Genomic DNA, 558,405 nt, shown 5'->3' with positions numbered 1-558,405 from the left:
AAGAAATTCTAAATATTGAGAAACATTTTATGTAGAAATCACATCATGAATGTTTGGTCAATGTGTTTATTTAGTGTGGTTCATATTCAGGATGAGATAGAGAATTAGACCATGGCATCAGATTAAATAAGAGGAATGTGATGCTGAGAAGCCTAATTCTAACGGCTAGATTACAACAGTTACTATTGACCAAGAATATTTATTAACAAGGAATATTTTTTAAGAAAGAATTATTATTTATTTATCTATTTATTTAATTTATTAATATATTTTTATATTTTAAAAATAAATTAAAAATTGAAAGAAAATGCCAACCAATTCTAAAATAATAAAGAGGGGACAAAATTAAAAGAATAAATCCAAGTCAAGATTTAATAAAAACAAACCTAGAACCAATGGAAAACTCAAATAAAAATTAATTAAAGTCAAAATTAATTAACAAATGAAAAATAAATACGAATATTTATATATATATAATCAAAGGCCTAGTCAAAATTGATAAATGCAGAAGGCATTAATTTTTTTATTGATAAATTAGTTAATTTAAATAATAATAATAATAATAATAATAAAAATTTAAATAATATAAAATTATGAATAAAGAATAATAAAGAAATATAAATGACGGTTTCAACACATAATATATATAAATATATAATATATAACATAATATATATATATATATATATATATATATATATATATATATATAAAAGATGCGCTAATATTTATATTTATATATATATAATATGAAAGTAATAAATAAGAATAAAATAGATTAATTAATTAATTTAAATAGTAATAAGTAAATAAATAAAAATATAAAATAAGGCAAAGGAGATTAAGAGAAATAAAGCTTCTTAGGAAGAAAGGGCAGGGACCCAACAACTAATAATTTTCCACCCATCATCTGCATTCAGATTACTTGGCATCCTCTCAATCTCTATCGCTTCCCTAAACTTGCGGTGATGAAAATGGTCAATTCTAGCAATGACCTGGGCTTCTTCAATATAGATGTGGTGTTTTGCCTTCTCTGCATGCTCTGCCAATGCCTATGACAGTTTTTTCCCAAGAATTACAATTTTGCATTACATATTATGATGGAAAGATTTTTTATTTTTATTTTTAAATGTAATGAAAATTTATCAAAAATTATTTATTATTTTTTTATTTCATTACTTCTATTGAATGAGTTTGTCCAATATATAATCAAAACACCAAGCACATGTTCATTAAACTATTTACATCCCTAATATGTATTAATATATTTCAGTTGTCATTGGAATATGCATAGATTGAATTATGCTTGATTTTAGACTTTTGTGATCCATACTAATTTTGATAAATTCTTTTGGATTAATCACATCATGAGTTTTTCGTCGACGTTTCGAACCATTTAATGTGGTTCATCACTTTTGTCTTGATGATGAGCCACATTAGATGGTTCGAAACATCGACCAAAAAGTCATGATGTGATTAATCCGAAAGAATTTATCAAGATTGAATTGTGTTAACATTTTTTAAGCATCATTAAATAAATTGATTTTTAAACAATATATGAAGTCTAAACAATCCAATCATTTACACAAGGAACCAAAAAAAAATTGAATTATATGAAATGTTTTTACAAAAATTCAAATTAATATTGTCAATTGAATCTCAAGAATCAATTTTGTGATTTGATAGGTAAAGGAATCCAATTTGGATTAAAATTTGATTTATGTTCTTTTTGTCTCTATTTGAACTTGATATATCATTCGTAAGTCACCCCTATGTTTTTTGAAGGTTACATCTGATCAGAAGGTTTGCTAGTGTGTTGAGAAGGTTGCCCAAAAATAAAGAAGGTCGGGTCTCAAAAATTCATAAGATCACTTTGATGTTCATCACAAGGTTGTCCTAATATTTAGGATTTGAACCTCATCATTCAAAAGTTCAATAAAAAATGCATCAAACATTACATCAAAAATCAATCTGGATGTAGCCATGGAATATAAACAAGAAATTCCTTTACCTATATAAGCAAGTATAGCTAGCATAACCACCATGGTTACTCCTCCATCATATTAAATAAACATAGGGAGGAACTCATTGTGTAACTTTACCTAAGGTATCAAGAAATTAAATTTTATTTCCAAACCAACTTTTTTTTTCCATGTATCAAAACACTCCACCTTCCAACCCATGGGCAAGGGTAACATATTCTTTAGGGCTCAAGCCCATGCAACAAGAAGGCTCAAATTCATTACAAAAATATAATTGGTATGAGCTCAACATGTCACTTGTAGGAATTGAACCCTATTAGGGATGATTGTTGAGTTATTTATATGCATAAACCTTAGACATTAATCATCAACCAGGGGCTAGTAAACTTATAAGGTACAAACACAGTATGTGCAGGACTAAAGCTTAGGCTATCTTGAAAGCATAACAACTTAAAGTACTTTGGAAATCAAACTTGCATAATACTCTTGAAAATCATCTACTTCCTCTCAAGCTTTATACAGTAGATGAGGTTTAATCAGCTCAAGTAAAGGAAATCTAATTGGGACCCTTAAGGTGCTTTTCCTCACAAGTACTATGTTTACATAAATATATATAAGTTGAGATGAAGTTACAATTAAACAAACACAATAGAAGTCTTGGGCATAAAATGCAAAGACATCAAACAAGATAGAAATGAAATAAATCTACTATTTGTGGCCTTACTGCCTAAGAAGGGGGTCTTTCCTTCCTTGGAAGCAAGCTACCTAGAGACCAACAATATACTAACATTAATGCCACCAGAATAATAATAAGAACTAAAGCATTATTGTATTAAGAAAGACTTTACATAACCTTATCTTATGTATCTCCCTTGTATATCCTGTTAGGGTCCTATAATAATAGGATTCATAATTTTGAATTGGTTATGGTTAGGCTTGTAAATATTGTACATACTTTTGCTTTCTGCAAAATGTTTTCCATATTAAATCTAAAAAATGTAAAGAGGGTATGTCCTAAAAGAATAATGAAAGGACAAGAAGAAAAAGAAAAGATCAAAAAAATGAAAAATATGAACCCCAAACAAAAACAGATCATGAAAGTGTGCAAATTCAAGTGCCACTACTTTTACTTTTATGTGCAAAATAATGGTTGTGTGCATCTTTTCATAAATGCCACAGCCCATGATAGTCAAATAGCTTAATCTTGACTAATTCATGCTTTAAATTTCATGTTTATAGATAGAGAATAAAGATCTAGCCAAACTGTTTAACCTTGGCAGATCAGTAGTTAGGTAGAGAAATAAAAAGGTGCTCATCGGCTTAATATGAGCCATTGCAAGTTATAAGGTTAGAATTAGATAGTTTTCTTGTCAAAAGAAAAGGAAATAAAGGGTCTGCTAGCTCAAATGCACCCAATAAAGTGAAGAAAAAATGTTAGGATAAATAATGGGTAGGTAGAAGAAAGGTTGCAAATGTACAAGGTTGCTCAGTCAAAAACACATTTATCATGCTTAAACTTATGTTTCAGTGTACAGGAGCATTTATGAGAGTGAAAGGAAGTTCACTAGCTTACTTGATTAACTTCCCCTCATTTCATTTCACCCTCCACATACTTGCTTACTAATTTCCCCATTATCCCATCATTTCTTATAAAAATACCCTTTTCCCCTTCATTTTGACCCTTACCCCTTGGTTTCACACATTTCCCTAGTAAATTACCCTCCAAAAGTCATCCCCCTACCCAAAAACCCCTTTTCCCTAGTGTGAAACCCATTCCCTATTGCATAAATCACCTTCCCCCTTATTAATTTCCCTATTTTACCTCAAAAACCCATGAAACCCCCTTATCCTAAGTTTTATCCCCCCGCATTATTTAATTAATTCCCCGAATTCATATTTTCCCAAAAAACCTTTTAACCCACCACCTTTGGTGCGGTTAAGAAAACCCCGCCACATTAAACCCTGGTCCCACTCCATTAACCCTCGCTTATATTTAAATCCCCTCTTTGTTTATTAATTAATTACAATTAATTGTAATTAACCCCCGGGCCCCGCAAATACTGACCAGATTTCCCTCCGTGCATCTTGACCACGCAACAACCGTCTGATCTTCCACCCCCAGATCCAATGACGCGCATCCATATTGCACTCATTCCTTCTCCGACCTTTACCAGCCTGAGAGCATGCAATATTTGCGGTTTTTCTAAGGCCCTATTCTGCTACATGGCAACCTCAGGCGAGATTGCATGCTCTCAAGGAAATACTGCCCGCTCTCCAAAAGTGGTGCGATGGCCCCTAAAACCGCCTCCCCACAAAAAGCTAAAACCATCCACTGTTCATTTATGAATTCCGCGCCAAATTGTAACCGTTGCCGGTTAAAAGGCCAGAGAAGCCCATTTCGACTCTTTTCGCTCGTTTGCACTATGAATGTTGCTCAAGCCTTCCTGCACCACCCTGAGCCTTTGCAACCAAAATTGACCGCCATTTACCTCCCGAACAAGCTCCGGACACCCAATTCAAGCATCTAGTGCACAGCTGAAGCCACCATACCATCTACAGTCACCATTGAAACCAGTTTGCAGCCATACCACCAAATTTCAAAGTATTTTTGGGAAAACCAGAATGACCCTCTAAATTTGAAAACGTGCAGTCAATATAAAGATTAATTAATTGAAATTAATTGATACATTTGCCTAATTGAAGAATAATTCACCTAAAATCCCAAAGCCTTTGTTTTGTAAAGTGTGAAAACCCTCTCATTATACCAGAATTCTCAAATCTCACTTCTACAGCCTATACAAGCCTAATTCACACTTTTCATCCTAAAAATGGCTTCCCATACCTCTTTGGATGTGAGACCTGTGTCAACCCCCCACCTGGACATCGACCATTTGGCACTAGAAGACAGGGATTTCCAGATAAAAGATACTACTACCCCAGCCTACCTTATGAAGCTCCACTGTTGGTGTAAGGACAGATTATTGAACCATGTCGATGACATCCATCTATGGGAATCCAATTTACCCCAATATCTATTCCCAGAAGTTCACCCATTCCCTAATATCATACATTTTTGTCATGTCTGTTATATCCCTAGCCAAAGGGCTATTGTTGCCCCAAACCAGTAGCTCTTATTCACCATCACACCACAGTCTATCAATCAAATGTTGCAAGTCCAACCCAGCCCTAATCAGACCCCTCTATCCATTGGAGCCCTGTTGAACTTATATATCACACTGGACCTAGTTAAGATAAGACAAATCTTCCAGACCTTCATCATTGAAGACCGCCATACTCCCACAGATACTCCACCTTATGTTGCCAACATTTTTCAAAGACAGATAGACATATAATCACCATGCTCTCTTGCATCCTAGGATATACCTCAAACGAGCATGTGGATGAGGTTATCCTAGCCTTCTTGTCCATATTCACCCCAAGCAAGCCTCCTACTATCATGTACAATTATGCTCAGTTCATTGCAGACAAGATGCATGAACAATTCACCAGATTGCCAATTGAAAGAGTTTTCAAATACTCTTCAGTGCTATTTCACATGTTTTTGTATTACCAAGCAGATAAGTTCCCTGTAAGCATCCAGAAGTTGGATACCAAGGGAAAAGAGAGATCAGTGGTCTACTGGACACCCTTGATCCAAAAATACTCCACAGCATTTACCTACAAAGACTTCATAGATTCATTTGTCTACCCAGTCATGAACATGCTGACCAGTAACACTCAACCTAGAATCAGCCAAGAAATCAAGAGGGTGCTACAGTTGGCTAAGAACAACAAGGTGGGAGATTGGTACCTCTACCAAAACCACACTGAAATCAGGGTTTATGGCTACCAATTAGCCCCTTATAAGTTGCCCAAATACCTCCCTATGAGGATATTTGCACTTGAGTATTTTAGACAAATCATCAACTCTGATCAGGTCCACTTCCTATCTCCTAGGAAGAAGACCAAGTTTAAAATAAAAAAACTAATTGGGCCCATTTATTTGCAAAAATAGAGAGGTTGGACCAGAGGATGACAAGATACTACAACAGATGAAATTCAGGAACAGCTTCATGTGGCAATATGACCCTCATGGAGTCATAAACAAGTTAAGACTCAAGGTCAAATTGGGACCTTTCATCCACCACCCAAGACCTGACATTGAACAGTTTGCCAACCAATCTGAGTGGTTGGAAAACACATTGATTGATATGGATAGCATAGTTGTGGATGTTGAAAACACACTCATTGATCTAGAAAAGCAAATTGACCAGAGCTCTTTCCTGCGGGTTCCAGAACTAGGGGAACCATTGAGTAATCCTCCTGTTTTATAGACCCCAGCCAATGAGGGGAAGAATCCAAAGAGGAACAAGGAAGAGGATTCTAGTCTTGTCATGGAGACTATAGATGAGATTTTTGAGCTCAAACAAAGGCCCAAGTTGAATCCTGTGTTTGAAAAGGAGGAGAACATTGAATCAGTTGAAATAACTGACACTGAAACAATGGGGCAAAGAAGCAAAGACACAACTGCTTCAATTGAAACACAGCAGCCATCAACTTCCAACACTCAAATGATTGAGAGACAGCTGAGTGTTGAGGTTTCCTCCTTTACCACACCAGCCCACAGAGAAAAGGATATCAAAGACAAGTACAAGGAAATAAAAATGAGAAATGAGAAGTTAAAGGCATAGACATACGCCCAATACTTCAAGCATACACCAGCCAACCAGAGCAGGTTGATGTCAGCCTTTGAAATTAAAGAAGGAAACATGCAGGATTCATTTTTGCAGCCCATTGTTCAGCAACCAAAGACCTCAACTGATTACAAAAATATTGATTTTGAGGTGATGGCTAGGGATGTTCATCCCATTGACCAAATAGAGTTTCATAAACAAGCTGGATAAATGATTTACTCCACCCTTACAGGAAAGGCCATGGCTACACACAAGCTGCAAGATTCACTGGATAATAACATCCCAGTATAAATTGGAGAAGGCCTCCTCACAGGCCAAAGACAATAGGATCAAGTCATTGGAGGACTTGGTCATTGAGCTGGGCCATGATCCTAGTGACATTAAGGCTGCTGAGAAGTTGATCAAAAAGAAGAATGAGGATATAGCAGCTCTTAAGAAACAACTCAAGCTACCTCATTTACAACACCCACAAACAAAGGAGGTCCTGGAGAGACAAACCAATCATGAAGAGATGATGGACCTAATGTTGCAACTAAATGATCAGTTTAAGGAGATGGAGAAAGAATTAAATAGCTTGATTCAGCTAAAACAAGCTAGGCTTGATGACGCCCCTGCAACTGTCATCCCAACAGTTACCACCATTGTACTTTCTACTTTGGCAACATCCTTAGCTCCCACAGCTCCAATGTCCACAACACTACCAGCATCTACACCAACTACATTAGCAACAGGGTCTACAGGTGATGAAGCAAACAGGTTGGTCAAAGCAATGGAAGAAATGTCCATTCAAACCACTGAGATGAACAGGCTTAAGGAAAATGTGACCAGCCTTGAAACAGATTACAAGCTTTCCCAAATCATGCACAAAGAAGAACAGCAGAAGTCTACAAGGAAGAATGAACAAATCAAAAACCTGGAGAAGGAACTGACATTGAATGAACCTCCAGGTCAAGCTAAGGAGCAGCCATCCATACGAGTTATTTTTGAACAGTTTGATTTAATAAAGCAGACTACAGAAGCCATTCAAAGAGTCAAAGCAGAACTTGGAGACATGCCAGAGGAAGCTAGAAGGATCATTCACTTCCTCAACTCCAAGAACAGGTATGAGCTGCAGGAATTAGAGATACCTGACAAAACAGGTACAATTTTGGAAGTTAAAAGGGTCCTCACCAAGAGGAATTTGATGTTAAACCTGGAAGACAAGTGCCAAACCATGCAGCTGGCCATTGACAGATTCATGGTCAAATTTGAAATTTTGAGGCAAAAGGGTTTACCAAATCCCTTGGTTATAAATGACAAGTTAATGACATAGGAGGACTATAATAAAAAGATCAGGGAAGTAGCCAGAGATCAGGTGAATACTTCATCCATGAAGGGCATACCTACTGGCAAAGTATTATATCAAACTTTTGAGAATTTGTTTTACCTCCAACATGAGGTAAAACACCTTTTTGTTAATAAGCCTACTTTTTCCAAATATACAGAGGCAGATGAGATCTACAAGAAGATGCTCAATATCAAATTACCAGATGCTGAGAAATGGGAAAAACTAAATGATTTACTGTAGAAATACATAGTAAAAAGTAAAAGGGCACAGTAAAAGGATATTGACAGGTCAACCAGGTCAAAGTGTATCAGATGAAAGATCATAGTGAATAGAGCATCCAGCGTGAAAACCAAATAGCAAAGCAGATTAAAAGGCAAAAGATCAAAGATTAAAGCCAGCACAACCTAATAAGCAGGGACAGCAAGCATCAGTTCAATAGTTGTCTCTATCTTCTTGCATGAAGATTTTTCTTTCTCCTAGATTAGTTCCCAAGACAGTTTGGGATATTTTGTAAAATATTTTTGTATAAATACTTCATAATTTGAAGTATTGAGGGTGGATTGCTATACATTTGTAAAGTTATTTTGATCATAAACCTGAGGGTTATTGTACCAATTTTCAAGTCAGCAGACTGGAGCAAGTAATAAAGAGATTGCATTACAGGATTCATGTGTAGAGCTATTACAGTGAAGTATTTTCTTTGTCAATTTTTTATTCTCTTATGTTTTTCACAAACTTAAATGTTATCTAAAGTTGAATGAATTAACTGGAAATTTATCTCAGAAATTGTTTAAGTACACTCTGTTTTCCACAGTTAATCATTTACATGTTTTCTTCTGATATCTGGATCTGAGAATCCTTAATTTCTCTCCCATTCCGGTTGACCTCTTTCACTTTCTTCATAATCCAGCCTAAGGAACCCTTAATTTCTCTTTGGATCCGATTGAAAACCACTTCACCATCCAGCCTTGAGATCTGAAGTAACTATGCTCTCTTGCCCTGTAGACACTTTTTTTAGAACTTGATCCAATCATGTTTGTCAGAAATTTGACCCCATATCCCAATGGTAAAAAGACAACCCTTTTCATCTAAGTAAGTGATCCCACCACCAAATCTAAATCAAAACCCAAGCACAATCATAACTAGCCTAAAATCAAATAACTAAACAAAGTTAAATCAAAAAGAGAGAGCCCTCTTTGAGATTAGGAAGGCTAGATCCTAATCTCCAAAGTTGGTTTGTGGTTACCTCTATCATTTCTTTTTCTAACAACTTAGAAGAAATTTTGGAGTGATAACATCATTGGCAACCATACTGGGGACTTCGATCCTCAGTCAAATAAAACTTTAAGGAAACCTTAAATTTCATCTTGAGCCCCTTAAAGTCATTTTTATAAGTTGTTCTTAAAAAGTTTCATAAAAACAATTAAGAAATTAAAATTCTGGCTCCCAAGAAGACTCACTATACCAGGGCAAATCCAGATCCAAACCCTGCTACTATAGTTGATGACCCAGATAGGATTTTAAGAAAACCAAAAAAGGTAGAAACTCAAGCAAGTAGTAGCCAGTTAGTTAAAGCAAATTCACTCCCAGAGGAATTATCAACTTTAGAGGAAATTCCATTTGATTTTTCATTTGATCTCTCATTATTTAGAACTAAATCAGAGAATTCAATTCATGAAACTGTTTTAGACCCTAATTTTATTCAATTCATTGAGTCGAAAAAGGTGCCTATACATCCAAATTTAGATAAATTTGTGTTGGATACTTTTGACAAGTTAGAAGCTTTAACCTCCACATTGATAAGTCATATAGATGATGCTTACCTTCAATAATCAGTTGAAATAGCTGCCCTTACTGCTGCTGCCTCTAAAATTTCTGTACAGTCTTCAAATACTGTAAATACACCTTCATTTACTACCACCCCACCCATTGTATCCACCATAATCCATTCCCCTAAACCAGTCATTCATTTGCTTCTTGTCCAATCAAACTCCTCATCTCCATTTGTTTTAAGCCCTTCCTCAAGTACCAGCATTTTACCCCCTAGTCAAGCCAGAATCCAAGCCATGGCAGACCGATATGCACCTTTGGTTTTACCAACTCAACTCCATGCCATGCCCCAAGATTATCAAAGAAAAATCTTTTTGTTTGATGCTACTGGTCAGTATACTGCCCAACAGCATGTGAACAAAATGACTGACTATTTTGAATTGCATGAGATAGATGAATCTGATGTCCAAATGAGGTTGTTTGCCCAAACATTAACTGGGGATGTTAAGAAATGGTTCAAAGCTTTACCAGCTAATCATATTGCAGATTTAGTTGCTTTTCATAGATTATTCATTGATAGATGGGAGAGAAAGAAAAACCCTCTGCAAATACTTTCTGAATATGATAACATTAGAAGAGCTCCTAATGAGTCAGTTTAGGATTATTGTACTAGGTTCAATAGAATCTACAATGCAATCCCTGCAAATATTAAGCCTCCACCTGATCTAGCATTAATAAAATTCCCTAATGGTTTTGACACTGACATGTCATACCAATTAAGGGAAAGAAACCCTGAAACATTGGAACAAATGCAAAGTAATGTTGTTAGTGTAGAGGCCAACCTATTAGCCAAGAAATATAGAATGAGAAATGAAAATATAGTGGTCATTAAAGAGGAAACTTCCACTTCTGATGGTAAAATAGATAGTTTAGAAAAGAGTGTAGAGAGAATAATGGATAGATTAGAAAACATGGAAATAAAAACTCAATGGGAGAACCAACAACCACCCCCAATAAGAAACCCCAACTTCAGGAAGAACCCTAACACTGGAAAGAATGCTATACCAAATCAATTAGGCCACCCTTCCAGGAAAACTATGCTGAGGGTTCATAGAGCCATGAAGGAGAGGATGACACCCAGATAAACTTATTAGGAATCAAAAATGAAGATGTTTTTCTTACTCAGGAAGAACGGGAATTGTACATGCTGCAACAATTGCAATTAGAATCTGGGGAATCCTTCGATTTTAAACAAGGCTATGAATCTGCCATATATGAGGTTCACAAACAGTATAGCTTAAGAAGTAAAAAGAACAATGAAGATCCCACTAAGAGATCAATCCAAACCCAAACTAAAAAGATAACAGAAGCTCCTGTCACTAAAGTTTTACAAATCCTCCCTAGGGGAACACAGGAGATTTCTAGCCCAAGAATTCTAGATATAACTTCATCTGAAACTCAAACTGAAATAGTTACTCAAAACATTCCAAATAAGAGAATTAAAAACAAAACTGTTGAAACATAGACCGAAGTGCCTAACACTGAAAAACAAGATAAAAACACACAAACCACATTCACTAAAGAAGATCTCATCCAATCAAGCAAAACTCAATTGCCTTTCAACATTAAAAATGAGATAGCAAAATTGAAAATATCAGTCCCTTTGACTGAGCTAGTGAAAAATGAATCCTATAGATCACAGATCACATAAACTTTAAATATAGGTGAAGGAGAAGATGCTGTCAATTTGAATGATGATCAACCTGAGTTATTGTTTGGCCCTGAGGTAAATGGTACTCATTAGCAAGGGGGAATCCCTCCTTTCTACATTAGCCTAAACATTCATGATAAGATATTACATAATGCTATGCTAGACTCAGGGGCATCCCATAACTTGATGCCAAAGGCAATCATGGAGAGACTAAACTTAGATATCACCAGACCATATAAGGACTTGTTTTCCTTTGACTCTAGTCAAGTTAAATGCCTTGGCTTCATTAAAGATTTATGTGTAACTCTAGTCCAATTCCCAACAAAGAGTAATGTCATGGACATAGTAGTTGCAGACATCCCACCCAAATATGGAATGTTGTTATCTCACTCATGCGGAGCAAAATTGCAAGGATCCTTGCAATTAGATATGTCATATGACACCATCTCTATTTTTGGTCAACAAATGAAACTTTAAAGAGAGACCTTGATGAAATACATGGTGAGCAGTGTGAAATAACCACAAAACTTCCCTATATACTCCATGCATTCTGATATGGACTCTTTCATCTTGTATAACTCAGACCATGACAACAAAGAAATCACAGTTGTAGAACAGAAATACAAAACAGTTGACAGTGAAAACATTTTTCATGAATCACTGTGGCATTTAGATTTTGATGGATCTGTGAATAGACTAGGAGCAGGTGCAGGAGTGTGGATTCACAACATGGAGAATAATCATTATGAAGGTCATGCCTTTAGGTTAAATTTTAAATGCATAAATAGCATGGCAGAGTATGAAGCTCTGATCTTAGGATTACAAATGGTTAGAAAACTTGGAGCCAAAAGAGTTTCTATAATGGGAGACTCATAATTGATTATTAAACAAATTAATGGTGAATACTCTGTAAACAATCCCAGACTTAGCCAATATAGAGAGACTGTCCTAGATTTGATCAAAGACCTTCTGGAAACAAACTTTGCTACCATTCCTAGAAAACAGAATATGCAAGCCCACAGTCTGGCCACTTTTGCTAGTACCTATGAATTGCCTTTTCATCCCAACCATCAGTACACTACAAAAGTGAGAAATAGGCATGTCATACCTGACAATTTGAAATATTGGCAGATCTTCTCACGGGATTCTCAAATTTATGACTTCATGAATGCTGAAGGTGAGTTTCAAAATTGTAATATAGATACAGATTGTACAATAGACAATGACATAGATAGTGGGATAGATGTAAATATTTTAGATATAGGTAAACCCACTAATTTCACTAAATTAGAAATAGATAACTTAGAAAATGTAGAAATAGAAGAAATAATGAATGATGATCTTGAAATTCTTAATCTTAAAAATATTTTTTTTCCTAAGGGATTAGTCCCCTTAGAAGATTTGTTTGATTCCAACGATGTAGCTAGGAAACCGAAAATGGAGCCTTTAAGAGCAGATATAGAAGAATGTAACATAGGAACTAAAGAAAAACCTAAACTCATTAAATTATCAAAAGCCTTACCTCCAGATGAAAAGGTTAAATACATAAATATGTTTAAAGAGTTTCAAGATGTATTTGCATGGAGTTATGAAGACCTGAAATCTTATGACACCAGCATAATTCAACACAAGATACCTATCAAAGAAGATCATAAACCTTTTAAACAGAAACTTAGGAGAATTAATCCAATTCTTATGCCATCTATTGAGAAGGAAGTAAAGAGAATGTATGATGCCCAAATTATAGCTCCCATTAGATATTCAGATTGGGTTTCAAACTTAGTCACTACTAGGAAGAAAACTGGAGAAATCAGACTTTGTGTTGATTTCATAAATTTAAACAAGGTCTCATTGAAAGACAACTATCCTTTACCAAAAATGGACCATATTCTTCAGAGGGTAGTAGGTTCATCCAGAATTTCATTGCTTGATGGATTTTCTAGATATAACCAAATCTTAGTTCAACCAGAGGACCAAGCCAAAATTGTGTTTACTACTCCTTGGGGTACCTTCATGTATTTGAAGATGCCTTTTGGATTAATGAATGCATGAGAAACATTTCAAAGAGATATGGATATAGATTTTTCCAAGGAGATCCATGACTTCCTAGTGGTTTACCAAGATGACATCACAGTTTTTTCTAAATCTGATAATGAACACCTAGATCACCTGAGAAGATTTTTCATTAAATGTATGAAATTTGGGATTTCTTTAAATCCCAAAAAGACACTCTTTGGTCTATAAAAAGGTAAATTGTTGGGACATATAATATCCAAAGATGGGACTAGAATATATCCTGCTGGAATAGAGACAATATTGACCATCACCCATCCTAGAAACATCAAAGAATTACAATCATTTCTAGGCAAAAAAAAAATTCTTAGGAGATTCATTTCAAATTTAGCAGAATTGATTAAAGAACTAAATAACATGTTAAGAAAAGATTCCTCACTTAAATGGACATTGGAAGCTAAACAATCTTTTGTGGCCATCAAACAAGCCCTTACCAAAACTCCAGTCCTTATAAATCCTGACTTTCAAAAAAAAAATATAATTTTTTCTTTTGCTTCAGAACATACTATTGCAATAATCTTGTTGCAAAAGAATGATCAAGGATATGAACATCCCATTGCATTTTTCATTAAATCTTTAAGAGATGCAACCCTAAAATACAACATAATGGAAAAACAGGCATTAGCTTTAGTAAAAGCTATTAAAGATTTTAGAGTATACATCTTGTATTCACACATCATTGCTTATGTTCCAAACTCAGTAGTAAAGGACATTTTGACACAAAATGGGCCTGAAGGGAAGAGAGGCAAATGGATTGCCACAATTTTGGAATATGACATAGAAATAAAGCCTACTAAACTTATCAAAGGCCAAGGTTTAGCCAAACTCATGGCTAAATCGAACTGTCAGGCCCTAGATATAAATTTCATTGGTGCCCTTGATGATCAGGAAGAGATGGCGACTCCACAGATCAGTGAACCTTTTACAGATTCACCTTGGTATGCAGATATCATATTTGTATTACTAAATTTACAAGCTCCTCCTGGTTTATCTAGAACTAAAGCTAGATTTTTTAAAATGAAATCAATGAGATATTGTATCATAAATAATGCTTTATTTTGGAAAGACAATGGTGGTATTCTTTTAAATTGTTTACTGAAAGATGAAGCTGATAAAATTATGCAAGAATTTCATGCAGGAGATTGTGGAGGACACTTGTATTGGAAGACTACTGCTGACAAAATTCTGAGGGCTGGTTTTTACTGGCCCACTCTTTTTGCATATGTTAAGAAACATGTGACCTCTTGTCATAAGTGCCAGATATTTGAGGGAAAAATAAAGCTTTTACCTTTACCTCTCAAACCCATCTCCATAGAAATGCCATTCCAACAATGGGGGTTAGACTTCATTAGAGAAATTCACCCAGCCTCCTTAGCCCAGCATAAATGTATTTTGACAGCCATTGATTATTTTACCAAATGGATAGAAGCCATCCCTTCTAGACAAGCTACAGACTTTGTCATTATCTCCTTCCTTGAAAATAATATTCTGTCAAGATTTGGATGCCCCCAAAATCTCATTACTCATAATGCAGCTACTTTTAAATCCAAGAAAATGGTAGACTTTTGTAACAAATACCACATCACCCTTGGCCACTCCACTGCCTATTACCCTCAAGGTAATGGACTTGTAGAATCCTCTAACAAAAGCCTTGTCAATATCATTAAGAAATTATTGGAAGACAACAAAAAGACATGGAACAAAAAGTTGGTCAATGCCTTATGGGTAGATAGACTAACTACCAAAAAGTCCATTGGTACATCTCCCTATCAGTTAGTATATGGGATGGATGTTGTTTTTCCATCCTCTTTGGGAGTGCCAGTGATGAAGATCATCCAGGAGTTGCAGGTAGAACCAAATGATATCCAGAGGAGGATAAATCAAACAATACACTTGCAGCAGACCAGAGAAGAAGTCTATGTCAAATCACAAATAATCCAGGATAAAATCAAAAATATTTTTGATAAAAAGACTAAAGCTGATGATTTTTACATAGGTGACAAAGTACTTAGATGGGATTCTAGAAGAGAAGACAAGGGAAAACATGGAAAATTTGACTTTCTGTGGCAAGGACCTTATGTCATTTATGGTTATAGAGGTAACAATGTTTTTTTATTAAGAGAGATAGATGGATCAAATCTACTAGTAGGACCTGTCAATGGTAGAATGCTAAAGCATTAATTTTCCACAGATTAACAATAGTTCACTTTACTTTACTCATTGTATATAACAGTGCAGAGTTTAGATTGGACTGGATGGTAATATTTTGAAGTTGAAGCCTGGAGAGAAGGCCCTGAGCTTTGAAAGGTTCACCATCATAAGTATGAACAAAGCAGAATCACAGAAGAACGGTTTACAAGGTAACTTCAGTGACATTTTCAAAGGCTATTGATCTTGAAGTTCTTGACATTTCACCAAGAAATGCCATCCCCATGTGGAGCCACTGTTAGGGTCCTATAATAATAGGATTCATAATTTTGAATTGGCTATGGTTAGTCCTGTAAATATTGTACATACTTTTTCTTTCTGCAAAATGTTTTCAATATTAAAAATTTTGAAAAATGTAAATAGGGTATGTCCTAAAAGAATAATCAAAGGACAAAAAGAAAAAGAAAAGATAAAAAAAAGTGAAAAATATGAACCCCAAACAAAAACAAATCATGAAAGTGTGAAAATTCAAGTGCCACTACTTTTACTTTTATGTGCAAAATAATGGTTGTGTGCAGCTTGTCATAAATGCCACAGCCCATGATAGTCAAATAGCTTAATCTTGACTAATTCATGCTTTAAATTTCATGTTTATAGATAGAGAATAAAGATCTAGCCAAACTGTTTAACCTTGGCAGATCAGTAGTTAGGTAGAGAAATAAAAATGTGCTCATCAACTTAATCTGAGCCATTGGAAGTTATAAGGTTAGAATTAGATAGTTTTCTTGTCAAAAGAAAAGGAAATAAAGGGTTTGCTAGCTCAAATGCACCCAATAAAGTGAAGAAAAAATGTTAGGATAAATAATGGGTAGGTAGAAGAAGGTTGCAAATGTACAAGGTTGCTCAGTCAAAAGCACATTTATCATGCTTAAACATATGTTTCAGTGTGTAGGAGCATTTATGAGATTGAAATGAAGTTCACTAGCTTACTTGATTAACTTCCCCTCATTTCATTTCACCCTCCACATACTTGCTTACTAATTTCCCCATTATCCCATCATTTCTTATAAAAATACCCTTTTCCCCTTCAGTTTGACCCTTACCCCTTGGTTTCACACATTTCCCTTGTAAATTACCCTCCAAAAGTCATCCCCCTACCCAAAAACCCCTTTTCCCTAGTGTGAAACCCATTCCCTATTGCATAAATCACCTTCCCTCTTATTAATTTCCTTATTTTACCTCAAAAACCCATGAAACCCTCTTATCGTAAGTTTTATCCCCCTTGCATTATTTAATTAAATCCCCGAATTCATATTTTCCCAAAAAACCTTTTAACCCACCACCTTCAATGCAGTTAAGAAAACCTCACCACATTAAACCCTGGTCCCACTCCATTAACCCTCGCTTATATTTAAATCCCCGCTTTGTTTATTAATTAATTACAATTAATTGTAATTAACCCCGCAAATCCCGACGCGATTTTCCTCCTTGCATCTTGACCACGCGACAACCGTCTGATCTTCCACACCCAAATCCGACGGCGCGCATCCATATTGCGCTCTTTCCCTCTCCGACCTTTACCTGCCTGAGAGCATGCGAGATTCACAGTTTTGCCGGGCCCTATTCTGCTACATGGCAACCTCAAGCGAGATCGCATGCTCTCAAGGAAATACAGCCTGCTCTCCAAAAGCAGTGCAATGGATCCTGAAACAGACTCCCCGCAAAAACCTAAAACCATCCACTGTTCATTTATGAATTCTGCACCAAATTGTAACCGTTGTCGGTTAAAAGGCCGAAGAAGGCCATTTCGACTCTTTTCGCTCGTTTGCACTATGAAGGCTTCCCAAGCCTTCCTGCGCCACCCTGAGCCCTGGCAACCGAAATTGACTGCCCTTTACCTCCCAAACAAGCTCCAGACGCCCAACTCAAGCATCTAGTACACAGCTGAAGCCACCATACCATCTACAGTCACCATTGAAACCAGTTTGCAGCCATACCACCAAAATTCCAAGTATTTTTGGGAAAACCAGAACAACCCTCTAAATTTGAAAATGTACAGTCAATATAAAGATTAATTAATTGAAATTAATTGATACATTTTCCAAATTGCAGAATAATTCACCTGAAATCCCAAAGCCTTTCTTTTGCAAAGTGTGAAAACCCTCTCACTATACCAAAATTCTCAAACCTCACTTCTACAGCCTATACAAGCCTAATTCACACTTTTCATCCTAAAAATGGCTTCCCATACCTCTTTGGATGTGAGACCTGTGTCAACCCCACAACTGGACATCGACCATTTGGCACTAGCAGACAGGGATTTCTAGATAAAAGATACTGCTACCCCAGCCTACCTTCTGAAGCTCCACTGCTGGAGTAAGGACAGATTCCTGAACCATACCAATGACATCCATCTATGGGAATCCAATTTTCCCCAATATCTATTCCCAGAAGTTCACCCATTCCCTGATATCATACATTTTTGTCATGCATGTTATATCCCTAGCCAAAGGGCTATTCTTGCCCCAAACCAGCAGCTCTTTTTCACCATCACACGAGAGTCTATCAATCAAATGTTGCAAGTCTAACCTACCCCTAATCAGACCCCTCTATCCATTGGAGACCTGTTGGACTTATATATCACACTAGACCTAGTTAAGATAAGACAAATCTTCTAGACCTTCATCATTGAAGACCGCCATACTCCCACAGATACTCCACCTTATGTTGCCACCATTTTTTCAGAGACAGGCAGACATATAATCACCATGCTCTCTTGCATCCTAGGATATACCTCAGATGAGCATGTGGATGAGGTTATCCTGGCCTTCCTGTCCATATTCACCCCAGGCAAGCCTCCTGCTATCATGTACAATTATGCTCAATTCATTGCAAACGGGATGCATGAACAATTCACCAGATTGCCAACTGAAAGAGTTTTCAAATACTCTTCAATGTATTTCACATGTTTTTGTATTACCAAGCAGATAAGTTCCCTGTAAGCATCCAGAAGTTGGATACCAAGGGAAAATAGATATTAGTAGTCTATTGGACACCCTTGATCCAGAAATACTCCACAACATTTACCTACAAATACTTCATAGATTCATTTGTCTACCCGGTCATGAACATGCTGACCCATAACACTCAACCTAGAATCAGCCAAGAAATCAAGGGGGTGCTACAGTTGTCTAAGAATAGCAAGGTGGGAGACTGGTACCTCTACCAGAACCACACTGAAATCAGGGTTTTTGGCTGCCAATTAGCCCCTTATAAGTTGCCAAAATACCTCCCTATGAGGATATTTGCACTTGAGTATTTCAGACAAATCATCAACTCTAATGAGGTCCACTTCCTATCTACTAGGAAGAAGACCCAGTTTAAAATAAAAAAACCAATTGGGCACATTCCTTTTCAATAACAGAGAGGTTGGACAAAAGACTAACAAGATACTACAACAGATAAAATTCAAGAACAGCTTCATGTGGAAGGATGACCCTCATGGGGTAATAAACAAGTTAAGACTCAAGGTCAAATTAGGACCTTTCATCCACCACCCAAGACTTGACATTGAGCAGTTTGCCAACCAATCTGAGTGGTTGGAAAACACATTGATTAATATCTATAGCATGGTTGTGGATGTTGAAAACACACTCATTGATCTAGAAAAGAAAATTGACCAGAGCTCTTTCCTGCATGTTCCAGAACTAGGGGAACCAATGAGTAATCCTCCTGTTTTACAGACCCCATCCAATGAGGAGAAGAATCCAAAGAGGAATAGGGAAGAGGGTTCTAGTTCTGCCATGGAGACTACATATGAGCTTTTTGAGCTCAAAAAAAGGCCCAAATTGAATCATGTGTCTAAACAGGAGGAGAACATTGAATCAGTGGAAATAATTGACATTGAAACAATGAGGCAAAGAAGCAAAGACACAGTTGCTTCAATTGAAAGACAGCAGCCATCAAATTCCATGGAGAGAAATCTAAGTGTTGAGGTTTCCTCCTTTACCAGACCAGCTGACAGAGAAAAGGATATCAAAGACACGTACAAGGAAAAAAAAATGAGAAATGAGAAGTTGAAGACAGAGAGCTACGCCCAATACTTCAAGCATACACCAGCCAACGAGAGCATGTTGATGTCAGCCTTTGACATCAAAGTAGGAAAGATGCAGGTCTCATTTTTGCAGCCCACTGTTCAGCAACCAAAGACCTCAGCTAATTACAAGAAGATTGATTTTGAGGTGTTGGCCAGGGATGTTCATCCCATTGACCAAATAGAGTTTCATAAATAGGCTGGAGAAATGATTTACTCCACCCTTACAGGAAAGGCCATGGCTGCACACAGGCTGCAGGATTCACTGGATAATGTAACAACCCAGTATAAATTGGAGAAGGCCTCCTCACAGGCCAAAGACAACAGGATCAAGTCATTGGAGGACTTGGTCATTGAGTTGGGCCATGATCCTAGTGACATTAAGGCTGCTGAGAAGTTGATCAAAAAGAAGAATGAGGATATAGCAGCTCTTAAGAAACAACTCAAGCTACCTCATTTACAACACCCACAAACAAAGGAGGTCCTGGAGAGCCAAACCAATCATGAAGAGATGATGGACCTAGTGCTGCAACTAAATGATCAGTTAAAGGAGATGGAGAAAGAATTGGATAGCTTGATTCAGCTAAAACAAGCTAGTCTTGATGATGCCCCTGCAACTGTCATCCCAACAGTTACCACTGTTGTACCTTCTACTTTGGCAACATCCTTAGCTCCCACAGCTCCAATGGCCACAGCACTACCAACATCTACACCAACTACATCAGTGACATGTTCAACAGCAACAGGGTCTACAGGTGATGAAGCAAACAGGTTGGTCAAAGCAATGGAAGAAATGTCCATTCAAACCACTGAGATGAATAGACTTAAGGAAAAAGTGACCAGCCTGGAAACAGATTACAATCTTTCCCAAATCATGCACAAAGAAGAACAGCAGAAGTCTACAAGGATGAATGAACGAATCAAAAAACTAGAGAAGGAACTGACATTGAATGAACCTCTAGGTCAAGCTAAGGAGAAATTGTGGGCCAATATCATTGACTCTGTCAATGATATTTGGCCATCCATCCAAGTTATTTTTGAACAAATTGATTTAATAAAGCAGGCTACAGAAGCCATTCAAAGAGTCAAAGCAGAACTTGGAGACATGCCAGAGGAAGTTGCAAGGATCATTCACTTCCTCAACTCCAAGAACAGGTATGAGCTGCAGGAATTAGAGATACTTGACAGAACAAGTACAATTTTGGAAGTTAAAAGGGTCCTCACCAAGAGGAATTTGATGTTAAACCTGGAAGACAAGTGCCAAACCATGCAGCTGGCCATTGACAGATTCATGGTCAAATTTGAAATTTTGAGGCAAAAGGGTTTACCAAATCCCTTGGTTATAAACAAAAAGTTAATGACACAGGAGGACTATAATAAAAAGATCATGGAAGTAGCCAAAGATCAGGTGAATACTTCATCCATGAAGGGCATACCTACTAGCAAAGTATTATATCAAACTTTTTAGAATTTGTTTTACCTCCAGCATGAGGTAAAACACCTTTTTGTCAATAAACCTACTTTTGCCAAATATACAGAGGCAGATGATATCTACAGGAAGATGCTCAATATCCAATTGCCAGATGCTGAGACATGGGAAAAGCTAAATGATTTATTGTAGAAATACACAGTAAAAAGTAAAAGGGCATAGTAAAAGGATATTGACAGGTTAGCCAGGTCAAAGTGTATCACATGAAATATCAGAGTGAAGAGAGCATCCAGCGTGAAAATCAAACAGCAAAGCAGATTAAAAGGCAAAAAATCAAAGATTAAAGCCAGCACAACCTAATAAGTAGGGACAGCAAGCATCAATTCAATAGTTGTCTCTATCTTCTCGCATGGAGATTTTTCTTTCTCCTAGATTAGTTCCCAAGACAGTTTGGGATATTTTGTAAAATATTTTTGTATAAATACTTCATAATTTGAAGTATTGAGGGTGGATTGCTATACATTTGTAAAGTTATTTTGATCATAAACCTGAGGGTTATTGTACCAATTTTCAAGTCAGCAGACTGGAGCAAGTAATAAAGAGATTGCATTACAGGATTCATGTGTAGAGCTATTACAGTGAAGTATTTTCTTTGTCAATTTGTTATTCTCTTATGTTTTTCACAAACTTAAATGTTATCTAAAGTTGAATGAATTAACTGGAAATTTATCTCAGAATTTGTTTAAGTACACTCTGTTTTCCACAGTTAATCATTTACATGTTTTCTTCTGATATTCGGATCTGAGAATCCTTAATTGCTCTCCCATCCCGGTTGACCTCTTTCACTTTCTTCATAATCCGGCCTAAGGAACCCTTAATTGCTCTTTGGATCTGATTGAAAACCACTTCACCATCCAGCCTTGAGATTTGAAGTAACTCTGCTATCTTGCCCTATAGACATTGTTTTTAGAACTTGATCTAGTCTTGTTTGCCTGACATTTAACCCCATATCCCAATGGTAAAAAGACAATCCTTTTCATCTGAGTAAGTAATCCCACCACCAAATCTAAATCAAAACCCAAGCATAATCATAAATATCCTAAAATCAAATAACTAAACAAAGTTAAATCAAAAAGAGAGAGCCCTCTCTGAGATTAGGAAGGCTAGATCCTCATCTCCAAAGTTGGTTTGTGGTTACCTCTATCATTTCTTTTTTCTAGCAACTTAGAAGAAATTTTGGAGTGATAACATATCCCATTTCAAGATCTAATACATTATTTATCAGAAGAACCCCCTAGCTAAAAATAAGATCAATTCCTCTCATCTCATGGATCAGAGGACAACTCGATTACATTGCTTTCTTAGAAGTTATGGAGCAAGATCTAGATCAAAAGGTTTTGATATCGTTCTGGTGGTTTTGATTTCCATATTCATGAATAACAAGAATAGTTGAGTTTTGTCTTTGTAAGCAGAGTAATCACAACCAAAAGCTTCATGAATTAGATCCTCTATCTACAAGACTCAGCCTGCCTAAACATGTGGAATAGAGTCATGAAAATAGACAAGTATGTTGTCTATATTATAACCATGATAAGATACAAAGGTTGTGTTGGTTAACAAAAAATTATAGACAACTCCTAAATAAGTCTAATTCGATCTCATTCATAGGCATGAGATTGGAAAACTCAAACTATTTGTTGTCACTCACTGCATTGTGGGTTTCAAATGGTCAAAGTTGCCCAAGACCAGTGAAATTTGGAGCCCCTTTCTCAAGCCACAAAAGATCTCAGAGCTAAATCAGACCCTCCCCATTACGTAGTGCTCGGAAAGAGATTTCCAACAGTATATGGAGTCCAAAAATGGACTCCTAGAGCAAAAGATAAAGCATTTTGAAGGTCTACCTTGGAAAAGCCCAGCAAACCAAAAATGACTAAGTATGGAGAGAAAATCGCAATTGGAGGTCCAGGGGGCCGATCACAATCGCAAATCAGCTATCGTCAAAAGTCAGCATGCAAGGAATAATGGCAGAATGACAAGCAACAATCCGTTGATCACCGATATGGCATATGGCAGTCGGTGTGTCCAGGCACAGCTTTTATCAGCAATCGGCTATCGACGGGATCCCAGGGCACATGCTTAATCCAAAACTTCAAAGACTTGTGAGGGCCGATCTGCAATATAATTTTGTATCGCCAAGAAAGGGCTGAAAACACTCGAAAAAACCAAGGCGGGTGGCCCACTTTCTCTCTCCTCCACGTGGCATTGGCAATCAACGATCGGCAGATCGACGGGGTTTCAACTTAAAAAGACCTGCAAATCGTCGATATCGCGATAAAGTGGTGCATCGCCAGGGGGGCTGAGAAAACCAAATACAAAGGAAAAGCATGAAAAAATAGGGTAGGGCAAGCCTTTTTCTCTCTCCTCTACGGGGCACGTGGGGACCTCTTATTGGTCTTCAGAGTAGACATGGTAGCTAACGTTACTAATGATGTGGCAATACAGATGACAAGTGGAAGTATGGAGGACACCTGGCAGTACGGATGTTGACGTGGCAGGCGGACATGTGTCACTCAGTTTCGTCGTTTTCAAGGGTCCTATGGAGCCATTTCTAGGTGACATGTGTCACGACTCATAGGGTGACATGTGGAAAAGATGACGTCATCCTGCATATCGGCGATCGCAACTTCTTAGTGGAAAAACTAAAGGGAAAGTGTATTTAGCACCAGATGCGTGATTGTGATTACAATAAGAAAAAGGGCCCCCCGAATGCAATGTTCCATAGGTTGTACTTCATAAGGTTTCGCGTTCGGGATATCAGACGATGCGGTGTAAGGGCTTATTAAAGTTTTTTCAAGTAATAAAGGAAAAGGCCCTTGCGCAACAATTGAAAGCCTTAGTGCTCAAAGGACTAAGCACTCAGTTCAAGCCCTCGATCACATAAAAGAAGAAGCGGAAGGGGGTTGTATTCCCAAGGGCGTAAAGGGCATTCGGGCTCGCCTATTTCACAGTGTTCCTGTGTTAAAAGGCCAGTGTTCGAAAGGCTCCTAGGTACTTCATGAAACACGACACCAAACTTTTCAGGGCACCGATATTATCTAACAGAAAGTTAAAAGGGTGTATGAATTGGCCGCTGTTTCAAAGGCTGTTAAAGGCTAAGAGTGACCCGGAACTGGCCGAGAGAGGAGTAACCATGAATTAGCAGGAACACGCTAGAACCAAAGGCCAACAAAGAAAAGTGGCATGAAGATATTTCCAGAAACCATCATTTCAATTGCGATGGATTAATTTCGTTTTGTTGTTTTGATCATTGTATTGTTATTATGTTTTGCTTTCAAGAAAGGAATCTCCCTGTTGTAATAGCTAGAGGATTTATGTTGAGACAACCATTCATATAAACAGCTGTAAATTTCCACGTGAAGATATTTTTGTAACTGATTTTCTTATCCTCCCTCTCATTATAAAAGGGAGGAAGAAACATTGAAGACAGGTTCTGAATTCTAGGAAAAAATTGTATGTGCTTTTGAAGATGTATGGATTCCAGATCTACATCTTTCTTGATGTGAATGAAACAGTGGTGATTCCCATGTTCGAGTATTATAGTATGTTGTTTTTTTGTTAAACTTCCATCTTGTTTGCACTTCCTCTTTGATTTCAAGCAATTTTAGTTGCTATAAATATCTCTTATATTCTTACAGATTCATTGGTGTTAACTAGTTAATACATATGCCTATATGCAAGTCTGAGAATATATCTTTAAATGTGTGCTTCCTGAAATCATAGCATTCACTCTTCTTACATCCACTTGTCTATCTTTAGCTTAGATAAGTATATAACTCTTGATGTTTCAAGCTCAACGTGATGAGTTATTATTCTCTTTCTCTTCTTTCATTATTCTGCAAAATCTAATTAAACTATAAGTCCTTGATTACTCGGCCTCCACTTGTTTTTTCCTTATTCTTGGGAGTTGTATATATGAAAGGATACCAGAAATACATGGCTTATATCCTTGGATGAAGGAACCAACCCATGTTTTTATGTGTATGTTACAAAATAATTTGTCACTGCCTTCATCCCAGTCTTCCTACTGTGTCATGAGTCCAAAACCATTCATGCTCATGCTCTCTGATACTGCCAAATGACCCGCTTTTCCAAAGGTTTCTGCCTCACCACGTCTGTTGGCCAAATAAACGCGCTGAAGGGCGCTCCAAAACAGTCCAGAAGTGCTGCCATCGCGGAAGTACACGTGATTCCCGCAATGGTCGAATTTCATGTGCCAGCGCAACTATCGCTTGTAGTTTCCCGCGATGACATGACTAGCTACGTTAATAAATAGTGATGTCAACACGGCAGACCAGTTATGTTCCCGCGATGACCAAGATTGGGCGAATTTGTTCAACAGTCGGCCTTCCAGATGACTCCAGACCTGGTTGTTGGCCTAGTTTATGTCGCCCTCCTTTCTCTGGCATGGTTGTTCCGTCATTTGCGCTACCTTCCTTGGAGATAAGCTCATCCTCCCACCTTTCATGGAGACTCCTTCTCCTATTTAAACTCTCACCATTGCTATGTGCTGCTAGTTTGGAATTCTTAGTCTTTGGAGTGATTGTTGATAGTGCTGTTAGTACTTGTGAGCTTGTTAAGTAGTTGGTGTGAATGTGACAAGTGTGGGATTGTTGAGCGCTTGAGGAAGGTTGTGAAGTGCCTTTGATCTTGTGTAAAACTTGTGAGTGAGAGAGACTTGTATGTTGGGAGATCCATCTTCATAGAGTGAATGCTTGAAGAACATGCTAGCTGGATCCTTTTGAGAAGGCTTGTGACGTCAAGACTTTGGTTGTAAGCTTACTCTTATTTCATAATTAATGCAATCAATGATTTTTTCCTATGTCTTGTATGTAATGTACTTGATAGCTCATGACTTCTTGACTTTATGAGTAAATAGATCATTTGTTGTTCCGGTTACTTGCTTTGTTGTATTTCCTTTGCATTGTTTCAGGTTGATCACTCATTAGGAGAAGGAAGCGGAAGCTGGAGCAGCGCAACAGAACTCCATCGACCACCTGTTGAGGTAGGCCTCCAACTTGAACTATTTAAGGAAAGCTATTGTCAATTTGTCCTTGTTTGTGACTAGACCCACTCTAGGGCTAGAGGGGTTGCCTCTGTCCGCAGAGGGAACACTTTCCTGCATCACAAATTGGCGACTCCACTGGGGAGCTGGCCTTTGTTCTTTTATTGTTTACTCTTGTCTTGATTTTTGTTTTGGTCTCTTTTGAGGTTTTGGGGACTAGTTATCTGTCTTCTGAGTTTTCTGGCCTGATCTGGGAAATGCCCTTATTTGATTAAAGATTGATTGTCTTTGGTTTGGGATTTTTTGGTCCGCCTGTTTCTGTTTTGAACATCATCGCGGCTTTTAATTTAACAATCGCGCTGTCATCGCATCACCTCTTTTTTAGTATCCTGTTCATCGCGTAATTACGTTTAACTGTCGCGACAATTCTATTAATCGGACCATCGCGAAAAGTTGTGTACTTCCGCGCTAACATCGCTTTGTTGCTGCATATTGTTCCTTATCAGCACTTTATTGCTAGTGTATTGCCCGCGCTGATCGCTGTAGAGTTGAATTTTTCAATTCTGCCTCCTGAATCCATCAGTCTTGCTAGTCCTTTGTTGTTCTCACTTGTTTGATGACTTGTTTTTCACTGTTTAGAGGTTGAGGCACTCTCTTGTGAGCTTTGTTGAACGAATCTTGTCTTTTTGCTTTGTGACCTAGTTTTATTGTTTCAAGTCCTTTGGATCAGTTTTGCTTGGTTGCTTGTTTGCAAGGTTTCGTTTGCTGCTTGCTGTTGGTTTGATTGAGCCTTCCACTTTGCTTACTTTTGGTTGATTGTTTAGTGATCGTTATTGGACCAATCTTGGCATTGTTTCAATTTCTCTTCACTACCCGGACATAGATTACAATTGTTTGGATCAACCGTTTTTCCACATTTGTTTGTTGCTTATTGGTTTCTTTTAGATTAGAGGCATCAAAATCAAAAAAATTGCATTTCATTTAGCATGCGAAAGTGAAAGTGAATTTGCATTTCAAGTTGCATATTGAAAAGCGAATGATTAAATCTCTCATTAGTAGTATTTGTGCACTTTAGCAATTGGTGTCTGCTTGCATTGAGTGACTGTTTTGTTGCCTTGGTTTTCTTGGTTTGGGAATGATCTCTCTACCCTCCCATAGGTAGGTCTTCATCGAAGAAAAGGATATTTCATTCATTTTAGCTGCATCCTAGGTTTTTTTATATACATACGGTAAGGCCTTAAAATTGAAACGTAATCCAAGATCAACTTTAAAATGAACTGAATAAATCTAACAACGCATTGGAACATAACGCACACATTTAGAGGTCTAGGCTAGAGACATGCTCCGACGTCGTTAAACCTAGTCACTTTTGTTTCCACTCAAGGTTGGGTGATTCCTCCTTCTCTAACTCAATAGTGGTCTAGCACGGAATTGTGCTCCCATGTACCGTCGAGTATATGCTGGGAGACCCCACTAGGTTATCATCCTTTATCCATAGGAAGCCGTCTATGCCGCCTTACAAGATGTAACGCACCGAACACAGCATTCGGGAAGATTGACTGCCGTATGGAAAGTCCTTGGTTTTCATATGACTGCCAAGGTGTATATGCAGTTTTACGGATTTCTCTGGTAAACCTTTTGCCTAGTTCTCCAGAGTAGTCACTTTCGTTCCTTTTCAGACTCCCTAAAAGAAAAGGTCCATCTGAGCACTTGTCACTTCAGGCTCATTAAATATTCGAAGGCGACTAGAGTCATCTTTTCGTCCTTTTCTCGACTCTTTAAAGATGAAAAGGTCAAGTTTTGTTCCTGCATCATAAAATTTATTTGCCCACGAAATATTCCTGGTAATAGTTCGAGTTCTTGGTTGTGAGAAGAGTGTTTTCAGGCTCGTTCCTGATGGCAACATTCCCCGAGTCTTCTAGCCAAGGTCTTTCCCCAGATGGGAATCCTAGTCCATTTCCTCCTTTTAGAAATGTCGGTGTTCCGTATATGGCAACTTTGTCTTTGCCTGGGTTAACCATCGGTTTGCCCGTATGGTTGGTTTCAACCTCGGTGGTCCCAAGTGTCACGACTCTTGTTCCACCGTCTCCTTCATCTAAACCAAGACATGTTGAATCTAAGGTTGAGCCTACGCCTTCTTCTCCTGTCTCTTCCTCCTCCTCTCCCCCTTCGCCTGGTGAAAGCTTCACATCTAGCAACCAGGAGCCTAAGAAGAAGAAGAAGAAGAAGTCTGATAAATCCAAGGCCACCTGTGCAGTTACTGCTCCAAGTCCATCCCGGGTCGGGTCACCTTCTGCTCCTCCACGGGAGGTTAAGTTTCCTTGTAAATTGTGCGAGGGTGACCATCTTCTTCGTGATTGTCCTGGCATTCCTAGGATCCTAGAAGTATGGTCTCATGATCCGGCCCATCCCTCACCATCCTCTGAAGCTCAAGGCGACGCTATTCTAGCAACTAGCAATAGCAAGAAGGATGGGAAGGTTCGATTCCCCTATAGGCTATGTGAAGGCATCCATCCCCTTCACCTTTGTCCGCTCATGGATAAAGCTTCCGCCGTTTTGGAAAGTCTTACAGCTTCTTCACCCCAATTTCTCATTGGTTATCAACAGCTTTCTTCGGACTCTCCCTCCATTGACAAAGAGATTGACTCAGATTCTTCTCTTGTCCGTCCTCCCCCTTCTGAGCCTGGCTGTGCTCAGCCTGTTCCAAACCAACCATTGGTCGGAGAGAGTGTCGACTTAGGTTCAACACCTATTGATCACTCTGTTTCAGAAGAGCGTCATGCTCATGTTATTCTCGTCTCGTCAGATTCTCCAGAGTTCGAGAATGACCCTCCTATCTTAGCTGATCCAAAAAGTCCTTCGGTTCCTGTAGGGCATGGGGGCAATCATATGATTCCCCCACCAAGTAGTTTGGTTGTTTCCTTCGACTAGAGTCACTTGACTACTTTCCACCTTCCATCCTATGTGCCTTTCAAGATTACAGTATACGCCTATGATAAGGCAGTACCTGGCACTATCCTGGATGAGGGTGCGTCTGTCAGTCTTATGCCTTCCACTACTTGGCAAGATTTGGGTTCCCATAGCTTGTGCCGGTCACACAAAATCTGTTGGCATTCGACGGAGAACCCTGTTAACCCGTGGGAATCCTCCCAAAGTTGCCTGTTACTTTGGGGGGAAAAATTGTCTATATAGACGTTATGGTTGTCCAAGGTGCTTTAGATTTCAGTCTTCTCCTTGGCCGTGACTATGTTTATGCCATGGGGGCCCTTGTCTCTTCACTTTTCTGGGTGGTTTGTTTTCCACACAATGGAAGAATGGTGACCATAAACCAATTATCGTTCTTCAGTCCCCCGGTGTCTCCTGTGCAGCTGTCATCCCCTCCCGGTTCTTGCTCACAAGCAGTGCCTTCCTTGTCACAGGTCAATTATGTGGCTACCCATTCCGTCCCCACCTCTGCTAATGATCATGTAAATGGTCTCGTACATCATGTACTAGGGGCATTGGAACCTGATCGCTCATTGGTCCATCATGACATGTATTCCTCCCAGAGTGCATTTCTTCCGTCCCACGAAGACCTCTTGGGAGCCATGTTTTCGTATGGCCCATGAACAAGGGTCCCATGGATAGTTTTGATCTTGTGTCAACCTTGTTAAAAAATGAAACAAGGGGTGTGGAGCATAGTTCCTAGTCTTGTGTCAAGCTCGTTAAAAAATGAAATAAGGAGTGTCGAGCACAGTTCCTTCTCTTGTGTCAAGCTCGTTAAAAAATGAAACAAGGATTATGAGGATAGTTCTTTTACTATGTCAACCTAATTAAAAAATGAAACAACTCCTCCTTTTCCAAATCGAGTCTTTGATTAAGATCTCGTAAAATCCAAGTTGAGTCTTTCCAAGATCTTGAAAGTGAACCTTCATTCCATCCACCTCGTTGAATGCAATGAAGCTTGGGGGGCATGTACCTCGATTTGCGTCATTATGCTGGGGGCATGCGAACTTCTAACAAGCATAGTTTTTCGTTTCAAGCTTGTGTAAACATGAAACCGAATCCAAGCAGAGTTCTCCATGGTTCAAGCTTGTGTAAAAATGAACCCATACCTGATTTATGCCTCGTGATTGCCGTTGTTATCCACTAAATTCTACTAGATGAGCCTTGGTTGTTTCATTCCATTGCCACCATCTCTTTGGCCGATCATATGCTTTCACTTGGTTGCTTTCCCTTTCCTGAGGAACCGCAGCGATGAGTGGTTTTATTAGCCAGCCTCTTGACCATTACATGTTTTGAGCAGTTCCACCATTTCTGGAACCAGTTGCTACCCTTTATACCACTTGTTCCTCTAGGACGAGTCTCCTTTAAGCTCTTTTCTGACTCGTAAAAGATGAAAAGATTTCCGAGTATTTTTCCCTTTTTAACTCATTAAAGAAAATAAAAATGGAGGTCTACTTTTAGCTCTTTTTCGACTCGAAAAACGAAAAGATTGCCGAGTTTTCCCTCTTGACTCGTTAAAAGAAACGAGAGGCGGTCGCCTTTAAGCTCTTTTCCGACCGTTTAAACACAAAAAGATTGTCGGGCTTTTGTTGTTTCAATCTCGTTATTGGTTGCGAAATGACGTGCTTCCGACTGCTTTTCTAATTTTTTGGGTCAAAGTCACTAGTTACGAAAAGTACTCCTCGATTGTAATGGTCGGGTGGTTCTTTCGAGTATCGTTTTATACTTTTTCGGGCTCGAGAGACACAACTCTACGAAAAAGGACCCCCCTGGAGTTTTCTTTTCCGTGTCTTTTTCAAACTCTCTAAACATGAAAAAGACTCCGAGTTTTACCTATGTCGGACTCGTTAAACCCTGACGACATTAGACTCGTCACCATGATGAGACTCGAGCTTCTCCTTCCTAGGGCTCGTTAAAATATTACTAGGTTGGACTCAACAACAGGTTTATCATTGATTGTCTATGGCAGCTAGTCACTCTTGAACATCGACACTTTTGCTTCTTGTTGGGTTGGGACATCCATACATCGTCATTTGGCCTTCCGCGGGTTTGGATTATCATTCTAGCCTCATTCCATTCGATTCATGTCGTCTTTATCGAGCCTCTGATCCCTTGGTACCTGAATGCTGCCACCCCCCCCCCCCGGAGTCGTGTCGTCGATATGTTCAAGAGTATAATCCTTCTGCAATTTGCACCCTCGCCTTTCCCTCTGGTACTCTGTTTCGCCATCTGCCACTTGTTCCTTATCTCGTGTCGTTAATGGGGGAAACATTATGGCCCTCCTGCGACGGGTCGTCTCCTGTTGACATCAGCTCATTATCCAGGAGATTGATCTAGAGATCCCCTTTGGTACCTTAGAGCTTGCATGCCTCAATGGAAAGTTCTTCGCACCTGACGGTCGACTTTCATCATTGGTCGTCGATTGGGTGATTCCACGAGTGTTTGACTTTAGCTCCTTCTTCACACTTCGTGGATTGTGCTAGACAGTACCTTGAGAGCCATTGGCATTATTGGTGGTTTCTCTCGCGCTTGTTAACGGTTTTCATCATTGACCGGTAATCAAGCAATGTTCTATCATGCTCGACCTCAGCACATCTATTCGCATGTTAGAATTTGTACTATGATCGGATGGGTTCAAGACCCCGAACTCAGATTACACATGTTCGGGCTGCGTGGATTGGTTTTATGATTACATGACTCATTGATGGATGGCTGCGACCATGCCTGAGTCTTCATGGATGGTTGCGACCATACCTTTATCATCATCATGGTCTCATTAGCTGGATGGCTGCGTCCATACCACAGACCTATTTCGTATGACTTTTGGATGGCTGCACCCCTGCCTAGACTACATGTACTTCATCATCAGAGATACCAGTTGTACTTGTGTGCAGGTTCTTCTAGATGGTGTTCCAGTCCAGTCAGTTTCGTAAAGCATTTCACCCCTCCCTCTCTCTCGAGCTTCATACTTTAGGGGGCATCTGTTACACAGTAATTTGTCACTGCCTTCATCCCAGTATTCCTACTGTGTCATGAGTCCAAAATCATTCATGCTCATGCTCTCTGATGCTGCCAAATGACCCACTTTTCCAAAGTTTTTTGCCTCATCACATCTATTGGCCAAATAAATGCGCTGAAGGGTGCTCCAAAATAGTCCAAAAGTGCTGCCATCGAGGAAGTACACGTGATTCCCGCGATGGGCGAATTTCATGTGCCAGCGCAACTGTCACTTGTAGTTTCCTGGGATGACATGACTAGCTATGTTAATAAATAACGATGTTAGCGTGGCAGACCAGTTATGTTCCTGCAATGATCCAGATTGGGTGAATTTGTTCCAACAATCAGCCTTCCAGATGACTCCAGACCTGGTTTTTGGCCTAGTTTATGTCGCCCTCCTTTCTTTGGCATGGCTATTCCATCATTTGCGTTACCTTCCTTGGAGATAAGATCATCCTCCCACCTTTCATGGAGACTCCTTCTCCTATTTAAACTCTCACCATTGCTATGTGCTACTAGTTTGGAATTCTTAGTCTTTGGAGTGATTATTGATAGTGTTGTTAGTACTTGTGAGCTTGTTAGGTAGTTGGTGTGAGTGTGACAAGTGTGGGATTGTTGAGAGCTTGAGGAAGGCTATGAAGTTCCTTTTATCTTGTGTAAAACTTGTGAGTGGGAGAGACTTGTATGTTGGGAGATCCATCTTCATAGAGAGAATGCTTAAAGAACATGCTGGCTGAATCCTTTTGAGAAGGCTTGTGACGTCAAGACTTTGGTTGTAAGCTTACTCTTATTTCATAATTAATGCAATCAATGATGTTTTCCTATGTCTTTTATGTAATGTACTTGATAGCTCATGACTTCTTGACTTTATGAGTAAATAGATCATTTGTTGTTCTGGTTACGGGTTTTGTTGTATTTCCTTTGCATTGTTTCAGGTTGAACACTCATTAGGAGAAGGAAGCGGAAGCTGGAGCAGCGCAATGGAACTCCATCGACCACCGGTTGAGGTAGGCCTCCAACTTGAACTATTTAAGGAAAGCTATTGTTGATTTGTCCTTGTTTGTGACTAGACCCACTCTAGGGCTAGAGGGGTTGCCTCTGTCTGCAGAGGGAACACTTTCCTGCATCACAGTGTATATTTGAATATTTGTAATTACTATGTGTAGAAGATGCATATGATGCCTTCAATTTCTTGAGGATCATATGAGATATATAGAATTTAGATGTGCCCAAGCACTCGTCTTGTAAGAAATCCAAGGTTGTCTCTAGGAGAGACAACATATTTTGGCACCGTTTTCGAGGAGCTTATTAAAGGCTTTTTCCCCTGGGATACAACAAATTGAACACCCTTCGTGTAGGTGAGCGAATTCTATTCTGATTCCATTCATATCACCTTGGCGACTCCACACCCACCTCATTATCATTCATAACCCTAGATTTTAAAAGGCCTCATACTCGCTCAGATACATCCCAAAAGAAATCCCCATTTGTATCTGATCCAGAAAAGTTAATGTCCAAGAAATTCGAGAAAGAGAAAACTCCCCCTGCTTGTACTACCATCTCATCAGCCTTTGCCACCTCCACCTCCAATTCTCAGCCCACTGTTGCTCACTACTCAGGACTTACTCCTAAGACCCTAACATACCTTGCTTCTCCTCCAACCACTGTGGTCTTGACCCCAGTTCCTCAAGCAAATTTTAATCCCCCTCCACCAATCTAGATGGCTCTCCTGGGCTTTTTTCTAAATAAGTATGCACCTCTTAATTTATCTCAGCCTCTGAGTGAAATGCCCCAAAACCACCTAAAGAAGCTACCTAGGTTCAATGGGGAATATGATAACACAACAAAGAGTCACATTGAAGCCTTCAATTCTTTTGCTTACATCCTAGATGTGGATCAGCTGGATGTGGTCATGAGACTTTTTGTACAAAGTATCAAGGGAGAAGCCAAAAAATGGTTCAAATATCTACCCAATGCCTCCATCACTACCTGGGAAGAGCTAGAAAATTCTTTCACCCAGAAATGGGGAGAAAAGAGGGATCATGAGTACCTCCTCTTTGAGTTTAATTCCCTAAGAAAAAATCTGAAGGAGGATAATTCAGAATTTATCAAAAGATTCAATAAGAAATACAATAACCTGCCTGCTGACATAAAACCTTCTCCAACTATGGCTCGTGTGGTTTTCCTGGGATATTTTGAGTCCGACGTTGGTTTTTACCTGAGAGAAAGAAAGTCTCTCACTCTATACCAACTTCAGACCAATTCTCTTGAAGTGGAAGCCAATATGGTCTCAACAGGCAAGTCAAGGGTAAATCAAGAAACTACTGAACCCAAAATATGGAAAGAGGAGGCATCCTCCTCTAGTCAAGATAAAGAATCATTAGACCCAAAGTGGGACAAGTTGGAGAAACTTGTCAGGAGTTTAACTCAAAAGGTTGGAAAGCTTGAAATTGAGAACAAGAACCTTTCCAGACAAAACACTCAAGTCAACAATCGGGGCTATAACCCTCAATATAGAAGGCCTCCACTGCAGCTACTTCCAAGGGAAAGAAAGGAATAGTTTGATCAGATCCCTCATCCTTTATACTTGGAAGATGGTCCCGATGAACAATCATCGGATACACAAGAGATGCATGGAAATATGTATTATGCTTTTACCAAAGAAGAATATGAGAATATGGCTCACCAGGAGGCCAGCCATGATAGAGAAGGAACAACAGAAGAGGAAGATATGGATTATTATTGCAAATAGTTTGCAGAGTTCATGCAAGCACAACCACAACATAAGTATGATCTAATATCTTCAAAGAAGAGGACTAGAGAACCAGAACAACAAAGGGAAGTTGCTCCCCAAGTTTTTCCCCCAATACTGAATAAAGGGAAGGGTAAGTTGAATCCTGACCCTTCCAAGATAAAATTCTCCTCTAATGAGGAAAGAACTAGTTTAGAGGGACACATAGAAAAAGAGACATCTATTATGCCGAAAACTGCCAGTGGCAAGGAAGAAGGAACAGATCCAGGAGGTATAGAAAAGGTTCAACTTGCATTCAATCTCCAAAAGGAAGGGTAAAAATTCATGTTCTCCTAACTAAGCTTATAAAGCAGCCTATTTATAAAGCTCAAGTCTCTCAATTTATGCATCCCTCTATCTCAACACCAGCTCATGATAGTTTAAACCTCCAAGAGGAAAGGCCAATGGTCATTTTTGGGCCGCATATGGAAGAGTTGGATCCTTCTACTGTGCCTTTTTATGTGATTTTTGTGATCCATGACCTTTTTTTGCATAATTGCATGCTGGATTCCGGAGCTTCCCACAACCTCATGCCATTATCAGTAATGGAACTGGTTTGGAGATCACCTTACCATACAAAGACTTGTACTCCTTTGACTCCAAAAGAGTCAAGTGCTTAGGCATGATAAAGGATCTGGTGGTAAACTTGGCTCAGATCCCGGTGAAAAATGTGGTAATGGATATAGGGGTGGTTGATATACCTCCTTGTTTTGGAATTATCTTGTCTAGATCTTGGGGTTCAAAGGTGGGTGGCTCTATCAAGCTAGATCTGACTTATGCCACCATTCCCACTTTTGGAGGTGAACAAAGAAGGTTGTACAAAGAATCTCGGTTTGTGAAAACTGTGACCCCAACTAAAGGCTCAGAAAACTCCCCAGTACATGGGAAAGACAATGACATCTCTTTCCTATTCTTAGAAGAAGATGAGAACCTCTTAGAAAAAGAATTAGTGCACCTGACAAGGCAGTTGAAATACTAGCATTTAAATGAAAATGAAGTATGGAAATTGTACTTCGATGGAGCAAACTCAAAAGAGGGAAATGGAGATGGAATATTGTTGGTATCCCCGGAAGGCAGCATGATACCCCTCTCATTCAATCTTGAATTTCAGGCGACCAACAATGTAGTGGAGTATGAGGCATTGCTCCTGGGCTTACAAACAGTAAAAAAGATGAATATCGAATGCCTAGCAGTCTATGGAGATTTTGAACTAGTCATAAGGCAGATCAGAAATCAATGCCAGGCCAAACACCCTAGCCTGAGGACATACCGAAATGAAGTGTGGGACTTAATCAACAATTTCTTCCTGACCTTTAACATCTAGTTTCTGCCTAGGGAAGAAAACAGGATGGTTGACTCTCTTACGAAAGCTGCAAGCACTTTTAGGCCCCCACAGAATCCACTCCTTAGATATGAGATAGAAGTCAAACACAGGCCTTCAATACCTGATAATGCCAAACACTGGCAGGTATTCGAAGATGAAGAGTAGGTCAAAAGATTCATAGAATTCATTGGGGAGTTTGCCCACTCCGCCATCAATCAAGAAGTAGAACAAGAAGCCACTCTGTGGAAAGACACAGTGGCTAGGCAAAAAAAAATGCAACTATAAGGGAACACCATCCCTCATGGACTTGTTCCACTTGAAAGACTTTTCAAAAAATACGACATAGCATCCAAACAAATGGCCCCAAAGAACGATGAGCAAGTAGAGGACTGCAACATCGGATCAAAGGAGGAACCCCAGATGATCAGGATGTCCAAAGAAATCCTCTTGCAATATAGACAGAGCTATTTAGATCTATTCAAAACTTACAAATATGTATTTTCTTGGTCTTTTGATTATTTGAAATCATTTGAAACAAATATTATTTAGCATAAGTTTCCTTTGAAGGGTAGGATAAAGCCATGCAATTAGAAACTTAGACAAATAAACCCACTCTTACTTCCTTCCATTGAGTAGGAGGTAAGGAAGCTGCTGCAGGCCAAGATCATAGTCCCTTAAAGATACCCTGAGTGGGTAGCTAATCTAGTCCCTATCCGTAAAAGGAATAGAGAGGTAAGGCTATGCATGGACTTCCGGAATCTAAACAGGGCGTCTCTAAAAGATAACTACCCTCTACCCAAGATGGATAATATATTACAGAAGGTAGTGGGTGCAGCCAGAATGTCTATGATGGATGGATTCTCAGGATATAACCAAGTGGCAGTCCATCCTAAAGACCAGAAAAAGACTGCTTTCACCACCCCGTGGCGAACCTCCATGTACGCCTGCATGCCATTCGGGTTGGTAAATGCAGGGGGCACATTTCAGAGAGCTATGGACATAGCTTTCTCTGGCGAGCAAGATAAATTTGTGGTAGTCTACTTAGATGACATCACAGTCTTTTCTAAGGCTGATGAAGAGCGTATCCTCCATTTAAAGATCACCTTCAAGAAGTGGAGGAGGTATGGCCCCTCCCTGAACCCTAATAAATCTCAGTTTGCCCCGAGTGAGGGAAAGCTGCTTGGACACATAGTGGCCCAGAAAGGAGTAAATATTGACCCAGAACGAGTCAAAGTCATCAGGCATATTCCCTTGCCCAAAAACAAGAAATAAGTCCAAGCCTTTTTAGGGAGGATAAATTTCTTAAGGTGATTCATACCCAACAATGTTGAGATAGTCAAAGGTATCACAGACATGCTCAAGAAGGAGAATGAAGTTAAGTGGAGCTTTGTCCCCCATGATTCTTTCACTGGGATCAAAGAAGCTTTGGATGAGGCTCCAGTGCTAATCAGCCCCAATTATTCAATGCCTTTCTACATTTTTTCTTTCGCCTCTCCACATACCATTGTTTTTGTATTGTTACAAAAAAATAAAGAAGGTTACGAGCATCCCATTTCCTTTTTCAGTGAGGTCCTAAGGGACGTTGAGCTGAAGTATAATATACTGGAGAAACAGGCCTATGCACTGATCAAGGCACTGAAGTCATTTCATACATATGTGTTGCAATCAGAAATCACAACATTTGTCCCAATGACTGCAGTCAAGGAAATTCTGGTGCAGGGAGACAGCGAAGGAAAGAGGGGCGCATGGATAGATAAAATACAAGAATATGAGCTAGAAATAAAGCCTACCAAGATCATCAAATGTCAACGGTTGGCCAAGATTATATCTCAATCCAACTTCCAAGCACTAGGGATAAGCCTGATCATAGAGGAGGGCAGATGAGAGGATCACCAGAGTGGAATTAAAACAGTTGAGTAGAAGATCTATACCAAATATGAGGGATCACCCAGGTATAAGAACATTGTTCATTACTTCCTATTCCTAAGATGCCCATTGGGACTGGATAGATCTAAATAATGAAGTCTGAGGTTGCAGGCACAGAAATACATTATATCTAATGCATTGCTCTATTGGAAGGATCCGATGGGGTAATTGCTACTATCTGTGGTTGAGGGAGAAACCCGTGAAGTGATTGAGGTTTTCCACGGAGCAGTCTGTGGTGGACACTATAGTTGGAAGACAACAGCACATAAAATCCTTAAGGCATGATTCTACTAGCCCACGTTGTTTGGAGATGTTTACTCTCAGGTCGAGTCATGCCGCTAATTGTTTGCTAAAAGACAGAAGTTTTCTCCTCTCCCTCTGATTCCTATGCACGTAGAGGAGCCTTTTAGATAGTGGGGATTAGACTTCATTGGAGAAATAAACCCACCTTCTAGCGACCAACACAAATGGATTTTAACAGCCACTGACTATTTCACCAAATGGGTAGAGGCTATCCCAGCCAGGAATGTTATTGATTCAGTGGTGATAAAATTCATGGAGGAGAACATACTGTCCTGTTTCGGGTGTCCTTTTAAAATCATTATTGATAATGCACAGGTCTTCAAATCTGTCAAGTTCACCAACTTCTGCCACAAATTCAACATCATTATTGGACACTCCACTACATACTACCCTCAAGGGAATGGCTTGGCTGAGTCTTCTAATAAAACTATGGTGATATTTCTAAAGAAGACCATCACTGAAAATAAAAGGAACTGGAACTCTCAACTAAAGTTTGCTTTGTGGGTTAACCGTGTCACACCAAAAAGATCCACTCGGAAATCACCCTTTGAGCTAGTATATGGAAAGGTTGTTGTCTTCTCTATCCAATTAGCAATGCCAGTAGCTAAGTTGCTACAAGAAGTCGAGGAAGAACCAAGTGCCTTGACTAGAAGAATGAATCAGCTAGTGGAGCTTCACGAGAACAGAGAGAAGGTGGGGACCAAACTGTCAAACTACCAACAAAGAATGAAATCTCTGTTTGGCAAGAAGGCTAAGGGAAGACCTCTTTAGTGAGGAGATTTAGTTCTTAGATGGGATGCCAGACGAGAAGACAAAGGCAAACATGGGAAGTTTGATCCATTATGGTTCGGCCCTTTCAAGATTGCAGAAGAAAGGGGAAACAACACCTACATGCTTGAAAACTTGGATGGTGAACTGTTGGAACTGCCTGTAAATGGTCAGTTTCTAAAATTTTATTTTCATAATTAGAGATATTTGTCTCTTGCTCATTGTAAATATCTGGTGTGTATGTTGAGATTGTTATTTGAATTTTTCAGTTTACTTTCAGAAAAGTCCTTTTCACATAATTATATTTTGTTTAAGAATAACTCCATGCCAATGGAAGGAAAGACTACTGGTCTATAGGTCCTCAGCACCTTGCCAACAAGGCACTGTCCCCAGTTGGAGCCAATGTTGTCACTCACTGCATTATGGGTTTCAAATGGTCAAAGTTGCCCAAGAGCAGTGAAATTTAGAGCCCCTTTCTTAGGCCATATAATATCTCAGATCTAAATTAGATCCACCCCATTATGTAGTGCTCGAAAAGAGATTTCCAACAGTATATGGAAGTCCAAACATGGATCCCTGGAGCAAAAGATAAAGCATTTTGAAGGTCTACCTTGGAAAATCCCAACAAACCAAAAATGACTAAGTATGGAGAGAAAATCGTAATTGGAGGTCCGAGGGGGCGATCGCAATTGCAAATCGGCTATCAGCGGAATTTAGTAGGCAAGGAACAATGGCGGAATGATAAGCATCGATTTCCGATCATCGATATCGCATTTCGGCAGTCGACGGGTCCAGGCACAGCGTTTATTTCCCATTGGCTATTGGTAGGATCCCAAGGCACATGCTTAATCCAAAAATTCAAATACTTGCGAGGGTTGATCTGCGATATAATTTTGTATCGTCAGGAAAGGGCTGAAAATGTTAATAAAGGAAATGCTCGACAAAACCAAGGCAGGCGGAACACCTTCTCTCTCCTCCACGTGGCATCGGCAATCGGCAGATTGGCGATATTTCAACTTAAAAAGACCTATAAACGCGGATATCGCGATAAAGTGGTGCATCGCCAAGGGGCTAAGAAAATAAAATACAAAGGAAAAGCATGAAAAAATAAGGCTGGGAAGGCCTTTTTATCTCTCCTCCAAGGGGCCAGGTGGTGACCTCTGCTTGGTCCTCAGAGCATACATGGCAGCTGACATCACCAACGATGTGGATTACTGATGACAAGTGGTAGTACAGAGGACACGTGGCAGTACGAATGCTAACATGGCAGGGGGACACATGTCACTCGGTTTCGGCAGTTTTAGGGGTCCTATTGGGTCATTTCTAGGTGACATGTGTCACCACTGACAGGGTAACACGTGGCAAAGATGACATCATCTTGCATATTGGTGATCGCAACTGCTTAGCGGAAAAACTTAAGGGAAATTGTATTCAGCGTCGGATGCGGGATTGCAATTGCGATAAGAAAAAGGGCCCCACGGATGCGATGTTCCATAAGCTATATTTCATAATATTTTCACGTCCGAGATATCGGCCGATGCAGTGTAAGGGGTTATTAAATGTTTTTCAAGTAACAAAGGAAAAGGCCCCGCGCGACAATTGAAATCTTTAGCGCCCAAAGGACTAAGCGCTCGGTTCAAGCCCTCGATCACATAAAAGAAGAAGCGGAAGGGGGATGTATTCCCAAGGTCGTAAAGGGCAGTCAGGCTCACCTGTTTCACGGTGTTCCTATGTTAAAAGGTCAGAGTTCGAAAGGCTCCTTGGTACTCCATGAAACACAACACCAAAATTTTCAGGGCACCGATATTATCTAACAGAAAGTTAAAGGGTGTATGAGTTGGAAATTGTTTCAAAGGTTGTTAAAGACTAAGAGTGACATGGAACCAGCCGAGAGAGGATTAACCATGAATTATTAGGAACACGTCAGGACCAAAGGCCAGTAAAGAAGAGTGGGATGAAGGTATTTCCAGAAACCATCATTTCAGTTGTGATGGATTAATTCCATTTTGTTGTTTTGATCACTGTATTGTTATTCTATTTTGCTTTCAAGAAAGGAATCTCCCTGCTATAAATTTCATACAGGCAGTTGTAAGTTTCCACCTGAATATATTTATGTAACTGGTTTTCTTACCCTCCCTCTCATTATAAAAGGGAGGAAGAAACATTGAAGAAAGGTTCTGAATTCTAGGAAAAAATTGTATGTGCTTCTGAAGTTGTATGGATTCCAGATCTACATCTTTCTTAATATGAATGAAATAGTGGTGATTCCCATGTTCGAGTATTACAGTATGTTGTTTCTCTATTAAAATTCCATTATGTTTTCACTTCCTCTCTAATTTCAAGCAATTGTAGCTGCCAGAAATATCTCTTATATTCTTACAGATTCATTGGTGTTAACTAGTTAATACATATGCATGTATGCAAGTCTGAGATTATATCTTTAAATGTGCGCTTCCTGAAATCATAGCATTCACTCTTCTTACATCCACCTGTCTATCTTTAGCTCAAATAAGTATAGAACTCTTGATGTTTCAATCTCTATGTGATGAGTTATTATTCTCTTTCTCTTCTTTCATTATTCTACAAAAACTGAATAAACTGTAAGTCCTTGATTTCTCGACCTCCACCTGTTTTTGCCTTATTCTTGTGTGTTGTATATGTGGAAGGATACCAAAAATACATGGCTTATATCCTTGGATGAAGGAACCAACCCATGTTTTTATGTGTATATTTGTATATTTGTAATCACTATGTGTAGAAAATGCATATGATGCCTTTGGTTTATTGAGGATCATATGAGATACATAGAATTTAGATGTTCCCAGGCACTGGTATTATAAGCAATCCAAGGTTGTCTCTGGGAGAGACAACACTATTAATGAGTTGCCAAACTATTTTCACATGAAGAGGGATTTGACCAAATCATTGACCAGGACCCCATGCTTCTTCCTAAGGATTTGGGCGCAAATGAAATAACATGAAACCATTTTGGGATTCCAATATAGAAAGCCCATGTGCTCAATTTTCACCAAGATAACCCAACATATGACAAATTATGATGTAGGATCAAGAACTGAACTCTGTTAGAAGGAACTGAGTTGTGTGAACAAGAACTCTTCATTTGGCACAAGAACTATTCCTCAACATTCACCTTTATTAGTAAAGTCTCATTTAAACTTCCCTAAAAAATTGAAAACACAAGAAATGCATAAATCAATTAACAATTTAACTTATCATGATCAGGGTTGTGATATTAGTCCAAAGACGTACATATTGAAGGCGATAATGGTAGGAACTAGATATAAGTATAGGTAATTATAGGGAAAAAGGAAGGTGAAACTTTGTAAATATGGAGTTCCAACACTCCCCCACACTGGGAATTTTTCACGTCTTCATGCAAACAAAGCCTTTGAGTGAGAGCCAAAATTAGATCAAAATTGTAGGACTGCAACTCTCTACTAGAGACTTGTTGCACTGACCAAAACGTTCAAGTTCCTCTCCCCTCTGTTTCTAGCTTCTTTAAATCTCTTCTTTAGCAACTTGTTATGAACAACATAGCTCTTGCTCGTTTACACCATTCCTTGACCACTGGCTATAGCTTCCTATTCTTAGAAAATAACATATCATTCTTATGTCGCAATTTAGAATTGTGAGCTTTTAGCCTTTCATTTTCCTCTTTAATATGGTTGTCAAGGATGATTTGTCTTAAATTTGTTTCTTCAGTATTTTGATTTCTTCGTTATTATTATCAATACAACATGGTCAATTGAATCATATGCCTTCTATCTATTAGTAGAGTAAACATCATTTTTCTCCACTACGGGGGGTTCAAACTGAAAAACAATTTTTGTATTTGTTTCTACTGCATGGGTTTTAAATTAAGAAGTGAATTATACAGGAATGAACTATTCAACCTAAATTTTTGGTATTTCCCCTTCTTCCCCTTGAAACTGATCTGTATTGATAATTGTCTGTAGTTCCAAGCTCTTTTGGGGAGTAGAACAAGGTTGACCAACCTTCAACCCTTTTTCCATATTACGTGTAACTTATGGATTAATAACATGGGTTTGAGTTTGTGGCATTTCTATTATATCCTCATTGGTTTTCCTTTTGCTTGACCTCTTTAGGTATGAGGAAAGGACATCATCTAGTTTTCCATCCTTTACAACTCTTCCTACATCCTTTGTTTCAAGGTTATGCTAAGTATTTGGTTCTTCAAGAACTATATTAGCCGCAGTGAACCAATTTTGACCCAAGAAGTCAGCCCAATTATCATTTATAATGCTTAACTTGTCTTCCATTAATAGTTTGTTAAGGTCATAGTGGTAAAGACTAGAATAATGGTTTTTAGGGGTATTTTGGACCTTCTGTGGCATCTTTTGTAAGCTCTTCCATAGAAGATAGGGAACATTGAATTTTTGTCCTTAAGAAAAATGAAGAAACAACATGATGTGATATAAAAATGTAACTATGTACCTGCCTTCAAGTATTTCTGAAGAAAAACTAAGAGGTTATGTCATTCATCCTACATCCAAGAATGAGGTACCCATTTCATCCAATCAACATCTTGATGTCCTGACTTGAGAAATTACATACTCAATTGCTTGTCAACGACCTTGTTTTTCAACCATTTTGCTCCTTCAAGAGGCAACCCATTCGCTCGGGCAACGTTTATCTCATTAATTGTCATGTTTAGGTCCCCAACATGTGCTAATTTATTATCAAAGCATTTTGAAAACTAGAAAGCGACTTCATCATTAAACCCTTGAAATTTTGCAAAAAACATATGCCAACCTTCTGCCACCGACCTCTTCTTGCATGAATTATACTTGGGGAATTGTTATAATTCCTCCATATATGTTGGTTCATGGCAATCATAATTTGGTTTCCTCTTGTTTCCTCAGAGAGTCTAACAAAAATTGAGCAGAGGTAAGGTCGCTTAATGCTTATTTTTACTAATTAACTTGAACAGACACAAGGCTAAATGGTTGGCAATTGATAAGTAGCAACATAAGACTCATTCCAGTTGAATGATTGTTCCATCTAGTAGTGATGATGTCAATCGTGCAACCATAACTTTATAAGGAAGTGAGATGGCGATAATTGTGGCGATATAAGGATATAAGAAATGAATAGGTGATGATTGCAAGGTCAAACGAAATCATATCAACATATCGAAAAGGATATGAATGATGATTATAACTTTATCCATTAAGGAAAATGCAAAGTTTGAAATGAAGACATTTCGATTATTAAGGTGTGGTTATAGATGTTGTTGACACCTAATCATTGGGTTGGGTGAACACTTGTAAATAATGTAAATAGTAAATAATGGAAAATGAAGAGTCATCGGGAGTTGAAGCCCAAGCTTCACTCCCTCCTGTATATAACCATGAGTAATATTAATGAATAAACATAATTCATTTGAAAAGTTACCTCCCGGCCTAACATGGTATCAGAGCCAGCTCCCAAAATTAGCTTATGTGTTGTAACTCATGGTATCAATTTTCTGCCATATTATGTCCCTATATTCTCTACCGCTCTCTGCCACACTATCCTATGGCCTTTTTTAATAACTGTTGTATAATATTTTCGTTGTTCGTTGTGGCCTGAATGCACCATAACCCACAACTTGTTATACTCCTTATCGATGCAACTGTCGTTGTTGACATACGTTGTTGCCTCCCCTCATACAGCATACAGAACTTGAATTCTCACCTATTTGTAGCCTACTTGATGCCTCCCATACTGGATACACATTTGACTCCTCACTCCCATAGTGCTGCTCCACAATCGGCCTTGATTTACTACAACGCTCCAGTCTCTCAGCATTCACAACTCACACTGTATTTTCCATTGCGTTATTTTTTTAACATTTCCATGGTTTGAATCCACTCCAGTTTTTTAATTGTGATATATGTGCGCTTTTTTGTTAATATATTACACCAATCCTACCACTCTAGTTACACTCGTATACTCCCCGGTACTTCAATACCTCCTATACACTCCACAGTGTATACGCCTCTTAGTCCCGGTTATAATAATGTTGTCCATCCTCCATACCACCTGTTGCACATACCCGCTACTTCTGTAATACTGGTTCTCCCACTGCGCACTCTCGGCCCTCTCCACTGCATATACCACCTCTGGTCCAGAACATTGGCCTACCAACGTCGCCCCTCCTGGCCCCTCATCCCCGAATCCATCAGTTGTTAATACTCTACACTGTGGTGCCATTGAATAATGCGAGTATCAATACATTGTGTTACTATGTTGTCATGTTGAATAATGCAGGTATCAATACATTTTCTTACTATGTTGTCATGTTGAATAATACGGGTATCCAAACTGTGAGGCCCTCCTCCATACTACCTTCCCCATATACACCTTCCCTATATAAACCCTCCCCATATACACCTTTCCCAAATATACCTCTGCTATAAATATCAAATTGCATCTTTTTTCACTAGAAGTGCATTCTTGCCACCATAATTGCATTTTTTTTCTAGCAAAAGTACATTTTTTTTTACAGTACACAGATTTTAAAATGCATTCATTGGTATCTATCGTGGGAGTGGTTCTCACGAGAAAAGAGAATTATCCAGAATGGTCATGGAAGATAAAACACACTCTCATTTTCAATGAGATGTGGAAAGGAGTTTGTGTAGGAGAAGGAGATAAGGAACTTGCAAAGCCTACCTCAGACAAGGAATTCACCATTTGGGAAAACAAGGAAAACAAGGTCTATGCCTTGATTGCAGTAGCTATAAATGAAGAGGTGAGTCACCATATTTCACCATTTTCAAATGCTTTTGAAGCCTTACATAAGTTGAAGGAACTCTATGACTCACACTCTACACTTGAAGTTGTCCAATTGATAATTAAATTGTTCAGTCTTGAATTACAAAATCATGATCCTCTTTCTCTAGCATCAGAAGTAAAATCTATTATGCATGATATCAAAGTCAGTAATGTTGAACTAGGCATTCCTCTAATAGCTTTTGTCAAGGCACTTTATCCCACTTATTCAAATTATCTTGAGTCATTGCAAGCAAATGGAAACCTCAAAGAGATTACCTTTGACTCCCTTGTGAATAAATTTGCTGAGAGTGAGAAATATTTTGGGAAGAAGACAGCTTGTCAATCTTCTGAAGTTGTGTTTTGCACATAGCGAGAAGAATCATGCTCAAGATTCTTCCAAAGGAAGAGGAAGAGGAAGAAGAAATTTCAGAGGCAGAGGGGGTAAACACTCTCAAGGGGAAAATTCTGATATTCATTGCATACGTTGCAATAGAGATCAATCAAATGATGCATCCACATGCAAGTTTCCTTGGGACAAAATTGAGTAGGAAAAAAATAAAGCCAAAGGTAAAACCAATGACAAAGAGAAAGGTAAAGCACCTAAGTCCGCTCACTATGTTGTGGCACATTGTAATATTAGAGTAACTGAAGACTTGTTTAATGATTCACTTACTTCTTGGAAAAATGATTGGTTTCTTGATTTAGGTGTGAAAATTCCTAGACTAGAAGGAACCCCTACTACAACAAATCTAAATCTACTTCATCTATTTGATTTTTAAATTACATTCTTTTGTACTCTGTAACAACCCCCCAATTTATACAAGTAATAGTTAATATTTGACATATAAATGGGGATCCTTTTAAATTTTTAGCCTTTGAAAATAAACGCTAACTCTATAAATTTGCTTCAAAAAACCTTCAAAAATGAACTCATGCCTAAAGCTCTTATTGCAAATCGCATCTCACAGTTTTCCATGTAACAATTGTTAACATTCCATTGGGAATCCTGAAATGCGATATGCGATGAGGTCCCCGCTACGATTTTCTGATCACAACACTTGAATAACATGCGATCGCACTCCGTAAATCAAAAATTGATAGAGCATGCCATTGTGTCACCCCTTAAGAATTTGCAAAATGTGATGTTGCGATTCTCGCAATCACATTTCGCATTAACTCCGAATAACGTTATATGGAAACGTTTGAAAGTTGCGATGCACAAATAAAGCGTGAAGAAGTTATTGAGTCTTAATGTAATAATGAGTGGTTTGACAGAGTAATTAATGTTTAGCAGCTCGAGGATAGGAATTGATGTTTTCAAGTTATGGCTAGTTAACGCTAAAATCTCATGTAAAATCTTCCCACGATTCAAATTCATTTCAAAGAACTCGCTGCCATAATTGCCCTCCATTGTGTGCGCTGATATATCTCTTTTGTTTCAGGCAAGCTTCGAAAGAGAAGTCATTGCGAAAGGTGATGGAAAAGCAAAAGAATCAAAGAATTACAGAGTCTGAGTTATCAAAGATGTCGCCTATATTCATTGATACAGTTTGCAGCACCAATGGAGGAGCGACGGCATGGGAAGTCATATACAACAGACTTGAAGATGAGTGTCCTAAAATTATTGTCATAAAGGCAATGACTGACTCAATAAAACCTTCGGGGGTCCAATTCAAAGATGCTGTGTGTTCCTTCCTTCACAGAATAGGAGCAAGAGCGAAAATACTCCCATACACTGATATGATTAGATGGGTGGTGGAAAATCTCAGTATTGAAGACATGAAATTCAAGAACTCGAAGATGGAGCTAATGGGGTCATTCAAAGTTGAGGACCTGAAGCAAATGTATCATATACCTAACCCTCAGGACATCTATGACAAATCATACCTGGCTAACTTCGCAAAGAAAAATGAAGAACCTTTCAAGATGATCCAGGGTTGGAGGGTCCTAGAGAACAAGTTCAAGTATGATAAAATGGGTATGTATCCCATAGCTTCTTTGGAAAACCCCTATAACTATGTAGCTTCTATGTTATGTAGGTTATATGGATTACTTAATAATACCAAGTTTTCCATAGAATGGATTCCTTTAATTGATGCTTGTGTCAATTCCCACATAATGAATTGGGCCACTATCCTATCTAATAACCTAGCCATTACCATCTCCGAGTATCGTCAAAAGAGATCCTCTTCCACAGAGAACCTTCCTCCATTTTATTTCAGTGCTTATATCATGGATGCCATCTTTTCTGTACTAAATTTCCAATCATGGGTTGGAAATGGACTTTGCAAGACCCCTACCCCATCCATCAATTGATTTTTAATAAGAAAGCCCCCAGGTTTTCCAAAGAAGCTGCTACAAACCTTCTCGTCATAGGCAAGTATTTTGTTGAATAATGGTTTATATATATCAGATTTTTTGGCAGTATAGTGGACCTGCACATACTCCCTTTGTATGTCTCTGATAAGCTACTAGCAAGAGAAATAGCTCACCAAACTGTGGGTAAAGGCTTGACCAAGACCCTAAAAGATAACAAGAATTCTTTGTGGCCATCCTTTCCCATTCGGTGTGCTTCTTTTGGCAAATTTCAACCATGCAACGAAGGAATTACTAAGCCTAGAGAGCCTCAGGCTCCACACTCTGCCAAAGAGGCAATTCGACCCAGACAAGATAGCACACAATATTACTATCGCCGTAAAGATTTAGCCCTTTAATCATGAGGCTAATGATTCCGAAGATCTTTTACAATCTGTTGAATCAATTGAACAAGCGTTCGATTGGGCGAAGGCCAATTTAAATCATGAAGATTTTGAAAAGTTTCAGGAATTCAGAAATCAAAGACTCGAAATAATTCCATTGCATTTGTTAAGAGCCGAGGACAAACCTACACCAATGTAACTATCAACAGCGAGGGACCGAATTCTCGCATAGAGTCTCAAGTGGACACAAGGAAAGCACATACAGGGAAAGCCCAGGACACCGAGAATATAGCAGAATCCAACAGGAGGTCAGTCGAAAAGCAGGTCATAAGTGACCTAACTAAAGATACCGGTTCCGAGATCAAAAGCAGCAATTTAGAGAAGGAGTGGGACCAATTCAATAAGAAACTACAAGACACTCCTAAGACAATAGATGCCCAGGAAACAATGGAATATCACACTCCTCTGCAAACTCAGAAAACTTCAGAGTCTAAGTCGATGGATGAGCAAGGAACAAGTTCCCTGTAGTTTCGGCAGTTTCAGTTGTTCCGACTGTTCTGGATTCTGCATGACAGGAAGCTTTTCTGCGTCAGCTCTCCCGACTACTGCGCTTCCTCTCTACAAGCTCTCTCCACCTCTCTATTCTATATTTTCTGGAAAGTCCTTCTCTCATATTCTCTCTACCCCTCAGCTACAATATCTCCCCAATCGATTTTCCTCCTGAGAACTTCTCACCTCAGAAAATTGATTTCCTCAATCTCTCTGTGTGTGTTTCCAAATGAATCCTAAGCCTCCATTTTATACTTTTCTTATTGAGTCTTCAACAGCCAAGATTAAGTCTCTAATCAACAGCTAAGATTAAAACATGGCTTGATCCGCCTTCTAGATCATTTTCACCCATATTTTGATTAATACCCATTAATATTTTAATTTCCCTAACTTTAGACTTAGGAACTCCATTAAACATATTAATTATTTTAATAAAATGCAATCCAGCTAGAATTTCATGAAATGGTTTCTAGGTTCTTTAGAACTCATGTGCCTTAGCCTCTCCACCAATTTTCAAGGCTAAATCACTTCCGATGCTACCAAAAACTAACACTCCCTCTTAGCGAGGAAAGTGTTATAGCAACAATTTCCACCTGCATGTTGCTCTATTTATAAAGCACCTCCTTTCTAAACTATCGCTGCCACCAAGATTGTGATTCTACTGCTACTGTACTACTGCCCATGACATTGCCACTTCCATTGTTGTATATGCTATGCTGCTAGCACTGCCACTGCTAACACTGCATCTATACTGCAACTTAGTCGTTGAGAGAAGCAACTGAAAAACATCCAAAATTAACTGAACTTAACTGTGTTCAACATAATACAATGAATGTTGGAATTTGACTGTTGCTAATCCTCTGGATCTTTTGTGCTGCTGCTAACTCCTGCACTACTGCCAACCTTGCTCTGCATTGATCAATCTCTAGTCCTCAACTACTACATCTGTCCTCCAAACAATCCACTGCATCATTTCACACTAAGTCCATCCCACTACTGTTGAATCTTGGGCTCTCGTAGCAAGGAATTGATCCAGGAGGTGGACTCCTCAAGGATCTTGCCCACATGTAGTCATCCTGAATATACTTCAATATCTCCCCATCTCCCTCTTGAAAATGTGTGGGCACTCATGGCATACTCTTCCTCGTCAATATTCACGGCTGCAACTTCTGCTCCAAATACATATTTCGTTATTCGGAAGAGCCTTCATACAGAGAAGACAAGGCTTCCCACATCTCTTGGGTTGTATCATTGTCCTGCAAGTGTGAGACCACATGATCTCGAACTCCATCAAAAATCAACCTCTTTTCCTTCCCCTACTTGGCCTTGTATTTCTTCTTCTGATCGTTGTCAGCAAGAACAGCCACAACACTTTTGACGTAAGCCTCGAGATTGTATTCCTCCAGAACAACTAAGATTATGGTCTTCCATATGACATAGTTAGAGGCTCCGTCCAACCTGTCCTGATCTCTAAGCCCATGTAATGCCATCTCACCCAATTGTCGAACTGACTCCTCTAATCACTACTTAGCACAACTACCCAGCAAGTGAGAAATTCAAACATTCTGGCGGAAAGTTCTCCGAGGAGAAAATTTCCATACTATGTGTCTTTGTTATTTTCCAGTGGATTTCTTCCCCGACAGAAACTGCGCCCTTCTAACACTATATTGAGGCTCTATGTCACTCCCTCTGCCTCTGTAAGCTCACGATTCAGAAATCGTACCTCTTTGTCAACTCACTCAGAGAGAGATTTCCTCGGATCAGCTTCTCGGCAAGGACTGCGGAATCCCTTCAAGGGGATTCGAATTTCTTCCAAGTGCAACTTTCGGCCTCATTGGTCAGCACTAGATCTTCTCTTCCTATTTTAAAATCAATGCTCCGATACCATGTGAAAATTCCTAGACTCGAAGAAACCCCTATTGCAGCAAATCTGAATCTACTTCACCTACTTGATTTTTAAATTATATTCATCAAGTTATTCTTTTGAATACTGAAGAAAATTACTTTTGCAGCCTACACTAATTAAATATTTAATCCCATGAAACGGAAAACAGAGCAAAGAAAAAGATACATAGGACACACTTATTTTTTGACACAATAGTCCCCAGAAAAACCCAATGTGGGAAAACTAGTGAAGCAGCTCTGAGGGTTTTATTATTATGCAGGAGAAATATTTGAATACAAATCTACGATGCTCATCTAGCAATCCTTTACAAAGAAAATACTGACAAAAAATCTGAGTGAGTTTTACCTCACTTCACACGGCATAATTCTGGTTGATCTGGCACAAGACTAGCTAACCCCGGTTATTTCTGCATTGGCTCTGTGTCAGCCTTACGTCACCTTCTCTACCCTCTGTGTTAGCTCTCCCAGTTGTTCCAACAGTTCCAGTAGTTCTCGAGAGTTCCGCCAGTTCTGGATTCTGCGTGACAGACAACTATTCTGTGTCATCTCTCCCGGCTATTGCGTTGCCTCTACATCATCTCTCCCGGTTGTTCCAGTAGTTCCTGGTAGTTTCGGTTGTTCTAGCAATTCTGGATTCTACGTGACAGACAACTTTTCTGCGTTGGCTCTCTTGACTACTGCGCTACCTCTCTACAAGCTCTCTCCACCTCTTTGTTCTGTATTTTTCGGAACGTCCTTCTCCCAGATTCTCTCTGCCCCTTAGCTACAATATCTCCCCAATCGATTTTCCTCCTGAGAACTTATCACCTCAGAAAATCGATTTCCTCAATCTCTTTGTGTGTGTTTCCAAATGAACCCCAAGCTTCCATTTTATACTTTTTATGTTGAGTCTTCAACGGCCGAGATTAAGTCTCTAATCAACAGCAAAGATTAAAACATGACTTGATCCACCTTCTAAGTCATTCTCACCCATATTTTGATTAATACCCATTAATATTTTAATTTCCCTAAGTTTAGACTTAGGAACTCCTTTAAAAATATCAATTATTTTAATAAAATAAAATCCAGGTGGAATTTCACCAAACAGTTTATGGGTTCTTTATAACTCATGTGCCTTAGCCTCTCCACCAATTTCAAGGCTAGAGCACTTTCGATGCTACCAAAAACTAACATCAGGAAAAAATTTCCATAGGACTTTTAGAAGACATTTTTTTGAAGAATTTACTGACAACGTTGATGGAGCATTATAATTTGCAAACAAATCAGAACTCAAGCCATCAAGGCTTGGCACAATCAGGATCAAATTGCTCGGTCTTCCTGACTTTCTTTTGCATGATGTTTTATATCTCCCACAGCTAAGGAGAAACTTGTTGTCCTTAGTCCACATCCACCAGCAAGGAAACTTTATTCATATGTTTGATGGCAACGTTGAGGTGAGAAAAGCATCATATCACTCACTTTTCATGACGGGGATAGAAGAAGAAAGACTTCTCAAGCTACAAGGTACCTCTTCTCATGCACAAAATTTCTCATACAGTTCTCATTATGATGAAGGTACATTTCCATCAAGTTTTTTATGGCATGCTAGATTTGGACAATTGAACTATGATAGCCTTCGCTTGTTGAAGAAAAATGGTGTTACTGGTTTGCTGACAATTCCTAGGAAAACTAAGCAATGTGATGCTTCCATTCTAGGAAATCATAGCAAACATTATTTTCATGATTCACATTCCAAAGCACATAGAAAACTTGAACTCATTCATTCGGATTTATGCGCTCCAATGCTTCTTCCTTCTGCAAATGGAAATAAATATATGATGACATTTATTGATGACTACACCGGAATGTGTTGGGTTTATTTATTGAAGAACAAATCTGATGCTTTTCAAACATTCAAGAACTTTCATAGATGGATTGAAAATGATTCACAATCTCATATTTTCTCTATTCACACTGATAATGGAAAAGAATACACTTCAAATGAATTTGAAAACTATCTTCGCCAGCATGGGATCAAACATGAAACAATTGTGCCTTATAATCACCAACATAATGGAGTAGCTGAAAGAATGAAGAGGACAATATTAAATATGGTACATTCCATGATTTTTTTCAAGAATGTAAAATTGATTTGTTGGGCTAATGCAATTCTCTGTGATGTATATGTAAAGAATAGATGTCCAGCTAATGTTATTAGAAACAAGACTCCTTATGAAATGTGGTATGGCCACATTCCTTCGGTAAAGCATCTCAAGGTCTTTGGTTCCACTTGTTATTCCTTGATACCAAAGGTACATAAAAACAAACTTGGTGCAAGGAGTCGTAAGTGTATCTTCTTGGGGTATTCAAATACCTCCAAAGCATACCATCTCTATGATGAAGTTAATAAGAAGTTTGTTGTATCTAGAGATATAATCTTTCTTGAATCTTCCAAAGCTGACAACATTGTTGAGCGGCAGCTTGATTGCTTGGATAGATTCGGACATGAAAAATCATTCCAAGAATTTGATAATCAGATTCCACACCTTGAAGGGGAGATTCCTATATTGGATGAATTTGTGGAATCTTCCTCTGAAGCACTCTCTCCCCCACATGAAACTCCAACCACTGATGATACTTTGAGTGATGTGATTGATAGAATTGGGAGACTCAATCTTGATCCAGTCCCAACTCAGTCAACTAAGCAGCCTGGACCATCTCATAAAGGTCCCCCAAAGTGGCTGACAAATACACTTGAAAGTGTTGATCCGGATGAGGTCGGAAAGAGAGGAACAAGAAATTCAACTAGGCAAAATGTAGGTGATGTAGATGATTTTGATTCCCCTGTTGATATGGGTGTTTCTTATGATCGTGAATTGAATTTGTCTATAGATTTTGAACCAACTTCCTTCAAAGAATCTACTTCTCATGATGAATGGAAAGAAGCGATGCAAAACAAGTATGACGTATTGATAAAGAATGTGTTAGGTCCCTATAATACTAGTGATTCCCCCATTACTATTGTCATTGTAGCCCTTATTATTATTTTTGTGCCCCTATTGTCCCCATATTGTTATTATTGTGCCCCATAGAAGCCCACTATTGTTATTGTTGTGCCCTTATATTATTATTGTTATGTATGATTTGGTTATATTGTGACCCCTTAGACTCCTATATATAGAAAGGAGGCTTTGTCATTTGTCTCATCCAAGAATTGTTCATTTGTGTAATGTAAAGGAGATTGCCCCCTCAAAGAGGCTGATTCTGAAGTCGTTGATCTATCTTTTCTATATTTTTGTGGGTTGGTTTCTTAAAGAATGGCACTTGGAAGCTGGTTGATCCTTCATTGGGAACAAAACCAATTGGCTGCAAGTGGGTCTAAAAGAACAAGTATAAAGTTGATGGCTCACTTAACAAGCAGAAAGCCAGGCTTGTGGAAAAAGGTTTTGCACAGAAGGAAGGGGTCGATTATGAGGAAACTTTTTCCCCCGCGGGAAAATGGGCTACCATCTGGACACTCTTTGCCTTGGCAGCTCAAAACAGTTGGAAATTCCATCAAATGGAAGTAAAAACTGCTTTCTTGAATGGAGATCTGAAAGAAAATGTTTCTATGTCCCAGCTAGAAGGATTTGTTGTGAAGGGACATGAACATAAAGTATGCAAACTTGTGAAATCCTTATATGGCCTCAAGCAAGCACCGTGAGCCTGGTATGAAAAGTTAATTGGGCATCTTCTGAAACTCAACTTCGAACATTATGATCTTGATGATGCAAATTTGTTTGTCAATAAATTTGTCAAAATAGTTGTATATATTGTGGTATATGTAGATGATATTTTGATGACATGGAACAATGAGAGCTACATTGCATCCATAAAGAAGGACTTGAGGAAAGGTTTTGAAATGATTGACTTGGGCTATGTTCACTACTATCTTGGTATTGAAGCAACTCAGCATCCGAAGTCTATATTCCTCTCTCAAAATAAGTACATTGGAGATCTGTTAAACAAGTTTAGCATGGCTGAGTGAAATCCTTTGATTACTCCAATGGAACAAAACTTAAAGCTCACATCCATTGAAGGAAAAGAATCTGAGGATGAAACAACATATAGACAGCTTGTAGGAAGTCTCAATTACCTCACTACTACCAGACCAAACATTTTGTTTCTTGTTGGAATCCTCTCTGGGTTTATGCAAAAGCCTTATGAGGGACTTTGGTCTGCTGCAAAAAGAGTTCTAAATTACTTGAAGGAAACCCAATACTTTGGACACAAGTATACATAGGTGGGTGACTTCAGCTTGATTGGATACTCTGATTTAGACTTCGATGGAGACAAAGAAACTGGGGTATCTACTTCAGGTTATGCTATGAATCTTGGATCGGGAGTTGTCTCCTGGAGATCACGCAAACAATCAGTTCCAGTAGATTCCACAATAGAGGCAGAATATGTGGCAACAGCTGAGGCAAAAAAAGAAATTGTGTGGCTCAGGAAAATTCTAGAATATTTGCAAGTAAAACAAGTACATTCAACTCCACGCGTGATTGACAACGCCTCTGCAATAAAGTTGGCCAAGGACACAAAGTTCCATGATCGAACGAAGCACATCAATACAAAATACCATCTGATTTGACATCATGTTGAGGCCAAGACAATCCATCTACACCATTGTTTCACTAATGAGAAGATTGCAGACATCTTCACCAAAGTGCTTAGAAGAGAAAAGTTTGAAAGATTCAGAACAATACTTGGACTCACCAACATCCCTTCATATTAAGGGGGGGATTGTTGACACCTAATCATTGGGATTGGGTGAACACTTGTAAATAATGTAAATAGTAAATAATGGAAAATGAAGAGTCATCAAGAGGTGAAGCTGAAGAGTCACTCCCTCCTATATATAACCACGAGTAATCTTAATGAATAAACAAAATTCATTTGAGGAGTTAACTCCTGGCCTGAAAGATGCAACAGTGGGAAGGGACTACCAATATTTCTTCGCACATAAATTTTTCATTTAAAATCTTCCTAGTTGAATATAACATTTCTTTGTGACCTTGTTGATGATTACAAGAATTTTGCATCAAGTATTTCTAGCAAAAACTAAGGTATCATAGGACAAGGGTCTCCATGAATACATATGGGAACTACAAGGTTGGTTGGAATCATATCATGAAGTGAATGGTTGAAATCATACCATAAGCATGTAAGTAGATGTTATATTTATAAAATCAATTTCCTTTGTATTCAATAAAAAATAAGAAGGAATAAAAGATTCATACCTCAATTTGACCTTTTGATCTACCATTAATACTTACATGTATGCATGGATTATGTTGCATAAATTTTGTCTTTAATATTGTTACTTATAGGTTTCCTTGCCACCTTTATATATTTCCTCTTGCCACCAGAGACTCACTTTCAATCTTCAAAACAAACCTCTGCTACTTGCTAAAAAAAATGATTTTTACTTGTGGTTTCTCAAAATCCTAGATAAAGGGACAAGATTTTTCTTCCTCATTTGTGCCAAAAATCTACCCCTGTGATCAGTATGTTGAATATGTAAGAGAACATTCAAACTCTCAATAAGATAATTATGGAACCAGAATTTTTTGTGTTGAACTGGGAAGACATGGTTATTTGGGATCGAGTCAATTTCCTAGTCTCCAACTAGATCCCTATATGATTGAATTGGAAGATATAATTTGGATAGCCAACTTATTCCTTTATTTACTACACTATTGTAGCCTACTTGAAAAACAAAACAAAAAAATTCTCAAGTATAGGTATATTTCCAACGCACCCACATGCACAACAAGGTTATAAATGAATTCATAATCAGATTTGAAATGTAAAGCCTTAATATATACTTGAATATAAAGAACCAATTGATATTCTTGATGTGGTGCCAAGATATACTGAAGGATAAGGTGTTGTTCTAGCATGATCATTCCTTGGATCCATCTTCCATTGTATTCATAACTCTCCTGATCCTCTTCTTCATCATCCCATATTTGTGTGTTCCCTTACCAAATGCACTTGATGGTTGGTCTCTTAACTATATACAAAATTTGGTGATGTGTGCAATGAAATCTTCTCAACTTATTCATCACATGTATTCCCTTGATATTTGGTCTCTTCTGGGTCTTCTCCTTATGTAGGCCATGGATTTTTTTCCCTGTTATAACTTCTTGAAGGATAGGTATATTCTTGAAGGCTATTAGTATTTGTTCTTCTTGAAATTGCATAAATGTTTCCAATTGCTTCCAAGATTTGAAAGATCATTTCTCTAAGAAATATCCATCCTCCAACTTATCTTGAGCCTCCTTGAAGTCTGACTATTGATATTTCTAATCCTTGTCTTGCACATGGATTATTGTGTGGGCTCTTTACAACAAGAAAATATTTCTAAGAAAGTGAATGAAAACTTGCACACTACTCAAAACAAATTGCATGTATTTGGTAAACTCATGCTATCGAAACCTTATTGTCACCAAGTTATCTGTTGACATGAGAAATGTTTCCCTTTACATGCAATACTCTAGAATAAATCACATTGAATCAACAATCAACTTTGCATGAAATAAATAACAAGGCTTTGGTGAAACCCACTAAAGTGAATGCATCAGGCTAGAACCCCTTCAAAAATTCTGAAGTAGGCATCTTTTTGTCTTATTGTTTCTCCTCCCCCAAGATATTTAATTTAAAGGCATCCTACTTACCTAAGCCCTAATCCCTTTAGCACTTTCCCTAGAAATGATTCCAAAATGTTGAGTTATTTATATGCATAAACCTCAAAAATTAATCATCAACTTGGGGCTCATAAAATTATAAGGTACAAACATAATATCTGCAAGACTAAAGCTTGGGCTATCATGAAAGCATAACAACTAAAAGTACCTTGGAAATCACACTTGCATAATACTCCTAAAAAGAAACTACTTCCTCTCAAGCAAGCTCTATACAATAGATGGGGTTCATTCAACTCAGGTAAAGACAATTTAATTGCAACCCTTAAGGCCATTTTCCTCAAAGGTACTATGTCTCCATAAATATACATTATCTTATATGAAGTTACAATTAAATAAACACAACAGAATTCCTGAGATAAAATGCAGATACATCAAACAAGACATAAATAAAATAAATCTATTGTTTGTATCCTTACTGCATATGAAGGGGGCCTGCCTTCCTTGGAAGTAGGATACCTAGAGATACACAATATACTAACTCTAGTGCCACCAAGATAATAATAAGAACCAAAATACTATTGTATTAAGAAAGAGGATTTACATTACAATATCTTTTAGATCTCCCTTGTATATCCCATTACAAGATCTGATACATTATTTATAAGAATAACCCCCCAGTTGTAATAAGATCAGTTCCTTTGATCTCATGGATCAAAAGACAACCCAATTACATTACTTTCTTAGAAGTGATGGAGCAATATATAGATCAAAAGTTGCTTATATCGTTTTGGTGGTTCTTATTTCCATCTCCACGAATAATAAGAATAGTTGAGTTGTGTCTTCATAAATGGAGCAATAGCAAACCAAAAGCTTCATGAATCAAATCCTCTGTCTACAATACTTAGCCTTCCTCAGCCTGTGGAAACATAGATGAAAACAGCCAAGTACGTTGTTATATTATAACCATGATAAGATCCAAAGATTGTGTTGGCTAAGAACAATTTATAGATAACTCCTAAATATGTCTCGTTTGATCTCATTCATAGGAATGAGATCGGAAACCTCGGACTGTTGATCAGCTGCCAAACTATTTGCGCATGAAGTGGGGTTTGATCAAATCATTGACCAGGACCCCACGCTTCTTCCTGAGGATCTGGGCATGAATGAAATAACATGAAAGCATCCTAGCCCTCCAATCTACAAAACCCACATGCCCAATTTTCACCAAGACAATTGGACATGTGACAAACTATGATGTAGGATTAGGAATTGAACTCTATTAACAGGAATTGAGCTATGTGAACATGAACTCTTCATCTGGCACAAGAATTGTTCCTCAACATTCACCTTTATTTCTCATTTAAACCTCCTTGAAACATTGAAAACAAAGGAAATGCATAAATTAATTAACAATTTACCTTATCATGCTTGGGGTTATGATATTAGTCCAAAGATGTACATATTGACGGTGATAATGGTAGGAATTGGATATAAGTCTAGGTAATTATAGAGAAAAATATGGGTGATACCATGTCAAAATGGAGGTCCAACAAGGAAAACAATCATTCTTACCAACCATTTGACATAAACCCAATTGAACCAAACCAACCTTATTCAAATTAAAGTTTGCATTCAAACATACATTTCTCTTGCTCCTATATTAGCATGCATGGTAACTGATAAATCTATATAATGTAATTTATAGCTTGTTATTTTTTAAAGTGGGGTTCATGACTAAATCATGGAACAAATGTAACTTAGGAAAGGACATGTGAAACAAAGCCAACAATTCATCACTACTACTAGCGAATTTGTTATAACCCTATTTGAAACTATACTATAATGAAAGAGACCCTAGCTCAACTTACCTCAGTTATTGGCTAGAACTCATCCCCTTTCACCCTTTTTTGCTCATATGGGTCTTACAAAGAATTTATTAGATGCTATAGGGATGAAATTACATAATTGAGTAATTTCTCATAATTATTTTGCCACAATTTCGTAATTATAAAATAATAATTATTTCATAATTACTTGGTTCACATGCCATCAAATATATCTATGATTTGTATCTTCCCAATTCACATGCCATCAATTCTAACTTATCTTGGCCCTAAGTGTCCAAATACATCCTTTGAGATCTAGGAATGGTATATATAATGAGACCCTCTCAGGGGTGGAAGAAGAGGAGAAAGTAATCAGAATACCCTATTATGTTGGAGAATTATCACCAAAGAGCCTTCTCATGCTTCATGAATGAGCCTAGCTTGTCAATAAGTTAAAGGATGAAAAAGGGCAAGGGATTAGAGGAGAGCACTCTACACCGGAAGTTATAATTATGTTATTGTATTGGTACTTTTATAGACATAAATATGTTTTTTTCCTCTATATGAAGTTTTTCCATTATTACATAATATATTTAGTGCGATTAGATTATCTTTTAGCCTAGCTTTCCTTTCTTGGATGACAATACATTGTCCTTGTTCATTTGTGCATGTGTGTAGGTGTTTGGATCAAGGAGTTGAAGCGAGATCTCTAAATAGGAGTGAGATTTCCAACTACTAAAGTGAATTTGCAAACATGCATTGACATGCAAGGGTAATAAGGTATGTCACCATCTTTGTTATTTCCATTGAATGAAACGAATAGATTGCATTAGGTCTAGGGAAGCTCGATTGCTTGTTCTATCCATTTTCTGACATAACTTGAGGTGGGATTTATAGGACAACAGTCCCTTTGCCTTGTGTAGATTGTAGGAAAACAAAATTGTTAACATGATGATCCTCTCATGAGTTCTAGAGTGTTGATCTCAATTAAGTGGAACCCCATTTTACTCCTACTCCAATAGTCCATCGGATATTCTCTTTATATATTATCACTACATTGTTTTTTTCACATGTCTCATTTTGGTTCACAATTGATCCTTTTATTTGAACATTAATATGTCTCCATTAGAAACGCCCCCCATTGTTGACTCACAATAGATTTTATTATTAATGGGTATCTCATGAGTTACTCCATAAAATCCTCTCATCATACATATATTGATTCTTAGACCACCATAAAAACCTTTTAATTAATCATTGATGAAACCTATTCAAAAGACCCTCTCTTAGTTATTCATGAAGCATCCAAAACACTTTTCTCATCTTTGAACAATGTATAACCTCGATTCATTTTTCACATTTTCTTTCCCACACCTTGGAGGTGTGTTTTTTCTCCTTTCATTGTGTATTGAACCCCACATGCCCTGTAATTTTATTTTTTTACTTATTCTGGTGTTCTGCTTTCTACACAATGCTTTCCTAATCTAAATTTCTTGTGCTTCATATGTGCTAGTCTACCTCACCTCTATTTCACCTTTCCTATGTTTTCTAATGCTTGTAACATCCAAATGAGCATGAACTAATAAGAGTCAATGGAGAATAATCAACAAAAACATAGAGATGGTAAATACCATTGAATATTTTACCTTTTTTATTTGTTCATGTTATTAAATACACTTTTAAACACTTCCTTTACTCATACACTTTACTTATGTGTATATGTACCTTCTAAGTTTTACCATAAACAAAAATTCCAAGTCTATAATGTCATTGAATACCCGTGGAGAATGTGAAAATAAAAAATGGATATATTGACTCCAAACCCATAAACGTACTTGTCCATAAAATCTCATGCCATGTTCAAAAATGCGAATAAAAGAGGTGAGAAACTTCAATTATTTGTGTCTTGAATGTTCTAAATGAAATTGTTTGCATAGAGTGACTACAATCAGAAATCATATATATACTACTTAGGAGGTATGGGTGAATTTTGTATGTGTTATGGATGGAACTCAATTCTTGAGATATTTTCACTAGAAGTCAATGAGCCTTTAATATTGCAAATTCTTGAGATAATGACTCTCATGGACTTTGGGCTACCAATATGAACTAGTGGCTTCCAACCTCTACTTGATTAGCACCAATGATCCATGAAAATATCTTGATAAATAACATCAAACTTCCATTTTCTCATATTCCAATAGTTGTTGGAAGATTATAAACACTAATTTTTGTTGATTTAATTATGAATGAATATTTTTAGATCTCCTACATCACAGCCTCCCACCATGCATCCATTCACATTTACCTCTATGTTGAAGGTGTTGGAAATACATCAACCAAGGGGGTCTCCCCAATGTCAAGTCCCAATTAGACCTCACACTATTTGGAGTAGGAGCCCCATCCAGAGTATCGGCCCAGCTACCATGTATCCTTGTAGATTTTCCTTGGCTACAAAGTTCAGCACAAGAGAGTAATACACTGGTATTTTTTGAATCAGCAAGTGAGTATGCCTTGTGAAATGTTCAGTTGTGGAAAATATCAAGGTCCTTCTACTGAAAGGGAAGAGAAAGGTGGGCACTTTAAACACAAGTAATAGTACTAATCTATAAAAGGCACACGAGCATATATATATGAATGAATCGTTGATTAACCGCGAAATAGTTCACAAGGAAGCAATGATTGTTATAGAAAATACAACACACCTTAACCAAATAAGTACCAAAGCCATCAAAATAATTCAATTTCCTTAGTACAGATGAAAACAACATACATCAAAAACATTCAAAGAATAGCCTTACAATATTCATGACATATGCATGAAAGCGTGTTGGCTCAACGAGCTTCTGAATTAAGTAAAAGTTCCAAGATACATCAAGACAATGAATACCACTGGCCCCAATAGTGGAGCATCAGAGAAGTCACTACTCGTGACCTTTTGACTTCCTACATGACTTTTCACATTACATAGATGACTCTTGGACTTCCACTTTACATTACATTTTCCAATATAGAATTACATAATCCATGAATGATGTGGCACATGATGACTCATGACATGACATGACATGACACTGATGACATGGACTGCATGATGACATGGCAATGTCAAGTCACTCTTTGTTGTTGCTTTCTTTGTGTCTTCTTGAAAGATGGTGCATGTTCTTCTTCTTCCTCCTCCTTATGACTTGAAGATAAGGAGTCTTCAATGTAGTCTTGATCTTCCATCTTCTATTGTAATCTGGTTTTCCTTCATCTTATTGCCTTATAATCATCTGGTGTTCTTCAACTCCATAGATGTCTTCTAGCATGGTCTCCTTCTCCTTTTCCTCCATCATCATCTCATCATGATAAGATAACATACCTATGACTAAAAACCATTCATGAAAAGACGACATCGGTCTGAAAACCCCTAGCATAACATGTTTCATGAAATCACTTGTTAGGGATGGAACTGGTGACTAGTTGAGTGAATGACTCAGACATTGTGTAGTTTCATAGGTCAAGGTCCAGGACTAAGGCTTGAGACTGCACAATGTGCAGTTCTGGAGGCCTAAGCAGAGGGACTGTGCAGTTGAGGGACTCAAGGGCTCAAGCTAGAGGCTTGAGGCTTGAGACTACATAGTGCGTAGTTCTAAAGGCATAGGTCGAGTGACTACATAGTTGAGGCACTCACGAGGTCAAGATTGAGGCTTTAAGTTGTCCAATGCGTAGTTTAGACAGAAGAACAAGCTAGGAAATTGTGCAGTTGACAGGTTCAAGGGCTCAACGCTAAGGCTTCAGACTTAAAGTTGCCCAATGCACAGTTCAAGAGGGACATAGGCCAAGTGATTGTGCAATTGCATAGTTCAAGAGCTCAAAGTCGAGGCTTGATGCTTGAGACTACACAATGTGCAATTAAGGTTGGTTGGAGGCAAGGATTGCACAGTTCTAGAGCTCAAGGACTAGGACTGAGCACTGATACTACGCAGCGCATTGTTTTGGGAGGCAAATACTGCGCGTTGCATAGTGCCAAGAAACAAGTTTGTTTCTTGAGGAATGAGACTGCACAATGCACAGTTCAAGAGGGTTGGATGAGGCCACGATGAGGCTGAGTGGCCCGATCAGGGAGTTTTCCTAGTTTTGACTAAGTGTGGGATCAGTGAGATGAAGTTGGAAAAGAACAAGACTTGAGACTGATCAAACACTTAGATCACTTGAATACACAACATAGGACACTCATACGATAAGAGACACTTCCCAAAACTACATTTTACACGATAAGCCACACTTCCCATGCCAAAAGACAACATTTTATATATGAAGAGAGAAGTGTGAACAACACTTGCAATATGTGAATGACAGAGCAAGGGACACATGTTGGAGCGAAGAGAAAATGAAAATGACATTAACTAAAGTGAAAGCAAGTGAAAGCAACATTCAAAAGCATGAAAACAACACTCGCAAAAGTGAAGGTGTGCAAAAGCGACAGTTGGAAAAAATCACCAAAATAGAAGTACGAACACAGCTAAAAGTGAGATATTATCAATGACATTACGCACTAACTGTCAACATGGATTGAACATTTCACAGACACTACCTTGGTGGTCTGTGTTAGGCTTGTTCAAGCTTCCATAAAGGAATGTACTAATGAATTCATTATGGTCTGAGCATGTGTGATCAAGTGACTTCGACACTTACAATCCAAAAAGGGAGCAAAAAGATTTAACAAAGTATAAACCGACCAAAAAGTGACTACGGAACAATTGATCACTCCGTACGCTCCAAAATTCAAGTATAGCCAAAATTTTAGAGGGTGTTTGTCACAGCGACAACACTCTAGTAGAAAACCTTTTGAATATTTGTTTTTATCTAGAAATAAAATCTTTTGATCTTTGAATAACATACCCACCCTAATTCACTTTGTCATTCCTTCCCCTACTTTGGGGGTATGCTAGTATATTATATATTATTTTACTTTGTTAGTAAAATCACTCATTTTTAATATGAAAGTTCAAAGATAAAATATTATAGAGTGATACAAGTTTATAGAGTTCCTTTAGCGATGTAAAACTTAATTTCAAAACTTTCCTATAGATTCCTTCTATATAAGATATAATGAAATGATTAGTTTCATTGATAACAAAGTGCAATCGTTGCAAAATGAAAAGAAATAAATATTGTGTAAAGTTAATTTCTAATCATTTAACCACTTTTACTATATAAGATATAAGATACGGTGAAATGAACATTTGAAATGATTAATTAAAGTGCATTCATTAAAGGAAAACCAATTGATAAAGACCATCATTATGTTTCATATAAACCTAGAGTGTCATAAACACGCTTATAAAGAAAAATTTATGGATATAAGATATCATGCCCAATTAGGGATGTGTGTGATTGAGAGAGATGAGATGGGGTTGAAGTATGGCTCCACCTTTTACTAAGCTTCCTATTTATATAAAATTTGCAAGCAGTGAGTTATAATCTTCCAATGTTGTTATGAAATATGACTCGCTAACATATAAAAATTTAGCCATCAATATTATAATCATACATGAAATACATGATTTAAAAATATCCTTTGTTTCTTTTCAAGATAAAATGTGTTATCAAAATTATGTGTAGAATATTTCCATGGATAATACATTCCTTGCCATGATTTCTTTTTTCTTTTTTCATGGTTAACTTTAGGGAGATTGAATATGTGATTGGAACAATAAACTCTAAGTTTTTTGTAGCTATGAAATGAAGATGTTTTTAGCATTAAAACTATCTTCAAGCATTATTGACCATTTTGGTGAATTTATTTTAATGAGTGGAGAATAGGTTAAAGTAAATCTTCAAGGATAAATAGAATTTAGGTTTAGTTATTTATAAGGTCAATGAGTGTTTTGTGTGAATGTAGGACTTCTAATTCTAACTTAGCACTTGTCATCTATAATTGCATTTTTTTTTTCACAAATATATTTTTGTATCATTCATCCAAAAAGAAATAGGGAGATGAGAAATGTAGATTAACTTTAAAAAATATTACCGAGTGTTGTTAGGACTACAACAACCCCCATTTTATGTTTTGTTTTGAAAAAAGAAACAAATTAAAATGGGGACCCTTCAAAAAATTATATCTTTTAAATTCCTTTTCAAATAATAAAAAACTAAAAAATATGTATAGATAAGTCAGAGGTTGAAAGTCAGAACACTTTGTTTCAAAGTTTTGTCTGGACTTCCCGACCTCCGACCTTCTCGACTACCTTAGGGTCGAGGTTGGAGCATTCCATTTCAAAGTGATTATGTTAAGAAGTACCAAATTCCTGACCTCTCGATCTACCCAACTTACCAACCACTCTGACCTCTCCTACTTTTTATCGTTTTGTATATTTTTTCTTTATTTGATTTTTCAGCGGTTTAATAAATAAGTTGTATGGTCACCAGTAGGGAGTTTCTTAGAGTTTTTAGTTTAAAATAATTAATAAACCCCACCTCCCAACCTCCTAATCTCATCTTGAAATACGGGCAATGGTTACCTTTCTTTTCACATTTATGGAAATTTAATGAATTATGCCAAGCATTTAAGGTTTTAGTTCTACAAAAATTTCAGAGATTTACCCTAATTTCTTTTAAAATTTACATTTGCATTGTAAATTTAACTTTCTACCTAAACTCTTATCTGCAACTGTGAATTAAGTTTTCAAGTTTTTAATGAAGGAATAGCCAAGAAATTTGAAATCTACATTGTTTCTGGTTTGTATTAGCTTGTTAAGAACTTAATTACTTCTAAATTTTCATCTTAAATCATAAACTTTTATTTTTTATGAAGGTTTCTATTACAGGTCATAAAATGGGTAAAAAGGGAAAGTCATCTACATCCAAATAGTTTGTTCTGGAGAGTAAGGTGAAAGTAAGATTAGCAGAAACACTAGGGCCAAAAGATTACAATCAAAATCCATCGTTAATTTCTGACACTACATATAAAACTCAAGATGCGAAATAATATAAAGACAACAACGTGATAAAGCAATCAAAGGAGTTTCAAGCAAAGAAGGAAGAAGGGCCTCTCGAGTAGGATCCTTATGTAGAAATGGAGTTGGTTCAAAAGCAAACCACTCCTACATAGGAGACACAAATTATTCATGTTAACTCACCAGAACAAACAAATTAGTTGGAAACCCGGCTAGGAAAATATACTGCCCAGATGGAGAAAGAAAAAGAGCTAGTTAAAGAGCTTAAGGATGTTCAAAAAGTTGATAACAGTATCAACAAAGAAGTGCATCTTACTTCAACGCCAACAACTCCAAAAGGTTCTGAAACAACTCTGAAGTATTTTCATATTCCAGAATCCTCTATGAAGATTGTATCTCCTAATGTTTATGTAACACCCATTTCGACCAATATTCCTCTAGAAATATATATTTTCAAACTGTTAGCTAAAGTTGAACCAGTAGTTGACACAGTGCCATATCTCACTGATTACTATTACAATTCTCAAACCAAATCGGTTGTGAAAAGGACCAAAAGAAGGAAACTAGACGATATTGAAACAATATCAGAATTCAGTTGGCAGGCTACTAGTGATCCAAAGGAAAAATTTCAAGAATCCACTCAAGCTCTTGGTGCCTTTTTTAATTACCAACAAAATTTAGTGAGTGGACTTTCTATTGATTATGATAAGAAAGTTCGGAGAATCAAAGAACTGGAAGTTGAATTGGAAAAAAGTAAAATATTTAATGAAGAACAGTGGCAAGCACATTCTGCTACTCTCAGAGAATATTTTGCATTAATTCAACAACATTTAGAGGAGAAGTTTAGTACAGAAAGATCAAATTGGAAAAATGAATTATAGAATAAATTGGTAGAAATGGAGAGAAGACATCCTGAGCAGGTTGAAAATCTAAGAAATAATCATGATGATCATATCATAATTTTAAATGAAGAAGATGAAAGTAAAATAGAGATAATCTCTTCTGCATTAAAACAACAGGTTGAAACTCTTCAGTTGCATGTAAGGAAAAATCAGGAAGTTGGTCAAAGTATGATTATGTTCAAACAACAGGCCTTGCAGGTTAATTAATTACTGCAAAAGAATCAGATTAATTTTTATAAGAAGTTAGATAAAAATATACAGGTTTTATCAATATATTGTTAAATTTAGTGACAAGAATGAATCTCTAATGGAAGAAGACAAGAATATCAAGAAAAGATTCATCTTAACCCTAGATTAGGAAAAACGATTCAACCTAGAAAATATTGAAAGAGTTTCCAAGAAAAATGTAAAACTTATGTTTGCCTCATCAGGGCAAAGAGAGTATGATTTTAAAGAAATTCATGAATGGGTTAAAAGAGTTATTCAACTCTCTAATACAATTGATGTTGGATTTGATATTATTGAGGAATTCGATTTACCCGATCCAAATCCTTTAAGGATAACAGTTTTAGGGATCATCAATCAGCATAAGTTTGAAGAAAAGAGAAAATCATATGACAAAATAATCAAGGAGATTAAAATGTGGAATCAACAATACTTTCAAAAAAATCTTCAGTTTCCTTTGAACAAATAAAATTGATCTCAAGGTTTTCCACCAGATACAAGAAAATAAAAGATATATTCAAAATCTGATAGCTAGATGTGAGATTGGTATTTATCATTTTATTCCTCTGCATTTTTCCTCAATCAATGAACTCTTTACATAATGGTCAGCTTATATTCAATCCATTGCTCTAAACCTATTTCCAACTGAAGCATCCAAAGAATCTTAGAGAGAGGAGGAAGATTGAAATAGGCCACCCACATTTCAGGAGTAAATCATTTTGATAAGGATAAGACTTTTATTTTTAGCATTATCTTAACAAAAGAAAATATTTTAATACTGTCTATCCTTAGCTAGAAAATTAGATCTCATCTTATTTTTCTTTCTTACTTATATAACCCATTACATTGGAGTAAGGGTCGAAAATTGTGAAGATTGAAGACTTTGATTTTATAATCAAACTTTTACTTTTGAAGACCACTTTCATAAATTGATGTGTTAGTGAGTCATGAGCTTGATATCCTGTGATATTTTTAATTACTTAATAAATGCTTTTGGTATTTATTCTCTCACTTATCTACTTGTTACTTTATGTTGAATGTTAGGATATATTGTTAACTGTTGGGTCCCTATAATACTAGTGATTACCCCATTACTATTGTAGTTATACCCCTTATTTATATTGATGTACCCATGTAGTGCCCATATTGTTACTATTGTGCCAGATAGAAGCCCACTATTGTTATTGTTGTGCCCTACAATATTATTGTTATGTAGGCTTTGATTGTATTGGGACCACTTAGACTCCTATATATAGAAAGGAGGTATTTTCATTTGTATCATCCAAGAATTGTTCATTTATGTAATGTAAAGGAGGTTGCCCCCTCGAAGAGGCTGAATTCTAAGGCGTTGATCTATCTTTTCTATCTTTTCTTGAGCTGGTTTCATAACATTTGGTATCAGAGCTTTGGATTCTAGGGTTTCGCTGCTCCAAACAGGTCATCGTGCCATTTTCGCTATAACTTTTTTTCTGTGACGTTTCAGAAGTCACAAAAAAAAACCCATTTGAGAAGAATTGGCGTTGAACCTTGGGTCCGAATTTCAGAGCGTTTCGCGCGATATTGTCGGAGATATGATCTGAGGAAGTTGGCCTTTTTGCAGACTCCTGAATTACATTCAAACCAGGTGACCTGGGGAAAATCGTCATAACTCTCTCTCTGAGGATCGGATTGAAATTTCGTAAAAAGGTACAGAAAGAGGACGGACTGTAGTTTCTTGTATGTGTGTTTCAGATTCAAAAGTTGAAACAGTGACTCGTGGCACGTCGTACAAGTTCGCTCTACTGAACTAGTCTAAAAGCAAGTCACTGTGGGAGATTTCACATAACTCTTCCTTGGAGAATCCAATTTGGCTCAGACTTGTGGCATTGGAAAGAGGACGCAGAAGGCTACTCCAGGTAGCAATTTCAGAATTTGATGATCCGAAATTACAGAGATACATCAGATTCAATATCAGGCTTCTATAAAGTGAAAAAAGGTGTGTAGTTTTTTTTTTATTTTTGTGTAAGCTTGGTTTAACGGAATTCAAAGGGCATAGTAAAACTTTATTATCGGTAACTGATGCCCCGAGGAAAGAAAATGCAAACACCTAGTAAGGAACCTGAAAGCTCTAGCATGACTCATGAAGAAGAGGAAGAAATGCTACATGATATATCAAAATTACAAGAACAAGTGCAACAAATGTCACGCTCACAAAAGCTAACAGAAGCTAAGATAAGTGGCGTGGAATCTAAGGTAAATGGCGTGGAATCTAAGATAAAGGGAATGGAAGCTAAGATGGATGGCATGGAAGCTAAGATTGACGCTAAAATTGATGGCATGGACGCTAAAATTGATGGCATGGACGCTAAAATTGATGGCATGGATGATAAGATGGATGAATTGAAGAAGTTGCTACAAGAAAGGGTCACTAATGGTGAAAAGGTAGTAAAGGAAACTCATGATGAGAATAAAAGAAATGTTAATCATGATTCCATAGACTCTAATGTTGGATCGAAGACTCACCATGTTCCAAAAATCGATATGAGGAAATTTGATGGCAAGGATCCCGCCACATGGATATTACAGATGGAGCAATTCTTCGATCTCAATAATGTGCAAAACACACAAAAGGTACGTATGGCAACTTTATATTTGGAACCAAATCAGTTTGTATGGTATCAATGGCTTTGTTCTCGTAAACAATTTATCACTTGGGCAATTTTTACGGAAGAATTGATAGCACATTATGAGGATACAAAAAGCAACACTTTTTTTAGCCAATTGATAAGTCTCAAACAAAAGGGTTCAATAATGGAGCACATTGAGGAGTTCCAAAAATTGAACATAAGGGTAAAAGATATTCCAGAGGAGCATAGGATTGATGTGTTCATAGGGTCTTTAAAGGATAATATCCAACATGATGTGCGCCTTTGGGAACCTGATTCATTAGAGAAGGCATTCAGGTTAGCAAGAAAAATGGAAAGCAAAATTATGGCAACCAGGAAGCATACCGTTCACAACTATAAAGACGGAAGTGTTGTTGCCCATAGTCTTCCACAACCTACAAGGTTGACACCACAACAATTGGAAGAAAAAAGAGCAAAAGGGCTTTGTTACAATTGTGATAGCAAATACACAAAAGGTCATAAGTGTGCTGAGAAGAAATTATTCTACATAGATTGTGAAGAGGAAGAAGAAAAGGAGCAAGAAAGGTCAAAAGAAGAGGATATATTCCAGGAACAAAGCCTAGATGAAGAAAAAATAAATCCGACCATATCTTGTAATGCATTGGCAGGAATTACCACTCCTCAAACCATCAAGATAGAAGGACAAATCAAGAAGAAAAAGGTAATAGTGTTGATTGATTCAGGAAGCACCCACAATTTTATTCATTGTAGGGTAGCAAAAGAATTGAATTGCTTCCTATATCCAGCACCAGAGTGTCAAGTGATGATTGCAAATGGAGGAACAATAAATTGTTCTGGAAAGTGCCATAATATCAAGCTATCCATGGGAGAATATGTATTGACTAGCCCAATGCTTTCCATTCCAATGGGAGGTGCTGATGTTGTACTAGGAGTCCAATGGCTACAATCCTTGGGTACAATAGCTTTTAATTTTCAAGAACTTTTCATGAAATTTTCTGTGGAAGGAAAGGAAGTTGAATTAAGGGGTATTGCAGGGAAACCAGGAAAGATAATCAGCTCTAATGGTATGACAAAGCTTCTAAAAAAGGAGCAAAGGGTGTAATTGCACAATTATGTTCGCTAGATGTTTCCACATTAGAATCATCTATTTCTCCAGATCTCCAAAAAGTCCTGGACAATCATTCCAAGGTATTTGAGACTCCCAAAGGTCTCCCACCTATGCGTGATCATGATCATGCTATTCATCTGATTCCAGGAAGTGTTCCTCCAAACATCAGGCCGTACAGATATCCCTATGTCCAAAAAAGTGAAATTGAACGTATGGTTGCAGAAATGCTAGAGGCTGGTATAATTCAACCGAGTCAAAGTTCTTTCTCTGCTCCAGTAGTATTGGTGCACAAGAAGGATGGATCATGGCGCATGTGTCCGGATTATAGGGAGCTCAACAAGCTCACTATTAAAGATAAGTTCCCCATTCCTGTCATTGATGAATTACTGGATGAATTGCATGGATCAATTTACTTCACCAAGTTGGATCTTCGTTCAGGATATCATCAAATCAGAATGAAGATTGAAGACATTCCGAAAACGGCATTTAGAACTCATGAGGGTCATTATGAATTTTTGGTCATGCCTTTTGGCCTTACCAATGCACCTTCAACATTTCAAGGTTTGATGAATTCAATTTTCAAACCATTCCTTAGAAAATTTGTGTTAGTATTTTTTGATGATATACTAATCTACAGCAAGTCTTGGAAGGATCATGTTGAACATGTTGACAGGGTGCTACAACTATTGGAAGAGAAACAATTATATGCCAAAAGATCCAAATGTTTCTTTGGAGTCCAGGAGGTGGAATATTTGGGTCATATTGTATCTCATGAAGGAGTTAAGGTAGACCCTAGCAAAATTAAAGCCATTAAGGAATGGAAAATCCCCACATCCATAAAGCATTTGCGAGGATTTCTTGGGTTGACAGGGTATTATCGCAAGTTTGTTAAGAATTATGGGAGAATAGCAGCACCTCTAACAACATTATTGAAGAAAGATGCATTTTCATGGACTCCGGAAGCAACAAAGGCCTTTGAACATCTTAAAGAGGCAATGTGCCAAGCACCGGTCTTAGCTACACCGGACTTCACAAAAACCTTTATTGTGGAATGTGATGCTTCAGGAAATGGAATTGGTGCTGTTCTAATGCAAGATGAAAGACCCATTGCTTTTGAAAGTCGTCCAATCAAGGGAAAGTTTTTAAGAAAAGCTATTTATGAGAAGGAAATGTTGGCAATACTCCATGCACTTAAGAAATGGCGACCCTACCTAATGGGAAGACACTTCAAGGTAAAAACAGATCATGATAGCCTTAAATACTTTTTAGAACAAAGATTATCCTCTGAAGAGCAACAAAAGTGGGTCACAAAGATGTTGGGTTATGACTTTGAAATCATCTACAAAAAGGGGAAGCAAAATGTGGTGGCAGATGCACTCTCAAGAAAGGATGAGGATGTGGAAGCATTGTTGTGCGCTATTTCTATCATCCAACCAGATTGGATAAATGAAGCAAGGGAGGAATGGAAGAATGATGAAGAAGTGTGGGCACTTATTCGAAAGCTACAACAAGATTCCAGTATGTCTGATACATTTAGCTGGAAAAATGATTCGTTATGGTACAAAGATCGCTTATACCTCTGTAAGAATTCCCAGCTAAAACAAAAGATTCTTATGGAATTGCACACTTCTCCCTTAGGAGGGCACTCAGGATTTTTAAAAACTTACCACAGGGTTAAGAAGGAATTTTTTTGGGATGGCCTTAAATCAGATATTCAAAAGTTTGTGGCAGAATGTTTGGTTTGCCAACAAAATAAAGTTGAAACAATTAAGACACCGGGTCTATTACAACCTTTACCCATTCCAAGCCAACGTTGGGAGGAGGTTTCAATGGATTTTATCACAGGTTTACCCAAGTCTGAGGGAAAGAGTGTCATCATGGTGGTAGTTGACAGACTTACCAAGTATGCACACTTTTGTGCATTATCACATCCATTTAAAGCCAGTACAGTTTCTACTGCATTTATGGAAACAATTCAAAAGCTACATGGAAACCCAAAGATTATTGTAAGTGACAGAGATCCCATTTTCACTGGAAATTTTTGGACAGAATTATTTTCTTGTCTTGGTACTCAGTTAGCTCATAGCTCATCTTATCATCCTCAATCTGATGGGCAAACTGAGATAGTAAACAAATGTTTGGAAGGATATCTTCGTTGCTTTGTATCTGATAAACAGACACAATGGGTCAAATGGTTGCCTCTGGCTGAATGGTGGTATAACACTTCCTTTCATACAGCAACAAAAATGACCCCATTTATGGCACTTTATGGGTATCAACCACCATCCATCACATCATATTTAAGAGAAAATTCTAAGGTTCAGGCAGTGGAACATCACATCGAACATCAACAACAAGTCCTCCAACTCTTAAAGGATAACCTTGTGTTGGCACAGAATAGAATGAAACAACAGGCAGATCAACATCGCAGTGAAAGAAGTTTTGATGTAGGTGATTGGGTATTCCTACGGCTACAACCATATAAGCAAATGTCCCTCAAGCAAGCTAAGAAGGATAATAAATTATCACCAAAGTATTATGGTCCGTACAAGGTGTTGCAAAAGATTGGTACTATGGCATACAAATTGGAGCTTCCTGCAGCTTCTCGATTGCACCCAGTTTTCCATGTTTCATGCTTAAAGAAGGTTATAGGCGACAAGCTCCCAGTTCAAACAATATTGCCAGAACTTGACGAAGAAGGAAAAATTATATTGGAACCAGAAGCAGTTATAGAAACAAGAACTCGACAGCTACGAAATCGATCAATTTCAGAGTACCTTATCAAGTGGAAGAACTTATCCGCTGAAGATTCCACATGGGAGGACGAGAATTTTATGCAGAAGTATCCTGAACTACTCAAGCGTTGAGGACAACACTTTTTTGAAGGAGAGGGGCATGTTGGGTCCCTATAATACTAGTGATTACCCCATTACTATTGTAGTTATACCCCTTATTTATATTGATGTACCCATGTAGTGCCCATATTGTTACTATTGTGCCAGATAGAAGCCCACTATTGTTATTGTTGTGCCCTACAATATTATTGTTATGTAGGCTTTGATTGTATTGGGACCACTTAGACTCCTATATATAGAAAGGAGGTATTTTCATTTGTATCATCCAAGAATTGTTCATTTATGTAATGTAAAGGAGGTTGCCCCCTCGAAGAGGCTGAATTCTAAGGCGTTGATCTATCTTTTCTATCTTTTCTTGAGCTGGTTTCATAACATTAACAATTTCTTTTGAAACATTTCAATATATTTTTTATTTTCAAAACTCTTGACAATTACATATTTATTATATGTTTATTTATCATCAACAGTAATTGTTGATGTTTGAATGCTAGATTATTAATTAGCTCTCATTATTGAGATAGAATTTTTTTTTGTTCATTTAGTTCAGTTTATTGCATGCAAATAAATATAAAATCTAAAAAATATATAAATCAATCATTCACAAGCTCTTGAAAGAGTCTCAAAATTTATTCGGTGTGGTTAACTGGACTCAAATTCCAGTCAGATTCAAATAATCATAGTATTTTTATTTAAATGTTATGTTTAAATGAATTCCCCATCCCCCCACCCTCATTGTTGTTCGACCTTTCAAGCCAACCACACTCATACACACAGCACTGTAAATTTTTGTTGTTAATTGTAAATATTAACTTATGTCATGCATTTTCCCTAATTTAGTTTAATTTTAGTATTCACTTAGTTTAGTTTTAGGATAGGATAGGCAACCGAGCCTTTGTTCTAGAGATTATAAAGCCAATCCAAACGAATAGGGGTCTAGTTGGGACCTTGATCGGGCCAATATCAAATCATTGCAGCATGAGAATTTTTCCCCATGTCAATAATTTTGGCATTAGAAGGAGGGCCACATATAATGTATGGTTGATAAATATTCTGAATCTAATCTTCACATCACATCATCTAATGCCAGTATCTCTCTTAAATTAATTCATGCAAAGGAAGCACAATATACTTCTTCAACAATTTCACATCTTCCAGAGTCAACTTCAGGAGAATCTGTTGAATTTTATTTTGCCCCTATTCATCGTTAGTTAAAGTTTTCAAGGTTTTACACTCGCTCTAGGAGAGGTTTATCTCCTATTTTATTCAATATATATGGAAGGAGAATACCTAAGCATGAATTTAAACCTATAATTTCTTCTTCAACATAAACAAGTCCTAAATATTAATCAGAGTTTTCGTCATATACAAATCCATTATTTCCTTTAGAGGAAATTTATTAGGAATTTGATACCACAACATCACAAATAGTTACACATGTAACTATTCATCCTTCAGTCACACCTATTCAATCGCATCCATTTTCACTTATTCAAAGTTCTATAGCACTTACTACTTCCTTCAAGCTTTGTATTACCTATCACACAACTTACAACTCCTCCTTCTTCAATACCTCCACCTCCAACTTCTCCACCTACTACACCACCACCTACAGATCCTTCACCTCCACATACATCGTCTCCAAGTTCTCCTTCTACAAACCCAGCTATGGCTGGTCAACCTTGGTTATCCGTAGGTCCAATTAATATTGTTAGACATCAACATGATCTACCAAAACATCTTGAAATATTTCTTCCAAAGTTTAATCTGGATGGACCTATTACTACTGAGGAACATATTAAACAATTTATGTTTTCTTTGAAGTTAGGAGCAGTACAATATGAGGATCAAGTATGTAAAAAATGTCCTTATACATTTAAGGGAAAAGCGACATCTTGGTATTTTACATTAACCGGTGGCTATGTTACTAGTTGGAAAAAAATTCAAAATCAATCTCTTAAAAAATATGGTGAAGATAAAACCAAGGTATCCTAAATTCCAGAAATCTCAAATATTAGAATGAATATTGTTGAATCAATTAAATATTGTAATTAGAGATTTATTTCTATTTTGAATAGGATTCCAATTTATTCAAGACTAGGAGATGATGTTTTGATTGAAGTTTATACTACAGTTATTTCCTCAAATATTGCATTTATTGTTATAAGAGCATAAAAACAAACACTATATCGAAATATGGAAGAAGCTTTTAATGTTGAAAAATAAATTCTTAAAATATCCTCAAAACAATCAGCAAGTCAAGAAAGGACCAAAGTAGTCTAAATTCTAAAGAAATCGGCAACTAGTAAAGTTGTCGAGGAGAAAAATGAAAAGGAAGTCGTTGACTTAGATTTTATTCAAAACATAATAAAGATGTCTAATGAGATAACGGATTTCAACGTTATTTTCTTTCATAAACTTCTCCAACAAAGAAACCATGGAGACCATTTAGGAGAAATCAAACCCCTAATCTTAATCAAACCAATGTCGATGAGTTGAGTATTGATGATTGTGCACAAGATGACTTTTGTAGAGCACAAAATGATAATCATAATGAGAAAACACATGAAAATTTTGTAAATATGTTTAAATATTTTTGTATATAGTGAAGAAGAATAAAAACCATATGAATAAAAGAATGGGGAAGCTAAGTGTAACAACCCTGGGTTGATTTTCCATGTAAATGGAAGGACATTATAAAGGAAAAAATAAGGCCAAGGTCATAGGAAATGTATTCCAAGTTGAATGGAGGGAAAAACATTAAAGTGGGTATCACTTGTGGTTAATTAATGGCTATGGAAATTGGCATTATCATTGCCAAAAGGAAAAAGGCAATAAATAGCAATTTAATAAAAGAAACAATGGAAATTGGGAGGAAAGGGAAATTAGAGAGAAACTAAAGGAAAATTAAATAAAAGAGGAAAATGAAAGGAAGAGACACAAAACATCAATGATAAAAATGCATCTAAGAAACAATTGACAACTTTTTATCAGTTTCAGTTTTGGACAGCTTTCGTTTTGCTAAGGAAGAAATCGTACTCCAAGAGAGAGAGAAAAATCAGGCAAAGGAAAGTAGGGGAGCTAAAGGAGAATATTGGAAGAGCAGCTACAACAAGAAGATTGTGTAAGTAACAGTTGCATGTGTGATTTCCTTGTTGATATTTGAATGCATGGTGCATGCATTTGGTTTACATGATTACTTTGTTGTCATTGGGATGGGATTTACCTGAATTGAAAGTGGTTATAGCCTTTCCTTGCCATTTCTTTAATAGCCATAGTGTGATGGGATTCATTCTTGGTTGAGCTTTGGATTGTTGAAAGATTTTGGATCTGGGTGAGGTGTTCTCAGGAAAATCCCAAGGGTTGTGGGTGGAGATGGTTTTCTTTGGGAATCCCTTGACAGGTGGGTGGAGATAGGAAAATTCCTCTGGGTATGGTGAAGAAATTTTGAGGCATCCAAGCTTGTGTTGGTTTGGTGATTTCTGGACCGGTTTAGGTGAAATCACTATGGTTGAGGGTTTAATTAGTTTAGCCTCTAGATGCCCTAGTTGGTTTTATTTTGGTTTATCCCATGAGATCCCACATTCATCCTTGGAATATGGCACAAGGGTGATTGGTTGAAAGATAGGTTTGGTTCAACCCAATCTATTGTCGGGTGGTATGTGGAAGTCCTTGACTTGGTTGGCATTTTCATATGTTATTATGTGTTGATTATTATCAAGATTAATGAGCACAAGTTCTAATTTTATGTATGATTTTATGATTGGTTTGTCATGGTTCTATTTTGGTTAAATGTTGGTTACCTGCATGTTATATCTATCATAATAAAATGTACTCTAGTTATGGATCCATTCCATGGTTTGATGGGCTCTTAGTTATCTTGTATGAATGCATGAGCTAATGTGTGTTATTACAGCTAGTAATAGAGGGCAGCAAGCCTTCTTGATGATTCTCTAATGAACTTAATGGATTCATGCATTCATGACCTATAAGTAATTTTTCTACCAAGTGTTTGTCTAAATGATTTTCACATATTTGATAAGTATGACAAGGAATAAGGCCAAGAATAGTAAATGAAGACTCCTACAGGTTAATGATAGATTTTTGGAAGATTATGGGCAGTTGGCGTAGAGCTAGCCCTGAAAAGCTGAAATAGGGCTTTTGGCCACAATATCTTAACTAAGAAATTTCGGCTATAGTCGTACAAAGGATGGCTTGTACATGTGGATGAAGACTTATAGTCGCATGGACAACTTGGCATGTGTGTGACTGGGTTGTGAGGTGAGTCAAAAAGGTAGTTCCAATCCAAGAAAAGTTGATCAATAGATGTTGCTTGACTTCTAGGTGATTTGGTGTTCTTAGAGGTTGCATTAAAGATTAAATGTAGTAGGCCCCACATCCATAAATGGAACATGGATGTCGGGTCATGCATAGTAACTCTCAGCTCATGTTTACCCTAGAGAGATTTTAAAAGTAAGTAAATGTGGGGTGGGGTGTTATAGGGTGGTACCAGAGTAACTATGTTCCCTATAAACCTTTCTCTCGTATCGGTGTTATAGAATGGTATCAAAGCGAGGTTTACAGTGTTGGACCTCGAAGTGAATGCAAATGGTTATGGTTATCATGCATGCAATTATTGTTTCAGTTTTGTATTGTCATCTTGATTCATGCATGATGTTGATATGTTATTGCTATTATTATATATCATGCTAATTTCACCTAACTTGTACAGATGTAATAGCCTCCCCTGAGATAAATTGAGGTATGGTTTTGATCATGTCTTCTATTTGGTTTATCTAACATGGTATATTCGCAGGAAATAGAAGGTCAAAAGATGAAGAGTAGGATGGTGGATTACAATTCACATGACTCCTCGTATAGGGCCGAAGTGAAATGAATGGACTAGGAAAAGCCAATTGAGCAGCAAGGAGAGGAATATTCTCTTGATCTAGCAAATACATTGACAAGCCTGAGGGCAAATATTAGAAGTTGTAAAGAAAATAATAACATGTTGATTGAGGCACATGAAAGACTTGCAAAGGCTCAAGAAAAGCAAGTTAAATTCAATGCAGTGATTCTTCAAAGCCTTTCAAACTTACAGAAGCAAGAATAGGTGGGGATCAGTCATGGAAATAGGAAGAGGGGAAGACTAATGGCCAAGATGGAAGCAGGTCTCATAAAAGGTACATGATGGATAATTATGATATAGTGAAGAGTGGCAGACTCTTGGATACACCTGACAAGAGGACTGGTACCCATGGGTTTTATTCTAGCTCTTCTTTTGGAAGCATCATCGCCATCACCACTAGCATCATAGGAGGAGTGAGTACTTTCCAGAGGAATTCAAGAAAGCCAAGACTCCTAATTTCGATGGGGAAATGAAGGAATCAGAAGATGTAAAAGCATGGTTACTTATAATGTGGAAATTTTTCAGATTGCATGATTACTCAAAGAATATGAAAGCTAAGATAACCACCTTTAGTCTCAAATGATGATATGTATCTTGGGGGGGGGGCAAGATCTCAGTAATTGCCTCACCAGGAAGCGAAAGAAGAAACCCATGTAGTAAACCAACCCAGAAAATAAATCAGAAAACTAATGTTTATATTAGATCAAAATGATGATTGCAACTACATTGTACTGGACAATTTGACCTCTTACAAAGTGAGGTCAGTTATTTATAGCCTTTTTTAGTTACATTACCATGGGTGGTAAAATACCATGGGTAAGTTATTTATGGCCTTTGGTTACCTTACCATGGGTAAATTTCCATTTAGATCATTACTCCCCCTTTAGGAAGCAATGGTCCCCATTGCGTGAAGTTCCCTCTGGAGAAGACTTTATTGAAGATGAGTTGCGGATTACCAAGTGTTGTTGAAGACAAGGATTTTGGATGGTTGACCCATAACCAAGGGTTTGTGGGTGACCCATAACCGAGGGTTTATGGATGACCCATAACCATCATGCACGAAGATATGAGGATAGAGAGACTCTTTAATGCTTGCGATCCAACTGTGATATTGATAGCGTGTGGCCAAGCAAATCGATTTCGAGGACAAAGGTTTTGTGTGGTTAACCCATAACCATGATGAACGAAGAGATGAGGATAGAGATGCCCTGTAATGTTGGTGGGCCAATTGTGATGTGGACAGTGTGTGGCCAAGTAAATGGACTTCGATGGCAAAGGGTTTTATGTGGTTGAACCATAACCTTGGATTTGCAGGTGACCCATAACCATGATGAACGAGGGTCTGAGGATAGAGGTATCATGTAATGCTTATTCACCAACTAAGGGTGACAGTGCATGGCCTAGAAAATGGACCTCAAGATAATTTTCTTGTTGGTTGGCCTAGTAGAAATCTGACAACTTATCTAGTGGCTTATCTTTGTAGATTATCACTATCCAGTGATACAGTCTAATGACTTCTTCCAAGTACTCAAGTTTCACATTTTTCATTCCCATTATTCAGATTTGATAGTCTCACCATGACATTACCTTAGAATGAGAAGGAGTGTTTTATTGCAACCAAAAATAAGCTAAAGAAAAAAGAAATATTGATGATGTGCTTTGTATATTTCTTCCATTGGATTTGTATATTATCCCATCTGTTGTGTGCCCAATAAGTGCATAAGATGTTTTAGGCCATAGAAAGAAAACAAAATTGTTAACATGGTCCTTGTATGATTCTAAAAACAATACATTTTCCAACAAATAGTCCTTGGAAAGTAGGACATTGATGCCAACATGTCTATTTCCCAATCAAATTTTACCAATGTTCTCATAAGCTCCCAGTTGCTTTTCATTTGCTTGAATGTACTGGAGAGAGGAATTGTTATCTTTGTGCAACCATGCAACAACCCATAATAATTCATCTTCGTATTTGCAGTAAAAGGGGAAAATTGTTGACTTAAGGCCATCACTATATATAAGTTCCCCTATTTATGTCTGCAAAAGCAAATGGGGATAGAAGTGCCATATACAACATAGAGAGGCAAGCATAGTAGTTCATGTTTGTTATAGACTTCCTTCCTTTCATGCCCTTTTAGGAGAAAATCTTGTGGAATACAAAAGCAATATTTGACATCATTCCACCCATGAAACCTGCCATGTAAAAATTTAATTCCATGGTTGTTGCCAATACATAACCCCCAATAATGGGAATTGGTGAGAGATAGACTGACACTAAAAATCTTTCTCCCCATATTTTCACAAACAAGATAGAAAATATAATTGCAACAATAGTGGTCGCCACCAATGGAAGAGTCACTCCACTATCAATCTTCCAGTTTGCTAAAGCATTTGCAAGTGTTGAACTTTCCAAAGATGATGCTACTCCTCCAAATCTTATTGTATAAAAGGTGTAGTCAAAAATTCTTGGTGAAAACCTAGCTTCTCATGTTCAACGGTCATCCATGTCTCAAAATCACATGAGAAAAGGGATGAAACAATTGCTAGAGAAATTATTCCCATCCAAAGGCTATAATATTTGTTGAATTGTATAGCCAAGGAACTAATTATGTGCAAGATACAAAACATTATACAAGCCTTCTTCTGAACCATAAAATCATAGATGTGCCCTAGAAACATCCTGAAAAGGAGAGAAGTCAGATATCCAAATAAAAATAGTAGCGTCATGTCTTGGCTTGCAAACCCATATTGTCGATAACAAGATTCACCTTTAACTGCTTGAACCCCTTCATCCACATAATCTAAGAAATATACTGACAACAAGCTATGTAGAAGGTGAGAAGTGACAAAGGAAGGTTCATAAGTGAATTGACAAATGATTCTAAATTTGGCACGGTCAGTCTGCTATGTTTATAAATTAAGTGAAATCGCTCACAAATGGTAGCTCTACAAGAACGTACTAAAAATGTGTAAAATCATTGGGGAGGTTGCCAGATCTTGATGTCGATAACTATAACCATTCCCCTGAAGTCAGTTGCCATAAATCCCTGGGAATCGAATAGACACCTGCTCAACGTGGACTTTGATGGGGGTGAGATTGAGCTTGGAGGTGGTGGAATAGAAGTGGGAGATTCCACAAGAGAAGCATTGGAAGTGGATGGTGCCTTGGGTGTGGAATCTGACACTTCTGGCGTGCTCTCGAAAGCCTTAGGGCTGAAACTTGGGGATGTTGAAGTCTGGAAGATGTATTGTTTGCAATTCATGTTTATAGTGACAAAGGGAAGGATCTTGAGGATGATGAAGTAATGAGGAAGTATCATGTCTTGCAACAATTTCAGGATGTGTTTCCTGCAGAGATTCCAGAATTTCCTTCTCATAGAGAGGTGGATTTCTCTATTGAGTTGGTACTGGGAGCAACACAAACATCTAAGGGAACATATAGGATGACCAATCTGAAGTTGGTGGAATTGAATTTGTGACTTAAAGAGATGCTTGATAATGGATGCATAAGGCCAAGTGTGTCACCTTGGGGTGCACCAGTGTTGTTTGTAGAAAAGAAGCATGGTACTCTCAGATTGTGCATTGATTACAGGTAGTTGAAAAAGGTGACTATCAAGAACAGGTATCCATTACCTCTGATTGATGATTTGTTTGATCAGATGAAGGGAGAAGCAATATTTTCAAAGATTGATCTAAGATCGGGATATCATCAGGTGCACAGCAAAGAAGAAGACATCTACAAGATTGCATTCCATACAAGGTATGGGAACTATGAGTTTGCGGTGATTCCTTTTGGTCTTACCAATTCTCTAGCCACCTTCATGTGTTTGATGAAAAATGTGTTGTGTCCTTACCTAGATAAGTATGTTATAGTCTTTGTTGATGATATATTGGTATAATCAAAGGAGGAGCATGCAGAGAACCTGGCAACGATATTGAGATTGTTGAGATAAAATCAGTTGTATGCCAAGCTCAGCAAGTGCAGTATCTTTCATACTTAGATTCATTACTTGGGACATGTTGTTTCTAAGGAAGGGATAACAGTGGATTCAGAAAATATTAAGGTTATCACAAAATGACCAGCTCCAAGGAATGTGGATGAAATCAAATCATTCATGGGACTAGCAGGTTATTACAAGTGTTTCATCAGGAACTTATCCAATATTGGTTATCTTATGACATCTGTTCATAGAAAAGCAAAAATGTTTGAATGGATTGTTGAGTGTGTATCTAGTTTTGGTCAACTGAAGCATTTTCTTACCAATGCTCTAGTTTTGAGGATTATAGATCTTGATAAGGAGTTTGTGATTTGTACATACGCATGTAAGGAAGGACTTGATGGAGTCCTAATGCAGTAAGGAAAGGTGGTTTTCTATGAATCAAGGAAGTTGAATGAGCATGAGAAAAACTATGTGACTCATTATCTTGATTTAGCATCTATCATTCATGCATTGAAGAGGTGGATACATTATCTCCTTGGTAGGAGGTTCGTCTTGATGAGTGATCATAGTGGAGTTAGGTATTTGTTTGACTAACCCAATTTGAATGCAAGGCAAGCTAGATGGTTAGCTTCTCTCAATGACTTTGATTTTGAAAGCAGGTACATCAAAGGCAAAGAGAATTGGGTTACAAATTCTCTCACTAGGAGAGTGCAGGTGAATCATATTTCAACTGTGAGCACTTATGGGATATATTTACATGAGGGGATCTTACAGACAGGGAAACATGATGAGAAGTATTAGCAACTAAAGCAGAGATTGCAACAACAGTGTGAGGGTGATCAGGATGAGGAGTATCACCTCACAGAAGATGGCTTGGTCAAATTTAGGAGCCGAATCTATGTGTCAGATAGCAGCAAGTTGAAGAAGCTTTTTTTGGGAGAGTTTCATGTTAAGCCATATCCAGATCACCCCGGATATCAGAAGACTTTGAAAGTTGTTAAGAAGTTCTAATATTGGTCAAATTTTAAGAAAGAGGTTGAGTTTTTTGCTAAGTGCTTGTACTTTCAACATGCGAAAGTTGAAAGAAAGCATCTAACTAGTCTGTTGCAGCCTATTCTAATTCCATAATGGAAATGGGAGGTCATTTCCATGGATTTTATTACAGGTTTGCTCAGGACATCAAGGAGGCATGACTCCATCATGGTTGTGGTTGATAGGTTGAGCAAGGTAGCTCACTTCGTTGCAGTGAATTATTTTAATTAAGCTTGTGAAGTGGCTCAAGTCTTCATGAGGGAGATAGTGATGTTACATGGATCGAATTCCGAAGAAGATTATATCAGACATAGATGCCAAGTTCACTTCCAGGTTTTGGAATGAGTTTGTAGGTTTTAACATTATATATACATTACCTTCAAATGAATTCTTAAAACACAGAAAATATACAATGGCGAGAAACACAAAACAAATACACATATATTTCCCCCTGGATCCCAAAACCGAGACTACTAGATTGATTTTTCATTATATTCCTTTCAATGTTACAATACATATATATACATGTCGAAGCATTCATAAACTCCAATCCATTAACCCTGGATTAGAACATAACCATAGTTCCCTTAACCGGATCTACAAAATACCATGGGCAGAAAACCATCATGCCCAAAACCATGTGCAAAACCCATGCACAAAACCATAAGTAGGTCCACCCACCTAATATAGGGTCCAAAAAAAAATTCCCAAGGCACTACCCCAAACCCCATAGAGGGGAGCTACTGCCCCCCTTGTGACCCCCCCATGACGCCTGGCACAACGAAGGGGGGGATACCGCCCCCCCTCTAACCCCTCACTCCGCACATGGGGCTAGTCATGGAAATAATATAACACACACCCAACATTCTCCCACTTATTGTTTTCTTTCCACATAGGGCAACACAAGAGAGCTTAGTCATTAGTCTAGCCCTGCAACGCCCATTGTTTCTCTACACCAACAAAACTTCTTAGTGCTCACAGACCTCATCAATGCATCTGCAACATTCTTCAAAGTGTCCACCTTTACTAGCAACACCTTTTTTTCCTCAATCATATCCCTCACAAAGTGATATTGAACATCAATGTGCTTTGTCTTTGAATGATAAGCAGGGTTCTTTGCCAATAAAATTGTACATTGGTTGTCACAGTCTATCCTTATAACTCGCTGTACTAACCCCATACTTGAACACAATATCTACAACCAAATTTCGTCCTTGCTTGCATAAGTGGCTACCCTGTATTATGCTTATGTAGTTCAAAGTGCCACTGCAAACTGTCTCTTGCTCGTCCAATTGACTGCACCTCCAAATAGGTTAAACATATACCCACTTGTAGATCTTCGCAGATCTAGATCTCCAGCCTAGTATGCATCAAAAAATCCACATATGTCTGAAAATCCGTCCAATACTGGCCTTCCTTGGATGCAAATACCATAATCACTAGTGCCACGCAAATACCTGAAAACCCGCTTCACTGTTGTCTAATGCTCCTTCCCTGGTTTTGACATAAACCTACTCAATACTCCCACTGCATGTGTAATGTCCAGTCTAGTATAGACCATTGCATACATTAGGCTGCCGACTACACTTGTTTATGGAAAACGGGACATGTCTTCTTCCTCTTCTTGTTTCTTGGGACACTGTTCAGCAAATAACTTTACACCTATAGGAATAGGAATCTTCATTAGTTTACTATCCTGCATATTAAACCTTTGCAATATTATCTCGACATACTTCTTCTAGTTTAACTAGAGCTTCCTCTTTTCCCGATGTCATTTAATTTCCATGCCCAAAATATAGTTTTCAGCACCGAAATACTTCATGTCGAATTTGGAGGACAATTGGGACTTAAAACCCCAGATGATTTCTTTCTCATTTCCAATCAGCAACATATCTCTTTTTTTTGTTGTGGTTCACGAACACCTTGGTCAACAAGTGGTTGCTATGTCCATGGAAAAATCTGAGCTGATCGACCCCGAAGGGAATCTAGCCCCGCAACCCACTAGCAAGGCCTAACCCCAAGGGCTTTGGGTAGAATGGAACCTGTGACCTCCCAAACGGCGAGGCACTGATTTTGACCAACTAAGCTAACCCTTGGGGCTATCAGCAACATATCATCCACATACACGACCAGATAAATAACATGGTCACCAATTAATTTAAAATATACACATTGATATACTTTTCATCTGGTGAAGCCAAGTCCCCATATACGTGTATCAAATTTCTGATAACACATCCTTGGTGATTGTTTTAATGCATACAAAGACTTTTTTAACCTGCATACCAGTTCTTTATTACCCTTCACCGCAAAGCCTTCAGGTTGCTTCATGTAGATCTCTTATTTTAGATCCCCGTGAATAAATTTTGTCTTCGCATCCATCTTTTCTACCTCAAAATCAAAAGTAGTAACAACAGATAAAAGTAATCTAATAGAAGCTACCTTTGCAGCAGGAGAAAAAATATCACCAAAATCAATTCCCGACACCTGGGAATAACCTTTTTCTACCAACCGAGCTTTGTATTTCTCTACTTTGCCTTTTGCATTCATCTTCTTCTTAAACACCCATTTGTTTCCAATGGGTTTCCTTCCAGCCGACAACTCCACCAAATCTCAAGCCTCATTTTTGTGCAAAGATGCCATTTCATCAACCATGGCCTCTTTCCAGAGTTTGCCATCCTCTGAATCTACTACCTCACTGACAGTTCTGGGATCATAATCAGTAATATATAAAGCAAAATTTGAACAAAAAGCAAATGGACTATACCTTTCTAGCTACCTTCTTTCTCGAACTGATCTTCTCACGGCTAGAGTTTGTGGCTCTTCATCTTCTTATTCATCTTCTGTTGTAGAGTTTGATTCTTCCTCCTTTAGCTCAAACTATATCTTCTCAGTTTCCTTTAGTAGGACTTCATGTTTAATAACATCTTTGTCAGGCGGAAAGAGTCGATTGTGCGGACACAATCAACCTCCCTAGGAGCCTAAGACTCTCTAGTGACAAACAAGACAAACTAGAACTATCCTTCTCTAAACATGCATTATAATATGAGAAATCAAGTGTTTTGTTCTTACCTTTGTCCAAACGCTGTTGTAGAAGTCCAAGCTTTGTTGATCTGGATGAGCTCCTCCTTTTCTCCAAAACCTGCAATCACCAACAGTCAAACAATTAAATAGCACCTGATTATAACATAAAACAAAGCATATTCAACATATAGACCAAGGAGTACATGAAATAACTCATAAACAATAAGTTATTGAGAAGAATGGACCAATTTGCATTAAAGGTAATCAAAAGGAACCATTACAACCTGAGCCTTGGTGTTGTGCAAGCTCCTTCCAGGGTCCACAAGAGTCTTCCGCTCACCCACTTCCAAATAGAACAAGCAAAGATGGCAATCTCTCCTCACAAGCTTCTAAATGGGAGTCCTAATTCCTGCAGCATTTACCCTTAGAAATGTATAGCTTTCAACCTCCTCTCCTTCTGGCCCAATGCCTGTATTTATAGTGCTCAAGAGGAAGTTAATCAGGTCCACCATCAATGGGATAATCCCCTCTTTGGATGGGATAGCTCCCCTATTGATGGGATAAGTTCCTCTTTGGTAGGAGTGCATGAACCATCTGGAGGCGCTCAATACACGTCGAACAACCTTCTAGAATGCTCTAGAAATGACCACAAGTGACTTTTTAAAGATGAAACTTGCGCATTTTAACCTTTACAGGGGGACGCACCTACCCCTTTACATACAGAGCGTCCAAAGACGCAGCTTTTGTGAACATTGGGTGCGTACCCGCAGGTAAGGTTGAGAGAACCTGCGTCCCCAGAGATAAATACATTTAGAAAGACTTTCTCTCTTTTTTGGAGTTTGACATGGAGAGCAGAGGCATAAGACTTGCCTAAGAGGGTAGCATGACTGTTGATAGAGCCATACTAACTGTAAATAGTCATGGTGACATTTTTTAGTGTAACAGATTGCCCCCTAAAGTGCGAAGCCTGTAATAGATTAGGGTTTTGTATTATCTAGGAAGGGTGAAGCGCTTTATCATTTCAAGGATTATCTCATGGAGAGCCTGGTCAGAACCTGCAATTTTCAACACAAAATACATGTATAAGATTATATCATCACTGAGGTAGGCATTCCCATACTCAGATTAAAACTTTAACTAACAGACTAACTACTCTGATACAGGAATGATCTTGCAGTACATCATAATCATAGACTTTTGTAGACACAGTATGGGCGCAGCCATCTGTTTATGATTAGTCTACTTAGATAATGAATACAAAACTCCTCGCAGCCTGGATGGTGGAAACTAGATCCAGGGTCTTCATTTCTACTTCCCGAATTGGTACGATTCTAGCCATGCGAATAAATGAGTTGATGTCGAACATGGTAGAAACCACTTGATTACCAGTCGATGATGAAATCTGTTAACAAGCGTGAGAGAGACCACCAGTAATGTCAATGGTTCTCAAAGTACCTAGTACAATCCATGAGATGTGAATGAATGAGTTGATGTCGAACATTTCATGGAATCCTTTGATCGAAAGTCAATGATGTAAACTGACGTCAAAGGCGAGAAACCTGCCATTGATGCATGCAGACTTCAAGGTACTGATGATTTCTAAGTCATCTCTCTAGATAATGTGCTGATGTCGATAGAAAGCGACCTGTTGCAGGCAAGCCCGCAACACGAAATCATTGTTCAAGTTGAAGAAATGTTGCTGTAAGGACTGACTCAGGGATGGTCAAATGTATGACAAGTATTTTGCAGATGAAAGTTTTGCTTGCAGACCTCTTGAACACATAACGACACAACAGATGGCTTGGTGATAAACGACTCAAAGTTAATCCCCGGAACCCGGCTGAAGACTTTCAAAGTGGTTTGATCAACTGTGAGGTAAAGGATTTCCCAACCCAGGTGAATGAAAAAGTGTCGTGTTCAAGAGTGGTAATAAAGTTTCTTTTGAGACAAAAGGTAACAAATAGGCTCATTCTTCTCTCTTTTCCCCCACCATTTCTAGCAAGTACCTCTTTATTTTTAACAAGCTTGAGGAGGATAACATATGCTTGATTATAAGCTCATCCTTCGGATGAGTCCAACCTAGTTTTGATTCGAACCCTAGGAAGGAGTGGTTCGTTCCTGTTTGTAATTGAACAGGTCCTTTACTGTGAAATGTTTAACGAGCCCAGTATAGGAGAAACTCGGCGTTTTTCAATTTTAGAGAGTCTGAAAAACTTAAGAAGACTCCAAGTTGAACTTTTTCGTAGATTTGTGTCCCTCAAGCCCGAAAAAGTATAAAATAATACTTGGGGGAACCGCTTGATCTTGCGACCAAGGAGTACTTTCCGTAATTAGTGCCACTGACCTGAAAAGTAAAAAGCGATCAAGGACACGTCGTTTTATTTCCAGTATCGAGTTTGAAACGACAAAAACCCGGCAATCTTTTCCTGATTTTACGGTCATAAAAGAGCTATAAGGGGACCGTCTTTTAATTCCGTTTTAACGAGTGTAAAAGAAACGCTCGGCAATCTTTTCATGTTTTGAGAGTCTGAAAAGGGCTTAAAAGAGAACTCCAAGGTTTCACTTTTTCGTAAATTTTAACGAGTTCGAAAAAATGATAAAAATGTACTCATATGGCCGACTTTCAATTTAATTTACGAGCAGGAAAAGACGGAAAGAACTCGGCATTTTCATTTGTTTTACGAGAATGAAAGATAGCAAAATAATCTCGGTATTTTCATGAGTTTAACGAGTCTTGAAAATAACTGAAATTGACTCGAGATAGGTTTCATTTTTACAAAAGCTTGAAACAGATAAAAACTATGCTTCAAAGTAGTTTCATTTTTTCACAAGCTTGAAACAGAGAGAAAACTGTGCTTGATGCCCCCTAAGCATAACTGCTAGAGCGCATGCCCCCCAGCTTCATTTCATTCAACCAGTTGGATGAAATGAAGGTTCATGAACGAGATCATTTGAAAGACTCGACCTAAAACTATAAGAAAATTATGCAAAAAACTGAAATAACTAACCTAAAAACTTAACATTTATAAGATCTCGTCAATCTCTCGACTCAAGTAGAGGAGGATTTGTTTCATTTTTTAACGAGCTTGACATGGGAAAAGAACTATGCTCGGATTCGGTTTCATGTTTACGCAAGCTTGAAACGAAAAACTATGCTTGTTATAAGTCCACATGCCCCCAGCATAATGACGCAAATCAAGGTACATGCCCCCCAAGCTTCATTGCATTCAATGAGGTGGATGGAATGAAGCTTTACTTTCAAGATCTTGGAAAGACTTGTGGGAGATGTTTCATTTTTTAGTGAGGTTGACACAGGAAAGGAACTATCCTCAAAACCCTTGTTTCATTTTTTAAACGAGCTTGACACAAGATAAGGAACTATGCTCATAACTACTCTACAATCTACCTAACAAAAACTCTACTCTAAAAATCTTGATTCATTTTTTAACGAGCTTGACACAAGACAAGGAACTATGCTCTAAAATCCTTGATTCATTTTTTAATGAGCTTGACACAAGACAAGCAACTATGCTCATGACTACTCTCTACAATCTACCTACGTAACCTACCCTTGTTTCATTTTTTAACGAGCTTGGCACAAGACAAGGAACTATGCTCAAAAATCCTTGATTCATTTTTTAATGAGCTTGACACAAGACAAGGAACTATGCTCCAGACTCCTTGTTTCATTTTTTAACGAGCTTGACACAAGACAAGGAACTATGCTCCAGACTCCTTGTTTCATTTTTTAACGAGCTTGACACAAGACAAGGAACTATGCTCAGACTCCTTGTTTCATTTTTTAACGAGCTTGACACAAGACAAGGAACTATGCTCAGAACGTTCGCATGCCCCCAGTATAATGATGCAAAGCGAGGTACATGCCCCCCGGGCTTCATTGCATTCAACCAGATGGATGAAATGAAGGTTTACTTTAAATATTTAACTTGAAAAGGGAGTTGTTTCATTTTTAAGGAGGTTGACACAAGAAAAGAACTATCCTCATACCTGATTCATTTTTTAACGAGGTTGACACAGTAAAAGGAACGTTCCTCGTACACACTGATTCATGTTTTAACGAGGTTGACTCAGTAAAAGGAACTATCCTCGCTAAAGCCTATTTCATTTTTTAACGTGGTTGATACAGGAAAAAACTATCCTCGTATAACTGATTCATTTTTTAACGAGGTTGACACAGGAAAAGAACTGTCCTCATAGACATTGATCATGGCTTCCAACTGGAAGAAAGACATGTCAATGGACACACCTTGATCATGGCTTCCAAGAGGTCTTCATCAGAAGGAAGAATACTTCTCTGGAAGGAACACATGTCAAGGGACTCTAAAGGGATAAGAACATCGTGTTCAAGTAATCCCATAGAGTTCTCCATGTCAATTACCGGATCTAAATCTAAGGAAGATGAGCAAACAGTGAGAGGCTCACTTACATCGGTAACTGAAAACATGGGACCAGTTGCCACATAATTAACCCGTGGCAGGGTAGATACCACTTTAGAATCAGGAACATTTAGGGTTGTCATATTATTGGTAGTTGAAACAAGACTAGGGAACGAAAGCTGGTCTACAGTCACAATACTGCCATTGTGAGGGAAAGACATCACGCGAAAGAGTGTCGATACGACAGCTTTCATTGCATAGACATAGTCTCGCCCAAGGAGTAAATTGAAATCCAAGGGACCTCGAACTACCATAAGATCAATACAGACAGTTTTACCTTCCAAGGTAATAGAAAACTTACGAAGGATTCCTAAAGGTTCACTAATGGTTCTGTTAAAAGCTTTCAGATTCTGCGTAATAGGCGCAAGCTTAGGGGAACCCAAAGCTTTCCAAACAGTTGAGGATAAAATACTAACAGAAGAACCTTCATCTACCTGTGTACGATGTATGTCCCTACCACCAGCCTTGACAATGATTTGGAAAGGGATGGAGGAAGGAAGACGAGGTTCTGTCAGTCTAGTCCAATCAAAGGAAAAGACCTCAGTGCTTGGAGGGGGTTCTGTAGAAACAGGTGAAATGCCCCCCGGCATAGAAGAATCTGATGTAACAAGAAGAACCTGAGCGGTATGAAGTTCACTCTCTAAATGGAAAGTGGGATCGACCGAATGTGAAATTGAATCGACCACTTGATCAACTAATGGATCATCAACCTGAGTGACATTGACTTTACTTGAATTTAGATCAATCACTCCGTCAGTTGACGGTAGGTTGGGAGAAAGTTTACGGTAACCAGTTGGAAATTCTTGCTGTGGAACAGTAAGTTTTTCCAACAATGTTGAGGCTTCATCCATGTGAGGGCAAATGTGAGTTTGATGACTCCCTTTGCATAACTTACAAGGAAACCTAACTTTACCCTTTTTCCCAGGAACCTGACTATCACTGGTTGATGGATCAATAGAAAGTTGATGAGATTTTTCTGACCATACTTCCAAGACCTTTGGAATACTAGGACAATTGACAAGGAAGTGGTCACCCTTACAAAGCCTGCAAGGGTATTTGGGTTTACGATGCATGTCGGAATTTTCCTCAACACAACTAACACTTACAACCATGGTTGGTTGGTTGACTTCTTTCTTATCTTGCTTCTTCTTCTTCTTCTTCTTCTTCCCTTTCTTCTTCTTCTTAGCCTCCTGGTTACTAGCATCAAGGCTTTTACCAGGCGAAGAGGAAGAAATGGAGGAAGAAAAATTAGGCGAAGAAGGTAAAGGGTCAACAGAAGGTTGGTGATGTTGAGATGGTGAACTCTGTTGAGGTGAAGCATCCGGTTGAGATGGAACAATTGGAGTATTTTGGGCCAATGAAGTTGAAAATAACCATATCAGTAAACCTATTGTAAATCCAGGTAATGACAAAGTAGCCATATAAGGAGGACCAACATTTCCAAAGTAAGGAAAAGTACTAGGATTCTCATTAGGAGGGGTTCCTAGGTTGATAAATTCCGGAACATTTGCCATTATATTCAACTTCAGTGAATTTTATTAACAATTTAAAACTAAAATTAACAATTCACAATTCACACCTAACAATTAAAATTCACAATTCACACCTATGGTCTCTAAAAGTAAGAACAAACAAATTAACACGCGCTATCAAATCTAGGAGTCAAACCATACACAAACAGTAACCTTCCAAACCGAAAACACTAGTTGGGGATGAAATCCAACATCGCAGAATTCAGTACAGAAGTGGCGGGTGGAACATTTACCCCGGCAACCTGCTTAATGAATAGACTGGACCAAGTTCCTCCACTTTAACCGTCTCGAGTGAAGTGAACCCCCCAGAAAATCCAAGTGAGTATAACCGACGTCTGCTCCAGGTACAGTGGGATCTTCCCTCCACCGTCACCTTGGGTAGAATCCTAAGATTACAGCCACTAAGGTTACCAATAGCAACAAATACACCTGGGGGAACAGTCTACACTCCGACAGCACGCAAGGGCAGAGTATCAAGCTCAATCCCCTTACCGGCTCCTTGACAATAATCCAAGGTTTACCGATAAGTGACCCCTGGCTCCTCGACAATGGTTAATCCGAGGTTTACCGTTTGTAATACGTGCGTGTCTGGCGTCATTCCCAATGAGGGAGGATTGATCCCCTCACTGGTTCGGACACGAGCTCGTGCTTCTCCTTTAAGAGGAGCTTTCCCAGAGTATAAGTGCAACAGTTGGATTTATCCTACCACAAGATGAGCTACTTGTTTGGTTTTGCTGTCTTGGAGAGTTAATTACTCTCCTACTCCAAGACACTAGCCTAAGCTATGTTGGTGTTTCAGAGCCCTAGAAATGTAAAAATTACTAGATGAATTTTAATTAAGCGCTGTGTTATTAAGGCTGTTATTACTCAAATGGGTAAATGGCGATGAAACCAATGGTGTTATGACCCGACTCAACTGAATGCAATCGAATATGATAATGCAATCCTTTCAATTCGATGAATCCTAACTAGAGTAAGGAGAGAGTTTCCATTCACTTCCGATAATGCAAAAAATTGATCACTAAGAGAAAATATAACAAATTCTCTAATGCACTAATTTTATCAAGAAAAACTAATGCAGATCAATTCCAAACCATTTTTTTATTTTTATTTTTGTGTAAATTCAAATCAAAGAAAACTGATCTAAATCTACGATTGATTTTTCAGAATGTAAACTATGCAATGGTAATCTAAGCACAATTCACTTGAAAAGTATGCAAATGTAATCTATGCACATTTTTCATTCATATTCTGAAAGTGAGAATTCTAATTATGCAAATGTGATCTATGCAAGAGAATTCTCAAACACAAGACGATTCTAATGTGATCTAAGAACCAATCAAGTGCAAGTCGAGAAAACTGGGTGAGAGTTCCAAAGATCAAAACATAAAAACACTCAAAGGCGATTAACACTCATACACAATTTAGCCCCCCCAAATTTTTTTGCAAAAACAAAAGCAAAAAGATGCAAAATTGTGAAAAGACTAAGACAAACCTCCAAGTAATGACCAAAGGAAATCAAATCAAGAATTTCTCAAAAAAGAGACTCAAAACACCCAATTGATGAAAGCTTAAAGCAAGAATGCCAATGAAACAAGCTTAGGTGAAGATCTTTGACAGGGGACTAATGGATCTGGGCAGTAAAAACTAAGAAAAAACAAAATCTAAGAGGAAAAAATGCAAAAAATGGAAATTTCTTAATTTTTAGCAGGGGACGCAGGTAACCCGTTAGCACAGGTGCGGGCCCGCTCTATGCACACAGCGACAGTGCGTCCAGGGACGCACTGTGCAATACTCAGAGGGTGCGTCCTACTGGAAAATTCAAGAAAAACCAAAATAAATCTAACCCTAAGCTAACCCACCCAAAGACAAAGTCACAGAGCCAAAAACCAGAAAAATAAACCAATTTTCTCAGAGCAAAGTTCACACAAAGGAAAAGACTTTCACATCAATGGAATCCCCAGTGGAGTCGCCAATTTGTCAGGCGGAAAGAGTCGATTGTGCGGACACAATCAACCTCCCTAGGAGCCTAAGACTCTCTAGTGACAAACAAGACAAACTAGAACTATCCTTCTCTAAACATGCATTATAATATGAGAAATCAAGTGTTTTGTTCTTACCTTTGTCCAAACGCTGTTGTAGAAGTCCAAGCTTTGTTGATCTGGATGAGCTCCTCCTTTTCTCCAAAACCTGCAATCACCAACAGTCAAACAATTAAATAGCACCTGATTATAACATAAAACAAAGCATATTCAACATATAGACCAAGGAGTACATGAAATAACTCATAAACAACAAGTTATTGAGAAGAATGGACCAATTTGCATTAAAGGTAATCAAAAGGAACCATTACAACCTGAGCCTTGGTGTTGTGCAAGCTCCTTCCAGGGTCCACAAGAGTCTTCCTTTACTTTGACAAAGCTCACCCACTTCCAAATAGAACAAGCAAAGATGGCAATCTCTCCTCACAAGCTTCTAAATGGGAGTCCTAATTCCTGCAGCATTTACCCTTAGAAATGTATAGCTTTCAACCTCCTCTCCTTCTGGCCCAATGCATGTATTTATAGTGCTCAAGAGGAAGTTAATCAGGTCCACCATCAATGGGATAATCCCCTCTTTGGATGGGATATCTCCCCTATTGATGGGATAAGTTCCTCTTTGGTAGGAGTGCATGAACCATTTGGAGGCGCGCAATACACGTCGAACAACCTTCTAGAATGCTCTAGAAATGACCACAAGTGACTTTTTAAAGATGAAACTTGTGCATTTTAACCTTTATAGGGGGACGCACCTGCCCCTTTACATACAGAGCGTCCAAAGACGCAGCTTTTGTGAACATTGGGTGCGTACCCGCAGGTAAGGTTGAGAGAACCTGCGTCCCCAGAGATAAATACATTTAGAAAGACTTTCTCTCTTTTTTGGAGTTTGACATGGAGAGCAGAGGCATAAGACTTGCCTAAGAGGGTAGCATGACTGTTGATAGAGCCATACTAACTGTAAATAGTCATGGTGACATTTTTTAGTGTAACAATCTTTCACCTCTCTAAACACCACATCTCAGTTTTACACAACATTCCTTGTTTCTGGGTTCCAAAGCTTATAACCTTTTAAACCATCCTTAAACCCAATAAAGATGCACCTTTCATATTTACTACCAACTTGGTTATTTTCTCCTTTGGAACATGTACATATGCATCACAGCTAAATACCCTCAGATGTGAAAGAGACGGTTTCTTACCAATACATACCTCATGTGGAGACTTATCCTCCAACGTTGATGAAGGTGATCTATTAACTAGGTAACATGCAGTCTCCATCGCCTCTGCCCAGAATTTCTGTCCTAACCCAGCACCACTGAGCATGCTTCTTGCCTTTTCAATCGATGTCCTATTCATTCTTTTTGCAACTCTGTTTTGCTGAGGTGTGTATGGAATAGTCTTTTGTCATGTTATACCACACTTCTTACAGAACTCTTCAAATTCCTTCTTGCATAACTCTCCACCATTATCTGTCCTCAACACCTTTATCTTCTTCTTAGTTTGGTTTTCCGCAAAGCCTTAAATTCTTTAAACATGTCAAAGACTTCAAATTTCTTCCTAAGGAAATATATTATAAACGATACATAGTACAAATACTTACCTAGTGATGGAACCGACACAGGTCCAAACACATCATTGTGCACAAGCTCTAATATCCCTTTCGCCCTCTTAGCACCAGAGGGGAAACTCACCTGATTATGCTTTCCATATACACAATGTTCACAGAAATCGAAATCCAAAGAGAAATTAGACATACCTCCTACCATACCATTATCATGAAGTATTTGAAGGCCCTTATCTCCAATATGTCCAAGCCTTTGAAGCCATAGCATGGTCTTTTCTCGAGAGACTACTAGATTTTCTGCTCCACTTTCAGGAACCATAGAACTATTGTACCCATTAATAACAGTACTACCCAAAATCATATAAAGAGTTCCAATCCGAACTCCCCTCATCAATACCAGTACTCCCCAAACCATCTTGCAGGTATCTTTCTCGAACACTATTTTTACACCTGCATCATCCATCTTGCTTACAAAAATCAGATTTCTGGCCAATGCAGGAATATGCAGAACACTCGAAAGTGTTCTAATCCTTCCACCTTGCAGCTTCAGCTTGAATTTCCACATCCGACGATTCTATCCTTCCTATCATCCCCTAAGAATACATCACCACCATCATATTTCTCATATTCCTAGAAGCACTCCCTATGGGGAGTGAACTGAAAGGATGCACTTGAGTCAATCAACCATGCCTCATGATCTACATGTGTACTTGAAGAAGAAGCCAAGTACGCATCCCCACCTTCATCTGAGGTGGTTTTCGCCTCTGTAGAAGGAGCATCATCAGATCCCTTTCCTTTCTCAGGATCTTTAAATGTACAATCCTTTTTGAAGTGCTCTTCTTTTCTACATTTCCATCACACCTTTACAAGTTTTCTTGGATCTCACTCTAGATTTAGATCTCCCACTTGAGGAATTATTTTTATTTCTGTTCTAGGACTGTCCTCGTACAAATAAGGCATCTCCATTCTGTCCCTCCATATTTTTCCATCTCATCTCCTCCAACAGCAAGGATGAGACTATTTCGTCAAACTTCAAGCTAGTTGTATTGATACCCATTAAAACAACTAGACTATCCCATGAATCTGGTAGAGAACACAACAAACTGATGAACATATATTCATCTAAAATTTTAATATCAACATATCACAACTGACTTACCACAATATTAAAGGTGTTCATATTCTTTGTCACCAAGTCTCCATCCTTCATCCTCAGGTTATACAGCTTTTTCGGTAGGAACAGTTTGTTCACCAGAGATTTAGATTGGTACAAAGTCCCTAACTTGTCCCACAAATCATTTGTCATAGCTTCCCCTAATACATTCAACAATACCAAATCTGAGATACACAACTGTATTGTGCTCTTTTCTTTCCGATCCAACTTCCCCCAGTCTTTATCTGACATTGTCGTTGGTTTAGTACCCGTATCTACTACAATCCACTGATCTTTATCCACCAGAAGATCCTCCATCTTAAGTTTCCACAACTCAAAACTCTGACCATTAAATTTCTCAATCTCGATCTTTCCACTGCTCGCCATCTTCTTTCACCACAAGAATTAATCCTACAGATCTCCCACTGAACAAGGTCTACCACAGGCCCGAGCGAAACCCCTCAACAGCAAAGGCGTCCCCTTGAAGCCGAAATGGCTCTTATACCAAATGTAGGTTTTAACCCTGTACAAAAATTACCTGCAAATGAATTCTTAAAATACATAAAATATACAATGGCGAGAAACACAAAACAAATACACAGATATTTTCCCCTGGATCCAAAAACTGGGACTACCAGATTGACTTTTCATTATATTCATTTCAATGTTACAGTACATATATATACATGTCAAAGCATTCATAAACCCCAATCCATTGACGCTGGATTAGAACATAATCGTAGTTCCCTTGACCAAATCTACAAAATACCATGGGCATAAAACCATCATACCCATAACCATGTGCAAAACCCATGCACAAAACCATAGTTAGGTCCGCCCACCCAATATAGGGTCCAAAAAAAAAAATCTCGAGGCAATGCCTCGGACCCTGTAGAAGGGGGATATCGTCCCCCTGTGACACCCCCGCTACACTCAGGGCAACAAAGGGGGTTCTATCCCCCCCCCCCCCCCCGCTTCACGCACGGGGCTAGTCGTGGAAAGAATATAACACACACCCAACAAAGTTGTTCACATACTTCGGGACAGAGTTAACCTTTAGCACAACTTATCATCTGCGAACAGACAGATAGACAGAGAAGTTTAACAAAATCCTTGAGGATATGTTGAGGATGTATGTCATGCATTAGCAAAGGAAGTGGTAGGAGTATCTTCCACTAGTGGATTTTTCTTATAATAATGGGTATTGGGAATCCTTGAAGATGAGTCCATTTGAGGCTCTCTCTACGAGCAAAGTTGTAATACTCCTATCAACTGGAGTGATCCAGTGAATAGGGTTTTGATTCGACATGAGATGCAGGTTATTAAAATAAATTTGAAGGCAACACAAAATAGCTAGAAGAGTTATGCGAATCAACATAGGGCTCAAGGAGTTTCAGTTTGGGGAGCATGTGTACTTGCGCATCAAACCCAAGAAGAGCTCCTTGAGGATTAGGTCATGTGCCAAGCTGACACCTTGGTATTGTGGGCCTTTTCAAATCCTTGAGAGGATTGGACTAGTGGCCTATAGAATTGTTTTGCTGCTATTGGTCAAAGTCCATGATGTTTTCCATTTTTCATTGCTTAAGAGATATGTATAGGATGTTGATCATGTGATTGATTGGTTTGTATTACAAATGGAACAAGAGGGAGAGTTCCAGCTATAGCCACAATGCATATTGAAACAGAAAAATTTCATTCTCTAGAATCGAGCAATAGAGAAAGTTAAAGTGTAGTGGAAGCACTTTGGGCCCAATGAAGCTACCTGGGAGATAGATGATCATATGTGGACATTATACGCTTCTTTATTTGTTGGTTGAAGAAAATTAGTTGTTTGTCATTGTAAATATTGAATCGAGTCATGTTTATAAAGATCCAATAAGCACTACTTTTGTCATGTTTTTAGCAGTTTATCATTTTAAATACTGCATTGAGTTGTGTTATAAAGCTCTAATAAGAAATATGTTCTGTTTTTAGTGGTTTTCTAATCATAAGTGTCATAGAACACCGAGGATGATGTTCCCCCAAGGGGGAGGGATTTTTAACAGGCCTAGGTTGATTTTCCATGTAAATGGAAGGACATTATAAAGGAAAAGATAATACTAAGGTCATGGGACATGTATTCTAAGATGAATGGAGGGGAAAAAATAAAGTGGGTATCACTTATGTTTAATTAATAGCTATGGAAATTGGCATTGACATTGGAAAAAGGGAAAAGGAAATAAATGGAAATTTAATAAAAGAAACAAATGAAATTAGGAGGAAAGGAAGATGAGGAGTCAAGAACATGCATGCAAGGGAAACTAGAGAGAAAATAAAGGTAAATGAAAGAAAAGAGGAAGATGAAAGGAAGAGACACTAGACATCAATGATAAAAAGGAATCTAAGAAGCAATTGATAACTTTTGATCAGTTTCAGTTTTGGACAACTTTATTTTTGCTAAGGAAGAAATCATACTGAAAGAGAAAGAGAACAAGCAATGGAGAAAGCAAGCAAAGGAAATAAAGGGAGAGTAAGAAGATTGGAAGAGCAACTACAACGAGAAGATTTTGCAGGTAACATTTTGCATGTGTGATTTCCTTGTTGGGATTTGAATGCATGATGCATGCATTTGGTTTACATGATTACTTTGTTGTCATTGGCATGGATTTTCCTGGATTGACAGTGGTTACAACCTTGCCTTGCCATTTCCTGGATAGCCAACTTGTGATGGGATTCATTCTTGGTTGAGCTTTCAATTGCTAGAATATTTTGGATCCGGGTGAGGTGGTCTCAGGAAAATCCCAAGGGTTGGGGGTGGAGATGGTTTTCTCTAGAAGCCCTTTATAGGTGGGTGGAGATAGGAAAATTCCTCTACATATGGTGAAGAAATTCTGAGGCATCTAAGATTGTGTTGGTTTGGTGATTTCTTGACTGGTTTAGTTGAAATCACTATGGTTGAGGGTTGAGGTGGTTTAGCCTTTGGATGCCCTGGTTAGTTTTGTTTTGTTTTATCCATGAGATCCCACATTCATGCTTGGAATATGGCACGGGGGTGATTGGCCGAAAGAGAGATTTGATTTATCCTAATCTATGGTCGGGTGGTACATGGAAGTCCCTGACTTGGTTGACCTTTGCATATGTTATTATGTGTTGATTCTTATTGAGATTAATGAGCACAAGTTATGATTTTATGTATGATTTTATGATGGTTTTGTCATGGTTCTATTTTGGTTTAATGTTGGTTACATGCATGGTATATTTCTCATAATATGTTGTTCTCTATTTATGGATCCATTCCATGGTTTCATGGGCTATTAGTTATATTGTATGAATGCATGACTTAATGTGTGTTATTGCAACCAGTAATAGAGGGAAACAAACCTTCTTGATGATTCTCTGATGAACTTAATGAATTCATGTATTCATTACCTACAAGTACCTTGTCTACCAAGTGTTTGTCTAAATGATTTTCATGTATTTGATAAGTTTGAGTAGGAATAAGGCCAAGAATAATAAATGAAGACTCCTACAGGTTAATGACAATGTTCTGGAAGATTTTGCACAGCTCTGGGTAGTTGACTTGGAGATAGCCCTGAAAAATCGGAACATGGCTTTTGGTTACAATGTCTTAACTGAGAAATTTCGGTTGTAGCCGCATGGAGGATGTTTTGTGCATGCGGTTGGAGCCTTATGACTGCATAGATAAAATGGCATGCGTGCAGTTGGGCTATGAGATGAGTCAAAAAGGTAGTTTCAGTCTAGGAAAAGTTGATCAATAGATGTTTCTTGACATATAGGGGACTTGGTGTTCTTGGAGGTTAAACTAAATATTAAAGGTAGTAGGCCCCACTTCCATAACTGGAACTTGGATGCCGAGTCATGCATAGTAATTGTCTACTCATGCTTACCTTGGAGAGCTTGTAAAAGAGTGTAAATGTGAGGTGGGGTGTTACACTAAGTCTAGCAAGTTTTTTAATCTGTTATGGGAAGTTTCACAAGAAGGACTAATTGATAATGAAGATGAATAAGAAGTTAATGGTTTTTAGACTAGGAGAAAAATTCAAAATCAAACTCAAAATCAGACTTCCACTTCAACTGCTAATAATCCTCGTAGTCCTTCGAGAAAAACACAAACCTCTGATAAAGCTACTACTACATCTAATGTAGCTTCTCAAATTGAACACATTGAGTATGATTTAGTGGAAGACATGAAGAAAACTAGGGAAAATACTTCTCTGTTTGAATTCTGAAATTAACTCAACAAAAGAATAAAAAATTTAAATCCATAGTAAGTGATCCATCTCAAACTCAAACTTCTAATTCAAGTAATACTCAAAAATCCCCTGCGAAAAGAATAACTAATATAAATGCAACTCTTATTGGGGATAGATAATATTATAAAACTCCTCCTTTTCTCTTGACCTTTGAAATCTGTAATCGAAATGTACATAATTGCCTTGTAGATTTAGGAGCCTCATCAAATGTTATGCCTTTATTGGTAGCTGAAAAAACAAATCTTGCTCCTATACAATGTTTTACTCAAATTATACAACTTGATATGTCAAGTGTCAAAGTTATGGAAGAGATTAAAAATGTGTTTATAAGCTTGGCCTCCAATTCTATAAAATTTCAAATTATTGATAGTATTGTTACACACATTCCTTAATCTTATGGCTTGTTATTAAGTGGAGGTTGTTCTGAAAAACTTAATAGATATTTCACAACTGATTGGTCTCATGTTTTCTTGTCGTTAAATGAAAAACCTAATAAGATCAAAGTAGAAAGAGAACAACACACGAAACATATTGTAACTAATCTTGAGAAACCTAATGAACCAATAATGTTTTCCCAAGCTTCATTGGGAAATTATTCTTTTGATACTATTTTGGGTAATTATGCAGCTGAGGAACCTTTTATTCTAGAATTAGAAGTTGAAAGTCTTAATTTCCTCATAGATCCTTTCTTAGATTCGAAGAAAATCTCATATACTTCTTCTCCCATTTTAGTTAATCATGTAAATATTGATTTTTGGACTCTGTACTTTGATGGGTCTAAATCCGCGGAAGGTGTTGATGTCGGTTGTGTTCTACTGAATCCACAAGGTAATAAATTTCTTCTCTCCTGTAGATTTAACTTTCAATGCACCAATAATGTTGCAGAGTACAATGCCTTACTTCAAGGTCTTCAGAAAACTATTGAAATGGAAGTTAAAAAAATTAAAGTTTTAGGTGATTCAGAGATAATTGTTAGACAATGCAACAAAACCATTCATTGTGTCTCTAATCATTTAAAAAATTACAGACAAGAGATATGGAATTTATCCCAAAACTTTGACAGTTTTGAGTTAAATTCAATTCCTCATTCACAAACAATGATGTTGACCTTCTAGCTAATGTTGCCTCTAGGCTTATTCTAGTTGAAAATTTTCACCTGCAATTTTCTCTGTAGAAATCTTTTTCAGACCATTTGTCCCGAATAACATCTCTAATTGGAGAGTTTTTGATGTTGATGATCAAATAAAATATTTCTTGACTATGGAAGATACTTTTAAAGGATCAATAATTGATGAAGACCAACATATTTTTCAATTAAATTTAGATTTTTCAGACGAACTTTAATCACAAAAATTATTCCAAAATCAATAGTTCAGCTTGAAAATTTGTATGATTTTCATAATAAGTTCAAAGGAAGTACCAATTACAAGACCACTAGTTCCTCGATGCAATATGTTGTAAATGTAGGAACTAATAATAATCCATAGAATGTGAATCTAGGAACCAATTGTACTCCTCTTGAGCGAACAAAATTTATCAAGTTATTTAAGGAATACAAAGATATTTTTGCATGGACATATGATGACTTGAAGGTATATGATACCAAGATTATTCAACATGTTATTCCAATAAAACAAGATACTAAACCATTTCAACAAAAACTTAGAAAGATGCATCCTAGATTGGAAGATAAAATCAAAGATGAATCAAATAAACTTCTTAAATCTAGAATCATTTTTCCAATAAGACACTCTGAATGGGTTTCAAATTTAGTTCCATTTCGTAAGAAGAACGGGGATATAAGGATTTGTATTAATTTTCGAAACCTTAACAAATCTTCAGAAAAAGACTACAGTGTTCCCCCTATGGAACAAATTCGTCAAGATGTTGCTAGTTCTAAAATGTTCTCCATGCTAGATGGATTTTCTGGATATAACCAGATTTTGGTTGCACTAGAGGATCAAATACAAACAACTTCCTATACCAAATGAGGTACTTATTCCTATTAGAAAATGCCTTTTGCTCTTCATAAAGACCAGAGCAACTTTTCAAAGAGTAATGGACATTGCTTTTAATGGACTCATTAATAACTTTATGGTTGTGTACTTAGATGATACTATTGTTTATTCAAAGAATAGAGAACAACATGTTGATCATTAGAGAAAAATATTTGATAGATGCCATAAATACGTTATATCTTTAAATCCAAAAAAAAAACCATTTTTGTTGTCACCAAAGGTAAACTACTCGGATTTATAGTTTCTAAAACAAGGATTGTAATAGATCCAAACAAAGTTAAATCTAATCTTAAAATTTCTCTTCCCCGCAGCAAGAAATTTATGTCGCTTTTCTTGGGAAGCTAAATTTATTTAGGAGATTCATTCCTATATTTTCATACACAAATTTATTTAGGAGATTCATTCCTATATTTTCAAATACTATTAGACCTATGCAAAATATGATTAAAAAGATGGGGTACAATTGAGAAAGATTCTTTTGGAAATATTAAAGAGGCTATTGTTGTTGCTCTAGAATTAATTAGTCCTAATTTTGATAAGGAATTTTTGTTATATACTTTTGCATCTAATATCTCTTATGTAATAGTCCTTGCTCAAAATAATGTTGATGATGTTGAAATACCTATTTTATTCATGAGTTCTAGATTTCAAGGGGCTGAATTAAATTATCTGGACATAGATAAGAAAGCATATGCAGTTTATAAATATGTCAAACATTTTAGACCTTTTCTTTTGAAATCACACACTAAAGTCATTATTCCTCATCCTAATGTACAAAATATTTTGGTACAAAAGACTCGGAAGAAAAGAGATCAAACTCGATGACTATACTTCAAGAATATGATCTTGAAATCAATCAATTAAAGGTCATAAGAGGATAAGGTTTATGCAAATTGTCAGCCGAATCATAAGGTTATCATTCAAATGGAGAAGAAAGCTTCCATCTAAAAGAAGGTCGGTCCAATGAAGTTGAGCTAAGCAAGGAGCAAATAATTTATGTTCTTGTACCAACGGACACTTCGTATTATGATATCAGGTATTTCTTATCTCATGGAACTACAACTAATCATTTAGTATCTAAACAAAAAACGATATTTGCAATTAAAGTGTGTTAAATATCAATTGATTGATGGTGTTATTTTTCAGAAGAATTATGATGATGTTTTACTAAGATTCTTAGAGAAATTTGATGTAGAAAAGGTTCTAAACGATTTACATGATGAACTTGTTGGTGGGCATTTTGGTGGAGAAACCACTACACACAAGATTTTGCAAGCATATTATTATTGACCAACTCTTTTCAGAGACTCTTATGTGTATGGAAGTAAATGTAAAATGTGTCAAACTACTTTTGGAAAAGAAAAATGACCAGCTCTTTCTCTTCAACTTGTGGAATTTGAATGACCTTTTGAATAATGGGGTCTACAAATTTTTGGTGAGATTAATCCAAATTCTTCAAAAATACATAAGTATATTCTCACTACCACCTACTATTTTACGAGGTGGACTGAAGCAATCCAATTGAAGAATTTTATTGATGAATAGGGGATATCTTTTCTTGGAAGTCACATAATTTCTAGGTTTGGTGTCCCAATGTCTTTTGTATTTGATAATACATCTTATTTTTCCTCTCTTAAGATGACTGAATTTTGCTTGGATAAAGGTATTAAAATCAAGGTTTCTTTCAATTACTACCCTCGAGGTAATGGATTAGTAGAATCAAATAATAAAAACTTAATCCAAATACTAGATAAAATAGTCCAAAACCATCAAAGAAACTGGCATAAACAGGTATCCAATGCTCTGTGGGCTGACAAATTTACTCCAAGATGAGCATTGGGTAATTCCCCGTATTTTCTTGTATATGGAAAGGCAGTTATCTGGCCTCCAAATATCTTTCTTCCATCTATACAATTAGCTCAATCAGTGAATCAAAATTCAATTAGAGATATGGATGTGAGAATATATACATTATTAAAATTGGAGGAAGAAAGACAAAAAACAAAAGCTAAGTTTCATGAACATCAAAAAATCATAAAAAGATGGTTTAACAAACATTTAACATCTGATAGAGATTTTTTTGTTGGTGATCTCGTGCTTAAGTGGGATAAAAGCAATGAAGAGAAAGGAAGACACTCTAAATTTCAACATAATTGGCTTGGTCTTTTCCAAATCTTTTTAAAACTCAATCCTTCCACATACATTATGTAAACATTGGAAGGCGAAGTTGAAAATTTTCGTGTGAATGGTATGATTTTGAAGAAATATTTCTCGTAAGAAAACCATTTGACTATATGTAAATAGCCCACTTTACTCGAGGATGTGGGTGTCCTTAAAAATTTTCTTTTCTTATATTTTACTTTCAATTTTAATTTTTGTACATAAACTTTAGTTTTTCTTTATTTTTGTTGTATAATTTCAGCAATGGTTACATTTTTCAAGCAATGTATATTTGTTTGTTAAATATTTATTATTCAAATAAATTAAAAGGATAAGGATAAGTATTCTGAAATTATGAGAAATCTATTATGCTTGTTATTAATTTATTTTCAATAAAACCTTTCATTATTTGGAAAGTGTTTAATCGTTTACCTTATGCTATAAGAGTTCCATCACTTTCACATTTAAGATAAACTAAATTTTATTAGCAATGAATAATAAGCATAGAGTTGGTGTTATTAATGCATGAAGATTTTTTTTTCTGAAATCAAAACAACTCTCGTATCACCCCACTCTTTTCATATCAAAAAATTTGCCAAAGAAAAATGTTGTAAAGCTATCACAAATTATATTAAATGATCAAAGAGGAAAACATTTCAAAAAATGAAATATGGGAAATAGTGGAAAACCCACAGGGATACTAAACAAACCTATTGGCAGCGAGAAAATTCTCCTCTGATACCAAGGTAATCATCACTAGGGTATTGAATAGGCCTGTTGGTAGTGAAACCATGTCCGGATCAAAGACAAATGGCAGAAAGTAAATCAAATTATTTTAAAACTTAAAACTTAGTATGAAAAATTTAGATTTGATTTAATTTTAAGTTTTAAAGTTAATAAAATAACCTCATCTTTTTACTCTTATTTCATAAGCTTTTCATTCCTTGTCACAATTACTTCTAATTTGATTGTTTAATTCATGTTCAAAAAATCAAGTATTTCTAGATTAATCATAATTCAAAAGAAATTTTTGAAAACTCTATTTCTATTTGATTTTTGAATTATCACTAACAGAGATAATTGTTTCTCCCAATGTGTCACTATTTGTTGTTGGGAATACAACAATCCACCATTTTATGTTGTGTTTTAAAAAAGAAAGAAAATAAAATAGGGACCCTTAAAAAAATTAATCTTTTAAAATCTTTTCAAATAATAAAAAACTAAAAATTGTGTATAGATAAGTCGGAGGTCAGAATTCAGAACATTTTCGTCTCGACTTCCCAACCTCTGACCTTCTTGACTACCTTAGGGTCAGGGTCAGAGCATTCCATTTCAAAATGATTATGTTAAGAAGTCCTGAATTCTTGACCTGTCGATCTGCCCGACTTACTGAGCACTTCGACCTCTTCTACTCTCTTTTTTCTTCTGATTTTTGTCTTTCTTTTTATCTTCGCTTTATTTGATTTTTCAGCGGTTTAATGAATAAGTTGTATGATCACCAATCATGAGTTTCTTTGATATTTTAATTTAAAATAGCTAATAAACCTCACCTCCTGATCTCATATCTGAATACGGGCAATGGTTACTGTTAGCGCTGCTACATAGCTTCGGTTTTTGAAGGTCAGAAATGAGCTTGGTCCGCTTGGTCATGCTTAAAGGGAAGCTCATAATGGTCACTTTCTCCTTTTCCTTTGCCCCGCTCATTCTCCCTTCATCAGTCCTAAAAACGATTAATTCCTTTATCGGATCCCGGTTTAATCGCTATCGCAGATCGCATCCGTGTGTGTACAAAGGCCGCGCCCCTCAACTTCCGTCGATGCGATATTGCGATGCGATCTGATCGCAATCGCATCCATGTGTGTATAAAAGCCGCGCCCCTCTGCTTCCGCCAATGCGATATTGCGATGCGATCTGATCGCAATCGCACATCGCCATATGTAAAGGCCCAAAGAATTACCCAAAAAACCCGATCCGATGACTCCCGTCTCACCCGATCACTCCTCTGCCGTCCGATCAATTCCACCTAGATCCAACAACCCATGCTTATTCTGCTCCCACTTCTTCCGATGTCCCTCGCCAAGCCATCTCCACCGTCTATCCACCCGATCCGACGGCCAGTCTCGTTCCTCCATCCGACTATTCCACCCACTGCACAAACCCGTACCTTAACCGTTCCATGCTCCCGAAAGGACGAAGGTGACCAGTTTTTAGTACCAGGTGCATTTCCTCCTCAACAACCACATTCAAGAAACAGTATGGCCGAGAAGGAAAGGGACAGAGCACGAACAGGCAAACGCATTTAACAGTTATGGGACTTCATCCCATACGACACTCCAGCCACCTGAGAGGATAGCAGAGTGGAGGGAAAAGATCAGATTTATCTAATGAAGCAAGCAATCACACTCAAACTCCATCAGGAAGTTAAAGCGGTTGGTGGTCAATTATGACCCCTCCATACTTAGAATGGTTGAGTGCCTTTGTAATGAAACTCTATATATACCTAGAAATCAGATGTAATCATGGGGATCATTGTTGTTTTGATGTAAGGTTCAACTTCTGGAGACTGTAACTGCTTTGATACTTGCAGTGTCTCGTCGGCATTTTCAGCTAATACAAGCTTCTTTTGTTGTTAATTGCTCACTTTCCATCTCTTTTCTGTTCTAGGTTGTGCTTGATATGCATTCTTCCTGAACTCTTGATGTTTAGCATTAGAGGGGCTGTCATCCCACCTCTGTGTTATAATCTTGTATGTATCAGTGAATTTGTCAATCAGGTTTCTTTTCACTTAGTGACAGAGAGCTGTCATCCTGTCTGTGCACTAGGGAATTAGATTTGTAGACCTCTTTACTGGTTGCAGCCGGCCATCGCAGGGCCCTGTGCATCTGTTGGTGTGGTCAGTATTCTCCCTATTCACCCAATCCTTAAACTGTGAGTAATTGGTGGTCTAAAGCCTTGTAGTCTAGGGGTGTTCACACATGTCTAGAGTCAAGAAAAGTAGGAGTGGTTATCTGGCTTGAATATGCATCATTCCTTCCATTCACCCATTTCCAACATTAAGTTGAGTTTGTAATGTTCACGAGCATCTCTGAGCTACAACCTAGGAGAGTTTCTTGGGGTGATAACAGTTACCTATCTTTTTGAATTTATGGAAAATTAATGAAATCTGCCACGCATTTAAGGTTCTAGTTTTATGAGAATTTTCGAGATTTACCCTTATTTCTTTTAAAATTTACATTTGCATTGTAAATTTTAACTTTTTGCCTAAAATCTTATGTGCAACTGTGAATTAAGCTTTCAAGTTTTTAACAAAGCAATAATCAATAAATTCAAAATCTACATTGTTTTGGTTTGTATTAGTTTCTTAAGAACTTAATTACTTCTAAATTTTCATCTTAAATCATGAATTCTTATCTGTTCTGAATGTTTATGTTACAGGTCATAAAATGGGTAAAAAGGGAAAGTCACCTACATCTAGTAGTCTATTTAGGATATTAAGGCGAAAGTAAGATTGGTAGAAACAACAAGACCAGAAGATTACAATAAAAATCCTTCGTCAATTTCTGACATTACATATGAAATTCAATATGCTTAAGAAGATAAAGACAACAACATGATAAAGTAATCAAAGGGAGTTCAAGGAAAGAAAGGAGAAGGTCCTCTTGAGTAGGATATTTCTGCAGAAATAAAGTTGGTTCAAAAGCAAACCACTCCTACACAAAAGACGCATATTTTTTATAATGAATCACTAGAACAAACAAACTAGTTGGAAACCTAATCAGGAAAAGATATTGTTTAGGTGGAGAAAGAAAAAGAATCAGTTAAAGAATTTAAGGGTGTTCAAAAAGTTGATGACAGTATCAACAAATAAGTACAATTTTCTTCAACACCATCAACTCCAGAAAGTTCTAAAATAGCTCTAAAGTCTTTAGAAACTCCAGAGCCTTCTATGAAGATTGTATCTCCAAATGTTTCAGTAACACCTATTTCAACCAATATTCCTCTAACAGTATATATTTTCAAACCATTATCTGAAGCTAAACTAGTAGTTAACACAATGCCATCTCTCACTCATTACTATTACAATTCTCAAACCAAATCGGTTGTGAAAAGGACCAGAAAAAGAAAACTGGATGATATTGAAACAATATCAGAGTTTAGTTGGCAAGCTACTGGTGATCCAAAGGAAAAAGTTCAAGAATATACTCAAGCTCTTGGTGCCTTTTTTAATTACCAACGAAATTCAGTGAGTGAATTTTCTATTGACTATGATAAGAAAGTTTTGAGAATCAAAGAAATGGAAGTTGAATTAGAAAAATGTAAAATATTTAATGAAGAGCAGTGGCAAACACATTTTGCTACTCATAGAGAATATTTCGCATTAAGTCAACAAAAAATAGAAGAGAATTTTGGTACAGAAAGATCAAATTGGAAAAATGAATTACATAATAAATTAGAAGAAATGGACAGAAGACATGCTTAGTAGGTTGAAAATCTAAGAAACAATCATGAGGATCAAATCAAGATTTTAAATGAAGAAGATGGAAGTAAAATTGAGATAATATCTTCTACATTAAAACAACAAGTTGAAACTCTTCAGTTGTACGTAAGGCAAAATGGATAAGTTGATCAAAGTACGATCATGTTCAAACAATAGGCCCTGTAAGTTAATCAATTGCTAGAAAAGAATCAAAATAACTTTTATAAGCATTTAGAAAAAATATACATGTTCTATCAAGATATTTTTAATCTTAGTGATAGGATTGAGTCTCTAATGGAAGAAGACAAGAATATCAAGCAAAGATTCATCTTAATCTTGGATTGGGAAAAACAATTCAACCCAGAAAATATTGAAAGAGTTGCCAAGAAAAATGTAAAACTTATATTTGCCTCATTAGGGAAAAGAGAATTTGAGTCTAAAGAAATTCAAAAATGGGTTTGTAACACCCTCCTCCCACATCTACCCAAGTAACCAACCAACTGGGGTAAACATGTGACGAGAAGTTACATTGATATGATTCGACTCCCTATGTGTAAGTTAAGTAAGTGGAATTGGCGGAACACATCACACAGACATTCCACATCAGCAACAGAACTCCCAGGAGCCATCCCAACCACTCAATTAACCAACCTCTGGGTCCCACTGATTTTTTAGATCATTAAACCCTCACATGCTCCCTTGATATAAACAAGCATGCATCTAGGAGGCTCTCGATGCTCACATATCATGGGTATGCATACGTCTGGGGACTTTTCTCCTCAGACCTGTGTCTACAACTTTAGGATTTGTGCCACTTTTTCAGGCCCAGAGCTTAGGTCACTGCCCAGAACTCAATGACACTTTCAGAACTGAAAGATAACAATATAATAATGATATCAATGCAATTACTTGAACAAGGACTTGACTGGATCCCTACTAGCCATGACAGGCATTTCTTCAAACATGTCACAATTATGTAATATATAGGTTCAAACAACAAATCTGAGCATAGGGGTCTCATACTCATCTGAGAATCACTAAGAAGCATTGATGCCTCAACACATTGGCTACAGTTTCATCCATTATGACATAGATACATTGTCCATTCATTTACAATTAAAAATATGATGAGAGCCATATGTAGCCACTGTCATAATACATGTTCATAACCAGTATAATAGCAACAGAAATACCAAGGAAACAACAACCATTTAATCAACATATAAACCAGTATAATACTCATGAATTAACAAGGAGAAATAACCTCATATTATGATCCAAGAAACTTTTTCTTATAGATGTATTAAAGAATCACATGTAGAAATTGCAGCTTAACCATTGAAATTTAATGTCCACATGAGAGAAGAAGAAGAAACACATAAAGCATGAAAGAAGTCAAGAAGCTTGATAACGGAGTTTGTCCAACTTGGACTACGTCTCCAGGCCCAGCTCGACCAATGGGGAGGCCTTCATTCATTAAATGGCATGAAAAAAGAGGAATACAATCATCAGTTACAAAAAGGAGTCTTATACCTCCATTCTGAAAGATGGCTGAAAAATGCATAACTCAGCTGGAGAAACGGATAGAGCCATTGCATTCGTGGCATCGAGAAGGGCTAAAACCATATAAAATTCGTCAAAATTTGACAAAATGAACTTTCACCACTCCTGCAAGGTCCTACCTCGAACCGCGTGCACTGTCCTCTCCCCCCTACAATTTTCTACATTCATCGTGCTTTATAGCATTTTTTGTTACAAGGCTGCTTAAAGCGGGGAAGCTATTTGTTTATAATAGAATGTTGAATCCGACCATCCGACCTTTCTTCACAACAAAACACCGAAAATAGCCTTTTTCGTTAATACACAGAAACATTAGAAAATATGACCGAAACGCTTTAAAGCTGGAACTCAAATTTTCAAATCTTCCCTATTCTCTTGTCGGGTCCGCACTTATTGCAAGTCGCAATGGCCCTTGTAGCGAGGATCACCGATCGCTGATATCGCCAATCACCGATCATCAATATCGTTGATATCGGTGTATTTCTATCGGCCCCATCGCAATATCGTTGTCGGCATATAGCAATTGCTACAGCACATGGGTTCTTCCATATGGCATACGCCGACGCTGATCACCAATGCCAATATCAGTAATCGCTCCATCGTATATCGCATATCGCCCAGTCGCATGTCGCCTGGTCTTAAGTCCCGATATCGCATGCAGCCTGCTCCCAATTGTGATAAGTCGGAGATCACTAATCAGGTGTTCCTTCCGCCTACCTTAAGTCTGCTCTTTAAACCCTTCCGATTGCGATTTTCCTTTATAAGGCTTTAAACCCATTTTTTAGAAGAAATGCCTCTTTTTTCAATGGAACAAAGACATCTTCTTTTCTGCGATAACTTCATCATCCGAAGTCCATTTTGGCCCATTCAAGTTGCAGTAGATTCAGAATGAAAAGATCTATGCAATGGGACTATTTCCAGGAGCATCCTTGGACTTTCATTTTCCTCTATTTCCTGCAAGTCAACCTAGAAATTTGACTGCTTCTATCTCCTTCATTCGGACTCGGATTGGAGCGTCGTTCGCACCATTGGAATCAGGGCGACGAGCACTTCGATCTGATGTCAAGATAATTGCCTTTCTGCCACTTTTAATTTTGAGCTTTTCCCATGCCACTGTGTCTGAAGATCCACCTGGATCAATCCTCCCCATTGAGGAGCTTTTGGACCACCAAAAGCTTTTATTAGTCAATTAGCAAGTGAGGGAATTGTTCCCTCACTCTTTCCTTCTCCAACCATTTTGCCTTGCTAGGGTGCATCCCCTCGAAACCAACTCGAAGGTATTCCACATCTCCTCGTTGTGAAGTTCTGGTTCTTATGTCAAGGATGATGTCTTCAAGTAACTCATCGAGATACTCTGGTGCAAAATCATCAACTATAGGAATTGTTCCCACCTCCTCGGTGTCCATAATCAATGGTGGCTCATATAGCTTTAAGTTTTCCACATTCACTACGGAGTACATCTGCATATATATCAGCAAATCGAGACAAAAGGCATTGTTTCCAATCTTCTCCAAATGGCGAATGGACCATACCGGATTGGTCGCAACTTCTTCCCTTCTCCCTTCATCCTGTCCTTACTTATATGGAACCACACTTTGTTTCCCACTTGAAATTTATGGTCGACTCAGTGTTTGTCATGTCGAGCCTTGTAACGGGCTTGACTTTTCTCCAACTGCTCCTGTACTGCTTGGTGAATCAATTGGGTCCGCTGGATGAACTGTTGCGCTTTGTCCCTGTCATTACGTCCACTAGAGTCATCTTCCCTTCCAAACACCATATCAAAAGGGTCCTTTAGCAGGTAACCAAAACATGTCTCAAATGGTGAATGCTACGTAGATGAGTGCACTACTCGATTGTAGGAATGCTACACATATGGAAGATGTTCATCCCGCAACTTACGATGTTTCCCACAATAGCCTCGCAACAAATGTACCATAGTGCGATTGACAACCTCTATCTGTCCGTCAGTCTATGGGTGAAATGTCGTGCTTCTTTTCAACTTGGTGTCCATCATCTTCCACAAGCTGGTCCAAAAATCTCCAAGAAAGCGAGAGTCTCGATCTGACACAATCGATGTGGGCAGCCCAAAATGGACCCAAACATGCTGAAAGAAAAGATAAGCAGTCTGCTCTGCAGTGATCTGCTTTTTACAAGGCATTAAAATACACATCTTACTAAAACGGTCAACGACGACATACAAATAGTCGTGACTCTTTCTAGACAAAGGCAAACCTCCTACAAAGTCCATCGACACACTTTCCCATGGACGACTCGGAATAGGGAGTGGTGTGTAGAGCCTAAGTTTTCTATTAGAGGGCTTTGAAACAGAACACATCACACAACCCTTTACATAGCAAGTCACAATGTTCTTCATATGAGGCCAAAAACAAAATCTTTGTACATGACATAAAGTCTTTTCGACACCAAAGTGACCAGACACAAGAGAGGTGTGGGCCTCTCGAATTACATGTACTCATTCCCCTGTGGGAATACACAATTTTCCAAGGTGATACAATAGTTTCCCCTGCAAGTGATATTTGTCCACCTGTGAACCATGGGTTATTTTTGCATAAAACACCTTAAAGTCATCATCGTTAGCATATTGTTCAACATAACTCTCAAAAGATAATGAACCATTATGCAAAATAACAGAAGCAGAAATAGGAGGGCGAGATAGCATATTGGCCACTTTGTTGCTAGTGCCCTTCTTATACTTTATTACTAGATGAAACTGTTGAAGAAAACCCATCCACATGAAATGACGAGATTGTTGCAACTTGGTTTGTGACTGAAGGTACTGCAAGGGTCGACGATCTATATGGATGATGTTCTCCTTGTCGATCAGGTAGTGTTTCCACTTTTTCACACTTTGAACCAAGGCATAAAGCTCCTTGTCATAAGTGGGATAATTTATCACAGCCTGAGAGAACTTCTCGGAATGGTAACATATCGGCTTCTTTTGCTGCATCAGTGCAGCTCCCATGGCATATCTGTTGGAATTTGTCTCGATCTCAAACGGTTGTTGGAGATCTGGTAAGGCTAAGACTTGTGCGGTGTTGATCTTTTCCTTCAATGGTTCGAAGGACTTCTGTTGTTTCCCTCCCCATTGAAAGACTTGTTTCACACTTGTCAATGTGTGCAGAGGTGCTGCAATAATAGAGAAATTGGCAATAAAGGTCCTCCACTACTGGACTGCACCTAAAAAGTTGCGAACCTCGGTTACACTAGTAGGCTTAGGCCAATTTACAATTGCTTCAACTTTAGAAGGATCAATTTTTAACTGATCATGACCAACAATATGACCTAGGTAAACCAAAAAGGTTTTCCCGAACTCACACTTGGACAATTTTACATAGAGTTTTTCTTTTTTCAATACATCAAACACTTTCTTCACATGACATACATGTTCATTCCAACTTTTACTAACGACAAGCATATCATCTAGATATACAAGAACAAATTCATCAATGAAAGGCCTAAAGAGATCATTCATGACCCTCATGAAAGTGGCTGGAGCATTACAAAGTCCGAATGGCATCACCATCCATTCGAACAACCCCTGTTTGGTCTTGAAGGCGGTTTTCCACACATCCTGCTCTGCAATTCATACCGGGTGATAACCACTACGTAAATCCAATTTGGTGAAGTAGATAGCATTCTTTAATTGATCTAATAACTCATCAATGTGTGGAAAATGGTAACGATTTTTCACCGTGATTTTGTTTAGTGCACGGTAATCCACGCACATCCTCCATGTGCCATCTTTATTTAGCACTAAGACAATCGCTGAGCCACATGGAGAAGTGCTTGACATGATGACCCCTTGGTCCAGCAATTCCTAAACCTGCTTTTTGATTTCCTCCATCTCAATGGTCGACATCCTGTACATGCCAATATTTGGTAATGGAGCGTCATGCTGCAAATGGATCTCATGTTGGATTTCCCTCTTCGTAGGTAATCCCTTCGATTCCTGAAACATCTCATCATAGTTAGAAATTAATTCACATAATTCCTTTTCATGTTCCTGATCACAACCCTGGAAAGCGTCAGCTAATTCTACCTCTTTTCCCCTTACAACCATAAGCATGACCCCCTTACTGGAATTCACCAACCTTTTCATTTGTCCTACGCTTACAAGGCTGGCATTGATTTTAGTTTGATGAGCCCTTACAATATATTCTAACTCATATTTTGTGATTTGGTATTTGTTTCATTATGGAAGAAGATTGCCTTTCTATCATATAGATATGGACTCCCTAACACCATGCCACAGATATCCAATGGTATCACATCAAGTTTTACCTCATCCACTGACATAGAAGCAATCACAAATTTAACCTTACACTGCTTAGTTACATTCATTTTTGCTTTATCATGTATCCATCCAAGTGGGTAAGTTTTTCGATGTGGTGTCGTTTCCAAGCCTAGCTTCTTTACCAAGGACTCTAAAATTAAGTTTGCTTGGGATCCGGTATCAAATAGAGTTTCCACTTTTGTATGATTTATGTTAATTCTAATATGAAATAGTTCAATTCTCTTTCGTTCATTAGGAAGAGACTCATCTATTGAACTAGTGCCTTCATGTGATTCAAAATTAACATGAGGTGTAAGAGTACCTTTCGTTCCTGCTGCTGTGATTAATGCTTCATCCCCCGAATTAGATCCAAGGCCTTGTTGCACAGTTGCCACTGCCTTTTTCTTTCCTTTTACTCCATACTTCTCTGGTCTCTTTTCCGGATTCTATTTCCAATAATGATCATCGTCATGACCTTCCTTTTTGCAGTGATTGCAATAAGGCCTTTCTCCTTCTTCTTTCTTGGTTGATGCCGTCTTCTTCTCCTTTCCTTTCCATTTCGCTTTAGGTTTGCCATTGGGAGGTTTGAAAGGTGGTTTCTTGGAATGATCATCTCTTTCATTTTTGCCCCTATTCTCAAGATGAATTGCCTTCACACTAGTGGAGTCAATAGTAGTTGGTTCAAACAATAATAATGAATGCATAATGTAACTATGTAATGATCCAGTGTACTTAGTTTCTACTTCAGGTGAATCAAGTGCAATGCCCAAATTAAGTGCTTTCTTTCTAAACTCCTCTGTAAAACTTTGAACATCCTGACCTTTGCCTTGCCTTAAATACTGCCAATTCATTAATGCTTTTTGCTTGTAACCCAAGGGATAAAATTGTTCCTTTAACGCAGAAATAAAATCAAGCCATGAGGAAAAAAGGTTAACCACATTCTTACTGCTTTGCAATTTGCTCTCCCACCAGACGAGAGCGGTGCTGCTCAACCGAAGAGAGGCCAGCTGAATCTTTGCCTCATCCTCCATGATCTGTTGAATCCTGCAGTAGATCTCAATCTGCCTAATCCAATTATTAAGATTTTCTGCATTACTTTCACCATTAAACATGGGAAGATCAAATTTGACATCTAATTTAAGAAAGGGTTTCTTAGATGCATCCCTTGAATTTCTACGATTATGGTGATGAGAGGAAGAAGAACTTTCACTCGTGGAAGGAGAAGGAGGGGGTTCTTCTCCACCATCTCCATGCGTTGAACCTTGTTCTTCTGGTTTTCTCTCTTCTACTTTCTCCAGCCTTGAAAGCAACTGACCAACATTCTCTGCCATTGAATAGAAGGTTTTGCGGAAATTGCGCTCCTCTTCAAGATGAGCCTCTTCATCTGCCATGTTTCTCCTTCGATGTGCACGCCCCGCTTCGGGATCGAAAGACTCTAGCTTCCCTTTGCCTCTTTGGAGCCTATTTCTTGTTAGCATATAAACATGCAATTCAAATCTAAAAAGACCTGCTCTAATACCACTTGATCCAAGAATCTTTTGCTTATAGATGTATTAAAGAATCACATGTAGAAATTGCAGCGTAACCATTGAAATTTAATGTGCACATGAGAGAAGAAGAAGAAGCACATAAAGCATGAAAGAAGACAAGAAGCTTGATAATGGAGTTCGTCCAACTTGGACTACGTCTCCGGGCCCTGCTCGATCAATGGGGAGGCCTTCATTCTTTAAATGGCATGAAAAAAGAAGAATACAATCATCAATTACAAAAAGGAGTCTTATACCTCCATTATGAAAGATGGCCGAAAAATGTAGAACTTAGATGGAGAAACGGATAGTGCCATTGCGTTCGTGGTGTCGAGAAGGGCTGAAACCATATAAAATTTGTCAAATTTTGACAAAATGAACTTTCGCCCCTCCTGCAAGCTCTTGCCTTGAACCGCATGCACTGTCCTCTCCCCCCTGCACTTTTCTACATCCATCGTGCTTTATAGCATTTTTTGTTACAAGGCCGCTTAAAGTGGGGAAGCTTTTTGTTTATAATAGAATGTTGTCTGAACGAAAGGATCGGCGGGTGCGATGAATCCGACCATCCGACCTTTCTTCACAACAAAACACCGAAAATAACCTTTTTTTGTTAATACACAATAATACATGGAAACATTAGAAAATCCAACTGCAACGCTTTAAAGTCGGAACTCAAATTTTTCAAATCTGTCCTATTCTCCTGTCGGGTCCGCACTTATCGCAAGTCGCAATGACCCTCGTAGTGGGGATCACCGATCGTCGATAGTCGATCGCCGATATCGCCGATATTGGCATATTGTTATCGCCCCATCGCAATATCATTGTCGGCATATCGATATCGCTATGGCTCAGGGGTTCTTCCATATGGAATACGCCGATGCTGATGGCCGACGTCGATATTGGCAATCGCTCCATCGCATATCGCATATCACCCAATCGCATGTCGCCTCGTCTTAAGTCCCGATATCGCATGCAACCTGCCCCCGCTTACGATAAGTTACAGATCACTGATCGGGGGTTCCTTCCACCTGCCTTAAGTCTGCCCTTTGAACCCTTTCGATTGCGATTTTCCTTTATAAGGCTTTAAACCCATTATTTAGAAGAAATGCCTCTTTTTTTCAATGGAACAAAGGCAACTTCTTTTTTGCAATAACTTCATCATCCAAAGTCCATTTTGGCCCATTCAAGTTGCAATAGATTCAGAATGAAAATATCTACATAATGGGATTATTTCCAGGAGCATCCTTGGACTTTCATTTTCCTCTATTTCCTGCAAGTCAACCCAGAACTTTGACTGCTTCTATCTCCTTCATTCAGACTTGGATTGGAGCGTCGTTCGCACCGTTGGAATCAGGGCAACGAGCACTTCGATCTGATGTCAAGATAATTTTCTTTCTACCACTTTGAATTTTGAGCTTTTCCCATGCCACTGTGTCTGAAGATCCACCTGGATCATATTAATAATGCAAAGGTCAACCAGCTGTGGGACTTCCACGAACCATCCGACCGTAGACATGGTTGAGCCAAATCTCTCTTCAACCAGTCACCCCATGCCATATTCCAAGAATGAATGTGGGATCTCATAAAACACATCAATCACGACCATCAAGGGTTTACATAGGCCAAACCACCTCAACCCATCAAAAATTGATTCCACCTCACGATGGGACATCACAAACCATCACAATATTAGTCTCTACCCAAGCCTTCCAAGGCTCTAGAGCGCTTGTTCCAACCAAGGCTTCCAGGACTAGTAACTCAACCCACAGTCACATCTGAGCTTCCAGAGTGTTTGTCCAACTAGGGCTTCCAAAGTGTTTGTCCAACCAGGGCTTCGAGGAACTAGTAACTCAACCCAAGCTAAAGGAAACATGAGAACAACCAGAAAAACAAAGAAATGAACCCACAACACCATGGCTATCCAGGAAATGGAAAGGCTAGGTGAATCCAATGTCAATCCAGGCAATCCTCCGTGCCAATCACAAATCATGACCAATAAACCACATGCATGCCAAAACCAGTGAGGAAAACATACATGCAACTCGGTACCTGCAAGAAAAACTTACTGTAGTTGTTGATCCCGATATCCTCTTACACTTTCCTACTCTTCCTTTGCCTTATTGCTCCAAAAATCCAAGTATGCCACACTCCTCCAAGAGTGCTCCAAGAAAACTCTAAGTGTCCAAGAGTATGAGAGAGAGAGAATAAAGAGAGAGCTCCAAAACTGCACTAACAAAAGTCCATGAATTGATCATCATAAGACTTTTTATTAATGAAGCCTCTATTTTATTCATTTTCCTCCTCACATGCAACCAATAACTTTTCACCTCCCTTTTCTCCTAATTTCCATTATTTTCATAAATAAATGTGCCAAAATGCCATTTTGCCTTTCCAAAGCTTTTGTCATTGCCTTTTCCAATTTTCTTAGCCATTAATCAACCACAAGTGATCCCCATCACTATGTTTTTGCCTAAAATTTAGCTTGGAATAAGTGTCCCATCAACTGTGGTTATTATTTTTCCTTTATTAACTTTTATTACATGGAATTTTCACCAGGGTTGTTACAGGGTTAAAGGAGCTATTCAACTTTGTAAGACAATTTGGGATTTTAGCTTTGATATTGTTGAGTAATTTGATTTACCAGATCCAAAGCCTTTAAGGGTAGCATTACCAAGGGTCATCAATCAACAAAAGGTTGAAGAAAAGAGAAAAGCAGATGACAAAATAATCAAGGAGATTAAAATGTGGAATCAACAAGACTTTCATAAATTTCTTCAGTTTCCATTTGAACAAATTAAATTGATCTCAAGGTTTTCCACCAGATACAAGAAAAGAAAACATATATTCAAAATCTAATAGCTAGACATCAGATTGATATTGATCATTTTATTCATGATTTTTCCTCAACCAATGAGCGCTTTACAGAATGGCCAGCCTATATTCAAGCAAATGCTTCAAACCTATTTCCAACTGAAGTAGCCAAAGCATCTCAAAGTGAGGAGGAATATTGAAATGGCCCACCCACATTTAAGGAGAAAATCCTTTTTATAAGGATAAGACTTTTATTTTCAGCATTATCTTAACTTAGCTAGAAAATTAGATCTTATCCTATTTTTCTTTCTTATTTATATGACCCATTACGTTGGAGTAAGGGTAAAAAATTGTGATGATTCAAGACTTTGATTTTATAATCATAATTTTGATTTTGAAGCTTTTTGAGGACCACTTTCGGAAATTGATGTGTTCCTTAGTCATGAGCTTCATATCATGTGGTTTTTTTAATTACTTAATAAATGCTTCTAGTATTTATGCTTGTAATTATCTACTTGTTACTTTTTGTACAATGTTAGGATATATTATTAAAAAATTATTTTGGAATGTTTTAGAATATTTTGTATTGTCAAAACTCTTAAGTGTTGTAGATTTATTATCTGTTTATTTATCATTGAAAATAATTGTTGATGTTCAAATTTTAGATGACAAGCGTGGGTGAGACAACGATGGAGGATAGTATCAACACCGCAATGATAAAGATCGTCACCGATGAGGAGGTAGCGAGGGGTTTGATGTCGAATACATCATCGATCTTCACGAGTGAGGTGGGGGTGAATTTATGGGTTCACAAATAGTTAAGGATGTCACCATACCAAGGATCATCCGTAGTAACGGAGAACAAGTGGTCATCTGAAAGGTCATCATTTACCGATGGATCAAGCGTACCAGTAGGGAATTCATAAATGAGTTCAGCAAGGCATAAAACTTTCTTATTATTGGGTGTGACAAATTCTAGATTGAATTATTGAAGGACAATGATCCAATGGGCGTACTTCCCGTTAATGATCCGTCGACTCAACAGGAAAGCCATGGGGTTGGAATTGGTCACAACTTTGGTGGTACATGTAAGGATATAATGACGAAGCTTTTGAACAGAGAACAAAACATCAAATGTCGTCTTTTTTTGTGTGAATAGGACACAGGTGGATCGTTAAGGTTCTTACTGACGTTGTATATGACATGCTCATTTCCTGCAGAATATTCTTGTATGAGGACCCCAACGACCGAATATGTGGACGCGGAGATATACAAGATGAAATCCCTCTCAAAATTTAGGTGAACTAATCAAGGGAGAAGAAGTGAGAGAACTTTTTAGGACATCAAAAAACTGTTGAGCTTGGTCATCCAAGACAAATGAAATGTTAAATCGAAGGAGTCTAAGAAACCCATGAGTCGTGATGGCATAGTTAGGAACAAACCGACGAAGAAAGTTAGCTTTTCCATGGAGGATTTGTAACTGGCAAAGGGTACGAGGAGGAGGAAGTTCGAGAATGGCTTGAATTTTGAGAGGGTCAAGAGTGATTCCATCTTTGGACACAATGAATCTCAAAAGTCGGCCGATGGGAAACAAAAGACACACTTAAGGGGGTTGAGGTGAATGTTATACTTGCGACATCGAAGAAAAACGGTGTGAAAATCATGAAGGTGTTGCGACCAAAGTTTGGAACGAGTAATGAGATCGTCTAGATATGCAAGGATAATATGAGCCAAGTCGTGAAAACAGTAGGACATGGCACGCTAAAAAGTGGCCCCAAGATTCTTTAAACCAAAAGGCATCACCTTGTAAGCGAAAGTTCCCCACAAACTAGTGAAGGCAGTTTTAAGTTGATGGGCATAACGGATACATATCTAGTTATATCCAGAGAATCCATCCATAAAGGAAAGAAGCTCATGCCCCACACGCTCATCAATGACCTAATCGATGAATGGTGTGGGAAAGTTGTCTTTAGGACAAGCTTTGCTCAGATCATGAAAGTTTGTGCAGACACGAATGGTGCCTTTTTTCTTAAGAATGGGTACAGGATTGGACACCCATGTGGTGTATTCAATGGTATAGATGAAACCAGCCTACTTGAGCTTATCGATTTCAGCTTTAATAACTTCACATTTAGAAGGATGGATAAGCCTTTTCTTTTGACGGAAAGGGATGGCATTGGGCCAAATGTCGATGTGATGGTCAACAATGGCCAGATCAAGTCTAGGAATTTTGGAATAAGACCAGGCAAAAAAATCACGAAGTTATTTGAATAACTTGGTGTAAGAATCAATTTCTTTGGGGTGCATTGTGTCCCCAAGATGATATTCTCTTCAATCCTTGGTTTATTCGAAATGTTAATTTTGATGGTAGGGAAAATGTTAGCCATATTTCCTTCTTAAAAAGCATCTGGTGCAAGAACGAGATTTTTAAACCAATCGACTTCACCATGAATGAAATCTTTTGACTCCACAACATATTGGTCATGGGTTTGTTGCGGAATGAAGTATGCATGATGGTGCATATAATCCCAAGGATAATTAGGAGTGGTCATGGCTTCCATGATGTCTTCATCAGAATGTAAGATGGGAGGACTAGAGGAAGAGAGACCACATGATGAAGAAGAGCTACATGAGGCATATTCATAAGAGACAAGGTTCACATACGCATCGTCAACTTGGGGAGACATATGACTAGTAGATAGAATATCTATCGATGTTGAGACCGAGGTGTTCGTCGAAGAAGGTTCAACGGAATCACAATAGGAGACATCAAGGGAGTTATAATGCATCGATCTTAAGGATGGAGACAGGTAGAGAATGTTAGTGGTACTATCCGTCATCTTGACATCAGGGGCAGGGATCACAATGGGTGGTTGAGAGACCTCATGTTCCGAGACCAGAATCCGAAGGTAGAGGAGAGGTGGAACCACTACGAGCAACCTATAATTTGCGAAGAAATTGGAGTGTATCACGAAAATATTCACAACGAGGACGACAATGAGAATAATGGCCAAAATTAGCACACAAGTCACAAGGGTGATCCATGCGTAATGATTTTTTCTTCTTAACTAACTCAGGTAAGGTGACATGGACCTTGGGAATGTTAGAATCAGGGAAGGTATCAGAGCCCACATTCTTGACATGAGGGAGTTTAGGACAATTATTGGTGGCATGACCAAGAACATCACACAAAGCACATGGAGGATGTTGAACAGTTGACATTGTCTGGATGGTCAATGGCCTAGTGAAGGCATCTGCAAGTGTGTTGGCATTGATGTCAATAATCATGCTGGGAAGACGAGTTGGGTAGTTGGCACTGCCTAATTGTTGGCAGGAGTGTTGGCATTGATTTCAACCAAACTAGCTTGGATTCTTGTCGCAACAAATGTTGGCAGTGATGACCCAGGAGAAATCCCATGGTTTTTCATGGCTTAGAAGGATTCCTATGATATCTACAAGCTTTAACTGGAGAATCATCATAGCAATAGACTTAGTGGAAAAGCTGTAAAATGATGATTACAGTGATGAGCCAGATGGAAGTCCATAGAAGATGCAAGCTTTTTGTATAAAATCATCACAGTAGCAAGCTTACTGAAGAAGCCATAAAATGATGACTATTGTGTTGGTCAGGACGAAAGTCCATGGTAGCTACAGGCTTCATGTAGAGAATCACCTTGGTGGTTGTGAGTTCAACTGTCTGAAGAGTCAAGGAGAAGAACAATTGTAGAGAGTTTGGAGCCATCTTAGAGGTAGTAGATGGGCTCAAAAACTACATCGTACCCTCTCCTTTGGAAATTTATCTGAATAAGCTTTCCAACGATATGCGGAAGTCCAAAAATGGACTCCTGGATAAAACGTTATGTCCTGTTGAAGTGTAGAAATTCCCACTGTAGATCACCTAATAATGCAATATACTAAAGCAAAATACTTGATCTACTTCTACAAGCAAACTTGCGGAAGCTTAATTGATTTTGAGCAAGATCAAATAGAACATATATAACAGATGAAGAAGAAATCATACACATGAAACACAGAAGAATACTCTGGGGAAAGCCTCAGCTAAAAACCTCGCTATCTGTATTATCATACAACTGGAAATATCTCAGGATAACACAAAGCTTTATCTCACAAGCTATCTAGCTCTCAATACAATCCCTCACTGTTGCTCATAGACAGAATAGACAACACATATGCCTTCCTTCAGTCCTCCAATCCTCCTATTTTCTTGCGCAGTTTCTCCCGGGTCCTCTGCCTACCACCTGTGTGAATTCACCTCTCACACAACTCACCAAACTCAGAAATAACTACACAATCCTCAAGGAATGAATTCCTTCTGCATGCAAGAGATATCCTCAAGGGAATATTCCTGCAACTGATAGTACATTGTCCCATCCTTTGATCTCAACTGGGTCTCTGACTGAACTGACATGCATGAGTTATTTATGAGATAATATTCAGTTATCTGAAGTACACTAGTTACATGCATGCATGCATTAACTAACTGAACTCACAATCAGTTCCACAAACTGTTGGAACTAATCTAACTGGACTTAACTCAGTTAACTAAGCTAACTAATTACAACTCAAAGTACAACTCATCCTGATCTCCTTAATTAAGGGATAACTTCCTCAATCAAAGGGATAACTGTTGCATGTCTTCACATAGACTTCATGTTTGATTTTCTCCAACTAATTAACTCAAGATGAATTAATTAATTATTTTTCAAACAGCTACTAAGATCAAATTCGAATTTTAATTCTCAATTTTAGTTCAGGGACTAACTTAAATTGGAATGTATCTGAAATGCTATTTATAGCAATGTTATTTTTAGCACTTCTATATTTAGCATTTCTTGTTGCTATTTTCAACACTTCCTCTCAACAAGAAAGGGATTATCTGTCACCCCAATCCTGTCTCTGTGGAACTCAAATTTTCATTTTGACAATGCCTTAGTCAAAATATCTGCATCCTGCTCCTCGGTCGAAACATACTGCAACAACATGATCCTCTTCACCACACAGTCTCGAAGATGATGATACCAGATATCAATGTGCTTGGACCTGTCATGAAATACTGGATTCTCAGAGAGTTTGATACAACTTTGATTATCGTAATAGATCACAGTTGGATCCATCCTCTGATCAAACAATCCAACAAGAATTTTCCACATCCAAATGGCCTTACATGCTGCTGACTGGCAGTGTTATAGACATTTTTGTGCCTTACAGCTATAAGCATGAAATGTCCATAATCCAAGGGATCCAAAGTCCCTAAAGATGTTGTTACAGCTCCTAAAGGAACAATTTCAACCAATGACAGCTTCTCCCAGAAGTTCTCCACCAAAAACCACTCAGAACTAGTCAAATCAGGATCAATTCAGAAGCTCCACTAGCTGCCTGCGTTGCAAAGCACCCTAATACACTGGCTAGGTGCGTTGCAACGCACTTGAATGCACTACCCAGGTGCGTTGAGCGGGAAATGACAAGTGGCAGAGTCATTCAACGAGGTGGAAAGACTATGGAAGCTTCCAGAATCTTCTCCAATGACACTTGCCTCACTGAATTCGACCAAGTGATGAGTAAGAGGCTCTCAGTCTCCAAGTGGAAGCAAGAACTGACATAGAGAAGCCACAAGTCAAAACATAAGCTGACTCATCCTCTCTGCTTACATCTATATATGGATCCCTCATCCCAGAGATCCAGGGGCTAGAATTTTGTACTTTGCAGAGAATTGTTGTTGGTTTGAGATTGAGATTAGTACATTGGGTGATTTATGCTTTGTTGGAGGAGAGGAAGGGATTCCTTTGCTGGGAGGTAGATGCTGGATCGAGACTCACTTGGTTGTATCTCCTCTTGGACTTTCTTATTCTATCAATAAACTATTTGAGTTTCTCCTACATGCTGTGTATCAATGATGTTTTGTTATATTTGCATGTTTAGCTTAATCTGATCCTGAGCTTTTTATGAATGTATATCTATATCTTCGTGTAGTTTCTCTCTCTTGTGATCTTGCAGGAATTCGGTGGAACTGGGCCGGTAAGGGAGCAGGGAGATGGGAGCTATTGAAGAGAGGAGATATTGGATCAACAAACTAGCGAAAGACACAGGTTAGTTACATCCTTTCTCCTCATTTACATTTCATAAAGAAGAATACTCAAGTAGTTTTCCTTGTTTGTTGCTAAGGCACTATCACACCTTAGAGTGGGATAGGGGCGTTCTGAATAGATACTTTTCCCAACAACAAATTGGCGACTCCACTGGGGATCGTATCTAGTTAGTTTATTTGTGTTTCTATTGTTGTTCTTCTCATAAACTTAGGAGTGCTGAATCGAACTGCATTTGCCATTTACAAATGCAAAGTAGAGATCTGCCACTCTAGTCCACTTACTGGGCCTGTTTATGATCTGAACAAGCTGATCCACAAATGTTCTAACTGCCCTTTGTGATAGCTCTTAGTCCTCCTTTAAATCATCCTTCTAATTGTACCTTATTAATAGCTTTTATCCCGCCAAAAACCTTAGATCAAACTGCAAACCGTGACCCAGAACCCAGAGACAATTCTCGTTTCTGCTTCAGCGCAGGCTCTGTGAAGAGACTCTGCATTTCAACGCAGGTCCCGAGAGGGCTACCTGCGCTGCAATTCAGTTTCTCTGTGCAACAGGTGCGCTGATCAGCCTTTGCCTTGTGCAACTGTGGTTCTTTGCATCCTTGTGTTCAGTTTTATCTCTGTTTTTTGCAGCCTGTTATCAGTGTGTGTACCTATCTGAAAACCCATTTTCTCTGCCTTAATTCCGCCTCAGTTGTATAAAAGAAACTGTATTTGTTTTTGTGTATTTGTTACATCATTTGCAGTTTCCCATTACAAAAGTAAACTAGTCATACTGTCGCCCTTAGATCTAGACCTGTCGTAAGTGTCGTTTTGATCTTAGGAGTAAGTTTGTTTGCTGTTGACAGTTGATTGCGCTTTTACTTTTGTCTTTTGGTTTGAATTTATGAATTTCTAGTGTCGAAACAAGTGTTTATTTCAAAATCATAAAGTGTCGTAATCGTCTTTTTGATTTCGAAAAGAAGCTTGTTTGTGTTTTTCACTTGAAATCAAATTCGAATTTGTACAACAACTTTCTTTTTAGGCATCAATATTAAGAAAGTGAAAACAAATACATGCATTTGTGCATTTGCATATTGATAGTTTGTATGGTTTGATTTAGGAAAAAGTGCATTTACAGTGTGCTCTATGCTCTTTGAGAAAAGATTGTGTCTTTCTTTTCCCCTTGTAGCTAGGATTTTCATTGTTGAAAAGAGATAAAAGCTTGCTTATCATCTTTAGACTGCATTTAGGAAATTGTATCTACATCTCGTGGTGATCCAAAAAGGCAAACTTCTAAGAAAGATCAACCTAAAATAAATTGAATGAACTTAACAACGCATTGGAACTTAACGCACAACATAGAGGTCTAGGCTAGAGACGTGTTCCGGCGTCGTAAAACCTGGTGACTGTCGATCTCGCTGATGGTTGGGTGATTCCTCCTGAGAGACGATAAGCGCCAGTACGGATTGTGCTCCCACGTACCGTCGAGTATATATTGGGAGACCCCTATAGGCATAAAACCTTTATCCATAGGAAGCCGTGTCGGCCGCCCTACTGATCGCAATGCACTGAACACAGCATTCGGGAAGATTGACCGCCCGTACCTTAAAAAGTATTCTGCGGTTTTGCGAAAAGTTTGGCACACCCTCTACCTAGAACTCCAGAGCAGTCCCTTTCGTTCCTTTTCAGACTCTTTAACAGAAAAGGTCCATCTCAGCACTTGTCACTTCAGGCTCATTAAAAATCGAAGGAGACTAGAGTCATCTTTTGCTTTTTCTCGACTCTTTAAAATTGAAAAAGCAAGTTGTGTCCAAGCGTCGTTAAAATTTATTTTAAACAGAATATTCATACCCTTTTTCCTGCGTTGATCTTTAGGTTGAGAAAATGGAGCCTACCAACCAAGGAATTCCCCTTGGTGGAAATCCTAGTCCCTTCTCCTCTTGGGGAGATGTTGGTGCGCCCCATATGGCCACATTGTCGCTTCCAGGACTAACAATTGGCTTGCCGGTCTGGCTTTTCTCAACCAATGTCGTTCAGAACACCACTATTCCTGAACAGTCGAATCAGAAGTTAGACCAGTCCAGAGTTACCCACCAGCCTTCTACTTCTTCTAATTCTCCCTCTCCTCCTTCCTCTTCGCTTGATGGGGCTGGCAAAGCCAAAAGTCAAGTTCCTAAGGAGAAGAAGGAAAAGAAGAAGAAAGAGAAGAAGAAGAAGGAGCCAAAAGCGACTGGGGGCAAACGAGTGTCGTCTAACGAAAATCCACACACTGCACTGACCAGGCCTAAATCGCCATGTGTCATTTGCAAGGGAGACCACTTTCACAGAGATTGTCCCTGCATCCCTCGGATACTAAGGGACTGGTCTCCCCGTTTGCACAATCCGGTGGCGTCAACCTCTGATAGCCATGTTGAATGCACACCGTCAACTAGCGAAAGTGAAGTCCCAGGACAAAAAGGGAGAGCTAGATCTCCTTGTAAACTGTGCGAAGGCAATCACGCCATCCACCGTTGTCCCTTCTTAGACGAAGCTAAAAGAGTTTTGGATGATCGTCCGGTTTCACCGTTACGACTTCCTCCTGGATATAAAAAACTCTTGCCGAGTCCTTCGTTAGTTGAAAATCCAGCTGGCCCGCTCAAGTGGTCAGCTGAAGAGCCTGTCATTGGAGATGAACCGGCTGAATCCATACCCGACAAAATTCAAAAGGTCGAGGCGGCAGTTGACCCGGTCTTGCCTTCAGAGGTTTTATCTTCGAATGATACAGTCACTGAAGAGAATAAGGATGACACCGTCCAAATTCTCTTCATCAACACAGACTCCAACGAACACGGGGGCAACCTACCTATTCCTTTATCGCAGGAAGGAAGTTCGTCAGAGCCGTACTCGGCCGTCTATTCGGTCCCACCTCCAAGCAACCTAGTTGTCTCCTTCGACTGGAACCAACTAGGCAGACCCCGTTTGCCAGCAAGCATACCATTCAGAATTATCGTCCAAATATACAGAATGGTCATGGCTGGCACCATCATTGATGAGGGGGCATCTGTGAGTATCCTTTCCTCTACTGCTTGGAAAGCACTTGGTTCGCCATCACTTTTTCCTGAAATGAGAAATCTGACAGGCTTCGATAAAGGAACCAGTCGACCTTTAGGGATCCTCCCCAATGTGCCCATAACATTGAAAGGGAAGACCGTTCAAATGAACGTGATGGTCGTTCAAGGACCCTTGGATTATAACCTACTCCTTGGACGAGACTATATATATTGCATGGGAGCCATCGTCTCCTCACTCTTTAGAGTAAAGTGTTTTCCGCACGAAGGAAGAGTGGTCAAGCTCGTGGACCAGCTTTCATTTCCTGGATCACGCATCGCAAATAGTCATATACCATCCCTAAATGGTTTCTTCACACAAGAAATGTCTCAACCCACAGTCCGTCCTCCCGATGAGCGCGAGTAATTCAGAGGGATATGACTGGAACCCAGGGGGCATGCGTCTTGGTCTGCCTCGGCAGGAAAACTTCAGGTATAGGGTAGGTTTCCGCGGGAGAATATGACTAGTCTGTACCCCGTCCGTGATTGAGATAGGGGTTATTCTAGAATAAGATTCTTTTGTCAAAGTTATGTGAGTTGGTGGGCTTCGTCACTCACCTTTGTTTATCTCGGTAGACATCGCCAGAGAAGTGTTTTGTTTACACTGTAAATAGAACAATCTTTGGGTAGCCTGTAAGAGGTAGTACCCTTCCTGATAAAACAAATGTTTTGTCAGCTCGAATAAAGGGTGACCCTTCCTGATAAAACAAATGTTTTGTCAGCTCGAATAGAGGGAGACCTCGAAACTGTATTTTATACCTGGGGGCATGCAAACCTTTTGGAGTGCAAGCAAGGGGCGGCTATTTATTTTTTTAAATTTTTAGGACCTCTAACCCTTTAAACTCGTAGGATTAGTCGTTTCCGAACTTGCATAACGAAAGGATGCGGGGCATAGCTTTGTAAGGCGCAAGCTCCATAAAAAATGGCATCTTACATGAGACATTCTTATCATATGACTGGATTAATCGAGCAGTTTTAGCACATAGTTCATGCTCGTTAAAAAATAAACATAAGATCGAGCAAGTGTTTCAATCCGCATTTAAGCTCGCTAAAAAATGAACTATCCTCCGGTAAATAACCACCGTGAATGTAACATTATCAGCCATTAAAGCCTTGGTCGTGTTTGCACCGTCACCTCCACTTTTCCATTGGTCGATCATTCACCTCCATTTGATTGTTTACCCATTTTGAGGAACAGCTGCGAAGAGTGATTTCACTAGCCATCCTTGTGACACTGCCGTGCTTGGAAAATTCCAACCCTTACCTGGAATCAGCTGCTACCCATTTTTATCACTCGTTCCTCAAAAGACGAGTCTTCTTTAAGCTCTTTTCAATTGACTCGTAAAATATGAAAAGATTGCCGAGTTTTGGCCTTCCATCTCGTTAAAGCGACCGGAAGTGCTATCCCTCCTCTAGATTTTAATCTTTTTGGACCTGAGGGATTATTGCACAAAAAGATCGAGCGCTTGTTTTGTTCGGCTCGTTAAAACTATCGAAAATTCATCCCTTCTGTATTGTTTTATACTTTTTCGGGCTTAAGGGATTAGATGACGAAAAAGGAATTCCGGAGTTAACTTTACGTACCTTTTCAGACTCTCTAAAAATGAAAAGGACCGAGTTATCTTTGTCGTTAGACTCGTTAAAAAGATTAATAGCGAAAAACTTGTCTTTAGACGAGAACGAGTTTCACTATCGCTAGGCTCGTTAAAACATAGCGATGGGTTTGCCTGAAGGGCAAATTATAGAACAAGCATATGTTATCCTCCTCAAGCTTGACAAAAATAAAGAGGTACTGGTCAGCAATGACTGGGGAAAAATTGGGAAGAAACTCAAAAAACCTTTATTGGTAGCAAGTCGCTCTTGAACATGACACTTCCACTCCGTGCCTGAGTCGGGTTGGGTTGTCTCATTCACCGGTCACATCACCATGGTCTCGCCACACCATCCACCTTTGGGGTAAATGCTACCAATCCATCATATAAGTGTCGCCGATATGTTCAAGAGAAGTCATCCAGAGAAGTCAACCGTGTCCCATCCACTACCATACATTATACTTCATTCTTTCATGACCGCCACCCTGAACCATATATCATCAGATCGTTTTCACCTCCATCAAAATCATTTGCTCCGTTCCGTGTCATTGATGTGGGATTCATCAAGGCCCTCCTTTGACGGATCGCTTCTTGTCGACATCAGCTCATTATCCAAGAAGTTGATCTAGGAACACCCCATTCAGTACTTTGAAGCTTGCATGCCTCACTGGCAAGTTTCTCACTTCCGGCGACAGGTATACATCAATGACCTTCGACCGAAAGATTTTGCGTGGTGTTCGACGCCAAGTCCTTTATTCACACCACGTGAATTGTACTGTAGTACCTTGAGGGTCATTATCATTATCGGTGATTCCTCTCGCGCTTGTTAACAGTTTACATCATTGACTGGTAATCAAGCGATGTCTTTCCATGTTCGACTTCAAAACATTTCTCACATGGATCGACTTGTACTTAGAGTGAAGATCGGACGAGATTGAAGACCCCGGATCTAGTTTCATCCATCCAGGTTGCGATATATATTCAGGAAAAATAAAGACATTGCCATGTACAGCATTGCAGCACAGATAATCATCCTACCAAAAGGATGATGATTTCAGCAGGATCATCAGTCTACCATCAGACGATTGTCTGTCCTATGTACATAAAAATGAATTTATAAAGTTGAGCATGGGAATTCCCGCCTCAGCTAGATCATGAAAGCAGTATGAAAAATAATGTATTGTATTGTATCTTATTACAGGTCTCCTCCCAGCATTGAATGAACTTCGGATCCTCCTAATAAAGCATTTCACCCGATAAACGGCCTCATACTTTAGGGGGCAACTGTTATAGACATTTTTGTGCCTTACAGCTATAAGCATGAAATGTCCATAATCCAAGGGATCCAAAGTCCCTAAAGATGTTGTTACAACTCCTAAAGGAACAAGGTCAACCAATGACAGCTTCTCCCAGAAGTTCTCCACCAAAAACCACTCAGAACTAGTCAAATCAGGATCAATTCAGAAGCTCCACTAGCTGCCTGCGTTGCAAAGCACCCTAATACACTGGCTAGGTGCATTGCAACGCACTTGAATGCACTACCCAGGTGCGTTGAGCGGGAAATGACAAGTGGCAGAGTCATTCAACGAGGTGGAAAGACCATGGAAGCTTCCAGAATCTTCTCCAATGACACTTGCCTCACTGAATTCGACCAAGTGATGAGTAAGAGGCTCTCAGTCTCCAAGTGGAAGCAAGAACTGACAGAGAGAAGCCACAAGTCAAAACATAAGCTGACTCATCCTCTCTGCTTACATCTATATATGGATCCCTCATCCCAGAGATCCAGGGGCTAGAATTTTGTACTTTGCAGAGAATTGTTGTTGGTTTGAGATTGAGATTAGTACATTGGGTGATTTATGCTTTGTTGGAGGAGAGGAAGGGATTCCTTTGCTGGGAGGTAGATGTTGGATCGGGACTCACTTGGTTGTATCTCCTCTTGGACTTTCTTATTCTATCAATAAACTATTTGAGTTTCTCCTACATGCTGTGTATCAATGATGTTTTGTTATATTTGCATGTTTAGCTTAATCTGATCCTGAGCTTTTTATGAATGTATATCTATATCTTCGTGTAGTTTCTCTCTCTTGTGATCTTGCAGGAATTCGGTGGAGCTGGGCCGGTAAGGGAGCAGGGAGCTGGGAGCTATTGAAGAGAGGAGAGATTGGATCAACAAACTAGCGAAAGACACAGGTTAGTTACATCCTTTCTCCTCATTTACATTTCATAAAGAAGAATACTCAAGTAGTTTTCCTTGTTTGTTGCTAAGGCACTATCACACCTTAGAGTGGGATAGGGGCGTTCTGAATAGATACTTTTCCCAACAACAGGCAGCCATTTATTCAGCCTCTGCTGAGCTAAGTGCAACTAACCTTTGTTTCCTGTTGTACCAAAAAATTGCAGCTGAACCAAGGTTGAAAATTCCTTCTGAAGTGCTCTTCTGATATGATGGACTCCCTGCCCAATCTGCATCTGTGAAGCCCTGAAGCTTCACTCCCTCTGTTCATTTGTACCATAATCCATATTGAGATGTGCCTCTGAGGTATCTCAGCACATGCTTCACTGCCTTCCAAAAAAGCTTGGTAGGCTGAACCATAGCTTGACTCAGTTGGTTCACCGCAAAGCACAAATCTGGTCGTGTGTTCACTAAATACATCATTGAACCCACAAGTTGTTGGTAAACAGTAGCAGCTACTACCTCACCTGAAGTAGCATTCTCCTTCCTCCAGTTACCTACTAGAGGAGTCTGCATGGGCTTACAATTCTCCATGTGGAATCCCCTAAGTATCTCATTGGCATACTTGCCTTGAGACACAAACACTTCCCCATCTTTTTGCCACACTTCCATGCCTAGAAAATCATGCATGAGACCCATGTCTTTCATCTCGAACTCTCTTGCAAGGTCCTCCTTGCAAGACTTGATCAACTGATCGTCACCTATCAATATCGATCATCAACATAAAGAACAATGATCAATGGCTTACCTTCTACCATGATGTGGTAAAGGTTCGCATATGCTTCACTCTTTGTGAAGCCCAACCTAGTGAAATAGCTGTCGATCCTGGTGTACCAAAGCACGAGGTGCTTGCTTCAGCCTATAGAAAGCTCTCTTGAGTCGACACACATGCGACTCATGATTGAAGGTCTCAAAACCTTCCGGATGCTCTATGTACACCTCTTCCTCAATCTTGCCATTGAGGAGCGCAGTTTTCACATCCATCTGATGGATCTTCCAACCCATCTGTGCTTATAGTGCCAACATCGATCTGATAGATTAGTACCTTGCTACAGGAGCAAAAGTCTCATCATAGTCGATCCCCTCGACCTGTGAGAAACCATGGGCAACAAAACTTGCCTTATGTTTCTCCACACTCCCATCAGCTACTTTCTTTACCTTGTAAAGCCATCAGGAACTCACCACTACGTCCTCTGGTCTTTGAACCACATCCCAAACACTGTTCCGAACTATGGAGTCATACTCCTCCACCATAGCATCAACCCAGACTGGTTGCTGCACTGCTTCCTCGAAGGAAGATGGTTCGGTCTCTATACATTCCCCAACTAGGGCCATGTAACCAGTGTACCGCTCGGGTGACCTCCTCTGTCTGCGCTGAGAAGATGGTTGTCCCACATTCTCTCTCACATCCATCATCAATCTGTCAGCTTCCCTTGAGTGTTTCTGCCCATCTCTGGAAGACTCTGCATGAGTGGATGTCTCCACTCTTGGATCCTCTGCATGCGGCTGCTCCGCATCAGTCTGAGGCTCCTCCTCCTTAGTAACCAAAAGTTCCTCCTCTACATGCAACTTGAGCTCCCTCTCAAGGGCAACTTGCATGGTGTTCTGCTCGTCGAACTTCATATCTCTGCGTACCACTGTCCTATGACTGGTAAGCAAGAACACCCAATAGTTGTGGGGTGTATCAGTGTACCCCACAAGTATGCCCAACTCAGTTGTTCGCTCTAACTTCTTCCGGGCATCTTTGGTCACATGGAAAAATACTGATGAGCCAAAGATCCTGAAGTGAATCACATCTGGTCTCTTCCCAGAGAAAGTCTCCTATAGTGTCTTCATTCCTAGTATACGATGTGGGCTTCTATTCTACAAGTATATTGTTGTATTGCATGCCTCAGCCCACACTAGCCTTGGTCATTCAGCATCACCCGAGCTGCTCCCACAATCATTCTGTTCTTCCTTTCGGACACCCCATTCTGTTGTGGGTTATGGGGTGCCGTCAACTCCCATTTAATTCCTTCTGCTGCACAGAAGTCCTTAAAATATTGCGAGACATACTCTCCACCATTTTCGCTTCACAAGGCCCTTATTTTCTTTCCAAATTCTTTCTCAACCAAGGCTTTGAACTCAAAAAACCTTGAGAAGGTTTGATCCTTCTTCTGCATGAAGTAGATCCAACATCTACGAGAAAAATCATCAATGAAAATAGCATAGTACCTTTTTTAGCGGTGGAGGCTGTCGAGAATGGTCCACACACATTTGTATCAACTCGCTCCAGGATTGCTCCAACTTGACTGTCTCAATCCTGAAAGGAAGATTTTGTATACTTAACCAAGGTACAACCTTTGCATGTATCCACTTGCTCCAGTTTACCCTTGGGAAGTCCGGTAGAAATCTACTGCATGATCTTCAAGGCCCCATGGTGCAAGTGGCCCAATATTCTATGCCATAGCTCGCCAATATCTTGGCTTTGCACCAACTCTGCTTTGGAACTCAATGCAACACAGTCATCTACCTCTAGCTTGAAGAGATTCTTTACTCGAATCCTAATTCTCTTGGTCTGTCCCGTGCCGATGTGCCTCAGGAATGCCTTTCCTTTACTAAAGACTACATCATAGCCTTTGTCTTCCAACATTGTGATGAACACCAGGTTCTTCTTCAGTCCAGGCACATATTTAACATCAATTAGGGTGAGAGGAGCTCCATGCTCCCTCTGAAATACAACCATGCCTTCACCTGAAACACAGTACTTTCCATCATCGCCCATCTCTATGCGCATTTGGAGGTCCTTCTCCTCCAAGGTACTGAATAAACTCTTGTCGTCAGTCGTGTGGAATAAGGCTCCACTATCCATGTACCAAACACAACCCACCATCGATGAAACCCTGCATGCGATGAGGGTGAAATCCAATTTGAACTGTGAGGCCAATGCCTCACCATCTGATCCTTTCGAGGATCCCTTCTTGTATTTCTTTTGTGGACAATTCGTAGCATAATGGCCCACCTCATGACAATGAAAGCATCGCACTTTCGATTTGTCAATCTTCTTCCCACCATGGGAAGAACTCGATTTGGAATGGGAAGCCTTCCCTTTCCCTTTCCTCTCCTTACTTTCTAAGGCTAGATTTTCTTCATCATCATGCTTTGATGAAGAACCATCTCTGGTGCTTCTCCTTATCTCCTCCTATATCATATCCGACCATAATCGTTCCCAATCTGGCAGTTTCTCTCTTCCATTTACTGAGTCTTGGTAGCTATGCCAGCTCTTAGGAAGACCGAGGAGAGCAAGACTCACCATGTCATCATCGGCTGTCATGATTCCTACACTTCCAAGCTCATCCCTACAGGTGGTGAGCTTGTTTAGATATGTAGAGATCGTGTCGCCCTTTTCACACTTGATTTTTTGAAGCTTGTCTTTCAGCGCCAACTTCCTCTGATCATTGTTGTTCTGATATAGATCCTTCAATGTTTTCCACATTGAAAATGGTGTCTCCTTCCCATGGAGACTCGAGACAATGTGGTCTCGAACTCCCTCCAAAAGAATCCTCCTCGCTCTAGCCACACATTTCTTCCATTCCGCCAATTCTTGGGCATTAGCAACTGCTAGCTTGGGGACTTCTTGATCAATGAAGTCCTTCAAACCGTTGTCCTCTAATACCACTTCCATGTGATCCTTCCAGGCTATATAATTCAAGCTACCATCCAGGGCATACTCGAGTCTCAAACTGTTGAACGCCATTGGTGAAATTTGAGATGTGATAAGAATTCGATTTCTATAATCAATAACTTCAACCTTCGAACTTCGAACTTCTTTGTATGCTATTCTCTGCTTTGATCACCTTTGCTCCGATACCATGTATAAATTCCCACTGTAGATCACCTGATAATGCAATATACTAAAGCAAAATACTTGATCTACTTCTACAAACAAACTTGTGGAAGCTTAATCGATTTTGAGCAAGATCAATAGAACACATATAACAGATGAAGAAGAAATCATACACATGAAACACAGAAGAATACTCTAGGGAGAGCCTCAGCTAAAAACCCCGCTATTTGTATTATCATACAAGTGGAAATTTCTCAAGATTACACAAAGCTTTAGCTCACAAGCTATCCAGCTCTTAGTACAATCCCTCATTGCTTCTCATAGACAGAATAGACAACACATATGCCTTCCTTCAGTCCTCCAAGCCTCCTATTTCCTTGTGCAGTTTCTCCTGGGTCCTCTGGCTGCCACCTGTGTGAATTCACCTCTCACACAACTCACCAAACTCAGAAATAATTGTGCAATCCTTAAGGAATTAATTCCTTCTGCATGCAAGAGATATCCTCAATGAAATATTCCTGCAACTGATAGTACACTGTCCCATCCTCTAATCTCAACTTGGTCTCTGACTTAACTGACATGCATGAGTTATTTATGAGAGAATATTCAGTTATCTGAAGTACACTAGTTACATGCATGCATGCATTAACTAATTGAACTCACAATCAGTTCCACAAACTGTTGGAACTAATCTAACTGGACTTAATTCAGTTAACTGAACTAACTCATTACAACTCAAAGTACAACTCATCCTGATCTCCTTAATTAAGGGATAACTTCCTCAATCAAAGGGATAACTGTTTTAAATAGAGGAGGAATGACCTGTTATAGAGTTTTATGAACCCAACGTTTCGAACTACCAAGTGAGTCCATCATCAGGGGATGCAACAATATATATTCTAGAGATATTCATGATGTATCCATGAGCTATATTTTAAGTTATATATATAGGTTATGAAGGAGTTAATCTAAGAAATTAGGTCAACCAATCTCCACTTAGTTTGTTAATATTCAGATTTATTTATTTAATTTAATTAATCAATTAGTTTGTTTAATTAATTAATTAATTGTTAAGTTAATTAATTAATTGTTTAATTAATTAATTAATTCCCTAATTAATTAATTAATTTGTTTAAATAATTAACTAACTTGTTTAATTAATTCCCTATAATTTTATATATGATTCCTATTGTTTATTTCCTAACTGTTTACTATGAGTTATAAGGACTAATTGTTTATTTTAATACACGTGCTACCATGTTATTATAATTCATAAGTTATGATTTTAATTTATTTTAATATTATCAAAATAACGTCGCATGGGCCGCCAACCACTGGATCGATCGTATTCTAGGAGGATTCATCACTGAGTTTGATTTCGATACGTCCACCAGCTACAGTGTGTTAGAGCCTAGATTTGTCTCAGGCTGAAAAGACAAGATTTTAGGTCCACATCAAACCACGCTCAACCTCGTAGCTAGCCCTACGAGGACAGGAGAGGGCTCTCTCTGGGTTGATCTCGGCAAAAGGTAATCAATGGGGCTCGAGATGATTGAAATACAAGCTAATTTTAGGCTAGGTATCAAGTACAAGGGATTTGATTTGAGTTTTTGAGAGTTTTGTGTTGGAAACAGGGAAAGGCAAATTGGGCTCAGGGATGAGGCATAGTTTCTGCAGAATTCTGATTGGGGCAAGGAAGGCAATCGCTTTGATGCTTTTAAGAGAGTGAGATGGATAGATCAGACTAGTGAGGAGCTAAGGAGAGCAAGAGAGTCTCAGGAATTCTCCTTAAACATATGAAAACATGAAAATTTAAACAAATTCAAAGGCAGAGCATAACCGTTATGGATTCTACCTTAATCACTCATTTGTTCAAATTCAGAAGAAGAAGCTTGAAAATGATACACATAACACTAGATAAACTTACAATTACTCAGAGAAGCACACCATCAAAACATAAAGCCACATGGATCCCAAACAGTGCTGCAAAACCCTGGTCTTTCCTTTGCGAAAAATGCAGAAATGAATGTACAATAGAGTGCCAAACTTTTCCCAAGAGTCCAACCCTGAAAATGACTTAGAAATTACATGATATAAACTAGCTCAACCCATTCCCTTACCTCTAGAGGTTGAGCTCATCATTCTAGGAGCTGTTTCAACCAATTCTAAATAAAGCACTACAATCTAGGCAGTCAAAACAACTTGCCTCTATAAGGTAGGAAACTGATTCATTACTTAAATTTTCACTTTTTAGAGAATGAATCCTCTAGAACAAGTAACTAAGTGCCAAAATTACATCATGTTCATCCAATTACATCAAGATAGGTCAAAAATAACATCTCAAAGCAAAACTAGTCAAATTGGCCGAATTTCTGAGCTGGAAGGTGAAAATTTGGGCAAAAAACCTCTGTGTGTCACGCCAATTTCTGTATTCGTTGCACCACTTTGATGCTGATTTTGAGGCACTTTCCGAAGTCCAAATTGAGCCCAAGTCTGCTTGTTGGAAATACCTGCCTGTCTATTTTCCAACCCAAGTGGAATTTCTAAATTTGGTGCCCATTTGCCCCTCCAAAACTTCAATCTCCCAAGACTTCTTCCTGTGTGTCAAAATAAGGGCAGAGAGGTCATTTTTTGAGTGTTTTTGACCTCCTGAGGACTCAAAACTTGCCCAAATTTCTTGGCCATGCACTAACAGTCATGATTTTTCATGAAAAATCCAAAAATATTAAAAAAAAAATCATTTGGAGCCTCCAATCATAAGTGCACGCCACATGGCGCGACGCACAAGGAGAAAAACCCTGTTTTTTGTACAAAAAATTGCAAAAATACCAAAAATGCCCCAAAGTTCTTGAAATTTGGGCTGGATCTTCTTCATTAAGTGTTATGCTAGGCTAAAGAGGCTTCGGCCAATATCTGAAGATGATTGAACTCCCTTTGCCTCTTTTGCTTCTTTATTGCCTTCCTCAATTTTGCCTTCAAATTCCTGATTCGGGCCTTGCACACCTTGTTTCGTGCCATGTAGTGGAAAGCCATGTGTCTCAGCAATGCATGGTATTTGTCGGCCTTGTCCAACAACCTCTCTAAGTGCATGTTAACTCTCTCGATATTGGCCTCCCGATCCTCATTAATCTCTTGCTCCAATGATGTGAGCTCAATTCTTCTCCTTTGTGCAGCTTGGCGATTCTCACGGATGTTTTGTAGCTCCATGATTGCCTGTTGATCTTCAAGCTGTTTGTTCCTCTACTCCAAGTACTTCACGGTCCACTTATCCCTCTCCAAGTCAAGGGATAAGGCTTCGATCTCTATTTTCTACTCCTGGATGATCTCTCTAAGTTTGGCGCTTTGTGGACCCGTATCAGTATCATCATCATGAATGAGAATGAAGTCGGTCTCTCGTTCACCTGAAGATCCCTCATCCTATATTGGCCTCTTGCCTTTGTCCTGTACCTGTGATGCTGATGGAGGAAGCGAGGCCCCTTCCACCCCGGGTGGAGATAACACTCGCTTTGCCGCTGCAAACAAATGTCAGGTGCCTCTCTGATATGTGATGAATACCAGCACACTAGCGGTATCATGGCGCTCATACTGATGAGAAGGTCCACCTTCATGCTTAACCTTTGATACCCCCCGCGAAGCTCTGAAGAAGTCACGAGAGATGAAATCATCCCAAGTGATACCTTGTACTCCAAGCTGATGAACCACCAAAATCTTAATAAGAGCAAAATGATAGACACTATTAAGTTGCTGCTGAGGGGTTTTATGTTGTATAAAGGTGGTCATCCTCTCTATGTTCCGGCAAATGAAATATGGAATGTTCATCATCCGTACCCTGGTGAAATGCATGAGCAACCTGATGTGATAAGCATAAAGACGAGAGAATCGTCCCTCACAGCTGAAATATTTCATAATTAATCTCATTAGTGGAGCATATTCATCTTTTAGATATCGAAATGGGAACACTCTCTTGAGCTGCCTCAAGAAAATGGTTTTAATGTATGGCTCATAATGCTGTCGGTCAATATTTTGTTTCTTATTCCATGGTTCACCAATGTTTGGTATACCGGTTGCTAATGAGACAGATTCTGGTGTAAGCGTGAAGGTGACACCGGCTAAGGTAGCTTGATCTCCATGTAAGTGTAGCATGAACAGACGAGCTAGCTCATGATGAAATTGTACACTAGCCACCTTTTGACAAAACTTATAACATGACTGATGCTGAAAACACTACATAGCAAGAGGGCAGGCCTGCAATTCTGTAAGGGTGGTTGGTTCTTCTCTAACATGTCTGCCACCTTTATGAGGCCTCCGGGGTGCCTGTTCTTCCAAGGGTGAGTCACTTTGGGTTTCTACTTCATAGTCCGATGAATGCTCAGATGCCATGACTGTTGTACAAAATACCTTGAAGAAAAGATGCTGCTGTATATGAAAACTGTTTAACTGCTCTTTAGAGTGCAAAGTCTGCCAGCAAAGGGAAAAAAAAAATGAAACAGGGACTGTTAGGAAGGGGAAATAATAGTGAGGAATGGGAATTATTGGGAGAAATTTGATAAGGAAATATGGGAGAGGGTTTGAGGGATTTATGTATGGGAATAGGGTTTAGGGTTTGGGATTGTTGTATAGGTTTTGAGGTGTGAGGTTGGATGATTTGGGACAGAGCATGTAGGAGAAGGGAATAATGAATTTAGGTGATAGGGAATTAGGGATTGGTGAAGACAAGGGAACAATGGGAAGGAGAAATGATTTTGGTGGCAAAACAGTGAGTTCTGAAACCCTGGCAGCAAGTTTGCTTGTGTTTATAGAAAGAGGGTTTGATATATGTGTTCACCCATTGTCATCCATAAACCACCATCACTAATCATAAAACTGGATGAAATATCAAAATAGCAACCCTACCTGGCAAATCCACGCAAGTTATGAGCAAATTGGTGAAATTTGAAACAATTTCGGGCTTTGGACTGTATGCGCCGCGCCAAGAACCTAGTGCGCCGCGCCACCTGTTCTGTGCGCCGCGCCAGCTAGCTGCAAGCTATTTCGCCACAAAACACGCACTTGCTCACCCAATTAAGTTTGAAATGCATTTCTTTGACCTTGGCATGCAAAATGATATTGATCTTCATGGCAAAAGCTTTATAAAGACATTGATTTGATTTTTGGTTCTTCAAAACCCATTTTTGTAATGTTTTGAAATTGGCACTTTTTCACAATTAATACAACTCTGACTTTTTGTTTCCTCCTTGATTTTTTGGTTGAAATGATGAATTTCTTGGCAATTTTTTGTAGGAATAGCTAACATGTGATTTGGCAAAGGAGACCAGGGCTGCGCCTGAAGAATTCAAGAACTGAAAATTTTGGAAAATTATTACAAAAAACGAAATGTCGACTTGTCTTCAAAATAGAGTTTTGAAGAAAAGTCATAATCCATCCATATGACGATAAAAATCTTTGAAATAACAACTTATCAAGAACCTCCCTCTGGCCTGCTGGCTTTATTAGACTTTGTTGAAGACCAAATTGACTAACCCTAGACCTAATGACTAAAATGACTGTTATGACCTAGAAACTGAAACAGGACTGCAAATGACTTTTAAGACTTGATTTTGATGAACAGACCTAAGCCAGCAGTGTAAAGCATGAGGGGGATGAATGACAAAAGCCCTTCCGACAGATTTATGGCATGCTCCTAATAGAATGCAACTGATCAAGCGAGATGGGACACCTAAACATGAAATGCAAAAAGAGTTTTGATCTCTAATGGAGGGATGACCAGACCGACTCTAACACAGTGAAGAAGAGTGCAGGTTCTTCAAGAGACCAAGAGTTAAGTACCTGAAATCTCTAAAGACCTCGATTAAGATGCTATTGTGCGAAAAGCGGGTTATGCCTTTAAATTGATGTTTGGGACTACGTGAAGTGGGAAAGCATTCAGAAGGAATGAAGAATCGGGCTCTAAATACAATTCGTTGTTAGGATCTCCTGATACTGACGACAAAGGTAATATTCTGAGAACACCACAAAGCGCGCTGCAGATAGTAAGCCAAGGTGTCACAAGGATACCTCATCCATCCACTCCACCTCTGCCCCCACCTCCGCCTCCACCTCCACCTCCATCATTTAACATGGCGAATACAATGATGATGCATGTGTTTAAGGGTGTGGGAACTGAAGACACTGAACAATTTTGGTTCGTTGTAGATGTTGTATGGAAGGCACAATAGATCACCAATGACAACATGAAGAAAGCGCAACTAGTCACAGTGTTGCAGGACAGAGCATTGAGTTGGTACATCAAGTTCTGCACGGATAAACCCAACGTGACTATGCTAGAAACCTAACAAGCGTTGAACAGTGAGTTCAAGAAGCCCAAATCTCAGGCCCAATCTATGACAAAGCTTAAGGAGATTCAACAGAGGGTAAACGAGTTCACATTGGACTTCGATCAAAGATTAAAGTGTCATATTCAACAAGATAATATGAGTATTATAGATACTCAGCATAGAGACTGGTACATTGCTTCGCTCCTACCTCATTTGAGATTACCATTGTCACAGCAAAAAATAGGAATGCAAGTAGAAGCAATGGAGATCGCCATGAGATTAGAAGCTTCACCAGTGCAGGACACGAATATAGGGGTACAACAGATTTAGTCGTAGATGGCGAGATTGCACATAGAGTTATAGAGCCTTAAGAAGGGAAAAGAAGTCTAATCCGAGGTATGCGCAGAAGTTTGGTGCCTGAAGTTTAAAGGCCATGGTCATGATAAGGACCACTGTCCAGTTTATCAAAATTACCTTATTGGGGGAGGTCTTGTTCCTCTAAAACCAGAAAACATCGTTGGACCAAGCGCGGGGGTAGCCTTATGGTGCGCTATCTGTCACATAGATAGGAAGCACGTGACTGACAACTGTCATCTCCTACAAAAGTTTGTGCAGACTCCACAACAATTATTTTGTACTTTCTGTAAATCAGTTAGGCATGATGAGCGCAATTTCCGAAGCTACGAACTGATGATAGACCAGACTCCTACATATAGAATGCAGGCAGAAAATCGGCCTCAAGATCAGGGCACAGAGGATTCCAAGGCTGAGGAAGAGGACGAGGAGGAGGGGCTGGAAGGGATCAGGAACAAGTCATTTGTTATAATTGTGGAGAAGCAGATCATTTTACGCGCGATTGTCAGAACCCAACGGATCCCTCTTGCCAGTATTACCGACAGTTTGTTCATGTTATATAAGATTTCCTGGTACTAATAACCAAGATTTAGGAGAAAAAGGCTCAAAACCTGCGCAGAATATTTAGATGATGAGGGCGAAGCCTATCATTAATATAGTGGCGCAAAGTGGTATTGCCACTAGAGAAGGTAAAGGAAAGCAACCAAAAATTGAAGGTTGGGTATGCAAGGCTGCTGAGAAGGAAGTTGGATTCGATCTAAACTAGACTAAGGAAACCTTTATGGAAGCCAAAAAGAGCTTCTCTGAGGCATCTACCAAGTTAGAGAGTAAGGAGAAGTTAGGCGGAAACAATGAAGCGCAGGACGCAGACCCTTCGCTATTAGCTACCTTTCTGAAGACTTGTATGAAGTTGTTGCGGGATACAAAGGCGGTAGAAGGGATCTAAGAGTTGATTTATAAATGTATAGGTAAGGTCAATACTCCTCCAGAACAGCGTGTCATACGAAAATTGGGCAAAAGAAAGAAAGAAACAGGTCGCAAAATGAGGCTAACTACCCAAATCGAGAGTACAAAATGGATCAGGTAATTCTCAATCTAGGATCTAATGTAGATGTGCTACCAAAACAAACTTGGGAAAGAACGGGAAGACATAAACTGAAGTGGCCTCCTATCCAGCTACGCATGGCAAATAAATAGAAAATCATTCCTATGGGGCGCCTGTATGGGGTTATAGTGGATATTGAAGGAGCGAGTGCCCTGATCGACTTTGAAGTGATCGAGATAGTGGATGATAGTAATCCTTACCATGCACTATTAGGCATTGATTGGGCCTTCGACATGGATGCGATCATTAATCTTAAGAAGCGCAGGATGACATTTGAGAGGAAGGCGCTCCGAGTTATTGTTCCATTGGATCCAACTGAAGGTGTGCGATACACGGAACCAGTCCGTGATTATCAAGAAGAGGACAATATGGATCAGATATATAAGATCACTACACGTGATGAGGACTGGATGAATCCTACAATAGATGGAAGAATTATATGGGATAGAGATAGCTCCCGCACCTCAGATTCCGATGAAGAACTTGAGCATTGGCAGAACAGATTACACGAAGTCTCCTTTGCGCTGCAACATGTTGACAAAATTGCTTCGCTGCATATCCACAGAGGTACAAAATCTACCTCATTATGATGGTTTAGATGATGTTAACTTGTTTTTGGATAAGTTTGAAAGGGAGGTGCCAGAAGAGCATCAGTTCTAGGCACTAGATCTTACGCTGCGTGTTACGCCTACCCATTGGTGGGGTACACATAAGGACAACTTTGCTGATTGGAAAGAATACAGACGAATGATGAAGCTAAGGTTTAGGTATGCCAATACCCATATGATGGATAAACACACAGGAAAAGATGATACGCATGAGCATTTGGCGCAGTGGACTAAAGCTTGGGGAGAGGAACCTCAACCTAAATGGGTGCACATATTTTGTCACACTTTGGATACCATTCCAATGAACTGGTACATGGAAACTGAGCTGCACCATGGGACGGACGAGTGGACTATCCTGAGAGAAATTTTCTTGTTGACCTTCAGCTTTGAGGATGGATTTGAATGTATTGATGAGGCGCTCCAAGAAATTAAGGCTGCAATCTTTAGAATGCCTGAGGAACCGGTAGAATGAGTTCAACCAGACTGGAATACGCAGTTGTGCCATGTGCTGGAATGTTATAATGTGACTACAGAAGAAGAAGAAGATGACCCTAGAAATATCAACATTTTGGAGTCTGAGGGACAACACGAAGTTGAAGGACCCAAAGCAGCAATTCCTGACATAGCAGAGCCTTTGAAGACTAGACAAGTAAACATTGGATCGGACGCACAACTGAAGTTTACGAAAATAGGTGACTATTGGGATGAGGATACAGTTGATAAGGTCGCAGAACTACTGCGCGAATACCAGGACTTGTTTCCCACCAAGTTCTCAGATCTGAAGGGGATAGTAGGGGACCTGGGCATGATGAATATTACTTTGAAGCTAGATGCGAAGCCTGTAAAATAGCGACCCTACCATTTGAATCCCAAATACAAGGAAAATGTGCACAAAGAGTTGGACAAAATGCTAGAGGCTGGGATCATTGAGCCTGTGGAGGAATCAGACTGGGTAAGTCCTATGGTAGTCCAGGAAAAGAAGCAACAGGATGAAATCTGGATATGCGTAGATCTGAGGAAGCTCAATGATGCATGTGTCCATGACCCGTTTCAAACGCCATTTATAGATGAAGTCCTGGAGAGTGTTGGAGGGTAGGAAGCCTACTCATTCACTGATGGGTTCTCGGGGTACCATCAGATCAAGATCGCTCCGGAGGATTACAGCATGACCACCTTCGCAACGGAATGGGGGTGTTTTCAATACACGGTAATGCCATTTAGACTGAAGAATGCACTTGTGATTTTTTCAAGGGTAGTAATTGCAGCTTTTATGGAATCTATCCATAAGTTCTTAGAAGTCTACTTTGATGATTACACTATATTTGGGTTGGCAAAGTGCCACGTTGCAAGTCTGCGCCTTATGTTGGATACCTGTCGCAGACATCAAATCGCCCTAAATTTGAAAAAAGGCATCTTCTATGTTCCTTATGGAATATTGTTGGGTCATGTGGTTTGCAAGCATGGATTGATGGTAGACCCTACAAAGATAGTTGTTATTGTCAATTTGGAGGCCCAGAAGAACATAAAACATTTGCACGCGACACTGACCCATACGAGGTATTATAGAAAGTTTATCAAGGCATATGCGCAAATCACTGTGCCAATGGAGAAATTGTTGAAGAAGGACACGACATTCTGCTAGGATGAAGAGTGTCAAAACAATTTAGACATTTTGAAGGAGAAAATGGTCATCGCGCCCATTCTGGTGTTCCTGGATTGGAAAAAGGAATTTCATGTTCATGTGGATGCTTCTTGTATTGCACTAGGTGCAGTGCTGACCCAACTAGGTGAAGGAAATATTGATCATCCTATAGCGTTTGGGAGTAGGAAATTGTCAAAGGCAGAGAAGAACTACTCGACTACAGAGCGCGAAGGACTAGAAACAGTGTACATGCTACATAAATTCTGACACTATTTCTTAGGTACGCACTTCAAGATGTATACAGACTATTCTACTCTAAAATATATGGTCAATAAGCCTGTGTTAGGGGGCAGATCTGCATATGGTTGTTGCTCTATCAAGAGTACAATTTTGAGGTGATTGTGAAACCTAGACGATCGAATGTTGGTCCCAATCATCTATCTTGGATTGAGACTGGTGATGAGCCTACTAGTCTAGAAGAAGGAATTCCAGATGTGCAACTCTTTGTTGTTCATGTCGCAGACAATCACTTTGTTGATATAATCCAATTTTTGACAATTGGCACAAGCCTAAAAGGATATTCTACATAGCAGAAGAAGGAGTTGGTGGTTCGCGCAACTAATTTTTCTGTGATCGCTGAACACCTATATAAAATGGGCTCCAATGAAATACTGCTCTGATATGTCCCATAGTTTGAACGACCAAGCATCCTCGTAGAAGCACATGGAGGAGTGGTAGGAGGACACTATGCACACAGAGCGACCATGCAGAAGATCCCGCACACAAGACTTTGGTGGCCAACGATGCATAAGGATTCAAAAGTGTATTGTAGGGCATGTGATGCTTGCCAAAGAACGAGGAAACCATCGCGAAGGGATGAACTACCCTTAAGCCCACAAATAACTTTGCAGGTGTTCGATAAATGGGCGATTGATTTTGTGGGTCCAATCTAGCCACTAGGGAAAAAGACCAGAGCACGATATATTATTACAGCAATTGAATACTTGATGCGATGGGTGGAGGCTCAACCAGTTAAGGACTATAGCACAGCTACCACTGCGAAGTTCATTTTTTATTTTATCTTGTCCCGATTTGGTTGCCATAAGATATTAATGAGTGATAGGGGAACACATTTCTTAAATAAGACGATTGCTACGATGCTTGAAAAATTCCAGGTCTATCATAAAAAAAAGTATGCTTTATCACCCTCAAGTTAATGGTACAGTAGAAGCTTTCAATAAAATCCTGGAGAGCGCATTAATAAAGGTTTGCAATGCGAAGAGGAATGATTGGGATGTGTGCATACCAACAGTCCTATGGGAGTATAGAACCACTTGTAAAAAGTTGACAAACCAAACCCCTTTCAGGTTGGTCTAAGGGTGGGACGCTATGATGCCCATGGAATTTATTGTGTCGAGTCTGCAGATTGCAATACTAGCTGATATGGCTAATCGCGATACTATGGAAGAAGTCTCGCGCAGCTGATGGAATTGGAGGAGGATCGGTTCTTAGCAAGATTTTACCAACATGTGAAATGGAGCGTGAAAATGCATGGCATGATCGACATATCAAACAACGCACCTTCCAACTTAATGATCTGGTATTATTATATGACACCAAATTTATGAAATTTCCTGGAAAGTTTCAATTGCATTCGCTGGGACTCTGTGGTAAAAGAAATTACAGATGGTGGCGCAGTTCAGCTCGCGAAGCTGAATGGAGAATTGTTTCTAGGCTGAGTCAATGGTAGTCGATTTAAGTTGTACAAGGTTGATCCTGCCCCTGCGCAATGACTATATGATGGTGCGATAGTCTTAGTACTCCAGGTAGCTGCAAGGAAGTACGAGACTATAAACTACACTGCCCAAAAATGGGAAAGACGAAGTAAGAGGGCCACGTGATGGAAGAACATAGGGTGTCGAGGGGAGCTATACCACAAATGTAGGTGTCGCGTAGCCTAGTCAAAAAGTAGCCGTTGGAAACACTATAGATTATTGGATGGCAAAATTTCAATTAGGAGGAGCAGGGATGGCGAAATTATGGGGCAAATCTTTGGAAATCTGCCGCCAAGGATGCATTAATGATGGGAATTTGGAGGGAATGGTTGGATTCAAATTCGAATTCACCTATAAATCTGGCATGCTGCCCCACATTTGAACACTTTGCTTCCAACATGTTTTCCTTAAACTTTGCTGCCAGATGAGTGTTGTATGTGTGAGAAGTTTTGTGAGGAAATTCTAGCACAACTGGAGTTCGCCAAATTGCCTGATTGGCATCGGAAGATCATATTTGACACAATGACTACAACCCCCCCCCCCCACAGAAGCAGCGCCCTCTGAAGAAGCACCTTCTGTTGAAGCAACACCCTCTGTTCCTACGAGATTTCCAACTACGGTGCTTAGGTCTCCTAGGCCTCAGCCCTTTGCAACTAACAAGAAGTAGAAGAAACCATAGTAGGTTCCGATGAGGCACTCACCATGACAAATTCCGATGGAAATCCGCTAAAAGGGGAAGATGGACAAAGCGCAACACCCAACTGAGCCCCAACTAAGCCCCTTGATTTGGATGAAGAAGAATTGCGCGAAGGCATCAAGGAGATGGATGTTGAGGAGGATGAGCCTATGACTCGGCTCCCAAAGTATATCCCACCACACAAGGACATAACTAAGGTGCATAAGGACCCGGACAATGCCAAATTTATGGTTTCTACACCATTTCTGCCAGAAAAGGTGGTGTTTGAGGGCGCGTTGTTTGAGGGCACATTGTTTGTACCACATTCCGACGCTCAAGCTAGAGGATTGGGATTTGGGAGATCATGATAAGTTCCCTCAGCTTGGGGTCGGCCAATTACCTGTCAAAGATCTATTATGAGGAAACCAGGGTTACAAGTTTGGAACCTGTGAAGTGGGTCACGGGCCTCTTGAACATGCTCTGGGTGTCGCACTTCAGTTGCACCATCATTAACACAATGTGTGTCCTACAAATACTGACTTTGGTGCATGATGGGTGTCTTTGGCTGGGAGAACCCATCCTTATTACATATATGTTGATACACCAGATCACCTTGCTTCCCTATAAGGGTGTGGATCCAGCAAAAGCGTTTGGAGGGAAAACACAGGAGAAGAAACTCGCAGATCAAATGAAGAGCGAGTTCGGGTTGATTAAAAAGTCACACAGATATTCCATCGACTCCATTTCAGATCCCGCGGTGTAGTTCGCCACGCAAATATTGGCATGCAAGATCATGTGGAAGTGTCGTGCGGACGAGGTTCTGGCACCCGTGATCTCTTTGGTTGCACCGTGCGGCAAAGGAGTCTAATACAACTGGGCTCAATAACTTTGCAAAGAATTCTTGGAGAACTGTTGGGAGGCCCAAGATGAGGGTAAGGAATTTCATTATGCTTGGTTTTTACTCTTGATATAATTAGTAGCATGGTAGATGCCGGAGGATAGCCAGTTTCCTCCTCAAGAATCAGACCTTCCGGAGGCAACGAAGTTCGCTTCGCTCTAGGCAACAAAGGACCCTACGCGGGTCACGAAAACCAAGATTTTATGGGTGTTGGTAGAGATGGATCTACACACGGTGATCAACCAGAGGCCGAGGTTGTTGCCTACCTTACATGATCAGTATGAGCCCTATGTCGACTTCAAGACTGACTTCCATAATGTATATGTTCACGTGCGAAGGGATCCGAAGAAGATATGGCACAAGTTGCCTTATCTTGTGGGTGTAGAAGATGTCACAGAGATTGTAGGTAAATGGCCAAGAGAATAGCTTTACCCATCAGATCCCGGTGCAACAAGCAAGGAAGCAGAAGGTATCACCACACAAACATCAGTAGCAAAGAAACAAAAGGAAGCCCAGAAGACTGCAGCTCAGGAGAAAGTTGTGCAGTGGAAAGAGGATGTTGCTAAGGAAGCTGTTGCCAAGGAAACTGCTGATAAGGAGCAAGCGGCCCAGGAAACCACAATCGATGTTGAGGAGTCTGACTCTCAACACACACAGGACCAAGAAGGGTTAGATGCAGAAGAGGGTAGGGGCGCGAAGCATGAAACCCCCATTGTAGTCAAGAAAAGAATGACGCAGACAACCTCGGGGTCGCTGAAGAAACATAAGTTGGATAAATTCACCCATGTGGATCCGTTAGTCCTCACTGAAGGGGACTTAGACGAAATTGGTGACAAGGTCTGAGACACAACAACAAAATTATGGACCCAATTTGAGCAACATTACCAACAGGCGCTGGGAAATGTACAAAAGGATTCGTGCGAGCTGCAAATCCAAATAGGCTGACTACAAGCGAGCGTAGGCCAAGCGATCAGGATTCAGGTGAGCCTACGTCAAGTGAGCGTGACAATGTTGGACACGAAGTGGAGCTTGGATCTCCGCATGATTCAGTTGCTAGACGGGGCCCTGCGTGCAGAAACGAATGAGGCCAAAGACCAACTCTCGCAGATCAAGAATCTGGGCCTTAACCTCACGGCACTCCCTATCCAAACCCTGCATGAGTTGCACCAAGGAGTATTTGATGAGCTAAGTATCAGGGAGCAGTGCACGTTGCTGGTGATTAATGAAGCAAAAACAAACAACTAGCAAATCTTCGAAGAAAAGGCGCAGGCACTGAAGGAGAAGGAAGAAATTGCAACGTGCAACCAACACTTAGAAGGAGAAAATCTTTTTGATAAGGATAAGACTTTTATTTTTAGCTTTGTCTTAACAGAAGAAAATATTTTAAGATTTTCTATCCTTAGCTAGAAAATTATATCTTATCCTATTTTTCTTTATTATTTATATGAACCATTACGTTGGAGTAAGGGTTGAAAATTGTGATGATTAAAGACTTTGATTTTAAAATCATACTTTTGCTTTTGAAGATTTTTTAAGACCACTTTCAAAAATTGATGTGTTCCTTAGTCATGAGATTGATATCATGTGATTTGTTTAATTACTTAATAGATGCTTCTAGTACTTATACTCTCACTTATCTAATTGTTGCTTTTTGTTGAATGTTAGGATATATTATTAAAAAATTATTTTGAAATGTTTCAGTATATTTTGTATTGTGAAAACTCTTAAGTATCATAGATTTATTATCCATTTATTTATCATTGACAATAATTGTTGATGTTCAAATGCTAGATGATTAATTTGCTCTTATTATTGAGATATAATTTCTTTTTATTCATTTAGTGCAATTTATTGCATGCAAAAATAGATATAAAATTTAAAAAATATATAAACTAATCATTCATAGGCTCTTGAAAGAGAGTCTCAAAATTTATTCTATATGGTTAAATGGACCCAAATTCTAGTTAGATTCAGACTGTCATAGTATTTTTCTTTAAGTATTATATTTGAATGAATTCCCCACCCTCACTATTGTTAGACCTTTCAAGCCAACCTCATACACAACAATTTGTAATTTTTTGTAGTTAATTGTAAATATCAACTTATGTCATATATTTTCCCTAATTTAGTTTATTTTTAATATTCAATTAGTTTGTTTTTAGGATAGGATAGGAAATTAGGCCTTTATTTATGGAGAGTATATAACCAATCCAAATGAATAGGGGTCTAACTGGGACCCTGATTGAGCCAATACTCAAATCGTTGCAACCTAGGAATTCCCCCCCCTATCAACACCAAGTAAAAATGGAATTTGATATGGATAATCTCAAATGCACTTTTGATGCAAAAACATCCCTAGGTAGTTGGAAATCCCACATCATCCAAAAATATTTGAATTTAGTTTCACCATTTTGTTAATTCCAATAGTAGTTCCTAGTATCTAATAAAGGGAAAACAACATAAAGACCTAAAGGCTTAAACCTAGGAAGTTGTTAGTTAAATTCTACATGGTTGCCAATACTTATTAATAGTCTGGATCAAGATGACATGCTCAATTATGATTAGCTAGAGATGAGGTGGACCTAGTTGACATGTTCAATTATGATTAACAAACGCCAAGAGGTTCAAAGCTTAAAAAAGAACCAATTGAATTTGTTAGAGCCTAGATTTGCCTCAGGCTGAAAAGACAAGGTTCTAGGTCCACATCAAACCACGCTCAGCCTCGTAGCTAGCCCTATGAGGACAGGAGAGGGCTCTCTCCGGGTCAATCTCGGCAAAATATAAATGATGGGGCTCGAGATGACTGTAATAAAATCTAATCTTAGGCTAGGTATTAAGTATAAGGATTTGTCTTGAGTTTTTGGAGGTTTTGTGCTGCACAAGGGTGGTCATCCTCTCTATGTTCCGGCAAATGAAATACGGAATGTTCATCATCCGTACCCTGGTGAAATGCATGAGCAACCTGATGTGATAAGCATAGAGACGAGAGAACCGTCCCTCACAGCTGAAATATTTCATGATCAATTTCATTAGTGGAGCATATTCATCTTTCAGATATCAAAATGGAAACACTCTCTTGAGCTGCCTCAAGAAACCGGTTTTAATGTATGGCTCATAATGCTATCGGTCAATCTTCTTCCTCTTGGTCCATGGTTCCCCAATGTTTGGTATGCTAGTTGCTAGTGAGACAGATTCTGGTGTAAGTGTAAAGGTGACACCAGCCAAGGTAGCCTGATCTCCATGTAAATGCAACACAAATAGACGAGCCAACTCATGATGAAATTGAACATTAGCCACCTTTTGACAAAACTCAAAGCATGACTGATGCTGGAAACAAAACATGGCAAGAGGGCAGGCCTGTAATTCAGTGAGGGTGACCGGTTCTTCTCTGATATGCCTACCTCCTCTGTGAGGCCTCCGGGGTGCATGTTCCTCCATGGGAGAATCACTTTGGGTTTCCATTTCATAATCCAATGAATGCTCAGATGCCATGACTGTTGTTTGTCAAACTGCCTTGGATAAAAAGATGTTGGTGTAGGAAAACTATGTTGAACTGCTCTTTTAGTGATGTGTTCAAATTCTGCCACCAAGGGGAAACAAATGAAACAGGGACTGTTAGGACGGGGAAATAATAGTAAGGGATTAGGAATTTTTGGGATAGATTTGTTAGGGAAATATGGGAGAGGGTTTGAGGGATTTATGTGTGGGATAGGGTTTAGGGTTTCACATTTGAAAGTTTTGGGAAAGGGAATTTAGGATAGGGGTTTAGTAACTTTAGGGGATGGGGAACAATGGAGTTAAGGAACAAAGGGAATTAAGGACAAAAGAAATAATGGAAAAGAGTAACCTTGGTGGCAAACAAGTTTTGAAACCCTAGGAAGCAGCTTACATGTGAGGGATTCAAAATGAAAGGGTTTGAATTTTTGTTTCAATCATTCGCATCCACAAACCACCATCACTCAGCACAAAAATGGATGAAATATCAAGATGTCAACCCTACCTGGCAAATCCACGCAAATAAATGGCAATTTGGAGAAATTTCAAGCAAATTCGGGCTTTCAGGTGTATGCGCCGCGCCCGTTTAGAATTACACTGGACAACTTCTCCCAGTGCACCGCGCCTCCCCAGTGCGCCGCGCCACCTGCTCTATGCGCCGCGCCGGCCAAATTTCCTCCAACTTCACCCAAATCGCACACTAACTCTACCAATTTGCTTTGAATGGCTTCTCTTTGGTCTTGGCATACAAATGACATTGATCTTCATGAAAATATCTTTATAAAGACATGGATTAGATTTTTGACTCTCCAAGACCCATCTTTGTAATGTTTTGGCATTGGCACTTTTTCCATTTTAATACAACTCTGTTTTTAAATTTCCTTTTTGATTTTTTGACTAAAATGATGAAATTCTTGGCAATTTTTTGTAGGGATAGCTGACATGGAATTTGGCAAAGGAGACCAGGGCTGCGCTTGAAGAATTCAACAACTGAAAAACTTTTGAAAATTATTACAAAGGACAAAATGTTGACTTTTCTTCAAAACAGAGTTTTGAAGAACAGTCATAATCCATCCATATGATGATGAAATTCGTGAAATAAAAAACATGTGTAGAACCTCTCTCTGGCCTGCTGGCATTTGGACACTTTAACGACTCAATTTGTGAAACCCTATACCTATGATTGACATGACTATTTGCCCATTAAAAGATCAAACATTGACTGTCATGGACTTTAATAAACATTGATGAAAAGACCTAATCCAGCAGGTACAAGACATGAGGGGAATGAATGACAAAGCCCTGCCGTCAGATTTATGGCATGCTCCTAGCGGAATGCAACTGAGTGAATCGAGCGGGATGGGACGCCTAAAAATGAAATGAAAAAAGAGTTTTGATCTCTGACGAAGGATTGACAAGACCGACTCTAACATTGGCTCCAATGGGGATGATAGCTCCTTGGAGTGGCCAAGAACTGCAGAGCTTTGGGAGAGCAGACCAGTGCCTTATCCATTGGGCAATGGAGTCAATAACTTCAAAACACCCAAAAACCAATAACTTTGACTTAAGACTCATACTTGAACTAACTAATGCAAAACTGAAACAAGACTCTCAAAAGCTGAAACTGGACACTCAACTGAAACTATCTTTAAACTGACTAAAACAAAAAATGACTCAAGACTGACTTAACTGAAACAAGTACTTACAAAGCTTTCAAAGGGCAGTAGTCCATCGAGATTTGAGGGCTTCAAATCATGACGACGACTACCTACTTACTGATGAAATATGTACAATCATGTGAAGTGGGCCTTCCAATGTAACCAATCCAACAAATGGTTACTCAATGAAATTCTGCTCTCTCTTTCCTCGAGCAGGCAGAACGATGTACATGTAGGCAACTCACAATAACAATTGAAACCAAGGCTTATGCTAACAAACTAGCCAACATTCATCTTCTCTGGTGCTTGCAACAGAATGCCAAAAGGATCTTGAAAATCCTAAAGCACTAGCTTGTCTTGAGATCCAACAGCAAAAATACAAGTACTCCCTTCATTCTGATCTGAAAGAACAACTGGTTGCTGAGTGATAGGAAGGCACAAAGAGGTATAATTTTCTGCCATCTGAGTGTTAGCTGTAAATTCCTTGACCATGAGAAATTCTGGTATGTTGTCTCTCTGAGGCTCATATTCCTCAACTTCATGGTCAAGGTCATTCTTGAACAGAAAACAATCTTCAAGATCATCAAACATGACAGCCTTATTATCTTCATGACAGGAAATATTATCTGTTCGTTGATCTATAAAACTGATTACAAGAATGTCATCGTTTTCAAAAGAGGAAGAAGTTTCACCAACACTTTCTTGACCATGTGTGCATTGCAAATCTGCTTTAGCTTGGGCTGTAACATGACCTTTCAAGAGTTGATCTATCTCATCTTCAGACAGAGAAGATAATACTTTCTATTTTGTTTTTCTCAGGTGATTTTTGTCTTCTTGAAATAAAATTTTAAAACATGAAAAATCTGAATGACAGTCCTGATCTTCTGAAATTTGAAAACATTATTGATCATCCTCATATGACATGGCAATCAAATTATCCAAATTATCCTTTACCATTGAATTATCAAAAAAGATTTTTCACTTACTTGAACAAAGGTTTCATTCTGTTCTTCATGGACTGACTGGATTACCTCCTCATGAAGGTTGTGTTCTAATGAACTGAGAACGATCTCAACAGTAGAACTCTCCTTCATGGGATTCAGCACAAGGTATTCTTGATCGTCACTATCTGAATCTAGATCTGAAATAGCTGACTTGACTTTGTCACAATGTGAAATTGAAACTTGACTTTCCCGCATCATGTCTTCTTCTATGGATAGATCTGAAATAAAACCTTCTCTTTCATCATTTTCCATTGTACCAAGATCTTGATCCTGCTGCAAAGCTTCCTGAGCATCTTGATGGGAATCCTCTAGGTTCTCTTCATGTTGCTGAAATGGATTCTCGTACAAGGCTTCCATGATATCATCATCCATGAAATCATCATCTTCATAATATTTCTCAAGGCTTTCAATAAAACTATAAGCATGTTTGCAACAGTTATGAACCAAATTTAATGATGGATAAGATTCTTTATACGTCTCAAAGAACATGGTATGAAAATCCTTTAAACAGTGAATACAAGCAGGCGGCAAACTTTCATACCAGGATCGGGCTTCACCTTCCAGGGTGGCCATGAATATCTTCATCAAGCAATCTTCAGGAAAATCAACCTTCAACTTGCGAATATGTATGTGAAATCAAACTAGATGTAAAGCAGCATCCTTCCTATCATCATCTTTAAACATAGGCAAATTCTTTTACCAATCTACCTTGGGAATTTTATTTGGAAAACCTGGAATGTGATCTCGGCTCATGGGATCATATCTTCTTGCAACCCGATCCATCTTGAAAATCTTAAAGCTACTAATCTTCCTGCAGTGGAGTCACCGTGAAGCATTGATTTCTAGAATTTTTAGTGAATGGAGTCGCCAGGTGAATCATTTCAGCCTTCTTATGTCTGATCGTTGTCCACCATCAACAATCAGATCTAAACTTGATACATGTACTGGGGCAATTAACAATTTAGATGTCACGTTTACAAGCTAGACCGGAGATTGACTGAAGCAGCGTTATCTACTTCCGCTAATGCAAAGCAAAAGCGTTTCGAAGGCTACTTGGCATAACTTCAGGCTCCGTCTATAGCTTATAAAACAAATGACATCAACAAGCAAACCATTTTCTTCCCCAGTATGGTCGCCACTATGTTAGAGCCTAGATTTGCCTCAGGCTGAAAAGACAAGGTTCTAGGTCCACATCAAACCACGCTCCACCTCGTAGCTAGCCCTACGAGGATTGGAGAGGGCTCTCTCCGGGTCAATCTCGGCAAAAGATAATCGATGGGGCTAGAGATGACTGTAATAAAAGCTAATCTTAGGCTAGGTATTGAGTACAAGGATTTGTCTTGAGTTTTTGGGGGTTTTGTGCTGCACAAGGGTGGTCATCCTCTCTATGTTCCGGCAAATGAAATACGGAATGTTCATCATCCGTACCCTGGTGAAATGCATGAGCAACCTGATGTGATAAGCATAGAGACGAGAGAACTGTCCCTCACAGCTGAAATATTTCATGATCAATTTCATTAGTGGAGCATATTCATCTTTTAGATATCGGAATGGAAACACTCCCTTGAGCTGCCTCAAGAAACTGGTTTTAATGTATGGCTCATAATGCTGTCAGTCAATCTTCTTCCTCTTGGTCCATGGTTCCCCAATGTTTGCTATGCCGGTTGCTAGTGAGACAGATTCTGGTGTAAGTGTAAAGGTGACACCAGCCAAGGTAGCCTGATCTCCACGTAAATGTAGCACAAATAGAGAGCCAACTCATGATGAAATTGAACATTAGCCACCTTTTGACAAAACTCAAAGCATGACTAATGCTGGAAACAGAACATGGCAAGAGGGCAAGCCTGTAATTCAATGAGGGTGACCGGTTCTTCTCTGATATGCCTACCTCCTCTGTGAGGCCTCCGGGGTGCATGTTCCTCCATGGGAGAATCACTTTGGGTTTCCATTTCATAATCCGATGAATGCTCAGATGCCATGACTATTGTTTTTCAAACTGCCTTGGAGAAAAAGATGCTGGTGTAGGAAAACTGTGCTGAACTGCTCTTTTAGTGATGTGTTCAAATTCTGCCACCAAGGGGAAACAAATGAAACAGGGACTGTTAGGACGGGGAAATAATAGTAAGGGATTAGGAATTTTTGGGATAGATTTGTTAGGGAAATATGGGAGAGGGTTTGAGGGATTTATGTGTGGGATAGGGTTTAGGGTTTCACATTTGAAAGTTTTGGGAAAGGGAATTTAGGATAGGGGTTTAGTAACTTTAGGGGATGGGGAACAATGGAGTCAAGGAACAAAGGGAATTAAGGACAAAAGAAATAATGGAAAAGAGTAACCTTGGTGGCAAACAAGTTTTGAAACCCTAGGCAGCAGCTTACATGTGAGGGATTCAAAATGAAAGGGTTTGAATTTTTGTTTCAATCATTAGCATCCATAAACCACCATCACTCAGCACAAAAATGGATGAAATATCAAGATGTCAACCCTACTTGGCAAATCCATGCAAATAAATGGCAATTTGGAGAAATTTCAAGCAAATTCAGGCTTTCAGGTGTATGCGTCGCGCCCGTTCAGAATTACACTGGACAACTTCTCCCAGTGCGCTGCACCTCCCCAGTGCACCGCGCCACCTGCTCTATGCGCCGCGCCGGCCAAATTTCCTCCAACTTCACCCAAATCGCACACTAACTCTACCAATTTGCTTTGAATGGCTTCTCTTTGGTCTTGGCATACAAATGACATTGATCTTCATCAGAATATCTTTATAAAGACACAGATTAGATTTTTGACTCTCCAAGACCCATCTTTGTAATGTTTTGGCATTGGCACTTTTTCCATTTTAATACAACTCTGTTTTTAAATTTCCTTTTTGATTTTTTGACTAAAATGATGAAATTCTTGGCAATTTTTTGTAGGGATAGCTGACATGGAATTTGGCAAAGGAGACCAGGGCTGCGCCTGAAGAATTCAACAACTGAAAACTTTTGAAAATTATTACAAAGGACAAAATGTTGACTTTTCTTCAAAACAGAGTTTTGAAGAACAGTCATAATCCATCCATATGATGATGAAATTCGCGAAATAAAAAACATGTGTAGAACCTCCCTCTGGCCTGCTGGCATTTGGACACTTTAACGACTCAATTTGTGAAACCCTAGACCTATGATTGACATGACTCTTTGCCCATTAAAAGATCAAACATTGACTGTCATGGACTTTAATAAACATTGATGAAAAGACCTAATCCAGCAGGTACAAGACATGAGGGGAATGAATGACAAAGCCCTTTCGTCAGATTTATGGCATGCTCCTAGCGGAATGCAATTGAGTGAATAGAGCGGGATGGGACGCCTAAAAATGAAATGCAAAAAGAGTTTTGATCTCTGACGGAGGACTAACAAGACCGACTCTAACAGAATTGATCTAAAGATAGATTTTAAGTAGCTCAACAATGATCGACTTGGGATAGCTCGAAGGGGAGCTTTGGATATGATCCGAGTGGATCTCTAAAAAGTATGAGTGGCATGGTAAAAAGGCTCAAAACTCAAAGTGGGATGATTTGGATAAACTTAGCATCAGATCGAAGTGCTCGTCATCCTGATTCCAACGATGTGAACAAAACTCGAATCCGAGCTCATATAAAGAAGTTAGAGCAAGCCAAAGTTCATGTTTGACTTGGACAGGTGGCAGGAGAAAATGACGTGGCATGACTCTCAGTGAATGGGGAAGCGCAAAGTGGCAGGTTGCCATTGGCCCCGCACAACGTAGATCACAGAAGGAAGAGGTTGTGGATTAAGAAGATCGACCCCAAGCAAGTCAGGGTTGCGATGCGATAAATCGCAATCGCAGATCGCAGAAGGAAGAGGATGCAGCTTAAGAAAATCGGCCCCAAGAAAGTCAGGTTTGTGATGCGATAAATTGTAATCACAGATCACAAGGAGGGAAGAGTTAAAGAATCAGCCCTAGAGCAAGCCAGGTTGTGATGTGATATATCGCAATCGTAAAGTCAAGTTGCGATCTGCAATATTGCAATTGTAGTTCGCAAAGGGAAGTAGTCGCATAGAGTACCACCCTGGTCCCGTCGATTACAATTTGCAATGATTCTTCCAAACCCTATATATTATGTACTATGGTCTAACAGCACATCGGGTTCGCCTTTATCGCAGGCCACTTGTTGTAAAGGCACTGGCCTATCCACCGATAGAAATCGCCAATTGAAAAGGTCGATTCAAGCGTCGATGTTAAAAGTCGTTGGGATTAATGTGCGATTAAGAGGTTCTATAGGTTTTTCCATATATGAAAGGTTTGTCACCTGCATGCTATCCCAGGCCCGAGAACCTTGCTGTAGGAACCGCTACTTGCTAAACTTGTCGTTTTTTCAAGAACTGCCTGGGGATTGAGGAGTTAGCCACCAGCTTATATAAGGGACTGTCCGCATCGGAAAAGGCAGAGACTGGCATAGTTTCGAAACCATTGAACAGTAGTAACCTGACTTGGTAGTAGGCCAGAACCTCGCCTTCAACAACAGGGAGGTTTCGAGAAGGTGCAAAAGCTTCATTTCTCCGAATTGGGTGTTCGAATAGGCGATTCTACACGATTTCAATGATACTATCTGTTTTTGAAGATGGGCTCTCCATTCTTCATCCATATTCCAGCTTGGAGGTATAAGGATTTTAAATGAATGTTGCTTGTACTTTATCTCTTTTTATGCCACTTAATGAAAGAGGGCCTCCCCACTATTGAGTAGGGCCCAAAGACGTAGTCCACGTTGGATGAACTCCGTAATCAAATCTTTGTGTCATGGTTTCATGCTTATCTTGTTATTTTTGCATTATTTTATGTGCTTTTAAGTTCCATGGTTAATAAATTATGTTTCATGTGATTCTGATGCATCTATAAGTAAAAGTTCTTGGATCAAGTTTGGTATTAGAGTAGGTATTTGTCGATGCAAATTGCATGAGTATATGCTAACCCGGAACAAGCTACGAAAATGCGAAGGAAAGCTTAAGTCCTTTGATCCCGAAGTAGGACGTGCACAATGAAGAAGAAACATGGCAAATGAAAAAGCTCGTTGGGAAGAGGAACAAAATTTCAACAAGGTATTCTACAATATGGTAGAGAAAGTGGACAAGTTATTTTCAAAGTATGAGAAGGCACTTGGGCACAAGAAGAAATATGTCGATGACAATAGATCAACAAATCATGAAGGTGGTGGAGAAGAGCCTCCTACCTCTCCTTGTTCAAGTGATAATTTTCATCACTCTAATCGTGATTCAAAACATACATCTAAGAAACCATTCGTCAAGCTAGATGTAAAGTTTGACCTACCCATGTAAAATGGAGAGTGTAGTGCAAAAAAAATAAATTTAAAAATAATAATAATAATTGGATAAGACAAATAGAGGTTTACTGTCGAATTTAGCAGATCTAAGATGAGGCAAAGGTCAAGTCAACATCTCTTCGGCTGACTGGCATTGCTCTCGTTTGGTGGGAGAGCAAGCTGCAGAAGGGCAGCAAAAAGTCAGGTAACCTTCTTTCCTCTTGGTCCAGTTTTATTTCTGCATTGAAAGACTAATTTTACCCTTTGGGTTATAAACAAAAGGCACTAATGGAATGGCAATATCTAAGGCAAGGTAAAGGCCAAAATGTGCAAAGCTTCACTGAAGAATTTCGAAAACAAGCATTGAATTTAGGCATCTCATTAGATTCGCCCGAGACTGTAACTAAGTATGTTGGTGTGTTACATAGTTACATAAGACACTCACTGTTATTGTTTGAGCCTACTACGATTGATGCGGCCAGTGTAAAGGCGATTCATCTTGAAAGTCGAGGCAAGAATGACAGAGATGATCAAGCCAAGAAAACACCATTCAACCCTCAGCATGGCAAATTCTAGAAGAAAGGCAAGGGGAAGGATAAGAAGATCGTCACAGTTAAGAAAGGGGACAGAGCAACGCCATCTTGCACGCATTGCAAGAGAGAAGGTCATGACAAGGAACACAGTTGGAAGCTACATCCGGAATTGAGACCAAAGAGATTTAGTGAAAAGGGAAAGCAGGAGTCAGTGGCAACAACACAGCAGGACCTCGCATCAGATTCCGGCAATGAGACATTGATCACAGTCGTGGGCACAAGAGGTACTCTTTCTGTTAGTAATAATTTTGATTCAATTGCAAGTACTAATTATTTGAATGAACTTGTAAGTAATGAGCGAAAGGGAATTGAACTATTCCACATTAGGGTTACTATAAAACACACAAAGGTGGAAACTCTATTCGATTCAGGTTCCCAAGCAAATTTAATCTCAGAGTCCTTAGTGAAAAAGTTAGGCCTCGAAACTAAGCCTCATCTGAGTCCATACCCTCTTGGTTGGGTAAGCGATAAAGAAAAATTACAAGTAACCAAGCAATGTAGGGCCAGATTTGTTATTCCTTCCAAATTAGTTGATGAGGCAGAGTTAGATGTTGTGCATTTGGATATCTATGGAATTATCTTTGAAATTTCGTATCTATATGAAAGAAAGGCAGTTTTCTTTTGGCATGAAAATAAATACCACCCCAAGAAGGACAAGGTAGAATATATAGTCAGAGCTCATCATACGAAAGTTAGTGCTAGCCTTGTAAGTGCAGGACAGATTAAATGACTGGTTAATTCCAGTAAAGGGTGCCTGCTCATGGTAGTGAGAGCGAAATAGGCTAAGACGGCTAACGCTTTCAAAGGTTGTGATCCTGATCATAAGAAAGAATTGTTTGAAATTATTTCTGACTATGATGGATTTTTTCAGGAACCGAGAGGATTGCCCCCAAAATGGGAAATCCAACATGAGATCCATTTACAATAGGATGCTCCTTTACTGAATATTGGCATGTACAGGATGACTTCTATCGAGATGGAGGAGATCAAGAAACAGGTGAAGGAATTGCTAAGTCAAGGGATCATCAGACTGAGTTCTTCTCCGTGTAGCTCACCGATCGTGTTGGTGCCAAAGAAAGATGACACATGGAGAATGTGAATAGACTACATGGCGCTAAACAAATTTACGGTGAAGAATCGATACCCTCTCCCTCGCATTAATGAATTATTAGATCAATTGAAAAATGTTGTCTACTTTACAAAATTGGACTTGCATAGTGGATATCACCTAGAATTGCAGAACAAGACATTTGGAAGACTGCATTCAAAACCAAGAAGGGGTTGTTCGAATGGAGGGTGATGCCATTCACACTATGCAATGCTCCGGCCATGTTTATGAGGGTAATGAATGATCTGTTTAGGCCTTTTCTTGATAATTTTGTGCTTGTATATCTGGACGATGTTCTTGTTTATAGTAGGACATGGGGTGAGCATGTATGTCATGTGAAGAAAGTACTTGATGTTTTGAAAAATGAAAAATTGTATGTAAAACTATCAAAGTGTGAGTTTGGGAAGACCTCTCTGGTTTATTTAGGTCACATAGTCGGTAATGGGCAATTGAAAATAGATCCCTCTAAAGTAGATGTGATTATGAAGTGGCTTGAGCCCACAAATGTTACAAAGGTCTGAAGCTTTTTGGGTGTGGTACAATATTGGAGAAGGTTCATTGCAAACTTCTCTGTTATCGTAGCCCCCTTACACACATTGACAAGTGTGAAGTAGGCCTTTCAGTGGGGAGGAAAGCAGCAGAAATCCTTCGACACGCTGAAAGAGAAGACCAGCACAACACCAGTGCTAGCCTTACCAGACCTTCAACAACCTTTTGAGATTGAAACAGATGCCAGCGGATATGCCATGGGCGTTGTATTGATGCAGCAAAGGAAGCCTGTATGTTACCATTTAGAGACTTTCTCCTAGGTTGTTGTGAATTATCCCATGTATGACAGGGAGTTTTACGTCTTGGTTTAGAGTGTAAAGAAGTGGAAACACTACCTGATTGGCAAGGAGACCATCATCCATACGGATCATCAGCCCTTACAGTACCGTCAGTCACAGACCAAGCTTCAACAATCCTGTCATTTCAGATGGATGGGATTCCTCCAACAATGTCATCTAGTAATAAAATATAAGAAGGGCACCAACAACAAAGTAGCATATATGCTTTCTCGCCCTCCTATTTTTGCATCTGTATTTTTTCAAAATGCTTCTTTATCGTTAGAAAGTTATGCTGAAGAATATGCTAAAGATGATTTTAAAGAGATTTATGCAAAACTTACTCATGGATCGCAGGTGGACAATTATTATTTGCACCGAAAACTATTGTATCACCTTGGCAAACTGTGCATACCCATTGATGAAAGGGTACATGTAATCCGAGAGGCTCGTACCTCTCTTGTGTTTGGTCATTTTGGGGTTGAAAAAACTTTATGTTATTTACAGAGGTTTTGTTTTTGGCCTCATATGAAAAACGTTATGATTCATTTTGTAAAGGGTTATGTGTTGTGTTCTATTTCAAAGCCCTCTAATAGAAAACTTGGGCTCTACACACCACTCCCTATTCTGAGTCGACCACGGGAAAGTGTGTCCATGGATTTTGTAGGTGGTTTGCCTATGTCTATGAAAGGTAATGACTATTTGTATGTCGTCGTGGATCGTTTTAGTAAAATGTGTATTTTAATGACTTGTAAAAAGCAGGTCACTGCTGAGCAGACTGCTTATCTTTTCTTTCAGCATGTTTGGGTCCATTTTGGGTTGCCCACATCTACTGTGTCAGATCAAGACTCTCTCTTTCTTAGAGAGTTCTAGACCAGCTTATGGAGAATGATGGGCACTAAGGTGAAAAGAAGTACAACATTTCATCCACAGACCGATGGGCAGACAGAGGTCGTCAAACGCACTGTGGTACACTTGTAGTGTTGGGATGATAAACTTCCTTATGTTCAGCATGCATACAATCGAGCAACACATTCATCCACACAGAGCTCACCGTTTGAGACATGTTTTGGTTATCTACCAAGGGATCCCTTAGACATGGTCTTTGGGAAAGATGAGGATGGAAATGGACGAGATGATAGGGACAAAGCACAGAAGTTTATTCAGTGGATACAGGTGATTCATCAAGCAGTACAGGAGTAGTTGGAGAAGAGTCAGGCTCGGTATAAAGCTCAACATGATAAGCACCGAGTTGACCATCAATTTCAAGTTGGGGACAAGGTATGGCTCCACATCAGCAAGGATAGAATGAAGGGATAAGGGAAGAAATTGAGACCCATTTGATATGGTCCCTTCACCATATTGGCAAATATTTGAGACATTGCTTTTCATCTTGACTTGCCCGCTTATATGCAAATGTACTCAGTAGTAAATGTTGAAAACCTAAAGCTTTATGAACCTCCATTGATTATGGATACCGAAGAGGTTGCACAGATTCCTATAGTGGACAATTTTGCACCAGAGTATCTAGACAAGTTGCCCAAAGATATCATACTCGACAGGAAAACCAGAACTTCACGATGGGGAGATGTGGAGTACATTTGTGTTGGCTTCAAAGGAATGCATCTGAGTAAAGCTCGGTGGATGGAGAAAGAAAAAGTGAGGGAGAAATTTCCTCACTTGCCAATTGACTGAAAGGGATTTTGGCGGTCCAAAAGCTCTTAGTGGGGAGGATTGATCCAGGTGGATCTCTAAAAAGTACCAGTGGCATGGTAAAAGGCTCAAAACTCAAAGTGGCAAAATCTAGATAAACTTAGCATCAGATCGAAGTGCTCATCATCCTGATTCCAACGATGTGAACGACACTCGAATTCGAGCTCATATGAAGAAGTTAGAGCAAGTCAAAGTTCATGTTTGACTTGGACAGGTGGCAAGAGAAGATGACGTGGAAAAACTCTCAGCGAATGGGGAAGCGCCAAGTGGCAAGCCGCCATTGGCCCTGCATATCGCAGATCGCAGAAGGAAGAGGTTGTGGCTTAAGAAAATCGGCCCCAAGCAAGTCAGGGTTGCGATGCAATAAATCACAATCGCAGATCGTGAGGAGGGAAGAGTTAAAGAATCGGCCCTGAAGAAAGCCAGGTTATGATGTGACATATCACAATCGCAAAGTCAGGTTGCGATTTGCGATATCGCAATCGCAGTTTGCAAAGGGAGCAGTCACATAGGGTACCACCCCGGTCCCGCCGATTGTGATTTGCAATGATTCTTCCGGACCCGATATATTATGTGCTATGGTCTAATAGCCCGTCGGGTCTACCTTTATCGCAGGCCACTTGTTGTAAAGGCACAGGTTTGTCCTCCAATTGAAAGCGTTGATTCAAGTGTCGATGTTAAAAGCCGCTGGAATTAATGTGCGGTTAAGAGGTTTTGGAGGTTTTTCCATATATGAAAGGTTTTTCACCTACATGCCATCCTAGGCCCGAGAACCTTGGTGTAGGAACCGTCGCTTGCTAAACTTTTCATTTGTTCAAGAACTCCCTGTGGATTGAGGAGTTAGCCACCAACTTATATAAGGGACTGTCCGCATCGAAAAAAGGCATAGACTGGCATAGTTCAGAAACCATTGAACAACAGTAACCTGACCTGGCAGCATGTTAGAACCTCACCTTGAGCAACAGGGAGGTTCCGAGAAGGTGCAGAAGCTTTATTTCCCTGAATTGGGTGTTCAGATAGGCGATTCAACACTATTTTTTGCCAGGATTTCAGTGGTGTTGTCTTTTTCTGAAGTTGGGATCTCCATTCTTTATCCATCTTCCAACTTGGAGGTATAAGGATTGTAAATGAATGTTGCTTGTGCTTTATCTCTTTTTATGCCACTTAATGAAAGAAGGCCTCCCCACTATTGAGTAGGACCCAAAGACGTAGTCCAAATTGGATGAACTCTGTAATCAAATCTTTGTGTCATGGTTTCATGCTTATATTTTTATTTCCGTATTATTTTACGTGCTTTTAAGTTCCATGGTTAATAAGCTTTGTTTCATGTAATTTTGGCGCATTTATAAGTAATAGATCTTGGATCAGGATAACTATGGGATTGTATGATCTTGACAACAATGGGAGGCGGGTGTCTCTAGACATCGAGTTGTTATAATATTCAAGATTGGTAGGCCCAAGAAAAAGTTGATAACGATACTAGTTGCTTGCATTTTAATGTATGTTGTGACCTTTGTTCCCTTATAAGAAAAGAATGAAAAATGGAAACAATAATAATCCTTATTTCTTGATCTAAATCTTAGGGGCGAAGATCCAAAAGGCTTCAATGTTGAGAGAGGAGGAGAGAAAACATACAAATATTCCATGAAACTAATCACAAGAAAAATGATAAAAATGCAAGAACTCAATACAACACAAAATTATGAAAAGAGAGAAATAAGGAATTGGAGAAGAAGGATTCCATTAAGAGGAACCATTACATGCAATTAGGCTAATTTTGAGACCTTTCCTTCTCATCCTTCACTCTCTTCATATTGGCTTCTTATAAGGTGTATTTTTGATGGAGTCAACTTTAATTAGGGTTTACTCATTTAGTTACACACCTATCAAATTCCATTTTACATAAAAATATTAATTTATGACTTATACACCTGAACTTATATGATAAGCTCATCGAAGGTTCGAAATAATCCTCCCCCCTTGGAAAATGATGGTCCCCGTCATTTACCCATGCTCAAAAAAGAGGAACCCCATTATGTTGAATTTATCATCATGATTGCAATATGCTATGAGCCAATGAAGAGAATGGTTTGTGTAGTTGACCCACAACCATGGGTTTGTGGATGACCCATAATCATCATGATTACAATGAGATTGTCCAAGCTTCTAGATGCTACATATATATATATATATTTAAGTTATGTCATGGTTGTATAAATCTGCAATAATAGTGAACGTGAGAACACCAAGTATAGACGACCACAAAGGATGCCAAAGGTTTGTAGATTAACATGGGTTGTTGCATTGGTCATGGAACCTCCATGGGCAACATGGAAACTCCAAACATTTCTAAAATGTTGCAAACCAATGGATGTAGTGAATTCATATAAGAATGCTCTTACAATGGTGAATGAATATCCAAGGGTAGAAAACCCTATAATGCTTATGGACTAATTATGATACTTACAGTGTATGGCCCAACAAATGGACTCCAAAAGTTCCAAAAAGAGGTTGGAGATTGCTAAAAAACTTTGAGACTGAAATATGCTTCAAATTTTGGTTCCCATGGAGTAGTAACATTCTTTGATACCGATGATCCGAATCTTGGGGGCTAATATCCATAAGGCTTCAATGTTGAGAGAGGAGGAGAGAAAACATACAAATATTCCATGAAACTAATCACAAGAACATTGATAAAAAAATGGAAGAAATTAATACATCACAAAAATATGAAAAGAGAGAAAGGGAGAATTGGAGAAGAAGGATTCCATTAAGAAGAACCATTACATGCAATGAAGCCAATTTTCAGACCTCTCCTTCTAGACCTTTATTTTCTTCCTATTGCCTTCTTATAAGGTGTCTTTTTTATGTAGTCAACTTTAATTATGATTTACCCCTTTAGTTACATAATTATCAAGTTACCTTTTACATAAATATATGAATTTATGACATATACATATGAACTTAGACTATAAGCTCCCCTAAGTTTCAAATAATTTCCCCCTCAAAACCTAATCTCAAGACTCAGACCTACCCACCTCGATTTCCTCCTCTTAAATATGAATTTCCATTAATTCTCTACCTACTATCTATGAGTTCCCAATCCTTAACATTGGCCATGAAATGTCATTTTATTAATTGTTCAAATTTAATTAAGTTTGGATATGTAATGATGTGCTATGGATAAAATATTTAAAATAGCACAATAAACTAGAATTCACACAATGTACACAAGATGTGAAAATGGAGAAAAACTACCAAAGAGATATAATGATTAGTTACACAATAACTCCATATAAAATAGGAGAACCTTCTCTAAATAACCAAAATACAATAATTTTCCAAATCATATGTTCTCCCAATAATTGACTATATTGGCCTCTATATATACCTATTCTCATTCACTGCACATTTGGTCCCTTAATTAGGTCGATCCATATTATATATACATTTAACTCCATATATGTCTCTTGTGGGGTCATATTGTAATGTTTGGCATTTTAATTGATTATCCCTGTTACACTAAAAAATGTCACCATGACTATTTGCAGTTAGTATGGCTCCATCCACTGTCATACTATCCTCCTTGGCAAGTCTCATGCCTCTGCTCTTCATGTCAAACTCCAAGAAAGAGAGAAAAGTCATTTAAAGTCAATTATCTCTGGTACGCAGTTTCTCTTAGCCTTACCTGCGTGTACGCAACCCAAGTTCACAATACCTGCGTACTTGTACGCTCTGTATGTAAAGGGGTGGGTGCGTACCCCTGTAAAGGTCAAAAGGCGCAAGTTTCATCTTTAAAAAGTTACTTGTGGTCATTTCTAGAGCATTCTAGAAGCTTGTTTGACGTGTATGAAGCGCCTCCAGATGGTTCATGTACCCAAAGAAAGAGGAACTTATCCCATGAAGAGGGGAGCTATCCCATTGAAAGAGGGGCTTATCCCATTCATGGTGGAACTAATTAACTTCCTCTAGAGCACTATAAATACAGGCATTGGGCCAGAGGGAGGGGAGGTTGAAAGCTGAACATTCCTAAGGGTAGATGCTGCCGGAATGAGGACTTCCTTGTAGAAGCTTGTGAGGAGAGATTACCATCTTTGCTTGTTTCATTTGGAAGTGGGTGAGCTGATCAGAGTAAAGGAGAACTCTTGTGGACCCTGGGAGGGACCTGCACAACACCAAGGCTCAGGTTGTAATGGTTTCTTTTGTTACCTTTTAATACAAATAAGTCCATTCTTCTCAACAATTTGTTATTTATGAGTTGTTTCATATACTCCTTGGTCTATATGTTAAATATGTTTTATTTTATGTGATATTCAGGTGCTATTTAATCGTTTGATTGTTAGTGAATGCAGGTTTCGAAGAGAAGGAGGAGCTCATCCGGATCAACGAAGCTAGACTACTACAACATCGTTGGGTTACAGGTAGGATCTAAACACTTGATTTCTCATATTGTAAGTGCATATTTAGAGAAGGATTGTTCTTATTTGTCTTGTTTGTCACTAGAAAGTCTTAGGCTTCTAGGGAGGTCGGTTATGTCCGCACTAACGACTCTTCCGCATGACAATCCCATGTAAAAGCACTCTAATGGAAGATAGCGGCCATGCACCTATGGACTAATATTGACGTGGTTCATGGAGTCTATTGGCAGTAATGTATTATGGCTGTGTTTGGCACTACCATGATGTTCTTGAAGATTAAAATTTGCAATATAATTAATAATTTTGTAATTGCAACTGTTATGCTTAATGTTAATTTTTATCATTTTTTGTGTGTACTAGAGGAACCTAGTAGCTTGCCTGACACGTAACTACTAGTAAACCTCTAGGGGTCTACGACTTGTCCTCCTCTCCGTAAATTGGGTCACAACCAAGGGGTTTTGAACCTTCAATCTCTTAGTTTTCACATATTTCATGTTACTTCAATTAGCAATTGAATTGCCCCCTTGTGACAATGTTAATTTTTATCATTAATTTGTTTATTTATGTTGGTTTATATTATTTTATTAATCTTTTTTTTATTGTTTTAATGAATTCCTTTGTTGTGGTTTATTTCTCATTATATTATTATGCAATTTGATATCGTAAGGTCACAAGTTATTATGTTTATACAATGGTCTATCAACCTTTGCATCAAATGGTATCAAAGATGGTTTGAGACCTATGTGTGAGGACAACTCCAACAAGGGATTTTCTGGGTAGAGTTTATCGAAAGGAGTTAGAATTCTCAATAGGGGAAAATGGTAGAAATTGTAGAAGATTTGAAAAGGATAGTGACAAAGTGTAAGGAGATTACTGAGAAGGTGATATGGCACAAAAAGGAATAATGTGAATTGGAGGAGGTAGGATTAAAACTTGTAGAGATGAGGACGAGGTTAACAAGGAGGATGAATTTTATTTTTCACACTTAGAAGCCTTAGAGGGGCTCAATGGAGAGGAAATCCAAATAAAATGTCTTATGACAAAAACGACAAATAGAAGAAGATGTGCCCTAAAGAGGTGCGAAAGAGTTCCTTAGAATCTAAGGATAAGCTAACCAAAAGGTCGTAGAAGATGAAGGAGATTGAAGAAAATGAAGCAACGTCTTTTATAGGATAACAATTTCATGGGAAAGTGGAAAAGGTGAGATGAGAGCAACTTGTTGGAAATGGAGTCAATTGAATATGAGGGAGATCTCTATGTTGAGGTGAAGATAGTGGAAAAGGAAGTGAATGTGATTGCATGCATCTTAGAGGAAACAAAAGAGGAACATACAACCTAAAATATGCAAGTAGATTTGTGGGGAAGTGGAGTTGAAGTGAAATCACCATTGGAGGGGTTTGTGGGCATTGTTGATTCTCATCATATATTTTATGTTGGTTTGTTTGCTACTATGGAATACATGATGTAAACATTGTTGAATATGAATAGGAAGACCAAAACTTTAGTGAAATTGAAGAAGCTCAACATGTTCTTAAAAAAGATGAGGTGATCCCTACATATATTGTATGTCTAGAGCTAAAGGTTATCAACTATGTGAAGATTCTAATCTCTGAGGAAGCTCACAATTGTATGGTAGTTGATTGCACTAAAGGGATGATTATGATACTTGAAGAAGAAGATGCAGCAAGAATATATCATGATTTGGTACAACAATGGATATTTGATGATGAAAATGTGACAAGTATGAAAAGTCACAAAAACATAGGGGAATTGTTTTGGAAAAATAAAATAGGACATTATGATGAGGCATCACTACCAAGGAACATAGAAATTGTCAAATACATTTAGTGGGTGTATATTCCATATGGATCCAAAGAAGAAAAATCCTCCAATAAAGATGGCAATGAAGAGATTATCACTGGGAGGAGTAATAAACATCTACTACATCAAGCATTGATGATATTGCAAACAAGCAGGGAGTATATTAAGCTTGTTTTGCAGTGTATTACAGAAACAATGGTGAAGATTAATAATATTGACTTTATAATGTGGGACATGAGACTTAGGTATTTACATGATCAAATTATGAAGTACTTAAAGAAAAAAGAGAAGGACCTTAGATGTGGAATGCATAAAACCAAATTACAAGTTTGGTCTACAAGAAATAATAAAACAAATATGAAGAAGGTTTTCAAACACTTGCACAGAGGAAAGACCAAGGAATTCCCAGTAATTGATTTATTGAGCAATCCTTTGCATAGGTTGGTCACAATTACATTTGCTAGTATAGTCTAATGTGGAAGAACATTTTTGGTTGTTGGTAATTCCACATCATCCAAAATGATATCAATTTAGTGTTACCATCTTATTCAATTCCAATAATGGTTCCTAGTATTTAACAAAGGGAAAAGGGACATCAACATAGAGACCTAGGCATAATTCTAGGGGGTTATTAGTTAGATTCCACATGAATATGGATGATTAGTGATGATGTCGACCTAGTTGACATGGTAAACTATGATAAACAAAAGATGATGTGGAGTGGAAATGATCAACTATGATTAGTAAATTATAAAAGATTCAAAGCCTATAAAGGGATCATTCGAATTCATTTGAACATAGTGTTGAGTAGCTCAATAGTTGGCATCTTAAGATATTTTTAGGAAGGGATTTGGACATCTCTTAAGTTGTAATAACTCAACAACATGGGGAGCATGAGTGGATTAGGAAAATATATTGCAACTATGAGATAAATGTGTAGATATTTAAGCCCCAGTTGATCATTGTTTTATGTTTCCTTGAATTAAATAAATCATATTTAAACTTATTTAATCACGAATGCGAATATTTTTGAACATGCAACAATCACACAAATGGTTGAAAAATGAATAGTGGAAGTAGTAAATGAATTAAAGACATGCACATTGTATTCCCCTTTAAATTAGCTTATCATTCCAATGATCAGAGCTTACAAGGTACCTCCACAGTTTAGTAGTTACATGGTAAACAAAAATACTACATAACAAAAAGTATAACATGCTAAAATAGAAGTATAGCTCTCTTGAAGAAAGAAGGAAACAACTATTTATATACAACTATATGATGTTATTGTTGTACATATTCCTTCTTGTTATTTGCTACGATAGATATACACCATCTCCTCTCAAATGCACTCTGCTTCTTCTACTACTCTCCGCCTCTCTCAAATGTTCTTATGTGTGTTTCAACTTCTCCCATCTTGTCCTATTTATGCATTGACAGAAATAACTAATCTCCTCAATCCTGTCAACTAGTTTCCCATATCTTAGCAACTAATCTCATTAATCTTGGAAACCACCTTATCTCAACAATGGGGTGTATGCTAAGATTAGAATAAATCTAATATAGTAATATAGATATGATCTCTAAAATATTCCATTTAGATTTCTAAAACTAAAAGAATATATGAAATTTGACTCACTTGTATTTATTTAAGTGAAATTACAACATTATATTATTTCCCACTTTTACCAAGTGGTCACTAGAAGCTATCGCAAGCTACTTCACACACGTTCACACCTAACTTGTGCAAGAAGCTCCTTCTTGAGCTATATTTCTCAACACACCCCCTTAGTGAGAAAGTAGTTTTTCACGAATCCAAGTTTGTCTCTAAATGCTTCAAACTTCCATTTTGCTAAAGGTTTGGTATGAATATAAACTATCTACTAATCAATGGGATTATGTTAGAGCTTCAATGCTCCCTTTTGAAGCATATATCAAATGAAGTGATATCATATCTTTATGTTCTTGGAACTTTCATGAAACATTGGATTCTTAGAGAGTTTGATACAACCATGTCTATCAGAGTAAATCATCATGGGATGCAACTTATGATCAAATAAACCTGAAATCAACTTGTGAAGCCATGTGGCCTCACAACTCATCATACTAGCTACCATCAACTTTTCCTTTGTTGAGCTAAGTGCCATGGAAATCTACTTCCCTGTGAACTAGGATATCACCACTAATCCCAAGCTAAAATAGCTCCCTCAAGTGCTCTTCTTGTTAACTACATTACTTCACTTCACCATCTCCAAGATATCTTAAACCATACTCCATTGCACCTCTCAAATATTTGGACACATATTTTGTTGCTATCCAATGCTCCTGCCTTGGCTCCCCCATGAACTAACTCAAGGTGTCCACTACAAAACATATATATGGTATGAAGTTGACCAAATACATTAAGGAGCTTATCAATTTATTGTTTAACATGGGATCACCCAATTTTTTATTTGAAGTTGTCACCTTCTTCAGATTGGTGATCATGAGTGTGACCATAGTTTACACTCCTACATTTGAAATCTCTTCAGGATATGAATTGCATACTTACCTTACCCAAGGAATACCTCCCCTAATTTATGCCAAACCTCCAAACTGAAGAAGTAATGCATCGCGTTGATGTCCTTCATCCTGAAATCAATTGTCATATTTGCTTTGTGCCCTACAATGCACTTCTTTACACTTGTAAGTAACAAATCATGTACATTTAATACCAAAATAAGCAAATCAATCCACTCAAACATATAATGCAAGTTAGGATATGTTTTACTTTTGGCGAAGCCAGTACTTAATAAATATCCAGTGATCTTGGAATACCATGCTCTTGGTGTTTGCTTGAGTCGATTCAAGGCTTTCACAAGCCTACAAACATGAAAATCCTTCCTATTTACCTCAAAGCACTTAGGTTTCTCTATGTACATTTCTTCCTCAATGCTCCCATCAAGGAAAGTTTTCTTCACATCCATCCCATAAATGAAGCTAAAGATGTGATTTCCCTAATATAATTGTACCTTGCGACTGCATCAAATTATCCTCATAGTCCACTCCCTTTTTCTGGGAGGACCCTCTCACCATAAACCTTGCCTTAAGCCTCTCGATGTTGCCATCTGCAACATGCTTGATTTTATAGAACCACTTAAAATCTACTACTAACTTTCCCTTTGGTCTTGGCACTATGTCCCAAACATCATTCTTCATAATGGAGATGTGCTCCTCCAACATGGCATCCTACCACATCTGTTGTTCTACTGCCTCTTGAAAATTAGAAGGGTTAGAATCAAAGGCATGCTCTCCCTAAATGTGTTCCTAGCAGTGTGAACATACTCCTGAGCTTCCCTCAATGTCGGTGTGAAGCATCGAGGTCCCCTGATAGAAATGGAAGAGCCTAATGTCTCCTCCTCCTCACCTAAAGGTTTTCATCCTAAACTAGAAACTAATGGTGTCTTTGGTGACCCTGGCTCAACCTTTTCTTTCCTACTCATCATCCTCTATAACTGGAATGGGCTCATGCAAATTCTTGGATGCAAAGTATTCCTCAAATTTTACATTCTTGCTTACTGTTTTCTAGGGAAAATTTGAGGCACTAATATTCGCAAGTGGGCTAATTTTCCATACTTTTTCCAAAAAAAGGATTTGTCAATCTCCATTTTCTCTAAAAACTATTCACCCAAATTACCTTAGAAATCACCAAAATTTTATAGATACTATATAAAAATTTTAGCAATTTGAATATTTTTATAAAAAAATTGCCAAGTATTTTGCAATTTTCATATTAAGGACTAGTAAGATTCATCGAGGTTTCTAAACTTTAAAATAAATTTCCATCCTTAAAAATTTCCCTGTTATTTTCTTCCTCTAATCTAGAACATGGACCTTGTAGGCCTTTGAAGTCTCATTATAACCTACAAGTAAATCCTTCCAAGAGGGCTCCAACTTGGTCCTCCTTTCTATAGGTACGTGGATGTAGACTAGACAACCAAAGATGCGGAAATGACTCACCTCTAAATTCACACTATTGAATTCCTCTTTTGGTGTCTCATCCCCCAAGGTCCTATGAGGACACCTTTTCTGGATATACATTGTTATGTTGCATGATTTTTCCTAAATAAACATCAACAAGTTCTAGTCACGAATCAAGGCCTTAACAGATCTAATGCTGAATTGATTCTTTCACTTTACAACCCCATTCTATTGTGAGTTGTACAAAATAGTAAACTCCTTCTTGATTCCTGCCTCTTTGAAGAAATCCTTGAACTCCTTGGAGGTATACTCATCTCCATTATTTGATCTCAAAATCTTGATCTTCGTCATTGTCTAGTTCTCGACAAGAGCTTTCAACTCTTGAAACCTACTAAAGACTTTGTCTTTTGCCTTTATGAAGTAGATCCCTATCTTGTGAGAGAAGTAACCAATGAAGGAAACATAGTACATGCTCCTTGCAATTGATGCTATTAACATTAATCCACATACATCTGAATGCACTAGGTCTAGTGTCCCTTTAGACTTGTTCTTGTTGTTAGGAAAGTAGCCTTATTTGGTTATTTACTAAAATCTCCTTTCGGAGGATAAGGATGGATCGTTAGCATGGACAATCTAGAAGATGTCATTGAAGGACATGTATGGCTAGGTTCCATGTGTATCTTCGGTGGTATCTGACATATCTTAACCAAACCTTTTGCATGAGATCAACGTGCATTTGTATGGTCCAGAGAAGCTTATTTATCCTTTCCATGCGCACACCTTCTGCATACTCCCTGCTACTTAATGTTGAACTATGGAAGCCATATGACTATCTCCCTCATAATAAGCAATGATTCATATTGTCAGTACCCCATCCCCTTGTTCCATAACATGGTCAAATTGTTTGTGTTATGAACTAGGGCTCGAACAAGTTAACCTTGTAATCTATACATGTTTCCTTACCTAACTCCTATCACTTGTGCTACCTCTGGGCTAAATTCCTTTGACCTGATAAGGACCTCTTAGTTCTTGAACTCTACTACATAAATCTTATCCTCCATAACCTTAAATGAAAGCAAATTCTTCGTGATACCTTGAACAAACAAGACATCATCAAATTCTAAAGAGTTATCTAACTAAAGTTAGAAGGGAATGGTAGCAACTCTTGCTACTGGGTAGTTGGAATCATCCCCAAGTTCAACTTGGACTCTTAAGTCCTACTTTATTATACTTCTAAATAATCCCATGATGATGTCATGTGCCTAGATGCTCCACTATCCACATACCAAGCATTTCTTGGAACCATACTAGTAGAGAGGAAAAATACCATTGAGAAATATTTCTCAATTTTGGTAGCAAACTCGTTCATTTGAGTTTCTGCAGAGGTTACTACCTACTTTATTTCTACTTCCCCTTGCCCTTCTACTCTAGACACTATCATGCATAATGGCCAAACTTATGACCAATGAAACACTTGATTTTACTTAAGTCCTTCTCTAGTGATGAGACTAACTCTTGACTATTTCCCTTGCCCTAATTAGATCATTTACCTCTGCCCTTCTTGGTTTGACCAGTTAAGGCTAGGTTTTTGTAACCATCCTTCTTGTCTGCCTTTGATTCCCTCCAAGTTTCCTCCTATGTATAGTCATCCCAAAATCTTTGAAAATTAGGAAGGTTCTCCCAAGCACAAATACCTTTGACAAATGGTTCCCATGATGTTGGGAATCCATTCAATGCCATGTTCACTAACTCTGCATCTACAACCTTCTCTCCAACTACTGCAAGTTGATCATGATCTACACAATCTTCATTAGGTAATAGATAATTATCTTTGATTCGGTCATCTCTATAGATCTTTGTTTGCTCTATAATATCATCTTTCTGTCAATTTTCTTGCTTTGGTAGAGGCTAACCAGGGCATTGAATATCTCCTTCACAATTGTCTTACAAGATATGTGAGGAATTAGGTGATCCTTCAAGACATACGAGATCATTTTCTTAGCCTTCAATTGCTTCTTCTTATGTGCTACCAATTGTTGTGGATATGTATGTGGAGGCACAACATCCTTGGTGATATCCCATAGACCATTTTCTTCCAATAGAAAATTTTCCCTAACATTCCAAGGCATGAAGTTGGAGGCAACATGAAATCTGTCCTAAAATATGAGGTTTAGTTGCTGCCATCTCTGAGATACAATGCACAAACATTCCAACTTTGAAAAAAAGGAAACAAGAAAAAAAAAGAAAAATTGTCTTGCAAGAGCCTTTAGTCCTTAAACAACAATAAGGAACCCTATAACCACTATTCCTTGATTTTGAAAGTTGATATACTCCTATAAACCCTTGAGGATCTTAATCAGAGATTTTCTTTGATTCCATGTAATTTTTTTAGCCCTAGATGATTGTGGTATTGTGTTTCTCTTAATTAAATAAATAAGATTTGAAATTATTTAACCACATAAATAAATATTTCTAAACATGCAACAATCACACATATGGTTGAAAATGAACATTGTAAGTAGTAAATGAATAACACACATGCAGAATGATTTCCCCCTTCAAATCAACTTATCATTCCAATGATCAAAGCTTACAAGTTATGTCCACAATCTATTGTAACTTAACAGTTGTGTGTTAAACAAAAACTCTATAGAACAAAGAAGTATAACTTGTTGAAATATAAGCATGCCCTTGCGAAAGAAAGAAGGCAATGACTACTACTCTACAACTATATGTTGTTGCTTCTATGCGGATTCCTTCTTGCTCTTTGTTATAACAAGTCTGCACTTTCTCCTCTCATATGCACTTTCCTTCTTCTCTTAGTCTCCACATCTCTTCGGTGTTCACATATGTTTTTCAACCTCTCCCATCTTGTCCTATTTATGCTTTGAGAGAGATAACTATTCTCCTCAATCCTAGAAACTAATTTCCCATATCTTAACAACTAATCTCCTTAATCCTAGCAACCAACTTATTTCAACAATGAGGTGTATGGCTAAAATTAGAATAAATCTAATTCACTAATATTTTATAAACTCTAGAATATTTCATTTAGATTTTTGAGTTTGGAAGAATAGAGAAATTGACTTTCATTTGTATCTATTTAAGTGAAATTACAAAACGATATTATTTCCCACTTTTACTAAAGATCACTAGAAGTTATCTTAAACTTCTTATAGCATATTCACACCAAGCCTATTCAAGAAAATCTTGCTCAAACTATGTTTCTCAACAACATTCCCAAGAATAAGTTGATGACATAACTGATTTAGATGCAAGTTCATTGTTATGTGACATTGGTCTATTAAAAAAAACCCTTCCTCAAGCTATATTTCTCAATAAAACTCTTCCTCGAGTTATATTTCTCAATAAAACTCTACCTGGAGCTATATTTCTCAATAAAATGCCCAAAAACACGATGATAACATATCAAATTTTGATGTAGGCTCATTTTTGTTTGACATTAGCCTATATATATATATATACTCTTCCTCAAGCTATATTTCTTAATAAAACCCTTCCTCGAGTTATATTTCTCAATAAAACTCTTCTTGGAGCTATATTTCTCAATAGAATGCCCAAAAACATGTGGATAACATATCAAATTTTGATGCAGGCTCATTTTTGTTTGACATTAGCCTATATATATATATATATTTGCAAAAAATCAGGGTAGGTCCACCCGAAGGGACCATACACACACACACACACACATATATATATTTTTGCAAAAAATCAGGGTAGGTCCACCCGAAGGGACCACAACCCTCGACCAACCTAAACCTGAGGTTGTCGAGGAGAATTGAACCTATAACCTCCCAATGGCAAGATGCTTTAGCAACGGATCTCGACGAATTGAGCTAACCATCATGGTTCATGCTTTGAGTTTAATTGTATAATGACATTAGAAAACTGCCTTGATTTTCTCTTGTAAAATTATTAGAGTGGATGATAAAAGTTAATGAACTATGGTTGTTGTTAGCATTATGATAATCTTTGATAAATAAACACACTATAATTTATGCATATAAATGGATTCTTTTCTTATTGCACTTTGATTTGCATGATTATATAATTGTTGCATTTATACACTACTTTATAGATATTAATTTTTTTAATCCTCTTCCTAAGACAATGAATTTTCCTCTTTGAATTTATTAAATAAGATTAAAAGACAATAAAAAATAACTCTTCTAAGTTTTGAAGTTTTTGTAGGTATATTTTTCTACGAGTTTAAAATTTGACAAAGATTTGTTATAATCACAAGTTTAAGTTGTGTAATCTGCACAATCCAGGTGATGCCAAGTGTGAATTCATTTATGTAATAAAAAACACACTTCAAATAACCAAAGATCACAACCTCACCCACAATTGTATTTTGAAATTCCAAAAAAAAACCAAAACATAAAATAGTTAAACAACACCAATAAAAACTAAAAATAAATTGTAATACTCAACAACTAAATTTAAGTTAAAATGTATCAATAAATAATATATTTAGAGTACACTTAGATTATTATCTATGTAACTAATTTTTACAATTTTTTTTAGCAAGTGGAAAACCCGTCATAACTTAGTTGTCAAACCAATAGTGGGGACAACCATCGCTCAGCAAATGCAAATTGACTCATCATTGTTATTCAAGGAAAACCATGCCACCTGGAAATACCAACTAATAGTATGTAAGGGGGCAGATTTTCACTCCTACTAGATGCCTCCAAGTCTTGATGTTAACATGTTCCCTTATGTCCAAGGAAGATGATCACTTAGTCAAGCATAAGCAGTTTTGGGGCATACTTCAAGCCCAAATTTATTTATTTATTTTTTTTCTATTTCTAAACAATGAGAAAACTTATCATAACTCAACCATCACTGGTTACTATTCACAAATGCAACGTGACTCATCACTGTTATTCAAAGAAAACCAACAATGCCACTTGAAATTACTTACTAGTAGTGTGTAAGGGGTAAGCTTTCACTTGTGCCAAATACCTCTAATCTTAAGTTGTCCACCTATCTCTTTAAATCCAAGAAAAACAAATGCTTAACCAAAAAAGTGATTTTAAAACAATATTCCAAACCCAATTTTTAAATACTACATATAAAACTTCTTAATATTTTAGGGGCAAGTAAATAATACTAAATAAAAATTTCTGCAAAATTATACCATTCAAACTAATTATTCTAATTTTTAATCAAATTTCAAACAAAGATAAACTCAAAGCCAAGTACGGACATGCGTCATCTACAACGTCTATATCGTAAGCATATTCTAATGATAAAAATAAAATGGTCACGGTTCTTTAATGGTCATCGTCAATCAACGTCAGTAGTTTCCGTGCTGATTGATAGAATTGTTTGGTTGTGTTGGATGGGAATTTGAATTTTTTACATTATCCGCTTTCATAATTGAGAAAAAATAAAATAAAAAAGGTGGTTGCATTTAATGCAAGAGCATTGCATTGTATTTACGCAAAGTGCTTTGGCGTTTTGGGTGAAGCACAGGGAAAAATTCTCACCGGAAAAACCGAAAGTCGCCGACAAAGGAACTTGGATGGAAGGACGGTCGTGGATGCCAGGCTGGAATACACGTGCAAGAAATGACCCCTGGCATTTCCTCGCCACACAAATTAGCTCAAAACAGAAAACCCACATGGAATCACGATTGGGAAAACGGCTCTGTGACACGAATCGCACTTTTGCGCCCACAGCCCTTCCCTTCTTCGTAGGCTTGTAGCTCAATTTCACAGCACAATTTTCTTTTGATTGAATTAACGATAAGAGTAACATAGATTAGCACAGGAGCACAACAATAGGGGATAAGCTTAAGCTTATAGGACAGGGGAAAAAGGAAGAGGCACAACAATAGGGGATAAGCTTAAGCTTATAGGACAGGGGAAAAGGAAGAGGAAGAGGGGCGAAGGAGGAAAATGGCGTCAAATAGCAGGCATACGCAGAGTCAATCAACAGGAAGCAACAACAGGAGAAGCAGCACTAATACTAACACTACCACCAACAAAGCAACGGCGATGGCTCAGTACAATGCGGACGCGAGATTACTCCAAGTCTTCGAACAGTCCGGGGAATCGGGTAAGTCTTTCGATTACACGAGATCCATCAAGTCCACAACAGAGTCTGTTCCAGAACAGCAAATTACCGCATATTTATCTCGAATTCAAAGAGGGGGAAGAATACAGCCGTTTGGCTGTGTACTAGCAGTGGAGGAGACCACTTTTAGGATCATTGCTTACAGTGAGAACGCAGTGGAAATGCTGGATCTTGCGCCCCAATCTGTCCCGAGCATGGAACAACCTCAACAAGACGTTCTGACAATCGGGACCGATGTTCGAACCCTGTTCACTGCTGCTAGTGCTCACTCATTGGAGAAGGCAGCAGTAGCCCAGGAAATAAGCCTCATGAACCCTATCTGGGTTCATTGTAAAAACTCCAGAAAACCCTTTTATGCAATTGTGCATAGGATTGATGTAGGCATGGTGATAGATTTGGAGCCCTTGAGGACTGGGGATGCGTTCATGTCAGCGGCTGGTGCAGTCCAATCTCAGAAGCTCGCTGTGAGGGCGATTTCTCGGCTGCAGTCACTTCCTTGCGGTGATGTTGGGTTGCTGTGTGATACTGTTGTGGAGAATGTGAGGGAACTGACTGGTTATGACAGGGTCATGGTTTACAAGTTTCATGAAGATGAACACGGGGAAGTTGTTGCTGAAATCAGGCGTTCAGACTTGGAGCCCTATCTTGGGTTGCATTACCCTGCCACAGATATACCTCAGGCTTCTCGCTTTCTTTTTATGCAGAACAGGGTGCGGATGATCTGCGATTGCATGGCTACTCCCGTGAAGGTTATCCAGTCTGAGGAATTGATGCAACCTCTATGTTTGGTGGGTTCAACGCTTCGGGCACCCCATGGGTGCCACGCCCAATACATGGCCAACATGGGTTCCATTGCTTCGCTTGTTATGGCTGTGATTATTAATGGGAATGATGATGAAGGGGGAGGGAGTGGACGAAATTCCATGAAGCTCTGGGGTTTGGTTGTGTGCCACCATACCTCCCCGAGGGCGGTTCCGTTTCCTCTCCGCTATGCTTGCGAATTTCTGATGCAAGCATTAGGTCTTCAGCTGAACATGGAATTGCAATTGGCAGCTCAATTAACAGAGAAACACATTCTTAGGACACAAACGCTTCTCTGTGACATGCTTCTCCGAGATGCCCCAATGGGAATTGTAACTCAGTCTCCCAGTATCATGGATCTTGTCAAGTGTGATGGTGCTGCTCTTTATTATGGAGGTATGTGCTGGATGTTGGGAGTGACCCCAACTGAAGCTCAAATCAAAGATATTGCAGACTGGTTGCTTGAACACCACGGGGATTCTACAGGCCTGAGCACGGATAGCTTGGCAGATGCTGGTTATCCAGGTGCCGCCTCTCTTGGGGATGCAGTCTGCGGCATGGCTTCAGCTAGAATTACTTCAAAAGATTTTCTTTTTTGGTTCAGATCCCACACTGCAAAGGAGATGAAGTGGGGAGGAGCAAAACATCATCCGGATGACAAGGACGATGCTCGACGGATGCACCCTCGTTCCTCTTTCAAGGCATTCCTTGAAGTGGTCAAAAGAAGAAGCTTACCATGGGACAATGTGGAAATTGATGCAATTCACTCGCTACAGCTTATTCTACGAGGCTCGTTTCAGGATATTGATGACAGTGGTACTAAAACTATGGTTCATTCTCGGCTAAATGATTTGAGATTGCAGGGCATAGACGAACTTAGCTCCGTGGCTAGTGAGATGGTGCGTTTGATTGAAACAGCTACAGCACCTATTTTGGCTGTAGATTATAATGGACTTGTAAATGGATGGAATGCAAAAGTGGCAGAATTGACGGGCCTCCCGGTTGGAGAAGCCATGGGCATGTCCCTCGTTCAGGATCTTGTTTTTGAGGAGTCTGTGGAGAGGGTTGAAAAAATGCTACACAATGCCTTAAGAGGTATACCTTTTTCCGTGAGAAGATTGATTCTATTGATCAATCAGTTGAACTGCGCACATATAGGCACTTATGATAGGCTAATCTTATGGCCCTGACATGTGTTCCTGTAGCCATCCAGTTTTTTAAAGCCACGCCTGTCTTATTGTATTGGTTGACTTAAATTTTACATCTAAACTATCAATCAGGAGATATACTGTGTTCATTCTTGTAAATTTAATAAAACTTTCCATTCATGAAGTCAAACACGTACACGGTTTGATTTGGAAACAGCTCCGCAACTTTAGTTTGTTATACAGATTCTTCGTAACAAAATAACATTATCAATGCCCTTTGTCTCTTTTGCAGGGGAGGAAGAGAAAAATGTTGAGATGATGCTAAAGACCTTTGGCCCACAGAAGGAGAAGGAGGCTGTTATTTTGGTCGTTAATGCTTGTTCAAGCAGGGATTTTACAGACAATATTGTTGGAGTATGCTTTGTGGGCCAAGATGTTACCAGTCAAAAAGTGGTCATGGATAAGTTCATCCGAATCCAAGGTGACTATAGGTCCATTGTGCAAAGCCCCAATCCTTTGATTCCTCCCATATTTGCTTCGGATGAATATGCCTGCTGCTCTGAATGGAATGCAGCTATGGAAAAAGTAACAGGCTGGACTCATGATGAAGTTATTGGGAAAATGCTTGTTGGAGAAATTTTTGGTGGTTGCTGTCGTCTAAAAGGTCAAGATGCAGTGACCAAGTTTACAATTGTGCTGCACAGTGCAATCGATGGACAGGAAATAGAGAAGTTCCCATTTGCATTTTTTGACAAGCAAGGGAAATATGTGGAAGCACTTCTAACAGCAAACAAAAGAACAGATGCAGATGGGCGAATTACTGGGTCGTTTTGTTTCTTGCAGATTGCCAGCTCCGAACTGCAGCACGCATTAGAGGTTCAGAGGCAACAAGAGAAAAAATGTTTTGCAAGATTAAAAGAGCTGGCGTACATACGGCAGGAAATAAAGAATCCTTTATATGGCATGATGTTTACTCGGAAACTGTTAGAGGAGACTGATCTGTCTGATGATCAGAAGCAATTCGTTGAAACAAGTGCTGTTTGTGAGAGGCAAATGCAGAAGGTTATGGATGATATGGATTTAGAGAGTCTAGAGGATGGGTAAGACTTTTCTTTTTCAAAGATGATTTCTTTTTTATTTGTAGAAATGCATCGTATTTTACTTCATGGAACAAAGGGTTACATTGATCTGCTGTTTGTGAGAGGCAAATGCAGAAGGTTATGGATGATAGGGATTTAGAGAGTCTAGAGGATGGGTAAGACTTTTCTTTTTTATGTGTAGAAATGCATCGTATTTTACTTCATGGAACAAAGGATTACATTGATCTAACAAAATGATTGCAAGAAAATTCCCTGACTAAAAAAGCTGTTAATGCTAACATTTGAGCCTGTGGCTGGTGATCAGGTAGGGATTCCCATCTTTATTGAAAAAAATTGGATCTGGCTTTTACAAGCAAAACCATTACCTGTTTAAAAAACTCCAATTTCCCTAAGCCAAGAGGTAGTGGTTCCTACTGAAAAGTAGCCTAACACCTGGATTTCAAACAGAGCCAATAGCAGACATCCAACTGTGTGCCATAAAAAATTGCATCTGTTCCCTCGTCATCCATGTGTCCCCAAGGAGAGGGCCTCTCCAAGAAAGCAGGCCCTGGCAATAAATAAATAAATAAATGAATTCAACCAAAATCATGCCATAAATGTCTTGGCGGATGGGCATCTTTTGAAGACATGCTCAACCATTTCATATCTACTACAAAGCTTGCATACCGGTTTCTAACATCAACTAAACTTTGGTGGTGGATAAGCCACACTAATACTTTGTGCTTGAAGGAAGACTAAGATTCCCAAATAGATTGGCACTTCCTTAGCCAGTGTGCTTCGGGATCCATTGCCCCCCACCTTTCTTTTCATGTGAAATATTTCCCTCTAGGCTGTGAAAGATATTATCTATCAAGTCCTAGTAAGCTAGACAACAATAATCAGGCACATATTCTGCATCCTCTTTTTCTTGTTTTGAAAAATGCATCTTATATTTTATGACTAAACAATAAAAATATGTCAAAAATGATACATCATGGGGCTAAGTGTGATGTTAATTTGTAAGTTCCAGTTTCAGTTTTTTGTTTCTTGCAGCTATTTTATGCGCATAAAATATTTAACTCAACAATTTAATTTTTTGGCTGTAAATAAATTCTAAAAAATCCAAAACAGAAATACTGTGGTACTTTTAACTCAATAATTTTGTGGTGGAAATATTCAGAAAATCTGTCACAAAACAGCAACTAAAAACATAGTAAATTTGCCGCAAACAAATTCCCCTCTATTAATTTTCTCTGGAAAATTCAGGGTTCCCCTCACTGGGAAAACGACCCTCAGAAATACACAGAAAAACAACAATAATAGAACCTGGAAAAAGCCCACTAGATTTTCGGCCCAAGAGAAATTTGGCCCAAGGAAATTTGACCCTCCTGGAATAAACTTGGCCCTAGTAAATCTCAGCTTCCACTTGTGAATTCTGGCTCCCACCTGTACAACCTGCACAGTGGGAAAAAATGGCCTCTCTTGCTCTGCGCGGTCCTTGGCTAGAAACTCAGCCTTGCTCCACAAATTTGGCCTACATAGAAAACTTGGCCCTCTCCTCTAAGATCTCGGCCTCTCTCCCCTAGAACTCGGCCTCCACCAATTTCCCTTCTAGGAAACCATTGTTGTCCCTTGCTGCCCACTCTCCTATTTTTTCAGCCTGTCACAAACTTGCAATAAGCTCATGCCAATCTGCTGGAATCTCTCCAGAACAATTGTTTCTTCATCCTCTGCCTTAGGCTTCTTTTATAATTTCAATTGAGCAAAATCCCTAAATCTCAATGTCCAAAGTGATAGATGGCTACGATTAAATCCTAACCGACTTATATCAATGGTTTAGATTAGATCTAAGTCACTTAAATAATAAAATATTTATCCTTAGAAATTTGCTCAATTAGCCAATGCTAATTAATGTGTTTTTCCTAAGTTATACTTAGTAAAGAAATCATATTAGTTGCTTCTCCCGAACAACTACCTAAAGAGAACTTCTTCTTCTGCATGCTAGACACAAACCTATGCAGAAGACCTTCTAATGCTATAAAAAAATACTTCCTCCTAGCAAGGAAGGGATTCTCCACCATCCCTAGGTTGACCCTGTATAACACAAACTTGCCCTTCACCAGGGGCTTGGTGAGAATCTCTGCCACTTGCTTAGTTGTGGATATGTACTACAATCTCACAACACCTCTCTGGATTCTGTCGCTGATGAAGTGTTACTTGATCTCTATGTGTTTGGACCTAACATCAAACATTGGATTTTCTAAAAGCTTGATGGAACTTTGATTGTCACAAGGAATCACTTTGGGTCTCTCCTCAGGACCAAATAAAACTTGAGAGCATTTTGCAAAGCCATATGGCCTCACAACTCGCCAGACTTGCAGGCATTTACTCGACCTCTATTGAGCCAAGTGCCATTGGGTGCTGCTTCTTGCTAAATCACAAGGTCATAACTGAACCCTAGCTGAAAAAACAAACCAAAGTACTCTTCCTATCCAATGCACTCCCACCCAATCTGAATCTGTGTAGCCCTGCAACTGCACTCCACCAACTCTGACATACCTCAGTCCATACTCCATTATACCTCTCAAGTACCTAAGCACATACTTTGCTGCCTCCCAATGAACCCTCCTTGACTCCACCATGAATTGTTTGAATGTGTTCACAACAAAACAAATATCCGGTTTGATATTGACTAGATACATCAAGGACCCTATTAGTTGCGTGTACAATGTGGGATCCACCAACTCACTCTTAGAAGCATTAAGCTTCCTTAAGTTGGTAATCATGGGTGTCAACATCGACTTTCAATCCTCCATCCCCAATCTCTTTAGGATATCAGTCGCATACTTGCCCTGCCCAAGGAATATCTCTCCGAGCTACTGCTACACCTCCAATCCCAGAATGTAGTGAATCATCCCTATTCTCTTCATCTCGAACTTCAAAACAAGTTCCTCCTGGCACATCTCTATGAACTTCTCAGATCTCGTCAAAAAGAGATCATGGACATAGAGCACCAAGATGAGCAGTTCACCATCAACAAGTACACAATACAACTTGGAATCTGCTATGAAAATTTGGAAGCCCAAATTTCAATTGCAACAACTGATTAAGTTCCTTCTATTTGTTAATTGATGCTTCCTACAACAAATATCGAAACTGATACACTACAGCCTTCACCAATTAAAATTATATGCGAAAACAAGTAACTGAGCAAGAAAGAAATACACAACACCTAAGTAACCTGACACGTTGGTTTGGGATTCGTTGGATACGGGGATTCGAGTGTTGGATTTGGACACGTTGAACCCCCGAAACAAGACACGTTCAGATATATATATATATATATATATATATATTAAAAATTAGATATTTCTTACACAAATTCTCATTCATGATACAAATTCATTGATTTCAAACATAGATCTTCATCTAGATGTAAGTTTTACTGTTTACAAAGTAAGTTAGTAACATTATGCATAGTACATACAAAATTCAAATACAATTGTAATTTGTGACATGTCACATAAATGATAAATGATAAATTCTGAATTCATAATACATATTCAATTCATCAATGATCCAATAGGAGAAAGACAAGATAGTAAGATAAAGACACTAACAATTGTAGTTTTCTCATTAAGTCATCAAAATCAAAATGTGTTACATAGGTAGTGCAATGCCAATGGCAAATAGAAATAGAAAATACAAAACAACTACAAGTATACAAGCCTCAAGGCAGTAGGTAGCTCATGACTCATGAGTCATCAATCCTCATAGTCATCATCAAAATCAACATCACTGTCCTCATCATCATGGTCACCACTGCTCTCCTCTGCTGCATCCTCCTCCCCTGTATCCAAAGTCATCTCTACATTTGCTGGTGTGGAGGATGACCCCTCTACAGTATCACAATCATCAAATTTGACAGGCTCTAGTACTAAATCATTTAGATCGATGTTGGCCAATCCCAACTCAACACTGCTGTCCAAACCCATATCATCAGGAAAGACATCCCACATCTTTGTCTTTCCCTTCAACCACTCTTCCCTCTGCCTGTAAATAAGACGAAGGTTGGTGTGCACATACACCATTGTCTCTGCCCTAGACTGCTCAAGCCTGCTCTTCTTAACACTATACAAATTCCCATATGTGCTCCAATTCCTCTTGCAATAAGAGGATGAAGTCACTTGAGAGAGGAGCCTCATGGCTAATTGTTGTAGAGGAGGGCTTGTTGCCCCATGATTTGCCCACCAAGAATAGGGCTTCTTAGCCCCCCTGTCTCTAATCAGATCATATCCCGCAAATCGACCAGTGCTAGTGGAAAACTTTGCAAAGGCATCCTCCACTTCATCAAGCAATTCTCTATCCTAAAAAACCTGCCTGAATGCATCTTTCCTCCCTTGTGAGATTTCACCATCCATGTGAGGAGGGAATCTGCTGGAAGGTCCACCATTCAGCCTCTCATGACTGTAGTATTTTTGGTTCAATGAGTGAGCCAAACAATGTAAAGGTGTGCAATTCTTGTCCCATCTGTTGACAAGAATATCCTGTATAGTACCACAAAAGGCCTTTGGTGATGTCTCATACTCGGGGCACTCGTTTTGTAAAATAAGGCTCCTCACAGACTCAGTTATGGAATCCCATCCCTCATAAACCTCTCCTAGGATGGGTTGGTCTGTATCTGCAAATCGAAGCAAAGAAATGGTAGGGTCCATGATCTGAATAAGTAGATCTACCCTCTCCCTCAAAGCATCATCTAGCTCTGTGTCCACTCTTTTAGAGGCTACTTGATCCGTCTTTCTCCAAAAAGACCAAAACTCTGAAATAACCATGGCCCCAAGAGTGGTCTTGACCTCCCTCAACCTCTTCAACATGATGAATGAAGAGGCAAATCGTGTATCTGCAATCTTCAACAATGATAGATTGTTGTACTCCTTGTAGATAGTGAGGGCATTTGTATGATTTTGTACAAAGTTACAGATATGTCGTGCATCCTCAATAATGTTACCAATCCAAAGCACATCAAAAGCAATGGATTTCAATGCTAAGTTCAATGAATGGACAATGCAAGGTGTCCAAAACACTTGTGGATATTTAACTTCCACAATCATGCCAACAACCTTGCAAACAGGTGCATTATCTATAATGATTTGCACACAAGAATCAACACCTACATCTTCAATAACTTTAATAAACAACTCACCCATATATTGTGCATCCTTGTATTCTCCAAGTGTATCCATTGCTTTCAAGAAAATTAGACCATTCAAGGAAGAAACCATGAAGTTGATGAGTGGGTGCCGTGCTGGATCTGTCCATCCATCAGAAACAATGCTAACCCCAGATGTTGGCCATGATGCTTTAATAGGTTCAAGCATTTTTTGCACCTCTTTTTTTTGCCTTTGTCGACAATGTGGTTCTAAGCTTCTCTGAATTAGGAGGCACATACCTTGATGGAGCCCCTTAAGTTAAAGCTCGACACATCTCAATAAATAGAGGTGAGCGTGCAACATTAAAGGATATGACATTTTGATAGGGAAAAAAGGCAATGGTGAGATCAAGCTCTTCCCGTTTCTCCTTTTGATAAATCTTGTTCATTGGACCAAGTGAAATTGCCTTTCTTTTTGCTGCTTGTCCCCCACTAGAACTCTCAAATGGGAATTTGTCGTTGTTTTTTCTAAAAAATGGAAGGGGGTCATCATTCTTGGTTTTTTTTGATTTTGCAGCCACATTTGCCATACCAACATTGAACTCTCTTTCCATTTATTTCCTCTTTTGTAAAGGAACTTTTGTACAAGCTCCAACTCCACAACTTGATAAAGCCAACAAATGGCTTTTCACACGGAAATATGTGCTCGTGAAAGTACTGTGGAAAAAGTTGCATCTCCAATTGTCTCCTCCCTTCACCTTGCTGCTTGGCCCCTGCTCTCTTGTGACATATTTTCACAAAGGATATTTCTCAATGTTACATTTAGGAAGTCTTCCCTCAACATTACTTACAATAGAGGGAATACTTGCAACAGACTCTGATAAAATTGGGGGAGGAGGGGCATCTCCAATGGGGACATTCTTCCCCTTCCTTTGCCCCTTCCCTGCTACCCTTGATTGAGCCATGAACACTGTTTAAAAAAAACCAAAAATGCACAAATTTGTAAAAGAAATGCATGTGCAAACTATTGTAATACAAATGCAAAAAAATAGAGAGGAAATGCACTTACTTGTTGCTCGAATCTCCTTGAAAACACTCTCACACCCTTTGCTTCTTGCTCCAAACCCCTCACAGCAAACCCACAACAAACCTACTGCAAAAGAGAGGAGAAAATGATAAAAAAGAATAGCAAAGTTGTCTTTTTTAGGCCGTGCGGGTCACTTTTTCCGGATTTGTGTTCGGAAAGCGGGACACGAGTGTTCGATTGGGACACGATCCGGATTCGATCGTGTCCCGATTTCCGGAGATGAACTGGCACAAATTGTGCCCGATCCGTCGGATTCAGGACACGTCGACCTATTTCAACAAATCTGGTTTCAGAGAACAACACACTACACAATTATTTTTGGACAAATGTCCTCGGAAAAACCCAATGCGGGAAAACCGGTGCAGCAGCTGAGGGTTTGTATTATTAAGCAGTGGTTTTCTGAATACAATCTCTGGATGCCTTGTTGGCTGTCTAGTATAGAGAATATGACTGACAGAAGATTAGTGAGAAGTACCTCACACTATCACTGGCGATCCCTAATGATCCAACCACATAATGGCTTGTCCCTTGCTGCCTCTACGCAGTCTCTGCGTAGGCTCAACGTCACAGCTCCTAGGAACAACGTCACCCCATCTGCTAATTGATTTGCCTCTCTGAGACTTCGATTTTGTCCTCTCGGTCTCACACCCTGATTTCCGGCTTCAGAAATCGACCACTCTAGCAAAAGTATGGATCTCCTTAAGGCTTTGCGCTGCCTCTGTGTCACCCTACGCTGCCCAGTGTAGCCTTTGCACTGCCTCTCCCAAATTTCTCTCTGCCTCCTCTGCTGAGTATTCCCGGATCAGGAGAAATCTCCAACCGGAACTATCCCTGCCCCTCACTGCAAGAAATCACTTCGAATCTCACTGGCAACTGTTGCGTTGCTCTCTTCAGAAATTCGATCTCTAATCTCCCACACGATGTGTTTTCCAAATGCCCATCAAGCCTCCTCTTATAATCCTTCTGTTGGGAATCAACAACCCAGATTAGATACTAATCAATGGCTCAGATCATTTGGGCTTGATCCTCGTCTTCTTCTAGAAGTTTCACCCACAGTTAGATTAATACCCTTTAATTATTTTAATTTCCTAAGTTTAGATTTAGGCACCCATTAATAATAATTAATTATTTTAATAAAACTGTCTCTAGGTGGATTTTTCCAAAACGATTTCTAGGTATTGTGGAATATATGTGTCCAAGCTTCCCTGCAAATTTTGAGGCTTAGAGCACATTCGAAGCTACCAGAAATCAACACTCCCTCTTAGCGAGGAATGTGCTCTAGTAATGCAACTTGCTGAAGCATCACCCGAACTCTGTAACATCTCCCTCTGCGCTGTTGATGTCTGACATCATTGCCCACCAACTATTGTGCAAATGTTGCATTTGTACTGTTGCTGACCTTGCCACTGCCAACGCTGCATCTGTACTGCAACTCCCTCTTAAATTTTGCATTTGTGCTGCTGCTGGCACTACCACTGCCAACACTGCATCTGCACTGCAGCGTTCTCCAACTGCTATTGCTACTGCATCAACAACAGAAAAGCGTCCAGAATTACTGAACAAGTGTTCAACATGATGCATTTGTTGTTGGAGTTTTGACTGCTGCTAGTCTCTGCGTTGACCCTTTGAAGCTTCTGCGATGTTGCCGACTCTACTTTGTGCCAACTGCAATGTTGCCAACTCTAGATTTGTGCTGCTCAGTCTTTGGCGCTCCTAGTTACTGCAACTGTCACTCCGATACTCTTCTGCACCAACTGACAATGGTCCATCTTGCTACTTCTGATCTGGGCTCTCGTAACAAGGTATTGATCCAAGAGGTGGACTCCTCAAGGATCTTGCCCAACTGTAGTTCTTTCGAACTACAGTTCTATATCACCCCACCTCTGGGCAATCATGGCAAACTCCTCCTCATCGATCTGTGCGGATGCAGCCTTCAGATCATGCTTCTCGTCCTTGTCCTTTTTGAGAGGATATTGTGTAGTGTAGTGATCAAGTTCACCACACCGGAAGCACTTGATCTTCGAAACATCTTTCTTCTTCTTCCGTTGCTCCTGCTGCCCCTTAGATGCAAGGGTTGCATTCTCATCCTCCTCCTTCGGCTTCATCCCATTGCTGCTGCTGCTACTGTCAAGTTTGCACTTGACTAAGTCTTTTGTCATCTCTTCCTGTTGAAGAGCAGCCCACATAACTTCCCAATTCGACAATCTTTCTCTGCGCAGGATACTCTGGACAAACACTTGCCACTCCTCTGAGACTGAATACAGGGCCAACCTTACCATCTTGGTAGGCTGAGGTGTTGACCCCACAGCTGCCAACGAGTCTCGGGTCTCTTGAAGCTTCGTAAGGAATGGATCAATGTGTTCCCCCTTCTACATCTGCGTGGATCTCATCTTTTGCTATAAGTACATCTTTCGCTGCTCAAAAGATCCTTCGTATGGCGTGGCCAAAGCTTCCGACATATGCTGAGCAGTATCCTTGCCGACAATGTGACACACTACATGATCCCTCACTCCATCGAGGATCATCTTCTTGGCCTTTGCCATCTCGGCCTTGTACTTCTTGAGCGGATCTAGATTCGCGGGTACAACTACCACACTGTCGAATCAAGTTTTGAGATCGTGCTTATCTAGAAGGCATGAGATCCTTGCCTTCCAGATCCAATAGTTGGATACTCCCTCCAACCGATCTTGATCTCACAACCAATTGGTGCCATCTTTGCCAACGAGTTGTCGAACTACCTCCTCTCTCCTCTGTGCAACACCAGGCTAGCATACACACTCCTTGTTGAAGTTAGTAGATCAACTACACTTTGCTGCTACTCAGTACTTGAGAAATTAGACTTCTTGGTTGGAAGTCCTCTGAGGAAGAATTCCCTCAATAGTGTCTCTCTTCTTCTTTTTGACGTTTTTCTGCCCCAGCAATTGCTGTAGAAAACTGCGTCTCACCAAAAACCTTGTCTTCATTGAAGCTTCTGTTCTGCTCCCTCAGACATTGGCAAACTTCGATCTGGAAGTCTTACCTCTCTGTTAACTCCCTCAGAGAGAGCCCTTCCTCGAAAATTTTGTCCTCCTGGCCTGGATTGCGCAATCCCTTTGGGGATTCGATTTGCTGCCTACGCAGCACTTCGACCCTCCTTCTCTTCAGCGCTGGGTTCTTCTGGCTCTTCTCTCTTGCTTCACTTGCAAACTCTGATACCATGTGAAAATTTGGAAGCCCAAATTTCTTTTGCAGCAACTGATTAAATTCCTTCTATTTGTTAATTACTGAGCAAATTATTTACTGCTTCCTACAACAAATATCGAAACTAATACACTGCAACCTTCACCAGTTAAAATTATATTCGGAAACAAGTAACTGAGCAAGAAAGAAATTGTTGGACACCTAATCCTATAAGGGTTCGTGTGGAATATGAGGAGTCAAAGGGAGTCCAAGAGACGTTGGAATATGAATCCAACGATCACTCCAATGTATTATAAATGTACATCTATGTTAATAAGAAATGCAATTCACTGTTTTATCATTCAGATCTCTTCACATTCCATGTGCGTCTAACATGGTATCAGAGCCATGATGTGTGGCCTTCTCCCACCCTTAGTTTTGTGGTCTTCTAAAATTTGGGTGCTTTGCCACTCTACCGTTAATTCTTCGACCCATTGTGCACTATTTTAGCTATCCACTCTGCCTTCCACACTGTCCTTCCTGCAGAAACGTTACATTTATCTCAAAGTGAATCTTGCCAGCTATTAATTTGTCACCCGTGGCTACACCTTTGCCCATAGTCTTGAAATAGCAAAATTGGCGTTGGTTTGAGTTGCATATGCTGTGGCTTTCAATGGGCATTTCTCTGCTTTGTCATTATCTTGATATTCTCTTCCTGCTGTAACTGTCGTAACCTATCCTATCTTCACGTTCAAACATTTGATTTGAAAGTGTAATGAGTCTTCCTCATGATAGAACGATTATCACAACAACCATTTGAAGCGGTCTTTACCTTGAAATAACGTAGGATTCACAATTTATTGCAACTTTACATAGTTATTGGCAATCCGGTCTACTTTCTGTAATGACTGAGATATAGTTGCAAATGTTCGAAACCTTCTTTCCTTACACCGCATTTCAGCTGCTCGCTCTTTGAGAACAAATCCTGTGGTAGATTGGTTATTCAGTTACTGCATTTAAAGTTTTCCTTGCCTAAACACAAGGTAAAATAAAGAGGAAAGTTGCGATGATAGCGAAGGACAATAGCACTGTGGAGGCAACAACCAATCACGAAATAAAATCTTGAATATTGGTGTTTCCATTTGCACTTTCCACCCGCTGCTAAGGGCTTCGGTTCCAGTGTTTTGTCTACGCACCTGTGCCGTTTTGGCACCATCTGTTTGAAGAATGGTATGGTGCAGTGAATATGTAAATTGAAGTCACGATCTCGACATTGGTACATCATCTGCCATTGTTCATGAGCATCGATTCTATTAGATTCATCCAATATGCGATTTGATGGCATTCTCCAATGACTATGGAATTGATTGCATTTATTACACAAGGCCATTGTAGTGGTTCGACACAATTTAAGCACATGGTTTGCATATGAAGGATGTTGCATCTTGTGAGGGAGATATACACACGATATATGAAAATATGTGTCACAATTATGGAAACAGGAATGATAGCACAGAGGTCTAGCTAATTCCTCGCCATAAAGTTCGCAGTCATATAATCTTCCAGTAACTGGGTTTCTTCGGAAATCATATAGATGTAACTCAACTGGATGGGTTAACTGAATTTGGTCAAGTAGTTGAAGAATGCATTGTAGGGAAAGTATGGTCGGCTTTGGTGAGCAATATATGATTTTTGGGTTGTCTTTGAATCCGTTGATTGAATGATGGTGTCTCCATTGAATTAATCTCTTGTGCGTGGAACTTTTGCAAAATTTTGAAGCGTTGCATTTGATTGAGTGCTGGAATTTGTTAGAGCCAATGTGTATAATTCCTGGTGTTGCGTTGTTTAAGTTTTGTGCTATTTTACTGCCCTATGTGTTGGCTCTTTCTCGAAGACTGTGTGTTACAAACCACCTGTGCTTCGACTGATTAACCATGTGCTCGAACATGGCCGTTGAATCTTTTTTAAGGTCGAGAACAATGCAACGGTTATATGTGTGAGAAAGGTCGTATAACTTACATATATTTGTTCGAAGTCATTCATATGCGTTGGATCATATAAAGTGGGTATGGTATCCATAAAGTGCATATGGTATATGCTTCAATGGTATATGCGTTGAGTGTTTTTAAAGTTGTGTTTTAATGTGTGCACTCAAGTTTTTATGAAGGCTATGGTATATATGTAATGCATGGTGCATACATATATTATATAATGACCATATATCATATTCATATGCGTCCCTTTTCTTTATAAAGGTTGTAAATGGTGGTATGTAGTATGGTATGTAGCATTCATACCTTTTTTTATGGTCATATATTATAGGGTATGAAATTGCATGGTGTATGGAGGTATATTGAGAGCCTACATCTTTAGTTAGAGATTTTTTTGAAGACAAAGTTGTATGCCAATTAGTTATTTTGCAGTGACATTATTGTGAAATGGATCAAATGAGTGACATATTAGAATTACTAAATAGTCTAATACATTCCACTGTTGATGGGATGGTAGAAATCAACAAAACCACTCTCGCTGACATTCAATCATGTCTACAAGATGCTCAAGAAAAGATCGAGTTTCTACAACTCGAATCTCAATTCCAGCAAGAAGAGCTACAACAAAATAGACATCATTTTGAACTTGTTTTTGTTCAGAACATTGAGACAAACACCCATCAACAACCAGCAAGTGATGAAATTAATAAGGTTGAGATTGTTTCACATTCAGTGCCTAATGAAGGACCAGATTTGCAGAAAGAAGTAGAAAATCATCATACACTTCCCAAGCCCATCATCAGACTTTGGGAAGAGCTTCTCCATAACAAGACAAAACTGGTCTTGGATATGACAAGGATGTGTCCTTTCATATTCCAGATTACTCAAAGCCCATCAAATTTCAGAGTGCTGGATTTCTTCATGACAACTCACCTTCCCCTGTTCCAGATTCTGCTCCTCCACATTCACAACCAAAAGTTGTTAAATGCCAACATTGTGACAGAGTTGGCCATGTGAAAGATCATTGTTTTGCTCTTCACTCGTGTAAACATTGTGGTCAACACAATCATTCTTCAAACAGATGCTTCAAAAACAAGCCTCCTGTGAGAACAAAGATTAATCTTGGATGGATCGCTTCTTGGCAATGGACTTCAACAACTAAGAAGATATTTCAGTCATATGTCAAAACTTGTTCTAGAGTATTGAACAGTCTCGCAGTTGAGTTTTCTCCATCATCTCACCTTGTATTTGACAAGGGGGAAGTGATGGTCATATACAAGCTTCAAAGACACAAAAGTTGAAGCGAGCCCGAGCCACAACATGCCATACCAGATTCAAAGTTGTAGCCAGAGACAAAGATGCCCCTAAGCATACCTTTGGTTGGTGTTCAGCCTTAAACCATTTATGTGGGGTTGAGACCTCCCTTATTAGGTTGAGCTTCTCCCTTTTCAAAGAATTGGGGACACTTCCTCTAGTAGAAGACTTCAACTTCTTGCCAGTTCTGGAAGAGTTCCAGGGTTTGCATTAAGCATTTCAGAGTTGGTGGTCATCCTTAAACCATCGCAGGGTGTGACCTCCCTTTTCAGGTTGAGGTTCTCCCTTCTTATGCAGGTTGTAGACCTCCCTTTTCTAGGTTGAAGGTCTCCCTCTTCAAAGCATTAGGAGCACTTCCTCTAGCAGAAGATTTCAACTTCTTGCCAGACTTGGAAGAGTTCCGGGAACTACACTAAGCATTCCAGTGTTGGTGGTCATCCTTAAACCACCCCCTTATACCAACATTTCAGAGAGCACATTCAGTCTAGTGCTGCCATGCATATTTTTGCACATTTTGTATTGCAACTCTCTTCTTGGACTCATACATACCCCTTCGGATTAAGGGGGGAATGTTGGACACCTAATCCTCTAAGGGTTGGTGTGGATTGTGAGGAGTCAAAGGGAGTTCAAGAGACGTTGGAATATGAATCCAACGGTCACTCCAATGTATTATAAATGTACATCTATGTTAAAAAGAAATGCAATTCACTGTTTTATCATTCAGATCTCTTCTTATTCCATGTGCGTCTAACAGAAATACACAACACATTGCACAATTATTTTTGGACAAATGTCCCCGGAAAAACCCAATGCGGGAAAACCGGTGCAACAGCTGAGGGTTTGTATTATTAAGCAGTAGTTTTCTGAATACAATCTCTGGATGCCTTGCTGGCTATCCAATACAGAGAATATGACTGACAAAAGATTAGTGAGAAGTACCTCACACTATCACTCGCAATCCCCACTGATCTAGCCATAGAATGGCTTGTCCCTTGTTGCCTCTGTGCAGTCACTGCGTAGGCCCAACGTCACAACCCCTAGGGCGTCACCCCTTCTGCTAATCGATTTGCCTCTCTGAGACTTAAATTCTGTCCTCGAGGTCTCGCACCCCGGCTTCCGGCTTCAGAAATTGACCTCTCCAGCAAAATAAGAATCTCCTCAAGGCTTTGCGCCGCCTCTACGTCAGCCTACGCTGCCCAACGTAGCCTCTGTGTTGCCTATCCCAGATCTCTCTCTGCCTCCTCTGCTAAGTATTCCCGTATTGGGAGAAATCTCCAACCGGAACTATCCCTGCCCCTCACTGCAAGAAATCACTTCGAATCTCACTGGCAACTGCTGCGCTGCGCTCTTCAGAAATTCGATCTCTGATCTCCCACACGATGTGTTTTCAAATGCCCATCAAGCCTCCTCTTATAATCCTTCTGTTGAGAACCAACGACCTAGATTAGATAGTAATCAATCGCTTAGATCATTTTGGCTTGATCCTCGTCTTCTAAATGTTTCACCCACAATTAGATTAATACCCTTTAATTATTTCAATTTCCTAAGTTTAGACTTAGGCACCTATTAAAAATAATTAATTATTTTAATAAAACCGTCTCTGGGTGGAATTTTCGAAAACGATTTTTGGGTATTGTGGAATACATGTGTCCAAGCCTCCCTGCAAATTTTGAGGCTTAGAGCACATCCGATGCTACCAAAAATCAACACTCCCTCCTAGCGAGGAATGTGCTCTAGTAATGCAATCTGCTGAAGCATTACCCAGACTCTGTAACATCTCCCTTTGCGCTACTGATGTCTGACATCATTGCCCACCAACTATTGCGCAAATGCTGCATCTGTATTGCTGTTGACCTTGTCACTGCCAACACTGCATCTGTACTACAACTCCTTCTCAAATTCTGCATCCGTGCTGCTGCTGGCACTGCCACTGCCAACACTGCATCTGCACTGCAACCTTCTCCAATTGCTGCTGCTACTGCATCAGCAATGGAAAATCATCCATAATTACTGAACAAATGTTCAACATGATGCATGTGTAGCTGGAGTTTTGACTGTTGATAGTCTCTACGCTGACCCTCAGAAGTCTTTGCACTGCTATCGACTTTGCTCTATGCCAACTACACTCCTTCCAACTCTAGTTCTGCGCTGCTCAGCCTCTGGCGCTCCTAGCTATTGCAACTGTCACTCAGATACTCCTCTGCACCAACTGACATTGGTCCATCCTGCTACTTCTGATTTGGGCTCCCGTAACAAGGTATTGATCCAAGAGGTGGACTCCTCAGGGATCTTGCTCAATTGCAGTTCTTTCGAACTACAGTTTTATATCACCCTACCTTTGGGCAATCATGGCAAACTCCTCCTCCTCGATCTGTGCGGATGCAGCCTTCGGATCATGCTTCTCGTCCTTGTCCATCTTCTTGAAAGGACACTGCGTAGCATAGTGACCAAGTTCACCACACTGGAAGCACTTGATCTTCGAAACATCTTTCTTCTTCTTCCGTTGCTCCTGCTGCCCCTTAGATGCAAGGGCTGCATTCTCATCCTCCTCCTTTGGATTCGTCTCACTGCTGCTTTTGCTACTGTGAAGTTTGCACTTGACTAAGTCTCTTGTTATCTCTTCCTGCTGAAGAGCGGCCCACATTCCTTCCCAATTCAACAATCTTTCTCTGCCTAGGATACTCTGGACAAACACTTGCCACTCTTCTGAGATTGAATTCAAGGCTAGCCTCACCATCTCGGTAGGCTGAGGTGTTGCCCCCATAGCGACCGACAACTCTCGAATCTCCTAAAGCTTCCTAAGGAACGGATCAACGCGTTCCCCCTTTTGCATCTATGTGGATCTCATCTTCTACTCTAAGTACATCTTCCGTTGCTCGAAAGATCCTTCTTATAGCATGGCCAAAGCTTCCCACATCTGCCAAGCAGTTTCTCGACTTTTTACTTCTTGAGCAGATCTGGATCCGCGGGTACAACTACCACACTGTCGACATAAGTTTTGAGATCGTGCTCATCCAGAAGGCATGAGATCCTTGCCTTCCAGATCACATAGTTGGATGCTCCCTCCAACTGATCTTGATCTCGCAAACCATTTGCAACCATCTCTGCCAACGAATTGTCGAACTACCTCCTCTCTCCTTTGCGCAACACTAAGCTAGCCTACGCACTCTCTTTTTGAGTTAGTATATCAACTCCCTTCTGCTGCTGCTCAATACTTGAGAAATCAGACTTCCTGGCTGGAAGTCCTCTGAGGAAGAATTCCCTCAATAGTGTCTCTCTTCTTACTTCTAATGTTTTTCTGCCCCAACAACTGCTGTAGAAAACTGCGTCTCACCAGAAACCTCCTCTTCGTTGAAGCTTCTGCGCTGCTCCCATTGACACTGGCAAACTTTGATTTGGAAGTCTTACCTCTTTGTCAACTAACTCAGTGAGAGCCCTTTCTCGAAAATTTTGCCCTGTTGGCCTGGATTGTGCAATCTCTCTGGGGATTTGATTTGCTGCCTACGCAGCGCTTCGATCCTCCTCTTCAGCGCTGGGTTCTTTCGGCTCTGCTCTCTTGCTTCACTTGCAGCTCTGATATCATGTGAAAATTTGGAAGCCCAAATTTCTTTTGCAACAACTAATTAAGTTCCTTCTATTTGTTAATTACTGAACAAAATATTTACTGCTTTCTACAACAAATATCGAAACTAATACACTGCAACCTTCACCAATTAAAATTATATGCGAAAACAAGTAACTGAGCAAGAAAGAAATACACAACACATTACACAATTATTTTTGGACAAATATCCCCGGAGAAACCCAATGTGGGAAAACCGGTGCAACAACTGAGGGTTTGTATTATTAAGAAATAGTTTTCTGAATACAATCTCTGGATGCCTTGCTGGCTATCCAATACAGAGAATATGACTGACAAAAGATTAGTGAGAAGTACCTCACACTATCACTGGTGATCCCTACTGATCTAGCCACAGAATGGCTTGTCCCTTACTGCCTCTGCGTAGTCACTGCGTAGGCCCAGCGTCATAGCTCATAGGGACAACATCACCCCTTCTGCTGATCGATTTGCCTCTTTGAGACTTCGATTCTGTCCTCTCGCTCTCACACCCCGACTTTTGGCTTCAGAAATCGACCTCTCCAGCAAAAATACGGATCTCCTCAAAAGGCTCTGTGCTGCCTCTACATCAGCCTAGGCTACCCAGCGTAGCCTCTCCCGGATCTCGCTCTGCCTACTCTGCTGAGTATTCCCAGATCAGGAGAAATATCCAACCGGAACTATCCCTGCCTCTCACTGCAAGAAATCACTTCGAATCTCATTGGCAACTGTTGCGCTGCTCTCTTCAGAAATTCGTTTTTTGATCTCCCACACGATGTGTTTTCCAAATGCCCAAGCCTCCTCTTATAATCCTTCTGTTGGGAACCAATGACCCAGATTAGATACTAATCAATGGCTTCGATCATTTTGGCTTGATCCTCATCTTCTTCTAGAAGTTTCACCCACAGTTAGATTAATACCCTTTAATTATTTTAATTTCCTAAGTTTAGACTTAGGCACCTATTAAAAATAATTAATTATTTCAATAAAATTGCCTCCAGGTGGAATTTCCCAAAATGATTTTTGGGTATTGTGGAATACATGTGTCCAAGACTCCCTGCAAATTTTGAGGCTTAGAGCACATCCGATGCTACCAGAAATCAACACTTCCTGTTAGCGAGGAATGTGCTCTAGTAATGCAACCTGCTGAAGCATCACACAAACTCTGTAACTTCTCCCTCTGTGCTGCTAATCTCTGATGTCACTGCCCACCAACTACTGCGCAAATGCTGCATTTGTACTGCTGTTGACCCTGCCACTGCCAACATTGCATCTGTATTGCAACTCCCTCTCAAATTCTGCATTTGTGCTACTGTTGGCACTGCCACTGCCAACACTGCATCCGCACTGCAGCCTTCTCCAACTACTGTTGCTACTGCATCAGCAATGGAAAAGCATCCAAAATTACTAAATAGGTTTTCAGGATGATGCATCTGTTGCTGGAGTTCTGAATGCTGCTAGTCTCTGTGTTGACCCTCTGAAGCCTCTGCGCTGTTGTCAACTCTGCTTTGTGCCAACTCTAGCCCTGGGCTGCTCAGTCTCTGGCGCTCCTAGCTACTGCAACTGTCACTCTAATACTCCTCTGCACCAACTGACACTGTTCCATTCTGCTAGTTTTGATCTAGGCTCCCGTAGCAAGGTATTGATCTAAGAGGTGGACTCCTCAAGGATCCTCCTCAACTGCAGTTCTTTCGAACTACAGTTTTATATCACCCCACCTCTCGGTAATCATGGCAAACTCCTCCTCCTCTATCTGTGCAGATGCAGCCTTCGGATCATTCTTCTCGTCCTTGTCCTTCTTCTTGAGAGGACACTGCGTAGTGTAGTGACCAAGTTCACCACATTGGAAGCATTTGATCTTCGAAACATCTTTCTTCTTCTTCCACTGCTCCTGCTGCCCCTTAGATGCGAGGGCTGCATTCTCATCCTCCTCCTTTGGCTTCATCCCACTGTTGCCCTGCTACTATCAAGTTTGCACTTGACTAAGTCTCTCGTCATCTCTTCTTGCTGAAGAGTGGACCACATTCCTTCCCAATCCGACAATCTTTCTTTGCCTAGGATACTCTGGACAAACACTTGCCACTCTTCTGAGATTGAATTCAGGGCCAGCCTCACCATCTAGGTAGGCTGAGGTGTTGACTCCACAGCTGCCAACGAGTCTCGGATCTCCTGAAACTTCATAAGGAACAGATCAATGCATTCCCCCTTTTGTATTTGCGTGGATCTCATCTTCTGCTCCAAGTACATCTTGTGCTGGTTGGAAGATCCTTCGTATAGCGTGGCCAAAGCTTCCTACAAATGCCGAGTAGTATCCTTGCCGATAATGTGACACACTACATGATCCCTAACTCGGTCGAGGGTCATCCTCTTGGCCTTCGCCATCTCAACGTTGTACTTCTTGAGCGGATCTGGATTGACGGGTACAACTACCACGTTGTCGACGTAAGTTTTGAGATCGTGCTCATCCAGAAGGCATGAGATCTTTGCCTTCCAGATCACATAGTTGGATGCTCCGTCCAACCGATCCGGACTCGCAACCCATTTGCTGCCATCTCTGCCAACGAGTTGTCGAACAACCTGCTCTCTCCTCTGCGCAGCACTAGGCTAGCCTACGCACTCCCCGCTGGAGTTAGTAGATCAACTCCCCTCTACCGCTGCTCAGTACTTGAGAAATCAGACTTCTTGGCTAGAAGTCCTCTGAAGAAGAATTCGCTCAATAGTGTCTCTCTTCTTCCTTCTGATGTTTTTCTGCCCCAACAACGGCTGCAGAAAACTGCGTGTCACCAGAAACCTCCTCTTCGTTGAAGCTTCTGCGCTACTCCCTCTAACACTGGCAAACTTCGATCTGGAAGTCTTACCTCTCTGTCAACTCACTCAGAGAGAGCCCTTCCTCAAAAATTTTGCCCTCCTAGTCTGGATTGCGCAATCCATCCGGGGATTCGATTTACTTGCCCACGCAGCACTTCGACCCTCCTCTTCAGCGTTGGTTTCTATCGGCTCTGCTCTCTTGCTTCACTTGCAACTTTGATACCATGTGAAAATTTGGAAGCCCAAATTTCTTTTGCAACAACTGATTAAGTTCCCTCTATTTGTTAATTACTGAACAAATTATTTACTGCTTCCTACTGCAAATATCGAAACTAATACACTGCAGCCTTCACTTTAAAATTATATGCGGAAACAAGTAACTGAACAAGAAAGAAATACACAACACATTACACAATTATTTTTGGACAAATGTCCACGGAAAAACCCAATGCGGGAAAACCAGTTCAACAACTGAGGGTTTGTATTATTAAGTAGTAGTTTTCGAATACAACCTCTGGATGCCTTGCTGGCTATCCAGTACAGATAATATGACTGACAGAAGATTAGTGAGAAGTAACTCACACTATCACTAGCGATCTGCCTGATCCAACGACAAAATGGCTTATTCCTTGCTGCCTCTGTGCAGTCACTGCGTAGGCCCAGCGTCATAGCTCCTAGGGACAACGTCATCCCTTTTGTTGATCGCTTTGCCTCTCTGAGACTTTGATTCTGTCCTCCCGATATCACACCCCGACTTCCAGCTTCAGAAATCGACCTCTCCAGCAAAAATACGGATCCTCAAGGCTCTGCGCTGCCTCTGCTTCAGTCTATGCTGCCCAACGTAGCCTCTGCGCTGCCTTTCCCAGATCTCTCTCTGTATCCTCTGCTGAGTATTCTCGGATCAGGAGAAATCTCCAACTGGAGCTATCCTTGCCCCTCATTGCAAGAAATCACTTCGAATCTCACTGGCAACTGTTGCACTGCTCTCTTTAGAAATTCGATCTCTGATCTCCCACACGATGTGTTTTGCAAATGCCCATCAAGCCTCCTCTTATAATCCTTTTGTTGAGAACCAACGACCCAGATTAGATACTAATCAATGGCTCAAATCATTTTGGCTTGATCCTCGTCTTCTTTTAGAAGTTTCACCCACGGTTAGATTAATACCCTTTAATTATTTTAATTTCCTAAGTTTAGACTTAGGCACCCATTAAAAATAATTATTTTTTTTAATAAAATTGCCTCCGGGTGGAATTTCCCAAAACAATTTCTGGGTATTGTGGAATACATGTGTCCAAGCCTCCTTGCAAATTTTGAGGCTTAGAGCACATTCGATGCTACTAGAAATGAACATCCGCCTCACTCTTGGTGAAGCCCAAGCCAAACAAGTACCCATCAATCCTTTAGTACCATGTTCGAGGTGCTTGCTTAAGTCCGTACAATGCCTTCTTCAACCTGCATGCATGGGACTCTCTCCCATGCACCTCTAATCCTTGAGGTTGCTTAATATACACCTCTTCAATTACCCCATTAAGGAAGGTAGTCTTCACATACATCTAATGGATTCTCCACTCCATTTTTGAAGTAATGGAAATAAACACCTTGCTAGATGCATGTTTGGCCACAGGAGCAAAAATATCCTTATAGTCTACTCTGTCCTTCTTGGAGAACTCTCTCACCACTAACCTCGCTTTATACTTCTCGATATTTCCATCTGCTGCATGTTGATCTTATATATCGATCCAGAAGTGACTGTTGACTTCCCTTAGGCCTCGATACAATCTCCCAGACATCATCATTCATGATGTAGTTTTACTCCTCCACCATGGCATCCCTCCAAACCTACTGGTCTGTTGCCTCCTCAAAAGTAGAAGCCTTGGACTCACTAATACTGCTCATCAAGACCATGTAAATGGAAAATCTCCTTGGTGGTCTACTCTCCCTGAAAGTGCTGCTAAGAGCCTCCACATTCTCCTCAACATCCCCCAAAGTCTGCTTGGCCCATCTTGACCTCCTCCTGATAGAGCTCGAAGGAATATTTTGATCCTCTACTTGATCAAAAGATTATGTCCTTGTTGCTGGTGCTATTGTTCCCTCAGTGTTCAGAGCCTGTTTCTCCTGATCATATGCCACTACTGGATCCAACCCATGTGACCTCCTAAAGGTCTCACTTTCCTCAAATTTGACATACCTGTTGACCACTATCTTCCTCTGCGATGGAATGTAGACCTCGTAGGTCTTTGAAATCTCGTTGTATCCAACAAAAACGCCCTTCTTTATTGAGGGCTCGAGCTTAGTCCTCTTCTCAAATGGTATGTGGACATAAATTGGACTATTGAAGTTTTGAAGATGTTGCACCTTTGGTTTCACTCCCATGAGAACCTCCTTAGGAGTCTTGTCCTCCAAAACTTTGTGAGGACTCCTGTTCTCCAATTACACAACCATGTTACATGCATCTACCCCCATGAAGATAGGTAGATATTGATCATGGATCACAACCTTGGTTGCTTCGATGATGGCTCTATTCTTCCTCTCTAGCTCTCCATTCATTGTGGGTTATATGGCACTGTCAGCTCCTTTTTGATTCTTGCCTCCTTGCAGAAATTATTGACCTCGTTGGAGGTATACTCACCCCCATTGTTTGATTTGAGAACTTTGATCTTCTTCTCCATTTGGTTCTCCACAAGAGCTCTTGAAATCAACTTAAGCCCTCATCCTTAGCCTTCAAGAAGTATATCCATGCCTTTCAAGAAAAATCATCTATAAATGTCACATAATAGTAATATCCTGTCATAGACTCCACTAACATAGGACCACACACATCAAAATGAATCAAGTCCAACACACTGTTGGACCTGCTCTTGCTACTTGGAAATGTAGCCTTGGCATACCTGCCAAGTGCACATCCCTTGCACCCTCCATCTTGCTCTACATTGAACTTTGGAAGACTAGTGACCATCGCCCATAACAATGGCAAAGATCTATAGTGTAAGTGATCCATCCTCATGTGCGACAACTCACACAGGTTGTCACTGTCATGCACTAGGGCTCGTACTGACTGTCCTCTCAACAAGTACAAATTACCCTCTCTACCTCCAATTACTCGCCTCATGCTAGGATGTAATGTTTCCTATGGATTAGTTGCCCAAGGGAGGATGAAGTAGGCTATCCAACCTTGTAGGCTATAGACATTGATAAAGGGGGAAACCCATTATCCAATGTTTTGGGGCAACATTGGGTAAATTTTGGGGTAGTTGGGGCAAAAAGCCCAAATTGGGGACTACACTTGTAACCACTCAAATTAGATTAAGGAAGAAAGAACCCCATGAGGAATTTATAAATAAAGGAGAGATAGAATCATTTGATCATGATTGGAATATCTCTGTTTCTTTGAGCTACGACTCTGAGGGTTTTAAGCCTCCTTTTCGTTGATTAGTTTCGGTGGAGATGATCCCACCGTAGCTAGTCTTTTCTTTTTCTTTGGTTTGATTGACATAATCTCTCTAAAACATTTCTAATATGTTTCTGGCAAGCGAGGATCTTTTGAGGATCGGGACATTTTGGGACAACCTATTTATTCGGACAAGGCAGGAATTCCAAGACAAAGGTTTCTGGTTGATTAGAAAAGGATGAGCCTTATCTTGGACCGCAGGCCACAAATCGCAGGGCTGTAGGGTTGCTGTGACAACGAATTAAGCACAAAGGCGTATTAAGAACTGTTGAAAGTTAGTAGGAGGCTCAGATCCTTCTCGCAGTGAGTTTGGACCCTCTCGAACATCAAACACCATCACAACCAATCCAAGCTTGGTTAACATGTGTAGATCGTTAGTCTAGGCATACTTCTAAGCACAAACACATCAATCTGGCAACGAAGACTTGATTGTAGGTCAGTAGATGCCCAACCCACTTAGGGCATCATTAGCATAGGAAACTTTTTAGTAAGACTGAGATCTAGCTGTTACATAGGACAATTGTTTTACAAAAATAGAACCCTAGGGGCAAAAATTCCCTTGGGACCTTATAGTGGTATCAGGGTTGTGCATCCTGCCAGCCTGTGAGTATATGAGCCTTGTATGATCTGAAGAAGAAGGATTACACACAGTTCATCCATGGAAGGACAAGGAGATCCCATGAGGCTCTTGAGTGACATAAGCAGGGGATAACATCAATTAATTCAAGGGCAGTAGGAGATAGCTGGGGTGTTAGCTCAAGGGTAGCAACAAATGGGCCAGCTAATTGCTCATCCCATAGGAAATTCAAACGTTGCTGGTAACAATGCTAACATATTGAATGATGGTAACAAGAGCTGTGCTGAAGGAAGAAACAACCATAATCTTGACCGATTTGCATAACCAAACAATGGGGAAACTAGTAGTAGGAACTATAGGCCCCTACTATCTTAGTTTTTGGATAATCAAGAGACAAGAGACCTGGGGATAACAAAAAAAAATGATTTTACAAAATATTTCCGAGAATATGCAACATTGGGAGAAGATGTTCGAGCACATGTGACGTTCAACGAATACAACAACATTAAGTACAAAGACAGAACCAAGGCACAACAAAATCAGGATCTAATGCACAAAATGGGGGAGTTGTCTATTCCCTCTTTTGATGGATCAACCAAATGTTCAACAAGGGCTTGGGTGCAAAAATTGGACACCTACTTCTGACTTAATCCCATGTAGGAAGCAAACACTATCCAATTTGCCACATTATACTTGGAAGGAGAGGCACACGAATGGTGGTACCATGGACTAGTCACCTTGGGGCATTCCAGCATAACCCCTTATGTGATCTTCACCCAAATATTGATAGAACGTTGTGATCGAAAGGATCCTGATATACACTTTAGAGAGCTAGCACAACTTAAGCAGTTTGAGGCACTGGAATCCTACATCTCATAATTCCCACAACTAACAGTCATGGTGATAGATATATTTGAATAGAGGTTGGTTATGCTCTTCGTAGAAGGGTTAGCCGAACCACTGCGTGGGTCGATCAAGGCTTTCAAACCTACCACATTGTGTGATGCCATCATGAAGACACGAGATATGGGAGATGCAACACCAAAGGTGAAGTCTCCACCCCACAGCTCCCTCCGAAGGACAAGGACAAGAACAAGAAGTCATTTTAGAAATATGGAACCAAGAAGGATCATTTGGATGAAGAAACTCGAAATGAGTTAAGAAGGAAGAAACTTTGTTTCACTTGCAAGGAGCCATGGGAACTTGGTCATCGATATTTGGGAAAGGAAAAAGATTCACTACATTGTAGTGTCTGAGAATAACAATGAAGATGATACAACATCGGTGCCAAGCAAGGAGTCCAACATTTTTGGAGAAGAACCATCCCTGGAAGAGGCTAAGGGGGACAAGAAGCCATGCCCAAGAGTTGAAGGAGGTACTATCGCTAGTCTCTCTGGAGTTCCTAAATACTACACCTTCAAAATCAAGGGTGTCATTTGAGGACAATGAATCATGGCATTGAGTGACAGTGGAGCAACACACAACTTCATTGATGCAGTCATGGCGGTACAGAGGGGCATTCCTAGAAAGGAATTTGAAGGTTTCAAAGTGAGGGTTGTTGATGGGTATAACATGACATGCACACAGGTAGTTCCGCGTTTGAGCGTCACATTAGGTAATTATACACTTACTGATGATTTTTATGTGATAGAATTGGTAGACACCAATGTGGTGCTGGGAGTACAATGGTTGTACTCGATAGGAAGATTCATAATGAACTACCAAGTGATGGAAATGGAGTTCTGAGACTCAAATGGCAACAAGGTAGTATTAAGAGGCATGACCAATGGTGGCCCCTGAGTTGTAACAACAAAGCAAATGGAGGTTGTACCTAAGTAGGATGAGGTAACTTGCATGGCAGCTTGTATGAGTGCAAACCTCAAGACATCAAGTAGCAACTTACAAGCTTATGAGTTGGAATGCTAGAAGAACGTCAGACTTGACATATGCACACTCATGAAAGATTGGAGAGCCCACTTCTTAGTAGAGTACTCCAAATATAAGTTTGCCTATGAATTGATGGACAATCTCATCCATGATGACAGGTACAGGGTAGAAGATGAGATCATTTTTTGTAAAGGCCAAATATATTTCATCCTCAAATCTACACTTAGGGAAAGGTTCCATAGGGCCACACACAATAGACCTGCTGAAATCCACATTGAAGTCTTACCCTCAATTCAAGGATTGCACAATAGTGAATATGGAACAAGCATTTGGTAAAAGCAGGGTAAAAATTGATGACAAGGACCATAGAGAAAATCATATTGCAGAAGCAAATTTTCCTGAACTTCATGGCAGTCCTAGAAAGGGAGGAAGCACAAGACATAATGGTTGTAAGAAACATCTTGAAAAGCGTGAGAGAAGGAAAGTAGTTGAAAATAAAGTACTTGGAGAGTCTTCTCTTTGAAAGAGTGACCTATAGTTACAAATAGTTTCAATTATGATGATAAACTTGGTGAAGGTGGTTTGGTAGTATCTATTGGGATCAACTTTAGGGTGGTTCACAAATTGTTGTTAAGAGATTTAAGGTATGGAGTACCAAAGCTGAAATGGGGTTTGCAGTAGAGGTAGAGATTCTTGGTTAAGATAGATATAAAAAATTATTGTGCTTGCAGGGATGTTGTTTTGAAAGTCCGAAATGTCTTATAGTCTATGACTACATGCCTAATTTGAGCATACTTTCATATCTCCATGATCAACATGCTGTAGAATGCCTTCTTGACCGGTCGAGGCGAGTGAACATTGCAAGTGGTTTTGTAGAGGGTCTTGCTTATCTTCACTATCATGCAACGTCTCATATAATTCACGAAGATATTCAGGCAAGCAATGTGTTACCCACCATTTTGTAGGTGATATCCCTAGGAGAAATTTTTTTCTCCAAGATGGTCCTCAGCAGGTAGCCAGCAGCGCCTTGCTGCAACCAACTTGCTCGTTGTGCCATTTCTCCACTACCTGAGCCAACCATGTGGTCCCTCACCCATTTGCTATGATGGTATGTTTGAAGGTGGGCCTCCCGAACTTAAAGGTATGCCTTGTCATTTGGTAATTGAGTATTAGTTTGCTTATCATGGACACTTCTGGGTCCACATAGGGTCCACATAAGGTTAGCTCTCCTCTTCCCCTTGCCCATACCTTGGGTCAGGCCTGGAATAATGCCCCGGAGGTTGATGCAGCTAAAAAGAAAAGTAAAAGCATAATTGGCCACATTCAACATGAAATGTACCACAAAATGCAAAAGATGGCTGGGACAAACACATTTAGCACGTGGGCAAAAGCCAATACATGAGCTCTACCCCATCTTCATGGCCATCACCCTGGTTCCTACAGGCCCTAGATGAGCCTTCTTTATCATTTAGGAACCCATGATTGTCCCAACCCCTGGTGGGCAATGAACCACCCGACCTTAAAGGGGTATCCACTGCTATATCTCACACATCATGCTCTTACACCTTAAAACCTAAGCAATTAATTAAAGCAAAATCATAAAAGGCAAAATACATATAAAGAAGGGTGAAAAATTCAAGGTTGTGGCACCTCATGCACCACGATTGCTCCCTCCTATACATTATATGCCCAAGTGTGGGCTTCCCTTTTTCTAGCTACCCTTGTACCCTAGCATGTGGCCTAGGGCTGCCCCTTTTCATTCCCTACTCCATTCATCTTTTGTCACATGCCACCACCTTTTAAAGGATGTACCTTTGACATACTATCCCCTTTAGAAGTAGAAGCCACCTAATGGGATACTTTGTTAACCCCATTTGGAGCTTGGAGACATTAGCCCATTATGGAAGGGCATGCCACTATGAAGTCCCCACTTGTTGTCCATGGTTTGTAAGTTCTTTTACTCGATTTCCTTGATGACTTGTTGTACTAGAAGGCTAGGGGATGCATTGGATCTTATGTAAGATTGCAGGTCGTCTCCATCTTGGGTTTGGTCTCCCTATACATGGTCCTAATCCTCAGGAGGGCTACATTGGCATATGTAGGGTGTGTGTTGAGAGCCATGGGCCTTCACAGCAGTAGACAACACTCCATGGATCCTTTGAGATGTTTAGAGATTGCTTGAGATTCACCTATTGAACGAGGAAGATGCACTTGGTTCACCTTTGCTCAGCTAACCCCACAATTGTACTATGCACTTGGCATATGACTCAGGACTTGTATGCTGATGTGGCGTCACTTACACCATCATTTGAGCCCTTATAGATGGTCTATCGACATTTTTGACTTACTTGGAGACCCATGAGGTCACTTGTTTGCCCTCACAACCATTGAGAGCACCACAGGTTTATTATGTGGAGAACAAGGGGCCAACCCCTTGTCCATTACTTTTGGAAGTCCAATTCATCATTTTGGTACTTATGGACTTCATCAGGCCTCTTAGAGAGCCCACATGCATTATTGATTATTCAACCTCCTGGGAGGCTTATTATTTTGTTTATGAACTAATTTGGTGGGCTTGTCACCAATAGATAGTTATTTGCACATTATTTTAGTTGACTGGCTAATGTAGGCTCAAATTAGGTAATTTGAACTCCTAATGAGTGTATAAATAGGAGAGACATGAATTCATTTTGTATCATCACATCGATTGGATCATTCTCTCTCTTGAGAATTTCACATTTCTTTCTTGGAGGACAAATTGGAGCATGGATGAATTTTGATGTTTGGATTGGATTTTCTTATCTTGGAGCTTCTTTATTAAAAAATGCATTGATGGTTGGATACATTCTCTTACATGTAAATACGATGTTGATGCTATTTTCTTTTACTTTGTCACATACATTGATCATGGAATTTTCGCTATTTTAGAGCTAATTATTGTTACATTCACTGCTTCATTGTGGAATTATGTTTCTATATGTATGGGCCATGTTTGTTGAACGAATTGTCCTAGAGATCGAAGTTATCTTGATAAGCCATCTTCATTTGCAAGTGAAGTATAAACACTTGAAGGACACTTTCCCTTTTTTTCCCTAACATTGGACGAAGTTGCCCTTAGAGCCTCCTTGAGCTAGAAACAAGATCCTTCTTCACAATTCTTCCTGACTCCATATCCCCAAAAGGAATTAGGCACTGATCCACCATAAGGCGATCACCTTAAAACCTTTTCCTTCATCTTTTCCCCTCTTTTCTAGGTCTAACCACGCTGGGCCACCTAGGGCATCACTTTCCCGACAAAGAATCCATAGAAAAATTTTTATCTCCCAACCTCTAATGTGCTGGTGTGTCCTCAAGATCTCTTCCAAATTTGAAGAAATTTCGACATTGGGATTGTGAGATATCCCAAGCCCTAGCTCTAAGATCAAACTTTGCCCTGATGTTCCCTAGGCTAGTACCTCATAGGATCAATTTGACACCTCTAAGTGAAAACTCTTGTTTTGATCCTTTCCCCTTCCTTGTCCGGGTTAAGATCATTACTGGTTCCTAAACTCCCTCCCCTTAACCTATGCTGAGTCCACCTGGTTCCGTGTGGTCCCATACCTTTGAAAAGTTAATTCTTCAAGAGCCACTTGGGAAGTCAAGTTCAATAGGATTGTACTCACCTCCTTCTCCTAGAAAGCTTTGTACCTTGCTTGAAGAGCAAGCAAACTCCATTCTTAACCTCCTTCCAAGAAAAGGGTCATCAAGGTCACTTCACATCCATTTATTGATTCATCCTTCACAAATGACTTTCCATATATCGAGTCTCCTCCCATCGGTGAAAGTCCATAAAGAGTAGGTAGTATTAGCTGAGGTGACAGTGGGCTAAGTCTCCATTGTTGCCTTTGACCTAGCAGTTGCCCCTTTATGAGCCCCCTTTTAGGTCCCCTACTAGTTTGAGCGGTAACACAATGTATTGTTAGATACAGACTTTATAGCTCCAATCGCTGATTTTGGATTTGCAGAACTCCTTTTCTGAAGGGGCAACACGTATTACCTCACGAGTGAAGGGAACACTAGGTTATCTTGCACCTGAATATGCTATATGGGAAAAAGCTTCTAAAAGTTGTAATGTTTATAGTTTTGGAATTACTATTGCTTGAACTTGTAAGTGGTAAAAACCCAATAGATAAGATGGAGTCAAACACATGGTACATGATTGTTAACTAGGCATTACCGTTAGTTTTAGAAGGAAAATATGTTCAACTAGCTGATCCAAAGTTCCATGGAAAATACAAAGAAGAGCAAGATGAACCCCGAGTGACTAATAAAGGATGTGCTAATGAAGAAACTATTATGGAGGCTGAAAATGCAAGGCTAAAAGCAAGATTTGCCTCAACAGTAGCAGATATTTGTCCTCTTGACCCAGAATTGAACTATAAACCAGTGAATGAACGCTGTGACTATTGCATGGCGACATATCCAATTAGCATGTTGGTGATTGGGCTACAAGGACTGAAGAAGGGTGTTGGTGTTCTTGCTATGGTAGTTGTAAGGATCGAAGGAAGTTGTTCATTCTTGAAAATGGTAGGAAAAAATATGCAGTACCTAGACATGCAATTGCTTGAGGACAAGCAATGTCGGGAAGGGGGGATTGTAGTGTTCCCTATGGATTAATTTCCCAAGGGAAGATGAAGTAGCCTATCCAACCCCGTAGGCTATATTCATTGATAAAGGGTGAAACCCATTATCCAATGTTTTGGGGCAAGATTGGGTAAATTTTGGGGTAACCGGCTCAAAAAGCCCAAATTGGGGGCTACACTTGTAACCCTCACATTAGATTGAGGAAGAAAGAGCCCCATGAGGAATCTATAAATAAAGGAGAGATAAAATCATTTGATCATGATTGATTTGGATTGTAATATTTTTGTTTCTTTGAGCTGACTCTGGGGGTTTTAAGAACCCTTTTTCCTTGCTTAGTTTCGGTGGAGATGATCCCACCTTAGCTAGTCTTTTCTTTTTCTTTCATTTGATTGGCTTAATCTCTCTAAAACATTTCTAATCTGTTTCTGGAAAGCGAGGATCTTCTGAGGTTTGGGACATTCTGGAACAACCTATATATCTAGACAAGGTAGGAATTCTAAGATGAAGGTTTTCGGTTGATTAGCAAGTGACATGCTTTATCCTGGATCGTAGGTCATAGGAAACCCTACTTACATTTTATTAACAAATAAATGGTGCAATATAAGTTATTGTATTATAAATAATAAGCAAAAAAAGATTTCCATCACAACTAACCATCCATTGGCAACATCCAATATGAAAATCACATAGTAATTAAAGGCACATCAAACATGAGAATCACATAATAATTTTAAGGGCACACACATCAACAATCCATGCTTTTACCATTAAACTTCTTATCCTTCACTTTTACAATTTGATAATTATGTACAATAAATAAGCATGTAAGAGAACTTTACGAAAACCCAAGATATCGTGCACCAAGGGGTGGAGTCTTGGTCTCAGGTTCCTTGGTTCTTGCACTCCCTTGTTGCTGCTCGTGTACACGTGTGAAGGATGTTGCATTCTGACCGAATGTTGCCGACTCATTGATTGACCTCCTAGCGCACTCCTTAGGTACTCTTCTTCCCCACGGACCCCCAAGCTGCAATGGGGCTATCAAGTAGTGGAAGAATACTAGGCAATGGAAGAGAGCACTCCTAGTTCAAGAGTTCCCTCTCTAATGGCATCCACTACACCAAACTCACTATAGATTGAGTAGTCACTTTGTTAATTTATGGTATGTTCTATGCTTAGTGCAGTTTACTTCGATTTCTTCTTATTAGCCACTATTTAGCAATCACATAAACATAAAGTAAAATTCTGATCGAACATAAATTGATCGACAGAAAACAAGCCAAGACAAGAGACACAAGATGTGGCGGCTAGCCAGGGACAAACCCCAATGCGGGGAAACCCTTTGATCAATTCTTCTTTAATCTTCAATAGTTCAGCAGAGAGAAATAATACAAATTCAAAAATCTATAGTTTTATGATAGCAGCAGCAAACCCGAAATCAACAAAGTCAAACTTAGTCAAACAACCCTGGATTGACTTCTAGTCAACCTTGAAGAAATCGGTTTTCAATGACAAACTTTGGCAGCCCAAAACAGCCCTTGGTCAATGGTCAAAACAGTAGTCAAAGATCAACGGTATGCGGTCAACCCTAACCAGTCAATGCTGGTCAGCGCAACACCCAAACAACCTGCACAGGTCAGCCCTTGGCCAACGCTTCACAAAACAATCTAGCACTTGGTCAACGCAGCCCTAGAAAAGTCAATGCTGCCCAGAAAGTCAGCGCTGCCCTAAACAGAAAATGCGTCCTTCTTCTTGCACGTGTGAGAGAAGCTGCTCCTTCGCTGGCCCAATGAGATGAGGAGAGAGAAGATGAGTTGAGATGAGATGAGTGAATAATGACTCAACCTCACTTGTACTTATATGATGTGTTGGGCATGTGTGCCACACATTTAGTTGCTCGTTGACCTTGACAATTTGTCAAGTAAATACAAATAAATTCATATCTCCATAAATACTTGTCGGAATCGGATGATCGTTAGATCAATCCTACACCTCTCGACGAGAGGAATCAAGGAAAAATATCAGCTGCCATAAATAAGATGACCCACATGGAGTTTGGCCCTAGTTGCCAATTTTAACACACTTCTTCTAACAGTACGGCAAAAAGTGATCCTCTCCCATAGCTTGCTCCTTTTATAGGAGTCTCCATAGGTGACACTTGTCACTTCATGAAAAAATAATTACTTTTATTAATCTAAATGTTTGATTATTCACCCATCTATGTGTCAGCCTCTCACCAAGGCTCTCTTAAATTCTTATTTAAAAAACACATTTTCCCTTGCCCCAACATGAATTCATATTTCTTCCCCTAGTTGTCTCTTGATCCCCCTTTTATACTCCTTATTTTATGTTTACTACTAAAGTCAACTGTCAGGTCTCAGATTTGGTTCCCCAATTACACCTAGTTTATCTAAAATTGCACTGTTAGATGGAGATTTTTGTGTTGGCTCTTGCCACATGGAGTTTCTCTCTCTCCTGAAACTAAATTTCCCTACTTTTAAATTATTATTCTTTAGCCACCCTCTTTTCTTAATGAGGTTAATCTATCATAGTATAAATGTTTCTAATTAACTCTATGTCCCTTTCCCCTTTTGCTTATTAGATCACTTATATACATTGGAATTATTTAAGTGCACATTATCTACCTAAGATTTTCCAACCATGGGAAGGGGTAGAGTTACTTAATTGGTCCAGTTTTTATATTTCTTCCCGTTCTCCCCTTATCCCAAGGTTTACTCTTTGATTTAGTTAATTTGATTCTAAACCCTCACTTACTACATGGTGTGAATTAATGGTCATCATGGTATGATTTTCAGCTCTTAATTTTCTTTTAGCTTTCTCTTCTTGATGCCAAGGGTGCCAAGTCAGTCGTTTCTTCAAGAACTTCCCTTTTGAAGTTCCAAGGGTGGCACACCAATTTGTTTCTTCGTGATGCCAAGAGTGCCAAGCTGTTGCGCCCAACTTTTTTCTCTTGTAGTCATTGGATACCTGAAGGGGCAAGCGAAGTGGCACCCTTGGAACTTCAAAGGGAAGTTCTTGGCCATAGGGCCACAAGCCATAGGGTCGTTGTGACAACGAATTAAGTATAGAGGTGTATTGTGAACTGTTGAAGGCTAGCAAGAGGCTTGGATCCCTGCAACAGTGAGTTTGGAATCTGGATCCTCTAGAACATCAAACACCATCACAACCAATCCAAGCTCGGTCAACTTGTGTAGATCGTGAGTCTAGGCATACTTTTGAGCACAAATGCATCAATATGGCAACGAAGACTTACTTGATTTGTGTAGGTCAGCAGATGCTCAACCTTGTTAGGGCATCATTAGCATAACACAATTTTTAGTAAGACTAAGATCCAACTATTACATAGGACAATTGTTTTACAAAATTAGAACCCTAAGGGCAAAAGTTCCCTTGGGACATTACATAGGATCAAATCCCCTTAGCCTGACAAGTACCTGTCCACCTTTAAAGCTGATCTCAAAACCCTTGTCCACCATAGCCGAGACTGAGAGTAAGTTATTTTCAAGCGTTGGTACATACAACACTTACATTCACCTCTGTGGGACTCATTGAATCGAATTGGCACTATATACTACCCACACCCTCTAGTGCATACTTTGCATTGTCACCAAGCTCCACATGTAGGTATTTGTGCTCCTTAGCCATACCAGGGAAGGGGTCATGAGATCCCGTTATATGACGAGATGCTCCATTGTCTACAAACCACACCCCTCTTATAATGGTGCCAGAAAGACAAGACAACAATGAAAACTCCTTTTCAAACTTATTGGCTAACTCATCCATTTGTGCAGCTATAGCCACATGTGCCTTTCCCTTGCCCTTCTTCTTGTTTGAACATTGGCCTGCATAGTGTCCATGTTTGTGACATGCAAAGCACTTGAATGCTCATGTCATTCTTCTTATTAGCCTATGAGGATTCTCCATCACTTAGCTTCTATTTGGTCTTCACCTTGCCCTTCTTTGCTTGCCCAACAAGAGCGAGTTTCTCTTCATCCCCACCCTTACATTGTCTACCAAACAATGACTCTTGAATCTCCTTTAGAGTGAAGTCATCCCATAGCTTGTTCAAATTAGGAAGCTTGCCATATGCTAGGATCCTTGTCACAAAGGTAGTCCATTGTTTGGAAAATCCACTCAAGGCTATCTTAACAAGCTCATATTTTGACACAACTTCCCCAACAACTGCAAGCTCATCTCGAACTTGTTGAATCCTAGTGAGGTATGATGCCATCTTGTTTGATCTATTCATCTTAGAGTTTCTCAACTTCTCTCTCAACATCATCTTCCGATTTTGGTTATCACTGTGGTACAACTTTGTCAAAACTGTCCACATCTCACATGCAATGTTTTTTGTTGATATGTAAAGGATCACATGATCCTTTACAACGTCCAAAATGATGAGTCTAGCTTTCACATCCTTCAAATTGTGACGGACATGGGGTCAACACTCCCCTATTTCACGACATGAACTAACCGCTTCTTGTGGATCCTAACTCTGGCGATTGTAGCAAAGACTAATGTCTACGGGTTTTGGTCTAATAGCAATTGGGATTCCAACAATTGATATCAGAGCGATAGGTCTCAAGTTCGAAACTCACCTGACTCGCGCTGGGGGGCAGACACTGTTGTACATTGGGTTCAATGCTCCCTGTGTGTTTCATGACATGGACTAACTGCCTCTTGTGGATCCTAACTTTGGCGATTGTAGCAGAGACTAATGCCTGCAGGTTTTGCTCTAATGGCAATTGTGATTCCAACAACATGTGCTGTAACATTTAAAAGGAGGTTGTATATCAATATCAACAAATTTCGATAGTTAATTTTCCATGAGAGTTAAGTGAAATTCTCTCCATCCATGGATTGAGATTAGATGCTCCTTCTAGCCAATCTTCAAATCTCAACTTAGTAGAGGTTATTTTTCTCAGATCAAACTTTTAGCCACAAAACCTTTTTGATGAAAATAAAAATCTGCTGTTATAACCCTTGTGCTACTGATTTTCCCTTCTTTAGAGTTTCTAGAGATTTGATACCATGTTAGTTTCTAAGTACAGTTTCAGAATTTTGTTTCTTGGAACTATTTTATGTCTATAAATAGTTAATTCAACAAATTAATTTTCTGCGGTAAATAAATTCTAAAAACTCCAAAACAAAAACATTATGTACTTTTAACTCTATATTTTTGTAGTGGAAATATTCAGAAAATCAGTCACAAAACAACCACTAAAAAGTTCCAATGTTGCGAACATCGCGATTGGGATTAAATCGACGAGGAGAAAAAATCGGGAAAAACTCAGCAAATACAAAAATATTCAATTTTTTTCCAATTTTCTTAATATCTAGAGCATCTACCTATAGACTACAACATAAAATAAATGCATTGACACATAAATATGATAAAAGAACTAATATATAAGATGTGTAATATCATTTCTAGTGCTACATCACACATAACAATGAATCATACCCTGAATAGTAAGTCTTGAGTCCCAACTCAGCCTCAAAATATCAACAAAAAATATAATAATGTATTTCATATCATGAGTCATAATGTCATATACAATCAAATGAACCAAATAACTAATACTATTGATTTCCTCCGCCTCTCTTGTGAGAAAATGCAATAGCTTTCCCTCTAGATGTAGATGGCGGTGGAGTTGGCAATGGACTCTGCTGTGCTCTAGAAGCTGAAGAACTAGGAGCTATAGGAAGTAGACCACGTCCTCTATTGGTGACAGGGGTATCCTGGGTAGGTGGTGTCGCCTCCTCCTCTTGTTGCTCTTGGTCCTCCTCTACCCCCTCCACTACCTCCCCCTCTAACCAATCAACGACCGACTCCATGAGAGGCCTCTGTTGAAGTTTCTAAGTTTGCTTAGTTTAGAAACCCTTCATGCACTTTTTTCTGATTTATTCCTACCTATTTGTTATTGTTCTTTAACAAGTTATTTACAAAGTAAATACTGAAAATAAACACCAGTACATGCTCAACATATTACAGATCAACAAATAAAAGAAACAAGAACAAACACACCACATGACACCATTATTTTTGGACCAATGTCCCCGGAAAAACCTAATGTGGGAAAACTAGTGCAACTATCTGAGGGTTTTCTTATTAAGCAATATTAGAGTACAGTATGGGTGATGAAACTGGCCTACCCAACAAAGAATATCCTCAGCAGCTATACCTCACAGTTTGAGAGAAATCTCCTGGCTGAAACCCCAGAAAATCCTTTTGGCAGCTCCTCAGCACAAAATTGCCCTGCAACCCCAACGTCTGTCCAATCTGGACTACATCAACCCCTCTCTGTCTCATGCTAGCCCTGCGTCAGCCTTTTTTGGCCTACGTCAGCTTTCTATGCCTCTGCGTCAGATACGCTGGCCTCTCTGGTGTTCTGCGTAGCACTTGGTTGCCTTTGCGTGGCCCTGCATGAGCCCTTGCTGGCTCTGCGTCACTCTCCTTAGCTGCTGCACTGCTCTCCCAGCACAATCTCTGCCTTCTCTGTTTTTCTGTACTCAATGCCCCTCAACTGCTCTCCCGATCATTGATTCTATCTCTCTCAGCAAACCCTGCTCTAGAGAATAGAATAACTGATCACTCTGGTGTCTTCTCCAAGTGACCCTCAAGCCTCCTCTTATACTTTTCCTGTTGACATCTCAACGACCGAGATTAAGTCCCTAATAAACGGCTAAGGTTAGGTCTGGCTTGATCCATGTCTTTTGGACCACTCTAACACAGATTCATATTAATACACATTAATATTTTATTTTTAAAAATATTAATTATTTTAATATCTCCTGATCTATTTAGAATCTGCCCAAACCCTTTCTGGGTATTGGAGATCTCATGTGGCCCAACCTCTCCACCAAATTTCGTGGCTAGAGCACATCCGATGCTACCCCAAATCAACACTCCATCTTAGCGAGGACTGTGCTCTAGCAATACTCCTCACTGAGTATTTCTCTGATCATCCGGCATCGATACCTGTGCTGATGCTAGGTCTTCTCGTCCAACATCCTCTGCACTGCTGCCTCCTGTATTGCTGCCCATGGTTCTGCCACTGTCCATTGCTGCATCTGTACGACAACTCCCTCAGCGTCCGTGCTGTTGCTGGTCCTTTCTCCCAGTGTTGCATCCGCACTGCACCTCCTCTCATCATGCTGCATTGTGTTGCCCACTGCTGCATTGCAACTCAGTTACTGAGAAGTAAGTAACTGATCTCCCAACTGACCTCCCTGTTGGGCTAGAGACACACACTGATGCTGAAGCTCCCTTTGCCGCTGACAAGTGCTCCTTCTCTATGACCTTTGCGCTGCTACAGCAACTCCCTGCATCTCGCACCGTTGCACACCTCTCTGTGCCTTCCTGCACTGGTGCAACTCTCCTGTGCCTCTCGCACTACTGCAGCTTGCTAGCTCTACGCTGTCTCGGGACTCCTGCACTGTAGCTCTCTTGGCCTCTCCATCCGCATCCGTCTCTACCCACTTAGCCAGTCTTGCTACTCCTCATCAGGGCTCACGTAGCAAGTTCTAATCCAAGAGGCTGGGTACCTCAAGGATCTGGCCCTCATCCCCTGTAGTCCGCCTGACTACAACTTGATGTCTCCCCACTTCTGCTCAAGTGGTGCGTGTGCACTCATGGCACAGTCATCGTCTGTCAAAACTTCCTTCTCGGCCCGTGTTGGCACTGCCTTAGACTCGAAAGACTCTCCCTTACTCTTCTTCCTTAGGCACTAGGTCGCATAATGACCCATCTCCCCACAATGGAAGCACTTGATCTTGGAGAGATCTTTCTTCTTTTGCTTCTCCTGCTTTCCCTTAGATGCTAGGGCCACATCCTCCTCCTCCTGCTTGACCTTGATCCCGTTGCTGCTGCTACCTGTCTTCGACTGCCTTCTGATCTCTTCTTGGTGAAGAGCTGCCCACATCTCGTCCCAAGGTGGGAGAGTCCCTCTGACCAGGATACTTTGGACAAACACTTCCCAATCTTCTGAGACAACATTCAGGGCTGTCCTCACCATAAGCTCCTGATTCGATGTCGCTCCTATAGCAGTCAACTGGACTCGGATCTCATTCAGTCCTCCAAGGAAGGTGTCAATCGATTGACCTTTCTTCATCTGATACGACCTCATCTGGTTCTCGAGCAACATTCTTCTCTGCACAAAAGTATGCTGATACAGGTTCTTGAGAGACTCCCACATCTCAATTGTAGTTTCCTTCTCGGCTATATGTGGTACCACATGATCCTTGACCTCGTCAAGGATAATGCACTTGGCCCTCGCCATCGCCTCTTTGTACTTGTCGTTATCATTAGGGTCGACTGGGATAGCTATTACCTTCAAGGCGAAGTTCTTGACACTATTCCTGTCAAGCACTGATAAGATTCTTGCCTTCCAGACTGCGAAGTTCGATGCTCCATCCAGTGTATCCTGGTCTCTTACCCCGTGTAATGCCATGACGCTCCTCTACTTCCCTCCTGGAAGTTCTCTGTTCGACTCCTCTGAGTCTCTACTTTCCGTTTGGAAGTTCTCTTCTGGACCTGTGCTGATGCTAGTGCCTTCTGAGAGTTTTCTTATTAAGCAATATCAGAGTACAATCTGGATGCCAAAACTGGCCTACCCAACAGAGAATTTCCTTATCAGCTATGCCTGTGCTGATGCTAGTGCCTTCTGAAAGTTTTCTTATTAAGCAATATCAGAGTATAATCTGGGTGCCAAAACTGGCCTACCCAACAGAGAATTTCCTTAGCAGCTATACCTCACAGTTTGAGAGAAATCTCCTGGCTAAAACCCCGGAAAATCCTTCCTGCAGCTCCTTAGCACAAAACTGCTGTGCAACCCCAGCGTCTACCCAATCTGGACTGCGTCAGCGCCTCTCTGTCTCACGCTGGGCCTGTGTCAGCCCCAGGAGGCCCTGCGTCAACTTTCTGGGCCTCTGCGTCAGACACGCTGGCCTCTCTGGTGCTCTATGTAGCACTTGGCTGCCTCTGCGTGGCCCTGCGTGAGCCCTTGCTGGCTCTGCGTCACTCTCCTTGGCTGCTGCGCTGCTCTCCTGGCACAATCTTTGCCTTCTCTGTTTCTCTGTACTCAATGCCCCTCAGCTGCTCTCCCGATCACTGATTCTATCTCTCTTAGCAAACCCCGCTCTAGAGAATAGAATGACTGATCACTCTGGTGTCTTCTCCAAGTGACCCTCAAGCCTCCTCTTATACTTTTCCTGTTGACATCTCAACGGCCGAGATTAAGTCCCTAATCAACGACTAAGATTAGATGTAGCTTGATCCATGTCTTTTGGACCAACACAGATTTATATTAATACACATTAATATTTTATTTTCCCTAAGTTTAGACTTAGGCACTCCATTAAAAATATTAATTATTTTAATATCTCCTGATCTGTTTAGAATTTGCCCAAACCCTTTCTAGGTATTAAAGATCTCATGTGCCCCAACCTCTCCACCAAATTTCGTGGCTAGAGCACATCCGATGCTACCCCTAATCAACAGCCTCTCGGCCTCAACCCTCCATGCAGCAGTGGTGTCAATCCCATCCAATGAGATGGCCTCCACATCAGGTGTCCTCTCAAGTTGCCTTACCCACAATCGAAGATTGTAGTAGACATAGGCCATGTCATTAAGTCGTTGGGACTCCAACCTGTACAAGGGTCATAAATTAATAAATTATAAATAATAAAATAATAATTAGAAACAAAATATTCTTTAATGAATTCAAAAAATTCTTTGGAAATTTGGAATATTTTAAGTTTTAACCTGTTGCGCTTCTTGGTGTATTTTTTCAAATACACTCCAACTGTGCTCTCATCTTGAGGAGCTACATGTTTGGCTGAGCGCTCGAATGGCAAGCCTTCGCAGATTGGGTACTCTACCACCATAGTTTCTCCACCATGCATCTACCACAAATAAGATAAACATAAGAAAAAAATGAAATTTGAAAGTTGAAGCAAAGTATGAAGTTATAAACTTGAAGAGAATGAAATTTGAAACAAACTAAAACATACCTGGCATTTTAGTCTTCTTATCAACCACAACCATGTCAAAGCTAAATGTGCCACCTGCGATCCTGTATATCTCTATTTCTGTGGAGATTTTTGCACGTTCTGCTGAAGATGACACCATCCTCTGAACACAAGTGAAGAATCCATCCATGACCTCAACATCAAATGAGAAACCACAGAGTAAGAAAATGCGGGGTTCAGGTAGATCCCTGCAGCATGAATGGGATGATGTAGTGTATTGTTCCATCGCTCATCAATCACTTCCCATAGGAGGAGTTGTTTCTTAAACTCCTCATCCCCCTTATCCTCACAGTAGGTCCGAATGGATTCTTTGGTTCTATCCATGGCCTCATACAAGTAGCCCATTGCAGGTTTATCTCCATCAACTAATCGAAGAACTTTACCAAAGGTTTAGTAATGCTGCACACCTCCTGCGCTCCCGCCTAGAAGGTTTCCTGGTTTGAAGCTAATCTGCATATGGCCTCTCCCTCTGGTTTGCGGCTAAATGCCTAAGCACGCCACTCATCTGAAAGAAAAATTCTCCACATCCCACATAGAATTCAAGAGGGATTGAAGAGATATGAAACTGGTGCCAAACTGTGTAATGGTAGGGTGCACCAACTCCTTGTTGTTGGTGAATGTTCTCATCAAACGAAGCACAAATGCATGATTATATATAAATTTTGTAATGCTTTTTGATGAGTCAACAATATCTTTGACAAAATGAATTTTTCCTATGTCCTCCAACATCAAATCAATGCAGTGTGCAGCACAAGGTGTCCAAAATAAGGTAGGATGCCTCTCCATAAGTGTCTTGTTAGCAGCAACCTAATTTGCAGCGTTGTCCGTTATGACTTGGACAACATGTTCTAGACCACCTCCAGAATGAACACATCCAACAAATCACATAATAACCGTGCATCTTTGATATGTGCAGATGCATCAACAAATTTCATAAACATTGTCCCTTTGGGACAATTAGCCAAGAAGTTTATAAAGCTTCTACCCTTTTGATTAGTCCAACCATCTGAGATCATAGTGCATCCTGTGTGTGCCCATGATGCCCTAAACTTCTCCAATCTCTTGGTGCAGTCAACCTTTTCATTTTGAAAAATGCGCCCTCTAAAGTCATCATAAGAAGGGACTTTGTACCCTAAGCCAACAACTGTAGTGGCATTAGCCACGTGCTAGAAAAATGGATTGTTCCTTGCAATGCTGAAAGGAGTATCACTCCAAAGAAGAAACTTGCCCAACAACTTGTCTGCTTCTTTCTCTTTTTTTTTAATAATTGAATAGATAGATGGTTGTGAATCAGGTGTGGTTCTAGGAACAAAATATGATGAGACAGCTACAGAGTTGGTTGTAGATAATGATGCTGAAGTAGAACCAGTACCACTCTCATGTTCACCTCCCAATCCTAACACTCTACTCCCAGCCCCTGCTAGTTGACTCTTCAAAGATGCCTTGGACAATTTGGTTTGCTCTATTTCTTCCAATGATTTGAGGGATCTTTGGATGATTTCTGGATTTGTATTTGTGCAAGGCCCTACCTCATGTCCAGGGATTTGTGCAAGGTGATACTTCAATCTGTATACCCCCCTGTCATATGATGCCCACATAACTTGCAAGTCAAGTTTGATCTGTCAAACCCTCCATCAGGTTCACCAAATTTCTACAAAGGGTCCAATTTCCTTGGCATGTTTGTAACTTTGTTGAACTCTTGAGTTTTAATGTAAGATGAAGTTTGAAGTTGAACCTAGGGCACAAGAAGAATTGCAAGTTAAAAAAATAAAAATAAAATTTACATACAACACATTGAATTTTTGACCAAAAAAAACCTCAACTCAATGCAACAATAATGGAAAAAATACACATTCAAACCCAAGCAAAAATGATGGAAAAAAACTAGGGCACAAGAAGAAATTAAACTTATAAATCTAACAATCAAGTTTTTGCATTTTTGACCAAAATAAACCCTCTCCACTATATGCAACAAAAATGAAAAAAAAACACAATCAAATCCACTAAAAAATCATTGAAAATAAATGGGTGATAGAAACCCAAGGAAAAACAAGAAAAAAACAAAAAAAGGGGCCAAATTTGATGCCCATACCTGAAAACCACACTTTGCTGAAGAAACTTGGTCCAAACTTGAATTTTTCTTGCTTGGGATGCTAAATTCCTTCACTTTTCTCCTCTCTTGCCCTTGTAGATGACTTCTCCTCCTCCTTAGCTCTCACTCTTGCCCTTTGTCTGAAAAAAATGGCAAAAAAAAAACTTCAAAACTGCATTTAAAAGTCGTCGTTTCGCTGCCTGTGATTTTTACCAATCAAATCACGATTTTTTTTTAAATTGTCATTTTTTGAAAATAAAAAAATCACCGAAAAAATCAGCGATTATATCGCCGCGGCGAAAAAATTGTGATGTTCATGACGTTGCTAAAAACACTGTAAATTTGTCCCAAACAAATTCTCCTCCATTAAATTTTCTCTAGAAAATTCATGGCTCCCCTCACAGGGAAAATGGCCCTAAAAGATACACAGAAAAGCAACAATAATATGACTTGTAAAAAGCCCATTACATTTTCAGCCCAAGATAAATTTAGCCTAAGGAAATTCGACCCTCCTGGAATAAACTCAGCCATGTCAAATCTCAACTTCCACTTGTGAATTTCAGCCCCCACCTCTATAGTATGTGCACCGGGAAAAAATGGCCTCCTTAGATCCAATGTGGGCCTTGGCTGGAAACTCGGCCTTTGGTCCACAAATTTGGCTTGCACAAATGACTTGGCCCTCTCCTCCCAGATCTCAGCCTCTCTCTCCTAGAACTTAGCGTCCACCAATTTCCCTTCCGGAAAACCCTTGCCGCTCGCTTTCTGATTTCTTCAACTTGTCACAAACTTGCAATAAGCTCATGCAAATCAGCTGGAATCTCTCCAAAACAATTGTTTCTTCATCCTATTCCTTTCCTTTAGGCTCCTTTTATAATTTCAAGTTGAGCACAATCCTTATCCTTCAATCTCCAAAATGATAGAAATGTTGGAAATACTGAGAGGGGGGTGAATCAATATTTCTTTTTCTCACTATTGTTTTACTAGTTAAAACATATATGTTCAGAACACAAAATGAACAACAGGAATAAATGCTTTTATTAATATAACTGTGTAGAAAAAATAAATACAATAAATAGATTGTCACAACTGGTTGCCAAGCTCCAACTTGGACTTTGGTGAGGCTCCAACCACCTGAGCACCAACTCTATTTTGCCAAGACACCAATATTGGACTTAGGAGCACCAACTCCCAAGGACTTCAATCCTGTTCAATTCTGAGGCTCCAACCTCTTTGGTATACACTGGTGTGCTGCTGCGCTCTTTTCAGCTTCCACTGCTTCTGCTGCCCCCTTTTCTTCTGCTGCTTTCACTATCTCATGCTCAGGTTATACCGTTCACAAACAACCACTACAGTTCTCTGTTTTTGCTGCTTTTATATGCTCCATGCCCTTGTCCATTCATTTCCTCTTACATGCTGGCTCTTTGGCTTCCTCCTCACTTGATCGCTTGACACTTCGGCTTCCATTCCTTTGCTTCTTCTGTCTATACAAGTGTTCCAAAATCTGAGTAGAAAAACCCAAACTCCCCTTTCTTAAATAAAACTCGGCCCTTGACCTGTGGTTAATACCTTACAGGCTTTATCGGAGGCGTTTAATCACCCATCGGAAGCCACCACCCGAGCGTTTTAATCAACCATCAGAAGCCACCACCCGAGCGTTTTAATCACCCATCGGAAGCCACCACCTGAGCGTTTTATCAACCATCGGAAGCCACCAACTGAGCCTTTAATCAACCATCACCGAGCGCTTTAATCAACCATCGCACAGGTTTTAATATATACCTTAACCCCGCGGCCATGTATCATATAATACACGGAAAACATTATAAACCCCCGCTCTAATTCAAATGCCGGACTTCAATTATTATGCACCCGCCTTTACAATTATCGGCGGGTCCGGATTTCGGTGGTCGCAATAACTCTTAAGCCCAGACCTCCGACGAGGTGCGGACCCGATATGGCTTTAGACTCCCTTTAATATTGTTTCGGGTCTGATGAACATCGGCGTTCGCTGTAAACAATAGACCCATTCCTCCGATGTAACGCGGACCCGATGCCTCCTTACATTTCTTCCTAAACTGAATTCGGATCCGTCATATCGGCGGATTCCTTATCGGCGAGTCTTGATGGGTTGCAGACCCGATCTCCTTTAGGCTGCTCCAAATATAATTTCGGCTCCGGATGATTTCGGCGATCGCTACCTCCGCTGCTCCGATGCGATACAAGAGTTCTGCGGACCCGATATGATTTTACACTTCACTTGATAATAGTTTCGGCTCCGGATTTCGCTGATGCGATAAGGATTCTCTGCTCCGCGGACCCGATATGCTTTCTATTTTGCTTGATAAGAGTTTCGGCTCCGGATTTCGGAGCTTGCACCTTGAACAGTTCCGACATTCTGGATGCGATATATTATAGACTGTTTTTAATAAGTCCATCGGGTCCATGCCTCTATCGCAATCGGCAGATTATAGCGCCATCCCTTATGACTTGCGATCACTGCGGATGCGATATGATATTAAGCCACAGTCTATATTCCCGTCGGGTCCACAACCGTATATCGCAATCAGGGGTTTCGGGAGTGACAACCCTTTGAGACCAGTGACATAGCGGATGCGATATTACATTTAGCCAGTTTATAATGGAGCCGCGGGTCCGTGTTATTATATTGCCTCTCTCTCTCTCTATATATATATATATCTATATATACTCCTCAGTACTCCCGATAGTTCTTCCTTTGGCATTGTTGTTTGTAATATGTGCCCGCCGATAGTGTTAAGGCATATATATATGGGTTTTCTCCTCCGATGGCCCTATTTGCTTGTAATATATATATGGCTCCTCTTGGCTCCTCTTGCTCCATCTGCTCCTCTCGGTCCATTTTCTCCATTTGCTCCATATATATTGCTCCTCTTGGCTCCTCTTGCTCCATCTGCTCCTCTTGGTCCACTCTGTTTGCTCCTGTAGCTCCTCCGATGGCTCCTCTTGCTCTGACACTCCTTCGATATGGCTCCTCTTGCTCTGGCACTCCTCCGATATATGTGGCTCCTCTGGCTTGGTCCGCTCCTCTTGGCTCCTTTTGCTCCTCTTGGCTCCGATATGCTCTGTCTCCTCCTCTTGAATATTGCCATATTGACATCAATGACAATCTGTGTCCAACAAGAAAGCTAGGATTAAATCCTAACCCACCTAGATCAACGACTGAGATTAGATTTAAGTCGCTTAAATAATTAAATATTTATCCTTAGAAATTTGCTCAATTACGCAACATTAATTAATCAAATTAATTAATGTGTTTTTCCTAAGTTATACTTGAGAAATAAATCATATTAGTTGCTTCTCTCGAACCCCCACCTAAAGAGGACGACTTCTCTTGCATGCTAGACACAAGCCAATGCAAAAGACCTTCTGATGCTATAAAATCAACATGTGATCACATAAATTTCCTCTCCCTATTCAAAGTGAGGAGAACTAGCATGTCTGCTTTGGCTTCTATCTCAAAAGAAGCTACAACATTTCAAAAAATGCTGATCTTGGGTAAAATCTATATAATTAATTCTAACATAAAAGTCCAATTTCTCCCAAATGCAACAGATTAACATCTTGGTGGTGTACCTGATTGTCTTGTTGAGATAGAGGGGCACTAAAACCCTTCACAACTCAATCCAATTTACATTAAATTAACTTTACCATCATTGCACTCAAGCTATTGGAAGCTTTGAAACCAGTCTGCCCAACTGCCTCACTAGATGGCAAAATATTTCAATAGAATCTCAATTTAGAGTTTCAACGTACAATATTTACACCATATGGGCATGCTAAATTCCCATATAACCATGTGAATTAAACAAGACGTGGTCACTCAACCTACATGCAATCCAATATATTTACGAAGGAACAACTTCTAACTATTAAATTTAGGCGCATAAACATGTCACAAGAAGCTTAAAGCCATTATGCTAAATACAACGTACAAGCAAGAGGAAACGACTATTTGTAATTAAGCTGAACATATGGAATGGTTGCGAAGGATCAATTTTCTACCTAACCAAAAGGATACACTATGAATACCACCCTCAAGTTGGGGCTCTGAACTATCAAGGGCAAGGGCAACTCTCTCTCAAGCTCGTTCTCAGAGTTATCTCTCCATAAAAACACTCATCAACCCGTTTGCTTGCACATTAAGCACATAATTCCATAAAAACTCTAGACATCCTCAAAGAACCAAATTGCAACACTTAGCTGACTGGTTTTGTTATCCTACATGCTAGGTCAAAGCATCTGTTGACAACCTCAAACTCTGATAAGAGCTCATATCACTGTTAGCCTACTTGATAGGACAAGGATGTTAAAACTCTAGTGCATCTTGCTTCTATCTCGGTCCATCACTACTATCCCTCATGGAAGTAGGAGAACCAACTCAACAAGTAATTACAAACTTCACAAAATCTCCATGTCACAACTGGGTCCTCATACACACGACTCAACATGGGCGTTCGTCATCTAGCCATTACACGATGATAAACAACAAAATATGACTATTCTGGCTGGAATACCAACATATGCTTTATGTACGAAGGAACAACAAAATGATGGGAAGTGCTACCCCTTATTTTGCATAGAAATAGTACTAGTGAAGTAGTTCACTATCCTTGTGATTTTCATCACTAAGGGCCTTGGAAAGTTAGGGCAGTCACTTGGTTCCATAGATGATGATGAGCTAGGGGATTTGATGACATATTGATTGATCATATGATGTGGTACTTGAGGACGTATAGTCCTTGTTGCTGCAAAATCTAGTAGGCCTTGAAGAGTGGCACCCTGCAAGGCTAAAACTAGAACAAGAGGCAACAATGGGGTAGTGGCCCATTGTCACTACAACCAAAACCCCCTGCTCTTTATGGATTTTCATCAATGGGAGGAGTCCTAGTATGTGAGGAGGTCACTTAATGGATATTCTAATGTTAGGGTACAAGGTGACACATTAAAGATTTCTACAAGAAAGACACAATTTAGGTTCAAGGCTCCACTTGGAGGCAATTCACTTTCTTGGTAAAGGCTTATTTGATGAGGCACAAGACCTAAGGCTTTATTAATGGGTTGAGTGTTGGGATGGCCAAAGTTCAAGGCTTGGAGAAAAGGTTTCCAACAATGTATACTGACAAGTCCAAGGCTCGTGAAACCTTCAAAAAAGCCCCCAGGTTGAAGCTAAATCCAAATTAGGGTTAGCATAGGGCTAGTTACTAGGGCTGAGAAATTTATGGACGAAATTGAAGTGAATGCCTACCAAAAGGAGGGATTTTGTGGCAACCACTATCCTCTTAGCATTTAGACTATACAACTCTAAAAATTCCTCTTCCCTAGAAATTCACACCAAGCCCTAGCTTGGTCACTTGGTCTTAAAGGGGCCGAATTAGGGCGAAGAGAAAATAAATTTTATGGATAATAGTTAAAGTGATCACCAACAAAGGAGGGTCAGTGTCTTATTCTTGGGTGAGTGGAGTCTATAATGTGATAGGTCAGCGAATAAGTTTCTGAGGAGCTCGAGATTTTGATGCCCTAACAACCGAAATTTCAATAATTACCTATTCAATGGATAATTGATTTTTCATGGGAGAGCTACCAAGAGTTCATCAATAGGACAATTCATTCACATGTTATATGAGTAATGCATGCAATAGATCATCTAGATAACATTACGTATATTATCAACAAATTAGGGCACAATTAACATAACATAAAATCAACATTCTTCCATACATTAAACATGAATAAAATAGATATTCAACAATTAGGTGCACTTACAAGATAACACACAAAGATTCCATCCATTTGTCCAAAGAATAGCTCCAAAGATAACCAAATTCAGCTCCAAATATCAAAGTGCATTTTTGGATCCAATCTCTACCACAAGAAAAGAGGGTCGAAATTTCTCTAGAGAGAGAGGCTGAAATCTCCATGTGTGTGATGATGAGATACAAGAATGAATGCCTCCTCTATTTATATGAGGAGTTCGAGTAGCTATTTTAGCCTAAAACTCTCTAGCTAGCCTAGAAGCTAGGTCAGAAATTGACCTAGTAGCTAATGTGAAAACATAAAGATCCTCCACATGTGTGAGCCGAAATAGAGTAAATTGTTGACATCATGCAAGCGTAGGCCCTTTTAGGGCTAACGTTGAGGGCAAATGGTGCCAAAAGAAGTGAAGAAGCCCTCTAAAATCACTATCTAGGGGTTTGGCCCCTATATCTTTGTCATAATCATCATGTGGACCCCAATTTTGGTTTTGGGGCACAAAAATGGGTCTCATGGTCTCCTGGTGGTGTGAATGCCTGATTTTGCTTCAACGTTGAGGGCATTGAAGATGGTGCTAGCCCTCCCATGTCTCAAGGTATGAGACAAACCTCATCTGGGCCCTGGATCAATTACCTGACCCTATAGTACTGCTAAGCCAACTAGGGGCACGCTGGTCTAGGTGCATCATTCCATAAATGATATAGGGAAAAGTGTAGGAGGCTGTGGGTGTTGAAGGTCCCCATGGATATAAATGATACTTTACAACCGTTTGAAGTCCCATGGCTCTCAACGCATCACTTGTTTGTGTCAATATGCTCCTTTGGTGACTTGGACCCCAGTTAAGTTGCCTAACCCATTATGAAACCTGTTGTCAATCACACACAATGTCCATTGTTGCAACTTCACCATTAGGTACATATAATCATTTTTGCATCTAAGTGGACCAAGCTTGAAAGTAATGGGCAAATTGACATTTATTATAAGGCTTCCCTTCCAAATTTGGGGCTTTAATCTCGTAATGGTGTTACCTCCCTAGGTAGGAGTGGCTAATAGACGACCTTATTAGGTGCTTCCAACCCCTAAGCGGAAATACACGACCCTAGTCCACCCTTCAAGAAATAGGTGTTATGAATAATGATGGAACGAAGGGGAAAAACTTCATGGCAAAGTACCATGATTAAAGGATCAACATGAAAGAGACTCTGCATCCTAGGTGTATGGATGTGAGGAGGGAGCAATCATGGATTCATGAGTTACCTCGGCTTTTGTTTTTCCACCCTTCTAATTGCCTTCTACTTTTTCTTGATTTTTTCTTTGTATTACTGCTCAAATCAACCAGGAATGAAAGCATGCTTTGTATGATGTATAACAATTATTACCCCCTTAGTGGTGGGGCAATTCATCGCCCACTAGGGGTTGGGACATGCAAGGGTTCCTTTTCCATGATGTGGGAGGGCAACATTGGCCCAGTAATCAGGTGATGGCCATATATTGTAATGTCCTCTCCAAACTGATGGGTTAATAGAGGATGAAATAGCCTATCCGACCCCATAGGCTATAGTCTTGATAAAGGGGAAAAAACCCAATTTTGCCTATTTTGGGGCGACATTGGGCAAAAGTTGGGTCAACTGGGGCAAAGAAACCCAAAATTGGGGGTTGCACCCACAACCCCTCACATTTTGGAGCCCATGAAAAATATACAAGTAGAGAAGAGTTGATATCAAAGGAGGTATCATCAATTGATCAAATGATCCGTTTCTTGAGTTGTAGCTCTGAGGGTTTTAATACCCCATCTCTCGTATTAATTGTGGTGGTGAAAGATTCCACCCTAGTTAGTTCTATTTTCTATTTTCTTCTAATTTGTTCTGGCAACAGGGAATCCTGTATCTAAGGAGTAGCGAAGGATTTGGTGGCAAGGCAATTCAAGTCTCTTGAAGCTGGACAAAACTTTATGAGGCTAATTCTTGACTAGACAAAGTTTTTGAGGCAAGAAAGTATTCTATGGCAAGGCAAATCAAGTCATCTGAAGTTGGACGAAACTTTTTGAAGCTAATTCTTGATCAAATAGAAGTTCCTGAGACCCAAATCCTTGCGAAGTCATTCTATGGCAGAAGATAAACCCTCTAAGGTAGGCCAAGATATTCTTGAGGTTAAATGTCCCCTTTCTAAACCATGATGGGGCTGAAATTATGGGACGACATCCATTCTGTGATCTTCCGAATGTGTCTAAGTATGAAAAGAGTCCTTTCAAACTAGTCCGAGTCCTCACTGAGGATAGAAGCAGAGCCGAAGTTCTTGAAGCAAACATAGAAACTCTAAGACAGAGTTTTGGAGGAGTTCTGGGCAGTTGATGGATAGACTAGAGTTGGATCATCCACTTTGACACCTTGAAGTTTTTTGAAAACCCTAGCCCCTAAGAAACCCTAGCGCAAAAAAATTCCCTATAATATTACAATGGTGTCAGGGCAAAAACAACTCGCCAACTTGTGAGTGCATGAGCCTTGAACGCTTCCAAAAGATTCAAGCAACATCACAGTAAGAAGAAAGGGGAACAACCATCAGTCAACCATGGGGGATAGAACAAGGCAAGGGGAACAAGGTCCTGGTGTCCTACTGTTGAATTTTCTAAGTCTATCCATTATAAAATTAATCTGTATTCTGTTGATTTATTTCTTCTACTTGTTTAAAAATTGAACAAGTTATTTTTTTTTTTTTCCGAAGAAAAAGCGAACTTTTTATTAAGAGAATAAAAAGTTACATTGCATATGCCGAGCATTTCTGTTAAAGCTGCTTCCCAACCAAGCAAACAAAAAACTATAAACTCCTTTCTGCCCTTTAGATACGCAGAAAACTGAGCAAGTTTTAACTGAAGAAAACAGCTGAAACAAAACAGCCATAACCAAAACCACGCCTCGACTGAGAGAGGCAGATCAAAAAAGCAAAAAACAGCGTACTAAAGCAGCCTTTGGGTCTCCTCAACAGAGAGGAAAACAACCCACAAAAAATATATAATATTAAGTATCAGAGTTTTGTGAAAGAGATGTCTGTGATAGAGAGACAGAAACAGGAAAATGAGAGATAAAAAAAACAGGTATACAGAACCAGCTGAAAAGTTACATATAAGGAGGCACATCTGATGAAATGGACTGTCCTTGACAGTCTTCAACTATCTTCCACCCTCCCAAAACTCGCTGCAAACCTTCCTTAGAAAGCTTGTCCGCGGCATCGTTGCTGTCCCTGTATATATGGCATATGGAGAAAGTGTTATAAGATGACTTAAGGACCAGCAGCTCATCCAGGATGGCAGCTCATCCAGGATGGGTTTCAAAATTTGATTCTTGCATATACTTTTTCCGCTGACCCAATTAACCACATTGAGGGAGTCTCCGAAGATCTGAATAGTGAAGGTGTTTCTGTGAATAAGCCAACAAAGGAGCAGTCTCAGGGCTGATAATTCGGCAAAATTATTTGATCCTGAGCCCAAACCCACCGAGGCTTTAAGGGAGTGTTGAGCATTTAGGTGAATGACAATTCCTGCACCAGCTATGTTATTCTGTGATGCTCCGTCAAAGAACGCCCACGGGATGCCATCTTTTATTTGAACTGTCTTGCTTATAATTTGTGGACTTTTTGCTTCAGGTTCAGGGATAGAAGAGTAAATGGAGACCGCTTGGATGGCTGTGACAGAAGCCTGGGTTCCCTTATCTTGAAAAATGGCTCTGTTTCTAGCAAGCCAGATACCCCAGCAAATGATGGGCGGAAGATTTCTCATGTTCCCCTCCGGGTACTGCTGCCACCAATTTGACCAAGCCTCGTCCAGATTTCCATTTCCCCACTGTAACTTTTTATTCAGCAGCTTCTCAACCTCCCTCCATATTTTAGCAGTCTCCGAACAGCGAAGGAACAGATGATTTATAGAATCCTCTTCCTCTTTACAAAGGGAGCACCTCCCAGGGCCATACATGTATCTAGCTTGGAGGATGTCCCATGTGGGGACCTTCCTTTTGAGGAGGCACCATAGAAAGAGTCGGGCCTTTGCAGGGCATTTGAGCTTCCAGATTTGCTTTGACCACCACTCAGGGATGCCCCACCCTTTCCTGGATTGTATAAACTTGTAGCCATCTTTAGGAGAATAGTCGCCAGATTCTCCATGAGCCCAGATCAAGCTGTCCGGGATGTCTGTAATTCTTACACTCGAGCGAACAAGTTCTTGGGTAAAAGAAGACCATTCGTTCCACCACCTCTGATCCAGTTGAAGATCTCCTCCATCTTTCCAAGCCTGACCCCAGATGCTCGAATGACCCACCTTTTCCACCTGATCAAGAGTTAAGATATTTTTGTCTTCTAAGTGCCTGATTAGTTCAGGTGAAAGGGCAAAGTTTCCATTGCAACCGATCCATGGATCTTTTCCAATCTTCAGATTTCTACCGTTTCCAATCTTCCAAGCCAAGCCTTGTTCAATTACCTTGAACGAATCCACAGTGGCCTTCCATATCACAGATGCATTCTGTTTGTTCTTAGCTGGGGTCCTTATCCATTCCTCCAGAGGAACCGGGTCAATATATTTCCTTTTAATCACTTTGGTCCATAAATTTTCCATCTTTATCAGCCTCCATCCCGATTTTGCTGCCAGAGAAAGACTGAAATCTGGAAGATTTTTAATCCCCCAACCACCCCATTCTTTGGATCTTGCCAACTTGTCCCAACCCACCCATGGAAGTACTGGGTTGTCCTTGGCACCATCCCAAAGAAATCTGCTGCATAACCTTCTGATCTTTTCCATGATGCCCTTGGGGACCCACGTAAGAGCAACCCAGTAGACTGGAATGGCCAAAAGCACTGATTTTATAAGAGTCAATCTGCCCGCTCTTGAGAGCCATTTAAAACTCCAATGGGAGATCCTGGATTCAATTTTTGCAATCAGCCAGTTCCAGTCCTCCTTCTTATAAGCATTTGGTTTTAGCCAGAAACCCAAGTACTTGAAAGGAATTTCCAAGGTACTGGGCTGGAAAGGTAAAACTGATTGGAGCCTTTGCCTCTCCTGAACTGTTAAACCTGTCATAATCAGCTGGGATTTCCTTTGATTAATCTGCATGCCAGTGGCTTTCAGAAACAGATCTAAGATACATTTTAGTTCTTTCATTTCAGAGAGCTCAGAATTTGTGAAGATTAAAATATCATCAACAAAAAGGAGGTGTGATATAAATAAATTCGTGGCTACCTCAATACCTTTCACCTTCCCTTCTCTTCTGGCCTTGTGAATCAGCTGGCTGAGACCCTCCGCTACAAGAAGAAAGAGCAAAGGAGACAGAGGGCACCCCTGCCTCAAACCCCTTTGACCCTTAAAGAAAGGTGAGGCCGCTTCGTTGATGAGAATTGCATAGCTTACATTCGAGATACATCCCATTATCCAACTGATAAAATCCGGTTTAAACCCAAGGTGAGTTAAAAGCAACCTGAGATATAACCAATTTATCCTGTCATATGCCTTGGACAAATCAATTTTGATAACAACTCCCTTCTTGTTCTTTTGCCTCACACTATGCATGACCTCCTGAGCGACTCCTATTGCTTCATGGATTTGTCTTCCCGATAGAAACCCAAATTGTTCCATGGATATATGACGAGACAGGATAGGTTTGATTCTGTTTGCTATCACTTTTGCTATGATTTTGTAAATACTATTGCATAGCGATATTGGTCTGAAGTCTTCAAAGCTTTCCGGGACATCCTTCTTTGGAATAAGGGCTATAAATGTAGCATTGAAAGGACTATATACTTCCCCTTTTTTCCTGGCCTCCTCTACAACTCCTGTGATTTCTGATCCTGTTAAATCAAAAAAGTGAAGAAAAAGCTCTATGGACCACCCATCTGGTCCAGGACTTTTCTCTTTTGCCATGGATTTTATGGTAGCTTCCACTTCCTCCTTTGTAACCTCACAGAATAGATCCTCCGCTTCATCCTCTTCCAAGAATCTCGGGAAACATTGAGCTGTCCTTATTACCTCCGCAATAGTAGTCTCTCCCGGGTCTGCGAAGAGTTTTTGGAAGTGACACTGACCTAGATGTGACAGCGATTGAAAAGTCTGCACTTCTCTTCCTTCTTCATTTTTGAGGGCCCATATTGTATTTGCCGATTTCCTTCCTTTGGCGTAATTGTGGAAAAATCTGGTATTTTCATCTCCGGCTTTGAGCCAGATTGCCCTACTCTTTAAACGCCATTCTTCTTCTTTGTCCAATAGAATTTTAGACTTAAGTTTCTCAAGGTGAAGGATTTTTTCCTTTGAAGCCTGCGAAAGATAACCATCTTCCTCAGGGCTTTCCAGCTGTTTAAGATCCTCACTTATCTTTGAGAGTTCCGCGTTCTGAGCCTCCTTTCTGTCCTTTGCCCAGATTTTGGTGGCTATCTTTAATCTTTTAAGGTTTTCCATGAATAAATAGCCTCTATACTCTGGGGCATTGGCTTCCGGGTGCATCCAAGTTTGTTTGAAAAGATTTGAAAAGGACTCCTCTTGAAGCCATGAAGAGTTAAATTTGAAAGGAGCAGGGGGTTTAGGAGGTGGGGAGGTGAATTCCAAATAGATCGGGAAGTGGTCTGAGAGCCCTCCTTCTTCAACCCATTGCCTGAACATAGGGATCTTGACTGCCAGTTCCTCATGAATGAAAAAACGATCAAGCCTTTTTGCCACTCTAGCCTCCCCGATTCTCCTGTTCCTCCATGTAGGCTTGAGCTTGAGTAAGTTGATGTCTATGAGATTATTGACAGAGAACAGATTTAGGAAGAAGTCTGACAAGGGGTCTTCCCTGGCTGAAGGACCCCATGCCTCTGCTTTGCCAATCGAGAAATTTAAATCTCCTCCTAACACCAAATTTTTATTCTTCAAGAAAGAATTTGCCATCATCTTATTCCAGAAAGACACCCTGTCCTGGCAGGGCCCATACACATTACAAATGGAAAGGGGGAAGGCAAATTCTGTGGACTGAACTTCCATTCCCATTGCCTGTTTCATCCCCCACATATTGCTGACCTTTATCCTCCCTTCCTTATAGCCAATTGCCAACCCACCAGAGTGACCTTCTGAATCTATTGCTATAAATTTCCACCCGGGCATTAAAGCATTTAAGGCTGATTCCACCTCAACTCCACTTCCAAGAGTCTCTTGGAGAAATAGGATGTCAGTTTTAGAGTTTAGGAACATTTCCCTCAAAACCAGTTTTTTGGGTTTACTGGCTAAACCCCTACAGTTCCATGATGAAATGATCATTTGATAACCTCCTCTGGGGGATGCGCTGCTCTAAGGGCCCCTGGAATGGACTGCTGTTTCCCATCTGCTACCTCAAATTTTGCTTTAATCTGAGCCGACGAGAGATTGGATTTTCTTCCTCTTTTCTTCCTAATTTGGCTTTGGGAGGGGAGAGTTCCTATTCCTCCTACTGAGACGCAGGAGATAGCCTTATGATCGAGGGAACGAAGGTTGTAAGGGCATGAAGGGAGGAGAGCCGAGGGCCCAGGTTCATTTAAACCACCTTCACTATTCAGATCTAGGTAGGGAAGGGCGGCCGAGATATCCTCTATGCCCATTAAACCGTCGGATGGTTGTGCTGGCTTTGTAAGATGTTGGTCTTTTGCTGAGATTTCCTCCATAGCTGGTTCCTTGGCCGCTGAGGTGACCTGGTTATCTTTGTGTGCAGAGACCGGCGACTGTTCTCCCGTTTGAATTTCTGCCTCCATATCAGCAACATTCGGGACAGATGAAGGATTCTGGGCCAATGTCTCCTTTGCGGCATTTTTCAGTTCAGATCCTTTATGGGCATAGACCGGCGACTGCTCTCCCATTTTAATCTCTGCCTCCATATCAGCAACATTCGGGTCGGATGAGAGATTCTGGGCCAACGTCTCCTCTGCGGCATTTTTCAGTTCTGATGTGGGATCCAGACCATGGAACTGATGTAAAGGACTGTAAACATCCTCCCATTGAAACGACGTCTTTTGAAATCTCCTCCGTCTCCTTCCAAGAGGGCATTCCTTCGCTAGATGCCCGTACTCGTGGCACCTATGACATCTGAAGGGCAGGTATTCGTAGTCCAAAACCTGCTCGAAAACCATATCCTTATACTGCAGGTTTATCTTTTTTGCTAGGCCTTTACTCGGATTCAGATTAACAAGAATGCGAGCCATGGCTTTATTTCGAGTTTGCTTATAGCTCATGTCAGCTTCCAAAAACGTACCCAATCTGTCCCCAATGGCCTTAAACACTGCATCCGTCCATAAGAAATGGGGCAATGCAGGAGCCCTGACCCATACAGGATACACATCAGTTTTCTCTCTGCCTGCGTCAAACATCGGTGACCATTTCTTCAGAAGAATTGGGATATTCCCAATCACCCAATTTCTAGCAATTACCCAATCCGCCCCTTCTTTTCTTTCGAATCTGAACATAAACCAACCTTTTGCCAAGGTAGAGGCTTCAAAAGCCCTCTCTTCTCCTACCTTCCAGTTCCTTTCTCCCCAATCTTGCAAGAAGCTAGATGAGAACTTCTTTCCTCTCGCCCTACCCACCACTGTGCATTCGGCCACCTCCAGGGATTCTTCTATGCTCACTTCCATCCCCAAGACCAAATTCCCTTCAATCTCCTGTTCACCGATGGGCCTTAGTTTCTTCCTCTTTTCTCCTCTTTTCCTCCCTCCAATATCCTCCTCCCGCTCCTCTCTGTTAAAAACGGCTCTTTCTGGATCCGGGATTGAAGGAGAAAACCCTACCTCAGGTCTGCGAAGAATAGGGAAATCCTCCACCTCCCGAGTAAAAAAATCATTAGGGTTACGATTTACCTGAGGAGTCAGACCCTCCGCTTGAGTTCCCGCGAGTGGATCCGTGGAAACGGCTATCTCTTTGCCCGGCCTATCTCCATCGCCTTTTGAGTCGCCCCTCTCCTTTCCAATGGAAGCCCTAGTTAAGGTGGATGCCCTTCCGGCCTTTTTCTCGCCCGGTCGCTCAGCACTTGAAAGAAAATTTACAATATCTTCCAAACCCCCGGAAAGGACTGGCTCTTCCGTGGATATTTTCCCTTTGCTGCCATGGCTTGAGGGACGGAAACTTGCATACAGGGTTCCTTCTCCCGGGGTAGCTGAAAGCTGAGTGCCGAAGAAATCCGGGTGAATAACCTCATTCTCTTCATATCCTTGGGTCAGTTGTATGAAGGATTGTTGGATTCTGAGCGTTTCTGGCGAGAGTGTTCCAGATCTGCAAGAACTGTCTCCAAAATACCTTTCTATGTTTTTAATAGACGGGTCTTTGCCCCAAACTGACAAAATATCTTCCGCGGCAGGGTCCAGGTCCACGAGCTCGGTTGATTTTACCATGGTTCAACACGGATAATAGAGTAAAAACAAAAGACAGGTTTTCCACCAGCGCTGGGGTCAATGAGTATTTTACTCTTTTTCCAGCTGTCGCCCAAAACAGTAAACGCTTACCTCTAGATGCCCGTTCCTCCTCCACTGGTTGCACAGCTCCCCTGATCAGCTTACCCCCTTCCTCCGGTCTAAGCGCCCTATGGTAACCCTAGTTCGATCAGTCGGGTTCAGGTTCCTTGCAGACCCACGATCGAAACCTCCTCCTATCGTTCATCCTCACCCCCAAAATAATCCTTTATTTATAATATGTGATTGTAGATCACCAATTGAACAAGTTATTTAATACATTAAACACCGCAATAAACACAATACAGTCACAACATCTACAGATCATCAACTGAAAGGGAAAACAAGCATCCAAGTGACACCGTTATTTTGGACAAATGTCCCCGGAAAAACCCAATGCGGGAAAACCATTGCAACTATTTTGAGGGTTATATTATTAAGCAGTCTTTCTAAGTACAACAGGGTGCCTAACCGGCTCACCCGAAAGAGAAAAATACATGGCAACAATACTTCTATATCCAGAAACAGGGATTCAGAAAACCTGTCCCACCAAATCCTTTCTGGCACCAACTGAAGCTCAGCGCTGGCCCTTCTGGCCTCTGCGTTAGCCGCCTGTTGACCTGCGTCAACCCCAGGACCCTTTGCGTCAGCCCTCTGAGGTGCTGCGTAGCCTCTGGGACCTTCTGCGTCACTCTAGCAGCCTCTGCGTGGATGACACAGTCCCTTTGGCCTCTGTGCTATCTCTGTTGGGCTCTACGTAGCTTGGACTGGCTGCTGCTCTTGCTCTCTACTTCTGTGCTGGTCTCTCAGTATTGTCTCTGCCTCGTACTCACTGCCCCTCGCAATCGATCACTGATTCGACTTTGCTTAGCAACCCCGCTCTAGCAAAATGAATCACTGATCACTCTGGTGTATTCTCCAACTGACCCTCGAGCCTCTTCTTATACTTTTCTCGTTGGTCCTTCAACGACCGAGATTAATCTCTAATCAATGGCTAAGATTAGATTTGGCTTGATCTATGACTTTTGGAACCTTCTAACCCAGTTTTATATTAATACCCATTAATATTTTAATTTTTCCTAAGTTTAGACTTAGGAACTCCATTAAAAATATTAATTATTTTAATACCTCCCAAACTGGGTACAATCTATCCAACCCATTTCTGGGTCTTGGAGATCTCATGTGCTTTAGCCTCTCCACCAATTTTCATGGTTAGAGCACATTCGATGCTACCCCAAATCAACACCTACTAAATGCGATACTCCAGCAACAAAAACAAATGACCAATGTGCTTATGGAAGGACAAAAACATATGGCTCAGGTTATTGCCTAAGCCATAAATAATCTTGGTAACAGTGGATTGAACGCAGGTAATAGGGCTGGTACTGAAGGAAGCGACAACCATAACTCTGGCTCTTCCAATACTATTGCTCAAACAAACCATAGGACAACCAATGGAAGGAGTCACATACCTTTACTTCCTCAAATTTTAAACCATCAACAGACAACAACTCAAGAAGAAACTGAGCCAAATAGACTCTTTAATGAATCCTTTCGGGAGTATGCAACACTAGAAGAGAACACTCGAGCAACCACGACTTTCCAAGAATAAAATAACATCAGATACAAAAATTGACCTATGGGATAGCCTAATTCTGATCTAATGCGGAAGGTAAGTAAACTTTCCCTCTCCTCATTTGATGGATTATCTAAATGTTTAGCTAGAGCTTGGGTGCAAAAATTGGACACCTACTTCAGGCTCAAGCCTATGTTAGAAGTGGACACTATACAATTCGCGACACTACATCTAGAAGGAGAGGCACATGAGTGGTGGTACCATGGTCTTGTTATGTTAGGACATGCAAACATCACTTCTTATGTAGACTTTACGCAAAGATTAATAGATAGATTTGATTAAAAAAACCCGAACATACGCCTAAGAGAATTAGCACAACTCAAACAAACAAGATTACATGAAGAATACATCTCAAAATTTGAACAAATTGCTGTCATGGTGACAAACATATTTGAAGAAAGGTTAGTCATGCTCTTCATGGAAGGACTAGCCAAACCCCTATAAGGTTGAGTTAAGAGAATTCGACCCCACAACTCTCCAAGACACCATTAAGAAGACTTGTGATATGGGGAATGCATCAGCCAAATCTAAAGCCCCGCTTAAGCCTTTCGTCTCCGAACGATAAGTAATAGAAGCCCTTTCAACGTGATTGGCCCAAAAGGGATAGGTTGGATGAGGAAACCCGAAGTAAACTAAGGCGGAAGAAGCTTTGTTTCACTTTCAAGGAGTCATGGGAACCAAGACATCGCTGTTTAGGCAAAGGAAAGATCCAATACATCGAAGTGGTCTTCGACGATGAGGATGAAGAAGGAGAACCCACCCATGAGGAAGCTAAGGAAGAGGAAAAGCCCCGCGAAGAAAAGAAATCTTGGCCACAAGTTAAGATTGCATCTCTATCAGGGATCCCCAGATATTACACCTTAGGATCAAGGGAGTCGTCAAGGGACAACACATCACAACATTGGTTGATGGAGGAGCTACACACAACTTCATTGATGTAGCATTAGTAGCAAAGAGAGGGCTTCCCACAAAAGAGTTTGAAGGCCTTGATGTGATAGTAGCAGATGGGTACAACTTGGATTGCACACGGATGATTCCAGGTTTGAGCGTAACACTTGGTAATTATAATTTCACTAGTGATTTTTATGTAATAGATCTTGCAGATATCAATATGGTATTGGGGGTTCAATGGTTGTATTCATTGGGAAAGCACACTATGGACTACCAAGCAATGGAAATGGAATTTAAAGCCCCTAATGGCAATAAAGTAGTTTTGAGAGGCATGGCAAATGGTAGCTCACAAGTTGTTTATGCTATAATAATGGAGGCCATATTTAGACATGGAAATGTAGCATATGCTGCAGAATGCATGATTAGAAGCCAAAAGACACCAAAAAGTGGTAGCTGGCAATACAAAGCAGACATTCAATGAGTGCTGGACAAGCATTGCCAGGTATTTGGTGATATTTCCCCGAGATTGCCTCCTAAAAGAGGATTTGAACATACTATAGAGTTGGAAGAAGGGGCCAAGCCCGTAATCACTACACCATATCGACAACCAAAGAAATTTAAGGATGAGATAGAAAAGGCAATCGAAGAGTTGTAAGAAATGGGCCACATCAGGACCTAGATCAAGTACGTTCGCCTTGTCAGTGCTTCTAGTTAAAAGAAGGATGGAATGTGAAGGATGTGTATTGACTACCTGACACTCAACAAAGATACCATTAAGAACATGCATCCTATTCCTAGGATTGTTGAATTACTAGATGCGTTACATGGAGCAGTTTGCTTTTGAAAGATTGACCTACAATCATGATATCATCAAATCCAGGTTCGAGAACAAGATGTGTTGAAGACATCATTCCAATGCCACTATGGACACTTTGAATTTTTTGGTCATGCCATTTGGTCTAACCAATGCTTCCGCCACATTTCTATTGAGAAATCAAGTTGCTTGCATATTAGGGAGGATTTCTTTTTTATGATAATTGCTTGTGAATGTTTGTTGGCTTCTAATTAGTCCTATTATGTTCTCTTCATCAAACAATTATCAAAACATAAACTAAGATCACAAAAGACAATGAACACAAGATATAGGCTCCAAGCCAGGGCAAAACCCCATAAGGGGAAAACCCAACCAAATTCCCTTCTTATTAGAATCAGATCAAAGTGAGATATACAAGACCCAAGACCAAGACCAAGACTGCCACAAAGAACCCAGGTCAGCCCTCCTCCAAGTCTCCTCCACCATGTCAAAGTCAACAAAGTCAAAGCTGGTCAAATTTATGAATTCTGGTCATCCCCTGAAAATTCGGCCCTTGAAATTTCAAGCCTTGAAATCTCAGCCGTGAAGCAGCGTCTGAAAAACCGCAGGTACCTCACATGTGTGGACAGAATAAGGGCAAAACAGTTCGCTTCTTCTCTTCTTAGATCTTCTTCTTCCTTTTGTTTCACTTGTCTTTCCTCTCTTGCACAAAAAATCGACGTGATTGTCAAAATGTGGAGCACAAGTACTAATATATACTTGCTTGTTTATGTGAAGGGTCACGTCCTTTGGGTAGGCTGACTTGTCCTATTGGAGGGCTGACTTGGTCTTGTGAGGACAATTTGACTCTTTTGACTTAACAAAAAAGTATTTCTTTTTCTTACAAAGAGTCCAAATGGACTTTGACTCTATATTTTTCTTCTTGACTCATATGACCGTAAGAACATCAAGAACATACTTTGATTAGGAAAATAATAAAAATTAATAATTTTTCTTTTTCTTCTTTTTGCTTTTGCATGAAATATACATTGATATAATGAAAATTATGAAGACCAAACCTAGTTACTTTTCCAACACTCCCTCTTAACTAGGGAGGTATTCATAATGACTCAATGAGATTATCTCAGGTTGAAATATTCATATAAGAAGGGATTCGGATTGATAAGCATAAATGATGATAGTATCGTCATAACCAACATTGTGACAATACCAAGGCCTTGACAGGTACACCATCTCTTCGTAAGATTAGAGCACAATGCTGGGAGGCATTCCGTAGGACACCACATTGCCTCTCCGAGATACATACTCCACTTAGGATACCCGGAGTATGTCCTCCACCGGACCATTTCCCTCATGGAAATGCTTGTCCACCATTCTTTATCCAAGTACATGTACTTGACTTAGGATGTCAATCCTAATTCACCATAGTACATGACTCAAGAATGTCTGTCCAATATTCTTATCCAATCCACCATTCTCCTTATCCATGTCCATGTACTTGATTTAGGATGTTAATCCTAATCTGTAACAATACATGACACAAGGAGAACTATGTCCCTCTCTGTTAATTTTAGGTATGTTCTATGCTTAGAGCAATTTATTTTAATTTTCACAGTTAGCTCAATATATTTTCCGGATTAGCAATCACATTAGCATTAAAGTAAACTGCAGATAGAACATAAACATAAATTGCAGAAGACAAGCCAAGACAAGAGGACACAAGATGTGGTGCTAGCCAGGGACAAACCCCAATGTGGGGAAACCCTTGATCAATTCTTCTTATATGTTCTTCAATAGTTTAGCAGAGAGAGAGATAGTACGTTTACAACAGAAGTCAACACTTTGACTTATCTAGATAAGAGCATAAATCATCTCTAAGAAAATGATACATGAGATCAGTTGAAGACATGTTGCTTCAATTGATTCTCCAAGGTGACTCCTTCACCTATCGTTGTGCTGCATTTCGTCATCATGCTGCACCTCACCGTGCTGCACCATGCTGCACCCATCATCACTATGCTGCAGCTCATCATGCTTCATTAATCATGACTGTACCCATCATTGTACTGCATTATGTGCCATTGCCGCACCATGTTGCCATACTGACCTATGTGATGGCTGCATCTTGCTTGCTTGTTGTCCCTAGCTTGTTTGTTGTCCCTAGCATGCTTGTTGTCCCTAGCTTGTTTGTTGGCCCTTGCATGCTTGTTGTTGCATGCTTGTCACTTGCATGCTAGCTGTAACATTGCATGCTTGGTGTATTTGCTGCTAAGTACCATACAACTGTCCCAATGTTAGTTTGTTTTCCCTTGCATGCTGCTCTCTTTTGGAGACAGATGCTCTGGCTGTTCCAGCGGTTTCGGCTGTTTCCGGCAGTTCCAGTAGTTCCGGCAGTTCCGGTAGTTCTCGACAGTTCTGGCAGTTCCGACAGTTCCCGATAGTTCCGTCTTTTCCCGGCAGTTCCGGCAGTTCCAGCTTTTCCCGGCAGTTCTGGCAGTTCCCGACAGTCCCGACAGTTTTGGCTATTCCCGGCAGTTCCGGCTTCTGCCCTCTGGATTAGGGTAGCGTGTTAGGATCTCTCCTCCTACTAAACCCAAAGAGAAGTAGAGAGGAAGAGGTCCCAAGTGTGTTGAAATGACTTGAAGGCCACCTCTATTTATACTAATACGTTGAGCACAAGTGGGGTTTATTTGGTTGCTGGCCGACCTTGACGAATTGTCCAATAACACAAATAAATTCATATCTCTATGAATACTTATCGGAATCGGATGATCTTTAGATCAATCCTACACCTCTCGATGAGAGGGATCCAAGAAAAATATTAGCTTCCATTCATAAGATGATCCACATGGAGTTTGGCCCTAGTTGCCAATTTTAACACTCCCTCTCAACCAGGGAGAACTCCATCTGCTGATCCATATGTCTGATTGTACTATCTTTGCCATCAGTGCTCTGCACTACTCTGCTCTGCTGAACCATGAAGAAGAAGAATTGATCGAGAATGTATCATACCATTCTCTACTGACCCGAAGTCAGTGTCATCTGAAGAGAGTGTCACATCACTCTTACTGGCCCGAAGTCAGTTTTATTGATCCCGGATCAATATCACAAGAGAGTGTCTCAAACCACTCATACTGATCCCAGATCAATGGAGGTCATCACGATAGATACATCGATGCGTCCATCGATAGTACTACTATGGTCCCTACCCCATTTCCCTACTCATTGATCAGATGAGAGGTACTTCCCATGAGTCCCAGACTGCATGGGTAGGATGCCTCGACAGGAGAACTAATCATCTTGTCCATAGGAGAACGAATCATCCTGCCCCACAGTCGCCACGGGAGAACTAATCATCCCAGCCCACAGGAGAACTAATCATCCTGTTCCATAGTTGCCACGGGAGAACTAATCATCCCGACCCACAGGAGAACTAATCATCCTGTTCCACAGTTGCCACGGGAGAACTAATCATCCCGGCCCACAGGAGAACTAATCATCCTGTTCCACAGTTGCCACGGGAGAACTAATCATCCCGGCCCACAGGAGAACTAATCATCCTGTTCCACAATTGCCACGGGCGAACTAGTCATCCCGACCCACAGGAGAACTAATCATCCTGTTCCACAGTTGCCACAGGAGAACTAATCATCTCGACCCACAAGAGAACTAATCATCCTGTTTCACAGTTGCCACGGGAGAACCAATCATCCCAGCCCACAGGAGAACTAATCATCCTGTTCCACAGTCGCCACGGGGTATCACAAGGGAAGGTTGAACCTATCATCCTGTACATAACGCACCACTAAGGGAGGGTGCGTCGTATGTTGCTCCAGTAAGTACCCCAAGCCCCCCAGAGCTCCCAGAGTTTAATGCATGCAACATGCAGGACCCTTATAAGAAGGTCTCTCAACGACTTCAAGTTGTTTGGGAAAGTCACAGGTTTGACCTTTCCCTAGGGCTTTGACAAAATGTCTGCGATCTGTACAGTAGTCTCAATACGATGGAGCCTCCTCGCTCATTGACTTACCATATCCCAGATAAGGCAGTATCTGATGTCTATTTGCTGGAGCAATTATCGAATACGGGATTCCTCAATAATCGAATCCCCCCTCTAGTTATCACAGAGAATCACAGTGGTATTCATCATGTGTACAAACAGCTCACTGAAGAGCTTCCACAACTAGACAGCGTCATATGAGATCATACTCGTAGCTATGTATTCGGTCTCGGCGGTGCTTATAGCAACCGACTTCTGCTTCCTACTCATCCATGATATTGAAGTAGAACCCAAAGAGAACCAGCACTGAGAAGTGCTCTAGTGATCCTCCACACTACCTGCCCAGTCAGCATTCGAATAATCATGCAGTTTCATATTTCTGGCAGGGTATCTCAGTCCATGAGAGATTGTGCCCCGAAGATATCTTAGAAGATTCTTGGCACCAATCCAGTGAGGCTCAACCAAATATGAGCTCACCATGCTAACTGCAAAACATATGTCCGGACGGAAGTTCACCAAGAACATCAATGCAAATGAGTTTATGGAACTCAGAGGCATTTCCCAAATCTGGTCCGGCATCACTACCATATAACTTCTGAAAGTTAAGATCCTCGAGGTAGTCACAGGCTTGCAGTTTATCATTCCACATCCGGAATCCAACTCCCTCTTACTTCTGCAAGTGAGATGGTCTGCACCTGTTTGAAATAGGTCGTCCTCAGAAGGTGCTGTTATGAGAGGTCTATCATCCACAACCTTCAAACAATGGTTTGGATCTGCTTCACTCTTAGTGAATCTTAGCTTCATCTGACAACGATCTATCCTCTCATCTTACGCTCGGGGAGTTTTCCTTCAAGCCATATAGGGCTTTCTTGCACCTGCATACGTGAGATTCCTGATCATGAATCTCAAACCCCTTGGGTTGTTCCACACGTGTGGACCTATTACATGAGGGGAATGGCCCCCTTGTAAGATTTTCCTTCGGTACATCTCAGACATGTACTTTCATGCTCTTTTTGAATTCAGGCATCCCTGTCACCATTTGACTCACAGACCTCCAGTTCTGTGTGTTAATCGACATGGTCCCCAGTGGACTTCCATCGATGAGTGCCACCCTGTAACCTTTGACTTCCATTGTCGAAATGGACACCAGGTTTTTCTTGTGATCAGGTACATAAAAGAGATTCTGTAAATGAATCGAGTTACACTCATTTAATTGAGGGGTAACATTCCCTACACCCTTTCCGGGATAGGTGGCATCGGCTCCAAGTATAATCCCACGATTGTTTCTATCTCTATCAAATTAGAGAGTGCACACTACTTTCTGATGAAGTGCCTTGAAGCACTACAATCAATAAGCCAGATTCCCAAAGAATCTGAAGGAGAGGGCCAATACAAGATAACGCTTCTTTATCTTATCAAAAACAACATTTGATTCTTCATACTTGGGGTTCCTTGCTTTCTTTGAAGAGTTGGCCATTTCCTTGATGACCTGCATTACCTGTCATTCCTTTGATCATTGAAGATGTCCCTGGAATGATTGTTATCTTCATCAAGAGATGTGTCTCTACCATTCGGACACTCCTTCGCATAACGACCGAACTTATTGCAACCAAGGCATCTGCCTTTCCTTCCACCCTTCAGATCCAGACTTCCCAATGAAGTGATCTTTAGGTAGGCCATCAGAAACTTTTGCTGCGCTATTCTGATAATATTCTCTGCCTTGACTTCACCCTTGGTGAATTTGAAGAGGGATGAGGAATCCACTGATCCTTTTGTCCTTTCCCAATTGTCTTCGGTGATTGCTCTTTCACTCTTGCTTGGGCATTGTCTTCACCTCAGCTCTGATACCATGTTAATTTTAGGTATATTCTATGCTTAGAGCAATTTATTTCAATTTTCACAGTTAGCTCAATATCTTTTCTAGATTAGCAATCACATTAGCATTAAAGTAAACTGCAGATAGAACATAAACATAAATCGCAGAAGACAAGCCAAGACAAGAGGACACAAGATGTGGCGCTAGCCAGGGACCTAAGTCACCTGACACGGGGATTCAGGATTCGGGATTCGTGGTGTCGGATTCGGACACGTTGACCCCCCGGAACAGGACACGTAGGATTCGTTATATATTATTTTATTAATATATATATATATATATATATATATATATATATATATATTAAAAATTAGATATTTCTTACACAAATTTTAATTAATGATACAAATTTATTGATTTCAAATATAGATCTTCATCTATAGCTATTAGCATGCATAGTACATACAAAATTCAAATACATGTCAATCTATTATCTATTTCTTATGCTTGGCCCTCTTGCCACCACGAGAAATGTCTAATTTTTTAGTCTTGTTGGAAAATCAGGATCTTTGTCATTAATATCACTCTCTAAGCATTAATATCCAGAGGTATCTTTGTCATTACCTCGGTATCTGTATAGGGATCTTTGTCATTAATATCACTCTTTAAGCATTAACATAAGATAGAACAAGCATAACATGTCAAGTCAAGATTTTGTTTGAGTGATGCGTACATTTTTAGGAGGGTCATGATACAAGAGTTCGACAACCAATGTCACTAACATCAAGGTACATAGAGGGATTGGTGCTCTTGATTAAATACGAGTTCCATACCCTAATACATGACAAAATTCAATGGAAACATTGCAATCCCCCAATCCTAAAATCTTGAAAAACTGATAAGTCTGCTGGATTTTGAATGAAATCTAAAATTCTACTCTCCATATGAAATCCAATGAGGCCGGAACCACTCTCAAACATCCTGAGTCATTTCATGGTAATGTTAAAAATTTAAGTAAAAGGATAAAGTATCCTTTTACTTTAAGAATTTAACATTACCATGAATAGCATATCAATACTAGGGCCTAGACTTGATCATTAAGCTGCCAAAACGCTGGCCAAATGAAAATATGCGTGGTTGTAATGACCAAATGCGGCCTTTTCATACCCGTGCGGGTCACTTTTGCTGCCTAACAAGTCCTGGAAAACAGGACACGCTGCCAAAATCGTGACACGCAGTCGGATTCGACGTGTCAAAATAGGACACGACGTGTCATGGTTTTTGGACACGAATCTCGAGAGAATCGTGTCAGACACGATGGATTCAGGATTCGTGGGGCCTATAGGACGAATCCGGTTTCATAGCCAGGGACAAACCCCAATGTGGGGAAACCCTTGATCAATTCTTCTTATATGTTCTTAAATAGTTCAGTAGAGAGAGAGAGAGAGATAGTACGTTTACAACAAAAGTCAACACTTTGACTTATCTAGATAAGAGCATAGATCATCTCTAAGAAGATGATACATGAGATCAGTTGAAGACATGCTGCTTCAACTGATTCTCGAAGGTGACTCCTTCACCTATAGTTGTGCTGCATTTCGTCATCATCCTGCACCTCACCGTGTTGCACCATGCTGCACGCATCATCACTATGCTGCATCTCATCATGCTTCATTAATCATGACTGTACCCATCACTGTACTGCATTATGTGCCATTGCTGCACCATGTTGCCATACTGACCTATGTGATGGCTGCATCTTGCTTGCTTGTTGTCCCTAGCTTGCTTGTTGTCCTTTGCATGCTTGCTGTTGCATGCTAGCTATCCCTTGCATGCTAGCTATAACATTGCATGCTTGGTGTATTTGCTGCTAAGTACCATACAACTGTCCCAATGTTAGTTTGTTGTCCCTTGCATGCTTCTCTCCTTCGGAGACAGATGCTCTGGCTGTTCCGGTGTTTCGGCAATTTCCGCTATTCCCGACAGTTCCGGCAGTTTCGGCAGTTCGGCTATTCCCGACAGTTCCGGCAGTTTCGGCTTTTCTCGGCAGTTTTGGTAGTTCCGGCAGTTCCGGCTTTTCCTGGTAGTTCCGGCAATTCCGGCTTTTCCCGGCAGTTCAGGTAGTTCCGGCTTTTCCCTACAGTTCCGGCTTTTCCCTGCAGTTCCGGCTTCTGCCCTCTGGATTAGGGCAGCGTTATCCCGTAGGATCTTTTCTCCTACTAAACCCAAAGACAAGTAGAGAGGAAGAGATCCCAAGTGTGTTGAAATGACTTGAAGGCCATCTCTATTTATACTAAAACGTTGAGCACAAGTGGGGTTTATTTCGTTGCTGGCCGACCTTGACGAATTGTCCCATAACACAAATAAATTCATATCTCCATGAATACTTATCGGAATCGGATGATCTTTAGATCAATCCTACACCTCTCGATGAGAGGGATCCAAGAAAAATATCAGCTTCCATTAATAAGATGACCCACATGGAGTTTGGCCCTAGTTGCCAATTTTAACACTCTCACCCTGGGAGGAGAAATCCATTTTCACTCCCTCTCAAACAGGGAGGATATATCTACAAGCCGAAGCTTGTGTCGGAAGTACTCATACTTCCCTTACATCAGCTACCTGTTAGGGCTTGGTAGCAACAACTATGATGACCAATCTACCCTGAACAAAGTACAACTTACTACTTGCTGATGTAGTACTTCCACAGCCCTTTAAGTCCACGTACCTTGAACACATTTGGAAGGTACTTTGCCTCCTCTTCTGCTGTTCACTGCAGAACTTCTGCACCTTCAGAATGCTGCATTTCCTGTCGTCAATCTGCTACTATCAACCTCTCTTGGCTGCTCCAAGATGACTGAACATAGGCTCACTGATCTGCCCACTAGCAGCTCTCTTGCTCCTCCAAGATATCTGCTCTTCGGGACTCCACCAAAGCTGCCCACTAACAATGTCCTCTGCTGCTCCAAAAGATCACGTTCTTAGGGTCTTTGTCAAACTGTTCTTTTATCAGTAAAATGCCTCCTTGCATTCACTAAACTACGACACAATATCAACCAGCCATCACATCATAGATTTGGCTCTCCAAACCTCTGAACTAGGGCACACTGTAATCTGAACATAAGGGCTTTACCAGCTGTCTTTTCACTTTGAATTTGTCACATAAATTCACTGAACATAGGGTACACAAAACAGTCCTCACACTGCCCCTTTGACTGCTTCAAGTTGACAGATCTAGGGCAGACATGGCAACCCACATAACAGTGAATTTAACTCACCAAATGTCACAGAACTTAAGGCTCACAAATCAGCCCACACATCAACCATACGTCTGCTTGCATTTGCTGAATTTAAGGCTTGCAAATCTGCCCACACGCTCAATCTATTTACAACACAGAAGACTGAACTAGGGCACCAAAGTTCAAACAACCAGCCTCCTAACAGTGATTTTGCACCTTAAAAATCACTGTTCTTGTGCATCCACGAACTGCTGTTCAAACCCTATGAACAGACCTATTCACATCAGCAAATTTCCAGTGATTCAGCCTTCATTCAAACTGTCCCACGGCCAGTTGTTCTGCCCAACTAGCTTGCTGCTCCTGTGCATGATTAGAGACAAGTTTCAGCCTCTCTAAGGGTTGTTTCTTCCACAATTTCCAGCGCATCATTCTTGAGGCCTAGCGGCCCTAACACAGAGGTCTGAAGCTCTTTCTAAGGGCCTCGACCCTCCTCTTTCCACACACAACTTAGAGCGAAAATCACAGAATTTTGGAACAATCTTTTAGGGCAATTTACATACTTGAACAGAGCCCTAACTAGGGCATGAAATGCTTCCACAGAGCTGCCTCCTTACCTGCATCAACAGAACTTCATGAGGCCGAAAATCACAAAGAAGTTTCTCCTCTTCAACCTGGGCAAACTCGGCCTCCCAACAAGCATATGACAGACCAGCCTTGTGCTAGTTTTGTCCTCCTTACAAAGAGATATAACACTGCTTCTTGAATTGATAGTAGGGCTCCTTAATAGTTTGGATTCTTACCACAGTGTCTGACTTTGATTATAGAGGTGATCCACATGGTTTCGGTCTCTTTATCAGACTATATACCACAGGCTTTTGGTGATCTTCAAAACAAAGTGTCACATGTTTGTCATTCACTGTAAACATGGTCAACTTTAGAGGTCAACAAACTTATGTCTTCAGCATATATTATGGCGTAATGTCCCTCATAATTCAGACTATAGACCTCGGAACTTGGAGTGCTCATAAAATTTTGTATACCATAGTGCCATATAAGATTCAAATCTCATTACAGAATGGTTGGTTTTGTCACAGTTTCAGGTCTCCTTGTTTTGCTATTTGATGTAGACTATACATTCTTTCAATCTCTGAATTTAGGAATTTCATCAAACTCTTTGTCATATAAACTGTTATGCCTCAGAAACAAATTTCTCCTATTGCTTGAGCGAGAATATTCAAAATTGTTCCTCCGTCCTTATCATAACTTTGTAGTCTTGTCACAGTAGTATCATAAATTCAGATCTCTTTATCATAGCAGCCTTATAGATCTCTTTAAGTGTTTGTATCACTTGCATGGATTAGTGATTTTGGATAACATGCACAGGTACAAGATAGGTCACATATTTCTTGCTTCTGATTTTTTACAACAGAGGTCTTGAACTATTCTTCTAGGTCTCGGTTCATATTTCCTTTGTAAAATGAGGAGAGGCTATTATAGGAGTGCTTCCAAGTTGATGATGCTTCCAGGAATTTTCTTGAATGATGGCTCCTATAATGATGATGATCTCCAAATCTAACTGCTGCAAGAATATCTTCAAATACGTAGCTGCTACAAGAGTGTCTTGAGAGTGAGATGATTGCTGTAGAAGGTTTTTCAAATGTGCCAAAAAGATGTGATCTTCAGACTGCCTTCCTTTAACCTTAGCTTTGATACCATGTTGAGAAATCAAGTTGCTTGCATATTAAGGAGGATTCCTCGTTGATGATAAATGCTTGTGAATGTTCATTGGCTTCTTATTAGTCTTATTATGTTCTTTTCATCTAACAATTATTAGAACATAAACCAAGAATAAACCAAGAAGATCACAAAAGACAATGAACACAAAATATAGGCTCCAAGCCAGGGAAAAACCCCACAAGGGGGAAATCCCGACCAAATTCCCTTCTTCTAGAATCAGATCAAAGTAAGATATACAAAACCCAAGACCAAGACCAAGACTGCCACAAAGAATCCAAGTCAGCCCTCCTCCAAGTCTCCTCCACCAAGTCAAAGTCAACAAAGTCAAATCTGGTCAAATTTCTGAATTCTGGTCATCCCCTGAAATTTCGGACCCTGAAATCTCGGCCCTGTAACAGCTTCTGAAAAACTGCAGGTACTTCACATGTGTGGACAAAATTAGGGCAAAACAATTCACTTCTTCTCTTCTTAGATCTTCTTCGCCTTCCTTTTATTTCGCTAGCCTTTCCTCTCTTTCTTGCACAAAAAATCGAAGTGATTGCTGAAATGTGGAGCACAGGTGCCAATATATACTTGTTTGTCAATGTGAAGGGTCACGTCCTTTGGGCAGGCTGACTTGTCCATTTGGAGGGCCGACTTGGTCTTGTGGGGACAATATGAGTCTTTTGACTTAACACAACAATTCTTTCTTTTTCTTACAAAGAGTCCAAATGGACTTTGACTCAATATTTTTCTTCTTGACTCAAATAACCCTAAGACTATGAAGAATATGCTTTGACTAGGAAAATAATAATCAAAACAATAATTTTTCTTTTTGCTTTTACATGAAATATACATTGATAAAATAACAATTATGAAGACCAAACTTAGTTACTTTTCCAACAATTTCAATCTTGCATGAATAGCATCTTCAACAAGCAGTTGAGGAAATTCTTACTAGTATTTTTTGATGACCTTCTCATATACAACAAGACATGGGAAGATCACTTGGGGCACTTGGATGAAATTTTGAGCATAATGCAACAACAATCACTCTATGCCAAAGCATCAAAATGCGAATTTGGAATGACGGAGATTCTTTATTTGGGACACATAATTAGTGCGAAAGGAGTGCAGGTACATCAAGAGAAGATTCAGGCAATATTGGACTGGCCAACACCCAAGAATTTGACCGAGTTGCGAGGATTTTTCAGAATTTGTAGCTATTATCGACAATTCGTCAAGGGCTTCTCTCAACTAAGTGCACCATTAACAAATTTAACAAAGAAGGGAGCGTTTAGCCATGTGGACGGAGGAATCAAACAAGAAATTCAATAAGCTCAAGGGACTAATGAGCTCATGTCTAGTACTATCACTTCCTGACTTCAGTCAACCATTTGTGTTAGAATGTGATGCATCAAGAGAAGGAATAGGAGCAATATTAATGTAGAAGGACCATCCAACTGCATTCGAAAATCAGAAACTCCAAGACACAAAGTAACTTTACTCCATATATGACAAGGAAATGCTGGCTATTATGCACGCATTGGCAAAGTTAAGGCAATACTTGGTGGGAAATAGGATCGTATTGAAGGTAGACCACAACATCTTGTGCCATTTATTGGAACAAAATGACCTGAGCGAATGACACCAAAAATGGGTAAGGAAGGTCTAGGCTTATGATTTTGATATTTAATTGTAAAAGGGAAAAATATTATTGTGGCTGATGCACTCTCCAAAAAACTAGTAGCATGTTCTCTCATGAAGCTCACAAAAGACTGGAAGGCTCACCTCTCGGTGGAATATTCCAAGAACAAGTTTGCGTATTCTCTGACAGATGGGCTCATTCAAGATGACACGTACAAGATAGTCAATGATATTATTTACTATAAAGACATGATATACTTGGTTCCTGATTCTACGCTTAAGGAAAAAATCTTCAACGTTGCACATGACATACCATCAGTTGGGCACCAAGGGTTCTTCAAAACTTACCGACAGATCAGGGAGCAGGTTTCATGGAATGTTTTCAAAGATGATGAATTAAAATACGTTAACAAAGTAAGTCGAGGACATGTCAACAAAGTAAAGTCGAGGACACACATCCTGCAAGTTTACTCCAACCTTTACCGGTTCTAGAGCAAAAATAGGAAAAAATTTCAATGGACTGCATTACGGGACTACCCAAAGCACAAGGCAAAGACTGCATCTATAGAATGGTTGACAGGTTGAAAAAATTTGCACATTTCTTTGCAATTCCAACTGATTGCTCGACCAAATAGGAAACAAACCTGCTCTTCAAGGAAATTATCAGACTTCATGGACTACCTAAAAATATAGTCAGTGATTGGGATAGTAGATTTATAGGAGCATTTTGGCAGGAACTTTTCAGACTAGTAGGGATAGATTAACCCCAAGTACCAACTTTCATCTCCACCGAACATAACGCAACTTTGAGGTAGGATAACTCATATTTTTGAGATTGCAACCATATAGGAAATCTACACTCAAGAAAAGCAGTGCAGAAAAGTTGAAGCCGAGGTTTTATGGACCTTACAAAGTTCTCCGTAAAGTAGGTGAAAGTGGCGTATGAGTTAGAATTGCCAAAGAAAGCAAAATTCATAATGTCTTCCATGTTTCATGTCTCAAGAAGGTTGTCGAATAACATGCTACTACTTCTATCGAATTGCCTTCCTTGATGAAGAAGGATAATGGGAATTAACCCCAAAAGTGATCATGATAGTTCGAGAAAGGAAACTAAGGGGCAGAGTAATTTCATAATATCTTATTAGATGGAAGAATCTTCCAGAAGAAGATGCCACATGGGAAGGAGAACGAGTTTTACAACATCCCAATTTGCAATTGCTCGAGGGCAAGTGATTTCGGGAAGGGGGGACTATAATTTCTCCCCAAATTAATGGGTTAATAGAGGATGAAATAGCCTATTCGACCCCGTAGGCTATAGTCGTGATAAAAGGGTAAAAACCCAATTTTTTCCATGTTGGGGCAACATCAGGTAAAAGTTGGATCGGTTGGGGCAAAGAAACCCAAAATTGGGGTGTTGCACGCACAACCCCTCACATTTTGGAGCCCATGAAAAATCTATAAATAGAGAAGAGTTGAGATCAAAGGTGGCATCATCAATTGTGGATCAAATTATCTATTTCTTGAGCTATAGCTTTGAGGGTTTTAAGACCTAATCTCTTCTACTAATTTCGGTGGGGAAAGATTCCACCCCTAGTTAGTTCTATTTTCTATTTTCTTCTACTTTGTTTTGGCAACAGGGAATCCACTATCTAAGTAGCAAAAAAGTATTTGGTGGCAAGACAAATCATGTCCCCTGAAGTTGGATAAAACTTTCTAAGGCTAATTCTTGACCAGATCAAAGTTTATGAGGCAAAAAAGTATTCTATGGACAGACAAATCAATCATCTGAAGCTGGATGAAACTTTCTGAAGCTAAATCCTGATCAAATCGAAGTTTCTGAGACCCAAATCCTTGTGAACTCATTTTGTGGTAAAAGATAAACCCTTTGAGGAAGGCCGAAATATTCCTTAAGGTTGAACATCCCCTTCTAAACCGTTATGGGGCTGAAATTGTGGGACGACATCCGTTATGTGATCATTCGAAGGTGTTTGATTATGAAAAGAGTCCTTTTAGATAAGTCTGAGCCCTCTCTGAGGATAAACGCAAGCTTGAAGTTCCTGAAGCAAACGCAGAAGCCCTAAGGCAGATTTTTGGAGGAGTTGCAATGATTGATAGACCAGAGTTAGATCATCCACGCTGACACCTCGCCATTACATTCCTGAGTTTGGATTCATCTCAAACAATCCCTGTAGCAGGACAAAGAAAAAGAGGTTTGTTGAAAACCCTAGTTGCCTAAGAAACACCAGGGAAATTTTTTTCCCTACAATATTACAAATATGGAGGTAGAGCCCATGCTTGGATTTTGCCCACGTGCTAATTTGCAAATCCCGACTATCTTTTGCCTTTTTATAATTTTCCTTCTTTTGTCCTGCTTGTGGCCACTATATGCTCTTCACTTTCCTTTTAGTTGCATCAACTTGTTGTGCTATTCAACAACCCCCCCATTTTTTTGATTTAATAGTTAATGTTCTATTAGTAAATGGGGGCCCTTTATTAAAAATCCGTCCAAGGAAAATTTAGCACTTGGGCGCTTTCTTTTAAACTTTTAGAAATAAATCAAGATATAAAGTCAAAACCCTTTAAGACTAGCAATTCTCGCTTTTTCGCATATCGCTGGACCAAGTGTGTTAAAGGGTTAATTAACGAACAAAATTCGCGAATTGCAACGGAAGGGATCACTGCATTTAACTTAGATATCATTAGACTTTTCATTCAAAGCTAAGACTTAAGGCATTTCCTATAAAATGAAGCACTTATTGCAATCGCATATCGGCTTTCACAAAGGACGCAACTCACAAAGCATGTCGTAACATGCGAAATGCGATATTGCGATAGAGCGAGTCAATACTTATCGTGACACTTTACTTAAAAGCCAATCTTATGAACTGCGAGAGTTCGCTATGTGTGATAGAACCCAAACCTGATAAAGCAAATGTTATAAATTGTAAGTCAAGTCCGGCGCGTAGTGAAAAGCACTTTATGAAATAATTACTCATTTGGGCAAACTATGCTCTAAACGATAAAGAATATGCCGCTCATCTCGCATCCCGTTGAATATTAAAAACCTCTAGGAAAACACACAACCAAAAAATGTGATAGTGCGATTTGCGATAATCTTATTGCAATCGCAAAATCGACGTTCTCGCAGTTCAAAATCGCCACCTTAAAGTTTTTCTTTCCCGTTTTGCAATGCGGTAGTTTAATGAGTAATAAAGGCAAATATAAGAGACCTTAGTGGCTATTTAATAAGTTTAATGGCATTTATGTTAAAGAGCGGCTCGACGTGATATGATATCTTTTCATTTGCGTTTTGAATAAAAGCTCCTTTCTTGTCACATTTTTGAGGTTAACTGTATCATTTAATTCTCACTGTCATTCTCGCTTGTGTTTATCCGATAACTTCCATTTTGCTCCATTTCAGGAAACCTCCGCAGAGAACATCGTTAGAAAGAATGGTGAAGAAGGGAAAGGCGACTGCATCTGAGAAATCAGACATGGTGCCACTTTTCTCTGATACCACATGCAGCAAGGACGGAGGAACCACAACATGGGAGGCCATGTATAACTTGTTAGAAGAAGAGCAGCCTAGGCCACTGGTAACAAAGGCCACGGCTGATGCTCAGGAGTCATCTGATGCCTCCTATTTCGAAATAGCATGTTCATTCCTGCACCGAATAGCTGCGAGACCAAAGATAATACCATACACAGATATGGTCAAATGGGTAATTGATGAGGTAGACATCTCAGACAGAACCTTCAAGAATAACAGGCAAGAGGTCATGGGGTCTTTCTCAGCAGACAACCTACGACTAATGTACCAGTTACCAGAGCCTCAAAAGCTCTACAACAAACAATTCCTTGAGCAATTCGCCAAAGAAAATGAGGACCCATTAGACGTTATGCAAACCTGGAGATCAAACAGAGGCAAACTCAAACGGGATAAAATTGGCATGTACTCAATGGCATCCATTTCTCCCCCTCATAGTTTCGTAGCAACAGTGATGTGTAGGTTATTCGGTAGACCCGATAACACCAAGTTTTCCATGGAATGGCTCCCGTTAATAGATGCAACAATTATGCACTGGGCTCAAATTTTATCAAACAATTTGGCAAAGGCCATTATAGAATATAGAAGGAAAATAAGTCCTTCTTTAAGGATTTTCCCCCTTTCTTCATGAGTGCTTCTGTTATGGACACAATTTGTTTTTGTTCTGAATTTCCCAATATGGGATGGAAGTGGATTGTACAGAACTCGCTTCCCATCCATATATACCATAAAATTTTGTGGGAATCTCAATTCCACCCCTATTTTTATAAATTCTATGAAGGGCTTATGCTACCTATTCATAGAGCAGTGTTCAATAGAGTTGCCCCTAGGTTTTCTAAAGAGGCCGAAGTAGATATCTTGCTAGTAGCCAGATGGTTTGGGGAAGAGACATTCACCTACATCAGAGTTTTTGGGAGCATTGCTTCACCGCATGTCCTCCCATATTATGTCCCCGACAAACTAATGGCTAGAGAAATAGCCTACCAAACAGCAGGGGAAGGCGGATTAAGCAGAGGACTGAAAGAGTAGAAGAAGACCATTTGGCCTACATTCCCATTACAATGTGGTGCTTTATGGGCATGCATTAAAAGAAGCAGAGATTATTATGTCTCTGAAATTAGCTACAGTTTCGGGAAGGCAATATGACCCAAATGGCACTATTAAGGAATTTACTACTATGGTAAAAGTTAAACAGTTCACCCACGAAGAGGACGCCTTTGATGACCTCTTCCTACAAGCAGAAACATTTTCACAAGTTTTGCATATGGCATCACTACTTTTGACCCTGGAAGATATTAATGCTTTCCATGTGTACAAGAAAAAGAGATTATTAAAGGTCCCATTGGACCTACTGCAGATTGAACCAATAAGGGAGCCAACTCCCAGCGTAAGCTTGGAGGGAAGCTCCAAAGAAAACTCTGAAGAAGAAATCCAAGAGAGGTCGAGTCATGAGTTAGAGCCCTCATAGCGGCAGTCTCAAAATGGGGGAGGAAACACAAATAAAGAGTCTGAAAAAGGCACAGCTGGAAGTACAGAGTAGACGAACGAGCAGGCCTTAGCAAAGAAACAGGCAGAGGTTGCTTCTACTTCAACTTATTCAGGTAAAGCTCCAATTGTTGACTTGGAACAAGAATGGGAGCAGTTCAATAAAAAGCTCCACATAGACACAAACCCTGAGAGCAAACATTTGAAATGCAAACTCCCAAGCAAACGCAACGTAAAGCAAATCCAGAAACCATAGGGGAAGAAGCTACAGGCACTCAAGACATTGACATCATTCTTGCTATTCCTACTTCAGAGATTGCCTTATGAATTGAGGAAATACCTTTGTTAGATGTATTCTACAGTCCTACCCACAAGGCTGTAGTCAAAAGACAAAGGAAGAAAAGAAAACTGGACACCATGGCTGTTACGACTCCGGAAAATGAACCAATGGATATTGTATGGAAGGACTCGCCTATCGACCCATCTGAGAATCTCACAAAGCTGTCGCAGTTCGCAGGAGCCTATGCCACAACAACCATCGACAAGGTGACAAAGGTCCGAATGCTACTGAAGGAAAAGGAACAAAAAATTCTGCTGCTAGAACAACAATTAGCCCAAGAAAAATCTAATCAGCAAGCAGAATTACAAGTAGCCCAGCTCCAAAGAGAATTCGAATAGATGAGGATACAACACCAAGCCAGCTTAGCAGAAAAGGATTTGCAGATACAAGCCATGATAGATAAATTTAAAGATAATCCGCAAATCGACAAATTCATCAAAGAAGCACTCAGCCTTAATTCCCTACTAATACAACAAAAATAAGTATTTTGCCAGAAAATCTCGCAAATAAATCGTTATTGCGAGACCAGTGATAAATTAACAAACCAAGTTATTGATATGAGGTTTGGGTACGACGAAATCCACAAAAGGGTTTCTGAATTCATCACCTGGAAAGAATAAGAAGATGGAAGAAACGCTGACCTACCAAAGCTGGAAGAGTCTCATAAAGATATTCTGTTTACGGATTGGGATTCTCAGTTGAAACAGGCAGAAAGGGCAACAACGATAGCAACGACAACAACAAATAGCATAATAGAAGCCATTAATGAAAATATTCATGGCGCCAATCTTGTCAAGGAGTGTGTACCAGGGTTTCTTCCGAATGTCAAACAACTAGAGTAGCAGTGGAAACAGATAGCGCAGGAAAAGGAGGCAATCAAACAGTTAAATAGGCTGAGTTGGGAAGCATACTGGCAGTTTCTAGTAAAACCACACAGCCAGTGGATGACTCTAAGGTGTTTAACAACCTCTCTAAGGTGTTTAACAACCTCTACACAAAAAATGGTACTAGCATTGACAAATGCCATATTTGTTGGGCAGTAAAATCTGCAATCGCTCAACCACCTTAGCTCAAGTCAATGATTGATATTTGCGGCCTTAGAGATCAAGTTCAAAGGAGTTAGTCATTAATTTATTTTTCTTTTAGTTTTATTTTTGCATATTCCGAGGAAGGTTGTTTGAAACCTCCTCAACCAGTGTTACTTGGGAGTGGGAGCGAAAACAGGAGAGAGAGCGACATTTTCAAAAGCTCCCGGTTTGGGAGCAAATCCCAGAGCGATTTTTATATAATATATATATTTTTTATATTTTGATACATATATGTCAACAAAAACATGTAGAATGATGAATTAGATATAAAAAACATAAAAAAACATAGATTGATCATTGAACCATATAACATCAATCATCTAGAAGTTATAATCTTCATCAACCACGTCCACAAGTGAGTAACATACATATTACAACATATTGAGTCTCGTGAATCATGATTCATCAATCTTAAAGTTTCAACTTCAAGCTTTCAAAATTGAAAATTCAATATATAAAATTTATCATCATTGATCACCAAAGTTGTACTTGTAAGCTAAGTTTAACCATTACAAGAAATAATATCTAACTGTTAACATGAAATGAGATGTTATAAAATGAATTATGAAATGAAATGAAACAACTTTCACGAAGCATCATATTCATAATTTAGAATCATTACCAATGAGTTATAATTGCCAACTTCAAACTTCAAACTTTCATTGTCACAGTGATATATTGTTTACAAAAAATATCATTATGATATGAAAGAGTCAAGACTCAATAGTTATGAAAACTAATAGAAACTAGAAAAGACAAGTAAACTGTAAATCTATTATCTACTACTACATGTGGCCCTTGCCACGAGAAGTGTCTAATGTATGAGCAGGTCGTGGTGGTCTTCTAGGAGTCTCCCACACAGACCGACGACCAGAACTAGAAGGCACATGCACTCCATGTGAGGGTGTAGATGGAGGTGGCGACAACAAAGGAACAAGACTCTGAACTCGAGCACTTCTACTGGATGGTGGAGGTGGCATGGTTGTTGCTTCATCTTCCTCTCTTATAAGTTCCTCTTCCAGTTCTTCAAGATGTATAGTGCCATCCTCACTTCACCCGGCAGAATTCAGGCTGATCCGGCACAAGACTGGCTAACCTCGGCTATTTCTGCGTTGGCGCTGCGTCAGTGCTGCGTCACCTTCTTTGCCCGCTGCGTCAGCTCTCCCGATTGTTTCGATAGTTCCGGCAGTTCTCGGCAGTTTCGGCTGTTCCGACACTTCTGGATTCTGCATGATAGGCAACTTTTCTGCGTCAGCTCTCCCAGCGACTGCGCTGCCTCTGCGTCAGTTCTCCCGGTTGTTCCGGCAGTTCCGGTAGTTCTTGGCGGTTCCGACTGTTCTGGCAGTTCTGGATTCTGCGTGATAGGCAGCTTTTCTGCGTCAGCGCTCCCGGCTACTGTGCTGCCTCTCTGCAAGCTCTCTCCGCCCCTCTGTCAGTATTCTTCGTAAAGTCCTTCCGAATTCTCTCTGCCCCTCTGCTGCAGAATGATCACTTAGTTCGAATTTCTCAGCTTCCTAGCCCTAGAAATCGAACTCCAGATCAATTCTGTGTGTGTGTGTGTGTGTTTCCAAATGAACCCCAAGCCTGCATTTTATACTTTTCCTGTTGAGTCTTCAACGACCGAGATTAAGTCTCTAATCAATGGCTAAGATTAAAACATGAATTGATCCGCCTTCTAGATCATTCTCACCCATATTTTGATTAATACCCATTAATATTTTAATTTTCCTAAGTTTAGACTTAGGAACCCCATTAAAAATATTAATTATTTTAATAAAATACAATTCGGGTGGAATGTCACCAAACGGTTTCTGGGTTCTTTAAAACGCATGTGCCTTAGCCTCTCCACCAATTTTCAAGGCTAGAGCACTTATGATGCTACCAAAAACTAACTCTCCCTCTTAGCGAGGAAAGTGATCTAGCAACAGTGTCCACCTGCATGCTGCTCTGTTTTTGAAGCACCACCTTTCTGCTCTGTTGTTGCCACCAACACTGTGGTGCTGCTGCCACTATATTGTTGCCCATGACACCGCCACTACCACTGCTGCATCTGTACTACAACTGCCTCTCAAATGTTGCATTTGCTAGCACTGCCACTGCTAACACTCCATTTGTACTGTAACTCAGTTGCTGAGAGAAACAACTGAAAAACAACCAAAATTAGTTTAACTTAATTGTGTTCAACATAATGCAATGAATGTTGGAATCTGATTGCTGCTGATTTTGACCATCAGAATCTTTTGCGCTGCTGCTGAACCCCTGCACTATGTCAACTACATTGTTGCCAACCTTGCTCTGCGCTGATCAGTGTCTGGTCCCAAGATATTGCATCTTTCCTCCAAACAATCCATTGCATCATCTGACACTAAGTCCATCTTTCTACTGTTGAATCATGGGCTCCTGTAGCAAGGAATTGATCCAAGAGGCAGACTCCTTAAGGATCCTGCCCACATGTAGTCCTCCCGACTACAGCTCAATATCACCCCATCTCCCTCCTGGAGATATGTGGGCACTCATGGCAAACTCATCCTCGTCAATCTTTTTGAAGCAACCTTAAGATCATGCTTCTCATCCTTATCCCTTTTCTTCAAAGGACACTAGGATGCGTAGTGGCCCATCTTGCAACAACTGAAACATTTCACGTTCGAAATGTCCTTTCACTTCGACTTCTGCTGTCCGTTCAATGCTAGAGCTGTGTTCTCCTCCTCCTTCGTCTTTGTGCCACTCCCACCGCTGCCATTGAGGTTGACATTTACTAGGTCCCTCCTTAACTCCTCCTGTTGAAGAGCCGCCCACATCTCCTCCCATGAAGGTAGTTTTTCTCTGCCCAATATGCTTTGGACGAAAACTTGCCATTAATCCGAGACTACATTCAGGGCTATCCTTACCGTCACGGTTGGTTGATGAGTGGACCCCACTACAATAAGCTGGTCTCTATTGTCCTGAAGATGCTAAAGATAGAGGTTCACCCCTTCTCCTTTCTACATCAAAATTCGCTGCAACTTCTGCTCCAAGTACATCTTCCGCTGCTTGGAAGAGCCTTCATACAGAGAAGACAAGGCTTCCCACATCTCTCGCGCTGTATCCTTGCCCTGCAAGTGTGAGACCACATGATCTCGAACTCCATCGAGAATGAGCCTTTTTGCCTTACCCTGCGGAAGAGCCTTCATACATAGAAGACAAGGCTTCCCACATCTCTCGGACTGTATCCTTGCCTTGCAAGTGTGAGACCACATGATCTCGAACTCCATCGAGAATGAGCCTTTTTGCCTTCCCTTGCTCGACCTTGTACTTCTTATTTTGATTGTTGTCAGCAGGAACAAATACAACACTATTGACGTAGGCCTCGAGATCATATTCCTCCAGAACAGCTAAGATTTTGGTCTTCCATATGACATAGTTGGAAGCACCTTACAAACTTTCCTGATTTCTGAGCCCATGTGATGCCATCTCACCCAACTGTTGAACTGACTCCTCTAGTCATTGCTTAGCACTGCGCAGGTGCTCAGTAAGTGAGAAATTCGAACTTTTTGGCGGAAAGTTCTCTGAGGAGAGAATTCCCCTTCTACGTGTCTTCGTTCTTTTCCAGCGGATTTCTGCCCTAGCAAAAACTGCGCCCTTCAAGCATTGTGTTGAGGCTTTGCGTCACTCTCGCTGCCTCTGCAAACTCACGATCTGGAAATCGTACATCTCTGTCGTCTCACTCAGAGATAGATTTCCTCGGATATGCTTCCGGGCAAGGACTGTGCAATCCCTTCAAGGGGATTCGAATTGCTGCCAAGTGTAGCTTCCGGCCTCATTGCTCAGTATTGGATCTGCTCTTCCTGTTTCAAAATCAACGCTTTGATTCCATGAGGAAATTCCTAGACTCGAAGGAACCCCTACTGCAGTAAATCTGAATCTACTTCACCTACTTGATTTTTTATATTACATTCATCAAGTTCTTCTTCTGAATACTAAAGCAAATTACTTTTGCAGCCTACACTAATTAAATATTTGATCTCATGAAACAGAAAACAGAGCAAAGAACAAGATACATAGGACACACTTATTTTTGGACACAATAGTCTCCAGAAAAACCCAATGCGGGAAAATTGGTGTAGCAGTTCTGAGCGTTTATTATTATGCAGGAGAAATATCTGAATACAAATCTAGGATGCTCATCTAGCAATCCTTTACAGAGAAAATACTGGCGGAAAATTTGAGTGAGTTTTACCTCACTTCACCCAATAGAATTCCCGCTGATCCAATGCAAGACTGGCTATCCTCGACTATTTCTGTGCTGGCTCTTTGTCAGCCCTGCGTCACCTTCTCTTCCCTTTGCGTCAGCGCTCCTGGCAGTTCCGACAGTTCCCGACAGTTCTGACAGTTCCTAGCAATTTCAGCTGTTCTGGATTCTGTGTGACAGGCAACTTTTCTGCGTCAGCTCTCCCGGTTACTGCGCTGCCTCTTTGCAAGCTCTCTCCGCCTCTCTGTCAGTATTCTCCGGAAAGTTCTTCCGGATTCTCTCTGCTCCTCTGCTGCAGAATGATCACTTAGTTCAAATTTCTCAGTTTCCTAGCCCCATAAATCGAACTCCAGATCAATTGTCTGTGTGTGTGTGTTTCCAAATGAACCCAAGCCTCCATTTTATACTTTTCTTGTTGAGTCTTCAACAGCTGAGATTAAGTCTCTAATCAATGGCTAAGATTAAAACATGACTTGATTCGCCTTCTAGATCATTCTCACCCATATTTTGATTAATACCCATCAATATTTTAATTTTCCTAAGTTTAGACTTAGGAACCCCATTAAAAATATTAATTATTTTAATAAAATATAATCTGGGTGGAATTTCACCAAACGGTCCCTGGTTCTTTAGAACGCATGTGCCTTAGCCTCTCCACCAATTTTCAAGGCTAGAGCAGTTCCAATGCTACCAAAAACTAACATCCTGCCCATCTGTAGCTATCTCTAAAAATGTCGAAAACTCCCTCTTCATTTCTGCTCCGCTACTGCTAAGCTATTCACACACCCTCCAGGAGTGAGAAACTCTGCACACAACGATTGCTGATCTGCAAGGGAAATCGAACTTCTTGAGACTTGAAGTACCTCGAGGACAATTTTCCATTAGTGTGTGCTTTCCTTCCACCTGACGCTATTTTGCTCTGCAAGGAAAAATACTATGTCTCTGTTTGCCTCTGCTAACCTCTGATCTTGAAAATCTATTCTTTGTCGACTCTCTCAAAGAAATAAATTTTCCTCAGAAACTGACGCCTCTTGGCCCAAGGGACTGCACTGCTTCTGAGGGTTTCAAACTATTGCCTCTACAAAGATTCGAAATTCCTCCTCCCTTCTGCGATTGAGCTCTCCGACTTACAATCTGTTAATTTTAGGTATGTTCTATGCTTAAAGAAATTTATTTCAATTTTCACAGTTAGCTCAATATCTTTTCTAGATTAGCAATCACATCAACATTAAAGTACACTGTAGATAGAAGATAAACATAAATTGCAGAAGACAAGCCAAGACAAGAGGACACAAGATGTGGCGCTAGCCAGGGACAAACCCCAATGTGGGTAACCCTTGATCAATTCTTCTTATATGTTTTTCAATAGTTCGACAAAGAGAGAGAGAGATAGTACATTTACAACATAAGTCAACACTTTGACTTATCTAGGTAAGAGCATAGATCATCTCTTAAGAAGATGATACATGAGATTAGTTAAAGACATGCTGCTTCAACTGATTCTCCAAGGTGACTCCTTCACCTATCATTATGCTGCATCTCGTCATAATGCTGCACCTCGTCATAATGCTGCACCTCACGATGCTGCACCATGCTGCACCCATCATCACAACGTTGGACCACTTCAAACTGCTGCACTTGATGCTGCGCTGCTGTCCATTGATGTACCATGCTAGTCATTGCTGTCCCATGAGGCATATACAATTGTCCCATTGTTCATTAAGTTTGCTCGCTATCCCATGCATTTTTGCAGCGCTATGTAGCCTGCTGTCCCGTGCATCTTCGTTGCACTAGTCACCTTGCTATCCCATTTACTTGTTTGCACTAGTTAGTAGCACCATGTAGCCAACTGTCCTATTTAGCATAATGTTGTCCCGCTGTTAGTGGCATGGCCATTCCATGTTTGCTTGCTTGTCATGCTGTCCATGCTCTTCGCCTTAGCATACCTTTGCTGTTGTCTAATAGCCTTGCCATACTGCTGTCCATGGCGCTGCACTACTGCACTGCATCAATGGTCAGGGCATCACCCTACAACCCTTTATCTAGTTGTTGGCTATGGCCCCACACAACAGTTGCTGTAGCTTTTAGCCTTCCTCCAAACCTTCACCACACTGCCCTAAAACAACGTCAATTTGTCCTTAAGCTTTGCGGCCTTACAACCTTTCAATCCAGTGCTTAAACAATACTTGTGAAGCCCTGAAATAGACCCGTTGCACCTACAACAACTCGGCTTCTCTTCCAGAACTGCCACGCTGCTCCTCGACCTCCACACTTGCTATTCCTCGGCCTAATCTGCCCAGCGATATGCACTAGGAACAACCCTTAACTTACCCTCTAAATTGCTCTTTCTCACCACGCTGTCACCACAGCCCTTCACGTTGTCCCTTTGACCCTTCACACTGTGGCTAAGACTCCACTGTCCACACAACTCTTCACGTTGTCTAAGACAGCCTCTTTCTTGGCTGCGTAGAGGCCAGCATATAGGCTAGGGCTTCTTCTTGATAACGTTAGTGCTTAGGCAGCGTATTTCTTCTTCTTGGCTATGTAGATACTAGGGCTGTCCTCCTTGTAGCGTTAGGACTTCTCACTTGACTGTGTCCTCTAGATTAGGGCAGCGTTCTTCTTCTTGACTGCGGCTAGGGCAGCCTCAATCCTCCAATGTCTAGGGCTTCCACTCCTAGATTTCTCTTCCACTAAAAACCCAAGACATGTGGAGAGAAATCAAGATAGAAGTTTTTGTGAGAAATGACTCTCAAGTCATCTCCTTTTATACTAAAACGTTGAGCACATGTGGGGTTTATTTGGTTGCTGGCTGACCTTGTTGAATTGTCTTATAACACAAATAAATTCATAACTCCATGAATACTTATCGGAATCAGATGATCTTTAGATCAATCCTACACCTCTTAATGAGAGGGATCCAAGAAAAATATTAGCTGCCATAAATAAGATGACCCACATGGAGTTTGGCCCTAGTTGCCAATTTTAACACAATCTGTGCTCTGATACCATGTGAAAATTTGGAAAACCTCAAATCCTACTGCAACAACTGGTTAAGTTTCTTCTATTTGTTAAATAAACTGAACAAATTATTTACTGTGTTCTACGGTAAATATCGAAACTAATACACTGCAGCCTTCCAAAATAAATATTGCGGAAGAAATAAACACTGGAAGAATAGACACACACATACACAAATACACAGTTATTTTTGGACCAATGTCCCTGGAAAAACCCAACTTGGGAAAACCGGTGCAACAACTGAAGGTTTTATTATTATGCAGTTGTAAATCTGAGTACAAGACTATGGATGCTCAAATCTAGCAATCCATACAGAGATCTAGTTAGAAAATCTAGTGAGAAAAATCTCACTTCCACCGGTGATCCGACACTGACCTTGGCTCAAGATGAGCTGTTCTCTGCTGCCTCCTCGTAGTCCTTGTGTCAGCCTACACAGTTCTGCGTCACAGAACTCGGACCAGTGTCTCTCTCGCTAACTAATCAACTGCTGTCTGGGAAATGGATTCTTCTGGCCTCCGGGCTCCCACTCCGGCTTCTGGCACTGAATCACTGCTTCTCCCTAGCAAAATACTACTTCCCCTCTGAAGCACTGTGTTGCCTTTGTGCTCTGCGCTGTCTCTCTGTGGAACTCACTGTCTCTCTGCTATGCACTCACCGGGCTGGAAAATCTTCCTCCCGGCCTTACTATCCCTGCCACTCTCTCACTACTTCAATCTTATTGAATCACCTCCGACAACACACAACTGTGACTTTGAAGATCGATTTCCCAACAAAATCGAATTCCTTGGTGTCTCAAGTGTGTTCTCCAACCCCAATCAAATTTCTTCTTATAATCGCTCGTTGAGACATCAACGACCAAGATTAAAACATAATCGATGGCTAAGATTAACTACAACTCGATCCATGTATTCTTCTAGAAGATTCTCACCATGACTTAATTAATACCCTTTAATTAATCAATTTTACTAAGTTTAGACTTAGGGACCATTAAAAAAATATTAATTATTTTAATTAAGTCGTCTCTAGGTGGAATTTCCAGAAACAATTTCCGGGTTTGGAGAATACATGTATTCTAGCCTCTCCACCAAATTTCGTGGCTAGAACACATCTGATGCTATAAAAACTAACACTCCCTCTTAGTGAGGAATGTGTTCTAAATCTACTGAAGTAACACCCTGTCTCTGCACCACCTCTTGTCATGCTGCTGATGTTTGGCTGCTGTTGCCCACCAAACACTGCGCAACTTTGATATGTGCTGCATCTGTGCTGCTGTTGGCCCTACTGAATTGTTGCCAACTACTGCATCTGCACTGCAACTCTCTCTCCATCTGCTGCTACTACAACTGCAACACCCGCTACTGAGAAATATCCAACACACTAAATTGTGTTCAGTGTGATGCATCTGTCAACCGAGTCCTGACTGTTGCTAGACTCTGCACTGTCATTGAAGCCTTTGTGCTGCTGCTGACTCTGCACTGCACTGCCCTGTATCTGACCACTACTAGCCACTGCATCTGTCACTTTGGCATCTGACTGCATCATTTGCCACTGATCCATCCTGCTACTGAAATACTGTGGACTCTCGTAGCAAGGTATTGATTCAAGAAGTGGACTTCCTTACGAATCTTGCCCATCTGTAGCACTCTGGGGCTACAAAACCAAGTCACCCCACCCCACTCCTAGAGGTATGGTTGCCAACATGGCAAAATATGATCTATTCATACTGCGACTATTACTGCTCTGCTAATGCTTCTACACTTTTGCTGCAACTACTACAATAATGAGTGTGATCTCCCTAGATTAAAAAATACTAGCTTCCATAGTGCTGCTCCCTTTGAAACTAGACTCCCTCTGAGTCTCGATCTCCCTATGTGAAATTTCTCTACTCCTTTCTGGCAACTCACACAGTCCTCCTGCACTGGAAACTGGACTGCGAAGCTCTGCGCTAGGAATCTCCTGGCTGGAACTGCACTTGCATACTGCAACTGGGCAATTCACACTACCTGTGTTACTACAACTGTCTTGCGGGAAGTGACTACAAGTAGATATGCAACTGCCATTTGAATGACTAGCTGCGTCTGCTGACACTGTGATCCTCTTGCTACTGATTTTGTATTAATAATTGTAAGTGGTTGACCTGCATTTGAAGAAAGGGACCATAGTTAGTTGCAAATGGGCCATGGTATTAGATAGATGGTATTGAGAGAACCATGGTACTGACCCATGGTATTACATGTATGAATCCTATATAAAGGATAGAGACTCCCCATTGAGGAGCGTTGTGTCTTATTTTGTAATTGAGCTCTGCTCTGCTGGAGGTTGCCCCCTCGAAGAGGTAAGTGAACATTGCTTTCATCTCTGAATAATAAAATACTTGTTGTTTTTCTCATATTGTTTTGTGTTCTGGGTTGTATTTCTTCGTATATTTGGTATTCTGGCATCTTCTCGCAGGTCAAGAGCATAACAAGTGGTATTAGAGCGCTTTCCAGGGCCGGTGGTATCTCCATTTTTAGCAGAATTTTTTTTAGGCTAGAGATGTGTTCCAGCGTCTTTAAACCACGGGATCTGTCGTTGAGCGCATAAACCTGCGGATTTGGGGAGGCATGTACACAGGAAATACAAGAGGTGGTCACGCTTGTTGGACTCCCTTGTAACCCCTATGGGTACCCCTTTGAGTAGTAGCGCATTAGACAGAACCGCACACAGACTGTCTTCCACGTACCCTCTGGGTATATCAGAAGCCCCCTAGGCTCACTTGAAACCTCGCCTTAGATAAACCGTTGGCCGTCTTGCTGCTACAGTACACCGAGAACAACACTCGGGGAGATTACTTGCGCGTACGATAGGGTAGTCAGGTAGTACGGCTAAGGGTACAATTGATCCTCCTTAGTTAGTGCCCTGAAAGATTGGGCCGAGTACTATTGTTGGACCCTTATGTATATTGCGATCTGTAGCACCTGACACTCCTTGAGACCATAGTTCCCTCGTCTCTCTAAAGATCGCCCATTATCTTCTTTGCCAAATCAAATCTAGCAGTTGGGGTTCTGTCGCCGCCGCAACAATCAGATCCACCAGTTGAGGGTCTACCGCCACAGTACCATTCAGATCTAGCAGTTGGGGTTCTGTCGCCGCCGCAGTCCAACTCACATTCAACAGTTGAGGGTTTCGCAGGCAGATCTGACCATTTGTGCAGGGAGGCTTGTGGCTCCTATACCTTGGGGCGATTCTCGCAGGACATTGGGTAGGATTAAGTTTTCTGGAAATTGGCCACTGCAGTGTTGATAAAAGGGAAGTAAAACTCCATTCGGAGTAAAAAAACCTTCCCGGGACACTTATAAGATACTTAGCCCATAAGAATCAGGACGACGAGTTGATCGAGGTGGTACCATTCACTTGTCAGTGTCAATTTTCGGGTGGTCCCAAATTTTTTCAAAGTGACGACAAGTGACCAGGATCTGTGTATGGTAGAAACCAGAGCTCAAGCCATGGCCAACGAGAAGATCGAGAGCCTTGAAAAACAATTGGCTTCTTTCAAGAGCCTAGCGGACTAGATGCAACAATTCATGGACACATTCACAAGGGGCAAGTCGGGGTTGCAATCGAAGGCACATGGGTTTAATGAAGACCTTGAAGGCGAATCTAGCCATCATATTCACTTCCATGGAAATCACCAACATTCCCACCCTCGACCACCCAAGCTGGACATGTACAAATTTGATGGCTTTAATTCGGCAGTATGGGTAGCACAAATGGACCAATATTTCACTCTGAATGATATCGTAGATGATGAAACTAAACTATGTGTGGGAGGCCTTTACTTGGACCAAGAGAGATGGCAATGGTGGCAGTGGCATCGAAAATGCTATCCCGAGAAAATTACTTGGCAGGTGTTCTCAAAATCCATTTGTGACCACTTTGACCGTGAATCTAATTTTTTGGGTCGTCTTACTAAGCTCTGACAGACAGGCACAGTAAAAGACTACATTGCAGCCTTTGAGACATTGGCCATCCGCACAGAAGGTCTGGGAGATGAATTCTACTTGGAATGTTTTATAAGTGGTCTCAAAGAAGCCATCCAAGCCCATGTCCGGATGCACCACCCACCCACATGGATGGACGCTTGCAAAAAGGCTATCGAAGTGGAACGTGCTTTAGCTGCCTAGTCGCCTTGTCCAAATTTCATAGCTAAGGGACGCCCCACCCAGGCTCAGGGCACTACCCAAACACTTAAGGTTCAAAAGGTGTCCCTCGCAGAAATGGATGAAAGAAGAAAACAAGGATTGTGTTACTACTGTGATGACAAATACTCCGCAGGGCATAAATGCAAGGAACCCAAATTCTTTCAAATTGATGTCACTGATCACAGCTCATTCGAGGAAGCCCCACCCCTTGAGGGGCCAAAGGAGGAAGATGAGGACACCCAGCAGGACAATGAGCTCCTAGCTACACCAGAAGAACCAATTATCTTGCTACATGCTTTGGCAGGCATTTCTGTTCCCCAAACTCTCAAAATTAGAGGTTTTATTAAACATCGCCCTGTAGTAGTATTGATTGATAGTGGCAGCACTCATAACTTTATCCATCAGAGAGTCGCCGAAGCTGTTCATTGTTTTGTCAGGGTAGTCTCTAATTTCCAGGTCCAGATTGTTGATGGGGGGACAATGAAATGTGAAGGCCATTGCGAAAATATCAAACTTTAGATGGGAGATTACCACCTAAAGACCCACATGTTTGCCATCAACATGGGTGGTTGTGACATTGTCTTGGGTGCTGAATGGATGCGCACACTAGGCCCAATCACACTGGATTTCCAGGAGTTATATATGAGTTTTAATCAGAATGATCACATGCATACCCTCCAAGGACTCCAGGGATGTGCTCCTTCTATCATCAGCTCACATCGAATGGAAAAGTTGTTGAAAAATGACCATCATGGATTTATCGTCCAATTTAATGCCATCCAGGCCATCGAGCCCACTACTCTTCCTATTCATCCTGAGATGCAACAGGTCTTAAACAACCAGCAGCAGGTCTTTGACAAACCTAAAGAGCTTCCACCCTCTAGAGGGGAACATGATCATAGCATCACTTTGGTCCCAGGGGCACAACTGTCGAATGTGCGCCCATATAGATATCCTTTCGCCCAAAAGAATGAAATTGAAAAAATCATCAAGGAACTCCTGGAAGTCGGTGTCATTCATCCTAGCATCAGTCCTTATTCATCACTAGTGGTCATGGTGCTCAAGAAAGATGGGGAATGACGCATGTGTCCAAACTTCAGGGCCCTCAACACGCTCATGGTCAAAGATAAATTCCCTATCCTGGTTGTTGATGATTTCCTGGATGAACTAAAGGGTGCATAATTCTTTACTAAGCTAGATCTTCGCTCGGGCTATCACCAAATATGCATGAAAGAAGTAGACATTCCCAAGACTGCTTTTCGAACTCATGAAGGCCATTATGAATTCTTGGTCATGCCATTTGGTCTCTGTAATGCCCCATCCACTTTTTAGAGCCTCATGAATCACTTGCTCAAACCATATCTCAGAAAATTTTACCTCGTTTTCTTTGATGACATTCTCATCTACAGCCTCACCTGGGCAAAACATCTTCAACATGTAGACCTGCTCTTGCAACTGCTTCGGAAGCAGAAATAATTTGTCAAACTGTCCAAGTGCTCTTTTGGCATGGAAGAAGTCGAGTATTTGGGCCACATTGTGGGTCGTGAAGGTGTCTGGGCAGATCCCAAAAAGATCCAGGCAATGCAGGATTGGCCCCAACCAAAGACCTTGAAGAGTTTGAGGGGATTCTTGGGTCTCACAGGGTACTATCGCAAATTTGTCCGCAATTATGGTCGCATTGCTAGACCCCTCACTAACCTTATCAAGAAAAAATCATTCCTCTGGACTGATGAAGCACAATAGGCGTTTATGGCTCTCAAACAGGTCACGTGTTCCACCCCCGTATTGGCACTACACGACTTCACCAAATCTTTTGTGATTGAATGTGATGCTTCAAGTACTGGTATTGGGGTTGTCTTAATGCAGGAAGGTCGACCCTTGACTTTCACCAACCAACAACTAAGTGGGAAACGTCTGGGACAATCTACCTATGAGAAGGAGATGATGGCCATCTTACATGTAGTAGACACTTGGCGACCATACTTATTGTGGCGGCGTTTCCAAATCCGCACAGACCATCAAAGCCTCAAATATTTTTTGGAGCAATGTCTATCCTTGCCCCAGCAAAGTAAATGGCTGGCCAAAATGTTGGGATATGATTATGAGATAATTTGCAAGAAAGGGCACAAAAATGTAGTAGCGGGTGCTTTATCACGCCGATTTGAGGATGACAACACCTTGCTATCAATCTCTCTTCCCATTCCAGATTGGATTGAAGAAGCTCGCAAGGAATGGTTTTCACATCACTCTCTCTCCCAACTCATTAATAACTTAAGAGCAGATCCTAATTCCATAGTGGGCTACTCTTGGAAGGATGAGATTCTTTGCTACAAGGATAGAATAGTGATATCGCCGACATCCACCCTCAAAACGCGCATTTTGGCAGAGATGCACTCATCTCCCACTGCAGGCCATGTAGTCTTTTAGAAGACTTATGCTCGCACTCATTGTTCCTTCTTTTGGACAAGCATGAAAACTGACATTCTTACTTTTGTAGCTGAATGTGATGTGTGTCAACGCCACAAAGGAGAAACAGTCAAGCCCCCAGGCACCTTACAACCATTGGCCATCCCTGCCTCAATCTAGACGGATGTTTCTATGGATTTCATTACGGGTTTTCCGAAGTTAGGCAACAAGTCAGTCATCATGGTGGTTGTGTACAGACTTTCTAAATATGCTCATTTTTGCGCCCTACCCCACCCCTTTACCCCCACTTTGGTGGCTTAAGCTTTCATGGACCAGATTTTCAAGCTCCATGGCATGCCCACTTCCATTGTGTCTGATCGTGACTCGACCTTCACCGGTAACTTTTGGCAAGAACTTTTCAAGCTACAAGGCACCCAACTCCAACTAAGTACTTCCTATCATCCCCAAACTGATGGTCAAAATTGAAGCAATCAACAAATGTTTGGAGACCTACCTAAGGTGCTTCACTTCAGAAAAGCAACATCAATGGGTACAATGGTTACCTCTAGCTGAATGGTGGTATAATACTAACTATCATGCCGCCACCAAGATGACTCGATATGAAGCAGTGTATGGTCAACTCCCACCTTCCCCTACTTCTTATATCCCTGGATGCTCTAAGGTGCAAGCAGTGGATCAACTCCTATAGAACCATGCAACCATGCTAGCCCGTCTCAAAGATAATCTCCATCAAGCTCAAAATCGCATGAAGCAACAGGCAGACCAACATCGTTCAGAGTGCACATTTCAAGAAGGGGATCAGGTATTTTTGAGGCTGCAACCATACAAACAAACATCACTCAAAGACAAGGGCTGTCAGAAATTAGCTCCAAAATTCTACGGACTTTATCAAATACTTCAACGCATTAGAGAAGTAGCCTACAAGCTAGCCTTGCCACCAACTACAAAAATCCATCCCGTCTTCCATGTATCATGCCTCAAGAAAGTGGTGGGGAAAAATTGCAGAATCCAAACCAGTCTTCTTGAATTGGATGAAGAAAGTTCACTCTGGCTCTAACCTGAATAGGTCCTCGACATGCGAGAACGACATCTGCGCGACCGCATGATGAAGGAAGTCCTCGTCAAGTGGAAAGACACCTCTCCAGAAGATGCGACATGGGAACCAACCACTATTCTTCAGCAGTTCCTGCAGCGTTAGCCTTGAGGACAAGGCTGTTTTTTATGGGGGAGGGCATGTTAGGATCCAACCCTAACCCTTTATTTATGTAACAGGGTTGAGTCATAGTTAGTTAAAGAGTCAATAAAGCCTGTATTTATAATTGTAAGTGGTTGACCCACATTTAAAGAAAGGCACCACAGTTGGTTGCAAACGGGCCATGGTATTAGATAGATGGTACTGAGAGAACCATGGTACTGACCCATGGTATTGCATGTATGAATCCTATATAAAGGATAGAGACTCCCCATTGAGGAGCGTCGTGTCTTATTTCGTAATTGAGCTTTGCTCTGCTGGAAGTTGTCCCCTCGAAGAGGCAAGTGAACATTGCTTTCATCTCTGAATAATAAAATACTTGCTGTTTTTCTCATATTGTTCTGTGTTATGGGTTGTATTTCTTCGTATATTTGGTATTCTGGCATCTTCTCGCAGGTCAAGAGCATAACACGCTGAATGAGGATCCTGAGAAGGTGGGGGAGGATTGTCATCCTCGCTGTCATCATCTGAAGAAGAAATATTTTTAGAAGTAGAGGGATAGAGAGAGGTGGCACATCCGTTGAACTAGGCACATAGGCCGATATATTTTCAACAAACTTTACATCTCTTCTAATGATAACATTTTTGGACTTAGGTGGAAGAAGTCTATATCCTTTGACATCTTTAGAATATCGAACAAAAAAACATTTTTCACTCTTAGGTTCTAAGGCTTTATGTTTCTCATCGGGAATATGGGCCCATGTTTCACTTCCAAAAACACGAAAGTGACTTACATCTGGTTTAATTGAGCTCCATGCTTCTTCTGGAGTGATATTCTTTAAAACCTTAGTAGGAGTGCGATTTACTATGTAATTTGCACAATTCATTACTTCTGCCCAAAAATTAAGACTAAGTCCTTTAGATTGAAGCATATAATTAACCATTTCCTCTAAGGTGCGATTCTTCCTTTCAACTACACCATTTTGTTGTGGAGTGTATGGAACAGTATGTTGCATTTGAATTCCATGCTCAGTGCAAAAGTTGATAAATTTGTTGTTAACATATTCTTCGCCATTATCAGATCTTAGCCTAAAAATTTGATGTCCAAATTGTTTCTCAACAAAGGCCTTAAAAGGCCAAGAACATGTTAAATACTTCACTCTTGAGTTTTAAGAAGTATACCTAAGTACGTCTGGAGAAATCATCAATGAAAGTTAAGAAATACTTGTAGCCAGAGAATGAAACAGCTGGAAGTGGACCACATAAATCACTATGCACACGCTGTAAAGGGGTTGAGGCATGCCAAGAGGTGCGTTTTTCAAAAATATCCCGATGATGTTTTATGAGTACACATCCGGAACAAACACCATCTCTGCAAGATACCATAGGAAGACCTATCACCATATTTTCTTTACATAGATTTTGAAGGGAGCGATGGTTTAAGTGACCAAATCGCTCATGCCAAAGTTTGCTCACTTCATCATTATGAGCAACAAATACCGAGGGAAGAGTTGATGACCAAAAGTTGTTAAAATTATACAACCTTGTAGAATCATCAGCAATCCCAATAGCTAAAATCTGTCTAGGATCTCTTATGTCCTTAATTACAACATCATGAGGTGAAAGTTCAACGATTTTACCTTCACCTGAATGAGTTATCTGATATATAGATAGAAGGCTGCAGGATAAGGTTGGAACACATAATACATCATTAAATTGACCATTTTCTAGATGAATTGTTCCAGTCCCTACAACATGAAGAGATCTATCATCACCAACATATATATTTTTGGTGTTACAATCATTTGAAGAAGAAAACATGGCTTTGTTTTTGGCCATGTGATAAGAAACTCTAGAATCAATGAGCCACTCATGAGAATGAGAAGAAGAAGATACATTTAGTCCACAACCAGACCGAGATGCTTGACAACCACATGCAGAATGTGCTATTCCTGAAGATGAAGTTGAAGTTGAAGAGTGCTCCAAATGAATGTTATGTTTCTTCATTGCTGCTTCCAAGGCTTCCATCTTCTTCAAGCATTTGGATTCTAAGTGGCCATCTCGATTACAAAAGTTGCAATGTCTATCAATCTTCTTCCCTTTGTTTTTATTTGCCTTATTAGTTTGTTGAATTGATTTTTCATTTTGAGACCGAAAGTGCTTAGGACCCTTGGTTGGTTTAGGACCATTCTATTTAGGATGCTGTTTCTTAAGATTTTTTGAACTTGGTTGCTACTGGGCGGCTAAGGCTTTCTTAGAAGAGTTTCCAAGATTAATAAGACCAATATGTAAGAGCTTTTCTTGTTCTCTTATTAAAGAATCACAAAAGACATCAAAAGAGGGGGGCTTGTAGGCTTGTCCTTGAGAAATAAAGGCTTCTCTAGTAGAATGGAAGGTGGAAACAAACACAGAGTAGGCTGGTCCTCTCTTAGTATGAATTGAATAGATAAGGCTACCATCTTCTTTCTTAACCTTAACACCTTCCAAGAGAAGTGTAAGGGTCTTGAACTTGTGTTGGTTGCGTGGGGCCTGACCCAGGTTCAACGTTAGTTAGCCAAACAAATCCCTACAATACTGGCCCTTTTGGCATCAGCCCGCGGAGCGCAGACCGAAGTCTCACCCGAAGCAGTATGGGGGGATGTTGGAACCAAGTTTCCGCACCCTGAGATGGTCGTGATGTCGGTTTATTCCTTCTATTCCTTCTCTCGCGCAAGTTGTTAAGTTCTAGGGCTCTGTCAGTCTAGCCCTTTATTCCGCCCTTCAGTACCTCCGCGAAGGGGTACGATTGGCCTTCGCGCAGCCCTAACCTGCGGTTCAGGTACTTTCGCGCTGCTAGGGCAACGTATCGTGCAGATTCCCAAACTAGCTTAAGTGTCTTACTTATCTTATTAAACAATCACAGTTAGTGCCGCGTAAACAGATATCCTTACTTGCGTTCAATTAACCAACGTAATTACATATATTCGCGCATCACATAAGCATTGTAAATGAAATTCATACACAATATGACAAGATGCATTAATAGGAAACAAAGACACAGAATTTGTAGAATACTTCTCTTTATTGATATCTTCAGATGATTACAAACTCTATCCGCCCTGCGCACACAACTGCAGGGGTCCGCGTACTCAGTTGCGGGCTTCCACCCTAGGGCTCTGCACCCTCAGCTGCAGAGCCTCTACTTGCACTAAGACCCGAAACTTAGACTTCTCTCCTTATCGCTCATAACTTCTTACTTCTACTACAACTTATGACTACTTAGAGCTTACTTACTTAGCACTTTTTATAAAATCCCATGGTCCGCGGTCCATGGGTAGATCTTTACAACGGACTTTACACTTTACAAAATAAGGGCGGACAACCCTTTATGACTCATGATAGCTTCGTGCTCCGCGACCACAAAATGTGTAGACTTTACACTTTTATTACAAAATTTGACCCAAAACATGGGCTTTTAGCCCCAAAGCCGTCCTTGGGGGATCCTGTTCCCAACAGGCCCCCAACACAAACATCGTGACTCGCCTTTGAGTCACTTTGCAGGCGCGGAGATCTTGGCGCGAAGACCTCCCAGCTTGACCTGTATGACTGTAACCTCAACAGTGCACTACACGGCCGCCTGCTTCGCGTCTTCAACCATCTGCTCGGTCACTGCTCCTGAACTGTCAGCCTGAAGCTTTTGCTGAGTTGCTTGCAGAGTCACAAGCTTTCCTTCAGTAGAGGCTATGACCGCGTTAGCCTCATCCAGCCAGGGCTTCAATCACGCTTTCAGCACGGCGTGCTTGTGCAGTGTTGCATCCACTTGTTCTTTCAGCTGCTTGGCCTCCTGCAGCTTTGCCAATCTCTGTGTGAGCGCGATGATTCGCGCTGTGCCTTTGACTTCATCATAGCGCTGTTGTAGCTCACGCGCTTCTGTCTCCAGTCGCTATACATTAGGGTCCTCCTGCAAGCTCGTCAGGGCCTTGAACAACTGCTCAAAAAGTTGTGTGCAGTTTGATACTGCACTGTCAACCGCCGCTATTGCCTCTGTGACAGCAGTTTCACGCTGCTCCTTTACTTCTGGTGGAGTTGAAGGCTGGGCCTTCAACTGTAACTCAGTGATTTGCAGGTTCAACTCCAACTGAACCCTCGCCATTTCTGTACGAGCGTCGTGCACTCCTATAGCCAGCTTGCGGACGCGCACCTCGATTAGTTCTTCCTCAGGAATGACCAACTCTGGGACGATTCGACATGCCTCATCGACGAGCTGCATTATATGCTTGTTTTGGTGGGTCGCCTCGGTCATGGAGGCGATGGGAGAGTCTTGTTGTAGTGCCATCTGCTCATTGTTAATGCATTGCTCACTGATCACTTGTAGGGCGTGGTGCTCACGGGCCCTCAACTCCGCAATCACTCTATCCTGCAATAGGTGGAGTGCCTCGCCAGAGAGCGCTGCTAGATTCAACCCTACTCCCTTGAGGGCGCTGACAGTGGCTCTGTGATCCGAAATGGATACTAAATCAAGAAGAAAAGGTATTACAGACTCATGTGCAGGAATGCCTATATTATTTAGTGCAACGGATCGAAAAGATTGCGAATGATATAGGCATTTACCAATTGGAAAACATAACAATTCAACACAGCAAATAATCAAGGAGTTCACCAGACTTCCTGGCTACGTCTCCTAGTCCAAGCTTTCAGTGTCGACCTTTATATTATGTCTTTAAGAGTAGAATATTACAAGTGTGAGCTCAAACAGAGTCTCAACACAACAGTGACAAGAACAATAGGGATTTACTCGAAATCCTCAAGTTTACACGAGTACACAACGCTTCCTCTTGCTTTATATCTCTGCTTTCTCTTGCTATCTCTCTGTCTCTCCTTTGTCTCTGTCCTTCTCAGGCTGCCATTGAATGGCTTTTAAGCCTATCGGTGCTCTATGTTAATTGTCGTCTTTAACACCGTTTCGTTAAAATGTGGAAATTGTAATGGTTTACCAATAAAGGGACCGACGGGCGTGGGTGGACCCGACCATCGACCTTCCTCTGACACGAATCCCGAAACAGATGGATCAGACGGCTGTCGTGCCTCGTCTGCCAACGCCCTATGACATTCCGCACCGTTTGATCTGCCTCCATTCGACGATTCGCATCCAACCCGATCATCAAACAGCTCGCTCAATCTCTACCATCTGATCTGTGATCGCCAATCCAACGGCTGACGGCCATTTTGGGTGGCCCACTTGCACGGAGATTACCCGCCCGAAAAAGTGGTTTTATCTCTCTTGCGGCGTGCTACGTGTCGACCGGTGTATGGAATCAGGTGAAGCCCTTCCAATACCACTTACTGCTTAAAGCCTGTCTGAAATACCGTTTACCACGGAACTCAAAAGGTTCGTTGTTTTATTTATAAATCCGTCAGGTCCGCTGCCTGATGAGGTTTAGCGGTAAACAACGTTTAACCTCATTATTCATGTTTTCTGCTTTTAACCTTGTTCCACATCTTTGATGCCGTGAGCCAATCTCCGATTGCCACCTCATCCGCTGCGCTGACATCACCAAAAGCCTGTGACTCTATCCCGGGTTGCCACATGTACCGCTGACGTAGCCATTGATTCTCTGGCCCGAAGTTTGACTTGGTTCTATTCTCGGATTTACATGCGATTCAATCTCGTTCGTTAATCCTGTAGATCCAACGGCTCTGGGGCATTAAGGCTGTGCTTCTTCGCTTGTCGCTGCATTTGGGTTTTCCGCCATACTTTGTTTGCGTTTTTTTTTAAACATATTTGAAGACTTAGACTTAGAGGTTCTATTCAAGATCCATTTTGGATCAGTCTGTTAGCTTCATTCTCCATGATTAGTGCTCCATCAGGCAGCACTATCGTGCTGGAGGCCTTGGTGCGCAGCATCGCGGCAGCTTTTGAAGTGCCGATAGCAAGGTTGGTGGACACCATGCCAGTCTGGATAGCCCCCAATACTAGTTGCTGCTACTGCTCAAACTGTTGTAGGGCCTCCGCGGTGACATCTCGCATAGTGTCTCCAGTATCTTGCAAGTTGCCCTCTGTGAGCGTGATTGGGTCCAGCGATGTCTTAGTGGCCTTGGATTTCTTCCTGGACCCTCCTTTCTCTTGCTCCCTTGGACGCTTGATGCGGGCGGACGTCACCTGTGGGTTCACGTCGTGCTACTATGTCTGCTCATCCGTCTCTTCCTCTATCTCGGGAGAAGGCGACCTCATGCCTTTGTCAGAGCCCCGCTCTGTTCCCCCTGTTTTCTTCTCCGTCTGCTGAGCGGCATTGCGCTCCGCCTGGGTGTTGTCAGCGGCGTCCTTCTTTCTCTTTTTGGCCAGCTGCGTCATCTTGAGCTTGGCCTCCTCCTTGCGCTGCGCAGTGGACTGGCTTCCTCCCATTGCCAAGTTTGCTGTAGTGCGCCATTCTGCTGGCCAGCGATCAAGTACTGCATCAATGGCGTCATCCGTTTCCAGGTAAGGCAAGTCATACCATGTCTGCACAGGGTCCTTCCGCGCCCTGATGGACACATGGTGAAAATCTGCTTTAAACTTTGTGTAACCCTGCAGGTTGGCAAACACTATAGGCGACAACTGCGATTTGTGATTGATGGCCATGCGGGATGTTCATCTCCATCAAGATCTAGAAGATCTTGTTGTCCTTGATGTGTTGCGCATCCTTGGTCGCCCACAGCGAAGCGTACTTCGCTGCTTCTGGTAGGTCTGGCGCGACCGAAGGGAATTGGCTGTCCTCTGGCAGCTCCCATGCTACTAGCACAATAGACATCAAGAGCCATGCGTAGTAGAATGTCTTGTTGAGCTCTTGTGCCTCGCGGCTGTTCGCAAGGAACTCACCGCGAAGATAAGTCTGCCCAATTGAACTGAACTCCTTCGGTGCACTGGGCTGCTAGCGCAATAACAGGCGCCAACACTTCATTGGCACGACACTTCCTCATCATCTTCCCTGCTAAAATCTACGTAGCCACATTTACAATAGGGTCACAGATGCTGGATATGGCATATGGCATATCCATGCGGCTTCTTTACCGGCTTAAACTTCTCTTTCATGGCTTCCGCGAGGTCTTGCTCGCCACCTTTTGCGCCAAACATCATGGCTGGATTTGCTCCTGTGTAGGGCAACCATGTGATTCTGTGGATCAATCTGTCAGTGATGGGTATTGGCTCCTCCAGCCACATATACCCATCATGCACCAAGCATAGTAGCTGCTTGATGACCAAGACTGTAATCAGGGTGCGGTTGTAGTGTGACACCCATAGCATGTTGAGCTGACCTACCTTGGCTACTCCTCTGAGCCACCTTCGCGGCTCCAATGCGGTCATTCTGGTGGTTGTATGATGTATCAATAATGCGGCACATCAGTTGCTCGATCGCCAAATGTGGGAACTTCTCGTGGTCAACCAAGTCCCAGTCTTAAAGTTTTAACAGAGGAACCTGCGCCAAGCGCAGTCGTTCAAAAACAATTTCATCCGGCAGCATAGGGGTTTGCAAGGGGACCTTGCTCACATCGATATATTTTAGTACCTTGGTCTTGCCTTTGTGCGGAGGGACGTACTCAGGCAACCGAGTGATAGGGTCAACACCTTGGGCTTCAACTTCCTCCACGTTTATTCCCACATCTTCATCATCCATCGGGATGTCTTCGATTTCTTCCTCCTCCGGCTCCAGATTGATGGCTTTGCCCTTCTCCTGTGCGGTGGGCCTATCCTTCGGTGGGTTTCTTCTTAGCGATGCACACACCGGTATTGCAGGCTACTTGCCCTTCTTATCCTTCGCGCTCTCCTTGGTTGGGGTGGGCTTTGGTCTCGGCGTCCTTGGTGATTTAGGGACTTCCGCTAATACTTCGGCAACCTCTGGAGCAGCTTCTTCGGCCTCCATAGCAATTTCCGGCACCGACTCCTCTGCTGTCACTTCTTCGGTATCTATAGCTGTTGCAGGTGTCGACATAACGCTTTCCAACAGTGCTCGCGATGTCTCTGGTAAGTTCGCAAACGCTGGACTCGCTATCAGAGCCTTGAAGAATTCTCGGTTCATGTGCGCCTGAGAGCTCAACAACTCAATGCTCAAAATGCCAAGTGTTTTTCGCTGGGCAGCCACCTGTAATTTATAGGGCATTTTGAATTCAAATCTGACCATTCCCCCCACATTCGATTCATTAATGCCAGATTGGCGACAGATTTTCAAGGATCTAACCCATAAATTCCGTCTTAAATGCTGGCCGCCCGCTCCATTTGGCTGCATTTCTACCGTCAAATCATGAACAGTGACTTTAACGGTCACTTTTTGGCCAACCTGCGTGATTTCTTCCTGGGTAGCGCAGCTCCCTTCGCGCTGCCGCAAACCCTGTGACACTTCCTTGCTTCGCACAATCCTCCAATCGCGCAGCTCCCCAACCCGGGCAGTGTAGTTTATAGTCCCACGCCTCCTTTTAGTTGCCTGGAGTGCTAAGACTGTGCTATCTTCATATAGTCACATGGCCGGACCATCGGTGTATGGCTTCAACTGGTTGCCATTCACCTTTCCTGGGAAGGGATCTCCATTCAACCAACTGAACTGCTCCTCCGTCAGTGATCTCCTTAATGACATAGGGCCCTAACCAATGCATTTTGAATTTCCTTGGAAATTTATCAAACTTGCTGTCATATAACAAAACCAGGTCATTTACCTTAAAGGTGCGCAACTTAATGTGTCGATCATGCCATGCTTTCTCACGTTGCTTTTGTACATGTTGGTGAAATCTAGCTAGAAATCTTTCTTCCTCAAGTTCAACGAGCTACGCGAGCCTCTCTTCCAGGGCTCCGCGATCCGTCATACCCATGAATTCCACTATGCGCAGACTAGGCACAATGTATTCCATGGGCATCACTGCTTCAATACCATATACAAGCCTAAAGGGTGTTTGTCTAGTCAACTTCTTGCATGTCGTCCGATAGGCCCATAGTACTGCGGGTATGCGTAGGTCCCAATCACTTCGCTGAGCGTTGCAAACCTTGGTTAGCGTGTTCTCTAGCACTTTATTGAATGCTTCCACTGTCCCGTTAGCTTGCAGGTGATAAGGCGTGCTCTTCTGGTGATATACCTGAAATTCCTTCGTCAGCGCGCTGATTGTCTCATTCAGAAAGTGCGTACCGCGATCACTCATCAAAATCTTTGGACACCCAAATCACGTTAGTACATACTCAAAGAGGAACTTTGCAGTAGTCGCGCCTGTACAATCCTTTACAGGCTGTGCCTCTGCCCATCGAGTCAAATACTCCGTCGCGGTGATAATGTACCTCGCTCCCGTCTTCTTCCCTTGGGGCTGAATGGGTCCCACAAAATCTATCGCCCATTTCTCAAAGGGTTGTAACATCATCTGTGGATTCAGAGGCAGCTCATCCCTCTGCGATGGCTTGCCAGTCCTTTGACAAACATCACATGCTTTTGAATCTTGATGGAGGGTTGGCCACCACAACCCTGCGTGTAGAATCTTTTACCGCACTTAATCTTATTTAGCACATTGAAAAAGATTTCCTAAAGGATTAGCTAAATTTGTAAATTTTTAACTCTTTCTTGGTGTCTTTTGTGCTAAGGTAAAATCCAAAGGTAAATTTTTGTGGTATTAGTATTTTTCATTTCTCTATAGTTAAATGTGCTTAAATTTTAATATCTAAAGGTTAACTATAGGGAAATTTTCCTAGATTTGGGTCACTAAACTTAATTTTTTAAATCTAGGATCGAAATTGGTTAGCATTTAAATTTTGTGGTTGTTCAAAATATTTGTATCTCTTGAAATTTAATTGCTAGAACATTGTGCATCTGTTGAATATCTTGCATCTATAAAAATCTATCGTCATTGCTTGAATTATTTAATGCTCGTTACATGTTATTTGCAAATATTTTCAAGTGATTGTTAAAGAATTTTTTCGTGGAATTATAATAGATTTCACGTCTCTGTTTCCTAAGCTGAATATTTGTGAACATCTATATTGAATCGCAAAAAAGTTTTTGTTCTCTTTGAGCTATAATTGTATTAGAAAGATTTGAAATAAGCCTGTGTTTTAATTGTAATATCCTCAGAAGTTTATTTTTAAGTCTTCATCCGTAAAGGGAATATTTCATTTGGGTAATTGAGGGCGTTTGCGACGCAGGTGTTTTCCCTTCCTCAAGTCTAACTTGATTCGATCATCTAATGCATTCGCATATAAGTTAGCTTTGCATAGATAAAATTTACTTCCAAGCATAAGCTTGGTGGATAGACATATAGATCTCTATCTGTCTTTTCTTGAGAAGCCTGTTTAATAGTACTTAAAATGGTGACCTTGCAGTCGTTAGAGACACAACTCTCTGCAGCGCCGGAGGCATCGGGTATGTTAGAAGTTCAAGAGAGGTATCGTTAATCACACCTTAGTGTGCTTCTCCTGACTTTCTCTCTGTCAATTACTACAAAATCAGGCTCAACATAGAAAGGATTGAAGGATTCACAATCTAAGTAGGCATTTAACTAAAATCAACCAAGATTCCTGCATTTCACATTAAGTTTTAGGATTTGCATTTCATATAAGATAGTCATTCACCTAAGCAGCAGTTGTTAATCGATTACTTGGTCTTCATTTTCCTAGCAAGATCATTGACTCCATAAGGCAATGGTATTAATCGTTTAAAATCTAATCAAATGCTAACTCTTGTTAAATCTTAATCAAGTACTTGATTGCCTCACTGTGTCTCCCGAATTGGTTGGTTCCCAACTAGTTCTTCTTTATTTCATTTTTCCATAGGGTTTACTCCCCTTAGCCTGCTGTAGGGAGACAACTTAAACGGAGAGATTGGGGATTAGGGTGACAGCCCCCGATCTGAGTGTTGTTGTGGTGCCTAGACATTCTGTGCGAAAACATTTTTTGGCGTCGTTGCCGTGGATAGAGTTTTTTCTGTCCTTGGTTTCTTCGACATTCATCTCATTTCCTTTTTCTCATCCTCTTGTCTCTTGCCAGTATAAGTTCCTTCTGCTTGGTTCCTTGCTTTTGGGTTATTTTGATTTTGTCCGGGTGGCGACTCCACTTCCTCTATCTTCTGCAAGAGTGTATACTAGAAAACATCCAAGCAGTTTGGTTAATCCTGCTCCTGATTTTGAAAGGGTTCTCAGAGTACGATTACACAAACTCTCTTCTCGTACCCTTCTTGCTAATCTCGGACAAGAATCCCTCTCTGATATCCGTTTGCTTTTTACTAACCCGATCGAGCACGACATCATGGACATATTGGCCCCTTGTAACTTTGCTAACGTTCAAGGTTATCCCAATGATATTCCAAAGCATGGGATGGATAAAATACCTCTCTTTTAGTGCAATAACGCAGTGAGTGCTAACTCTCATCTAAAATATTTTAGCTCATGGCTGGGTAAGTATGCAAGGGCTACTGATTTAATGATGAAGATGTACAAATTACCCTTTTTGTTCTTACCTTGGAGGGGGATGCTTTAGATTGGTTTATGAAAAAGCCTCATAATTCATTTGATTCTTTGCAATCGATTGTTAATGCCTTTAAGGAAAAGTATGGAGATAAGAGAGAAGGGAGGCATCTCGTAAAAGCTATCAGTATTATGAAAAAGAGAGAAAATGAGACCGCAGAAGAATTTAACAGGAGGTTCAATGATATTATTAAGGAATTACCTCAAGATTATAAACCTACTGATAAATCTCTTCGGGAGTTTTATATTGATGCCTTTAGCCCTGAGCGCTTTTATGAGTTAAGACGTGCTAAGATTCCTAATTATAGGGATTGTCAAGCTTTAGCGGTAGAGCTTGAAAAGGATAAGGCAACATCTAAGAAGTTTGAAATCCCAGGTTTTGATAGGGCTTTAACGAAATTGAAAGAGCCCAAGGGAAAAGAGGTTTAAGAATCTGATAACGACTTTATTCAGAAATTACTGCAAAAAATTGAAAGCAAGGAGCTTGGCGAAGCGAAATTAACCTCTAACCATGCTAAGGATGTAACGACCAAAAATCGTATATGCAGTGGAAATATTTAAAATACTTCGTAAACAAAGACATGCATGGTAGGACAGTAATTGTAATTGTATATTGAATAAAAAACTTGATGTAGGATGAGTACAAATGAGAATGAGGGTCATGTATATATAGTTAGGCAAGTACCCTTTCATGAACATGCATGTCTCTAAGACATGCCTTTTCATTATTAACTAACTAACCATTAATTAATTTACTTATTATTTATTATTATATTTATATTATTATGATTATTATTTATTTTTATTTATTTTTACATAATTTATGTTCATAACATTGCCTTTTCCTTCAAAAAGCTTTGTCCTCAACGCTTGTTGATGAAAGGGTTTGATCTCTTTTCTACTACGAATGTCTTCTTGTCTCGGAACTATCATCTTTGTCGATACAAGTTGATATGATCCTTAGAGTGATATATAAAATTGTTTCACTGAGAATGGATCAGACCATCCTAGATTAACCTTCTGTGGAATCTTCTTATCACTGGAATTTTGTAACAAATTGTCATCAGTAGACTAAATTGAGCTCACTTCAGTATTCTTTGTAACATAAGTTTGTTGTTTATGTTCTGAGTGATACAGATTTGTAGATTGATTAAGGTGTCTACTCTTGTGATTCAGATGTAGATAAGGAGTTTGTCTTGTTTGAACTTCCTTTAATGTTTTTATGACAGTTTCGTGATTGCCATCAAGGATTGTTGTTGTTGACTTAACTACTGAATCTTTATTTGGGGTGTCCTCTGTTTGAATGACAACCTTTGAGTACGTTTTTAATTCAATAGGGTTTGGATTTGCCTGAACTGTGAGATTAGTTGTCTTGATCTCTGTTTTTCAGTTTGGACTGCTACATCTGGAGATTTTGATGCTTCCCTTGTGACAAGTTCTTTGAACTTATTCGTCAATGACTTTTTTTCGTCCTTAAGTTTTTTAATCTGTTTGTGCAGATTTTGATTATGATTTTTGAGACCTAAGCATTCCTCATTCTTTGAGTCAACTTTATTTTGGCCTTCACGCTTCTTGTCTTTTAAACACTTGATTTGTTCTACCAATGTTTGGTTAAGGCTCTTTAAACGTAAATTTTCTTCTTCTTGTTTTAATAAACACTCCTTGAGTTCTTTCTTTGATGTTTTAGCTTTTTGACTTGTTCAAGTAGCTTTTCTTGGTGATCTCTGAGGCGCGAAATTTCTTCGTCTTTGTTGCAGATGACTTCTTCAAACTCTTTTTGCTTCTTTGATATAGTTTTTTCGTTATCTTGAAACATCAAATCTGAGATATCCTTAAGGTCCTCTAATAAAGATTTTATTGATTTTGATTTACTTGTTATGTCTTGAAATATGACCATCTTTCCTTTATAAGGAAACATCAAAACTTGTTTCTTTATGTTTAACATGAATGTACCCATATCCTTAAACCAGGGTTGATAGAGTATGATGTCAGTGTTTTTATCCATCCTTACAACATGAAATTGAGATATGTAGTCATAATGACCTATTGTCACTTGTAGATCACTAATTTTATACTCGTTTTGGTCAAAAATATTTTTATTTACACCAATGCTTAGCTCTAGAACTAATAGTTGATTTGCCAAGTTGATGTTAATATAATTTTTATCATTGCTTGGGTTGATGGCGACATTAACTTCTCTTCCTTGGATACTTCCTTTTAATGTAATTACTCTGTGATCTGTAACTGAAAGACCATTATAGGAAAACCTTTCTTTCTTTGTCATTTTAGAATTGAGCTCCATCATTTTTTTTCAATGATTGATCCCATTTGTTTTGTCAAGATGACTTAAGGTATTATATTTAAAGTTCCTTTGGACTTTGTACTTCAAACCTCCTTTAAAAGTGCCTTTTTAATATATATATATATATATATCTTCAAAACTCTTTTAATCCAAATTCCTATTATCCTTAATATTTCAAAACTCCCTTCTATTTTTTTTATATAATTCTACTTAATTATTATTATTATTATTTTTTTTTTCCTTTTGTATTTTAAAAAGAATATTTAAATATTCTTTCAATTGGCTTCTTTTAAATATCTTATTGTTCTTTGTATTTATTTTTTAAATTTCATATAATTCGTCAAACTTTAATTCAACTTCACTTTAACGTAAACTCTTAATTGTATTTTCTCCTTATGTAACCTTTTATAATAATACCTGCTTTGTACTTATATATATTTTCAATAATTTTATGACTTGAACTTTTCTTTAAATACCCTTTTATAATATAATACTTATTTTTATATATCTTTTATATTTTTTTTCTTTTTGAAAAGTTGCAACCCTAGTGAAACGTGGCTATTCACCTTTGGCGTATATTATAAAATATATGTTCACTTATGTACTTTTGACTCTGTTAATGTTCTGCACGTAAAAAGTAAAACTTACCATTCACATAAAGAGATTTTGTATTCCTTTTGTTTTTATTTTACTTTTAAAATACCATGGGCAATTACCATTGGTTTCTAAAACCACGGGCTTGTAAACCACTTAATGAAGAATCAAAATAATATTATCTACTCTTCATGTAAAAAGTATAACTTACCATTCACGTAAAGAGATTTTGTATTCTTTTTGTTTTTTTTTTACTTTTAAAATACCATGGGCAATTACCACAGGTTTCTAAAACCACGGGTTTCTCAACGTAAAAAGTAAAACTTACCATTCACATAAAGAGATTTTGTATACCTTTTGTTTTTCTTTTACTTTTAAAATACCATGGGCAATTAACATGGGTTTCTATAACCACGACCTTGTAAACCACTTAATGAAGAATCAAGATAATATTATATACTCTTCCTTCTCTTACTTCTGTTACTTATAGTTTTAAATATATTTGGAAAGATTCCCTCTTATCTTTATTATGCACTTTTTATCAATAATGTAGAACCTTTTTTATATCTATGAATGTTCTCCTTCAAATTTACATCGGACTATATTTATTTATTTATTTTTAAATCTTTTTTTTTTTAATCTTTATATGTACTTTTTTTTTTTGAATGGCCAAATGCTTGATAGTGAAATGGAGAAACTCCAAGTTCTTGTAGCGAAATGCTTCAATGACAACAATGTTGATGAATTTGACGGTCAAAGACTTGGATTGGAGAACACGCCTCTGTGCAACGGTTGAGCGACCAGAGGATCGAACAGCTCTGATACCAATGTAATGACCAAAAATCGTATATGCAGCGGAAATATTTAAAATACTTTGTAAACAAAGACATGCATGGTAGGACAGTAATTGTAATTGTATATTGAATAAAAGAATTGATGTAGGATGAGTACAAATGAGAATGAGGTTCATGTATATATAGTTAGGTAAGTACCCTTTCACGAATAGGCATGTTTTTAAGACATGCCTTTTCATTATTAACTAACTAACCATTAGTTAATTTACTTATTATTTATTAGTATATTTATATTATTATGATTATTATTTATTATTTATTTTATTTATTTTTACATAATTTATGTTCATTACCAATGTAACGACCAAAAGTCATATATGCAACGGAAATATTTAAAATACTTCGTAAACAAAGACATGCATGGTAGGACAATGATTGTAATTGTATATTGAATAAAAGAATTGATGTAGGATGAGTACAAATGAGAATGAGGGTCATGTATATATAGCTAGGTAAGTACCTTTTCACGAACAGGCACGTCTCTAAGACATGCCTGTTCATTATTAATTAACTAACCATTAGTTAATTTACTTATTATTTATTATTATATTTATATTATTATGATTATTACTTATTATTTATTTTTACATAATTTATGTTCATAACAAAGGAGATAACTACTTCGCAGAATAGGTTGGTCCAAATGGAAAGAGCTCAAACGCAAAATTTATAGCCTAGAAATAATAATAATAATCGAAATAATAATTGGCAGAAGAAAGGTCAATCTAGTGAGCAGAGACCACCTAATCCGCTTGAACATAATAATTTGGTCGATGATGCTCTACCTTATTGTCGGGCTTGTGATGCTCTTCATGAGGAGGCTACTTGCCCCATACTTAGAAGGATTTTGGATAATGGAATGTTTGGGGCGGGTAATCAAATAAATGTAGTGGGTAAAGAGTTTTCTTTGTCTATGAAAGACTAGATGGAAGTTAAGGAAAACAGTCGAGATGTTATGCCTCCCACATCAGCGTTTAGTATAAATAATTTTGAGAATGAAGATGATATGCTGGTTAAATTATATGGTAAAAAGCCTTCTCTAGAGCGAATCATGGAAATTGTTAAAGATAAGGGTTTAATTTATCAAAGAAGGGATAAAGATCAAAGTGGGAATCAAACTACCCCTCGAATTTTTAACCCAGGTCCAAACCCTGGATTAGATGTCGATTTGGGAAGTTGGTTTAATAATGCAAAAATCTGGGTTCCCGTCGCCGAGATTGCGAAGATTCCTTCCCAAAGGGCTAAGTTACTAAAAGCTATTGAAGTTCCTCAAGTGAATGTTTCTCAACAGAAGGCTCCTAAGGTTGATTATCAAGATGCTCCTATATATTTGCAAAGTTTAGATTCAGATAACAAAGATCATCAACCATTTGTTATTTCTTTGATGGTTAAAGGATATAAATTGAATAATTACATGCTGGATTCTGGTGCGTCAGCTTGTGTCATGACCAAGAGGGTCATGGAACAACTTAATTTAAGAGTTTCTAGGCCTTACTACAATATATGTGCCATGGATTCTAAGAAGATTGAAGTTCACGATCTGATCAAGGATTTACAAGTTCATTTATCAGTTTACCCTGACATTATGATTGTTATGGACATTGTTGTTGTTGATGTGCTTAATGCTTGGGGTATGTTTTTATCTACAAAATGGGCCTCTGATCTAGGAGGGAGTATTCAAATGAATTGGTCATATGCTATGATTCCTTCTCCTAGAGGTGATGGTTTTGTGAGACTTAATAGAGAGCCTGAGAGAAGATTCCATGTTGGAAATCCCAAGAGACCTCATAATGAGATAATTAAAGAATAATCTGACATTGGGAGTTATGCTATCCTGTCTAATTCCATAGTTCTTCCTGATGATAAGGTTGATAAAAAGATTGGGGATCTCAAGAATAAAGTTTGGTACATGTATTTTGATGGTGCATCATCTAGGCATGGTAAAGGTGCAGGAATAGTATTAAAATCTCCCCTTGGTCATATTTTCAAGTTTGCCTATCGGCTGGAATTTGAAGCAACCAACAACGTTGCTGAATATGAAGCTTTGTTGTTGGGTCTTGAGTTGGCAAAGGCTTTAAGAGTTAAGTTGCTTAGCATCAAGGGGGATTCTGACTTAATTATCATGCAAATTAAAAATAAATTTACATGTAAAAATCAAAGGTTAAGGAATTATCGAAATGTTGTATGGGATACTATGGAATACTTTGATGCCCTTGACCTTCAGGCTATCCCGAGAGAGCAGAATATTTTGGCTGATGAGCTTGCTGTAGCTGCTTCTACTTTGCAGTTATTTGATGGGCTGATTAAGAATAAGATAAAAATGGAAGTTATATTTAGGCCTTCTATTCCAAATATCTCAGAGAATTGGCAAGTTTTTAATGACAAGAAACAAGTGATTCGTTTTCTTGATAATTTGGATGAGTTTGAAAATTTTCAGATAGATTTTAAGGAGGATGGATCTGATGATCATGAAAATATCATAAATCCTACTCCTAGGAATGTGGTTTCTTTAGAACAACACTTTGATCGGCATGATGCCACAAAAATGAAAGAGGAAAATAAAATGGATCCAGGCGAATACATTGAGGTAAACATTGGTACTCCTAGGGATCCAAAGATTATCAAAATTCGTAAGGGTACTAATGTTGAAGAAAGAAAAAAGTTAACCTATTTACTTCATGAATATCAGGATGTTTTAGCATTTTCTTATGATGAATTAAAAGGTTATAGGGAAGATGTCATGGAGCACACTATCCCTTTGAAAGATGAAAATGTTAAACTTTTTCATCAAAAGCTTAGGAAAATAAATGCTAAGTTAGCCCCTTTGGTTCAAAAGGAGCTTTCAAAGATGCTTACAGCGGGCATTCAACATGGTGTTCCAACCTGGTGATTATTAGAAAAAAGAATGGTACAATAAGACTTTGTGTCAATTTTCGAAACCTTAATCTAGCATGTAAGAAAGATAATTACCCTTTGCCAAACATGGAGACTATGTTGCAAAGAGTCACTGGTTTTGGAATGATGTCGCTGCTAGATGGTTTTTCTGGATATAATCAAGTATGGATTAAGAAGGAGGATCGTCACAAAACTACATTCACCACACCATGGGGTACTTTCGAATATATTAGAATGCCGTTTGGATTAATCAATGCTGGGGCTACGTTTCAAAGGGCTATGGATTATGCTTTCAAAGGTTTAATTGGGAAGTTTCATGAAAATTCTAGCAATGGCTACTCATGGATTTTGACTACTACTCATTATTTCACTAAATGGGTTGAAGCCATCCCTGCCAAGAATGCCATTGAAATGGTCATTATGGATTTCATTGAAAATAATACTATTACTAGATTTGGTGTCCATGCTAAGATCACTACTGATAATGCCAAGGCTTCTAGTTCTTCAGAATTTTCATCTTTTTGTTTCAAGTATGGCATTGTTTTATCTCATTCATCAAATTACTATCCTCATGGTAATGGACTTGCTAAATCAAGTAATGAAAATCTCATAACCATTATCAAGAAGATAGTAGGAGATAATAAGCAGGGATAGCAAAATCAAGTATGCTTTATGGGCAGATAGGATTACTAAAAAGAAAGCTACTGGTAAAAGTCCCTTTGAATTAGTTTATGGTTTGGATGCAACTTTACCTGTGCCCTGAAATTGTCAGCTTATCAACTCCTTCAGCATCTTTCCGCTAATAAAGATGTTGTTCAAAATAGAATTGAACAGATTGTGGAGTTGGATGAAACTCGTAGAACAACTTTTGATAATATGTAAAAGTCAATCTAACATAAAGAAAAGCTTTGATAAATCATCTCGATCTAGATCTTTGCAGGTTGGAGATATGGTACTCCTTTGGGATTGCAAAAATGAAAAATCGGGAAAACATAAGAAATTTGACAGTTTGTGGCTGGGACTATACATTATCCGAGACATTGTTGGGCCAAATTCATTCCACTTGGGTAGATTGGATGGTGAACCACTTGACTTACTTACGAATGGCCAAATGCTCAAGCTATTCTTCAAAGATGACATCTGATGCCATGGGGCATCCTCTATATTGTATTTCTAACTCTACACCTTGTCATTTCAACATTTCATTTCTGTTTTAGGATTAGATTTACTTTTCATGTTACTAGATAGTTAATAAATGAAGAGCTTATATCTTTCCCGTGCTTAATGCTATATGATGATTTTGAATGGACGCTACTTATGTTATATTGTATGTTGTGTGGATGCATATTCTGGATTTTCACATTCCTACAGTGCAACAACGTGTCCCCAAGTAGAGCCAGATGTTGACCACTACGTGTCAACGACCCATAGCAGTACACCCCCTTTTTTCTCCAAAGGGATAGCACTTGACCAATGTGTCCGAGTCGTACAGCTATCATCATCAGCCTGATTTTTCATGTTATAATGTAAACTGATTTTGCATGTATGTGATGTAAATAATCTCAACAGATCTTTGTCATGTATGTAATTGCTTAGGTAAACTTATTTTTTTGGTAACGATCTACATTCCGGGAGGTTTTTTGTCTCACGGATCCATTCTCAGAGGGTTGGCAGAGTTTTCCTTTAGCCTTACCCCAAAGCCGGAATGAATTTTGTCACCAGGATTTAGGCGAGTCCTACTGTTATAGACTGAGTCTGTGTGAAAGTGATTTGAGAATAATCCTAACTATTTGGTTAGCTTATTTTATTACAAATTGCTTAGTCTGCTAGATTATATTTGTGCCGCAGAAATGGGTAGTCTGTGAGGGTCTATTTCAAATGGGTTTTCCCCCTTGTGATGTAAAAGATATGAAAATAATGATGTAAAGAGTCTTGAAGGTTGGAAAAATAATTTATACTCTCATAGGTTAATTAATTAAATTTTCTGGCCGAAATTAATTAAAATCCTAAGCTAGAAATTTAATTAATTATAGGTCCTAGGTAAATTTAAATTTTCTAAAGGCAAAAATTCGTGGGTCCTTAAAATTCAAATTTAAAAAGGTCCAGGGACTAAGGTAAATTGATTATTTTTCTAAATTTTAGGCCTTTGGTCGCTGGGGTTAAGTCAAAGTCAAAATTTTGAAGAAATTAATTCAAAAATTTAATTTTTGAATTAATTAAAATGACTTTAATTGAAAAATTCGAAATTTCCTCAATAATTAATATTTCGACGGATGAGATTAAAAGAAATTTTGATCCTCATCAATGGTCGAGATTACTTTGACAAGGATCCCTCGAACTAGCCGTTAGAAGATTTATCTTTAAATAGGGGGTCAGTGGTCAGTTGAGATGATTCGATCTTTGAGCCGTGTGCTAAGTGAAAGATCTCTTGTAATCCTTTTTTATGAGCAATAAAGAAAGACTTTGGGGTTAATTCCTGCTGGTGTTAATTTCATGGAAATGTTGTAAGATGTATTATTTTCATGCATAGATTTCCTTTTAGCCATTGATGATAGCTTTCTGAAGAGTGATTTGAGTACAGGTATCTTGCTCAATCGCTGGGGTTTGAATGATAATTTAAGTTTTGAATATAATAGCAGGTATCTCTATTAGATCTGAAATTTATTATCGCTTTTTTGCCCTATGTTGATGGTTGAACTAAGTTGTGCAGGAGATTCTTGATTCTTTTAGATCATTGGGCGTTCGGGGAAGTTTTCAGTTGGACCAGCGAACTCCCGATTCATATTTTCTGAAGAGCCCAGCTTGATTTGATCCCGGGCTTATCATGAGAAATTTTATTGTTGATGCATGAAGGGTTTTGGGCGAAGCACCTCTGTTTAAAATCAAAATTTCAAATTTTTCTGTGCTAAATTGATAAATTTGGCTTTTAAGAGCCTTAGATTATCAGATCTGGGAGCGGAGTTGGACTCACACTCGCCAGATCTGATAGATTTGCTGTCCCTGTGCATAGATCTGTAATTTTATTTTTTATTTTCTCTGACTAGGGTTTCTGGGGTTTCATTTTTTTGTATATCTGGGTTCTGGGTGTTTGTGTTTTCAGGAACAGGTTGCAGATCTGAAGGTGAAGTTTGATTTTGAAGCCGGACCTAGGCCCTTGAGGGTAAGATCTGGCCTTAAAACCAGCGTTTGCAGGGCATTATTTGCAGTCCAAGAGTTTCTTAAAATTTTTTAAATCTGGAAGGGGCTTCGATTATAAATCTGAAATCAAAACATATCAAGTTAATCTGGAAATTTTTGGGTTTTATTGTGCTATCTTCCTGAGGCTTTTCGAAATCATTTTTGAAATCGTTTCTGCTGCCTGGGGTTTTCAACAGAATATTTTCGGATTTGTTTGCTGGCTGGGGTTTATTCCTCTCTTGCTGCGTGTTTTTCTCTTCCCTAGGAGATTTTCAATTTTTTTTTCTTTACTGCCTGCCAAAACCCGCGTGAAATTCTCTCTTTCCACAACTTATTCTCATATTGTACGCTGCCCATTTCTGCCATTTGCGTCCATCCATCCCTTAATCTGTTGCCCACGCTAACCCTGTCTGCTACTCCACCTCTCCGCACAACCTCCATTTCCCTTTCGTCCTCATGCAACTCCTTCGCTTTCAGTGTATCCTCCATCTGGCTTGCGTAGCTCCATTTTGTCATCCATCTGCAGTGCTACTCCATCGACCTGCCATCCCACATCTCATCCTTCTCGTGTTTTTCTGTCCAACCCGAGCTCCCTTGCAGTCTTCAACCCTCTGACCTGCAGCAATATCCCTCGACCTCCTCACGCAGCCTTCTTCTGACCTCGAGCTCTCCCGCCGTCCATCCTGCATACACACACAACAAGACACCTTTTGAATTTTTTTTGGTTATTTCCTCTGTTTAGTTTGCGTTAGGTTTAGTTTAAATTTGATTTTTTTTTTACTTGGTTTCTCTTTGCTTTGTTTACGTTTCATTTTTATTTGTTGGATTTCATTTAGGTTATGCTTTTTTTTTTTTTAATTTTTTTTTTATCTTTTTTGTGCTTCCTTGAACTTTTGCTTTGTTCTATGGGCCTTCATTTTATTCTTATTTGATTTGATTTTCTTTGAATTCGATTTCATTTCCTTTTTTGTTTGTTTTTTTATTTAATTAATTTATTTTTTTGGGTGACGTTTTAATTTTTGTTTGATTTCAACTTTTGTTTAAATTGTTTTATGTTTCATTAAAAACTTAAAAAAAATAAAAATTCGATTTTGGTTTTTTTTTGATTTGATTTCACTGTACGGCTTTATTTGTATTTAAAAATCATAAAAATAAAAAATTTCTAAAACAAAAAAATTATAAAAGACTCCAAAATCCCAATTTTTTTTTTTTTTTTTTTGGTTTAACGTGGCTAAAAAATCGAAATAAATTTTCACACTTGAATATTTTAATTTTTTTATGTGGCCTTTGGCCCATTAAAAAATTTAAAAAATTATTAAGCCAGTTCGATATGTTTTGGTCACTTTTAAAAATGAAAAACTTTTATTGATCATTTACCGCATTTAATCTTATTTAGCACATTGAAAAAGATTTCCTAAAGGACTAGCTAAATTTGTAAATCTTTAACTCCTTCTTGGTGTCTTTTGTGCCAAGGTAAAATCTAAAGGTAAATTTTTGTGGTATTCGTATTTTTCATTTCTCTATAGTTAAATGTGCTTAAATTTTTATATCTAAAGGTTAACTATAGGAAAATTTTCCTAGATTTTGGTAACTAAGCCTAATTTTTTAAATCTAGGATCGAAATTGATTAGCATTTAAATTTCGTGGTTGTTTAAACTATTTGTATCTCTTGAAATTTAATTGTTAGAACATTGTGCATCTGTTGAATATTCTGCATCTATAAAAATCTATCGTCATTGCTTGAATTATTTAATGCTCGTTACATGTTAAGACTTTTTGCAAATATTTTCAAGCGATTGTTAAAGAATTTTGTCGTGGAATTATACTAGATTTCACATCTCTGTTTCCTAAGTTGAATATTTGTGAACATCTATATTAAATTGTAAAAAAGTTTTTGTTCTCTTTGAGCTATAATTGTATCAGAAAGATTTGAAATAAGCTTGTGTTTTAATTGTAATATCCTTAGAAGTTTATTTTTAAGTCTTCATCCATAAAGGGAACATTTCATTTGGGTAATTGAGGGCTTTTGTGACGCAGGTGTTTTCCCTTCCTCAAGTCTAACTTCATGCCATCATCTTGTGCATTCGCATATAAGTTGGCTTTGCATAGATAAAGTTTACTTCCAAGCATAAGCTTGGTAGATAGACAGATAGATCTCCATCTATCTTTTCTTGAGAAGCCTGTTTTAATAGTACTTAAGACAGTGACCTTGCAGTCGTCAGAGCCACAACTTTCTGCAGCACCGGAGGCACTGGGTATGTTAGAAGTTCAGGAGAGGTATCGTTAATCACACCTTAGTGTGCTTCTCCTGACCTTCTCTCTGCCAATTACTACGAAATCAGGCTCAACATAGAAAGGATTGAAGGATTCACAATCTAAATAGGCATTTAACTAAAATCAACCAAGATTCTTGCATTTCACATTAAGTTTTAGGATCTGCATTTCATATAAGATAGTCATTCACTTAAGCAGTAGTTGCTAATCGATTACTTGGTCTTCATTTCCCTAGCAAGATCGTTGACTCCATAAGGCACTGGTATTAATCGTTTAAAATCTAATCAAATCCTAAGTCTTGCTAAATCTTAATCAAGTACTTGATTGCCTCGCTGTGTCTCTTGAACTGGTTGGTTCCCAACTAGTTCTTCTTTATTCCATTTTTCCACAGGGTCTACCCCCCTTAGCCTGTTGTAGGGAGACAACTTAAATAGAGAGATTGGGGATCAGGGTGACAGTCCCCTATCTGAGCGTTGTCGCGGTGCTTAGACATTCTGTGCGACAACAGGTCTCATACTTCATTAATGCGTCAACTTCTTGTTCTTCCGTGGAGATCTTAGTGGTAGCTACAAAGACTTCTAACTCGCGTCATATCTGAGCTTCAACCTTCTTTCTCATTTCATCTTCATGATAGGGTTTCTCGGCTCCTAGCAGTATCAGGTCACATCAAACTTCGAGCTACCTGGATCTTGTTAATCATCAAACAATATTGTCATCAACTGGTTCTTTTGTCTTCTATAACGGGCTGAGTTTTTTCACAACTGCTAGCACATGTCTGCTTCCTTCATAACAAAGTTCTGCCTCATAAGTCATTATCAACTTTTCAATATCAGTTATGCTCTCATGCTTATCCAAGCCATCATTAGTTCTATTCACACAATCCATGTGTTCCATGATCAAATCACGCAGCTGTAGGTACATCAATATTATCCAACAAAATATGTCAATTGTTATCTTTCCAGATTTTGCAATATCTTTTCAGGGAGCCAAATCATATCTCAAACAAATCATCAGTATCGAACTTGCCAAACCGTAATGGCCTTAAATCAAGGTGTCAAATTCTGCTACTTGCTCCTTCTAAAGTTAATCATTCCTTTGCATGTTCTATCTTCATATTGCAACAAGGTTCTACTTCATCTTGCAATTATTAAAGTGTTCTTGGAATATGTTCATCAGTTGGAAGCTTCAATATCATCAGGGTTACTGCAACTCCCTCTTTGCATCATTCTTATCATTATCAAGGAGTCATCATCAAGCACGAGTCTTGCTTTGTTTTGTTCTTTCATCCTTCTCATCTTGCTTCCATAATTTTGACAACCTTCATTATATGCCTGCAAATCTCACCAATAAGTACAATGAAGCAAAATATACAAAGACAAGCACAATGTCAATCCTGTCAATCTAGGGTTTCCATAATTCCTTAAAAGTGTACTTCCAGGGTTCTAGTTATAAACCCTAGAAATTCCTTATTAGAGTTTTTACTTTTAGCAAAGACACTCAATCCAAGGGTTTTGACTTTCAAAACTAGTTCTTCAATATCCAAGAACATTTATTCTTGCAAACCCTAGATACCATTTCCCTAGAGCTAGGGGTTTCTTTAGAGGGAACAATTAATTAGGGTAAGGGTTTTTGCTACTAGGGTTTATTCAATCTGAACTAGGGGACAAAAACCCTAAATACAAAGAGTCTTCAGGAATTCACAAGTTGCAAGGGCCTACAAACCCTAGATTCTCAAGATTTTCAAAAACATGTAAAGGAACAACTGCAAAATCCTAGAAAATCTTGACCCATAACATAAAATGAACATAATTATACATACTTCTGCTACTTTACCTTATCTCTTCTTTTGTAGATATTTAGTCTCGAACAACTTTCTTCAAAAGAAACAACATCATTTTCTTTCAAGTCGGCTTGATTGATGTAACTCTTTCTTTATATATATGGAGGAGATGTGAATAACGTGACTACCTATTGTTGCAGGGATAAACTAATCCATCGGGGATGAATTGATCCATCTATAGAGCTTCGGTAGTCAAGCTAGGATACGATCCATATCAAACTTCTATCCATCGAACACTATTGTCAATTGTTGTCAAGCCATTTGTCACTATTGCAACACTGCCTTATTGAGTTTATTTGTTGTCCTACTGCTCAAAGTACAAGGGTATATATCTGATATGTTTGCCACATTTCATTGTCATTTGAGATTGCTGTCTTGAACTAGGATCATTGTCACGTTTCTTGGTTATTCAGAATGAGAATGGTTGCCATAATTCAGATTACTGTCATATCGAAATGTATCATTGTCTTATTAGGTCTTTGATATGCCAAGATTAATTGCCATGTTAATTCCATCTCTCTCAGTCACTGTCATTGTTGTCCTTAAATTATTGTCATATTATGTTACTTTCCTCGTCTCATTATTCCTTAGGTCACAAGAATACTCGTATGTCTTAAGGCTATAGAGTTACTGTGCTTGTTATGCTGAGATTACTAACACATAGATTGAACCCTTATCGCTCAAATAGTGACCACAAAAATATAACAAGCTTCATATAGTGATCATAAAAAAATAGCGAGCCATAAATGTATGAGCGAACCATTGTACAATCTAATGTCAACTATGATGTCACAGAGGTTATGATACGTGCCATTCAAGAAGCGATCCACAAGCATTGTGCGATGCCACAATGTAAAATAGTCAACGATCGTTAAAACAGGGAATGCGAGCCATAGGTTAGTTATTTGATGCTATTGAAACTCAACCGCTATTTATACAATCTAATGTGATTCTTGTAGAGCGAGCTACAACAAAAATTTGATTAGAGTCTCATGAACATAATATGCGTGTCACGAGACATAAAAACTATGCCGCAATGATACGAACAATCCACAAAAGCAATGCCACTTTTACTGAAACGAATATGCCACAGGTATAAACTGTGAGAATTTTTGAATCTACACATCAGAAATCCTACTGCAATAACTGGTTTATCATCTCCTACTTGTTCTTTACATTCAACAAGTTATTTAAATATTTAAACAATGATGAAAACACTATTGCAGACTACACCTATATACAGATCATGAACTGAAATAAACTGAGACAATCACACAAGGGACACTGTTATTTTTGGACATTCGTCCTCTGAAAAACCCAATTCGAGAAAACCGGTGCAACATATACAGGGTTTGTATTATTAAGAAGATTTCTGAATACAACTAGGGTGCCAAATCCGGCTCACCCAATAGAGAATAAACCTGGCAAAAGTACCTCTATCCAGAGACAGATATTTTGACAATTCCAGCAACTAGATGATCAAACCCCATAGATGACAATCATTGTTCCCAGTGCTGGGCAGTGATGGCTACTCCAAGCTCTATGTTGGAATTGCGTCACCTCCTCTAGGAGCTGTGTCATCCTCCCAGTGAACCTCCCTCGCTCAGAAGTCAATATGCTGAATTGTTGCTCTCTCTACCCCACAGAAAACCCCAGTGCTGCTTCTAATGAATTGCGTCAGCACCTCTAGCTACTCTGTCTCTCCAGTTGCTGTTTTGCCTCTCTGCTATGTATCCTCGGCCTTGGACTGAAGTCCCTCTCTCGAACTGCCTCTCTCACTGCAACTCAGTTCACTTAGCTCGACATTCTCAGCAAACCACGCCCTAGAAAAATTGACCTCTTTGATCTCTTGGTGTATCTCCAACTGACCCTCAAGCCTCCTCTTATACTTTTCGTGTTGATGAATCAACGATCGTGATGTAATCTCTAATGAAGTACTAACATTAAAACAGACTTGATCCTCGTCAGTTAGAATTTTCTCACCCATATTCTTATTAATACACATTAATATTTTTATTTTCCTAAGTTTACAATTAGGAACCCATTAAAAATATTAATTATTTTAATAACTCCTCATCCGAGTGGAATTTCTCCAAGCGATTTCTGGGTTCTGGAGATCTCATGTGTTCCAGTTCGTCCACCAAATTTCGGAGCTATAGCACATCCGATACTACCCAACATAAACACTTCCTCTTAGCGAGGAATGTGCTCTAGCAATACTCCCAACTAGAAGCATCACACTGATCCACTGCATCGGTCCTCCGTGCTGTTGATGCTTGGCCTGCTACCCTTCATCTACTACATTGCTACTTCCTGTACTGCAGCCCATGACTTTGCCACTGTCATTGCTACATCTTTACTGCAACTCCCTCTGAAAATACTGCATTAGGTTGCCCATAACACTGACACTGCTAATTGCTGCACTGCAACTCAGTTACTAAGAAGAAAGCAATTGAAAACTTACCCAAACACTGATATCCTGGTTAGTATGGATGCCTCGTGATGCTGAAGCTACCTCTGCTGCGAATCTGTGCTGACCCTCTGCTGCCACTGCGCTGCTGCAACTTGCTATGTGCCTCTCGCACTACTACAACAGCAACTGCGCTGCCTCAGACTCTGGCACTCTAGCTCTGCCATTGTCGCTCCATCACGCCTTGCTCCAACCGACACCCGTCATTATGCTACTGTCGTTAACGGCTCCCGTAGCCGTATGTGATCCAAGAGTCTGGGCACCTCAAGGATCTTGCCCTCCATGTAGTCCTCTCGATTACAACTCCATGTCGCCCCACCTCTTCTCCAGAGGCGCATGAGCACTCATGGCACAATTGTCATCCTCGTCTTCCTTGTCAGCTTTCGCTGGAGCAACCTTTGAGTCAGAAGCCTCCCCCTTGCCCTTCTTTCGGGGGCACTGATTGGCATAGTGGCCTAGTTCCCCACAACTGAAGCATCTGACCTTGGTTATGTTGAAGTTTCTAAGTTTACTTAGTTAGAAACCCTTCATGCACTTTATCTGATTTATTCCTACCTACTTGTTATTTTTCCTTAACAAGTTATTTACAAAGTAAATACTGAAAATAAACGCCAGTGCATGCTCAACATATTACAGACCAACAACTAAAAGAAACAAGAACAAACACACCACATGACACAATGATTTTTGGACTAATGTCCCCGGAAAAACCCAATGTGGGAAAATCGGTGCAACTATTTGAGGGTTTTCTTATTAAGCAATATCAGAGTACAATCTGGGTGCCGAAACTGGCCTACCCAACAAAGAATTTCCTTAGTAGTAATACCTCTCGGTTTTTGAGAAATCTACTGGCTGAAACCCCAGATAATCCTTCCGGCAGCTACTCAGCACCAATCTGCCCCAGAAACCCCAGCATCTACCCAATTTGGACTGCATCATCCTCTCCTAGCCCAGTGCTGGCACTGTGTCAGCCTCTCCTAGCCTAGTGCTGGCACTGTGTCAGCCTATCTTGGCCTGCGTCAGCCCTAAGAGGCCTTGCGTTAGCTCTCTGAGCCTCTGCGTCAGCTAAGCTGGCCCCTTTGGTGCTCTGCGCAGCACTTAGCTGCCTCTGCATGGCCCTGTGTGAGCACTGGTTGCTCCTACATCTCTCTCTCTCTGGCTGCTTTGCTGCTATCCCGGCACTATCTCTAACTCTCTGTCTTTCTGTACTCAATGCCCCTCCGCTGCTCTCCCGATCACTGATTCTATCTCTCTTAGCAAACCCCGCTCTAGAGAATAGAAGGACCGATCACTTTGGTGTGTTCTCCAAGTGACCCTCAAGCCTCCTCTTATACTTTTCCTGTTGACATCTCAACGGCCGAGATCAAGTCCCTTATCAATGGTTAAGATTAGATCTGGTTTGATCCATGTCTTTTGGACCACTCTAACACAAATTCATATTAATACACATTAATATTTTATTTTCCCTAACTAAACTTAGGGACCCTATTAAAAATATTAATTATTTTAATATCTCTTGATCTGTTTAGAATCTGCCCAAAACTTTTCTAGGTATTGGAGATCTCATGTGCCCCAACGTCTCCACCAAATTTCGTGCCTAGAGCACATCCGATGCTACCCCAAATCAACTCTCCCTCTTAGCGAGGACTGTGCTCTAGCAATACTTCTCACTGAGTATTACTTTGATCATCCGGCATCGGTACCTGTGCTGATGCTAGGCCGTCTTGCCCAACATCCTCTGCACTGCTGCATCTTGTACGACTACCCATTGTTCTACCACTGCCACTGTTGCATCTATATGATAGCTCCCTTTGCATCCGTGCTGCTGCTGGTCCTTCCTCCCAGCACTGCATCTGCACTGCACCCCCTCTCATCATGTTGCATCGTGCTGCCCATTTCTACACTGCAGCTCAGTTACTGAGAAGTAAATAACTAATCTCGCAACTGACCTCCCTGTTGGGCTAAAAACACCCTTTGATGCTGAAGCTCCCTCTGCCGTTAACAAGTGCTCCCTCTCTCTGACCTCTGCGCTGCTGCAACAACTCCCTGCATCTCGCACCGTTGCACACCTCTCTGTGCCTTTCGAGACTGGTGCAACACTCCTGTGCCTCTCGCACTGCTGCAGCCTGCTAGCTATGCACTGTTTTGGGACTCTTGCACTGTAGCTCTCTCTGCCACTCCATCTGCATCTGTCTCTACCCACCCAGCGAGTCCTGCTACTCCTTGTGGGGCTCCCATAGCAAGGTCTAATCCAAGAGGTTGGGTACCTTGAGGATCCTGCCCCTCATCGCCTATAGTCCATCTGACTACAACTCTATGTCTCCCCATGTCTGCTCAAGTGGTGCGTGTGCACCCATGGCACAATTATTGTCTGTTAAAACTTCCTTCTCTGCCCGTGCTGGCGCTGCCCTAGTCTTGGAAGACTCTCCCTTACTCTTCTTCCTTGCACACTGGGTCGCATAATGACCCAACTCCCCACAGTGGAAGCGCTTGATCTTGGAGAGATCTTTCTTCTTTCGCTTTTCCTGCTTTCCCTCAAATGCTAGGGCCACATCCTCCTCCTCATGTTTGACCTTGATCTCTTTGCTGCTGCTACCTGTCTTCCACTGCTGTCTGATCTCTTCTTGGCGAAGAGCTGCCCACATCTCATCCCAAGGTGGGAGAGTCCCTCTGCCTAGGATACTCTGGAGAAATACTTCCCAATCTTCTGAGACAGCATTCAAGGCTGTCTTCACCATAAGCTCCTGATCCGGTGTCGCTCCTATAGCAGTCAACTGGTCTCGGATCTCATTCAGTCCTGTGAGGAAGATGTCAATCGATTGACCCTTCTTCATCTGATATGACCTCATCTGGTTCTCGATGAGCATTCTTCTCTGCACAAAAGTATGCTGGTACAGCTTCTTGAGAAACTCCCACATCTCAAATGCCGTTTCCCTCTCGGCTATATGTGGTACCACATGATCCTTGACCCTGTCAAGGATGATGCACCTGGCCCTCGCCATCGCCTCTTTGTACCTGTCATTATCATTGAGGTCGACTAGGACAAATATTACCTTCAAGGTGAAGTTCTTGACACAATTCTTGTCAAGCACTGATAAGATTTTGGCCATCCAGACTGTGAAGTTCAATGCTTTGTCTAGTCTATCCTTTTCTCTTACCCCGTGTAGTGCCATGATGCTCCTCTACCTCCCTCCTGGAAGTTCTCTGTTCGACTCCTCTGAGTCTCTACTTCCCGTATGGAAGTTCTCTTCTGGACTCCCTCTGAGTCCTGATTTCCCTCTTGGAAATCCTACTGCCGCTTGTCAAGATACCCCCTACTCTGATCGACTTGTGCAGCCACACTTCTGATCCGGGTTCCTCGGCTAGAAACCCTCCGTAACAACTCCTCTAGCCCTGCTCTGTTAGGTACTATCCTGACTACATTACCTCACCAGCTCCACTCTGCAATATTCCTGTAGCCTTCTAGACCCCAACAACTTCCTCTCTGTGAACTGTGTTAGCCCCTCTTTGCCTCACGCTGGCCCTACGTCACCCTGGGAAGCCTTGCGTCAACCCTGGGAAGCCCTGCGTCAACCCTGGGAAGCCCTGCGTCAGCCCTCTAACCCTCTGCGTTAGTAACGATGGTCTCTCTGAGGCTTTGCGCAACTTCTGACTTCCTCTGTGTGACCCTGGCTGGCTCTGTGTCACACTCTTTGGCTTCTGTGCTGCTAGAAACAACTTTTGTCACCTCGACACAACTGTTCTCTGCTGCTATCGCTCCGCATGACTGATGTCTTTTAGTCCTCCCGTGATCTGCAATCACGCTCCGATACCATGTTGAAGTTTTTAAGTTTACTTAGTTAGAAATCCTTCATGCACTTTTTCTGATTTATTCCTACCTACTTGTTATTTTTCCTTAACAAGTTATTTACAAAGTAAATACTGAAAATAAACACCCATGCATGCTCAACATATTACAGATCAACAACTAAAAGAAACAAGAACAAACACACCACATGACACCATTATATTTGGACTAATGTCCTCGGAAAAATCCAATGTGGGAAAACCAGTGCAGCTATCTGAGAGTTTTCTTATTAAGCAATATCAGAGTACAGTCTGAGTGTCGAAACTGGCCTACCCAACAGAGAATTTACTTAGCAATAATACCTCTCGATTTTCGACAAATCTACTGCCTGAAACCCCGGATAATCCTTTCGGCAACTACTCAGCACCAATCTGCCCCAGAAACCCCAGCGTATGCCCAATCTAGATTGCGTCAGCCTCTCCTAGCCCAGCGCTGGTACTGTGTTAGCCTATCTTGGCTTGCGTCAGCCCTAGGAGGCCCTGTGTCAGCTCTCTGAGCCTTTGCGTCAGCTCTCTGAGCCTCTGTGTCAGCTATGCTCGCCCCTCTGGTGCTCTGTGCAACACTTAGCTACCTCTGCGTGGCCTTGCGTGAGCACTGGCTGCTCCTGCGTCTCTCTCTCTGGCTGCTCTGCTACTATTCCGACACTATCTTTGCCTCTCTGTCTGTCTGTACTCAATGTCCCTTAGCTGCTATCCCGATCACTGATTCTCTCTCTCTTAGAAAACCCCGCTCTAGAGAATAGAATCACTGATCACTCTAGTGTGTTCTCCAAGTGACCCTCAAGCCTCCTCTTATACTTTTCCTGTTGACATCTCAACGGCCGAGATCAAGTCCCTAATCAACGGGTAAGATTAGATCTGGCTTGATCCATGTCTTTTGGACCACTCTAACACATATTCATATTAATACACATTAATATTTTATTTTCCCTAAGTTTAGACTTAAGCACTCCATTAAAAATATTAATTATTTTAATATCTCCTGATCTGTTTAGAATCTGCCCAAACCCTTTCTAGGTATTGGAGATCTCATGTGCCCCAATCTCTCCACCAAATTTCGTGGCTAGAGCACATCCGATGCTACCCCAAATCAACAGGTTATGTCCTCCTTCTTTCTCTTTTGCTGCCCTTGCTGTCCTGATGATGCTTGAGCTGCATCCTCCTCCTCCTTCTTGACCCAGGTTCCTTTGCTGGTACTCCCTGTCTTGGTCAACCTCCTGAGCTCTTCTTGTTGAAGAGTTGCCCATATTTCCTCCCAACTGGGGAGAGTCGCTCTGCCCAAGATACTTTGGACAAAAGTCTCCTAGTCCTCGGTGATTGCATTCAGGGCAGTCTTGACTGTGAACTCAGGATTTGGTGTAGACCACACTAAAGTCAACTGGTCTCTAATCCCTTGCAACTTGAGGAAGAAGGGATTGATCTCCTCTCCCTTCTGCATCTGGTACTGTCTCAGTGGATTTTCTAATAGCATCTTCCGTTGGACGAAAGAGCCTTGATACAAGGTGGTCAGTGCCTCCCACATTTACCTTGTTGTGTCCTTCTCAACAATGTGTGGTACTTGTAAGAAGAAATTTCGGCGTAAATCACATGCATAAAATCTTTGTCGATGCATTTCTGCATGTGATTTACGCCGAAATTTCTTCTTATAATTGTTATGGATCACAGAAGCCTCAATTCAACCAATGTGTGGTACTACATGATCTTTGACCCCGTCTAGGATCATGCACTTGGCCTTAGCCTGGGCCTCCTCGTACTTCATCGGATTAGCGTCAACTGGCATAGCAACTACCTTCAAGGCATAGTCCTTGATGCGATGTTTGTCTAGGATCTTGGCCTTCCAGATAAAAAAATTGGATGCTCCATCCAATCTGTCCTAATCCCTCAACCCATTCACTGCCATCTCTGCTCCAAAATAGGACTAGTTCTCTTCTCCCTCTCCTGCTATCAATCTAGCAAGACTTGGATCTGGATTTCTTTGGCGCAAGAAACCCTTTAAGGAACAAGCTCCTCTAGACTCCCTCTGAGTCTTGATTTCCTTCACAGAAATCCTCCGGCCAAATGTCGAATCACTCCTTTCCAATCCTCCTTTGCTGCTGCAACCCAGATCTAGATTTCTTTGGCTAGAAATCTATCAAGGCAGTGACTCCGTCTACCTTGGTTCTGTCTACACAGACACTGTTCTGCACCAACAGAAACAACGTTCCACCAGCTCCTCAGATTGAATTTGCTCCTCCAACCCCGACAACTCATTGATTCGAACCTCTCAGGCTCTGTGCTGGCCTAGAGAGCTGACGCAATCACTGCGTAGGGTCCTCTCGGGTTCTGCGTCACCCTCTGGAGGCTCGAAACGCTGACGTAGGCACTGCGTGAGCCTCTGCGTTATTTCTTCAGCTGCTCCTCTGCCTTTGAAATGATGCTATCACTCGGGACAACTTCTCTGCAACAAATTCTCTGGATCTCCCTGTTGGTGTCTTCAGTCTCCTATGATCTGCAATGCTCTGATACCATGTGAGAATTTTTGAATCTACACATTAGAAATCCTACTGCAATCACTGGTTTATCATCTCCTACTTGTTCTTTACATTCAACAAGTTATTTAAATATTTAAACAACGATGAAAACACTATTGCAGACTACACCTATATACAGATCGTGAACTGAAAAAGCTGAGACAATCACAGAAGGGACACATTCCACCCGGATGAGGAGGTATTAAAATAAATTGATATATTTAATGTGGCTGGCTTGTAACTTCTTTCTTGTGGAAAACTTAAAGTGAACTTGTCAATAGGGCTTCTTAGTTATTTTATTTATAAAGTGAGTGGGAGAAGGCTCATATAAATAGAGCCTCCCCCTCACTTCTCTTTTCATCATCACATACATTGAATTCAACCTCTCCAAAAGAGTGTGAATTAGCTTTTTTTCGCTACTTGGGCATAATGTAATCTTCTTTGGATGCAACTTGCTATTGGATGAGACTTTTGCTTGGAGACATTATTCTGGGATTGAAAGAAGTGCTATTGTGGAAGATTTTGTAAGTTTATTGTTGATCATTGATATTTTGCATGCTTTCATGTTTAAAGTAGGGTTTCTCTTGTTCCATGTCTAAATGCTTATCATTGTTGAAACTTTGCTTCATAATTGCATGTAAAATTGTCTTCTTCATAGCCTATAAGGAAACTCTTTATGTGTAGAACTTATAATTAATTTCTCCCCTCAATAGGGTTTTAGAAGTGGATGCCTTATAACAGCCCTCCTTATTCCATCATTGTCCTTCCTTGGTATTTTGTTCCATTAGGACTCCATTAGCCCTTGTAGGTTAAGGAACTAGTCTAAAAGTGTGTTGATCACCATAAAATCAATTAAGAGCCTCTTTAAATTTCTCTCTTAGATGGCTAGGGCAACCACTAGGGTTTAGGAGCAAATTTGTGTGTGAAAGTGCTATTTTATTGTTTCAAGGTGGCCCTAAATTGTAGTTATCTCTATATACCTTCGAAAAGCAAAATCTAGTGTAACGACTAGCCTTACAAGCCCTAGAAGGGTTGAAGTCACCTATTTTATTGTTGTGTATACACATCTAACAACCCTAAACTTGTTTGCTTGAGTTTAGCCCTAGCCTCTATTTGAAACCCTTGATGCTTTCTCGTTGAAAATCATTTATATGGTTTTTCTTAGGTTGCTATATGCCATTGCATGCTCTAATATTGAGTATCATTTAAAGCCCAACTTATAACACTTGCTTATTGATCTAACCTTAGAATGCATGAACCCTAGTTTGGAATACCTTGGTCATCTTTGGCGTTGCCTAGTCCTCTATCCACCCTTATACCTTCAGAAATAAATCACCTTGAGCCCTAGTATTAGAATATCCTATAGGTTATATAGGGAAACCTCCCTTGTGGTTGAAATCCCATTAAAAAGCAAGAGAAAGGTTGCTGAGGTGACAATGCAACTTGTTGCCACAAAATCTGGTAGGCCTTGTGGAGGGGTACCCCCTTACAAGGCAATCACTAGCCCAAGTGACAACAATAAGGTAGTAGCCCATTGTCGCCACAGCGGCTACCCCCTGCTCTTTATGGATTTTCACCAATGGGAGGAGTCTCGGTAGGTAGGTCACCTAAGAGAGTTCTATTTTTAAAGGTATAAGGTGACTAGAAGACTGTTAAGGGTAGGACTGAACTTAATGATGAGGCTTAAGCAATTGAATAGAGGTAATGTGCTTCCCTTAGAAAAGTCAAAATAGTTACGCTAGACCTAGAGTTTGGATAATAGCTTGGAAAAGGAAATGTCCCAAGGTCAAGGTGTAAAGAAAATGTTTCCAATAATGAATATTAGCAAGGTATAGGCACATGAAACCTTCAACAAGCCCTCAAGTTGAAGCTTTAACCAAACTAGGGTTTTATCCTAGGGCAAATAACTAGGGCAAGAGAAATTATGGATGAAAATGGAAAAAATGGTCACCAAGGGGAATGATTTTGAAGCAACCACTAAGCACATGAAATGTTCAACAAGCCATCCCTCATATGGTGCTAAGGTTGGCTTGGAGGCATGCTGGGTCTAGGTGCATCATCGTGAAGAATCATCACATATAGTGCAAAGTGGCAGAACGTCTTGGGCGCAAGAGGTTCCCAGGGTCATATTTTGATGTGCTACTGCTGCTCATAGACCTAAGGCTCTCAACACTTCCCCTGTGGGTGCTAATATACTTCAATGGGGCTTGGGTACCTGTGGGTAAGGTGCCCAGGTCATGGACTACTGAACCACTTGACAACATAAAGTCTAGTGAAAGCAACCAATCATTAGGGACAATATTCATTATTGCATCTAAGTGAACTATGCTTCAATGTAATGGGCTATACGGCTAGATTGTTCTTCGATGTAGATAATTGCATTTATAAAACTTTTCAACATTTTTACATTACATTCACCCCATAACATCATCTCATCATCAACAATAATGTAGAAAGAACAAGAATAACAACAATGTAATGAAACAAAAAAGAACAGTAGAAGAAAAGCATGCACAATAGAGACACCAGAATTTAGGTCAGAGACCAGGGAAAAACCCCCACAAGGGGGAAAACCCAACCAAATTCTTCTTCTATTAGATATTCATCAATTATTCAGTTGAGATACAACATATAATATGAATGAGATACAACAATCACATTAGGCCTCCCAGGGCCAACCCAAGCTGATCTTCAAAAATCAAACAAGACCAAGAGAGCTGCTATCATATCTCCGTATCATTCATTTCACTGCAATATATGTCATCAATATCACTGTCAAGAGTCATCATTATTGTTGTGTATCATAAGAGCAGTTACTGTCACATGTATCATTGTCACTGCCATATAAGAGTTACTATCACTGTCACTGTCGATAACAAGGTCACTGCCATTGACTATGTCGAAGTCTCTATCATATCAAAGTTGCTGTTGAGATGGCACTGACACACTGTCAACAAGGGTACTATATATACAAGATTATTGCCATTGTCATACAACAAGTTCACTGCTATATTAAGGTCACTATAATGTCAAGGTTACTCTCAATGCTATACTACGAGTTCCTTGTCATGTATTAAGGTTCTGTCATATACACTTAATCATGCATCAAGGTCAAGGGTATGAATATTACAATTTTGCCTCCAAGTTATTGTAATATAGAACACCATCTTATGTCAAATTGCTAGCCACAGAAATATATTGTTAACCTTAGAGCCACAGAGTATGGTAGATGAATGCCACTGTTGCTATAATACATAAAAACATATGCAATGGCACATAGAACCACTGGAGGGATAATAATGTCACAGATGCATTGTACCAATGTAAAGATAATGATGCCATATGAACCATAGTGATGACACTCAAAGTATAGTAGTGCCATCAGTTTAATGTGAGCCATAGGGAGTATGTGATTGATCTACAAAAGTTTGAGATCCATCGGGCCACAGAGACATATGATTCAACGTGCCACTGCAATATACGTAAGTCACTAAGTGATAGTGCGAGGCATAGGCTTGAGCTTTAGAGCGAGCCCCATAGACTTGAGCCTCATAGCGAGCCATAATAAAGAGACGCGTTGCCACTTTAAGAGAGGTGCGGCATTGAAAGATGCGATGCCTCTGTAAGATGCGTTGCCATTGTAAGATGCGTTGCCACTGTATATGTAATACAAATCACAAAAGTAATAACATGTGTCACAGAAGTATCCATTAAGCCACAAAAGTATCCATCGAACCATAGAAATATCCATCGAACCATAGAAATATCCATCGAAACTTCAAACCACAGATGTGATGATTGTGCTCTCAAGTAGCCTCAAGTAGTGTTGAATATATAAGTAACTGTGGGTGAAAGGGGTGCTACAAAGGGAGGAGCTGACTTGTAAAAACAATAATATTTTCTCTCTTACAATGGAGCCAACTTAATAACGAATCTATTTATGAATTAACCTTTTGATTCTAGGAGGAGAGACCGACATGTAAACATGATTTGCTTTCCCAAGCAATTTTTATGCTATATAGAATAATAATATTTCTTTGTTCATTATGAATTCTAGTTTTGGGCATGACGGGTTTTCGTTTGGACCTTAGGGCTTCTATGGGGAAATTCGTCCCATAGCTGCCCAAATTTCAATGCCCCCTCTGAGCTAGGGAGGAATTTCCATCTGCATCATAAGTCCCTTTTTGGATGTTCCATCTGCATCATAAGTTTCTTTTTGGAATTTCCATCTGCATCATAAGTCTCTCATCTTGTCTCATCTCATCTCATCTCATCTTATAGAAGAAGAATAATACACAATTGACGATAGGGGAGATCGATTAGATCCTCCAAACCCTACTGGTCTCCAGGTCAAATTTCATGACCTTCATCTCAGCTGCATCAACAAGATATCCATCTCTTTATATCTCCTTATATCTCGCCCATCGATTGCATCATGGGATGGTTGTGATCCTTGCTTGGTAAGTGGTATCTCGCTTATTGCTTGACATGGGGTGAGAGTGTTTAATAGGACCTTCCTCATTGTGATTGGATTCCGCATTGAGATGTGCTCCCCGATGTGGTTCCAGGTTGAGCAGGGCTCCCTGATGATAAGCTCTTTGATATTTCCTAGGTGATAGCGTTGGGCTCCCTGCTGGCAGTGATTCTGGGTGGTAGCAGTGGCTCCCTGATGGAGAGAGGGTGGTAGCTTAGGCTCCCCTCCGATATTAAATTCTTCTTCTTTTAGATTTGAGAATGTTTAGCATATGAGTAGAGACAATGAAGAGATTAGCATAAATGAGCAAAGATGAGCAGTGGTGATATTTGATGATGAGATACTTGAGACGAGGATATGATTTGAGGACGGGATACTTGCGATGATTGCATGATGTGGTTGGAATTTCTCCCTAGCTGAGAGGGAGTGTTAATTTGGCAGCTCAGTGACAAATTTGAACCATGGGACGAAATTCCTCTTTTCGAGAGGACCAATTTTGACTATTGAAGCACTCAATTTGAACAAGGGAAAGTGTATTTTTGAATTAAATCCCACATGTGAATATTTGATTAGGTCGGCCCTAAAGCAAATTGGTCATGCTTGGAAGTCTATAAATACAAGTGACTTGAACCTCATTTGGATATCATCATGAAGCATTCTTGTATTCTCTTCTTTGGTTTTGGCTTGCACAGGTCTGAGGTAGTTCGCTGAGATTGGCTTGCACGAGTTCGAATTACAAGGTCCCAAGCTCGCACACGTGTCTAGGGTTTTGGGTCATAACCGTAGGCTTGTCACAGGTAGATTTTGGTTATAATTGTAGACATGTAGGCCTATGCATGCGGTTGAAGGGTTTTAGCCACACGCACGACACTTTCTCCATGTGGTTAAGACCTAGGGTTTTAATTTTCAGTTCAATGAAGATTTCGCCAGTTGACCGTAGAGTTCGACAATTGACCGCAAACAATGAAAGTTGATCGCAGACTTCTGAATTAGGTCTTGGATTATTAGCATTGTTGGGTTCATCTCATGGATATTGTTTAGTTAACGTTGTTGGATAGTTGTATGGATGAAGATATGGATCATTGTACTCTCTTTTGCTGAATCATTCAATGACAATCTAATAAGAAGAATTTGAATGGGTTTTCCCCATAGTGGGTATTGCCTTGTCTTCGACCAATCCTGTTGTCTCTATGTGTGAATGCTTTTCTTCTATTGTTCCTTAATGTTCCGCTGCATTGATGATAATGTTGTTCTTTCTATATAATTGCATATGTTGTTGAATAATGTTGTAAATTTAAATAATGATATGATGCTATGGGGTGAATTTAATATGCAAATGTTGAAGTGCAATTATCAAAGCAAAGAACAATATAGCCCTAAGAAAAATTTAATAAGATGTTAATTTTAGGTATGTTCTATGCTGATAGCAAATTTACTTCAATTTTCCATATTAGCTCAATATCAATTCCAATTATCAATCACATTTAGCATGATAGTAAAATGCAGATAGAACATAAACATAAATCGCAGAAGACAAGCCAAGACAAGAGGACACAAGATGTGGCGCTAGCTAGGGAGAAACCCCAATGTGGGGAAACCCTTGATCAATTATTCTTATATGTTCTTCAATAGTTCAACAGAGAGAGAGATAGTACATATACATCAGAAGTCAACCTTTTGACTTATCTAAATAAGAGCAGAGCTCTTCTCTAAGAAGATAACATATGAGGTAGCTGATCTGAGTTGAGTAGAAGGCATATTGCTTCCACTGATCCAAGGTGAGTCCATCACCATGTTGCACCTCACTATGCTGCACTCAATCATCATGCTGGACCTCATTACAATGATGCACACATCATGCTGCTGCACCTCTCTGTGTTGCATCATCAAGCTGTACCTTATCATCATACAAACCCCAATGTGGGGAAACCCTTGATCAATTCTTCTTATATGTTCTTTAGTAGTTCAGCAGAGAGAGAGAGATAGTACATATACATCAGAAGTCAACCTTTTGACTTATCTAAATAAGAGCAAAGATCTTCTCTTAGAAGATAGCATATGAGGTAGCTGATCTGAGCTGAGTAGAAGGCATACTGCTTCCACTGATCCAAGGTGACTCCATCACCATGCTGCACCTCACTTTGCTACACTCAATCATCATGCTGACCTCGTTACCATGCTGCAACATCATGCTGCTGCACCTTATTATCATGTTGCACCTCCCTGTGCTGCATTGTCAAGTTGTACCTTATCATCACACTGCACCCACCAATGCTGCCTCATACTGTACCTCACTGTGCCCATCATGCTGCATCTCATTGTAGCTTTTATTATCTTGCTGCATTGGATGGTAGATGGGACAACCTTCATCAAGGACTGTTTAGGGTCTTTGTTTGCTGCATTGAATGGCATATAAGGAAACCTTCATTATTCAAGACAGTCCTATCTAACAGTGATCAAAACAATCCTTGACTGTGGTGTTATGGCCTGCGGCGTAACACATAGTCTTCCTGTAGCTTCCAGGCATAACAAATATGATCCTTGATCCTCCAATGATACCTCAACGGATCTGATCCTAAGCTCCCCTAACTCTGCCCTCCTAAACAACCTCACTGTCTTCCTGAAATAGCTTTAGAACAACCTTATTTCTCCACCCTGAATACTCCTTCTTGTTGCAGTTGTCACACTGTTCCTTAAGGGCAGATTTTAGCCCAATGCATGGACTTGTCACCCTCAAACAGTTGCTGCACCCTCCAGCAGACCCTCCTTGCCTTAGCGTCCTGCAATCAGTCATTATGTCCTCTAACCATACCCCTAAAATAGCCCTTAAATGTCCACGCTGTCTATACCTCTCCTTGTTGCAGCTAGGGCTTCCATTTGGACAACGAATTAGGGCCTTTTGACTATGGATGGATGACCTTAGATTAGGTCTCTCTAGACTGCGAATAGAGCTTTCTTGAGGCAGCGTATAGGAGCCTCTTTATTGCGGCCAGATCTCCTCACAAGACAACTACTAGGGCTTCTTATATTTGCGGCTAGATCTCCTTCATGACTGCGTCTAGGGCTTTATGACAGCGGCTAGGGCTTCCTTATGACAACAGCTAGGGCACATTTAGATCAGCATTGTAGGTCTCTTTTAGACCTGCGTTTAGGGCTTCATCCTCTTAGATTTCTCTTGCCACTAAAATCCAAAACAAGTGGAGAGAAACCAAGAGTGAAGTGTGTGTCTAAATTACTATCAAGTCACCTCCTTTTATACTAAAACGTTGAGCACAAGTGGGGGTTATTTGGTTGTTGGCCGACCTTGACGAAATGTCCCATAACACAAATAAATTCATATCTCCATGAATACTTATCGGAATCAGACGATCTTTAGATCAATCCTAGACCTTGATGAGAGGAATCCAAGAAAAATATCAGTTGCCATAAATAATATGACCCACATGGAGTTTGGCCCTAGTTGCGAATTTTAACATAAGAAGATGAAGGCTCCATGATGAAGAAGATCAAGTTCATGACATCGAAAGGAGGAGCCCTACAAGCCGCTGATAGTACCATGATCTCCACCAAAGAGCAGAGAGTTGCTGTTGGAAACAAGTCCCTAGTTGAGAGGGAGCTTGGGCAAGTCCCTGGATAAGAGGTAGCTTGAGTATATTCCTTTTTATAGGAATGAGTATATCCTACCTAGTTGAGAGGGAGAGTTAGACACATCATTTTTGTCTTCATGTCGTGAAGAAAGAATGGAGGATTGGATAAGCATTTGGATTTTGATGCTCTTTGAGGATGTGGTAGGGCATTCAATAGGTAAGATAGTCGAAGATGAAATTCCTTGAGGATGTGTTATTCCAAGACAGGGATTGTCCTAAAAGGGCATACCCTGTGAACACCCGGGTGGGGTGTGTGCCTTAAGAGACAATGATGATGGTGTTTATCAGTCATTTGTCTCGCCAACCTTATGCTCTGATCTTATGGAGAGATAAAGCTATTAGTCAAGGCCTTGCTATGTGACAATGTTGGTTGGTATGATGCGATGCAATGATATAAGCTAAATAAATAGCTTATGTGATGGCTTACCAATCTGATCTTTTTATGGGAACTTCTCAAGGTTGTACTGTCCATGTACTTGTTGTTGTCAATTATTAATACCTCCCTAGTTAAGAGGGAGTGTTGAAAATGGTAACTAGCTTCGGTCTTCATAATTTTCTATGTACCATGACGTGATGTAATCAATGTACTTGTCAAAAGAAAAAGAAAAGAAAGTTGTATTTCTGTAAAAGAAAATTATTTATTCAAGAATGGGTTTCTTTCCCATTGATTATTTTGTCTTAGGTTTAGCAGCGATTGTGTGCTCTAGGGTGTTGACAAGGTCAAAGTCAAGGTCATGATGTAAAGTCCCTTGGAGGGCTCGGGCTCTTGAATCGATGTAAAAGAAATTATTTTTGTATGTAAAAATATCTAGTTACTCTCAAGTGATGGGCTAGCCAACCCACCAAGTCAGCATTGCAAGAGATAGTTGCACCCCACCAAGAGACTATATAAAGAAGAGGTATTCGACCTCCTTTGGGACACAAAAGCAATTCACACTCTTAAGAAGTCTAAGGCAAAAATTTAAAGCAAGAAAGAGGAGAATGGTAGCAGGGAAAAGGAGAAGGTCTCTTTGTTTGGTTTGGGCATAAAATTCTTTGTTTGGCAATCTCACACGTATGGGAAGGAAGCTATCTATGTTCAGACTCTAGACTTGAAAAGAGCAACAAACTGAGTTAAGGAGAGAAGCATTGTTGTTTGGGTTGTTGGCCTATCACTTGGTGAATTGTCTTCATCGAAGGTCTTGGAAGTCTTCCTTGAATTTCTAAAAGAAGAGAAGTTTCTAGGTTTTCCCATGTGTAGGGAATTTGCCCTGGCATGGAGTCTATTTCTGGTGTTCTTGTTTGTATTGTGATCTTCTTTATTGGCATTGTCTTGATGATAAACAAAACATAATAATAATGATGATGGACTGATCTAATATCACAATAATTGTTAATGTAATAAGAGAAAACATTTAAAAGAAGCCCTAATTTTGTTTGCCCTAGTTTTCTCAACAGATGACAGGTCTTGAAGACTTTGGATAGTGAAGCATCTAGGGTTTGTAAACCCTAGCAAAATAATGAACTAAGAAAAACTGTAGGGACAAAACCCTAGGACTAATCATTTTTGTTGTAAGAAGAAGCCATAGCAGTTGGGAATCATAGAAATGACATCATGTTGATGTGATGACAAGGATGGTGAAAATTAGAAAAGGTCCATGATTAAAAGGGCGCTGACTTTTCTTAAAGATAAGTACTCTACATCTCCTTTCTCTGATTACTACTGTTACTATTGTCTTTATCTTTGGATAGTATTTTGTCTATGCTCTTTGCTCAATTGTATTTGTTCTTCCATAGCTTCCTATGAAATGTTTGCAGGTCAATGAAAGAATTGGAAGAACGTAGCAAAGCACAAGGACTTTCTTGAATCATAGAATACGTGAATGCAAAAAGATCGAGAAGTTTGAAGTACGCGTTCGAGAAATCAAAATAAATCTAGCATGCACCACGATGGCAACATGAAAGCAAGTTTTGAGAAAGTTCTCCCAATAAGAGGGAGAGGTTCATGATAAGATGCTTGTCTCCGTTGGAAGAGATACCAATGGATTTTGAGAGCACCTCATGATTGAAGAAGACCTTGTATCTTGAGATTGATTGATTAAGAATGATGTTAATGTTTTTTTTTTTAATTTGATGATAAAAGGAGTTAGAGGAAAAGAGGTTGCCTTCAAAGGGAGTCGGGAGCGGAACTTGACATGAAGAATCTTGGATTAATACACTACTACTTGAGACTTGAGGTTTGGTAGAAACTTGGTAAAAACTTCCTTAGTCAAGGGAAGCATGCGATCAAGATCCTCCTAGAATTTGAATGATGGAAGCTGATTGGTTCTCTGATATATTTGATTCGATTACTAGGTTGGCAGTGCTGATGATGAAAGACGTACTGTTGGTGGTTGTTTTTGCTTGGGATTTGCTGTAGTTTCTTGGAAGAGCATGATGCGGGATTCTGTTGCACTAAGCACTGAGGAGGCAAAAGATATGGAAGTTTGTGCAGTTAGGTAGTTTGGCTCCATAAAATGTTTGATGAAGTCGACCATGATATTTTGTAATGATCAAAGCAGTTTGAAGGTTGTGATAGAACCTGGTTTTTCATTGAAGGTCGTAAGCACATTATGATTTGAGATGTGATGCAGATGGGAGCCATGAAGCTACAACAATATCCCCACTGATGAACAAGTATCTAATGTAAGGGAAGTATGAGTACTTCCGAGACAAGCTTGGGCTTGTGGATTACTCCTCCCAGATTGAGAGGGAGTGAGGATGGACACCTAATTCTCCATGTGCCATGTATTGTAGCCACTAGGAAAATAGATCTGCCTGGGCAGCTGAGTATTTGCACTGGTTTGTTCTCTATTTACCCATCGACGACTTCTTATAATCTTCTGTTGGAGCACCAATGACCAAGATTAAAACATAATCGATGACCTAGATTAATTCCCTGTTGATCCGTGTGAGTTTCTAGATGATTCTCACCACATCTCAATTAATAATGATTAATTAACCATATTCCCTAAGTTTAGACTTAGGAAATAATTAAAAACATTAGTTAATAATCTAATTGAGACACTTATGGGTGGAATTTCCAAAAACGATTTATCGGTTTTTGAGAACTCATTCATTCTAGCTTCTCCACAAAGTTTCGTGGCTAGAGCACATTGGATGCTACAAAAACTAACAGTATGTGGTGTTATAGCAGTATTTGCTCAAGTGCAACCACCGTATCCATGCACGCTTCTACCTCGTCACATAGTTATGCAAGTAACCCTCCAGCCATTTGTTGACAATCTCTGTCTGCCCATCTGTTTGGGGGTGATAACTAGTGCTCAGAGTGACATCTGTGCCCACCAGCCGAAACAACTCCTGCCAAAATCCTCCCATGAACCTGCTGTCCCGATCATTGACTATGGTCTTTGGAAGACCATGAAGTCGAAATACCTCGTTGAAAAATAATTCGGCCACCAGTGAGGTTGAGGACTGGGTTGAGATGGCGAAAAGGTGTGCAAACTTTGTCAATCGGTCCACCACCACATATATGCAGTCCTTGCCCAATAATTTTTCTGTGCAAACTTTGTCAATCGGTCCACCACCACGTATATGCAGTGATTGCCCAATAATTTTTCTTGACTCAAATAAATTCTTTTTGACTCATTAAAAAATCATAATTATGAAGACCGAACCTAGTTACAATTTCAACACTCTCTCTTAACTAGTGAGGTATGCATAATGATTCATCAGGATATTCTCAAGTTGAAGACTTCTGTAAGAAAGGATCTAGATTGATAAGCATCATCGATGATAACATCATCATAACCAACATTGTCAAAATACCAAGGCCTTGACAAGTAAACTCTATCTCTCCACTAGATTATAGCATAATGCTGGGTGGCATTTAATAGGACACCACATTGTCTCTTCGAGGCACATACTCCACCTAGGTTCACCAGAGTATGTCCTCCACAGGACCATTTCCTACTTGTTACAAGGAAATGTCAGTCCACTAGAGCATTCTTTCACTGAGTCCATGTACTTCATTGAGGGTGTTAAACCTAATTTGCCACAGTACATGACTCAAGAATGTCAGTCCAAGATGCTTATCGAATCCACCATTTTCCCTATTCGTGTTCATGTACTTGACCTAGGCTGTTAGTCCTAGCCACAGTGCATGGCACATGGAGAACTAGGTGTCCATCCTCACTCCCTCTCAATCTGGGAGGACATATCCACAAGCCCAAGCTTGTCTCGGAAGTACTCAAGCTTCCTTTACATCTACTACCTGTTCATCCGTGGAAATCTATTGTAGCTTCTTGGTGCCCATTTGCATCGCATCTCAAATCATAATGTGCTTTGATGTTCCATTAAAGACTAGGTTGTCTGACAATCTTCAACAATATTCATATTGCTTTGATTATGGTCGAATCTAACACGCCTTCAAACAATTCATCAAACATTTTATGGAACCAAACTGCTTCATAGCTATCTACACAAACTGTCATATCTTCCTCTTCTGCAGTGCTTAGTGCAACAAAATCGTGCTTCATGTTCTTGCAAGAAACCATGCCAGATCCCAAGCAAAAACAACCATCAGTAGTACCTTTTCTTCTCATCAACGTTGCCAACCAGTAATTGAATCAAAGTCTTCAGAGAACCAATCAACTTCCATCATCCAGATTCCAGGAGGATCATGATCACATGTTTCCCATGTTTAAACCTCAAGTCTGAAGTATTAGTGTATTGATCCAAGATCATTGATGTTCAAATTATGTTTTCAACTCCCTTTGAAGGCAATATATTTTCCTATAACTCATGAATTTCATTTGTCAGAAATAATTATTGAGGTCAATCTTGCTCTAACCAATCAATCTCAAGGTACGAGGTCTTCTTCAATCATGAGGCTCCCTTTTTCATGTCCTTCAAAATTCTGGGAGTAATTCTTCTAACCGAGGCAAATGTCTTGTTATGAACCTCTTCCTTATACTATGAGAGCCTTCTAGCTTTTATGCTTGTCAAATACTAGATCTTGACCTTAAACAAGACATACATCAAACTATCTGCTCCTTCAATATTTAGTTCTATAAATCTGGAAAGTCCTATAAGTATGCTTCGTTCTTTCATATCATTCTTTTGCTGTGAAAGCCTAGACAACCATAGTTATTTATCTGCAATCCTCACTGGGAGGATATAGGCGAACAATTATAACTAAACAAAGGACAAATAGACAAGAGACTAACCAAAATTAAAGACAATAACAATAGTCTTAATCAAAGAGGAACGATATAAAATACTTATCTTTTGAGAAAAGTCAGCTCCCTCTTAATCTTAGACTCCTTGCATTCATCTTGCAACTTCATCAACCTTGTCCCAAGCACCATCTTGAAGTTATATCTTCGTTGCATAGACTAGGGTTTCTTCTTCTTTCTGTGGAAGCAATCTAGACCTTTCTTGTTCAAACCCTTGCTAGAGTTTATAGACCATGATGATTGTAGCTTGATAAGATTTTCCCTTCAGCCTCTTCTCATCTTGCTAGGGTTTTGTAAAACCTAGACTCTCAAATTGCAAGTGCCCAAATGCCAACATCTTGGATTCTTTATGTCATAAATTAATAGTTGGCCGTGATTTCATCAAGACAAGCTATCTAGCTTCTTAGAATCGTTGTATTTCATCATGGTAGATCTTCAATGCCCAAGCACTTATGGAATTAATACTTTAGAAGATTAGATCCCTTTATTCCAACGTCCTTGGCCTGTTAACACTAGATCTCACACATCAGACTTCAGATTGTATTGTATCTTTGATTTCTTTGCCAAATCAATAAAAAAGGTCTCTGTCACAAAAAGGGTCATCCTTCCAAGAGGTCCTGCAACAAGTTCAAGAAATGTCCTCCAAGACCTTGCCCTCATACTGATAGACTTTAGATTTTGATAGTTCATTATTGATCTCTTGCATGTCCAATTTTGTAATTGTCACCCGTTACTTGTAATGTTCCTTTTCATGGTGTTCCTTATGGCATGGATAGGATGGACTTTCAGAGTTGGGGGCAGATAGGTTGCAAGTGCAGGTTGGCATCCTCAACATGCCCAGGGGATTTTGGAGGGGTTTTGAGGAGTTTTTATGAGGTCCGATGGCATTCACTTGGTATATTCCATCATCCGCACAATTTTCCTTTCGTTCCATTGCATTCTAACAACTTAGAAAATATAGAGTTCTTAATTTGCTGGACTGAATTAATTATGCTTAAGGTGGCATTTCGGGAGAATTACTTGGAAGAACACCCTAGTGTAATAGCTCATTGGAACCGGAACGAGAAGATCTACAAAATGGCATGGTTAGAAGTGATTTTTAGTGACCTGTGGAGGCGTGGTTGCTAACTTACCCTTTTCCCACATTAAAAAGAATATTTTAATTGAAATAAAAGAGGAAAAAGTGCTCCATGATTAAAATAATAATAAAATTGGAGGTTCTAGAGTGGTCCATCAGATTTATAAAAAAGGAGGAGGCCATTGGAGGACATCTTGGATTTGGTATTTCTTCTTGTATGGGAGGTTGAGGACGCAGTTCTCTACTTCAGTAGTAGCCCTAGGATGGAAATCCTCAGGGAATTTTGTGAGATTGGGCGAGTACCCATCTCCCCTTGGTGAATTCATCTAGAATTCACAGGAGAGCTCAGTAGTGCAGTTTAGTTCAGTTTGGAGGGCCAACATAGCAATGTAGTGTTGATTTTGGGTAGCATCAGATGTGCTCTAGCTTCGAAATTTTGTGGAGGGGCTAGAACACATGAGATCTCCAAAACCCATAAATCGTTTGTAGAAATTCCACCCGGATGAGGAGTTATTAAAATAATTAATATTTTTAATGGGTTCCTAAGTCTAAAGTTAGGAAAATAAAAATATTAATGGGTATTAATAAGAATATGGGTGAGAAACTTCTAAGTGACGAGGATCATGCCTGTTTTAATCTTAGCCGTTGATTAGAGATTAGATCACGACCGTTGATTCATCAACAGGAAAAGTATAAGAGGAGACTTGAGGGTCAGTTGGAGATACACTGAAGAAATCAAAGAGTTTGATTTTTCTAGGGCGAGGTTTGCTGGGAAAATTGAGCTAGTGATTTGAGTTGTAGTGAGGGGCAGTTTGGTAGTGGGACTTCAGCGCAAGGCCGAAGCATACATAGCAGAGAGGCAGAGCAACACTAGGAGAGATAGCATAGCTCTAGAGAGGGTGACGCAAAAGCCAGAGGGGATGACTAAGGTGACGTAGAAGCTGGTGGGGCTGACGTAGTCCCTTAGAGGCAGCGCTGGGGATTTTCTGTTGGGCAGAGACGAAGTAGTTCAACATATCAACTTTCTAAGCAAGGGAGGCTCACTGAGAGGGTGACGCACTCCTAAAGGAGGTGACGTAGTTCCAGCGCAGAGCTTGGAGCAACCATCACTGCCCAACACTGGGGACAACATTTGTCATATGTGGGGTTTGATCATCTAGTTGTTGGATTTGCCGAAATATCTATCTCTGGATAGAGGTACTTCTGCCAATGCTATTCTCTGTTGGGTGAGCCGCATTTGGCACCCTAGTTGTATTCATAAATCTGCTTAATAATACAAACCCTCTATAAGCTGCACCGATTCCCGAATTGGGTTTTTCCGGGGATGATTGTCCAAAAATAAAGTGTCCCTTGTGTATTTGTATCAGTGTATTTCAGTTCATGATTTGTATGTATGTGTAGCCTGCGATAGTGTTTTTCATCAATGTTTATGTAATTAAATAACTTGTTAAATGCAAAGAACAAGTAGGAGATGATAAACCAGTGATTGCAGTAGGGTTTCTGATGTAGAGATTCATAAATTATCACATGGTATCGGAGGATTGCAGATCATAGGAGATTGAAGACACCAGCCAAGAAATGTGGAGAATTTGCTGAGAGAAGCAACTGTCCCGAGTGACAACGCTATTCCAGAGCCAGAGACGCAGAAGGAGTGACACAGTGCAGAAAAGGTGACGCAGAGGCTCACGTAGTGCGTGCCTCAGCACTCTGAGCCAGGTCAGGGTGACGCAGTAGCTGGGAGAAACCCACACAGTAGTTGCGTCAGCTGTCCAGGCCAATGCAGAAGCAAAGGGGGGCAGATCAGGCTCACGCAGTGCCACGTCATCTTTCTGAGCCGGGAAGGATTGATGCAGTGGCCAGGAAGAGTTGATCCAACTCATGCCGTGATTGCACAAAGCCAGAAGGGCTCATATTCTTTAGTTGTTGAGGCTAAGGGAGCAGAGCAGATTTCGATTTGAGGAGCTAGTGGGATGTTGTTTCTGTTGGTGTAGAATAGTGTCTAAGGAGACTGAACCAAGGTAGAGGGAATCACTGCCTTGACAGATTTCTAGCCAAGAAATCTAGATCCGGGTTGCAGCAGCAAAGGAGGATTGGAGAGGAGTGATTCGACAGTTGGCCGAAGGATTTCCGTTAGGGAAATTAGGACTCAGAGGGGGTCGAGAAGAGCTTGTTCCTTAGAGGGTTTCTTATGCCCAAGGAATCCAGATCCAAGTCTTGCCAGATTGACGACAGGAGAGGGAGAAGAGAACCAATCTTATTTTTTGGTAGAGATGGCAATGAATGGGTTGAGGGATCAGGACAGATTGGATGGAGCATCCAATTTTGTCTTCTGAAAGGCCAGGATCCTGGCAATCTTGGACAAACATCGCATCAACGACTATGCCTTGAAAGTGGTTGCTGTTTTGGTTGACGCTGTTGCAGCAAAGAAGTACGAGGAGGCCCAGGCGAAGGCCAAGTGCATTATCCTAGATGGGGTCAAAGATCATGTAGTACCACACATCCCTGAGAAGGACACAACAAGGGAGATGTGGGAGACCCTGACCACCTTGTTCCAGGGCTCTTCCTTGCAACGAAAGATTGTACTAGAAAATCAGCTGAGACAGTACCAGATGCAGAAAGGAGAGGAGATAGATCCCTTCCTTCTCAGGTTGCAAGAGATTCATGACTAGTTGACTTCCGTGGGGTCTACACCAAATCCTGAGTTCATGGTCAGGATTGCCCTGAATGCAGTCACTGAGGACTGGGAGACATTTTTCCAAAGTATTTTGGGCAGAGCGACTCTCCCCAGTTGGGAGGAAATGTGGGCAGCTCATCGACAAGAAGAGCTCAGGAGGTAGACCAAGGCAGGCAGTAGCTGCAAGGGAACCCGGGTCAAGAAGGAGGAGGAGGAGGATGCAACTCTTGCATCAGCGGGACAACAGGGGAAGTAGAAGAGGAAGAAGGACATAACCAAGGTCAAATGCTTCAATTGTGGGGAACTGGGACATTATGCCACTTAGTGCCCCAGGAAGAAAGGCAAGGGGGATACTTTTGACTCAAAGGCTGCTCTAACAAAGGTAGACAAGGATGTCGAGGATGACGATTGTGCCATGAGTGCTCATGCGCCTCTGGAGAAGAGGTGGGGCGACATGGAGTTGTAGTCAAGAGGACTACATGCCGGCAAGATCCTTGAGGTGCCCAAACTCTTGGATCACATATGGCTACGGGAGCCCTTAACGACAGTAGCAAAGTGACGGGTGTCGGTTGGAGCGAGGTGTGATGGAGCGACAGTGGCATTGCTAGAGTGCCAAAGTCTGAGGCAATGCAGTGGATGTTGTAGCAGTGCGAGAGGCACAAAGCAGTTTGCAGCAACGCAATAGCAACATAGGGTCAGCACAGATTAGTAGCAGAGGTAGCTTCAACATCACAAGGCATCCAGGCTGACCGGCATGTCAGTGCTTGGGTGAATTTTTAGTTACTTACCTCTCAGTAACTGAGTTGCAGTGCAACAGTTAGCAGCGGCAGTGCTATGGGCAGCATGATGCAACATTTTGAGAGGGAGATGTAATAAAGATGTAGCAGTGGTAGTGGCAGAGTCATGGGCAACAATACAGGAAGCAACAATGCAGTGGATGAAGGGCATCATGCCAAGCATCAACAACACAGAGGATCGATGCAGTGGATCAATGTAGTACTTCTGTTGAAAAGTGTTACTAACTTACTAGAGTACATTCCTTGCTAAGAGGGAGTGTTGATTTTGGGTAGCATCAGATGTGCTCTAGCTCCAAAATTTTGTGGAAGGGCTAGAACGTATGAGATCTCCAGAACCCAGAAATCGTTTGGAGAAATTCCGCCCAGATGAGGAGTTATTAAAATAATTAAATTTTTTAAAGAGTATAAGAATATGGGTGAGAAACTTCTAAGTGACAAGGATCAAGTCTGTTTTAATCTTAGCCGTTGATTAGAGATTAGATCATGACTATTGATTCATCAATAGGAAAAGTATAAGAGGAGGCTTGAGGGTCAGTTGGAGATACACCGAAGAGATCAAAGAATTCGATTTTTTTGGGGTGTGGTTTGCTGAGAAAATCGAGCTAGTGATTTGAGTTGCAGTGAGGGGCAGTTCGGCAGAGGTACTTCAGTCCAAGGTCGAAGAATACATAGCAGAGAGGCAGAGCAACACCAGGAGAGACAACGCAGCTCTAGAGAGGGTGACGCAGAAGCCAGAGGGGCTGACGCAGGTGATGCAAAAGCTGGTGGGGCTGATGCAGTCCCTTAGAGGTAGCGCTGGGGATGTTCTGTGGGGCAGAGACGGAGCAGTTCAACATATCGACTTTCTGAGCAAGGGAGGCTAACTGAGAGGGTGACGCAGCCCCTAGAGGAGGTGACACAGTGCCAACGCAGAGCTTGGAGCAACCATCATTGCTTAGCATTGGGGACAACATTTGTCATCTTTGGGGTGTGATCATCCAGTTGCTGGATTCATTGAAATATCTGTCCCCAGATAGAGGTACTTCTGCCAATGTTATTCTCTATTGGGTGAGCCGCATTTGGCACCCTAGTTGTATTCAAAAATCTGCTTAATAATACAAACCCTCTATATGCTGCACTGGTTTTCTCAAATTGGGTTTTTTCGGGGACGATTGTCCAAAAATAACGTTGTCCCTTGTATATTTGTCTCAGTTTATTTTAGTTCATGATCTGTATGTATGTGTAGGCTGCGATAGTGATTTTCATTGATGTTTATGTAATTAAATAACTCGTTAAATGCAAAGAACAAGTAGGAGATGGGCATCATGATGCAACATTTTGAGAGGGAACTGTAGTACAGATGTAGCAGTGGCAGTGGCAGAGTCATGGGCAGCAGTACAGGAAGCAACAATGCAGTGGATGAAGGGCATCATGCCAAGCATCAACAACACAGAGGGCCGATGCAGTGGATCAGTGTAGTACTTCTATTGAGAAGTGTTACTAACTTACTAGAGTACATTCCTTGCTAAGAGGGAGTGTTGATTTTGGGTAGCATCGGATGTGCTCTAGCTCCAAAATTTTGTGGAAGGGCTAGAACATATGAGATCTACAGAACCCAAAAATCGTTTGGAGAAATTCCACCTGGATGAGGAGTTATTAAAATAATAAATATTTTTAATGGGTTCCTAAGTCTAAACTTACGAAAATAAAAATATTAATGGGTATAAGAATACGGGTGAGAAACTTCTAAGTGATGAGGATCAAGTCTGTTTTAATCTTAGCTGTTGATTAGAGATTAGATCACAACCGTTGATTTATCAATAGGAAAAGTATAAGAGGAGGCTTGAGGGTGAGTTGGAGATACACTGAAGAGATCAAAGAGTTCGATTTTTCTGGGCGTGGTTTGCTGAGAAAATGGAGCTAGTGATCTGGGTTGTAGTGAGGGGCAGTTCGGTAGAGGGACTTCAGTCCAAGGCCGAAGAATACATAGCAAAGAGGCAGAACAACACCAGGAGAGACAACGCAGCTCTAGAGAGGGTGATGCAGAAGCCAGAGGGGTTGACGCAGGTGACGCAAAAACTGGTGGGGCTGATGCAGTCCCTTAGAGGCAGCGCTGGGGATGTTCTATGCGGCAGAGACGAAGCAGTTCAACATATCGACTTTTTGAGCAAGGGAGGCTAACTGAGAGGGTGACGCAGCTCCTAGAGGAGGTGACACAGTTCCAACGCAGAGCTTGGAGCAGCCATTGTTGCCCAGCATTGGGGACAACATTTGTCATCTTTGGGGTTTGATCATCTAGTTGCTGGATTTGCTGAAATATCTGTCCCTGGATAGAGGTACTTCTGCCAATGTTATTCTTTGTTGGGTGAGCCACATTTGGCACCCTAGTTGTATTAAAAAATCTGCTTAATAATACAAACCCTCTATATGCTGCATCGGTTTTCTCAAATTGGGTTTTTCCGGGGATGATTGTCCAGAAATAACGGTGTCCCTTGTATATTTGTCTCAGTTTATTTTAGTTCATGATCTGTATGTATGTGTAGGCTGCAATAGTGTTTTTCATCGATGTTTATGTAATTAAATAACTTGTTAAATGCAAAGAACAAGTAGGAGATGATAAACCTGTGATTGTAGTAGGGTTTCTGATTTAGAGATTCAAAAATTCTCACATGCAACAGATTATCTTGGAGGACAGCTTTTCATATCAACTATTTTGGTTGTATATGCGTGTAACCCTAGTTTACCCATTATAATAAAAGCTGAGAAATTTCCTCTTCATTGTGTTATTGGATTGTAGTACTCTATTTGTTTTATTTTACATGTCAATCTTCTGTTAATAGAATGTTGATTTTACGGTGAATTTTTGGGTTGAGTAAATTTCTTCAAATTTAGCAAAATATCCTGTTTGGTACATTAAAGTGGTATAAAAGATGGTTTTCCTGCCGACTTGAGGGATCACTTGCCAAATTGTCGGACTAGATTTATTGACGGAGCAGGAAGGAGGGTTTTCCTGAAGAAATTTCTGAGCACAAATTTGTCTCCTCAATATTTATTGTTCAACAAAATGCTCGTTGGCCCATGAGCAAATTGTCGAGTAAATAATAATTATTCGAGAAAATTTATATTTCTTATGTGGGCCGATACGCAATTGAAATTTCAAAGGCTGACTTTTACATTTTGTAATGCATGAATTAAAACTTCAAAGGCCGACTCTGCATTTGGTAAGGCATGAATTCATTATCTTGGTTGGAGAGGTTGTATTAAAAGGGTAAAGGCTGAAGTTTTATTGCCGTGTGGCCATAAAATTATCGCACCACAGGTTTGATTTTGAAGGCCGTGAACATACATTCATAAAAGACGAGAAACTATGGGAAGGCCAACATATGATTGTTGCACGGGTCCGAAATTAACCCTGAGCTTCCGCGTTTAATTCCATCGAAGATTATTCAACAGTAAAAAAAGAAAAATAAACACACTCTTGCAAAAACGTGAATTAACCTGGTTGGTGACTTTCGAAGGGTTGTGGACGCAAGAGGACGAAGAAATTTAAGGGGTGATTTGTCGGTAGCAGAAAAGGGCATGATCTTGTATGAAATACGACTGGGGATCAAAATTGTAAAAATGCTTGTGCGTTAATTGTTGGCTCGATTTTGTATACAATGCTAACTGGTGTGCACATAGCTGAAGGGTACTCCTGTGCATATGAGCAAACCACAGTATGGAGGGAGTGCGATTGAGGTCCAAATTCCAATGCTTGTAGCACTATTCGTGTATGGAGTATCGTCTTCAGCATGAGGCTGATGTGATCTCATTTTACGTGGGATGACAATTGATGGACGTGGCAGGGGAGAGGAGCATTGTATTTGTGGATCCAATCTATGAGTCGAGTGTGGGCCAATAAGAAGTTGGGTACCTGTGCGCATTGCGTACGCATGCTGTGTGATTGGGTGTCAATGTCGTCCAATTATCAATTAGAGATCAATCGCTGATTTGAAATTGATTCCCTGGAAGTACATATTGTATCGAGTCTGCGGAACGTGACTCTTATAGCGCGTGCATGTGATTGCATATTTGTGGGTGAGGAGCGTTGGTTTGGTCAATCGAATAGAGCTGGAATTTGATGCAGTATGAACGATGAATTGGCAACCAAAGGACCATAAGCTGTTGGGATATTACAACCGTAGCAGTTTCAATGCCAATTACAGGGCCAACGCATTGTTCAAATTCAGAACTATACTAGGGTGTAAATGCAGGGAGCCTATTGTACACTATGAGTTGTTGGATCGTAATACTGTAGCGTTCGGGCATGTTCTAACAATGGCAGAGTCTTGCTATTAGTCACATTAAGGCAATGCTGATCTAGCCAATGTATTGGCATCCAATCTGCTGTAGCAGTCGAATTAGCCGAAGCACTTACAGTAATGGAAACACGACAATTTTGTGTGATGGCGACGTCTTCAGGTAGCCGCTAAACATTGAATGGAAAGACACATTGACTGCTGCGACTTTCCTGAACAAACAGACTGCACCAGTTGTTCACATTGTGATGTGGAGCCAAACTATGTTCACAGAGGGTCATTTGTGTACGACAATGGCGAATCAAGCTCCACGTAAAATATAGCTAGCTGGGGCATTCGGGGGCCGAATCCTGTTTTTGAAAGACAGAGGGGCAGCGATTTTTTTTCACTGGGTCAATCTGTGTGTGCAAAGTTACTATGCGTAAAAGCCATAGGGATCAGTAAATCGGTCGCTGTGCACATGCTAGTCCTGAGAACGAGTATACCCAAGTCGCTGTTCAAATGAGCTGAGGATATTCCAGGTTCTTATTACTTTGAATGTAAAATCTTATTTGTAAATTCAGAAATCAGTAGAAATGTATGACTGGTATCTTTTGAGTTGTTTCCATTAAGTAAATCACTCCTAGTGACTGATGTAAGGTGCCTAACGGTGATTTAAATCAATTGTTGATTGAAAGGTTTCTCGAGGCATTATATGCTCACTGTTCATTCCAAATTAAAATAAAACACATTAAAGATATACCTACAACTGTCTGCCATCAAGGTGTTTGATTTAAATCAATTGTTGATTGAAAGGTTTCTGGAGGCATTATATGCTCACTGTTCATTCCAAATTAAAATAAAACACATTAAAGATATACCTACAACTGTCTGCCATCAAGGTGTTTGATTAAACTCCTGACCGAAAAATCCCACAACTCTAAGCCACTTGGGACCTTCCAAGAGAAAATTTTACAGTAGTGTCATATGTCCCAAGGAGCCACTAATTGTATGTTCCGGGCTTGATCTCCAAGGGTCTGAATAGTAATTGTTTGCATTGTGGGAACAATCTTCAACTAAGATGTCCAAGTTTGCACTTGTACACCAAGTTCCACTACTTTCTCACTGTTGTTCACAGATTTGTAGCAACTCTAATTATGTTTCTGGGTACAGTGTGATGAGAGGTATATGCTTCTCTTATGGATGTGAGCTTTGAGTCTTGATGTTATACCCTGCCATGAGTCTTGTAGCATTTTTTTGCAGAATACTTGTTTATTATTGTCAAACTGAATGTTATAAGAGGGTAGCAGATTTGTGAGGTTGTTGTGACCAGAGATCATTTCATATCACTGTACTGATCTGATTTGTGATCTGAGATTTACTGCCATAAGGTTTATATGTTTGCTGCCACTGAGTGTTGCTGAGCGAGTTTGTAATTAATGTTGTGTCTTGAGAGCATTATTTTTTTGTATGCTGATGTCTTGTGGTACTGAATAATGGAGTATTTGAAGCACCTCTTAAATCAACACAACAATACATTAGTGGACTGCAATTTGGATCAAAGATCAAAACAAAGCAGCAGACCCTCCTCAAAGGGGCAGGAAATAGGGCACAAAATATTTGCACTTGGAACAAATTTGAAACACATGAGGGTCACATGGAAAGCCCTTTTCAAACTAGATGAACTAGAGGCACTCCTTTCCGAAGTAAACCAGTCGGAAGGGAAGAAACTAATTTGGGCTCTAAAACCAACCATGCTTGCGCTCATTCAAAACAAGTTCTTGGAGAAACTTTGTGAAGGGGTCAGACTTCCTGTTGCATCCTGTCTCAGTAACATTATGAGGTTGACTGCACCTATACCTCCTTATAGTGATGACATAATGAGGAGAGTCTTCAGACTAATAGTGGAGACCTTTCGGGATTTGGATAACAGTGAGGGTCCTACTTTTGGGAAGAAACTTGAGATTCTGAAAGCCATGGCCCTGGTTCAAGGGACAATTGACTAGGGAGGAGTTGCTCAGGTTTGGTGGATCATGCTGCAAGAATGAGTTGAGGAGGAAGAGTCTCTGCTTCATTTGCAAGGGACCTGATCACTCATGCTTGAGTGAAAATGAGGAGACGATAAAGGTTCCTTTTGACTTTCGGGGTGAGGATCCTTCTTTGGACGAGTCCATGGGTTCATACGAGGATGCCTCTGAGGAGCATGAGTCATGTGGAATTGTTGACAACAGGCTAGATTTATATTCGGGTGTGTATGGTGAGAAGTTAGTGGACCCTATGGGAGATATTCAGGATGATGAGTCACCAATGATGATTAAGCATGAGCAGCATATGGTGGAGCATGAGCCAATTGAGGAGGATGATGGGCACAATATGCATGGTGAGCCTTTTGGGCCGAGCGAGAGCAACCACCCTTGGGGTCAGCCATTGATGAGGAGCAAACAGATATACAGATAGCTAGCAGGGTGGCAGTGTTTGCAAACAGTTGTCATCAGGAGGTGTTGGAGGTTGATAGGGTAGTTTTGCAGGAGGCTAGTAGATGACAGGAGTGTAGAGTTCCCGATCAAAGAGGGAGGAGCTGTTGGAGATGGTGGTGCATCCATCTTTGGGCCTACCCATTGATGCAATGCATATAGGTGCAATGGCAGCCACTAGAGCTGTAGTATTTCTAGGCCACAAGCCTCTCCAAGAGTACATAGACATGGCTTGTAGCACATCTTGGCGACTTTTGCCTATTATAGAGAGAGGGGCAAGTTTCCTTAGACAGGTCCGGTTGATTGACCAGATAGAGCATCACCAGTTGAGCAGGCAACCATACTAGCCTAGTAGACTTGTTCCTTACACAGGTGTCCATGCATTGGATTGGCGAGAGATCATGAGCTGTTACCCTATTGATGGAGTATCATTTTTAGTCAGGAGCATTGTATTGTAGGATCCCTTGGAGGTGAGGGATACTACATGCTTTAGTTGGCAGCAGGATGTAGGTTGGCCACTCATCAGTATTTCAGCACAACATCAACATGGTGAGGTTGACCTTGGTCTGTGCAAGGGTTGGATTGGAGAGAGGTAATGAGTTGGCACGCGGTGGATGGAGCAACACTCATGGTCAAAGTTATAGCACAACAGGAGCCATGGAGCCTTGATACTTGTCCTTGGTGGCATTGGGATCTAGAAGGATTTGTTGATGACAGGTTTAGTCAGAGATTGGTTTGGGATTTGGGCATTGAGGGACCCGTTCATGGTGGGTTGACACATAGGCAAAGCATCGCCCAGTGGTTCATATCGGATTTGGGCATTGGGTCTCAGTTGTGTAGGGCCACCAGATTGGTCCACAGGTTTGGATTGCTTGAGGGCAAGCAATCTTGGGGTGGGTGGATTTGTAATGTTCCTTTTTCTGGTGTTTCTTATGGCATGGGTAGGATGGACTTTTAGAGTTGGGGGCAGACAGGTCACATGTGCAGGTTGGCGTTTTCAACAGGCCTAGGGGCTTTTGGAGGGGTTTTGAGGAGTTTTTATGAGGTCCGATGGCATTCGCTTGGTATATTCCATCACCAACACAATTTGCCTTTCGTTCCATGGCATTTTGACAACTTAAAAAAAACAGAGTTATTAATGGCTCTGACTCAATTAATTATGCTTAAGGTGGCATTTCGGGAGGATTACTTGACAAAACACCTTAGTGTAATAGCTCGTTGGAACCGGAATGAGAAGATGTACAGGAGGAGATGGTTAGAAGTGATTTTCAGTGACCTAAGGAGGTGTGGTGGCCAATTTACCCTTTTCTCACATTAAAAAGAATATTTTAATTGAAATAAAAGAGGGAAAAGTGCTCCATGATTAAAATAATAATAAAATTGGAGGTTCTAGAGGGGTCCATCAGATTTATAAAAGAGGAGGAAGAGGCCATTGGAGGACATTTTGGATTTGGTATTTCTTCTTGTATGGGAGGTTGAGGACCTGATTCTCTACTTCAGTGGTAGCCCTAGGATGGAAACCCTTGAGTGATTCAGTGAGATTGGGTGAGTACCCATCTCCCCTTGGTGAATTCATCCAAAATTCACAGGAGAGCTCAGCAGTGCAGTTCAGTTCAGTTTGGAGGGCCAGCATAGCAGTGCAACAGATTATCTTGGAGGCCAACTTTTCATCTCAGCTATTTTGGTTGTATGTGCATGTAACCCCAGTTTACCCATTATAATAAAAGCTGAGAAATTTCCTGTTCATTGTGTTATTGGATTGCAGTGCTCTATTTGTTTTATTTTACATGGCAATCTTCTATTAATAGAATGTTGATTTTACGGTGAAATTTTGGGTTGAGTAAATTTCTGCAAATTTAGCAAAATATCCCATTTGGGACATTACATTACTTTTCATCAACTTTGGTACCATCAAATATTTCTTCAAGCTGCTTTATCAGGTCGTCTTCTTTGCAATGTATATTTTGACTAGGTCTCATCTCTATTATGTATAAATCAGAGATCCTTGAAAGATAGCATCAGATTCGGCTTTATCAGAGATATAAAGGAGACTTGATTTCTTTTCTGAGGTTTTTCAGAACAAGCCTTAGTATTTGCGGACTTTTGAGGTGAAGATCTTCAGTGGTCTGAGGTATCCTTTTTCTCGGTCTCTATGTAGCAGTACGAATCACAGTGAAACAAGACTCTTTAATCTCCTTCGTGACTGTAATAATCCTTCAGAGAATCTTGGGTCTAAAGCGTATAGTCATATTTTATATAAGAATTGTTCCTTTTTGCAATCGAGGATACAGTAGTATTTTGACCTACTGTGACATGGTTCTTTTTCACTTATTCCTTTCATTGAATGAACAGACTTTGTTAGTGACACAGCTTCCTTGCTGGAGACACACTTTGTTACTAAGCAATGAACAGTGCTTATTCACACAAGAGGGCAGATCTTTTGAGATTATATGACAATTGAGTTCTGTTCAAGAGCAGCTCCATGTATTTGGTCTGAGATTTTCTTCATTATGACACCTTCCAGATTAGAAAAACAATTAACCGTTATTAATTAAATGATGATCTCTGTAGTGAAGGCTTCTTTAGATTATTGCACCATCACTGAGTAGGCTTGGACTTATACCACAGGAATGAACTTAGATCATGCTCTTATGCCACAGAGACTTGCCATTCATACTTTTGGTCTTGTTGGAAGCTCCGATCTTCTCCTAAGTGAGATTGATCTTAGATAAAGAATTCAGGGTTTGAATATTTCATAACTTTGACTTTCTTACAACAGAGAAGCCAGGGAACCTTGTTGGCTTCCACAGAGACAGACCTGTAGCTCCACAGAAACAGGATTTCAGATCTATAGTTTTCAAAGAGACAGAACTTCGTACCACAGAGGGGTAATCTCGGCCTTCCACAGAGAGACAGATGTTTCGGACTTCTTGCTTCAAACTGCTCTTTAATTCCTAACTCTGATACCATATTGACATTTGCGTGCAATCTAGAATTTCTGATCATGATAATTACTTGTATATATATGTGCACTTTTAGCATTCTCTTTATTCCATTATGACATCAAGCAATTATACATTTAATTATGCAAGAAAGTAAAGATCACAGTGCACAAAAGGACTATAGACACCAGAAGTTGGGCCAGAGGCCAGGGAAAAACCCACTAGGGGAAAACCCAGCAATCCTTTCCTTGTAGAATCTTTGTAAAAGAGAGAAATCCAAGTCATAGACAAACTGACCAGTAGACTAATTTCCAAGTGCCAAGTCAGCCCTGTAAAGATCTGTTCACAAGATGTCACATGCCTGTTCTTTGATGCTATATGCCACACAGATGAATTGCTTCAGGATGTCGTATAGGCAGAGAAAAGAACTCGCATGACCAGAGATGATGTGCCTCAGAATTTACATAACCAGGAACTTCGTATATCCACATTAAAGGCCTCTTCAGAACTTTGTATATATGCCTCAGATATGACAGTTCGAACTGCTCATAAGGTGGCTTCAGAAACCTCGCATTACTGCCTCAGGAATCTCTCATTTCTACCTCAGGAATCTCATTCTTCTGCCTCAGATCAGATCATTGAAGTGCATGTTCGATGGAGACGAATTGGCTCTATTTATAGTTGTTTGTTCATGCAAAAGGCCACGTCTCTTGGGCAAACTGACTTGTCTTCTGGAGGGCTGACTTGGTCTACTTGGACACATAAAAATATACTTCAAAAAATTCAATTTCTTTCTTTTAAATGTCCAAATGGGACATGATAAAATAATTTTTCTTTTGACTCAAATAATTGTTTTTTGACTCGTTACAAAATCATAGTTATGAAGACCAAACCTAGTTACATTTTCAACAATATTTGGGGTTCAGCATATGTCTTTGGTTGAAATAAAAAGCTATTTATCTTTTCTCCTGCCAACTTGATATTGTATTTTTCCCTTTCTGGGGATTTTTATTTATATGGTAAGATAAGACCAACTATAGGATTATGTCATTATAGAGAATGCTCATTTCAGTTAATTTTTCTTTTGATGTTCTGATTCTGGTTTTCATTTAACCCACAGTTACATGGAGTTAGACACCGCTGAATTTATCCTGGGAACTGTCATCGATGCTGTTGTAAGTCAAGGTATGATTGTACTAAGAGAGAAAGGATTGCAGCTGATTCGTGAGATTCCTGGCGAGGTAAAGACAATGCGTCTTTATGGAGATCAAGTAAGATTGCAGCAGATCCTGGCAGATTTCTTGCTGAATGTGTTGCGGTTTACTCCTTCACCAGAGGGATGGGTAGCAATCAAAGTATTTCCAACCTTGAAACAGCTTGGTGGTGGTTTACATGTCGTTCACCTAGAATTCAGGTCAGATTCTCATCCAACTATCTTACTTCAGACTTATTTGTACAAGACATATTAAATTGTTTCCCTTGTACATAGTAGCACTCCTTGAAATATTCCCTCTGGTTCTGTTTATCTCTGCATGATTGAAATATGCCCTCGAAAAGAAACTAGTAGGATTCTTCTTTCTTAGGGTATGATTTTCAGTTTCTTATTTTGAATTATTTTAAGACAGGTTTCCCTTTAATCTGTAATCCATTGACATTAGTATGGTACACTTATTTTAACGTGCAATTAAGCCTTATTCAATTAACTAAGGAAATGTGGCTATCTAGTCAATGGGTTGTCTGCACAGTGGATAGTTTTGCATTATCAGGAGAATTTCTATCACAATACCATTCTAGTAATTGAATTGTAGTTGTCAGTGTAGGTTACTCAGGATACTTGACATACTTAATATACTTGTACATATAATCAGTAGTGTTATCACACAAAGTTGCCCCTTGAGGAATCCCAAGGGGTTTCAAATCAACAGATCAGTGAGCTTGCCTTTGTCACCAACACAATGCCTCTCAATTTTGAGTCAGTGCATTTCTGCCTCAAGGTCAGTGTTCCTACCATATTTTTCAAATTTGCAAATAACTTTCAACAATCTCTGCACCAAAACTCCAAAAACTGTAATATTCTATTCCAAGTTTTTATTTGATCAGTGCCCTAGTCCACTTGGGAAATGGAGGAATAAGAAAGACGTGAAAATATGAGACTTTCAACATTGACTCAAAAAACATGAGTGCACTTATAATTAGGATTCTCAATACACTCAGACATTCATAATAGATCAAAGAAAAAGATGATATATTTCTTCCATTAATTAAAATTGCTTAGTCAAGCACATGTTCTAAAAAAATTTGAGATTGAAATGTACTCTTAAGATCTCATGTCCTACCTACAACTCCTGGTGATGGGACAAACATGCAATGGAATCATACATGAATTTGACCCATGATAACACCTGATGCTTCTTTAAGACTTCAACCTGAAAGGAAGAAACAAGGAGAAAGAATGGTGGAAAGAAGAACATGACTGAAGAGACCAATTCTGATTGCTTTGCCTGTAGCCCTTTTTACAATGAAAGATACACTCCTTGAAGACTGAATCTGAACACAAATAGCACAAGCACCCCAACATTATCCAGCTGACGAATCAAGCACAAAGAGGGTTCCTTCACCATGGAAGAACAATAGCAGATAAGCAGCAATCTGTGCTCTCCTTAGAATAAATTAGGCATGAAACAGTCCCCAATATATGCACAAAATCAACACCCAATCAGCTGTGAACTGTCCAAGAATTTTGTGCCTAATATGCCCAAAATATCGGTATCAAAACTCCACAAAAGTATCAGTGAATAGGCCTCCAAAGCTGTGTTCTCCATCCTAATTTGTCAAGAAACTTTTCAAGATCATCAAAGGTCTGAATCATGGTCTCTGCATTCTGATCCATCCTATTAAACCCTTTGACTGCTTTGTTGCAATTTGGTTGTAAAAGTTTTGACCTTTGTGCATCATCAAAACTTGAGAGGTTTTGTAAGATGTGCTTGACCATTGGCATGCGATGGTTGCTATTACCATTCGTGACGTCAAAATATGATAACTTAGATGGAGGAAACAGGGTTCCACATGGAACAGTAAAGAGGTTGCTGCAGAATAAATCCTAGGTTATTTACCAAAGTGTTATATCAAAGAGGATTCTCGTAATTAGGACCATTATGTGCACCACTGCTATCCCTAGGAGGTATTTTCTCCTTGTTATTACAGCCAATGGTAGTGTGCCACAAAGATTTACACACCATATGAGAAAGCAGGAGAGAGAGACGAACCCACTCCTGAGCAGACTTGCAGGAAAGCCAGTGGAAAATGTGGGCTTGCTATGACAGTTTGGTGCAACGAATGCCGGCTGTCATAAATCCCCATAAATACAAATCTGAACCACAAAAGCTGAAGGACAACAAATTCAAGAGGATTTTAGCAGAAATTCTGAAAGAGAAAGGTCAGACAACTCGGGTCCAGAATGTGTAGAAATGAAAGCTCAACAAAAAGCTAAGAACCACTCACAAAAAAGAGGTCTGAAATCCTTAAAAGAAAATATGAAAAGAAAAAAGAAACAACAAAAGGCAGCGAGAATTTTTTTATCTGAACTTGCCCATCCAGATTGGAACTAGCTGGTCTGGATTGGTTCACATTTTTTTTGGCAAAACCAAACTGGCACTAGTTTCACCTGGTTTTGTCTGGAATTGGTCCGACCTGTCGCAGTCTTGACCCCAAAAAAAGCTGAAAATTCAAAAAAAGTAAAAAATGATCACTCCTCCGTAACCCTATTCCAATCTTGTATGACATCCCCACAAACTTTGCATATTTAGCATCTAATGGTTGGGATTTACATTGATGTAGAAGAATATATTTTTTGTTTGTTAAAATTTGCTTATTTTATGTATTTCTTAGTTGACTGGTTCTTCAGGCCCTTTTTGTTCCCCAGTTCTGGGCCAGTTCAAGGGTCTGAATTTTCCAGTTCTGACCTTGATAACTTTGGAGAGAGAGCACTTAACAGTAGACGCAAACAACAAAATCAATTGTGTAGCTTGTAGTTATTAGGATAGCACAACAATGAAATAGAGGGACATGTTCTATAAGACCAGACATATATGCAGACATGAAGGTATTGCTTCATAATGGAATATGAAGTATTATCTACGCTATCCATCAGAACAAGATGAATAACAACAAGATAAAGGGATGGCATTCATCCACCCATAAACTAGAAGCATGAGAGGAAAAATAGCAATCTTCAATATCAAAGAAAATATGTGCAGCATACCTCCATCTCTACGGGAACTTTAACAGACCAAACTCAAGACTAATTGATATTCACACCCTGCTTAAAGTAGTAGGGTTTATAGCTTACATATTTCTCATTGCAAAAGTGCATTGGATGGAGTGCATAGTTCTGCTAAAAAGCTTTGCAAATCACACTTAGTTACTTAATTACAAAGATATAATCAAAATTTGTACATGGGTAAAAGGTCAAATAGCCAAATGCCAAATCCAGTGCTTGATATCCACCTCCAAGTTGGATTTAATCAGGCCATTGTTGCTGTATTCCCACACACAAAATTTGACCCAAATTCATCCTTCAAAAAAAGAAAGGAAGGAAATTGTGTTTTAATGAGAAAACTTATGAAGGATATATTTTTGACAAAACTTCCTTTATGTCTACATCAATCATAGGTGGTGTTGAGAATTATAGCTTGGATAGGAACTTTTGAACATGATGAGTGTGCACTGTGAACATTCAACTTATTTTTAAAATTAATTCTATTTTTGGACAAAATAATCTATTTTGTAATTCACTTTACTTCAAAAATGGAAGTGTTATTTTTAACAATTGAGTAGGAAAAATTTTAAGGATGAAAATTTATCTTAAAGTTTAGAAACCTTGGCGAATCTTACTAGCCCTTAATATGCAAACTGTAAAATGTTTAGTGATATCTTTGTAAAAATACTCAAATTTCTAATGATTTTACATATTGTATGTATAAAATTTGGGCGATTTTTTAAGGTAAAATAATTTTATACTACAAAATTTGGGTGAATCATTTTTAGAAAAAATGGAAATTGGCAGATCTTTTTTTGGGAAAAAGCATGAAAAATTAGCCCCCCTGCGAATATTAGCCCCTAAAAATTTCTTTGGAGTTTGTTACAAACCAAAGTGGGTGACCCCATAGGAGAAATTTTTTCTCCCATTTTGCACATCAAGCCAACCAACTAGCAACCCTTGATAGCCACCACTAGTCGATGATGACGTGCCATTATATTTTCAATACCTGCATCAATCATATACCTTCTCACCCATCTAGCAAGAGCACATGGACGAAGATTGGCTTTCGATCAAAAGGTACTTTATTCATTTTGCAATCGGGTGCTTATGCATGTTTGTATTTGGGCTTTTGATATGGAATATGGGGTGACTTGCAAGGAGGGGTTTTGACTATGATCTTCTTCCCTCACCTTAAATGGGGGGTTTTTCTTTGATCCTAGTTGAATGAAATCTCCCCTAATGGCCCAATGGTTATAAGAGGGGCACTACTCGGGAAGCCATGATTGAGATAGGGTGTTCCATCTATCCATTTTCAATACTTTAACACTTTCCATCTTACATTATCAGCCCATATTCCACCTCCATTCCTCAGGTTCAACTGACCACTAGTTGTTTGAGATTTGGCACTTATACATCCACATACTTGGGTAGAGCCTGAAACTTTGCCTTGGGAGGTTGATGTAGCTAAAAGAAAATTAAAGAACATATACTGGCCACAGGCAAACTGAAAGAAAGAATATCAAAATGCGAAAGATCGCTGGGACATACACATTAACACATGGGCAAAAGCCTAGAATGAACTCTACCTCTATCATTATGGCCATCACCCTTGCATATCCCAACCTTGATGGGCAATGAGCTGCCTGATCATTAAGGGGTAATATAACTTCTATACATCATACAAAGGAAGTTGTAACCCTTTGAGCTATGAGCAGTAATACAAAGAAAAACCAAGCAAAAGTAAAAGGCACACAAGAGGGGTGGAAAAACAAAGGCTGAGTTGGTAACTCATGCATTCACGATTGTTCCCTCCTCACATCTATACACTCAGGATGTGGATCCCCATCCCTTTGACCATGGCACTTGGCCATGAAGTTTTCATCCCCCCATACCATCATTATTCACTAACACCTATTGATTGAAGGGTGGACTGAGGGAATGTTACCTTCCCTTGGGAGTTGGAAATACCTAATAGGGTTGTCCTTTAGCCACTCGTACCTAGGGTGGAAACACCATTGCAAGTTCACAGTGTTAGAAAATCAAAAAGGCAGAAAGATTTTCTTATTCGTGATAATTACTTGTGATGTTTCTTATTATTATGATTCTTTACATCTTCTTTCTTTTAGTTCATTAAGCAATTATCAAAGCAGCATCACATAAACCAATAGACGCCAGATGTAGGCACTATTAACCCTGCCGTCTACACCTACCTACAAGTTAGTGCGAAAAGCCTTCAACCCCATAAGGTGTGGTTGGTGGCAGGTAACTCAGAGAAGGGGCTATCACACTAATCCCGACTCTCTCTGTTTGAGCTCTCTCCTAGGTTAGCTAAGGGGGGTGGTCCTTAGTGAAAAGTTAAGTTAAAAGATGTGAGTTTCTAGGAGAGTGTTATAATGAAAATGGATTACTTTTAAGGATTTATGAGCAAATATGAAGTGAGCAACTTGAAATAACAATGCTAATCATTAATATGACAAAAACCATAAAATCAGTGCCTTATAAGGAATTTGCTCAACAATTTAAAGATGTATTTGCTCAAAGTAAAATGCTATGCTCTCAAAAGAGAAAGCAAAGTAACTCTAAAATGTAAACAAAAATTGTTAGCACAAGATATGTAAGATACAAATTGTTTTTGAGATAATACTCTTTATAAATATCATGCCCCTTCCCAAAAGAATTTGTAACAGGTTTTGTCTCTACACAATTTTGTACAATTTTGCTAAGGAAAAGGACCCAAGTAGTTTCGACTTCGGGACTTGGGAGAAATACGACCAGATTATTTTGCTAGTGGAAGGTGGGGGCCACCCACGTGGGAAAGCGTACTAGGCAATTCGAATTGCCTTGGAGGGAATTTGTATAGCTGTTGGAGGGGCCCACATGAGGCAAAGGGAGGCCCACGAAGTCATAAGGAGGAAGAGCTCCTCACTTGGGCATTCATTCACTCTTGCATATCAAAAATCACTTGACTGTTTTCTCGAGCTGCTTAGCCGAGTCAACTGATTGTTCAGCCACGAATCTCTCAAGTGAGAGATTCAACCTTACCTTCGGGGGACTACGAGTGCCACGCTAGGAAGGCAGTTCCATAGCATCTTGAGGAACACCAGGAGGTATTTACAGTTAGACCATTCAACCATTATCCAGAAGTGCGTATTTCTGGGCCAACATATAGAGAACACGCAGTTGAGGGGAGAGCTCCATTGGGCCAACCATTAGCCAGAGAAACCAGGAGATTCAAAGGTCATCATTGGGTTAGCACTCAGGAGGGGTTTTGGAGCAAGAGAGTGTAGCAAACAGACAATTCGAATTCCAGTCTTGGAGGATAGTGCAGAGGGCCAGTCTGGGCAACACGTGGGTCTTGAGGGAAAGAGCTACAGCCTGAAATCACAGTTGAGAAGGAAGGAAATTCATACGTGGGCTCATCCCAGTGATTTGGGGTAGTTTTTGGGAGGTTTCCTAGCTTTACTCAGGTAGCCCGAGTTTTACAGTTGCAACAGAGGTTGGCCTCCTTGGGGGTCGAATTTCAGAAGTCGGTACTAGGCCAAACCCTTCCTGGGTTTTGGTTGAGGATTCGGAAGCTGAAATCTTATAATTTTCTAAGCACGGGAAACAATGATTCCAAACCTTTGGTTCCAGTAGACAACGCAGTTTCTAGGTAGCGCAGATAAGATTTGGTGCAACAATTGGGCAACCTTCAGATCAACATTTGCTCACATGGGTTTGTCACGCTTTTCCTTAAAGACAAGCCCAGGTGCACCATTCTATTTATCATTGTATTTGCCCTTGAAGATTTAATAAAATGGCTCAATAGTTCTCAATTTCCAGTGTTTTCATGGGTGCTTGATGTGTATTTCATTTTTCTGATCTCTGGACTATTTGCTTTCTTTGTTTATCACTTAATTTCCTATTTAGGAACATTACAGTGGGTATCAGAGCCTGGGTTTTGGCTCAAATGTGGGGATTTTCTCCTATGAGAGAAGGCGACCAACGGAATATTACGTACAGGAGGTAGAGGTACCGGAGCAGAGAAAGAGAGTTGGAAATCTCTCCAGACACGGAGAACAAGGGGAAGGCAGTGGTAGAAAAGGAAGATATGGTAGATCCCAAGAGCAGGGAGGAGATGGCTTTTGACAACCTCTTGAAGGCTTTGAATGATTTAGCAAAGGGGCAGAAAGAGATGCTAGAGGAGATTAAAATGCAGAACCGGGAGAGAACCACCCCTAGGGGATTCTTATTTGGGGAAACTTCTAGAGCCTCTGAGCAATTTGATCACCCTTTACTTGCAGCACAACCCCCATAAGCCAGTGGGCCAACTCGAGTCACATTGCCCTCTTTCGTGCTTGTGGCACAGATTGAACCAGCAGGGACTGAAGACCCTTCACAGATGGGAGAACACTTTAGAAAATGGTAGTCTATATTGTAGACTTCAGGGAAGCACTCTCTTTCAGAGATTTTTGCAAACTAAAGCAGAATGAGAAGAGTAAGGGTTATGGAGGATAGGGCATGCAGAGCTATGAGCTGTAGTGGACCATAGGGAGGATGTACTTCCCTACATTCGATGGCACTGCCAAGTGCATTGCTCGGGCCTGGGTTGAGAAGATGGACACATATTTCCAGCTCAACCGGATGACAGAGTTGGAAGCCATGAAGATGGCCACGTTGCACATGGAGGGGGAAGCTCATGATTGGTGGTTTCATGGTTTGGCCACCCTGGGGCATGCCAATGTGGTTTCATATGAGGATTTCAGGGTGCTAACCCAACTTCGCCAGAAAGGCAACCCAGAGCAGTACATCTCAGAGTTTCTGTGAGTTTCAGTGATGGTGCCAGACCTATCAGATGCTTGGAGGGTATACACCTTCATAGAGGGTTTACTCGAGCCCTTGCATGGACTGGTGAAGTCATGTAGACCCTCCACGCTGCAGGAAGCAGTTATGTGCACCACAGATTTGCAGGGGCCCATCCCCAAGACACGAGCACCTTTTCCTTCACTGACCCCTTTTCCCTAGAAGGGGCATGACACTAGACCCCCACCTCAGAGAACCACCTAGGGACGGGGGCAGCTAGATGATGAGACATGGAAGGACCTCAGGAGGAGGAAGTTGTGCTTCAATTGTCGAGAGCCCTAGGCACCAGGCCAGCGGTGCACTGTTGGCAAAGCACATTATATTGAGGTCTTTTTAGACAGTGACCAGGAGGATGAGGTGGAGCAGGAGTGTGGTATGGGAGACGGTGAGAGTCCGACAGATAAGGGACCACCACCACCACCTCCACAAGGAGGGGAATCTTTTGCCCCATTCAGGGGAGTCCTTGCTTTTATATGTGGGGTCCCCAAATTCCTGATATTGAGGATCAGAGGCACTATACAGGGACAACGGGTGTCGGTCTTAGTTGACAGTGGGGCTACCCACAACTTCATAGATGCCTAGTTGGTTCAGAGGAGGGGCCTCACCACGACTGAGTTTGAGGGCTTTTTAGTCTTGGTACCAGGTGACCTTACCATGTAGTGCACTCGGTATGTGGCCGATTTGATAGTAGTTATGGGAAACTACTCTATGACGAACCGTTTCTTTGTGGTCAATGTGCCAGACGACAACGTGGTGATGGGTGTACAGTGGTTGTACTCCCTCGGGCGAGTCACTACTAATTGGAAGAGATTGGAGATGGAGTTCACCGGACCGGAGGGCAAATCGGTGGTCCTTAGAGGCATGCATTTATATCACCACAGACAGTCTCAGCACATGGGATGGAGGCAGATCTGCGACATGGGGACATAGCATGGGTAGTGGAGCTAAGGGTTTTAGAGGTTGGAGGGCGGGCCTAGCCACCACCTCCAGACATACAGGCCTTATTGGACATGTACTCAGTGGTGTTTGGGGATATTCCACCAGGGCAACCACCAGATAGGGGATTCGAGCACACCATTGAAGTGGAGCTAGGTGTGCAGGCAGTGATTACTACCCCTTATAGACATCCTAAGGCCTATAAGGATGAGATTGAGAGGGCCATCAAAGAGCTGTTGGCATTGGGCCATATCAGGCCAAGTTCCAGTCCTTTTGCTTCTTCAGTAGTGTTGGTGAAGAAGAAGGATGGAACCTTGTGCATGTGCATTGACTACCGGGCCCTCAATAGGAAGACATCGAAGAACCGGTACCCCATTCCCTACATCGACGAGTCGATGTATGAGCTTAGAGGAGCCAAGTACTACTCTAAGATAGATCTACATTCGGGGTACCACCAGATCAGGGTGAGGGATCAAGACATCTCCAAGACAACTTTTCGATGCCATTATGGGCACTTCGAGTTCTTGGTCATGCCATTTGGGTTGACCAACACCTCGACTACTTTTCAGTCATATATGAACCATGTGTTCTGGAGGCAGTTGAGGAGGCTTGTGTTGGTTTTCTTCGACGACATCTTGATTTACAACAGGACTTGGGAGGAGCATCTCCATCATTTGGAGGAGGTGTTGCATTTTTTGGAGGAGCAACAGTTCTATGCCAAGCTGTCCAATTGTGAGTTTGGCCTGACCGAGATGCTCTACTTGGGGAATATCATTAGTGCAGATGGGGTGAAGGTCCATGAGGAGAAGATACGAGCTATCCGTGATTGGCCAGTACCTAAAGATGTGACATTGTTGAGGGGCTTCTTGGGCATCTGCACATATTACTGGAAGTTCGTCAATGGATTTTCGCAGTTGGTAGCTCCCATCACAAATTTGACTAAGAGAGGGGCTTTCGCATGGACAGATGGGGCATAGGCAGCTTTTGACCGCCTTAAGGAGGTGATGAGTAGTTGTCCAGTTTTAGCACTTCCGGACTTCTCCCATCCCTTCACCGTGGAGTGTGATGCATCTGGGGAGGGAGTCAGAAAGGTACTATCTCAAGATGGGCACCCGATTGCTTTCGAGAGTCGGAAGCTCTTACCCCATGAGAGGTCATATTCTATATATGACAAGGAGATGCTAGCCATCAAGCATGCCTTCGCCAAGTTTCGACAGTGTTTGGTGAGTAATAGGTTTCGGGTGAAGACTGATCATAACAGTCTTCGTCACTTCATGGGGTAGCAGGGACTCAACGACAGACAACAGCGATGTGTCAGCAAGATGCAGGCTTATGACTTAGACATAGAGTATGTGCTGGGGAAACACAATGTGGTGGCTGATGCCCTATCTCGGAGTCCCGCAGGCCTCTCACTCATGAGCATCTGCCATGATTGGAAGGCCCAGTTATTGGTGGAGTATTCCAAGGACAGGAGGGCATGTGAGATTCTGGAGGGTACCCACACAGATGAGTGCCACCGGGTGATGGATGAGGTCATCTACTACAAGGGGTGCATATTTCTGGTTCCCAACTTGCAGTTGAGGGAGAGAGTGCTCCAGGCAACACAAGACTTGCCATTGTTAGGGCACGAGGGGTTTAGGAAAACATACATGGCAGTCAGGGAGTGCTTCACATGGAAGGGCCTCAAGGGGGATGCGCTGAAACATGTATAGGAGTGCGAGGCATGTCAGAGGAACAAAGGGGAGCCGACTCATCCTGCAGGATTATTACAGCCGTTTTCCATCCCTGGGGGGAAATGGGAGAGTATCTCGATGGATTTCATCACGGGGCTCCCCACAGTATAGGGCAAGGATTGGATTTATGTAGTGGTCGACTGGTTGACCAAGTACACCCACTTTTTTGCCACCCCTACCAGATATTCAGCTTCATAAGTTGTAGAGCTGTTCTTTAGCGAGGTCTTCTGGTTACACGGGCTTCCTAAGAACATTGTGAGTGATAGGGATAACAGGTTCATGGGAGACTTCTAGCAGGAGCTATTCAGGTTGGTTGGTATCGAGCTCATCGGTAGCACGAGTTAGCACCCCCAGACAAATGGCCAGACCGAGTGAGTTAGTCAGTGGCTGGAGGGGTACCTGAGGAACTACATGACTGGGCAGTAGAGGGCTTGGATTCGGTGGCTGCATTTGGGCAAATTTTGCTACAACACCACCCATCACATGTCCATCGGTATGACTCCTTTCTGTGCCTTGTATGGTTATGATGAATTATCTTTTGTTGACGTTGTTCTTGGAGACAATTGGGCCCCAAAGGCCAAAGGTTGGATCCAAGAGAGCCAAGACATCTTCAAGGCTCTCAAGGATAACTTAGTGATAACGCAAAACCAATAAAAGGTGTACGCAAATCGGCACTGGACCGAGAGACATTTCGACGAGGGGTATTTGGTGTACCTCAAGTTACAACCGTACAGGCAGTCCACATTGAAGCAAAAGGGGGCCAAGAAGCTACAACCCCGTTTTTATGGGCCATATAGGGTAGTCAGGCGAGTTGGGGAGGTGGCCTACGAGCTGGAGTTGCCTCCAGGGAGTAGGATTCACAACATATTCCATGTCTCATGCCTTAAAAAGGCACTGGGACAACAGGTGACGACAGCAGTAGAGTTACCCCCGTTGGATGATGAGGGCGACCTGGTTTTGGAGCCTGAGGCCATTTTGGAGAGGCGGGAGAGGAAGCTGAGGAGCAGGACCATCAAGGAGTTCTTGGTACGTTGGAAGAACTTGTTGGATGAGGATGCCACCTGGGAGGGTGAGCACATTTTGGAGCACTCAACTCTGAAGTTGCTTGAGGGCAAGCAACATTTGGGAGGGGAGGACTGTCATGTCCCTTCCCAAAAGAATTTGTAACAGGCTTTGGCTCTACACAATTTTGTACAATTTTGCCAAGGAAAAAGACCCAGGCAGTTTTGACTTAGGGACTTAGGAGAAATATGGCCAGATTATCTTGCTAGTGGAAGGTGGGGGCCACCCATGTGGGAAAGCGTACTAAGCAATTCGAATTGCCTTGGATGGAATTCGTATTGCTGTTGGAGGGGCCCACATGAGGCAAAGGGAGGCCCACAAAGCCATAAGGAGGAAGAACTCCTCACTTGGGCATTCATTCACTCTTGCATATCGAAAATCACTTGATTGTTTGCTCGAGTTGCTTAGCTGATTCAACTGGCTGTTTAGCCACGAATCTCTCAAGCGGGAGATTCAACCTTACCTTAGGGGGACTACGAGTGCCACCCTAGGAAGGCAGTTCCATAGCATCTTGAGGAGCACCAAGAGCTATCTACAGTCAGACCATTCAACCATTATCCAAAAGTTTGTATTTCTGGGCCAGCAAATAGAGAACACGCAGGTCAAGGGAGAGCTCCATTGGGCCAACCATTAGCCGGAGAAACCAGGAGATTCGAAGGTCATCATTAGGTTAGCACTCAAGAGGAGTTTTGGAGCAAGAGAGTGCAACAAAAAGGTAGTTCGAATTCCAGTCTTGGAGGACAACGTAGACGGCTAGTTTGGGCAACACATGGGTCTTGAGGGAAAGAGCTACAACCCAGAATCATAGTTGGGAAGGAAGGCAATTCATATGTGGGCCCATCCCAGTGATTTGGGGTAGTTTTTGGGAGGTTTCTCGACTTCACTCAGGTAGGCCGAGTTTTACAGTTGCAACAGAGGTTGGGCTCCTTGGGGGTAGAATTTTAGAAGTCGGTACTAGGCCCAACCCTTCCTAGGTTTTGGTGGGTTTTCGCCGAGGATCCAAAATCTGAAATCTTATAGTTTTTTGAGCATGGGAAGCAGTAATTCCAACCCTTTGATTCCAGTAGACAACGCAGTTTCTGGGCAGTGCAGATAAGTTTTGGTGCAACAATTGGGCAACCTTCATATCAACATTTGCTCACATGGGTTTTGTCACGCTTGTCCTTAGAGACAAGCCCAAGTGCATCATTCTATTTATCATCGTATTTGCCCTTGAAGATTTAATAAAATGGCTTCATAGTTCTCTGTTTCCAGCGTTTTCATGGGTGCTTGATGTGTATTTCGTTTTTTTATTTATTGCTAGACTGTTTGCCTGCTTTGTTTATCACTTAATTTCTTGTTTAGAAACATTATAATAAATCAAAACATGTGAAACATATCTTGCCAAAACCCAAAAATTAGTAATTAACTCGGAAATGTAAAAGAAAGGAAGTGCTAAACCAAGACACCAATATGCAATTAGACTTGAAGCACAAAAATAAAACACTTGTTTGAAAGAATTACAACACTTGCTTTTGGAATAGACTTTGCATATGAAAACTCAAACCATCAAGAGACAAGTAAAGTAAATGTAATGGAAAGTGCTCTTGGTTAATTTCATTAATTATCTCTACAACAAGATTACAATTTAACTTTTCAATCCTCAAACCTCACGCTCGCCAAAGATATGGATCTCATAGTGAGGAGTCAATAGAGGAGTAGAGGATCCCTAAGATGTCTACTTCAACCAACTTATGTTGGAGGTAAAATTTTAACAAGGCTTGGGGCCTTCCTATACTAAAATGCCTAGATGAAAGGCATGTAGGTTTTTTCCCCAAAATAAAATAATGCTACATGAAAATGTTTCAAAGAGATTGATTTGCAATGCTTGAAAATGAATTAGTGTTCAACATAAGTTGCAATTATAACTTCAATTGGAGGAATAAAATTAGCTTACAAGTGTTGCATGTGTCTTATCAATGAATTATAATGATACAAGTAATTTGCTTGAAAGTAAAATTTGTTTCAAATAGACAATGACAATAAATTGCTCCAATATTCAAGATAACAATGTAACATAAAAATGAAGCATGTATTCAAGTGCTCATGAAACAATTTACCAAGGTAAATGGAAACGAATCAAAGTTTGTTAAGAATATAAAATGCTTGCATGTAAAGGATGAAATGCCCAAAGTAAAGTGTAAGCTTGTAGCTTCAAGCAACAATGAGATATTGTTGATTTTAGGTATGTTCTATGCTTAGAGTAATTTATTTCAATTTTCACAGTTAGGTCAATATCTTTTCCAGATTAGCAATCACATTAGCATTAAAGTAAATTGCAGATAGAACATAAACATAAATCACAGAAGGCAAGCCAAGACAAGAGGACACAAGATGTGGCGCTAACCAGGGACAATATGGGGAACCCTTGATCAATTCTTCTTATATGTTCTTCAATAGTTTAGTAGAGAGAGAGAGAGAGAGATAGTACATTTACAACAGAAGTCAACACTTTGACTTATCTTGAATAAGAGCATAGATCATCTCTAAGAGGTTGATACATGAGGTAGCTGAACTCAGTTGACGACATGCCGCTGCAACTAATTCTCCCAGGTGACTCCATCACCCATCATAGTGCTGCACCTCATCATCATGCCGCACTTCACTATGCTGCATCGTGCTGCACTCATCATCACTATGCTGGACCTCATTACCATGCTGCACACATCATACTGCTGCACCATGATTGCTTGCAGTCCCATGCAAGCACCATGTCCTTGTTGTCCCATCTACCATGCTCCACCATGATTGCATTTGTTGTTGTCCCACTGTTTAGCATTGTTGTGCCATGTCATAGCTTGTTGTCCCAAGTACCAAGCTCCAACAAGCACCATGTCCTGCTGTACCACTTACCATGCTGCTGTCCCACTGTTTAGCATTGCTATTGTTGTCCCAATGTGCTTTCGCTGCCACATGTCATTGCTGCTCCTAGGATTGCTTGCTGTCCCATTTGTGTTTGCAGCACCATGCTTGCTGCTGTCCCATTGTAACCACCGTGAATCATTGCTGCACCATGTTTTTTGCACCATGTACTTGCAGTCCCATGTGTCCACCATGAACCATTGCTGCACCATACTATGTTCAGCGACACTGAGCTACAAAGTCTACACCAACATGCCCAAATAGTCTACAATTAGGCCATGCTGTCACCTACAGCAATGTGGTATTATGACGGTTGTTAAAGTGACTGCAACTAGGTCTCTTTGAGCAGTGAATAAGAGTCTTCACAAGACTGCTAATGGACCTCTCTTAACAGCGGATTAGGGCTGCCTTCAAATTGTATATAGAGCTTATATTCCACTGCTGATCAACCCTCCCTTTGCTGCAGATATGGCTTCTCCATAACTGTGAATAAGGGCATTCATGACAGCAGATAGAGTTCCCTTTTGTCTGCGGATTTAGAGCCTTATTCATCAGCGGATAAGGGCTCTCCTTAAGTGCATATTAGACATACACTGACTGCGAGATGGAGCCCTTCTTTGTCTGCGTTTAGGGCTTGTATTTGGCCTCCTCCTTGACTGCGTCTAGGGCATATTAGAACACCAGCTTGAGGCACTTGTTTGGACTACGGCTAGGGCTTGTAGAGGCCTCCTCTAAATAGCGTATAGGGCTAACACTCCCCGAATTTTGTGTGCAAGACTGCAATCATAAAGCATTAATGATACATTTACTTAAACATTTTAACATTAAGATTAAATTTACATCACAATGATCACATTTACTCATGAGTCATCACATAATGAAAATAAAAATATAGGAACTGGAAAATCTCAGCCTTTATTTATATTAGTATATGAGGCTGCAAGTACAATAAAGACTATAAGGCTGCAAGAACTATAGAGACAAGTCACAAAAGACTAATCCTCATCATAACAATGAAGCAGCAGAATGCTCAACAGTCTGAAGAAGATGATGCATTCCACTTCCAGAATCCTCCTCAATATTCAGGGCAGCAAGAGAGAGATCCAAATCAGGATTTTCTGCATCCACATCCCATTCTTTAGAAGGACCACTGTTGTATTCTGAACTACAAGTGCTTTTTTATACGGCGTGGAAACGAGTTTCCGTCCGTACGATCTCGGCGCGCCCGTACGGACGGAAACTCGTTTCCACGCCGTACGGTATTTCCGTTTCGTTTCCGTACGGAAACGTGCCCAGCGTTTCCTGCTACTTAGGTATAGGGATCCTCCTAATGCTGTGTAACATCCCAATTTTAACACTCCCTCTCAACTAGGGAGAACTCCATCTGCTGATCCATCTGTTAGACTCTACTATCTCTGCCATCAGTGCCCTGCACTGCTTTGCTCTGCTGAACCATGAAGAAGAAGAATTGATCGAGAATGTCTCATATCATTCTCTACTAACCCAATGTCAGTCCCATATGAAGAGAGTGTGTCATACCACTCTTATTGATCCCAGATCAGTTCCAAGAGAGTGAGTCACATCACTCTTACTGATCCCAGATCAGTGCCAAGAGAGTGAGTCATATCATTGTTACTGACCCGAAGTTAGTTTCATTGATCCCAGATCAATATCAAAAGAGAGTGCCTCAAATCACTCGTAGTGATTCTAGATCAGATTCATTGATCCCAGATCAATGGAGGTCATCCTAGCATAGGGAGTACGGTAGATACAACGATGTGTCCATCGATAGTACTACTATGGCCCCTAACCCCATTTCCCTACTCATTGGCCAGATGAGAGGTACTTTCCATGAGTCCCAGACTGCATGGGTAGGATGCCTCGACAGGAGAACCACTCATCCTGTCCATAAGTCACCATGGGGTATAATAGGAGAAGGCTGAACCATTCATCCTGTACACAATGCACCATTAGGGGAGGGTGAGTCGCCCTATGGTCGCTTGTTGCTCCAAGAAGTACCCCAAGCGCCTTGGAACTCCCAGAGTTGAATGCATGCATCATGCAGGACCCTCATAAGAGGGTCTCTCAACGACTCCCAGTCGTTCGGGAAAGTCACAAATTTAACCTTTCCCCGGGGCTTCGACAGAGTGTCTGCGACTTGTACATCAGTGTCAATGCGATGGAGCCTTCTCGCCCATCGATGTACCATATCCTAGATAAGGTAGTATTTGATGTCTATATGCTGGAGCAATCATAGAATACAGGATTCCTCAACAATCGAATCCCCCCCTGGTTGACACAGAAGATCACGGTGGTATCCATCATGTGTACAAACAGCTTACTGAAGAGCTTCCACAACCAAGTAGCTTCACACGAGATCATACTTGTAGCTATGTATTTGGTCTCAACAGTGCTCAAAGCAACCGTCCTCTGCTTCCTGCTCATCCAAGATATCGAGCAGAACCCAAAGAGAACCAACACCTAGAAGTGCTCTTGCGATCCTTCACACTACCTGCCCAGTTAGCATTCAAATAATCATGTAGCTTCATATTTCTGGCAGTGTATCTTAATCCATGAGAGATTGTGCCCCAAAGATATCTCAGAAGATTCTTGGCACCAATCCAGTGAGGCTCAACCATATATGAGCTCATCATGCTAACTGCAAAACATATGTCAAGACAGAAGTTCACCAAGAACATCAACGTGAATGAGTTTATGAAACTCAGAGGCATTTCCCAAATCTGGTCCGGCATTACTACCACATAACTTCTGAAAGTTAAGATCCTCAAGGTAGTCACGGGCTTGCAGTTTACCATTCCAAATTTGGAATCCAACTCCCTCTTACTTTTGCAAATGAGAGGGTCTGCACCTGTCAGAAAGAGGTCGTCCTCAGAAGGTGCCGGTATGAGAGGTCTATCATCCACAACCTTCAAGCAATGGTTTGGATCAGCTTCACTCCAAATGAATCTCAGCTTCATCAGACAGTTATCAATCCTCTCATACTAAGCTCGGGGTGTTTTTCTTCAAGCCATAGAGGGCTTTCTTACAATTCCTCACAGGGTGTGGAATTTGGGTACAAGAAAAATGATGAGAAAAGAGAAGTAGAGTTAAAAAACTTTGTTGATTGATGATATCTGATGGTACAAGTGTCCTTTGGATCATCCTTGGGCTTGGAGTCTTCATATAAACATCTGGTGCCACTCCAGTGGTCAATAGGCACTATGCCAGGGCAAAACCCCCCTCGACAAAGACTTCAATACCTTCCCTCCATACCAAGTCAGTCTCTTAGAATTTTGACCTCCTTTATAGCAACTTCGACTAGGCAGCAGCTTCCGACATCAGTGAAACTTGGAAGAATTCGATCTCCCAATCTACGACATGAAACAGAGAGAGGCACCACAATTTCGATTTTTTCCTTCACCCTAGACTTTCCCAAACTTGCAGTTACTTTGGCTTCCCGACAACAGACTTCACACTTTTCCCGTCTACAAGAAATATCGAACTGCTTGTGAGAGTATGTGTTCCAAATGAATTTGATGTGCTTGTATTTGTAGGCTCCATGTGAGGTCGAATTAGTGTCCTTAGGCCAACTTGATCACTTCTAGGTCGACTTGGTGTGGAGGATACATAAATTATATTTGACTCAATACAATGTTTTTACATGATTCAAAAGCCCAAGAAGTGGCTCTGTCTCTTAAAAAATATAATGACTCTATTGACTCAGAATAAATCCTGTAGTCCTCAATGGGGACTTTGACCTAAAACATGGTGGCCCAAGCATGAAACCCATGCTTTAATAAGTCACAATAATAATAATAATAAATCTTTTCTTTATTCTTTTGACAAGTACATTACAGGATGACTCAAATACATTAATGAAGACAAAACCTAGTTACATTTTCCAACACTCCCTCTTAACTAGGGAGGTATTCATCATTTACAAGTACAATGGAAGATCTCAAACTATATGAACAGTGAAGAACTTTAGGCATTGCAATGCCATGGACTAGATTCCTAACCAGGGCAATCTATCCATTGGTCTCTCAACAATTTAGGCACCACAATGCCATGGACTAGATTCCTGACTAGGGCAATCTATCCAAGTGGGAATAAGATGGAATCAAGCTTTCAGCCCCTCTAGGTACCATCAGGCTTACTTGCTAACCACCAACGCAAAAATCCAGGTGTGTATCAAAAAACAGAGCCCTATGATCAACACCACCTTTTCCAACTTCGGGACCTAAACATCAACACAAAGTGCTGGCCAGATGCCCTCCTAGGCAATGCTTCACTCACAAAGCCTCAACACTCCTTGATCCAGCAGATGAAAGATGATCAATCTCTCCAAATCAAATTGATTGGCAAGTGCCATGCTATCAAATCCTTCGAGAGATTCACATGTACAAACACAACCCCAAACAATAATATACTTTGATATGTACATAATCAAATACAAACCTCCGGGGTCTTGATGTTGCTTCTCAACTTTTCATAGTAGGACAATCAATCGAATCTTCGATAGAAGATTCCTCAATCATATGCTTTCCTTTCCTACTTCTCATGCAACAACATATCCTTCGAAATTCATTCTTCAATTAAAACCAAGCTATGTCCTCCCTCTCAACCAAGGAGCATCTTTATCTAGACTCTCTCTTAATATTAGGGAGATCTCTTCTATTCAGGCTTCCTTAGGGAGATCAATTTCTTCTTTTCGACATCAGAAAACCTTTCGTGGCCTCCAACCATTTCATCAGAGTCATTATCATCCTCATCATGCTTATCACATCAACGAGCATCTTCACCATATTGAAGATTGTGTACCTGCACAACTTAGGTAGCAAGTACAACCAAATCTATAGAAGCATGAAATTAGATATATCAGAATCACAGAAGCATTTCAACTTTATACATATCAGATACCCAAACTAAATTACAAACAAGAGACAAATACTCTTCAACCTCTTGCTAGGGACTTTGTCATAAACCCTAGACTACTTCATAACAACTTTGATTCCATCTAGGGTTTTAATAATTCTTTCAAAGGTGTAACATACCCTACTACAACATATAGCAAACCCTAGAAACAATTCAAACAAATATAGTTCTACAAGGTATCTAACAACTTTCAGAATTCATATGTTAGATTTTCCACTAGGCTTTCATACAAATCCTAGATTTCATACAAAGGAATCAATCAAAACCAATCATAGCTTAGTCAGTAACATGACCAACTTCCACTAGGGTTAGTTGCAAACCCTATATTTTTTAATCAAATATCAATCCCAACAAAAACTCAGATTTTAACAGTCTTACACAAATCTCAAATCATCATATTGTCATCATACATCAGAATTTCATTTTCAAAACAGAATTTCATTTTCAAATCTCAACAATCATTAAATATATCTTAGATTGTTATATCACACATACTAGAGAATTTTAATTTTTACTAGGGTTTAGCTGCAAAACCCTAGATTTCCAAATATCATCATCCTAGTATCTCAGATAAGGACTTATATCAAATCCTAAGACTTATGACCATCAATAACTAGGTCAACACATGTATCTAGGAATTCATTACCATGCATAAGCATATCATATGTTCAGCGATATTAATACATTAGACATACATTGACCTAGACCAAGCTAGGGATTCAACCAAAAGGACATATCTATATATACCTAGGGTTTCATCATCATGAAAAGGCATTTCATATCATGTGTTAGTGAAATCCAACATCACAAAAAATCAATAGAAGTTAGACATACAAAAAGCTTGATTAGACTAGGGTTTGATCAGATAAACACACACATATTGAAGAAATCATTTCTAAGACATTATAAGGGTCTTGCTTATACATTTCCACCAAACCCTAATGAATTAGTTTTTCAATGTAGGAAATGGCAAACCCAAAAATTACCAATACTTCAAAGGTTCGGGATTTTATCATTCAACCCTAAGTTAGGTTTTCCTGATCATACCAAAATCCGAAACATAACATCATCAATAAAACTTCAAATAGCATTTCACAATATCCTTAAGCAGTTTAGGGTTTTAGACATTCACATTAGCGTGCCCTTAGGTTAGGGTTTTCTAGAGAACTTGACTAAGGTTCTATCAAATCAGTTAAGAATATGAGTGGGGTGGGTAGATTTATCAAGTGACGAATCACCCAAAACAAGAATCAATATGATTCAATAAAGCTAGACACAACAATGTTAGTAAAGGATTGTCAAATGAATAAACATTTACAATAAAGAATTGAATGTTTTGTAGTTTAAGGCATACCTTTGATTCTTGACAATTACAAACCTTATCTTGGGTGGTTTCCTTGCATACTCCTTGAGGATATAGTAGATGTCTTCATAAGACAATAGAGGGAGAATGGTGATTAGTATTTAATATAATCAAAACTTAATGAGTACATGAAACCAAAAACTGAAAGAAAATGAGATACTTATTTTTGGGAGTTGTTGGGGGCTCCCTCCAAAGCTTGAGGGATACCGACAAACTTATAAAAACAATAAAAGTGTCTTTTCCAAAATATGTTAAAATCCCACAAATTCTAAAACATCAAAAATATAAAACAAGATATCTAAAGCTACAAGAAAAGGACTTAGTAGTGTAAGTCCATAATGTCAGAGTCTTCAGGCTCGACTTTCTTTGGGTCTCCTTCTTCAACAATGTTGGCTTGATCACTTTCTCTTTTCTTGTTTCTTGGATTGTAGGGACAATGACTCCTATAGCGACCCTTCTTATGACATTGATAGCATTCTACCTTAGACATGTCAACTTTTTTCCTTGGTCCTTTCGATTTCTTTCCTTTATGTTGAGCAATGTAGGAATTTGATACTCCTTCAAGATTGGCAGCGAATGAGATCCTTAATTCTTTCTGATTGCAGGCAGTGCGTAGTTCTTCAAAAGTGGGAGCTACCTTCCAATTGTTAAGTCCTGCAGCAAATGCACCCCAAGTAGGTGGCAATATGTTAAAATTGGCAACTAGAGCCAAACTCCACCTTGGACAGCTCATATGATGGAGATGATATTTTTATTGGATTCATGTTTCTGAGACGTGCAAGATTGATCTAAAGATCATCTCATTCTGACAAAGTAGAAATGGATTTATGTATTTATTTCTTCTATGGTCAAATTGTCAAGGCCGACCAGAAGTCTAATGTAGGCTCATGAAGCCCAACAAACATGTCTTTTCACCCTCAACGTTGTGTATAAATAGAAGAGGCATTTTCCTCATTTGGACACACCTCAACACACATCTCTCTCTCTCCTCTCCTCGTTGGTTCGTACAACAAAGGAGAAACTCTTCTTCTTCATGCATTGACTTGGGTTGACCAAAAATTTTACGCTGGAATTTCAGGATTGTTTTTGGGTCATCTGCAGTGGTGTTGACCAGCATTGGTCAAACTCACTCTTTTGACTGCATTTTCAGGTAGGAAATCTGATTTCCCTAGGCTGCATCTCCTGGCACAGAAATCAAGGAATTTGTTGTTGTTTGACTTGTGTTGATTGCAGGCCCTTTGACTGCAGAGTTGACATAGTTTGACCGAATTTTTTAGGACTATTTTGGGCTGATTCAGACTGCCTTTGGAGGCCAAGTTGACCAGGTTTGACCGAGCTAATTTGGAGGAGACTTTTTGTTGGTTTGACCAGTGTTGACTTTTTGGTTAGGGCATCCTATTGACTTCTGTTTGACTGCACTGTTTTACAGTGATTGGGCAAGTAAATTTTGTATGATGTACTTGTTGACTTCTGTTTGACTGCAGAGTTGACATAGTTTGACCGAATTTTTTAGGACTATTTTGGGCTGATTCAGACTGCCTTTGGAGGCCAAGTTGACCAGGTTGACCGAGCTAATTTGGAGGAGACTTTTTGTTGGTTTGACCAGTGTTGACTTTTTGGTTAGGGCATCCTGTTGACTTCTGTTTGACTGCACTGTTTTACAGTGATTGGGCAAGTAAATTTTGTATGATGTACTTTCTCTGCTGAACTTTTGAAGAATAATAAGAAGATTTGATGAAAGGGTTTTCCCCACATTGGGGTTTTTACCTGGCATCCACCATATATTGTGTCCTCTTGTCTTGGCTTGTCTTCTGCTTACTGTTTATGTTCTATTTGCATTTACTATCAATAATAATGTGATTGCTAATCTGGAAATTGATATTGGGCTAATAAGAAAAATTGAAGTAAATTGCTCTCAAGCATAGAACATACCATTGTTATCTAAAATTAAGACAATCCTAATAAGGCAGTGATCTCGAGTTCTTTGTTGGTAACAATTTCATCAATGGCCAAAAGATCATCCCTGATTCTTGCTATTTTCACAAAGAAGGATGCCATTGTGCCTTCTTTAGTCATCTTTGTGGTCCTTAGCTCATTCTTCAAAGTTGCTACTTGACCAATGTTCATAATAGTAAATAACTTTGACAAGGCTTCATACATTTCCTGAGCATGATCGATATTAGCTATGAATGGGGCAAGGTTGTTTTTTATTCCTTCTACCATTAGAGTCATGGCCACCAATTCTAGTTCCGTGAATTTCATTTTGTCAGCATCACTGGAATCCTATGTAGGCTTCTTTACTTTTCCTTTGACTAAGTCTAGTACCTTGTTTTCTTCAAGGATGAGGTCAATGCGCTTCTTCCAAGACCTCTAGTTTGAGGCTTCTTCAAGTTTGTTCTCTCCCTTGATTGTGTTAGACATCTTCCTTGAATATAATAGACTCCTTCCTTGAGATAATCCCGTTGAATAGTTCCTTGATCAAGTGCTTGAAGCTGCCTTTTACTTCCTTCTTCACCAAAGCTTTGATACCAGGTTAGAAAATCAAAAACTAAGAATTTTTTTTCTTATTCTTGATAATTACTTGTGATGTTTTTTGTTATTACGATTATGTATATCGTTTTTCTTTTAGCTCATCAAGCAATTACCAAAGCTACAATACAAAGAAGGATGCCACTGTGTCTTCTTTAGTCATCTTTGTGGTCCTTAGCTAATTCTTCAAAGTTGCTACTTGACCAATGTTCTTAATAGTAAATAACTTTGACAAGGCTTCATACACTTCCTGAGCATGATCGATGTTAGCTATGAATGGGACAAGGTTGTCCTTTATTCCTTCTACCATTAGAGTTGTTGACCACTACGTGTCAAGTACCCATAGTAGTACACCCCCTTTTCTTTGCAAAAGGGATAGTGCTTGAGTGACGTGTCTGTGCCATTCGACAGTCATCGTCAACTTGATCATATTATGTTGTAAACCCAGTCTGCATGTGTGAATTGTAAATAATCTTAGCAGAGCTGAGTCATGTATGTAAATTGCCTAGGTGGACCTAATTTTCTAGTGATAATCTACGTTCCGGAAGGTTTTTTGTCTCACCGATCCATGATCGGCAGAGTTTTCCTTCAGCCTAACCCCAAAGCCGGAATGAATTTTGTCATTAGAATCTTAGGGGAATCCTAGTGCATTGATCTGCTAGATTATAGTTGTGTCGCAGAACTGGGTGGTCTATGAGGGTTTATGTCAAATGGGTTTTCCCCCTTGAGATGTAAAATTGTAAAATTCATGATGTAAAGTGTCTTGAGGGTTAGAAAATGTTTTAATCCCCTCATAAGTCCCAAGTCCTAGGTCCTAGGTGATTTTTCCAAAGGCTACGTTCGAGGATCCATTTAAAAATAAAAATTGAAAATTGAAAAAATAAAAAAAACAATAAAAAAATAAAAGATACAAAAAATTAAAAAAATTAAAAAAATATATAAAATTAAAAATAAATAAATAAATAAATAAAAATAATAATAAATTTAAAAATTAAAAAATAATTAAAAAATAAAAAAAATAAAAAAATAATTTTTTAAAAATAATAAAATAATAATAAATCAAATTTTTTGAGTAAATAAATGCAGAATTTCAATTTTTAATATATTAAAATGCATTTAAAAATTCGACGGATGAGATTAAAAGATATCTTGATCCTCATCGACGGTTGAGATCATTTTGACATGGATCACTCGAATTAGCTGTTGGGAATTTTTCCTTTAAATAGGGTGCTAGGGGTCATTTGAGATCAGATTAGATTTGAGAGTTTGGTGCTAAAGAAAGCTCTCTTGTAGTCATTTTCTGTGTGCTGGTGTTACTCTTCTGAAAGTGCTGTAAGATGATTTATGTTTCTGCATAATTTTATTTTCAGCCATTGATTTTACCTTGATGAAGATTGATTTAGGCACAGGTATCTTGTCTGATCTCTGGGGTTTGAATGATAGTTTAGATTCTGAAATATAATGGCAGGTATCTCCATTTGATCTGGATTTTACTATTATTTTCTCCCTCTATGTTAATGGTTGATTTTAAGCTGTGCAGGAAATCCTTTTTTTTTTTAAGTTAACAGGCGTTAGGGGAAGTTCTCGGCTGAACCAGCCAACTCGCGGATTGTGTTTTCTGAAAGAGCCCAGCCAGTTCTTGATCCCGGGCTTATCATTTGAAATTTTTTGTGAATGCATGCAGGGTTTTCTGAAGTGTCTCACATTAAAATTAAATTCTGATAGTATTACCGTGATTATTGACAAATCTGGCTGCTTAAGAGTCGAAAATCTGTAAATGCTGTAATTATTTAGCTGATTTAGGGTTTCAGTTTTGTCTTCCTGCACATATTATTTTTGGATGTTCCATTTTTTGCCATTACAGGTTGCAGGTACAGGTTTTAAGAAATTTTTCAGGGTTCCCATTATGCAATCTGAAGCAGGAAGGGTTTGAACGGTTTCAGTTTCTATGCTGCTCGGGGCTTCAATTTTATTCTTAGAGCCTGCATTCTTCATGCAGTCACAAGGCACCCAGTTTCTCTCTGCTCCATACGCAGGCTTTTGCTCTTTTTCTACACGCAGCATCCTCCGTCCTCAGAGTTTTGTCCCTTTCCCTATCCGCGTGAGCTCCATCTGTTCATTGTTTCGCTGTCATAGAACCCATCATACCTTTCATTCCCTAGTTGCGTCCATTCTCTTAACCTGCGCCACGTATTCCTTCTGCTGCCTGTCTACCTTTGCATTGATCCCTCACTCTCTCACTCGAACTGCTCTTTCACCTTTCACTGCCCACGCATCTGTCCCAAAATAAAAAAAGAAGGAAAACTCACGTTTTTTTTTTTTTAACCACCCAATCCCTGGCTCTCAAATTGGCCCACGCTGCCTGTATCTGCCTTCAACATTTGTTTCTATGGCAGCTCAGGCTCTACCTCACGTAGCTATCCCGCACAACTCCTCCCTTGCCATTTCGTCCAGCACCCAAACCCATGGACTTGCACTCTTTCATCAACGCTGCCACCTGCACATTCAACCCTCACACGCTGCCTTCAAACGCAGCGTCCCACCGCTACTCCTCACGCTGCCGCTGCCTCATTCTGATCCCTGCACGCATTCCTCGCAGCTCTCATCTTCACTGCGTCCCCCTTCTGCGTCCTTATTTGTCTACGCAGCTCCCTCACATCGCATCCCTGTCCATCGTCCGACAGTCTTCGATCCTCTCACCTGTTCCGCCTTCTGCCGTCGAATATCCACAAACCTGCAGTCATAAAAATCCCGATTTCTCTTCTTCGCCTTTGTTTGTATAGAGTTAGCATAGATAGAGTTAGCGCAGATAGTTTTAAGTTTAGCTTTTTGGTTAATTTATTTTTATGTAGTTTCTCTCACGTCTTTCATTTCATTTTTGTTCATGCGTTTAGATTTTTTTTTAGTTCGATTCAAATTTTTTCATTTAGGACTAATCGATTTTCATTTTTGCCAACAGATGTTAGTTCTTTTGTTTTTAATCTTACGCTTTAGTTTTAAATTCAGATTTACTTTTGTTTAAATTAATATTAAATATAAAAATTATAAAAAGTTAAAAAAATAAAAAAATTGATTTTCTTTTCTGTAGATTAGTTGTTAGTTTTAAGTTAAATTTTGTTTAAAAAAAAAAGACTAATTAAAATTTGGAATTTCTTTCTGAAGTCTTTTTTTATTTTTCTGTTATAGTTAATGTGCTTAAATGTTTATATCTGGAAATCAACTATTCGAAACTGATTAGCATTTAAATTGTATGGTTGTTTAAAGTATTCAATCTTTAGAGATTTAATTGCTGGATCATGGTTAAGGCATTGTGCATTTGTTGAAAATCTTACATCATTTGGGTTATTTGATGATAAATGGTTGTTAATCATGGAATTATAAAGTTTATATTTCTGCAGCTTTCGATAAACAATCGTTTAATCATTAGCTCCATTAGGAACTGGTCTATTAATTTAATAAAATCAATTTAGTGCTGGTTTTCCTTCGTTTCTCCCAACCCAACTGGTCCCCAGTTGGTCATTCATTATCCCATAGGTTTACCCCCCTTAGCTGCGGGAGACAGGCTTAAACGGAGAGATTGGGGATTAGGGTGACAGCCCCCGGTCTGAGCGTTGTCGTGACAATCTGTGCGACAACAAGAGTCATGGCCATTGATTCTAGTTCCTTGAATTTCACTTTGTCAGTATCACTAGAATCCAATGTAGGCTTTCCTTACTTTTCCTTTGACCAAGGATGAGGTCAATCCTCTTCTTCCAAGACCTATAGTTTGAAGCTCCTTCAAGGTTGTTTTCTCCCTTGATTGTGTTAGACATCTTCCTTGAATATAGTAGACTCCTTCCCTGAGATAATCTCGTTGAATGGTTCCTTGATCAAGTGCTTGAGACTGCCTTTTACTTCCTTCTTCACCAAAACTCTGATACCATGTTAGAAAATCAGAAACTCAGAATTTTTTTCTTATTCTTGATAATTACTTGTGATGTTTCTTGTTATTGCCATTCTTTATATCTTCTTTCTTTTAGTTCATCAAGCAATTACCAAAGCAGTAACACATAAAACAATAAACACCAGATGTAGGCACTATGCCCGGGCAAACCCCCCCTCGAGGGGAAAACCCAGTCAATAAATTCTTCCTTTCAATAGTATTCTTTGAGACTCTTCACCCTAGACAAAGACCAGACCTTCCCTCTACACCATGTCAGCCTCTCAGAATTTCAACCTCCTTTCCAGCAACTTCCGGCATTAGGCAGCAACTTCCGGCATTAGGCAGCTTTCGGCATTAGTGAAACTTGGAAGACTTCAATCTCCCAATCTAGGGCATGAAACAGAGAGAGAGAGAGGCACCGAAATTTTGATTTTTTCCCTCTCCTTGGACTTGCCCAAACTCGCACTTACTTTGGCTTCTCAGCAACAAAATTCACACTTTTCCCAGCTACAAGAGATATTGAACTTCTTGTGAGAGTATGTGTTCCAAATGAATTCGATGTGCTTGTATTTGTAGGCTCCATGTGAGGTCGAATTAGTGTCCTTCGGTCGACTTGATCTCTTCTAGGCTGACTTGGTGTGGAGGATACATAAATTATATTTGACTCAATACTTAACCTTTTTACATGATTGAAAAGCCCAAGAAGGGTCTCTTAAAAAGTACAATGACTCTATTGACTCAGAATAAATCCTAGAAGTCCTCAATTGGGACTTTGACCTAAAACATGGTGACCCAAGCATGAAACCCATGCTTTAATAAGTCACGATAATAATAATACATTTTTTTCTTTATTCTTTTGACAAATACATTACAAGATGACTCAAATAGATTAATGAAGACCGAACCTAGTTACATTTTCCAACACAACCCTAATTTTGGAAGGGAAGTCTCATTTGAAGTATTAAATAGCCCTTTACATTCAAGCTTGGTTCACTTAGATGCAAAAATGATTATTGTACCTAATGATTTGTTGCTTTCACTAGAATTTATGTTGTAATTGTTAGGTGGTTTCGCAGCCCAAGCTTTGGGCACCTTACACACACGTACCCAAGCCATTTGAAAAGTATATTGGCACCCATAGGTGAAGCGTTGAGAGCCTTGGGTCTTTGAACAATAACAACACATCACATCTACCCCTGGACACCTTCTGCACCCAAGGCGTTAAGCCACTTTGCATTACACTTGATGATTCTTTAGGATGATGCACCTGGATGAACATGCCCCCAGGTCAGCCTTTGCACTCTCTAAGGGATGGCAGTTGATCCAAAGCCTAGACGAGGTTGGTCTCACCTTCTGAGACATGGGAGGGCTAGTAGCACATGGAGATCCCTCAACATTGGAGCAGAGATGGGCATCTTGAGCAGTTGGAGACCCAATGTTGATTTGGGGTAGCATTGGATGTGCTCTAGCCATGAAAATTGGTGGAAAGGCTAAAGCACATGAGATCTCCAAGACCCATAAATGGTTTGGACAGATTGTACCCGTTTGGGAGATGTTAAAATATTAATGGGTATTAATATAAAACTAGGTTAGAAGGTTCCAAAAGCCATGGATCAAGCCAAATCTAATCCTAGCCGTTGATTAAAGATTTAATCTCGGCCGTTGAAGGACCAACGAGAAAAGTATAAAAAGAGGCTTGAGGGTCAGTTGGAGAACACACCAGAGTGATCAGTCATTCATTTTGCTAGAGCGAGGTTGCTAATCAAAGTTGAATCACTGATCAGCAGCGAGGGGCAGTGAGTAGAAGGGCGAGCACTGAGATTTAGTTGTGCCGGAGAGTGTTTCGTGGGACAGGTTTTCAGAATACCTATTTCCGAATATAGAGGTATTGCTGCTGTGTATTTTTTCTCTGTTAGGTGAGCCGGTTAGGTACCTAGTTGTACTTGGATAGACTGCATAATAATATAATCCTCTGAATTGCTGCACCGGTTTTCCCGCATTGGGTTTTTCCGGGGACATTTGTCCAAAAATAACGGTGTCACTTGTGTGCTTGTTTTCTTTCAGTTGGTGATTTGTAGATCTTGTGATTGTATTGTGTTTATTTCGGTATTTAAATGTTTTAAATAACCTGTTCATAATTTACAAGTAGAAGAAATAAACTAGCAGAATATAGATTAATTTTCTAACGGATAGAATTAGAAAATTCAACATGGTATCTGAGGGTAGTCGCAGATCATAGGAGAGCTGAAGGCATCAGGTGAGCAGAGCATTTGCAGCAAAATCAGTTGTCCTGAGTGATAATAGCTGATCCTTGCAGAAGCGACAGAGGAAGGGTTGACGTAGAGGGAATGCGTCATTAGTTTGGGCCAGAGAGAGGCCGAGGAGAGCAGAGAGAGGCTCACGCAGAACCACGTAGAGGCCAGGAGGGTTGACGCAGTTGGCTGAGGGAGCTGTTTTGCCAGTGCTGGGATTGCGCAAAGCCAAGAGGCTCAATCCTTCAGTTGCTGGGGCGAAGGAAATCGTGGGCAGTTTGTGGGAGCGAAGTTGGTGGGGTACTGTAGTTAGAACAATACCTAACAGGGCAAGACCAAGGTAAAGGGAGTTGCTATCGAGGCGGATTTCTAGCCAAGGAATCCGGATCAGTGTTGTAGTTGCGCAGAGGATTGGAGAGGAGCAACTTGACAGTTGGCAGAAGGATTTCTAGGAGGGAGTCGAGAAGAGAACTTCCAGACGGGAAGTAGAGAGACTCGGAGGAGTCGAACCGAGAACTTCCAGATGGGAAGTAGAGAGACACAGCAGGAGTCGAATCGAGAACTTCCAGGCAAGAAGTAGAGAGACTCGGAGGAGTCGATAGGAGAGCAGCGAGATGGCCGTGAATGGGTTGAGAGATCAGGACAGGTTGGACAGAGCGTCCAACTTTGTGGTTTGGAAGGCCAGGATTTGTCCATTCTAGATAGACATTGTATCAAGGGCTTCACCTTGAGAGTGATAGCTATCCCAGTTGACTCGGTAGCTAATGAAAGGGACGAGGAGCCAATGGCTAAGGCAAAGTGTATCATCCTTGATGGGGTCAAGGATCATGTGGTCCCACATATTGCCGAGAAGGAAACGACAAAGGAGATGTGGGACACTTTGAAGACATTGTACCAACATACTTATATGCAGAGGAAGATTCTCCTGGAGAATTAGCTAAGGTCATACCAGATGCAGAAGGGAGAGCAGAGAGATGTCTTCCTTGGTCGTTTGAAGGAGATCCGTGACCAACTGACTTTCATAGGGGCCACGATGGATCAAGAGTTGATGGTAAGGACCGCACTTAACGCAGTTTCCGAGGATTGGGAGACATTTGTCCGGAGCATACTGCACAGGACGAGTCTTCCGGATTGGGAAGAATTGTGGGCGACTCTTCGTCAAGAAGAGATTAGACAGCTGACCAAGACGGGAAGTAGGAGCAAAGGGGTCAGGATCAAGAAGTAAGAGGAAGAGGATGCGGCTCTAGCATCTGCGAGAAAGCAGGAGAAGAGGAAGAAGAAGAACCTCTCTAAGGTCAAGTGCTTTCATTGTGGGGAACTGGGTCACTATGCAAATCAGTGTCCAAGGAAGAAGAGTAAGGGAGAGGCTTCTGACTCGAAGGCAGCGCCAGCAAGGGCAGAGAAAGAAGTCAGGGAGGATGATGATTGTGCCATGAGTGCTCATGTGCCACTTGAGAGGAAGTGGGGAGACATCGAGCTGTAAATAGGAGGGCTACAAGCGATGATGGGTAGGATCCTTGAGGTACTCAACCTCTTGGATTATACCTTGCTATGGGAGACCTGAAGAGGAGTAGCAGGACTAGCGGATGTAGGTAGAGACAGATGCAGATGAAGCGAAAGAGAGTGCTACAGTGCAAGAGTCCCCAGGAAGCACGAGGCTAGCAGGTTGCAACAATGTGAGAGGCACGAGAGTGTTGCAACGGTGCAAGATGGCACAAAGAGGTGTGCAACGGTGCAAGATGTAGGGAGTTGTTATAATAGTGCAGAGGTCAGTAGAGGGAGCACTTGTGAGCGGCAAAGGGAGCTTCAACATCGGGATTGTTTCTAGCCTGACTGGGATGTCAGAAGTTGGGTGGATCAGTTACTTACATCTCAGTAACTGAGTTGCAATGTAATAGCAGTATGCAGTAGCATGATGCAACATGATGAAAGGGGGATGCAATGCAGATGCAGTGTTGGGAGGATGGACCAACAACAACACGGATGCAGAGGGAGCTGCCGTACAGATGCAGTAGTGGCAATGGAAGGGCCATGGGTAGTAGTATAGGATGCAACAGTGCAGAGGATGTTGGGTGGGGAGGCCTAGCATCAGCATAGGTACCGCTGCCGGATAATCAGGGTGATGCTCAGTGTGGAGTATTATTAGAGCATAGTCCTCGCTAAGAGGGAGTGTTGATTTGGGGTAGCATCGAATGTGCTCTAGCCATGAAAATTGATGGAGAGGCTAAAGCACATGAGATCTCCAAGACCCTGAAATGGTTTGGACAGATTGTACCCGTTTGGGAGATATTAAAATAATTAATATTTTTAATGGAGTTTCTGAGTCTAAACTTAGGAAAAATAAAATATTAACAGGTATTAATATAAAACTGGGTTAGAAGGTTCCAAAAGTCATGGATCAAGCCAAATCTAATCTTAGCTGTTGATTATAGATTTAATCTCGGCCGTTGAAGGACCAATGAGAAAAGTATAAGAAGAGGCTTGAGGGTCAGTTGGAGAACACACCAGAGTGATCATTGATTCATTTTGCTAGAGTGGTCTTGCTAATCAAAGTTGAATCAATGATCAACAGTGAGGGGTAGTGAGTACAAGGCAGAGACAACACTGAGAGACCAACGCAGAAGCAGAGAGAGCGAGAGCAACAGCTAGTCCAAGCTACACAGAGCCCAACAGAGACAACGCAGAGGCCAGAGGGATTGCATCATCCATGCAGAGGCTGCTGGAGTGACGCTGAGGGTCCCAGAGGCTGCGTAGTGCCTCAGAGCCCAACAGAGACAACGCAGAGGCCAGAGGGATTACATCATCCACGCAGAGGCTGCTGGAGTGACGCTGAGGGTCCCAGAGGCTGCGTAGTGCCTCAGAAGGCTGACGCAAAGGGTCCTGGGGTTGACGCAGGTCAGCAAGAGGCTGACGCAGAGCCCAACAAAGACAGTGCAGTGGCCAGAGGGATTACGTCATCCACGTAGAGGCTGCTGGAGTGACGTTGAGGGTCCTAGAGGCTGCACAGTGCCTTAGAAGGCTGACGTAGAGGGTCCTGGGGTTGACGCAGGTCAGCGGGAGGCTGACACAGAGGGTCTTGGGGTTGACGCAAGTCAGCGGGAGGTTGACGCAGAGCCCAGAAGGGCTAGCGCTGAGCTTCAGTGGTGCCAGAGAGGGTTTCGTGGGACATGTTTTCTGAATACCTGTTTCCGAATATAAAGGTATTGCTGCTATGTATTTTTTCTCTGTCGGGTGAGCCGATTAGGCACCCCGTTGTACTCAGATAGACTGCATAATAATATAACCCTCTAAATTGCTGCACTGGTTTTCCCGCATTGGGTTTTTCCGGGGACATTTGTCCAAAAATATTGGTGTTACTTGTGTGCTTGTTTTCTTTTAGTTGATGATCTGTAGATGTTGTGACTGTATTGTGTTTATTTCGGTACTTAAATGTTTTAAATAACTTGTTCAGAATTTACAAGTAGAAGAAGTAAACCAGTAGAATACAAATTAATTTTCTAACTGATAGAATTAGAAAATTCAACACCCAGAACATCACCTTTGGTTCCCCAATCTGGATTTTGGGGTTCACAAATGGATTTTAATAGAGATTTGAGGGACAACCCTCACATCATGATTTCTAGAGGCTTCTACACCACTCATGGCACCTTAGGGCCTCAACGCATGTCACATGGAGCTCTACACATGGATGACATTAGCCTTTCGAGGCCTTAGGACTCACCTGTGTGGGCTAATCAATTGATTTTTTTGTAAGCTAGCGGGTTGGCCTGTAACCCAATGCATCATTATGATTTTACTTGTTTTCCTGGGGCATTTTTGGATAATTAGGAACTATTACTCATATAAATAGATAGGATTATTGCATTTCTCATCATCATTGTGAACCCGACCTCTCTTCTTGAGTATTTCAACCTCTTTTCATATTGGAGAGATGTGATCTATGAAGCAAAATTTGTCTTGGAGCTAAGCCTTGTCTTTGGAGAAGTAATCTTGGATTGATGATTGGATTGTTCATGCATATTATCTTGTAAGTGCTCGTTTATTGAAAATTTCTGATTTCATGTATAACGTATGAAATAAATTAGTGATCTAGGTTCAATTTTGTGCCCTAATTTTGTTGAAGATCAATTTTATAGAAGCTAGGTCATAGTATTGCATGCATTACTCATAGTATGATATGTGAATTGCAATCCCCTTGGTGATCTCACATTAGCTCTCCCAAGTGACTTTCAATCCCTCTCAAAGGTAATAGTTAGGGTTTTGATGCTAGGGAATTAAAATATCCTTACTCCTTTGCAAGTTTTAGTCAAATTTAAGAACCCATAGTCTCCATCAACCCTAGGACTAGGCACCGACTTCTCTTTATGTTCAAATCAAAATTTATCCATATACTTCTCTTTTCTCTCTCTTACTCAATTTGGCCTCCTTAAGGCCAAGTGACCACCTAGGGCCTAGTCTGAATTGACTAAGAAAGAAGATTTGGGCTATTGGAAAGTCTAAATATCAAGGATAGGGTGGTTCCCACAAAATCACTTTTGTAGTTATTCGTGCCAATTTCGTCCATAAATTTTCTTGCCCTAATTGTTTGTCCTATGGTAAAACCCTAGTTTGGTTTAAGCTTCAACTTGAGGGCTTATTGAGTGTTTCATGTATGCTGTAAAAAAATAAGAAAAAATGCACAAACTTGTAAAAAAATTGCACATGCAAACTGCTGTAGCAAAAATGCAAAAAAGATAAAAGCAAAATACTTGTTTCTTGAATCACCTCCAAAATGCTCTCAAACCCTTTGCTAGAAGCTCCCACACACTCACAACAGAAGACACACTCAAGAATGAGTGCCAAATGAGCCCAAATCAGGGTTTATTGGCCCCGCGACATGCCTTTTTATGGGACACGTGTCCCAAAATCAGGACATGCTGGACACGAGCTTGGAATTTGTGTGTTCGTCAAATCCCATGATCCAGGACATGATGGATATGCTCATAGGACACGTGTCCCAGTGAATTGTGTTTGATTCGTGGCATTCGAGACACAAGGGGTGGGGGTTTGGACGAATCCAGTTTCTTATTTGTAACATTTAACATCCTTGTTCTATCATCTTATTAATAAAAAGTATTATTTACAATACATTTGTATATTTACAATTTTAAGTATATACAACTACAAATTTTGTTGCTACATCTACTAATCGAGCAACTGACTCCCCTATTGTGTGCACCCAATGGGTTTATCAACATGCTAATAGTGGTAACAACCTCCTAGCTAAGGGCACCATGCCAATGCTCTAAGTAAGGTGAAACATTCACTCAAATTGAGCCATCCATATGCCCGTGAAGCATTGTGAAGGGGCTATAAGAGATGGTGCTCCCCTAATAAGGTAGAAACACTTTTGGAGTAACCTCAAAAGCTAACATTATCAAGATCACTAACCTAGTCAAGAACAAAAAACCCATGAAGGATATAGGAGTGTTCATTGAATACTAAATAGTGATTGCTCATGGAAGTAATGCCATTGAAAGGGCACAAAATACATTTGGTAGCTTGTTAACGAGTTTGAGGATCTTGCATATATCTTGGGAACATGTTGGAAGCAAAGGTGATGTTTGGATGCGTATGAGCAAAGTATAGTAGACTACCTCCTACAGATTGGTAGAGAGTTGTGTCAAATAATGGAGGAGGAGAATTTGCTTGAAATTTCATACCATAAGCAAGAAGGATGTAAACAAGCTTACAATCCTCCATCCTAAAGCATTGCAGAAGATCCATAGTATACTGGAGTTGAGATAGTGAGACATTGGAGGTAGATTGAGTAATTTAGAGATCGAGAAAGTACTAGAGAAGGCCTAGGTTAGTCATCTCAAAAGAATCATAAAGCTATAGCTTCAAATCTATAATCTTGGATGGTAAATGACTAGTGATGATGAGTTCATCAGCTGAGAGCATAATTATGAGGGTTTGATTCTCATGATGATGAATATAGATATCATGCTCAAGATCGCAGTGAGAGAAGCCACCATTGCGAAATAATATATGTATTTTCTCATATTGAGCTCGACGTTCTTGCTTAAGCCCATACAAATATTTATTGATCCCAATGGTTTAGGTCTTGTTATCACCTGCGGCCTACACCTACCTACAAGTTAGTGAAAAAATCCTTCAACCCCACAAGGTGTGGTTGGTGATAGGGAATTCAGAGAAGGGGCTGTCACACTAATCCCAACTCTCTCCGTTTGAGCTATCTCCTAGTTTAACTAAGGGGGGTAGTTCCTAGTGAAAAGTTAAGTTAAAAGATGTGAGTTTCTAGGAGAGTATTATAGTGAAAATGGATTACTTTTAAAGATTTATGAACAAATATGATGTGAGCAACTTGAAATAACAATGCCAATCATTAATATGAGAAAAACCATAAAACCAGAACTTTATACGGAATTTGGTCAACAATTTAAAGATGTATTTGCTCAAAGTAAAATGCAATGCTCTCAAAAGAGAAAAACAAAGTAACTTTGAAATGTAAACAAAAGATTGTTAGCACAAGATATTGTAAGATACAAAAATGCTTTTGAGATAATCAACTTTATGAATCAAAACATGTGAAACATATCTTTCCAAAACGCAACAATTAGTAAAAGGAAGTGTTAAACCAAGACGTCAATATGCAATTAGACTTGAAACATGAAAATAAAACACTTGTTTGAAAGAATTACAATACTTGCTTTTGGAATAGACTTTGCATATGAAAACTCAAACCATCAAGAGACAAGTAAAGTAAATGTAATGAAAAGTGCTATTGGTTAATTTTATTAATTACCTCTACAACAAGATTGCAGTTTAACTCTTCAATCCTCAGAACTCACCTTTGCCCAAAGATATGGGTCTCATAGTGAGAAGTCAATAGAGGAGTAGAGGTTCCCTAAGATGTCTACTTCAACCAACTTATGTTGGAGGTAAAATTTTAATGAGGCTTGGGGCCTTCCTATACCAAAATGCCTAGATGACGTGCAAATTGCATTAATTTCCCAATTAAAATAATGCGACGTGCAAATGCTTCATAGAGAAATAAGATAGTTGCAAAACTTGAGAGACTAGAATATAAATGAGTTCATATGTGTTTGCACCATAAAATGGAAAATAGACAAGTAAAATGGAATAGATTGCTTTAAGCTACAATTGTTTTAAATAAATGATAACACTCCAATAGTTTCCATGACATATTGCATAAATTGATCAAGTAGTGAAGCATATACTTGAAATTATGAAACAATTAAAACTTGCCAAAGTATGAAGTGTTTACACTTAAGATAAGATTTGCTCATGTTTACAATTTAGAAGTTTATGCATGTGAGAATTTAAATACAAGATTTGGAAAATTGCATGTGGAGTGAAATGTGTTAATTTTAAACATGCACAAAATGAAACTAAGTGCGAGAAAGCTAAGAAAAACGAGAAGCAAAATTAATCCACCCACAAAATGGGAAAAATACCAAGCTCCCTCAAACAATTTTTTTAATGTTTTATTAGTGCTCAAAGTGGGTAAAAATATCTCTAAGAAGGCTGTCCACAATATGAAAGAGGTCTTTACAAAGATAGGAATTTAACAAAGCTAGACTCTCTCCCAAAAAATATAATAACAACAAACTTGATGATTAAAAAAAATCTCCAAAAGAGATTCACAAGGCTCAAAAGGCCCACGGTCTAGATGAGTTTGCAACTCTCTCCCAAGTGTTTACGGCCTCCCTAGAAAGCAGTCTTTGGATACCGTGAGGGGGTCTTGCATACACACGAGTGAGTAGTTTCCCAAAGCTTCTCCTCAAGCTCCTTGCTGCCCAATGCTCAAGCCTATGGGCTGCAAAACACAAAACCAATTGTCAGTGTGAAATTAAGAAAAAGAAACCAAAATTAAACTACAATTTAATATACAAAATACTAGCTCAGGTAATGAGAGTGAATCCCCATACTTGCCTAGCTTTGGAAATGACTTTTGAATAGGAGATATAACTTTGAAAGAACTAGAATGAAAGAAGTATTTTAAATTTAAATGGATGATCAAATAGCTATAGAGTAAGAAAACTCCCTTTTGCTCTTTGTTGGATGGAAGAGTTGGAGCGAAAAAATGGTTGAGTCTTGGATCGCTTTGACTCTAGGAGTGAGTTGATCTAATTGAGATTTCTCCCACTTTCAGATGGATTCCTGCACAAAATACAAAAGATCTTTTTTACACATTTGAACATGTATTATTTTGCACAAGGTTAAAGCAATATAATGAATAAGATAAATCAAACATTCCTCCTAAAATGAATTTGCATGCTTATCCCTAGAATACTACTCTAAATCAATGATATGTGCAAGATAGCTTGCACACATCAATCCAAGCAAGATGACAAGTATAAACTAGTAGTAATTCAATATGAAAAATAAATTAAACACAATAGCAATAACATGAAAGGACATCACCTCATACCGCCAAGAGAACACTAGCTAGATAGCCCCAAAGCCTTGATTATATTAAGAAACTATGCAAGTACAAAATGACAGAGTTTCCTCAAGCCTAATAGCTCATAACATGATACAATATGAGAACACATAGCCTCATTATATAGAGAGTTGGAAGCAAATCCTAAGGAAGAATGCATGTGAGAACTGAACTTGGAGCAAATCCCAAGGAAAGATAAGTCAAGTTCGATGTAGAGAAGATAGAGACACCAGAGCAAAATCAAATTCCATATGTGCACCTCAAGGGAAATCGAATTCCATATATGGCATAATAAACTCATCCATGAGTGAATACAAGTACCATGATAACTCCAGTCAACCAATGCAAACTTGAACTAAGTGATGCCACATATGTAGATGATCCCAAGATAGCTTAGCGTAAGTCCCCAGGAACTGCGTGATTCACAAAGTGAAACTCGTAATCCTCCATGTGAAGTGCTAAGTGTAGAAGCAACTCGAGCTAACACTGAGAGAAGGCCCCACGAAATCCTCAGTCTAAATATTCCATAGAATATTTCTTCAATACATGAGTTCCTCTAATAAATTTGATTTTCCACATGTGCAATTGCTGCTTTATCTCTAGAAAATTCGATTTTGCCAAATAATGGTGTATTTATGATGTAGTGTGCTTAGTCATCTTCCACATGTCTGTTGACTCTATTTTATTTAATTCTAGCCTAATTAAACACTACAATTTCCACTAAAATTAAGAAATGTGGCTTTCTCTCTATTTTATTTAATTCTAGCCTAATTAAACGCTACAATTTCCACTAAAATTAGGAAATGTGGCTTTTGAGGGTCCAAAACACATTATTAATCCTTCAAAGTGTTTCATAGTAGAAAGTTGAGGGTGAGAGGTGTAATTTTTATTACTCATACCTCATACAACTTCTCTAGACTACACTTATTACAATTTTAAATACAATTTTATTTGTAGTTTTTGACCTGCGGGAAATCTAAAAAATTAAAAAATGACTACCTAGACCTAACCAAATTCGATGATTTTTTTGTTTGATCTAGTATGGTAATATACATCGACTCTAGACACTAAGATGTGTTAGGGGCTCAACCTTCAAACCGTCACCTCGACTTTCAGGTAAAAAGTGAGTGAAAAAACCCAAAAAATTATCTGCCTTGAAAAAGAAGGGATAATTAACCAGATAAAAAAACACTCCAAGGTGTACTCTTTTGTCGATCGAGTACCAACATCCTAGCACTGTTACAGACTTAAAACTCATCATTACTAATATCACTTATTACAATTCCTCGCAGGATATGGAAATCTGGGTACAAGAAAGATGATGAGAAAATAGAACTAGAGTTAAAAGCTTTGTTGACTGATGATAGTTGATGGTACAAGTGTCCTTTGGATCATCTTTGGGCATAGAGTCTTTCATATAATCATCAGGTGCCACTCCAGTGGTCAACAAGTCCGTTTCGAGCAAACTTAGTGGTTGTTGCATATGAATTTCCTCTTGAATGTTTCCACGAAGAATGGCTTTTTCGACATCATTTCTTAAACTTCCCAACTCAATGAAGCAACAATAGAGGCTATCATTCTTATTGAGTCCATCCAAGCAATTGGAGAAAATCCCTTAATGTAGTCAACACTCTCCAATGAAAATATCTTAGCAATAAGTTTTGTGCTTTTCAATTAAATCATCATCTTCAAAATGGATCTTGTAGACCCATTTAGATCCAACAAATTTTTCTCTCTTGGGTAAGGCAATCATTGCCTCAAAATCTAGCAGGTCTTGTGAGATCCGTCTCATGGCAAGAGCCAGACCAAGAAGCATCAATGAAGTGGTTGCCACTGTCACCTTAACGCTGCACCTCCTGCGCTTTAGTGGAATTTCACCACATGGGAGGCTTCCTAGTTTCTCACCTAAAGGATATTTTAAGTCAATTGGCTCAAAGTGATATATGTTAAAGACTAAGCAAGATAATTATTTTATGGATTAGGACACAATTCTCTATGTAAATGGAACAACATACCATTAACAAAGCCTTAGAAGGGCTACTTGATACCTAGGGTTTGAAGATATGCTTAACAAAAGTGTATCTAGGCATGCAAGCATAAAGAAAAGGTTTACTTACTGATGATATTAACAATGGGAGATGGAAAACCATCAAAGAAGCCTTAGGTTGAAGCCTTGTATAAGATTAGGGTTTTATTAGGGCACAAATTACCTAGGGATGATGACATTAACCCTAATAGGGTAATTTTCACCATGAAACAAACTACATTTTGAGTTTGTGAGGTCAATTACGGTGAAAACAAGCCAAGGTTGCTCCAATAACTTTCGTGAAAGAACCCTAGTTGAATTCAGTCCTTGCCCTAGCCCTAGCGGCTTCCCTTTAAAAAGCCTAAGAAGATAGAAAATGAAGAAAAAGATAATTTTTTGATGAGCTTTGACCACCACAAGGACCGGAGTGCCTTTCTCTATGTGGGTGATGAAGTCTTATGGGCTAAACCTTAGGGATATAATTCATGGTGGAGTAAGGGGAAAACCCTAGTTTTCACTTTCAAACCCTGACTATCTTTTTATGGGGGGAGAAATTAACTAGAAGAACAACTCTCTAGGAGGTCTTCTAGGGATGTCAAGGAAAAGAGATTTAACATGCAATAGTTCACCAAGACTTTCTAATAAAAAATTGCATTTAGACAAGGAACAATAGAAAACCCTAGCAATATTCCACTACATGTAATACCATAAAAGATATGGAATAAATACTCACAAATTTTCCATGAAAATACCTTCTTTCAATCCCCAAAAATTGTCCAATACACGAACTAGTCTCCAATAACAAAAGCTCCACAATAGATCACATCTCCATAAGCACTGAAATACAAAGGCTAAGTCGAATTCCTCTAAAGAGGCCAAAATCCACAAAGTGATGACGAATTAATGGAGTGATCCTCCTTTTATAGGAGGTCTACGACTTCCATTAATATTACTAAAAGCCCCTAAACAAGTTTGATTTTGAGTAGACATAAAGTAAATGGGTTACAAGCGAAACCAATAGTTCAACAAAATAAAATATGCCATCATTTTCCCATACGCGTGAGCTATAAGGCCTTTCTAAGCATGATGCCATGCCCTTTTAGGGCTAAAAATGCTCAAAAGTGCAATGCAAAGGCTAGATGTGTCTCCAAGCATCATGATCAACCACATTTTGAGGAATGGTCCTTAAATCAAGCCTCAAAACATCTCCATGTTTCCAAAAGCCAACTCTGGGTGCCTTGTGTCATCTCCATGGGTGCCATCTAGATAACATAGTGTACTCTCTCTTCAGTGTTGGGGCTCCATGAAGTAATACAAGCCCTCCTTAATCATCCTGGGGATGATCATATTCATCTGGGTTGTGAATCAAGGCATGCCCATAAAGTAGTGTCAAGGCCAACCTGTGGGCATGTTGGGTCTACTAGACACATCATCAAGAATCCTCAATGTGAAATTTTGATTCACTGTCGCAATTACTGGGTATTATTCTCCTATTTTTTTAGATTATTTGTCAACTGCAATTAACTTTCGGAAAATACTGAAAAAAACAAAACTGCAACTTCAAGAAAAATAAATACTAAAAGAATTGTGAAATATATGCACACACACACAAATAATGAGCACCACTATTTTTGGACAAGTGTCCCTGGAAAATCCCCAAAGGGAAAACCAGTCTATGAATTAGGGTTTTATTATTAAAATTCTTTAGCAATTTGAGAGTACATCAGTTTGCTTGCTTGACATTGACGAAGCTCCATAAAATTTTGCCCACTACTGTAACTGGCAAATTGAACTGGAAACACCAAGTTTCCTTTGCAAAAATCAACTCGACCTCGTCCAACAAACTTGAATGCTTTGCCAGAAACTCACATTGGATCTTACAATTCGCACTTGCAACTGAGAATGCTTCAATAAATTCGTTTCAACGAATATATTGCCTCCCTCTATCCTCTAATGCTATTCTCACCTCCTCCGGGATCTATTCCAGTAACTGGAAATGGAATTAACTGCTCTAACAATTCGCACTGCTTGCTCGACCCTCTTTTCTGCAGATAACTGTGGCCTTTCTCTGACCTTGAGAATACTGAAAATCTCTATGGAAATCTCGTCCAGAATCCTTCTCTCAAATTCTTCCTTTGTGCTCCCCAAATGACCCTCGATCTCCTCTTATAATCTTTTGTTGACAAATAAACGACCATGATCTAATCACAATCGATGGATAAGATCATCTTGACTCCATCAAGTGACTTTTCTGGATGTCTCTAGAGGAAAATCGATTTACCCTAATTAATACTGATTAATTACGCTGTTTCCCTAAGTTAGACTTAGAAAAATTTAAGTAAATGCTCAATTAAATCTAATCAAGGTCTTTTCTTGCGAAACCAATTCTGGGTATTGGAGAAAATGTGTTCCTTAGCCTCATAGACACAATTTGAGACTAGAACACCTATCCGAGCTACACAAAGTTCAAACTAACACTCCCTCTTAGCGAAGAAGGTGTTCTGCATAACACCCAACTTGTCTCTGAAGAAGATGAACTTCACTTTCCCCAAAGCTTTCGTTAGAATATCTGCTACTTGCTCATCTGTAGGTATATACCTAAGTTGCACGAAACGGGGAAACAGGTATCAGTTTCCGAAATGGGCATAGGTACGAAATGTGACCCCCCAAAATTTGGAAACGGGGAAACACGATATATATATATATATATATATATATATATATAGAATTTAGGACATTTAAGAAATGTCATGTGCAATCATAAAGCATACATGATACATTATAATCTATTACATTTAAAGTTTAAACATTATGATTAAATTTACATCACATTTACTCATGAATGATCACATAATGAAAATAGCAATATCGGAATATCCAAAATCAATCTTTATTATATATTCAAATCTCAAAATTAGCCTTTATTATATATATGAGGTTGCAAGTACAATAAAGTCTATGAGACTGCAAGAACTATAAAGACAAAAGACCACTGCTCTCTTCCTCTTTTCTCCTTTGCTAAAATCGTCCGTCTCCAAGAGAAATGACTTGCTCAATTGTGTGATGAGGGAATGAAGCGAGAGTCTTTTTATAGCTTGAGAGAGGCATCTGGAAGCATCCACAAGATATTTTATTTGCTCAATAAAAAATTAGAAATGAAAAAAAAAGAAAAAAGAAAAATTGCAATATGAAGTGGAAACTCCGTCATACGGCCTATAAACTCGTTTCCAACCGTACTAGCCACATTTCCCTAGGTAGGAAACTCGTTTCCAACCATACTAGCCACATTTCCCTAGGCCGGAAACTCGTTTCCAGGTTGTACGGTGCGTGTTTATGCATTTCTGTTTCGTTCCCTGGCTGAAATGGACCTGGGGGCAACGTTTTTTGCAACATAGATATATACTAGAGCTAGACAATCCTGTGCTGCACACAATCCCTGATGTCTATATGCTTGGACATGTCATGAAACACTGGATTCTCTGACAACCTGATGGAACTCTGATTGTTGTAGTGTATCACCGTCGTCTCTATCCTTTGACCAAACAAGGCTACTAGCAGCGTTCGAAGCCATATGGCCTCACATGTAGCCATGCTCACTGCTATGTACTCTGCCTCGGCTGAACTCAGTGCCACGGAATTTTTCTTCCTGTTGTACCATGAAACAACTCTTGATCCCATGCTGAAGCAACACCTTGAAGTGCTTTTCCAATCTACTGTGTTCCTTGCCAAGTCTGCATTAGTATAGCCCAATGAAGGTAAAGGAGAAGATTGTTGTATGAGAGTATTATCTCTCTCATTTTATCAGTGAAGGACAAGTGATGGACTACAACATCTCAACTTGAAGTAAGAAGATGCGAACTTTTTAGCATAAGCTATGTAGTGTCCCAAATGCAGGAAATTTGGAACAAGCACTTCACATAAAACTAATCATGCATTTAACAGAAGATTGTCATGTAAAATTAAGCAAGGAAAGCATTGCAATCCCATAACACCATGAACATAAAAAATACTCAGCTTTATTATATTAGATAAACCAGGATTTTACATGCACATACAACCCATATAGCTGAGATAATCTGGCCTCAAACAGATCTACAACAATGCCACAAATTAGCCTACAAACAACTGAAAAACGATACTCTGCAACCTGTGAACCCCGAATGGATTCACTAAGGGAAGAGATGGGTGCTCGCCCACTCTCACTGAATCACTCGAGGGTTTCCGTGCTGGGGCTACTGCTGGAGTAGAGAACTAGGTTCTCAACCTCACATACAAAAAACAATGCCAAAACCAAGATGTCCTCCAATGGCCTCCTCCTCTTTTATAGGTCTGATGGACTACTCTAAAATCTTCTATTTTATTATTATCTTAATCATGGAGCACTTTTCCCTCTTTTATTTTATTTAAAATATTCTTTTTAATGCGGGAAAAAGGTAAATTGGCCACCATGTCTCCTCAAGCATTGAAACTCCCATCCGAAAGTCCCATCATGTAGATCTTCTTGTTCCGGTTCCAACGAGCTATTACACATGTGTTCCATCAATTAATCTCCTCGAAATGCCACCTCGAGCATAATTAATTAAGTTATGCCCAAAAATAACATTGACTTTTGAAAGTTACCAGAATGCAACGGAACGAGAGGCAAACCATGTTGATGATGGAATATGCCAAGCAAATGCCATCAAATCCCATAAAAACTCCTCAAAACTCGATCAGGGCCCCTGATGACATAAACCTGCTCCACTGACTTGGCCATCCTCAGTCTTAGAAATCCACCCTGGTTTTACTATGAAGAAGATAAAAATGGGGACATGATAGTCCTCTTGCCCCAAGATTGCTGGCCCTCAAGCAATCCAAATCTATGGACCAATCTACTGGCCCAACGCGACTGAGACACAATGCCTGGATCCCATACGAACTACTGGTCCACGCCACATCTCCAAGCTATTGAAACATGACTGAATCCTCCAGTACCTGGATCCCATGTCCATCTCCGGATCAACTTGCTGCTAGTAGATCCACTTGGATCCCAATGTCACCAAGAAGGAGCGTTAATGCTACATGGCTCCTGTTGTGTTGTAGCTCTCGCTGTGAATGCTGCCCTACCAATTGTGTACCAGCTCATCACCCTGCTCCAATCCAATCCTTGGCATACCCCAAGGTTAGTATCACCATATTGATGCTGCACTGAGATACTAATGAGTGGCCAACCCACATTTTGTTGCCGACTGGAGCATGTAATATCCCCCACCTCCAAGGGCTCCTGCAATACACTACTCCCGACTAAAAATGATACTCCATCAATAGGATACCAACTCATGATCTCCAGCCAATCTAAGTCACGGACTCCTGTGTAAGGAATGAGTCTACTATGCTGATGCTGGTCCATGCTCAACTCATACTACCCTATCTGGTTGGTTAGCAATATCCATCAAGAAAGTCCTGCCTCTCTCCTTGTAATGGGTACAAGTAGCCAAACTGTGTTGCAAGCCTTGTCTATGTACTCTTGGAAAGGGCTACTACCGGAAAATGTTGTAGCTCGGCTAGCTGCCACTACACTTGTTTGCACCTCATCAATGGGTAGGCCTAAAGATGGATGCACTGCAATCTCCGTCGCCTGATAGGAAACTCCACGCTCTTCCAATCCACCAATCTCCTGCCAAATTGTCCTGTCATACTCTAGCATCTCCTAAGGATAAGTGTGAGCAAACATCGTCACCCTGCCAGCTGTCTGTACATCTGTCTGCTCCTCATCAACGACTGACCCCAAGGGTGGCTGCTCATCCTCCATCATCACGGGTTCAATATGAACCTCCAACTAGCTCTCCCAGAAAGGCTCATCATGCATACTGTGCGCCTCATCCTCCTCAGCGAACTCACGCTCCATATGTTTCTCATGTTGACTCATCACTAGTGACACACTATCCTGAATGTCTCTCCTAGGACCCACGAACTGCTCATCATATGAGTCAGGCCTCATGTCAACGACTCGCATGACTCATGCTCCTCTATGTGCTCTTTATGTTGAATCATTAGTCACTCATCTACTCCCTGATCTCTTTCCCACATGGGAACAATCAACTACTCCTCGTACTCCTCTACCACACATGGATGCATGTCTGGGCTATTGTCATCAAATCCATATGACTGCTTGTGCTCCTCTAAGGTATCATCATATGAACCCATGGACTCGTCCAACGAAGAGTCCTCATCTTGACAGACATAAAGAATATCTCCCTGCTCTACTGCTGTCATCTCCTCAATGTCACTCAAGCATGAGTGGTTAGGTCCACAAGGTCCTGTGCAGATGAAGCAAGGTCCCTTCCTCTTCATCTCATTCTTGCTACATGAGCCCCCAAACCTGAGCTGCTCCTCCCTAGTCAATTGTCTCTTGAACAGTCCAATGTTCAGCTCAACCAACCTCTCAGCTAGACCATAAGCAATAGGTGAGACCAACTGCTGTCTCCTCCAAATAGACAACAATCGAGACTGCAACTCCAGACAAATGGCATCACGACCTCTCATACATGAAGATAGGATGGACTGCATGTGTGCTACGACTGTGTCAGAATGTTTCCTAATGCCAAAGAAGCATTGGAACATCTGTAGGATCAAACCATCACACTCGAGATCAAACATGATCTCACAAGTCCTAGTCATGGCCATGCCTCCTAAAATCTCAAGCTTCTTCTCAAAGGTAGAGCCTGCACTGTTGTCCAAGTCTCAGAAGGTTTCTATCAGTAGTCTAAAAACTTTCCTCATAACATCATTATTGTAAAGAGCTATGGGGGTGGTCAGTCTCATGATGTTATTGAGACAAGATGCAACTGGAAGTCTAACCCCTTCATGAGGTTCCTCCAAGAACTTGTCTTGTATGAGAGAAAGCATAGCTGGTTTTAGGGCCCAAATCAGTTTCTTCCCTTTTAACTGACTCACTTTTGACCAGTACCAGCAAAAGTCAATCTGGAAGTCAGTCAAAGTAGATTCGGTTGAAGCAGCACGAGTACTAGTAGATATAGCAGTAGATATTCCAGATCCAACTTTCTATTATGTCGGTTCAATTGTCAGCACTAATCCAGACATTCCCTTAATAAAAGAGAATCTTGGAAAGGAGTGCATCTAGTTCATCAAGTTTGAAGAGAGCTTTCCATGTGACCCTCATGTGTTTAAATCTGTCCCAAGTGCAAGGATTTTGTGTCAAGTCGTCGGTTCCTTTTGCAATTCTTTTGGCAATTCTTGCTGGAGAAGGGTGTGGATCCCTTTTGAGAATGGTTTGCTGTTCTGGGTGGGTTTTTGGTCCAATGTTGCATTGTGGTTCCAAGGGTCATTGTTTAATTTTTCCAATTTATTTAGGAGTATTGTAAGTTTTTTGATGGTTTCAGCCCAATGATAACAAGAACGTTTGCTCTAATAATAACAGTGGTATGAGAAGATATCAATATACTCCCAGCGGCTTACATACAAATGGTTCCGTCATACTCTCATCAATCCCTGCAACAATGAACAACCCTCTGCCTAAACTCTATTTTTGCAACCACACATAGTGTTATGCTCTGCTTCAGTCTGCCAAACACAATCTGCTAGATCATCAACAGTCAAGACACATTGCAGAATTAACCCATATGCTAACAGCTCCTTAAATAGATGTTCTAGGTCCTGATCTCTATTTCACTTCAACGCAAAGTTTTACTTTCAATCGCATTCCTTCTATGCTTAGCTCCCAAGGTGATTCAAATCTTGAACATTTGACAACAGCAATCCGCTACAGATTATAACTTGGTCCAAAGGGAATTCTTCTACCAGATTGCTTCCCTTGGTTCAGAGTATTATAATCATATGCTACTCTCAAGAATAGTTATACAATGGTTTGTTTTGACACTCAAATTTGAGTAGTTGAGGTCAGCGTGAACGTGGTTTGGGACTAAGAATTTTAAATTTTTCTTTGACATATTTTAATCAAACATGTTGCGGATAGAGAAAGAGAAAAAGTAAATTTCAAGGGTAAAGCAATATTTGAACCTGGGTTGTTTCTCGGTAAAATGCTCTCCGCTAAAAATATGAAGATCCTCTGTTATAGCTTCCCAGTGTAGAATCCTGCTACGGGCATAATTATTGGATGTTGTTTCTTTGTCGTTACTTTGTCCATCAATGCACAACACAACTACAAGGCACTTTCAAGACTCTCTTTGCTTCAATGTTCAAGCTGCCTCACGCACAGGTTATATTTTAGTTGCTAAGCTATATGCTATTATTTAATGACCCCAACACATTCGGTCCGGGTTTCATTGAATTCGACCCTTTGAATGCCACAACATCCAATCCACTATGCAAGTAGACATATTTTCAACGATTTGGGGAAGACTTTGACTTCCAATTTACGTGGAATGATAATTTGGCCTCTGAATACTGCTGCGATGGTCCCTGGTCCCACTCTGTCGTGGAATTCCTTTTAATTCCTTGTTTAACTGTGGCTGGTTGAACGATTCAGGCGATTTTCCTGTAGCGGATCAATTCGATGCAAGCTACGTTGTGGCGGTCCACACATTGCCCTCTAGTCGCTCAGTAAAATAGTTGCACAATGCCCATGTATCCTCCGCCACTATTGTGATAGCTTCCCGTAGCCAACAGCGTTGATCTCTGTCTGCAAGAAAGACAACTCGACCCTAAGGAAAAATAGTGAAACTCATACGACACTTGGCCCAATTCTCACCTCTACACATAGAATAAACCTAGTTCACACTGTCGATCTGATACTTAACAGTTATGCGCGGGCCCTTTTGAGATAATTTAAAAAAATCGACTTGTGGAAATATAATTCGGCCCAGTCTATAATTAATTTTTGCCTTGTAAAGGAGCGACAAATCACGTCGGCCAATACACTTAGATATCGGTCTCAATGACGCTCGTAATTCTAATGACCACCACCACCATTTCAAACAACCAAATTGCTGTAATATGAGAAATTCGTCCTTTATGACAAATCTGGATCCTCAATGGGTGATTTGATCTAGACTAAAGGTTGAGCAAATCTCTTGCAATAGCTCGATCTTTCGATCTCGCTGATTTCAGTCGGACAATAATGCGGTCACCCAAATATGTGCTTGGCCCTGAGAATGATTTTGGGTTCTCTTAATAATGATCTCAACCTTGCTGAAATTAGTACCCAAAATTTGCGCTTCCATTGGGCTGCCAATATATGCTTCAAATCTTCAATGCTTGCCTCCCGATGGACAGATCGAATGGCTAGGAATTTTCTGAAACTAGAGCCACATGTTTTGATCCCATATTCAATAATGCCACTGAAGCTACGACAAGAATTTTCAATCCTGCAAATAGAAATCTGATCTGCTGATAAAAACCCTTAGGCTGGTAGGATGCACAACTCTAATACCATTGTAGTGTCCCAAATGCAGAAATTTTTTTACAGGCACTTCACATAAAACTAATCATGCATTTAACAGAAGATTTCCATGTAAAATTAAGCAAAGAAAACATTGCAATCCCATAACACTATGAATAGAAAAAATACTCAGCTTTATTATATTAGATAAACCAGGGTTTTACATGCACATACAACTCATATAGCTGAGATAATCTGGCCTCAAAGAGATCTACAACAATGCCACAAATTGACCTCCAAAAAACTGAAAAATGATACACTACAACCTGTGAACCTTGAATGGATTCACCAAGGGAAGAGATGGGTGCTCTTCCACTCTCACTGAATCACCCGAGGGTTTCCGTGTTGGGGCTACTGTTGGAGTAGAGAACTGGGTTCTCGACATCGCATACAAGAAACAATGTCAAAACCAAGATGTCCTCCAATGGCCTCCTCCTCTTTTATAGATCTGTGGACCCCTCTAGAATTTTCTATTTTATTATTATCTTAATCATGGATCACTTTTCCCCCTTTTATTTTAATTAAAATATTCTTTTTAATGTGGGAAAAGGGTAAATTGGCCACCATGTCTCCGTAGGTCATTGAAACTCCCATCCAAAAGTCCCATCTTGTAGAACTTCTCGTTCTGGTTCCAATGAGTTATTACTCTGAGGTGTTCCACCAATTAATCTCCTTGGAATGCCACCTCGAGCATAATTAATTAAGTTATGCCCAATAATAATGCTGATTTTTGAAAGTTGTTGGAATGCAACGAAACGAGAGGCAAATTGTGCTGATGATGGAATATGCCAAACAGATTGTCGAAATGCAATGAAATGAAAGGCAAATTGTGTTGATGATGGAATATGCGAAACAAATGCCATCAAATCCCATAAAAACTCATCAAAACTCCTTCGGGACCGCCGATGATATAAACCTGCTCCATTGGCTTGGCCATCCCTTGTCCTGGAAATCCACCGTGGCGGTACCATGAAGAGAATAAAAATGGGGACATGACAAGCTACATGAGAAGGATGATGGAATGGAAAGTTTACAAGAAAGGATGATGATTTAGTTATAACAACAATACAAGGAATGATAGAAAAGGCAACCCTTGAAATTGCAAATGCTACAATGAAGGCCTCAAAAGAGAAAGAGAAGCATGCATGCTACTGCATATATTAAAGATAATCACAGTGTAGTTGGTCAATTGGAAGAAGATAATTGGTAGGTATGAATTAGTATTTGAAAATAAAGTTAATGGTGAAATTCAATTGGCAAGCAAAATAAAAGCAAAATTGCAAATAGGGAGAGGCATCAGTTCAATGGGAGCAACTCTTTGATGTTAAATGAGTTAAGTTGTAGACAAACGTGTTGTTCATACACAACACAATCATAGGGGGAGCAGTATTAGAAGCACAAAAGAAGAAATGTTGCATATAGAAGGACACACCCTTGATTGGGGGGGGGTTGTAGTCAAAATTGAAATCCATCTTTGTTCATCCAAAGGAGAATATTCATAGATAAGGAGAGATGAAAGACAGGGGGAGCAGTTGTAGACACTAAGACAAATTTGCATATAGAAGAAGAGTTACAGATAAGGAGAAACACAAGTTTAGGGGGAGCACCTTTGCCATTAATGACAAAAAGGGGGAGAAGTTGCAACCACATGGAGAATTGCAGATAGGGGGAGTTCTACAATATCATTGCAGAATGGACTAAGGATTGCCATCAATGACAAAAGGGGAGGTTGTTGGAAATATTGTTGTTATTGATGTCAAAGATAGGGGAAGTTTGCTTATAGGCAAGGAAAATATTGAAAAAATGAAGATTATTGAAAATATTGATTTTGGACTTTTGATGCCCCAATTGGATACCCTATCTTTGAAGGCATTTTTAAATTTTTACTCCAACTACCTAGCTTAAATTGGAGAATAGGATATATAGTTAGAAACCTTATTTTGATACATTTCCAACTGTATATGGCAGTCCCTCTAATTCCATCTGAATGAGGAGATACAAAACATTTTCTCAAGATAACCCAACCAAAGTACAAGAAGGCCCCATTTGGATACCCTATCTTTGAAGGAATTTTTACTCCAATTACTTAGCTCAAATGGAAGCATATGATATATGGTTGGAAAACTTATTTCGAGACCTTTTCAATGTTATATGGCACGTCTTCTAATTCCATAGGAATGAAGAGATATGAAATATTTTGTCAAGATGAGCCAACCGAAGTGTAAGTAGGCCGACCCAACCAATTTTACAAGTCATCCACATATGTGAACATACAAACACTATAAATAAAGGACATATTTGTTCATTTAATATTGATTCATTGAAGTCTGAGGTCACCAAAGGAGTTGAGTAATAACTTTTTGGGTGATTCTTGGAGTCTAAAGGTGGAAGCAAAAATGTTATTTATGAAGTGAACAAGTCATCTTGGCATTTTCACTATACCTTTTCGTTTGTGATGTTTCAGACTATGAAACTTGGAGAAACTATAGAGAAGATCTTCATGTACCTGTGGTTCAAGCTTCAAACCTTGATTCACAATAATTTAAGAGATATGGTTTAAGAAATTTAGGCTTTCTGAATGCTCCTGAAATCTTCTTCAAATAGGTCAGCTAAGAATTTTCGCTATAACATACTGTGAAACATGGAGGAGCTATAGAGAAGATCTTCATGTACATGTGGTTCAAGTTTCAGACCTTGATTCGCTATAATTTTGGAGATATGGCCAGCGAAGGTTAGGCTTCTTAAATCTCTTGAAATTTTCTTCAAAGATGTCAGCTAGGCATTTTCACTATAACTTTTGTTATGTGATGTTTTTTTTAACAAAGTCGGTTACTGGATTACTAGTCCAAAAAAAGAAAAAAGAGGGAGACATGCTCCCATTACATCAAGCCAAAATGGGAGAAGGCATCCTAGAAGAGAAACAGAGGGCAAACAATCCCTATTTTCCAAGCTCTTCCCCTTTTGTTATTGAGGTTACTAATTGCACTATCCTTAAAAATACTTACATACTGATTCAACAACAATTTACACCTACATAACATAAAAGACTAGTAGTGGTAAGACTTTGCAGAAAAGAGAAGAATGAGGTGATTACAATTAATGTTTGTTGACTGAGGGATCCTAATGGGGCAGAGTCCAATTCTTGTTTCTTTGAGCATTAGAGTTTTCTCCTGTCTGATTAATAAGTAAATTCTTCAGATAATTGATTGTTTCCTCCAAATGCTTGCACTTTTGTTTTAGCGCAGACATTTCTTTCCGTTGCTCTTCCATTTGTCTCTTTAGGAAGGAATTCTCAGATTTTGCTTCAAATTTGTAGTCTTTGATCATTTCTCTAACCTGCTCAATCATGAATTTGTTAGCTCGATAGACTGCACAATTTTCGCACTTTGGGACATCTGCAAGTGGGTTCCGATCCATTTTTCTTGAAGGGAGAAGACAACCAATCCAATAGAGAATAGAAGGGGAAATAAGACATAGAGTGAAGAAACAAAAGCAACCTCTGGACAGACCCGCGAAGACCCACAATTGCCAGAGAGAGGTTAACAAGGCTCCAAAAGCAAAAACCACACAAGCTGTGCTAAAGCTAAAGAATCTGAGAGGTGGGGGCCACCAGAGCTGCGCGGTGGCGAGGGCAACAGGGGCTGCGCGAAGGCAAAAGATTTGGAGCCTCCTCCAGTGATGCCTGAGGGCAAGGCCCCTAAAGCTGCGGGAAGGCAATAGGATTTGGAAAACAACCACTAGAGTTACGCGAAGGAGAGGGGCAAGGCTAAAACAGAGAAGATAAGCACGATCCCCAAAGGGGCGCAACGACGAATATAGGAAAAAGAATTACAACTTCTGAGACAAAGGGGGAGGAAAGGGAGGGCAAAGATGGCATAGATAAAATAAGACGAGCGGAGGGGAAGAATATATTGCTGCGTAGCTTGCCACATCAGGGAAGAGAACATTAACTTTTCATGGGAAGCTTGAGTAGTTGCAGTTCGCTTGATAGCCGTAGATTGACTATCTTGTCTGTTCTTGGGGATTTCCTTGGATTTCCTGATCTTCTGAGATCTAACCATTCGAGCTGAAGTGACTATTGCCCACCTTGATGTTCTCTCTTTGATTGCAATTCTCTGCACATTGAGGCGAGAGATCCTATGGGATCGATTTCTGAGCAATCACATTATCAATTCTAGATTCTCCCATAGGATAGTTGATAGCCAGATTCGCCTGCATGTCGGCGGTACGATTATTTTCTCTAAGAATATGCTTGAAGGTGACTTCACCTAGAAACTGCAAATTTTTTCCCACCCTTTTTGTTATTTGTCTCAGGGCCTTGTTCTTGGGGCTCCAGCCTTGCCTGGGTTGGACTTAGAAGCACCATCAAACAGTAAGCAGGGCCTATTTAAATTTTTTGTCCATGTTTTGAACTCCTCTTTTTTAATTCTGATTTTCCAATTCTGCATGCTATTAGGAGATTTGCTGAAGTGAATTTTTTGTTGCTTGCTCATCGCGAATTCAACCTAGACTCTTTCCTCATGCTGCATGTGTTTGACATCTATTGCTTTAACTCCTTTAGAGTTGATGAATTCTGATGACATGCTCCAAGTTTTAGCCAGGATTGTTTTGGAATTTGGGGTGTGATCTTTAAAGATCCTTTGGTTTCTTGCTAACCAGATTTGCCAACACATAAATGAGGGCAAACTCAACCAATATCTTTTTATTGTTTCTTTATTTTTGAAGGAATATGGATATTTTTTTCCCTAGGTTGATAAAAGTTCATGTAAAGTCATTGAAAGAAGGATACCAACCTCCAAGGGTCTAACAAGCCCTTTCTAGTACGTCCTAGCAAAGGGGCATCCCATAAAAAGATGCTGAATATTTTCTTCACTTCCTTGACACATTGCACTACGAGATGGGCCTTCATATCCTTTCTTTTTAAGATTATCAGTAGTCAGTATTTTACCTTTGAGCAACATCCACATGAAAACTTTGATTTTTGGCAATGTTTCAATTTTCCATGCCTCCCTCCAGTAATCCCAGTCTCGATTTCCATGCTGATGTAAAGTAGCTTTCTTGATTTGACAGAGTAATCCCCTCCATCAGGATCCCATCAAAGAGAATCTTTTGAGTCTAGACTTAGTGGAGCGGCCCCCTTAAGATGTGTGATTAGGGACTTCCACTGAGAGACAAGGCCGAGAGGGAGGTTGAGAATCTGCCAATCTCCCCATTCTCCTTCTCTCCAAAGAGATATGTCATCCAGAGTAATGATTCCTTTTGATTTCATCCATCTTCTCAGATCCTGAAGACTTTCTTGGTAGGCTATAGCCTGAATTCCCATTATTCTATCCTTCACATTTTTATGAGTTTACCATTTCTAGGGATCTTAGAAGAGTTTTCTTTGATGAGGGAAACATTTTTTTTAATCAGAGTCCAGAACTGGGAGCAGGGCCTGATTGGATAACCTTTTCTCAATAAGAGGGTTCTATTGTGGTTCATGTATTTTGCTTCCAGAATTTGCTTCGACCAGTTGCTCTCTCCTGTTATAAATCTCCAGGTTATTTTTGCTCCTAGAGCCAAGTTCATTATCCCTGGGAGTCTTATTGCAAACCCACCTTTCTCATACGACAGAGTTACTTCATCCCATTTTACCAGGTTATGCTTCTTTGTCTCCACCTTACCTCCTTGCCATAGGAACCCCCTGGTTACTAGCTCAATTTGTTTGTGTATACTTGTCGGGGCTAGAGTTGTTGTGTACTGGTAAATTGGGAGAGCTGTGAGTAGGGCCTTTATTAGTACCACCCTACTTGCAATATTGAGCCAGATCATACCCCAATTCTACACTTTTTGTTTCATTTTCTCAATGTAGTTATTCCATATTTCGGCCTTCAAATTTTCTTTTGAGATTGGGAGTCCAAGATATTGGAAATGGCTCCATTTGAGCAGATGAGATAGGGATTGATGCACCCTCAGAGTGAGGCTCCGCATGATCCATCGCGAACCAGTCAAGGGCAGAGCCTCGGGAGCCGAAGGAACAGGTCGCGCTTAGAGTTTGAAGAGACAACGCGAGAGGAGAGCGCGCGCTGCAGTGGAGTCACTAAAACTTTTTTATGTGATGTTTTAGACCATGAAACTTGTGGGAGTTGTTGAATGCTCTTGAAATGCAACAAAAGCAACAAGTTTTGGGCAAGACAAAGTTTCTCTAACAAAGCTTGTGAAGACAAAAGAAACAAACAAACTTGGTGAAAGCAAAAGCAACCATCAAACTTTCTCGTGTAGATTGGTGCCTACAAAGCAGCAGAGGGAATTGGTGTCCCATGTAGGCTAGTGCGTACAAGATCTTAAATATTAAGAAGTTTTTAGGTTTTCTCTCGTAATTGTTTCCATGTATATCTTATGTTACTTGTTCAGTTTATGAGATTGGTGTTTTATGATGTTTGAATGGAATTAAGTAAGTAAAAATTTTCATTATACTGATTTACCCCCTCTTAGTATAATAGTGAATTCCAACACTTTCTTCATGACCCTTTTTGGATGATTTTTCGGAAGTTAACCAAAGTGATAAAAAATACATCTAATGCTAACATCTAATCGACAAGTTAAATCCTTAGCACTATTCCTAGGTAATGGAAGTGACACAATGGAAAACCATACCAACTAATAATTGAAGCAGCGGAGATATCATATAGCACATTTGAGGTCGAGGGCATGGAAACTAATATATCATTGTATGTGAATGACTGATGAGGACAGGGATGCAACTGATGAATGGAGAATAGCAGGTCGAGGCTGATGTGCAGGAATCTCATCAAAGCAGTAACAAATAACACCCATATGAGTGTGTCTCTAAGGGAAGGGAAACTCTTCTTATAGTCATTAGTCATAGGTTTTGCTTTTTGAGTTGTCGTCATAAGGAATTCCCAAAGGTCATGGTAAGACAATTTGCTCCACTCTTTGTTTTCGAGCAGGAAAATTTTTCCCTTTTAACTGATGAGATTTTGGCATTATAAAATTATTAATATTGACCATTCTTTTTATAATATCAAAAAAATGTTTAAAGTTTAAACCCTTAGAATTACTTCATTTTTTTTCAAATTTGCCTCCTCAAGCTATTGATTCATCAATTTCATACAACCTCAACCCTCATTCAATTTAATGAAGTTGAGCTGCCAATGTACCATACAATCATACGAGTTTCCATTGCTGATCTTTGGAGCTGTCATTTGTAGCTGCTAGCTGTCGTCCGTATGACTTTCGAGATTATCCATATGAGTTTTGAGACGCCATCTGTATGAGTTTCAACCTGCTGTTTGTTTTTGCGTGCTGCTAGATTTTGTATGGATTTCTTGGGAAGTCAAATTAGATTTTGAAGCCACTGATTTATTTTTGCAGCTATTGATTTTTGTACATCATTATTTTGACCGTTGTACATGTCTCTGTGATATTTGTATGATTTCTTAAAAAAATAATTAAACTTCCATCTGCTGTACAGACTTTGTTGTATGAAGAGAGCCTTGAAGATCATTCAAGAACCCACTCTCTTTCCTTCAGATAAAGATATAGGTTTGGCATGCAATGCTCTTTTCCAAGCACTTGATCTCTATGACACAACTCTTAGTGATTTGGAAGAGGAGGATTCAATAAAAAGCCCACTTCGATGAAAGTTGTGATAGCAAGGAGATCGAAAGTCTTGAAACCTTTCTTCATTTTGGAGGACACATGGAAAAAAATATTCTTTTACTTTGATGGTGATCCCATGTATGACACATAAATTCATGGTTTAGAGATTGCAGAGTTTTGGCCACATGAGCAACCAAGTTATTCCATGGATCACAAGAAGTCATATCAACTCATAAATCAAGTGTATATATAAGTGAAGAAAGGGGATTTTCACATTTCAGATACAACAGATAATTTCTAGCATTGAATATCTTTGATTCATGGCTCTCAATTGTATGAAGATCCATTTGACAGGATGGGTCAAGAGCTTGTAGTAGTGGGCAAGCTACAACATTTTCAATCTCATATGTACTTCATGAGTTTGCAACCTCATATGCCAAGGTAGCCAACTGTAAGTTGTGGGTTTCCATATGTTTTTAGTTTCTATCAATTTTCTCACCATATGTTCATATGACTAGATGCAGTGAGGAGCAACAACTATTTTCTTGTAGGTTACAGTTGCAGCTGCCATCAAATCCCCTTTTGCTCCAAGATTTGATGAGTAACATCAATGACTAGTGGAATGCCAGCATTAGGACTAGTGATTACATTCACGTTGTTGACCTTTGGATTGAAGAAGATGGCATTTCTTTGATCTTCTTCTGCATGATGAGGATTCCACCCACAGATTGGGTCCAAGCCATGAAGGAAGTTCCAACATATGCTTATTATAGGTTGGATGTTTTGTTGTTTTGGTTTGTGACCAAACACAAAGTTAAAAATCATGGAAATGATGAATTCATTTGCTGGTTACATTGGTTATATGATTTTACATATATTCGATTTCTTAAACTAGATTAGGATATGATGAATAAGCTGTCTGTTATGAGCATTAGATTAGTTTAGATGTTTTGCATTCTATTGCAATTTCCTTTCTTAGGCATAGTTTGTATGATTTCATTTCATTGAACATTGTCATTTCCTTTTCTTAAGATAATGTACAATTCAGTTTGATTTCCTTCTCTCTAAGAAGGAGATAAAACCTCATTTCCTATTCCCTCCCAAGTATTTAATGCAAAATATGGTGAGATTGTTTCAAGCATATAGGTGTGGAGATTTTGGGGTTCTCAAGAAGAGCACATGGTCCACAGTTGGAGCTAGTTGTTACCTCTTGGGATGTGCCTTATGATTTTCAATGGACAACGCCATTGTAAGTCCAATGAGATGCAAAGCCCAAAGCCCTATAGGCCGTATGATGATTCTCGGCCATGCCTTGTCCCTTTAGTTTGTGTTTTCAAGTCTTTTTGTTGTAGATAGTACTGTGACACATGGTTTAGGGGAGCCATTGGTTTTATAAGTGATTTTACTACGTAGGGCTTGTTTAGCCCATGTTAAGAGTTTGCCTTGTGAAAAATTGGTGACCCAATTCCTACTGCAACAAATTGATGATATTTCTCCTATTTGTTAAATTCCTTTAAACAAATTACTTACATTTTTTCACAACAAATATTGAAATACATACACTGCAGCCTACACAAAATAAATACTGCGGAAGCTAAATACAACACTAGAGAGAAATAAATACACACACATTTACACAATTGTTTTTGGATAATGTCCCTGCTAAAACACAACTTGGGAAAATTGGTGCAACAATTGAGTGTTTTATTATTATGCAGTAGTTTTTGAGTGCAAATCGTTAGATGCCCAAATTGGCAATCTGATATAAAGAATAAACTGGCAAAGAGTTAGTGAGAAAAATATCACACTATTTTTGGAGATCCGATAGTGATCAGGCTTTAGAAGGCTAGCCCCATGTTGCCTCTGTGTCAACCTGTGCAGATCTATGTCACAATCTCTGGGCTCTGTGTCACCTCCTCCTCTAATCTCCCGCTGTCTAGAAGTTCGACCCTCTGGCCCTCCGGTCTCACACCTCGGCTTCTGGCACTAGATCTCGGCTCTCTCAACTGAATTTCGAACTCCCTCTAAAGCTCTGCGCTGCCTGTGCGTGGCACTGCGTTGCCTCTCTGAACCTCTATATGCCTTCTTTGCCTTGCACTCTCTAGATCTGGAAAACTCTCCTCAGACTACTATCCTTGTTCCTCATTGCAAGCAGATCACTTGATCTCTCTCTGGCAACTCAACACTGCTGCTTTTGAGAAATTCGATCTCTTGATCTCTCTCAATCGATGTGTTCTCTAAGAGCCCATCAAGCTCCCTCTTATAATCTCTCGTTTGAACACCAATGACCAAGATTTCAACATAATCAAAGGCTAAGATTAACTGGGAGTTGATCCTCGTCTTCTTCTAGAAGATTCACACCAGATTTAATTAATACCCTTTAATTAACCAAATTTCCTAAGTTTAGACTTAGGGAACCATTTAAAAAAGTTAATTATTTTAATTAAATCATCTCTAGGTGGAATTTTCCCAAACGATTTTTGGGTATTGGAGAATGCACATGTCTTAGCCTCTCTGCAAAATCTCGAGGCTAGAGCACATTCGATGCTACAAAAATCAACACTCCCTCTTAGCGAGGAATGTGCTCTAGTGCTGCAACCCACTGAAGCATCACTCTATCTCTGCACCATCTCCTGCTGCGCTGCTGATGTCTGGCTGTTGCTGCCCACCAACCACTGCGCAACTCTGATTGCTGCATCCGTGTTGCTGTTGGCCCTATTGAACTGCTGCCAACACTGCATCTGCACTGCAACCTTCTCCATCTGCTGCTACTGCAACTGCAACAACTACAACAGAAAAGCATCCAAAATACTGAACCAACTGTGGTCAGTATGATGCATTCGTCGTCTGAGTTCTGACTGCTGCTAGCCTTTATGCTATCACTGAAGCCTCTACATTGGTGCTGACTCTGTATTGTGCCAACTGCATCGCTGCCAAATCTGGTTTGTGCTGCTCAGTCTCCGACTTGCTACTAGCTACTGCATCTGTCACTCTGGCACCTCACTGCACCAACTGCCACTGGTCCATCCTGCTACTACATGTGTTGGGCTCCTGTAGCAAGGTACTGATTCATGAGGTGGACCTCCTCAGGAATCCTGCCCCAACCTGTAGCTCTCTGGGGCTACAACCCCAGATCACCCCATCTCACCCCTGGAGGTAACTCGACGCAAGGTTACTTGGGAGTGGGAGCGAAAACGGGGAGCAAGAGTAGGCGAGACAATTTCAGAAGCTTCCAGTTTGGGAACAATTTCGGGAGCATTATATATATATATATATTTTGATGCATATATGTCAACAAAAGCATGTATCATGATGAATTAGATATAAAAAACATAAAAAACATAGATTGAACCATATAACAACAATCATCTAGAAGTTATAATCTTCATCAACCACATCCACTATTAACATAGTAACATACAACATATTGAGTCTCATGATTCATCAATCTTAAAGTTTCAAGCTTTCAAAATTCAATATGTAACATTTATCATCATTGATCACCAAAGTTGTACTTGTAAGCTAAGTGTAACCATTACAACAAATAATATCTAACATGAAATGAAATGTTATAAAATGAAATGAAATGAAACAAATTTCAACTTTCACGAAGCATCATATTCATAATTCATTACTAATGAGTTATAATTGCCAATTTCAAACTTTAAACTTAAATTGTCATATATTGTTTACAAAAAATATCATAATAAATATGAAAGAGTCAATAGTTATAAAAACTACTAGAAACTAGAAAAGACAAGTAAATCTATTATCTATTGCTAATGCTTGGGCCTCTTGCCGCCACGAGAAATGTCTAATTTTTTAGTCTTGTTGGAAAATCAGGATCTTTGTCATTAATATCACCCTCTAAGCATTAATATCCAGAGGTATCTTTGTCATTACCTCTGGATCTGTATAGGGATCTTTGTCATTAATATCACCCTCTAAGCATTAATATCCAGAGGTATCTTCGTCATTACCTTTGGATCTGTATAGGGGTCTTTGTCATTAATATCACCCTCTAAGCATTAACATAAGATAGAAAAAGCATAGCATGTCAAGTCAAGATTTTGTTTGAGTGATGCGTACATTTTTAGGAGGGTCATGATAGAGGAGTTCGACAACCAATGTCACTAACATCAAGGTACATAGAGGGATTGGTGCTCTTGATTAAATACGAGTTCCATACCCTAATACATGACAAAATCCAATGGAAACATTGCAATCCCCCCAATCTTGAAATCTTGAAAAACTGATAAGTCTGCTAGATTTTGAATAAAATTTAAAATTCTACTTTCTCCATATGAAATCCAATGAGGTCGGAACCACTCTCAAACATCCTGAGTCATTTCATGGTGTTGACCACTACGTGTCAACTACCCATAGTAGTACACCCCCTTTTCTCGCAAAAGGGATAGCGCTTGATCGACGTCTCCGTGCCATTCGACTGTCGTCATTAGCCCGATCATGTTATGTTGTATACCCAGTCTGCATGTGTAAATTGTAAATAAACTTAGCAGATATAAGTCATGTATGTAAATTGCCTAGGTGGACCTAATTTTCTAGTGATAATCTAGGTTCTGGAAGGTTTTTTGTCTTACCGATCCATGATTGGCAGAGTTTTCCTTCAGCCTAACCCCAAAGCCGGAATGAATTTTGTCATTAAAATCTTAGGGGAATCCTAGTGTGTTGATCTGCTAGATTATGTTTGTGTCGCAGAATTGGGTGGTTTATGAGGGTCTACATCAAATGGGTTTCCCCCTTGAGATGTAAAATTGTAAAAGTCATGATGTAAAGTGTCTTGAGGGTTAGAAAATGTTTTAATCCCCTCATAAGTCCCAAGTCCTATGTCCTAGGTGATTTTTCCAAAGAGTTCGAGGATCCAAAAATAAAAATTAAAAAATTAAAGAAATTAAAAAATAATAATAATAAAAAGATACAGATAATAAAAAATAAATTTTAAAAATATTAAAAAATTTAAAATAGATAAAAATAATAATAAAATAATTAAAAAAATTAAAAAATTAAAAAAATAATTAAAAAATAAAAAATAAAATAAAATAAAATTTAAAAAATAATTTTTTTTTTTGAAAAAATAAAATAATAATAATAATATGTCAAAGTTTTGAGTAAATAAATGCAAGATTTTATTTTTTTAATATATTAAAATGCATTTAAAAATTCGACGGATGAGATTTAAAGGGATTTTGATCCTCATCGACGGTCGAGATCATTTTGACATGGATCACTCGAACTAGCCGTTGGGAATTTTTCCTTTAAATAGGGTGTTAGGGGTCATTTGAGATCAGATTTGATCTGAGAGTCTGGTGCTAAAGAAAGCTCTCTTGTAGTCATTTTTGTGCAATAAAGAAAGACCTTGGGGTTAAAAATATTGCTGGTGTTACTCTTCTGGAAATGCTGTAAGATCTTTTGTTTTACTGCATAATTTTATTTTCAGTCATCGATAATAGCTTGATGAAGATTGATTTAGGCACAGGTATTTTGTTTGATCTCTGGGGTTTGAATGATAGTTAAGATTCTGAAATATAATGGTAGGTATCTCCATTTGATTTGGATTTCACTATCGTTTTTCCCCTCTATGTTAATGGTTGATTTTACGCTGTGCAGGAAATCTTAGTTTTGAGTTTACTGGGCGTTAGGGGAAGTTCTCGGCTGAACCAGCGTACTCCCGAATTGTGTTTTTTGAAAGAGCCCAGCCAGTTCTTGATCCCGGGCTTATCATTTGAAATTTTTTATGAATGCATGAAGGGTTTTCTGAAGTATCTCACATTAAGTTTAAAATTCTGAAAATATTTCTGTGGATTATTGATAAATCTGGCTGCTTAGAGTTGTTAATCTGTAAATACTGTAATTATTTCGCTGGTTTTAGGGTTTAGAGTTTTGTTTCTTGCACGTTTTACTTCTGGGTTTTCTGTTTTTGCCATTGCAGGTTGGAGGTACAGATTTTGAAAATTTTTCAGGCTTTGCATTAGACAAATTTGAAGCAGGGTGATTTAAAATTTACTGGAGAATTTGGAGGGTTTTTTGATCCATCTTTCTGCCGCTGCCTGGGGTTTTATTTTACAGGAAAATTTTCGAAATTTTTTAAAAGAAAAAATCAGGCTGCGGGATTGCTTCCTCACCTCCATGCAGCCTTTTCGATTGGCACAGTTTCTCCCCACTGCCAATCTCATCACTGCAGTTTTCTAACTCCTTGACCTGTAGTAGCAGCTTTCGTGGAGCCCATCTCCTCCACGCAGCTAAGTTTTCCATCTTCCATCCTCATCAAGACTTGCATTTTCACGCAGCCCCTTCTCCCCTCGTTCCAGTTCTGCTGCATTTAACTATTCAACCCCGCATCCCTCCAAACCTTAAGCATTCTGCTCTTCAGCAAATCCACGCGGCAGAAACTCGTTCACCCTTCACGCAGTATCCATTTTTCTTCATGCGACTGAGCCATCCACGCAGTCATCCCTATGTTAGCGTCCAGGTTTCTCTGCACCTGCATGTTGCCTCTTTGCTGCGTTTACCAGTGAACACCTACGCCTTCACGCTGCTCTCCCTCATCCGTCCTGCGTACCATCACCTGCAAAAAACGTGCCCACTGCCTCATCCGCAGCTCCCTGCTCCTCACTGTGTCCTGCGCTGTCAAGAAACGTTGTCGTTGTCCAATGCTTTTCACCATCCCACGCTGCCAGAACTGCACTCAAATCCGCTTCGGCTCCCTCGCTCTCCCTCGTCTGTCCTGCACGTCAAACTTGCAAATAAAAATGCCTTTCGATTTTTTGGTTAGGTTTCCTTTTTGTTTTTACACGTGTTTATGTATTTAGATTTTAAGTTGGCATATATTTGATTTCAGTTTAGGATTAGAATTTTTTTTTTCTTTGGTTACGTTTTGGTTTCAAATTTATTTCATTTTAGTTTAGCTTCATTTTAATTCCAAACTCAGAAATATAAAAAAAAAAAATAAATAAAAAAAAGAAATTCGATTTCTTTGTATATTAGATGCTATTAGGTGGTAGTTCTTTTTAGCGTAGCTCTTTTTTAGGTTTTAAGTTTTGTTTAGTTTTAGATTTCTTTAATTTAGATATTAATTTTCATTTTGTTTATTTAAGTTATATGTATATTTAACTTAGGACTTTATATCACTGTTTTACGAAATGGCCGAACCGAAACGGAAACGGCCGTTTCGTTCCGTTTCAATAGCCCCCAGCTTGACCCGGCCCATGACCCGGCTCGGTTGACCGGGTCAGCTATGACTCGGCCGAGTCAGCCAATGACTCGGCCGAGTCATAGCTGACCCGGTCAACCCGGCCGGGTCCCATCATGACTCGGCCGTTTCACTCATAACCGGCTGGGGCAGCGTATTACCAAAAAAAAATCAATTTTCACTTAACATTTGGCAGTTTAGAGAGATTTATGCTTATGCTAAACATGACTTTAATGATTTAATCTCAATGATGAAAGCAACATCTTCTTAGGATTCCATTATACCAGTCATGACTCATGACTAACTATGCAGTAAGCATCAAGCTGCCTTGACACATGGGCTAGAGAATGGTAGACCTCAAGAAAAGAGGATTATTGAGATGGGAAACTTCAGCTTTGAGGTTGAACTAGTGCTTGTGTTTGAATTTATACAACCACTTGTTAATCATGGATTAGTGATATGCAAGAAAGGACGTGACTTCTTGGTTTCTATTGTAGAATCTTAAGGAATTGGAGAAATTAAACTCCGTCAATGTCAAATTGGCATTTCTAATCGTGCAAGCATAATTTCTACCCTAAAAAATTATTGGATGCACATTAAGTCTCCTCATTTAGTCGCTGTTACGTCTTCCAGCAAAATTAAGATCAAAGTGTATTTGATGATTGAGGTAGGATGGTAGCAAATATGCTTAGAAGTTACCTGTTCTTTGTATTAAAGATGACATGGGCAATGTAAAAATAACTATGACAGACTACAGTTGACTATGTATGTATTTACTATTGCAGACTACAGTTCACTGTATTTACTATTGCCATTGGGTACACCGTCCCATTTTGATATAATGGATTGGTTCATGAGCTTACTTTGATCATATGTTGTCTTCCATGTATATTATAATGTTGTGTGTTTGGAAACTTGAATGAAAATCTTTAAAATTATGTTTAAAATATTTAAAATTATGTTTTTTTGTAAAAAAAATAAATATTTAATGTATTTTTTACAACGACCGAGTCATTGAAATCGAGCCGGCCGAGTCATTACCGAGTCCGAGTCCGAGTCGATCCTCGGCCGAGTCCGAATCCGAGTCCGAGTTGTAAAACACTGCTTTATATGTAAAATAAAAAATTTCATAAAAAACAAAAAGGTTAAAAAGGGTTTGTTTATTTTTAGGATTTATTTAGATTTAAATTTTTTAAAGTTTGATTTTAAACAATAAAAAAAAATCAATAAAAAATAAAAAAATTCATAAAAAGTTAAAAAGTTCCTTTTTTATTTTTATTAGACTTTAGTTTAGATTAGATTTTATTTCTATTTAGGATTTTAGTTTTAGGCTTAACAAAAAATTGAAAAATCATTTTGGTATCTTTTTGTGGTATTTATGTTCCATTTTTCTATAGCTAAATGCACTTAAATGTTTATTTACAAGTTGGCTATATGAAAGTGGTAGCTGGTCAGCGTTTAAATTTTATGATCATTTAAAGCATTTAATTTTTCTTGAAGTTTAATTGCTGGTTCATCGTTGAGGCGTTCTGCATTTGTTGAATATCTTACATCGTTTGGGTTATTTGATGATAAATAATTGTTTTACATGGTTTATACTTCTGCAACATTTAATAAATAATCATTTAATCATTAACTCCATAAGGCACTAGTACATTAATTTCTAAATCAATCAAGTGCTAAATCGCCTTGTTCTGTCTCCCAACTCAACTGGTTCACATTTGGTCTTCATTCATCCCATAGGGTCTACCCCCCTCAGCCACGAGAGACTGCTTAAACGGAGAGATCGGGGATCAGGGCAATAGCCCCTGGTCTGAGCGTTGTCATGACCAGTGTTTTACAACTCGGACTCGGATTCGGACTCGGCCGAGGATCGACTCGGACTCGGACTCGGACTCGGTAATGACTCGGCCGGCTCGATTTCAATGACTCGGTCGTTGTAAAAAATACATTAAATATTTATTTTTTTTACAAAAAAACATAATTTTAAATATTTTAAACATAATTTTAAAGATTTTCATTCAAGTTTCCAAACACACAACATTATAATATACATGGAAGACAACATATGATCAAAGTAAGCTCATGAACCAATCCATTATATCAAAATGGGACGGTGTACCCAATGGCAATAGTAAATACATAGTCAACTGTAGTCTGCAATAGTAAATACATACATAGTCAACTGTAGTCTGTCATAGTTATTTTTACATTGCCCATGCCATCTTTAATACAAAGAACAGGTAACTTCTAAGCATATTTGCTACCATCCTACCTCAATCATCAAATACACTTTGATCTTAATTTTGCTGGAAGACGTAATAGCGACTAAATGAGGAGACTTAATGTGCATCCAATAATTTTTTAGGGTAGAAATTATGCTTGCACGATTAGAAATGCCAATTTGACATTGACGGAGTTTAATTTCTCCAATTCCTTAAGATTCTACAATAGAAACCAAGAAGTCACGTCCTTTCTTGCATATCACTAATCCATGATTAACAAGTGGTTGTATAAATTCAAACACAAGCACTAGTTCAACCTCAAAGCTGAAGTTTCCCATCTCAATAATCCTCTTTTCTTGAGGTCTACCATTCTCTAGCCCATGTGTCAAGGCAGCTTGATGCTTACTGCATAGTTAGTCATGAGTCATGACTGGTATAATGGAATCCTAAGAAGATGTTGCTTTCATCATTGAGATTAAATCATTAAAGTCATGTTTAGCATAAGCATAAATCTCTCTAAACTGCCAAATGTTAAGTGAAAATTGATTTTTTTTTGGTAATACGCTGCCCCAGCCGGTTATGAGTGAAACGGCCGAGTCATGATGGGACCCGGCCGGGTTGACCGGGTCAGCTATGACTCGGCCGAGTCATAGCTGACCCGGTCAACCGAGCCGGGTCATGGGCCGGGTCAAGCTGGGGGCTATTGAAACGGAACGAAACGGCCGTTTCCGTTTCGGTTCGGCCGTTTCGTAAAACAGTGGTCATGACAATCTGTGCGACAACACATGGTAATGTTAAAAATTTAAATAAAAGGATGAAAATGAAGATTAAGGAGAATGTCACTTTTACTTTAAGAATTTAACATTACCATGAATCACATATCAATACTAGGGCCATAGGCTTGATCATTAGGCTGCCCCACTCAAAACTTATTTGTTTCTTTGAAAAAGATTGCATTTGGAATATTACTTTTTTGCAAAAAAGACTAAATGCTCCTGAAAAACTCGGGAGCGTTTTTTTTTGCCGGGAGCGCACTCCCGAGTTGCTCTTGAGTCGCTCCCGCTTGGAGCGCGAATTGGGAGCGAGAGCGTGGGGGAGGGGGGGGCTGCCTTGCAACCGTGACTCGACAATAATGTCAAACTCTCCCTCTAGCCTGGAGGATAACTTTTCGATATCAACGGACGCAACATGCTGGTCCTACTTCTCCTCTCTCTCCTTTTGTTTGAGAGGACACTGAGTGCTGTAGTGGCCCAACTCATCACACCTGAAGCACTTGATCTTTGAAATGTCATTCTTTCTTCTGCATTGCTCCTGCTACCCCTTTGACGCAAGGGCCACGTCCTCCTCTTCCTTCACTCCCTTCGTCTCACTACTGCTGCTGCTGCCACTGATGTTGGCCTTCACCAGATCACACCTCATCTCCTCCTGCTATAGATCAGCCCACACACATTCCTAATTCGACAATTTTTCTCTGCCCAGGATACTCTGGACAAAAACTTGCCAATCTTCAGAAACATTGTTCAGCGCTAAGCGAACAAACTCTGTAGGTTGGGGCGCTAATCCTATTGAAGCTATCTTATCTCAGACATCCTGAAGTCTAGTAAGGAAAGGGTCTACACGCTCCCCTTTCTGCATCCTCGTGCATCTCAAATTCTCCTCCAAGTACATCTTCCGCTACTTGGAAGATCCTTCGTATAGCGTAGCTAATGCCTCCGGCCTCCCACATCTGCTGGGCAGTATCTTTGCCAGCTATGTGGGATCTCGAACTCCATCGAGAATGAACCTCTTAGCTCTTGCCATCTCCTTTTTGTACTTATTGAGCGGATCTACATGGACGGGTACAACTAGCATGCTATCGACATAAGTTTTGAGATCATGCTCATCTAGAAGGCAGGAAATCCTGGCCTTCCAGATTACATAGTTGGAGGCTTCGTCCAACCAATCTTGATCTCTCAACCCAGTTGATGCCATCTCTCTTGAAAAAATCGAATTGCTTCCTCTTCTCCTCTCCGTAGCTGCTACCCAGCTATTCGCACTCCCTTTTGGAGTGAGAAATCCCACACACAACTACTGCCGCTCTACTAGGAAAATTCGAACTTCTTGGCTAGAAGTCGTCTGAGGAAGGAATTCCCTCAGTATGTGCTCTCCTCTCCTTCTGACGCTATTCTGCCAGCAACTGCTGCAAATAACTGCGTCCCAGTTGAAGATCTACTCTGCAAGGAAAAATACGTTGTGCCTTTTTGCCTTTGGAAGCTCTGATATGGAAAATCGAATTTCTCTGTCGACTCACTCATAAAAAATCAATCTTTCCTCAAAATTGAACCTCCTTGGCCGAAGGACTGCGCTGCCTCTGGGGTTTTGAACTGCTGCGAAGGCAGAAATTCGAACCTCCTAACTTTCTGCTTTGAGCTCTCCGGCCTACGATCTGCGCTCCGATACCATGTGAAAAATCGGTGACTTGATTCCTACTGCAACAAACTAATGATATTTCTCTTATTTGTTAAATTCCTTTAAACAAATTACTTGCAGTTTTCTATAGCAAATATCGAAATACATACACTGCAACCTACACAAAAGAAATACTGCAGAAACTAAGTACAACACTGGAGAAAAATAAACACACACACATTTACATAGTTGTTTTTGGACAATGTCCCTAGAAAAACCCAACTTGGGAAAACTGGTGCAGCAGCTGAGGGTTTTATGCCCAAACTAGCAATCTGATACAGAGAATAAACTGGCAAAGAGTTAGTGGAAAAATCTCACACTGTTTCTAGAGATCTGGCACTAATTAGGCTCTGGAAGGCTAGCCCCATGCTGCCTCTACGCAAGCTCTGTGTCAACCTATGCAGATCTATGTCACAATCTCTGGTCTCTGCGTCACCTTCTCCTCTGATCTCTTGCTGTCTAGAAATTCAACCCTCTGGCACTCTGGTCTCACCCTGGCTTCTAGAACTAGATCTCGACTCTACCAGCTAAATTTTGAACTCGCTCTGAAGCTTTGTGCTGCCTTTGCGTGGCACTGCGCTGCCTCTCTGAACCTCTCTATGCCTTCTTTGCCTTGCACTCTCCGGATCTGGAAAACTCTCCTCCAGACTACTATCCCTGCCCCTCACTGCAAGAAGATCACTTGATCTCTCTTAGGCAACTTAGCGCTGCTACTCTTGAGAAATTCGATCTCTTGATCTCTCTCACTCGATGTGTTCTCCAAGTGCCCATCAAGCTCCTTCTTATAATCTCTCGTTGGAGCACCAACAGCCAAGATTAAAACATAATCAAAGGCTAAGATTAACTGGGAAGTGATCCTCGTCTTCTTCTAGAAAATTCACACCAGATTTAATTAATACCCTTTAATTAACCAAATTTCCTATGTTTAGACTTATGGAACCATTTAAAAAAGTTAATTATTTTAAGTAAATCATCTCTAGGTGGAATTTTCCCAAATGATTTTTGGGTATTGGAGAATGCATGTGTCTTAGCCTCTCTGCAAAATCTCGAGTTTAGAGCACATCCAATGCTACAGAAATCAACACGCCTATGTCCTTTTTCACATGGTCATGTGTCATAGAGTATGTATGCATCTCATTTGGTCGTGGTGTAGTATAATTTAGTTCTTCCACATGAAAACCTTACATTTCACAACATTCCATGTTTTATGGGGCATTGCATGGATGCCAAGGCATAGGTCTCCCAGGTGAAAAATGGAAGGGCTAAAAATGTTTAGCATAATGTATACTTGACATGCCATTTGGAAATTTTGGCAAATGGAGAATGCATCATGCAAGAATCTAAGGTGGTGGTACTCTCTCTCCTAGCCATATGGGGAGGGTGGTGGGTAAAAATGGCCAAAAGAAGGTCATTGCTTGACATGCATGGACAAACTTTACAATGAATTTGAAGTAAATCAGGCTATGGACAAAACCCAAATGCTAGAATCCATCAATCAAGCAAGGCATTACCCATGCAGGCAAAATATTACCTCGCTTCCAGCTCACATGTGGAAAGATTCAAGTGGGCCTAGAGGTAAGGTTCTAGGTCGAAATTGGCCAAGTGATAGCTCATGGAATTGTTGTGATGTGGCCTACCTTTTTCAATCAAAACATTGGACAAATATGGTAGCATGTTTCTCCATAAGGTAGCATTTAAAACTGGTCAAAATACATGCAAACACATGAGTCAAAGAAGGGTCGAACAAAATGTTGGAGCCACCTAAGCTAGTCGTTGGGCTACTATTCCTCTCATTTAGCTCGGTCAAGGTCAAATCAAGCTCAAATGTGGGAATGCAAGGTCCCAACATTGCCTCTAAGCCAAGTTGATTTTCTTATGGGTAAATTACTATGTTGCACGAAACTTCTAGGAACCCGGTGTTTCGGGACGTACCCATACCCGAAACTCCGAAACTCGACCATCATGTAATCATCTATGAGAGTTAATATAGACTTGGTTTTCCTTCTAATTTGTCATATATGAGTCTTATTCCCTTTTCTCTTGCAAGATAATGTGTTATTCACTTATATATATATATATATATATATATATATATATATATATATATATATATATATATATATATATATATATATGACATTTCGGCCGACGTTTCCATTTTTGGGAGGTAACATTTCTAAACATACCCATTTTGGAAACTCCAAAATGTTTCAGCGCTTTGTGCAACCTAGGTAAATTATTATTTTTTAATGTAGATTTTTTTTTTTTTGAAATGCCTCTCTAACATGTGGATGACAAGTGAAATAATATTATTTTGGGAGAGAGTCAAACTAACCATTCCAAGAAAAAATATACAAGGCTAGATCTTGCTCACATTAGTTGTTGTACTGTGAGATCATATGCCATTCAATAAAAAATATTTTCCAAAGTGCAAACAATTTTATGTGGGTTGATTATTCTATGTTTCTTCTTCTTAGCTTGCCACGATAATGTTTCATAGAATAGATAGAGGTATTCCAAGTTTCTACAAAGCAACTAGGTTGATCCACTGAGCGATAATGAATCATGCGGAAATGGATATTAGCACGCTAGACCTCATCTCGCCCTTTGTTGGTGCTAATAGGTAGTCAAACCCAATTGCTAGAAAAATCCTTATTGGGAGTTCCTTCAGCGAGGGTGAGATCCTATTTGGTGACATAGTTGGCCTAGTGGTTGGGGCATAGTTGCGGGGGAGCGCCCCCCCCCCCTCGAACCCGCTCCCGAATCGCGCTCCGGGCTGGAGCGGCTCGGGAGTGCGCTCCCAAAATCGCTCCCGGAAAAAAATTTGTGCTCCCTGCCATTTTTGGGAGCGTTGCAGGGAGCGATCGCTCCCTGAGCGATTTTTAACACCCGGGAGCGATCAGGGAGCAATTGCTTCCGATCGCTCCCGAGCATTAAAAAATCGCTGCGAGAGTGTTTCGACGGGCGCTGGGAGCGATCTGGCAGAAAAAAATTCCGCGGACGCCAAAAAAAATCGAATTTTAATTTTTTAATTTTTTTTTGTTTTAAAAGCCCAATGGGCCTTAAAAAATTTCATTATCACTCCATTGAGCAAGAGCAGAGGAGCGAGGAGCAAGAGCAGAGGAGCGAGGAGCAAGTGCTGAGGAGCGAGGAGCAAGTGCCGAGGAGCGAGGAGCAAGCCTGCAGAGGTAAGTAACTTAGTAATTTAGTTAGTTTAATTTAGTTAGGTAGTAATTTAGCTAATTTAATTTAGTTTATTGAGTTTAAAAATCATGAATTTAAATTAAATAAATTAATCCCAATAAATTAAATTAATTTGCAGATTCAAGAATCAAAACCCTACAAACATCAAACACCATGGACCTGGCTATATTTCTTGGCATTTTCCTCTTCCTGGTTCCTTTTATGGTTATTATGGTGCTGGAGAGTAGGAAACGGAGGGGCCAAACTGAAGAGGGGGATGAAGAAGCTGGAGAAAGTCAAATTGGTGAAAACCCCGGTGAGGAGGAGCTGGAGGAAGGTGAACATGACCCTCAAAAAACTAAACAAGACCAAACTCCATTGTGGAAATATGTTAACAGGGCTGAAACAGGGAGAGGGGGTGGAACCACTAAATTTCATTGCCCCCATTGCAACACTGATTACACAGGTTCATACACCCGTGCTGGAAGACACCTCTGCGGGAAAAGGCCATGGGATGGAGACAAACAAATAGAAATCAAAACTTGTATAGTGGTGTCAGCAGCGGATAGAGCCAAATACATAAGGGAAGAGGAGGAAGCCCAATACAGATAAAAAAAATCAAGGGGTTTCTTTGAACCAAGCTCACAATCACAAAGAACTCCTTCAGCATCCTCCCAAGGCAGTGGATATGTAGGCACAAGGTCATCATCTTTAAGGCGTAGAACCATATCAGATTTCCTTGATGAGGGGTGTAGGAATGATGTGGATTCAAAGGTTTACAGGTTTCTCTATGCATGTGGGATACCATTCAATGTTCTTCGCTCACCTTATTGGCACGAAATGGTTTCTGCCATAAATGATGCCCCTAAAGGATACAAGAGCCCTGGGTATGACAAGGCAAGAACCGTTGGCCTTGATCATGAAAAAGCAAAAATATCACATTCTTTGAATAGAATGACAAGTTCTTGGACTGACCATGGGGTGTCCATTGTATCTGATGGATGGACAAATGTAAAAGGCAAGCCATTGATAAGTGTTCTTGCTGTGTCTGTTAGTGGTCCCGTCTTTCTAACTGCACATGATTACTCAGACAAGTTCAAGACCGCCATCAACATTGCAGAAGCATTACTTGAAACAATTGAGCGTATTGGCCCATACAATGTCATCCAAGTCATCACTGATAATGCTCCTAATTGTAAGGCAGCGGGAGCAATTATTGAGGATAAATACCCCAACATATTTTGGTCTGGATGTTTGGTTCACACATTGAACCTTCTGTTGCATGATATTGTCAAGAACAAAAATGAACAATACCAATGGATTGGTGATTTGTACAAGAAAGGCAAACAAATGATAAAATTTATTACAAATCATAGCAATACCCATGGCCTTTTCCGCAGTCACTCGAGATTGGAGTTGTTGAAGATTGCGAAGACCAGATTTGGTAGCTATTACCTCACCTTCGGGCGTCTTTTGAAGGTAAGAGAGGCATTAGCTAGCATGGTATCAAGTCCACATTGGCAGGTATTAAAGGAAAGGGCTACAAATGCAGCTGACATGGGAGGTTTTGAAATGGTGGAGGAGGCCGCTCTTGATGGGCAGTTTTGGACAAGTGTGAGGCAGGTATTGGATTTCACCAAGCCAATTTATCACATGATTCAGTTTGCAGATACAGACAAACCAGTGATTGGCGAGGTGTATGAGCAAATGGATACCATGTTGGGGGAAATAAAAGATATTGTTCATAATAGAGATCCCAACTTGTACAAACTGATTCATGATTGTGTGTGTGAACGGTGGAATAGGCTTAATCTTCCACCACATTGCTTGGCGTATATCCTTACGCCAAAATACTACTCTACATCTTGGTTGGGCCAACCTGCACCAGGGGGTGGGGTTAGCACCAAACCCCATTTAGATCCAGAGGTAACTAAAGGATATTTGGAAGCATTAGAAAAGTTGGTACCTGACAGGGAGGAATGTGCAGCTGTGCACCTTGAAATAGGCAGATACTTCAGTGGCACTGGTTTGTATGGTAACTTCCATGCAATGGACGACAGAGATAGATTTGATACTCTCACATGGTGGGAAACATATGGCGGGCAGGGACTTTCGCCAAAATTGGAAAAAAAAGTTCTTTCATAGGTTGTAAATACTTCTTCTGTAGAGAGGTGTTGGAGCACCTACAGCTACATACATAATGTGAAAAGAAACATACTCAATGAAAAACGAGCAGAAAGCTTGGTTTATGTGCACTACAACTTCAGGTTGTTGAGTCATTACTGTGATTGGGCTTATGAGGATCCCACATATAAAATTTGGGACAATCACCCAGAGGATGACAATTTGGAGGATGGCATTGTACATATTGAAGAACTGGAAGATGAACTTGTAAGGGATGAAGATGAAGTAGCCATGCCACCTCCACCTCCACCTCCACCATCCAGTAGCAGTGCTCGAGGTCCGAGTCTTGTTCCTTTGCTGTCGCCACCTCCATCTACACCCTCTCGTGGAGGTTCTAGTTCTGGTCGTCGGTCTGTGCGGGAGACTCCTAGAAGACCACCTCGACCTGCTTATACTCCTAGAGACTCTCGTGGCAAGGGCCACATGTAGATTTACAGTTTACTTGTCTTTTCTAGTTTCTATTAGACTTTAGTTTTCATAACTGTTGAGTTTTGAGTCCTTGACTCTTGACTCTTGACTCTTTCATATCATAATGATATTTTTTGTAAACAATATATCACTGTGACAATGAAAATTTGAAGTTTGAAGTTGGGCCTTGGCAATTATAACTCATGGTAATGATTGTGAATTATGAATATGATGCTTTGTGAAAGACTAAAGTTGTTTCATTTCATTTCATTATTCATGTTTCATTTTATAAATTTATAACATTTCATATCATGTGAACAGTTAGAAGTTAGGACTTAGAAATATCTTAGATATTACTTCTTGTAATGGTTAAACTTAGCTTACAAGTACAACTTTGGTGATCAATGATGATAAATGTTATTGAATTTTCAATTTTGAAAGCTTGAAGTTGAAACTTTAAGATTGAATTTGATGAATCATGATTCATGAGACTCAATATGTTGTAGTTGTAATATGTATTTTACTAACTTGTGGACATGGTTGATGACGATTATAATTTCTAGATGATTGATGTGATATGGTTCAATGATCAATCTATGTTTTTTTATGTTTTTTATGTCTAATTCATCATTCTACATGTTTTTGTTGACATATATGTATCAAAAATTAAAAAATATAAAATATATATATATTTTTAAAAAATCGCTCCCGGATTCGCTCCCAAACCGGGAGCTTCTGAAAATGGTCGCTCCCGCTCCCGTTTTCGCTCCCGCTCCCCGCTCCCGCTCGCGCTCCCGCTCCCCACTCCCGCTCGCGCTCCCGCTCCCAAGCAACATGGGGTTGGGGACATTTCGAAGGAGAAAATATTTCTAGTGAGATTAGGGAGTTGGTACCACTATTTGTAGACTATAATTAGGTGCACTAGTCACCCTACTCCAATCCCATTCTCTAGTCCAATGTGCATAGTTAACGTAGGAGGAGTTGTGATTGCAATCTGACACTTTGGAAGGTAACATCAGGACGAAGGTAAGCCTCAATATAGAAACCATTCTAAAATTTTTATTAAAATCCTTTTATTTTTCCGTTTTATAAAAAGTAGAAATACAAAAATATAAGAAATTCTTAGTTTATGTTTGAAGTTTTATCGTACTAGTGAGTATACCTTGGGGTTTTCAGGGATTAGAATATTTTCATACCTTATATATTTCACCCTCTGTTTTTTTGCAATTATATTTTATATTTTACGAGGGTAGTAAAATTATTGTGTGAAAATTCCAAACTGGAATCCTATTGCAACAATTGAAAATTATTCTCCTAATTGTTAATTCTATTTAACAATTTATTTGTCGTTTGCTACAAATACTGAATAAATAACACTGCAATCTTCACAAATAAATACCGTGGAAGAAAATAAAACGCTGAAAGCTGAGAAATGCTAGCGCACATAAAAATAACACAAATATTTTTGGACAAAAATCCCTGGAAAAACCCAACTTGGGGAAACTAGTGTAGCAGATGAGGGTCTTAATATTATTCAACAGTGAAAAATCTAAGTACAATCTGGATGCCTGAAACTGGCAATCCACAATAAGAAAATCTGGGCAAAATATTAATGGGAATTTCCCTTATCCCACAGGCAATCTCTGACATGACTTCTCTTCAGAAAACTAGCTGTCCAAACCCCAGCGTGAGCCCTTCTGTGCTGTCTCCCACATGTGTGGCTCGAAATTGCCTCTACTGAAGTCATTCTGCCTCCAGCTATTGAGGAAATCGTCTCTTCGACCTTCTGAAACCTCTGCTCGGCCTCTGGAACTGAGAACGATTTTTCTCACTAGCAAATCAATCTGCCTTGCTGAAGTTACTGCGCAGAGCCTCTGCTCCACATCTCTGGGATAACTCGACCCTCTTGCTGTTGACTCTTCAGAGCTGGAAATCTTTCCTTCGGACTCACTATCCCTGCTCCTCTCACACTACTTCAATCTTTAGCTCTCCCTTCGGCAATTGATTGCTGCTACTTTGGAAATTAATCTGCTCAGAAATCGAACCTCTCAAGTGTATTCTCCATCACCACATCGACCTCCTCTTACAATTCTTTGTTTGAGCACCAACGACCAAGATTAAAACTTAATCGATGGTTAGGATCTTCTCTGGATTGATTTGTGTGAATTTCTAGATGATTCATGCCTTAACTTAATTATTACTGATTAATTAACCATATTCCTTAAGTTTAGACTTAGGAAATATTTAAAAACTGGTTAATAATCTAAAGTCATTTCTAGGCGGAATTTCCATAAACGATTTCTGGATTTTAGAGATCGCATGTATTCTGGCCTCTTGACCAAATTTTGTGGCTAGAACATGTTCGATGCTACAAAAAACTAACACTCCCTCTTTGCGAGGAATGTGTTCTAGTGCTACTGCACACCTTGTAGCAGCACCCTGTCTCTGCATCATCTTCTATCACACTGCTGATGTTTGGCCATACTGCCCACCAACTACTGCGCAAATCTGATATACGTTGCATCTATGCTTCTACTAACCTTGTTGAATTGATGCTAACACTGCATTTGCATTGCAACTCCCTCTCATCTGTTGTTGCTGCAACTAATAGGCATCCAAAATAGTGAATCAACTGTGATCAGTATAATGCATATGTCACCCGAATCTTTGACTGCTACTAGCCTCTGCACTGTCCACTGAAGACTCTGCGCTGTTGTTGACTTTGCACTGTGCCAACTGCACTGTTGCCAACTCTGCACTGCGTTCGGTAACATCTAACTGCTACTAGTCTCTGCAACTGTCACTCTGGCAATGACTGCATCAAATATCACTCATCCATCCTACTACTAAATACTATGGGCCCCCGTAGCAAGGTATTGATCTATGAGGTGGACTCCTCGAGGATCCTGCCCATTTGTAGCAATTTGGTGCTACAACAAAAAGTCACCCCATCTCACTCCTGGAGGTATATCAACAAAGATGGCGAAGCCTTCCTCCAACCTGGAGGAAACCCTATTGATCTCTGCTGAAGCTGCCTGTTGGTTCTGCTTCTCCTCCTTGTCCTTCTTCCTGAGAGGCCACTGGTTAATGTAGTGACCACTCTCACCACATCTGAAGCACTTGACGTACGAAAGGTCCTTCTTCTTCTTCTTCTGCTCCCCCTGCCCCTGATTGGGACCCTTAGATGCGAGGGCCACATTCTCCTCCTCCTTCACTTGCTTCGATCCACTGTTGCTGCCACTAATGGAGCTCTTCAATAGAGCTCGTCTCAACTCCTCCTGCTGTAAATCGGCCCACATCCTATCCCACCTTGGCAAGGTATCTCTACCCAAGATACTTTGGATGAATACCTGCCACTCCTATGAGACATTGTTGAGTGCCAATCACACTAGCTTCGTGGGTTGAGGCATCGCCCCAACAACTGGCAACTGGTTTCAGACCTCCTAAACCCTGGTGAGCAAGGGATCTATGCCTCCCCCTTTTGCATCCTGATGCATCTCAACTTCTCTTCTAAGTACATGTTCCACTGCTCGAAACTACCTTGGTATAGCGTGAGAGAGTCTCCCACATCTCTTTGGAAGTATCTTTGCTAGCTATATGTAAGACAATATGGTCCCAGACTCCATCTAGGATCAACCTCTTCGTTTGTGCTATCTCCTTTTTGTACTCTTTCAGCTGATCTGCAACCGTGGGAACTGCTACCATTACATCAATATAGCATTTCAGGCCATATTCATCTAGAATGAAGGACATCCTTGCCTTTTAGATGATATAGTTGGAAGCTCCATCCAATCTATCCTGATCACGAAGCCCAACAATGACCATCTCAACGATTTGTCGAAAACTTCCTTTCTTTCTGCTCAATTGTTGCTCTTCTATTCGCACTCCCTTTTGGAGTGAGAAGATCTGCTCACAACCACTGTTGATCTGGAAAGACAACTCGAACTTCTTGAGACTAGAAGTTCCCTGAGGAAAATTTTCATTGTGTGTGTGCTCCTCTCTTCCAGCCAACGTTGGCTCAGCTCTAGTGAACTATTGCAAAAACCATTGCGTCCAACTAGAGATCTACTCAATCGAAAAGTCTGAGCTACTCCCTCTGCCTCTGGAATGACTCGATCTAGTAGGGTTGAAGTTTTCTACCCCACTCAGAAAAATCAAACCTCCACAAGTAACTCGTTCTCCTGGCAAAATGACTGCGCTGCCATTGGGAATTTCGGCCTGCTATGTATAATGAGTAGCAAAATTCCTTCTATTTTTGCCTCTGAGCTCTTTGGATGATCAACTGCACTCTGATACCATGTGAAAATTCCAAATTGGAATCCTATTGTAGCAATTGAAAATTATTCTCCTAATTGTTAAGTCTATTTTAACAATTTATTTGTTGTTTCCTATGGAAAATAATGAATAAATCACACTGCAACCTTCACAAAGAAAATACTGCGGAAGAAAATAAAACGCTAGAAGCTGAGAAATGCTAGCGCACATAAGAATAACACAGTTATTTTTGGACAAAAGTCCCTGTTGCATTATAATATCCCTAAGGGAAAATTAACAGTAAATATGCAAAGCAAAATAGAAAAACACACCATGAAATCAAAACAAACATTCAGACCACGAATTTTGCATCCAAATTGCACTATTTACTCATTTTATTAATGAAAATAGGTGTACAACAAGGTGTTGGAATGAGTGCACTTGGGCTTGCTCTAGGCAAGCTAGCAAAAGCCCAAAATGATCGATGAAACACCCTCCTCCAATCCGTTGCTAATTCGGCCCAATTGCTGCGCTATAGATGTCTAGAAATGTGTTGCTTCCTGAATTGATCTGCTGTTAGAGCCCTCTTTGCTGCTCAGAAAATTCTGGGAAATTAATCCCGGCCTCTACTCAGGAAACCCAAAATAACCCACAAAGGGTTTGGCCAAAGCTTGACCTGGAATTTCGACCCTCTTGGGCTGACTAGCTGTCCTGCTAGGTAAATCGACCCACCTAAAGATTCTGCTGCTGGATGCTCCAAAAATGTCTGCAAACCTTGTTAGAAGGCTTCCCAAGCCTTCCCTTCAAATTTCCTCCACAAACTCCCCTCACTCCTCAACTTCCCAGAGTGCCTCTAACTAGGACAGTGCAGTCCCTGCACTGTTGTAACTCTCCCTGCTGCTGTAACTCGACTCACTGTTGCTGGTACGAGTTGGGATGAAGTAGAACTCCCTCTAGCTAGCACTCAAAGTCCACCGAAGCAAGGGCTGGGATTTCCGCTCGGAAACACCAAGTGTGCTAAACAAAACATGCAGACTTGGCTCACTGCTCAAGCGTGCTATGTCAAAAGACAAATTTTGAAAATGATAGATGATGAGAAAAATGAGAGCGCCCCCTTCCTTTTGTTGATTTGCCTACAATGTTGCCCACGTGAGCTCACATCGAATTTCCCTCACCAATTTCGCTCCAATGAGAGCGTACTCTCCATGTTGGTCAAAATTCCCTTGTGGTGGCTCCCACACTCCACCAAGGCTGCAATCTTTCCATTGAACTCTAGTGTTGGGGTGCTTCTCATGCCAAAAACCAAATGTGGGTCCCCTAAGCCCACTTCTCCTAAGTGAAACAATGTAATATGCCAAAATTGAGGAAAATTTGATATTTACTTAGTGAAACACTAAGTAGGAATATCACAATCCTCCCCGCCAAAGCGTTGCTTGTCCTCAAGCAATTGCAAAGAAGGATGTTGTAGTACCTGTTCCCCCTCCCAGGTGGCATCCTCATCCCGTAGGTTCCACCATCGGATCAAAAACTCCCTGATGACCTTGTTACGCAAATGTCTCTCCTTGGTGTCCAAAATGGCCTCTAGTTCCAACACTAAGTACCCCTCATCGTCTATAGGTGGTAACTCTGTAGGAGCTGTAACCTGCTGTCCCAGTGCCTTCTTTAGGAAAGACATGTGAAAAATGTTGTGCTACCATCCCCACCCTTTGAGTGACACGATAAGGCCCATAGAAGCGGGGTTTGAGCTTTTTGCCCCCCTTCTGCTTGAGCATAGACTGATTGTATGGTTGGAACCTCAAAAATACGATGTCCCCTACATCGAACTGCCTCTCAACTCTGCCGCTGTCTGCATAAAGCTTCTGTTGATTTTGGGCCATTTGTAGGTTGTTCTTTAGAGCCCTCAAGATATCTTGGCTCTCCTGTATCCAGTCCTTGGCCCTTGGGGCCCCACTGTCTCCAAACATAATGTCAGCGAAAGATAACACATCATAATCATATAGAGCTTGGAATGGCAACATACCTTTAGACATGTGATGCGTAGTTTTGTAGCGGTATTCACCCAAGTGCAGCCACTGTATCCATGCTCTCTACTGCCCTGTCACATAGTTACACAAATAGCCCTCCAACCACTTGTTAACTATCTTCGTCTGCCCGTTTGTCTGAGGGTGGTAACTGGTACTCGGGGTGAGCTCAGTACCCACCAATCGGAATAACTTTTGCGAAAATCCACTCATGAACCTGTTGTCCTAGTCACTGACTATGGTCTTCGGGAGACCATGTAGTCAAAACATCTCGAAAAACAATTCGGCCACTTGTGAGGTCGAGTACCGAGATGGAATGGTGAAGAAGTGAGCGTACTTCGTCAAGCGGTCCACCACTACATAGATGCAGTGTTTTCCCTGTATTGTGGGCAAGCCGATAATGAAATCCATCGATGTGCTCTCCCATTCCCCCTTCGGAATGGGAAGCAGCTGCAATAGGCCCGCGGGGCGTGTTTGCTCTCCCTTGTTTCGCTGGCATGTGTCACACTCTCGGATATGCCTCAGAATATCATCCTTGAGGCCCTTCCATGCAAAGCGCTCCCTGATGGTCCGATATGTCTTTGTGAACCCTTGGTGCCCTGCTAATGGTGAATCATGAGTAGCTTGTATAATCTTCTCTGACAATGGGGAGTTGGGTACCAAGTAAATCCAGTGTTGGTAGTAGATCACCTTGTTCATCACCTGATACCAATCATCCGTCGCCAATCCATCAAGGCCCTCACATGCAAACTTCTCCTTGGAGTACTCCACTAATAACCGTGCCGTCCAATTCGGGGCGATGCTTATCAAGGAAAGAGGGGCTGACCTCCTAGACAATGCATCAACCACTATGTTGTGCTTCCTTTTGACATACTCAATGTCAAAGTCATATGCCTGTAGTTTGCTCACCCATTTCTGCCGCCTCTCTTGCAGTGGTTTCTGCTCCAAAAAGAACCCGAGGCTGTTGTGATCGGTCTTGACCTTGAACCTGTTCCCCACCAAATACTGCTTGAACTTGGCCAACGCATGCATGATGGCTAGCATATCCTTATCATAGATGGAGTAAAGTAGCTCATGGGGCAGTAGCTTTCGGCTCTCAAACACTATGGGGTGCCCCTTGCATCAATATGACCCCCACACCGACTCCTGACGCATCACACTCCAACATGAAAGGCTGAATGATGTCAGGAAGTCCCAACATCGGACAACTACTCATGACCACCATGAGGCGATCAAATGCCTCCTACTTTGTAGTGGTCCACTCAAAGGCCCCCTTATTTGTCAAGTCTGAGGGGTGTGGCTATGTAGGAGAAGTCCTTCACAAACTTCTTGTAATACGTGCAAATGCCCACGAAACCCCTCTGTTCGGTCCCATTCCAGGGCTCTGGCCAATCTCGGTTAGCCCTGATTTTCTCCTCATGTACTCTGACACCATCCTCCCTAATGATGTGCCCTAGGTAGAGCATCTCGGTCAACCCAAACTTGCACTTGGACATATTGGCATAGAACTGCTGCTCCCCCAGAATGCGTAGTGCTACCTCAAGGTGCTGCAAATGCTCTTCCCACGTTCGAATGTAAATTAATATGTCATCAAAGATTACCAGCACAAACTTCCTCAATTGCCCACAAAACACATGGTTCATACATGAATGGAATGTTGTAGGTGCGTTTGTCAGCCCGAAGGGCATAACCTGGAACTCGAAGTGTCCATAATGGCACCAAAATGCTATCTTTGGGACATCTTGGTCCCTCATGCAGATCTGATTGTACCTTGACTGCAAATTAGTCTTCGACAATAACTTAGCTCCCCCCAACTCATCCATCAATTCATCTATACGAGGAATGGGATAGCTGTTCTTCAGCGTCTTCTTCTTGAGGGCTCTGTAATTGATGCACATTTGTAAAGACCCGCGCCTTCTTATTGACCATCATAATTGATGAGGCAAAAGGGCTAGAGCGGGGCCTGATGTGCCCAAGTGCCAATAGCTCATGGATGGCCCTCTAGATCTCATCCCGATGACCCTGGGATGTCGATAAGGGGTGGTGATGATGACTTGCACCCCTAGCTCCAACTCGATAGTGTGCTCAAAGCCCCAGTCAGGTGGTTGACCCGGTGGTATGTCCCCAAACACCACTGGATACTTGTGAAGAATACCCTGTATTTCTGGATGTGGTGGCTTGTGCTTTCCCCCAGCCTTTGAGATCCTCAACTCCACAACCCACTCAATGTCTCCATGCCTCAAGTCAACCTCCATCCTGTGGGACGAAGAAATCTATGGTGGGTATGAGTGGATCCCTCGAAGCAACACAGTCTTGCCATCTGGCACTACAAACTCCATCTCCAAGTTCCTCCAGATCCGGGACAATTTTCTGCGTGTGTCAGTGATGGTCCCGGATCTGTCCGAGGCCAGGAGGGTATACACCTTCATTAAGGGTTTGCTTGATCCTTTGCGTGGACTAGTGAAGTCACGCAGATCCTCTATGTTGCAGGAGGCAGTGGTGTGCTCCAGAGATTTGCAGGGGGCCATCCCCAAGACCAGAGCGCCATTTCTTGCACAGACCCCTTTCCCACAGAAGGGGTATGAGGCTAGACCCCCGCCATTGAGGACCACACAAGGGAGGGGGCAGTTAGATGAGAAGATACAGAAGGACCTCAGGAGGAAGTTATGCTTCACATGCAAGGAGCCTTGGGCAACCAGGCCATAGGTGCACATCGGGTAGAGCACACTACATTGAGGTCTTTTTTGATAGTGACCAGGAGGACGAGGTGGAGCAGGATTGTGGTGGGACAGATGGAGAGAGTTCAGGGGACAGAGGGCCACCACCACCACCACCTCCACAGGGAGGGGCATCTCTTGCCTCATTAGGGGGAGTCCTTGCTTCTCTATGCGGGATTCCTAAGTTTTTGACACTCCGGATCAGAGGTACGGTACAAGGACAAAGGGTGTCGGTACTAGTGGACAATTGGTGTTGGTACTAGTGGACAATGGGCTACCCACAACTTCATAGATGCACAACTAGTCTAGAGGAGGGGCCTCACGATGACAGAGTTTGAGGGATTCTCCTTCCTAGGGCCGGGTGACTGTACCATCTAGTGTACCAGATACATGCCCTCCTTGATAGTAGATATGGGAAACTACTCGATGATGGACCACTTCTTTGTGGTCGATGTGCTAGACACCAATGTGGTGATGGGTGTCCAGTGGCTGTATTCCCTTGGTAGAGTTATGATTGATTGGGGGAAACCTGAGATGGAGTTCATGGGGCCAGATGACAAATTGGTGGTTTTGAGAGGCATGTAGTCTTATCCGCCTCAGATAGTTTCGGCCCACAGGATGGAGGCAAATCTTCGACATGGAAACATCACATGGGCAGTCGAGTTGAGGATCTCAAAGGCTGGGGGACAGGCACAATCACCATCGGCAGACATACAGGCTCTTCTGGACAAGTACGTAGTGGTGTTTGGGGACATTCCACTAGGGTAGCCACCAGAGAGAGTGTTTGAGCACACCATTGAGCTAGAGCTGGGCATACAGGCAATCATCACTACTCCTTATAGGCACCCCAAAGCCTATAAGGATGAGATAGAGAAAGCTATTCAGGAGCTGCTTGCTTTGGGTCACATCAGGCCTAGTTCTAGTCCTTTTGCTTCTTCCGTAGTGCTAGTGAAGAAGAAGGATGGGACCCTCAGGATGTGCATAGACTACAGAGCCCTTAACAGGAAGACCCTCAAGAACCGGTACCCCATTCCCCACATTGATGAGCTGATGGATGAGCTTAGAGGAGCCAAGTACTTCTCTAAGATCGATCTGCGTTCGGGGTACCACCAAATCAGAGTTCGGGATCAGGACATCCCAAAGACAACATTCCGGTGCCACTATGGGCACTTTGAGTTTTTGGTCATGCCGTTTGGGCTGACCAATGCTCTCGCCACATTTCGGTCTTGCATGAACCACATCTTTTGGGGGCAGCTGAGGAGGTTCGTGCTAGTGTTTTTTGACGACATTCTGATTTATAGCCGAACATGGGAGGAGCACCTCCAACACTTGGAGGAGGTACTGCACATTCTGGAGGAGCAACAGTTCTATGCCAAGCTCTCCAAATGCGAGTTTGGATTGACAGAGATGCTTTATCTCGGGCATATCATTGGAGTAGACGGGGTGAAGGTTCATGAGGAGAAGATCAGGGCCATCCGGGATTGGCCAGTACCCCGTGATGCGACTACGCTGAGAGGCTTCTTAGGCATTTGCACTTACTACAGGAAGTTTGTTAAAGGGTTCTCGCAGCTAGCAACACCCTTGACCGACTTGACCAAGAAAGGAGCCTTCGCATGGATTGAGGGAGCATAGGTCGCTTTCGATCGCCTCAAGGAGGTGATGAGTAGTTGCCTCGTCTTGGTACTCCCGGAGTTTTCCTAGCCATTCACGCTAGAGTGTGATGCATCAGGGGTGGGAGTTGGAACCGTTTTGTCACAGGAGGGGCACCCCATAGCTTTCGAGAGTTGGAAGCTCCTACCATAGGCGCTGTCATATTCCATCTATGACAAGGAGATGTTGGCCATCATGCATGCATTGGCCAAATTCTGCTAGTACTTGGTGGGCAACCGATTCCGAGTGAAGACTGATCACAACAGTCTTCGACATTTCATGGGGCAGCAGGGCCTCAATGACAGGCAACAGAGATGGGTTAGCAAGGTGCAGGCCTACGACTTTGATATTGAGTATGTGCAGGGCAAGCACAATGTGGTGGCTGATGCTCTATCTAGGAGACCGGCTGGGTTATCTCTTATGAGCATCTGCTAGGATTGGAAGGCTTAGAGGTTGGTTGAGTACTCCAAGGATAGGAAGGCCTACAAGGTGCTAGAGGGGACACATGCAGATGGGCGTTACCATGTGATGGATGAGGTCATTTATTACAATGGGCGCATTTACTTAGTACCCAACTCGCAGTTGAGGGAGAGGGTACTCCAGGCAGCGCGCGATTCACCACTTTCCGGACACTAGGGGTTCCAGAAGACTTACATGGCTGTTCGGGAGAGGTTCACGTGGAATGGCCTCAAGGAGGATGTGCTGCAACACGTAAGGGAGTGTGAGGCCTGCCAGCGGAACAAGGGGGAGCTGACTCACATTGCAGGGCTATTACAACCACTTCCCATTCTAGAGGGGAAATGGGAAAGTATCTCGATGGATTTCATCACTGGGCTCCCCACAGTACAGGGGAAGGATTGCATATATGTGGTGGTCGACAGGCTGACCAAATTTGCCCATTTCTTTGCCATCCCCACTAGATTCACGGTTGCCCAGGTTGTCGAGTTGTTCTTCCGGGAGGTTTTTCGACTACATGGACTCCCCAAGAACATTGTTAGCAACAGAGACAGCAGATTTATGGGTGGATTTTGGAAGGAGCTCTTCAGGTTGGTTGGGACAAAGCTTACTCCTAGCACCAGTTACCACCCTCAGGCGGATGGCCAAACAGAGAGGGTCAACCAGTGGTTGGAGGACAACTTGAGGAACTATGTGACGGGTCAGCAGAGGATGTGGATTCAGTGGTTGCACTTGGGCGAGTTCCTCTACATCACCACGCGCCACACGTCTATTGGTATGAATCCTTTATGTGCCCTTTATGGTTATGATGCTCTAACTTTTGCTGATATTATTTTCGGAGATAGCTGGGCCCCAAAGGCCAAAGACTGGGTCCGAGAGAGCCAAGATATCCTCAAAGCTCTCAAGGACAATCTAGCGACAACCCAAAATCAGCGAAAACGATATGCAGGTCGACATAGGATAGAGAGGCACTTTGAGGAGGGAGACTTAGTGTACCTCCGGTTACAGCCTTACAGACAGTCCAAGCTGAAACAGAAGGGGGCCGAGAAGCTACAACCACGCTTCTATGGGCCCTACCAGGTGACCAAGTGGGTTGGGGAGGTGGCCTATGAGCTAGCACTGCCTCCGGGGAGCAAGATCCACAATGTGTTTCATGTCTCATGCCTGAAGAAGGTGCTGGGACAACAGGTGACCGCATCAGCTGATCTACCCTCGTTGGATGATGAGGGCCATTTTGTGTTTGAACCAAAGGCCATATTGGAGAGCAGGGAGAGAAAACTGAGGCGCAGAACCATCAGGGAGTTCTTGGTACGGTGGAAGAACTTACCGGATGAGGATGCCACTTGGGAGGGTGAGCACATACTAGAGCACCCGGCTTTGAGGTTGCTTGAGGGCAAGCAACATTTGGGAGGGCAGGACTGTCATGTCCCTTCTCAAATGAATTAGTCACGGGATGCAACAACACAATTTTGGCAGCAATTTTGGTTTAGGAGGAGGACCCCACACGCAGAAACTTAGGAACTATAGGCAGTTCGAATTATTTTTGGCAGCTAGTGGAATGTGGGGGCCACCACATGCATAATTCGAATTTGGCCAAGGAGGACATTGGAGGGAATTCGAGCTAGTGGAAGGAGGGGCCCACAAGAGGCTAAGGGAGCCCAAGGTGATAAAAGAGGATGGAGCTCTCATTTTCCAGCATTTTGAATATTTGACAAACAAACTCACTCTTGTATGCTTTGTTGTTTAGCGAGTCTACCCGCTGTTTAGCCATGAGTCTTCCGCAGGGAAGATTCAACCTATACTTCGGGGGACTATCCATGCCCAGCCAAGGGAGGCCATTCCACAGAGATTGCAGTAGTTTCCAGTAGTGATTCATAGCTCAAACAACCACACAGAGCAAGGGACTGCATGTTTTCTAGGCAACTAGAAATACATAGAGGGTGATTCAGCTTGCCAAGGGGCCACTAACTTGCTGGGAGTTTTCGGGAGCAAAGAAGATGGAGGACTGAGGGTATTTTATCAGTGTTTGCAGCTAGCTAGCCAGTACATGCAACAATATATGTTTCTGGGCAGAGAGACTATGCAGTGGCGTCCAACAATAAGTTTGCGGGGCTTGATTGAGCAGCCACCACGCTAAAGACCATCTAGGAAGCAAGGGATCAGATAGTACAAGGGAAAGCAACATTTTAGGGGTATTTCTAGGTGGATTTGCATGTTGTTTCCTGCAAATTAAATTTGGCAGCAGTAGTCGAAGAGCAGCGCCCAAGAGGCCAAAAATCCAAAGTCAAAATCAGAGAAATTCCCTTCTAGGTTTTTCTAGGTTTTGTCCAAGGAGTCTAAGGCTGAAAGGGCAGAGTGTTCTAGGCAATTTTTGGGCACTTTCCAGCAGACTGAAGTCAACATATCAACAGTTTACTGGGACAATGCAAAGCATAGTAGAGCAGCAGCTGAGCAGCCATCTTTCCAGCTATTCTACCACCTGGGTTTGGTCCAGCTTGTCCTTGAGACAAGCCTAGGTGCACTACTCCATTTATATATTGTACTCTTGCTCTCATATTTCATAATATATGGCTCAGCAGTTCCAGTATTACTGTGTCTTGTCGCTGTTTGCTAAATGTTTTTAATTTTCCATTGTTGCATTGTTTGTTTAATTGGATTATCACTTAATTTCCTGTTTAGGAACATTACACAAGCGTATAGAACCACTGGACTCCCAACACTATGTTGGTGTCCGGTTCATCCACCACAAAGAAATGATCTGTCATGGAGTAGTTCCGCATGGTCACTGTCAATGTTGGCACATAATGAGTGCACTGCATGGTTATGTCCCAGGGACAAGAACTGAGAATCCCTCAAACTCCTTAGTTGTGATGGTTGTCCTCTGGACCGAGCATGAATGAAATTGTGGGTAGCCCCATTGTCCACCAAAACTGATACACACTGCCCCTGAACAATGCCTCTAATCCTCATAGTCAAGAATTTGGGTACTCCACGCTGTGATGCAAGGACCCCTCCAGTAGGTGCAAAGGAAACCCCCCTGGTGGTAGTGGTGGCGGTGGTAGTCCTCCCCCCTAAGGTGCTGCGCTGTCCACTCCACCCATCTCAATAGGTCTCATCTTCTGCATTGTTGTTAAAGAAGACCTTGATATAGTGGGCCTTGCTCGCTGCACACCTATGGCCTGGTGCCCGTGGCTCCTGACAAGTGAAGCACAATTTCCTCCTCCTAAGGTCTCTTCGGGTCTCATCATCCACCTGCCCACACCCCCTTTATTGGCTCTCGGTGGTGGAGCCTTGGTGTCCTTCCCCCTCTGTTAGAAGCCCTGTCTAGGGGGTAATGGTGCTCGTGCCCTAGGTAGGGCATCCTGTAAATCTTGGGCTCTCCCTACTGCATCCTGTAATGTAGTGGGCTTGTTGGACCTCACTAACCCGCGCAATGGCTTTGCTAACCCATCCACAAACATGAAGATCCTCCTAGACTCTGACAAGTCAGGCACCATCACAGACAATCGCAAAAACGCTAAGATGTAGGCTTCTGCACTCCCTGTTTGCTTGAGCCTTGTCAACTCCCCGAAATATGCCTCCAGATCCTTCCTCTCAAACCTCTCCAACACCCTCCTGGTGAAATCATCATAGGCTGTTACTCTTGCATGTCCCAACGTGGTCAATCCATGGAACCACCAATCGTGGGCTTCCCTTTCCAGATGCAACATGGCAATCTTGGTTGCCTCTCCTTTTGTCATTTGGTTCAGCTGGAAGTAAACATCTAGCTTTTCGACCCTTGCCTTGGTCGAACTCTTGGAGGACCCATTGATGGTTGGGAGAAATAACCTCCCCATAGTGCATTGCCAATTTGTCCCTTGCATGTAACCTCCAACACTCTGTCCCTTGGGCCTATTGTTGCCCTTCAACTGACAAAAATATTTGAAAGTAATGTTCCTCCCAAAATCAGGCCCATAAGACTAATGCTCCAGGAAAGAGTCCCCATAAGGTGCCTCCTCCTGCTCTTGCTGCTTACTTGCTCCAGATTGTAGGAATGTAGGAATGGTGGATCTAGGGGGTGTGTTTTGAATCAATGGCATGTTGGAATGGAGAGATGCATGATGTTGTGAGGTGTCAGATCCTTCTCCATAGTGGAAATCCCCTTGGACTCCCTTACCCTTGTTGCCGTTGCCATTTTGCTGGCCCATTCCTTTAATGTTTCGAGATAAATCCTACACTGCCTTCAGTAGGAGTTAGGAAAACTTCTTCTCCTCCTCCCTTTTGTCTCCTTCATTATCCCCTATGTTGGTTTCTTCTACCTTCGGTTCTGCAGTCACAAGATCATGGGTTATCTCTAACTGCAGTTCCTTGCTTCTATACCTCTACCTCTAGTATGTCACAATCTGCCTATTCTCCGGTGTCATAGATTGCGCTGCTCCCATAGGCTGTGCCAAGTCTATGAGCTTTGATACCACTATAATATCCCTAAGGGAAAATTAACAGTAAATATGCAAAGCAAAATAGACAAACACACCATGAAATCAAAACAAACAATCAGACCACGAATTTTGCATCCAAGCTGCACTGTGTACTCATTTTATTAATGGAAAGAGGTGTACAAGGTGTTGGAATGAGTGCACCCGGGCTTGCTCTAGGCAAGCTAGCAAAAGCCCAAAATGATTGATGAAACACCGTCCTCCAATCCGTTGCTAATTCGGCCCAAGTGCTGCGTTGTAGATGTCTAGAAATGTGTTGTTTCCTGAGATGACATGTTGTTAGAGCCCTCTTTGCTGCTTAGAAAATTTCAGGAAATTAATCCTGACCTCTCCTTAAGAAACCCATAATAACCCACGAAGGGTTTGGCCAAAGCTTGACCAGGAAGTTCGACCCTCTTGGGCTCGACTGGCTCTCCTGCTGAGTAAATCAACCCACATGAAGATTCTGTTGTTGGATGTTCCAAAAATGTCTGCAAACCCTGTTAGAAGGCTTCACAAGCCTTTCCTTCGAATTTCCTCCACAAACTCCCCTCACTCCTCAACTTCATGGAGTGCCTCTAGCTATGACTGCGCAGTCCCTGCACTGTTGTAACTCTCCCTGCTACTGTAACTTGACTCACTGTTGCTAGTACAAATTGGGATGAAGTAGAACCCCCTCCTTGGGCTGACACTCAAAGTCCACCCAAGCAAGGGCTGGGATTTCCGCTTGGAAACACCCAGTGTGCTAAACAACACATGTAGACTTGGCTCACTACTCAAGCGTGCTATGTCAAAAGACAAATTCTAAAAATGATAGATGATGAACAAAATGAGAGCCCCCCCTTCCTTTTGTTGATTTGCCTCCAATGTTGCCCATGTGGGCCCACATCGAATTTCCCTCACCAATTTCGCTCCAATGAGAGCATACCCTCCATGTGGTGCCCTCCACACTCCACCAATGTCGCAATCTTTCCATCAAACTGTAATGTTGGGGTGCTTCTCATGCCAAAAATCGAATGTGGGTCCCCTAAGCCCACTTCTCCTAAGTGAAACAATGTAATATGCCAAAATTGACCAAAATTTGATATTTACTTAGTGAAACACTAAGTAGGAATATTACATGCACTAAAATTATCAAAGTTCCAGGGAAGCAGAAGTGCCAACTTTTTTTAACAAGCACTGAATCACATATCAACAATCCATGTGTCATAGTCATCCCATTCTGCAAGTTATATATTGTAAATGATCTTAGTAAAACCTTGAGTCTATGTAACAACCTAGGTAAGCCTATAATTTGATGACGAATTCCATCCTAGGAGGTTTTTTAACCTCACTGATTACCTGTGTTTTTCGACACGGCTAATTAGAAGAGTTTTTTCGCTCCAGCTTAGATCCTCAAAGCTAGGGTGAAATTTATTGTCGAATTATTAGGTGAGTCCTGCTGTTTTAGTCGAGTCTGACGTAAAAGTGGTTTGGGAATAATTTAAGCTAAGTGGCTAAGTTATTTTATTACAAATCACCTGGTTTACTAGATCATATTGAGTTGCAGATGGGTTATGTGTCTTGAGGATCTAAGACGAATGTGTATTCCCTCTTTAAGTATTATAAATGAAAAATCATATGTTATAGAGGGTTGGAAAAATAATTAATCCCCTCATGTGTAAATTAATTAATTTTTCTAGCAAAATAAATTAAATCCTAAACTAGAAATTTAATTAATTAGAATCAAAATTAAATTGTCTAGGAAAATAATTTCTCCAAATGGAAAAATTCGTGGGTTTTGAAAGATTCAATTCTTAAAGGTCCTCCACCAAGGGAATATTGTCTTTTTCAAAAAAATTTGGACCCTTGGACCTTGGAGGTTAAGTCAAAGTAAATTTTTTGAGGAAATTAGCTCGAAATAATTATTTTTGAGCTAATTAAAATAGAATTAAATGATAAATTTGAAAATTCCTCAAAAATATGAAATCAAGGGCCAAGATTAAAAGATCTTGAAGTATTTATTAACGACCAAGATTATTTTGACAAGGATCAAAGAAACTTTCCGTTATTTTTCCGTTTGGAGGATTTATCTATAAATTAGAGAGCTATTTGAGTCTCTAGTCATCTTGATCTCTGACTAGAAAATTTCTGCTGAAACAACTTTGTAACTTTTGTCCCGTTGGGAACTATTTTTGCAATCATAATAAAGACCTTGGGGTGCAATTCAATGTGTTCTTACTTATTGATTTGTGGTATGTGCTGAGTAAGGACATCTCTATGTTGTGTTGAATATTGGTAAGATTTGTTTTTTCATTAGATGAAGATAAAACCATACTATTGATAGTTTTGTGCTAATCTTAGGTGGTTTGATTCCCCATGTGATCTAACAAACTTGGGCAAGAATCACTATTGCTTGGATTCCAAATATTTAAATTGTGGATTAAATCTTTGGTAAGGCTATACATTGGGGTTTCTAAAGTATTTTTAGCTATTCTTCAAAGGAAAAAACTCCATAAAATATTTTTCTCAAAAGTTTAAATTTTTTAGAACCTTTGTTTATTTGTAGATCTCGTGAATAATTTTGTAGATCTAACTTGTAAATTATGTTTTACAACTTGGGTTTTGGGGATTTTTAGTATTTTGTATATATTTGGGTGTTTTTATTTTCATTTTTGCAGGTTGGATCAAAGAATCAAGTGAAAGAAGAGCTAGATCGGCCGTACGAAACACCAACGTTTCGGGCTGGATCCGTACGGATTGTGGCCACTTCGCTGGGTAGTCGGCCGTTTCCGCCCCGCGGCCCACTAACTCGTTTTATTTTTATTTTTATTTTTTCATTTCTATTGGTTGGGGGTGGGTCCAAGTTGAGTTAGGGTGAGGAGTGAAGGGATTAAAAGGCCCTTTCATCTCTCATTTGCTCACTTCTATTTTATGAGAGCTTGGAGAAGAGAGGAGAAAGAGAGGAGAGACTTGAGGAGAGCTTGGAGGAGTGAAGAAGGAGGAGGAGCTTGGAGGAGTAAAGAAGGGCTTCCATCTACAAGAGCTAAAGAGGTAAGTGCAAACCCCAAACTCCCTCATTTTTTTGTCATTGTTTTTTGTATTTTTCTCCTCCCTCTCCTACTCTTTCCCATTCTTTCTTCTTGCTCATTTAATTGTAGGTTGTCCACCACCTATATTCATATTCCAAGATGGTGTTCTTTTGGCTTCTATGTATCATTCCACTTTTGGTTTTAATGATGGCAAGGGGGAGTAGGAATAGAAGGGAAGAAGAACAAGAGGATAGTGGTCCCCATATGAGTGACCCAATGTATGATGAGGAGGAAGGTTTATGATGAGGAGGAAGGGTTTGAAGAGGAAGGGGATGAACCTGAAGGGAACACTAAAACACTAGAGGGCTTAGATGCATTGACACCCTTGTGGAACTATGTGACCAAACATGAAGGGGGAAAGGGTGGTGGAAGCTACAAATTTTTGTGCCCTCATGGTTGTCATGGAGGAAAACCATTTAGTGGTTCATATACCCATGTGAGGAGGCATCTTGTGGGGTGATGGACAATGATGATAAAAAGGGTGCTATGGGGATACAAATTTGCCCAAACATTTCAGCTGAACAAAGAAGAAAATACATCCAAATAGAGGAGGTTGCACAACAAAAAGGAAGAAACAAAAAACTCACTCTGAATCAAGTGCAACCTCTAGATTTGGTAGCTCATCTCCTCATGGTACTTCTGCAAGTAAAAGAACAATAGGGGATTTCCTAAATGTTGTTGGGAGGGATGATGTGGATGGAAAGATAATTTGATTTCTTTGTGCTTGCGGTGTACCATTCAATGTGCTTCTCTCTCCCTATTGGCATGTAATGGTAAAGGCCATCAATGAAACCCCAAAATGATACAAGTCCCCCAACTATAAGAAAGCTAGAACAATGTTATTAGAAAGAGAAAAAGCAAAGGTTCAAAGAGATTTGACATGTTTTACAAATGAGTGGGTGGATTGTGGGGTATCCATTGTATCAAATGGGTGGACAAATATTAGAAACCAACATTTGATAAATGTTCTTGGTGTTTCTGCTAGTGGTGCAGTATTTATTACATGTCATTACTCCTCCTCCATCAGTGCATCTTTCCAAAACATTGCAGATCTCCTATTGCAATCAATCAGAGATGTTGGTTCGAATAATGTGGTTCAAGTGATCACAGATGATGCAACAAATTGTAAGGCATCAGGAAAAGTTATTGAGTGTACTCATCCACACATCTTTTGGTTTGGGTGCCTGGTGTACTCATTGAACCTTCTGATGCATGATATTGTGAAGCATAAAGAATGTGGGTGGATTAATGAGCTTTACAGGAGAAGGAAGCAACTCATTAAATTATCACAGTTCATACAAGGGTAAACTACTTCTATGACACTTACTCCAAGTTGCAGTTGCTTAAACTTGCAAAAACAAGATTTACAAGTTATTACCTCACCTTTACGCGGCTAGTGAAGGTGAAACAAGCTTTAACTAATATGGTGACCTCTGAATCATGGGAGGAAATTAACACTGATAGAGATGTTGCTAATGTAGCCAAGGACACTATTCTTGACATGTTCTTTTGGTCACAGGTTAAATATGTTTTGCAAATTACTAAACCAATTTATTACATGATCAAGTTTGCAGATTCAGATCGACCAATAATTGGGGAGGTGTATGAGCAAATGGATAGCATGTTGGGGAAGATTAATGACATTGTTGAGCTTAGAGATATCAACTTGTACAATTATATTCGTGCAAAGGTGGAAAACTAATGGGAAATTCTAAATGCTCCATTGCATGCATTAGCATATGTTTTGACACCTAAACACTATCATCCATCATGGCTTTCAACACCAGCACCTGGAGGGGGGGGGGGGGGAGCAGGAGAAAAGAACACCTAGATCCAGAGGTTCACGAAAAATATATGATTGCATTGAATAAATTAGTCCCTGATAAGGAGGAGGCTGCGATGGTAAGGAGATAGTTGAGCAAATATACGCTTAGCATTGGTCCATTGGGGAGCATGCATGCAATTAGAGATCGAGAGACTTTTTCTTCTCTTGAGTGGTGGAACATGCATGGAGGCGCTACTCCACTTCTACAAACTTTGGCATTGCGGGTGCTATCACAGGTGGTAAACACTTCTTCTGCAGAGAGGTGTTGGAGCTCTTATTCTTTCATCCACAATGTTAAAAGGAACAGTTTGAGTTTAGATCGGGCAAAGAGCTTGGTTTATGTACATTACAACTTGCGATTGTTGTCCCATTATTGTGATGATGCAAAGACTAATAAAGACCTTAAGGTTTCGGACAGGAATCTAGAGGAGCCCAATTTGGATGATGGGGTGTTGCGATTAGAGCAATTAGAGGATGCCCTTATCCAGGTATGCCCATTGTGGTATAAATTTTGCTTATAAATCATTTTTCTAATTCCTGTTTTTAATTTTTTTGTTGACTAGTGGTTTTTTTTGGTATGAAATTTTTGTGCGATTCCAGGATGATGATGATCAAGTTGAGATGCCACCCCCATCTGGTCCCTTGGTTCCCAGGTTCCATGGTTCAACACCAACAACAAGGGCTTTGTCTTCATCAGTTTCAGTCCCACTCCCACAACTTCCACGTGCACCTTCTTCATTGCCACCATGTGGAGGCCCACCGCCACGTTCTCTTCATGGTGGAAGGTGTTGATTTGGGGTAGCATCAGATGTGCTCTAGCCACGAAATTTGGTGGAAAGGTTGGGGCACATGAGATCTCCAATGCCCAAAAAGGGTTTGGGCAGATTCTAAACAAATCAGGAGATATTAGAATAATTAATATTTTTAATGGAGTCCCTAAGTCTAAACTTAGGGAAAATAAAATATTAATGTGTATTAATATGAATCTATGTTAGTGTGGTGCAAAAGACATGGATCAAGCCAGATCTAATCTTAGCCGTTGATTAGGGACTTAATCTCGGCTGTTGAGATTTCAACAGGAAAAGTATAAGAGGAGGCTTGAGGGTCACTTGGAGAGTACACTAGAGTGATCAGTGATTCTATTCTCTAGAGCGAGGTTTGCTAAGAGAGATAGAATCGGTGATCGGGAGAGCAGCTGAGGGGCATTGAGTACAGAGAAACAAAGAAGGCAGAGATTTTGCTGGGAGAGCAGCGCAGCAATCAAAGAGAGTGACGCAAAGCTAGCAAGGGCTCACGCAAGGCCATGCAGAGGCAGCCAAGTGCTGCGCAGAGCACTAGAGGGGCCAACATAGCTGATGCAGAGGCTCCCAGAGTTGATGCAGGGCCTCCTGGGGCTGATGCAGGCCAAGAAAGGCTGACGCAGGGCCAACGTGAGACAGAAAGGGGCTTACGCAGTCCAGATTGGGCAAACGCTGGGGTTGTAGGAGTAGTTTTGTGCTGAAGAGCTGCTAGAAGGCTTTTTCGGGGTTTCAACCAAGAGATTTCTCTCAAATTGTGAGGTATAGCTGTTAAGGAAATTCTCTGTTGGGTAGGCCAGTTTCATCACCCAGATTGTACTCTGATATTGCTTAATAAGAAAACCCTCAGATCGCTGCACTGGTTTTCCCACATTGGGTTTTTCTGGGGACATTGGTCCAAAAATAATGGTGTCATGGGGTGTGTTTGTTCTTGTTTCTTTTAGTTGCTGATCTGTAATATGTTGAGCATGCATTGGTGTTTATTTTCAGTATTTACTTTGTAAATAACTTGTGAAAGAAAAATAACAAGTAGGTAGGAATAAATCAGAATAAGTGCATGAAGGGTTTCTAAACTAAGTAAACTTAGAAACTTCAACAGAAGGAGGAGAGATTAGTAGATATATTCTCAATTTACTACTTTTGTCATAGATTAATCATTAGACTTGTAGGCTTGTTGTGAATTTGAACCTTTTTGTCTTGGCGGTGACCAAGTGGCCTATTTGGTAAACATTATTATTTGAATTTTGGACATGACAAATGTTGACAGTTGCTAGATAATATGCTCTATGTTTTAAGTTTTATAATATGCTTAAATGTTTTATGTTTTATAAAATGCTTAAAAATTTGATGTATGTTTGTAATTGCTAGAATATAGATAGTTGATGCTCAAATAATTAATCATTGATATACAATGGAATCATGGATGCCATATCTATCTTGATTTATGTAAAAATATGCATGTTTTCATGTCTTCTATAGCTAATTTGGTATTTGGGATGTTTGTTTTGAATATAAATGCAAATATAATATATATATATATATATAGATATCCAGGAAGCGAAGCGTCTCAGAAGCATCTACTATATATATATATATATATAGTAGATGCTTCTGAGATGCTTCGCTTCCTGGATTTTTGGAAAATGATGCTTCTGCATCCCCACTTCCAAAAAATGTCCCCGTTTCGTGCAACATTGGTCTAGAGGCACCACTATCTACTAACCAAATGTCACTGTTGTCTGCAACAATACCTAAAAGAGCAAAAAAGAAAACAAAGTTTTCTTCACTTGTTCTTGAATTTCTTTTGATTTGGATTTTCATCATCATCATTGGTTGTTGTTGAAGCATGCTACTTGCCTTTCCTCTCCTTATCATTTTTCCTTTTAGTGCATTGATTTTTATAGTGACCAAACTTGTAACAACGAAAACATTGAATTTTTGACAAGTCTTTCTTCTTTTGATCATGATTGGGAGCAAGTCTTCTACCTCTATTCTTTTTCTGAAGTCTTCCAAATTTTCTTCTTCCTCTACCATTCTTTGCATGAGCTACCAATGCTTGAAATTCACCGTCTTGAGGTCTTTGAATCTTCCCTTTCGATATTAGTCTAGATTCCTCTTGAGTACTCAAGGTCCATAGCTGATCAAACTTAGGAATTTATGTTCTACCACAGATGCTAGATGCAAATTAATCCCATGAATAGGGTAAATCATCAAGAGTTGTAGTCACAAGCTCTGTTTCTTCAATGCTTTCTTTAATAGCCTTGAGTTGATCTGTCAATTGAGAGATCCTCATGAAGTGGGAAGCCACCGCATCATCTCTGGTCATATGAATGTCATGAAGTTGGTTCCTCAAGCTCATTTTCTGACCAATGTTGTTGATGGTATACAATCCTACTAGGGCATCATAAATCTATTTTGAAGTGTCTAGTCTTGAAATATATGGAATCAAGTGATCTCTGATGGATTCAATAAGAATCCTCTTGGCTTTAATTTCAGAGTTCTTTTACCATGCCCTTCCTTCATTATCTTGTGGTTCGGTAACTTTTCCTTTCACATAATCCATAACATCATTTTCTTCAAGGATGAGATCAATCCTTGTCTTCCAAGCCCTAAAATTTGTAGCAACTTCCAAATTATTCTCTGCCTTAGTAGATGAACCCATGGTCAAAGATCTGATCAAAGATCAGATTGCAGAAGTAAGTGTCTTCAACTGTGATCTCAATGTCCTTTCCTTCACTAACGCTCTGATACCATGTTGATTTTACGAGTGCAATAAAGACAAGCACAATTTTCTTCCACAAATAATTACCTCCAGTGATATTATTCTTACTTCAGATCATTAAGCAATTATACTTTTGAAAATTTCAACCATAAATGCAGTTGGACAATAGAGATCACAGTAAAATAAATAGGCACAAGAGACAATACTTTTACCCTAGGAAAACCCAACCTTCGGAAAAACCAACAATCTTTTCTTAGAAGAAATTGTTCAGTTTAACAAAAATATACAATCTAAATATCCTAGTGAAACTTGGTCAACTTGGCCAATCAAACCAGCTAAGTCAAACCTAGTCAAATAGGCCAAATTTCAACCCTTGCAACTCTTGGTCAACTATGGTCAAATAGGCCGAATTTTGACCCTACAACTTCCTCACAAAATTCCGTCAAACTGCCTCAGTTGACTTGTGGTTAATGCTGGTCAAATAGGTTTGGTCAATGTCCAGATTTTTGCCCAATATTTCGGTCAACAGTCTGGTCAAAGGATGCTATCAAATAACTAGAATCTCGGTTCAACAAGCAACCCAAACATCCTCTAGCGAACACTAGTCAACAAGTCAAACTTTAGTTCAGATTTCATTAATCAAACCTTAGACTTCTCCTTGCTCCTTCGTACATGTGAACAAATGACTAATTGATCTTGTGTGAGATCCGAATTGATGCCATGTGAGAGGTCAAAATGTCAATATATATGAGTCAAATCCAGTGGGTTTTAACTTAGGGTCAAACCCCTTCAACTGTTTGGTTCGACTTGATAGTTTGGACCCTGCGTCAACCTTAAAATATAATTTATTTTACTTTGACTTTGTTGACTTGAATACCGACCGAAGCTACAAAAATTCAACAAGCTATACACCAAATAAAGACAAATTGTTAAAGTTTCAACTAAAAGGTGTTCCAAACGGTGGAAAAAGTGGGCCAAGGAAAGGGGTACTCCATGCCACTACCATTGCTCCTTCCTTAGCTAGTCACATCAATACACTCAGGATGTTGGACCTCCATTAGCTAGTCACATGGCTATGGCACATGCCTTGAAATATTTCCCACTCTATGACCCTTATTCTCACGCACACTTATGGGTTGATAGCCTAACTTAGGACATGTCACTCTCTTTGGGCATGGAAACACCTAATATACTTGTCGACCTAATTATCCCTAAGTGAGGTAACTTGTTTATAGGTCCTGATCTAGTTATACATTTGAAGGTGAGTTTTGTGTAAAGTATTCTTGTGCCATTAGCATTAGATATGGTCCGCTATGATGCTCTAATGGTTTTTGTCCTTAATGATTATTGATCTCACTTGATCTTGAGAGGTTTATGTCAGCTGCTGTTCTCATAGCAACAAAAATCCATTATGGGATGGTCTAGACCCTCTTCAACACCACTCTAGAGGATGTTTTTCTATAGTCTCAAAGAAGAGATGACCTTAATGCTTCAATGTTGCCACTCTAGAGATGAGCATTGGGATTTGAGATGATTCCACATGGTACTCCATTCCTTGATGTACATCTAGTCGCTGAAACATTGAGCCATAGGGCTTTGGGTATTGGACTACTTGATGATGTGCGTAGATGGACTGAAGATGCCCCCAGGCTAGCCTTGAGCATGTTTGATGGATGTTGCTTGTTCTGGAGATCAGATGAGGATTAAGATTGTCATTGAGATGACTAGGGAGGGCTTGCATGTTCTCCTTGGACTCCAATGCTTTCTTTGCATGATGCCACATTACCCCTCACAAAACTTGGGTGATGTAGGCCTCTTTATGGATGATGTCATGGTTGAGGAGGAACTTTTGGAGGTGTACCCAGTTTTTTGAGGATTTTTTGAAGTAAGCAATAGTCATGGACCTACTCAACATTTGATGGATCTTGATCATTTTAGGAGGATGATGTCATGGTGGGGACCTTTATTTCCCACATGTGTGGGCTATTTTGGGCATTTTGTTATATTTTTGTGCTATTCTAAGGTTAGCTTGTGAACTTTTGAGCTTGTTGAATGTTCAAGTGAGCTTTTTCGAGATTTTGCTTGTAAAATTATGAAAATGAGATTGGGTTGCCCTCATATAAATAGAGGGAGGTCTCATTTTGTTTTTATCATCATTTGTTCAACACACTCTCCTCTCTTTGGGAGTGCGAATTAGCTCCTTGTTGCTTCTATTTGGCTGCAATGTGATTTCTATGGTGTAGATTTTGTAAGTTTATTTCATATCCTCTATATTTTGCATATTTTATTGTTTGAAGTAGGGTTTCTACACGTGCCATGGTTAAAATTGTTAATTTTTTCTAGAAATTTTGCTCATTTATGGTATGCAAAATTATTTTCCTTGAATCCTTTAAGAGAACTCCAAGTTGTGCATCTCTTAAATTTAAAATCTTCCTAAAAAGGAAGCCACTATGGTTTGTAAGTAGATGCCCTTTCCATCTCACCCTCTTCAACCAGGCCCTCCTCATTGAATTTGCCCTAGAAGATTCCATTGCATATTTAGAACAAGCCTCAATGTGTTGAAACATAACTAGGTTCGCTCTTCATAATGACATGTGTAATTGTGATTTTATGTAATTGATGAAAAGAAGAAAAATAAAATTATTATTGAAATGCTTCTCTCATGGGTTTCATGAGAAAGGAATTTTATTTTAGTGATGGCTCCCATTGTGAGCCTTTAAGATTTGTCATCTAGTCATAAAAGTCAATTTGAGTCTATGTCATGTATGAAGGACCCTTCTTGGGCATATTACATTTTGTATGTCTCATTAGATAAGTATAATTATCCCTCCAAGACCAAGCAAAGTCTCCTCCCCAAGTTGGCTTCAAAAGGAATAATAAAATCCCTACAAAAGACACATCAGCTCATCCTCCTGTCATGTCAACTTATTATGATGACAAACAACTGTAAATAGGGTTGTTCATACTCCATTACAATGCAAAATTTCAGAGATATTTTCAGTCAAGGTCTGAATTAGTAGAACTACAGTAAGTAGTGTGAAGTCACACAAAGGAAGCCTATCTCCAAGCGAAGAAGGAAGGAATAAAAGACAAGTTGGTTTGGGTTGTTTAAGGGTTGATATACATCACATATGCAAGAAGAAGGATCATTTGCTGCAAGGAAAGCCAAGACCATAGAAGGATGAGTCATGCAAAAGGTCAAGTCTAAAGTGCAAGTTGAAGTATAGTAGAAGTAGTCTCCATCCTATACGAAGGAATCAAGGGTACTTCTCATATGCTATGACTTCTAAAGAAACCGAGAATTACAAATCTGCAACAAGAGGTCGATAATATAAAGTGTAGCCGAAGTGTAGAAGAAGGCAAGCATTTGGACTGAGTGTTAACTTGAGCACAAAGGAGAAGCAGTAGAAGAGAAGCTTTGTGTCTTGGTCTTGGAGAGGCAAATAGGTCAAGGGTCTTGGTCTTGGTATTCACCAATTGGAATCTCTATAAAAAGAAGAATTTGTTCGGGTTTTGGCCTTGGCTGATAGCCTATATTCTATGTGTCTTGTATCTTTATGATTTATACATTGGTAGTTGTTTGATGAAGAAGAACACTAATAACCTAAATAAAAGAAAATTCTAATCTAAAGAAGTAAAAAGTACTTACAAGCAGTTACTAATAGAAGAGAAATCACTTAATCTCTATGCCCTATATTTCTCAACATGGTATCAGAGCTAAGGTGACTAAGTCAAGGAAGAGAATCTTATCAAGGGACACTCAAGGATCAAATCTCAAGGAAGGCATCAAAGCGAAGATCATCTTGAAGTCAAAGGAAGCATCATAAACCTAGATCAAAGAAGTCTACAAAGAAGTATTGTGATCATCATCAAGAGGGAGAAGGCCAAAACCCTACATATACTCAAGTTAAAGTGTTTTGAAGACTATTCATCCAAAGAAAGCTAGATCAAAAGGCGGTATCATCTCACTCCTTGTGGGATCAAGGATCATTTTTGGAGAAAACTACCTTCATCAAGGAGATGTTTTCTATCCTCTATCATTATCAACATCAAGAAAGTAGCAAGAAGGAGCATCCTATCAAGTGAGTATATTTATGTCCACATATGAATATGTCAAAATGTCTTTTTGCAAGGAAAACAACAAATTGGTTGGGGCTTCAAACTATCTTGCATGAAAGAAAATGACAGATCTAAATCTCATTGAAAATGAGGTGATGGACGCTGTCAAAGGATCTATCAAAAAACCAAGAGAGGAAGATGCTCAAGCTCTTGACAAGTATATGAAAGAGGAAGTTAGGGTTCAAAGGATTCTCATAGAATCCATCAAGGATCCCCTCATCCCATATGTATGTAAACTCGAAAGATGTTTAGGGAAGATGGAATAGCCTCATACTTTATGAGGATATTTGATATCCAAGATCAACTACAAGATCTGGGAGAAGTCCTGTCTGATAGTGAAATGGCTACAATTGTATTAAATGCACTACCGAAGGAGTGGGGTAACTTTACTTCAAGTATTTATGGGAAGAAAGAAGCTACTCCATTCCAAGTTCTATGGTCACTATGCAAGATTGAAGACTCTAGACTAAATGCCAAATCTGATGTGGGACCAGGTGAGCAAAGTCAAGCTTATGCGACAATGACAAGAAGAAAGGGAAAATTTGGAAAGTCTAGTTCTTGGAAAAAGAATAGGGACATGTCTAAGATTCAATGCTATGGGTGTCAAGAATATGGGCACTACAAAAGAGATTGTCCTAAGGTCAAGAAGGACAACAAAAGAGGACGAGAAGAAGCCGAGATCGCCAAAGAAGTAGAGGAAGCTGAAAAGAAGAAGTCCAAGAGAGAGGAAGTAAGAGATCTCTATTACTAAGATAGTCATCCTCACCTAAGTTCTTCTCAAATTCATAAGTCTTATGTTGTAAGATATAGCTATCATGATTCACTAAATGGGATGCATCAAGGCATCATAGAAGCGTTGAAAGCAAGAGCTCGGGACATCATCATAGAGAAGCACGAAAGAGGGTTTGGGAGTCAAGGATATAGCTCTTAGGAATCTCATTGGGAACATAAGTGGCAAGGTCATCTAGTACAAGGTTCATCATGCATCTGTCAAAAGGAAACGTCTGCTGATGGGGATACTTTAGATCCTCAAAATTCTCGGATGGAATCTTCATTGAAAGGTGCACCAATCATGAGGAAAAACAAGTGTTTCATTAAGAATTCCAATCTTGTGGAATTCATGGGATGATGGCATGATGACATAAAAGTGAAGCAGATCAAGGGATTGAAGCTCTTTCAATCAAGGAAGCTGTTGCAGGAAGTTTGGATGACCCAAAGGAAAAATGAGGTATGTATGCTTACATTTGATATTGTGGAAGTCATGTCATATGGTTGTAGGTATCATGAACCAATGCTCTATCTTAAGAGCATGATCAAAAGAAAGGATCTCCTCCCTCAAAGGGATGTAGGAATGCATGGGTTGCACATACACTAGATGAAATCAACATAATATGCCCTCATATGAAGTATGAGGTGGTTGACTACAATTGAGGAACTTTGATTTGAAGCTCCTAGGAATGAGATGTGTGAAGAAAGGAAGGAAGATATAATGGAATATGCAACCATGGTAAAGGCAATCAACATCCGAAAGACCAAGAAGATTTGACTAGGATATCTCCATGGAAGATATGAAGACTCTGATGGAGTCTGAAAAAGAAAGAGATCCTTGATAATATATATCTTTGGGAGATGTGTCAATATGTATGCAGGATTTTGATGCAAGCCAAAAGATGTCATGATGAAAGACCATCACAAAGGTAATGTTGATTTTAATGTTCATTCCTTTATTTTTGAAAAAATATCTGGATGGGTTTATGCAGGGCTGCTGAGGGAAGATCTATTGATGTCTTCCACCACCAATGCATGTGTAGTAGGATGAAAGATTCTTAAATAAACATGGCATGAAGAAAGCAACATGGCATGAAGGGAAGGCCAAATATGGACTAATGGATCAGTTTTCGATGATGACATGGTTGACTCATGAATGAAAGTGATGGATGGTCGGTGCCCTATGTAGAAGTCCCAAACATGAGGACTCCTAGATAACGAAAAGAAGTTCATGACATTGTGAAGAGGAGTTCTTCAAGCAGTTGGTTGTCCCATCATCTCCACCCGAGGAGCCGTTGTAGGTCCCTAATTAAGATTGAGTCGGGAAACAAGTTTCTTACTTGGAAGAGACTTGGAAATTCCTAAGCCAAGAGGGAGCTTAGGTACATTCCTTTCGTAGGAAGACATTTCTTTAATGGAATAGATATGTCCTCGCTAATTAAGAGGGAGAGATAGACACATCATTCTTGTCTTCACTTGGGAAGACATAATGGAGGATTGGGTAAAGATCGGGCATCTGATGCTCTTTGAGGATGTATTAGGGCATCCAAGATAAGAGTAGTCATTGAGGACCGATATTCTTTGAGGACTGAGAATCCAAGAAAAGGATAGTCCTGGTGGAATACACCCTCAAAACCCGGGTGGGGTATGTTTCGAGAGAGACAATGATGAAGGGTGTCTATACATCATTGGTCTCGCCAACATTGTGCTCAGATCTCGTGGAGAGATAGATTGCTATGTGACAATGCTGGTTGATATGATGCTAAACAGATGGGTTACCAATTTGACTCTTATGAGAAATTCTTCAGTTTGAGAATGACCAAGTACCATTATGAATACCTCCCTAGTTAAGAGGGAGTGTTGAAAAGTAACTAGGTTCGGTCTTCATAATGACATGTGTAATTGTGATTTTATGTAATTGATGAAAAGAAGAAAAATAAAATTATTATTGTAATGCGTGTCTCTTTGGATGCATGAGCAAGGAATTTTATTTTAGTGATGGCTCACAATGTGAGCCTTTAGGATTTTCCATTTAGTCATAAAAGTCAATTTGAGTTTATGCCATGTATGAAGGACCCTTATTGGGCCTATTACATTTTGTTTGAGTCATTAAATAAGTATAATTATCCAATGTTCCACCAGGACTCCAGGACGGGGAGACGTGGGTGTGGGGAGATGCACAAGGGGGACGTGTGGGAGTACCCTCAAATTTTAGGGAAATTTAGGGGGGACGGGGGGACGTCGAGGTAGATAATTTTTTTTAATATATATATAATGAAAGCATAAATACAATGATACATACACAATTGAATTAAGTAATGAAATACATTGATCTATACTCATCATCCTTACTAATAAATACATGATTCATCCATAGACCATGAGATTCAATATTGAAATACTCTGATACATATTCATCATTCACCATTCTAGAATCTAATTAGTACTAAGCAAAATAGACTATATTAGATACTGAAATCTAAAGACTGGAATGGTAAATTGATATAACTAAACTCAAAAACAGTTGAGTGATGAGTCTAAAAGTCACTCTAAAGTACACAAAGGGCTTGGTGCTCTTGATTAAATACTAATTCCATACCCTTGTACATGATAAAATGCAATGGAAACATTGCAATCCATCGAATCCTGAATTCTTGAAAAATTGTTGAGTCTGCTGGATTTTGAGTGAGATCTAAAATTCTACTTTTTCCATATGAAATCCAATGAGGTCGGAACCACTCTCAAAGATCCTGAGTCATTTCATGGTAATGTTAAAAATTTAAGTAAAAGGATGAAAATGAAAGATAAAGGAGAATGCCACTTTTACTTTAAGAATTTAACATTACCATGAATTGCATAGCATTAGTAGGCAATATGATCAAATACTAGGTTTCCCCTGTCATTAATCATTGTTTACAAGCCAATTTAAGGGGGGATGCATAGCCCATTTTGAGGGGGGACGCCTTGGGGAGTCGCGTCCCGCACACTGGGGAAATGTCCCCCCTTGTGTCTCCCCACGTCTCCCCAAAAGGGGGACGTGGGGAAACATTTCCCCAGACATCCCCCCGTCTCGGGTGCGTGGGGTGCAAGGGGTGCGCGCACCTGACCCTGGGGGACGCGTCCCCATGGAACACTGTAATTATCCCTCCAAGACCAAGCAAAGTCTCCTCCTCAAGTCAGCTTCAAAAGGAATAATAAAATCTCTACAAAAGACACGTCGACTCTTCCTCATGTCATGTTGGCTTATTATGATGACAAACAACTATAAATAGGGTTGTTCATACTCCATTACAACGCAAAATTTCAGAGATATTTTCGGTCAAGGTTTGAAATAGCAGGATTGCAGTAAGTAGTGCGAAGTCATAAAGGAAGCTTATCTCCAAGTGAGGAAGGAAGGAATAAAATACGAGTTGGTTTGGGTTGTTCAAAGGCTGATATACATCACATATGCAAGAAGAAGGATCGTCTGCTTCAAGGAAAGCCGAGACCATATCAACCATCATAGAAGGACGAGTCATGCAAAAGTTCAAGTCTAAAGTGCAAGCCAATGTATAGTAGAAGTAGTCTCCATCCTATACGAAGGAATCAAGGGTACTTCTCATGTGCTAGGGCTTCTAAAGAAACTAAAAATTCCAGATTTGCGACAAGTGGTCACTGGTTGATAATCTAAAGTATAGCCGAAGTGCAGAGGAAGGCAAGCATTTGGACCGAGTGTTAACTTGAGCACAAAGGAGAAGCAGTGGGAGAGAAGCTTTGTGTCTTGGTCTTGGAGAGGCAAATAGGTGAAGGGCCTTGGTCTTGGTATTCGTCAATTGGAATCTCTATAAGAAGAAGAATTTGTTTGGGTTTTCCTCTCAAAGAGTGAGAGGTTTTGGCCTTGGCTGATAGCCTATATTCTATGTCTCTTGTATCTTTATGGTTTATACATTGGTAGCTGTTTGATGAAGAACACTAATAACTTAATTAAAAGAAGATCCTAATCTAAAGAAGTAAAAAAAGTACTCACAAGCAGTTACTAATAGAAGAGAAATCACTTAATCTCTGTGCCCTAGATTTCTCAACTCAAGGCACTAGTCTAGATGGTGGTGATCAAATCCTCTACTTTTACTAAATTCTCTTTCTTCTCTCCTAAATTCTAGATATTTAGGCTTAGGGTTTCTATGAAATATTGCTAAAAAGGTAATTTAACTTGATGTGTCATTGCTCTTAAGTAGGAGCTGCATTAAATAATATTCTACAAGAAGAATATAGCATTTATTGCATTGTTAAATCCCTAATTTTTGGGGCTAACGTTGTCGTTATATTGCTGTTTTATTGCAAGACTATTTCTTTTGGTTGTTATATGACATTGCATACCCTATCGTTGAAAATATATTAAACCCTAATTTACAACATCCCTCTAATTTGCTTAAGTGGTCTAGGGACAAAGCGCTTGTACTTTGGTAAATGTTATGTCAACACTCGAGGCTCTACTGATACCCTATCCTAATCATTATACCTCATCAGTCACCTTGAACCCTTCTTATTGAATATCCTTTAGGTGATTTTTAGGGAAGTGTCCATTGTGGTTTAAACACCACTAAATAGCTGTAGAAAGGTTGTTGAGGTGATAGTGGTAGACTATCTCTTGTTGCCCTAAGGTCTGGATTTTCCTAATGAGGCTTTGCAATAGGCTTGCTAGATTGTGTGGTAATAGGTCCAATGCTCATTATCAAGGCTCCAATGTCCATCATCCAAGTGGGTGTCCTCATCCACGAAGTGTGGGTGTCATCATTATTGTCCTCCAAAGGACCATATACAACACAAGTAGAGCATCATCAAGCACAACTCAAGGAATCAACTGAGATCAATCCATTATGTGTACAAGAGTTTGTGAAACATGTTTAATGCATAAGCCACATTAGTTGATCACGTTAGGTATCTTCTTCAAACTTTACACTAGCTTACAACCTTATATGAGAGGTTTCTCATATATCCCTATTGGGTTCTTCCAAATCCCGAAGGGAAGGAACAATTCCTAGGCCGACCCTTCAAACAATAGGTGAATGTGATAAGTGATATGGTTATTGGGTGAACTTCATCGGTGGTGTCATAGTCTTATACATGGGCTGTACAAGACCTTCATTCATGAATGCCTTTGCGGAAGGATTACTTGCACTACTTGAGTTACCCTTTCACTGACACTACTTATCGACCCCTTATTTAGCCTTTTACTTTGTTTTGATTAGCTTGTTTAACAAGTTTTCATTGATTTCTTTTAAATCCCCTTTTTGGATGGGAAATTTATTGCTTATAGGGGTTGGGATGTTTTATAAGTTCCTTTTACTATGATAGATCATGATAAGCATGGGATTGGGGCGATGGCCTTACATGACAGGGTAGAGCTCAAGTTCATGTGGCTTTTGATTATATTTCAACCCTTTCCACTTTTTGCATTTTAACATTTGGCATGTGCCCTTTATTTCTTTGTTTTTGTAGTTGCACCAATCTTTGGGCGTTTCCAAGCCCCGAGGCAAGCAGGGAACTAGTACAAGTTATTGACAACAACTAACTCAAAAGGTAGGAGGATGGAGAAAGGGGATGTGCGGAAGGTGTTAAGTATGTAAGGACATGGTTGAGCTATCTCAATCTAGGCCTTCTATTTGTGCCCCTCTTGGACTTTGAAAGAAAAGCCCTAGAGGTGGTCACACTTGACTAGAAGGAGAAGAATTGAAGATAACTACCAAGGTGAAATAAGGCAACAAGTATAGGTTCCAAGCATTATATTTTCCAAATTCAACCCATGATCCTTACTTAAACCCAATACATCAAATGAAAACACTTTGTATGAATCAATGGTTAATGTACCTCGCGTGTTTTGAGCCATCATCAGATGAGTATGATGATCTGGCAAAATGAGCTGAGTATATGAGGAGCAAGAGGCATCAAGGGGGATGCTGTATGTGGAGGATGCTGGTCATCATCTTTACAATGCGGATGATGGAAGGATGGTCACCATTGAATGGATGGAAATCTCTGTCATAGGAGAAAATTTTTCTCCTAGGGTTAACCATGTGTATGGATGGGTAACAATAACCATGGAAAAGCACCCTGGAAAGAATAGAATCCCTCTTTCTGTAAGTTCCCGACTTAAATATGCATGGCCCTTTGACAAGTGGCACACAAGGAGTCCCTTTCCCATTGCTTGGGAACTCGTTTCCCTTATTTTGGAACTTAGGATAAAACACATAAAGCTTTGACTTAGGACTTGGGAATGTTATATTATTTATTTGGTTTAAACTTTAGCCCTTTTCCTTGAGCCCTTAGCCTCCGTTTTCTTCTTGTGGTGTCCTATTCCCCCATATTCTTTTGTTTGACTTGGCTTGCTGCAGTGATGTATTTTATTAATAAGAGTTTATGTACAATTATATGGATAGGCTTTCTGGCCGTTGATCATCACAGGCTCTCCTGCCAAAAAGCATTACAGGCATTCCTGCCCAAAAACATATTGTCTCACCGGCATAATTAACATATGTACACATATTTTTACAACCTGGGGATCAATCTGGATTATTACAATCTGATTGCTTCATCAGGGACCCCTATTAAAGTGGTACATCTTTCTCTTGTACTGAAACTAAATATACAAGGTGCCAACCTATTTGCTTCAGATATCCTAACTGACATTTGTCTCACCGGCATAATTAACATATGTACACATATTTTTACAACCTGGGGATCAATCTGGATTATTACAATCTGATTGCTTCATCAGGGACCCCTATTAAAGTGGTACATCTTTCTCTTGTACTGAAACTAAATATACAAGGTGCCAACCTATTTGCTTCAGATATCCTAACTGACATTTTCCATATTTGCTTAGTGGCACCTGTGCCCCTGCAGTGATGTATTTAATTAATATGAGTTTATGTACAATTATAAGGCTAGGCTTTCTGGACGTTGATCATCAGAGGCTCTCCGGCCCAAAAGCATTACAGGCATTCCTGCCCAAAAACATATTGTCTCACTGGCCTAATTAACATATGTACACATATTTTTACAACCTGGGGATCAATCTGGAGTATTACAATCTGATTGCTTCATCAGGGACCCCTATTAAAATGGTACAGCTTCATCTTGTACTGAAACTAAATATATAAGGTGGCAACCTATTTGCTTCAAATATCCTAATTGACATTTTCCATATTTGCGTAGTGATACCTGTGCCCCTGTTAAGCACTGCTTATCTCGTTTACTGTGTTGCAAATATGTCTTGGGAGTATCTTTCTGAAGACTAATTCTTTGTAGTTTGCTGAATACTGCTAGGATATGGTCTTCTGTGCCAATATGCCTTAATTTCCTGCTTGCACACTGAGTCAATATTCTGCCCTAAAGGCGCTGCTTTCTTCATCATTTTTGCAGTGATAAAATGGTATTGTCCACCCAAAGTAGACCTTTTCTTGCATGAGATGAAATGTTATTATGTTGTAAATCTGTCTTGGGAGTATCTTTGTGAAGAGTAACTCTTAGTAATATGCTGAAGATTCTGCTAGGATATTGTCTTGCCTTAATTTCCTGCTGCCAATAAATACTTAGAATGCGTCCTCTTCTGCTGTAATAATTTCCTCACACATGTCGATAATCTGTCCCAAATTTGCTACTTTCTTCATCAATTTTGCAGTGATAAATGTTGAAAATAGTAACGAAGAAGGGTTCCTTGATTTATGCATTAATTCAAGGAGCCACAACGAGTTTCTCCTTTGGCATGCTCGAATTCCTAAAGAATAGGAGAGTTCCTAAAAATTAGGATGAGCTATGAAGCAGTTAACTAATGCGTTGAAGTGGAAGGCCGAGTTATTTGTCTTCTAGTGCAAGTTAATTGAGGAAAAGGATGAGTGCTTGAGTCTCAAGTTCTAGAACTGAGATGGAACGAGTTACACGAGTAGTTAACTCAGTTAACTCAATCAATCACAAAACAAACTTTCCTCAATTAGAAACTTGCTAACTTTAGCCATTCAAATTGCATTAAAAGGAGGAACAAAGGCACTCATTGTATCATAATTTGTTAAAATTGGCAACTAGGGCCAAACTGCATGTGGGTCAGCTGATATTTTTCTTGGATCCCTCTCAAAGAGAGTTGTAGGATTCATCTAAAGATCATCTGATTCCTACAAGTATTCATGGAGTTCTGAATTTATTTGTGTTATAAGACAATTCGTCAAGGTCGGCCAACAACCAAATATACCCCACATGTGCTCAACGTTTTAGTATAAAAGGAGATGACTTGATAGTCATTTCTACACACACTTCTATCTTGATTTCTCTCCACTTGTCTTGGGTTTTAGTGGAAGAGAAATCTAGGAGTGGAAGCCCTAGACGTTGGAGGATTGAGGCTGCCCTAGCCGCAGTCAAGAAGAAGAACGCTGCCCTAATCTAGAGGACGCAGTCAAGTGAGAAGCCCTAACGCTACAAGGAGGACAGCCCTAGTATCTACGCTATCAAGAAGAAGCCCTAGCCTATACGCTGGCCTCTACGCAGCCAAGAAAGAGGCTGCCCTAGACAGCGTGGGAAAGAGAGGCTGTTTGGGTGCTCTTGTAGGGAGAAAGGCCAAAGTTTGAAGCTTAGGGCCGCAGCAAGAAGAGGCAATTCAGCATGGGTGAAATAGGGCTGTTCTGAAGCCATTTCAGGAAGACTGAAGGGATGAAAGGAGGCCGAGTATCTTGCTAGAAGGCCGAGGAGAAAGGGAGCTGTTTGAGGGCTCGTAGAGGGTGGAACAGTCCTCTAGAAAGGCTTCCGCAGGCCTGTTCTAAGGGCTGTAGGATGACATTGTAATGAGACGAGGGCAGAGCCATTATTAAGGGCTAGAAGGCTGCCCAGAATTATAGTGAAGGGGACAGCCTTCCCTTGGAGGACAACTGCATTAATTAAGGGCAAATTTGGGCAGATTTTAGGGGCTGTTTGGCTGGGTGTGTAAGGGATGCCAGATGCCCTAACCAGTCACCACATAAGCAGTGGTGAAGGAAGCATTGGAATAACAGTGTTGTGGACAGCTAGGCAATGGACAGCAAGACAGCAAGACAGCAAGGCTGCCATATGCCCATAACATGAGTGTTTTGGGCATGACTGTTAGGTACAGCAGTGCAGCAGTACAACTAGGACAGCTAGGCAATGGTACATACATATTTGGAGCAGTGTAAGTATGTTATGTTGCTGCAGGGACAACAACAATGTTGGGTTGCTGTAAGTATATTGAGATAACAAGCCGTGATGGGACAACAGTACTAGCAGCAATGATATTGTGCCACAATGTTCAATGGGACAGCAGCATGATGAGACAGAACAATGATGGGACTGCCATGTCATTGTGCAACAGTGGCACAATGAGACAGCAAGCATGGACAGCATGGATAGCATGGATAGCTGTGGTAAGCACATGAGACACGCTGTGTGACAACATGGTTCAGCCATGGCACATGGGACAGCAGTGCAACATTAGGTGCAGCAGTCATGAGGTCCAACATTGTGATGATGGGTGTAGCATGGTGCAGCACGGTGAGGTGCATCATGATGATGAGATCGGTGTTGCAGGAAGCGCCCCCCCCGGATCCTAGGCCGGAATCGCGCTCCGTACGGAAGCGTTCAGGAAGCGCCCCCGGAAGCGCCATTCCAAAAACTGCGAAGCGCGATTCAGAATTTTTAAAGCGCTTCCTGGATTTTAGGAAGCGTGGGCCCCGAAGCGCGCTTCGGATGGCGCTTCGGGCCTCCGGGCCTCCGAAGCGCCACGCTTCGGGCCTGGAAGCGTGCGCTTCACGCAGCGCTTCGGAGCGCTTCCTCCAAAACCGCGCGGGCAAGGGAAAAATACATCATTTTTTTTAATTTTTTTTTAAAGTTAACTTAAGTTAGCATTGAGGGGGTGGGTTAGGGTGAGTTTAGGGTGAGTTTAGGGTGAGGAATGAAAAGAATAAAGCCCCCATTCATTCCTCATTTTCTCACTTTGAGTTTATGAGAGTTGGAGAAGAGAAGAGAGGAGAGGAGAAGAGAAGAGAGGAAAGGAGAGGAGAAGAGAGGAGAGCTTGGAGGAGTGAAGAAGGAGGAGCTAGGAGAAGGAGGAGGAGCTTGGAGCAAGAGCTTGGAGGACTTCATCTACAAGAGCTAAAGAGGTAAGTTCAAACCCCAAACTCCCTTGTTTTTTTGAAAAAAAATTTGTATTTTTCTCCTCCCTCTCCTACTCTTTCCCATTGTTTCTACTTGCTCCTTTATTTACAGGTTGTCCACCACCTATATCCATATTCCAAGATGGTGTTCTTTTGGCTTCTATGTATCATTCCACTCTTGGTTTTAATGATGGCAAGGGTGAAGAATAGAAGGGAAGAAACAGAAGAGGACATTGGTGATGGTCCTAATAGTAGTGACCCAATGTATGATGAGGAGGAAGGGTTTGAAGAGGAAGGGGATGAACTTGAAGGGGACACTGAAACACAAGATGGGAAAGCTACATCAACACCCTTGTGGAACTATGTGACCAAACTTGATGGGGGAACATTGTTTTACAACTCGGCCGAGTTGAAACCGAAACGGCCGTTTCGGACCGAGTCAAACCCCAAAACACTGACCCGGCCAGCAACCCGGCTCGGCTGACCGAGTCAGCTATGACTCGGCCGAGTCATCCAATGACTCGGCCGAGTCATAGCTGACTCGGTCAACCCGGCCGGGTCCGTATTGACTCGGCCGAGTCATTAAAAGCACGGCTGGGCAGCGTATTTTATGAATTAAATTCACTTTTTTGCTGTTTTTTGGTAAAGTTAAGTAGGGTTTGTGGATTCCAAAGGGTAATGGTAGATTGTTAAATGCTTTTGGGGTCCATTTCCCCCTCCCAAACTCTATTTAAGACAGCCAAATGCTCTCATTTCACTCACAGCAGTCTTATGCATTTGAGTGAGAGTCTTCTTTGAGAGTTAGTGAGCAGTTCTTGAGCTTGTTTTGGAGCAGCAGTGAGGAGTCTTGGAGGAGCATTGTAGCTAGAGTGAGGAGCTTCTTGGGCAGCCATTTGGAGCAGCATTGAGGAGCTGATTCTTGGAGCAAGCTTGAGGAGGCAGTTTGTGCCTGGAGGTATTTTTTTCCACCTCTATAAATCTGTTTTTACTTAGTAAATTTTAGGTGCATATCAAGATAGCTTAGAGAGTGTTTTTAGTCAAATAAATGAACATTGAATCAATTTTTTTTTTTTTTTTTTTTTTTTTTTTTCATTTTCAGATTGTTTTCCTAGTCAAAAAATGGCACCTAGAGCAAAAGATCCTGCTTGGGCATATGTTGAAATGGTTGATAGTGAGATGTGTTGCAAGTTTTGCCATAGGAAAATTAAGTCAGGTCCTGAGGGGATTCATAGGCTGAAACAACACTTGGCAGGGATTAAAGGCAATATTACTGCATGTCCCTCTGATCAAATTGGGGAGATTAGAAAGAATTTGCTGGAAAGCTTTGAAAAATTTAAAGAAGAAAAGACTAGGCAAAAAGAGATACAGGCTGAAATTGGGAGGAAGAAGGAGATACAAAGAATGATGGCTGCCAACCCCCACTATGAGTTTGAGGGTTCTTCCTCTATCCCTCAAACTGATGCATCAAACCCTTTCCGTTATGTTCCTCCCTCTTTTGCTTCTGTTCAAGATAAGGGAAAGGGTAGAATGAAGGGTGATGGGACTATCAAAAGTTTTTTCACTCACTCAGGCTCCTCTCCATCAGATGCACATGGTCCTGAAGTTAGTATTAGTAAAGGTCTTGCTCAGCCCACTTTAGATGACCATTGGAAGAAAGAATTGAGGGAGACTGCTTGTGACTACATAGCTAGATGGTGGTATGATGCTGATATCCCCTTTAATGCTGCTCGTTCACCATATTATGAGCCTATGTTTGAGGCCATACATGCTGCTGGAAAAGGCTTCAAAGGCCCTACTATGCAAGAGCTAAGGGGTTTCGTTTGCAGAAAGAAATTCAATCAATTAATGAGTATTTGCAAGATTTCAAGGAATCATGGGCAAGAACAGGGTGTACCATCATGTCAGATGGATGGACTGATCAAAGAAACCGTACCATCATAAACTTTCTTGTCTTCTGCCCACAGGGAACCATGTTTTTAAAATCAGTTGATGCATCTGATAAGGTAAAAGATGGCCACTTGTTGTTTCAGCTATTGGATGAGGTTATTGAGGATGTGGGGGTGGCTAATGTTGTTCAAATCATCACAGACAATGCCTCTAACTATGTTCTTGCTGGTAGACTGTTAGAGGAAAAACACAAGACCATCTTTTGGACCCCATGCGCTGCACATTGCATAGACCTCATGCTTGAGGATATTGGAAAATTAGATTGGGTCAGAAACACTGTAGATAATGCCAAAAGCATAACAAAATTGATCTACAATCATACACTGGTTTTGAGTCTCATGAGGAAACACACTGGAGGCAAGGATATTATTAGGCCTGCCATCACTAGATTTGCTACACACTTTTTGACATTGCAATCTATGCTTTCCCAACATAGAAACTTGCAAAAGATGTTTTCCAGTGATGAATGGAATGAAAGCAGTTGGTCTAACAAACCAGAAGGCAGAGAATTGAAAAGGAAAGTCCATGATGAAACTTTTTGGAGAAAGGAAGCAGAGATTGTGAAGCTTGCTGAGCCACTAGTTAAGGTGTTGCGGTTGGTGGATGGGGAAAGGTTGGCTATGGGCTTCATTTATGAGGCTATGGATCAAGCAAAGGAGCAAATAAAGACAGCATACAAGGATAGAGTGGCAAAGTATGGGCCCATTTGGGCAATCATTGATGAAAGATGGAACAATCAACTCCATCGCCCTATACATGCAGCTGGGTATTTTTTGAACCCACGGTATCATTATAAAACTAAGGAGTCAGGAGCTTTGAGGGGGGAGGTCAGAGATGGACTGGTTGATTGCATTGAGCGCATGGTCCCATCGGAGTCTGATCAGCTGCTGATACATCAGCAGGTCACATCCTTCAGCAATGCAACAGGTACCTTTGGGAAGAACCTAGCAAAGATTGCAAGAGAAGCAGATGAGCCAGGTAAACAAAAATTTCAATTTTCAATTTCTTAATGGTTTTACTTTTTTTATTAAAGTTTGTTAAATCATTTATAATTTGAAAGTTAGATATAATTTGTAATTTTGTTGAGCTTCAGCCTTCATCTAACTCATAATTCATTACACTCCTATGTTTTTTGCAGCACAATGGTGGGAGGCCTTTGGTGGCCAGTGCCCTGAATTGCAAAGGTTTGCAGTTCGTATTTTGAGTCAAACTTGCAGTGCATCTAGGTGTGAGCGCAATTGGTCTGTCTTTGAGAGGATTCACACAAAGAAGAGAAACCGTTTGGAGCAAAAACGGTTGAATGATCTAGTTTTTGTCCAATACAACCTTCGGCTCAGACGGAACCAATTGCTGAACAAAAGACCTGATTCAGATCCCATTGTGTTGGAAGACATTGATGAAGATGCAACACGATGATAGGTGAAGGAGTCACCTTGGAGAATCAGTTGAAGCATCATGTCTTCAACTGATCTCATATATCATCTTCTTAAAGATGATCTATGCTCTTATCTAGATAAGTCAAAGTGTTGACTTCTGTTGTTAATGTACTATCTCTCTCTTTCTCTCTTTGCTGAACTATTGAAGAACATATAAGAAGAATTGATCAACGGTTTCCCCACATTGGGGTTTGTCCCTGGGTAGCGCCACATCTTGTGTCCTCTTGTTTTGTCTTGTCTTTTGCGATTTATGTTTATGTTCTATCTGGAGTTTACTTTAATGCTGATGTGATTGCTAATCTGGAAAAGATATTGAGCTAACCGTGAAAATTGAAATAAATTGCTCTAAGCATAGAACATACCTAAAATTAACATGGTATCGGAGCTAAGGTGAAGACAAAGCCCAAGCAAGAGTGAAAGAGCAATCACCGAAGACAGTTGGGAAAGAACAAAAGGATCAGTGGATTCCTCATCCCTCTTCAAATTCACTGAGGGTGAAATCGAAGCAGAGAACATTATGAGAATGGCGCAACGGAAGCTTCTGATGGCCTACCTAAAGATCACTTCAATGGGAAGTCTGGATCCAAGGGTGGAAGGAAAGGCAAATGCCTTGGTTGCAATAAGTTCGGCCATTATGCGAAGGAGTGTCTGAATGGCAGGGACACATCACTTGATGATGATAACCATTCTAGGGACATCTTCAATGATCAGAGGAATGACAGTGCAGGTCATCAAGGAAATGGCCGTCTCTTCAGAGAAAGCAAGGAACCCTAGGTATGAAGAATCAAATGTTGTATCTGATAAGATAAAGAAGCGTTATCTTGTATTAGCCCTCTCCTTCAAATTCTATGGGAATCTAGCTTATTGATTATAGTGCTTTAAGGCACTTCATCAGATAGAAGGGTGATCTCTCTAATTTAGTAGAGATGGAAACAATCGTGGGATTACACTTGGAGCCGATGCCACCTATCCTGGAAAGGGTGTAGGGAATATTACCCCTCAATTGAATAAGGGAAACTCAATTCATTTACAAAATCTCTTTTATATATCTGATCGCAAGAAGAATCTGGTTTCCATTTCGGCAATAGAAATCAGAGGTTTCAGGGTGGCATTCATCGATGGAAAGGTATGTGTTTGAAAATAGAATTTTCTAAGATGCTTTTACTCATGGGTTCAGGTTTGGAAATTTGTATCAAGTTGCAGGATGTCCATTGGGGACCATGTCAGTGGTCACATCTCATCTATAGAACTGGAGGTCTACTTATTGTGGGGCCCTACCTGATGTGAGTCAGATGGTGACAGGAATGCCTGAATTCAAGAAGAGCATGAAGGTACATGTCCGAGATGTACCAAAGGAAAATATTACAAGGGGACCATTCCCCTCATGTAGTAGGTCCACAGGTTTGGAACAACTCGAGGGGTTTGAGATTCATGATTGAGAATTTCATGTGTGTAGGTGGAAGAAAGCCCTCTATGGCTTGAAGCAAAACACTTCGGGCTTAGTATAAGAGGATTGATAACTATTTGATGAAGCTGAGATTCACTAGGAGTGAAGCCGATCCAAACCATTGCTCGAAGGTTGTGTATGATAGACCTCTCATACCGACACCTTTTGAGGATGACCTATTTCTAACAGGTGCAAACTCTCTCATTTGCAGAACTAAGAGGGAGTTGGATTCTGGATGTGGAATGGTAAACTGCAAGCCCGTGACTACCTCGAGGATCTTAACTTTCAGAAGTTATATGGTAGTGATGCCAGACCAGATTTGGGAAATGCCTCTGAGTTTCATAAACTCATTCATGTTGATGTTCTTGGTGAACCTCCTTCCGAACATATGTTTTGCAGTTAGCATGATGAACTCATATATGGTTGAGCCGCACTGGATTGGTGCCAAGAATCTTCTGATATATCTCCCGGGCACAATCTCTCATGAATTGAGATACACTGCTGGAAATGTGACGCTGCATGATTACTCGAATGCTGACTAGGCAGGCAGTGTGGAGGATCTCAAGAGCACTTCTGAGTGCTGATTCTCTTTAGGTATTGCTTGATATCCTGGATGATTCAGAAACAAAAGACGGTTACTTTGAGTACTGCTGAGACTGAATACATAGCTAGAAGTATGACCTCATGTGAAGCTGCCTGGTTGCGGGAGCTCTTCAGTGTGTTGTTTGTACACATGATGGATACCACCGTGATCTTCTGTGTCAACCAGGGGGGATTCGATTGTTGAGGAATCCTGTATTCTATGATTGCTCCAGTATATAAACATTAGATACTACCTTATCTGGGATATGGTACGTCGATGAGCGAAGAGGCTCTATCGCATTGAGACTGATGTATAGGTCGCAGACATTCTGTCAAAGCTCCGGGGAAAGGTCAAATTTGTGACTTTCCTGAACGACTTGGATTCGTTGAGAGACCTTCTTATGAGGGTCCTACATGTTGCATGCATTGAGCTCTAGGAGCTCTAGGAGCTTCGGGGGGCTTGGGGTACTACCGGAGCAACACACGACCATAGGGCGATTCATCCTCCCCTAATGGTGCGATGTGTACAAGGTGAATGGCTTAGCCTTCCCCTGTGATACCCCGAGGCGACTTAGGGACAGGATGAATGGTTCTCTTGTCGAGGCATCCTACCCATGCAGTCTAGGACTCATGGGAAGTACCTCTCATTTGGCCAATGAGCAGGGAAATGGGGTTAGGGACCATAGTAGTACTATCGTTGGACGCATCGTTGTATCTACCATACTCTTTATGCTAGGATGACCTCCATTGATTTGGGATCAATATGAGTGGTTTGAGACACTCTTTTGTGATATTGATCTGGGATCAATAAAACTGACTTCGGGTCAGTAGAGAATGGTGTGAGACATTCTTGATCAATTCTTCTTCTTCATGGTTCAGCAGAGCTTAGCGGAGCAGAGCAGAGCTCAGTAGCGCAGTGCAGGGCATTGATCACAGAGATAGTACAGTTGGACATATGGGTAAGCGGATGGAGTTCTCCCTAGTTGAGAGGGAGTGTTAAAATTGGCAACTAGGGCCAAACTCCAAGTGGGCCATTCTATTTATGGACATTGATATTTTTCTTGGATCCCTCTCATTGAGAGGTGTAGGATTGATCTAAAGATCATCCGATTTCGATAAGTATTCATGGAGTTCTGAATTTATTTGTGTTATAAGACAATTCGTCAAGGTCGGCCAGCAACCAAATATCCCCCAGATGTGCTCAACGTTTTAGTATAAAAGGAGATGACTTGATAGTAATTTCTACACACACTTCTATCTTGATTTCTCTCCACTTGTCTTGGGTTTTAGTGGAAGAGAAATCTAGGAGTGGAAGCCCTAGACGTTGGAGGATTGAGGCTGCCCTAGCCGCAGTAAAAAAGAAGAACGCTGCCCTAATCTAGAGGATGCAGTCAAGCGAGAAGCCTTAACGCTACAAGGAGGATAGCCCTAGTATCTACGCTATCATGAAGAAGCCCTAACCTATACGCTAGCCTCTACGCAGCCAAGAAAGAGGCTTCCCTAGATAGCGTGGGAAAGAGAGGCTGTTTGGGTGCTCTTGTAGGGAGAAAGGCCGAAGTTTGAAGCTTAGGGCTGCAGCAAGAAGAGGCAGTTTAGTGTGGGTGAAATAGGGTTGTTCTGAAGCCATTTCAGGAAGACTGAAGGGATGAAAGGAGGCCGAGTATCTTGCTAGAACGCTGAGGAGAAAGGGAGCTGTTTGAGGGCTTGTAGAGGGTGGAATAGTCCTCTAGAAAGGTTGCTGCAGGCCTGTTCTAAGGGTTGTAGAATGACATTGTAATGAGAGTAGGGCAGAGCCATTATTAAGGGCTTGAAGGTTGCCCAGAATTATAGTGAAGGGGACAACCTTCCCTTGGAGGACAACCGCATTAATTAAGGGAGAATTTGGGCAGATTTTAGGGGCTATTTGGCTGGGTGTGTAAGGGTTGCCAGATGCCATAACCAATCACCACATAAGCAACAGTGGAGACAGCATTGGAACAGTGGTGTTGTGGACAACTAGGCAATGGAGCATGGTGGAACCATGATGCATGGATAGCAAGACAACAAGGCTGCCATATGCCCAGAACAACAATGTTTTGGGCATGACTGTTAGGTACAACAGTGCAGCAGTACAACTAGGACAGCTAGGCAAGGGTACATACATATTTGGAGTAGCGTAAGTATGTTATGTTGTTGTAGGGATAGCAACAATGTTGGGTTGCTGTAAGTATATTGAGATAACAAACCGTGATGGGACAACAATAATAGCAACAATGATATTCTGCCACAATGTTCAATGGGACAGTAGCGTGATGAGACAGAACAATGATGGGACTGCCATGTCATTGTGCAACAATGGCACAATGGGACAACAAGCATGGACAACATGGATAGCTGTCGCAAGCATATGAGACACGCTGTATGACAACATGGTTCAATCATGGCACATGGGACAACAGTGCAACATTAGGTGCAACAGTCATGAGGTCCAGCATTGTGATGATGGGTGCAGTATGGTGCAGCATGATGACGAGATAAAGCACGATGACAGGTGAAGGAGTCACCTTGGAGAATCAGTTGAAGCAACTTGTCTTCAATTGATCTCATGTATCATCTTCTTAGAGATGAGCTATGATCTTATCTAGATAAATCAAAGTGTTGACTTCTGTTCTAAATGTACTATCTCTCTCTCTCTCTTTGCTGAACTATTGAAGAACATATAAGAAGAATTGATCAAGGGTTTCCCCACATTGGGGTTTGTCCCTGGCTAGCGCCACATCTTGTGTCCTGTTGTCTTGGCTTGTCTTCTACGATTTATGTTTATGTTGTATCTGGAGTTTACTTTAATGCTGATGTGATTGCTAATTTGGAAAAGCTAACTGTGAAAATTGAAATAAATTTCTCTAAGCATAGAACATACCTAAAATTAACATAATTGAGCACGGGTTTGTGGGAGATTGTGAGAGAAAGGTGCCAAGAGAGCTTGTGCGAATTGTTGGAGAGGAGAGAAATTCCTTAAGTGTGCATAGAAATAGGAGGATTTCCTATTTAACAGGAGCTGCAAGTGTGCTATAAAATAGGGCGTCTAGTGCACATAAAAATCGGAGGGAGGATCAGGGGTCAAGGAGGTGTTTCTAGACTAGTCTAAGGCAGGGAGAACCATTGTATTCTCTATTGAAACAAAGATTATTTGTAAGAGATCTATTTCTCATTCTTCTTCAATAATATTCTCAATCCAGCAGAGGATTTTCCCAGTTGGGTTCCCTAGAAAAAAACTTTTGTTGTTGAATTGTGTATTTTTTTATATTCCTACTCCGCTGTAATCTGGTATAGAAATTCTGTGTCTATATGAAAATAAATTAGATTTTAGATTTTTCATATTAGTAGTTGCAAAATTTCGTGGATTTTCTACATGGTATCAAAGCAGTGAACAGAATTGACCAACACACAACCTTTAGATTTGTGAGATGGCCACAACAGTGTTGAGAGATCAGGATGGACTTGATGGTGCCCCAAACATTGGTGTTTGGAAAGTCCATATGATATTCTTGTTGAACGAGTATGGACTGTAGGAGTTTGCTGAGAAAGGTGTTGCAGAACCTACAGATCCAGACTAGTTACGACTGTTCCAAAGGCAGATGGCCAAAGCCAAGAGGATGATCCTAGATGGACTCCGGGATCATATAGTCCCACATGTTTTAGGTAAGGATATGACAAAGGAGATGTGGGATGTCGTTGTGAAGTTATATCACGATCCATCTGAGAATCGTAAAATGATTCTCAAGGAGAAGATGAGGAAAACCAAGATGTAGAAGGGTGAGAACATAACTTCCTATCTCACCAAAGTTCAAAACGTTCATGATGAATTAGCAATTGTAGGAGAGAAGCCTAAAGACAGAGAACTAGTGTGAGTTGCTATAAACGGGTTTACCAAGTAGTGGGGTACTTTCGTTCAATGGAGTGAATCATAAATACATATATTATTGATAAATTGAAAGATGATTACAAATGTGGGAGGCCCCTGGCTTAAATACTGCCTTGGGTGCCTCTTGGTGAATGGGCAGTTCCCGACAGTTTCGGCTGTTCTCGACAATTCCTGACAGTTCTGGTTGTTCCCGACAGTTCCCGGTAATTCCGACAGTTTCGGCAGTTGCCAGCAGTTCTGGAAGTTGTCGGCAATTCCCGGTTGTTCCCGGTTGTTCCTGGCAGTCCCGACAATTCCTGGCAATTCTGACAGTTTCGGCCAATGTTACTTGGGAGCAGGAGCAAAACGGGAGCAGGAGCGACATTTTCAGAAGCTCCCGGTTTGGGAGCGAATCCCGGAGCGTTTTTTATATATATATATTATATTTTGATACATATATGTCAACAAAAACATGTAGAATAATGAATTAGATATAAAAAACAAAAAAAACATAGATTGAACCATATAACAACAATCATATAGAAGTTACAATCTTCATCAACCACGTCCACAAGTTAGTAACATAGTAACATACAACATATTGAGTCTCATGATTCATCAATCTTAAAGTTTCAAGCTTTCAAAATTCAATATGTAACATTTATCATCATTGATCACCAAAGTTGTACTTGTAAGCTAAGTGTAACCATTACAACAAATAATATCTAACATGAAATGAAATGTTATAAAATGAAATGAAATGAAACAACTTTCAACTTTCATGAAGCATCATATTCATAATTCATTACTAATGAGTTATAATTGCCAACTTCAAACTTAAATTGTCATATATCGTTTAAAAAAATATCATAATAAATATGAAAGTGTCAATAGTTATAAAAGCTATTAGAAACTAGAAAAGAGAAGCAAATCTATTATCTATTTCTTATGCTTGGGCCTTTTGCCACCACGAGAAATGTCTAATTTTTTAGTCTTGTTGGAAAATCAGGATCTTTGTCATTAATATCACCCTCTAAGCATTAATATCCAGAGGTATCTTTGTCATTACCTCTGTATCTGTATAGGGAATTTTGTCATTAATATCATCCTTTAAGCATTAACATAAGATAGAAAAAGGATAGCATGTCAAGTCAAGATTTTGTTTGAGTGATGCGTACATTTTTAGGAGGGTCATGATAGAGTAGTTCGACAACCAATGTCACTAACATCAAGGTACATAGAGGGATTGGTGCTCTTGATTAAATATGAGTTCCATACCTTAATACATGACAAAATTCAATGGAAACATTGCAATCCCCCAATCCTGAAATCCTGGAAAACTGATAAGTCTGCTGGATTTTGAATGAAATCTAAAATTCTACGTTCTCCATATGAAATCCAATGAGGCCGAAACCACTCTCAAACATCCTGAGTCATTTCATGGTAATGTTAAAAATTTAAGTAAAAGGATGAAAATGAAGATCAAGGAAAATGTCACTTTTACTTTAAGAATTTAACATTACCATGAATAGCATATCAATACTAGGGCCTAGACTTGATCATTAAGCTGCCCCACTAAAAAATTATTTGTTTCTTTCAAAAAAAAATTGCATTTCGAACATTACTACAAAAAAAAATTGCAAAAAAGGCAAAACGCTCCCGAAAAGGCAGGGAACGAATTTTTTTTTAGGGAGCGCGCTCCCCCGCAACATAGGTTTCGGCAGTTGCCAGCAGTTCCGGTAGTTCTGGTAGTTCCGACAGTTCCGGCTTCTGCCCTATGGATTAGGGCAGCGTTATTTCTTAGTATCTCTCCTCCTACTAAAACCCAAAGACAAGTAGAGAGGAAGAGATCCCAAGTGTGTTGAAATGACTTGAAAGCCATCTCTATTTATACTAAAACGTTGAGCACAAGTGGGGTTTGCTTGGTTGCTGGATGACCTTGACGAATTGTCCCATAACACAAATAAAGTCATATCTCCATGAATACTTATCGGAATCGGATGATCTTTGGATCAATCCTACACCTCTCAATGAGAGGGATCCACGAAAAATATCAGCTTCCATTAATAAGATGACCCACATGGAGTTTGGCCCTAGTTGCCAATTTTAACACTCCCTCTCAACTAGGGAGAACTCCATCCGCTAATCCATATGTTCGATTGTCCTATCTTTGCCATCAGTGCCCTGCACTGCTCTGCTCTGCTGAGCTCTGCTTTGTTTTGCTCTGCTGAACCATGAAGAAGAAGAATTGATCGAGAATGTCTCATACCATTCTCTACTGACCCGAAGTCAGTTTTATTGATCCCAGATCAATATCACAAGATAGTGTCTCAAACCACTCATACTAATCCCAGATCAATTTCATTGATCCCAGATCAATTTCATTGATCCCAGATCAATGGAGGTCATCCTAGCATAGGGAGTATGGTAGATACAACGATGCATCCATTGATAGTACTACTATGGTCCCTAACCCCATTTCCCTGCTCATTGATTAGATGAGAGGTACTTCCCATGAGTCCCAGACTGCATGGGTAGGATGCCTCGACAGGAGAACTAATCATCCTATCCACTGGAGAACGAATCATCCTGCCCCACAGTCGCCACGGGAGAACTAATCACCCCGGCCCATAGGAGAACTAATCATCCCGTTTCACAGTTGCCACGGGAGAACTAATCATCTCGGCCCACAAGAGAACTAATCATCTTGTTTCACAGTTTCCACAGGAGAACTAATCATCCCGGCCCACAAGAGAACTAATCATCCTGTTCCAAAGTTTCCATGGGAGAACTAATCATCCCGGCCCACAGGAGAACTAATCATTCTGTTCCACAGTCGCCACGGGGTATCACAAGGGAAGGTTGAACCTATCATCCTGTGCATAGCGCACCACCAGGGGAGGGTGAGTCGCCCTATGGTCGTATGTTGCTACAATAAGTACCCTAAGCCCCCCAGAGCTCCTAGAGCTCAATGCATGCAACATGCAGGACCCTTATAAGAAGGTCTCTCAACGACTCCAAGTCGTTCGGGAAAGTCACAGATTTGACCTTTCCCAAGGCTTTGACAAAATGTCTACGTCCTATACATCAGTCTCAATGCGATGGAGCCTCCTCATTCATCGACTTACCATATCCCAGATAAGGCAATATCTGATGTCTATCTGTTGGACAAATCATCGAATACAGGGTTCCTCAATAATCGAATCTGCCCTCTGGTTGTCACATAGAATCACAGTGGTATTCATCATGTGTACAAACAGCTCACTTAAGAGCTTCCACAACTAGGCAGCTTCATACGAGATCATACTCGTAGCTATGTATTCGGTCTCGGCAGTGCTTATAGCAATCGACTTCTGCTTCCTGCTCATCCATGATATCGAAGCATAACCCAAAGAGAACTAGCGTTGAGAAGTGCTCTAGTGATCCTCCACACTGCCTGCCCAGTCAACATTCGAATAATCATGCAGCTTCATATTTCCGGCAGTGTATCTCAATCCATGAGAGATTGTGCCTCGAAGATATCTCAAAAGATTCTTGGCATCAATCTAGTGAGGCTCAACCAAATATGAGTTCAGCATGCTAACTGCAAAACATATGTCTAGACAGAAGTTCACCAAGAACATCAATGCAAATGAGTTTATGAAACTTAGAGGTATTTCCCAAATCTTGTCCGACATCATCACCATATAACTTCTGAAAGTTAAGATCCTCGAGGTAGTCACGGGCTTGCAGTTTACCATTCCACATTCGTAGTCCAACTCCCTATTACTTCTGCAAGTGAGAGGGTCTGCACCTGTTTGAAACAGGTCATGCTCGGAAGGTGCTGGTATGAGAGGTCTATCATCCACAACCTTCAAACAATGGTTTGGATTGACTTCACTCTTAGTGAATCTCAGCTTCATCTGACAGCTATCAATGCTCTCATACTATGCCTAGGGAATTTTGCTTCAAGCCATAGAGGGCTTTCTTCCACCTACATACGTGAGATTCCTGATCATGAATCTCAAACCCCTTGGGTTGTTCTAAACTTGTGGACCTAGTACATGAGGGGAATGGTCCCCTTGTAAGATTTTCTTTCAGTACATCTTAGACATGTACTTTCATGCTCTTTTTGAATTTAGGCATCCCTGTCACCATCTGACTCACAGACCTCCGGTGCTATGTGTCAATGGACATGGTCCCCAGTGGACTTCCTGCAACTTGATACAACCCTAAACTCAAAAACATCTTTGAAAATTCTATTTTCAAACACGTACCTTTCTATCGATGAGTGCCACCCTGTAACCTTTAACATCCATTGCCGAAATGGACACCAGGTTCTTCTTGCGATCAGGTACATAAAAGAGATTCTATAAATGAATCGAGTTACCCTCATTCAATTGAGGGGTAACATTCCCTACACCCTTTCCGGGATAGGTGGCATCAGCGTGAAGTATAATCCCACAATTGTTTCCATCTCTACCAAATTAGAGAGTGCACCCTACTATCCGATGAAGTGCCTTGAAGCACTACAATCAATAAGCCAGATTCCCAAGGAATCTGAAGGAGAGGGCCAATACAAGATAACGCTTCTTTATCTTATCAAAAACAACAATTGATTCCTCATACCTGGGGTTCCTTGCTTTCTTTGAAGAGTCGGCCATTTCCTTGATGACCTGCATGACGTGTCATTCCTTTGATCATTGAAGATGTCCCTGGAATGATTGTTATCTTCATCAAGAGATGTGTCTCTGCCATTCGGACACTCCTTCGCATAATGGCCGAACTTATTGCAACCAAGGCATCTACCTTTCCTTCCACCCTTAGATCCGGACTTCCTATTGAAGTGATCTTTAGGTAGGCCATCAGAAACTTCCGCTGCGCCATTCTGATAATATTCTCTGCTTCGACTTCACCCTCGGTGAATATGAAGATCGATGAGGAATCCATTGATCCTTTTGTTCTTTCCCAACTATCTTTGGTGATTGCTCTTTCACTCTTGCTTGGGCATTGTCTTCACCTCAGCTCTGATACCATGTTAAGTTTAGGTATGTTCTATGCTAAGAGCAATTTATTTCAATTTTCACAATTAGCCCAATATCTTTTCCAGATTAGCAATCACATCAGCATTATAGTAAACTGCTGATAGAACATAAACATAAATCACAGAAGACAAGCCAAGACAGGAGGACACAAGATGTGGTGCTAGCCAGGGACAAACCCCAATGTGGGGAAACCCTTGATCAATTCTTCTTATATGTTCTTCAATAGTTCAACAGAGAGAGAGAGAGAGAGAGAGAGAGAGAGAGAGATAGTAGGTTTACAACAGAAGTCAACACTTTGACTTATCTAGATAAGAGCATAGATCATCTCTAAGAAGATGATACATGAGATCAGTTGAAGACATGCTGCTTCAACTGATTCTCCAAGGTGATTTCTTCACCTATTGTTTTGCTGCATTTCGTCATCATGCTGCACCTCACCACGCATCTCATCACGCTTCATTAATCATGACTCACCCCATTACTGTACTGCATTATGTGCCATTGCTACACCATGTTGCCATACTGACCTATGCTTGGCTGCACCTTGCTTGCTTGTTTACCCTTGCTTGCTTGTTGTCCCTAGCATGCTTGTTGTCCTTAGCATGCTTGCTGTTGCACGCTAGTTGTCCCTTGCATGTTAGCTGTAACATTGCATGCTTGGTGTATTTGCTGCTAAGTACAATACAACTATCTCAATGTTAGTTAGTTGTCCCTTGCATGCTGCTCTCCTTCGGAGACAGATGCTCCGATAGTTCCCGGCAGTTCCGGCTGTTCCCCACAGTTTCAGCAGTTCCGACAGTTCTAGCAACTCCGGCAGTTCTCGGTAGTTTCGGCAGTTCTAATTGTTTCGGACAATTCTCGGCAGTTTTGGCTGTTCCGGTTGTTCTTTGTTGTTCCCAGCAGTTCCGACTGTTCCAGTAGTTCTGACTGTTCCCAGCAATTCCTGACAGTTCCGATAATTCCTGCAGTTCCTGGCAATTCCCGGTTGTCTCGGCTATTCCTAGCTGTTCTCGACAGTTCCTGGCAGTTCCGACAATTCCCGGCAGTTCCGGCTTCTGCCCTCTGGATTAGGGCAGCGTTACCGCTTAGGATCTCTCCTCCTACTAAAACCCAAAGACAAGTAGAGAGGAAGAGATCCCAAGTGTGTTGAAATGACTTGAAGGCCATCTCTATTTATACTAAAATGTTGAGCACAAGTGGGGTTTATTTGGTTGCTGGCCGACCTTGACGAATTGTCCCATAACACAAATAAATTCATATCTCCATGAATACTTATCGGAATCGGATGATCTTTAGAACAATCCTACACCTCTCGATGAGAGGGATCCAAGAAAAATATCAGCTTCTATTAATAAGATGACCCACATGGAGTTTGGCCCTAGTTGCCAATTTTAACACATATCCACCAGGGAAAAGAAGCTCTGATCTTGTGTAATCAAGGAATACTTGATCAAGTGGAAGGACTTACCAGATTAAGAAGCTTCTTGGGAGATCGAAGCATTTCGTCAACAACATCCGTCGTTACGTATGCTTCGAGGACAAAGCATTTTTTTGGAGGAAGGCAATGTTATATAAAAAATTAGTTAATTGTAATTAATAGTTTATTAGGAAAAGGGCATGATCAGAGATTATGCCCATTCAGTAAGAGGCACCCAAGGCAGTATAAAGCCAGGGGTCTCCCACAAATTGTATCATCATCTATCTATTTATTAATAATAAAATATGTGTTCGCTGAATTGCTGACTTCCTCTCTTCCATTGAGATCAATTTTCTAACAAAGCAACAACTTCTGCTATGTTGACCACTACATGTCAATGACCCATAGCAGTACACCCCCTTCTTTCTTTTTCACAAAAGGGATAGTACTTGATCGATGTGTCCATGCCATCCAACTATCATCATCAACCTGACTTCCAAGATGTTATGTAAATCCTTTCTGCATGTGTATAATGTAAATAATCTTAGCAAATCTGTGTCATGTATGTAACGACCTAGGTAAGCATACGTTTCTAGTGACGATCTCCATTCTGGGAGGTTTTTTGTCTCACTGATCCATTCTCGGATGGTCGACAGAGTTTTCCTCCAGTCTTACCCCAAAGCTGGAATGGATTTTGTCACTAGGATCTTAGACGAGTCCTAGTGTTTTAGATTGAGTCTATGTAAATGTGATTTGGGAATAATCCTAACTATGGTTAGATTATTTTATTACAAATTGCTTGGTCTATTGGATTATATTTGTGTCGCAGAAATGGGTAGTCTGTGAAGGTCTATTACAAATGGGTTTTCTCCTATGATGTAAAAAATATGAAAATCATGATGTAAAGTGTCTTGAGGGTTGGAAAAGTAATTTATTCTTTCATAGGTTAATTAAATTTTCTGGCAAAAAATTAATTAAAATTCTAAGCTAGAAATTTAATTAATTCTAGGCCCTATTTAAATTCTCCAAAGGAAAAATTCGTCGGTCCTTAAAATTTAAATTTTAAAAGGTCTCAGGACTAAGGTAAAATAATTATTTTGATAAATTTTAAACCTTTGATCCCTGGGGTTAAGTTAGTCAAATTTTTGGGGAAATTAACTCAAAAATATAATTTTTGAGTTAATTAAAATTCATTTAATTGAAAAATTCGAATTTCCTCGAGAATTAAATATTTTGACGGATGAAATTAAAAGAAATTTTAATATTTATCAACGGTCGAGGTTGCTTTGACAAGGATCACTCGAACTAGCCATTGGAGGATTTATCTTTAAATAAGAAGTCATTTGTTAGTCGATCCATACGGCATTTGAGTTGTGTGCTTAGCAAGAAGCTCGTGTAATATTTTTCTGGATAATAAAGAAAGTCTTTGGGGTTAAGTTTTGTTGGTGTTACTCTTCGTGGGAATATTGTAAGATGTGTTGTTTTCATGCATAATTTTTTCTAAAGCCATTGATGATAGTTTCTAAAGAGTGATTTGAGTACAGGTATCTTGCTCAGTCGCTGGGGTTTGAATAATAATCTGAATTTTAAACGTAATAGCAGGTATCTCTATTTGTCTAAATTTTATTATTATTTTCTCGCTTTATTTTCATGGCTGGATTGAGTTTGTAGAGAAATCTTTATTTTAGATCCTCGGGCGTTAGGGGAAGTTTTTAGTTGGACCAGCCAACTCCTGATCCGTGTTTTTTGAAGAGCCCAACTAAATTAGCTCTTGGCTTATCATTAGATTTTTTGTTGGTGATTCACGACGGGTTTCAAGTTAGCACCTCCTTTAAAATTCAGAAAAATTAAATTTTTGTGCAGTATAATGATAGATCTAGTTGATTAGAGTTTGCAGTTTGTAAATTTTGTAATTATTTCTCTAACGTGGGCTTTTCTGGGTTTTAGTTTTTATTATTGTATATATAGTTTGGGTGTTTTCTTGTTGTCGTGCAACTACAGATTTTAGGAGGAAATTTGTGTAGAGTCTAGATCTAGGCCCTGGAGGGTAAACTCTGGATCTCTGGGCATTTATCAGCATAATCTTGCGTTATTCAAAAAATTTTGCTGTCCAAGGGTTTAAAAAGTTTTAAATTTGGAAATTTTCATAAGGGTTTAATGGATAAATCTGAAGCAGAAGCATGTCATTTTAAAATAAGATTTTCTGGGAAATTTTCTTAGGCTTTTAGCTACCACTTTTCTCCTGTCTGCTGTCGTATTGAGCCTGTAGAATTTTTTGTTGTTGTTGTTGTTTTTGTGTTGTTTGCATTTTGGGGTTTCTGGAAAATTTCGAATTTCTTTGTTGCATCTGCTATATTCCTCGTCCTCCTTGCTGCTGCGTTTTCTTCCACTTATGCATTGCTGCCAACGTTCTATCCCTCACTGCCTTCTCTATCTTTTACCCTCGAACTTCATTCCTCATCACGCTGCCTTCGAAACTCCATTAAAGCCGCAAATCCTTTCCCTCCTGTCAACCTGCAGCTCCTCGCTGGCTTCGCTTGCATTCTCCTCTTCTCCTGTGGTGTTCATTACCCACACCATATCTTGCAGTTGCACTCCTCTACGTTGTCATCTCTCCTCCCATTACCGTTGTCACTTCTTGCAGGTCCATTTCCTTGCCTTAAACGAGTCTCATCGAGCTCCTCACCCGTCTGTCGCCATCCAAACTTCATCCTGCACACAGACCCATGGCCATTCATTGCCTCCTCTCCCTCGCCCGCGTAGACTTACCCTCTTACTGCCCTGCGTAAGTCCCCCTTGCCATCCGTTCGAGCCCTTCTTCGATCTGCCGCCGTCCAAACCTCAACCTGCACTCAACATTCGACTTTTTCCTTTTTCATTTCTTTTGTTTGGTGTATGCGTTAGGTTAGGTTAGGTCTATTTTTTATTTTATCTTTTAGTTTAGTTAGTTCTTTTTTTATTTCATTTAATTTTTTTTATTTTTTTTGTTTGGTTAACTGTTTCCCTTTTTTATTTTTTATTTGATTTGTTTGTTTAGTTTAGGATCTGAGTTAGATTTATTTTGTCTTTTAGATTCGTTTTGATTTAAAATTTGATTTTTTGATTATTTTTGTCTTGTTTTGATTTCTCATTTTTTCTTTTTTCTTTTTTTACTTATGATTTATTTGTTTATTTTTATTTTGATTTTCTTTACTTTTTTTATTTATTTTGCTTTAATTTTTTTTTTTTTTTTTTTAATTTAAAACGAATTAAAAATCTAAAAATTTTAAATTTTGGTGACTTTGATTACTAATGAAATAAATCAAAAGCAGAACTTAAGTTTTCATGTTTAAAAAGTTTTGATTTTTATGTGGTCTATGGCCTATTAAAAAATTTAATTTATTAAAGTCCTTTTGATTTTTGTTTTTTTTTTTTATTAAATTTTTTAAAATTTGCTTCATAAGCTTAACACATTAAGTTTGCCTAAGGGATAATTAAACTATTAATCTAAAGTTCCTTGGTGTATTTTGTGTCAAGTGTAAGATTTTAAATTCTGTGGTGGTGATTTCTCTATTGTCAAGAGCGATTAACGTTTTAAAATCTCTGGCTATAGGAGAAAGATAATTAATTCTAAATCTGGGTTATTAGTGAAAATCATTTTAAATCTGGAATCATTGCTTCGTATTTAAATTTCATAATTTTTCATGGGATTTAATTGCTAGAAACTCTTGCATGATAAAGCTTTGAGCATTCGCATTTAATCGTTCATTGCTTTGGATAACTTGTTTTTTCATTTAATCTATGGTTAATTGAATATAAAGGCACTGGTCTATAATCATTTCTATCTTGTGGTTGTGTCTTGGTTGTATTAGGGTTTAATCTATTCATCCTAGTTAACCAAGACTCATTTACATTCATCAAGTTGTCCATCTTTAAGTCTCCTAGAGCTTGTGTTCCTCAGGCTATTCTCATTCATTCACTTTATGGACTAGCCCCGTTGACTTGTCTAGGAGAGAGTCTAAACAGAGTGAGTAAAGATTAGAGTGACAACCCTTACTTTGAGCGTTGTCGCGGTGCCTAGACACTTTGTGCGACAACATTTTTTGGCGCCGTTGCTGGGGAAAGAGTTTTTCTGTCCTTGGTCTTCACGACATTTTTCTAATCATCTCATCTTTTCCACCATTCATTAGCCCATCAAGCGACACAACATTTTTTGGCGTCGTTGCCAGGGATAGAGTTTTTTTGTACTTGGTCCTTATGACATTTTTCTAATCATCTCATCTTTTTTGCCATTCATTTAGCCCGTCAAGCGGCACAACATTTTTTGACACCATTGCGGGGATAATTTATTCTCGGCATTTCAATGACATTTCCTCATCATTTTTCTCATTTCTTATCTCTCATTCGAGCTGGCGAAGCCAACACTTCTTGGCATTGCCACCAAGGACCTATTTATTGGACCTTGGCTTTACGACATTTCATCTCATTTTTCTGGCATCATTTCGTCTGTTCATCCTAACTCTCGTCATCTCTCTCATCTAATCCTTTCATCTTCACTTTTTGCACCTGGACATTCCGGTTGGTTCCCTGTTTGGGTGGCGACTCCACTTATTTATTTAATCCCAAATAAGGAGCCCTCCTTGAATATCCATCTGCCTCCATCCACTAACTTTTTGGTTTCCCTTTGGAAACTTTGTGAGAGATTCATGCTCAAGTGGCGACTCCACTTCTTCCATTTCTTACAAGAGTTTCTGCTAGAAGCTTGCTTCTTGTAGATGTTTTGATTTTTTTGAGCAGGGATCTCTCTCTCTATATCCATTTGGCCCATCTTTTTCCCGTTAATCAGATCATCATGGATTATGACTTGTTTACTCCTTGTGATTTTACTAATATTCAGGGAGCTCCGCATGGTTATCCTTCTTTTTTGGTGATACCATCGATGAATTTCCTCCTTTTCAAGGTGACAATGCTTTTATTGCCGAAACTCACCTTCAGAATGTCAGCGTCTGTATAAGCAAGTGTCTCCCATATTCTAAATATGAGGATGTGAAGATGAAGATTTTCATTCTTACCTTATCTGGAGATGCTTTAGATTGGTTTGTTAATTTCCCTAATAACACTTTTGATTCTCTACAATCAATCATTGATGCCTTTGAAGATAGATATGGAGATAAAGACAAAGTCAAAGAAAAAGCTGAAGTAAAGGAAACTATGGAAGTTGAAAATGATTTCGAGGAGTTAATTCAAATGGTTAAAGACATACAATTAAATCAGGCTCAAGTAAGCAAGAATGCAGAAGTTAATCAGGCTCAACTTATTAAAGATATGGAACTTAATCAAACAACATTAATAGCTAATCATGCCAGGGAAATTAATTCTATGCAAAGCAAGTTATTAGCCTTAGAGGAAAAGTTGACGATCATGGAATTCAATCATTCAAATCAAGTGACTGCCATGGAAGCAAGTTATCAAGAAGAAATAAGTTAGATTCAGAACGAATTGTCAACTATGGATGAAGAAATGACCATCATGAGATTCGATTATAATAATCAGTTAGCTACCATTCAAGCAAATCATAAGAAATAGATAAACTATATGAAAAACTGCTTCATGGGTGTGAAAACAAAGAATGATAAAATTATAAAGGACATGGAAGTTGGTCAGATATCTCTTTAGAACAGATTGTTGGCCATAGAGAAAAGGCAGGTACCATGTGTCATAAATACAGAGGGAATAGATATGATCGAAAAAAGATTAAAAATAATGGAAGTTAATCATTCTAATCAAGTGTCCATTATTCATAATCTAATAAAGACTATGCAAGCTAATCATGTCACTCTGCAAGAAAGATTCGTGAAAACTGAACTCAATCAAGCGAAGTTAATAGTAAGACATGCTAGAGAAATGAGTTCATTACATAAGAGACTGGAAAAGAGGAAATCACAGGTCCTGTCTTGTTGTGAATATCCCGAAAAAGAGGCTAACTCCATTAGCGAAGAGTTAACTAAGAATGACACGATCAAAGAAGAAATTAGAAAGGCACAAGTTATAACTCATTACACCTGTGAGACTGATTCATCATTCTTGACAGCGCAGATGCAGAATGAAGAAAGACATGTCATTCATATCTTACATACTTCATCTGAGAGTTTTCAGGCAGAATGTTCCACATCATCAGTGATACAACCTGCCACAAAGAAAAAGCGCAAGAGAAAGAGAATGAAAATGCGGTTTGATGCATCTAATGGTCGCGAGCATCTTGATTTTCGGATAGGAAAAAGTCCTGCCATATGCAGGATTGGACATGGCACATTTGAGAAACAATCAACAGATTTTCCTGAAAGCAGGCAAATGCTCAACATGCACTACATTGAACACATCTGATGCCATGGGACATCCTTTGTATTGTATTCTTAACCCTACACCCTTTTATTTCAGTATTTTATTTTTGTAGGTAGATGTTTTTCATGCTATTAGGATAGTTAATAAATGAAGAGCTTATATCTTCCTGTGCTTAATGTTATATGATGACTTTTGGATAGAAACTACTTATGTTGTGTGTTGCGTGGATGTAGATTTTGGATTCTCACATTCCTCCGGTGCAACATGTCCCCAAGTACAACCAGATGTTGACCACTGTGTCAACAACCCATAACAGTACACCCCGTTCTTCTTTTTCACACAAGGGATAGCACTTGATCGATGTGTCCGTGCCGTTCAGCTAGCATCATCAGTATGATTTCCAAGATGTTATGCAAACCCTTTCTGCATGTGTATAATGTAAATAATCTCAGCAGATGCGTGCCATGTATGTAACGACCTAGGTAAACCTACTTTTCTAGTGACGATCTCCATTCTGGGAGGTTTTTTGTCTCACTGTTCCATTCTCGGATGGTTGGCAGAGTTTTCCTCTAGTCTTACCCCAAAGCTAGAATGGATTTTGTCGCTAAGATCTTAGGCGAGTCCTAGTGTTTTAGATCGAGTCTATGTAAGAGTGATTTGGGAATAATCCTAACTATTTGGTTAGGTTATTTTATTACAAATTGCTTGGTTTGTTGGATTATATTTGTGTCGCAGAAATGGGTAGTTTGTGAGGGTCTATTACAAATGGGTTTTTCCTTTTATGATGTAAAAAATATGAAAATCATGATGTAAAGTGTCTTGAGGGTTGGAAAAATAATTTATCCCCTCATAGGTTAATTAATTGAATTTTCTGGTAAAAAAATAATTAAAAACCTAAGCAAATTTTTTTTTTTTTCGTTGTTCTAAGGAAAAAAGCGTAATTTTCATTAAGTAACTTAAGAAAATTACATGTTGTATCTTCAGCATGTATGAGATGCATTCTCTTGTGAAGCAAAACTGTCATTGTTCATTACAATATTTACAGATATCATCATAAAATAGCATAAAGTAAATGAACAATATTAACATGATCCATAAGGAGTCCATAACAACTGAGTAAGACAAAAAGCGAAAAAACATGGAGTAATCATGAGGATCATTCCGAAAAGTTCCCATCCAGCTCAATGAATGGACGATGAAAAAACTAGTAAAAGGCACCATCTCAGAATTCTTGAATTATCCATTGCCCCTTGTTTAGTTGTGCGGCCTCTTTGGAAAGACTATCAACGATTTCATTCCTTTCCCTGTATATGTGAGAGCATACAATAAAATCAAAATGTGATTTTAGAGTAATGATATCAACTAGTGTATCCATGAGTGTGTGCAAGTGACAATGATAAGCCTCGTTGATCTAGTTTATAACAAGTTGTGAATCCCCAAAAATCTGAATCTTGTGACAATTTTGTTCCAGAGCAAAAAGGAGAAGGTGTCTTAGATTGTTTAGCTCAGCATAATTATTTGTGCCCCTCCCTAGACCCACTTTGATTCTGAAAGAAATGTGCTTGTTTATGTGGAGAATTGCCCCCGCCCCCCCCAAACAACTCGTAGCATGTGCCAAGCCATCAAAATAAGCCCGAGGAGAGATTTTATCAATGCTTTTGGGCGTGATGACCCGGGAATGCTGGCAGTCAGTATCATCTGGAATTAGGTTGTATATGCAAGCAACATTGTTACATGTGATAGACCAATTCATTTGAGCATTTTGAAAGATATGGCAGTTCCTATTTAGCCAAATGCCCCAACAAACAATTAGAGGGAGATTCCTTGCTTTTTGGGAGGGAGCCTCAGACCACCAACGCAGCCATGCTTCCTCGACGTTTTGACCCTCCCATTTTTTCTTCATGTTGAGGGAGTTGGTAATGGAGGACCAAACTGGAGCAGTAATGGTACAGTGAAGAAATAAATGGTTCGTGTCCTCGGGGTTGAAATGGCAAAGGCAACATCTGGAGGGATCTTTGAAAGCCTGCTTCATAAGGTTTAATTTTGTTGGAACCTTGTTCGAGAGAATACACCACATGAACAACCTCATTTTATGGGGGGCTTTTAGTTTCCAAAGGGGGCGCCACCACCAACAAATAATTCCCATATCCTGTGCATTCATCATTGTCGCATAACCAGCTTTTGGGGAGTACCTTCCATGAGGAGCAGGGGCCCAAATGAGCTCGTCCTCTTGCCCTGATAGTCTGATGTTGGCATCCTCCAGTGCACCAATGAATCGGTGCCAAACTCTACTCCATCTATCCAGGATACCCAGGTTTCTATAGTCCATCCAATGCTGTGGAGCCCAAGGAGGATGCCCTGCCACAACAATTTGAGCAATTTGGGTGATACTGGTGCCTGAAAGAAATTGTCTCAAAGCCCTCGAAAGAATGTGAGCATTGCCACTACTAGACCAGGCATCAGTGCCTATTCTAACCTGTTCGCCATTCCCAATACTCCACGCTAAGCTATCCTTGATTATACTTAAGGATTGGGTAATGGCCTTCCAGATGATGGAAGCACCAGGTAACGACTGGCAGGGTCTGCAAATCCAATCAATTATTGAAAGGGGATGGATATACTTAAAATATACCACCTCTTTCCATAGGCTCTCAGATTTGATAATTTGCCAGCCCATCTTGGCCGCTAGAGACTTGGCAAAGTTATGGAGGTCCTTTATTCCCCAACCACCCCATTTTTTTGGCTTTCCAATCCTGTCCCAGCGGACCCAAGCAAAATTCTGCCCCACATTTTGACCTCACCATAGGAATCTACAACAAATCTATTGTATCCTGTTGAGAATACCTTTGGAAATCTAGGCTAGAGACATCCAATAAACTGGAATGGCCTCCAGCACCGATTTTATCAAAGTAAGCCTGCCATCTCTGGAGAGCCATCGTTGTTGCCAGATGTTTATGCGGCTTTCAATTTTTGCAATGAGCTAAGACCAATTGGCGATGCGATATCCATTTGGCTTCAGCCTGAACCCAAGATATTTAAGGTCAAAGTCCAGCTCTTGTCTCACAAAAGCAAAATGCTGTAGCGCATACCTTTCCTCGTTTTGAAGGCAAGACACATAAATGATGGTGGATTTGTCATAATTAGGCTCCATACCTGTAGCTTTACAAAACAATGATAGTATGTTCTTGAAACAAGAGGAATCACGGAAAGAGCCATTTAAAAAAATAAGAATATCATCTACAAACAATAGGTGTGAGAGTGATGTCATGTTTGATATCATGACTCCCCCCAATGCTCCAATAGAGCGAGCATTTTTTATCAATCTGCTTAGGCCTTCCATGATTAACAAAAAAATCAAGGGGGATAGAGGGCATCCCTGTGTCAGGCCACGTTCAGCGTGAAAAAACTAGATGCAGCCCCATTGATGAGAATACTGTAGGAAGCATAAGAGAAACAACACATGATCCAGTTAATGAAGGAAGCCGATATGAGTGAGGATGAGTTGCAGATAAGACTAGCTAGCCCGATCAAAGGCTTTGGAGAGATCGATCTTGAGAATAATAGACTTTTTGTTCTGTTTCTGGCTCCCAATCGCTCCGAATAGCATAATGCTCTTGGAGACAACAATCAAACCCAACCCTTTTTGCCGTGTCCGTAAAAAACCCACCCTAATTGCCGCGAAAAAACCAAACGGAAACCCTAGGTAAACTCAAGGTTGTTCCCCAACCTTTGTCTGTGAAAACAATGGATAAAAACCCCGGGAAGAAAGGATATAATTAAGGGATACCATTGGTCTGACACCATGTGCCGACTGCGTCCCGAGCCCAAGTGCAGGTAGAGAAAAACGTCACCGGGAAAGGAGAACATGAGGGTCACGTGAAAGAGCAATAACGATCACAGGTAGGTTTCCATCGAGGGAGGCTCCGTCACAGTGCTAGGACTTGCAAAAAACCTGCAAACCCTATCCTCCCCTTTGAAACTCTCCATTTGCTCGTCTGCCCGAATCCACTTGCTCGTCCGCCCGTGATTCTTCCTGTTTTGGTCAAGCCAGAAATTTAATTAATTCTAGGTCCTAGGTAAATTTAAATTCTCCAAAGGCAAAATTCGTCAGTCCTTAAAAATTAAATTTTAAAAGGTCCTGAGACTAAGGTAAATTAATTATTTTGATAAATTTTAAACCTTTGATCCCTGGGGTTAAGTCAAAGTCAAATTTTTGGGGAAATTAACTCAAAAATTAAATTTTTGAGTTAATTAAAATGCATTTAATTGAAAAATTTGAATTTCCTCAAGAATTAAATATTTCGACAGATGAGATTAAAAGAAATTTTAATCTTCATCAATAGTCAAGGTTGCTTTGACGAGGATCACTCGAACTAGTCGTTGGAGGATTTATCTTTAAATAGGAAGTCATTTGTCAGTGGATCCATCCGGCCGCCTTTGAGTCGTGTGCTTAGTAAGAAGCTCTTGTGTAATCCTTTTCTGGATAATAAAGAACGACTTTGGGGTTAAGTTTTGTTGGTGTTACTCTTCATGGGAATACTGTAAGATGTGTTGTTTTCATGCATAATGTTTTCTAAAGCCATTGATGATAGCTTCTAAAGAGTGATTTGAGTACAGGTATCTTGCTCAGTCGCTGGGGTTTGAATAATAATTTAAATTTTGAACGTAATAGCAGGTATTTCTATTTATCTAAATTTTATTATTATTTTCTCACTCTATTTTGATGACTGGATTGATTTTTGCAGGGAAATCTTGATTTTAGATCCTCAGGCATTAGGGGAAGTTTTCAGTTGGACCAGCCAACTCCTAATCTGTGTTTTTTGAAGAGCCCAACTAAATTAGCTCTGGGCTTATCGTTAGATTTTTTGTTGGTGATGCGCGAAGGGTTTCGAGTTAGCACCTCCTTTAAAATTCAAAAAATTTAAATTTTTTGTGTGGTATGATGATAGATCTGGCTGATTAGATCCTGCAGTGTGTAAATTTTGTAATTATTTTTCTAACGTGGGCCTTTTTGGGTTTTAGTTTTTATCATTGTATATATTGTTTGGGTGTTTTCTTCTTGTCATGCAACTACAGATCTGAGGAGGAAATTTGTGTAGAGTCCAGATTTAGGCCCTGGAGGGCAAGATCTGGATCTTTGGGCATTTATCAAAATAATCTTGCAAGGAAATTATTCAAAAAAAAATGCAGTCCAAGGGTTTAAAAAGTTTTAAGTCTGGAAATTTTCATAAGGGTTTAACGGATAAATCTGAAGCAGAAGCATGTCATCTTAAAATAAGATTTTCTGGAAAATTTTCTTAGGTTTTTGGCTACCATTTTTCTCATGTCTGCTGCCGTATTGAGCCTCCGGAAAATTTTGATTCTTTTTTTTTTTTTTTTTTTTTTTTTTTGTTTTCATGTTGTCTGTTTCTGGAAAATTTCAAATTTCTTTGTTGCATCTGCTATATTCCTCGTCCTCCTTGCTATTGTGTTTTCTTCCACTTATGCATTGCTTCCAACGTTCTATCCCTCACTGCCTTCTCTATCCGTAACCCTCGACCTTCATTCCTCGTCACGCTGCCTTCGAAACTCCATTAAAACTGCAACTCCTTTCCCTACTGTCAACTTGCAGCTCCTTGTTGGCTTCACCTGCGTTCTCCTCTTCTGCCACGGTCTTCATTACTCGCACCAAATCCTGCAGTTGCCCTCCTCTATGTTGTCGTCTCTCCTCCCATTGCCATTGTCACTTCTCGCAACTCCATTTCCCTACCTTCAACGAGTCTCATCGAGCTCCTCACCCATCCGCCGTCGTCCAAACTTCAACCTGCAAGCAGACCCATGACCATCCGTTGCCTCCTCTCCCTTGCCCGTGTAGACTTTTCTTCTTCCTGGCTTGTGTAAGTCCCTCTTGCCATCTGTTCGAGCCCTTCTTCCATCCGCTGCCGTCCAAACCTCAACCTGCACGCAAAGCACTCAACATTAGACTTTTTCCTTTTTCATTTCATTTGTATGGTGTATGCGTTAGGTTAGGTTAGGTCTTATTTAAATTTTTTTTTTTAGTTTAGTTAGTTCTTTTTTATTTCATTTGATTTGATTTTTATTTTTTTTGTATGGTTAACTCATTCCCTTTTTTATTTCTTATTTGATTTGTTTGTTTAGTTTAGGATTTGAGTTAGATTTATTTTGTCTTTTGATTTTTTTTGTTTGTTTTGTTTTGATTTCACATTTTTTGTTTTTTTACTTACGATTTTTTTTATTATTTTGATTTTGATTTCCTTTGCTTCCTTTTTTTTTCTTTTTTCTTATTTTTTTTTTTTTTTAAACATTAAAAATGTAAAAATTTTAAATTTTGGTGACCTTGATTACTAGTGAAATAAATCAAAAGCAGAACTTAAGCTTTCATGTTTGAAAATTTTTAATTTTATGTGGCCTATGGCCCATTAAAAATTTTAATTTATTAAAGTCCTTTTGATTTTTATTTTTTTCGTCACATTAAATTTTTTTAAATTTGCTTCATAAGCTTAACACATTAAGTTTGCCTAAGAGATAATTAAACTATTAATCTAAAGTTCCTTGGTGTCTTGTGTGTCAAGTGTAAGATTTTAAATTCTGTAGTAGTGATTTCTCTATTGTTAAGAGCGATTAATGTTTTAAAATCATTGGCTATAGGAGAAAGATAATTAATTCTAAATCTAGGCTATTAATGAAAATTCCTTGGTGTCTTTTGTGTCAAGTGTAAGATTTTAAATTCCGTAGTAGTGATTGCTCTATTGTCAAGAGCGATTAATGTTTTAAAATCATTGGCTATAGTCGAAAAACAATTTATTCTAAATCTAGGTTATTAGTGAAAATCATTTTAAATCTGGAATCATTGCTTTGTATTTAAATTTCATAATTCTTCATGGGATTTAATTGCTAGAAACTCTTGCATGATAAAGCTTTGAGCATTCGCATTTAATCGTTCATTACTTTGGATAACTTGTTGTTTATTTAATCTATGGTTAATTGAATATAAAGACACTGGTCTATAATCATTTCTATCTTGTGGTTGTGTCTTGGTTGTATTAGTGTTTAATCTATTCATCTCAGTTAACTAGGACTCATTTACATTCATCAAATTGTCCATTTTTAAGTCTCCTAGAGCCTGTGTTCCTTAGGCTATTCTCATTCATTCACCTTATGGACTACCCCCGTTGACTTGTCTAGGAGAGAGTCTAAACGTAGTAAGTAAGGATTAGAGTGACAACCCTTACTCTGAGTGTTGTCGCGGCGCCTAGACACTTTGTGCGACAACATGCTGGAAAAGTTCAAGCCAGAGAGGGGACGCAAAGACAAAGAGGGGCAGAGACAATGGGTCTGCAGGATTTTTTTCCAGTTACAGAGAGTTATAAGAGGGGCTGAAAATTTTCTCCAGGAGACTACGTAGAGGCAGCCTAGAGCCTCAGGTGAGTAGTTCAATTCAGCTAGAGGGGAGGACGTCTTCAGTTCCAGACGTCGGGAAGATTTTTCCAGCCGACCAGAGAAGCATTTTCCTAGTTAGCAGCAGGCAGGACGACTAGATTAGCAGTGCGTGTTGCAGGCAACACTAGGGTGACGTAGAGCCTGCATAGACCACTTGGGCAACTAGATGTTTAGTGGTGAGATAGTGTCGAGATTGCTCGGAGTGACGATAAAATGTAAAATCCCTTAGTAAATTTTTGCCATTATTTCTCTTGGATAGATTCGCTAGTTTGACGACATTTGTTGTACTCAAAATTTTTTTGACTATTGCTTAATAATAAAAACCCTCAGCTGCTGCACTGTTTTTCCCAAGTTGGGTTTTTCTAGGGACTTTTGTCCAAAAAAACGACGGTGTTATATTTTTTTTGTGTGCGCGCCAATATTTTATCAGTTTCTAGTTTATCTTCTGTAGTGTTTTTATTTGTGAAGATTGCAATGTGATTAATTCATTGTTGTTATAGCAATAAACTGCTAAATTAATTTACAGTTAGAAGAATTAATTCCAGTGGCTGCAATAGAATTTCAGTAATGAAATTTTCACAATTTGCAATAACAAGTCTTATGTTGACTTGAGTGGCGCAAACACATTCAAATACTTAGAGAAATCATATTTATTATTATTAAAAGATAGAAGATGATTACAATTTGAGGGAGGCCCCTGGCTTTATACCGCCTTTGCCTAATAACTATTTAACTAACTAATTTTTATATAACATTGCCTTTCTCCCAGAAAATGCTTTGTCCTCAAATCATACGTAACGACGGATGTTGTTGACGAAATGCTTCAGTCTGCCAAGAAGCTTCTTCTTCTGGTAAGTCCTTCCACTTGATCAAGTATTCTTTGATTACACAAGATCGAAGCTTCTTTTCTCTAGTGGATATGATACCTTCTGGTTCTAAAATGACCCTTCCTTCATCATCTAAGGATGGAAGCGTTGTTTGTGCTGATTGATGGTCGCCTAGTGCCCTTTTAATGCAGGATACATGGAAGACATTGTCAACATGACTTTTATCCGGAAGGCTTAAACTATATGCGACTTGGATGATCTTTTTGTTGATCTGGTATGGTCCATAGAATTTCGGTGCCAATTTATTTTTTCCTTTTTGTTTCAAGGACAACTATTTGTATGGCTAGAGCTTGACAAATACCCATTCTCCAACTTCAAATTCTCTTTCGGTTCTGTTTCGGTCAGCTTGTTGCTTCATATGGTTTCTTGCATTATTTAAATTTTCTTTTAGGGTTTGGACGATTTTTTGGGTTTCTTCTAGTTGGTTTTTAACAGCTGGTAGATTTGTCTGGACGGTAGCTAGATCCTTCCATTTTGGAGGTTCATACCCATACAAAGCTTGGAATGGAGTCATTTTCGCTGACGTATGATAAGTAGAGTTATACCATCATTCAACGAGATGCAACCATTAAGCCCACTTATTTTGTTTTTCTGTAACGTTACAGCATAGGTAGGCTTCCAAACATTTATTGACAACCTCCGTTTGTCCATATGTTTGAGGGTGGTAAGAGGAACTCATATTTAGGTAGGTTCCTATATGGTTGAACAATTCTTTCGAAAAATTATCCTTAAATTTGACATCTCTATCACTTACAAGGACTTATGGAAAACCGTGTAATTTATAAATATTTTTGCAGAATATCTCAACGATTTGTTTAGCTGAGTCTAATTTCTTCATTGCAATAAAGTGAGCATATTTGGTGAGTCTTTCGACTACTACGAAAATCTTATCCTTGCCCTCAGATATAGGTAATCCCTCAATAAAGTCCATTGATATTTCTTTCCATTTCTGATTCGGAATGTTTAAGGGATGAAGTAATCCAGGTGTCAAAATATTTTCACTTTCATTTCTTTGACATGTATCACATTCTGCTACATATTTCTGAATATCGCGACTCATTCCCTTCCAAAGAATGATTGACGTGCATTGTAGTAAGTTTTAAAGAATCCCACATGTCCGGCTGACAGTAAATCATGTGACTCCTTGAGTATCTTGGATTTAACCTTGGAGTTTGAATTTAGATAGATTCTTCCTTTGTACCATAGAATATCATTCTTCCATTCAAATTTTGAGTTGTCTGGAAGGTTATTGTTGATTATTGCAGTTATTTCTAGATCCTTGGCATACTCACTTCGAATCTCATTAAGCCATTCGGGAACAACAACCGAGACTGCAAGTAATGCTAGTTCTTTGTCCTTCATAGATAGGGCATCTGCTACTACATTGTCTTTTCCCTTTTTATGTAATATCTCAATGTCAAAGGCGACAATTTTTTCAATCCATTTTTGTTGTTCTTTGGAAAGTGTTTTTTCTTGAAGGAGGTGCTGGAGACTGTTATGTTCTGTTCGAATGGAGAATTTACTTCCCAAAAGATATTGTCTCCACTTAGCCAGTGCGTGCGTAATAACGAGCATTTCCTTGTTGTATGTGGACTTAAGACGTTCTCTTTTATTGAGCTTCCTGCTTTCAAAAGCTCTTAGATGCCCTTCTTGCATTAACATTGCGCCTATATCGAATTTGGAAGCATCACACTCGATGATAAATTGTTTAGAGAAATCTCGAGTTGCCAATACCAGGGCATTAGACATAACTTCCTTTAGTTCTTCAAAACACCTTCTTGCTTCCTCATTCCATTGAAATGAATTCTTCTTTAAAAGGTTTGTTAGAGGTGCAGTTATATGTGCATAGTTTTTAATAAATCTTCGGTAATATCCAGTCAATCCTAAGAACCCTCTTAGCTTGGATATATTAACTGGTTTGGTCCATTCCTTTATAGCTTTGATTTTATTAGGGTCCACTTTTACTCCTTCATGGGATATTATGTGTCCGAGATATTCTACTTCTTCCTTCCCAAAGGTGCATTTGGATTTCTTGGCGTAGAACTGATGCTCTTTCAGTAGTGTAAGAACTTTATCCAGATGTTGTAGGTGCTCCTTCCAAGTTTTACTGTAAATTAAAATATCATCAAAGAATACTAATACAAACTTCCTAAGATATGGACGGAATAACTCGTTCATAGTGGCTTGGAATGTTGTTGGTGCATTGGTTAACCCAAAGGGCATTACTTTAAATTCATAGTGACCTTCGTGTGTTCGGAATGTCGTTTTTGGTATGTCTTCCAACTTGATTCTGATTTGGTAATAGCCTAACCTTAAGTCCAATTTTGATAAGTATTTTGCGCCATGTAGTTCATCCAACATTTCATCGATAAAGGGAATTGGGAATTTGTTTTTAATCGTTATTTTGTTTAATCCTCTATAATCAATGCATAGCTTGAATGATCCGTCCTTCTTCCTTACCAATACCACTGGAGCAGCATACAGACTCTTACTTTTCGAGATGATCCCACATTTTAAAAGGTCTTGGATTAATCTCTCAATTTCAGTCTTTTGGTGATGTGGATATCGATACGGCTTGATGTTCACGGGGTCTGATCCTGCTTTGACTTCTATTGTATGCTCGATTTCCCTGTTAGGAGGCATTTTCATGGGCAGGTCTTGGAATACCTTTTCATGCTTCTGAATTAGCTCTTGTACTTTTGGTGACTCTTCGCTGATCATGTTTGCAGATAACATTTCTAACTGGTGACATTGTACTACATAAGCTGGTGCTCCTTTCTGAATCATCTTCATCATCTGGGATGACGACACGATTTGATTCTCTGGTGCTTGGAGTCCGTATAACTTGTACCTCTGCCCTTCCCAGTTAAAGCTTATGAACTGCTCTTGATGGTTGGCAGAGTAAGTGCCTAGGGTTCGTAGCCATTGGATACCTAAGACCACATCTACTCCTAATGGTACAGTGAAGAATGGGGATTCTAAATTAAAGTCTTGAATCTGCAATTTGACCTTATGGCATTTCCCTACCTTTTCAATCTTCTTACCGTCGGCTACCATCACCTTCATGTTGGGTAAGGGAAATGAGAAAATGTTGAGTCTCTTTGCCACGGTTGCATCTAAAAAATTGTGGGTGCTACCAGAGTCGATGAGAACCACTATGTTGTTCTTCTTTATATGTCCTTTTAATTTTAGAGTCTGGGGTTGTGATATACTTGTCATAGCTGATAGTGACACTTGCAGAATACTTCCGTCATCTAATTCTAGAGGGAATTCTAGGGTATCTTCTACTCCTTCTATGTCTGATTCATCACTGTTTGAATCATTAGTTGCTTCACAATTATATAGGTTCTTTGATTCTTTTCCTTTAGCACACCTATGTTTAGGGTCCCACTTCTTGCCACAACGTTTACATTTGCCTTCTTTTATCCTTTGCACTTCCACGTTAGATTTTTTGCCTTCACGAAGATGTGGTGGTACATATCTTGTATTATCCGTATTCACAGACTGGGGCATTCTTTGTCTCGAATATACTTTTTCTGGTTTTTACCACAATATCTGTTCAAATTTCTTTTCAACAACTTTTGCTTTTTGTCCTTCTACTTCTATTGACGTAATGTCATGAAGCTCAAGTTCTACTTGTAGATGAGTTTTAAAGCCGGAGAAGTATAATTGAATTAGACGGGATTCTGATAAACGAGGTACTTGTGTTGCGAAGGTCTCCCATTCTTGAGTGTACTCATCCGCATTTCGTTTTTGTCACAATCTGATGAGTGTTGAAAAGAACTTGTCTTCCTTCACACCTTGGAATCTTTTAAAGAATGCATCCTTAAATTTTCTCCAACTGATGACGATTGTTGTCTTCTTTCACCACATATACCAATTATATGCTTCGCCTTCCATTTTCATTGAAGCGTGTCTAATCTTTTCGTCATCATTGTCGATATTGTAAATCTCGAAATATTCTTCTTCTTTATTGAGCCACGCAATGTTGCATTTTTCATTACCATCGAATTTGGGTAGCTCGATTTTTGCTCTTCGTTGATACGCCACTAACGGTGGAGCGAAAAGAGGGTATTGATTCGTGAATGTATTCCAGAGTTACTATTTCCTTGGTGGTGTGTGGACTATTTTTTTGGAGACTCTGCTTTTTCATGAGAATCTGCTGAATTTGTTGAATCTGATGAATTGTGTTGTTGATTAACTCCATCATCTTGGAGTAGTTGTTCAGGTGTAACCTTCATCCTTTCACACAAAGTGTTCAATGACGTCATTGTTTGATTATGATTTATTTCGGATTTGATATAGTTTTGCCCGAGGTGTTGTTCTATTCGATTGGTCGTATCCTGTAGCTTCTTGATTTCGTTGAAATATACGATAACCTTACTCTCGAGATCGACTAAATTTTGGTTGAAATCATCGGAGTGGCTACTAATCCTATTCTCTAGATCAATCATATTTTTGCTGAAATTGGTCATTGTCATTGACGACATTGAACAGGTTTGTGGGGGTGTATATTTGTCTGCCAGCGTTTAATTTGAACTTTTTTTTTTTTATTATTTAAATTACTAAATTAAATTAATTAATTAATTATATTTTTTTAATAATAATAATAATTTTTTTTAAATAATTAAATTAAATTAATTAATTTAATTATATAACATATAGTTTTTTTTGTAACTATATCATTAATTTAAATAAATTATATAGTTATAAACTATATAATAATAAATTAATTAAAGTTTAAATATATTCACTCTATAATAAAATGGCGTACTATTTGAAACAACATACGGATTGAATGAAGACACATGGTCAATGCCAATGGAGGTGACCGTTCGTCTGGATAGAAGGCGGCGAAATGCGCTACAGATCAGGGCCACGAATTCACTGTGCAGTATTGCGGACAAGGCGGCAGGTAGACCGACAGGGTGGATGTGGAGGCAAGGGTCGACACTGGTGATCGCAGACGCAATGAGCGAAAGAAACCGGTGGCTGTTGGATGAGATGAGGAGGAGCGACGGGGATGACAGAACAACAAAATGATGGGGCATTGCGGCTCAAATGCAGGAGAATGGATTACGTGGGATGAAGCAGGCGAAGACTATAGGGCAACAACAGCTGAAGGTAACTGTGGCAATGGTCCACAACAACACTGAGGATCGATGCTCTGATACCAAATGGCACAAATGCATTCAAATACTCAGAGAAATCAATATTTATTATTATTAAAAGATAGAAGATGATTACAATTTGAGGGAGGCCCCTGGCTTTATATCTTTGATCATGCCCTTTGCCTAATAACTATTTAACTAACTAATTTTTATATAACATTTAGTCTGGTAACTTTAGTTGGCCCAGAATTATGTTTTTAATGTCTTTTTCTGTTGTACTTTGATATTAAGCCTATAATGAAATTCTATACATTGTAATGGGATAATTTTGTTTTCAAGAAAGTGATTGTCCTTTTCCATGTTAAGGACCACTAACTTGTGGTGATTGTCCTTTTCCATGTTAAGGACCACTAGCTTGTGGTGATTGGCCTTTTCCTTGTATAAAATTCCCTATATGTACGTTATTTATCTTAATGGTCAAAGGAAGCATTTTATTCAAAAATCAGAAAAAGAAAAAAAAAAGAAAACTTGACTTTTACAAGTTTGTGTTGGAAAAATTGGTGGTGTTTCCCTTTAATAAATTAGTAATGAAATGACTAAAACATGAGCAAACTATATCCCATACGGCAGCATTGTACTCTTCATCCAAGGCACCCTCCTTGATGCTGATACTTTTCACTATGCACAATGATTTTTGAGATAACACACATAAGGTTGAGATGATGGAAATGAAGATGACTTGGGGTTATTTGGTACTCTTGCACTGCTAGAGGCCCTCTTAGCCATGCTGCTGATGTTTTAACCAGATTTCCTTATAGTGAGCTCTGCTTTTACACACACATGGGGTACTGACCTTATGTCATGACTGAATGAAGGGTGGTGCTGCTGCTAGAAAAGGGACACATCTTTACCACAGGCAATTTCTTTTCATTCTCACCAAAACTTAATTTTATGATTCTTAATATAACATTACCACTGTGCAGTGTGAACTTTATTGATGGCTTATTTTTTCTTTTACATCAACTTCTGTGCTCTAACAATCTGTATGTTTCTGTAATGATATTGTTTTGTTTTAATGGTCTTTGTGTGACATTTTGTCAACCAGTAATCATGATGCCCATCACCATGGAATCATGATGTCCACACATAATATAGGCCCCAATGGCAGTGGAGGACTCAACCCGGGATACAAATTTGGATGATTTGCTTAACACTAAGAAAAATTCAACATGCAAGAAAAACTTTCTTTAAGTGCCACCTGGCAAGACACATGAGAACTAGTGTTGCTACAAACAGATATTTATATGAATCCAACCAATCCAGCCCCAACAATCAGTCAGGCATTCATAAGGAAACACAATGCTTTAGCTATGCATTTTCTAGTCTATTACGACAAGTTTGAGATGACTGTGCACTACTACCGTGCATTATCGTGTTGTGGATGGCACAGTTTTGCATTCGTAAGCATTACTAATTTACTACTATTCATAGATCTCCCTTGTAATTCTTAGACCTGCATATGTGCTCATCATATTTAGAATTTAGCTTTGGAACTTTTCCAACTAGCCTAATTATAACAACCTATGCTTCCAATGAAAAGAAATAGGATTGCTTTCTGAAACAACTGTTTTCATAATGTTGGGAAGAAGAAAATGGAAAAACTAGGGTTTTTTAATTTATTTTTTAATCTGAAGGTAAAGGAACTAATAGAAGATGTTAAGCAAAGTGGAGATAACAGAGGAAATCCAGCACATGCACTGCAAGCAGAGTCCCAATCTTGTACGAAGCCAATGTGAATGCAAGGTGATTTCCCTTACCCAGTTATGTACCTAACATGAGAGTTTGTACTGGGAGTCCTACCTTACTTTACAGTGTACATTCATAGTTTAACACTAGGTTTGAAGTAGCATACCCTTGCACTCGCAGGAGTTAGACTCCTGATAACCTTTATAGTTAATGGATGTGCATAGGATCTCCTTCCACCAAATCTTCATGTTTAGCCAAGTGTATTGCAACTTATGCCATCCAAGGCAACGGAGTTGGGACAAATTCATAAATGTCAGTTTTTAAAATTGTTGTAGTAAGGAAATGTCATAATTTATAAACTAGAGCTTCCTAATCTATATGTTGGAATCTGAAACTAAAAATATTTTAAGACAGTTAAAGGTTAATCCATGAAATTTCATGCATGAAACCAAAGACCATAGATTGATTTTAGATTGAAGTAAACATATTATCAAAGGTAAAACTATCAGTGAGTGGAAAACAAACTTAAGAACAGGGAGGATTTGCTGGAAGGGAAGTTGAGGGAAACGGGAGGGTGTGGGAAAATTCTGTTGCTATATGCTTTTTCTTTCTTAAATTTGCTTATTTGAGATTTTATTTTAGGATCTTAGGGTTAAGGTTCTTGCAAAGAAAAGAGTGGGCTATATTTGACTATTCAGAGAAATATTGCTACTACTGTCTGAAAATACCTAACAATTTTTTCAATCATTTGCCTGAAATTTTCAAAGAACACAGAAAAGTTCCTGGGTCATTTGAAACAAGGTCCTATATCCACATTTATGGAAGATTCTGTAATAGGGACAACAGCGGTGGAGATGTTCTCTTGTAATATAGATTACAATCAAGTCCTGACATTCAAGGGGCAAGCAGAACTCATGTAACTGCACAAAAACCTATTTTTAAGGACAAAATGGTTTGTGCACAAAAACCTATTTTTAAGGAGACAATGGTTTGTGCATCCGCATAGCATGCCCAAATTGTCAAGGACTTTGGATCCAAAACTTTAGAAAAGAAAAAGAAATTTCCAGTGATTTATGCTTTGATAGAAACAAGATCTTCCAGAGTTAGTCTGGATGAATAGTGTAAGCAACACATAATATGGTATAGTGATATATGACTAAGGTTGAACTTATTCCAAGTAGGAGAAATTTTGGTGTGGTCATGATTAAGATGATATGTGGGGAGGGGCATCTGACATGCTTGAACTTTGGCCTGGTGAGGTTAATTGTATTAGGTACTCCCTTTTTGTTTATTATTGAAATATAAGATGCCTTTTATAGAAAAAGAAAGTTGTTATAATTGTTGGTGCTAAGCAGATGTTAAGGTTTCTACTTCTGATTGAAATTGCCCTGTGCAGTTGTAATTTTCTATGTGCTAGTGCCTACTGATGAATCTCATGTGTGATTTGATAATAATTTTTCCCCTTTTTCCCGAGTATATGTAGGATAACACATCCGGGACTGGGCCTTCCAGCAGAACTTGTCCAAGATCTGTTTGATAGATCACAGTGGGCCACACAAGAGGGGGTTGGACTAAGCATGTGCCGGAAACTTCTCAAGTTAATGAATGGTGATGTGCACTACATAAGGGAATCAGGAATATGCTATTTCCTTGTGAATGTTGAATTTCCAATGGCACAAAGAGAAGATGCAGCCAGTATAAAATAGATGTGGATTCCTTGTATCATGTTCTGCCAAACAACTCTAAGGGTTCCTTTTCTTCAACTGTAATTCCTCTCCAGATTTGGTGCAAGCACAGCAGAGAACTCCATGTATATCAATGGTATGAATGCAAAACTGAGCTTCTTTGGCTTCACAGAGGATTCCACTTGTATAGTATGTATGCTCCATTTTTCTGCTTGGCTTTAATGCAGGAAACATCGAAAGCATTGTATCACTTGACTTGAGAATTCAGGGCACTGGGACGGCTTTTGTAAAAGCTTGAGAAACAAATATAAATTTTGCTTCAAGTTGTTAAATCTAGTGACACAACCTCTCTACACGTTCCTCGTGAATACTGATAATCTGTGCTTCTGAAGGCTGGCAAATATTATTATTGTGTAATCCATTAGCAAGGTCCTTGACAGCATTTTAAGCTGTAAGTTTAGAAGGTTTCAAATTAACTGTTGTAAAACTAGCAGAGATCCATCATAGTTATAGATATATTAAGCACTGAAAGGGATAAAAAACTGAACATGCAAAAACTCAAGTTTTTGCACCCTCAAATTCTATTTAATAAATAGTGAGGTTTGCACGGCATATTTTTTTATCTGACTTGGATAATGGATCCAAGCTTAACATGGATTTAGGTTAGTTAATTTATAATTGTTTAAAGTAAGAACAATAATGTCGGCTTTTATTTTCACATTGCAGTAATTTGAAAAAAAAAACGGCCTGTTTTAGGGTTAAACATAGAGACATCAAAACATACGCACAGAGATCTCCCACACCCTGTTCTATAGGGCACGTTGCTTCTCTGTGCAAAGAAATAGAAAGTCATTCCACATGTTTAAGCATGGCAGAGAAACGAAGCAAGCCTTTTTGTTTTTAGTAGGGTTACTAGATTCAAGTGAATCCTGAAGATAGTTTTAAATAGGAAAATGGAACTCTTCTATACGTCATACCATATTCTTTCGACCCCAAAAATAGTAGGAAACACATAAACAATGGAAGCATCCGTTAAAACATAACCAACCATATTTACATAATGGCCATTTTTGTCCTTTTGGAAATAGAATGTATTAAGGAAAGCCCTGGCATCTCAAAATTTGCTGGTCTGCCAACACTTCTGAAAGGCTTCGCTCACGATGCTCGAACTCAATTAATTGCAATCAAGCTTTTTGAGTTAATAATCTCGCAATGCGTTCTGAGAAGAATGGTTTCATCAGAATACGAAACTTGATTGCAATAATTTATTCTACATGCTGTGAAATTATCTAAACTGTCATTAAACATCATTTTTTTAATTTCGTACATACATGTCAACAAAACAGTATAAGATTGCTAGGGAATAGAACAAGGTCATGGTTGAAGATTGGTCTTATAATCCACACAATTTGCTGGAGGAAAGAATTCAAATGAACTATGAGAGTTTCAAATATGTATTTTTCTCGGTTGTCTAATTACTAAACTTTAAGATGTTGGTATCAATAGGGTGTGGTGTAGCATACAATGTTTGCTTCCCATATGAAGGATAAATTTCCTACCTTCTCACAACTTTCCATTGCCCCAGTGAGATTTTTTATTTTTAAACATTACAACACTATTATGTATTTACAAAAAAGTTTGTGTAAAGATTATTTATTTATTATTATTTTTTAAATTTAAGTTTTGATTGTAAAAATCTTCAAATATAAAAAAATAATACTTAAATAAAAGACTAAATTTAAAAAAATTAAGGTTTTCTAAAAACACATTTAACTGATCACTCTTTATTCCCCTAAACCCCTCACCAAACAATTGAGATAACCAATGGGAATGCATTTTCAGATGACTCTTGGAACCATTAACCCATAAATACAAATAAGCTACACTTACGAGACGTGCAGGAGGCTTGGTGTTTGCACCAACTCAAGTAGTTCATCGGTAGGAGAAAGACTCAAATGTCCAATGGTGTCTTAGTCAGTGTAGACCTATCTTTTAATTGGTTGGAAGTGGCTTCAAAATGATTGAAACCAAAATGCCCATTGAGAATTTCAATAAACGATCATTCTTAGGTTTATTATCTCTCTAGTTACCAAAAGCATACAAGCCTCTAAGGGGGCAAGTGGGAGTAATTATAATCTTAGTAGAGGGACTTGCTCTAGCTTTTGACTTCATCTAATAATGTAGTGTCTCTATGGGCTAGATTGCTAGTTGGTGAAAGCACTTGTTTAGTCTCTATGAGGTCGAACAAACTATATATTGGTTGCATAGCAAAAGAGTTTCCATTTCCCATAATTGAGATAGGCGGGGAAGAGAGAAGGTGACAACTACAACTGAGATAGGTGGGAAGAGAGAAGGCAACAACTACAACCTAGCACGACTTTTGAAAAAAGCGAGGAATGGCCCTCATACTGGGTTTGGTGGTTTCATACCTACCTATCTATTAGGGGTGTTGACTTTGTGAAAAGCTTTGCTAAGGCTTGTGAAAGGATTTGCACTCTATCCTTTGTCAAGGTTCAAGTCCTCAACTGAGGCTTAGATCGAGTTATCCTTCGTTAGAAAGGGCTAAGGCTTTTTCAGGGCTTTGTTCCTTTTAGCAAGGCTTGGCTTAGATAATATATAATGCTCATCCTTGTTACCTATTATAGTTACTAACATTATCTAGTTACTTCCCTTTTGTGAAGGGGCTTGATCATGGGGGCTACAGGGTGGGGAGGTTGTCATTGTGAACATCAAAGGAAAAAAAGAAAATATACTTGCATGGGGGATTGAGATCTCAACCAATAATAAAGTGAAAGCATTATCACTATACAAATGTCTTTTAGCTTTAAAAGATAAAAGGATTTGAAGAACAGTGGTGCTGGGGAACGTGACAATAATAATAGGACCCTTATACCCCCAAAACCTTCCAGGAACTTCAAAATTCATAGTTTTGTGCAAATGATCTTATTGGGGGATTACCACCTTATCTCCCCAATGATGCATATGAACATAATGATGAGCCCCTCTCAATGAAACATGTCATGTTGTGCAAAGTCCTTTGGATGGCGAGTAATTATGTTACCATCTTCCCCCATTTCCTTCCTCAATTGTTTGGTGTGGGTTATGAAGAATGGTGCAATCTTAATTTTAAGGGATGTGTGTGGGTTTATTTGGCTTGCAACTTGGGCATGGGATGAATTGCTTGCTATTACTTTAGGTTGTGACTCCAAGTGTGAGCGAGTGGATGCATTTGGTTTGGCCTAAGATTATTTGTCATTGCTTTATATTTTCTTTCCATCACTTTAGACCCCAACCATGAGTACTAGGCATGTACTAATTGTGTTTGAGTTAAGACTTGGCTTGCAGTGTTACTACTAGGCCATGACTATATTTGGGAGTGGAGGATAGAGTTGGATGGTTCATTGCATATTAATTCTTCCAATCAATAGGCAAGTTTTGTGGCATTAATCACACATTTCCATTGCAAGAGTAATGGTTACTTTATGTGCGAACTTAGTGAGGTGAAACAAATAGTGAAGTGTTGTGAAAGGGAAATATCAAAAGTGCAATGTAGCATAATGAATTAGATCATCCATTGGAGTAACTAAAAGGATGAATTTGAAAGGCACATCCATAAGAAAATTTATACTAGGGACGCTTGAGCAATTGACACAACAAAACACATTTGGAAATTCAAGACTGAAAGAAAGAGGCAAAAACATTCATGGGCATTCATCACAAGAAGCATTTGGAGCTCAATGGGTAGGTATGGGCTTTTTACTTAATGGTTGGAAGAATTGTGGCCCACCTTGGCCTTCCTTGTGAAAGGCTTTGCACTCTATCCTTTTTCGAGGTCCAAGTCCTTCATTAAGGCTTGGCCAGGGTAACCTTTCATTAGAAAGGGACAAGGATTTGTTAGGTCTCTCTTTCCTTGGCAAGGCTTGGCTCAGATAATATATAATGCTCATCCTTGTTACCCATTATAGTTACCAACCTTATTTAGGTACTTCCCTTTTGTGAAAGGGTTTGATCGGGGGGGGCTACAAGGTGGGGGGTTGTCATTGTCAACATCAAAGGAACAAAAGAAAGTATACTTGCAAGGGGGATTGGGATCTCAACCAATAATAAAGTGAAAGCATTACCACTATACATGGGTCTTTTAATTTTAAAATAGAGGGATTTGAAGAGTAGTGGGGGGAACTTGACAATAATCATAGGACCCTTACACCTCCAAAACCTTCCAAAGTGATTCAAAATTCATAGTTTTGTGCAAATGATCTTATTGAGGGATTACCATTTATCTCCCTGATGATGCATATGGACATAATGATGAGTCCCTCTCAATGGAGCTGTGTAAAGTCCTTTGGATGGTGAGTTATTACACCACCATCTTCCCCCTATTTTCTTGGGCATGGGATAAATTACTTGCCATTACTTTAAGTTTGGGTTCCTTCAAGTGTGAGTGATCCATTACTTTAAGTTGGGGTTCCTTCAAGTGTGAGTGAGTCTGAACGTATTTGGTTGGGAATTAGGATTTGGACTAAGATTATTTGCCTTTTCTTTAGATTTTCTTTCCATTACTTTAGACCCCAAGCATGAGTGCTAGGAATGTGTTATTTTCATTTGAGCTAAGACTTGGGTTGAATTTTTAGTGTTAGGCCATGACTCTATTTGGGAGTGGAGGATAGAGTTGGATGGTTTGTTTCATGTTAATTATTCCAAGAAGTAAGCAAGTTATGTAGCATTAGTGTCGCATTTTCGTTACAGGAGTAATGGTTACCTTATGGACAAACTTAGTGAGGTGAAACAAAGGGTGAAGTATTGTGAAAGGAAAGCATCAAAAGCACAATGTAGTAGAATTGGACTATCCATTGGAGTAATTGGAAGCATGAATTTGAAAGGCACATTCATAAGAAAATTTATTCTAAGGATAATTGTGCAATTGAAACAACAAAACACAATCGGAAATTTGAGATTGGAAGAAGAGATGGAAGCTTTCATGGGGATTAATCGCAAGAAGCATTTGGAGCTTAATGGGTAGTTATGGACATTTTACTTGATGTTTGGAAGAATATTGACCCACCTTGGCCTTCCTCTAAAAGTAGTTAAACCCCTCACCCTACCACCCTCCCCTGCACCCCACTCCCCCCAGTCTCCCCCAACAAATTATTTTGGACCATTTAATGACCCCTCTATTTATGGCCTTTCTTTGGCCTAGAGGACAATAGAGTCATGCTGCACTCTTAGAACCTAGAACTAGTGGAAAGCATAAATGAGGTTAACCCTATTACTAAATCTGAGAAAAACAAGTGTGTGAATGATTTGGAATTGTAAGAAAGGAAACCATTGAAGTTGAACCTTGTCATGAGCATGAAGGCTGGTAACTTTCTTTTTAGTTTTTGCTTTTTTGGCCATGTTATTCTCTTCTCAATCAATATGCAAGGTAATACACCTACCAAGTTTCTAGAGGCTAGAATAAGGAAGAGAGTCTATAGGAAAATAGATACGCAGAGTTTCATTTTGAATGTTCGAGAACAATTAACTCTAATATTTTTTTGTATTACAAGGTTCTTTTCTGCAACTGCAATTTTTTTTTTGTATATAAATCATCCTCATCATTGTGAAAGAAAAAATAATTGCAATGTGTTCAACAAAAGGGAGTGAGTATAATTATCATTTGCTATATCATTGAAATTATGTCCACATCAAAGATTTTGGTACATCTAAGGGTAATAATATCAAAATTTGTGATGTTATAATCTTCACCTAGTGTTTGTAAAAATTCGAAGTCTAAATCACTAGTGTCCATATGATCTTAATCAAACAAGTAACTTGTTGAATTTAATTAATGCATAAATTAAATTTAGACCATAATATTAGTCACACAATAGTTGGATATTAAATAGTAGACGTATAAAATCAGTTTCGCACATACAAAAGTAATTTCTTGTTCAAAATCAACTTTTCATTCCTCTAAAACACGTACAAAGAAAACCTCCACAAGTTGTGAAAATAGAAAAACTACATAGTTACAAAATACCCTGGGTTGAGTACAATTGTTGAGGAAGTACAACCTATTGTGTAACTATATAGACTATTCATACAACTATATGGATATGTTTGTATGAATGTAGCGAATTGTACAACAATATGTATGGAACTACTTATTGCTCAAATTCACCGTTTCCTAAATCCCTACTTTCTCTCTTTCTCTCGGTTGCTCAACTTGCTCAACAACTCAAGTGTTTTGAAAACTTTAATTTATTTTTGAGTTTACTCCTAGTCTAAATTATGCATGCATGAGATAGACTTAACAACTAAATATAAAACTTTTCACTTTTTTAGTAAAGTTAATTATGGAATTGAGTTACTTTTTGAAAATATAATTACTTTTCAAAAATATAAAATAAACCAAATTGTTTGTCACGTATTCACAATGAACCTATGCGAAAGATCCCATCCAAGCTATATTTTTTAACCCTCCCTCTTAATGAGGAACATATTTTGCACCAATACAAGTCTGTATCTAAATGCTTCATACTTCTCTTTTACTAAGGGTTTGGTCATAATATAAACTACCTTGTGATATGTGGGAATATAATAGAGTTTCATTGGTTCCTTTTATACCCTATTGTTATAAACAATGGAAACCAGGACACTACTGAGATGGGGGGTGAATTAGTGGTGTGGCCAAATTATACAATTTCCACAAATTATACGTTTCAATCAATTTAGCAATTTTTCATGGATTAGCAACACAACTCAATCATATAAAACATGACATAATCATCATCAAGCACATGAACAACATATACATAAGACACCAATCTTCTTTTTATTACAAGCTACTACTTGTAGGTTTATCAGTTGTCATTTAAAGGAACTTCTATCCTTGCTCGTTTATCAGTGTTCACTGAAAGAGACTGCTGCCCCCACTCGTTTATCGACCTTTGCAGAAAGGGACTCTTTTCCCTACTCGTTTATCAACCTCTGTTGAAATGGATTGTTGCCCCTTCTCGTTTATCTCTGCTGAAATGGACTCTTTGCCCTACACATTTACCAACACCTACTAGAAGGAGCTACAACCTATGATCTGCAAGCTACCACTTGCTGACCCTCTTGATTCATCTTTCATCCATTTTCAGACTAAAACTAATAGACCTCTTACCCAAAAAAAAAACAAATTTTCTCACTGCATCTGTTCACCCAAACCACTTTACAAACACTTTCAACAATCTTTGTTACTGATAAAATCACCAGCAAAATCACCTTCAGTGATTTCTCATTACTAAACACACTAAACTATTCCAATAGCATCAAACCTTCCACCAATCACCAACGCACTCTTTGCATTTCTAAAACACCTTTCAGATACCAAATCTGATCATTGATTCACCCTTGATGCATACAAACACTATGCATCTTGTTGCACCAACAAAAACCTTTTTAGTTGCTCAAATTATGCTTTTGAAGAATTCTGGACTAATATTTTGGAATTGATCTTTGGTCATCTTTCTCTTTTCCTTTTTCCTATTCAACTGATTCTTCTGAATCTTTTCTTCAAGTTATCATTCAATGCTCATATGTATCTTCTTGAAACACTGATCTTAACTACTCAAATTTGCTATTATGGAATTTGAAGCTTTAATTTTCTTGCTCTCGAATGCTTGCATGAAGCCATTAATTTTGCCTTTTCCCTACTCAAAATATGTCTTCTAGGACTTGCTCTCCAAGTCATCAAACTTTGCTCTACTATTCTAAACTCAAACTCTTAGTTAAACTTCTAATTTATGTTATTTTGGCCTCTTACAGGTTTTAACAGAGCTACTAATTTTAGCGAGCCTTCAGATTTGGCTTACTACCAAATAAGCCGCCTTAATTGTCTGTTCTACCAATAATGTTTCTAACTCATTCATGCTACCAAATATCGCTGTTGACCCTTTCATCCATGACCTTTGATCATGGCCCAAACATTTTATTTTATTCACCAAAATCAAGATTGTAAATCTGTCATTCTTAAGCTGTCAACTCATCATGCCAAACAAAAACACTGCCACACCACTTTATTCAAAAGTGTTGCAATACATAACACTTTGCTAGCCCTTGGTCCTTTTACATCTGCCAACTCATTCAAGCTTAAGGCACTAAGCCTTTTTCACCGTGCACACGACCCCTTATATTTACTATAGTCCAAAGGCCCAAGGTCGATTAACACACAAAATTGCCACAACACTGTGAAATGGGAGCGCTCTCTGTTACATGACAAAACGCCATTTGTCGGAAATACTTATGTCTCCCAGCTCTATTATCTTGGTTGTTTCTCCTTCTGCGCCTTCACATTACTTGCAGGCTAAGTTGTTATGTGGGGTTCGCCTACGCTCTTTCCATTGGTTGTTGCTCTATCGTACCACCACCGTCGACCCAACACCTGTATCCTAGTCTCTCCTTAACTATACCTTTAAAATTCTCTGGGATCTTATTAATGAGATGATTTTTCTCGTAGGGTCGTCATGGCGCGCTTCTCATTGGTTGTCACTGCCTCCTGCTAGTGCCAACATGTCCCAATGCTCTCCTCCCGACGCATTTTTCATGTGCCCCTTTATAAATTGTCAGGGTCTTCCTTATGGGATGAGTTGTCCCGTGGGGTCCTCTTGACACCTCTGCGCCCAATCATTGCATGCTTGGGCTCCCTTTTCACTGACATCGACCATGTTAGCCCGATGCCTAGTCAGCGCGCTCATTTCTCTGTGCATTGCCCAAAACCTTCTAGGGTCGAGCCTGCGGGATGATGTCATGCTGACACCACCCATGCCACGTGTTGCCTTCTGAGTGGTGACACATGTCACCCAAAAATGGACCATTCAGGTACTTGAATACCTCAAATTTGCATGACACGTTTCCACCTCTTATTGAGCCACGACACTGTTGATGTCATCATCCACCTTTGCATCTACATCATCTCTGTGAGCCAATCAAATTGTGCCACATGTTTTATGTTAGTGAGGAGAGAAAAAAGGTTCCCACAACCTTTTTTTTCCGTTGTTTTCCTTTATAAATTTCCAAGAGTCCCAACCTGCTTCTCTTCCTTTCGCCATGTTTCCTGGTGCTTTAGAAAACTTCCCATGGTTTGCGCAACCCCCTCAAGTTGTTTGTGGTTTTAGAGGGGGGGTACGCAATTAACCTTTGTCGTTGATCTTTGATCAGCGGTTTGGGGAAAACAATAATTGTGCGACCCCCTTGCACATTAACACATAGATGCGCTGACCCCTGCGCACTATCACTGATGCATCCACGTGGCACATGATCCAATGCTGGACATGCCCACCTTTTAACTCTTCTTGCCTCTATCGAGATTAGCTATATAGTGGGCTCCTCCAAGGGCTAATTAAAATGCATTCCATTGCTGCTGTCAGGCCACATCTGCCTGGTTAACGTCATCCCGGTTGTTTCCTTAAGTGCTCCTTAAGGTTTCTCCGGGGTACACCCATCAGGCTACCTTTGTCGAGCTTAACTTTCATGTGGGCTCTGCCTTGGGCCATTAACAATGCACTCCATTGCTTCATTGTTAACCACATACACCCAATCCTCTAGATAGCGGCTCCACCTTTCTTGCCGCCGGGTTTGGTAACTCTGCCAAACTAAACTATGCGGCCAAAGGGCATCCAACCACCTTTAGCTCTGCCACTTTGGCTTTTTGGGTTCTAATATTTCACTGGCTCTAACTCATGACCCAGGAGGCCATTTTCAAAGTTCCACATACCACTGGAAATCTCTTTCATAGCTCTATCCATCTACGTCGGTTCCACTGATAGTGGAGATAATCTACTCTCCAAGAATTTACCTCAAAGTCTCTATACCTTCTTCATCCATGCTGATCTTCATCCTTCTTGTGGCTGATCTTGAACACTTATGTAATCCTTTGCTATCCTTTGACATCTTTGCCATCTTTTTCCTTTGCCAACAATGACAACACTATCATCAATGATTTGCAGTTGCCATGTTTTTCCTTTTCCATCAATGAAAACATATTTCCAATACCTATTTTATGTGAAGTGATAGTTTATCTTTATATGCTTGGACTTGTCATGAAACATTGAATTCATAGATAACTTGATACAGCTTTGATTATCATAGTAAATGATGGTAGGTTCCGACCACTGATCAAGCAAACTTGCAAAGCAAGATGGCCTCACAACTAACAATATTAATTACTAGACATTCGACATCTACTAATCTAAGTGTCATTGAATTATGGTTCTTTTTGACCCAGTATTGATGTGGATCTCTTTAACTACTAGAATTAACCAAGATCTTTTACTTCTATGATGTTAGCAGAATTGCATATGAAAGAATATGAAAATCCACATGTGCATGTTGTAGAGAAGATGAAACATAATGACTATCAACAAATCAAAGGATACAAACACATTGAAATGGAGTTCACCCAGTGTGGGCTACATCTTTGGGCCCGATATCAAGGGTGGGGAGGCCGCTTCATTAAAGGTTGTTAGATGATGATGTTGTGCATAGTATATTCTTTGTCATTACAAGGATAAATTCCTTCAACCAGAGTGGCATGTCTTTCCACGAGACGTTCTCCCTATAGGAACTATCACTCAAATGGGCCCTCCTTCAGCATAACAAGCTAATAAATTCTCACATGACGTGGCATACAAGTATCCTTAAACATGATGGAATTAAGGATCTTGAAAACAAAATTGTCATCTCAACAAACTAGAAGAAAGACATGGCATCACTGTATCATTTATGTCCAAGATTCGGGGATGACCAAAAAAAAAAAGCTTAGCTACTGAAACGGACATCATTGCTGAATTCGTGGCGTGAAATCATGTCAAACGACTATAAACATTGCCCCTTTCTGACACCGTCAAAATCTGGACCCTCAGGAATCTCAAAGATTCCCCCAAAGATTCTTTCCTGAAAATGGTAGAAAAATCCACTACTTGGATGAAGATTCTAAGCACACCACTGCGCTCCCTGCAAAATTCTATGAAAAATGACTATAAAGTTGGCATCAATCCGCCTCTCAAAAATCAGAATCCAAGGGAATCTTTTAGATTCCACAAGATTATGCAAAGATTCCTTGCTGCTGGACGTTTGAATTTCCATTGCTTGGATGAGGAAACCGACCAAACCATTTCTTTCCCTGTGAAATTCTAGTTCATTTGAGTATAAAGTTGACATGTTTTTGTCACTCTGAAAAATCACCCCTGAGGGAATCTCAAAGATTCCTCACAAGCATAAAAAATATTCTCTGAGAATATTCTTGTAGAATATTCCTTTGTCTCGGAATTCATTCCACATGGGTCTGGCTCTGGGTTCTCGGAGTGATTTCATCTATGCTCGTTCTCGGTCCTCCCTTCGTCGGTTCCATGGCAAATGATTAGGCGTTTAAATAATGCTTGGTGGGCGGACTTTACAAAGCCCAATGCATTGGCGTGTTGATAATTGGCTAACTTTGGAGAAAGCTGGTCAGGGGTTCCAACCCCATCGACACCCCATATAGCGTGGGTGCGTTTTTTATTTCGCTGAATCGTTATGGTGGTGGTTGGCGCTAATTGTTGGCGAAAACGACAGTAACATGTAATGTGGTATGATGCGTGGTTCATAACCGTGTGGTTGGAGTGTTTTGTTTTGTTGCAATGTTATGCGAGACCGCCTGTTGGTGGGCCGACCCAAGTGGGTCAGGTGAGTTCGAACCCTGCTGGTACCATTCGTATATAGTAATGATCATTGGGGGTTGGGTGTGTCCGCCAAGGGTGGTTCTCCCACACAATACAATGTTTTTGATTATATATATTACAATACCGTTGGGATTTTGGGGGTGGTGGGGTTGGCAACCCGCCACCCAAAATATATTTTTATTTTTTATTTATTTTTAACTCAATGGTTCAAATTTTCCCACTGAAAAATAAGGGACACTGGACAAATTAAGTAGGCGACAAATTCGCCTGTTCTGGTGGTTGGATTCCATGTGCTGGGATGCTGCCAAATTGTTGCCTCGTTAACACTACCACTTGGCCAAGTTTGACCTGAAATTTGACCAACTATAATTTGAGCATATAAATTCGGATTTGAGTGTCGTTCACACTGTTGGAATCAAGATACCGAGCACTACGATCTGGTCTTGGTTTCAGTTCAATCTAAGGACTTTTATTTTTGAGCTATTTCTGGATTCAGAGTATGTCGGAGCTACCTAGATCATTCCTCTTAACTGAGGAGCTTTTGGTCATCCAAAAACATGAACATAATCTGCAACTATTGTGTTACATTGTCTGCACCACAAGTGTCCTGACGTGCCACACTTCTTCTCCTTCACCCTTGTTCTTCGGAGCCATAAGTGATGAGTCGACACCTGCATCCTCTGCAAACTTGTAGTATAGATTTGCAAATTACATGCTCAATTACATGACCAATGATGACCCAAGCAACCCCATACTTGCTAATATTTCATAAGACTCTCTCTTTGGTCAAGTTTACATTAGAATATAATTCAATACCCCAATTATCAAAAAGTACCAAAACATCATTGTTGCTTTAATAAGCGATGGAAAACACATCATCACTTTTACATTTATATCACAACACATAATTTACGATATGTGGCCATAAAAAGCTACCATATCTAGTAAGACCACCTCTCACTCATGAAAGTGAATGGGTCATCATCGCCCTGTGGCAGATTCACTTGTTGAACAACTTTTCAAACTAGTTCCTCCATGGGGGCTTGGTCCTTGAGACGTTGCTCTGGATGGAGCCTCCAACATGTGGCTCTTTGATGTCCACCGCTATTATAATGATTGCAAAAAGTCTTCTTCCTCCAGACCTGCTTAACTTGCTTCCTTCCTTGATGTGGAGAAGGTCTTTCACGTCTCGTCCTCTTTCTTACTTCCATTCTCTTCCAGCACTCAACAACCACATGGTTATGTAAACCACAAAAGCCACATGGTTTTCTACACCATGATCTCTGCTCATCATTAATAATATGCTTGTAATCAAAATGAACTTTAGAATACTAAGATTGTTTATACCTTCTTGACTGTCTCTAGTGCAATCCCAATGATAAGATCTTGCCTTAGCTCTTCCTCTGCAATGTGCATTGTCATGGGAGGATTTTGATATTGTTCGATCATCCTCTTTCTCTGATGGCTTCGACAATGTCTTAGAATCTTTTGACACCTTTGAACACTCTCCTTCAGTGTATCCCAAACCTGCAAACCAAGGTATTTGTACAACCACCAATGGCTGAGTCATTCCTTGACCATTAACACCAAGTCCTCCTCCTTTATACCCCATCTTGGTAAGGAGTCTTATGTCAGTTCCTGAAATGGGTATCTCCATGTTTCCAACAGAAATAGTGTCATGTGAAAATGAAACTGAAGAATTATCAACATTGTTTACCTTAGTGGTTGATTCTGGAGCAGGTGATGATGGCTTCGCTAAGCCTTTGTTGCGCTTCAATTATTCCGAGGCCTCTTCCGTGGCTCGTAACTTAAGTTGCAATCTCTGCTTCTCCTCTTTTTCTTCTCATCGAAGTTTCCTCAATTCATCATTCTCTACTTGAAGGCTCTGATTGATCTCCTCATCTGAATAATGAGAAGACGATTAAGAAGAAGAATGTTCACTAGAAGATGGAGCATCGTCCTCTACTCTTTTTTTCTCCCATTTCTCTCTTGCCATCTTCTCCTCATAATATGCATACATTATGTCCACCATGCGTGTCATCTTTAGGAGGCCCTCATAGAGATCTTTGCCGTTCTCCATTTCCCTTCTCGTTGCATGTTCAATCATTCACACTCGCAATTCACATCAGCGAAAAGACCACTATGATACCAAACTTCATATGGATCTCTTCAACTACTGGAATTAACCAAGATCTTTTACTTCTGTGATGTTGGAAGGATTGCATATGAAAGAGTATGAAAAGCCACATGTGCATACTATAAAGAAGATGAAACATAATGACAATCAACGAATCAAATGACACAAACACATTGATAACAGAGTTCACCCAGTGTGAGTTGCGTCTCTGGGACCGATGTCAAGAGTGGGGAGGTTGTTTCATTAAATGTTGCAAGATGATGATGATGTACATGGTATATTATTTGTCATTACAAGGATAAATTCCCTCAGCAAAAGTGGCATGTCTCTCCACGAGACGTTCTCCCTATAGGAACTTTCACTCAAATGGGCCCTCCTTCAGCATGACAAGATAATAAATTGTCACATGATGTAGAATACAAGTATCCTTAAACATGATGGAATCAAGGATCTCGACAATAAAATAATCATTTCAACAAACTAGAAGAAAGACATGGCATCACCTCATCATTTACGTCCAAGATTCAACAATCACTGGAAAATACAAACCTCAACTACTTAAACAGACATCATCGCTGAATTCATGGCGCGAAATCGTGTCAAACTATTATAAAATTTTCCCCTTTCTGACACCGTCAAAATCTAGACCCCCGAGAATCTAGAAGATTCCCCGAAGATTCCTTCCTAAAGATGGCCGCAAAATTCGCTGTTCGGATGAAGATTCTGATTACACCACTACGCTCCCTACGAAATTCTATGAAAAATGACTATAAAGTTCTCATCATTCCGCCTCTGTAAAAAATTAGTCTCCAAGGGAATATTTTAGATTCCATAAGATTATGCAAAGATTCCTTGGTGCTGGACACCTGTATTTCTGTTGCTCAGATGAGGAAACAGACCACACCATTGTTTTCCTTGCGAAATTCTGGTTCATTTGACTATAAAGTTGACATGTTTCTGTCACTATGAAAAATCACCGCTAGGGAATCTCAAAGATTCCTCTTAAGTGTCAAAAAGATTCTATGATAATATTCCTATAGAATATTCCTATGCCTCGAAATTTGTGTCACATGGGACTAGCTCTAGGTTCCCAAACTGGTTCCATCTTCACTCGTTCTCAGTCCTCCCTCTGTCGGTTCCATGAAATAATGATTAAGCGTTTAAATAACGCTTAACAGGTGGACTTTGCAAAGCCCAATGGGCTGGTGTGTTGGTAATTGGCTAACCTTGGAGAGGGGTGGTCGGGGGTTCTAACCCCACTAACCCCCCATATAGTTTGGGTGCTTTATTTGGCGTAATGGTTATGGTGGTGGTTGGCACCAACTGTTGGTGGAAATGTTGGTAACATGTAGTGTGGTATGATGTGTGGTGCATAACTGTGCGATTGGAGTGTTTTGTTTTGTTGCAATGTTATGCGGGACCGCCCGTTGGTGGGCCAACCCATGTGGTGTTGAAGAAAGTGTAACTAGGTTCGGTCTTCATAATGACATGATCTTTGTAAACAATGAAATGAAAGAAATAAAATTAATTTTGTATGCCTTGGTGCATGGGTTTCATGAGCAAGAATTTTATTTGTTAGTGGCTCCCATTGAGAGCCTTAGGATTTATTAATAACTCAAAGAGTCAATTTCATGTATGAAGAAGCTCTTCTTGAGCCTATGTGTAATGTATAAAAGTTTATAAAAATGTCTGATAACCCTCCAAAGATAAACACATTCCTCTTGAAGAAGTCGGTCAAAAAAATGAATAAAATGTAGTCATGTCAGCTTAAATAAGATGACACATCTCTTCGTTGGTTCTTGTCGATTAAATATGGAGGAAAAACTACTCTATATATCCAGCTAGGGTCTACGGAAAATAGAGTCACAAAAACTTGGATTCTCTGAATTCTTCGGATGGGTACAGGTCTGAAATCCACATTACATGAGGGAAAACAATCTCAGATGCCACAGTGATGAAACTTCGGAAGTCTTTCTATGGTGCAATATGCGGATACCTTGGTACAGTCTTGGTGATCACTGTTCGTAGTGCAATCTCAATGATGAAGGTCTTGGCATACTAAAGATACAGCCATGGTCTCAACATACATGTTAGAAGAAGGATCTCGATAACACTCACTATCTCGACATATATATTAGACTCAGTCATGGTCTTAGTGATCACCATCTCACAATCTTAGTGCATTTATGATGAAGAGGATCATGTGCTCATCCAGTCCCAGCATGCCTTCTAGAAATAATCATGATCCCAGTATAGTTGCAGTCATGTTCTTGGTAGTGTTCTAATGAAGATCTCAATGTAGCAATGATCTCAGTGCAACAAGGTGCAACAAAGATGTAATAGAAATCAAGATCTCGGTGATGTAGTAGAGATGGCCTCAGTGTTGAAGCAATGATGATGATCTCAATAGTGACAAAGAAGAAGATTGGTGTCTTGTTCTTGGAGTGGCTAAATAGGTCAAGGGTCATGGTCTTGATATTCGTCAATTGGAATCTCTATAAGAAGAATTTTGTGCGGGTTTTCCTCTCAAAGAGTGAGAGGTTTTGGCCTTGGAAGAAAGGCAATATCTTGTGTTCTTGTCTCTTTTGATTTGGTAGCTATTTGATGATCTAAGAAGACACACTCTAATAATAAGAAGTGAAGATTGTGCTAAGATGAAAAAGTTAAAAACACCTCAAAAATAGTTATCATGACTAGAAGAATATCTTTAACTCTAATTGCCCTAGATTCTTCAACATGGTATCAGAGTTAAGGTGCTGAAGTCAAAGGAAGGGCAACAAAGAGACATTCAAGGATCAAGCTTCAAGAATGATATCAAAGAAAGGGATCAAGATCTACAAAAATCAGTCCATAACAACAGTCTACAACAACAAGAGATTTTGTCTCCATAGTCATCATCAAAAGACCCTCATCAAGTTTTCTACAAAGCAAGGTAGCTCATAGGACTTGAAAAACGAAGATCACATCATCTTGGAACAGGTTGAAACCCTAGAAGCAGTATGATCTACACTACAAAAGAAGGCAAAGCATATTGAAGGCAAGAAGGCATTGTCATCTTCAAGGTTATAAAAACAAGCAAGGATCATCTCCTTGCCCTAGAAGAAGATCATCCAAGAAGAAGCCCTAATACATCTTCTTCAACCATCATCAAAGTGATCAAGTGGAAGAGTTCATCTTCACTTGTCAAGTAAGTATCTTTTCATTCTATAATCAAGTTTGGTTAAATGACTTCATGTTTGCAAGGAGATCTATAAATCATTTAGGTCATCAAGATTCCTTGCATAATAAAGGAGGATAGATATAGTCCTCGGAAGAGAAGTCGTATGAAATCAGTCCTAGGTCCTCTCATCCCTATGTAGCAGGAGAGGTGACATAAAAGAGAGATATGAAATGCTATAAATGTAGTGAAGAAGGTCATATCACTTAGACCTGATTGAAGGTATCAAAGAATAAAGGAATATCTAAATAAGATCCCAATTGGGAGATGAATATAATCATCATTGTTCTAACTGATATGCAAGGTAACAAATGTCCATGAACAAGAAGGTTACCTCATTCAACAATTTGTGGTCTCTATGCTAGATAGAGAAAGACAAGTTGATGGCAAAAGTATTGAAGGTTAAAGGACTCAAACATGTGCAAAAAGGAAAGGGAAGTTTGGTCCTCAAACAAGACAAAATAGTATAGCTAAGATTCAATGCTATGGAAAGATTATAGAAAGAAGCTCATATCACCAGAAAGATGGAGGAAGTTGAAGAAAAGGGCCAAGGAAAGTGGGAGTAATAGATCTATACTATGATCGAGATGGTATCCCTCACAAAAGGGTCCTATCATAAGCTCCTAAATCTTGTGTTATAGATATGACCATGATAATAAGATGCATCGTGGAAGCATTAGAAACTAAAGCTCGTGACATCACCATGGGAATCATGAAGGACAAAATCCATGGCAGTCAAACATGAAGGATATAACTCTTGGGAACCTCATTGGACATTGCAGGAAAGGAAGAAGTCATCGAGGACAAGGCTCATCATACATCAAGTAAAAAAGGAAACATTTGCCAGATGGGGATATATAAGATCCTCTAGATTCTCTGAAGGAATCCTCATCGAAGGGTTCACTAATCTAGAGAGGAAGTAAGTGTTTCATCAGGAACTCCAACTTATGGAATTCATGGGATGATGGTGTGATGACATGATGCAGATCAAGATCTTTTCAATCAAGGAAGCTGCTGGAAGAAGCCTAGATGACCTAAAGATAAAATGAGGTATGTATGCTTGTGTTTAATATTATAATGTCATGTCGTATGGTTGCAGGTAACAAGGATCATTACTTCTATCTTGAGAAGCATGATCAAGAGAAAATGAATCTCCTCCTCCGAAAGGATGCAAGAAGACATAAGTCACACTTGATGAAATCAACATAATATGTCCTCATATGAATTATGAGGTGGTTGACTACAATTAAGAAACTATGATTTAAATATCCTGAGAATGGAATGTTTGAGGAAGGAAGACATCGATATGCAACATTGATGAAGGTGATCAACATCCAAAAGACCAAGAAGACTTGACTAGGAAATCTCCTGGAAAGATATGAAGACTCTGATGATGGATACCCTTGACAATGGATATCTTTGGGAGATGTGTCAACATGTATGCAGGATGATGATACCTATAGGAAGATGTCATGATGAAGATCCATCTCGTAAGGTATGATTTTATTTAATATTATGTTTTCATTTCTTGAATAATATCTGGATGAGTTCATGCAGGGCTACTCGAACAAGAGTCGTAAGTACAAGCACAACTAGCATTCATGTGGTGGATGGAATGAGTATGATGAGAAAGAAGAAGTCATATGAAGAAGGTTCCAGATATGTATCAAGAAGGTCACTTTCCATGAAGAAAGGAATGACATGACAAACCAAGAAGGAAAGTGATCGATGGTTGATGCCCTACAAGGAAGAAGCTCAACTGAATTTCATGACATCAAGGAAAGAAGTTGATCAAGCAACTGAAGGACCCACAAAGAAGAAGTTGTTGATGAAAAAGGAGAGTCTCTTGTTAAGAGGGAGCTCTGATAGGTCCCTGATCAAGAGGGAGCTTGGATTGGGTCACCCCTGATTAAAAAGGAGTGACAATTGTGTTTTTCTATTTCATGTGTCATGCACTAGACCAGGACTAATAACTGTAAGTCTTAGTGAAGGCCATGAAGAGAAATGTAGATACATGATGGATGTATCTTCCCTAGTTGAGAGGGAGAGATAGACACAACACTATTGTCTTCATTTGGGAAGAAATAATGGAGGATTGGGTGATCATCTGGCATTTGATGCTCTTTGAGGATGTGTAGGGCATCCAATATAAGAGTAGGAAAGAGGACCGATATTCTTTGAGGGTTGGGAACCCAAGATAAGAATAGTCCTAGAAGGTCATACTCAGTGAACACCCAGGTGGGTATGTACCTTGAGAGACAATGATGAAGGTGTCGATAATCATTGGTCTCGCCAAAATTGTAGCTAATGGTCTTGTGGAGAGATGGAGCTATTAGTCAAGGCCTTGCACTGTGACAATGCTGGTTGATATGATGTTATACAGATGGGATTACCAATCCGATTCTTCTTATGAGAATTTATTCAGATTGAGAATGACCAAGTACCATTATGAATACCTCCCTAGTTAAGAGCGAGTGTTGAAGAAAGTGTAAATAGGTTTGATCTTCATAATGACATGATATTTTTAAACAATGAAATGAAAGAAATAAAATTATTTTTGTATGGCTTGATGCATGGTTTTCATGAGCAAAAAGTTTATTTTTTAGTGGCTCCCATTGAGAGCCTTAGGATTTATTAATAAGTCAAAGAGTCAATGTCTTGTATGAAGAAGCTCTTCTTGAGCCTATGTGTAATGTATACAAGTCTATAAAAATGTCTGACAACCATCCAAAGATAAGCACAATCCTCTTGAAGAAGTTAGCCAACAAAATGAATAAAATGCAGTCATGTCGGCTCAAATAAGATGACATGTCTCTTTGTTGGTTCATGTTGGCTAAATATGGAGGACAAACTACTATATATACCCAGCTAGGGTTTGCGCAAAACAAAGGCACAAAAACTCGGATTCTATGAATTCTTCAAATGGGTACAAGTCTGAAATCCACATTACAGGAGGGCAAACAATCTCGAATGCCACAGTGATGAAACTTTAGAAGTCTGTCTATGGTGCAGTATGTAGATACCTTGGTACAGTCTTGGTGATCACTGTCCGTAGTGAAATCTTAATGATGAAGGTCTCGGCATACTAAAGACACAGTCATAGTCTTGACATACATGTTAGAAGAAGGATCTCGGTAACACTCACTGTCTCAGCATATATATTAGACGCAGTCACAGTCTTAGTGATCACCATCTCACAATCTTAGTGCATTTATGATGAAGAGGATCTCTGTGATCATTCAGTCTCGACATGCCTTCTAGACACAGTCATGATCCCAGTATAGTTGCAATCATGGTCTCGGTGGTGTTCTAATGAAGATCTCGATGTAGCAATGATCTCAGTGCAGCAAGGTGCAACAAAGATGTAATAGCAATCAAGATCTCGGTGGTGCAGTAGAGATGGCCTCAGTGTTGTAGCAATGATGATGATCTCAACAATGACAAAGAAGAGGATTGGTGTCTTGGTCTTGGAGTGGCTAAATAGGTCAAGTGTCATGGTCTTGATATTCATCAATTGGAATCTCTATAAGAAGAATTTTGTGCGGGTTTTCCTCTCAAATAGTGAGAGGTTTTGGCCTTGGAAGAAAGCCAATATATTGTGTTCTTGTCTCTTTTGATTTGGTAGCTATTTGATGAGCTAAGAAGACATGCTCTAATAATAATAAGTGAATATTGTGTTAAGATGAAAAAGTTAAAAACACCTCACAAATAGTTTTCATGACTAGAAGAATCTCTTTAACTCTAATTGCCCTAGATTCTTCAACACGTGGGTTGTGTAGGTTCGAACCCCGCCGATCGCATTCGTATATAGTAATAACCACCAGGGTTGGGTGGGTCTATTGGGGGTGGCCCACCCACCCAATACAACCTTTTTATTTATATATATTACAATACCATTGGGATTTTGGGGGTGGCAGGGTTGGCAACTGGCCACCCAAAATATTTTTATCTTTTATTTTTTTAAAACCAAATGGTTCAAATTTTCTCGTCGAAAAATAAGGGTCACTAGAGAAATTAAGTAGGTGACAAATTCACTTGTTCCAGTGGCCGGATTCCGTGCGCTGGGACGCTGCCAAATTGTTGCCTCATTAAGACTACCACTTGGCCATGTTTGACCTGAAATTTGACCAGCTATAACTTGAGCATACTAACTCAAATTTGAGTTTCGATCACACCATTGGAATCAGGACGAAAAGAACTATGATTCGGTCCTTGTTTTACTTCAATACGAGGACTTTTCTTTTTGAGTTATTTCTGGATTCTGAGCATGTTTGGAGCCACTTGGATCAAGTATATTGACACTAAATCCAAGCTGAAGTAGCACTTTGAGGTTTTCTTCCTATTTTTTGAATTTACTACCTAATTTGAGTCTAATACCCTTGCAATTTCACTTCACCATTTTCATGATATCTCAGATTGTACTCCATTGTGTCCTTTAGATACCTAAGCATATGTCTTGTTACCATCTAATTATTTTTACTTGGCTCCAACGTGAATTGATTCAAGGTGTTCATTTTAAAACACGTATATAGGTTGGCGTCGACCAAATACATCAAGGAACCTATCAACTTCTTGTACACTTGGGGATCCACCAACTATGAATATGAAGCTACCGCCTCTTTTAGATTATGGATCTTAGTTGTAGCCATAGGTTTGTAGTCCTCCTTCTAGAACTTCTTTATGATCTCAACTATTAGACCTCCAAACGTAAGAATTAGTACATGAAGGAGATGTCCTTGCATCTCGATCTTAGACTTCCATGTATACGTTTCACCTTGCAATAAGCTTCTCCGCACTTGTCAAAAACAAGTCATCTACATACAACACCAAAACAAGTAGACCAATGCCAACAAATAAGCAGTATAAACTAGGATTTGTTTTTTTTTAGTGAAGTCCTTACTTTGTAGATATCCATCCATCTTGGAATAACATACTTTTGGTGCTTATTTGAGTCCAAGCAAGGCTTTATTTTCCTGCAAACGTGAGACTCCTTATTGTTTATCTCAAATCCCTAAAGCTTCTTTATGTACACTTCTTCCTCAATGATCACATTATGTAAAGTTTTCTTTCACTTCCATTTGATGTATCTTTCATCCCATAAATGAAACTAAGGGCATAATTGAGCTAATTGAAATGTACCTAGCATCTAGAGCAAGGTTATTCTCATAGTCCATTCCCTCCCTTTGGAAGAGCCCTCTCGCCACAAATATTTCTTTCACTTAAGGTTTCCATTGGTTTATCTATAAATTGTTGTGGATATTCCACTGGAATAGTTCGTTAGAACAGATTCACTAAAGTTACTGAAACCTTTATTATTAATTTTCCTTATATTCTAGATCATTTAGTTAACTATTTTTTTTGCTTAATTAATTGAATTATAATTGAATGCAATAAATTTAAAATATAAATAAATACTAACATCATTCACAATAGAGACAAATATTCTCCCTAGGAAATCCTTACGAGAGAAAACCCATCTAAAAGTTGGGGCTTCTTTGCTCTCTTTTCTTTAATATGGAAAATGTGCAAATACAAAGAAAAAGGTGCTCTCCGTGGAGTTATATGATACTTGTGGCCTATATTGCTACTAGATAATATGAAGCCCCTTTGTTTCTCTCTCTAACTTCCCACTCTTAGTTTCTCTACTCAACTATGGAACAAAATACAATAGCATAGAATGAAACCCCTTCTCAACTTAGTGGTCCAATATTTGACATAGCCTGACAACCAACTAGGGGTGAGTTTTGTTTCCCTCAACTCTCAACTAGAGTTACGAGTTTGAACTTTCTAGAGTCTTCCTCAAAGTCCACATGTGGCTAGCCCCATGTGCATGAGTAAAGTGGGCTAATGGACGCCCACTCATACTATGGTGGTAAACATGGTAGTTTGACTTGCAAGAGGCATGAATTTTGGATACAAATTTCATTTGACACGATTCTTGCATCATTGGAAAGGTCTCTGAGTGTGTAATAACATAAGGGGGTTTGACACAAGAGAAAGTTATTAGACCCCAAGGAACTTCTTTTAAGGATTTGAAATGCCTCTGGAAGATTTTAGACCCCAATTCTCCAAATTAGGACTTAGTAAAAATGATTGTGCAAGCTAATTCCTGCAATTTTTCATTCTAAAATCATTGAGATAGATGAAATATAATATAATAATCCAATTATAATCATACCTACCCATTTAGGGAGGCTTTTGGTCCCCAAAATATTTACTAAATGAAGTGAGGAAAATTTTCCTCTACCTTCTTTGAGGAGTACCATTTTTCTTTGCTTGGAAGTTGTACTTTCAATCCAATCTTCCAAAGGTCATGCCACCCCTCTATTATAGTTCTAGATCTCTTTTGCAAAGTTGTATCCTCTTCCAACTCTACCTAGGCATTTGGTTCTAAGTCGTCTATGGAAGGTGGGAATTTCCCCTCTCCTTGATCCAACATGGAAGGCTCATAGAGTTTGAGATTCTCTACATGCACTACCAAGTAAATGTGCATGTATGGGGGTAGACTAAATTTGCATACATTATCTTTCACTTTTTCCAATATCTTGGAAGAATCATACCACAAAGGCTTGATTTTCTTACTAGGACCTTGTAATATTATATTGTTCAATTAGATCATATTCTATCTCCCAATTTGAATAACTTCTCTATTTTGTGTTGATCATGTTTGACCTTGTATTCTTTTTTTGTGACTTCTTCAATGTATCCTGTATTTGCAAATTGTTTTCTTAATTTTCTCAAAAGTTTATTTTTATTTTAATGCATCTCTTGTGAGGTACTCTCTCCTCATTGTTTTCCATATACAACATCCGAGGGTGAGGGTGGAAAATATCCAAAGCAAGTTTCAAAGGGGGAATTCCAATAGAAGTGTGGACTGCACTATTATAAAAGTGTTGTATATATATTGGGCTTTCATCTCAGGTCTTCAAAGGATTTTGATTGAAACCTCTCAGAAGCTGCACCAAAGTCATGTTTACTACGATTTTTCCATATGTTTGTGGATGGAATGTTGTTGACCTCTTCAACTTTGTGTCCATATTCTCCCACTAGGTGGTCCAAAATTCATTGATAAATATGGTATCACTATTTGAAATAATGCTCCCTTTTTTCCCAAAGTGCATCCATACATGTTTACAGAACAAGTTTTCCTTTGATGGTCTTTTTGTAGGGCATGAGAATGCACATCTTCCTGAACCTATAAACTATTGAAATAAGATAGTCTTGTCTCTTCCTGGTTGTTGGTAAACCTCCCACAAAATCCATGGAAATGATTTCTCAAGGATGAGTGGGTATAGGAATGGGATGGTATAGACCATTATTTATATTACTAGACTTGTTGATACAACAAAGTATACAATGTCTAGTATACCTTATTACATCTTCTTGCATTACTATTAAAAATACTATTTTAAGTTGGAAATTGTCTTCCCAGCACCAAAATTCCCTGCATATTTGAAGTTGTGAGTCTCTCTAATGTAAGGATTGAAAAAAATATATACTTCTTCATACTTAATCCAAAACAAAAGTGTTTGATACAAGTACAATTTTTCCATCAACATATTGGAAGTATTGAGTGTTTTAAATAAGTCCATTTATCAAATTTGAAATGCAACAATATCACCTAACATTCATAAATAATACATCATGAAAATACAAATAGGGCCTCAGTATAAGTAGTTGTCTAGGTTAAAATGGGTTATCACATGTGGTGAAATAGTGAGGGATACTATCAATATAAAGTCTCTACATCCTCACAGGAAGCAAATCTTGGGCTATACTTTTCCCACTGGACCTCAACCAGGTCCACCAAGTGATTCTTGAGTTGTCGAACTCGATGTCCAATATGCTTCGACCATAGTGGTTCCCACATTTAATATCTACAATTCCCTCAAATTGATTTTGTGAGATTCATCAGAAACATATTGTCGTAGAACAAATACATGAAAAGCATCATGATTTTTATGCAAGTTGGATGGTAATATAAGACAATAGGAAATTGGTCCAATTTTCTCTTTGATCCTAAAAGGTCCTATAAATTAGGTCGACAACTTCGTCCCTTTCCTAAACCATATGGTTCTCTTGTTTTCTTAGATACGAATAAAAACTGCCCCCCCCCCCCCCCCCCCCCCCACACACATCATAACTTCGATCAGTCCTATGTGTATTGACATAAATCTTCTGTATATGCTAGGCTTCCTTTAACTTGTGTCAAATCTGAATCATCTACACCATTTCGTGAACCAATTCATGCCTTGCTATTACTTTTTCCTCCAATCTTTCCCAACTCAACAATGTCCTAAATGGCCTCCCATATAGAGCTTGATAAAGAGGCATTCCGATTGAACTATGATAATTGGTATTGTAGGTGAATTCTAACAATGGTATGTATTTCTTCCATTGAATCTAGTTATCCATAAAATACATTCTAAGCATGTCTTCCATAAATTGCTTTACTCTTTCAGTCTATCCATCTGTTTCCAGATGATATGCGATGCTCAAGTTCAATCAAGTCATCAACATTTATTGCAAAATTGTCCAAAACCTAGACATAAATCAAGAGTCTATCAAAAATGATCTTTTTGGGTAACCCATGTAGCTAGATAACTTCACTTATAAATACTTGTTCCAAATCAATGACACCATAAGTGTGTATTAATGGGATGAAATGGGGACTTTTTGTCAACTTATCAATTGTGACCTGGATGGCACTATGCCTTTGTGATGTGAGTGGAAAACCTACAAGAAAATCCATAGACATGACCTACCATTTATACATAGGAATGACATGTGCTTGTAGGAGTTCTTTTGGGTAGTGATGGCCAACCTTCACTTGCTGACATACAAGACACCAAGAAACAAACTGGACCATGTCACACCCTATTCTCACCCAAAAGAAATTTTTCTTCATGTATGAATACATCTTCTTCATGCACAGAGGTGTACAATAAATTTTTCTATGGGACTCCTCGAGGTTGGTTCTTCACATATTCCCCTCCTTAGGGATATATATCCTTCCTTGAAATCTCAACAATCCATCTAGTTCAGGGACATATCCCTTGAACTTTATATCTCTTTGCTTCCCACTTTGGAGAGTTGATGGAACCTTTAGATACCAACTATATCCAAATAGTTCTTTTATCACACACTCCCTCGAATTGACCCTCAAGGGTATCATGAAGAAGGTTTGGGGTCTTCTACTTAACACACCAGCCACCACATTCTCTTTATCCTTGATGAACGAAATCCCAAAATTGCACTCACTCATGAATTCACTCCATTTCCTCTATCTAGCACCAATATCCCTTTGAGTGAAGAGCTGCTTTAGACTCTCATGATTAGTATTTAGCTCAAGGATTCTCCCGATGAGGTAATGCCTCAAAAGTTTCAAAGTCATCATCACCACTACTAATTATAAGTCATGGGTAGCATATAACTCTTCATATTTCTTCAAATTCGTACATAGCATATTACTACGCCTTCTTGCATTAACGCAACTCCTAATCCTTGCTTTGAAGCATCTGTGCCAATTGTGAAGTCCTTGTCCATGTCAAACACTCAAAGGATTGAGGCCTCAGTTATAGTAATCTCTTCATCTTGATAAACACAGTATTTCTTTCATCTGTCCACTCGTACTTGAATCCTTTGCATTGTAGTGTGGTGATGGGTTTCACAATCTTCAAAAACCCTTCCACAAATATTCAATAATAACCTGCTAATCCCATGAAGCTATGCATCTCATGAGAAATTTGTTGAAATATGTAACTAGGTTTGGCCTTCATAATGACATATGTAATCATGATTTTATGTATTTGATGTAAGGAGAAAAATAAATTTATTAGTTTTATTCTTGAGACATGGGTTTCATGCTCAAGGGAATTTTTTTTTAGGTCAAGCACCCAATGAGTGCTTCTAGGGATTTTAATTTAGTATATAAGTCAATTGAGTCATTGTCATGTATTGAAGACCCATTTACGCATGTTACATATTGTAAAGGAAAATTTAGTTGAGTCAAAATAGAGTCAAAGACCCTCCAATACCTTGTCAAATGTGAAAACAACAAGTTGGCCTTATCGAGTGACAAGTCGGCCTAGGGACAGGGACAAGTCGTCCTACAAGATGTGACAAGAAGCCTACATAAAGGGATCATTCTCATTTTCAAAGTACAGTCAAGCAACTCACAAAATATTTAGATTAAGAGCAAGAAGAAGACCAAAGGAGGAGCGAAGAAAAGGAGATCTAAAAGAAGAAGTAAATCAAAGTATTTTTTATCTGTTTTGGGCTTAATATCCTCACACGTGTAAGATCTAGGGCATCACATTTGTTGCAACAAGGATGAGTTGCAAAATATAGGTTTTAACCCCATACAGAAATTACACGCATACGAATTCTAAAAAAGCAGAAAATAAACAATGGCGAGAGCATAACACATAAAGCAAATATACATAGAGTTTTTCCCCCGGATCCCGAAACTAGGAATACCAAATTTATTTTTCATTATGTTCCTTTCAATGTTACAATACATATATATACATGCCAAAGCATCCATAAACCCCAATCCATTAACCATGGATTAGAACATAACCATAGTTCCCTTGACTGGATATACAAAATACGATGGACCGAAAACCATCACACCCAAAACCATGTGCGAAATCCATGCACAAAACCATAGGTAGGTCTGCCCACCTAATATAGGGTCCAATTTTTTTTTCCCTAGAGCGCTGCCTTGGACCCCGTAGAGGGGGAATATCGCCCCCCTCAAAACCTCCGACAGGGGGGGCTTCTGCCCCCCCGCTGCACATCGGCGCAATGAAGGGGGTGCTCTACCCCCCCTCTAACCCCTTCGTTTAACTACTGGGGCTAGTCATGGAAAGAATATAACACAACCCAACATAGAAGAAGCCAAGTTTTTGTGACAAGAAGAATCTCTTTGGAAGCCAAGTCCCCGAGAAGGAAGATCGTATCCCAACGAAGAAGAGAAGGCTCTCAAATCTACTTCAAATTGTCCACACGTGTGAAACCACAAAAGTTCCAAGTAGGTCGAGAATTGCAAACCTATGAAAGAAGCCAAAATCTTGAAGGGAAGCCGAAATTTGAAGTGTTGCAACAAGTTCAACCAGTGTTGACTTTGTGGAAGAAGAGTTGATCAAAGGAGTGACTTGATTGGGCCTTGGAAGGGTCTTTGGTCAAGGGTCATAGGTCTTGGAATTCATCATTTGAAGTTTTGTAAGAAGAGAAAATTTCTTGTGGGTTTTCCTCTCAAGAGGAGAGGTTTTGGCCTTGACTGATCGCTTATATATTGTGTCTCATTGTTCTTTATTGTTTTGGTTGTTGTTTGATGATAAGAACACTAATTTTAATCAAGGAAAAGAGGAAGCTAATCAAGTTAAGTATTGAGTGTTTTTAACATCAACATGTTCGAAGTATTAAATGTTTTAAATAATTCCATCTTTCAAATTTGAAATGCAACAATATCACCTAACATTCATAAATAATACATCATGAAAATACAAATAGGGCCTCAGTATAAGTAGTTGTCTAGGTTAAAATGGGGTATCACATGTGGTCAAAAAGTGAGGGATACTATCAATATAGTCTCTACATCCTCACAAGAATAAAATCTTGGGCTATACTTGTCCCACTAGACATTAACTAGGTCCACCAAGTGATTCCTGAGTTGTCGAACTCTATAGTCCAATATGCATAACGATTTGACCATAGTTGTTCCCACATTTAATATCTACAATTCCCTCCAATTGAGTTTGTGAGATTCATCAAAAACATATGGTCATAGAATAGATACATGAAAAGCATCATGATTTTTATGAAAGTTGGATGGTAATATAAAACAAAAGGAAATTGGTCTAATTTTCTCTTTGATCTTAAAAGTTCCTGTTGTCACACAGAATGTCTAGGCATCGGGACAACGGCTCAGATCGGGCGCTGTCACCCTGATCTCTAATCCCTCCGTTTAAGTTGTCTCCCTAAAACAGACTAAGGGGGGTAGACCCTACGAAAATGGAATGAAGGAGAACTAGTTGGAAACCAGTCTGTTCGGAGACACAGTGAAGCGACCAAGTATTTGATTTAGATTTAGCAAGATTTATACGATTTGATTAGATTTTAAGCAATTGATGCTAGTGTCTTATGGATTCAACTATGTTGCTAGGAAATTTAGGACTAAGTAATTGATTTGCAACTGTTGCTTGGATGAATGACTATCTTATATGAAGTGCAGATCCTAAAGCTAATATGAGATGCAAGAATCTTGGTTAATTTTTGTTAAATGCCTAAGTTTCAACCCATTGATCCTTTCTATATTGAGCCTAATTTTGTAGTAATTGGCAGAAAGAAGATAAGGTGAAGCACACTAAGGTGTGATTAATGATACCTCTCCTGAAAATCTAACATACCCGGTGCCTTCGGTGCTGCAGAGAGCTGTGGCTATGACGATTGCAAGGTCACCATTTCAAGTACTATTAAAAGCGGGCTTCTCAAGCAAAGATGGATGGATACCTATCTCTCTATCAGCCAAGCTTATGCTTGGAAGTAAATTTTATTTATGTAAAACTAACTTATGTGCAAATGCACCAGATGATGAGAAGAAGAGATGGAGTTAGATTCAAGGATGAAAAGTGCTTATGCTATCATCTGATTCAGAGTTATATATCAAAGCCTTTAATTGTCAAAATGAATGTTCACTTCACTGGACAAAGAGTGAAAGATAAAATTCTTAGCAATATCATAATTAGACCATAAGCTTACTTCAAATCTTCTAGATTCTTTCAAATGCAATTTTAGCTCAAAGAGAACAAAAGCGTCTTCACAAATTAATATCAGATGCTCGAAAAATACTCAGTTTATGAAACAAAAGATATGCATTTTATCACAATTCCATGACAAAGTACTTAATTTTCAGAATTTAGTTTTTAGGACAACAGTAAGAAAAACTCTATGACAACAACAATATGACAATGAAAACAGTAGGCTATCAATGATATCTTTATGCCAAAAATTTACTGAATTTTTTCCAAACTTGCCCACATGAATTATAAAAAAAATTCAGCCTGTTATGATGTGATTTCCAGAATTATATTAGATTTGATATACTTATTACAGCTAGCAATTAAAACATAAAATAAGCCTAATGATGAATACCCACTCAAGAAATTAATTCCTTAATGTATTAGACAACTTAGGAACTGATTTTAGGTTAACCCACATGAAATTTTGCCACTTTTATATTTCAGACTTCAGAAACAGATTTATTCAGAGATAACAGTCACCCAAAGTATAGATCTAGGCCAAATTTTTGATACACATCAAACATAAATGACTTATTAATGTATTTAGCAATTTTTTAGTTAATTTCAAACCACTTAGATGTGTTTTTCACCACTATTAGAAAGGTGTATGACTGTTGTAGCAAACAGTGAGGAAAAATATGGTTTAGAGATCAAACCCTTAGGCCCTAGGCCTTGAAGATCACTTGCCCAAGTTTCCAAAAAAATTTCAATACCTGAAACACATTTTTTTACCAAATTTTCTGCAAAAACCCACCAATGATTAGCTTTAGAAAATCAAATATTCAAATTAGAAATGGAGCAAGGGGAATCTAGGGCCAATGAGAGCTAGCACTAGGCCTAATAGAACTAGTGTTGGGCTAGGAGAAGGCGGATCTGGGCTTAGGAGCCCAAAAACTTGAAACCCTTGTTCTGAAAAAATTATTTTGCTTCAGATCTTCAGATTTATTTGCAAAATATTTAATGGTTGGCCTTGCAAAAATATTTGGGACAAGATATTTCCCTCCAGGCCCTAGACCTGTCTCAAAACCCCTAGATTTGCTTGAAAAAATCTCAGATCTGAAGATTTACTTGGCTGATTTCCCAGATCTATTCCTGCAAACAATCTTTGAGCCAAGATCTTGCCCTCCATGGTCTAGATCTAGCTCAGATTTCAATATTTTCTTGGCTGATTTCTCAAATCTATTCCTGCAAACAATCTTTGAGCCTAGATCTTTCCCTCTAGGGTCTAGATCTAGCTAAGATCTGAAGATTTTATTGGTTGATTTCTCAGATCTATTTCTGCACAAGTGAAAAGAGAAAAACCCAATACCCAATATATACAAAAATAGAGAAAATATCAAAAACTCAAGTGTTAAAATTCAAAATTATGTGATAAAATTTTAGATCTACACAACTAAATAATATATCTATACAAATAATTTATAGATCTATCAGATCTGAGGAGTATGAGTCCAACTCCGCTCACAGATCTGATGATCTAACGCTCTTAATAGCTAGATCTATCAAAAGTTTCACAAAATATTTAAAATATTTTGAAATTTTAGAGAGGTACTAGCCCAAAAATACCCTGCAAAAAAAAATATTATCGTTAAATAAATTCTGAGGCTTATATGAAGTAGGTTCTTCAGAAAATATGTGTTGAGAGTTGGTTGTTCCAACCAAGACTATCCCCGAACGCTCAATGAGAACGTGAGAGATCTTCTGTAGACACTAGATCAACCATCCAATCAAGTAGAGAAATAGAACAACAATAAAATTACAAAGAAATAGAGATAACTGCTACTTGAATCAAAATTAAAAATGTTACCCTAGATCCAACAAACTGAATAAGATACCTGTATTCAGATTATTCTAAGAGAGCTATTGATTGATAGTTCTCACATAATATTAAGTAGAAATTAAAACAATGTTACCATAAATTCATGAAGAGGAACACTACAGTACGTTGAAACCCCAAAGACTTTTGCATTAATTCAAAAAAGTATACAAGAGAGCTTGAGAGCTTAGTATACAATCCAAAGATCGGATGAACTGACTGACAAATGAGCTCCTATTTAAAGATAAATCCTCCATTGGCTAGTTCAAGTGATCCTCGTTAAAGCAATATCGACCGTTGATGAGAATCTTAATTTCTTTTAATCTCACCTGTTGAAATTTTAATTCTTGAGGAAAATCGAATTTTTCAATTTAATGCATTTTAATTAATTCAAAAATTAAAATTTTGAATTAATTTCCTCAAAATTTTGACTTTGACTTAATCCCAGGGACCAAAGGCTTAAAATTTAGCAAAATAATCAATTTACCTTAGTCCCGGGACCTCTTAAAATTTAATTCTGGAAGACCAATGAATTTTGCCTTCGAAGAATTTAAATTTATCTAGGACCTAGAATTAATTAAGTTTTTGGCTTAGGATTTTAATTAACTTTTGACCAGAAAATTTTAATTATTTAACCTATGAGGGGATAAATTATTTTCCCAACCCTCAAGACACTTTACATCATGATTTTCACATTTTTTACATCTCAAGGGGGGAAACCCATTTGCAAAAGACCTTCACAGACTACCCAGTTCTACAACACAAATATAATCTAGCAGATCAAGTAATTTGTAATAAAATAACCTAACCAAATAGTTAGGATTATTCCCAAATCACTTTTACATAGACTCGATCTAGAACACTAGGACTCCCCTAAGGTCCCAGTGACAAAATCCATTCTGGTTTTGGGGTAAGGCTGAAGGAAAACTCTGCTGACCATTCGAGAATGGATCGATGAGACAAAAGACCTCCCAGAATGTAGATCGTCACCAAAAGGTAGGTTTACCGAGGTAATTACATACGACACAGATCTGCTGAGATTATTTACATTATACACATGCAGACTGGGTTTACATTATAATAGGATGATCAAGCTGATGATCATAGCTGGATGACACAAACACATCAATCAGGCACTATCCCTTTTGCGAAAAAATGGGGTGTATTGCTATGGGTCGTTGACACGTAGTGGTCAACAATTCCTATAAATCAGGTCTACAACTTCATCCCTTTCCTAAACTTTCTTGTGCTCTTGTTCGATTAGATACGAATAAGAACTTGGTCACCCACCTCATAACTTCGATTAGTCCTATTGTATCGACATACATATTTTGTATATGCTAGGCTTCCTTTAACCTATGTCAAATCTGAATCAGCTACGCCATTTCGTGAACCAATTCAAGCCCTGCTATTAGTTTTTCCTCGAACAATTCCCAACTCAACAATGTTCTACATGGCCTCCCATATAGAGCTTGATAAAGAGGCATTCCGATTGAACTATGATAATTGGTATTGTAGGTGAACTCTAACAATGGTAGGTATTTCTTCCATTGAATATGGTTATCCATAAAATACATTCTAAGCATGTCTTCCATAACTTGCTTTACTCTTTCAGTTTATCCATTTGTTTCCAGATGATATGCGATGCTCAAGTTCAATTGAGTTGTCAACATTTATTGCAAACTTGTCCAAAACCTAGACATAAATCAAGAGTCCATCAGAAATGATCTTTATGGGTAACCCATGTAGCCAGATAAATTCACTTATAAATGCTCGTTCCAAATCAATGACATCATAGGTGTGTATTAATGGGATGAAATGGGCACTTTTGGTCAACTTATCAATTGCGACCATAATGGCATTATGCCTTTGTGATGTGAGTGGAAAACCCACAAGAAAATTCATAGACATGACTTACAATTTAGATATAGGAATGACATGTGCTTGTAGGAGTTCTATTGGGTAATGATGGTCAACCTTCACTTGCTGACATTCAAGACACCAAGCAACAAAACGGACCATGTCACACTTTATTATTGCCCAAAAGAATTTTTTCTTCATGTTTGCATACATCTTATTCATGCACAAAGGTGTACAACAAATTTCTCTATCGAACTCCTCAAGGATGGTTCTTCACATATTCCCCTCCTTAGGGATATATATCCTTCCTTGAAATCTCAACAATCCATCGAGTTCAGGGACATATCCCTTGAACTTTATTTCTATTTTCTTCCAACTTTGGAGAGTTGATGGAACCTTTACATACCAACTATCTCCAAAGAGTTCTTTTATCACACACTCTCTCGAATTGACCCTTAAGGGTATCAGGAAGAAGGTTTGGGGTCTTCTACTTAACACATCTACCAACATATTCTATTTACCATTGATGAACGAAATCCTAAAATTTCACTCACTCATGAATTCACTCCATTGCCTCTATCTAGCATTAATATCCCTTTGAGTGAAGAGGTGCTTTAGGCTCGCATGATTAGTATTTAGCTCAAGGATTCTCCCAATGAGGTAATGCCTCAAAAGTTTCAAAGTCATCATCACCACTACTAATTCTAAGTCATGGGTAGCATATATGTCTTCATATTTATTCAATTTCCTAGGTGCATAGCCTATTACTCCACTTTCTTGCATTAACGCAACTCCTAATCCTTGCTTTGAATCATCTGTGCCAATTGAGAAGTCCTTGTCCATGTTAGACAGTCAAAGGATTGAGGCCTTGGTTATAGTAATCTCTTCATCTTGATAAACACAATGTTTCTTTCATTTGTCCAGTCGTACTTGAGTCCTTTGCATTGTAGTGTGGTGATGTGTTTCACAATATTCAAAAACCCTACCACAAATCTTCAATAATAACCTACTAGTCCCATGAAGCTATGAACCTCATGAGAAATTCGTTGAAATATGTAACTAGGTTTGGTCTTCATAATGACATATCTAATCATGATTTAATATATTTGATGTAAAGAGAAAAATAAATTTATTAGTTTTATTCTTGAGACATGGGTTTCATGCTCAAGGGAAATTTATTTTTAGGTCAAGCACTGATTGAGGGATTCTAGGGATTGTCATTTAGTCTATAAGTCAATTGAGTCATTTTCATGTATTGAAGACCCATTTGCGCATGTTACACATTTTAAAGGAAAATTTAGTTGAGTCAAAATAGAGTCAAAGACCCTCCAAGACCTTGTTAGATGTGAAAACAACGAGTCGGCCTTATCGAGTGACAAGCCAGCCTAGGGACAGGGACAAGTCGACCTACAAGATGTGAAAAGAAGCCTACATAAAGGGATCATTCTCATTTGCAAAGGACATTCAAGCAACTCAAAAAATATTTATATTAAGAGTAAGAAGAAGAACAAAGGAGGAGCAAAGAAAAGGAGATCCAAAAGAAGAAGTAAATCAAAGTATTTCTAATCTGTTTTGGGATGAATATCCTCACACATGCAAGACCTAGGGCATCACTTTTGTTGCAACAAGGACGAGTTGCATAAGAAGGCAAGTTTTTGTGACAAGAAGACTCTCTTTGGAAGCCGAGTTCCCGAAAAGGAAGATCGTATCCTAGCAAAGAAGAGAAGGCTCTCAAATCTACTTCAAACTGTCCACACATGTGAAACCACAAAAGTTCTAGGTAGGTCGAGAATTGTAGACCTATGAAAGAAGCCAAAATCTTGAAGGAAAGCCGAAATGTGAAGTGTTGTAACAGGTTTGGCCAGTGTTGACTTTGTGGAAGAAGAGTTGATCAAAGGAATGACTTGACTTGGCCTTGGAAGGGTTTTTGGTCAAGGGTCATAGGTCTTGGAATTCATCATTTGAAGTTTTGTAAGAAGAGAAAAGTTCTTGTTGATTTTCCTCTCAAGAGGAGAGGTTTTGGCCTTGACTGATCACTTATATCTTGTGTCTCATTGTTCTTTATTGTTTTGGTAGTTGTTTGATGATAAGAACGCTAATTTTAATCAAGGAAAAAAGGAAGATAATCAAGTTAAGTGAAATACATCACAATCGGTTATCAAAGATAAGATAAATCACCTAATCTAGTTGCCCATAGATTTCTCAACATGGTATTATAGCTAAGGTGGCAAGACAAGGTAAGGTAGCTTTAAAAAGGACCATCGAAAGGAAATATCAAGAAAGGTCAAGGCATCAAAAAGGACATCGAACCATCAAGAAGGGATTCATAAGTGTTGAGCAATCTAAGGAGTGTCATGGATAGAACTAAGGAATATCATAGAAAACCCTAGCTCATTGAAGAATGATTTTGCATTCAAAGCATTCTTGGAAATATCACACATCATCATCACAAGGAGAAGAAGATCTCAAGGACCCCATCTCCACTCAAAGAAAGAAGGACTTCACATTGAAGCATATTGAAGTCTCTACATCAAAGGGAAGTAGGAAGAAGCATTGTCATCATCATCAAAAGAATCATGGGTGATATACCTGTCTTTGAAGAAAGGATCACATCACAAGCATATTTGAAGAAGGACATCTCTAGAAGAAGTATTGTCATCTTCAAGGAAGCAAACTTCATCATGAAAATAAAGAAGGCATCAAGTTGAAGATATCACCATCAAAGGAGCATATTCACTTGACAAGTAAGTATCCTTATATACATGACTGAATCTACTATCAAAATGACTTCATTCTGTAAGGAGAGCAATATGTTGGCCAGGTCATCAAATTTCCTTGCATGGAGGAAGAGGACAAATTTGATCCTCATAGAAAATGAAGTTATTGGACATGTTAAGGGTTTAATCGTTGAACCATAAAAAATCTCAAGCTCTAGAAAAGTATATGAAGGGGGAGATAAAGACTCAAAGAATCCTTATCGAATCAATCAAGTATTCTCTCATCCCTTATGTAGCAAAATTGGAGAAGTCAAAAGACATCTATGACAAACTGGTAGAATTATTCTCCATAAGCATTGCAGGAGAAGTGATATATTTGAGAACCGAGCTATATAAGATGAACGTGTCAAAGGAAGAAGGTATAGCCTCATGTCTTATGATGGTGTCACAAATACAAGACCAATTGCAAGAGTTGGGGGAAATAATGTCTAACAAAGAGATGACCACTGTGGTGCTCAATGCACTACCTGATAAATGGGGAAAATTAGTATCAAGCATCTATGGAAAGAAGGAAACCACCCCATTCAATTAACTTTGGTCATTGTTTAAGATTGAAGAAACCAAGTTAAAAGCAAAAAGTGATGTTGGACCAAGCATGCAAGTTCAAGAATTTGCTGCCATGGTTAGGAGAAAAGGAAAGTTTGGGAAGTTTGGTCCTAAAAAAAAGAAAAAGATTGATATGTCTAAGATCCAATGCTATGACTGTCAGAAATATGGGCATTTCAAGAGAGATTGTTTGAAACTCAAGAAGGAAAACAAGAAAAGGAAAGAAATAATTGAATCCCATATCACCAAAGAAGTAGAAGAACCTGAGAAGAAGAAATCAAAGAGGTAGGAAGTGAAAGGTCTCTACTATGACTTAGATAATCTCCTTCACTTAGTTCTTTTCAGTTTTAGTAAAAGATAGCTATCATTATAGAAAGCATTGTAAGTATGATAATATGCATCATATTAGGAGATGACATCATATTAGAAGCATATGATTGAAGAAAGAGCTCATGACATCATTATAGAAGCTTGAAATAATAACTAAAGTAGAAGGCTACATAGATGTAGCAGTCATCATAGAAATGAAGTAGCTCTTGATGACTTCATTGAAAGCATAAGTGGTATATATGGTTGAAATAAATTCATCTATCATGATAGAAGATAAAAATAATTCATCATAAATCATCATCATTAGAAAGGAAAATTTGCGGGATTAGGATAATTAAGATCCTTCATTGGAATCTTTAGTAGAAGGTTCACCTTTACTTGGAAGAAGAAAGTGTCTCACTGATCATTCCACCTTGTGTGGGATCCATTGTTTAGAAGGATGACGGTATGGTGACAAAGGAGTGTAGCATGTCAAAATGGCTGAAGAACTTTCAAATTAGGAAAGGAAGTTGTTGAAGGAAGTCTTGATGACCAAAAGGAGAAAAGAGGGATGCATATATTTGATAGATTAAGTCATTTCATCATATAGTTGTAGATAGCATGGATAAATTCTCTAACTCATGAGCATGATCGGAGAATAAGGATCTCTTTGTTTGGAAAGATGCATGAAGGCATTTGTTTTGAACTAGTTCACATATTTACAAGATGAAATCAACATAATATGTCCTCATATGGAAGAGATGTGGTTGACAAAGATGAAGGAACTATGTATAGAAGTTCTTGGAAACAATATGTGAAGAAAGGAAGAGGAGTTTGTGAAAGATGCAAGTATAGTCAAATAAGATAAATCAACATCCTATGACTAGAATAATTGATTATGACATCTCCATAGAGAAAGTATGAAGACTCTGATGAAGTATGTAAAATAAGGATACCCTTGATATTGAATGTCTTGGAGATGTGTTTATGAATGTACAAGATGTTTATGTTAGAAGTAAGAAGATATCATCATAAAATGTAACTTTGATTTAATGTACATTTTTGAGTCTTGAACTATTATACTCTTGACCTGAAAGAAATCCAGAATACCAGAAATACAAAGAAATATAGCCCAAAACACAGAATTATCACATGAAATGAGAAAAACGGCAAGGTATCTTATTATTCAGAAGCAAATTTAATGTTCACTTGCCTCTTTGAGGGGGAAAACTCCAGCAGAGAAGAGCTCAACTACAATAAGAATCAATGATCTTTCCCTTACTAACTAAGACTATTTATAGCTAAATGACATCCAAAACCCTAACTACTAGTGGTCCCTTGCATAACACGGGTTAACCACTTTATTTATAACTATGGCCTATTTACTACTAATTTGGTCCCTTTTCTATAATGTGGGTCATCCACTTACAATTATTAATGCGGGATTTGTTGACTATTTAACTAACTATGTCACTGACTTGGCCCCTTGGGCTTATTACATAAATAAAGGGGTTAGGGTTCGATCCTAACATTCCCTCCCCCATCAAAAGTAGCCTTATCATCAAGGTTGAAGCTGTGGAAACTGCTGAAGGATAGTGGTTGGTTCACAAGTCGCATCTTCTAGAGACGTGTCTTTCCACTTGATGAGGACTTCCTTGATCGTGCGACTACCAAGATGTCTTTTGCGAGTATCGAGGGCCTGCTCTAGTTGGAGCCAAAGTGAGCCTTCCTCATCTAATTCGGGTAGACTTGTTTGAACCTTACAATTGTTCCCCACCACTTTCTTGAGGCATGATACATGGAAGGCCGAATTTATTTTTGAAGTAGGTGGCAAGGCCAGTTTGTAAGCGACTACTCCTATGCGCTGAAGTATCTGATAAGGCCCACAGATTTTTGGTTCTAGTTTTCGGTAGCCTTTTTCTTTGAGAGATGTTTGCTTACATGGTTGGAGTCGTAGGAATACCTAATCGCCTTCTTGAAATGAGCGCTCTGAATAATGTTGGTCAGTCTATTGCTTCATCATGTTCTGAGATTGATGTATATTATCTTTGAGATGAGCGATCATGGTAGCACGGTTTTGTAGGAGTTGATCAACTTCCTATACTTTAGAACATCAATGGATATAAGAGATCGGTGAAGGTGGGAGCTGGCCATACACTTCTCAATATGGAGTCATCTTGGTGGCTTGTTGGCTTCATGATAGTTAGTATTATACCACCATTAAGGTAAAGGTAGTCACTTTACCCATTGATGTTGCTTCTATGAAGTGAAGCACCTCAGATAGGTCTCTGAACATTTGTTGACCACTTCTGTTTAACCATATGTTTGGGGATGATAGGCAATACTTATTTGGAGATGCGTACCCTGTAGCTTGTAAAGTTCCTGCCAAAATTTTCTAGTGAAAGTGGGGTTGCGATCAAACAAAATGAAGGTTGGCATTGTCACACGGAATCTGTCAAGGGTGCGGACACGACTGACCTTCCTAGAAGTCTAAGACATTCTAATGACAAACAAGACAAAATGGAGTGATCTTTCTCTAAATACACCTTTTACAACATGAAAACTACAAGTGTTTAGGCTTACCTTATTCCAAAACGCTGTTGTTGAAGTCCGTTCTTGACGATCCGGATGAGCTCCTCCTTCAAGTCAATTCCTGCAACCACAAACAATCAAACAATTACCAAGCACTTGCATTTCATATGATAAAACATATATTCAACATGCAGACCAAGGAACACATGAAATAACTTATTAACACAAGCTATTGAGAAAAATAAACCAGTTTGTATTAATAACGAAACAAAGAAACTCTTACAACCTGGCCTTGGTGTTGTGCAAGTTCCTCCCAGGGTCCATCAAGGGTTTTCCTCTACTTTGACAAAGCTCACCCTCTTCCAAGTAGAATCAAGTAAATACAATCTCTCCTTACAAAGGCTCTAATGGAAGACCTAAATCCTGCAGCATTTACCCAAAGAAAATGTATAGCCCCAACCTCCCCTCCCTCTGGCTCAATGTCTTTATTTATAGTGCTGTAAAGAGGTTATTCAGGTCCACTATCAATGGGATAATCCCCCTCTTTGGGTGGGATAGCTCCCTTATTGATGGGATAAGTTCCCCCTTAATAGAGATACATGAACCAACTGGAGGCGCATCCAATTCATCAAACCGACCTCTAGAAAGTTCTAGAAGTAACCACAAGTAACTTTTTTAAGATGAAACTCGCGCATTTTGCCTTTTACAGAAGGACGCACCTGTCCCTTAACATACAGAGCGTCCAAGGACGCACCTTTTGTGAACATTGTGAGCGTCCCCGCAGGTAAGGCTAGAGAGAACCTGCGACCCCAGAGATAAACATATTTTTGACAAGACTTTCTCTCTTCTTTGAGTTTGAGATGGATAGCAGAGGCATAAGACTTGCCTAAGAGGGTAGCATGACTGTTGATTTGAGCCATACTAACTGTAAGTGGTCATGGTGACATTTTTTAGTGTAACAGATTGCCCCCTAAAGTGCGAAGCCTGGAATAGATTTAGGGTTTTGTAATTCTAGGAAGGGTGAAGCGCTTTATCATTTCAAGGATTGTCTTGTGGATGACCTAGTTGGAACCTGCAATTTTCAACACAAAATACATGTATAAGATTATATCATCACTGAGGTAGGCATTCCCATACTCAGATTCAAAACTTTAACTAATGGACTAACTATTCTGATACAGGAATGATCTTGCAGTACACCATTTTTATAGACTTTTGTAGACAAAGTATGGATGCAGCCATCTGTTTATGATTAGTCTACATAGATAATGAATACAAAACTCCTCGCAGCCTGGATGGAAGAAACTAGATCCAGGGTCTTCACTTCTACTTCCCGAATTGGTACGATTCTAGCCATGTGATTAAATGATTCGATGTCGAACATGTTAGAAACCACTTGATTACCAGTCGATGATGCAAACTGTTAACAAGCGTGAGAGAAGCCACCAGTAATGTCAATGGTTCTCAAAGTACCAAGCACAACCCGTGAAATGTGAATAGATGTTTTGATGTCGAACACTTCACGGAATCCTTTGATCGAAAGTCAATGATGTAAACTGACGTCAAAGGCGAGAAACCTACCATTGATGCATGCAGACTTCAAGGTGCTGTCGATTCCTAAGTCATCTTTCTAGATAATGTGTCGATGTCGATAGAAAGCGACCCGTTGCAGGCAAGCCCGCAACACGAAATCATTGTTCAAGTTGAAGAAATGTTGCTGTAAGGACTGACTCAGGGATGGTCAAATGGATGACAAGTATTTTGCAGATGAAAGTTTTTGCTTGCAGACCTCTTGAACACATAACGACACGACAGATGGCTTGGTGACGAATAACTCAAAGTTAATCCCCGGAACCCGGTTAAAGACTTTCAAAGTGGTTTGATCAAATGTGAGGTAAAAGATTTCCCAACCCAGGTGAATGAAAAGTGTCGTGTTCAAGAGTGGTAATAAAGTTTCTTTTGAGACAAAAGGTGACAAATAGGTTCATTCTTCTCTCTTTTCCCCCACCATTTCTGGCAAGTACCTCTTTATTTTTAACAAGCTTGAGGAGGATAACATATGCTTGATTATAAGCTCATCCTTCGGACGAGTCCAACCTAGTTTAAATTCGAACCCTAGGAAGGAGTGGTTCGTTCCTGTTTGTAATTGAACAGGTCCTCTACTGTAAAAGCTTAACGAGTCCAGTATAGGAGAAACTCGGCGTTTTTCATTTTTAGAGAGTCTGAAAAAACTAAAGGAGACTCCACGTTGAACTTTTTTCGTATATTTGTGTCCCTCAAGCCCGAAAAAGTATAAAACAATACCTGGGGGAACCGCTTGATCTTGCGACCAAGGAGTACTTTCATAATAGTGTCGTTGACCTGAAAAGTAAAAAGCGATCAAGGACACGTCGTTTTATTTCCTTATCGAGTTCGAAACGACAAAAACCCGGCAATCTTTTCCTGATTTTGCGGTCAGAAAAGGGCTATAAGGGGACCGTCTTTTAATTCTGTTTTAACGAGTTTAAAAGAAAAACTCGGCGATCTTTTCGTGTTTTAGGAGTCTGAAAAGGGCTTAAAAGAGAACTCCAAGGTTTCACTTTTTCGTAAGTTTTAACGAGTTCGAAAAAGGGATAAAAATGTACTCATGGTTTTCACTTTTTCGTAAGTTTTAATGAGTTTGAAAAAAATGATAAAAATGTACTCATATGGCCGACTTTCAATTTTAATTTACGAGCAGGAAAAGACGGAAAGAACTCGGCATTTTCATTTGTTTTACGAGAATGAAAGATAGCAAAATAATCTCGGTATTTTCATGAGTTTAACGAGTCTTGAAAATAACTGAAAGTGACTCGAGATAGGTTTCATTTTTACAAAAGCTTGAAACAGATAAAAACTATGCTTTAAAGTAGTTTCATTTTTACACAAGCTTGAAACAAAGATAAAACTGTGCTTGATGCCCCCTAAGCATAACTGCTAGAGCGCATGCCCCCCAGCTTCATTTCATTCAAACGGTTGGATGAAATGAAGGTTCATGAACGAGATCATTTGAAAGACTTGACCTTAAACTGTAAGAAAATTATGCAAAAACTGAAATAACTAACCTAAACGCTTAACATTTATGAGATCTAGCCAATCTCTCGACTCAAGTAGAGGAGGATTTGTTTCATTTTTTAACGAGCTTGACACAGGAAAAGAACTATGCTCGGATTCGGTTTCATGTTTACGCAAGCTTGAAACGAAAAACTATGCTTGTTATAAGTTCACATGCCCCCAGCATAATGACACAAAATGAGGTACATGCCCCCCAAGCTTCATTGCATTCAATGAGGTGGATGGAATGAAGCTTTACTTTCAAAATCTTAGAAAGACTTGCGGGAGTTGTTTCATTTTTTAGTGAGCTTGACACAAGACAAGGAACTATGCTCGGAACTACTCTCTACAATCTACCTAACAAAAAACTATACTCTAAAAAACCTTGATTCATTTTTTAACGAGCTTGACACAAGACAAGGAATTGTGCTCTAAAATCCTTGATTCATTTTTTAATGAGCTTGGCACAAGACAAGGAACTATGCTCATGACTACTCTCTACAATCTACCTACTTAACCTACCCTCGTTTCATTTTTTAACGAGCTTGACACAAGACAAGGAACTATGCTCAAAAAGTTCGCATGCCCCCAGCATAATGATGCGAAATGAGGTACATGCCCCCCAGGCTTCATTGCATTCAACCGGCTGGATGAAATGAAGGTTTACTTTCAATATTTAACTTGAAAAGGGAGTTGTTTCATTTTTTAGTGAGCTTGACACAAGACAAGGAACTATGCTCGGAACTACTCTCTACAATCTACCTACATATCCTAAAATCTACCTGATTCATTTTTTAATGAGGTTGACTCAGTAAAAGAACTATCCTCATGCCATCCAATTTCATTTTTTAACGAGGTTGAGAGAGGAACAAACTATCCTCTTGCCTGATTCATTTTTTAACGAGGTTGACTCAGTAACAGGAACTATCCTCATAATCCTACTTTCTACAATCTATGTAGCCTAAAATCTAGCTGATTCATTTTTTAATGAGGTTGACTCAGTAAAAGAACTATCCTCATACTAGCCTGTTTCATTTTTTAACGAGGTTGGCACAGGAAAAGGAACTATCCTCGAACACACTGATTCATTTTTTAACGAGGTTGACACAGTAAAAGGAACTTTCCTCGCGACATCCAATTTCATTTTTTAACGAGGTTGAGAGAGGAACAAACTATCCTCGTGCACACTGATTCATTTTTAAACGAGGTTGACACAGTAAAAGGAACTTTCCTCACTATCCTATTTCATTTTTTAACGAGGTTGAGAGAGGAACAAACTATCCTCGTAGACACCTGTTTCATTTTTTAACGAGGTTGGCACAGGAAAAGGAACTGTCCTCGCAACTCCTTGTTTCATTTTTTAATGAGCTTGACACAAGACAAGGAACTATGCTCATGACTTCCAATTTCATTTTTTAATGAGGTTGAGACTAGAAGAAACTATCCTCACACCCTACTTTCTAAAATCTACCTACATATCCTAAAATCTGGCTGATTCATTTTTTAATGAGGTTGACTCAGTAAAAGAACTATCCTCATGCACACTGATTCATTTTTTAACAAGGTTGACATAGTAAAAGGAACTTTCCTCATACCTGATTCATTTTTTAACGAGGTTGACTCAAGAAAAGGAACTATCCTCGCACTCACTGATCATGGCTTCCAATTGGAAGAAAGACATGTCAATGGACACTCCTTGATCATGGCTTCCAAGAGGTCTTCATCAGAAGGAAGAATAGTTCTCTGGAAGGAACACATGTCAAGGGACTCAAAAGGGATAAGAACATCGTGTTCAAATAATCCCGTAGAGTTTTCCATGTCAATTACCGGATCTAAATCAACAGTGAGAGGCTCACTTACATCGGTAACTGAAAACATGGGACCGGTTGCCACATAATTAACCCGTGGCAGGGTAGATACCACTTTAGAATCAGGAACATTTAGGGGTGTCATATTATTGGTAGTTGAAACAAGACTAGGGAACGAAAGCTGGTCTACAGTCACAATACTGCCATTGTGAGGGAAAGACATCACGCGAAAGAGTGTCGATACGACAGCTTTCATTGCATAAACATAATCTCGCCCAAGGAGTAAATTAAAATCCAAGGGACCTCGAACTACCATAAGATCAACACAAACAGTTTTACCTTCCAAGGTAATAGAAAACTTAGGAAGGATCCCTAAAGGTTCACTAATTGTTCTATTAAAAGCTTTCAGATTCTGCGCAATAGGCGCAAGCTGAGGGGAACCCAAAGCTTTCCAAACAGCTGAGGATAAAATACTAACAGAAGCACCTTCATCTACCTGAGTACGATGTATGTCCCTACCACCAGCCTTGACAATGATTTGGAAAGGGATGGAGGAAGGAAGACGAGGTTCTGTCAGTCTATTCCAGTCAAAGGAAAAGACCTCAGTACTTGGAGGGGGTTCTGTAGAAACAGGTGAAATGCCCCCTGGCATAGAAGAATCTGATGTAACAAGAAGAACCTGAGCGGTATGAAGTTCACTCTCTAAATGGAAAGTGGGATCGACCGAATGTGAAATTGAATCGACCACTTGATCAACTAATGGATCATCAACCTGAGTGACATGAGTTTCACTCTCCAATGGGAGAGTGTGACCGACTGTATTTGAATTTGAATCAATCACTCCGTCAGTTGACGGTAGGTTGGGAGAAAGTTTACGGTAACTAGTTGGAAATTCTTGTTGTGGAACAGTAAGGTTTTCCAACAATGTTGAGGCTTCATCCATGTGAGGGCAAATGTGAGTTTGATGACTCCCTTTGCATAACTTACAAGGAAACCTAACTTTACCCTTTTTCCCAGGAACCTGACTATCACTGGTTGATGGATCAATGGAAAGTTGATGAGATTTTTCTGACCATACTTCCAAGACCTTTGGAATACCAGGACAATTGACAAGGAAGTGGTCACCCTTACAAAGCCTGCAAGGGTATTTGGGTTTACGGTGCATGTCGGAATTTTCCTCAACACAACTAACACTTACAACCATGGTTGGTTGGTTGACTTCTTTCTTATCTTGCTTCTTCTTCTTCTTCTTCTTCTTCCCTTTCTTCTTCTTCTTAGCCTCCTGGTTACTAGCATCAAGGCTTTTACCAGGCGAAGAGGAAGAAATGGAGGAAGAAAAATTAGGCGAAGAAGGTAAAGGGTCAACAGAAGGTTGGTGATGTTGAGATGGTGAACTCTGTTGAGGTGAAGCATCCGGTTGAGATGGAACGAAGTTGAAAATAACCATATCGGTAAACCTATTGTAAATCCAGGTAATGACAAAGTAGCCATATAAGGAGGACCAACATTTCCAAAGTAAGGAAAAGTACTAGGATTCTCATTAGGAGGGGTTCCTAGGTTGATAAATTCCGGAACATTTGCCATTATATTCAACTTCAGTGAATTTTATTAACAATTTAAACTAAAACTAACAAATCACAATTCACACTTAACAACTAAAATTCACAATTCACACCTATGGTCTCTAAAAGTAAAAACAAACAAATTAACACGCGCTATCAAATCTAGGAGTCAAACCACACACAAACAGTAAGCTCTCCGGACCGAAAACACTAGTTGGTGATGAAGCCCAACCTCGCAGAATTCAGTACAGAAATGGCGGGTGGAACAGTTACCCCGCAACCTACTTAATGAATAGACCGGCACAAGTTCCTCCACTTTAACCGTCTCGAAGTGAAGTGAACCCCCCGGAAAATCCAAGTGAGTATAACTGACGTCTGCTCCAGGTACAGTGGGACCTTCCCTCCACCGTCACCTCGGTAGAACCCTAAAGATTATGGTCACTAAGGTCACCAACAGTAACAAATACACCTGGGGGAACAGTCTAAACTCCGACAGCACGCAAGGGCAGAGTAGCAAGCTCAATCCCCTTACCGACTCCTTGACAACAATCCAAGGTTTACCGATAAGTGACCCCTGGCTCCTCGACAATGGTTAATCCGAGGTTTACCGTTTGTAATACGTACTGTCTGGCGTCGTTCCCAACGAGGGGGGAATGATCCCCTCACTGGTTCGGACACGAGCTCGTGCTTCTCCTTTAAGAGGAGCTTTCCCAGAGTGCAATTGAAACAATTGGATTTATTCTACTCAAGATAAACTATCTGTTTGGTTTTGTAGTCTTGGAGAGTTAAGTACTCACCTACTCCAAGACCCTAGCCTAAGCTATGTTGGTGTTTCAGAGCCCTAGAAATGTAAAAATTACTAGATGAATTTTAATTAAGCGCTGTGTTATTAAGGCTGTTATTACTCAAATGGGTAAATGGAGATGAAACCAATGGTGTTATGACTCGACTCAACTGAATGCAATCGAATATGATAATGCAATCCTTTCAATTCGATGAATCCTAACTAGAGTAAGGAGAGAGTTTCCATTCACTTCCAACAATGCAAAAAATTGATCATTAAGAGAAAATTTAACAAATTCTCTAATGCACTAATTTCATCAAGAAAAACTAATGCAAATCAATTCCAAACCAATTTTTATTTTATTTTTGTGTAAATTCAAATCAAAGAAAGCTGATCTAAATCTACAATTGATTTTTCAGAATGTAAACTATGCAATTGTAATCTATGCACAATTCACATGAAAAGTATGCAAATGTAATCTATGCACATTTTTCATTCATATTCTGAAACTGAGAACTCTAATTATGCAAATGTGATCTATGCAAGAGAATCCTCAAACACAAGATGATTCTAACGTAATCTAAGAACCAATCAAGTGCAAGTCGAGAAAATTGGGTGAGAGTTCGAAAGATCAAAACATAAAAACACTCAAAGGCGATTAACACTCATACACAATTTAGCCCCCCCCGGCGAATGAGGGGGAAATTTTTTTGCAAAAACAAAAGCAAAAAGATGCAAAATTGTGAAAAGACTGAGACAAACCTCCAAGTAATGATCAAAGGAAATCAAATCAAGAATTTCTCAAGAAAGAGACTCAAAACACCCAATTGATGAAAGCTAAGAGCAGGAACAAGCTTAGGTGAAGATTCTGGACAAGGGACTAATGAATCTGGGCAGAAAAAACTAAGAAAAAACAAAATCTAAGAGCAAAAAAGGCAAAAAATGGAATTTTCTCAAATTTTGGCAGGGGACGCAGGCAACCCGTTAGCACAGGTGCGGGCCCGCTCTGTGCACGCAGCAAAAGTGCGTCCAGGGACGCACTGTGCAGCACTCAGAGGGTGCGTCCGTCTGAAAAACTCAAGAAAAACCAAAATAAAACTAATCCTAAGCTAACCCACCCAGAGACAGAATCACAGAGCCAAAACCAGAAAAATAAACCAATTTTCTCAAAGCAAAGTTCACATAAAGGAAAAGACTTTTCTCATCAATGGAATCTTTCCCCAGCGGAGTCGCCAATTTGTCACACGGAATCTGTCAAGGGTGCGGACACGACTGACCTTCCTAGAAGTCTAAGACATTCTAATGACAAACAAGACAAAATGGAGTGATCTTTCTCTAAATACACCTTTTACAACATGAAAACTACAAGTGTTTAGGCTTACCTTATTCCAAAACGCTGTTGTTGAAGTCCGTTCTTGACGATCCGGATGAGCTCCTCCTTCAAGTCAATTCCTGCAACCACAAACAATCAAACAATTACCAAGCACTTGCATTTCATACGATAAAACATATATTCAACATGCAGACCAAGGAACACATGAAATAACTTATTAACACAAGCTATTGAGAAAAATAAACCAGTTTGTATTAATAACGAAACAAAGAAACTCTTACAACCTGGCCTTGGTGTTGTGCAAGTTCCTCCCAGGGTCCATCAAGGGTTTTCCTCTACTTTGACAAAGCTCACCCTCTTCCAAGTAGAATCAAGTAAAGACAATCTCTCCTTACAAAGGCTCTAATGGAAGACCTAAATCCTGCAGCATTTACCCAAAGAAAATGTATAGCCCCAACCTCCCCTCCCTCTGGCTCAATGTCTTTATTTATAGTGCTGTAAAGAGGTTATTCAGGTCCACTATCAATGGGATAATCCCCCTCTTTGGGTGGGATAGCTCCCTTATTGATGGGATAAGTTCCCCCTTAATAGAGATACATGAACCAACTGGAGGCGCATCCAATTCATCAAACCGACCTCTAGAAAGTTCTAGAAGTAACCACAAGTAACTTTTTTAAGATGAAACTCGCGCATTTTGCCTTTTACAGAAGGACGCACCTGTCCCTTAACATACAGAGCATCCAAGGACGCACCTTTTGTGAACATTGTGAGCGTCCCCGCAGGTAAGGCTAGAGAGAACCTGCGACCCCAGAGATAAACATATTTTTGACAAGACTTTCTCTCTTCTTTGAGTTTGAGATGGATAGCAGAGGCATAAGACTTGCCTAAGAGGGTAGCATGACTGTTGATTTGAGCCATACTAACTGTAAGTGGTCATGGTGACATTTTTTAGTGTAACAGGCATGCCATGCAGTTTGAAGATCTAGTCCAAGAAAACTTGAGCCACCAAAGTGGGGGTAAATGGTTGTGGTAAAGCACAAAAAAAGCATATTTAGAAAGTCGGTCAACAACCACCATGATGACTGATTTTTTGCCTAACTTTGTGAGACCCGTGATGAAATCCATTTGGAAACATTCGTCCAAACATAAGTAGAGAATGACAATGGTTGTAATGTTCCTAGTAACTTGATTGTTTCCGCTTTGTTACATTGGCACACATTACATTTAGCTACAAAAGTAATAATGTCATTCTTCATGCTAGTCCAAAATAAAGAACGATGTGCACGAGCCTAGGTCTTCTGAAAGCTTGAATGTCCTGCAATTAGAGATGAGTGAAACTCATCCAAGATGCGAGTTTGAGGGTGGAGGTTGAGGATAGCACTACTTGATCCTTTTAGCGAAGAATCTCATCCTTCAAAGAGTAGTCTGCTGCGGAATTAGGATCTAATCTTAAGTTATTAATGAGTTGGGACAGAGAGGGGTGGGACAACCATTCCTTGCGGGTCTCTTCAATCCAATTTGGTATGGGTAGAGAGACTGATAGAAGGGTGCTCTCATATTCAAATTAGCGTGATAAAGCATCATCCACTACATTGTCATGCCCCTTCTTGTAAATTATCTCATAATCATATCCCAACATTTTGGCAAGCCATTTATTTTGCTATGGCGATGATAGACACTGCTCTAGAAAATATTTTAGGCTATGATGGTCTGTGCGGATTTGGAAACATAGCCCCAATAAGGATGGCCACTAGGTGTCTGCTGCATGTAAGGTGGCCATCATTTCTCTCTCATAAGTAAATTAACCCGAATGTTTCCCACTGAGTTGTTGACTGGTGAAAGCCAATGGTCTACCTTCCTACAATAATACAACACCAATACCCATACCTAAATCATCACATTCAATCACAAAATATTTGGTGAAGTCGGGTAAGGCCAAGATAGGAGTGGAGCACATGGCTTGTTTGAGAGCCAAGAAGGCCTATTGAGTGGCATTGGTCCAGAGAAATGAATTTTTATTGAGAAGATTAGTGAGGGGTCTAGCAATGTGTCCATAATTGCGGACAAACTTGCTATAGTAGCCAATGAGACCAAAGAATCCCCTTAAACTCTTCAAGGTTTTTGGTTGGGGCCAATCTTGCATTTCCTGAATATTTTTTGGATCAACCCTCACTCCTTCACGATCCACAATGTGTACCAAATACTCTACTTCTTCCACGCCAAAGGAGCACTTGGATAATTTCACAAATAGTTTGTGATATCGAAGAAGTTCCAATGTCTGGTCTACATGATGAAGATGTTTGTCCCAGATTATGTTGTACATGAGAATGCCATTGAAGAAGACCATGAATTCTTTTTGTAGATATCGTTTCAGAAGGTGGTTCATGAGGCTTTGAAAAGTAGATGGAGCATTACATAGACCAAATGGCATGACCAAGAATTCATAATGGCCTTCATGGGTTCAGAAGGCAGCCTTTGGAATGTCTACATCCTTCATGCGTATTTAGTAATAGCCCGAGTGGAGGTCAAGCTTGGTAAAAAAAAAATATCACCGTGCAGTTCATCAAGCATATCATCAACAACTGGAATAGGAAAGTTGTCCTTGATAGTGAGCTCGTTAAGGGCCCGAAAGTTCGGACACATGAGCCGTTCTCCATCTTTATTTAGAACCATGACCACTGGAGATGAATAAGGGTTGATGCTGGGATGGATAACATTGGCTTCGAGGAGTTCCTTGATGATTTTTTCAATTTCATTCTTTTGGGAAAAAGGATATTGATATGGGTGGACATTAGGCGGTTGGGCACTTGGGACCAAAGGGATGCTATGATCATGTTCACCCCTAGAGGGTGGAAGCTCTTTAGGTTTGTCAAAGACCCATTGGTGGTGATATAATACCTATTGCATCTTAGGATGAATATGAGGAGTAGTGGATTCAATGGCTTGGATGGCATTAAATTGGGTGACTACTCCATGATGTCCCTTTTTTAAAATCTTCTCCATTCGATGCGAGTTGATGATAGTAGGAGCACTTGCTTGGAGTCCCCTCAATGTATGAATGTGGTCGTTCTTCTTAAAGCTCATATATAACTCCTGGAAATCCATTGTGATAGGGCCCATTGTGCAAAGCCATTTAGCACCAAGGACAATGTTGCAACCACCCATTTCGATGGCAAACATGTGGTTCTTTAGGTGGTAGTCTCCCATCTGAAACTTAATATTTTCACAGAAACCTTCACATTTCACGGTCCCCCCATCAATGACAAGCACTTGGAAATTAGATATCGCTTGTACAAAGAAATGGACAACTTCTGTGACTCTCTTATGGATAAAGTTATGAGTGTTTCCACTATCAATCAATACTACTACTGGTCGATGTTTAATAAAGCCTCGAATTTTTAGAATCTGAGGCGAAGAAATGCTAGCCAAGGCATGTAGTTATATAACTGGCCCATCAGCCATAGTTGTGAGAACATTTTCGGTTTGGGTTTCACCCACTTATGCCTCAGGCACCTCAAGGGATGGAGCTTCATCTACTGAGATGTTATTAGTAGCATCAATTTGAAATAATTTTGGTTCCTTTCATTTATGTCCACGGGAGCACTTGTCATCACAGTAGTAGCACAATCCTTGTTTCCTTCTTTCATCCATTTCCATTGGTGGCACCTTTTGAACCTTAAGTGTTTAGGTGGGGCCCTGAGCCTGGGTGGGATTTGCTTTGGTGACGAAATTTGGATGATTGGACTGGGTATTTAGAGTGATTTCCACATCTAAGGCTTTGTGACATGCGTCCAACCAAGGCACTAGGTGGTGCATTTGGACATGGGCTTGGATGGCTTCTTTTAAGCCACTAATGAAACATTCCAAGTAGAATTCATCTCCCTGGCCATCAGTTCTGATGGCCAATTGTTTAAAGGTTGCAATGTAGTCCTTTACTGTACTTGTTTTCCATAGCTTAGTGAGACAACCCAAAAAATTAGATTCCTGGTCAAAGCGATCACATATGGCTTTTGAGAACATGTTCCAAGTAGCTCTCCCTGGATAAAATTTCTGATGCCACTGCCACCACCTCCATCTCTTTTGGTCCAAGTAAAGGGCTGCCACATCTAGTTTACTTCCATCTTAACAAATATCATTAAGGGAGAAATATTGTTCCATTTGTGCTACCCATACATTAGGGTTAGAGTCATCAAATTTGTACATGTCCAACTTGGGTGTCTGGTGGCTCGAAGAGTGGTGATTTCCATGGAAGTGAATGTGATGGCTAGATTCTCCTTCTATGTGTGCATCAACACTAGGATCCTTCCTATGAGATGTTTTTATAAGGGCTTATAGTTGTGAGATATGGCTGGTAATTGACATTTCTAATACCTCGATTTTTTTCTCAAGTTTGTCAACCCTCTTGACTGCCCTTTCTGCATCCATAACTTGAGATCTGATACCTAGCACACACTAGCCTCGGTCAAATTTTTTAGCTTAATTAAGAGTAGTCTTCTTGGAAAGAGGGAAAGCTCGGGAGTCTAATGGAGTGGGTCACTTGAAGCCACGTCGAGAAATTTTTTGGGACCACCGTAAAATTGGGGGCTTACAAGTGAATGGTACCACTATGACCAACTCGTTGTCTTGAAGCTTATGGGCTAAGTCTCTTGCAAGCGTCCCGGGATGGTCTCAAAAATCTTGATATTGCCCAAAAGCTTGGTACTGCAAGCGCCTCGAAAGCTTGGTACTGCCCAATGTCTTGCGAAAATCAGGCTTGGATTGTAGTAACAGAAACCCCAAGGTCTTGGTAGTGCAGAATGTTGTGACAATCCGGTCTGGACTATGGAGGCCACAACCCTCACTACATAAGTGTCTAATTTTCACTGTGAAAACCTCAACTACTAAATCTAATCTGTACAACGACTACAAAATCCCAACTACTGGATTTGATCTTGATGGCGGTAGTCGAACCCCAACAACTAGATTTGATTTGGAAGATAAGGTAGAGGGTTATCTTCAGATAACAGAGGGAACTAAGGTCATAAAGGAGTGTCAGGTGCTATAGATTGTAATATACGCAGGGGTCTAAAAATAGTATCTGACCTAATCTTTTAGGGCGCTAACTAAGGAGGATCGCCCATACCCTTAGTCGTACTACCTGACTACCCTATTGTACATGAAAATAATCTCTCCGAGTGTTGTTCTCAATGTACTGTAGCAGCAAGACGACCGACAAATTATCTAAGGTTAGGTTTCAGGTTATCCTAGGGGGCTTCCGATATACCCCAGGGTACGTGGAAGTGTAGTTCATGCGCAATTTTGTCTATTGAACTACTACTCTAAGGGGTACCCACAAGGGTTACAAGGAGTCCATCAAGCGTGACCACCTCTTGTAGTTCCCGCGTGCATGTCTCCCAAAATATGGAGGTTTGCTCAATGACAAATCCCATGGTTTAAAGATGCTGGAACACGTCTCTAGCCTAAAATGAATTATGCAAAAAATGGAGGTATGACTAACCCTAAAAAGTTCTTTGATACCACTTGTTATACTCTTGAACTAAGAGAAATCCAAAATACCATAAATATGAAGAAATATAGCCAAAAACAAAGAATTATCACATGAAATGAAAAAAAAGCAAGGTATTTTATTATTTGGAAGCAGATTCAATGTTCACTTGCCTCTTCGAAGGGGCAACCTCCAACAGAGAAGAGCTCAATTACAATAAGACTCGATGATATTTCTCTTACTAACTAAGACTATTTATAGCTAAATGACATCCAAAACCCTAACTACTAGTGGTCCCTTGCATAACACGAGTTAACCACTTTATTTATTAACTATGGCCTGTTTACGGCTAATTGTGGTCCGTTTTTTGTAATCCGAGTCAACCACTTACATTATTAATGTAGGCTTTATTGACTCTTTAACTAACTATGATACTAACTCGGCCCCTTGGGATTATTACATAAATAAAGTGGTTAGGTTTGGACTCTAACATGAACAACATTTGGGTGGGTTGATACAGGGCTACCGAAAGAGAGTTGTAGATGTCACCTACAACTAGTACTCATGGGAATAGATGGAAGGTCCTAAAAGTATCATGACTTGGAAAAGGTATATGGATGAAGGAAAGCCAGATGTGGACTAGAAGATCACTTTTCAATGAAGAGAAAAATGACATGATTGATTTTTCAACCCTATTGTTTGTTGAAGGAAAGTGATGGATGGATGATGCCCTATGAAGAAAACCTAGAGGGTGAAGGCTCCATAATTATGAAGATTAAATTCATGACATCAAAAGGGTGAGCTCTACAATTAGCTAAAGGTACCATGATCTCCATTGAAGAGCAGAGAGTTGTTGTTAGAAACAAGTCCCAAGTTAAGAGGGAGCTTGGTGTCATCCCTAGATGAGAAGGAGCTTAAGTATATCATCCCTAGTTGAGAGGGAGAGATAGAAACATCATTCTTGTATTCATATTGTGATGAAAGAATCGAGGATTGGATAATAATTTGAGACTAATTTCGATACTCTTTGAGGATGAGGTAGGGCATCCAAAATAAGAGTAGTCAAAGAGGAAATTCCTTGAGGATGTGTTATTCCAAGATAGGAATTGTCCTAAGAGGACATACCCTATGAACACCCAGGTGGAGTATGTGCCTTGTGATACAATGATGATGGTTTCGGTTAGTCATTGGTCTCACAAGCATTGTGATTTGATCTTGTAGAAAGATAGAGTTGTTAGTCAAAGCCCTTGCTATGTGAAAATGCTAGTTGGTATGATGAGATGCTCTGGCATAAGCTAAGGAAGTAACTTATGAGATGGCTTACCAGTCCGAACCTTCTTATGAAAATTCTTTAGTTTGATAATGTCCAAGTACCTTGTATGGATTATGAATACTTCCCTAGTTAAGAGGGAGTGTTGAAATATGTAACTAGGTTCGGTCTTCATAATGACTTATGTCATCATGATTTTATGTATTTGATGTAAATAGAAAAATAAATTTATTAGTGTTATTCTAGAGACATGGGTTTCACGCTCAAGGGAAATTTATTTTTAGATCGAACACCCATTGGGTGCTTTTAGGGCTTGTCATTTAGTCTACAAGTCAATTGAGTCATTGTCATGTATTGAAGACCCATTTGGGCATGTCACATATTGTAAAGGAAAATTTAGTTGAGTCAAAATAGAGTCAAAGACCCTTCAAGACCTTGTCAAATGTGCAAATAACAAGTCGACGTTATCAAGTGACAAGTATGCCTAGGGATAGGGACAAGTCAGCCTACAAGGTGTGACAAGAAGCCTATATCAAGGGCTCGATCTCATTTGCAAAGGACATTCAAGAAACTCAAAAAATAGTTTGATCAAGAGTAAGAAGAAGACCAAAGGAGGAGTGAAGAAAAGGAGATCTAAAAGAAGAAGTAAATCAAAGTATTTCTGATTTATTTTGGGCTGAATATCATCACACATGAAATATCTAGGGCATCACATTTATTGCAGCAAGGACGAGTTGCAGAAGAAGCCATGTTTTTATGACAAGAAGATTCTCTTTCGAACTCGAGTTCCCAAGAAGGAAGATCCTATCCAAAAAAAGAAGTGAAAGCTCTCAAATCTACTTCACTGTTCACACATGTGAAGTTGCAGAAGTTTCACACAGGCTAAGAATTGCAAACTTGTGAAAGAAGATAAGATCTTTAAGGGAAGCCGAAATCTGAAGTGCTGCAATAAGTTTGACTAGTGTTCAATTTTTGAAAGAAGAACTTATCAAAGGAGTAACTTGACTTGGCCTTGGAGGGGCTTTTGGTCAAGGGTCATAGGTCTTGGAATTCATATTTTGAATTTCTATAAGAAGAGAAGAGTTCTTGTGGGTTTTCCTCTCAAGAGGAGAAGTTTTGGCCTTGGATTTTCCCCTATATCTCGTGTCTTATTGTTATTTATTGTTTTGGTAGTTTTTTGATGAAGAAAACTAATTTTAATCAAGGAAAATAAGAAGCTAATCAAGTTAAGTGAAATACATCATAAGCAGTTATCAAATATAAGAGAAATCACCTAATCTAGGTGCCCCTACATTTATCAACACAATTTTCAGCACTGACCAATCCATTATGGCCTTCAACCTTTTTAGGCCAACGAAAATCTCCCATCCTAAAGTGATGTGGCTGAGATAATGAATCTACTTGTTTTACATGACCTATGATTGCAGACAAAAGTATCTCCCCTAGGTCAGTGGCTAATCTAGAACAACAGAGAGATAAGGAACACAATGCTTTTCCTTAAATTAAATAGATAAAGGAGTGAGGCCTACCTAGAATCCTTCACGCACTTGACTCCTTATTTAGCTTGGAAGCTCCAATTCCAGCTCAGAATGCCAAAATTAGAACCTACATAATTAGATAACACAAGCCAAGAAACTACGAGATCTATGCAATATCATCCAAGTACTTCATTTATTAGATCAACATGGTATTGATATAAGTGAAATAACAACATCACATATAGGAAAACAATTAATTCTTTGCATTAATATAAATGGAAGGATATTACAACCATAAGTAGTAGTTGATCTTGTAGAAGAGCTCCTCCAAGTTGTTGAGTTGTCCTTTCCTTGTCACAATATGAACCTCCAATCACCCTAAATGCATGAGATGATGACCACTCACAACAACAACATAAGGGAAAAATCACTCTCCAAAAGCCAACCCCCAACCACATAGAAGGTTGGGAATATATAGATAAGTATGGTAAGAAATGTCACATAGTTCGGGTTCGAGTTTGGGTTCGAAAATGATTAGGTTCAGTTTGAGTTCGAATTATTTGATGAGGTTTTCCATTAGGTGTGTCTATATCTCTCTCTCTCTCTCTCTCTATATATATATATATATATATTAATTTAAAATGAATTATAGGATAAAATAGTAAGAAATCAACATCAGTAAACATAAAAAATGATATCATGGACATGGAAACTGCAAGGATAAATGAAAATCTTGGGCTGTGACATGAAATTATGATTTTTGATCTATGGACTTGGTCAACGACTATGAGGTTCGATGAGGTTTGCCGAACCTCAATTTTTTTTTAAGGTTCGCCAAAATTCAAACCTCAAGGTGAAAGTTCGATGAACCTTGTGACATACATGGTAAGTTGGGAGTTCTTATCCAATTACCAATCTAGGGTAAGAGATCCACCTTTGATGGAGGGATAGGATCAAAGGTTAATTGGTGAAAACTCCAATGTGGGGAAGGATAGGATCTGAATGTTTTATCCAATGTAAGTAGTTGAAACAACTTCTAGAAACTCCTAGAAGAGGAAGCTTCCACAATCCTAATCATTCTCCTGAATTTCTAGAACCAATGCAGGTGAAAATTGGAGCAACCTGCTGGTAACCAACAAAGGCCATAATGGAGTAACCTACTAGTGAACGCACCCCAGTAGGCTTACAGGGAGTGTTGATCCTTAAACTGGCTCAGATGAGGTAGTTTAGGGTTGAAATTCTGGGAAATGAAAGGTACATGCTTAGAGCTTTGTGCAAGATGGTGACAAAGGGGAATAGTATGTTGATTTATCCCATTAGGAGGCTCACTAGTTGGATGTGACAAAATTACCTGTAATAGAATGCCCCCTAAAGCGCAAAGTCATAGATGATGACTGGTGGCTGAAGTGCTTTACATTGTGACAAGTAGGGATCAAGGACAACCGACGAGATTCATTTGTTACAATACATTTACAACATGATATATTTGTTTGTTGATGGAGGCATACCCATACTCAACTCATAAGCTAACATAACATATATAATGATTAAAATACGCGTCCATGGATGAAACTGGTGGACCCATGACTCGATGACTATCTATAAGATCATGGGCATCATACATTATGATCTTTGTATAATCATGAAATCATAGCCTGGATGGAGGAAACTAGATTCGGGGTCTTCTATCTCGTTCACACGACCAACCAATGTATGAGTCTAATCATGTGAATCAATGAGTTGGAGTCGAACATGGTAGACACGATATGATTACCGATCAATGATGTAATGTGTTAACAGATGTGAGAGAAACCATCGATGATGTTGATGGCTCTCAAGGTACAATAGTACAATCTGTATGGTGTGAATGAATGAGTTGATTTCGAACACAACACATAATATTTAGTCGAAGGCCATTGATGTAAACCTGTCAACAAGAGCGAGGAAACTTTGATGCATGCAAGAACCAAGGTACCAAGGGGTGTTTCTAAGTCAACTTCCTGGATGATGTGCTAATGTCGATAGGAAGTGACCTGTCATAGGAGGGCCTTGATGTATCCCCCATCAATGAAATGAAAGAGGTATGATGATTGAGTCAGAATGATCAAAATGATGTTGACATGGAATTGGATTAGGAAAGGTAGACATGAAATGAATGCTTAAGAGTATTGTTGCATAGATCAACTGGATGACTTCTCTTGAACACATCATCGACAATGAATGGAGTTGGTAGCATTGACCCAAAACCAAAATGGAGGCTCTAAAAGACGGTATGATAACCAAAAGAGAAGTAGATTACCCAACCCAACAACCATGGAGATGAAGTGGAAGAGTTTCATGTTCAAGAGCGGCTCGCTGCCATTAGCAAAATGGAATCCCTTGTATTCCTAATTTCCCCGACCATACTGGTCAGTACTTTTTATTTTTTAACAAGCCTGAGGAGGATAACATATGCTTGATCTGTAAGTTCATCGTTAAGATGAATCCTTCTGAGTATATTTACCGAACCTTGAGAAGGAGTGTTTTTTCCTCGTCACGATCAACGAGTCCATCATTGTTTGATATTTTTAAGAGTCTAGTGAAGGTAAAACTCGACATATTTTTCATGTTTAGAGAGTTTTAAAAAGAGGCGAAAAAGAAAACTCAAGATGTCCCTTTTCATAGATAGTCCCTTAGGTCTGAAAAGGTAGAAAACAGTACCCAAGAGAACCTATTAGCCATGTTTGACTAAGGTTTTCCTTTTTCGTAGCTAGTCTATCTCAGTCCAGAAAAGGGTTAAACTCATCTTGAGTATACGTCTTTTCATTTACTTTAATGAGTTCAAAAAGACAAGTGCTAAACAATCTTTTCATATTTTGGGAATCTAAAAAGAGATGAAATATGACTCCAAATGGGGTTCCTTTTTCGTAGGTTTAAAGAGCCCGAAAAAGAGATAATAGTGTACTTTGTGGTCAAAGTAAAATGTTCAAAACTTAATGAAAACCTTCCAATAGTTGTCGACCTGCTAAAAACACCACAAGAAGGATTAAACATACTTGTTTCATGGTAAAAATGAAGAATATCTAGGTCAAAACACTAAAAATGAATAAAATAATGAGAAATTGACCATAAATATTTGAAATGACTTGTCATTTTTACCATTTCACATTTTACCTTCAACAATGAGTATTTGGAGCCATTTTCCCTCGCTTTTTTGTAGCTGATTGTGGCCAATCCAGGGAACCATTTCAAGTTTTGTCACTTCCAGATAGGAATTGAAACCTTTCTCTATCTTTCTATGGTCCATTTTTGTGTTTCAATGTAAATTTTTAAAGGTTTTGAGGCCCCCTCGGGCTCATAAAAAATGCCTTGGGACCAACACACCCCCGTTGTGTCGAAAACTGTGTTTCACCTAGGCAGAGGAACATTGCAGGCAGAGGTTCAACGCTATGGTAAACACTGTTGGGGTGCATTGGGAACATTTTACTAAGTTGTCTTTCAATTTGTCCTCAAATATTGTTAAGTTTTTTGCATTGGAAAGAGCCTTAGAATGGATTCCTTATTGATGGTTTAGGTACCCATTATCACAAAATTGTTCACGAATCTAAGGTAGTTAGAGTTAATGAGATTCTTCTTCATGATAACTATTTGTGAGGTATTTAACTTGTCTTCTTAACACAATATTAATTTGTTATTATTATTAGAGTGTGTCTTCTTAGTTCATCAAATAGCTACCAAAAACAAAGAGACAAGAACACAAGATGTTGGCATTTTGCCAGGGCCAAAACCTCTCCCTCTTGGAGAGGAAAACCCTAAAAAAATTCTTCTTATAGAGATTCCAATTGATGAATACCAAGACCATGCCCCTTGACCTATTAGGCCACTCCAAGACCAAGACACCAATCCTCCTCCTTTTTCAATGTTGATCTCATCATCATTGCTGTACCATTACTGCACCACTTCATTACTGCTGTAACATCTTTTCTGTCCTTCACTGAGGTCATAACCTTTGTGACTATGTCTCCATCAAGAACAAGATCATAACTATGATAGGATCATGAAAACACCTTGATGTATGTCTTGATAGATTGTGTCACTTATGAGATCATTTCATCATAATTATGTTGAGACTGTGCACATCCTTGTTACCAAGACTATTGATATCTTCAACGAGAATGTAACTGTGTTCTCTTTTCACCGAGGTCATGCTTCTCATTGTCATGCTAAGAATACATCATTGTAATTCATCTTATTATGCCAAGACTATGAGAGTATGTACCCCTGCAATATTCATCCCAAATTGTAGACTCCTCTAACTGAAACACTGTAATACTATATCATTATATTAGTTTGAGATTCCTGTACTATTATACTTGTCTAAGTTCCTTTATTTGTTCTATATTTTAGAGAGGTTTACTCACTGTGCGATCCGAGATCCTACACCTCCTGCACCCATCCAAAATTCAGAGTGTCCAAGATTCTTTTTTTTAGTTTCCTGTGGTGACCCCAGTGGGGTATTTATAGTGGTTCTGCCTTCATAAATAAGATGACATGCCATAGTGAAGTATTGTGTCTCCACATATGAGCTGAATTTTCATTTAAATATATTTTTAGGCTGACATGATTGCCTTCTTCATCGTTTAGCTTGCAAACTTCTTCTTGTGCTTGTTTTGGAGGATTGTGCTTGTCTTGGAGGGTTGTTTAGAATTATAGATATGTACACATGACATTGACTCTTTGACATCCTAGGGCTCTCAATGGGATCCACTAAATAAATAAACCTCTTGCTCATGAAACCCATGCAACAAGGAATAATAAATTCATTTAAAAAAAAATCATAATTACAATGTCATAAAGACTGAACCTAGTTACACTTTCTTCAACACTCCCTCTTAACTAAGGAGGTATTCATGATGGTACTTGGTCATTCTCAATATGAAGAATTTCTAATAAGAAGAATCGAATTGGTAACCCATATATATAGCATCATAATGACCAACATTGTTTCCACAACAAGGCCTTGATTGACAACTCTATCTCTCATCAGATCAGAGCACAATGTTGGCAAGGCCAATGACTATAGGCACCTTCATCATTGTCTCTCAAGGTACATACCCACCCTAGTGTTCACTGAGTATGACCTTGTAGGACTATTCTTATCTTGGGTTCCCAACCATCAAAGAATATTGGTCCTCTTTCCTACCCTTATCTTAGATGCCCTACACATCCTCAAAGAGCATCGGATGCCAGATGATTACCCAATCCTCCCATTCTTTCTTCCTAGCTGAAGACAAGAATGTTGTGTCTATCTCTCCCTCTCAACTGGGGAAGATATGCCTAAGTTTCCTTTGATCAGAAACTTGCTCAAGTCCCTTTTAATCAGGAAATTTTCAGAGCTCCCTCTTAGTTAGGGACTCTTCTATACATCATCAACTTCTTCTTCATGGGTCCTTCAGTTGCTTGATCAACTTCTTTTCTTGATGTCATGAAATTCAGTTGAGCTTCTTCCTTGTAGGGCCACAACCATTGATCACTTTCCTCCTTCGTTCATCATGTCATTCCTTTCTTCATGGAAAGTGGCCTTATTCATATATGGAACCTTTTTCATATGGATACTTCTTCATCATGATTCTTT

At 39.8% G+C, this 558,405-nt stretch overlaps 1 protein-coding gene and 1 pseudogene across 5 annotated transcripts; both read left to right on the top strand.

The window, feature by feature from the left end:
• The first annotated feature begins 183,013 nt into the window (after window positions 1-183,013).
• On the top strand, window positions 183,014-496,927 carry LOC149249904 (phytochrome). 5 transcript variants are annotated; one of them, XR_016266800.1, is made up of 5 exons: window positions 183,015-185,352; window positions 185,698-186,505; window positions 343,631-343,924; window positions 494,579-494,687; window positions 496,114-496,201. XR_016266800.1 is itself a non-coding variant. In XM_089458824.1 (4 exons), exons 1-4 carry the CDS (start codon window positions 183,279-183,281, stop codon window positions 400,783-400,785), a joined length of 3,345 nt encoding a protein of 1,114 aa, XP_089314950.1. In that variant the 5' UTR covers window positions 183,014-183,278; the 3' UTR covers window positions 400,786-401,066. The 5 variants fall into 5 exon arrangements, 3 of the variants coding, with proteins under 3 accessions (XP_089314950.1, XP_089314951.1, XP_089314949.1); XR_016266799.1 differs by lacking the exon at window positions 494,579-494,687 and adding an exon at window positions 496,543-496,927 and having other exon boundaries at window positions 183,016-185,352; window positions 496,114-496,451; XM_089458824.1 differs by lacking the exons at window positions 494,579-494,687; window positions 496,114-496,201 and adding an exon at window positions 400,617-401,066 and having other exon boundaries at window positions 183,014-185,352.
• On the top strand, window positions 211,071-215,714 carry LOC149249905 (PTI1-like tyrosine-protein kinase At3g15890 pseudogene; annotated as a pseudogene).
• Window positions 496,928-558,405: the final 61,478 nt, after the last annotated feature.

This window comes from Pinus tabuliformis, chromosome 7, assembly GCF_031772625.1.
Source record: "Pinus tabuliformis cultivar Carrire ecotype Pingquan chromosome 7, CPIR1, whole genome shotgun sequence".
Taxonomy (NCBI): Eukaryota; Viridiplantae; Streptophyta; class Pinopsida; order Pinales; family Pinaceae; genus Pinus; species Pinus tabuliformis.
This window is presented reverse-complemented; position numbering and strand designations above follow the sequence as displayed.

Coding starts and splice junctions, on each gene's coding strand:
- LOC149249904 (XM_089458823.1), top strand. CDS start 183,279: ATGGCGTCAAATAGCAGGCATACGCAGAGTCAATCAACAGGAAGCAAC. Junction 185,353..185,697: donor GCTACACAATGCCTTAAGAG/GTATACCTTTTT, acceptor TCTCTTTTGCAG/GGGAGGAAGAGAAAAATGTT. Junction 186,506..343,630: donor TTAGAGAGTCTAGAGGATGG/GTAAGACTTTTC, acceptor TTTAACCCACAG/TTACATGGAGTTAGACACCG.